Source organism: Bactrocera oleae, chromosome 2 (genome assembly GCF_042242935.1).
Source record: "Bactrocera oleae isolate idBacOlea1 chromosome 2, idBacOlea1, whole genome shotgun sequence".
Classification (NCBI taxonomy): domain Eukaryota; kingdom Metazoa; phylum Arthropoda; class Insecta; order Diptera; family Tephritidae; genus Bactrocera; species Bactrocera oleae.
In genome coordinates this window covers 20,334,200-20,790,940 of record NC_091536.1, presented here as the reverse complement: position 1 = coordinate 20,790,940, position 456,741 = coordinate 20,334,200, and the positions used below count along the sequence as shown (strand labels likewise).

General features: G+C 34.1%; 39 protein-coding genes, 2 long non-coding RNA genes and 1 other non-coding gene across 101 annotated transcripts; 19 read left to right on the top strand and 23 right to left on the bottom strand.

The window, feature by feature from the left end:
• The first annotated feature begins 28,410 nt into the window (after positions 1-28,410).
• Positions 28,411-33,520, top strand: Elp1 (elongator complex protein 1). Its single transcript, XM_014240340.3, has 6 exons — positions 28,411-29,226; positions 29,288-30,910; positions 30,997-31,826; positions 32,068-32,478; positions 32,668-33,023; positions 33,094-33,520. Exons 1-6 carry the CDS (start codon positions 28,660-28,662, stop codon positions 33,156-33,158), a joined length of 3,852 nt encoding a protein of 1,283 aa, XP_014095815.2. The 5' UTR covers positions 28,411-28,659; the 3' UTR covers positions 33,159-33,520.
• A 5,320-nt stretch (positions 33,521-38,840) lies between these two features.
• On the top strand, positions 38,841-84,160 carry LOC106617419 (mucin-22). Of its 3 annotated transcripts, none has more exons than XM_036377427.2 (6): positions 38,841-39,130; positions 39,796-40,257; positions 70,844-75,648; positions 77,449-77,545; positions 82,366-83,000; positions 83,255-84,160. In XM_036377427.2, the coding sequence occupies exons 3-6, from the start codon at positions 71,321-71,323 to the stop codon at positions 83,487-83,489; spliced, it is 5,295 nt and encodes a 1,764-aa protein (XP_036233320.2). In that variant the 5' UTR covers positions 38,841-39,130; positions 39,796-40,257; positions 70,844-71,320; the 3' UTR covers positions 83,490-84,160. The 3 variants fall into 3 exon arrangements, with proteins under 3 accessions (XP_036233320.2, XP_036233321.2, XP_036233324.2); XM_036377428.2 differs by having other exon boundaries at positions 39,775-40,257; XM_036377431.2 differs by lacking the exon at positions 39,796-40,257.
• A 1,227-nt stretch (positions 84,161-85,387) lies between these two features.
• On the top strand, positions 85,388-86,139 carry LOC106617390 (peptidyl-prolyl cis-trans isomerase FKBP2). Its single transcript, XM_014234535.3, has 2 exons — positions 85,388-85,667; positions 85,723-86,139. Exons 1-2 carry the CDS (start codon positions 85,509-85,511, stop codon positions 85,981-85,983), a joined length of 420 nt encoding a protein of 139 aa, XP_014090010.2. The 5' UTR covers positions 85,388-85,508; the 3' UTR covers positions 85,984-86,139.
• On the bottom strand, positions 86,044-87,409 carry Taf12 (TATA-box binding protein associated factor 12). 2 transcript variants are annotated; one of them, XM_014234534.3, is made up of 3 exons: positions 87,267-87,409; positions 86,537-86,762; positions 86,044-86,464 (listed from the first exon to the last, which is right to left on the bottom strand). In XM_014234534.3, the coding sequence occupies exons 2-3, from the start codon at positions 86,726-86,728 to the stop codon at positions 86,144-86,146; spliced, it is 513 nt and encodes a 170-aa protein (XP_014090009.1). In that variant the 5' UTR covers positions 86,729-86,762; positions 87,267-87,409; the 3' UTR covers positions 86,044-86,143. The 2 variants fall into 2 exon arrangements, with proteins under 2 accessions (XP_014090009.1, XP_014090007.1); XM_014234532.3 differs by having other exon boundaries at positions 86,537-87,123; positions 87,267-87,404.
• A 506-nt stretch (positions 87,410-87,915) lies between these two features.
• On the bottom strand, positions 87,916-89,171 carry Ho (Heme oxygenase). Of its 2 annotated transcripts, XM_036377693.2 has the most exons (3): positions 89,153-89,171; positions 88,851-89,095; positions 87,916-88,800 (listed from the first exon to the last, which is right to left on the bottom strand). In XM_036377693.2, the coding sequence occupies exons 2-3, from the start codon at positions 89,023-89,025 to the stop codon at positions 88,106-88,108; spliced, it is 870 nt and encodes a 289-aa protein (XP_036233586.2). In that variant the 5' UTR covers positions 89,026-89,095; positions 89,153-89,171; the 3' UTR covers positions 87,916-88,105. The 2 variants fall into 2 exon arrangements, with proteins under 2 accessions (XP_036233586.2, XP_036233587.2); XM_036377694.2 differs by lacking the exon at positions 89,153-89,171 and having other exon boundaries at positions 88,851-89,146.
• A 533-nt stretch (positions 89,172-89,704) lies between these two features.
• LOC106617404 (dihydrofolate reductase) lies at positions 89,705-90,603 on the bottom strand. 2 transcript variants are annotated; one of them, XM_014234558.3, is made up of 2 exons: positions 90,316-90,541; positions 89,705-90,230 (listed from the first exon to the last, which is right to left on the bottom strand). In XM_014234558.3, exons 1-2 carry the CDS (start codon positions 90,393-90,395, stop codon positions 89,759-89,761), a joined length of 552 nt encoding a protein of 183 aa, XP_014090033.2. In that variant the 5' UTR covers positions 90,396-90,541; the 3' UTR covers positions 89,705-89,758. The 2 variants fall into 2 exon arrangements, 1 of the variants encoding a protein (XP_014090033.2); XR_011396854.1 differs by having other exon boundaries at positions 90,091-90,230; positions 90,312-90,603.
• Positions 90,604-91,597: 994 nt separating this feature from the next.
• On the top strand, positions 91,598-92,798 carry LOC106617432 (uncharacterized). The gene is made up of 2 exons (XM_014234623.3): positions 91,598-91,776; positions 91,869-92,798. The coding sequence occupies exon 2, from the start codon at positions 91,901-91,903 to the stop codon at positions 92,462-92,464; it is 564 nt and encodes a 187-aa protein (XP_014090098.3). The 5' UTR covers positions 91,598-91,776; positions 91,869-91,900; the 3' UTR covers positions 92,465-92,798.
• Positions 92,799-95,665: 2,867 nt separating this feature from the next.
• Positions 95,666-99,063, bottom strand: slx1 (Nuclease slx1). The gene is made up of 4 exons (XM_070111111.1): positions 98,930-99,063; positions 96,771-97,004; positions 96,492-96,686; positions 95,666-96,418 (listed from the first exon to the last, which is right to left on the bottom strand). Exons 2-4 carry the CDS (start codon positions 96,993-96,995, stop codon positions 95,867-95,869), a joined length of 972 nt encoding a protein of 323 aa, XP_069967212.1. The 5' UTR covers positions 96,996-97,004; positions 98,930-99,063; the 3' UTR covers positions 95,666-95,866.
• On the bottom strand, positions 97,139-99,068 carry MED31 (mediator complex subunit 31). Of its 4 annotated transcripts, none has more exons than XM_070111122.1 (4): positions 98,930-99,068; positions 98,148-98,466; positions 97,836-97,925; positions 97,139-97,776 (listed from the first exon to the last, which is right to left on the bottom strand). In XM_070111122.1, the coding sequence occupies exons 2-4, from the start codon at positions 98,173-98,175 to the stop codon at positions 97,241-97,243; spliced, it is 654 nt and encodes a 217-aa protein (XP_069967223.1). In that variant the 5' UTR covers positions 98,176-98,466; positions 98,930-99,068; the 3' UTR covers positions 97,139-97,240. The 4 variants fall into 4 exon arrangements, with proteins under 4 accessions (XP_069967223.1, XP_069967225.1, XP_069967226.1 ...); XM_070111124.1 differs by having other exon boundaries at positions 98,148-98,527; positions 98,930-99,063; XM_070111125.1 differs by having other exon boundaries at positions 98,148-98,498; positions 98,930-99,063.
• A 315-nt stretch (positions 99,069-99,383) lies between these two features.
• On the top strand, positions 99,384-101,549 carry DCAF12 (DDB1 and CUL4 associated factor 12-like protein). Its single transcript, XM_014234536.3, has 6 exons — positions 99,384-99,896; positions 99,959-100,111; positions 100,166-100,567; positions 100,633-100,848; positions 100,920-101,108; positions 101,188-101,549. Exons 1-6 carry the CDS (start codon positions 99,600-99,602, stop codon positions 101,338-101,340), a joined length of 1,410 nt encoding a protein of 469 aa, XP_014090011.1. The 5' UTR covers positions 99,384-99,599; the 3' UTR covers positions 101,341-101,549.
• Positions 101,550-101,624: 75 nt separating this feature from the next.
• On the bottom strand, positions 101,625-106,771 carry GCC185 (GRIP and coiled-coil domain containing 185 kDa). The gene is made up of 6 exons (XM_036377511.2): positions 106,564-106,771; positions 106,396-106,489; positions 105,992-106,287; positions 102,673-105,936; positions 102,480-102,597; positions 101,625-102,409 (listed from the first exon to the last, which is right to left on the bottom strand). Exons 1-6 carry the CDS (start codon positions 106,597-106,599, stop codon positions 102,336-102,338), a joined length of 3,882 nt encoding a protein of 1,293 aa, XP_036233404.2. The 5' UTR covers positions 106,600-106,771; the 3' UTR covers positions 101,625-102,335.
• Positions 106,772-107,036: 265 nt separating this feature from the next.
• Bap170 (Brahma associated protein 170kD) lies at positions 107,037-113,559 on the top strand. Its single transcript, XM_014234571.3, has 3 exons — positions 107,037-107,462; positions 107,547-111,939; positions 112,100-113,559. The coding sequence occupies exons 1-3, from the start codon at positions 107,176-107,178 to the stop codon at positions 113,243-113,245; spliced, it is 5,826 nt and encodes a 1,941-aa protein (XP_014090046.2). The 5' UTR covers positions 107,037-107,175; the 3' UTR covers positions 113,246-113,559.
• Positions 113,435-115,063, bottom strand: Dlip2 (Dorsal interacting protein 2). The gene is made up of 2 exons (XM_014234572.3): positions 114,116-115,063; positions 113,435-114,027 (listed from the first exon to the last, which is right to left on the bottom strand). The coding sequence occupies exons 1-2, from the start codon at positions 114,876-114,878 to the stop codon at positions 113,570-113,572; spliced, it is 1,221 nt and encodes a 406-aa protein (XP_014090047.2). The 5' UTR covers positions 114,879-115,063; the 3' UTR covers positions 113,435-113,569.
• Positions 115,064-115,136: 73 nt separating this feature from the next.
• On the top strand, positions 115,137-117,126 carry rpk (ripped pocket). Its single transcript, XM_014234528.3, has 2 exons — positions 115,137-115,591; positions 115,654-117,126. Exons 1-2 carry the CDS (start codon positions 115,216-115,218, stop codon positions 116,961-116,963), a joined length of 1,686 nt encoding a protein of 561 aa, XP_014090003.2. The 5' UTR covers positions 115,137-115,215; the 3' UTR covers positions 116,964-117,126.
• Positions 117,127-117,234: 108 nt separating this feature from the next.
• Positions 117,235-123,921, top strand: Karybeta3 (karyopherin beta 3). Its single transcript, XM_014234597.3, has 8 exons — positions 117,235-117,551; positions 118,951-119,100; positions 119,785-120,879; positions 120,975-121,605; positions 121,844-122,563; positions 122,629-122,753; positions 122,897-123,084; positions 123,162-123,921. The coding sequence occupies exons 1-8, from the start codon at positions 117,471-117,473 to the stop codon at positions 123,490-123,492; spliced, it is 3,321 nt and encodes a 1,106-aa protein (XP_014090072.1). The 5' UTR covers positions 117,235-117,470; the 3' UTR covers positions 123,493-123,921.
• A 630-nt stretch (positions 123,922-124,551) lies between these two features.
• LOC106625860 (uncharacterized) lies at positions 124,552-125,694 on the bottom strand. The gene is made up of 2 exons (XM_036377708.2): positions 124,925-125,694; positions 124,552-124,838 (listed from the first exon to the last, which is right to left on the bottom strand). Exons 1-2 carry the CDS (start codon positions 125,540-125,542, stop codon positions 124,647-124,649), a joined length of 810 nt encoding a protein of 269 aa, XP_036233601.1. The 5' UTR covers positions 125,543-125,694; the 3' UTR covers positions 124,552-124,646.
• A 691-nt stretch (positions 125,695-126,385) lies between these two features.
• On the bottom strand, positions 126,386-128,523 carry LOC106617396 (uncharacterized). Its single transcript, XM_014234546.3, has 2 exons — positions 126,736-128,523; positions 126,386-126,671 (listed from the first exon to the last, which is right to left on the bottom strand). Exons 1-2 carry the CDS (start codon positions 127,330-127,332, stop codon positions 126,474-126,476), a joined length of 795 nt encoding a protein of 264 aa, XP_014090021.3. The 5' UTR covers positions 127,333-128,523; the 3' UTR covers positions 126,386-126,473.
• A 709-nt stretch (positions 128,524-129,232) lies between these two features.
• On the top strand, positions 129,233-130,544 carry spn-D (spindle D). Of its 2 annotated transcripts, XM_014234554.3 has the most exons (6): positions 129,238-129,509; positions 129,569-129,675; positions 129,739-129,926; positions 129,994-130,122; positions 130,223-130,411; positions 130,467-130,544. In XM_014234554.3, exons 1-6 carry the CDS (start codon positions 129,349-129,351, stop codon positions 130,497-130,499), a joined length of 807 nt encoding a protein of 268 aa, XP_014090029.3. In that variant the 5' UTR covers positions 129,238-129,348; the 3' UTR covers positions 130,500-130,544. The 2 variants fall into 2 exon arrangements, with proteins under 2 accessions (XP_069967218.1, XP_014090029.3); XM_070111117.1 differs by lacking the exon at positions 129,994-130,122 and having other exon boundaries at positions 129,233-129,509.
• A 1,006-nt stretch (positions 130,545-131,550) lies between these two features.
• AnxB9 (Annexin B9) lies at positions 131,551-141,599 on the top strand. 3 transcript variants are annotated; one of them, XM_014234609.3, is made up of 6 exons: positions 131,551-131,710; positions 136,057-136,137; positions 137,191-137,673; positions 137,735-137,960; positions 138,022-138,203; positions 141,374-141,599. In XM_014234609.3, exons 2-6 carry the CDS (start codon positions 136,108-136,110, stop codon positions 141,425-141,427), a joined length of 975 nt encoding a protein of 324 aa, XP_014090084.1. In that variant the 5' UTR covers positions 131,551-131,710; positions 136,057-136,107; the 3' UTR covers positions 141,428-141,599. The 3 variants fall into 3 exon arrangements, with proteins under 3 accessions (XP_014090084.1, XP_014090085.1, XP_014090083.1); XM_014234610.3 differs by lacking the exon at positions 141,374-141,599 and adding an exon at positions 140,752-141,309; XM_014234608.3 differs by lacking the exon at positions 141,374-141,599 and adding an exon at positions 139,118-139,754.
• A 271-nt stretch (positions 141,600-141,870) lies between these two features.
• On the bottom strand, positions 141,871-144,269 carry r-l (rudimentary-like). Its single transcript, XM_014234548.3, has 3 exons — positions 143,842-144,269; positions 143,265-143,775; positions 141,871-142,770 (listed from the first exon to the last, which is right to left on the bottom strand). The coding sequence occupies exons 1-3, from the start codon at positions 143,980-143,982 to the stop codon at positions 141,956-141,958; spliced, it is 1,467 nt and encodes a 488-aa protein (XP_014090023.1). The 5' UTR covers positions 143,983-144,269; the 3' UTR covers positions 141,871-141,955.
• A 1,763-nt stretch (positions 144,270-146,032) lies between these two features.
• On the top strand, positions 146,033-190,132 carry mRpL45 (mitochondrial ribosomal protein L45). 2 transcript variants are annotated; one of them, XM_036377680.2, is made up of 4 exons: positions 146,033-146,250; positions 147,090-147,138; positions 188,784-188,954; positions 189,050-190,132. In XM_036377680.2, exons 3-4 carry the CDS (start codon positions 188,910-188,912, stop codon positions 190,052-190,054), a joined length of 1,050 nt encoding a protein of 349 aa, XP_036233573.1. In that variant the 5' UTR covers positions 146,033-146,250; positions 147,090-147,138; positions 188,784-188,909; the 3' UTR covers positions 190,055-190,132. The 2 variants fall into 2 exon arrangements, with proteins under 2 accessions (XP_036233573.1, XP_036233572.1); XM_036377679.2 differs by having other exon boundaries at positions 147,090-147,204.
• l(3)neo38 (lethal (3) neo38) lies at positions 153,681-173,797 on the bottom strand. Its single transcript, XM_014234549.3, has 5 exons — positions 172,246-173,797; positions 161,542-161,682; positions 155,501-156,354; positions 155,336-155,432; positions 153,681-154,819 (listed from the first exon to the last, which is right to left on the bottom strand). The coding sequence occupies exons 1-5, from the start codon at positions 172,445-172,447 to the stop codon at positions 154,677-154,679; spliced, it is 1,437 nt and encodes a 478-aa protein (XP_014090024.1). The 5' UTR covers positions 172,448-173,797; the 3' UTR covers positions 153,681-154,676.
• Positions 179,976-188,532, bottom strand: prd1 (pruning defect 1). Of its 3 annotated transcripts, none has more exons than XM_014234607.3 (10): positions 188,337-188,532; positions 186,719-188,009; positions 185,317-186,378; positions 184,171-185,198; positions 183,948-184,100; positions 183,497-183,888; positions 183,225-183,438; positions 182,935-183,156; positions 181,847-182,317; positions 179,976-181,790 (listed from the first exon to the last, which is right to left on the bottom strand). In XM_014234607.3, exons 2-10 carry the CDS (start codon positions 187,815-187,817, stop codon positions 181,662-181,664), a joined length of 4,770 nt encoding a protein of 1,589 aa, XP_014090082.2. In that variant the 5' UTR covers positions 187,818-188,009; positions 188,337-188,532; the 3' UTR covers positions 179,976-181,661. The 3 variants fall into 3 exon arrangements, with proteins under 3 accessions (XP_014090082.2, XP_036233361.2, XP_036233363.2); XM_036377468.2 differs by having other exon boundaries at positions 186,719-187,858; XM_036377470.2 differs by having other exon boundaries at positions 186,719-187,849.
• Positions 190,133-190,473: 341 nt separating the features above from the next.
• loco (locomotion defects) lies at positions 190,474-230,745 on the bottom strand. Of its 10 annotated transcripts, none has more exons than XM_070111051.1 (6): positions 230,657-230,745; positions 227,264-229,725; positions 193,310-194,200; positions 192,221-193,222; positions 191,887-192,163; positions 190,474-191,795 (listed from the first exon to the last, which is right to left on the bottom strand). In XM_070111051.1, exons 2-6 carry the CDS (start codon positions 229,709-229,711, stop codon positions 191,002-191,004), a joined length of 5,412 nt encoding a protein of 1,803 aa, XP_069967152.1. In that variant the 5' UTR covers positions 229,712-229,725; positions 230,657-230,745; the 3' UTR covers positions 190,474-191,001. The 10 variants fall into 10 exon arrangements, with proteins under 10 accessions (XP_069967152.1, XP_069967151.1, XP_069967143.1 ...); XM_070111050.1 differs by lacking the exon at positions 230,657-230,745 and adding an exon at positions 229,788-230,422; XM_070111042.1 differs by lacking the exon at positions 230,657-230,745 and adding an exon at positions 229,784-230,421.
• A 1,077-nt stretch (positions 230,746-231,822) lies between these two features.
• Positions 231,823-372,022, bottom strand: tinc (transmembrane protein tincar). 8 transcript variants are annotated; one of them, XM_014234613.3, is made up of 10 exons: positions 371,371-372,022; positions 329,671-329,760; positions 315,946-316,034; positions 279,331-280,278; positions 277,897-278,012; positions 267,409-267,643; positions 245,330-247,861; positions 242,984-243,404; positions 238,285-239,110; positions 231,823-235,458 (listed from the first exon to the last, which is right to left on the bottom strand). In XM_014234613.3, the coding sequence occupies exons 4-10, from the start codon at positions 279,722-279,724 to the stop codon at positions 234,511-234,513; spliced, it is 5,472 nt and encodes a 1,823-aa protein (XP_014090088.2). In that variant the 5' UTR covers positions 279,725-280,278; positions 315,946-316,034; positions 329,671-329,760; positions 371,371-372,022; the 3' UTR covers positions 231,823-234,510. The 8 variants fall into 8 exon arrangements, with proteins under 8 accessions (XP_014090088.2, XP_069967112.1, XP_036233314.2 ...); XM_070111011.1 differs by lacking the exon at positions 371,371-372,022 and adding an exon at positions 338,643-339,052; XM_036377421.2 differs by lacking the exon at positions 371,371-372,022 and adding an exon at positions 337,770-337,992.
• LOC138857654 (uncharacterized) lies at positions 351,710-373,437 on the top strand. The gene is made up of 2 exons (XR_011396843.1): positions 351,710-352,202; positions 372,016-373,437. It is a non-coding gene; the product is annotated as an uncharacterized lncRNA (long non-coding RNA).
• On the bottom strand, positions 373,322-375,199 carry LOC106617423 (uncharacterized). 5 transcript variants are annotated; one of them, XM_036377700.2, is made up of 6 exons: positions 375,090-375,199; positions 374,590-375,000; positions 374,255-374,474; positions 374,135-374,203; positions 373,705-374,070; positions 373,322-373,652 (listed from the first exon to the last, which is right to left on the bottom strand). In XM_036377700.2, exons 2-5 carry the CDS (start codon positions 374,777-374,779, stop codon positions 373,740-373,742), a joined length of 810 nt encoding a protein of 269 aa, XP_036233593.2. In that variant the 5' UTR covers positions 374,780-375,000; positions 375,090-375,199; the 3' UTR covers positions 373,322-373,652; positions 373,705-373,739. The 5 variants fall into 5 exon arrangements, with proteins under 5 accessions (XP_036233593.2, XP_014090075.2, XP_014090077.2 ...); XM_014234600.3 differs by having other exon boundaries at positions 373,322-374,070; XM_014234602.3 differs by having other exon boundaries at positions 373,322-374,070; positions 374,135-374,197.
• A 409-nt stretch (positions 375,200-375,608) lies between these two features.
• On the top strand, positions 375,609-378,176 carry Alg1 (ALG1, chitobiosyldiphosphodolichol beta-mannosyltransferase). The gene is made up of 4 exons (XM_014234599.3): positions 375,609-376,317; positions 376,369-376,649; positions 376,720-377,008; positions 377,091-378,176. Exons 1-4 carry the CDS (start codon positions 375,755-375,757, stop codon positions 377,308-377,310), a joined length of 1,353 nt encoding a protein of 450 aa, XP_014090074.1. The 5' UTR covers positions 375,609-375,754; the 3' UTR covers positions 377,311-378,176.
• On the bottom strand, positions 377,653-378,357 carry LOC106617425 (uncharacterized). The gene is made up of 2 exons (XR_011396835.1): positions 377,956-378,357; positions 377,653-377,874 (listed from the first exon to the last, which is right to left on the bottom strand). It is a non-coding gene; the product is annotated as an uncharacterized protein (transcript).
• A 1,274-nt stretch (positions 378,358-379,631) lies between these two features.
• Mnat9 (microtubule-associated Nat9) lies at positions 379,632-380,890 on the top strand. Its single transcript, XM_014234566.3, has one exon. The coding sequence runs from the start codon at positions 380,215-380,217 to the stop codon at positions 380,842-380,844; it is 630 nt and encodes a 209-aa protein (XP_014090041.1). The 5' UTR covers positions 379,632-380,214; the 3' UTR covers positions 380,845-380,890.
• An 849-nt stretch (positions 380,891-381,739) lies between these two features.
• Positions 381,740-385,982, bottom strand: Med (Smad/Smad4 homolog Medea). Of its 2 annotated transcripts, XM_036377555.2 has the most exons (10): positions 385,889-385,982; positions 384,931-385,209; positions 384,590-384,861; positions 384,092-384,434; positions 383,725-383,952; positions 382,907-383,518; positions 382,584-382,848; positions 382,354-382,522; positions 382,167-382,293; positions 381,740-382,095 (listed from the first exon to the last, which is right to left on the bottom strand). In XM_036377555.2, exons 2-10 carry the CDS (start codon positions 385,004-385,006, stop codon positions 381,884-381,886), a joined length of 2,304 nt encoding a protein of 767 aa, XP_036233448.2. In that variant the 5' UTR covers positions 385,007-385,209; positions 385,889-385,982; the 3' UTR covers positions 381,740-381,883. The 2 variants fall into 2 exon arrangements, with proteins under 2 accessions (XP_036233448.2, XP_014090035.1); XM_014234560.3 differs by lacking the exons at positions 383,725-383,952; positions 385,889-385,982 and having other exon boundaries at positions 384,931-385,881.
• On the top strand, positions 385,973-387,393 carry Unc50 (Unc50 RNA binding protein). The gene is made up of 4 exons (XM_014234565.3): positions 385,973-386,470; positions 386,547-386,612; positions 386,686-387,045; positions 387,102-387,393. The coding sequence occupies exons 1-4, from the start codon at positions 386,212-386,214 to the stop codon at positions 387,236-387,238; spliced, it is 822 nt and encodes a 273-aa protein (XP_014090040.1). The 5' UTR covers positions 385,973-386,211; the 3' UTR covers positions 387,239-387,393.
• mRpL19 (mitochondrial ribosomal protein L19) lies at positions 387,345-388,656 on the bottom strand. The gene is made up of 3 exons (XM_014234564.3): positions 388,480-388,656; positions 388,109-388,414; positions 387,345-388,032 (listed from the first exon to the last, which is right to left on the bottom strand). The coding sequence occupies exons 1-3, from the start codon at positions 388,541-388,543 to the stop codon at positions 387,488-387,490; spliced, it is 915 nt and encodes a 304-aa protein (XP_014090039.2). The 5' UTR covers positions 388,544-388,656; the 3' UTR covers positions 387,345-387,487.
• A 736-nt stretch (positions 388,657-389,392) lies between these two features.
• TfIIA-L (transcription factor IIA L) lies at positions 389,393-393,849 on the top strand. Of its 3 annotated transcripts, XM_014234562.3 has the most exons (8): positions 389,393-389,763; positions 389,868-389,976; positions 390,753-390,950; positions 391,676-391,684; positions 391,948-392,391; positions 392,497-392,704; positions 392,864-393,108; positions 393,191-393,849. In XM_014234562.3, the coding sequence occupies exons 3-8, from the start codon at positions 390,846-390,848 to the stop codon at positions 393,296-393,298; spliced, it is 1,119 nt and encodes a 372-aa protein (XP_014090037.1). In that variant the 5' UTR covers positions 389,393-389,763; positions 389,868-389,976; positions 390,753-390,845; the 3' UTR covers positions 393,299-393,849. The 3 variants fall into 3 exon arrangements, with proteins under 3 accessions (XP_014090037.1, XP_069967076.1, XP_014090038.1); XM_070110975.1 differs by having other exon boundaries at positions 389,393-389,976; XM_014234563.3 differs by lacking the exon at positions 391,676-391,684 and having other exon boundaries at positions 389,393-389,976.
• Positions 393,850-394,890: 1,041 nt separating this feature from the next.
• Positions 394,891-404,584, bottom strand: woc (without children). Of its 5 annotated transcripts, none has more exons than XM_014234582.3 (12): positions 403,916-404,584; positions 402,513-403,580; positions 402,192-402,452; positions 401,833-401,907; positions 399,834-401,641; positions 398,439-399,472; positions 397,999-398,369; positions 397,645-397,770; positions 397,460-397,581; positions 397,249-397,378; positions 397,069-397,168; positions 394,891-397,003 (listed from the first exon to the last, which is right to left on the bottom strand). In XM_014234582.3, the coding sequence occupies exons 2-12, from the start codon at positions 403,528-403,530 to the stop codon at positions 396,829-396,831; spliced, it is 5,220 nt and encodes a 1,739-aa protein (XP_014090057.3). In that variant the 5' UTR covers positions 403,531-403,580; positions 403,916-404,584; the 3' UTR covers positions 394,891-396,828. The 5 variants fall into 5 exon arrangements, with proteins under 5 accessions (XP_014090057.3, XP_014090055.3, XP_014090056.3 ...); XM_014234580.3 differs by having other exon boundaries at positions 404,100-404,584; XM_014234581.3 differs by having other exon boundaries at positions 404,294-404,584.
• A 298-nt stretch (positions 404,585-404,882) lies between these two features.
• LOC118683722 (uncharacterized) lies at positions 404,883-405,470 on the bottom strand. The gene is made up of 2 exons (XR_004979589.2): positions 405,344-405,470; positions 404,883-405,205 (listed from the first exon to the last, which is right to left on the bottom strand). It is a non-coding gene; the product is annotated as an uncharacterized lncRNA (long non-coding RNA).
• Positions 405,471-405,529: 59 nt separating this feature from the next.
• On the top strand, positions 405,530-406,580 carry LOC106617418 (BTB/POZ domain-containing protein 6). The gene is made up of 3 exons (XM_036377713.2): positions 405,530-405,663; positions 405,726-406,182; positions 406,247-406,580. Exons 1-3 carry the CDS (start codon positions 405,650-405,652, stop codon positions 406,544-406,546), a joined length of 771 nt encoding a protein of 256 aa, XP_036233606.2. The 5' UTR covers positions 405,530-405,649; the 3' UTR covers positions 406,547-406,580.
• Positions 406,581-408,475: 1,895 nt separating this feature from the next.
• l(3)mbt (lethal (3) malignant brain tumor) lies at positions 408,476-416,082 on the bottom strand. 7 transcript variants are annotated; one of them, XM_014234588.3, is made up of 6 exons: positions 415,726-416,082; positions 415,387-415,506; positions 414,781-415,314; positions 411,105-413,102; positions 410,490-411,034; positions 408,476-410,395 (listed from the first exon to the last, which is right to left on the bottom strand). In XM_014234588.3, exons 3-6 carry the CDS (start codon positions 415,223-415,225, stop codon positions 408,995-408,997), a joined length of 4,389 nt encoding a protein of 1,462 aa, XP_014090063.2. In that variant the 5' UTR covers positions 415,226-415,314; positions 415,387-415,506; positions 415,726-416,082; the 3' UTR covers positions 408,476-408,994. The 7 variants fall into 7 exon arrangements, with proteins under 7 accessions (XP_014090063.2, XP_036233369.1, XP_014090064.2 ...); XM_036377476.2 differs by having other exon boundaries at positions 414,781-415,284; XM_014234589.3 differs by having other exon boundaries at positions 415,423-415,506.
• Positions 416,083-418,491: 2,409 nt separating this feature from the next.
• On the top strand, positions 418,492-419,422 carry LOC106617402 (short coiled-coil protein A). Its single transcript, XM_014234553.3, has 2 exons — positions 418,492-418,752; positions 418,806-419,422. Exons 1-2 carry the CDS (start codon positions 418,686-418,688, stop codon positions 419,144-419,146), a joined length of 408 nt encoding a protein of 135 aa, XP_014090028.1. The 5' UTR covers positions 418,492-418,685; the 3' UTR covers positions 419,147-419,422.
• Positions 419,423-419,604: 182 nt separating this feature from the next.
• Positions 419,605-422,526, bottom strand: Rat1 (5'-3' exoribonuclease 2 Rat1). The gene has a single exon (XM_014234615.3). The coding sequence runs from the start codon at positions 422,400-422,402 to the stop codon at positions 419,757-419,759; it is 2,646 nt and encodes an 881-aa protein (XP_014090090.2). The 5' UTR covers positions 422,403-422,526; the 3' UTR covers positions 419,605-419,756.
• Positions 422,527-422,824: 298 nt separating this feature from the next.
• Positions 422,825-426,024, top strand: LOC106617392 (cysteine-rich hydrophobic domain-containing protein 2). Of its 6 annotated transcripts, none has more exons than XM_014234541.3 (4): positions 422,825-423,051; positions 423,773-424,252; positions 424,883-425,093; positions 425,200-426,024. In XM_014234541.3, the coding sequence occupies exons 2-4, from the start codon at positions 424,137-424,139 to the stop codon at positions 425,365-425,367; spliced, it is 495 nt and encodes a 164-aa protein (XP_014090016.1). In that variant the 5' UTR covers positions 422,825-423,051; positions 423,773-424,136; the 3' UTR covers positions 425,368-426,024. The 6 variants fall into 6 exon arrangements, with proteins under 6 accessions (XP_014090016.1, XP_014090014.1, XP_036233624.1 ...); XM_014234539.3 differs by having other exon boundaries at positions 423,761-424,252; XM_036377731.2 differs by having other exon boundaries at positions 422,825-423,062.
• Positions 426,025-427,098: 1,074 nt separating this feature from the next.
• mrt (martik) lies at positions 427,099-437,192 on the bottom strand. Of its 8 annotated transcripts, none has more exons than XM_070110926.1 (3): positions 437,067-437,192; positions 429,293-430,110; positions 427,099-429,176 (listed from the first exon to the last, which is right to left on the bottom strand). In XM_070110926.1, the coding sequence occupies exons 2-3, from the start codon at positions 430,032-430,034 to the stop codon at positions 427,573-427,575; spliced, it is 2,346 nt and encodes a 781-aa protein (XP_069967027.1). In that variant the 5' UTR covers positions 430,035-430,110; positions 437,067-437,192; the 3' UTR covers positions 427,099-427,572. The 8 variants fall into 8 exon arrangements, with proteins under 8 accessions (XP_069967027.1, XP_069967028.1, XP_069967023.1 ...); XM_070110927.1 differs by having other exon boundaries at positions 429,293-430,086; positions 437,067-437,189; XM_070110922.1 differs by lacking the exon at positions 437,067-437,192 and adding an exon at positions 436,483-436,625.
• Between the last annotated feature and the right edge of the window lie 19,549 nt (positions 437,193-456,741).

The following is a 456,741-nucleotide window of genomic DNA, read 5'->3' as shown; positions in this document are numbered from 1 at the left end:
TATGTTTTTTTTTTTTTGACATATGCCTTCGATTTGTTACTGCGACATTCTGTGTAAATTGTGCTAAGAATACGAACTAAAAATAAAACACCTAGACGGTTTTTTAAGTCTATTTTTAGTAAACTTTCAATTCTCTTGATGTACAGTTACTCCAAAAATAGCTCCGGGAAGGATAAAATATTATATTTCAGATACTTAGAACCAGAAATATGCATTCTCTCGATCAAGGGGAAAATTATTAAAAAAAATATTCGGGGTGTTTTTATAGGAATCGCCCTCTCGTAGAAACGTTTAGAATTACATCCGTTATATACACAACATTTATTGATATATACATGTCGGAAGCAGTGTTTAACAAAAGTAATTGGGTATTACATGAACCTACTGTCAGTTGACATCTATAATTTACCCTTAAACCTGATCGGAGTACCGCTAGTATAACAACAACCATCTGTTGTAATTTTAACTCAGCTAAACAAACCGTATTTTAAGTATAAAATTAGTATTTAAACAACTGCAACGCTTACTTATACTCGACTATAACTACATATAGGTTTGTGAGTTATCAAAGAATGTGAAGCTAATATGTACCAAAGCATACTTTTTACTATAAGAAAAATACTTTCTCGCCGAGAAAAAAATCATTAATGTATCGAACTGTCCTCGTAACAATTTCAAAAAACGAGCAGAAAAGGCTTCAATTAACGTAAATAAAGAGATTTTTAACCGCAAATAGCCATTCAAGCCAAAGCATAAAGCGACCGTAAAATAAAAGCCATTACAATGCATTTAATTGAGGTATTAACGAAATACATACTCCTACATACACACACTCAGAACTCCCACACATGGTCAGCAAAAATTTTCTTACAACAGAGCACAGCTACATTTATAGTGCGCCAATTAGTGACAATTCTATTCCTACGCCACTTCCACTTCTATTTTCATTATTTGCAGTGATTTTGCAAAAATGAAAATAAAATAAGAACTGAAACGTCAAATTCAATTTCTATATACTTGTAACTCAAATAGAATCATACAGAAACATGATGGCAAGCATAGAGAAATCTACGAATTTTACAATGGTACGACAAATGAACCAAATCGTCGAATAAAAAGGTTTACTATGAAAACGAATTGTACCACATACGCCCTGGCGTACATACGCTAGAGCAAGTGCATATGCAGGTATTTATGTATGTGTGTATATAGTAAATAGTAATAGTATATATACGACTTTTTTTCAATAAAGGCGCTGGCACTGAATAAAGGCATGAACTAATTTATTTTTGCTTTCTGTACACATACACACATCCATATGTATTTATACAAATACCCATGAAGATTGCATAGTTTAATATAACATAAAACCCCAATTCAAAATCTCATGAAATATAGTAAAAGTAAAGGAAATCAAGCAAAGCAAACAACATTTACAGCAAAGTGGAGCGTAGTAAGCGCATACATATTGTACATAAATATGTCTGTATATAGCGAGTACATTATATGAAGTAAATAGTATAAATAATCCTTTTATTCAAACGAAAAATGAACAGTGAAGTACAATCGCTGACGAATGAAAAAATATATATTTTCGAAAATATGAGCGTTTAAAATTAAATTTTATACTCAGAAAAATAATACTTTATTAGTAATATTTTCGACGAATCTGTTTATTTGAGATCTGAGTCCTATGTCTGTTATTACAACGAAGACGTTTTCTTATTCCCTACGATCTTTATTCGTCTATTTATATTTTTCGAAAGTATAAGCGTTTCAAAATGAAACTTTTCTACACGCTAAAATAATATTTTGGTGGAAATATTCTCGAGGAATTATTATTTATTAACAACAGACTTTTATGTCTTACATGGAAAAAAATACTTTTTTATTATCTATGAATTTAATCCTTAAATAATATCGCTAAAAATGAATCTCGAAGCAATTTCTTTTCACTTCTCAACTATTTTCTGTTACTGTATGTAAATAAAATGTGTGAGCGAAATTTGAAATTCTCTTTTAATTACAGAGATTTCGTCGAACGTTGGAATACAAGCAATTCGTTCAAACAGGTATATATAAAAAAATTAACTACAAACGCATACTCGTACATACAAGTGAAGTAAGTCTGCCTGTCAATTACTATGCGAGTTTTCGCCTATTCAAGTCATCCAACGAGCCACCCATCCAAAGCTTTCGTCTTTTTGGTATTCATGTGATCATGCGCAATTGTTATAAAGCATACACACACGTATACATAAATATATACACATTGTACATACTATAATATTATTCATTCAAATTACGCTTCAAAATAGTATTGTATTACTAGTGTTAGGACGTTACCCACCCAAGTCTGGGTTGACTTTCATGCCGGAGCGTTTTGGAACAACTAATATGGTAAAATACACATGTTGTATATATGTATATATGTATGTGTATATAAAATGTTTGTAACCACACATATGATATGTACATGTATATATATAATTGTATTACAATTGAAAATTCAGGTGCAGTACGTGTTGGATTTGGATATTTTCCGTTTTTCTAGGTTGGGAAAACACGATTCTATCGACGTTGTAAATTGTATAAAGAGTATAATTAAAAATGAGAACATTGTCACTAGCGTAGTATGTTAAAGAGTGCTTTATATAAGTTTATATAACCATATGTAGATATACTCTAAGCATACACACAAGTACATATGTATATGAATTTGTATTTTATACGATGCGTGCATTTTTTGGCACGGAAGTCAATGGGAATCGGGCTTGTCTTCAAATTCAATGGAAACGTCACAAGCAAACTAAGTCAGTTTGTGGGAAATTCTTCTGCAAAACGAATGTTATAAATTAATTAAGATTAGCATTAATTAAAAATATTTGATTACACAGGGAACTTTGGTCATGAATTATTAAAAAACATGTGCTTTCTAATTTAGCACTTAATAAAGTGAACTAGCTAGGTGTTTTTGTGTTCTTACAGCCCTAGCTGTTTTGAAAATGTTTACCACATTTAACCTCTTTTTAAAAAAGCATGTTTGGAAGGAAAAATGTCGTGGAACTTTAAAACTGATCTGATTTTATGGCTTTATATCATACACACTGCCGTTGTTATTGTTGTTTATAATGAAGTTTCAAAACTTTCTGCATTGAAAAGCCGCAGTGAGAAAACTATTTTTGCAAGATTAAGTGTTAATATACTCTGTGAGAAGATAAGGTAAGTGAGTTTACCCATTTAAAAGTGTTGATTACAAGAAATGAAAATATGCATTCCAAAACTATTTGTTTTCCAAGAAATTCATGGACGGATATAACGGTAGGTGTAATGTTGACACTAATCAGAAACACAAGTTTGCCAACTGTAAATATTTATGCAAGAGTGCGTGCCTAAAGGAAAATCAAAACTAACATACTTGTACATATGTATAAATTCAAACACAAAGCACTAAGGTATGCGTAGATGAGAGAAAAGTGTAAAAGTTTGCATGTGCAAATTGAACATGGCCAAATATATGAGTGTTTACTAAATGTATATAGATGTAAATGTATAGATACATATGTATATGTTCGTATATACAATTAAAAGAATAAGTGAACAACGCAGATAAAAAACTATGAACAGTTATAATAGACCGGTAAAGTGAAAATTTATACTCCAAACCAATGCATATTAAAAGCTACTAAGCTATGATTAATTACCTTTATGTAATTATGAACAACTATACATCTTTTTTTAAGTGATGTTTAGGCGAAAATAGTCAAATATCAGTTGCATTAAACATCTGTCGAATAAAATAAACATATTTTTTTTTATCCCAAAACATTCATTGGTGCTTCATTTGTATACTGGAAAGTGAGAGAATCAGATGGAATTAAAAATTGTGTTATATGGGAAGAAAGGCGTGGTAGTGGTTCCATTTTAGCACTGTAAAAAAGGATTGTCAGGATAATATTATGTGCCAAATTTGGTTGAAATTTGTAGAGTATGTCCTGAGGTTTTCACCTAAATATGTTCAATTTTGATACCGAGATTATGAGCTTTTTTGTGTCATCTCGGATGTAAAATTTAGTCTAGTTGATACCTTTATTTATTGAGTTTTCACACTTTTAGTAGTGTTCAACATAACCTTAATACGATCCGTTCAAATTTAATCCAAACTGGCCCATATAAACTGCGCGCGCAAAACGAACAAAAAACGAGAACCAATAGAAGTTTTTTTCCTAGATAGATCCTACATCGGGAGCAAACAGCTTCCAAAAACACACTAATTTACATATGGAGATCAAACTTCGCACAAACATAAAAGAGGTTGTACTAATCTGTATTGATCTTGAGTATATGTATGGTATATACATTTGTACTTATTTAAGGGATACTTATCCGAATAAGGATATTAATGTTGGAAAAAAACGTAATCTTCGATTGTCTGTGTATATGCGACATAATATGGAACGCCCACTTTGTGCAACGTGGAAATATTGCATAAGCAGCACAAGAAATTGTCAGCTTCAGCATTCAGTTCCGGTGCGTTGTTAATTTTTTACAATTATTTTTCAGCAGAAGTGAGAAAATATTATATTTTTAACAACTTTAACAAATGCATGACAAGAAACAATTATTTAAAATTTATTTCGACACACAACGAATGAACAAACAAGGTAGACGGACTTTAAACCTATTAAATAACAAGGAAAGAAACAAACCAAAAGAGAAAAACAGAGGGAAAAAGTCGAATACGAAACGAAAAAAAAATTTAAAAAAATAAATAAACAAGCAGAGATAATTAATCAAAAGTGAATAACCAGAAAGGCATAAAAGTGACCAGAAGGTGGAGATTATTAAATAGCACGAGTTAGCACAAATTTAGCATGCGAAAAAAACAGATGTCTACAAAGAGCGTTGGGGTGTGAAATGGACAGACATGTTGAGATCGTGAAAAAATAACAACAGTGATGTGAAAACGTAAAAAATACAACAACAAATAGACAGCGTGAAGTTCGAGTAGCGGAAAAGCAAAAAGCAAAAAAAAGAACGACTGGTTAGTTGCAGCTAGAGGATACGTGCAGCCTACACTATATTTCATTAAGCAAAAGGTAGTATGCATGTGTGACGTTTGCGCAGGCGCATTCGTTCGTTACTGATTTTCTCTTATTTCATTTCGATTTGTTTTCTTGTTTTGCCGGCTGGAACAGTCTTTTGTTTTGACGAACGCCTGGCCGTCAGCTGACCAGTCCGCTGGAACAGTGAAAGTATTTTTGCAGATACGCCAAAATTAAATTTACGTATATACATATGTTAAAAAATTAACTTTTTAAAAAAATATTTTATATACATATATACAGAAGATTTAAAAATGTTTTAAATGAAATCTTGCAATATGCAAAACAAGCGTATGATTCGGAGGTTATCGTATTCGTTACCGCTACAGTCGAGTGAAAACAACAGGACTCGGATTTATATCCCGACGAAAACTGTTATCTTCGCATTATTCGTCAAAAGCTTTCACATGAGACCCTTTACTTTCTGACAAAAAAAATAACTTTATAGGTCAATAAATGTAAATAACTTTATAGCTCATTTATGCGAAATACATGCTTTATAGAAGTGTCTAACACGGTGAATATATACCGGCCCCGTCAGCGTTGTCACGCCAATCGTTTGCAATTGTTTTAGTGCTTAATACATAATAGCTACAATGCATCGGTTCTATGGCTTTAAAGCCGGTAGCAATGCATTAAATTTTAGTGGAAGTTGCACTGAGGAAACTATTTTACGAAATCTACTTTTCGATACCGGCCCATTGTAAAGAGCAGTGAGAATGAGTTAAGTAAAGATTAAGGACCGAAGCACAAAGGAGAAAATTACCTTCCCAAGTATTTTTTAGAAGATTATAGCTAGCATTCCACATAACCGTTCAAAGACAATCAGATTAATTATACCGCCAGGTATATCCTTACTTTTAAATCTTCCAGTCCATCGTCGACCTTTTGGTACATCTTCTTTTTTTTTTTTGAAGAAAAATCGGAACTACTCCCTAAAATTTTTTTCGTCATAAAAACTTTCCAAGTGTAAGTATACTTGACTTACATGACAAAGGCGGCGGAAAGTGTGCTAAATGTTTATGATATGCACAAAAATATGCTATTCATTTCATTTAACGAGCCAATCTCTGTTGTTATATGTATTGATAGTTTTTCCGCGTTATTAGATATGTGATAAGATAATTGCAAGCTATATGTATGACAGATAAGTTCGACAGAAAAAATCGAAAGCAATGGCACAAATTAAAGATGACACGCACATCGAAAACAAACGCAACCAACTAACCAAACGGCAATTGCGGCAAATGGCAGAGTCACAACGAAAAGCACACTGTATACGATCATTAGCAGCAAACATTCAAACAAAAAGTGTTTAGAGTAATAAAAACATATTTAAAACGCTTTGCGCATAGTTGGCGCTGCAAATTGTATATTAAACTGTTGGTGGTGGCGCCACCAACAAAAGCCTACATTTATAATCACTAGATACACACATGTGTGAATGTATGTAAATATTTAATTGAAAAACAAAAAGCAGTGCGGGAACGTAGCTGAAAGCCTATGACCGCTGAGGCAAAACGCAAAATTTCTTTAACTCCCCTCTACCGATTGTTGCTTTGGCAAAGTGAAAAAATCAGAAAAAAAAAATTAAAAAAAAAAAAAAAAATTATTGAATACTAGAAAACGCACAACGCAGTAATATCGACGTTGAAGGCATGCCAAAGTCCACAATGATTGTTAGACTTTCACTTGCCGCTAAAAATGGCGGGGTGCAACGAGTGATGCATTGAAACACAGCGCGCTTACGCCAATGGCTGCAAAGGATTTCATTCGCATTTCTTTGTTTTTGTAATTAATATTAACAATTTTTGTTTTCAGTTTTTTCTTTAGAAAAGCAACAAATTTGTCAAGAGTTAGCTGTAATTGCAAGCGCAACGTGACGTACAACTGTGGCAGTGGCCACAAGAAAGTTGCAACAAGAAAAGTTGAGAGGTGAGTTGCAAAAATAGTTGTACAAAGCTTGAAGCGCGGAAACGGTGAAGAGTGCGCCCAAAGGGGAGGTGTATAACTGGAAAAGTGGTTAGGCACCAGGCAACAGCTGGTGAAAACTCGTTTCTTCGTTGTTGTTTGTAGAAAACTATACATTAACGCAAAAAGAACACGCCACAAGTATGAGTATGACTAATACAAGCGTGGTAAGACTGTAACGGCAACTTGAAAATAAGTTTAATAAATAATGGAATATACAAACATATGTATATATGTGGCGACTATAACATACCATATGGAGCAAATATAAGGAAGAAGGAAATAATGTTAAATAGTATCGGAATATTTTTTTTTTACATATATATACATAAATATTATTTTTTGAGGTTTTCAAGTTTAAAAAAATTCGATTCGAAAAATAATTATTTAAAATATTAGTATCAGCCTTTGAAAACAGCACATTAAGATCCGCCTGAATTTTTTATAACAATGCTTCAACGATAGATTTATGTGATTTGCTCAAATAAAAACTTTATCTGTATGGGCCAAATAGCAAAAGATTTCAGAATTATAATATGTTCTCTTGCTGCTCATCCAGTTTCAATGCATTTTAATATAAGTTGAGCCTTTTAGCTCAACTTCATTGCGACGATTGCTTCAATTTTTTTATATATTGAAATGGTATAAACTAAGCCTTAGCCACAAAACCAACTCTAATTATAAAGTCAAACGATTAATAATGAGTTGAACTCGAATATATGTACACTCGTCAGAAAAATTCTGCGTAAACGCTAATATATTATTTTCTTTTGTTAAAAAATAACTTTTATATACTGAGTTTTAGAGCATAATCATATTAAGTGTTTTATTACAAGTCTATTGCATAATCCCATAGCATTTAAAGCAATAAAAATCTAACACCATAGATTTATAGATAAATTTACAAAAAATTGTAATTTGGCAGCGCAGAAAAAGTCTGTGTACAAGTAGTAAAATGTCTCTTGCCTAAAAGAGCAGAAATAAGCTCTTATTAAAGGGAAATAGTGGTTAAACTTTTCGAAGAAGGAAAACCATACCCTGAAATCAGTCGAATTGTTGGAAGAAAAAATTCTTTCATACAAAGAGTAATAAAAAAATTACAAACATACCGGCGTTTTTGTATCTCGGCTTGTGAAACTCGTAACGCTTTGCAAAATGTGAAGCAAAATCTTCGATTTACTGCATTCAAAATCGAACAAAATGTTAAGAAAAATTTTAAAAAATAAAATTAAAAAAAAAAGAGTTTTTGTCAAGTCACACACAAGAACTCATTCATATCGCTAGTCAAAAGGTAAGTGCATAAAGTTGTCGCGAAAGAGCACTTAAATAAGCACCGGGAGTTTTGGCAGAAAGTTAGTTTTTCCGATGAGAGCATGTTTTTCGTCTTTGGAATCAAGGGACGTAAGATTTTATGGCACTCAATAAGGAAATCTTGATGCATACCGTGAAAAGCGATGGTGAAGAAGAAATGTTATGGGGTGCATAACGCTAGTAACTGTGTGGGCCAAATGGAATTTTGTAGAGTCCACCATGGTTAAATATGCATACCTTAATATGTTAAAAACAAATATGAGCGATAGAATTTGGTCTTGGAAGTGACTACTATCTTCTACAGTATAACGATCCGAAGCATACAGCAGACTTAGCTAAGCTTTAGTTACTCTACAACGATCCAAAGCAGCTTCAAACATCAGCCGAATCATCAGGTTTTAATATGAGAAATGGGCTCACATTCCTTCGGCAGAAACCTCGAAGCTTGTATATTCCATGCCAACACTATTAGCGGAAGTTTTAAAAAGTTGAGGATGTCCGCCTTCCTATTAAATTTTAAGAAGAATTCGTAACTTTATTTGACTTATGTACCTTGTACGCAGACTTTTTCTAATGGATTTTTTATTCGTCCGTATGTTTTGTTTTGTTTATATGTTACTACCGGCTGTTTAATCACTTTTATTTTCATAAAACTATATATACATAGATACATACATATAAAGAAAGAAGAATTGCCTACATTTTAAGATTTTCTGGGACAACTTAAATCTAATAACGAATATCTTAAAATGAAATAAAAAGAACGCAGCTATATTTCTAGTCCGGAAAGGACGCTATTATGATGACATTTTATATAGAACAGGCAAAAATAAGATTACCTTTGCAAATATCAAATAAATTGGTTTATATAAAAAGTATATAAAGTTTTTTTTCCCAACAATTTATTTTTGTACGCAGACTTTTTCTGCCTAGTGCATGCACATTTATTAATAAAAAAAAACCAAGTGTAAGGTAAAAAAAACCTTTACCCCACAAACAATTACTCGGCGACATCCCCTACTCCGGCCTCTACTCTAGTGAGTAAAATAATCATTGGTCAAGTTGAGACTATTCCGTTTGTATTTGTTATAGATAAACGAATTTGATTTTATATGGTATAACATCTATAAATTTTAAAACTCTACACAGCGCGTATTCTTAACACAACTTGTAAAAAATAGAGTCAAAATTTTCGTAATACTTTTCGGTTTTGCAAATATGACTAACTTCACACATTTCTTCTACACATATTTTCGCGTGCAACATACAACCATCTCCAAATCGGTTTATTTAAGGCGCATTTTAGTTTAAATTTTTACACATTTTTTAGCACTTAACGCCAATAAAACCGCAATTAAAGTACTCATACAATTAGTTTGAGTGCATCGCTTCAGTTGTTAGCGGTAATTTCGTTCCGTTTGCGAATGCAACACTATCGCGACGCGCACGAGCTTCAAAATCGACTGAGACTTAAACAGCAACCGAAATAAGCAAGCAACCAACCAAATAGCTAGCCAAGGCGTCCAGTACGGCAGCGCACCTTTCGAGTTAGCAAGCAAAGTCTTGCTAAGCCACCAGCAAAACAACCGGTCGGGTGGTACTCTCGAATGCCGCTAAATGACCGACCAACCTACCGATCGATCAGTCGCACCGCATACATGCAGAGCGGCCGATCAAACTACCGGCAGAGCATTTGACCGATCAGCTCAGACGAGTGACTCAAATCTTACCTTTTTACGTGCAGCCATCTCGAAACTCGAACTCAACAACGCGAGTCAGGCAAGCGATCGCTACCTACAGTAAACTATAAATGGAAATGGAAGTAAAGTAGAGTAAAATGTTTACTTTTTGAAAAGCAATTACAGCAAAACAACACAAATGCGCTCTTGCGCTCTGTGCTCCACAATGAGTAATGCTTATTTGGCTTGACTGTGCTCGCTTACATTTTATTTGTCGACCATTACAGTGACTTGGCTCTTTGAGTGTGCGGCGCCCTGAAGTATGTGTGGAGGCAGACCGTCGGCGGTGTCGTTAAGGATGGCTGAGTCGGCGAAGATGCGCTGATACAAGTGCAAAGCTCGTGCTGTATTTCAGTTAATGAGTAATCTTACATCTCAGGGTTGTGGCAAAGAGCTCAGTAAATGACGGTAAGCAGCTGAGCGAGGTGTGATAATTTTATTGTGAGAGCATTGTTGTGCTGGAGTTTTAATGTTTCTATTTCCCCCGTCCTTTTCAATTTTCGTTTATATATCTTTGATTTAATATCAGCTTGCTGCAACTGGTTGACAAACAACTCGAGTTTTCCATCATTTTAAATGTACAAAATTTACATCATAATGGTGACATCAAAAAAAAAAAGAAGACAATGAATTGTTGTGCTCCTGTAATATCGTAAAAAGCCACTTCAAGTTTAGCAAAAACATTTTATAGGCAAAATGTGGCGAATTATTCGATCGTTGAATTATTCAATTATGGCTGCACAATGGTTATTTGCTTGCTTGTCAGCGCGCAATGGATGCATAGAAATAGGTTAGACGCTTGAAATATAAAGCACATATGATGTAGGCCGATAATAGTCATAGAAATATAACATTGGAAGCTGCTTCTACTTTCGCTCTAATAGTCTCGAGCTTAGCTCAAAGACATTTAAAGAGGTCCAGTTTTTTTCGATGGATATTTGAAAACTGCACTGAGATAACATTACTCAGAAGGTATTTTACAACACTAGTTGAGAGAACACCACAAAAATAATTTTATGCTCAATTTTGCTTGCGTTTTATTTGATGACAACAAACCATGAGCATAATAAACATTTTTTTTTTATTTTTTCCCAATTATCAGCATCGTCAACCCTTAACCAGATTACAAATAACGATTAGAGAAAAAGTGATCACAAAATAGTCATTTGCTCTATTAGGAGAAAACACGAGACCATACGTCAGTAGATAAAAAAAAAGTTTAAGAGAGATAGACTGAGAAGTTTTGTGAAAAGCATGTTCAAGACATTTATTCAATGTCGGTATATATTTCGCCTACATTTATTAATTAATTGCAACATTAATGAAATTTACAATTAATCTCTGAAATTATGCATAATTTTTTAACTCACTTATTTTATTATTTACAATTTACAATTTCTTATAGCTGATGCTGTTGCTGTTGCAAAATTGCGTCGGAAATTGAGAGTTCGTGGCAGATAAAAGTGTAGGCGGCTGTAAATATGAGTGTATACAATTATTGACTCATAAATGACGCAGAATTCGTTACCGAAATGACGCATATGTCGCCGGTAATCATTTTATCGGCAATTATTCAAGTCTTTTTTCCTTTTTTCCATCAATAAATAAATTGAATGAGAGCAAACACACGCATTAATATTAAAAATATTTAAAGCAATTAAGTTCAAAGGCGGATTAACTTTTTAAAAAAAAACCATGTAATATACCATATTGACAATATTATTGAAGTACTTTTGCTTTAATGCCCAACTTCAGCACACACGAAAATCGGCCAAATTAAATTGCATGCAAGTATTCAAATTAATTTAAACTAAAATAAAAATTATTTTAGCTTTATACAAATAGTTGTCGAACTAAGCTTTTCTCATTGACCTAGTCAATAAAGTGCCATATTTTATTCACTATTCAACTTTTTAGCGTCTGATCGGAATTTCGGCTACATCACCAAGTGAGGCGTAACACAGTGCGTCAACCAAAGACTCCTACATAGACTCACTGTGATTTTCACATATTGGCAGATGTATGGTATGTATGTAACTACATACTATGTACGTATGTACATATGTACGAGTATGTGCCTAAATGTGGATTTGTGAAAAGTATTGATTAAAAACTTTGTTCTAGCGCTAAAAGTGTAACCGATGTTTGTTGAAGATACTCAGGAAACATACAGCTGCTATCAAAATAATAGAAGTGCTGTTGCATATCAACTTCGCTTCGCTGTTGTAATTAAATTTTTTTTTCCTTTTTTTGTTTTTTTTTCAACTAATTTATTCGAATATGAGTGCAAATCATGAATTCGCTTTATTTTTGTCTTTGACTTTCTGTTCTCGACAATGACCGAATTTCACTAATAGGTGTTGGTTTTGCCTTCTCAAGCCAAATTCCTCCTATTATAGCGTTTATTGCCACTTAAGTGATACAAAAGTACCCTCAATTCTATTTTTTATTAATATTGTTGACGAATTAGGCAGATATATAATAAAAGCAATTCACACCTGAACAACATGAATTAATTCAGAAATGAATTGCAAATGAAAAAACGTACAAGATAGTACATATAATCGAAAGCCGAGTTTCGATGGTCGCAAATTTTGACAAATAGGCATGATATAGGCGGGGCGCGGACGACCCCGAGCAATATCAAATAAACTTGCCACTCGCATAACTAGATACACGAGGCAACATCCTTTCTCAAGCTGAAAAAAAATAATGGCTGAGCTGAGCTTGAATTCAAGGGAAATAATTTAACAGTACATAGCCCGAGAAAATTCTTTTTCATTCAAATAAAAGCTCAGCAGCACGGATTCAATTTGAAAACTGACACTTTCGGTGGTTACCAGAAAATTGGCGCAGCATCATGTTGTCAGATGACTGTAAACATATTCTGTTTGTTGAAAAAGCTTTTTGTCAGTATGTGAAAAGGCCGCCTAAAACTGAATTTAATCTAAAACATTGCATAAAAACTGTTAAACATGGTCGCACAATTATAATGGTGAGGGCATGTTTTTCCTACTATAGCTTAGAGTGGTGTAGTGCCCGCCCAGTCTCCCGAATGAAAACTTGTAGGCCGACATATAAAAGTAAGTCGCTAATAAGAGTCCCACAAATATTAAGGAGCTTTGGGAGCTGGTAGCACAATTCCAGCACAAAGGTGTCAAAAATTTTTGGAATCAATGCCAAAGCGCAGTGCTGCAGTTTTATGCAACGTTTATGGTGCCACAAAATATTAATCTAATCTTATTAATATATTTTTGCCTAAAATTATTATATGTAAAGAAATCGTTTTAAAAAATGTGTAAATTTTTGAGTTTTTGATAATTTTCTAGGGCACTTCTATTATTTTGAAAAAGCCATTTTTATAATAATTTTATTATTTTTTTTTTATGAATATGATTAACATGAAGTCGATTCATATAATTATAAAAGGAAAAAAATTGACATTAATGACAATTGTGAATTTACATTAATTTTTTCTCCACTATACGTGAAGTCAATGTCCACCAATTATTTTGATAACAACTGTATCTACTTGTGAATATGTGTGTGTGAAAATGGCTGGCGGAAACAAGAAAAATAGCGCGGTATATGCGGTGGGCTGAGGCAATAGCAGGCAGTGCTACCAATCCGCGCCAGTACCAGAAGCAAGGCGACGTTTCACAATTATTGGCGCTAAAGTACACAACAGATGAATATCAAATCAAACAAGCAACTGACAAAAAAACTATTTCATTGAAAAGGATATATGCTATTGAATATGTATGTGTATATGTTGTATACGATAGACGCATTTTCTGCACTGAAATTAGTCCGAAAAGGACCAGTATAGTTCCAAATAAAAAGGCATTTTTGATTGTTTTTTTTTTCTTATACTACTTTTACCCAATTCCGTCATATTCTTTGAAATAATCGGTTTTACTTTTCGTCATCTTTAAAAATTCTAACAACTAAAACAAACTAGTTTTCCTTAGGATCCCCTTCGTTCTATCTAAGAAATCCATGTATCCTTATATACCGTATAATAAAGTTGCTGTATGTATAAAAATATAAAATTACTGCTGATATTGTAAATCAAGTTACTAAAAAAAGAGGAAAATTATTATTTTGACGATTTTAAATAATACCGTGAACGAAATGAATCAAACTGATATATTACAATAAAAAAAAACTCCAAAAACTTATTCAAAATGTCTCTCAGACTCCCTGTGCATAGTTTCAAATTATCAAAACAAATTTTTAGTAACTATTATTTTTTTGCTGCCATTTAAAAATTTCGCATGCAAAGTGAGTTTAGTTGCTCCTAGTCAGACGTCAGTGCATAGCGAAATTATTAATTAAATTACCAGGCACGCGCTATGAGTAAATATTTAATTTATTTGTTGTGGCCTCGTGTTTCACTCCCTTCACTCGTGGGTTGGTTTGACAGCCAACGCCTTAAACGCAGTAATTTTGCAACGACGAATAAATAAACAATATTCGAATAGAACAAGGGACGCAGTGGGAGGACGACAGCAGTTGGACAAGCGGTCAGCGCATTTTTGTTGTAAATTTTTGTACAAACCCAGCGAATATGAAGCACATAGTGTTAAATACTAGCGTTGTTTTCACTGCACTGTTTGTTTTTGTTTTTCCACTTTTATTGCAAGCTCTGAGCTTTCGGCTAGGCAGACAGACCTCAAAACTGCATATATACAATATAAAGGCATATAGAGCGAGCATCTAAATATGTATAATTAATGTAAGCATATGTGTGTATGTGTGGCTTTATGTGTGTAATTGCCGGAGAAATTAATATCAAAGTAGTTTGGGCGGGTCTGTTGTGCCGCTTGGTCGGTTGGAACTGACGACAGTCTGCCGTGACGGCAATTTGATGCGTTGTTCGTGATTTTTTCATTATTGTGGCGGCATCAGCAATGCCGCAAAATAAAGTTTCCTTTTTTCACATTTTTAATATGATCTTTTTTCTAAGAAAATTTGTGCGACAACAACGTGCAAAAGTTAAAGTGAATGATCAAATATGGTGTGATGTTAATTAGTAGTTGCACATCGACTATGAGCATATACTTGTATGTACATACATATACGTATATATGTATGTATGTAATAGATGTGCAGAAATATTTTATGTGAGTTTTTGTCAGACATAACGTAGCTTTTAGAAACAAGTAGTTAGTCTTAGGTACTACTCTTCAATCAATAACAAATATTATAATATACTTTTATTTATAGCGTTTTCTTTTCCGAAAAAGTTGTCTCCTTATATGGCAACATTAAAAAAAATTTTCATTTTTTATATGGCAAAAGAACAAAAATAAATGCCAACCAACTAATTTTAAATATCTGATATTGAGCTTAACAAAACTGATCGATTCAATATACAATAATTAGTTGAAAAACTGATTTAGAAAAAATAACTATCAAAAACCAAAAATAATCATCGCCTGGGCAACTCTCACCCTCACGTTTTAAGAAGGGCAGAAATTTTTTCGTATTTTTCAGTTTAGAAGGCAAAAGTCTGAGAATAGAACACGTATGTAACTTTGACAGCCAGGTCATTGGCCAGAATAAATGCAAGATTTTTGTGAGAAAAGAAACCGCTATTATAAATTGTGCACTCTTGAGCAAAAAATTTGGAATTTTATTTTTGGTAATACTAAGTATCAAATTTGTCTATGCGCGAGCAAACCGAATCGTTAAGAATTGTTTTCCCAGATTGGTACCACTTTTTTTTTCTTGTTCGTGTCGAGTTTGATCTCCATATGTGTGTTTGCCTGTTTGTTTACGACGAAAGTTGGTCTGCCGATATTTACCATGGTAAAAAAATTAAACGAGTTTGCTTGAAATTTTGTGTTTTCAATGGAATCACGGCTACGAAATCGTCGAAAACATTGCAGAAGTATTTTGAACAGTCTACTTTATTACGAACAAAAGTATTTGAGTGGCACAAAGCATTCAGTGAAGGCCGTAAAGTCATCGAAACTTGCCTCATGCGAGTCGCCCATCCCCCTCTATTAATGATAATAACATTACATCTCATACTAAAGACTCGTACTAAAAGTCCTGCAGCTTTTGCAAAAAAGATGATGGTCGTAGTTTTCTCTGACTGCCGTGGCGTAGTTCGCCATGTATTCGTTGCACAGGGTCAAAGGGTCAACTAAGAATACTAGCCGGCTGTTTTGAAGAGTCTGCGTGAAACGATTTGTCGTAAGCGATTACATTTGTGGGCAGAAAATTCATGGATTATTCACCACGATAATGCGCTATCACATTCTAGCATGATTGTGAGTGAGTTTTTGGCCAAACATGAAACGAGAGTCATCGCTCAGCCAGATTTGACTCTCTGTGACTTTTCTTCATTAAATGTCGTTCGCTGAAGGCAATCCCAGACGAGGATTACTCGTATAACAAGTGTATGGAACATTGTATTAAGCGTTGGCATGCTTGTAGGTATATGCTCAAAAGAAGCCTATTTTGAAGGCGATAATAAAGATTTGTATAAAAATAAGTGAAAAAGTTTTTTTTTTTGCCTATCCGGGTCAAATTTGATCATATGATAAATTGAAAATCCTATACACATAAAAGTTAAGAGATTGCTTAAAAATTAAAGGAAATAAAGTTATTTTCTTAGATATTTACATTTGGTTGCGATGTTTATAGGATCCGTTTATTTATTGTTGTAACCCGAACTTTACTTCCAATACAAATTGGTCAGGTAAACGCGTAAAAATCGACAACAAAAGTTATGCAACCGAAAATATGCAATTCGGAAAATATGAAGAAATTCTTACAAAAATAAAAATAAATGAATCATACTAACTGCATAAGTTTAAAAATAAAGAAAAATGAACACATACTGAAACAAAACTATGTGACAACTCTGGCAGCAGTCGCCAAAATCATAACACGTTAAAAACAATAACAACAAGGCAACCAGCCAGATAATGAAAATAACCAGAAATAACAAGCGAGAACTGAACCACTGACGTCACTAAAATTATCCACGGCTCCCAATAGCAACAGCAATAACAAAAGCAACAGCGACAAAAGCCATCGGCATGAAACTATACGGAAACCGCCAACAGCACTTAAAAATGCCAACAACAGCAACAAAAACAAAAACAAAAAAAGGGAGGTAAACAACAAAGAGAATACAAAAATAGTATCCATTATGGGTGAGATGAAAAAATGGAAAAGGAATTGTTAAATGAGAACGGGAGCAAACAGGCACGTTCGCCAAGAAGGAGCTATGCCTATACTACGTAGCACAAAAACACAAAAAGGCACTATTAATGGAATAAGAAAAGAAAAAATGCAAATTGCCACTAGCGCTGATCATTACTATACATATTTACAAATGTTTAGATGTGAGTACAATCGGAAAGCCGTAAGACAAGTTAAAACCAAGCAACAAAATAAACTAAATAAGAACAGGCAAAGGAATTCGTGATGGTATTCAAAATGGAGCACATAAACGAAAATAGCGCAACGTTGGGAGATTCTAGTCTACACTATGGAGAAAGGACCAAAAATTTGCGTGGAATATAATATATTTGGTTATATATTGCAGCTTTAAAATATATTAAATTTTTAATATACCATATATATTTGATGAAATATCAGAAATTAATTGAAAAATAACAAAGAAAGTAACTTTATAAATATTTTCATTTATTTATTTTTTAAATCATCTAAAAAATGGTAAATATGGAGGCAAAGTGATCATTTAAAATCCAAAGCTTTTAGTGAGTTATAGTACATATTATAAGAAGAGGTGGGAAGAGCTGGAATAATATAAAAATTCTAACGCATTTTATTCAAATTTATATATTTAAATATCAATATTTTTAAATGATTTTTAATTCACTCGAATCCTAGATTTTTAAGATATTTTCAAAGAAAGTGTTTAATAAAAGAATTTGGGATATTTTAAGGATCATCGGTATCTATTTTCAAAATAAATAATAAACAAGAAAATAACAGTGGTTGTAGGTCCCACATATATCGTTATCTGACCTATAAGCTGCTCCAAACATTAACTCCAAAACATTATCCGTTTGGTTTCGAATAACCCGACAAAACAAATGCAACTTTTTCTAAGCGTTCAATGAAATCGATTAACAGATCAGAGCATATATATAATTTATAAAAATATTATTGTGCCAATATGGTTAAATATCACATTTTTATTACATGAACCGCAATTATACGTTTCGAAAACATACCAAAGCTATAAAATATTTCAAAACATTTTTTTTCAGAAATATAATTTAAGAAGTTTTGATATAGGGGACAACAGGTGTAAGAAAAGTAGTTATATATACGATCAACACATCTAGGATTCGAAGTACCGATTTAAGCAGTGTCTTAAGACTTTTGCAAACTTCGCGTTATTAAGCCAACAATTTATGGTACTCAAATCGACGATGTCATGTCGATTTTTTACGCCCGCCACTGTAGAAATACTTAAGGTCATGGATACATACTCGCTGTGTAAATACTTATTTAATAGGAGCAAATATAATCAGAATAATTGAAAATCGTTATTTAAATAGAAATTCTCATCATCATTAAGTATAGTCAAACGCCCTCCCTTGGCTATTGCAGGTCGTTAAGGAGCCAACAATAATATGCAGTCACACACATCTCCGTCAAAGGCGTTGGCAGTCAGGCAGGCAGCCAAGCAATCGGTATGGAGAAATGGACAAGCGCAAATATTTAAAAGTGACGGCTACCTCATCCGTGAGGCTAAAAATAGAATTTTCAATAATGAAGGAGGAAGAGTAGGAAAAAAGAAGAATGCAAAAACTGCAAGGCATAAAACGAAAAGGTTAAAAAGATTTTCAGAAAATAACATAAAAATGTACAGCACAACTCGTAAACTTAAAGTGCGAAGGAAGGGAAAGTGAACAGACACAACAACCGGCGTAAACAAAAATATTGGTCGCATTGGTTAGGCGACAGGTAAAGCATACTTCGGTGACGTGGCGTTGTTTGTACTCCGCTCCCAGAGGGGTGTGCGCATTGGTGTCAATATGCATTCAAAGTATGTAAATGCGGCCGGCAATAAAAAGGTAAGTCGAAAATAAGCACATGCACATATATGATGTAGACTTATTTGTACATACATACACACATACTTATGTATATGCATACGTATATGATTATACTTTTGTGAACAAAAGTGAGAGAAAGAGTTCAATTTCCAATGTGACCTGCAAAAAGGTAAACGAGCTGCCGCACACTGGACTAAAATAGAATATAAATATATAAAATAATATAATAATTTTATTCAAACAAAAAATACATACAGTAGATGACAATATGAATAAAAATATGATATTTTGGTTTGCTTTTGATTTGTGACACTAATTTTATTTGAACTTTAAAAATTAATATTAATTATTTTACAAAGCTTTTCTTTTAATTTCACTCCAGATATTTTCAATATGAGCCAATATATATCAAAATAATCAATTAACACGAACCCTATTAAACCGAAAAATCTACATATATTTCTTTCAAACTCCAAAATACATACTTTGCAAGAAAACCTTGTATAAGCAAAACAAAGATAAGTGTTTAAATTTTGTCAATTCAAAGATATTGATTACAAAAAATCGTTTAATGAAATAGTTACGAAAATCTATAACATGTTATTTTGCAATAAATTATTGGTGGAAATAACTAATATCGACCGTTATACGAAATTAAATATCCTATTTCCTAGATATTACCATATTTCTTAAATACTATTTTTTTATTTTATTTTTGCATTTTTTTTACAAAAATATAATTATTAATTTCCGCTTTTACAAACATTTATCCCACTATGCGTTAACTTCCCAGACAGAGAGGGCAGTTGTGCGACAAATTTGCATGCCCTAAAAGCTCTTCAGAAAAGACACCAGCAGCAGTAGCAACCAACGCCAACATTGTTGCTGGGTCGCACCGGTTGTAAATTGTCGGTCAACGGACGTTGGCAGCCGGCTGTTGGATGCCGGTTGTTGTTAATGATGCACGCTTCGACGAACCGACGAGTGGTTGGACTGTAGAAAAGTAGACTACCAGACAACGTGGCAGACGTTTTAGTAAACACACTCATATATGTATATGTATATAAATAGACATACATACAGATCATTTATGTAGTTGGTTGGAAGAAAGTGAGGGCCTGGAGCCAGACTAGGACGAACGTAAAGCTTAATTCGTTGCATACGTTAATGCACACATACTGCAAATGTTTGGTTATGTGTGTGTGTCAAAGGTGCCGATTGAGTTGCATTGATGGCTCGACTGCTGTTGATTGTGTCCATTATCTTGCTTTATACGTAATTCATTTACTTTTTTTTAATGAATTTCTTAGCTTGATGTGATATTTTGACTCTAACATACCAAAGTAAGTTCAGCAGATTCTTTTAAATAGCACAGCATATTTTTAATAGCAAAACATATAGTCATTTCTTAAAAAAAGGAAAATTATATCGCATTTTCAGTCAAAAGTCAAAAAAGACAATTATCAAAAAAAATGTGGCTAATTATACCCTGAACAGGGTATATTAAGTTTGCCACAAAGTTTGTAACACCCAGAAGGAAACGTCGGAGACCCTATAAAATATATACATAAATGATCAGCATGATGAGCTGAGTTGATTTAGCCATGTCCGTCTGTCTGTATACATATATACAAACTAGTCCCTCAGTTTTTATGCTATCGATCTGAAATTTTGCACCTGTCCTTTTCTAACAAAGAAGCTGCTCATTTGTCGGAACGGCCGATAGCAGACCAATATAGCATATAGTTGCCATATTAACTGAACGATCGGAGTAAAGTGTTTGCATGGAAAATTTTTTTATTTGACGAGGTATCTTCACGAAATTAGGCACGAGTTATTGCTTAAGGCAAATTATTCTTTACAGAAATTGTTCAGATCAGATCACTATATCATATAGCTGCCATACAAATTGAACGTTCGGAATCCAGTTTTTGTAAAAAGCCTTTGTATTTGTGAAGGGTATTATAGCTTCGGCGCAACCGAAGTTAACGTTTTTTCTTGTTTTAAGATATTTTCGCGAAGATCTGAGATAATGCTGATTCGAAACAACTGCGACATCACCTCAATCATCTGATCAGATTTAACTCGGACTGGTCTAACCGTGCGCGCAAACCGAATTGATTAAAAAAATTGGTATGGGCTTTTTTAAGCTCGTCTGAACTATATGTTTACGACTTGAAAAGTTGCTATTTGTAAAAAAAGCTATTGACTACACCCCTAAATTTGTGCTATTTACAGTTTGCTCTGACCAGTAAGCTTGCTTGTATCCACAAAAAGAGAAGTCCTCTGATATGAACATATTTTGCAAAAATTAAATCTGACAAATAAATTTTAAGCCCAAAAAATTTTGAATCCTGCTAAATGAAATAAAATCGTGTGAAAAAATTGAAAATTGTTTTATTTTTTTTCAAACCGTCTTAAATCAAAACCATGTAAAAAAAGACCGTTTAAACAGAATTAGGTTGAAGATTTATATTAAAATACGTGAAAATGTTTTTTTTTATCAGTCCATGTCAAATTTGATCAGTTGGTACACACATTTCAATTGAAAAAATTATATAAATAAATTAACGTAGAAAAAGTGAAAACGTTATCTAACAGACAAAATCCTAGAACATGAGAGTAATAATGTAAAAAATGCAGAGAAATTGAAAAAATAAATAAACAACAAATAAGAAAAAATGAGCAACAAAACCAGCGCACAAAAGCTGGCATAACGCTTAACACCTTAGATCTAGGAACCGCATAAGAAAAATTATGGACTTTTGAATTACCACAAAAATAACACAAAACCTGACCAAGAATACGAGCGTTCACATCAAGATAAGTGGGTGTCATAACGGAAATTACCTTTCAAGTACACACGACTAGGGTGGTAAGGCATTCGACAGCTGGTTGGATGGATGGAGCGAGTGGCAGGAGTGCTATATTAAATATATGCTATGCGACTTTAATATTTACAATCCAAAATGTTAACACGTTGTCGCTTTGCGCATACACATACATACATAAGTGGCAAAATGGCAGCTGCGACATTTTTCTACGACGTCTTTATTAAGTGTCACAGGTATGCTCATATTTATGACCTGTATATAAAAAGCATCGTTTGCAAGATAATTTTAATAAAGTCATGTATTCGTATGTATGAATGAAACAACCGATCGCGAAGTTATGGGCTGGCATGCAAGCTGCAGTAAATATACATACGTATTATATTTAAACAGAAATACGCAGTACAGTGGTAGACAAAATATAGTGCGACATGTTCAATTGCAGTTTTAAGACAAAGTTTTGAAAAATTTCATAATTTAGAAAATAAAAAATTTTAGATTATTTTGATTTGATTGTTTTAGTAAAAAATCGGTAGTTGTTTACATAGGATGTTTCAACATCCTCTGACACTCGCTCGCGCTAACAAATTTAGTATGTATTTAGAGCTATTTGGCAAAAGTAAGCGGGCGGTATGAATTTATTGTATAATATATATTCCAAAAATGTGCAAAAATCTAAATGAAAGCAAAAATTATTAAGTGAATTTTGTGAGATCGAAAAAACGTGTCACGTCTAAAAATGAAAAAAGCGTTCGAGTTGAACTTAATGTAAAAACATTTCCTACGCAATATGTGGCTCGAAGAAAGTTGCCACCGTTCACTTTAAAAACAAACTCGCTTAAATATATAGATAATATTCTTAGCTGATGCCAGTAACAGAGATCAGTATGAAAATTAATTTTCATACAATGACTCAAAAGAACCCTATTTTGAGCGGTATTATAAGCAACTGTTTACGAATAATGAATGAAACATAAAGATGCAATAAAATTAAATTGTGTGTGTTTTATTTGATTTTTCGTGTCTCATTGTTTGTATGGCTTTGAGCTATATATGTATATGTTTTTGTGTTTAACACCATTCAGGGGCAGGTGTATAAGCTGAGCTGCTTTTGTTGCGGTGTTTACACTTTTCCATACATAGAAAGTATACGCACACACAGTTTTATTATTTTTTATTTTTTGTAAGCCACCATCATTGCGGTTATTGTACATAAAATACACACATACATATACATATATACCTACACAATGCGTTTATAGAGTAGCTAACCAATATTTCATTACGATTATAAAACGTAGCGAATATCAAAAACAAATTTCCGACATTTGATTGTCGGTAATAATGCAGAAAAGAGCAAAACAATATTAAAACGAAAAAATTTCTACGATACGTATTTGAAATGCAAACTACAAACTACATACATATGTATATAATACATATTTAAATCTATTTGAACCGACTGAACAATGATTTCACACATACTTTTCACATATGTGTACGAATATTCATAAATAAGTCCATTTAGTTGATCTATATTTATTTCTTTGGGTATACAGTCATATTACGCACAATTACTATCGGGTACATACATACATAAATACGAGCGTTACTCGTACGTTGTATATGTTTGTTGTTGCAATTCATAGTTGCCGGTCTAGCTCAGTGTGTATATTTTTTGTTGTGAATAGTAAAAACAATGCCGAAAAAACTATTTACTATGGATATACGTAAATATTTGTACATAAAACTACAATGCGTATATTGATCAGCGTTTTGGTGCTGGTCAATGTTCATAATATCAAATTAGGGTAGCCAAAGAACAATCAATCAAAATTTGGTATTGACTATTCAGTCATAATCGAAATACAAATATATGAATGAATATGGTTTGTGTGTTCACTTCTTTCAAATGTATTATTTATTTATATTAAAATTTCTTATATGTTGTATGCATGTCATGCATGTATATGCTACAACTTCATTGTTTTCACTTTTGCTTTTTGTTCAAAAACATTTTTTTTGTTTAGCATAAATAGTTATTCGCTTATTTTTAAGTCCACTATATGTATATGTTTGAATATTTTTATTGTTGTTTTCAAGTACAAACACATATCAGGTATTTAGTTTTAAGTTAATGAATCGGATACAAAAAGGTTTGAGCTCATAAACACGAAGATGCTGCTAATCGAACTGTTTTACAATTTGTAAAAAAGATGTTTAAAACTTATTGCCTATTTTTTGTCTTCAAAAAAGTCACTTGACTATATTAGCAAATAACAATACATAACCACATTTTTTTTGTTTACATCTGGTTTTGCATTCGTCTTTTACTTTAAACGGTAATGCACATTTTTGTGCGACCGTTTTTGTATTTATCCACTTAAAAAAATATAATCTAGTTGACCTTAGAAAAAGGCATTCAGTTCTTCTGCATGTATATGTATGTATGTAAATGTGTGCGGTGGATATAGTAAAAAAAATATATATATAGTATTGGAAAAAATAATAGGGACAAAGGAATATGTTTGAATTAAAAGATATAAAATACAGTAATTCAAATATTACCGTCCATTCAGATAAATAATTAACAAAAAAAAAAAATTCACATTTTAATTCAAATATTACCGTCCATTTAAATAAATAATTAACCCCTTCTCACGACTGTCGGGTCTACGTAACCGGAACTGACCCGGATATTCCAGCCAAGGACTGTCAACTCGCCAAAATTCTGCCGCTACAACAACAACACAACATAAATAATTAACCTTTGAGTAGTTATTTAAGGTTCATTTGAGTTTAAAAAGTGAAAACAGATACATTTTGTATTTCACCCTGAAAAAAAAGAGTGACAAACTTTAACTAATTTGTTATTTTATTTAATTATTACATTTTCCATTCAAATCTAATATTTTGTTGATGCACGTTTCATTTTAACCACCTACTGACATCTTTGCAGCATGAAGCTCACATAGTGCAAGTCGTGACCGGTATTAAATACCGGGCTTCTTGAACTTTTCTCCATAATTCGTGCTTATTTTTCTCCACCGACTCAATTCTTCAGCAAACCCCCATAGGTGTCCTATAGGATTGAGATCCCGCGACTGGGAGAGCCATTCGAAGCATGTTTCGGTTTGTTGTAGTGGCATGTGCTCCTCCGCATAGGGCAACATTACAGTAATAAGCATGTCGAGATAATCTGTTGAACACATTTTGTCTTGTATCCAATAAATCGGCCCAACTCCACCCGTCGAAAAGTATCTCCATAACATTGATTCGCCTCCGTGTTTAATTATTTTTCGTGTATATCTGGGGTCAAATTCAGCATTTCGAGGTGGTACCTCTCCTCTGTTTTACATTTTGTTTGCTTAAAAACGGAAACTTTCTTGCACTTCTTCAAGTTAGACCAACTTCCCTAAGTCGGTTTCTAACTGTTCGACTGGTTACTGATGCATTTAGTAATCTTTCATATTTTCAGACGATACTAATTTACCCTGTTTTGGTTGCATTACTAGCAAATGGTCAAACTGTGCCGTTGTGTCCCGTTTCTATCCTCTTTTTTCACTTTTTCCATGTGAAGGCATCACAATAAAGACATAAATAATAATGCAGTTAAACGAGTGCTTTATATTTATGTAAATATTATATACAATAAATCTCTATGTTATTGGATTTCGGCACAATAATGTCATCATCATTAAACCTGAATAAATACAGTACTTATAGAACTGTTTATATTATTACCGTAAAATTTTTGCGGATCTTGGATATTCTAAGTCTTTAGAACATTAATGCTTAAATCGACAAATCTATATATGCATAAAAGAAAGTCATGTTAGTTACACTATTTATAACTCAATAACGGCTGAACCAATTTGGCTGAAAATTGGTGGGGAGATAACCTAAAAAAGTTTCCAGATACAACTTGGAGGATACGTAGCAACCCTGCTGCTAGGTGTTGCTCAAAAGACGTCAAACTTAAACTAAAACTCACCGATCCAAACAGGGTTAGATCGCCGATAACAGCTCTTGGCCGGATAAAATCCGCGTCAATTCCGGTAACGTAGGACCGGTTGTTATTGGAATTTTTTTTGGTTTTTTTATAATTAAAAATTATAAATAATACTCTCTTTCATTATAAAATTAATAAAATAAAAAATTCAACATCTTATAGTATCTCATGTTTTTTTGTGTATAATAACAAGTCTATGGAAGTAATGTTCAAATTTTAACACCTTGTACTATTACACCGGAAATAACGTTTTCGTTTTTATTCATAAATACAACTTTACTGTATTGAATAGTTTATAATTATTGTATACGTTAGCCACAGCAACGTGTGGACGTTGTCCTCTAGTAAAATAATAAAAAAAAGAGTAGTTTTAAAAACAAAAACCAAAACAAAGACATTGTAACAAATATATACAAAGTTACAAAAACACGAAAAGTGTGAAAATTTTCATGGACAATGCAAGAAACCCAAATGTCATAGGCAGGGCGCACCCATGCAGAACATACAAATACATACATATGTACAAATGATAAATGTTATGAAAAAAGCAATTGCGCACAGAGCTATACGCACTTTCCCTTCGGTACCATGTTTCGTATATACTCACTACTTGTATATAAAACATCCTGGATACACTGCCTGCCACCCAAGAGCACATGAACGATGTTGTCGTCAGTGCGTAAGTTGACGAAGATGTAATGGTTAAAAGCAAAGAATCTACTGAATATTCTTACAATCCACTACGAAGTTGTCGTCATTATGGACTCCTGTATTTAGTTTTATGATTGTTGTTGTTTTGTGGTAAAGCCACATTGCAAAAGTATGCAATTTTATATGTACATATAAACCTTTTTCTGAATTGGCTTTACTAATCGTTCCTCAGTGACTCTGATGAATGAGTTCCGACGAAGTTCATCGATAACTTTACACCTCGCACAAAATGTTGGGCCAAAGAGTGGAAAATTGATAGAATACTCGCCTACTACAATTAATTTTAGTTTAATATAATGTTTCCAAGAGTACTAGTTACAGCTTTAACCATATTGAAATTTTCGTTAATGTTACATTTCGGCACTAAACGTGGTTTTTCATAGCGCGAACACAAAACATATGTTAATTACACTATTTTGAGAATTTGTAGGGTATTCTCGAACTTTTCAACGCGCTGAAATTTAGAATTCTTCAGGAATGTTTGATAATATTTAATATTTTATCATATTCCTAGTAATGTATTCTAGATGTCAACCAGTGATCGAGAAAATAACCATCATGTTGATATGTTCCATATTTTCTTTTTTGTTAACGTCCTAATACTACTGAACTTACCTTATTGCTTATTTGGTGTTATGATTTTGGCGATAATTAATAAATTCCCTGTATGCTTTTAATTAGTTGACAGTAGTTTTGATTGTTTTAGAATTATCCAGCTAAAATATTTTTATTGGCAATGTATATTTTGTTCGCACTAGTGCTTATATATTTAAACAATTAGAAAACATTTCCAACACACTTTTTCCACTTACACTGAATTGCTTTCGCTGTAAAACTTTAGCACTTATCATAAAATTTTTTTGCTGTGGTTGTGGAATTTTTCACATAAATTGTTTTTTACTTTTTCACTTTTGCATTCGCGTTACCGTCTCGTTTTTCTCGTTTATTCGCTCTACTCTTCACGTCTTCATTGCTGCACACCTTACAACCACGGATAATTACAAGTGGAAAAATAAGGTAAAAGAAATTGACAAATACTAGGCAAAAGACGGCCCACAGAAATTCTTGGTGCACCTTCTAATTGGAATTTAACATATATAATTTTAGATTTCATACTTTGCTATGAAATTGTCGACATTTACAATTTATAGTTTAAGCAACACAACACGTTAAATCACTATTTTATTATATTTTCGTGGCATTATTGCGTCCGTAAACTCACAAAATAAATATTTTAGTACCGTTTTTGGGGAAAATACTTACACGCCTCCAGTATTACCAACCATACAATATAACCCACCACCTATCCATTGGATCATTGGATCAAATTTGGTACAATGAAAGACTATAAAGTGGATGGTGAAGAAGGTTTGTGTATGAGATGAATATAACTTCCACAAACTATACTATCAAAAATGTTTGAAAATTTTGCCTCATAAAAAATTTATATATTTTTGATATTCAGTTTTATTTAAGAAATTAAATAAAACATTAAATTCGAAATCTTACAGCGAATTCAACCAATTAATAGCAAATTTCATTGTAATATTTAGAGTTAGGTATATTTTGTAAGAAAACATCAGAATGAATTATAAACAAATGCCGATATTAATCTAAAAGAGGAAACTGCAAACATTACTAAGGTTCAATAACTTAGATGTATTAAAATAATTTAATTAAATCAGTTAAAGCGAGCTATGAAAAAGATATTATAATATTGGCAATTTGTAAACAACTACTTCCCATTAGATGCTGCAGTGTACAAAGTTGTCAAAACACCAGATGATGACAGCTGTGCACGTTTCGGTCATGGTAAATACCTGTGCAATGTTTTTGGCAGCCATTGTTCGTGTTACTATATTTTTGCCGATATTTAAGTTAATTTTTGGAAGTAATTGATAATTGATTTAATAATTTGTGTTAGAAATGCGTAATCTGAAGTTAAAATCGTGCAAACAATTGGGTGTCAAAGTGCACAATGTTAAACAAATTTTATTAAATCCAAATATAAGCCCCAAGGAAACTGACGAAACCGTCCATGTAGTTTCCGACGATAAGCTTTATGAGATAAAAACAGTCACAGGCAGCATAAAAGAGATCGCCGCAGTTCCAGGAATTGTAGCGGCGGAGTACTTAGCTCTAAATGATGAGATATGTCTGGCCACAGAAGGAGGTGAAGTGCTAGCTGTATCATCAAGCTCAGGCGCCATTAACGAATGCACATTTTGTGATATTGGATTGAAAAATATGTCATGGAGTCCAGATCAAGAAGTTGCCGTTTTTATAACAAAGGCAGACACACTTGTTGTTATGACCTGCACTTACGACGTCATAAATGAACATATGTTTAAAGAAAATTGCGATCCTGAAAGTCAGTTTGTTAACGTTGGTTGGGGTAAAAAAGAAACGCAGTTTCATGGAAGCGAAGGTAAAGCGGCAGCTAAACAAAAAAGCGATTTCAAACCACCGGAGAATGTAGAGGAGCTACCGCAGGTTTGTCATCATTAAACATTTCAGATATTCAAATATTAATTTGATGTTTTTCTATATGCAGAATATTGAAATTACCTGGCGCGCTGATAGTAGTTACTTTGCAGTGTCTTTTGTCAATAATGAAGTTGGACGTATGTTTAAAATTTTCAAAAAGGAGGGCGAATTAGTATACATTTCCGAACGTTCACAAGGTTTGCAATATCCGGTTGCTTGGCGACCTTCAGGTAACTGGATCGCTATGCCACAGATACTACCCAATAAAAGTACTATCTCGCTTTTCGAGAAAAACGGTTTGCGACATCGTGAAATTACACTGCCATTCGAAATTGAAGAAGAACCCATACAGTCTTTACGTTGGAGTAACGATTCAGATATCTTAGCTGTAGAAACATTAGATCCATCCACCAAAAAGCAATATATTTACCTCTATACCATCGGTAATTATCATTGGTATCTGAAGCAAGTACTTACTTTTGAGCAAACGGATCGCATTGCTTATCACTGTTGGGATCAGCGTATAGGCGAGGAAAAGACTTTGCACATATGGCTAGAAAATGGTCGTTGTCTTATTTATCGCTGGTATTTTGATTTCGATCGCTTTGCACGAAGTGGCCTTGTTGTTGTAATAGACGGTGCAAAATTACTGTTCACCGACTTTTCCAAAGCGATTCCACCACCGCCGATGTGTAGCAAAGAATTTCAAACAGACGCTTATATCAATGCCATTGCCATGATAAAAGCCAACGATGGGAATTTGCTATTGTGCGTTTACGACGCAAAAGAGCGCATTCAGCTGTTTAATGTGATCATCGGCACTAATTCCATATCCTTCACAAAGATCTGCATTTTTCAAAGGCAAGAGCCCGAACTAGAGAGACACTGGACACCACCGGTAGAGCTGGGTAATTTCTTCTTGCTTGACGAAGATCATTTTGTAGCCACAGTAAACATTGCTGAAAAGAGCATAGTGTTTCTGTTTCGTTTATTGTTTGAGACGAAATCTTACAAGACGATCAGCAGTTTAAAACTGAACAGCGGCGCTGTTTGCAGTTGCATGGGTTTCGAAACTTTGCAACAATTCTTCGTGCAAACACTTAATGGCAAAGTGTACCAAATATCAATAAACAATGAGCCAACACTTAAGCTTGACAAGGTTTACCAACAATTGGACCATGGTGTATTGACTATGGAATGGTGTCGAACACAGTCGGCACAAGACTGTCTCATTTCATTGCTGTACAATCAGCGTTTGTACATTGATAACGAATTGTTGGCCGGCGATGTGACCTCATTCTGCTTGGCCGGCAATTACTTGGCTTACACAAAGTTAACCGAGTTGAATTTCGTTTTACTCTCTACACGCCAACATGCCTATAAGCGTAATATGGAGCGTGGCGGCAGACTAGTGACCACTATAGCGAATGATGCTCGCGTCTTGCTACAAATGCCACGCGGAAATTTGGAAGTCATTTGCCCGCGTGTGCTTGCCTTAGAGATTATCGGTCAAATGCTCGATCAGCGGCGCTATCGTGAAGCGTTCAACATGCTGCGCAAGCAACGCATAAATTTTAATATTATTTGTGATCACAATATGGTTAACTTTGTAAAAAATTTGAACGTTTTCTTTAGGCAGATAAGAAATCCGCAATTGCTAAATCTTTTCCTAAACGATCTGCAGAATGAGGTATGTTTTTTCTTATTATTTATAAGCTAATACAGTTTGTTAACCTGTATATTAAATATATATTTATTTTCGCTTCAACCCTCAAGGACTACTCCAAAACCATGTATGCCTGCAACTATACTGCAGCACAACAAACATACCCAGAAGGCTTCGAAATCACATCTAAGGTGAATTATATCTGCACGCTGTTGTACAAATATATGTCAGAAGACGACCCGGAGCATTTTCGTTTGCCCATTATTACGGGTTTTGTGAAAATAGGTAAGGTGGAGGAAGCACTGCGGCTAGTCTGGGAAGCTAAGAAGCAACAAAATTTACACGCTAAATATGTCGATAATTCTATGTTGCGCTCAGCCGAAGAGGCGCTCAAACATCTGCTCTACTTGGTTGATGTAAACGAATTATATAATGTTGCGCTGGGCACATACGATTTCGATTTGGTGCTTTATGTAGCGGAAAAGTCTCAAAAAGACCCCAAAGAATTTCTACCATTCCTTAACGAACTAAAGCAGTTGGAAATGAATTATCGTCATTACAAAATTGATTTGCATCTGAAGCGTTACGATAAGGCATTGGAGAATATCGCTAAATGTGGACCTGAAAAAATCGACGAAGCTTTGGAGTTTATGAATCAACATCTTCTTTATAAAAAGGGTTTGAAGTGCTATGAAAATTGTGAGCATTTGACTGAGCTAGAAAAGGAAAGTCGACATAAATGTCATATGCGCATCTGCTTGGCCTTTGCGGATCACTTGCGCACTGAGAACGATCTCGCTAGTGCGAGCATTATGTACGAGCGCGGCGGCAATCTCGCACAAGCGCTACTCTGTTCCAAACACATATTGGATTGGCAACGTGTGCTGATGTTGGCGCAAAGGGATACAAAGGATGCACAGGATGTAGGCACAGTGGTGCTGTAAGTACATAATTAAAAAAAAAATATTTTTTGTTATTAAAGTATTATTGAAAATTAATAAATATTATATATATATATATATATATATATTTTATTAGTATCATATATATTTTTTTATAAATATATTATATATTTTTTTATTAATATATATATTATATATATTTTTATTAATATATATATTATATATATTTTTATTAATATCATATATTTTTTGTAATACATAAAATATTCTTTCACCTAGCTCTATGTTGCCAGCTTTACTTGAACAGGGGCACTATCAGGTCGCACATGAGCTACAAAAGACTTATGGCAAAAACTTTAAGCAAGCAATCAAGTGCCTCGTGAAGGGTCATCTCTACTTCCAAGCGATTGTGGAAGTGAGTGTAAACAGCGAAGAAGTTGCGTTATTAGAGCAATATGTCAAGCCAAAGTTGCTCGCATACGTCAAGCAACTACAAGAGCAGTTGTCGGATGATGAAACAGATTTTATTGCTCACAAGAAACGTTTGCATGATGTTCGCTTGTTTGCGCAACTCAAGCGCACTGGTTTCTTAAATAACGATGAAGTGGTTGATATTGACGAAGCCGACTTACTCTCCGACACTACTAGTATGCGCTCATCGCGCTATACTGGAAGCTCTCAAGGCACCGGGTGAGTTTTTGACTGAAATATTAACACTTTTCTCGTTTTTAATTTCATTTTTATGCAATTAATTATTGTTTGAAGCTGCCATGCGCAACATGATTGAGTTTTCGTTTCATACATCAAAATTTTATAATCAGTACATGCACATTATCTTTTAATTTATATTCATTTTTTGTTATTTTTGTTTTCCTTCAGCAAAACATTCTGTTCGGCCAAAAATCGTCGTAAACACGAACGTAAGTTACTTAGCTTAAAGCCCGGCAATCCATTCGAAGATATCGCACTCATTGATGCGCTGCACAATGAAGTCATGAAGTTGGTCAATCAGCAGGAACAAGTGCGTGACACATGCAAAGCCTTAATAAAATTACAAATGAACGAGCTGGCATCGTCGTTACAAAAGCAATATGCACAAATACTCACACTGCTGCAAGACTCCTTCGATACGATATGGACTGAAGAAATGGCCAATGCACATACTATGCAGTACAAGCAATCACCTTACACCGATTACACACAATTGCAAAATGAACAACGCTACGCATTGTTGGGTAAGTGCGCCAGCGATGCAAACAAAGTTGTATTTTATTTCAAAATAAATAAATTTCTTTCTACCCACAGCTCCGCACAAACGTTTTAAGCCGCAAATAAACATTATCGATTGGATGTGTGAAGTACTTGCTTAGACATATAAATATACGTTACTACTGTATAAATTTTAATCATAACAATAACAATAATAATAATAATATAAACACACATTTAAGCTGCATGCACACTTTGTCTGGCCGGGCAGCGTGTAATCGCCTGGCTAGTATGAATAAACGTAAAATACTTTAGCAATTAATCAAATCTGTATTTACAAGCAAAAATTGTATGTAACAGCAATCAAAAGCATTGAATTATAAAAAAGGTATGTATACTCATGCATATGTTTGTAGTATTTGTCAGATATTTTGTACATACCTTGTTAATAAAAACCGAGAGTGAAATTTTGTTTAGCTAAATGCAAAAATTTATGCAAAACAAATTTTCTTTTTCATAGAAACACTTTTACTCTTCCTTTACATGAAATCAACTTACATTGATAGTGTGCGCCATGCGAGTTTAATTATTCAGCCGTGAAAAGTGTTTTCAAGTGGTATATGGTACATGTTACATTTAAAATTTGAAACACTATAGAAGACTCACCTCAAAAGCACTTTCACTAATTCAATAAATCGTTGTTGCATATGAAAGAATATCCCTTTTTTTGTTTTTTTTTCTATTATTTTTTTATACTATTTTTTTTCTATTATTTTTTTATACTATTTTTTTTCTATTATTTTTTTATACTATTTTTTTTTTGTTGGTTTTTCTTTTACTTTTTTTTGTTGTTTTTTTCTCGTATTTTATTTTTTTCTTTTCTTTTATTATCTTTTATTTTTTTTCTGTTTATTTATTTTTTCTTTTATTTATATTTTTTATTTTTTTTCTGTTATTTATATTTTTTATTTTTTTTCTGTTATTTATATTTGCTTTCTTTTATTTATATTTGTTTTCTTTTATTTATATTTGTTTTCTTTTATTTATATTTGTTTTCTTTTATTTATATTTTTTATTTTATTTAAATTTATTTATTTTTAATTTATTTTTTGTTTCAAAGGGGGAATCTTTCGTAGATACTGCCAGTAATAGACGGCATGCGCGATTCATACTGTACGCTAAGGGTACACCTTATTCGGGTCTACGCCCAGCAAGAATAATCATACTATGCTAGACTTGCGTAACAATACACCTACGTGCTAAACCAACCAAAGTTTAGCTTTGACTGCAGTTCACTGGTCCTATGAGTCCGCCGTTAGATATTTCTTCACAGGACCAAGATTAGCTCTTCATTGACATTTTTCTGGACCACTCTTCACTGGTTCTTCTGTTTTCGCTACCGCGTGGCCTCTTATATCTCTTAACTCCTAGCGTGCAATTGCGGATCATATTGTCACTTTATTCCATACGAGCTTACATTCTATCGTGTGCACTGAAGCCACACGTTCTTTTATAACAGTTTCTATCTCTGTTCTCTCTATTTCGAATTTCGGACAGGTGAAGAAAATATGCTGCGCGCTTTCGCTGCCGTTACCGCAGAAAGAACAATATGTCACGTTATCGTGATCGTGATATTTAATGCGATATTTCCTGAAGCATGCGTGTCCAGTGAGAAATTGCGTCATGTAATAATTCGTCTCGCCGTGCTTTCTCTCCATCCTTTTTTGCGTTGTCCCAGCGCCTCTGCCACTCACTTATACTTTTCTGCCTCTCTTCGTTTCGCTCTTCTGTTGTGAGATGTCTTCCATTTTTAGTGCTAAGATTTATATGTTGTCATCAATGTCATCTGAGGCGACCTCTAAAGAATGGGCTCATCGATGGAGTTGGAATAGAGGGGAAGGAGTGTTAGCTAGAAAGTAAATTTTAATTGCTTGGTCTATTTTTCACCGCTGTAACCTTATTTATATTCTTGTTCAGTGTGAATATGATATGAGTAAACAATTTTTTTGACTTCGAGAGGTGCTCAATTGATGTTTCATAGATAAAATACAATAATTATTTTAAACCGTTTGACGACGACAGATATGCGAAGTAATTGGTTGCAAATTGTATACAAATAATTCCATCTACGAAAGGATATGCCATCTTCCATCCGTGAGTATAAAATTACCAAGCCGAAATAAGTTATTTGGTCGCTTATCCAAAAATTCGGTCATTACATAGAACGAATGCTATCGTAGACCATTGAAATGAAAAGGTACTTGTTAGCTCTATTATTCTGGTCTAGAAAAATCCTCTCCTAGTGTGATAGTATAATGTATAAAGAAGCTCTGTATAAAATTTGAAGTAAATCGATTGAGTAGAACTTGAGATATCATGCACACCGTTTCTAAAAAAATAGTTCAGAGAAAACACCTTTTTAGGGACATATTATTCTTAAAGGGTTACACTACAATAATACGAAAAAAAATCGATTTTTTTAAATTTCTAAACCGGAATACCCCCTTAATATCCCGTAACATTTTCTATGTAAGTGTTTTCCATCATATATCTACAATATATCTTATATCTACTGAAAGGAGAAAATGTAACCGAATAATTTTATAAGTGTTACGCCTTCACAACCCTCAGTACCCACCATCTTGTCTCGAGTAGTAATTTTTGGATTCAAAAACCCCAGACTGAAGGTTATGAAGGCCTATAAAATTGTATGTAAATTGTTAATTCGCGTTTCACACTGCTAAGCACCCCGGCTGTGGCTGCTGAGGAAAAAAAGGTGAGGGTGAGATTGTTACGATTATTCGTACAACTGCAATTAAAAGAAATATTGAAAATTAAGCATTGAAAACACAAAATCTCTTTCACGTAAACTAACACATTTTGCTATAGAAATTTACTTATGCACATGCCATCAATATCAGTTTGCCCTTACATATACATATTTAATATGTTCATATATACATCTGTGAATCGCTAAATAATAATAACTTTTAATCAGGAAATAATTAAATCGTTTGATTCGTATGAAGGGGCGTCAAAGCGTGATTAAGCAATGATCAGAAAAAAACGCCCACTAAATTAGTTGAAATTGTTTCGTATTTTAAAAGAGAAATTTATTGTTTTATATTACATCTGATTTTTCCAGTTTTCCGCAAAAACTGAAAGGAGAAGCCTTCTCAGCAGATGCTGACACATCTCTAGTCTTCGCATCACCACTGTGAGGATGTCTGTGGTAGTCTCTCTATCTGTTTGTCGCATACGTCTCATGTTGAATATTTAAATCCACGTCGCTCAAAGCAGTATTTAGACATTCGAGTCCACGGGCTACCACCATAGTTTTGCGAAAATAAAATTGCAAATAGCATAGATTTTTCGATTTGAAATTATTATGCCCATTCCTTCCAAAAACCTTAAAACCTTTAAGAATGTCAGATACCCTCTACCTCGATGTATACGTTCTACCAATATGCCTCAACATCTCGTACCATACTTCAATACTTGTTAACGTATAACAGTATTTCGAAAGCATCTTTGTTTAGAAGAAATACTTCCATATATTTAGTGAATACGACTCTTTAAAATATACTATATTATGATGTTTAAACGGTAATTTTTTCTAGTGGAGATCGACCTCAGTTTTTTTTCTTCGTATTTGCCAATCATATTCACAATCTGGCTTGATTTTATTTATCGGTCCGTCAATTACTAAATGTGAAGAAAAAATCTGCTGAATCGCTAAACTTCTTGTGCCCATAAAAATAAGGTTTCATAATATTCTAACCTTATATAAAATCTTACATGAGCTTTAAGATACATATTCTACCGCAGACCAAAATATTTCGAAGTGGAGGCCACATACAAAACATTAGGTTTACAATTTTTATAAGTGCAATAACATTGTAAAAAAAGTAAATCACTCTTAATCAATATTCTGTTGAAACAACAACCTGTTCATTCATTTAGTTGGGCTCTCTGTGAGGGAAACTATACGTGCATACAGTGGTGATCATAAAAATAGTATTTATAAAAAAAAATCGCGGTCGGTAAGCGTAGATATCTTGTCAAATAGTGGTCCGACAAATTAGCAGGGGAGCAAAGGACGTGTGCGAAAATTAAGATCGATATTTCAAAAACTGGGGAACTAGTTCGCCTATATACAGACGAACAGATAGAGAGACGTGCATGACTAAACTTTATACATATACTGTATAGTGTCTCCGATGATTTCTTTTGTGTGTTACAAACAACGTGGCAAACTAAATATACCCTGTTCAGGGTATACATATAAAAGTGTTGTAAGCGAATACATTTTGTAGCAAAACATGTTTAATTGACTCTCACTCAGTGTAATGTCATTGAATTTACTTAAATTAAGGGTAAGAAAGCGAAATTTCGAATACAACTTTTTCAACTAAAAAAAATCCAAATTTCATTTGCATTTTTTTGCCTGGTAATTGTATGATCACGACTGTATTCGTAAATGTATTGAATTTATTAAGTCACATTTGCATTCAAACTGGTTTCAGTACTTTTCGCGAATGCACTTCTCACTCAACGATTTATCTGAGCGTTTGTTTGCTAGCTGGTCCTTCGCTCACTAGAAATTTGCTTTTGTGACCGGATGTTATCGTTGTGACCCTTAAGCGCCCTTTTTATTGTACCATGTGTTGTCATGTGTCACCTGTTGAAGGAAAATTTCAGTACTCACTCAGATTTTGAAAGCCATTCATACTATATGCACCATTTATACATATTTGTGGGTTGTTTGAGTTTTTTATCGATTTATATTTAGGAAGTATTTAAAAGATCATTGAATCTATTTCGTTAAGCCTCTAATTCAGTAATTTTATTTGACATAAACATTTGACTTTAAAATTATTCTAAAATTCCACGCAGAGAGCGCGAACTGTGGTCCCACTAATTGAATAGCAGGGTAGGTCCGAATATTAAATTTTGGGTTGCCTATTCCTGCACAAGAAGCTAGTCTTTAACTTGGTTTGAACCAAGTCTAGTCTCCATCTGAGTCGATACTTCGATATCGTCTATACCAACATGTCAGCTTTGGCTTTGCTTCCGAGCTTGCAGTTGCTCAAGCTAAGCATCATCCGACAGCTCAGCGCTTGGTGAACATACGTTGCTTACGTTAGACTTCTGTTGACTTTAATTGAGTTATTACTGTGATCTGAGTCTAGCCAAAGTCCAATCCAATCTAGTTTAAAGATTGTCAACGAGACCAAATACAGACTTTAGAGTTATACTTATTATAAATCGGCAGAGAAAGAAAAGCCTGTGGTCCATGAAAAATGCAAAACTAACAAAATCTATCACCACACGGCTTTTTGCAAAATGTTGAAAGTTTCAACGCCAGTTGCCAGATGGGGATCATGATATTACTTTTTGATAAATTCTATCTACACCGTAAACACTTTTATTTTTCCTGCACTTTTCTTTTCCTGCAGTCAGCACTCTTTTATCACACCTTCACACAAACTATCTTTTAATCACTTACAACTTCAAATTGCTCCACTGTATTGCACATTACAGTCAACAAACACTTTTCAGCGTCTTTGCTGGGCGATCAAACAAAAAAGCACGTAAACAAACAAATTGCTGCAAGATGAAGCATTGCAGCGCATTGCAAAGTTATTCGACGCGCTCTCGCACATCGATATTAAACACAGCAAACAAACAACAATAATACACAGAAATCAAACTTTGGAGCTATAAACAAAACGCTCAGCAATTGGCGCTGAGTTGACGTGTGAGCGAAATGAGCGTCAAATGGTGTTTGCGCCAACCGTTTGGACTACGTCTACTTTGGGTATCAGCGGCGTTTTGGCCTCGGCAAATCATTTGAGTGTGAACATCGGAGTTGAGCGGTTGTGTTTACTTGCTTTTGCGCGCGCGTGTGCAATTTTCCAAACACTGTTTTTTTCGAAATACAACCAATGAAAGAGCATACACCCATAACCACGCGTAGTGCAGTGTATAAGTATGTTTTCTAAAAAAGTTTAAAGCAGTAAAACTGCCTATTTGCGAGTTGCGGTGTTTATTTTCGAAACGAAATCGAAAGCGAAGTGTTGTGCGCTTACAAAACAGAAAAACGTGTGGAATTTGTTGTTCATTGGAAAAGGTAAATTTCAAAGATCACATGCGTTCGCACTCTAGTGTGAAAATGCGGGAAATTTTTCGATCTAGCAAAATATCGTTGTTGAAGTGAGAAAAGTGTTAAGAAATTTCAAAAGCAACATGTTTACATGTGAGAATCTCTGACCAGCTTCGCGAGTTTGTGTTAAAAATCATTGCAGCAATCACATAATACTAAGTTGTATAGTGTTATGAACATGAAATGCAATTAAGTAAAAACGCGTTATACATACAGTGTTTGGAAGAAGTTTGGTTTTTTCAATTATTACTAAATTTTTATTATTATTATTTGTCTTTGTGTGCATAATTTCTGTATTTGCGCGCTCTATTATTGTTTAACATTATTGTTATAATATTGTGTCTTTAGTTTTCTACAGCGAACGTGTTAATTAAGCAAATATTGTCATTTCACAACTCGCTAGATTCGTCGTTTTTTCCATGATTCTTCCTTTTTGTTTATGGTTTTTCGATAGAAAGCAAAATTGAGGTTTTCAATTTAATAATTTCATGTAGTTTCGTGCTCGAGTTCATTGTAATTTTCAATTTCACTTTGCATTGAAGCGATTTCTTTGTGTTGAACGCGTTTTAAAACAAAAAATTCTACTTCTCTTTATATATTTTCTCGAAAAGGTAAAAATTTTACTATTATAGAAAAAACGCATTGAATAAGCAAAAAAATTAACCCAACAAAAAAATAAGAAAAATAATACGTACTAAGTCACATATAGCATAATAAAATGAGCCAAAATGCGTACGAACATACCGAAAATGGAAAGTGTCAATTGTTAACGTTTTTGTTTGATATTGTAACCGTTTAAAGCGGTGCTCGTGTTACAGACACACTTATGCACTGAAACTGTAAATATAATGCGAAAATCGCAACGAAAACAAATATTGAAAATTAAATAAGAAAAAAGAATTAAATATGCCGGAATGCTGCAAGTTATGAAAGAAATTTTATTTTTTAAAAGCTTTAAAGTGAAAATATCAAAATTATTAATTTTTACATAATCAAACAACTTCAAGCTGAAAGATATTTTCCGCACTAAACTTAATAGTCAACAAAAAAATCAATCGTTAAGCAACTGTTTTATTTCAACACATTTATGCAGGGTGAGTTTTAAGAAACTGGGCTTACTTTATATTATTATTTTCTTATAGTTTTTTAAGTGGAATTTTTGAATTAACTTTGCTTGTTGATAGCTTAGAAAAAAAAAATTTTTTTTTTTCAAATGTAAGCCCAAATATTATATATAGCATTTAGAAGCAATTCAAACTAAGAAATATCAACCATAAAAGTTATCGAGAGTCTCAACTAGCTCTTGATGTCGTTTTTTAATTACGATTTCCTGTAATTTTCATTGATTATGTCAAACTTAACTGATATATTAGCAAAAAACAAAATGGCAATGGTTACCTTCCAGCAATCACGCAAACATGACACCCAATTTCCATGCATTTGAATGTAACCGACTGCTTTTAAATATTTTAAAATGGCTTTTAAATATTTTAAATTCTACATCTTCCAAGCCAAAATCATCATTTTTAAATCGTGAAAACCACATTTGGCAATTTCGCTAAGCTAGAGCCATAAGCTTCCATCAAAATACTATGAATTTGGTAATTAATAAAGTATAATTTCCATCAAAAACATTTTTTCAGACGCAAAGTTCGACATATTTGAATGAAAATAAGTTTCACCGAAGCTATAATACCCTTTTTGGAACTTGATTCCGATTGTTCAGTTTGTATGGCAGCTATATGCTATAGTAGTCTGATATCGGACGTTCCGACAAATGAGCAGCTTCTTAGTGAGGAACTATTGTAGTTTGTATATATACAGACATAGCTAAATCAACTCAGCTCATCATGCTAATCATGTATACATTTTATAGGGTCTCCGACGGTTCCTTCTGGGTGTTACAAACTTCGTGGCAAAATTAATATACCCTGTTCAGGGTATAAATATTATTGTAGTTTACGCTTCAAGTTTACGCGACATATACTGAGAAAAACGCACAAGGATAGTAGCTTTCCCACGCATGTTCGAAATATAGAAATAATGGACTAATAATCCAGTACCGCAATCTCTTGATAAACCGCACGAATAAAGTTAAAGTTATAAACCCAATATTTTAAATTAAATTCTGTCACGCACTACGAACCAGTCCATTATGATTGACATCTAAACTTTTCAATCACAACAAGCATTATCTAATACTTTTACAATATTTTTTTATTAGCTTTTCATAATTCTTAACTTTTAATTTGAAACGTGAATTTTTACCTGCCTTCGTAGAAATATTTATAACTTCATACGAAATGGCAAAAAAATATGAGTGCGTTTGAAACATGTTTTTTATATGATTTTACACCCTTGCCCCACTAACTCCCGGCCATATAAGTGAATGTCGCTCTCTTGGAATTGTTGCTCGTTCGGCTTGACTTCACTCTGACGCTTGTTGGCTGTTAAACTGGCAAAACGACTTTCAACATCACTGGCATTTGCAGACCTCAACACGCTGAATTTATTTATACATTGTTATTGTTTCTTACTGGTTTTTCTATTAAGCATATTGTTTTTGCTTTTATTATTTAAGCGTTAGTATAATTTATTTTCTTAGTTTTTTCTTGGTTTTGAGGGTTTCTCGTTTGTTTTTTACTTCGGTGCCATTTACTTTGTTATATTTGTTGTCTTATTAGCCGTTTCCTTTTGCAAGCAAAATATGGTTGTTTCTTCGCCATTTACCAAGCTTGGTGGTGGTGACTTTGTGTTGAAGTTATAAGCGATTCGAGATTCGCGAGTAGGAAGTTAGAAATTATTTAAAACGTTTAACTGGCGCAGAATTGATTTATGGTAGTAGTATTACCGTCCAGTGAAATCTTATGCATTATATATGTACGATTGAATAATGTTTATTTATTGTTGCATAAAAAGAGAGCAAAATGTTGGTGATTTATTAAAACAAAGTTAGTAAAATTTACTTTTATAAAATAGATATATATGTATATATATTGACGCATCCTATTTCAAGTTACTCAGCATTTAACCTTTGGAAAACTTATTATAATACATTAAAAAATATTTTATGCTAAAATCAAAAAAAAAAAGTTACGAAAAATTCACTCTCAAATGATTAAGAAAACAACTGATACTAAATATCAATACGTTCCCACGGCAGCCGGGTCTACATAATCGAAACGAACCCAAATTTTTATCCGGCCCAAAACTGTCAACTCAGCAGCATTGCTCCAAATTACTTCAAGGATGTTTTCTGTCCCTACAACAAAAGCAACAACGTCAAACCGATTTTAGAGCAGCCTCTGTTTGAAGTTCCAAACGTTGAAATTGTTAAGCCTTTTTCTTTTCATACGTAAGAAAATACCGTTGTTATCTTTATATGCACTTTATTTTATTCTTTAAAAAATTATTATTAAATTAGACTTTAATTTCGCTATAAAGCGCAAACGTGCTAGGCTTGAAACCTATAATTTTTATTTAAATGCAGTATCTCAAAATTAGTTAATGTAGACCTGATCACATCGAATATATGTATAATGCATATGGAACCAATGAAAAGTGATTTTCAAGGTCTCCAAACTAAAATACTATTGTTGTGAGCTATCTGCATTCATATTTTTATTTTGACAACAATTTTTCCTTACAAGCTGCTTTTTTATACTATAATCCTGCAATAAATATATGGATTTGTATACGCATATGTAACGTCAATATTATTGTATATTGCCAGTCTACTAAGAATATGAGTAAGCCTCTCTTTTAGAGTTCAGAGTGTTTTTTCTCTTTCATTATAATTCTTTTACGACTTGAACGTGTTTTGAATAGTAGTTTTCTTTCGTTGAAACAACTTTACGTTTCCTCTTACACTCGAGCCGCCAATGTTTTAGCTGACTCATCGCAACATGAACACTAACACAAACAAGTAGGGCACATAGCTACGTATGATATTCTACCTGATTTGCGAGTGTCTTGCTAGTAGCGATCTATGCTGCTATGATCTGAACACTTAAATGTCTTACATATGTATTTTTTCTGCTAAGGATTAGAAGAAAAAATTCATGTGTACTGGATTTTTTCATAAGTTTAATAAAAATGTTTTTTTTCTCGCTATTTTCTGATAAAAATATAAATCGAAGCAGAACATTATTTTCTATTTAAAATCTTAGTTGCATTTATTAGTAAAACAATGTAAGCTTTCTTGATCGAATTCCTAAAAAAGTAAATTTTGAAAGGTATGTACTTTATTTATTTTTTATTTTAAAATCACAGCACAAGTTGGTTAAATTTTTCAAAATTTACTTAGTTCTTATCGAAACATTGACTTGACATGATTTAAAAATAAAATGCGCATAACTGTCAAGAATGTTGCCGTTTGTGTTCAATTCTATTTTCCTGCTTAATTAAAACTATAAACAGTTGGGCACACTTTTTTCGCAACAGAAAACCAAGTAAATGACATTTACCAAGATCTTAATAGTTTTGATTTAAATTAAATGACTTAACATTAATTGAGTAACGTGTCTACGTGCTTCCACGCTTCATTTACCGCTTGTTTTGAAACCACAGGGATTCATTCGCTTTGTTTTTTGATCTTGAAATTATTATTTATTTTTGATATTTGCTTTTGCATTAAGATTTTTTATTTTTGCCTCTACAAGATCCGGATATTTTTTTTAGCTATTTTAGAATTGCGATTTAAGAATTCTAAATTAATCAATTATAATTAATTGGCTATTTTTTGTTTTCATTGAGTGTTTGTGATATTGAATGCAACGTTGCTTGTGTTTTTTTTTAAGTTTATTTATACTTTTGATATTTTCACAAAATCAATAATATCAGTTTGCTCTACAACCGGTTCTCAAAATTTGCGGAATTATTAATTTCGATTTAAAGGTAGAAAAAATAATAAACAGGTAAAACAAATGCTTGTGCTTAATTTATACAAGTTATATGCATTATAATATAATATTGTTGTTAAAAAAGGGGAATTTTCCAAAATTTGAGAGCAATTATTTAAATCATATTTTCATATCATATCTTAGTTAAATTGAAATCTTTATTTGGTAACTCTTTTACCATTTTTAGTCTTGAACACTTTGTAAAAAAATATATATTGTAAAATATCCAATCACCAAATTTTCAAAATTGAAAATATCCAAAATAAAGTTCTTTTGCCTTGAAAAGATAAGATCAATCAGAATCACGTGTACATTTAGAGAAGGAAAAATATGGCAATACTCGAACTTGCAATATTTTGAGTACATTTTGGATTTTTTGTTCCAGTTGCTTAACTCAAAATTGAGAGTTGAAGCGTTTAAAAATCGACGCTTATTCAAAATTTTTCATATTACTGACATTTTCTCTTTACATATCTATTAGCATGCACACATATCTGATAATAAAAAACACTTCGTAAATTACTCAGCTTCGTGCTAAAATGACACCTCGACTTAAAGTTTCAAATAGTTTTTGTGCATATGTGTATTTCCTTTGCCTGAATTCTTACGAACCGCGCTTTATTCTTTTATACAGAAATGACCACAAACACACAATGATACTGCAATTAAGAAGAATAAATAAAACGAAAAAAAAACAAAACGATTAAGGTAATGTTAGCATCTGTGCGCAACGACCAACCTATGCACCTCACCTTTGCACGCGTATGTTTCACATAATTTATGGCACTGCGTGTGTATGTGGCTTATAGTTTGGTTGTTGTGTTGACTAGTTTTTGTTGCTGCAGTCGACTAGTCGCTATTTTAGTTTCGTCTATTTATTACTGCTATTCGTCTTGGGCCAAGGTACATTTGATTGCTGCCTAGTTATGTGCCACGATTGAGTCAGCTCCGCAGCTTCTTTTGCTATGCTTTATTTCAATCTCTTTCTTTGCTTTGCATTCAAACATTCTTGTTATTTTTGCAGAAATATCAAATTTGTTTGCTTTTATGCCATGGTTTCTAAGTTGATCTAAATTTTTTTTAAAGCAGTGTTTTGCAAGTTTCCTCTATTTTGTTACTTCCACAACTTTGTTGTTTTACAATTTGCTTTATAGTATTTTTATACTCTCGCAACCTGTTGCTACAGAGTATAATAGTTTTGTTCACCTAACGGTTGTTTGTATCACCTAAAATTAATCGAGTTAGATATAGGGTTATATATATATAAATGATCAGGATGAAGAGACGAGTTGAAATCCGGGTGACTGTCTGTCCGTCCGTCCGTCCGTCCGTCTGTCCGTCCGTCCGTCTGTCCGTCCGTCCGTCCGTGCAAGCTCTAACTTGAGTAAAAATTGAGATATCTTTATGAAACTTGGTAGACATGTTTCATGGTACCGTGAGACGGTTGGTATTGCAGATGGGCGTAATCGGACCACTGCCACGCCCACAAAACGCCATTAATCAAAAACAAATAACTTGCCATAACTAAGCTCCGCAATAAGATACAAGACTGTTATTTGGTACACAGGATCACATTAGGGAGGGGCATCTGCAGTTAAATTTTTTTTTTTAAAGTGGGCGTGGTCCCGCCTCTAATAGGTTTAATGTGCATATCTCCTAAACCGCTAATGCTATAATAACAAAATTCACTGGAAGCAAATGTTTTTAGCACTTCTATTGACGGTGTGAAAATAGTTGAAATCGGGTGGCAACTCCGCCCACTCCCCATATAACGGTACTGTTAAAAACTACTAAAAGCGCGATAAATCAAGCACTAAACACGCCAGAGACATTAAATTTTATCTCTGAAATGGTATTAATTGGCTTTACAGGAACCGCGTTCAAAATTAGACAGTGGGCGTGGCACAGCCCACTTTTAGGTGAAAACCCATATCTTGAGATCTGCTCAACCGATTTCAACCAAATTCGGTGCATAACGTTCTTTTCATGTTTCTATGTCATAGTGCGAAAATGGGCGAAATCGGACTACAACCACGCTTACTTCCCATGTAACACCATTTTCAATTCCATCTGATTCTTTCACATTCCACTATGCAAATCAGGTAAAAATGATTATATCGGGGTAAAACTTTGCGTGAATAATGCAATTAAAGTATGCCACCTTGCGGCCAAAAATTGTCTAAATCGAACCAAAACTGTTCAAACCCCTAAGTACTAAATATGTGGACCCCAGTGCCTATAGTTGACCTTCTACCGAAAATATCAGTCAATCCACAAAGAAATCTCAAACGAGTATACCATTTGACCTTGCGAGAGTATAAAATTTTCGGTTACATCCGAACTTAGCCCTTCCTTACTTGTTCCTCCTAGTTTTCGCGATAGTTAGTGTTTTTTGGCAAATAAAAAAATCATCGAATGGGCTAAAGCAAAGAGTTTCGATTTATATATAAAAAAAAATGTACAAAAATAAAAATTTACTATTTTTCCAACAAATCTACGTACTTCTAAAGATTATATTGTATTATTGACTAAGGATTTTATACTTTCATAATAACAATATTGAATCTTATTCTAGACAATTGCTGACAGATGAGCCCGTTTTGCACTCACTCGCTGCAATTAGTTTCTTTCGCATAACGATTTTTAACCACAACTAGTTATTTTAGTAATGTACAGGGTCGCATGAAGGAAACCGGGGCCCGGGGATGACTGTAGTGAATTGGAGAAAAAAACCCCTCTACGAACTCCGGGCCCGGAAGGATTTGCAATGTACAATAATACAAAAGATTGCGAATGCTAATTTCTTATCAAATATTACATATGTATATTGGTATTTGGCTCGTAAATTCTAGCCCCGCTCATGACAAATCCAAAACTGTACATATATTAATTTTTTTCAATAGCTATGATCTCTGATAACTGAGCTTCTTATAACATTCGTTCGTAGTTGAAGTATTAGTTTGTCATTTAAAACGAGCCTCGGCAAAACCTCTAAAATATATATGTAAGCCTCGTAGAACTTTTCGCAGAAACAAGTTTTATTTGTCGACTTGTAATTATTCAATAGCATTTTGCTTTTAATTCGGCCTTTAAGAATTTTTCTAAGCGTATTTACTACTTACATATGTATTTAGATCATATTTATTTAATAAAAATTGTAGTATAACACACTCCCAACGTATGCATGTAAGTAAATTGCTTCCGTTACCAGGAAATAAATTAACACGCGTGCATATGCACATATGTATGTACAATAATAGCAGAAAAAACACTTTACACAATATTTTTGTTTTCACACAAGAAATGTTGTCGCAACAGCAGACTTATCATGTATTTAACAAAAGTTTCCATGTCAATCGTTAATTTAATTAAATTCAATCAGTGTAAGTATTACTTGAGTCCATTCAAGAGTTGAGGCTGCAATTTTCCGTGCGATGTCCAATAAGAGCAACATGCACATATATAAGCAAACAAATAATCTTTGCTCGGGGCACCTATTCGTACATAATATATTAAAATATAGAGCAAATAGCGAAGAAAAAAAATCCGAATTTCAATTTTAACAGCTTGTCTCGCAACGGCGAGCAATTGAATTAATTTATACCGCAATTTTATTGTACAATACTTTTGTGTTTTATATATCATTCTACCCGTTGAGGTATTTACCAGAGTTATAAGTTATTTTTGTAACGTCTGCAAATTTTTTAGTGTGTCTATTTGTGTTTATTTACTGTCATATTGTATATCTAAACGAAAATCAACTGTCATCAGACCTACTGTCTACTGTAAGTGTAAATTATATAAACTTACATACATATTGTATTTTTGTCTCTGCACAAGTGCAGAAATAAAGTCCAAATCATGATTACCCAACGACTAATGCGCTTAAAATGCCCCTTTCAAAAATTAATAATATCAAATTAGTTTACAACCCTGCATGGACATGTTAATTGTGAATGCCGCTGTCAATTTAATTTGTTTTCATTGTAGCAGTGACGAAAACTTAACGTCGAAAAGTAAGTTTAAATGCCAATTGAATGGCTACAATTTGCCAACCTTTCAATTAAATTGTATTCACAAAAAAAAAAAAACACTATAATACTAAATACTAAAAATGCTAACATACATTTTTACTAGTGCATGCATACTGTTTGCGGTGCTGTTGGTAAACCAATAATGACTTACTAACAAAAATTAATGTCATACAAATTGAACCACTGACAGAGGACGAGTCATGACTTTTCTTACTGTCTCGGGCTTTATCTGATGAATAGGTTACTTACTGCTTATCCCTCTAAGAGGCTTTATAATACACTGCTCATAAAAATATTGAACATTGTCAAATATCTCCTTCGTAGGGACCAAATGTATGGAATGGGTAACAACACCCACAATTTGTCCTATTTATATGTAATGTTATCGAAATGACGTTTCCAGTGGTATTTTGAGAAAAAAATTGTCAGTGAAGTAATCGCCATTAACTCACGCTGTGAAGATGAATTTTTTACTCGAAACTCTGTTTGGCCGTAGGAGAGCAGCTCACAGTAGATGATTGCGTACCAATTCCACCAAACACTTAGCAAAACTTTCCCGACTGTCAATCCTGGCTTGGCCATCGTTTGCGCCGACTCACCGCGATTCGACTACGAGTGTTTTCGATTGATGTCGTAAGTGACTCATTTTTCATCACCAGTAACCATACACTTCAGAATTGTATATATTTTATTGCGGTTCAGCAGCGACTTGCGGATGGAAATTCGGTCAAAAAATTATTTTGCGTTAACTCGTGTGGCACCTATACATCAAGCTTCCAATGGTTTTTTGTACAATGTTTAGCTCCTAGGTGATCGAAACAGATTCTATTTTTCAATTACATATTTTGTATAGAGCATCAAAATTGGTAAAAAATAATGACTAAAATAAATTGTGTGTTATTTTTTATCAGATCCTTTCGTTCAAATTTTTCGCTTAAAAAACCAACAACGACCAAAGACAAATGAAAAATCATATTTTCGGTTCACTCGAAAATCAATCATTACTTATACATAAGTATGTATTTACATTGTATGTGAATGTCTATGTATATCCATATATGCGCATGATGGAATGTAGGTATAAAACATAATTTGGGTGCAAACGACCTGCAGATTTGCCTTGGAAATGATGCAGCGATTACACACACCCTAAACATGCCATGAATACCAAACATAAATTGTCCAACAACAATCGAACACGTTGAGTCAATTTGAATACGAAATTGATCGAAGGTTGGTTTCTAATTGATTATAATCAAAGCCAAACAACAAAAATAAGTTACATTTTGTAATTTTTCTTTTTCACATTTATCTTTGCACAGTGATCTGTCGTGTTTGTATGTGTGTTCAATACGTCTTCTATATAGAATTATAGAGATTTTGAATAATATTTTTCAACAGCTTATAATTATCTTTTCTTTGGAGAAATTCATGATTCGAACGTCCTCACGGTAATCCATCACTGATTGACAGTTCTTTTGAAGTATATTTATTTACTTTTTATGTTTTTAACTTCCCGCTAAGAAAATGGAAAATTTTCTAAAAATCGGGAAGATATTGGTTTCACCCCATTTTGCAAAAATCGAGTTCTCAACAGATCTCGACGTTCTGAGGGTCGAGGAAGCTTCCCCGAACATTTCTACGATGATGTCCGTATGTCTGTATGTATGTGTGGATGTATATGTGTGTGTGTGGATGTATGTGACCCTCTTATAACTATTAAACTGCTCAACCGATTTGAATAAACTAAACGGCATTCCAAAGGGTTTCATTGCACTGGAATTTCGTGTAAGTTTGGACCCAATTTTTTCCAAACGACTTGACCGATCGACACCAGAACTAATCAGTTCTAAACCTTGAAGAAACACATCGTTTGCCGCAAACCGAGTCGAAATCGGTTGATTTACTTGCTAGATATCGAAAACGAAAAATTTAGAAGAGCTCAAAAGCAGTGAAAAAAGCGAAATTTGAACGTTAGCGTATGAAATTAGAGGGAAGTTGCAGGGATAGCCCTTGAGGCCAACCGTTTTCCACATTTTTTTTTACAAATCTGGGAATTTGCTTGATTATTGTTTCGTGTTGCATACTGAAAATGTCTGAAGAGAAATGTGCTTTTCCATTATGACAACAACAATTGTCAAATACGGTTAGAAAAGTTAGCTTTGACTGTTGCGGTGCGGTTTCGCTGTATGTCAGCACTTGACTCATGTACAAATATTATGGTACGAAACAAAAACGTTCACTCTTATTGAAGTATGTACATACGTGTGTAGCAGCTAAATATCTGCAACAAACGTTGAACCAGGCAACTAATTGTATGCAAATCACACTTGAACTTGCTGGTTGTCACTTTTATTGTAATATCTCCACATACGTATGTACATATATAAATGTTTATGTAGTACAAGTATGCACGTTTGTGTGTTTATCTCTAAAAGGCGTCCTGCGCACGCGTGCTTTATAATTATCACCATTATTTGGGTGGGCGACTAATTTTACTTGTTGTTGTTTAAAATTTGCATAGACGCTACAGATTTTACGCATGTATGCATGTATGTGTAGCGCTCTTACTATATTTTGTCTACATTTATAGATAGACACATTTATATACAATAGTACATGAGTGCAAATAAAACCTTTGCCATATAAAGAGTTTTTAATTTTTACATTTAATCACCTAGTGATCAGCTTCCCGTTATTTGCCGCATGCCTTATTGCTGACACTTTAACACCACGTGTGGTTGGGTGTGGAGTTTGACTATATGTTATTGTTTACAAAAATTTGCGCAGCTGTCAATTTAGTCTTTCAGTTCCTTGTTGAATGCATATAACAATTACTTGTGCTCGTTAATAAATACGAGAATACCTATTATATATGTATGTATGTATATATAGTATGCACGAACATATGGCATTCATGTCTGCACTCTCTTTTGCATTGACATTTCGACAATAAACTGGGTGCGTACATTGCACCGACCCGTATGACGATTGCTGGGGGCGGTGTTGTAGTGCTTGAAATCACCTTTCATTTATTGAACGTCAGTTTCCTTGGCTGATTCATAGGCTTGTAGATGGCAAGTGCTTCATATTTCTAGCAACTGTTTTACAAAAGGGGAGCTTACCGCTCATTTTTATAATCATTTTTAAAAGAACTTTTTTGCACGTTGATAATTTCTGGTCTAAAATATTTTTTTTTGCTAGTGTTCTTTTGAACTCACTTCAATGAGTTTTATGTATTTACGCTGATTACACTTCTACTATATGTTGACAGCTTTCAACTATTAAACTAGAGAAATAAATAAGTTTTATGCCTGAACTGAGCGACTGAGAGAATTAAAATTGAGTAATCTTTAAGAAACACTAGAACTCTTTTCCTGTGTAAGAAAAAATTATATCTGTAATACCTCCATGAAATGAAATATTTTATTAACGATAGTATTTTGACGATTTCCCTACCAGTTTTCAAATATCTTTTATCTGCGAATATTAAAAAAACGGTAGCTTCACGTGTTTTATGCCAGGCTTTATTTTAGTACTCAAAATAGTGTTACCGCCTAGCGCGATTTAAATCATCATATCAAGAACTAGAAGATCATATTTAAAATATGAATACTTAGTGTTTACAGTTTGACTAAAGCGTAGCACTACTTTATAAGTTTTATTATTTCGCTTCATTCACACGTGGTTTGTTGTAGTCACATTTGATTGTTCTTTTCGGATTCCACTGATACTACCGAAAAAGTTGTTGTTTTATACATCTACATATAAATACCTATATTTCGATTGTGTTTGTAAAAACACTAACAATTTGTATCCTCTCAAAAAACTTCTCTTTTAACAAAAGCAAATTTGTTTACGTAAGTTAAGTGTGTCGGCGGCATCACATATCGCGGGACTTTTGAATAAATATGGAGGTAAACGTACTTTTTGAACAGGTGAAGCTTTTCGAAATGACTTTTTAATGTTTTCCCACTGTGAGTTGAAGGTGAAATATACATATGCATATGTAGTGTAAGCTTTGCTATGTAAATATGTACATACATATACATCTATTGGTAAATATGTGCAGAACATTATGGTGAACAAATGTATATACATATACTTTTACCCTGAACAGGGTATATCAAGTTTGCCACAACGTTTGTAACATCCTGAAGGAAACGTCGGAGCCGCTGATATCGGACTTCAATAATATAGCTGCCATTAAAACTGACCGATCAAAATCAAATGAAATATATTTTTATGCTCTTTTATGCTATAAGAAATGCACTTGTGAGAGGTATCAGCTTCGGTGCAGGCGATTGTTTGATAACAATTCGTAGTTTGCTGAAATTCAAAACCCTTTGCCATTCTTTTATTTTATTAAGTAAGGCGCCAAATTTGATTGATGAATATATGACAAGATAATATGTGGACAGTATTATTCTTAATACTTTATTATGCGCGGCTACTGCTATGTTATCATGATCATATTCAAAACACGTTCCATCTTATGGTTTTTTTTATAATCACATGTTTCGCTTGAATTGTCTTTTATATGCATACATACATACATATGTATATCGAGTGCATAATATTGCATTTCAACAAGTGCTTCTCAAATATGCAAATCGCTGATATTGTGGAAAAGATATACCCATACGCCAACCACATGATATTTTAGGTTATGTAAATAATTTGTGTAATATTTTTCTACCTGCGCTTTTGCAATAGCAATACCCGTACTCGTGAGCACTTAAGCTTAAGCTTCCGATTGCTTCGAATGTGCATATTAACATATGCATCTATGTATATACATACATACACATATACGGTGTATATACCTATGCGGTTTATATGAATAAATGCACAATGAGTTGCATATTCAATCAATTTCTATCTCAGGCGCAATCATAATTAAATTTATTTTATGTACAATATTATCGTATATGTTTCTTTTGTACATATATTTTTTGTTTTATTATATTCTATTATATTAATAGAACTGAAAAGTAAATAGATTATTTTTTAAAGAACTTACTATAAAACAATATCTTGCCAAATCGAGAGAAGCATATAAAATTAGACAAAATTCAAAAATATACTAATTGGCAAAAAAAAAAACAAAAATTTGATCATTTAAAGCGGTTTTCTTTAATTTTTGATGTTTATTGCTTCTGGAATAACTATTTGAATAAAAAACTAAATTTGCTCAAATTATGTTTAGTTTTCCTGCAACGCATTTTCCACCCCAGAATTATTTATCTACCAAGGCTTGCTAGACGTTTTCATTAGGTTCACATGGCTGAACAAAAAACTTCAATATGCATTAATTTTGAAAGTATTAGCTTCGATTCCAATGGTTTTGGTTTGTTTACTTAGTTGCAGGCAGGCAATTCCTTCAACTTAGAAAACACTTCCGAATATAGCGTCAATCCAGAAATAAAACAAGAAAAAGCGTTAAATTGTAGCACTGTCGCACGATCATAATCTTTGTCAAATTTCGTGAAGATAACCTGTATAAAAAATTGTGCCTTACAAGTGCTTGGTTTTGATCCTCCAGTTTGTATGGCAGCTATATGCTATAACATGTCGAACGCAAAGGACGTATGAAAACTCAGATCGACTCATATATATATATACTTTAATATAATTTAATTTACCCTGTTCAGGATATAAAAATATAAATATTTATATTATTTTTTTATTCAAGGTCAAAAAATCCATTCATATTACTATATAGGAAAATATAAAATAAACGACGGCTCCCTTTCTTCTCCATTCGCACATATTCACATATATTTCTACTTATATTATATAAACGAGTACAACTCACTATTTTGCAAACCTTCAGATACCTGTAGTATGTATTTTTAGCTTATTTTGCCACTTATACACAAACATAGTATAATAAAATAAAATGACTACTATATTGTTTACAACGTTGCTCACTATCCTTTCATCTTATTTCGCTGGTGACTAGCCGGCGCTAGGTCAGAGTCTATTTAAAAGTTAATTCACATTTAAAGTATTTTTTCATACGATCTTAAGTGTTATAATTTGAAGCTTGTTTGCTAACATAGTGCTTTTTGAAAATTAAAACGCCACAAAAAATGGTTAAGTGCATGGGACTTCCTTTAGTACTCTTTTTGAACTCATAGATAGTTAATGATATGAAATAATTCCAAATATTTTAACCAATGGCATTACTGTACTTATTAAGAGCTAGTCTCTACAGTAATTTTGTAATGTCTGATAAAATAAATATCTATATAGAAAGTGTATGCACCCAATTGAAAAGCGATATACCGACCTTGACGAAAGAGTTTATTACAGTTACTGAAACTCCGTCATGTATAGACCCTGATTGAGGGAAAAATTTTTTAATTTAATCGAATAACATCATACTGAATCTACTTCAGAACTCTAAATTAAAGTTAGGATGTATCAAATCTTAGTTAGCCTGAATACTTTTGAAATGTTGGCATATTTTACCATACTTATTTTTAATTTTATTAAATACAAACTATTATGAAAAAAAATTCTGATTGTTTTAAAAAAATTTAGTGTTTAATTTTTTTGTCAAAAAACGTCTTATTATAAAGTTTTGGTGGTTTTTGTAATATAAAAGTTGGCAACTATAATTTGAAGTTATGTTCCAAATTAGTTTTCTAAAAAAAGTAAGTGGTGGTCATTCACAACATTCAAATCCGTTCATATTATATATTTAGCATCTACATGCTATATATTATATGTGTTCATGTGCACACTGAAATGAGCTGCCGAACTTTACCTACAATTTTATTCAGCGTCTGAAGGATTTTGTAATAATATTTGCGCATTCTCCACTTGTAAAATACCCATTTTAGAGTTTTATTGCGTTACTTTTAAATTAAATTCACTACATATAGTCATTTTAATATAACAACTATACTGTTAATTGCAGAAATATAATTTACAAAAAAACCCGACGAAGATTTACTGCGAATGCGCCTTGAAATACTAAAAGAAATATATTATTTCAAGTATGACATGGCGATATGGTAACAATGGGTTTGGATCAGAGCATGACGAACAAAAATAAATATACATACATACATATGTAAGCACACGAAAATGTCACGATGTTGACGAGCTAACTAACTAACTAAAATCCAGTGCAAATTGGTAATCAGATTTTCAGATTTATAGTGGCGTGGCGCGCATGTGCAGCCATAGCGTTACTGCCCTCACATGCCGATTTTTATATATGCTATGTATTTATGTACTTACAGCAATGTGCAGAAATAAAGCAGTAATCATTATTGAATAAAGCTATTTAGCAAAAACAATAAGAAACAAATTTTTAACATTTTTTGTTCTTTCAAAAATAGGAGCTCAAGAGAGAATTTAGCGCTACAATTTGTTGTACATGATGGCCAATGAGTAGGCCGTGGGTTCGCATTCAAGGCGAAACAATACATTCCTGATCCTGTTCAGCGCCCACAAGTAATGTCAAATGTCTAATATTTTTGCTCATAACTGTATATTATTCGTTTACCTTTGCATTTGTTTTGTAAGCCGTCCGTCGAACTAACCGCTCAAATGTCAGTGTAGACAAGAGTCAAAGCTACTGTCGAGGGAAGGAATGACTCATCGGCGTGTCTCTTTTAAATATTTTTGTTGTCTCACAGTCAGCATTAACATGAAGTGACGGTTCGCATGCGCATAAAAAGATTACGTAAATTTTATAACAAACAAATGAAATGCTTTAAAGTAGAGATGAAATAATACGAAGTGGTGCACTACACATACTGAGTTTAAGTTAAGCATCGAGCATAAAATAGCGTCACAATAGCAATCGCAACAACAACATTTTAACAGTGACGCGCACGCTTGTAAATTATAAATTGACTTATAAGTAATTTTATAAAGCCAACTTCTTTTTGCCTTTGCTGCGTGTATGAGTTGAGACGCGAGTACCGTGCTTTTACTATAATGTAAATTTGTAGTTATGGATGTGTTGGTGTGTGTATGTTGCACCGACTTTTGGCCTTTTTGTTGGCCCAATCACATGTTCGGTTATATATTTTGAAATTGTTTTTGTTGTTTTATGCAGGTTTGCATATCGAAATTAGCGTAAAATTGCACTATTTATAAGCTCCATCAATGCAGGAGGCATGAAAAGTAAAAGTCCAAAAAACTAAATGCATTTAAAGCGTATGAAAAAAATAATTCAACACACAAGCCAATAAATGACTCATTTTGGTAGAGTGTCTGTGCATTCAACAGCTGAGCTACGTCAGCTCTTCACACGTTTTATTTGGTTTGTTTAGGGCATTGGCTGGCGCAGGCGTGACTGGCACGACGAACTCTTGAATTGCGGTATGCTTGGCAGTTTCAGTGGTAAATGTGCTTAGTATTACCTTGACTATTTTCGATAGGTTATGAGCGAAAAATTAAAAATTAAATCTCAAAAATTGGAGTATTGCTTCCGTCTTGTATGTGTTTTTGTTGTTAACAACTTCTGGGTGAAAAACCGATCTTCATTTTGATTGATAATTATTTGGAAAAACATCCCAAAGTCGAATATTTTTAGTTTTGAAAGGCTGACTTTTTTGCTCGTATTATTTTGTGACTATAGCGATTACTTAATTTCTCCTCACAATTTTAACTCTAAACACTTTCTTGACGTTTACCATATATCAGTAATTTCTTGAAAGGCGATAAGACATTTTTATTTTACACGATTATCCATCATCTGAGATCGTATCTTCAAGGAACATATACATATATAACATATATATCGTAAACCTCAGATTGTTTGCAGTCGTCATTTTCTAAAATTGCTGGCCTCATCCGGTCCATTAAGAAAACAACGAGGATAGGCTTATAACCCAACCACAAAATATATCCCATCTGCGACAACAATAATCAATTTATTATTGTTTCGTGTCCGAGAAGAAATTTCCAACAATAAGTAATAATTTCTAAAGTTTCATTTTCTTTAAACTAATCATATAATTCACTAAGTTTCTAAAACGCAACACTGTGTGGTAACTGTTGATTTTGCTTCGAACCGACGTGCTGCATTCGGCTGAACTTAGAGGTGAATGTATGTGTTTGTAGAAGTTAATGCACCAATTGCCGGTTTGTCTGTCTATTATGCTGGCTGTGCGGTAATAAGATGCCATCACAAACACTTTTACTTTCAGCAAGCGGCATCTGTGTTCATTCGAGCAGCAGCAGTCACTCCTCCTTTTGGAAGAAAATCTGCAGTTTCAACCACAATTGTTAGTTGACACAGACAGCAGACAGGAGACAGCGGGCGATGTGGAAATTTTTCTTTTAAATAAATTACACCGAAAGTGTGTTTTCACATCACATCACATCATTTGCCACGGGCATACATATGTATGTATATGTGTACATGCAATGTACATATATGTGTATTTGTGCGGGCAAGTGTTGAGTGCCCCTAGTTTACTGGTTCATTGTTTGATAATGTTTTGATACTCATGCTCAATGTCTTCGCCGCCATAATCCGCTTTTGCACTTGTTGTACAAGTAATGTGTTTATATTGTAATTCAACAACAATTCAACTTTCTCACCCTTCCGTCATTTACTATGTATGGTATATAGTTGTAGTTGTTGTTTAGTTTCAATTGCGTGCGAAGACTTCTTTTGTTGTTACCCCATCTTGACAGCGGTGCTAATGCTGCAAATTATTACTCGTGAACTCTTCTGGATATTCTTGGCATTGTTATACATACGTATGTACCTATGTATGTATGTTAGTATAAGTGTATGCGGCTTTGATATTTAGTACTGATGTTGGCGTCTGCCGTGTAGATTGTATCTTCAATCCGGGCAATTAGCATCGGGGCTTTGCGGCAAAATTGTTGTTTTGGAAAATATTTCTGGTGTAAGGTTAATGCCGTCACAGGTGATTCATAATCGGGAATAGCCAGAAATACTAAATTGAACACCTCGTTTGAAATCTACCTCAAAGTGATTAAATAATTCTCACATATCATGTTGACAATGATATACATATGTATTTTCACAAAGTATATGGTTGTTTTATCGTGCCAAAATTGCGAATACAATTTCTATACACATGCATTCACTGTCATACCGCATCGAGAAAAATTGTTCGAGTGGCAGCGAGTCTATTGATTTCACTTGTTGCTACAATTCTCACAAACTTTTCAATAAAATGCCAATTCGGTTGACAAAAATGAAAACCGTACATAATAAATGTTCGTCTACTGCTCATTTCACTATTACCATTTTCAGCATATGTGATTTTAAATTGCTGACCATTTTATTTGTCAATTATGCTAGCCAGCACTGGAATATCCATGTAGATAACGACCGAAAAGTTGTTAAATTCACCGATATCACCATATATATACATACATATAACATCAATTTTCAAAAGTTGAAAGGAAGTTTGTTTTTCTGATCATGTGCTGTAGTTATCGTGAATTTCGTATCGCATGATTCTTCCGGTTGTGCAAATTCACATAGGAATATCTATAGAATATTTATGTAATTGTATAGTATGTACATACATACATAACACTGTGGTGGCAATAATCTTGAAAACAGTCGTGCTTACTATAAAAAATTATAATATAAGTAACAACAAAAATTAGGAAACGTAAACAGCTTGCAACGAAATCAGGTTTTAAAAAATTGTGCATATTCTCTAAACGCCTTCCGGTGGGCTGAAACGATTTTTGATTAAAGTCCACGAAATTCAGTTTAAAAAATATATGAATAAGTGCCAAGTGCCGATTTTATTTATTTTATATGCTTTTTTTATTGTTTCTATCAGGAATTCTCATATCTAACCCTTGTATTGTATGTGTGTATGCATGTGTGTAAATTACTAAAATTTCTTGTTGAAAAATGCGCTGCTTAAAAAATAAAATGTGAATTCATCAAAAATCATAGGGGTTTCTAAACATAAGAGCAGACGTGCTGCATCACCATTTCTTTTCCAACCACTTTAGAGATTATTTCTAACTCCCACATAAAAGCCTCTTGAGTTTTCATTGTTCTAAATGCTTTAAGTGCAGTTCCATTAAAAACCGCACAAGTGCTCTTAAATTGTCAGTAATAATAGGCTTTTCCCTTTCATGGAAGTAATTTCTTATGCGGCAATGTATTTCCCACGCATATTATTTTCATTTCCAAGCATCTGTAATGAATACGAGTACATGTGGGTGATCATGTTTTGACACTTTGCTTTTGACACCTTCCGTTGCTACCGTATGAGCATGTCTCCTTTTTTTGTGTAAATTCATTGTTTTATCAGAAAAAAGGTGTGAAGTTGTTAAATGCCATTGAAAGTGAATGTGAGTGACTTCTTTATTTTTATTATACAATATATACTTATATTGTATATGGTATATTTATATTATGTATAGCGTCGAAAAGCTACAATTCAATGTTGTGGGAGTTCATTAAATAATTCTATATATTATTATTGATAACCTTACAATAGAAAAAACCTAGGCCAATATATCCATAATTTTTATAAACAATGTCACCGTCTATATGCAAGCAAACAAAAAAACAACTATTGATCTTACGAGACTGACACCATTGTGACACAAACTCATTTTTTAACTCTCTAAATTTCCCAAATATATAATTATATATATAGTATTTCCTTTAACTCGGGTAGGAGCGTAGCATCAAAATAAAAGCTTTAACGTCGTTCCGATTTTTTGCGAGTTGCAATAAGCTATTCCAGCTAGTATGAGAGTCTTTCAAGACGCCATCGACCATACGTCGCCATAAAGTTTACGGACGTCCGCAATTTCTGGACCCTCGTGGGTTTCAGATTAATTCTGACGAAAATGTTCTAGCCATTCGTAGACTGCTTAAAATATGTCGTGACCTATTTGTGGATCCTTACTGGTGGGGTGTGAGAATCTCGTTAATATAAGTACATATATAATAAAACTCGCCAAAACTTTAAGCGCGATATTAATATGTACTATTTACATCATACAAGTTTATTTTCGTCTGCGTTGATGTATTTGTACTTATTTTTACGTAATTATTAATACTTACATATATAAATATTATTATTATTCCTAACTCGAATGTCATTAGTTTGACATTTTGTCGGAGTCGTTATGTTAATTTTCATTGCTTAACGTTTTGTGCGCGTAATTTTCACGCAATTATTTTGAGCTTCTACGAATTACTTTGCGACACACCAGCAAATAATTGCTCTAAAGCACTAATTTTGTTAGAACCAGGTCAAGATTTTTATGTGTATATGTAGGACATTGAACCCGCATGCTCTAAATAGTTGATATTAGCAGCTATTTTATAGAGATTTCCACAATCAGCAGCTCTAAATGTTTATATTTATTGATTTTGACAAAAAATTGTGGCAAATATACACATACACAGATATGCATATTACTAAAAGCTTTTATTACATAAAAAAAAGAATACGTTTTCTTCTGAGTGTTACAAACTGTTCAAAGTATATATACTAAAAATGTGAATACTGTTAACCCTTATCTTAAGGGATATTAAAGCCATGTTTTCCAATAAATAAGAGTTTTTATATTATCATTTTTAAAATACTCCCAAGATACACATTCAATATCATATAATTGTTGTGCAATAAACTTATTTAATTAAGCTAGTGTGCGAGCTTAAAATTCCACATCAAAAACACAAACATTAAATATTCAGATGTGCAGTAAGTTATATGGTTGAATATAAACTTACCTGTATGACATGAAATGCCAAATCTAAGAATGCGAGACAAGCAAAATAATAACGACTTACCCAAAAATCCCATTGAAATCTACAAAAGCTGTTCCAAACATATAAAAAACCAGGAAAACACACAAAAAATCAAAATTAAACGTTTCCGGTAATGTTTTAATATTCACAGTTACTTTTTGCACCAAATTCAAATGAGCAATTTTGATTGTAGTCATTATCAGCACCAAAAATATATAATATATTATATAAGTTTTTACATGAGTATAAGTACCAGCGAAATTATATGTATACAAATAGACTGCTAAACCTATATATAACTGAAAAAAATGTAGTTTCGACAATGAATGAAAACAACAATTATTAAATAAAAGTTTCTAATTAGAACTTGTGTCCGACAAGTACTCAGTCTCACCGCCCAATAACGCTAATATTGCCAAAGAAATCAAAGGGCTTGGATGCTGTATATGGTGACTCTATTTTTTCCATATTGAGACTGAAGGCATCTCCAAAAATGGAGTGTTTTATATCCTACATGAAGTATTGAGCAGTAGAAAGCGCGATGGTTGCCAGAAAACGTATCATTCAGAATGGTGAAATAAGTTGAAGCATAGCTGTTTCAAGGGTAGCGGTCTAAAATTAGGCTATGTTGAGAAATAGTTATTATTTTCCTCAGTCTTTTTTGTTTCGTTTTTCTCTTATAGACTAAGTATTTATCGGACCGCCCTGCCATAAAATGCAGTGATGTCATATTAATATTTTATTATCCTTTATATCCTCTCACCTGACAATTTGCATGTTCTTTGATTAGCACCCAACCCACTATTTAGTGGCTTAAAATACGGAAAAATCTGCCCATCCCTAAACTCGACCATCAAATATATGCTTTTTTTAGCATGCCATTAATAGTTGAGGTGAAATATTAGTTTCCTGTTTGTAATAAAATGAAACTTTATGCAATTAACTTATCTATGTATGTATATTTCTATATTTCGAGAAAGTTGGCCAATATCTAAATTATGTTGTTATTTATTGTAAAAAGTGCTTTATTAGAATAGGGTTAATGTTAATAATATGTTCTCACGTCAACTAAGTTTGATTTATCTTTGGAAAAATTTATTGGTGTGCGTATACGAGTATGTATGTAAGATTTTGGATTTTGTGAATGCGTAATAAGTAGGTCAATTGACTATCCTAAGTATTTGCTATAAATTAACAATGTTAAATGAAAAAAGAGCTTGCTTCCACACACCCATGCCTAGTATAATATATGCATATTCTATAATTACTACATTATGGCTTAATCCTGAGCCCAAATTATTCGAATATATCGAAGGACATAAATAATTTTTTTTTTTAATATCGTATTATCAGAATTAATTAATTATGTGTTCTGAATTTGTCATAAATGGCTTTATAAGTGATTCCAAACACACCCATGGTAAAATACGTTTTACATTTTATCATAATAATGTTTCATTTATTACTAACATTCCCATAAGGTCTACACGTTTTTTTTATACTCTCGCAACCTGTTGCTACAGAGTATAATAGTTTTGTTCACCTAACGGTTGTTTGTATCACCTAAAACTAATCGAGTTAGATATAGGATTATATATATATAAATGATCAGGATGAAGAGACGAGTTGAAATCCGGGTGACTGTCTGTCCGTCCGTCCGTCCGTGCAAGCTCTAACTTGAGTAAAAATTGAGATATCTTTATCAAACTTGGTAGACATGTTTCTTGGTACCGTGAGACGGTTGGTATTGCAGATGGGCGTAATCGGACCACTGCCACGCCCACAAAACGCCATTAATCAAAAACAAATAACTTGCCATAACTAAGCTCCGCAATAAGATACAAGACTGTTATTTGGTACACAGGATCACATTAGGGAGGGGCATCTGCAGTTAAAACTTTTTTTTAAAAAGTGGGCGTGGTCCCGCCTCTAATAGGTTTAATGTGCATATCTCCTAAACCGCTAATGCTATAATAACAAAATTCACTAGTTGTTTTTATGTTTTTAGCACTTTTATTGACGGTGTGAAAATAGTTGAAATCGGATGGCAACTCCGCCCACTCCCCATATAACGGTACTGTTAAAAACTACTAAAAGCGCGATAAATCAAACACTAAACACGCCAGAGACATTACATTTTATCTCTGAGATGGTATAAATTGGCTTTATAGGAACCGCGTTCAAAATTAGTCAGTGGGCGTTGCACAGCCCACTTTTAGGTGAAAACCCATATCTTGAGATCTGCTCAACCGATTTCAACCAAATTCGGTGCATATCGTTCTTTTCATGTTTTTATGTCATAGTGCGAAAATGGGCGAAATCGGACTACAACCACGCTTACTTCCCATGTAACACCATTTTCAATTCCATCTGATTCTTTCACTTTCCACTATGTAAATCAGGTAACAATGATTATATCGGGGTAAAAATTTGCGTGAATAATGCAATTAAAGTATGCCACCTTGTGGCCAAAAATTGTCTAAATCGAAATAAAACTGTTCAAACCCCTAAGTACTAAATATGTGGACCCCAGTGCCTATAGTTGACCTTCTACCGAAAATATCAGTCAATCCACAAAGAAATCTCAAACGAGTATACCATTTGACTTTGCGAGAGTATAAAATGTTCGGTTACATCCGAACTTAGCCCTTCCTTACTTGTTTTAATTTAATTATTTTTCGAAAAACAAAAGATCTGGACTATTTGGAAAAAGCAAAATGAAGTTCTAAATTGGACCATTTTGACTTCCTGTGATCTCACAAAACAACAGTTTGATTCTCTTGCTTTAAGTTATGGTAAATGCATTTAAATAGTTAAAAGCACTTGTGCACATTGTTGTTGTGCAATCATTTATATGCTAGATATATTTAGATGCATGACTAATAGACGAACGCATACTTATTAACCCACCTAAAAAGGTAGAAAAAATGTTGTACTTGCTTCATTTGGCGTGCAACTGAAATCAAGAGTAATGACACACACTGCACGCATGTGCAAGATGTGCAAACAAAGAAAACTCATTGCATATAGAAACGCTAAGAAACCGTAGTTGTAAAGTGGAAAGAGAATTCGGTTGAATAAAACGAAACAGAGAATGATCATGGCTTTAGTTGTTTAACGTCTATAAGTTGGTTAGAGGGAACGCACATTCGTGCCTTACAAGGTAAACTAAATTCAGGTTACCACTAACTTAAGTACTAATATCTTCAGAAATCGTGTATTTGTTTCAATTTTTTACATTGCATATCTATTTGTTGAATTTTAATTTAAGTTGAGAAATTCTTTGGAAGGAAAGCTATTATTTATGCAAATTTTTACATCGAGCTTAAAGTGTACAATTCTCTTAATTTTCCTCATACATTATTTTTGGTGATTCCATAATGCTTTTGCTATTCACTTTCCTTACTGGGTATTAACATATGTATTGTGGACCAGTATTTAGGTTTAGGTTTTATGCTCATTATATCGCATGCTATTACTGTAGCTATTTGCCAGTATAAGCATATAATTATACTAACACAATCGCACAAACACATTCATTGTTCATACACTTTGCAAGCAAGCTTTATTCGCTATACTTGATGACCACGTTTACTAAAATGACGTCGCACCAACACAGTTGAAGCAGCAAATAAATTCATTCCACTCCACTCCATTCTACTACTCCACTTTTCGCGTTCCAATTAAGATGATTTCATTTAGAATTAAGCGCGCAAAGCGTACCAGCAAAACTCGACATATTGTAGATCATAGCATAATAAATAATAATAACAGATTTAGCTGCAAAAACAAAAACCATAACGTCTATAGCAGATACATATGTGTAATAACAACAAATTGTTAGTGTGATTGCTGGAAAATAAAATTAAGCGCCAAGCTTCAGGCAGATATTCAATGAATATTTGTATAGATCTGTGCGAAAAATCGCAATATTGATGGCGGAATCAAGAGACTGTACAGCGTACATGTATACAGCAATTGTGCAGCCTGCATATGACCGCGATCGAGATCAAGATCAGCTGCATTGTGCAGCAGAATGTCGCTTAATGTGACGATGCAAAAACAAACACACACATTTATACATAGTTATGCCAGCTAATGTGTAATTTCAGTTGATGCATCACCACTAGCGCAAATGCTATTCCCAGGAGACAATTTATGAATGTTAAATTGATTGGAGAAAATTTGGCTTATTCTTATACTGAAGTGATATTTCAAGTTATCTGCACTTGTATATTTTTATACTCTGAATAGGGTATATTAAGTTTCCCACAACCCTATAAAGTATATAGGTATGTCTGTAAAGTATCAGCGTGACGAGCTGAGTCGATTTAGCCATGTTCATCGGTTTGTAAGCGAACTAGCCGCTTAGTTTTTGAAATATCGATCTGAACTTTGGCATACGTCCTTTTTTCTCCAAGAAGCCTGCTAATTTGTGAGAATCGCCGATATCTGACCACTAGAGGATATGGCTATGGTTCAAACTGAACGTTCAAAATCAAGTTAAAGATATTCATAAAATATATTTTTCCCTCATTAAGTAACCTTAATGCGACCTGAAGGTTCTTTTTAGCAAACAATGTAGCAAGAAAGAACTAGCACATTTGTTTTCGTTGACAATTTTGTCTTGGTTTCATAAACTTTTAATCAATTAAGTACATATGTATCTCTATTTAATGTATATACATAATTATTAAATATGTAAGACTCAGTTGCAAACTAGAGCGTTAACCAAAGCGTACAAACTTTTGCACCATATGTGCTTAGGTAAATACTTGTCACTTAAGACTTATACTTGTACATATATTGGTATATATTTAATTTTATATAAGTATTTGACTGTACTGGCGGCTTTCGTCGTGTGGTAAGTAGTTTATTAGAGAGATAATGCGACTGACTTCCAAAATGTCTTGCGGTTGTTGAACAAACCGTTAAACCGCATCGCACGCACTGTCGGTAGAAATCTCACACGAGTTTAACAGCTAGGAGACATTTTTCAAGCAAATATGCTGCGTGTAACATATAGGAAAATCAGCTAGACCTGCTATTTCTATCAAATGACCACTTCGTATAAAAAATTGAAAAACTACCCTCGTTTTGAGTAATACTATTAAGGTTACCTGATTTTACTTATTTCCTAATGTTTGGTGCTCAAAATTTATCTTCTTTTTCAACATAAACTCAAGAGTTTTATGTATCCTTGTATTCACATCCATTTGATCATCTAATGATGATTTTATGGCCGGTTTTTGAGAACTGTCTTTTTTTACAATCTTCAATTTTCTGTTGGATGATCAGTTTTTATTTATATACATATGTTGCATTCTGCGTGTATGTGAGAGATTTAAGAAAGGATACTACAATTAATATAATATTTTGTAGTAATTTGATGTTAATGTCCAACTAATTTCCGGAAATTATTTCCAAAATGCTTCCCGAATTGTGAATGTCATTAGGCTCCAATAGTTACAAAGACTGCGGAATTGACAGATCTTTATCACATTTGCCAAAAGTAGTTGTAAACAAGAAAGAGCGTTAACTTCGGCTCCAACAAAGCTATAATACCCTTCACAGATGCATTTTTATATTATAAAAAATATATAAAAAGATCGTTATTTTGATTTTGATCGTCCAGTTTGAATGAAAGCTATATGATATAGTTGTCTGATATTGGTTCCAACAAATCTGCAAAATTTCAGATCAATATTTCAAAAACAGAGGGACAAGCTTGCGTATATACAGACGGACAGACCGACGTTTCCTTTTGGGTGTTACAAGCATCGTGACAAACTTAATATACCCTGTTCAGGGTATAAAAATCAATTTCTAAGCCGAGGGTTTGTGGCGCTAGACCTCTTTTCATATATTATTACTATAATTTTAGCAGTTTTCGAACAAATTTTATACCTACGGTTGGTGTTGTAATATTCTTAAGTGTATTATGTCGAATATACGAGCATGTATTGTTAGTACATATTTTGCACGCATTTCTTCCACATCAACTGTAACTATCAAACGAATTGCAAGTGCAGACGTTATGCTATGCAACATTGAGTGGAACTAATGGCATGTTGAAGGTATACATAATGAGCATAAACAGCAACGATAAGCAATTAAGGTACAAAAAAGTCAACGAGAGCTTAGTTGAATGTATAAATTGCAAACGACATGTGCAAAATACTAGCATGACCAACATGTGAACACAGGAATGCTTCGCACTTCGAGAGTTTCTCCCATTGTTAACATTTCAAGAGGTCCAGCCAGCCTAAATTTCAAAGAGAAAATAACGTGTTTTTTTTCAATTCCTTAATAAAAAAGGCAATAGAGAACAAAGTCTTTAAGTATAATCAAATAATTTTCTACAAACCTTTTGTGAGTAATAACACTACAAATAATTTACCTTTTATATTAAAGTTATTTAAATTTTTTACACATGACTGTTATTACATAAGTCTGTAAGAATAGGCTATCAACAACCGAAGAAAACCAATAACTCTTAGTTTTTTTTATGCTGCAATTAAGGTTGATTTCAAAAACGAAAACTGTTAAGCTAGAATATACGGGTATGAAAATCATTCATTAAGTATTAATTTTGAAAATTAAATTAATTCAAAAGAGCAAATATTTTAAACAAAATATAACAATACTGATTGCTCAATTTTTTTTTCTGTCTTTTATTTTTATTTTTTGTATTTTGTAAATCGATACAAATTATTTGCCATTGAACCTATTCGATTTCTCATACACCGTTTTAAGGACCTAATACAAATATTCACGTTGTTGCTTACAGTCCAACATATACGCCTTTTTAATAATACTATCAAAGCCTACCATATCATGCAATCTTTTAATTATATTTTAAAATCCTAAAAATCCAACAAGTTTTTATTCAGTTTTATATTCACTTAAGATCGAGAAAATGTTCAGAAAACTTGGTCGATTTGATAATCAATCATGAAACTACTGATCTTCTATTCCGTTAAAATCAAATTATATTATACCGATTTCGTTGGAAACATACGCATGAGTGACAGATAAATAAGCTGACTCATCAAATAATTCATTCCTTAGTAAGTTAATCTGTTAGCCAAACTTACGAAAAAAGATTTTAACAATTTTAGCCTTGAAAATATCCTAATAAAGTTCAGTCATTATGATAACAAAGTGTTTGTCTCATAAATTCAAACTTTCCAGTAGGTAAGGCATGTGTATTATAATATATATGAATGTGTGTGTGTTCCTGTATAAAAAATTATTAAACACTACGGTTTGTGACTACTTCAATTTTGTTTAAGCCTAAAAGTATACTACAACTTTGAGAAAATTCAATTTCTCACACAAACAACATTCATTCTTCATGAACGTTCACTTTCAAATGCCAATGCTAACCACACACATTATGTAAATTAATTACATCTGTATATCTTTATTTAAGGAAAATAAATCAAGATGAAAGCGAGCTTATGTGTATGTGTCTGTATGTGATAAATACCTGGAAAAGCTTGTAGATAAGAAAATGAAAAAATTAGATAATTAAAGTTTATTAAAGAATTCTTTCAGTGAAATTTTGTATATATTAATGACTTTAATTTATTTCTGAAGAAGTGAATCCATGTACATAATTTTTTCGCCTCACCTTTCAATATATTAATGATAATATGTATGTTTAAAAGTACATATATGATATATGTTGATATATACAAGTATCTATGCAAAGTCACACTGACTTTTTACTTATTACACGCATGCTATTTTGTTAATATCATATAATATCATAGCTGTAATGTTTTTCGAACTGTATACAATTTGGTTTATTGACCCACGGTTCACTCAACTTTGAACTATGCTCATTGTTCTAAACTGAAAGAGGAAGGGTCAAAGTGATAAAATTTCTAAGTTCTGACTATATCTAATAATATTTTGTAGGAAATTTCATGCTCATTTATCCGTGTATGCATGTTTATTTCGCATGCATTTTTAATAACAAATTACATTCATGCTACAATAGTCGCACATTTACGTTTTCACGTTTATCTTTGGTCAGTATCTTCACTGAAAACGCGAGCGTATAGTAGTAGGTAAAAATTATTCAAACTATAACAAACATGTTTTCCACCATTAATTTTCATGTCAATGCATTCATACATAACTTTGTGCATTCGAATAGCGTCAAGCGTGCTTGTCACGTGGCTACACACACACACACACACACACAAGTTTTGGATATGCATGTTTTAGGTATTTTCCTGGCATTTCATTCTTGAAAACCACTACCGGCGAGTTAAGGCACTAATCGAAGGATATATGGTATGTACATATATTTCCATTGGCGTGTGAGTTTTACTTTTCAGTTATTACTTGCTTCATGTCAATCAAATTTAATGATACTTTGCATACATACGTACATTTATATAAATATAATCAAATGTACTAGCTATCATAGTTCATTGGCATCATCGTCATTACATATGATTACCACCCTTTCTATAGTCTGTGCAGTTAATCAAATGCCATACCATTTGTAATAAAAAGTTTGATTTTTTTTTTAGTTTTTGTTTACATTTGGCAAGCAATAGACTAAATGGCGCTTGCAGTGTTGAGTTTATCAAACAAATGTTCCCAAATGATCACGCAAGTCTTTCTTTCACTCAAATGCAAATATGTACACTCATAAACTTTAAATATTTGTATCCTGAATCAGGTGTAAATTGTGTGCATTCGATCCCAATTGTAACGGAAAAACCCAAAAAATGTATGGTTTATGTTTGTGCCTCAACCTGTCACATATACATACATATATATAATGTTTGAGATATTTTAATGAAAATCTTGTAATCGAGCGACAATTATTGAAAATTTAAATCGTTATTTCTTGACTAGATTTGTATCATCTGTTCACTATCATCCCCATTTACCTCCATTTTTATTCAGGCTAGTAATCACATTAATACTATAAATTGCGAACTCATTTAGGAATGAAATGTAAATACATTCAATGTGGTGATTTCTGAATGAAGCACCCTTTTTACTTTCGTACCTTGCAGAGTTGGCGCAGTAAATATGGCTGATGAAGCTAGTCAGATAACATACGTGCATGGTTTTTGACACACCAAAGAAACATTGGCATAAACAAATACTAGTATTAGGCTAATGAACTCAGGCGATTGACTTTGTCATTATACCTAGATTGCTATATTCTTACATATCTACAACGGTAAACGAACGTAAAAGTTCAAAAAATTCTATATATAGATTTGAATAAGGGTATGTGTGTAAATTTCATATATAGGGCATTCAAAAAATTATTACAAAATGCAAGACTTCTCTATATAAAGACTTTAAATATCGCCGGCGTCATGTGTTTTAATAATTTTAGAATCCGGTCATGTCATACTTTTTATTACTTTTCATAGGTCAGAGGGTAAACATACATACTATATACATAAGTTGATCTTGTCGATTAATCTGTGCAACTTCTTCTCCAGTTGCTTCTTGAGGATATGTCACCTAGAAGAATCTTAGTCAGAGTTTATTTATGATCTCAGCACGATCATATTCTATCTGCTTCTAACAAGCTACCTTCTCTGATATTAACGTAGAACCAGGCGAAATTAATTACCAGCACCTAAAGGTGATATACTTTGACACACTTCAAAACTTACCCAAGCTTTATTACCCAAAAGATTTCATCATTTCACTTATCAGATAAATTCCTACGATAAAATATAGCTTTCGAATATTATGTAATATAATACAAAACAGCTTTAGATGCTCTTTTATGGGGCATGAACACACAAAATCTGAGCCTGAGTTGGAATCATGTGCAGTACAATTTATAGCTCATAAGAAATGAAATACTTTTCCCATTACTTTAATATGCTTCTATACTTATCATATAGTTAACATCATGTTTTGCATAATCAGCAGTTTCATCATGTTTTGCATAATCAGCAGTTTCACCAATTTAATTAATAAAATTGTTTTTTTTTTTTATTTACAGTCGCCATAAAGGTCAAAGCGTTTCAAAGCATTTAACGAGGTAAATTTGACATTAATTGGAAGAAACGGCAGCCAAAACTGCGAAGCGCATGCGCGCCCAGCCATTAACGCCGCGCTACGGACTACAAACCGACAAGTGAACAGCCAAAATGGGCGCATGGAATGTCAGCAGGCAATTGCGAAACACTCAAAGCCAAACAAAAGCGGTAAAAACCATCTGTATATAGAGGGTAATCAACATTCACAAAACTGTAGAAAGACATACATATGTACGCATACATATAAAAGCAAATTTTTCGAAACTAGTAGCGCTGGTGAAAGAACAAGCAAACGAAAATTGCACTTTAAAATTTAATTAAGAGCAAGTTTAAATTACTCGCTTGAACTTCATTTGAAGCAGCAGAGAAGAAGCATACAACAATTATTAAACAATAATTTTTGGTTGTAATATTCAGCATTATTAATAACAATAACAAAAATGATACCAATTTCGCCAATCACACTTTATCAGGCGCTCATATTGGCACTGATTACACAAAGCTTCGCAGGCGTTCTGCCACACACACCACTGCGACGACACTTCAGTCGACGTGCAATCGATGACGCCACGCGAAGTTTGGAATTCACAACGAGTGTCCATGACATTGCAGCGACAACAGTTACTGAACCGACTGATCCGAGCACGAGCATAAGCGGCGATGAAGTAGGCTTGATAAGCAAATCAGCAGAAGGCGAGAGTGGCAACGCAAACGCAAGTGCCAGCGTCTTCGAAACCGCCGGTAGTAAAAGTGAAAATATACAATCGGTGAAAAGCATGAAGTTACTGCCCGCGTTGGGTAATCACGATGTGAACACAGGTGAGCACAAGCCAGGCGAAACGTTGGTGCTAAATCGAGTAGAAAGTCTTGAAGCGGAGAACACTAAGGAGATGATGAAAGAAAGTGAGATGAATGTGAAAGAATTGCTATCTAATGTCTCTACAGGGCATCATGCTGCAAGTGAGGTCACAAATAAGCCAGTGGACATGCGACAGTTGAGCGAAGAACAGAAAGAATTGAATACCGCGCATGTACAACACGTTTTTAGTCAAGCTGATAAGTGGTTGGGTAAGCCGCTGCCAACTGTAGACTTAGAAAAACATATCAATAATGGTTTGGATGAAATGACGTTACGGGAGAATGAGGCACGACAGGTCAACGCTGATTCTATAGATGATAAAACTGAGCAGCCAGCAACAACAGAGGAAATTTTAAAAGATTTGGAAGATATCGCTGTGAAGCTTAACATGCCAACTACGAGTCGCACTGAGGATGTCAATAGCATGTCTAAAAGTAATATTGAGAGTGGGCACGATGCTTATAGTTTAGAAGAATCAATGGGTGCTGCGCATAGTAGCGAAAATAAATTAGAAGTGGCTTTTGGAGAAAAACCTAAGGGCGACAAAATTAAAACAACAAAAAATTCTATATTAGAAACAAAAACAAATGATGAAAGAGATACCAAAGTTTCTGAAGAAAGTGGCAGTGATGTCCATTCCAATCAACAAAGATCGTTTGCAGAAATAACTAAAAATCTGAAGGAAGAAAACTTAAAGCTAAATAAAGCCCCAGAGACTGAAACGGAATCTTTTGTTGTTAAAGTAACGCAGCCTACAGTGACAAAGGAAGAATCTCAAGCAAATTGGCATATCAATAACACTTCCTCAGCCGAGAAACGAGCAAAATTCTTTAATGATAATTCAACGAGCCCCCAAATGAACCTACCCGATGGACCAGAGGTTTGGTCATTGGCAGGCATGAGAATGGTGCCCAAAGCACCGAATATAAATGGTACTACTTTGTTAGACAACAAAAGCACAGATCTTCGTTGGCAAGCAAATGAAATTTTAACCACCGAGCGAACGATGAATGTGAGTAATTACAGTGAGAAAAATTTGTTAGATTGGACCAATGTGATGGGAATGCGCAGCGAATTGGAATCCGGGGATACAGTTGGAAAAAATCTGCTGACAGGAAATGCGTTGGAGGAGGATAAAATTGATTCAGTGAAGAGCCCAAAGACTGAGTTACCTCTTCAAATGGCTGAAAAATGGGAATCAGATGGACTTTCTAAGACCAACGCTAGCGTAGAGAACATAACTGCAACTCATCAGACTACCGAAGGGTTTGCGGTATTCAATATCGGACCCGAATTTAGTGCCACGCAAACAATGAATGAAATTGATACCACTCACACAATGCCTACAATTACCACCAAACCGCCCAGCACACAAACAAAACTTTCAAGCGACTTATCAATTGATAACAACGATAAGCGCGCTGATTTCACGAGTACCGTTGCGACAGCTGGCATTGGAAAGCCGCTAAATGAGTTTTCGGCGATGGCAACTGAATCATCGGCACTGCTCACGAATGCTGAGAAAGCAAGTGTGGAAAAATTCAACGCGACTGAGGTGAGTAGTACGCAACGGCAGCCAAGCGAAGATTTCAATTTCATTATTATGTCAACGACGCCAGTGGCACTGTTGGACGTAGCTGCTGGCGCAGCGACAGCAATGCCAATATCAAATGAAACAACTACAACACAAACGCCAACTACTGCAACAATGATAACGGCGCTCCCAGTTGAGCAGTCAACCTCGACGACACCACCCCCGAGCGACGTCAGCGAAGCACCAACGCGTTGGGATAATGCAACGGCACTGGAAGCGCAACCTGAGACGACAGAAGCTACGCTACTGAGTAATGTTGATGCAGGCATTAGCAGTGCAAATGTTGATATGAGCAGCGGAGATGGCATGCACAATGTTACACTTGAGCAGCAGTTGAAACGAGAACCCGAAACTGTAACCGACACTGCGAATGCGACCGAGAAGCAAGCTACATTGCTAACAGTTAGTGAGCAATCGACTAGCGAAGCGAACAGACCGACGACTGCAAGCGATCAAAAATCGTATGTGAACGCGAATGCGAGTGTGGATACGGTCGAGGGTATTGCGACGCAAAACGAAACCCCAAGCGTTACCACGGAAACTACCACAGAAAGTAGTTATATTACAGCAACAGCAACAATTACTTTAATAAACACTACGGTACTGTCAACCGATTTGGTAGAAACAAATGCTAATGCAAAAACAAGTGAAGTGCTTGCCATAACAACAGTACCAACAACAACGGAAGCTACCCAAATTGGTAATGAAGTAGAATTAGAAGTACACACGGAGAACATTGCGGACACAGCGGAGGGATCCACCGACGCAACGGCTGCAACGACGTTGAATAGCGATACAGGTTCAAGTACAATTGAAAAGCTAGAAGAGACGGTGACGAACTTCGGCGAGGCAAACAAAACAACAATAACTGTGTCGTCCATAAATGACTTATTAGTGCCAGTGAACAGAACAACAGACACAACCACACCATCGCCAAGCACAACGGAATTGCCAATTACGACGCCACCAACGCAATTAGCAGTGGAACCAGTTTTATATGCGGCAACAACCCTTAAAAGTGACGAAAACGTAAACGCAGAAACGACGACTACAATAATCTCACTGGAAATAACAACACTACAAGCAAATGGGTCAGTGCTCGAGAGTAGCACTACTACCACCAATAAGTTAACACCTGTCGATTTTCTAAATCACACAACAGTTGCAGAGGGTACACATGACACAGATGGTTCAATCGAAACGAATGTCATCGATCAACTGGACAAGACGACAGTGAAAATAACTAGCACAACTACCTCAGCACCAACCACTACTACCAATTTAGGGGTCGCCAAAGTCGACGGTGGTGAAAAAAGCTCAACTGAAGCGTCTCACATTGTGTCAACATTTGACGTGAGCAATGAAACGACATTGCCCAGTGTGCGGGACGGAGAATCAGCAACAGCTATCAGTACAAGCAGCACCACAATGGCTACGATAGCCACAAATCCGGACGGCACTCCAGTGCCACAAATAACTGGAGTAAATAACACAAGTAGTGTCACCACAACCACTGAACCACCTCTTATTAATCTGCTCGATGAATCGACGACGGCAGCATATACGACCCCAACATCTATATTAAATCAACCGCCAACCATTACCTCCAGTATGGCTGTGAATCCACAAGAAGTGTACACAGTATTCTCTACAACTGAAGAATCCACCAGCACCAGCAACAGTACTGCCGCTATAGCTCCACTCGTGCCAATCATAACCACCACAAGTAGTGCTAGTCCACCCGTTGACACCTCAACATATGCACATATTCCCAAAGTGGCCAGTACGATTGCCACTCTAACAACAACGATGTTACCTCCCACATTGCACGCCGCCATTGGTGGTGGAAATAGCGCCGTCACCCCTAATCATGTGCCGGGTATGATCAATGCCGGTATGCGTCCGAACTCCAGCGATGCCAATGAGACGGATGTGAATGTCATCATTGCCATTACGGTGAGCATAATCGGTGTTGTGGCGTTAATATTGCTTGTCGCTTTTCTCTATTTAATGCGTAAGCGCCAGAAGCAAATGTCCTACGGTCAACGTTGCCGACCAGTTAGTTTAGACGCCTACAGTCTGGACAATGTCTCTGTTTTGGGCAGTGTACGACGTAAGGGTGCTCTGCGCGCCTCAAAACGCTCCTATGGCAATATTGCATTCGATGATCCTTCACTGCGACATAATGCGCTTAGTGCCAGTGAATTGGGCAAGTTTATAGAGCGTCGATCCAGCATATTTGAAGAATTCAGGGATGTACCACAAATTATTGCGCGCGCAGATGAAGTACCAGCGGGCTGTGAAGATAAAAATCGGTAAGTTATTTACGTACCATAACGGTGCTAGAACCCATTTGATAAGGATTTTCATAATTAATTAGTCGATACGAGTATGTGTTATATAGTTTTACGTATAATATGTGCACCTATGTCACATGTCTACCTTAGGAATCTTATCATTTTAACATTGAAGATAACAATAAGTTTTTAACTTTTGGTCAAATATAACGCAACTGTGACATTGATCGTTGTGTAGGTTAATAACTCTAAGAAAGCGAAATAATATTTGAGTTATATGTAGTTTGGATAATTCGAGGTGGCAAAATAATTATATTGTAGTAAAGTTCACAAGGCTTGAGAAGACTTTCAGGGCAGAGTAGAATTACATTCTATTAAATTAATTGATTTTAAGAACATTAAAATTTTCTAGCTCAATCTTTATACTGAAAATAGATCTTATCTGTGAGTTGTAATACCTACTATTGTAGGTTAAGAAATGAAAAAGTAGTGAGAAAGAACTATGGTATTTACTCTAGGATACTTTAAATACAGTTGTGTAGCATACGCACGCTCTCAAATGAAGAGTTTTTTTATTCCGGGTTTACAACTCTACCATCGTAAAATTTAATATTCTATATCATTTAGTTCAGTTTCGTGGTTGTCTGCCAAAATTCAGGTATCAAGACTTTATAGAAACGTCATATTCTAGCTAAGTAGGTATGATAAATAACCGTGTAGTTATATAAGTTTAAATTTTCGCCGGTATTGTACGAGCGAATAGCTAATTCAACCCACATCGTTACTGAAATCACTCAATGTCTACCTACTTTCACGAACATTTTTGCATTCACTCGTACGCAAATATAAATAATATTTGTAAACTCAGCTATGTTCATAATTTTGGTGCGTTCTTAAATGAGTAATATTATATATAATAATTCCATACACACTACTCGAGCTCACATTCTACAAATGTTTTCACGCCACATTTGTTTTCATTTCCTAGACATTTAAGCTCCTATAATCTAATGACATTTGTATGTACTCTATGTATAAGATTGCTTACGAGTGGGTGTATCATTATTAGGGTGTGTCTTAGATTTCTGGGGTAATAGTTTTTTTGAAAAACGTTGTAGTCCTTTTTGGTTTTCTTGAATTAAGATTTGAAGAGTCTTCAGTCGGAAGAAAATGTAAACGTTAACAGTTTGTATAGCATTTATATATATTTATAATAGTCCCATATAAACAATATGTTCGGAGATTGTTGCGTTGCCTTGGACAATAATCTGTGCGAAATTTCGTGAAAGTATCTTGTCAAATAAAAAAGTTTTCTATGCAAGATCTTGATTTTGATCGATCAGTTTGTATAACAGCCATATGCAATAGTGATCCGGTATCGACATTTTGACAAATGAGCAGCTTTTTAGTGAAAAAAGACGTGTGGAAAATTTCATATCGATATCTGAAAAACTGAGGAACTAGCACGGTTATATACAGACAGACAGACGGGCATAGCTTAATCGATTAAATTGACAATTTAAAGCAAAAATATATTAAAAACATTAAAAGTAAATATTACGTTACACCCTAACATACATACATACAAATCCATATACTTAGTGTGCACATAGCTCGATATATCACCGTCTTGAGTCATCGCAGTGTTTTTTCGTGATTTTAAGCAGTTAATTAATTAATTGAGTTTCCTTGATATCATTGCCAAGTGTTCTAATGATTATTGTTTTCTCTCTTTCTCGCTCTCGTTCTCGTTTTCTAATTTCTACTTTGTGCTGGTTGACTGTCTGTGCATTCAATTAAACAATGCAACGCTTTTAGATATGCCAATGTAATACCGCTTCCTGAGACGCGTGTCGTACTTCAGCAGCTTGGAGATGATGATAAAACGGAATATATAAATGCCAATTATGTCAGAGTAAGTAAGAAATTATTATAACAATCACCAGCATACATCTTCACTATACCTATAGTTTGATGTATTTATACTTATATACATATATTGAAATATCAAAGAAAGTCACTTCAAATTTATATTTGTCAAAAATATAAAGGAAAAAGATTTAACTGTAACATAAATTAATTAAAATTGACAAATATGAAACTTTTAAATATAACCTAGTTTGTGTAACTCTTTTACAATGTTAAAAAGAAATGAAAGGGGAAATTTTCATGTGTCTGTTAACCCTTAGTCGCGCGCTCTAGTACCAATCATAAGTGGCTCGCTCGACATTTGCCTTATTTGTTCGGTCGTCAAGTCACGCCTTGATCTGCCCAATTTATATCATCGAGATGGTTGATCAAAGGATACATTTTAGCATGGTCAACTGAACTATTTGTTAAATCATACTTTAATTATCCTACCAGATATTTCTGTTAAAATTTCTATGGACTTCTATCTAAAGCACGTACGATTTTTCGATTTATATTATATAACACGATTATATTATATTATCAGACAAATTTTGTAGATGATTATGGGTATTATATGTTTGTATTTCAAAATTATGTAGTAAAAAGATAACCCCCACTATTTTAATTTATTAGTGTTCTGTATTCGGTTTTTATAAAGTCAGAGAGTAAATATTAACTGACGAGCATGTTTTCGAACCTCGAAAGCTTTTACATAAGATTTAATAACGGTTTTTGGACTTTTTTTTGTGTGATATGGAAAACACGAATAGACTGGGGTAAAACTGTTACTGGACTCAAATAACGACTGATATTATGAAAATTCGGGTTCATGATATATTAGATCAAATTTGATACGGCCTATATGAAGTGCGCGCAAAAACTGAATCGATAAAACTTGTGTGAAACCGAAAAATCCGCTTCGGGGAACGCACCATGAATCCATTAACCCAATATGTATATAAATACGAGTATCAGCTGCCAACACTAATTGACATATGGAAATCAAAGTTCACATTAACATAAAAAAAGGTTCTACCAATATAGGAGACAAATTTTATCGATTCAGTGTACGTGCGCAGTTCATATGGATTAGTCCGGGTCAAATGTGAAGGTGAATTATTGTTCATATAAAACATTCACACATATTTATATACATATGTTTATATTTATTTTCTTGTATATGTATTAATGCATATATGTGGATTTCTCTTTTGAAGGAGGGGTGTCACTGTGCAGGCTCTGAGGAAAATCTGGTTGGTAATCTTAGTAGATAATTCCTTATTGGATGATAACGATTTATAGTCTTTGTTATACTTGTTTGTACATATGTATGTACTTACACCGAGCATCTCGTTTACTTTTGTATAGTACACTTGTTATCTTCGTGCACACTGTCTGCACACACATTTATATGTACCTATGACTATGTACGTCGAGAATGCACACTGTTTGTTGTTATTGTAGTTTAAATTTTACCTTGTGTATTATTGCTTTTATGATTACAAAAAGCAGTAAGCGCAATAATACGCGATTATTTGATGTTCCAATTTTATTCCCTTTCTTTGTCACACAAGCTCTTACATACTGTTGGGGCGTAAATACAAATCTACGCGCATGTATGTAAATATATACATATATTACAGCATACGTTATGCTCATTTTAGGAGTTTGGTTTTTATTTATATATTATGTGAGTGCACATAGAAAGTATATATATTTATTTAAATATACCACGACAATCCAAGCTTAAAATATAATTTGAAGTGCGTTAAGCTCCATTGACACTTTCGTTTGTTTGCTGAGGGCACAAAATTCGGGACTTAATTAAAGGGGGAAAAGTTTGAAGGTAAAATCTCGCAATGGACTAAGTGTGAAGCTTGATGAATCGCATTAAATGAGTGCTAACAAGTCGCAGATTTTTTGCCTAAGCAACATTCTGATCAAATTTGACCCGAACTGACCAAACAAATATAATTTTCTCGTATTTTAATACAACTCTTTATTATTGCCTTGAAAAATGGGTCCTGAGTTGATATAAGCATGCCAACGCTTAATCCAATTTTCAATACACTTGTTATAAGCCTCGGCTGGAATGGTGCCTTCGGCGAGACTCAGCTTTTTCATTTTCGGCTCAGTTTTGGAGCGCCATTAGCTAGATTGTTGGACAATTTCGACGTCATATTCATAAACCCATGATTCGTCAAAAGTAATAGGATCCTCAGCGCCGTCGGTAAGCATCTCTTTTGCAACCTCTACTCGTCGTTGTTTCTGAAAAGATTCAGATTTTTTGGTATGAGTCTAACATTGACACGCTTTATACACAAAACAACTACTTGTGGTCATAATAAAGTAAACTCCCCAAAACATTTGTGCAACATTTTCAACGATTCCTAAGTCGTGATTCCATTGGAAACACGAAGTTCCAAGCGTACTCGTTATAATTTTATAAACACACACTAATTGACATATGGAGATCAAACTTCACACGGAAATAAAAAATGGTTGTACCAATGTAGGAAAAAAATTGCATCGATTCGGATGCGCGCGCAGTGTAAATATACTAGTCTGAGTCAAGTTTGATCAGATGGTATGCTTCGTAGAACCTTAAATATAATATGTATATACTTAAATCCAAATCAATAGGTATGAATCATTTCGGCCACATTCTGTTCAGTATCATTATTATATAGACATAATTCGTATGTACAAGTACATATAAAAATATGTTCGTAGGTTTGTCGTCAGTCGTACTTACAAACAAACACAAACTTAATTGACTTATTGAACGATATATATGTTAATGTAAATATATTTGGACATATACCTACATATGTATATTGTATGTAAGATCGCATGTAAATAGGTTAACATACAAAGTAGTAGTAGGTGTAGTGAATTAGCCGAAAAATGTGGGTGTCTATGAATGCATTTTCAGAGAGCAGACATTTTCAGCATTTTGAGCAAACTAGTCCGCACATTTCCCCGCATTTAATAATAATACTTATGTATGTAATTAATATTTAATTTTTTTCTTTTAAACAGTAATGCGCATATGTACATATACATACATACACGTAGAATTAAAGGGCGTTGATTAATCAGCTCTAATGTAAGCGAGTGTTCGTTGGCATTTGTGTATTTGTCGCACTTGTGGTTTAACGACCTCTAACAAATGTGACCAAAAATTACTTATTTTTTAAATTTTGAACTTACTTTACAAATATTATACAACAACACATGAATGAATCATTCGTTTTTATATCTGAAAATATGTTTATAATATTTAAGATGTGATGTGCACATGTGTTGAGCGCATTATAATTTCAGTTGAAGAAAAGTTCAATATAATCAGACGATAATTATTAGGTTCAAATAAAATAATAAGACAATATTTTTCGGCAATTGATTGAAACAAGATCGTATTTTCTCATTGTGTTGAAAATGTCAAATTTTGTACCGGGAAGTGATGATTTGCGAAAAGCATTAAATGTTTGTTTCCATTTGATGCAAAGTGCTGCAAAGTCGTATCGACTGTTTGTCGAGCCATATGGCGATCCTGCTCTATCAGAAGCACCATGCAAAAGATGGTTTCAACGATTCAGAGATAATGATTTTGATGTGAGTAATAAAGAACGTGGAAGACCACCAAAAAAGTTTGAAGATGCTGTACTGCAAGCAATATTGGATGAAGATCATGCTTTGAGGCAAAATCAAAGATCCGAAAGTGTGGAAAGTGGGTGCCACATAAATTGAGTGAAAGACAAATAGAAAACCGAAAAAAGCATTGTGAAATTTTGTTTAAAAAACACGAAAGAAAATCAGTTTTGCATTGAATTGTCACTGGCGACGAAAAATGGATTGATTTAAAGAATCCTAAATGGAGAAAATCATGGGTTAATCCGGGACAACCATCAACATCGACTGCAAAAACAGAGCGATTCGGTAAGAAGGCAATGCTCTATGTTTAGTGGGATCAGAAGGGCGTGGTATATCATGAGCTTCTAAAACCTGGTAAAACTGTTAATACTAATCGCTACAGACAACAAATGCTCAATTTGAACCATGCATGGATTGAAAAACGACCAGAATGGGCCAGACAACATGGCAAAATATTTTTGTTACACGAAAATTCACCTGCATACCAAGCAAAAATCGGTTCAGGATACAATTAAAGTACTTGGCCTGGAGCTGCTACCCCACCCACCGTATTCACCAGACTTGGACCCTTCCGATTACCATTTGTTTTCATCAATGGGACACGCATTGACTAAACAGCGCTTCGATTCCTACGCACAAGTCGAAAATTGGGTGTCTGAATAGTTTGCTTCAAAAGAATGATGATCAAAATGTATAAAAAGTAATGGTCAATACTTTGAATAATTTTTTTTTACTTTCCCATTCCCTCTTAAAACTTATTTACAGTTTTAGTACCTCCTCTACCAATCACAACATTACTCTTCAAAATTTTTCTCATTTAAAATCTTGGAACCTTCTTTTATTTATGTTCAACCATTCGTCTTTCGAGAGATGACCGCTATGGGAACAAACTTCTATTGTTGCAGAATCTGCTGTGACAAAAATGAAAGAAATGTACAAAGATATCGAATTGATGACATCTACAATACTTTTATAGTAATTTGTAAAATATAGCAGTGTTTTCTTTTTTTTGCATGATGTTTTCAGAATCTATTTCAAATAACTTCTTAATTTTGCACTAAATAGACACGTGTTTTTTTGTATTTTTATTTCTTGAACTCTAATATGAATTTATAACATAATTTATTATAAATAAATACCAAAAACACATATTCTCTTAATTTACAGGGCCCCAAGGACTCACCCAATTACTACATAGCCACGCAAGCTCCTCTGGAAACAACAGTTGCCGACTTCTGGCGCATGATATGGGAACAACAATCACGTGTAATTATACAATCAACCGATCTCTATGAGAATGGTATCGAGAAGTGTGCCGAATATCTGCCACCATCTGTCACTTTAGACAATCACACAACATACGGCGATTTCCAAATAACACTTAAACATCGGGAAGTCAAAGATAAATATGCCATTTCAACCTTGATGCTTAAGAATACAGCCGAGAACATGTGTCGTGAACTCACGCATTACTGGTACAAGTGGCCGGAAGCGGGTGTACCCAACGAGGAGGCGCCCATTATAGCAATGTTATTAGAGGCGCGCTCATCTCTCAAAGGTTACGTGAACGAATCGAGAGAGAAAAATTCAAATGCAACACTTAATTCAGATGGTAACGGTCATGGTGATATAGTCCATAATGGTAATGGTACCATGGTTATCACAGTAGACGATGATGTAACGAACAAATTGGGAACGGAACGTGTAAGTGGTGAAGGAAAAGAAAGTGGCGGAAATGCCGAAATAAATGGCAATGTTTCGAGTGTGGATAAAATGAAGAGCACAACGTTGAAGAATCAAGGGTACGTTTGTTGTATGTAATCTATGTCCATGTATTTAATGATTGACTGGTTTTGTGTATTGTGTTAACAATACATATGTTTAGCAAAATTAAAAAAATAATAATAAGTTTAAAAGGAACAGTTGACCAACTAACTGAGTCCAGTATTCCACCAGAGCAGAGTTCTAGCAGTCTCAGTGTATTCTAATATTTGTTACTGTTTCGTGCTCGTTTTGTACTACATGTTTGTTTTTATTCTATTTTTTCTACTTTTAGTCCCTTAACGATTCACTGCTCTCCAGGTACTGGACGCACCGGCACAATTATCGCCTGTGACATGGCCATACGCAGTCTGGAGACACCGAAACGTTCGGTTGACATTCCACAAATCGTTTATTATGTGCGACGGGGGCGAGCGAGCGCAGTTCAAACCAAGGAACAATACGAATTTATTTACAAGGTGGCACATATGTATGCGACAAAGATCACAAATCTATCTAATGATAATTGAGATCGCCAGTAACTGATAAATATCATCGGCTATATAAATCATCGTCCGATATAAATGCATATATAGTAAATACATATACCCGTACATTGAAATTTACATCTGATTTTTTTAAAGGAATAAGTAGTCGCATTACGCTGCGAGTTTGAATGTACTTGGTGGGTCGTGTGTCGCCACTCCAGTACCCCACATAGTCAAAAGATCTAATACTATATGTATGTGTTATACATATATCTAAGTATCTTGGTGTATATACCATCTATATCTACATAGCTTTCTCCACCTAGTGAATTTAACTTCTTGCACTTTTGCCCCGCTTCTTTACCCATAAATTTGTATTACTATGTATATATAATATATCTTTTTTTAAAAGAAAATTATGTACAATTTATTTTTATTTGTGGTATGCAAATGCGTGCATTGCCTTAACTAATAATTATACTATTGAAAAATATTCCTCTATTATTGTGATATAAACATACATACATTTTAATTACTGTAAATTATGTTTTGTTTAATTAAGTTGTAAATAAATATAAAATACGATTATGTGAAAACGCAGTTGAATAACCGCAGAATCAAATGTAAAAAGTTAAAAGTAATAAAACTAATTATACATATTGAGATATTATCTAAAAAAGTTACAAATAAAACCATATGAATACTTCTGAAAATTACAATTATTAATTGTTCTTCTAGTCAAAATGTGCATTTAACAAAATACCGAAATTCGTAGATATTATAATTGAAGCAATTTCCATTTTTGTCAAATGTTCGACAAGGTTTTTCCTTCAATTCTTGGCGTGACACTATATAGCGAGCATATCTATGCTAATTCCCACAACAGCCTATTTGAGGGTATCGGTTTTTATCTGGCCTAGGCTCTTATATTGAAGATCGAACCCTGTTTGTACCGGTAAGTAAAAAAAAATACCGCATAACCTAAAAAAGTAGATCTGTACAAGTTTTAAGTAAATGTGTTTTTGTTCTTAGTTTTTGAATTATTTTAACATTTGGTATTCGGAGAAACTATGAACTTGCCATGATATCTGAATAGACATGAAAATACATACATGATACATGCAGTATCTGATTTTGTGCACGGTCGTGTATTGGTTAAACGGTCGCCACCAATGGTAGTTAACGGTGGAAGTTCGATTGGTGTGATAACAAAAAGTTTATTTTAACAGCAGAAGGCTTCTCATATATCTATTCAATTTAAAATTTGTTGTCTCTACCTTTGTCTGATAAAATCAAAATCAAATAGAAGAAGCGCGAGCAATCATCTAGCAGAGACGACTTTCGCCAATCATATTATATGTAAGGATATACATATGTATCTTGTATGTATGCTATCCGAACCAAAATTTTCCCAAAACGTCATGACTTTAATTACCATAAATACATAACTATATACAAAATACAAAACATATACAAAGTGCTCTGTTTTATTTTAAAAAGTCGAAAACAGTTATCTGGCCAATATTTTAACTGAATTCGTTTTTGTATTTATAGTTATATATTGTCGTACTATCTTCATTAAATAAAAAAATTTTAATAACTCATTCAATTGTATATATGTAAATAACCAAACTCTCACCATATACAATTTATAGAATATTTTTATATGATGGAAATTAAATTATAAAATTATCCGCATAGATAATCAGCTTTAGACTAGATGTAATTCCTTCGCGTGAAATCTTTTGTACCATGTAATTTAATAAAAAAAAAACTACAATATTTGATTTGATTTCCGACGTAGCATCAAATATAAAAGCTCAGTGTGTGCAATTCAGGGATGCTTTTATATTTTGCGCTACCATACCACATTACATTAGCGACTTCTTAAAAATGGCAACACTACTAATTTGTTTATCAGCTGTCAAAATTCTTATCTACTACAAGAGAAGTAACACTAAATCAACATTTCTACTGCGTGGAACAATCCAATTGCTATATCTGTTTTACAAGAATAATATATTCATAAGTACTTAACATCATTATATCATTCAAATAAAAATGAAGTTTTTCATAATATTACTTACATTAACTGTAATATCACTGAACGCTTTTGCCAAGGAAGATTCGAAACCCACGATAAAAATTGGTATCAAAAAGAGGGTGGAAAATTGTGAAGTAAAAGCACGCAAGGATGATACTATTCACGTTCATTATAGGGTATGGTATTTAATATATATGTTCTAACTTCAATTTAATATTCGTATATTTATAGGGTACGTTAAAAGATGGTACTGAGTTCGACAGTAGTTATGATCGTAATAAGGCGTTTTCTGTGAGACTTGGTGCCGGGCAAGTGATAAAAGGATGGGACCAAGGACTGTTAGGCATGTGCGAAGGTGAAAAACGTCGTTTGGTCATACCACCTGAATTGGGTTACGGCAAAGCAGGAGCTGGTGACAAAATACCGCCAGACTCAACTTTAGTATTTGACGTTGAATTAGAAAGGATTGATAGGCCAAAAGTAGATCTTTAAATTTACTATTAGCTGAATTTTAATTTCCTCAAATAATTGCTTTTTTCCAAATAAAATCAGTTATTAAGGTAGTATGAACCAAATGCGAAATGTATTTTCGTAAAAAACTTAAAAACTATTTTATGTATTTAAATAAAGATTGAAAAGTTCAACACATATTTTAATACTTTTTAATTGTTTTACGTATAAGCGCTAATCGTTGTTTATGTGCCTCTGTAATAGCTGCACGTTTATAGGGTCGCAACTCATCTGTACCAAATCCAGGTATCCACATATTCCATTTGCGCTCTAAATGTAGTTGAACATCGCGCACTTCCACTTTTGAAACCTTTCTGTGTTTCGCAAACGAACAAGTCGCCTTTACAGCGTCCTCCACAAAATCATCTGCAATTTGTAACAAGAGTTCTTCAACATCTTCATCAAGCTGTGCGGTGACATCAACTTCACGCACTAGTTCAAGTAATCGTGGTTTTGTTAAAATCTGTTGTCAATCAAAATTATTATTGTACGTTTTATATAATAAACTTATTTTATTTTCAAACAATTTACTCACGGGTTGATTTTCCGTTCCTCCACTTGTTTTTCCTCCCCCACTCCCACTGCCACCAGCTGTTCCATTGGTACCTGAATTTCCAGAATTCGCATTTTGTGTACTGCCGCTGCCACCACTTGCCGCATTATTGGTAGAAGTAATTCCAACAGAATTAGAACTTGTCAAAGGACTACTTTGAGAGGGCGATGCCATAATGAAGTCCTGCGAGTCGTCGTAAGCGCCGTTGCTATCGAAATTTGTAAAAATATCCGACATTGTATGTTTTGATTTTTGTTACCAATGTATCGGATATGAGGTAAGACAATATGGAATTACCAGAAACCAGTCCAGTATTGAGGGGAAAGCTGGTCTAGTGTTTTTAATGTTTGTGGATAGGCAGTTTACAGGAATTTTCATTGACAGGAGTGCATAGAGTAAAATATAAAGGTAAAACAGTTCTGTGACAAAATTAAGAAGATGCTTTGTTCCAAATATGTGGTTGTTTTAAAATTTTGTGTCCAAGTAGTTTTCAGTGAAGTAATCAGTTGAAAGGTGTATAACTTCGTTCGTAGTTTTGGTTTTAAAAAAATGCGCTAAGTATAGGCAGCCTATATTATAAAATTAAAATTTATATTAAATTCTAATAACAATAATAGTAATATTTGAAACTTATGTTAAGCCAAATGGGACAGAGCTTCAGGAAATAAATGATATATTCGTTGTGTTTACATTTTTTATTACGGCCACTTACTTCGCTTATATTTCTCTATGCGTTCACCACAATAATATTTTTATAAAAACTATGTTTACTAAAAATTATTATATTCTTCACCGAGAACTAAATTGTTTCATACTGCACTGTCAAAATATGGTCAAGATAATTAGTTATCTTGATGTCAATATAACCCACAAAGGGTTGCCAGACGATTGATATTTTCCAGATATTTGAGAAATTTTCAAAGTTACACACACTAATATAAAAATTTATATTAATGAAAATAAATGTATTAGTTAGATCTAAATTATATTTATATATTATATTTTAAAAACATTTTTGTGAACTTTGAAATTGCCAAATAAGTCAAAAAATATTGCATACAAATTTGATATACAAATTTGTATATCTGCGGAAGTTAAGCCTTGAACATACGACGGAGTAGTCACGCATCCATCTATTTAGTTTCCATTATATGAATATATGTAAGTGAAATGAAATTATATTCATATACATATGATATGTTATATCCATATGCAGTAAGATATTACATATACACTAAATATTTATATTATATGACTTCCGAAATTTTAACAATAGACATATTTACCTCATTTAAAAACCACTAGCATATACATATATACATGTGTACCCATACATCCTCTTTAAAATAATAACACAGAAATAAGCTTAACAAGTCTTTGTTATTCAAAATAAAGTCGAGAACGTTTATAATATATATTCTCTGGATAAAGTAGGGTTACATAACTAAAATACCAATTTTTAACACAGTTTACATCTGTCATTTTTTATGGTTATATTGTGTTTTGGAACATTAAACTACATACATATATTTATATTCACCAGTCCAGGTATTAACGTTTTGCTAGTTTTAAAGCAAAATATATACCCATCACAAAAACTAAAACCATTGCCAATTTTCGTAGATTTGCACGGTTAACACCCTTTATAGAACGAACAACATCGCCGTTGTAAATAAAGACGTTACGGCTCTCTTCTATAAATTCGGCACGGAGGTCATCATTAAAATTTCCATAATTATCATTGAGTACTTGTCGTAACTTATCCTTCAAAACTGAAATTTTCTCCGGAAAATATGTTGCAGCACATCCCTCTGGGCAAATGGTAACTTGGCTTGGCATTGGACGGTTCTCAAAATCATCCAGTCCCGTATTTAAATTAGATAATTTCACTTCTTCCTCTTCAGCTTGCCTACCAAACCAAAGTTTTCTCTTAATCATTCGTTTCTTTTGCAGCAATTGACCGCCGGACATTAAAGCCATATACATTTGATATGCATACGCAAACAACAGTAATTTGTTTTTTGCATTGACCTCTTCTAAATGAAGAATATATTTCTTAACACTCTCTCTTGGTTCGTAATTATCTTTCCAATTTTTGCCAAGGAAATACGCCAAATCTTGTTCAAAGGCTGATTTTCGATGAAGTTCTTTAGGAAGTAAGTTTTCAGGAAGATTTTCCTCCAAAAATTTGTAAACTTCGTAAAACGCTAATAAACCATCAAACCAAACAGCATCGTCCGATAGCGCTGAAACAAAGCATTTTAGAACAAAGGCTACTTCATCTCGTGAGACTTACCTAAAGCAAACTTTGCATTCACAAGCACATCACTAATTTTATGCACGTCTTTCGTGGCTTTACGCAATTCCTTCGTAAAAGTCATATCTACAACAGACTCTGTAGCAACATCGGCAGTTGCTTGGTCTTCTGTTAGTTTTGGTTCTGAAGAAACTGTTTGCGACGCAGATTCCATAATTATTTTATTGTGCGATTTGCTTTTGATTACACACTTCTAACTAAAGGTTATTCCTATACAGCCGTTTCTGCAAAACAAGTAATTTTATTGAATTGATAGATAAGGAAGAACAGGAATAAAATACTAAATCAAAATACTTCACAATCGAATTTATAAGCAACTTACAAGTGTTGCCGGGCAAAATAAATTCGTTTACACAAGTAAACAAAATATTAAATTTTTTAACTTTAACAGATACTAATACCTTCGAAATAAAAAAAAAACGTTATTAAGGTTATTAAAAATCTCAAAAATATATAATATTACCTTTAATATGTGATAGCACATCATATTAACAAATAGATGTATCAAGTTCATATTATTTAAAGGTTCCGGATACTTTACAACCCAACGTAACGGCAACACTGGTGGGTGGTGAATCTTTTCTAGGGTGAATAACCGGGAACTTACAATTGATTTTCATAAATGCGCCTACATAGTACGTATATAATTACCCCAGTTATAATTAAAAGTATAACGAGTCAAGTTTTAAAAAAAGTTGCTTAATAAATATGATGTAAACTTTAAATTATGCACTCTTTGAATTGCCGAGGAAAAGGAAATTTAAACTTGTTGTTGCCTTAAGCTTTCCCTTTTTGGGAAATAAAAAGCAAATGAGAAATAAAAAACACAAAGCTTTTCTTACTATCAAACTTTATATATGGTATACATTTTTAATTAACAGTAAGAATTACTTTTGGTAAATTTTGTATTCATATTTCACGCCATGTTCCTCCTGTACACCTAATGGCGTCTCCGGATCCGGTCCTATTTCTTTAAAAATATATGGCATTTCAGGGAAAAATATATCACAGCTAAACTTTTGTTTAATATTTGTTATATAGAGACGATGACAGCGCGGGGAAGACATAGCTTCTCTGTAAACCCCACTTCCGCCAACTATCCAAACCTTTTCGATTCGTTCTCGCAAATCCCTTTGTTCCAATCGTTTCATTGCTGACTCCAGATTAGGAAATAAGAGCACATTTGTTGGCAGATCTATCGGCGATAAAGTTGTGCTTAAAACAACATTAATGCGATCTGCAAGCGGTCGTTCGTGTTCGGGTATACTTAAATAAGTTAGCCGTCCCATTATAACAACATTATGCTTTGTCATATCACATCGCCGTTTCGTTGTATGTGTAAAATATTCATATTCCGACCTTGAATGTATAAAAAAAGTACATGAAACTTGTTAGTAATTGCCTTCAAATATTCAAAATAAAAGAAATAAATACACATACACACTTTAAACTCCATGGTAAATCTCCGTTTAAACCTATACCTGAATTCTCACAAACAGCAGCGATCAAATTAAAATTCAGCATTTCAATTAAAATTTGTAATTTTCTACTGTTATACTTATAGAGCAGTTAAATATTGCTTTAATAATAAAGTGATGTTGCAAACTAATCACTTGTAACAACCGCTCACTTCAAGTTCCTTTTAATGAATAAGCTTAGCTAAATATTTGTCTTTTGATATTTTAGAAATAAATAATAAGCGATAAGCCATTCTGAGAAACATGTTTTGGAATTTATTACTAGTTAGAACAACCGTTGCAAACTAAGCGATAACCCCAGCAGGCAATTCAAAATTTACTATAAATATAGCTTGTTGAAATGTGCTATAATACATTTTTGCAAATAATTTACTTTAAGGAAGTACGCTTAATTCGTGTCAAACAAGGCCAATTCTTATGATTTTTTTTACGAAACATCGAAGACCTATTTTGAAAAACTACAACTACAATACTTTCTGTTAAATTTTCATGGAAAAATATTAAGTAATGCGGCAGTGACAGCAATTTCTCTGGAGCGTCTCGGAAAAAAATTTGAATTGCCGTACCCCTCATAACTCGTTGCTGAATCATTTTAAATATAAAAATTAAAATTATATTGATAGATAATCGATTTACCTATGTAACACTGTGGAATGAAAAATATTATCTAATTAAAAACACTCCAGCATTACCTCGTAAAGTATGTATAGAAATAGTGTTTAAAATTTCAAAACGATCAGTGCAGTAGTTTTGCAGTTATAAGGGCCACCAACTTTGATAACTAGAGTTGTGGGAACACGCTTTAAAGCTTTAAAATCTGATATAAAACGTTAATAAAAAGGTAAAAAAAATACTCGTAACTTCGTCAATTTCGCTCCAATCGACACAATCTTCTTTGGATATTATGCATTCATTTAAGACAAAAAATATTATAATATTAAAAAAAAATTAACCCTACTCCCCCTTAAAACCTTTTATATTAATCTTGTAATGTTAAATATTTTTTTATTACACATTCAATTATATACTCGTAAAATTATTTTTGAGTTAATTTATTTAATTCTTCAAAATACATACATACATATATGGTATGGAGATGTGGACTTTTCTTCAGTGAAAAATAAATACTGATTTTGATATCTGGTTATAGGGCAAACATTATGTACCTATATAACAGTATGTATATTTTGTGTTCTTATTTTTACTTTTATGTATATATCGCTTTCAAATCTCAAAAGTGTTGAGATTTTTAAATTTGTAATTCTCACTTTTGACAACATTTGTAAAAAGAGAATGAAAAAAAATATATATATTTAAAATCTGGAACAAAACATATTAACATTCAGCAACGAAATTTCTCGCACACTTTTGCTATTGACGACTAATCCACACTAACGCTGGTGCAATGCTCTTTCTGTAAACCAAATGTAAGCTAACGGATTATATTCAACTCTTCAGTAATTTTTAAATAATTAATATATTTCTATTCTCTGCATTATTGCGGTTGTGACTATAAAAGGTGTATAACGCAAAATTGCTTTTCCATCGAAAATGTGTTCTAAACGGTGCAAACATACCTTTAAAGAGCGAATACCCAGTTGTGGCATAGAACGCAGAACACATGAATGTCCAATACCATTACCTGCGTGCATATTACAGAGAGACGAAGCTATTGACTGTGATAAGTGCAGGCCACTGAATGGTGCGCATGAGCATATATGCTTGTGCAAACCAGATCAGTCGGAGTCAAAACATTCAAGTCAACATGAAACGCCAACTATATCGGAATCTCAGTCGTCGCAACAACAAAATAGCGTAGAATTTCAGCAATCAACTGAATATACAAATAATGAGCCTATTAACGGGACTGTCAGTCGTGAAAACACAAACAATCAAGTGTCTACTATAGCTTACAGCAAGCAAGACAAGATTTCTCCAACACATATAAGATACATGGACGAATGGGAGGCAATGGGTGTTATGTTGGCGACAAATGGTCGTGTTTGGGGATTAGAAGATAAGGGCTTTGCACGAAAATACAAGGCCGCCTTAAGCGCGGTAAATACTAAATTTGAACAGGAAGCCGCCAATATGGCTGGACATTCAACATATTAATGTCAATAATAAGAATATTACATCGCGACCTTAAGAATTTCGATATATAATATTATTGCATCACAAATTTACGAGCATTATTTTCTGTATAATTCATAATATTATTAGTTATGAGTTTTTAAGTCTTCTAAATTATAGATCCAATATTAAGCAATTTCTTGAAAACATACCATTTAAAGTATTAAAAAGTATAAACAATGTAAAACTTGGAACTGATTTAGAGAAGAATTGTGAATTTGGCTGAAAAACTCCCATTTGAATCAAAATTTTACTATAAAAGCAATAATAATAATTTTTGATGAAACAATAAATAAACAAATTTAAGAACCCGCAATAGGTAAAATATTTATTTAAAGAGGAAATAGTTTTTCTAATTTTTTTCCAGTTTTGTTTTTTGTCTTAATATCTCAATATCCATGACCTCATAATATGTAAACAAAGGGGTCATTGACCTTGGCAAAATGTAAACAATAAGGTTATTGACCTCATAATGTAAACAAAGCGGTCATTCACCCCTTTAAATGTAAACAAAAGGGTCACTGATCCTAAATGTAAACAAAGGTTGTTGACTTGGCTAAATAAAAAAGATGGTTGTGGACTTCGCTAAATCGAAAATAGGTTGTGGACTTGGCTAAATGTAAACAAAGAGTTCATTGACCTCAAAATGTAAACAAAGGAGTCATTGACCTTGGAAAAATGTAAACAATAAGGTCATTGACCTCATAATGTAAACAAAAGGGTCATTGACCCCATAAAATGTAAACAAAAGGGCCACTGACCCTAAATGTAAACAAAGGTTGTTGACTTGGCTAAATAAAAAAATGGTTGTGGACTTCGCTAAATCGAAAATAGGTTGTGGACTTGGCTAAATGTAGATAAATGTTGTGGACTTGGCTAAATGTCAACAAAAAGTTCATTGACCTCATAAATGTAAAAAAAGGAGTCATTGACCTTAGAAAAATGTAAACAATAAGGTCATTGACCTCATAATGTAAACAAAAGGGTCATTGGCCCCATAAAATGTAAGCAAAAGGGCCACCGACCCTAAATGTAAACAAAGGTTGTTGACTTGGCTAAATTAAAAAAATGGTTGTGGACTTGGCTAAATGTAAACAAAAGGTTCATTGCCCCCTAAAATGTAAACAAAGGGGTCATTGACCTTGGAAAAATGTAAACAATAAGGTCATTGACCTCATAATGTAAACAAAAGGGTCATTGACCCCATAAAATGTAAACAAAAGGGCCACTGACCCTAAATGTAAACAAAGGTTGTTGACTTGGCTAAATAAAAAAATGGTTGTGGACTTCGCTAAATCGAAAATAGGTTGTGGACTTGGCTAAATGTAAACAAAAGATTCATTGCCCCCTAAAATGTAAACAAAGGGGTCATTGACCTTGGAAAAATGTAAACAATAAGGTCATTGACCTCATAATGTAAACAAAAGGGTCATTGACCCCATAAAATGTAAACAAAAGGGCCACCGACCCTAAATGTAAACAAAGGTTGTTGACTTGGCTAAATAAAAAAAATGGTTGTGGACTTCGCTAAATCCAAAATAGGTTGTGGACTTGGCTAAAATTAAACAAAAGGTTCATTGACCACATAAAATGTAAACAAAGGGGTTATTGACCTTGGAAAAATGTAAACAATAAGGTCATTGACCTCATAATGTAAACAAAAGGGTCATTGACCCCATAAAATGTAAACAAAAGGGCCACTGACCCTAAATGTAAACAAAGGTTGTTGACTTGGCTAAATAAAAAAAATGGTTGTGGACTTTGCTAAATCGAAAATAGGTTGTGGACTTGGCTAAATGTAAACAAAAGGTTCATTGCCCCCTAAAATGTAAACAAAGGGGTCATTGACCTTGGAAAAATGTAAACAAAGGGGTCATTGACCTTGGAAAAATGTAAACAATAAGGTCATTGACCTCATAATGTAAACAAAAGGGTCATTGATCCCATAAAATGTAAACAAAAGGGCCACTGACCCTAAATGCAAACAAAGGTTGTTGACTTGGCTAAATTAAAAAAAATGGTTGTGGACTTCGCTAAATCTAAAATAGGTTGTGGACTTGGCTAAATGTAAACAAAAGGTTCATTGACCCCATAAAATGTAAACAAAGGGGTCATTGACCTTGGAAAAATGTAAACAATATGGTCATTGACCTCATAATGTAAACAAAAGGGTCATTGACCCTAAATGTAAACAAAAGGGCCACTGACCCTAAATGTAAACAAAGGTTGTTGACTTGGCTAAATAAAAAAAGGTTGTGGACTTCGCTAAATCGGAAATAGGTTGTTGACTTGGCTAAATGTAAACAAAAGATTCATTGACCTCATAAATGTAAACAAAGGAGTCATTGACCTTGGAAAAATGTAAACAAAAGGGTCATTGATCCCTTAAAATGTAAACAACAGGGTCACTGACCCTAAATGTAAACAAAGGTTGTTGACTTGGCTAAATAAAAAAAATGGTTGTAAACTTCGCTAAATCGAAAATAGGTTGTGGACTTGGCTAAATGTAGCCAAAGGTTGTTGACTTGGCTAAATGTAAACAAAAGGTTCATTGATCCCATAAAATGTAAACAAAGGGGTCATTGACCTTGGAAAAATGTAAACAATAAGGTCATTGACCTCATAATGTAAACAAAAGGGTCATTGGTCCCTTAAAATGTAAACAACAGGGTCACTGACCCTAAATATAAACAAAGGTTGTTGACTTGGCTAAATAAAAAAAATGGTTGTGAACTTCGCTAAATCGAAAAAAGGTTGTTGACTTGGCTAAATATAAACAAAAGGTTCATTGATCCCATAAAATGTAAACAAAGGGGTCATTGACCTTGGAAAAATGTAAACAATAAGGTCATTGACCTCATAATTTAAACAAAAGGGTCATTGACCCCTTAAAATGCAAAGAAAAGGGTCACTGACCCTAAATGTAAGCAAAGGTTGTTGACTTGGCTAAATAAAAAAAATGGTTTTTTCAACTTACTTGTTATACATAATTTTACCTCCTAGCGCTGGAGTGTTTTCTCAAACTTGTTAATATTTTTAATTTTACAATAACACAAAAAAAAGCATTTTTTTCTTCAAAGTGTTCCCAAAAAGTAGAAAATAGAAGTTTAGAAAATCCCTCCTTACTTGGACAAAGCGATTATATAACGATTTAATTTTTATTTTAAATGATTAAGCTTCAAGTTATGTGGGGTACCGCAATTCAACTTTTTCCGAGACGCTCCAGAAAAATTGCTTCCATTGCGGTATTTTTTAATATTTCTCCATGAAAATTTAACAGAATATTCTTCAAATGTCGTAACAATTTACAGTTTCTGGAATCCAATTAGCATTGTTTTATTTTCCATTTAATTAAAAATCTATTCAATTTTCTCTTCATAGCTATCAGTCACTCAATTCATAAATTTCATCTTGATCGCCGCTTACATTTTGTATATTTGCTCCCTCAAGAACGGCAACTTGCATAAAATCAGATTTATCGAATTCATTGTTAGGTTCAGCACTTTCATTCTCACTATCAGATTTAGTTACATTAATATCACTATCATCTTCATATTCATCGTCCTCATCTTCCTCTTCAATATGTTCCACACCACTTTGTTGAATCTTACGCTTACGCTGTAGTAAAGCGACCCAAGTAAATTTCTCTTCGCACAACGGACATTCACCAGCAATTGGTATGTAATGCCCACGATTGTTTTCATCGGAAGATAATATATAATTGGCTAAGCAAATAATGTGACAAGTGAGTTTACATAGTGAGTTAGTGCATCCAATACGCGAACGCTCAGGGTCATCAATGCGTTGCATACATAAGTGGCACTCGGTTGCCCAAATAGCCTTTGGTGGTTTCTCGCCATTTTTATGTCGAGAGACTTGAGAATTTGGTAACTGAACGTGGCCGCTTACAATTTCCATATGAAGCGGTGGTTTAAGCTAGTAAAGAAGAAAGAAATATGTTTTGTATACTAACTGTGCTTGATAATTGAAATATTTTATTGGTACATACTATAAAATCACATTCGTATTCGCTTTCTAACCAACGTATAGTGAGTGGTAATCTATTCCATGGGCCCACATTTAACATACGGCTTAATATTCGAAAATTGTATTGGAAATGGCTTTCTTTTGGATATTTACGTCGCAACTCCGAATATTGTTTAAGTCGTGTAGAAAGGGCCGGTTGTTGCCACGCCCACTCAAACTGTCAATGAATATAGAATCGATATATATTTTTTTAAATTATAATTATATGACTAACATATACAATCTTTGCATTAATATTCACCTGCAATGCTGAAATATTATTTGGAAACCCATGTACTATCATAACCATTTGCCAGGGTCCTTTGTTACTGGTACGTTTGGCGCCACCAAAATCTTTACCCCGATTATGCTGATTTATACGGCGTTTGGGGTTTACGGTGAAACCAATATAGCAGCGTCCATTGTAGCGTTTTTCAACACTTTGACTGCAGAGCAAATACACCCCATAGAAAAACGAGTTACTCATGCTGAATAACTAAAATTAAAAATAAAAATGTCGGATCTGAACCAATAGCAAAAATTATCGAATATAAATTTATTTTGTTCTTTTTTTCGTTCCCAAGTTATTAGGTATAAAGAAGTATGAGATACAATAAAACAAGCGCACGCAAATGTTTTTGATAGTAATGATTTCTATATTAATTACAGTTTACAATGACTAAATAAATTACTAACTAATGGGAGGAAAACTATACAAATCTAGAAGCGCTTTCAGTTATTACTATTAGCGGCGGTATTGTTCCCATTTGGCATGCCCATTACTGCATTGCCAACACTTTGCTGTTGTTGTGCTTGCTGGGGTGGCTGTTGCTGTTGTTGTTGCACATTATTCACCAAGCCATTTTGCAAGCCTACATGCGCGTGAGCAGCTCCCGGTTGCTGTTGTCCCGCTTGTTGCTGTTGTTGATTCTGTTGATTTTGCTGCGCATTTTGTTGCTGCTGCTGCTGTGCATCCATTGCTGCCAGATCAGCAGCATTCATTTGGCCCATACCATTGACACTATTAAACATTTTAATACGCTTACGAGTATAATGTTGCCACTGCAATATAGCTTGATCATCGATGAATTTGCAACATTGCGAATTGACAATCTCACGCCGAAAGTGTTCGTATTGCAATAGATCAAGGAAATACAAACACATCGGGTACATTAGATATTTGGCATACTCGGGTTCTTTCCAATACTGCAGGTATTTAAGATAATTGATAAATGCTTGATCCTTAAAGTAACCGCGTTGAGCTAAAACTACATAAGAAATTTTCGATTTTTCAATATATTCATAAGAAGGAAATGAATTTACTTACAGTTTAAATAATTGGGATTAGCCAGGCACTGTACGAATTCAAGTTCAACTTGCCATCGTAATTTTTGTTGATCGTCTGATTCAATAGCCGCTAAAAGGGATAATGAAAAAATAATAATTTTTACAATCATTTACGGAAAGTTTCAAATAAAACAAATGCATATATTAGATATGAGGGTTAAAAAGTTAATCCAAAAGTTATTATGTCAACATTTTTAGTTTTACTAATTTTCAAATCAATGCGAGTCTCAAAATACGTTATTGTTAAGATTATTAATTCTTATATGTAATTAAAAATTAGCAATTTACTTACTCTTACCCTTTCCATACATCTTGGCCATGGTGCATGGAAGGGCTCTGTTCTGTTTCTTAATGGTGTTGTTTCTAAATGTCAACTGTAGTAGCGCCTTAATTAAGACGCAAACATACAGTAACCTTGACCGGAAAGTTGTATTTGGTTGTGGCGTTGGTGGAAGTTGTAGTAGCAGTTGTTATATTTGGGTGGTGGTGGTGTTGGAGAATGGTGACAAGTGATAATTGTTGTGGTACTGTTGGGCGTAGGTGTGTGAACGTGGCGATGAAAATGCGATAGTTATGTTGGTTGGTCGGGTGTAATGTTCTCGAACACAAATCTATTTATATTAAGGTTTTGAGCTGTCTTTTTCTAAAAGTGTATATCTCCTATACGACTAACTGCACGCACAATTAACGCATATACAAGTGTATTATGTGGAACACAAATTAAACATATGCAGATATATACAATAAAAAATTTAAATTCAATAGTTTTAGACCGATATTGCTTTAGCCAGGCTTAACCCAAGCAACGGGTCATTACTTACAACGCGCAAACCAATGTAATATTATTATATTTACATTCACTCTGAAGAGTTATGAAAATTGGGTAATATCAATAAAATCAATTCAAACATTAACTCTTACAGTAAAAGATATAAGAAAATACAGGAAATGTAAATGAAAAGCACATAATTTTTGGCGGCGGGATACAATGTAACACTCGCCTTTTTTATGAAACAACTACTAATTTGTCAAATTATCCACAAAATTACACTTTGAATTTTTAAGTTTACAAACCGTATGCGTTCATTGCCCAAATGCAGCAAAATTGTTTTAAAATTCCTTCCCTCCTCAACTACAATTTAATATTTTTCGACGGAATGTAAAAAATTTGTAAAAGTGCAGAAAACTAATATCAACATGAAAAAAATATAATTCTGTCAATGGTAATTCTGAAAGTTACCAGACTGCATTTTAAATCTCCATGTCATAAACATAAACTGAGCATTTACAGAGTTACGAAATAAATTGAAGGAAAGTATTTAAAAATCAAAAAAAAACGGAGTCAAATTCAACATTTTGTAAAATTATTAATAATGTGATATAAAGTAATTTATAAAAATTAGTTTGTAGAGCAAGAATAAAAATCATATCCCGTAGTTTAAATGTTTATGAAAACGTTGCATTATGCTGAACTTTTTCAGTTATCTTTTTTGCTACACCCTTTATCTTTTTTACTACATAATGACATTCGTTTTCATTGTCGCAGAGAAAAAGTATCATATAGGGATTTTTACGGCGACCGTGGTAAACAATATATAATTTTTTTAATTTGAAAAATTTAATGTGTTTCCATTGTTTGAGTGTTAAAAAAAGCATATATAGATAGCGCTAAGGCCCTATCCCTGTCTGCTATTACCAGGAGGGTTCAAAAGTCGCACAGTGTGGTATAGTAACGACAGCAAAAATGTTTGAGATACGTAACAAAAACACTATGGTATTTAGTTCCATGGTTAAGACTGTGCGACATAGTGTAGTAGGTACCCATCCTTCTTGTCATGTACCAGCACGTCTAGAGGAGCGACGGGCTAAGGCGCGAGCCTTACGCCAAGAACGACGCCGAAAACCCGACAAACCTGACGATTTCGTTACTTACGACGATTCTGGTAGTGATGAAGAGACACCACAGCAACAAGAAGAGGTGTTGAATACCTCATTCAATCTTTGCGATTATTTACGTAGCAGGGAGACAGGCTTAAAAGAGGTTTGAACTGAACAGCATGGAGTTTATCTGAGAAAGGCATTAATAATATTTTATATATTTAGCAACGCAGTTTCAACTTTGAGAATACTAGCCGCTATGTGCTGACGCATGATATGCTGCGAGAAACGCAGATACATTTAGGTTATATCAATAAGGTATTTTGCTCCAAATGGTTAAGCAATCGTCAGGTGGTTTTTGGTACCAAGTGCAATAAGGTGAGTAACTACAAAGAAATGTCATATTTGAGTTTAATTTGTATGAATTTGTAGTTACTTGTCTATGATGTAAATATGCGCCGTGTGGACGCGATTCCAACGTTGTCGAATAATCGGGCTAATCACCCCGAGGTCCAAGGTGGTTTACATGCAATCGAAATCAATCCAAGTCGCTCATTCCTGGCCACAGGCGCACGCAACTCGGCGGATATCGCAGTTTATCGCTTGCCGACACTAGATCCAGTTTGTGTGGGTGAAAATGGACATCGGGATTTAATTATGGGCATGTGTTGGTTAGATGATCAGTTTTTAGTGTCTGGCTCGAAAGATTCACGTCTGTCGTTATGGCGTATAAACGAAGATCTCATGGATTTTCCAGATGGCGGTAAGGAAGCATGCCCCACCTTCGCCACTATTAATCCATTATGTGTAAAAGACGTACGCACAGCACAACGGGTATAAGCAAATGCAATTAAAAATACGTCCATCCGAACACATAAATAAATTGTAGTATTTTCCAGATTCGTTCACTGTGTTTCAACAAAGAATTCAAAGAAATTGCAGCTCTTTCTCTCAACGGTTATATACACATTTTCAATGCTGAAACATTCAAACAAAAGTTATCACGTAAACTGCCGAATTGTCAAGATAATGTGAGCATAGCTTATCATAGTGATGGGCTTTATGCTGTCGGCTGCCGCTCATACACCATACTGCTCGACGCACGAACACTGCAGGTGAATTTTAGCAACACAGTTTTATATGTATTTTTCTGTCTTTAAATAAATACTTTTATTCTCTGTATTAGACAATCAAGAAGATCACCTCACGTTACAATGGTTGTGGCATACGTGCTACCACATTCGAAGGCAATCTCCTCACAGTTGGTACCGGTTTAGGTATGCTGTTATTCTATGATATACGTGCTGGTAAATATTTGGAAAGCAGCGTCAATGCTTCACGAACAGTGGCGCTCAAATGTAGTAAAGGTATTGTGGTGAGTACATTTTTTGATAATCAAGTCAAGTCATGTACTTCATTTATATATACATATATGTAAAATTTATATTGTTTAGTATCCTGAAGATGAAATGGATGGCTTCCAACAAGTGAAATATGTGCCAGCTATTTATACACATTGCTACGATAGCACAGGTATGCGCCTATTTGCTGCTGGTGGTCCACTGCCTGCTACACTTGTCGGCAATTATGCAGGTGTTTGGCAGTAATTCCGTAAAGCAAATAATATAGTTAGCTGTAGCTTAGCTGAAATGTTCAGATACTCGTATCTGTGTGTGATTTTTGGAAGTATTTCCACATTTATTTTAGAAAATATTTTTAAGATGCGTTTTGCAACTAGTAGGCCAATATTGTTTTTTTTTTATTGCAATCGAGTGTTTTATTTTCAGTAATCAATAAACCGAAATCCTATCCTTTAGCATTAAGTTTTCTTAAACAAGCTCGGATTAGTAAACACTTGCTTATGAAAAATAATAAATAAAACCATATTCAATTTATATTAACGATATTTATTTTTATTTTTTCATATTATCATTGTAAATCTGAAATGCGCGAATAAATGGAGCTCATTCACAATATAAATTTTAAGCGTTTTTATTGACGCAATAACATGTTTATATTATGTCCATTACTATTTACACATATTCACTACTTTATACGAAAGTTTTAATAACATTTAATGATTTAACAGTTTATTTACATTTGGTACATTTATTTAATTTTCAATATATTGGAATAATGTTTGGCTGGCTCTTTTGATTTTTAGTAATATTTTTGAAAAATAATACGTTATATAATTTGTAAGGTTCTCCGCTTTTATATATGCATGCATGTCAAATATAAAATTTTTGTTGCCTAAAGTATGCCTAAGTATACATTTAACGATAATTGCCTAGGATAAATAATTTTCTTTAGCATTGCATAATAATTTCGCATATACACATATACATACATACTTAAAATATAAAAAAATTGCATTTATAGACACAGACACAAAGTAAAATAAATGAAAACAAAAATACTTTGAAAGCAAATAAAATTGGCTTGAATAATTACAAAAACATGAATGGTCTACTAATTATGAATTGCGTGTTTTCGTCGACAATGTTTTGTGTGGGTATTTACTGTCGTTTCGATATTTTCGTTGTATAATACAAATCATCCTCAAATACTTTAAAATATACTATACAATTCTTTTTCGATTTCAATTATTATTTCCACCGCCTCCGAAAAGTGGTAAAAAGCTTCCCCAACCACGTCCTTGTGTTTCAGTGGGCACTGAAAATGATGCATAAACATATTTATGTAAGTAATTTGAAATGTTTGCATATGCAGATAATTTACTCACATTTTTGTCCTTTGGCCGCGCAGTTTAAGACATCTTTTTCTTCACGACTCAGTTTTAATATGGTATGAAGGACCGGAACTAGACGTACACGCTCGTCACCATTTGTTAGTGTAAGGAACTACAAGAGAGATTGTAACATCATGTGAACTTAGCTAGCTCACTGCTGTAAGCAAACCTATAAATTCTCACATACCTTCAGCACGACGTTCTTCAAATACTCCGCATTGTGCATATGCTGCTCACGTTCAACGGCTCGTTCTTGTCGTCGCAGCTCTTCCTTTAGCATATCATTCATCTGTGTCAATTTTGCCAAATCCTGTTCATTTTCAGCCAAAAGCGCTGTAAGATGACGCACACGACTCTCTTGCATTGTCAGCAACTCTCGAGTTACATGTAGTTCCACATGTAAGCTCTCAGCATTGTTATTGCCGTTATTTAATTCGTTTTTGGCGCTTTCGTTCCAACCAACGCTATTGCTGTCAATAGTGGTAACGACGTCTGTTTGAAAGGCATGCATTGGTGTGTTAAGCAATTCATCTAGCGGCATAAAGTCGTGTTGGGAGCGACGTGAACTACTGGAAATCTTTCGTAATGCTTGAGCTTTACTGCTGGTGGTTGCTATATTGGCTTCTTCTGAGCCCTCTGCATCCTCACGTTCAGCAAGCATTAGCAACTGATTTGAACTCGATTCAGTGTATGTGGGTGCATGAATTAGGGACGCATTTATGTTTGGTACTGCAGTTGCCCCTATAGTTGGCGGTACACGCACCGCTTGACTCTGCACTGCACGAAGCTCATCGATTTGCTGTTGATACTTTGTTTGAATTTCTTGCATTTGCTGTGCGTGACACTCATGTGCTGTTTCCAATTGCAGTCGGTGTGTGCGCAGAGTGTCCTGATGTTTTTGCAATTGCAAACGTTGTTCTTGCAATAAGTGTTCATTTTGTTGGCGCAACTCGTCCTCTAAAGCACTTAGCGCTCGGGTACGGCTCTGCAGATTCTCGTTGTCTAAATACAAGTCTGCTATTTGTTGCTCAAGTTCGACTAGTTTTTTGGTTTGCGTCGTGATCGTTTGTCGCTGTTGCTCTTCGATGGATCGCGCATGCGTCAGTTCCTCGGCTAGTTCACGCTCACGTGTGGTGTCGGTATTCTGTTGTTTTCGCAAGACGGCTTGTGCCTTTTGTTTGTATTCAGCATGTTCGGTACGCAAACTATTTAAGCAGCATTCGACATTTTGTAATTTAGTTTGCGTTTCTCTCAATTTCGTTTCGGATTGGTGTAAACGCTGCTCCAACTTCTCTTTTTCATTTTGTGTCGATAGCAAGGCAGCGGAGCTCTCAGCAGAGCATTGTGATATTTCTAGCTTGATCTGTTCGAGTTCTTGTTTAAGACTTTCTTGTGATAGCTCCAGCAGCTTTCTGGCCTCACTCGTTACCTGCTTGGCATGTACCGCATCCTTTAGTTGCTCCTGTAATAGGTCAACTTGTTCCTTTAGTTCTTTCGCATGTGAGGCTTCCGCAATTTTTGCCGACTCAACTATTTCTATTTCTTTGCGCAATTGAGTGATGGTATGTTCTTTGTTGGATAGGAGCGCATTGAGTGTTTCTAGTTCACCAGTTTTAGCTGCAAGCTTTGTCGTTGCTTCCATAAGCGATTTCTCCGCTGCTTCAATTTCTAAATTAAGCACATTTGCTTGTTTACGCGATGACTTTAACTTTTGATTCTCCGTTTTTAGTGACTCTATAGTTTGTTGTTGGTCTTCATGCTCTCGTTGCATGACTTTTAGTTGCTTGTACAACTCCTCTAACTCCGCTTTCTTCGCAACATAGCCGGACTGCTGTTGCTCCATTTCTGCCAATTGTCCAGTTTGTTCTTGCAATCTTTTCTTCAGTTTAACTGCAAGGCCACGCATTTTATTGTACTTCTCCTCGAAAGTATCGTCGATTTCGCGCATTCGCGATAGCTCTTCAGCTCGTGAAATTGTAGATGTCGAGAGTACTTCACTTTGCGCTTCAGCGTTGTTGCGTAGTGATTGCAACTCCTCATTGAGGGCTCGCAGCTGCTCCTCGCTCCGACTACTAGCAATTTCGAGTTCATGTGTCTGTTGGCGAGTCAAATCGATTTCTCGTGTTATTTCACGTACTTGCTCCTCCTTTTCTGCTATAGCTATATCCTTTTGCAAAAGTTTCTCATCAATTTGCTTCAACTTTGTGTTGGTTTTTTTCAGTTCATTGGTAAGCTCCTGCTGCTTTTCTTGTTGACGTGAAATGACATCACCTCGTGCTTTCAATGCTTCATTTAATTCGCGCATTTCGCAGAGTAAATCAGCGTGTTCACGCTCCATTTGTGAATATCGTTTTTGTAGTTCCATATAATTTTCTTCGGTGAATTTTGTTGACTCTTCTGACTTATGCTTTTCACATTCTTGTTGTTGTAATTGTTCTAGTAGCGTAAATTTTTCTTCTTCAAGCTGCTTCACTTCACCCCGACTTTGCTGTAAGTCCTTATGTACTTGATTAGTTTCACATAGTTTTTTATTAAAATTATCAACTTCGATTTGCAAACGCTGCTTGTCCAATTGCAGTTCCTCTATTCTTTTGCATTCCGCAATTAAAGAATTTCGCTCTGTCTCTAAGGGATCCAAGCGCACTAACAATTCATTATGGTTTGAACACAAGGTATTAACTTCGCCAGCCTGCAAACGAGGTTCACTTTCGTTCAACTGGGTTTTTAAGTCAGACATCTCTGGGTTCAAGCATTTTACTTCTGTTTCATGCTCCTCTTTTTGTTTGTCATTATCTTGTTCTTTGATTTTGTCATTTAGTGAAACAATAATATTTTGTAATTCCTTCTCTTTCAAATGTGCCTTTGACAAAAGCTTGTCTTTTGCCAGTGAATCCTGACGCACACGTTCGCATAGCTTTTCTAATTCATGCAACTTTGTTTGGAATGATTCGACTTTAAAATTATCCACCGTTGATAGCTTATATGTAGACTCATAATTCAATCCATTATTTGATTTTAATTGTTGTCGAAGATCTTCATTCTCTTTTTGCAGTACATTAATTTGAGCGAATATAAGTTTAGAAGCCTCCACTATCTCGATTTGCCATTTTGATACAGCCTCTGCGTATTCGTGTTGTGTTTCCAGCAGTACGCGTTTACATTCCTTTAGATTTTTCAACTTACGATGAATTTCTACAAAACGATCCTTCAAAGCATTAAACTTAAGTCGCTGTTCCGCGTTGATTTCTTTGGCTCGCCTATATTTTCGAGAGAGTTCTTCTAACGCCAGTGTAACACTATTTTCGTGCTCTTTGAGTGCTTTATTTTCTTCTTGGGTAACGGATACTGTACTCTGCAGAGCGGTGTTAATACTTTCTGCTTCCTTCAACTTATTTACCTCAAGTTCAAGCAATCCCAAATGTTTTTTTTGTTCCAGCCCCAAAATATTAACCTGTTACAAATGCATTAAATTTGGTATAAGATTTGAGTAATTTACTCCAACCTACTTGCTTTAGTTGATCTTCCATGCGGTCAATATCTTTCAAAAGCGTTTCATTGTCATCATTAAGTCTATTTAACTGTCGCTGCAGTGACTCGTTTTCGATGCGTAATTTGTTTACGACCTCTTCGTCTGCTGTACTTTTCTTTTGAAGATCACAGAGCTCGCTTGTTAGCTTGAGTTTTTGTTCCGTAAATTGCTCGAGAGTCTCTTTCATGATCAGAATCGCCTTCTTGTCTGCTTCTTTCTGAGTTTCACTTTCCATCAGCGCCTCTTTCAATTTACGATTTTCTTCCGCAAACTCTGTGAATTAAAAATGATGACGTAGTTTTTATTTGTGCGACGAGAGCCACATCATATAAAAAACTATAATAATCAGCTTATGACAATATTTGCTCGGAGTGTACAAACCATCTTTGGCTTGTTTTGCCTTTTTTGCGATTCCTAACAGTCCCTTATATTTATGAATCAATTCTTCTTTACTCAGGGCATCAATGGGATTTTTCTATTTTGCGTAGGAAAAGGAAAAGTAAACAATAATTTATTAAGAAATACAACTACAATTTGCTGTTGACATACCGACTGCCCAGGGGAGATCTCAACCTTTTCTTCCATCGCCAGGATATGTACCGATACCAAAGGCTATTTTGCGACTTTTTTTATCTTTCGGCCAAATATTTTTATAGTTGTTCAATTGTAAACTTCATTGGCAAACGATAGATTTGGTAAATTCTAAAAGTAAAACTGAAAACTCAATTCTCCCTTTTGTAATATGTTACCAGCAAAGAGTTGCCAAGTCTATGATTAATATATATTAAGTTTCTGGAGCTATTAACATGTAATTTAATTCGGTTAATTTTTAAAACACATACATGAAACTTTAATTTTTATTACATAGAGTATTTCAGCGATTTTATAGAAAGGTAATTAATTGTACAGTAAGATGTGTATGAACGTCGTGTAAGGGAATGTAGTTTATGGGTTAAATTTGATTACTTGTGAATAAATTCATCCCTGTGGCTTGCTCAAACAGTTGGTAGTGAGTAGTTGGCAACGCTATTAATTGAGAAAATATATCTTGTTTAATTTTTCCGCGTTTGTAATTTTATTGATATATTTTTAAAAAATATTTTTTATAAAACAATTTGTGTATTACATTTTTACTATTATTTCTGCAATATAATAGTAACTATGTCTCTACAAGAACCTTTGAAAGGCTCAGTGCCTGTAGGAAATGACGCCAACAACACACCGGCAACAATTGCAAATTCAATCCCAAGTGCATCTTCCGCTAATAATGGAACACCTTTACGCATAAAAAGTTTTCATATAATGGGTACACCAGTAACAAATATTGATACAGCTGCGTCAGTAAATTCAACTAATACACCTAATAACATACTTCCCAAGGGAAAAACTTTACCAAAACCTCCAGACGAATTTTATCGTGACCTGCAACAATTTCATGAGAGGCGTGCGTAAGTAAATTTTTGCTAACTCAGCAGTAACAATTCTATTCCTTAGAAAAAAACTAACGCATCGCTATTTTTTTTAATGTTTAGTACACCAATTATGTACACGCCGAAAATTAGCGGGCGAGAGATAGATCTCCATCGACTTTACAGCGAAGTAACAGAACGCGGTGGTTTCAACAAGGTGAATCAAAGAGATGAATGGGACGAAGTCTTGCCAGTATTAGACATTCGTGATAAATGTGTAAATGCTACTGCCGCAGTAAAGTATATATACAGACGCTGTCTGGAAAAATATGAGAGACAGAATTTTTTCGGCGAAGATCCAGATAAAATAGAAGCACTAGAATCTGCAGATGCGATGGAAGGTGGTGGTCGTTCACGAAGTCGTTATCCTGCGTCAATTTATTCAAGCAATAGCGTTAATACCAACGTCAATGCAGTCCCAATGGCCTACAATTACAGACAACATATTGTTAATATGGATAGACGTCGTACCTATAAATTCTCTACCGATCTTCATAAACCGTCACCTTATGATAAGCTTATGCTTTCTCTAATTTCACCGCTTCCTAATGAGCAAGATTTTGCAATAAATGTTTGCTCATTAATGTCAAATGAAAATAAGCACACACTAAAGCTGAATGAATATCCAAAACTTTTGGATGTGCTGCTGGCTCATACGGGAGTATTTCCAGATTACACTTTGCGCAAATTGTTTCAACATGTTTACACACAAGTACGCGAACATTCACTTTTTAATTTTTGGCGCGACTTATTACGTGACAAACCTCAGATATTAGATTTGTATTCAGATGAACAAGCTATGCGTGATGCCGGACTAATAAATGAAGATGATACTGAAAAAGTAATCAAAAAGTTTGACGATGATATGGACTGGGATTTCTTAAATTTGGGACCCGGTGAAGGCACACAGGAGTATGTCGGTCAACGGGTACAGCAAATTGTGGCTATATTTCGAAATCTTAGCTTTTTTGAGGAAAACATCAATGTATTTGCAAAAAATCGATCATTTATGCGTTTCATAGTGATGGGTGCCAATATACGCTGGGGTAATCTACATAATCAGATATTGGATATAGCCGGTAATATTGCTACTGAAATAGAACTGTTAGATCCATCAACCGATGACGTCTCGCGCAGTTTATTGGCAACACTCTGTGATGGTATTGAAAGTATGGATCGCGGTGTAATCATAAACAGTTTGGAGACACTTTACAAGCTCTGTCAAACCGATGGCAATGAGGAGCATATTAACAAGTTTTTAAATCTTAAGTTTTATGAAAGCATATGCCAATTTCTCTGTCTAAATGATATCATGCTGCTTATATTTACACTTGAAACGATTTACGCGCTAACTTCATTGGGGACACGGTCATGCCATCTTATAATGCAGGTACGAGGTATTGTAGACCAGTTAGTGTCTCTAGTCACTGTCGAAGCACAATCATACGGGCCAGATGGCTGTATTTTGATGCGAGTTGTAGAAACAGTGCCTGGTAATATGCTGCCAATGGTTGCACAAAACATCGCAAATCTACAAAATGTCGCAGTTTTACAGAAACCCCCTCCAAATGTGCTTGTGCCAACATCTCAATTGCCAGCACCGCAAGCACCCGTACCTATGCAAGTGATGTCAACACAAATTACACCTTCACATCCGCAATTGACTACTGTAAGAGTGCCACAAGTTGTAACTGATTTCTCCCAAAATCAACAACCCATGTTGGTGGATCAGACAACTACGATGCAAACAGCAACGACTGTACAGCAACCAGAAGCAACGACAGTACAGCAGAACGTAACGAATGGAGCGCAATTACCTACTGGTCCGACACAAAATTTTACACACGAGGACGAACAATATGCTTTGGCTTGGCTAGGCGCTACTTTTGAGCGAGTAACAACAACAGATAGTCACGTGGAACAACAAGAACTCTATCGCATGTACTTAGCACACTGCCAGAAGTTCGGTAAACACTCGGTTGTTAATCATTTACAATTTCCACGTCTTGTACGCTTGATATATACGAACAATGTTGGTCCCATGTCGGCGCGTCGAAGTGATGGTACTGAGTTGTCAGGTTTCTACTACGTTGGTATACGATTGCGTGCACAGCCATTACCCATACAATCCACCAAGTTACCTCAAAATCAGACAAAACTTTTGGAAAGTAAGCTACCACCAAAAGCGAATACAGTTGAATCACCAGCCGCTGGTACAACGCCTGCACGTAAACTGAAGAAAAAACCCAAATTGCAGCATGAACCCGACATTACATCTGCGGATATCACGACTCCTACACTCACTTCGACTAGTATGACCGCATCAACTATCCAAGAGCTATCTGATGCCCAAACAAAAATTGTTGAAGAAACTACCACATCTGCTGCATCGTCTATAACTACCTCTACCAGCTCGTCTCACTGTGACGCAGCTTTGTTGGTAGTGTCGACACCACACTGTGCGACATCACCATCGTTGTCTTTACAAAACGCCACAGATACAGCAGTGCAACCATCCTCTTCACTTATTAAAAGTTTATTGGCCAACAAGGTGACACAACGTCAACAAAAAAATCAGAAGGAAATAAATACTGCCGCCAACAGTAGCCAGTCGTCGGCAAGTACTTCAACAAATGCTTCAGCGAACGCGCTTACACAACAACCAATAAAAGTTGCCAGTACGGCTTTAAGTGCTTTGGTGAATAATCCCCTTATGCAGAATACACCCGTGAAAGTGGGGCAGACTACCATTAAGCCGCTGAATCCACAAGTGCCCTTGGAAAAAAAGCCATTGCTTGAATCAACACCTCCACCATTGGCACCACTTAGTGGCAATAACGTGGCCAAGGATGCAAGTGGACGTCCAGTAATTATTGCCAATCAAATGCTAGTAGAAATACTCGATAAAAAGGGTGGAGAACCACCAACGCCCAGCACAATTATTAAACGTAAAATCGAGGAATGTACGGAACCCGCAAAACGACAAGCTTTGGAACCAATAAACGCCAAAGAGGATCCCCAAGTAACACCGTCAAAGAATGCCGCAAATTTATACGCAGAAATGGCTGCATCTATATTAGAAGACGAGGATTTAGAAGACATACCACCACTACCAGCTGTAATTACTACTTCATCAACATCTACTATCTCAACGCAATCAAAATTGAATGAATCTATTCAACAGCAACAGTTGCTAATTCCAGCAAAAATTCAACAGGCTACCCTACCAGGTGTTCAGCGTCAGCTAGTATTTCAATCAAATCAACCGCCACAGTTAAAGCTGACCGCACATAGTGGTGTTGCGCCATCTAATCAGCTGCCAACAGCCATGGCTACCATAAAAACAGATCAAGGATTACAGACTGTACCAGTTATTCTACAACAAAAGTCACTAGAACAGGCACAACCTCAACAGTTGATACAGCAAGTAATCACACAAAATATACCGCAAGCAGCGCCACAGCAACAACCAACACAATATGTGCTTGCCACAAATCAACAAGGTCAAACATATCTAGTGGCACAACAACCGCAGCCACAACCACCACCGCCACAACAAACGGTGTTAGTTACTCAAACACCACAGCAACAATCAGCCGGTACAAAAACAATTATTATACTTCAGCAGCAAACGATGGCCGGTCAGCAAACGCATCCTTCGCAACCGCAGCTCATAACAGGTGGTTCACAAAAGATGATCATGAGAACGCCACAGGGCCAAGTGTTGGTAGCACAGCGCCCACAACCGTCGCTGCCCGCATCAACAACACAGCAGTATTTCATAAATCCGCAAACCGGTACTGCCACACATATTCATGTTCCAGTTAGCGGTAGTGCCATTACTGCTAATGTTTCGAGTGTGTCGAGCAGTAATCAGTTTTTGCAACGAAATCAAATATTGTCAACATCACAAGTAACCACTATCGCTCCTACGCAAACGAGCTCTGGACAAATTTCACCATCATTACTTTCACAGCTAAACCACATTCCAGCTACGATAAAACTACATCAACCCCAGATGCCGACAACAACAGTGTCCTCTGTAAATCAACATCAGCCAGCAACCATTTCGCGTATAGGGAAAGCAGTGTCTATTGTGCAGTCTACACCAGGCTTGACAGTGTCACCATCGCCCATACAAATACCGCAATTGCAGCAGCATCAATCTATTATACAACAACACATAATATCGGGACCATCCGAGAAACGGCAAATGATACTTGGTGGACGAGCTATTGAAATTAAGGAGACGGTAATTACGCAAACACCACCACCTGCGCAACAGAGCCAATTGAACTCTCAAACGATTATAACAAAACAAGTGTTGCCACAACAACAACAACAACAACAGCAACAGACGCCACAACAAACCCAACAAATACGCACAGTTATTGAACAACAACAGCATCCATCAATTATTCAACAGAAGTTGTGTTTGCAACAACAGACACAAAAGGTAAAGTTGATTTACATATAAATATACATATGTATATGTTTCAGGCGTAAACTTATAAATCGTTCATTTATTGCCATCATAATAATGTATTGCTAATCAAGCTATTAATTTGCTTTTAATCAACTATTCCTAATTTTATCAAAATATATATTATTTTCAGTCTGGTGAACAAATCAATATAATGCAATCATCTTTGCCAACCAAATCTCCGACCGCAGCTCAGAGCGTCGCCCAACAATCACAGTCGCCGCAACCATCCAGTAATGCAATTGTTGTGCAACAAATCAAAGCACATACACAACAGCAATCTGCAATACCAGTTGTTAACAATAAAATGGTTGCTACTGAGCCACCACCTCTAACGCAGACTGCACGCACAAGCAACATTAGCCAACCGCAACCAAAAGAAGTATCCAAACTCAATGAAATATCAAATATTTCTGGTAATGCAGCAACCACAGTGGCAACAGTCGCAACAACAGCACAAGCTGTCTCAACATCAAGTACACCACCACCAGCAAGCACTGTTCAAACGCCATTGGTGAAACCCATACTTCCGATGCCCCAACTGCCGCAAGTGCAGTTACCACCTGGTGTGGCAGCGGCCGCGGCAGCCAATGCAACACCACCTTTAGATCCCAACTGGTTATATGTTTGTGATTGGCGCAACTGTCCGCGTCGTAAATACAAATCTCTTAATGATTTGCAGCATCATGCGTTTACGGTGCATTGCCCGGATCATCTGGATCCGGCTGCGGAAATTTTCTGCCAGTGGGGCGTTGGTCCAGGTCTTTGCGATGGCATACCACGCAAACGTTATTCACTTATGACACACATAATAGATCGTCACTTGACGACCGATAGTTTACATGCCGCTGCGCAACGACGAGTAGCAACAGGCACAGTCAATTTGCAGCCAACGCAAGCACCGGTAACTATAGTACGCAATGTTGAGGCGGCACAAGCGCAGGCGCAACGTAACAATACCGCCTCGCCAGCGCCATCGACATCATCGTCCTCATCTGGTTCACAACTGTATGGAATCGGCGTCGCCACTAGTTCAGCTATGAACGCAATCAAGCGGCACACAGCCGACTACGTCAAAGAGGTAATGGATGAAAATGAAGGTCCGGTAACGAAAAGCATACGGTTAACCGCCGCATTGATATTAAGAAATTTGGTTACCTATACCAGCACAGCAAAACGCAATTTACGGCGTTATGAACCGCATCTATCCAATATAGCATTGAGTAATGTGGAGTCAAGTGGTGCGATTTCACACATTCTTTTCGAGTTGAATAATTAATTCTATTTATATCCATTGTAGTAGATCCAACTAACAACCATTTACATATACATATTTAAAGTTTTTTTTTTGTATTTTAATAACTAATATGTAATGGTGAAATGATATATTCAATTTAGCCTTCATCCAAGTAAAAACTACAACAAATTACATTAATTCTTTATTATTCGTTAAAATAAAGAAACAATGTAAATTTTGTACTTTTTATTCGCCATGAATTATTAATTGTAACATATTCTTTATATATTTTGCTGTTTTGTGAGTCTTGAATTGAAAACTACAATATTTTTAAATAAAGAAATCGTAGTTCCAAATTTTTTTACTTTATGCCAAATCCAAGTTAAGTAAGTTTTGTTTAAATGTTCGTAAAATATTTTCGTAATTTTTCAATTTCTCCATAAGCTCCAATTTTTCCTGTATGTAATACTCCTTAGGCATTTGTACGTATTCTTCACCTTTAAAAATGAAGCATGTAACAGCTTCCGCATTCACCAAGGTTTCCGAATTTATTTTTGGAGAGTCTTGACGTGTTTCATTTTCTTTTTGGATTTTTGCTTTAAAGTATTTGTTATTATCCCCGCTTCTTTGGTTTATTTTGCGTTTAGAAACTGTTCTACCATGATCGTAACTGTTATTTAAGTTATTAAACTTCGATATGATAACTTTAGAGCTAGAGGGTTCTTGTGTTTCATCGGTGCTCGAATGTGTTATGCGCCTTTTAATACTATTGGTTTTTAAACCCTTGAAGGAAATTTCTTTTTGCTCTGGATGTCTTATTATACCTAAAATAATAAGTACAAATTATGGTATATTAATGACTGATATATATGGTATATTAATGATTTGAAGTTTTAGTATAAAATAATTTACCTGACAAATGTTCATCTTCATAAACTCTGTCTACGGCAAACATGTCTTTCACTTCTGTCTGTATATCATCAACATCCTTCATTGTTGTAGATTCAACACAGTATTCTGCATCCAAGTTATTTATTCTATCATACTCCAACAATCCATCTTCATCATCATCCTCACAACCACTTTCTTTAACTCTAATGAGCGTAGAACTATCATTTAGGTCACCATGAATTGAAAACACCATTTCTGTGTCTAAAGCATCAGCTACTTTAACTAGCCCAACTTCACATTCCCTTTCAATATTATCCTCGGCTTCCTCAATATCAACGCTTTCTTCGTGATACGGAAGCGGCACCGCTGTGCTTGTCAACATTGTTCGCCGGGCGTTTCTTACAATAAATTTTCCTTCAAAATGGTCGGAACACATTAGCATTTGTGTTTCCGGCAATCTATCGGTAACTTTACCTCTTTTCATCCATTGTTCATAACGAACAGGATCTTTTGGGAATGCAAAAAGGGTAAATTTTTTATTGCCACAAGGTGCGCAATCATATGTGTAATTTTCGCAGCCTTTATAAACACAAGCTTTGTATGGCATTATAGTAGAATAAATATCATTAACTCTGAAATTCTTACAATGAAGCACAAAATACCAAACTGAATCTTTTAACACTTCACAGTAGGGATAATCTGTTTCACAGATGATAAATAAACATTTTGATCTCGTCGTTATTTTTGTTGTTATTTTTGCCTTGCCAACTTTGCTAAACGTCATAAATTTTGTATCGCGAATGTTTCGCCATATTTACACAGTTAAAAAAATATGTAGCTTACATTTATCGCTATTTATTTTTATTTATCATAATAAACAAGCATAACAAAGATAAATTGGATCTTGTTTAGCGATTTACAAAAATAAAAAAAAGTGTAGTTCGCATGAGAAAAACAAAACATATCCCCAGCGTGAACTTCTTGCTGGTGATGACGAAACACACAGAAAAAGTTTAGTTTGGGCACTCTATGGCAGAGATTATCTGTTTGTTTTATACCGTTACCGGTTCATTTTAATAATTTTTATATTTTTTCCATTTCGTAAAGTGTCCTATTTTAAAATGAGCCATATGATCATAAGTAATAATAAACAGCCTACACTGGATTCAAAAGAACTAGATTCAGCCCGACATATTCCACATTATAAAAAACTTGGGAGAAGTATTAAACAAATATACTTCGAGTACTGTGCTAACACATCAATTCATGGAATCCAATACTTTGGAGAACGTCGTCCTTTAATAGAGAAGATTTTCTGGTTATGTGTTTTTTTGGCTTCAATATACTGTTGTTCAAATTTAATACATAATATTTATATAAAATGGAATGAAACTCCAGTGATAGTTAGTTTTTCTGAAAAATCCACACCTGTTTGGAGCATACCATTTCCGGCGATTACTATATGTTCTGAAACCAAAAGGATTCCTAGGAAAGAGGGTTTGTAATAAATTGGTTTAGTATTATATTAATCGAACGATTATGATCTTAATTTTTTTTAGGTGTAACTTATGGTCAATTCTTAAAAAGTTTTCGGGAACACGTAAAGGCGAGGCGATTTTTTATACCAAAAAATATTAGTCGCGTGGATTTGGAAGAATTCCGTACGCTTCTTCATATCTGTAATCCGCAATTAGTAGAACATGGTACTCCAATTATTTCTACTCATCTTATAGATTACTTCAGAGTTTTGGAAAATATGCAACCGGAGTTTAATAGATATTATTACTATTGTAAATGGTTTAGTCATTTTGGTGAATGCGATGAACTTTTTACACCTACTTACACAAATGAAGGCATATGTTATACGTTTAACGGTCTCAACGCAACAGATTTGTATCGGGAAGACACTTTTCAGTATCACCGAGTTGGATTTCAAAACTTTTCTAAGCATAATCTAATTCTAAAAAGGCCCCTAAAGTGGTCCTTGCAAAATGGCTATACAGTGGATAGTGGAATTAAAACATATCCGGCACGGGTTTTAGGCGCTGGAGCTCGGGCAGGATTTTTTATTGCGTTACAGAGTTTTCGTCAAGAAGTAGACTATACGTGTCGTGGTCCAATACAAGGCTTCAAAGTATCACTACACTCACCCGATGACGTCCCGCAAGTTTCAAATCAGTTTGTGCGCATTCCTATGGGAAAAGAAGTGGTAATTGCTGTTAAACCAAATATGATCACAACGTCAGCAGGAATTGCAGAATATCCCTCACTAAGACGTCAATGCTTTTTAGAACATGAGCGTACACTCAGATTCTTTAAAGTGTATACACAAAATAATTGTGTATTGGAATGTTTAACAAATTTAACTCTAGCTAATTGTGGGTGTGTGAAGTTTTCGATGCCTCGCACTTTAGATATGCCAGTATGTGCGGAGAATAAAATCTCTTGTTACGACAGGGCCGAAGATGTCTTGCTTTTACGTGAATTTCGACAGGGTCTAAAAGAATCTCATTTGAATTATTTAGGCGCCACACAATGTAATTGTTTGCCGGCTTGTACTTCACTTGTCTACAATACTGAAATTTCACATGGAAATTTCGATCTAGAAGATATGTTAAAAGCAACTGGTGATACTTCATTTTTTAAAGACTTTCCTGGATCACAAATGTCTCGTCTCTCTATATACTTTAAAGAGCATCAGTTTATAACATCTAAGCGATCTGAGTTGTATGGTGTAACTGATTTTTTGGCTAATTGCGGAGGTATTTTTGGTCTATTTATGGGGTTCTCTATATTAAGTTTGGTTGAACTCTTATATCATATTTCACTACGTTTATGGAGTAATATGCAACGTTTGGCAGGATCATAATGCCGTAATTGTTTGTTTTTATTTATGTAATGTTTATTTTTCTTTATTATTATTATTATCATTGTTACGTTTTATCAAGTTCTTAAATATAAATATACATATACATAGAAAGTGATAATATCTAAATTTTGTATTCAATAAATTCAAATTATTTACACACTTACCATTTATTTTGACACGGCAACCCCTACATGTAACGAATGAATTGAATTTTTCGCGCTCGTTTTCCAAAGCACAACATACGAACGAGCGGGCAATTTGTGAACTCGTCGTTTCTTTTCATCATTCGTGCGCTATAGTGTGCGGTTCTGTGCGTGATTTTAATGAGATTTTATAATAAATATAGGAAGGAAAAAGTTTTCCAAGTGAAAAAATTATTTCCAGTCCTGATATCTTGTTATTGACCATTAGAAATCGTTGCTTTACAGGACTTTGAATTTTTCGGTCAGATTGCAAAGTTTACGTAGTGTAAGTGAATAAAAGGAATCTTGTAAACTGAATTGAGTCATGGCCGCCGACCAAGTGCAATTTCAGCAACTCCTGAATTCGTTGTTGTCCACGGACAATGATGTGCGTCAACAAGCTGAGGTGGGTACTATAAATTACATTAATAATTTCATGACTACCATATAAGTCTTAGAAACATTTCTACTCCCTAATAATTTTTACACCACGTAGATGAACAATTAATAAATTCTCCTTAATATTTATTGCGCAGTGGGGCGCTTATAAATTCAGTAAAAGTGGTATCAAATAATTTGCAGCGATCAATGCTAATATACATATGTATGTATACATATATCATATATAAATTAATTTACATATTCTTGTGCTTGCAATGTGCATGTATGTAATTTACAAACATACATTATGCTGGAATATATAAATGTATATATAAATATGCATTTGGAATATACACGCATATGCATCGGTTTTTTTAATTTGCACTTGACAGTCACTATAGCATATATCATCCGCTGCAACGACCACGACAACGAACGAGTGTTAAAAAGGAGAAAATTTAGCAAAACGTGTTTTCATTATGCTACACATGTTTTCGTTATTTTGGTATTGTTGTTCTTTCCTTCTCTTTTACTTATTTAAATATATTCTTTAAACACATAAGTAGTTAGGTTTACGCGTTTCATAAATCCTTTGGATGAATATACCCATTTCGTAATTGAGAATATTCAGAAAGGCAATAGAAGTGCAGAAGTATTAAATATGAACACGTTATGTCTATTTAGTCAGAATTGAATAGTTATTTTTTTACATATTGCTTTAGCTAGCAAATTCGTAAAAAATGGAATACACATACAGGTACATTCTATTTTTGACAATTGAATATGCGCAAAAATTTGCAAAAAGTAGAGAACGGAAGAAAAGGCAATACAGGCAACCAATCATAAAGGTGGTAGTGATATGTTTGCGATAATGGTGACGAGGATGAATGACGAGGGCTTATGGCACGAATTAGAAACTGGCGATTATATGAACAAATTCCATTTATTTCTAATATATGTACCAACGCCCATTTTAATCATGAACTGATATACTTTTACATATCCGCATAAGTATATTGCAAACGCAAAGTGTTCTTTTTTGAATATAGGTATTATTAGAAATGTTTAAAGTTGATGTCGATAATGTCGATGCTGCAACTTACGGATTTCTGGTGGCAAAGTTGTACTTAAAATTGATTATTGCATATTAGGTGCTATGACCTTGAAAAAATGCTTTGTGTTGTGGGGAAGGCTTACGTGCTAAAACAGATTTCACACCAAATTGTTTTTACGTCACGTTTTTGTGTTATAGTGGTTACAATCTAGGACATTGCATACCCTTGTGACCTCCTTAATACAAAATGCCCCATTAACTTAACTTTTCATCTGCAAATGAAATTTTACTATATTATAATAAATGTAATTATTTACGTAGTTTTTATATTAATTTTTAAATTACTTAATAATGCTGGTTTTATAAATAGGATGCTTATAACAATTTGCCATGCGATGTCAAAGTAACACATCTGTTGGGTACAATCCACAATGGCCAACAATCGGAAGAGGCACGTCAAATGGCGGCAGTACTTTTGCGTAGATTATTTACATCTGAATTTGCTGAATTCTACAAAGAGGTGAGTTTTTCAATATCGAAGAACTACTTAAGCTTTTGCTTTTATTACTTACGTTAGGATTTTGCTTAAATGATTGGTGTGATGAAATATAATATTTATCTATGTATACATGCACCTGTTGATATGTATATGAAAATTTATATAAGTATGTATATTTTTATTTACATGCATTCTCATACACAAATGTAAATAAACAGGCCTTATCCATATGCAAATTATATATAATATAATTGATAACACGTTTGTTAAAGATTCGACCATAGTCTATCACTGCGACACTGCAGGTCTTGTTATCCAATAAATAGTGGGTACTAAAATTTTAGAAATGGCTAAAAAATGTAATTTACAAGGTTTGATGTTTCAAATAAAATTGGAAGTTGCACAGTTCCTAAAAACAGGTTATTCGAAAATATAACGATTTTTTTTATTATGACCCACCGATCCAAACATGGTTAAATAATCGAAAGACAGTTTTCTTAAGTTGATTCATTTAAAACAAGTCCAAATTATCCAAATTTAACTTTGTATGGCATAAAAAGTCCAGAATAAACATAACATGATTTAAAATTAATATTGCCGGCTCTATGTTTTCTCATAATTTTACCGGAATATTTATGATTTTAATACACTTATTTTACTAGTATTTAGTTGAATCATATTTTTTTTCCATTCCCATGTGCATAGTTGCCGCAAGAATCGCAAGCTCAGCTGTTGCAGCAGATTTTGTTAGCAGTGCAGCAAGAAGTTACACCGAATTTGCGCCGCAAAATCTGTGAACTGGTTGCCGAAGTCGCACGCAGTCTTACCGATGAAGATGGAAACAATCAATGGACGGATATCTTGCAATTTCTATTCCAATGTGCTAATTCACCTTCGGCTCAATTACAAGAATCGGCATTGCGAATTTTCGCAAGTGTTCCATCTATCTTTGGCAATCAAGAGGCACAGTATTTAGATTTGATCAAGCAAATGTTAGCCAAGAGTTTGGAGCCTACAGCTGATGTGGAAGTACGCTTTCAAGCTGTACGAGCGATTGGTGCCTTTATACTGCACCATAACAAGGATGGGGAATCTAATATATTTAAGCATTTCTCAGATTTATTGCCACGCATGATTATGATCACTGCTGAGAGTATTGAAGCACAAGATGATCAGAGTTTGTTGAAGTTACTTATCGATATGACCGAAACATGCCCGAAATATTTACGTCCCCAATTGGAGAACATCTTCGAGATGTGTATGAAAGTTTTTGGTGCAACAGATGTAGAGGATAGTTGGCGTCATTTAGTTTTGGAAGTAATGGTATCTTTGTCGGAGAATGCACCAGCTATGGTACGTAAGCGTGCGGATAAGTACGTCGTAGCATTAATACCCTTGGTATTGCAAATGATGACAGATTTGGACGATGATAAAGAATGGTCCACCTCCGATGTGGTAACCGATGACGACAATAGTGATAACAATGTCATTGCGGAGTCATCTTTGGATCGCTTGGCTTGCGGATTGGGCGGTAAAACCGTGTTGCCTCATGTTATGAATGCATTGCCGAATATGTTGGGGCACTCCGACTGGAAGCAGCGCTATGCCGCACTTATGGCAATTTCGGCCATTGGCGAAGGTTGCCATAAGCAAATGGAGGCCATGTTGGACCAAATTATGGCAGGCGTATTGAATTTCTTGCGCGATCCCCATCCACGTGTTCGTTACGCTGCTTGCAATGCCATTGGACAGATGTCTACAGATTTCGCACCTACATTTGAAAAGAAATTCCACGACCAGGTGAGTGCATTAAAAATCAAAAGCAATAATTTGGTTTGAAAAATAATTTGTAAATAAATAAACATATTGTTAAATGAAAATTTTTTTTTGTGCAGGTGGTGCCGGGATTGTTATCTTTGCTCGACGATGTAGAAAATCCACGAGTACAAGCACACGCTGGCGCCGCTTTGGTTAACTTCTCTGAAGATTGTCCAAAACACATTTTGACTCGTTACTTGAATGGAATTATGTCGAAGTTGGAGACAATTTTGAATTCCAAATTCAAAGAGCTGGTAGAGAAAGGCAATAAATTGGTGTTGGAACAAGTTGTCACCACTATCGCATCGGTCGCCGATACTTGTGAGAAGGAGTTTGTTACGTACTATGATCGTCTTATGCCATGCCTGAAATTCATCATACAAAATGCCAAGTCCGAGGATTTGCGTATGTTGCGTGGCAAAACCATCGAATGCGTCAGTTTGATTGGTTTGGCAGTAGGTCGTGAGAAATTCATCACCGATGCTGGTGAAGTTATGGACCTATTGTTGAAAACACACACCGAAGGAGATTTGCCAGACGATGACCCACAAACATCTTACCTAATAACCGCTTGGGCTCGCATGTGCAAGATTTTGGGCAAACAATTCGAACAGTATTTGCCGTTGGTAATGGGACCCGTGATGCATACCGCAGCTATGAAACCAGAAGTGGCACTACTGGACAATGACGAAGTGGAGGACATTGAAGGTTTGTGTAAATTTGCTTTTAAATATGTAATGTGCTGTAAATCTGGATCAATTCCAATTAAGCTCGGTTATCCCTTACCTTTTCTATTTACCTAAGAGTCTGAAATCAAATTTCAGCAAAAAAAAAATTATAAAAATGTAGGGTTATACTAATTTATATTTCATTTTACTGAATTATTATAATAACTAATATCGTCTATGCTATTCAAAAACCATTTTTTATCTCTTGATTACATTAGATGATGTCGAATGGTCATTTATTAATTTGGGTGAACAGCAAAACTTTGCTATTCGCACTGCTGGCATGGAGGATAAGGCATCAGCCTGTGAGATGTTAGTTTGCTATGCACGTGAATTGAAGGAAGGTTTCGCTGACTATGCCGAAGAGGTGGTACGCTTGATGGTCCCAATGTTGAAATTCTATTTCCACGATGGCGTACGAACTGCGGCGGCCGAATCATTACCATATTTGTTGGATTGTGCTAAGATTAAGGGTCCCCAATACCTAGAGGGAATGTGGCTCTATATTTGCCCCGAACTACTGAAAGTCATAGGTACAGAACCGGAAGCGGATGTACAATCAGAACTACTTAATTCATTGGCTAAATGCATTGAAACATTGGGTCCAAATTGTTTGAATGAAGACTCAATGACACAAGTATTGGATATTATTACAAAATACATGGGTGAGCACTTTGAACGTGCCGACAAGCGTTTGCAAGCGCGCAACGAGGAGGACTACGACGACGGTGTCGAAGAGGAGTTGGCTGAACAAGACGATACCGATACATATATACTTTCAAAGGTGGTGGATATATCGCACGCACTTTTCCTGACCAATAAAGCACAATTTTTACCCAATTTCGATCGTATTGCACCGCACTTTATAAAGCTGCTTGAACCGAATCGCTCATGGTCCGATAGGCAGTGGGGCGTTTGTGCATTTGACGATGTCATTGGTGAGTATTGATTATATTTATTGTGAGTACTATACTATCTAAGTATTTTTCCATTGTTTGTGTAGAGTTTTGCGGCCCAGCATGTGCTGCTTATCAACAGATTTTCACACCGGCCTTGTTACAATATGTTACCGACAAATCAGCAGAAGTTCGCCAAGCAGCCGCCTACGGTTGTGGTGTATTGGGACAGGTAAAATGCAACACTGTTTTTTGTTAGTAATAAAAGAGTAAAGAATAAAAAATTAACTAATTCAAAGATAAATTCCTATATCACTTTTGAAAATCACTTTATAAAACAAATTAAATTTTAAACTACATTTTTTTCTCTCTCAGTTTGGTGGTGAACAGTTTGCTGTTACATGTGCTCAAATGATTCCCTTACTGGTGCAAGTTATATCTGATCCAAAAAGCCGCGATCACGAGAATATCAATCCCACAGAGAACGCTATTGCCGCAGTTTCAAAGATCCTGAAATATAACAGTAGCGCCATACCAAATGTGAACGATATTATTAATGTTTGGTAAGCATTTTCATACATACATACATACATACAAAGATATATACGAAATATATACTAAATTATTTTTATTGTAACAGGTTCTCTTGGCTGCCCGTAACTGAGGACGCTGATGAAGCACCACACATTTATGGCTACATGTGCGATCTTATCCAGGCCAATCACCCCATCATATTAGGAAACAATAACAGCAATTTGCCACGAATAGTATCAATAATAGCCCAAGCATTTGTTACAAAAGTTGTGTCGTCGTTGAGCGATATCGGCACACGTATGTTGGGCATAGTGAAGCAAGTGGAGTCCAATCCAGAAGTATTCCAGGCATGCGCTAGCATATTAACACCTGAGCAACAATATGCCCTACAGGATGCCTACCGAGAATTGGCTGGTGGTGCACCAGCAACTGCATAAAGACAAAAAACTACGGCAAATTTATCGACATCTGCTGCTGATGCTGTAGATAAGTTCACAGTTATGTATGCGTAATCAAAATTGAAGCAAAAAAGAAATGAGTAAAAACAACTCACATTATATATATATATACAATAGTATATGAATTCAGAGTTCAACAAAACACAACAAATCCCGTCACAGTTAAAAGCTTGACCTGTACGACATCAGACGCAAATATTTGGTTTTTAATTTAGTAACAAAAACCACAAAGGGCTTGAAAAAGTGGCAAGTCCGCTTTCAATGAAACGTTAAATACTTATTAATTCATTTTTTGAAACAACAAAAATTATAATATAAATACTACTTTATTATGTATGTATGTATATGTGTACTAAATATATAAATAAATATACAACTATGTATATATATATATATAATCATATACAATTATTGCAGTAAATCTGATGCTGATTTTACGAGTGAAATTTTGAACATTGTTTACAAATTTTTATTTTCATTGTCGAAAACTCATAGGCTTCGTAGGCGACTTTTGCAAGTTAACGGTATTTTGTAACGCCAACTGAAACGAAACCACTCCATTAGATCTTTCTACGAAAACGGAGACTTCGGTCGACCTACTACGTATGAAACAACAAATGTAGTGTTAATGTGCTCGCTTGTGTTCGCATCCATGCGCCTCGGTTACCTACTTTAAATGAAATTATAAGAAGTTCAAAATTGAATTACGTTTGCTTAAGCACCCACTATCTATATTTGTTATTTCGGAAAAGAGAGAAAGTGTAAAGTGTTAGTTATCATTTGCTTCGAAAAGCAGTCAACTTTTACTGAAATTCTTTTTTGTATATATTTCGCACAAGTGTTGCTCAACAATGGTTAAGCATGTACATTTAGAGTGAAAATCTATTGAGCGATATCACTTTTGCAATCAAAGGAGAACATTTCATATAATATCTCCTTTTTGTAGCGACAAGGACTTTTTAATATACACTAAAACAATTTCACAAAATATGTTGAGGGTACCTAATCTCAATAATCCGTCCATTCACTCAACACTCATTTCGCTTGGATCCATTGCAACACTTTTATTGCGTTTTGTAATGATAACAAATATTTTTTAATAAACTTATAAAAAGTAAGACATTTTTGCAAGACTATTGCTTTTTGCGAAAAACTTCGACCTTCAGCGGATGGCAGACATCATCAGGCACCTCTTCGCCAACCGTTATAGATACATCCCCTTGCGGGCAAGCACTCAATGCAACCAAAAGATTCATATCAGCAATAAATTCAATATAATCTCCTTTACGGGCTGGACTGGGCTTACAGAAATATTGTTGAGTATCCTAAAATGTATGACAAAATAGCAAATATTTGAAACGCCATCATAAATAAGTAGACATTGCATGTAACAAAACTGTTGCATACTCACTCTTGTGAAACCTGTGCACATAAAAATATTCCAAACGTCATGCACATCTTCCTCTTTCAAGCCACGTTCCTCGATCACCGCTTTCGTAAGCGAACTGTGACAGCTGCCCACACGATCATTTCCAGTGATTAATTTATAGGTATAATCGTCGCAACGCGTACCAATCACATCATGCAATGAACCGCCATCCTCATCAATTCCATAGGCGGCCAATGAGTCATAAACGAAGGTGGCCATTGGTCTTAAATAAGGTAAATTGCTCCACAAGCGATCGTAAACTTTGAGATGTGTGCTGTGTAATTGACGTGTTTTGCCCGAATAGAAACGTTCTTTGGTATTATCCAAGTTCCAAAAATTCACATCGCCCACCTGTGAACCCTCGCTCACAGTAATGCGACATAAATCGCCAGCCTGCATGGTCCAAGTGCGCGCACTGCGCTTTGGTACGACCACCGTCTCCACAATTTCGCCAGTGAGCGCTTCAAAACGTTTGTCGTCGTACAGCGTTTTATCGACCTGTGCCGAAGCAGGTTTATTATAACATATCAAAGGAGTGTATTTGGGAAAAGTACGGTGTTTAAAACCGCGTCCACACCAACCACCATTGTTCGCCGTCATATTTTGGGAATAATATGTCCACTATAACTCGAGCTATTACCTAAAAATATATTATACGCGCAACTTCAGCTATCAAATAGAACTGCTAAATCTAATCAGTATATGTTAGACTTTATTCATTTATAAGCAAACTTGAAAGAGAGCAACTTATTTTACTAGTGAGTATAAGTTTGCGCAAAGCTGCTTATGATAACAGAGTACGAAAAGTAAATTATTGTAGTATTTATTTATTCGAATACATAGCTATATATGTATGTACATATTTTTGTATATACATACGTACGCGAATTGTTTATTAAACAGAAAAGTACTATATAAACTGGTATGCCTTGTTGAATACGCAAACAGCATTGGGAAACTATGAAATTCAATCGATAATAACGAAATATGATGGAGAACGGCTAAATGATCCTGGCCATTTTATTTATATACATACGTATGTATAAATTAAATACATGTATATACGTAGGTACGAAATGAATTGCTCATCTCTACAGTGAAGCATAATCTAAGGGTTATTAAAAAATTATATTTTATTGTCATATATTTAAAAAAATTACCGCTTTTTCATAATTGAGCTATCTCCTACTTACTTATGCTATTCTGATAGTTCTCCGCTTACGCGTATCTTTACACAATATTAAACAGGTTTTGCATCAATTGATCTTTACAGAAATCTACGCTTTGGCGGGAGGGCAACAACTAGATTTCATGATGACATTCATACTACATCACTTTAATTTTGATTTAAATCAATAAATCAAAATAATATATCAAACAACAAAAAAAGCTACTACTTTCGTAGAAAAATTCTTTTTATCAAATGGAAAAACATATTCAATATTAATTTTTGTGCTAAACAGGTATCTAGTAGTTTATTTTTTAAACTATGGCATATTTTTTTCCAATATATGTATATGTATGTAAATTGTTAATTATTATTATTTTTGCGAAAAACTTCCACCTTCAGTGGATGACATATCTCATCGGGTACTTCCTCACCGACCACTATTGAAACATCACCTTGTGGACAGGCACTTAGCGCAATCAATAGATTAATTTCGGCAATAAACTCGAGATAGTCTCCTTTACGTGCTGGGCTTGGCTTGCAAAAATATTGTTGAGAATCCTGAAATTTGTGAAAAATATTTCAACCGTCATCCTATACATGCAACAAAATGTTCTATACTCACTCTCGTAAAGCCAGTGCACATGAAAATATTCCATACGTCATGCACATCTTCCTCTTTCATACCACGCTCCTGGACCACCGCTTTCGTTAGCGAACTGTGACAGCTGCCCACACGATCTTTACCGGTAATTAATTTGTATGTATAATCATCACAACGCGTACCAACTACATCGTGCAGCGCACCACCATGCTCGTCGATGCCATAATCCGCTAGCGTGTCGTAAACGAGTGTAGCCATTGGTCGCAAATAGGGGAAATTACTCCATAAGCGATCGTAAACTTTGAGATGTGTACTATGCAACTGGCGTGTCTTGCCTGAGTAGAAGTGTTCCTTGATATTGTCCGAATTCCAGAAATTCATATCTCCCACCTGTGAACCTTCACAGACAGTAATACGACACAAATCGCCAGCCTGCATTGTCCATGTGCGCGCGGTGCGCTTTGGTACGATCAGTGTTTCGGCGATCTCACCTGAAAGCATTTGAAGCCGTTTGTTGTCATATTCCACTGGATCGACTTGTGCCGAAGGCGGCTTATTGTAACAAATTGTTGGTTCATACTGTTTAAAGATGCGTTTTTCCTTCGAAGTACCAACCATCTTTTGATTTTTCAAAATGTCTTTAAGATTGCACTGACTACTTTCCGCAACTAACCGCAAGATGTTTAATTTATAACACCTCTTTTCTATGAACACTAAACTTGAATGGTTCCTATTTATACCTTGTTTAGGTATAACGCCGTTATGTATTTTCCCGGATTTATGTAGTTCAACATGAGAGTATTTGATAAAACTATTTACTGATAAATTCAATCTCGTGAGCGGTGTTATAAATATTAGTACTTGAAATATTATGCTCTAAATTGTAGAGGGGACAAAAGAAAGGTGCCAATTTGATTCTCTGCGAGTTGTAATTGTATATATAATATAAACTTCTATCTATCTATCTAAATACAGTATTCTACATGGAAGATTCCTCAAGTCCAAGAACGATTTTGCATTATTTGTAGGTCAATGAACTATTAGAATATATCGAATTTTTATATTCTTGCAACATGTTGCTACAGATAATAATAGTTTTTTTAGTCTTAAATTGTCAGGCAACACCTTGAGATCAATGGTGATTTATAACAGTTTGACGATTATTATAATTATTTTATCCACTAATATTAGTTAATACTGATATTACAATGGCTATTTCATAATTGTTGTTTAGAAAATATACCGTTAGACTGTATTCCAGTGTTTTATTCATTTATTTGGAGAATCGTACTTTTTTCAGAAATTTCTTCCTTTTAATATTTGTATTATAACTATTGATATGCGACGCTTCAATATATAAATATGTACTACATACATAATTCCCTGTATGTAATTCATTGTCCAAATCTGATATGTGATATTGGTCCAGGAGGGTGGTATGAACGAGGAAGATGTGCATAATGTGAGGAATATTTTCCTGTGTACAGGTTTTACAAATGTGCCTCTTGGAAATTAGTTGGATCAGTAGTGGATAAATAATTTTTCTTCAAATTTTCAGGAATACTTTACAGGATACTTAACACTATTTTTGCAAGTCCAGTCCAGCACATAAAGGCGACTACCATGAGTTTATTGCCGAAATTAATCGTTTGATTCCGCTAAGTGCCTGCCCACAAAGGGATGTTCCAGATTTCATCTAATGTTAAGATGAGCTCTTTCTGCCATAGTTTCAATCTCATTGTTGTCACAATGTCGTAAGTCGCATACTGTTCAAACTTTCTTTGTTCAGTCGAAAGTATTTGAATTATTCCTTACATGATTTTTTAGACATTTTTGACCTAAAATAGCATTAAAAGTTAAGATAAGTAATTACAAAATTAATATTGTAGCAAATGAAATGGAATTAATTTAACGTACATATACATATGTGAAGTTGTTGGGACTATTTTATAACATTTTTGATAAAACACTAAAATTTACATACCAAGTTAAATAAGTCATCCAAATACAGAATATATTGTTTATTCGACCGCAGGGAAACTAAAATTAAAACCTTCGCACTTCCGGAAATTTTATTATTTATTCGTAAATATTTTAACAATTATAGGAAGTCAATGTCGCCATTTCGAATAAATAATTGAAATATGTTCTTTATATATTTACTTTATGAAAAAATAAACGATTATTATATCAAAATCTCCAAAAACGGTACGGTTTGTTGTTAAAAATAAATCTCAGCGTCAGGAAACGTTAATGGAGAAAGAATGTCCGAACCGAAAAAAAAGGCACAGGGTTGTAATGAAAAAAAAATTTGTGAAAAATTTGCATCATGTGAGTGAAAACTTGTATGTGTTTCTTATTATAACTAAATTCTTCTCTTACTACGTAAATACATTACTGCTCTTTGTATTTACTTCTAAACAAATGAAACTTTTCATTAATTATAGAAAATAATTCGATTACGTTATACGCGTTTAACTAACTAAAGTATAATATATCCAAAAAAAGCTTTACAACACTCGTTTTGCAATCAGCTGATATTATAACAAAAGGCAAACAAACCGGCACCATCGAATTGTAAATAAAACCGCCAATTATCATAACAATATAATTTATCTGCAAAGGTTTAATACGATGTTTAAAACAACTTGTTTCGAGATATGGCGACAAGAGAAAGAAATGCCACGTATTATAACTCTTTGTAAAAATTTGGATGATAATATAGAAGGTGGCCTTGCAGCTGGTTTGATTACAGAATTTTGCGGTGGACCAGGTTGTGGGAAAACACAAATGTGGTAATATTATATATTGAATTATATTCGAAAATCGATAAATTAATAATTATAATAAATAGTTTGCAGCTTTGTATCAATGTGCAATTTCCACGGAGAGTTGGCGGTCTTCAGGGCCAAGCTGTGTATTTGGATACTAATCAAGATTTCAGTCCTAATCGTTTGCGAGGTAAAGCAAACTTGAGCTATTGTTTGTCATGTTGTCTTTACTAATCAACAAAATAACATTTAGAAATTGCGTTCTGTGCCGAAAAACGTTTCATTCGCGCCTTACCCAAAGTTGGGCTTGACTTAGGCACGCAATGTCCTTTTACTGTTAATTCAGTATTGGCAGGAGTGACTTATATATATTGTAAAAATCATATGGTACTACAAGCTGCTGTAGAGAGTCTACGTGAAATGCTAATTAATCATAATGAGGTAAAAATAAATATTTTCATATGTTTTTTGTATTTAAGTTTATGAAATTATATATGCAATTTGATAGATAAAACTGATCATCATTGATTCGTTCTCCTTCCCTTTGCGCTTAATTGAAGATGTGGCAGAACGTACTGCAATAGTTTATAGTTTATTATCGCAGCTGCAACAGTTAGCGACAGAGTATAAAGTGGTAGTAAGTACAAATGTTTCGCGTATGTTATTAAACTTATATGCTTAATGTTGTTTTAATTGTAACCAAAAATTTTACATTGGATTCATTTATTTTATTGCAGGTTGTTATAACAAATGAGTTAACAACGCGTGTTACTGGCAATGACTGGAACATATGTCCTGCATTAGGCGACAGCCACGAACATAAAATTAATCAGCGCATCATTCTCAGTAAATGTAATGAAAAAAATTATTACGTTGCATTGATGGAAAAGTCGAATATAGTACCACAAGTAGCAATACCTTTTGTGGTAATTTGCCGTCTTTAAAAACTCTTGCGTTAAATTAAAAAAATTTTATTTACAGATCAAACAAAATGGAATTCGTGATATATCATAAAGAGCAAACACATTTTAACTGTAGCTAGTTGTAACCTATTATTTATGCAAAGTGGTAAGTGGACGAGCACCTATCATATGATTATTTTTACCTTCATGATTAATTGCTGTGACGCCATGAAAGTCATTTACTCTAAAGAATTCCACCAGTGTATCATTGTATATAATTTAAAGAGTTTTAGATGAATTCCAACATGCCTTTGTAAATACTACCAGCATATTCAATGTTTAAAGAGATTCAAAGTTTGTGTGAGTATGAAATTCTTGAGAAACACGCTCTCTATTATTTTAAAAAGCATAGTTAAAGATGCAATTTGATTTGCAGTTTAATTGAATGCTTATGATTCACCCATAGCGAGAACTATTTAAGTATGTACGTATATTTTTATTATTTAAAAACTAGAAATTTTTGATCAAATCTGAAAAATATAATAATAATAATATAATAGCAACAATAAACAAACTTCCAAGCATACATATGTATGTATATATTTAAAAAATTGGCTTCATGCATGCATTACTAAAATATAAATTTTACCCGTAATATTTTGAGTATTCGAAAAGGTTTGTTAAATACAAATCTTAAAACCCACATTCGTCAATTATTATCTCTTTTAGTTTTCCACAATTCGAACTACGAGACACTACGAGTATTATGTAGATATATTGGTTGTTGTTATTAGTCATATTTTCATATTTTTTTGTTACTTCATCACGGCTATATTCCATGACGTTTTCTTAGAAACAAAGGTGAATATGTGCGCTCAAAATCTAGCCAAGTACATGACGTTATACAAAACAAAGCTCTCGATATCTTGAATTAAGAATTTTGTACATTTGTTATAGCCGGTGTTTGTAAATGTTGCTCTCTCTTAGCCCAAAAAGTATTCAATTGGAATAGCATAATAGATAGGAGAGAGAGAAAAAATAAAAAGAGAAAGAGCGGAGACCAACATTGAAAATCATTTTCAAGTTAGCATTTGCTCCACATTTCCAACATGCAAAGCCGGTAGTGATTTGTTGTTGGTGCAGAGCGTATTGACTCTTGCCAGTTCCCAACGCTCCCCCAACTGATATTCACCTACTTTTGTTCACTTCCAATGCTCCTGCGAATAAAAGTAATTACATTTTGTGCGACGCATTTCAGTCTACGTTGAGGCGTTGAAGCAGAGAGTGCACACAGTTAGCAGTACAAAAATACATTCACTTGTGGTAAATAGAAATTTATTAAAAATAGTTCAATGTTCAACTTTCACTTTTTGTGAATATTTGTATTTATTTATTTGCGTGTTTATTTTTTGATTTTTACACAGTAATTATATTTGCGGTGTATTTAAAACGTGTGAAATGAGAGCAAAAGTGTAGTAAATAGTGAATAACTGTGGTTTTGAGGAGAATATAAAGTGTTAACTCGAATTTAACAAAACTGGGTGCGGTTTTCGGTTTTTATTTATTTTTTTTGATTATTTGAAGCAAGCAACTATTTTCTTCAACTGTTAGTTTTTCTATATTTATGTTTTTTTCTTAAATGAATTCTTTTGTTCGAAATAATATTTATTTTCCCCTTGCAATGAATAGCAGCGAACGCTCTAACAGCGCTAACTGATGACATCATCATTCCAACTAAAACTCAACAAGAGCACCGCCAACATTTGTAAATAACAACAAAAAGTGTCTGAATACAAAGATTAGCATTATGATAAACGCTAAAGAAAACAAAATAACGATGTAACTACAATGAATCAACTGTAAAAATACTTTGTGCATAAAATAATATAAATTAAAAAATATATTTTTTATATACATACATATGTATGTACCTATATGTATACTTGTACCACATAAAGTACCCATATATATGTATGTATGTATGTACGTGTATGCATATGTATCACGAAAATAAGTAAGCATGAAGATTTCTTCTGGCAGTCTTTGCCAACGGGGCAGTGCTATTTGTCTACAGCCAAATAATGTATATATTAAAAGGCTATATAAAGTTCAGTGTGCATAGTATGTGTATATTAGATATGTATCTGCACAAATGTTTATGTAGTGGTATACATTCATACATAGAAAACTTAAATTATAGCTTTTATAAAGCGGCATCTGTTCACGAGCGTGTGGCTAAACAAATTGTACTCGGCATACTTTTGCCTATGGAGCTTAGCTTAAGAGCATTTTAATCGCTACAAATGAGAAAAAGTATTGTTGAGCACATCATACATACAGAGTAAATGCAACGGATGTGATTAAAAAAGCAAAAATCGAAAATCACAATAATAGTTGAGCTTTGCTTTATTATAGAATATATATATACATATGAGTATGTACATTTATATATAATAGTTATGTTAATTGAGCTGAATGCTTTTCACATATTTATTTACTTCCACAAATATTTTCGTAGATCATATGACTCAGTGGAGAGCAATGACGTATTTCATTGCACATATATACGAACATACATACACGTTTATATATGAACATACATACATACCATACGTAAGGTTACTCCTGTTTGTTTGTCAATGATTCATTTTTACAATGTACACATATACTCATCGATCTTACTTTGAACTAAGATAGTGATCAGCAAATTATTATGTGCATTTAATGTTAGTTGTTGTGTTCAATTATTTGGTTGTTGTAAAAGTTACATTTTTATTATATAACATACAAAAATACGAAAAAACATGACTTTAAATTGTTTTAGAAAGGTATCTTGTCGCGAAAATAATAACCAAACTTTCGATAAAAAGGTTTATCAATGTTCTTCCAAATAATACAAAACTTCTTCATGTAATAACTCGCAATTTGATAGTTAATTATTAATACAGTTATTGTTACTTTTCAATTCGAACCTTGATTTTCGTTACTAACTTCTTCTCGGCGAATTTTATGCAGAAATATTCCATGCACAAACGTTCTAATTAATATAGTAAATATATAACATACATTCATATGTAAGTGCAAGCAAACTCACCTGAATATATTATATTTGCTGCTAAAAAGCTGTGTCAATTTCCAATGGCTTGTTCTCTCTAAAAAGCGCACTTAGATGCTTTTTACTCAAATTCTGTATTCTGTGTTCGCTTTTCTGCTTCAAATTCCATTACAATTATCTAGCTTAAATATCACACATTTGTGATCGTTCCGTAGGCTTCTTTTTGAAGTGAGCATCATCTGACAGTCATCCTATCCACCATTGCCCTTACGAGCAAATATCGCGCTTCATGTCCGCGGTCACAATTATTTCAATTGAATGTGCTGATCGGGAGTTGTTTTACATGCGATTCCAGTAGCTCAATCTACATATATAGTTATAGGTATATAAGTCTGTACATACATATGTATGTATGTATATAATTTGCCGGTTATAAAAGATTTTGTTGCTTCGCATTTTGAGCATTTCGTTCTATGTACTTTCACATGCACAGCATAATATACATATACATATGTATATATAAAATGTCCGTATTAGAAGTACGAACCAGTTTTGGAATCAAGGCATAAAAAGTTATAGGTAGTTTACAAGCCGCAAGTTAGTCTTCATTCGCCACGTCATTGCAAGCATTGTTCTTGTTAGCTTTTATTTCTACTGTCGTATATGCTTTTTGTACTTTTTTGTGTTGTTTTTTTTTCAAATCTATATTTTTATAATTTTTTTTTTAGCTTAGTATTCAAATCACAAGACCCACTTGTCCGCATTCAAAAGGAAGTTTCAATATTTTTCATCGGTTTCTTTTGACTCACACTCTTATTAAATTTTGCGCTCTGGGCGTGTACTGCACACTGACGTCGTTAATAATAAACTATTTATATACATATGTATGTTTGGGTAGATATAAAGTTGTATTAAAGCGCTAAATTGCATATAAAGCGCAGCGTCAAGAATTTTAATGACGTGTTCACAAATTCCATGGAGCCTCTTAACAAAATGACCTCAAAAGTGATTCGTTTTACTAGATTAATGACCTTTACTGTATTTTATGACAGCATTTTTAGTATGTTCTATCCACCCACGTTGGAACCTCTCTTCTTATTATTCCATTAAAAATATTTGTACATACAAGTATATAGCATACACACGCCTTACAAATTCGCTAGTTGCCTAGTCGAGTGACTCTCCCAAGTTTTAAGCCGCCTCCGTATTTTGAATGGATTTTTATGACTATTTTTTTTTAGAGCCGAACAGAAGTCATGCCTGTTGGAAAATATGTAAGTATCTTTGTGTTACATGTCTAACGACATTTCAACTGCAGACTGTCGCCGCAAACCGGCGCATGTGACAATCCTCTTATTACACACCCATGTATTGACGTGGTATCCTTAAATACTCGTTTATGAATATATTTGTATGCCCATCTGGTACTAACAACAACCTAAAAATATACAATTTCGTCCTTACTTAATGCTTAAAAGTGTATACATATGTTATATAATATATTGTGAGTATATAATCTGCCCAGCACATATGTACATACAAGCATATGCAGATGGTATACATTCTGGCGCCCAACTGACCCGACAAAACTTTCACTTTCAACTTGAACATAATTTTGCATGCAGCGTTTGGCCTCTTTGAGTCATTATTAATATGGCAGAGCAATGCAAGTTTAATGTTTGACCAACTCTTTACTAAGTACAAGTTGCTGCAAGTTGCCTTATGCCAATACTTATCAACTATATACTTAAGGTATGCACCATAACGAGTCATAGAATTGTTGCATGTTCTCGTTATACTTTTGTAAAAGAGAAATTACATACATATATAATAAATAAATATTGATGGTCGCCAAGTGACCGCGGTTTGGCGCCATCATTGTTAACAAGTGCGCTGTTTTTTGGCACTCAAAGGACAGATTGAGACGCAAGTTAAATATAATTTATTGTGTCTAAAGAAGCGTGTGCTTATTGAATGAGGATGTGTTCTATTGGCTATACGCGAGCAAAAAATAATGCTATGGTGGCTTACATAGATCCCTATGTATGTTACATAATTTTAGTTTTTCTAAACCGTATTCTGCCACTTTTTGGTTTTAGTTTCGGTTTTTGAATGGCGTCATCGTTTTGTGTACACAACAATTTTCTAAAATACTATGAGTGTATTGTACATACGAGTATGTAAGTGCTGTTTCACATGTCATGGCGTATGCGTAACACGCTAAGACCAATAGACCAGTGCGGCCAGGAAAGCTATGTTTTTAGATAATGTATGTATGTACATATTCGCCACTAGAATAATAAAGCGACTGTTTCTTTTCTGTAGTTATAGTAATATATAATAATCGGTTTAGCTTTTTTAAAAATGACACATGTATTTTTCTACAATATTTTTTTATAATTAAATTTTCAGAAAGCAATTTTTTAGAACAAAATTTTAATAGTACAAAAGAATTATGCATTTATTACAAAGAAGTACATACATATGTATGTTCAGAAGGTGTTTAGTGTAATTTAAGTTACTGTAATGAAGTAATTAGCACATGACTTCAAATATATAGCTTTATAATATTTAATACATATGTATAATGATGTTATTTTCTATTTCATTACAGCGTGATTTATTACATTTTTAAGTGACTAAATAAACTAAGAAACCAAACAAAATGAGCTCCGCTGAATATTATCCATTCAAGGTGAGTTTATGAGTTACTAAATTTATTGTATGATTCATAAATTAATTTTATATACACACAATTTTGAGCGTACCGATTAATTGTTTAGCAAAGGAGTTTAGGCGCTGCGGTTATTTGCTGAATTTTGTTTTATATTAGGTTATACACAAATTGTACACTGTTGTTTGTTCGAAGCATAAATTGGAATTTTATCGGTTTAGAACAAACATACACATATACAATGTGGTATTTATGCATGTTCACATAAGGTATATGTGTATAAATCTGTATGTGTATGTATGTACATATATACTTGTATCAAAAGTACAAATTTCGACTTGTACTTGAAATGTAGTTCATCTCTGCACAAGTTTCATATACATCTTAAATTATACTTCTATTAAGGGGTTAGGGTTAGTCAGAATTCCAATTTCATTATTTTCGTAAACTAAATAAATAATGTGAACATGTGATGCAGTACATGATACTCTCAATTTTGAATATCGCATTATATCCAATTGTCAGATTGTAATTGAAATGAACGAAATATGTTTTCACAACTTTCTCATTATCTAATCAGTTTGTTTGTACCACACAGCTCGATAAATATTTGCAAAATGACAAATCCGTGCAATTATTAATCGCTTTTGTTTAACCGATTTTTCTTCTCATACCGAAACGTTATTTTACATAGTACATGCACATCTACATATGTATGTCGGTTGACTCGTATATGGATAAAATACAATTGATAACCGACGACTTTGAATTATGTACTTCTATGTAAGTTGTGTACATATATGCATGTATACACTTATGGATATAGGGATAAGTTTATTCGTACGTTATCATTAAGATTTTAGATTTCCCCTAGGACTCAAAGAGTATATAGCGCATGATGTCTCTATTTTCATTTAAAAAATACTCTGGAATGCATAACTGTATTTGTTTAAGCTACTACTGCCGAGAAGTTCATAATGAATAAATATTGGTTTTGAGTAATTTTTGATTTATATACGTACAATTAGAACTGTGTTTTAATACTATTAAAACTGTGACAATTTTCATTTTTAGTGCACCCCTACCGTCTACCCCGCTGATCCTTTTGATCCCGTCGAGGATGCGGCCATTTTACGCAAAGCGATGAAGGGTTTTGGCACCGACGAGAAGTCCATCATCGAAATTTTAGCACGTCGCGGCATCGTGCAACGTTTGGAAATCGCTGAAGCTTTCAAAACTTCCTACGGCAAAGATTTGCTTTCCGAACTGAAATCAGAATTAAGCGGCAAATTCGAGAATGTCATCGTCGCATTGATGACACCATTGCCACAGTTCTATGCCAATGAATTGCATGACGCTATTTCCGGGCTGGGCACCGATGAGGAGGCGATCATTGAAATTCTCTGCACACTCTCCAATTATGGTATTAAGACCATTGCACAGTTCTATGAACAGACCTTTGGTCGTTCATTGGAGTCGGACTTGAAGGGTGACACCAGCGGACACTTCAAACGTTTGTGCGTATCGTTGGTACAGGGTAACCGCGATGAAAACCAGGTGAGATATATTTAGGAAGTGATGCTAAATCAAATATTCACGTTTTTCAATTTTCCCTTAGGGTGTTGATGAAGCCGCCGCTGTTGCGGACGCACAGGCTTTGCAAGAAGCTGGCGAAGGTCAATGGGGTACCGATGAGTCCACATTCAATTCAATTTTGATCACACGTTCCTACCAGCAGTTGCGACAGATCTTCCTCGAATACGAAAATATCTCTGGTAATGATATTGAAAAGGCGATTAAGCGCGAATTCAGCGGCTCTGTGGAGCGTGGCTTCCTCGCTATCGGTAAGTGATGAGTGGCAGTAAAAGTAAAATTGTATGTTTATAATTATATTTTTATTTGCAGTGAAATGTTGCAAGTCGAAGGTTGACTACTTCGCCGAACGTTTGTACGAGTCAATGCATGGTATGGGTACCAAGGACAAGACGCTGATTCGTATAGTGGTCAGTCGTTCGGAAATCGATTTGGGAGATATTAAAGAAGCATTCCAAAATAAATACGGCAAGAGTTTGGAATCGTGGATCAAGGTAAATCAATATCAATATTTTATATACATATGCGAGTATTTTTAATAATTTATCGGTGAAATTAGTACTTTGCAGTGCTTGATTAAAAAAAAAAACTAAAATAATCATAATTAAATAATGATTATTAAATTGTACATACTTGTAATTATTTACATATCACTGCAAAACTGGGTTTATATAAATTTATTTGTTACATAATTGTCTGATTTTACTAATGGGTAACTTTTACTTTTAAATCAACCGGTGTTGGTATGACTCTCTCATTTTTTGGTTATGCTGAATTAAGATTGCATGCTTTTTTTTATTTTTATTTTTAAAGCATATGTGGTAGTGGCTTTAATAATCGAAATGCTACTGGCGTAAAAAGTGTTGTAATGTAATGCAATGAGAATTTTTAAACTATTTTCAATGAAAAAATTACGGTTTAAAAACAATTGCGTTATACTACAAAAATTAATGAATTCATAACATCTTACAAGCTTATAAAGCTAAAAGATCTTTTGAAATTTTGTTGCAAACCAAAATAATATTTTCATATTGCTATCAGATGACTTGAATCATTTTGTACAAATTGATGCTAATTTGTGCTTAAATATTTTATGCTTGACTTTCTAAAATTTTTTTGGCGTAATTTTTTTGTTGCTTACATTAATGCCCGATTTAAAAAATAATATATAAAAATATCTCTTTTGTTAGAGCTAGCTTGCGTTCTCTTTAATGTGTGTGATTGCAAATTATTTAAAATAAATATACTTTCTGTAACTCTGTCCATTTTCACGGTGATAAGAAGTTAACCTTGAGTAGAGATTTAGGGTTCAACACCACAAAGAAACGCCTTTTTTAATCTTAACTATTTTTTCGTTTCTGTTCCAAATCCGAATTCAAATTAAATTAAAAACATTCGACTTTTTCAGGGCGACACCTCTGGCGATTACAAACGTGCCCTATTGGCTATTGTCGGATTCTAAGACCGAAAATAGATTTTTAAAGAAAACAAATAAAACTGAATGTATTTTTAATTTACTAAAAGTACCTAATGATGAAAGAAATATTGTATAAACAACGGAAGTCAAACAAGCGAAATAAAAATGGCGGTGCTGTTCACCGTTTATCTCCTAAAAATATGCCTTATATATGCACGTCAAAGCGCACATAAACTTACTCGTTCATACACATAAAATCTCAAGAAAACATTCTCAACTCAACTACCTATTTATCTACTACTTAATCTGCCTATAAATATACAATATGGTTGAAGTTTGAAAAAGTGTTGACTTTTGTAAAAAAAAAATAGCGAAAAGTGCCTATCTAGGCATTAAATGTTATTCTACTAGTATACCATCCACACTTTTTTACGTCGAATATTATTGTGTTATACATCAAATCTCAATTGTTATTTTTATTTATACATATATTATTCCACATTAAGGAAACATATTTTGAGTATGAAAATCATTAGCTCTCGGTTTTCCTTATATATATATTCTTAAATATACATATGTAGTTGAAACAAATGCTTATGAATAAATGTGCATTTCATATACAAACAAAGTGAGAACTATTTATTTATCTTCAACGCCACCCTCGCAATTGGCATTATCAATGCGAAACATTATCATGCTTATCTAATTAGATCTTAGAGCTTAATTGTCTGATGGGAATGATAAGAGTTTTTAAAAAAGCGGGCTAGAAACTTTCAACGGGGAGCACCCAAAGGTGGATTTGTAGAAATGATACAATTAATCGTGTGTGGATTAAAAAAAAATTAATTATGAGAACACTAATATTTTTCAGCAATATACTAATTTTTAAATAAAATATTTTTTCAAGACATTTTTTTGAAAAGAAAATATATGTTTGTATATCTAGTAGAGTAAAAACTTTCTCCTTTTTTCTTGCAATGTCATTCAAACAAATATTAAAATATGTTTAATCGGGAATAAAGACTACACTAACACCATTTTTTCTTGGCTTTAGCTGTATTTAATTGGGCACATATTATATATTATATACAAACATACATACATTTATTTACAGACTTATTACAAAAAATATTTTAAAAGTTGAACGCATTCGAAAAAAAAACACAACAAACAAAGTTTAAGTCTTAATATTCATAATTTCTGAAGACTGCAAAATATTAAGAATTATAATTTAATCAGTAACTGTCTGCCTTGCACTTTAACATATGGTCGTCACAATTTGAAGGCTGCTGAAAATACTAAAACCTGCCATTTTATTAACATTTAATAATTAGTTAATCAGATCAATTTGGCAAACCTCAAATTTCGTATAGTTTTCACATTATCAAATTTATAATTCATATACTCTTTTACAATTTTTGCCTGCATTGTGCAACACACCCGGTCATATTTATTAACAAAATTCACCTTAACCTGTAATTACTTTACTATGTAACTGTTTATAACCTTATACAATTATTTCAAAACTTCTCTTTGCTTTTGTCTATTCTCTCTAATAATTGTCTTTTTAAAAACACTCCAACCCACCATATCCACACTAATCTGCAACGTTGTGTGCTTTGCAGGAGGATTCACAGTCTGAGATCGGTTTTGTGCTTGTCACTATGGTTGCCTGGTAGAATGCTTGATGTTTACAGTAGAACTTCATACTTAAATGACAAGGCGAAGAAAGCAGCATAGTGCAGCTCGCAGCTTTTCATTTAAGATGATCTAAAAAATAAAAATAAATACCAAAATGCCTTTTATGAAATTAACAAGCTTATATATGTATTTAAAAAGCTATTCATTTTAAATATCTTGAAACAAAGAATACGAACAAAGTTCGACCACAAACAAAAATGCTTTACTTATAAAAGTTTTTAAAATGATATGTTGTATTTATATGTGCTGTATTGCTTTTGTATTAAGGACTTTGCAAAGAAATGTGTTTCTTTCGGAGGTACAGTTAAAATTTAAAGTATTGTTTTAAAATTTTCTGCGAATATCTCACATTTTGATATTGTTTGGATTAATTTTTTATTTACAACTTTTTTACTATATATATATTTAGTATATTTGAAAATTATATTTTCAAGTGCTATAACCGATTTCATCAAATAAAGTATTATTCACGAACAAATAAATACAGGCTTTTAATTTATGTAAAAATGTGTACATTTGCCATTTTTCTTCTTTTATTCTTTACAGGATGACGTGAATGGGGATACTGGTCATGCTTTGAGTACATTAGCGTCGTATTAAAATTTGGTCTAACATATGGTATTTAACTAGTGGATTAATTTTCCTATGGAGAAGTAATTCTACTCATCATACAAACTTATTTAAACATATTAACTAAAACTCGGATACGTATTGTAATATTATTATTGTATTGTGTTTCTCTTTAAATTGAACAAAAACTATTTGTACAATAGCCTGCCTGTGTTTTATTTGAATAAATCCATATTTTTAAATACAAGCTTTGCCAACTTTAAGGCACTATTCACACGTTGCTCCTTGGACTCTCCCTTTACTCTCCTCCTTTTACTCTTTATGAAAAATTACTTAAAAATTCTCCATAATTTTTAATATTGTCACATAAATTCCAATGATTGATTTATGATTTTGGCGATTATACACTATCATAAGTGCAAAACCAAATACATTCATTTCACATCTAACAAAAATATTAATTAAAAGACAGATTTAACAGAGTTTGAAGTAATAGTTATTTTTACCCTTGCCATAATTACACGAAAAGTATTTAATATAGAATATAATCCTATGTTCCTATTTCGCAATGCGATCTGTATATGCTGCCCAAAGGCGATCACGGTATAGAACTGCTGCTTTTTCAACACACTTAGCTTGTAAAATTCCACGTCCTACAACACCGATATCGGCACCACGTTCCTGCACTACATGTTCGGGCGTTTGATATTGCTGTCCCAGCTGGTCGACAGTATCATCGATTTTTACACCAGGTGTAAGCTGAACTAAACCAGGAAAATGGAAGCAACTGGCCGACTGACACACAACTCCGGCAACAAAATCAATGTCCGCACCTTCAGTTGCAATCTTGCTGGCCGCTTCTGAATACTTAGCATCGATTAAACTGCCTGTGTTAGATAATTCGGCAAGTAAGAATACGCCATGTTTTCTTCCATCTGATACACTGTCAGCAAGACCGGCTTTAAGTCCTTGCAATATGCTGCGACCTGACAGTGCGTGGGCTGTAACCAAATCCGCCCAATTGGCGATCTTATATACACCTTTGCCATATTGTAGGGATACCGTATTTCCAATATCGGCAAATTTACGATCTTCCATTATTAAGAAATTGTGTTTATCAGCCAAGCTGCGTAACTTCTGTATGAATGCTTCATCGAAATCCTCTACAATGTCAATGTGCGTTTTCAGGACGCAAATATAAGGCCCACAAATTTCCGCGATATTAAGAATCTCTTCAGATTTAGTGAGGTCAGCGGCCAGGCAAAGATTAGTCTTCTTGCTTGCCATCAAATGGAAAAGCTGCTTGGCCAGCTTAGATTTCGCTAAAGTGGCGCGATGCTCGAATGAAAGTTTAGTCCTTGAGAATTCATTAGCTAACAAGTAAAAAAGAGGGAAATCGTAGACAAAAGATTTTAAAATAACACATAAAAGAACAAACATTATTAATATAAACTTTGTTTTAACAGTGCGGTATGTTACCAGAACAAAAGAGGATTTTTACCTTTCCAAGAACATTCATAGCTGCAGCATTCCATAAACAATAACAGTTATTAGATGCAATGACGATATCAACCAAAATGAAAAATATTTTAAATTTAACTAAATTTTCCAAATACTAACTCATCAAGCACTAAATATATGGAAGTTAAAAATTATCAATTATCAATAAATCATATTATTATATATATCCAACATATAATACAATATTCGTTTTTCGCGCATAATTAAATTACTGATACGCTGGGTAACCGTTACAATAACAACAACAACTATTTAGCAACTGATTTTTTCAATGCTATATATGCTCACTTATAAAAAATAAACATTGTTTATTTGAATGATATACTTGTTCTGCATGTTTACTCACCAACAATTTTACTCTGTGGATTTACGAACGAACCATCGCCTTTAATTTGATAAGCAGCAATATATTTTGCAACCGCATCCACAGTGTCACCTTGAATCTTTCCTGCTTCATGCAACGTGTTAAGTAGAAAAGACAGCGTAAATAAGGAGTGCATGCGCACCTGCTGCTTTTCAATATTCACCGCTCCACCTTGCTCACGATCAACAACTACGACAGCATCGGTGACAACAATACCTTCCCTTTGCAAATCACGTACTGTGTCCAAAACACTTGAACCAGATGTTACGACATCTTCCACAATAAGACACGTGTCGCCCGCATTATAGAGACCTTCAATTAACTTTTTTGTGCCATAATCTTTGGCTTCTTTACGTCGCACCAGCATGGGGGTACTTTGCTGTACGGACACCAAAGTGGCCAATGGAAGAGCTGTATATGGTACACCACAAACATGTTTCGCCGTCAATTGGTGCTCCTTAATATGGGCGGCAATCAATTCCGAAACTGTTTTCTATAAATAAAAGAGAGGAATAAAACCAAAAATCCAAATACATATGTATATCTAATTAGTATTTACCATCACTTCTGGATAGCTAACAATTACGCGTAAATCAAAGTATACAGGTGAATTAATGCCCACTTTCATCTTGAAATCGCCGAATTTGAAAGCATTGATTTCGTATAATTTTATTGCGAGGGCTTTACGTACATCACTCATTTTGGCAACCGGTGTTTTTTTAACAAGTGTTTAAGTATAATTGCTTAATATTAATCGCTTTTAAAAGCTATCACAAATGCACGTTTTTGGAATGGTCGAAATCACGCTGTCGCCGCGATATGTAATAAGCTAATGACGACTCTTGTGTACTGTGAGAAGAAGTTTCCAACCGGCCTGCGAAGTTAGCGAAGAACAGGGTTGACACTTTTCGACAATTGGTACATATCTATTCCCTTAGCATTTTGTTCTGATTAATGCAAAATTATTTAAGATAGTATCGCGCTAAACAAAAATTTCAAAATTATTACACGGTCTATCAAACTATGTTTTTTTATTAAAATATTAAATTTAAAATCCACTACTTCTAACATAAAAAGTAGTTTTGGAAACTCTGTCTAGTTATCAAGCTGTTGTCACATCAGAGAACGTATATGCAGAGAACGTATATGATCATATACGTTCTCTGGCTGTTCTTCATTAACTATCAGTTTATTCCGGAAAATATTGTATTTCAATTCTATTTTACTTTCTTTTATTTTTAATTTTCTGCTTGAATTGTTGGGTCGGCTTTAGAATAACGTCCCACGCTTTCGTGGATAAAATGGGTATGGGCGGATAGAGGAGATCCTCCAGATCAAGAATATATATAGATATAGCCGCGGGAAACTTATAGTTTTCGAGATATTTACGTTTAAAGTTGAAAATTTCAACTATTTAAAGTACGTATTTTTGCTATTTAAAATGAATTATACACTTGTATTTATCACTTTTATATCCACTAACACTTGACTAATTCGTTTTTAGAAATTTTTTTTATATTAGATGCTGCAAAAATAGCTTTATTTCAATATTTAAATCATTCTTCAATTTTATTAATTTTGACAATAACAGAATGGTTGTGAATGTCAAAACATCAGTGTTGCCATACTAATATATTTGGTAAACGAAGAAAAATAAAATAAACAGAGAGATTGTACCCTAGATACAGGAAACAACGCAAACAGAATTTCTGCGCGTAAAAACTTTGATACACCCCGGTGTTGGATCGACCAGGGTTATTTTTTTTGAAGCGCGGCCGAAGGCCGCCAACCCAAAAATAAGTTCTGCGCAAAAAAACCTTGATCCACCCCGGTGTTGGATCGACCAGGGTTATTTTTTTGAAGCGCGGCCGAAGGCCGCCAACGCAAAAAGGAGTTCTGCGCAAAAAAAACCTTGATCCACCCCGGTGTTGGATCGACCAGGGTTATTTTTTTGAAGCGCGGCCGAAGGCCGCCAACGCAAAAAGAAGTTCTGCGCAAAAAAACCTTGATCCACCCCGGTGTTGGATCGACCAGGGTTATTTTTTTGAAGCGCGGCCGAAGGCCGCCAACCCAAAAAGGAGTTCTGCGCAAAAAAACCTTGATACACCCCGGTGTTGGACCGACCAGGGTTATTTTTTTCAAGCGCGGCCGAAGGCCGCCAACGCAAAAAGAAGTTCTGCGCGAAAATTATTTTGATACACCCCGGTGTTGGACCGGCAAGGGTTATTTTTTTTGAAAAAGTAATATTGTCATAGAGGGTATAACATAATACTTAACATCAATGCTTTGTAATAGTTTATTTCTCTAGGTTTTGGATTCCTGTATTTGGGGTATTGTCTGTGTTAATTTCTTTCAGTTCAATTACAAAAGATGTCGATAAGGTAACACTGGTTATTTGAAATTTTGCAACCCTTTTGTTATTGTCAGAATTAATAGAATTTAACAATAATTTAATTATTGAATTAAACTATTTTTGCACTATATAATGTAAAATAAATGTGTACAAACGAATTAGTGAAGTGTTAGTCGATATAAAAGTGGAAAATATAAGTGTATAACCCATTCGAAATGGGAAAAATGCGTACTTTAAATAGTCAAAATTTTGAACTTTAAACCTAAATATCTCGAAAACTATAAGTTTCCCGCGGCTATATCTATATATATTCTTGATCTGGAGGATCTCCTCTATCCGCCCATACCCATTTTATCCCCGAAAGCGTGGGACGTTATACTAAAGTTTTCCCGAATTGTTGTTGTTTGCGAGCAATAACTGTTTTATTTCACCTATAATTGTGTTTGTGAAGAGCAGAGATGATACATTGTTTTTAATGAAATACTAGTCAACGAAAAAGTAAGCCTATAGCCATATGAATTTCCCATACATATCTATCTATTCCGTATCCTGGGTTTCTACGGAGTCTTTACTATATAATTAGGGGAGGAGTATGGTTAACTCATGTAAAACAAGGTAAATTTTTATGATTTCTTTTTGATGAAACAATTAAAATCTATTTTTCAAATCCAATGGTACATTAAAGTATGACACTTGCAGAATATTTTGTTAAATTTTCATTTAGAAATATAAGGAAATACGACTATGGCAATAATTACTCTGGAGCGTCTCGGAAAAAGTTGAATTGCGTTATCCTTCATGACTGGATGCAAGATCAATTGAAATCCAAAAATTAAAATTATATCGTTAGATAATCGTAACGCTGGGGGGTTTTTGAAATTTAAAATTTTCAGTAGTTATGAGGGCACAGAATTTGGAAAACGCTTTAAAGTTTTCAAATCTGATATAAAAGATTCAACTTCGTCAATTTTGCTCTAATCGACTTTAACACAATCTTCTTGAGAACTATGCATTCATTGAAGATAAAACAAAAACATTCAAAAAAAGTTAAAATAATATATTTATCTATTAATTCCTATAAAACTCGATTGATGAAGAGTTTTTATCCGAATTAAAAAAATGTAACAAGCGTTGAACTGTGAATACAACAGCTTTTCTCAAAATAAAAACACTCGGTATATATTTGAATTGAAATGATTATATTTTATTTGAATATCTTGACTTAAGTTTAAATAAAATATTAATTCAAGTACAAAGTTATTCATAATTTATTACAATATCGCACATTAGCTCGTTCCGCTCAATTCTTTTGTGTAGTTATTTATATATTCATTATTATATTATTTGCCTTACATTATACACATCTTCCATTTGTTATGAAATACTTTGAAGTAATTTATTAAGTTAATAAGTTTAAGAATTATAATATATGCATCATCCTAAACATATTTCAGTATCATCATTGCTGACAAAAAATACACGCCTTTTTCCACTTGTGTTTAGGTAAGTCTGCTTACTTTCTCATCACTTCTAATTACTATGCTTCATAAACGTTGCTGGTTTTTCTGAGTGAGTCCAATTAAAGAATTTATTATGTAATTGTTGCTACACCAATACTATATCACCATTGTCGTAAACTAACTTTTTTATTATTACATTTTTTTTTCAAAATTTTAATTTCTAATTTAATAAGTGAAAAACAGCTTCTGTAAAGTGAATTTAATTTTTATATTTTTCTTTAATATTCATTTAACCAATATGTATGTACTCGTATGCATGCATTTCTTCACAACATTATAAGTATTTCATATGCTCACTTGCTTTTCTAGTGGCGAGCTTTTAATTTTTCATTCTTCCGTATCGTTTCATTTTACAGTCCATATTTTCATAAAAATAGTTTATATAATCCTACTACGTACTACCAAGTCGTCGTTTGTTCGCAGCTTACTATTACATACCTACATATGTATATATTTATATTTGAAAACCTGATCAAAGTCATGACTCGCTACACCCAATATCTTTCTGCATATAAAAATAAACTATTCATTTCAGGTCGTTTACAAAAATATTATTTTTCATACCGTTTGTTATCAATTTTGCCATTCAATTACTTTCTAACCTTACATCTGTTTGCTCAAACTTAAAATTATTTAAACTACTTCATATAATAGCAAGTAAGTGAGCAAAATTATTAAAAAAATGAAGAATTTTGTAAAGTCTAAAAGTTCCTAACACAATGTGTATAGACATTATCTTAATTATCTTATTCAACGCTGAAATCAGTCCACTATAATATAAAAACCCAAATTGAAAGTTATAAAAGGCAACTAATAGTCTAGCAGTAGTTTGTACAAACTTTTTCAAACATAAAATTGTACATTTAACATATTGACATATTTTTGTCAAATAATAGTTCACAATATAAACATGAAATAAGAAGGTAAAAAGTAACAAGTATAAAAATAAGTATAAATATATATTTGGTTTGCAAATGACTAGAACATTCATACAAGTGATTTATGCATTCAGTGTTGCTGATACGACGTGGTGTAGTGTATGAGTACAGTACATTTGATGCATAACTTTAACTGCGTATAACTTTTAAACAAATGTTTTTATACAATTTTTTGCAGAATGGAAAATTTTATATTAGAACATCATTCTTTCAAAGTTGTAGGTTTATTTGCTTTGTCAAAAAATGAAATATATGAGAAAAATAAAATAACTTAGACACCGTTTATATTGTAAATAAAGAGCTTGTTTACGTTGTAACCGTTTTTGTTAGCGCAAATGCTTCAGAGAGCGTTTGAAAAAATTAACTTGGAAAATAACGGACACCTTAATAAATATACTCATCACTGAAACCTACTGGACTTACTAACGGTAATGCTGCCACTGTATTATGTAGTATTTCTTATACTTTTAAGCTGCAGGTTGTACATATTTATGCATTATTTAAGTGAACTGCACTACTACTGCCATTTGGCAACAGGAAAAAACCCATAAACACTTTTCAAAACTCTATCGAATCATTTCTAAGCCCCTAATACCAAATTTCTACAACTTGTTTTTGTGTTTAGTAAAATACATACCAGAAGAGTTAACTTACATATGTATATGTAGTATATATAAGAATGTATTCAAACATATGTATTTTATCACAAAAAATTGAATATTTTTTAAAGCAAAACAACATTTCGAGTTTAAATTACAATAAATCTGCCTTGACTTTTAAGTTTTTTGTTTGCCATACAAGAGTACATAAATTATTGAATAAGTGTTGTGCAAAATTTTGTGTGTGAAATTGTTTAAAGTGTTTTAATTTCATATTAAAACTTTGTTCGCTTTTTATTTGACGCTTTCAAATATGCTTTAAGCTGTTCTTTACTTTTAAGTTTTATCTGCTTTCCACATATTTTAACTTTTATATCAATCAATTAATTTTGGATTTTCTTCTGGTGCTTTGAGTTTTTCATTATGAATTTTTACGCTGTGTTATTTCATGTATTTTAGACATATATTTTCATTCTCGTTAAAATTTGTTAAATTTAAAATTTCGTATAAGTAATTATATATTTATTTTGGTTTTGTTTTTTCTCTTTTTTGCTAAAATATTGCGTGTATTTTATTTATACATTTTTGGAGGCTCTATCCCTGAGTTCATTTAATTTCTTTGTTGTTGTTTACTTTAATTTTATTTAATTTTAGATTACATTTTCGCTTAATTACTTTATATTAATTACACATAAATCATATTGATGAAAATGATTCCGTTTGATGAGTGTGTTTACGAAAAAAGGGTCTAGTGTGATAGCTTGATTCGATATTGTGTGAAACTCAGGTTTTAGGCAACTCACCGTATTTATTTGAGAATATATTAAAAAATGTTTTTGTGTGCTTTTGTTACAACAGCGGAAAGTGGCAAAATTAACCTAAATCGTTGCATATAATCCAAATGATCTCTGTGCAACTTAGTTCGCTGGATAGCTCAAAAAGCGGAGAAAAAATAAAAAGTAGTTTTTATATTAGTTTATTATATTTAGATGAGTCACGCTTTAGTGATATTTGAGTGAATTATTGTTGACTTTAAGAGCAATGCATAAACGGCAATTAGAAGTTTTAAGGATCAGTTTCAAGCAAAATGCAGAAAATGAAATTGTCGAAAAAAGACTGAAAATAAAAGAATTTTATTTAAAAAAGTTGTTGTAAAGAACCATCGCATGTATATGGCGAGTTGGTATGAAAGAAAGAAAGTTTTATAATTTTATTTCACGAAAGTTTGAATGGAAGCGCCTATAAACTTTCATCTTCCATTTCATTTCCAGTCTCTAGCTGATTTAAGGCAAAATAGAGCGTGTGTGAGCATGATTTGAGCGTATGTAATATATGTAAGTCCATGTTCCAACAATAAATCAGTTTGTGGTAAACTTTAACTATTTTCAAGAAACCAACTTCTATTATTTCATATATCAAATCAAGTGATTACATTAGTTTAACGCACAATTTGCAATTTTCGCATGCACATACATACATATCCGCCTTCGTACATTTAATCCTTTTCGAATTTCATGGCTTTTTATTTTTCTAATGTCTATATGTTTTTATCTGCAATTAAAGGTTCACACTGTATTGTTGAATGATATTTAACATATATGCTCGTTTGCTTATTTTAATTTTTTAATTTTGTGTATAATTGAATGATACGCACACCAAGATTAGAATGGTTGAAAAGCAAGTAATAGAGACAAAGTTTTCGTTGATTTTTTAAAGTTACAGAACTTGTTTAACACATGGTTCAATTATATAAGGTTGTATTACTTGAGAGCGTGCTCTTTCATACGAAAAAATTTTTTAATTCATAATGTCAAGAAAACTTTTTTTTGGTTTTTCTTATGAATTTTTATGATTTTGTATGATTTATTCAGTTATCATACCAAAACAAAAACACGCATTTGCATTGGTTGCAATGTTTAAAAAACTTATTTTAGAATCATAAAATCAAAGCTAAAATTGTTTTTGTCATTATGAGCTAAAACCCTCTTGTACTTGTTTTTTAGGGCTACCGCTACAACTATAATTGAATCAGCGTTGAACTGATTCATTTTTATTTCATGACACTTTGATATCTTTTTTTCTTTGATTTTTTCCCAGTTTTATAAGCAGCTCTGTTAATAGATGATTCGAGTCCAAAAGTGTTTGAAAGTTCTCTCTTAAAAAATTATTATTTATAATACTGAAAAAGTACTATTATTCAAAAAATCTCCTTATAAATATTTATGCCGTTGCATTTTTATGATTCGTTCTATAAGATACACTTTATATACAAATTGTCGGTTATATTGGTTATTATTCTGCGATCTATCAGTTAATTGTATTTATTGTAGGTATACCTATACTGAAACTTGATTATTTGTTGACCACGATTATGATTTTGGTATCGCTTTGCAAGGAGTAGGCTATTACGAAATCTATAAATGTATTTATTTGCAGCATTTGTTTCTTCTTAGTGCTAGTGTTTTATTTTATTGTAATACAAGTTAATTATGAGTGCTGAGTCAAATGCAATTAATTTGAACAAATCTTTGCTGTCACTTAAAATAAGTGTTTGAACTTTAATTCGCTTTTTGTTGTATATATGTATGTATGTATGCATGTTTCTTATGTATTACTAATTATATAGTTTGATGATTGTGATGCATGAAAACATCAACACCTTCGGCATTTTGAAGCACATTTATTCATGACCGTATGTTGTAGTATTTCATGAAAATAACACAGTACAAACATACAAACCGTTATACTGTACTGTATATACTTAGTCGTATGTGCTCAGTACACTCTTGTCAAAATTTGACATTATAGACTATTTTGTTTATTCATGCTTTGCATGCAACCATGCGCATGTATGTAGTTGTTAGTAGAAAAATAATCGCCGTAAATTTGGTGATGTTTTACAGATTTCATTTGTGTTTATATTTTTTATTAAATTTATTTGTTTTTATTTGGGAATTTGTTTAGTTTAGTTTATGTATAAATACGGCTTAGTTGGCTAACTTACAAAAAATAGATTTTTATATGCTCATTTGATTAAGTTATAAATATGTAGTTGATCTTAAATTTCTATACTTTGTATGAACTTGAATTGAACTATAAGTTTACTGCAAAATTTGTATTTCAAGTATTGTTTGTTGTATTTGCTTCTTATTGTTTGTTGTTCAGTGGTTATTTATTTATATTTATTTATGCTGTGCTTAACTGTATTAATGGCAATGTTTGTATAGCTTATTTATTTAAATCTATATATGTATATAAATTTGTATCTTATTTATTGTATATGTATGCATGGATTTAGTTGAACTTGAAAATTTGTTAATTCTTGTCTTGTCGCCATTATGTTTTGGTTATCACTATAGTGAAATGATAGCCGTGGTTGGCAAGTCGAAATGTAATTTAATTTGAATGGCAAATTGAATCTAGCCAATAAATGCTACTTGTATCTGAGTTGTCAGTTGTCTTGTCAAATTTAATCGCGTTGGATCAGTCAGATTAATGGCGATGAACATAAACTAAGTTGTTTTAATAAAATTAAGTTTTTATGTGACTCGGCAAGTTAAAAACGATGTGTGCAAGTGAGAGGTGTTTTTACTGCAAAAAATATTGCAGGTGCTGACTCAATGCTTGCTCAGTATGACTACTTTGCGTACAAAGTTTCTGTAATCGTCGTTGAAGAAAATCTTAATTTGTCGAAATCACTGTAAATGTTCTGATTTAGGGCATGCTAATGTCGTAGGGTTAATGATGTTCATTAAATGTAATGACATTATGAATGAAGAAAAAATGCCAGCGCCGGACATATAATACCATTCACTGGTACATTTTTTTAGAGGATAAAAGGTTATTAAATAATCTTTAGCTTAATTTTGTCAGTTTGTATGTCAGTTCCGATTTTAACCATTTTTTTTGGAGACTTCTGCCTTGGGTAATAAACTATGCCAAATTTCTGAAAGATATCTTGCCAAAAAAAAAAAGGTTTTTTCTACACGAACTTGATTTTGATTGGTTAGTTTGTATGTCAGCCATGTATATGCGGTAGTTGTTCGATCTGAACAATTTTTTCGGAAGTTGTAGAGTTGCCTTGAGCAATAATCTGTTTCAAATTTTGCGAAGATATCTTGTGAAATAAAATAGTTATTCATACAAAGACTTGATTTTGAACGATCAATTTGTGTGGCAGCTATATCCTACAGCGGCTCGATATCGACAGTTCCGACAATGTAATATACTCTGTTCAAAGTATAAATATAAAGTATGTAAATCGGAGTAGGCTAGTATATATTTATGTTGAATCTAATATGAGTCACGCTTAAATTAAACTTAGAATGTTTACTGGCCTATCTGTAGTTATGTATGCATGTATGTTTCGATATATGGTTTGGTGTATAGGATTCCAGTAGTCAGTCGGTTAAAGTGTAATTGCGTGGCTCAAAAAATAATATATTAAATTTTTAAATTCTTCAATTAAGCTGAACATAAAAATCCTTAACTAGAAAGAAATATTTTTGTCTGTTTCAATTGTATGCGCTTATGTATATACATAATAAATGCCGTAACTACTTGACTTTACTACATATTTTAATGCTTATTTACATTAAACTTATGTATAGTATGTACATCCTTATACATACATATGTACTATACATACGTAAATTGATAAAAATAATTGTTGTGCAGTACGGTGTAAGTCGTAGCAATACTGATACAATTTTTAACTCAATTATAAATTGTTTGCATGTATGTTTGTATGTAATTGCGTATTCTTAATATGTACGTATGTATACTTATATTTAACTCAAAGTATTAACTTTGCGTTGTTTATTTTTTACTTAATACTTAATTAATATTTGATTAAATATGGGAAAACTTGAACAGAACAAAAATTAGGTATAACAGAATTGAAAAAAACACAAAAAATATACAATAAATTAAATTGCACGTGATTGTTTTTTTTATTTTTATTTGCAACATATAAAAACGTATAATGTTTTGCTTCAGTTTTTATATTGTTTTTACTTATGCACACCAATACAGCAGATACATGTGTGTCTGCTATCTATTAATATTATTACAATCGTATATTCACTCGCACTTATTTATGTATTTATTATTAGCGATCGTTTGTTGTCTTGTTTTATGCATTTTTGATAGCCAAAAAAGATCACAGATCCTCAAAAATAAAACAAACAAAATTATTCACTATCATAAAATTAATTTAATTGTTTTTTTCTTTGATGCTTTCTTATGCATGTATGTATACATATGTAAATGCGCGTACAATTAAGCATAGATATACCTATACATACTCGTATGTATGCCTGTAATTATTTGCGCGTTCTTCACCATGAGTTGCTATTCGTGTCGTTAAAATATTGTTTAGTATTTTCTACTTTTTCTTCAGCATAAATAATATTTTAGTTTTTGTTTTTAGTTTTTTTTTATCTTCCTAACATCAAACATATTTTTAAATAATATTATATTATATAATATTTTTTAAATAAATATTTTGTACATCGAAATTGCTATTTAACGGTTTCAGTTATTACTAATTGTTGTTATTATTGGCGCTCAATTGCAAATGTGACGCCGTGCTCTACTTTATACATATATGTATGTAGCTTTGTGCGATTGTGAATATTATCATTCTTTTGCACGAACTCTTTTTCTCACGTTAAATTTTTTTACCAAAATAATTGTAAAATAAAATCAAAAATTACTATTTTCTCATGATTAATTAGAAAAAATTCACTTTCTTTCACATTCTTTCAACTTTTTCTTGTATTTCAGCTCCATTTAACATCGATTAAGGCTCAGCAGGACAATTGATAAACATTCAGAGAAACTTCACACTACACACACATTGACTGCACCCACTAACAACGACGCGTTTTTGGATAAGCGCGGCCATGGCAGTTGATGCCTTCAACATGCTGTAGCACGAGTGAAGTTTTTTTGAAGATTTACCAAAAGTCCTTGTACGAACCTCAGGAGCCTTGTATCGTGTTGTTCTGAGCAGTGTTTCCGGTGCCACTGCCGCCATTTACATTCTGCGCCGATACTTCCGACTTAACGCGACGTGCAATGTGCGATCGTGTGTGCTTGCGCAGATGATCTTTACGGTAGAAGCCTGCAATGAAGTGTGAAAAGAGCATACACACGTGTATGAGAGCTTTTAGTTTAACATAGCTTATTCTATCTTTGCTATAAATGCGAAATCTTTAACAATTTTAGAATTTATAACGAGTAAACGTTGAGTGCGTTTTTTATTAGCTTTTCTGAAAATTTTTTTGGCAAATAAAATTTTTTTGTTATTGTCCTCAAAGAACCCCTTATTTAGGTAACATAATTTCACAGATTAAGTTAAAATCTTAAAAGTGTTCAGGAATTCGGTATAGTTGATTTTTCGACGCACGAATTGCTTTCATTAAGGTTAACTTTAAAAAGTGAACGGTACGGAATTTGGTGAGATTTGTTCTTCATTAATTATGTTTGTGAGGAATCGACAGTCTATTCCAATAAATATTCGTTATGACTGATTTCTTATTGGCGAGTTTTTACAAAAACTCTAGTATATATTTAATATTATAATTTCCAAATTAAAGATATAATATCGATTTCCTTCAGAATATGCAATTTTCCTTACCTTTGCCACACTCAACGCAAACATGTTTCTTTTCTCCGGAATGTATGACAATGTGTAGTGTTAATTGCTCCTTTCGCTTGAATGACTTCATGCAAATCTATTGAATGCAAAAAATACCCAAAATTAAACACAATTTTAATAAAGAGTTTTCTTAAATACACTTACATTACAAACATGTGGTCTATCTGGTATGTGCGACAGCTTGTGACGGGTCAAATGATCTTTACGCTTCAATGCTGCATTGCAGATGTCGCAAACGAACCGCCGCTCTACGGCATGTGAGATAACATGCTGTTCGATTAAACTACGATCTGGATAAGCCATCTGACATTCAGGACAGCAATAGAGTGTGGAACCATCCAAAGCTTTAATCTCACGAATCTCACCCGGTTTCGGGCGCGGCTTCTTCTCCTTTGGTGGTTTCTTCTTTCTGGTCTTCTTGCCAGTGGTCGTTGTAGTACCACCGGTTGAGGTAGTCGTGGTGCCAGCCGGTGCAGTGCTCGTAACTGTGTTACCATTCGTTACCGTACCATTTGTGGTGGGTTGACCATTATTTGCCTGCCCATTGACAATTGGATTTGGTACATTGCCGTTAACACCCTGATGTAGAGATGCACCATTATTTGTGTTATCTGTCATATTGGTCATATGGCCAGTATGATCCATGCCAACAATGCCACCATTGTGATGTGTAGCACCATTTGCTTGCTGATTGGACGGTGGAGCGAGTGCGACACCGCCGAGTGCCAGACTCAAATTCGTGCCATTCTTGAGAACATCACCCTTAAAACCCGATGGTGATGTATCCAAATTGCTCAAATTTAAATTCCCTGAGTTGATTTGAGAGCCGACAATACCTGAGGATTCCTTCTTTATTGTTTCGGAATATTTGAGGAAGTGTTGTATTGAGATTGGCAGTGTTGCAGATAGCAAATGAGACGAGTAATCAACGGTGTTGGCAGTATTGGCCAATGTTTGCCACGACTGATTGACATTTTGCAAAATTTGTTGATTCAAAACTGGAAAATGGCGCATGAAGGAGAAATATATAATAAATAATGATATTTGGTAAAGCGTATTTAAAAGAATTTCTCTGAATCTTAATCAGTTCTCTTCGTAATCGACGATCAAAGTTTAATTATTTGAGTTCTTCTCAAACCCTTTAAAAACTATTTGGTCTAGGTTTTCGGCAGCAACTTTTCAAAAATATAAACATTATCAAATTTTGTAAAAAAAAAATTTCCATATGATTTTCATATGCAAAAAACAGCGTACGATCTAATCGATTTTAACTCGGATTGGTCAATGCTAGAATCGTAACAAAGGACAAAAAACGCGAGACGAGACGGGTGTTTATGAATTTGACGTTGAAACTGTCAAACAACCTAGCGAATGGTGCTTCGAAAATGATCCGAAACCGAAAATCCCAAAATCCACTGAAAGCATTGAAGGTCATTAGGCGGGGTTTTTAACAAGTGTACAGAAAATTTAATAATGCGTTGGCAGACTTGTATTGGCTCAAAAGGTGTCTATTTTGAAGACTATAATAAAGATTTGTGTAAAAATCACGTGAAAATGTAATTTTTTTCAGAATCAAGTTTAGTCTTATGGTATTTCTTTCTCTTTTAGTCTGACAGTTATGGGGGGAACAATATATTATTAAATTACTGGAGCTAAGCTCACCATTTATGGTATTTGCTGGACGAAGTTCGTACACATATTGCCAAAGTTTTTTTTTTAAATATATAGATAAGATGGTATCCCTAAGATGTCTTTTGATATAGTTTCTGTAATTTTCTTCTTTTTTAAACTCGTTTGTTTTAAATTCGACAAGCTTTGATGAAATTTCAAAAGTCATCAGAGTCGGCTTAAATGCACTAAAATCTCTCAGTCATGTCGGTTATATCTATTCATCGGCTATACCTATGTTAGAATCTGTTAAGTCATAACGCCAGATTTATATTTATCTCGACTCCTTTTTACTGTACTTTTTAATGTAAGGAACAATCCTTAAACCGTACATTTAACATCGTTCCATTAAACAACAGTACATCTACTCGTATTTCGGGTTTCATTCCAAAAAGCCTTACGAAGTAATTAACAACATTATACGAAGGGATAAACAGGTTGCAGCAAATGTGAATAATTTCTATGAAACTTACATGAAACATATCGATTTTGAATTCCCACTTAACTTCACACCAAACAAATGGATGTTGACCAACTTTGAAATAAGTTAAAGGAAAAGCGAAAAGAAGAATTAGGAAAAAGAAAAAAATTAAAACGCCATACAATTTTTTGGGCAACCTACCCCAACAGTGGAAGGATGTGGGTTTGTATTCGCTTACAAGCATAAGTCGATACACGTGTATGCGTACAAATGGTTACTCAGACTGCCGACGCTGCTCGTTTGGCACAGCGAGGATTACGTTTTATATCCAGGGGATTCGATGCAGCCTTAGTTTCAATAAGTACGATGTATGTAAGCGAGAAAAATCTATATATATAAACCTTTGGATAGATATGGTTGACACAATGTTAAACAGTAAAAAGATGTCAAACAATATTCAGTTAAGGCGCACCGCTTTGATCAAATGGAAATTCAGCATAGATTAAATACCATAATAAGGATTAAAGTAAAGCAACAAAAGAATGCGAGAACATGAAATATATTTTACTCACTCCAATGTGTCTAATGCATACCGTTATATACGATTGTGGATCAAGTGGTCAGACACAATTTTTTTTTGTAGTGGAAATGTAAATGTACACTTATCTACATGTAAACAGTGTCAGAAATGTAATATACGCAAGCAGACAAACGCTTATATACATAAATACAAACATAAATAAATTGATATGTAAAAGGTGTCCGCAAACAAACATTCAATCTTTATGCTATCATATAAAAGATGGTATGAAATCATATGTGAAAACAACTGACTGACACAGCTACAACTGCATTGGCATATAAATGGCCAAAAACCCGCTTTAATGGATTCCGTCTCCATTTAATAGCCTCCTAGGCAGAAGTCGACAAGAACCGAGAACCGAAATTCCTACCGACCGACAATACCGCATTGGACTTGAACCTTTTTTGCAGGCTGGCGAATGCTTTATGTTTCATGAATTACGGACATCGCTGCGGCTGTGGTGCTACTACTTATAAGTACATACATACATGCATGTATTTATACACTCTGTAGATGCTGGTAATCGAAATCGGAGCATAGCAACTGCACTCTTGTTGGGCAGCCATGTGGCAAATATGGCATTAGGCTTTTTTGGTAACTGACAGGCGGGCTTAATGTAATATTTAAAAATAAATGAATAAGGATAACGTGCGGCCTTGAAGTTATTCTCTTATTACACACACACAGGTTCGTTATAGGTATTTCGTAATAAAAATGATTAGAAATTTTCAAACAACCTTATTAAAAACCAATCACGTGAAAATATTTTAATTCCTTGCTTTTTTATTAGAAACATGTTGACCAAAACTTCTTAATGGCAAACCGGCTTTTTATGGAAATCTAACGGAACTTTCGAAAAAAAGCATGGAATTTGTGACCACTTATTAATTTGTTCAGAGCAGGTGCACGTAGCGTGAATATTTCACAACAAAAGCGAAGTTCAAAGTGGTATAAGCGTTTTATTACGTTTACGAATTTAAATTATTTTAATGGATTTAGAAGTTAAGGGTATTTATTTTATGTTAATTAATAAAAACTAACTTGTGTTGTAGTTATTCTTAAATCGATATTTTAGTTTACTTTATATTTTATGCATTTTATGTGCGTCTTTAATATGTTTACATAAAGTTTTAGTTGTGTTCACCGCGATTTCCTTTCTTTCAGTGTATTTGTGTATGCCTTAAGGTAATAAAAAAGTTAAGTGTAACGGCTAAAATTTGCCGCGTATAAGCTGCAGTATACCAACGTCATCTTCTTTTTTATTATAATTTTTTTAACTTCCCGCTAAGAAAATTGAAAATTTTCTAAAAATCGGGAAGATATTGGTTTCACCCCATTTTGCAAAAATCGAGTTCTCAACAGATCTCGACGTTCTGAGGGTCGAGGAAGCTTCCCCGAACATTTCTACGATGATGTCTGTATGTATGTGTGGATGTAGGTGTGTGTGTATGGATGTATGTAAACCTCTTATAACTTTTAAACGGCTCAACCGATTTGAATAAACTAAACGGCATTCCAAAGGGTTTCATTGCACCTGAATTTCGTGTACCATCGTGTTGGACCCAATCGGAACAGTAGTTTTTGAATAATCGTTTTTTTTTCGAATTTCTATCAAACGACTTGACCGATCGACACCAAAAATCTAATCAGTTCTAAACCTTGAAAAAACATATTGTTTGCCGCAAACCGGTTGATTTACTTGCGAGATATCGAAAACAAAAAATTTAAAAACGATAAATCGTTAACGAGAGAAATCACCAAAATTGATTGCTCTTTGAGAAATTTGGGAAATAGTGTTATATTAAACTCACATTAAACGAAATTTGAACGTTAACGTATGAAATTAGCGGGAAGTTGCAGGGATGGCCCTTGAGGCCAACCGTTTTCTACATTTTTTTTTGCTAAAATTGGAGGTAGTGGAACATCGAATGATGGCATAAATCCCGAAGATTTTTCAATAATCATGATATACATATCTGCAGATATTATCGTGCTTTCTGAAGAAGCTGCAGAGGCTGGTTCCGATTGAAACATACACGATACATTCTGATTACATTTTCATGCGTCGTATTGCTATTAAGCTCTGATCTTTACACTTGCTTATAACTAACTTGCTTATAAATAACAACTTAACTATAGATTTACTTGATGAGACAATATGAAAATTATTTATAAAATTGTTGTTCGTTGTCTTATTATAATATATAAATATTTTTCTTGGTTTATTTTTCTGTTATCACAACATTTTTGATTACCACCAAGCAATGCGAATATTCTTGAAAGTGTGTATTTTACTTTTGTATGTATTGTATTATTATTAGTAAAACTAAGCCCAGTTTTCATTAAAAAAAAAAAGTGATCGATCCGTTACTGAATGTTACTATGGGAGCTATAGAATATAGTCGTCCGATGTGCCCAATTTTTTTTAAATAATATATTGATCATATTTTTATAGATTTTTGGGTAAAATTTCAACACGATATTTCATCTAAAAGTATTTATGGCCCCGGCTTTCTCTACAAGTGAAATCACTGTGCACAGGTTCGTTTTCAAAATTATTTGAAGTCTGAAACCTCATCATTTTAAATATAGCTTACAAATAATATGGAATGCTATTAATATTCATATATGTTTGTGATAAAGGTAAAGCAGAAAATAAAATTGAAAATATTTCATTTTGCGTTCTCAAGAAGAATACATTTTAGAAAAACCATGTCTAACGTAATGAAATGCTTTGAACTGCTATTACCAATCGAGCGCGACAACTATTGTTGCCGAGTTCGTGACTTTGTGGATATATCAAAAAAGTATTTTTTGATTACTATATTATTTATTTAAAATAAAACATATTGAGTGTTTGAACAGAATATCGGGCATAAGGTTATGCGATCGGTCCAATTTTGCACACCAGCGTAACCAGAGTTCGCACTCAAGATGACGTACTCCACAAAAAGTAGTATAAAAATGCCAAACCAGGGACCAATTAATGGGCACATTTCTTGATAAACGGCCACAATAAGCTCAACTTTGTAAAGTGATCGTTTCACGTCTGAATGAACGGTAACGTTGTAGCCATCTTAAGTTTTAAAGAGTATGGACCATGAATGCCTTCGAGAGGCAAACAATAAGTTTGTAGCAGAACGCGAGTTATTGTAATAAAGTTCCAACAAAAAATATCCGGGAATGCAGGTCTCGTTTGTCGATATAAATTTTTAAAGACATGAACATTCTTTCAAATTATTCAAGTGAAAATGTTAAAAATCAACACTACAATTATTTCACCACAGTCAGCAATAAAAAAACAAAATTTTTTTAGAAAATAAATTGCGAGGTTACCCTAAATCTTATTCAATTCAGCAGCAATTAAGTTCAATGGCTTCAGTAATTGTAAAATTTTTGCACGTCATCTTTTTCATTTCCTTTTAACGTATTTAATAATTTAATTTAATAACTAATCCAAAGTAGAATAGAGATATGCTTTGACTCAAACAGGTATAGGAGTAAATGGATTACCTTCTTCGCGGTCGCGTTCGATCTTCGGATGTATCTTCCCTTTATGGTCTGTGGAGTTGAGAAAATTCAAATCAGTTTGCGGCTGTGAATATGGTATGGATATATTTTGTCCGTATTGCATTGTGTTATTGGCGGCCGAGACTGCAAGTAGACAAAATTAAAAGCAAAATATCGCATTAGTTAAGGACAACGATAAATTAAGTTGCAAACATAAATAAACCAAATAAAAATTCGGTTACTATTATAACAGTAAAAAAGAAAATTTCAAACGGTGCGATAAAGAACTAAAAGAGTTTTTATATATCTCCACCATTACATATACAGCAAAGTAATATTTTTATTTTCTTACACATTTTTATATATTTTAATATTGAAATTGTAGTGCGCTTATATCGAATGGATTACTTTATTATTATTAGTTTAATTTAACGTATTAGAATTTAACTATATTTTTATACTATATTTAATCACAAAGCAAGTTTTACTATGCGAAGCATTCACAGTTGAGTCTATGCGTGTGATTTTATGCACCAGCACCACCGTTCGGCGAATGACTGACTGGCTGTGTGAGCGGTTGGTTGGTTCGTTGTTTGGCTGGCTGCCAGGCTGATTGTCTGAGACTCACCAAAAGTTACACACAACCTGCTGTAGCTGCACAGCACGATTACGCCCCTGTACCTATAGTTTCTGCAAAGTGCCGTTTCAGACAGGGATGCAAAAGAGTCTGATCTTTTTCAAATTTTCTTTTGGTGTCGCTCTGGGCATTCACACGGTCAAAAAGAGTCCAGCAACTCGAGTCTAGTTTTTCTGCATTCCTTTTCACAAAATGTTCGTAAATATTTGTGCGGTTCGACTGCGCAACACCGCGCAACACTGCGTGCTGCGTATTTCATTTGTATGTTGAGATGATGGTCACACATTTTGCTTGCAATGAATTACCATGAATATGGTAGAACAATATGCATAGTACAAGTACCTACCCGCTAAATAGTTTCAAAAAAATACTAAAGACGGGAATTCCCTAATCCACAAGAATGTATTGAATATCCGCAACTAATATTTTCAAGGCCAAATTTATAATAGGAATTTCCTAATCTTTAAGTATTAAAAACTCATAATTTCTTTACTCCGTATTAAAAATTCATAATTTCTTTACTCCATAATCTATATCTTAATTTTCTCCTTATTTACAATTTGTCATAATATTTCTATTATTCTATGCATACGTATTTGCATATTACATACAAAAATAGATAACAGAACTCAAATTTGCGATCGAATTCATTTGAAACCGAGCGCTCTTGCAACCATTCAAAGGATTTGAAAGTGAAAAGGAATGCTGAAAAGGGTAGCAGCGAGCTGTTACGAACAAGAACACAAAGCGTGCCACCCGAACACGAGTGGCACGGTCCCTTCGTCTTTCCTCGTCGTCCCCTCGCCCACAATAAACTGGTTTGAGACTCTTTTGCGTCCCTGTCTGAAACGGCACAAAGACTCAAACTTCTTACTTCGCCGGTTATCTGCTGTCGCTTGACGAACAACTGAACGCCATTGGAGACGAAGCAGACACAGTCGTTGAAGAAGAGGCCGAGAAAAGTAAGTGCCGTTTCAGACAGGGACGCAAAAGAGTCTCAAACCAGTTTATTGTGGGCGAGGGGACGACGAGGAAAGACGAAGGGACCGTGCCACTCGTGTTCGGGTGGCACGCTTTGTGTTCTTGTTCGTAACAGCTCGCTGCTACCCTTTTCAGCATTCCTTTTCACTTTCAAATCCTTTGAATGGTTGCAAGAGCGCTCGGTTTCAAATGAATTCGATCGCAAATTTGAGTTCTGTTATCTATTTTTGTATGTAATATGCAAATACGTATGCATAGAATAATAGAAATATTATGACAAATTGTAAATAAGGAGAAAATTAAGATATAGATTATGGAGTAAAGAAATTATGAATTTTTAATATGGAGTAAAGAAATTATGAGTTTTTAATACTTAAAGATTAGGAAATTCCTATTATAAATTTGGCCTTGAAAATATTAGTTGCGGATATTCAATACATTCTTGTGGATTAGGGAATTCCCGTCTTTAGTATTTTTTTGAAACTATTTAGCGGGTAGGTACTTGTACTATGCATATTGTTCTACCATATTCATGGTAATTCATTGCAAGCAAAATGTGTGACCATCATCTCAACATACAAATGAAATACGCAGCACGCAGTGTTGCGCGGTGTTGCGCAGTCGAACCGCACAAATATTTACGAACATTTTGTGAAAAGGAATGCAGAAAAACTAGACTCGAGTTGCTGGACTCTTTTTGACCGTGTGAATGCCCAGAGCGACACCAAAAGAAAATTTGAAAAACATCCGACTCTTTTGCATCCCTGTCTGAAACGGCACTAAGAAAACAATTCAATGGGATAGTAACATGGATCTCTGACGCTACGAGTTGCCAACAGTCTGAGACAGCTTAAATGAGCCGCGCTGTGACGAATGTCTTTGCAGTGAAAGTTCAGCTGTTGCGGTACGGGCCCCCAAACTCAAAAACTGAATACATTTTCTTTTGCATACACATACATCTATAGGTGCAAATACATATAGTTGCATGCCATTTTATGTACATATTTATTGTGTTAAGAGATACGTGAGTGCGTGCGACTCATTTTTCGGTAGCCTAAATTCAGTCGATAACAACAACGATGACGAGGACGAAGTCAAGTACGATGCGTTATCGCAGTCACGGAAAATTTAACCGAAATCCCATGCTTTTCTGCTACTCCCTCTTTACCGGCGACAATTCGTAGAGCACAAGCAGCCGCCTACAACTTTGTTATTGTACTTTAAGGCAAGTTATCAGCTGCCGCCCTACACCGGAACGAAGCGATGACAGAGACCGATCGGGCATGTTGACGCCGCATAGATATAATGCATAGTACAAGCTGAACATATGTATTGTACAGCCGATTTCGACTGCTTTATATCTGCAGATACATATTTTTCTGTATCGGTTGCTTGGCGGCATGCTTTTTCTCGTACACAAATACATATGGTAAATGTGTATAATCTAGGTATACGAATACTTGTAGGTATTCACAATATTTATGTGACTGGCCGTGACTGCCAAGGCCATTCGAGCGGTTGGCGCGTGTGTGCTTACAGATGACAGGCAGTAAGTTTGTGTGTGTGAGTATAAGCGTGGTACCTATCAACAGCGCTGACCCGAAATGGCAGCTCGATGGCAGTTCGGTAGCAAATGTCCCTCGAACGCAGACACATAATATATACTATGTATATGTTTGTTCAGAGTCTGCCAGAACGCCCCAGTGCTTTTTAGTGCTTGTAGGGGAAAGTGGCAGCGTTTTGCTTTGTGTGTATAAGTCAATCTATGTATGTAGGTGTGTAAATATGTTTGCATTAATGTCGCAGAATTCCCTTCAGTATATAGTATATTAGAGGAAAAAGGAAATGAAAAAGCCGGCTATTTGGCGCAGACGTCGGCGTGGAGCCGATATCTAGACACTGCACTGTGTACTGTTTGAACGAATGTTACGTATACGCACTGTGGTACAACCGACGATGTTCATGGTGCTCCTCGCGGTCGGCTTTTGAACGGTTATGCGTCTATATGGTGATGCCATTCATTTAACAGATATGTACAGATATGCGTAGGCTTTGCTTTTCATTATATTTTTGGCCGATTTGATATTTTTCCGGTATTGCTCAAGCTGTTGTTGCCAATAGCGGATTTTGCTTGGCATTAGAATTTTCAGAAATATTTAGGGCAGAATACGTATGTACAGAAAACGTGTCGCCGCACACATACTTATATACACAAACTTTTGTACTCCTAGGTTAGATATTCACACGTACATAGATTTATACACACACAGGTATATATACGTATATATATGATGTCGCGTCAGCTCATATGTTTCACGGAAGTTTTTAATATTTCATTAGCAGCTGTAATTTTGGTGCAGGGTTGCTATTTATCCTTAAATAGAACAGCATACCCACGTATTACATTAGTTCAATATCTGTCAGGAATGTCGCAAGATTATGTAATACATTATTACATAGATACAACAACAAATTTCGTAAATATAGAATAATGCATATAGAATAGAATAAACATTAAATTCAGCGTTTAAAACAATTAAATATTAGGTAGATTTATAGGCGTATGTGCTTATGTGAATATTATTTATGAATAACTTATATTTGTCTCTATTATATATATGTATAATTTTAAAGTAGTGGGAGTTGTTTCGAAGAGTTGATTTCTTTTACTAAAATTTTATTTTCATATGTCCGACACGAATATATTAATTTATTTACGTTAATTTTGTCCAAAAATAACTATATCAGCTATACATAGCACTTTTTGAAGATCTAAACTTGCCATAAAAATATAGAAAACAGGTAATAACGTTAAGACCGTCTGCAGCGGAGCTATATTACTCTTCACAAATAAAAAGTTTCCATTCAGCATCGGTTAACTAGACCCTATTGTCATGAGAATGAAGTGTCATGCCAGTATATTGAGGTTAACTAGAGATTTATTATGTGTTAATCAAATTACAAGACTTTTCAAAACTTTTGGTACCCATACCTAGCAGATACTAAAATTTAAAATTTTGTTTATCATAAAAATAATTCACTGCAGAAGTTAGAAACAGTTCCTGTTGTATGGAAAATTAGATTTTAGCTTAAAAAGACTTTAGGGTCCTAAAAGCATTTTACAATTGGTCGCATGAAAAAACAAAAAAATTCCCTCTATTCCTACTTTCAATCCGAGTGTGTTTTCGAAACTCAACTTTTCAAACTGAGCGACGATGGTACTAGGAGACTATCGCACGGGTCCACTTGAACTTTTTGTTTTGAGGGCTCTAAACAGGCCTTATTTTCTTAAAATAAACTTTCTTGAACTCATGAATATAAGTTTAAGTCATTATACAGAAGTTGTAACATTTTTGAGCACGGACATACATTTTTGGATAATATACACAAGTATTATAGGTATGTGTAGTCTAAATCTTATAAAGCAATTCAAGTAAGAAAACATAATAAAGCAACTATTAACTACTAACCTAACCTAACCCTAACCTAACTATTACGAAAACTACGAAGTGTGTGCCAAAAACATTTACAAATCACAAAAAGGACACGCGTGCAAAAGTTAGAATAAAAACCAAAAGGCAATCATTGTCAAGACACAAAATTCAGAAACGAAAACAATTTCTCAAGTCCATCTAAATACATATTTTGGCCAAATTTATTTAAAATATGTAAAGTGCGAAATTAAATGTTTGCGCAACAATAAAATCATTTTACATATTGCTAAATATGTATAAATTAAAGTAGTGTCAAACAAACAGACAAACAAACATTGAAGATATATTGTGCCATCCCTGGCAGACAACAACATGAATGTGAATTAACCAACTACGGGTACGGGTATAAGTACGAATACGAATACAAATACGGGTATACGATTCTGCGTACGAACTTTGAAATGCTACTCCAGTTACGGAACGGAGTCATCGGCTTTGGCATAGTGGAACAGCAAAAGCAAAAGCAACAAAACCAACTCCCATTTGGATGACATGAAAACTAGTAGCTTTTCACTTTTCACTTCACTTTCACCAAATATACTCGTTCGAGTAACAAATCGCCACTCTCCCTTTGCTTTCTCAATAACTATGCGCTATGGTGAGCACAAAAAGCGCGCATACTCTCACTCTCCAACAAGTGCAAACGATAGTCACATAATCAGAATGAGTGGGAAAGTGAGTGATGTGTAGAGAGAGAGAGAAAGAGCGCGCAAAGAAAGTGAGTGAAGGTGCATGCGCTTAGCCTATATATCAAATTACGAATATATAGTGGAGGAAATAACTCGGTGAAAAGTGCTGAATAAAAGTTGGTATTCAACGGAAATGAGTATATGCGGAAAGTAAGAGTATTTTAGAGTGTGAGTCCTGTGTTAAGAGAGTTTGAGTATAGTACACATATGTATGTATGTCGTATGCGTCTGAGGAGCTAGTTGAATAAGCCACCACCACAACTTTATGACGCATAATTTAACTCTTCTCGATAGATTTCGAGTTTGAGTGAAAGTAGAAATTAGTAATGATTGCAGTACAAAGATAGTGGATATACAGATAAGAGATATTCCCCCCTTATATTGAGAGTAAGTGTCTTATAGCGAAAATGTGGAAAGAGTGTATTAGTAAGTTGGAAAAGAGTGAGTTTGGAAATAGCAAGTGCGATTAGTGAAGGTGGACAAAATAACGAGTGGTTGAGGTAAAGAGAGTTAGAGTGAAAGAGTAGTTTGGAGTTTGAGTGATTTCATGGGGTTGGCGCTGATAATTATATACTACAAACACATATGTATGTACATATGTATACATACATCGTGTATGTTTGATTATCGCATGCTAACAAGCACTCGTACTATTACACATTCTGCAGGAACAAATACAAAGAGGGAGCATGTTTTACATCAATATTCTACATGTTTATGTGCCTGTGCGTATGTGTGAGCATTTCGATGTATTTACAACCCTCTATGTACATAGTTGGGGTAGATATGTAAAACCGACCGGTAGGCACGCGCCTAATAAAGTTGAAAGACTTGAGTTAAAGCTGAACATTGTGGAGAGCAACGAGTGTATGTTAAAAATGAAATCAATTTTGTATGATAACGTTCGATTAAATTAATTGCAGCATTAATTTTTGTTGCCATGGCCAATGTTCTTAAATAAATTATTACTAAAAGAAGGTTTCAGATCTACACAGATAAATATGTCATATTAAATTAGAAGGTATAATAACCAAAACCAAAATTTTTATAAAACTATGTATATTTAACGAAATAATATTTTATTAATATATACATATGTTCCCACTTTTTAAGTGGAACCCTAAAATATGTACATCAATTTATTGAATACAAATGCCTCAGAACTTATTTTACGGTAAAAAATCAAGTTAAAGATTATTCACTTTTATGGCCTACGTCTCGAATTCATACTTTTATTTTCATATACTCAGACATTTCAGCCTAGACTATCAACTTTAATGGTTTTTGCAAAAACAAAAAGTTGTTTGGGGAGGAAGCATTTGTGGGCAAGTGTATGATGACTCAAACCTACCAAAGTATATACTATTTAAAAATATATGTGTAGTTATGTATTTCTACTCATATGTATAGAAAACATACAAGCCTACAAAAAGAAGCACCATCATCATGACCTAACTGATAATCATTTTCGCAGTCATTCACTAGCACCCCGTTTGCGTAGTGAGAGCTCCAACGGAAATGGGTCTCCACCACTGCAGCCAATGGCCGCATTGTGGGTTGGTTGTGTATGCATACACATACACAAATACATATGTTTACAGTACAGACCAGCAGCTTCTGCTTGGTAAAGCGTCCAAAATGGTGGTGTGTTTTCGCTTTTTCTCTTTTGTTTTCTTACCACCCCACATATATAGTACATACATAGTTGCTTTTGTAAAAACTTTTTTTTGCTCAACTACTGCTTTTCGTTTTTGTTGTTTATGTGTGCATTGCAACGGTTTGTTAGCGTTTTGGGAGAGGTCGATCGCCTCGTATGCAAGCGATGTGCTTTTACTTACCACCTCCTAAAGCTAGCGCCAGCAGTCGCGCCCTTCGCTTTCCTCCCTCTTACTTTTGCACAGCTGACTCTTCAACTTCTTTAAGCTATTTACATAAAAGCAGAAGCGAGCAGTAAGCAAAACTGAACTCGTCTGAATTTCTCATACTGGCGGACGAAGTTTTTGTTTTTGTTATATACAACTTTATTATCAGTGTAGTTCTAATGATCATTGTGTATACCCAAGTGCAACAAAAACAACAACACAATCACCGCCTGCCGTTAATGTATTTCCACCATAACCCTCGCCTCAAACACTTTCTCCATCCCCAGTGTCGCAGTCATTGCCGACATCGCCATCATCATCGTCGTCGTCGTCGTCATCGTCATCGTCAGCAATAACGAAAAATCGATAAAAAACTCCATTAGTTTGCTTAAAAATGATTTTGTCGACGCTGTTGTTACCATTTATAATATTTTACTTAGTTTCTTGCTGTTTTTCATGTTTTTGTAGAGACTTTATCATTTAGTTGAGTGTCACCTTTAGAGTGACAGTGAAAGCTGAGTTTAAAAACAAATTATGGTTCTCAAATTAGAAGTTCTTGTGTATGGGATTAAAATATGTTTAACATACAGATTTGAATGAAGGTAACAAACTATATATTTATTAAAATTTGGGTTAGATTAACACAATTTATAGATATTTGCAATTTGCTTCAGATATTTACAATAGGTATCATCATTCAACTAAGGGACTAATTAGCGTTTATACAGACAGACGGACAAACCGGAATGGCTAAATCCACTCAACATGTCGCTGACATTTATATCTATCATATATTTTATAGGTTCACCTACGTTTCCTTCTGGGTGCAACAAACTTCGTGGCGAACTTGATATACCCTGGTTAATGGCTCCTTGAAATATGCAACGAATTTCCTGCAAGATTTTCGATATGTTATAAGACATATTTTGTCAGATGAAAGAAGGTTTGGACGGTTTCTGGAGTTTTTACATATATTACTTTATACGCTGTCGCGTAGTATATAAAAGAATATATTTGCATCAAATACGAGTATTTATGCAAGTGTTGTGTGCAAATTAATTGCACTCAAATTTCACTTTTTTACTAAGAAACAAATGATATTGTAATTGACAGCCTTTGGGAATTAAAGATATAAGAAACACTTACACACCTCTACCTGAATAAGAACAAAATATTTATTGCTTAATATATGCAATTAATTTCATGACAATAAGCCGCATACAACGCGAGATCAATGAACTCTGAGCTGCGCCGAGCTGAGAGCTGAGGAATTGCGAAGCGTGAACCAACCAATCGAAAGAAGAAAAGACGAACGGAAGAAATATTTTTTTCATATGGTCCGTGTGTATAAATTTAGCCTACACACACATATGTACAAACAGATCGTATTGCTATGACAATGAATTGAATTATGAAATAGCAGCATCCTTCAGAAAGTCACTTTCGTTTGGGGTGGTGTAGCCGAGCGCGGTGTGGGCGCACGCGAATAAGAAATTGACTTCGTTGCAAGCGCTAAGAGCGAGCAATACCGATTATAGGCACTATGTGGTGTGGGAGGTGTACTAGCATTTGGTGTGGTGGCAGGTGATTGACTGATTGACGATGGCGAAGCGGTTGGTTGACAGTTTTGGAAAGTTGTGGCTGTTTTTAGCTATGATCAATTCTTTGATGAATTATATAAGTTGAAATGTGGTTTCAATGGAGTTGGAAAAATATTGTTTTGCTACTCGCAGAAGCCAAGCACACAAAAGCACACGAGTATGTTGACTTAAAGGGTTCGATTTTTTTCAGTGTCTGTCAAAAGTAGCCGAAAACTAATAGACATAGCATGTAACGAAAAAAATAAAATAAATACAGGAGATAATGCAAATATTGCAACTTTAACAGCCAACAAACACTGACTTTACTCATTTACATTTCTACAAATACGAGATATACCTACATACATACATATGCGAATACATAAAGCTGAAAGGAAAATCAATGTCGCGGCATGGGCAAACAGATGGCAATAACCTGCATGAAGGGGTGGCAAACTGAAGTCAGGCAAAAGCGAGGGATTTTGAAAAAGTGACAGCCGCACCAAGGGGCGCCAGCAATACGCGCACAACAGTGTGAAACTCTGTGCTCGAACAAGCGAGCGAAACCGCGCCAATTTGTGTGCGATGCAATTTCAAAAACGCCGCCGTCAAAGCGCTTTGCCATCAACCAACCCCATTTCGCAACAACAGTTCACTTCAGCATGGGGGATGCTAGTAGAGGCGGCGCTGGTAGCGCTGGTGAGTGTAGTGCAATGGCCGGGCCGCGTGTGTAGCTGGAGCTGGAGCTCGCTTTACAGCTGCCGCCAAACTGTGCTGCCACACTGCTGCTTTTAAATGGAAGTTTATGGAGCGGGTAGCGGCAGCGTTGTAGTGCTGCAGCTACAGTGGAACCCTACAACGCTTGTGCACCTATCCGATTGACTTCTGTGCCTTTGCCGCGTTATAACTTCACTTGCAACGTTTGAGCTGGGGTTATGCTTACATTGCAAGTGAGTTGGTTTTCTATTGCTGTTAAAAACGCTTTTACATACTGACATACATGTGTGTATTTATTATATAATATGTATAAATGTATCAGTACATTGGCGTCGCGTTGTGCGTTTTTTTATTTCTATATATGTATGTGTGCGCGCGTGTGCTTTTTCCAACTTCGTGCAGCAAAGTGGCTCGGGGTGGCTAGGTAATGAGTCAAAAACACGTAAAGCGTGTATACTCGCACAACAAAAGCATAATTTATAAGCGCGCGGCCAAAAGTACTTTGTAGCCCTACGTGGGGTGGTTGTTGTTTTTTATACGTGTTAGTGGGAATAAAAAGAAAATAATCAATATCAAAATAGCCAGCTCACATTAGTTTTGCTCGCTTAAGCGCTGACTGCGCAATTATTGTTATGCATGTATGTAGTGTGTTTTTTAATTATTTTTATTTTATATTATATGTATGTATGTAAATATACATATATGTTTATTTGGTATATAAAATTGCTTACTAGTGACACTACTCACCATTTGGTATATTTTGATTGAAATGATTGCCGTTCGTCTGATAGCGTTGCACATGATTATCGGCGACTCCCGCCGTTGTATTGCCATTGATGCCGGTGGGCGTGGCAAAGGCGCCGGGTGGACCTTGTGTGTCATGGCCGAATTTGGCCGCAAACTGATGTATGCCGGAAAAGGGACCACCGAACGCGGAGAAATTCATCATGACACGTTAACGGCGAATTTGTGTCAACGATGGAAAATGTTAATAACGGGCACTATTTTATTTATATAGAGCTATAACTACTTAAAAATTATTTTAAATAAATGGAAAAGGTTTGCGCTGGCAAGCTTGTTTGGGTGGGTTGCGTTAAATATTGCTTATCCGTTTTGGCTTTCACTTTTCACTTTTTTTCATTTCTTCTGTACTTTAATTACACAACTTTGCACATTTTGTTAAATTTGAGTTTAATAATATATATATTCCTTTTATTTTTATGAAGCAAATTTAAACTTTTGCTTTTATTATCAATTAGAAAAACTCGTTTTATAGCTTAGAAAATGTTCTTTTATTGCTCACTTCTCACTGCATTCGAAAATAAAGAAAATAGCAGGAAAAATTACAAATCTCTATTACTACACGTCAACATTCTGCAACCAAATCACACACTAAACCAAGAATGTCTGCCTGACAGCGTTGCGGATGACAGCGACTAGGTGGCTATTTGGTTATTTTTTGCTATTGCTGTCGCACCTCTACTGTTCCTACCGCTGCTGTTGGAATATTGAAGTGTTTCTTAACTTTCGTTTTTCGCGAGCGCACAGTTTGGCGGCGATGATTTAATCACGGCAACACTAACACTACTGTTTAAGCGACTAAAATGGGCCGTGACTGAAGACACCATACAGTCTTAAACTCACATGCACATCTCTAGTATGTACGTATGTAACTCTGTCATATATACACCCATATGTAACGAAAGACACTTTTATGTATGTGTATGTGTGCACAAACAAACACAATATAATATGTGTATATATTTTGTAAACTTATGATTGTGTGTGTGTATCCTGCCGACAACTAAGAATAGTTAATGCGCGTCCACTGTGCGTCCGTCTGTGACCGCAACGCACACCCGTCTACTAAGAGTACAGTGTGAGTTAGTAAACCTGCTGAGGTGTCTCCGCTGCCGTTTAAGGGTGAGTTGTTTGGTGTACTGTCGCAGCATATCTATTCTCCACCTCCTCTCTATGCAATTATGCAAGTACATACACTTGCTTATACAATCTTTTATGAACCTGGGGGTTGGTGGGTGGCGCTGTTCTTGTAGTCGTGAAGAAAATAAAAAGAAACAGAACAACAATAACAGCAACAAAATATTGTGTGCTACTGCAGATAAGGTTGTGCGGAAAGAAATTATATTTTTAACTTTCAATTTCTGTGAACGACGAGCGGTGCAGTTGTGAAACTGGCAACTGAGAAGTTGACACTAAATTGCCAGTCCCTCTGGTTTTGACTATGAGATTCTTTCTCTCTATTCAAAATGTATGTACTAACTACTACGGCTGTAAACTAATACATTTAGCGCCATTTATTGCTTTACTACACGACGCAAAAGAAGTAAAAGCTGAAGAACTAACGGAGACTATAGACCAAACATAGATGTAGCACGACTCGAGGAAACTAAGTAAAAGCTATCGTCAGCAGTAAACTGCTGTCGGTATACAATTGCACGCACCGTGAAGTCAACAAAAACAATATGTGCAAAGGCAATAAAAACTGGCGAGTATAGTTGCCACATTGGGGGTGGGAATATCGATAGCCCTGCATTTATATGTGTGTATATGTTATCAAATGTAGGTAAGTATGTATGTGTGTGTGCTTGGTATGCCTGCAGGAAAAAGAGTACACCACTTTTTTTTTTGTAAATATGATCCGGATATCTGGGTGTCGGCCTATTAAGAACATATTTTTATAATTTTATTTCTTATCGTGAATGGGTCTCAGAACACTCAAATCACTCACACCATTAGCAGCCTCACCTAATTGTAAAATTTTATACATCTAACGGTTATTTGTAACTGCTTAACAGTTTTGAGACGTAGCTGTCAAAACGAAATAGTAGTTATCCACGTATAATCGACGCTCCGATAGCGATTTATAGCTCTTCATATGCGTATAATTCGAAAAATGAATGGTCACAGAAATTTGAAGTTTCTTACAAGAGCCTGTGTTTTTGCATTTCAGTATTGAATTTTTTCTAACCCGATAGCCAGCATTTACTAGCGATGCACTAAACGAAGTTAAACATAGTTATATCTGTTTATGTAGGTATCTCAAGAATAAACATAATTACCCTTATGGTAATGAGAGAATAAAGCGATTTTAACATGCATTTGATATTATTTCAGTCCACCGCACTTGTTTGGTTTTCAATCAAAATAACTCTACAAAAGATTTGATTGCACACTGAGTTAACACCATTCTATATATATATAAAATTGTACAGACGCTTATGTTAGTATTGTTGTTCCTATTAGGTCTTTTCTACTACCACCCAGTAGACGACAATGGTTTGTTGTTTTCCTGTTTCTAATGCTTTTTCTGCGATATCGGCACAGGGGTAGAAACATCGTGTGAAGCAGGGTAGACAGAGTAAATGGTAGGACATGAAGTGTGCTTGATTTGCTCTGCTTTTACTAATTTATTATGCCCTCCATTCGGCGTTTGTAGAGTGAAAGTAACTAAATAAATAAGTTTTATACCAGCATGAGACCAAACTGGTTATATGCGAGCGATAAAGCCAACCTTATTTGGTAAATATACCAAGATATATATTTTATTTTAAATACAATATATTAAAGTCCGATATTGATATTGTTTATGATAGCTTGACATATGTTTTCTAAATGTTTCACGGAATACTTAGAAATAACGCTTAAAAAGCGCTTAATTTACGAATTTGAATATATATGCAGTCCTACAGATCTGTGGCGTGATCACATAAATTATAGCTAAGTTTCAAACTAGCTTAAAATGACATTCACCCAAATTGCCCTCCATAAATTCGGCGCTATGTTTTATAGTTTACAGAAATTACAATTTACTTATAACTTGTACGAACTTCTCCGATAAATTGCCAACGCGAATATTTTGCTTAAAATACAAAAAATTAAAGAAAATCTAGTGAACTTTATACATATAGTTGGTTTTATTGGAAGACTAGTCTCGAGTCGTTAATAACAATAACAATAGACAAATTGTCGTAAATGGTATAAATTTTTGGTCTACAACTTCAGGTGGCGTCGCTATTCTGATGCTTGCTTTTATTTCCCTTACTAAATGTCGTTGTTTCTATGCACTGTTGTTGCTGATGTTGTTGTTGCTTTTTCATATTGATGTCTTTTACTGTTGTTATTTTTCTGTTTTCCATTTCGGGGGTGGAAATCGTATGTGAGGCGCAATCTACATGATAATGTCGTTTTGTATGTACATATGTATATGCAATACTAACGGGAAATGTTTCACTTTTCACTTGCTATGCTGTCTGCTCCTGCTGCTGCTATGCGGCAGCGACATGCAAGCATTTTGTGGAATGGGAAAGGGTGCGCTTACTCATACTACAAATATTCGCCAAATGGTAGTTAGACTGGGGTGAAAGGTCCATACAAACATACAATCAAATGGGTATGTGTAATTGCTTGTGCCTGCGCGTGTGTATGTTAATGTGGTTGGGGGTGGCTTGCGCCTATCCTATGTACCCATATTAGTACGGGTATAGTGTGGAGTCTTTTCTAAGTCATATGATTTAGTAAATATGCAGGTGTATGTGTGTGTAATAAGTCTCCATATTTATATTTATAAGATTGTGATGTTTGGCTGCAGGTATGTGTAATGAATGCTCTTAGTGTTTGCGCCGAGTAACCCAGTGAGCTTCACTCGCACACTTACTCACTCACTCGCATAAATTGTTAGTGAGTTAAAGAGTGAGTATGATTGAGTTTACTTGGTGATAGAATGAGTATAATACATTGAGAGACTGTGTCAAATATCCGTTAAATGTAGAGAGCAAGGGGCAACATTCATTCTATTGAAATTCCTCTGCTTGCTGTTAGAGTGGTGAAAGTTTGAGCTATTTAGTGTGATGGAGAAACGAGCAAAACAAACTTGGTACATCCGCTCTTACTCTCAAAGCCAAAGTGTTGCTAGGAAGTTGATAGAGCTCTTGTTATCGTTTAATATTTCATTAGAAGTCATTACTAATATATTTTGTCTTTTGATAATTTATTATATTATTTACATATATATACATGTTATATATATAAACTTAGAGCGTATTATATTTTTCGAACACATTTGGCAAGGGGTGAGTAAATTGTATTTGTATGTAAATCTCTTGCTAATTGAGCGGAGTAAATAAAGTGTGTTGGCAGCAATAGTTCGATCTATCCTAGAACTTTTCCAAAAATTGAGACGTTAGAAGAAAAGAGAGCTACGAGATTGTTGTAGAGATCGCAATGAAGATTATCTCAAAATTATACTAGAAAATCAAAGGCTCTACGATATTTCATTTAAGAGCACCCAACCGTTCCATACTACAAATTAGTCGGCTTGATAATAAACCTTATACTAACCCTAACAAACTTTCACTAGCATACTTAAAGTTGTTTCGCACAGCTTTAAGAGATTTTTAATATTTTCTTTTCGCGAATTTATTAAATTATTAAGTTCTATTTTAGCTTGACTCAATGTTAACTAACGTTGAAACATTTGAGGGCCGAAGTCATTTATGTACAAACGGTCGAATGAAGAAGGTTGAGAAAACCGTTTAACTCCCGGCTTGATCGGACAGGTCTTTAGGTATCGCTTGAAATAGTGTTATGTAAACAAATTCTGTCTACAGACGAACTTGCGATAAAAAATAACTAGAATTTATGAAATCATTCCACTGCTGCATTTTAAAGAGAAGAATAAGTGCTTTGGTCGTATAGCATTCAAACTTATTTACGAATTTTTTGGTAGATCGTCGAACCGACTCCCGAAGAGTTTTACTTCTTCAAGAAGCACTGACAACGGATGTTTATACTGATATATTTCACTGAGTGAAGCTATAAAAATTACTCACGCAAACACATATCCGTATTTAATATCTAATAATTTTAATCTCAACATTTATTTAAGCCTTAACAACAAGAATTAAAATAAATAATTTATCTAACAAAGTGTAGACTATTCCTTAAAACGGAAAGTTGTTATGAAAGTAAAACCATTTAGATGAGTATTTGCATTCGGCAATGAACTCGGTAGAGAGCAGTAACAAAATAGGCTGCAGCATACAGAGATAGAGAGAGCGAGTGTGTGAGTGCGTGAGTGTATATAATTGCCATTGAAAATGACTGCAGTTCTCGTTATAGAGGTAGTAAATTTTAACGGTATATAATAGTATTGGTAGTTATTGTTTTTGTATTTTCCATTTTATACACTTTTCACTTTGAAAGTTAAACTTCGCACTAATTGCTGTTTTTGTAATTGTTTGTGATACGTTGTTTTTACTGACTACGTGTAGTAGTAAATGTATGCGTGACCCCAGTGTATATGTGTGGAGGCACCATTGTATCCTTGTGTTGATGGATTTCTTGCCTGCAGGGTAGCTTTTCACTTTTCAACGCAAACATAGTCATACCAACATCTTCACACAAATGTATGATATATGAATTTATGTACATATATTTTTGTACACACAAGTCACCACGTACATTCTATATACATTTGTATGTATGCATATGTACATATACAGAGTTTTTGTTTAAAACACATTTACATGCATTTAGTGTTTCTTTTACACTTTATTTGTTGTTTTGCAATTCTCTATAGTGTTAGACTTACTTAAAAAAATTAATTTTTAAACTGTTTTAATTTGAAAGCATTTTGTGGTGTCTGCAGACATTCAGACTTATCAAAAACACATTATAATTCACAACAATAGCAATAACCACTCATCCGGTAGCAGTCACTTCCGCTAATTTTACCGTTACGTCCTGAAATTGTTGCCGTCGAGCGTTGAATGGCAGCTGACGCTACGTTCATGGCGCTTCGTAGTGGCAAAGGCAAATTCTTTGAAACGCTTCTCACGCTCTCACTTCGTTCGACTTGCGCCTTTATTCGATTTCGTTTTGGGTGGTGGTAGCTTACTCGTTTTATTTGCCGAGCAGGTTGTTTATTTTTCGCCAAACGTTTTCTTTGCCAAACGGTAAGGGTAGTAGATTGCGCGCATGTGCATACAGGAAATGGTTCAGATATTGGAAATTAAGCTTTAAGCTAGCAAAGTTTTTCACCAAAGCAATTTTTTTCTAAAATTAAATTTTTAAGATTGCTCGAGAGTGTTTAGCGTTTCAAAGTATTGCACTAGAATATTTGGTTTAACTATTCAGTTTTGAAAATTTGTATGGTAATAAATGCTTTTTACCAAATCAAAACTGCAATCGTGAAATTGTAGCATCAAATGCGTTGCGAAAGTTAAACAGCTTGTGTCTCTCCTACATTCCGTCTGAAATCTCATTAGGGAACAGACTATATTTAATAATTTATAGAAATTTTCTGATATATAAATTATCATTTACATGTAGTTGTTTTTCGACAAAAAATTTTAAATATTCATAAATTTAATTTGTTCACTGTTTTTGTTTGTAAAACTAAAGCCCAGTTTCTTCCTTTTTTCCCAAATACAAAGAACGTTTAACGTAAAGCTTAGCCCACTATAGTGCACTAAAATCGAATGTGAGTTACGGTCGTCACAAGTGGAGAGAGAAAGATAGGCAGTCGATGGTACCAATTTGCGCATATCATTTAATGTTATGGCCAAGAATTCAACATTATTATAAAGATAAGGGTTTACCATTATGTTTTAAAAATGATTTCGGTAAAGTGACCGTTGCGGTTGACACAATTTTTTACCACTTTTTGTAGCAATTGTGTCCGTATGTCAGCAATAAATCGACGCTTTTTTTCTTCTAAGTGGTCAATTGTCTCGGGCTGTTCCGCGCAGACAAGCGACTTCACAAAAAATATGACAGCGGTGGTAAATCGCACGATTGTGGAGGTCGTGCCACAGGCCCACGACGTGAGATGCGCTCGCCAAAAGTTTCTTTTAATAAATTGATTGTTTCGTTGGATGTATGGCATGTAGTTAAATGAAAGACAGAATCAATTGATACTCTTTGGTAGTATGTAACTATATTTTATTTGATACATTTGGTTTTCGCAACTATTTTATTGTATGAGTTGAAAAAAAAAATTTAATTTTCTTTATCGATTTTATTTATATAATTTAAAGGCAATTAAGAAGCAATTATTTTTTAGACAGAGTTGCCAACAGCTCTGCATTAGGTAAAAAAATTGCGCAAAAATAATTAACATGCAGAGCAATTTTTTTTTAATATGAGGTTGATTGCAGAATTAAGCTTAAATTGTTATAAAATAAATCTTAATTGGTTTGACAAAATTTTATGCAAAAAGCCACAACAATATTTTTTTTAATTTCAAAAGCCAAAAAATACAATAAATATTTTTTTTGTTTAAATTTCATTTTTGAACGCAAGGCAACACAGTTTGCTAGCAGCTGTTTCTTAAGCAAATTTCAGCTAGGAATTCGTAAAACGTATATATTACAAATTGAAAAAGTTAATAAAATACAGCAAATAGTAAATAATAATAAAAAAATAAAATTAAAATTACTAATAAAAAATTAAGCGCATAGGTTAGTACAAATATTTCACTTATGATTGGATACGAAGTATGAAAACATATAATATTTGACAAGACATATTTAAGTATGTATATGTATGTATTTTGTATATATATGTTTATAATAATACCATTCATGTATTGCATAGACTTTTGTTTAAATCAGAGCTTATATAATTTATGCAGTATACATATTGAAATATGTATGTGTATATATGTATTTATAATTATGTTGCCTGAAATTACGTGCTATGCAAGAATAACTGCTCATGAGTAATATTACAAAAAATTTGCATTTCTAATAACCATCTTTCTCTTTTCATTCACCTTTTTCTGTATTATACATAAATATATATTAATTTATTGAGATTTCGAGTATTCATATATCATTTTTGTATGCATATCTTATGTATTTTGCAAGTATGCAAGTAATATTTAAAGAACAAAATAAAAAAGAATACATTATATTACAATATTTGTTCGCAATAACAATTGCCATTTGAGAATTAATTATTTCGCTAATGTCTTTTGTGCTGTTTTCTACAAGTGCATTTTATACGCTCCAGCACGCCCACACACAAAGGTGAAAAAATATTCCAAAAAGTGCTTACAATATATATTGGAAAAAAATCACAATATGAAAGCGTTAAATGATGTGAAAACACATCAACTGCAACTGTTAGCCTAGCTAACTAAATATAAAATATATATTTTATACATAAAATTTAAAAATCAAAAATATTATATTCAACAGTTTCATCTTACATAAAAATTACATATTTTGATATTCAATATAAACATTATAACAAAAATAAATATTTAGGTAAGCTTAAATGAATATATCACGATTTACTATAGCATAAACTTAATTTTAATGGCGATGTTGTATGAAATGATAAAGTTTCGCTTTGACAATACGACACTAGATGTATGTATGTATGCCTTTTATAACACATTTGCTTAGATGCAATCATTACTTTTGAAAGGGGGAAACTATATGACTAATAAAATTTATGATATAGTTGGAAATCTGAATAAAAATTTGCGCAGACTTAAGAAAATTTAGCGCTGAAAATAAATACATTTTGAAAACATTTAAATTATATGCATGAGAAAATTATTATGCAAGCGCATTTTCTTGATATTTGTAGTTATCGCAGATTGTGCAAGAAAAAAAAAATAATGAAAAGTGGCATACTTCTTGATATCCATTACATTTTAAACAAACTTCTTCACTATTTTCGTAATAACAAAATTAGTACAGTTAAATATTCCAATAAGTAACGAAGATATAATTATTTAGTACTTTGAAAAAAAAAGCACAGAATAGCCAAAATGTATTACCATTTAATGTTGTACAATGACTTCTTATCAATTCACCATAATTTTATATTAATTCACTTCGAAACTCACTTTATTGCTTAACTATCTTGACATATTAGTTGTAATAACTGTCCATTTCGCTTGTGTGATTATGTGTTTGTTTTTGTATTCATGCAAATATGTACTTGATATAGCAATTTAGTTTGAGTTATGTTTTGAGAGTACGAAAGCTTTTATAATGCTTAATTTTTATTTACTGACACCTTTTTCCATCATCCAGCGTTTAATTTGAAAAAATACTTCTCTATTTGTCCTTCTCAACACTGCAAATTGTTAGCTCTTAATTCATAACGGTCTTTTTGCTGAAAACTTCTCACAATGGATAGCCCATGGCTGCAGAGAGTAGCGGTTCCCACGCACGATTTATATCCATATAAAGCGTGGTGCATTGCTCAGCTATTAAGTCGTCCTCATCCAACACCGTTATTGGGAATAAATCATTCTGAAAATATATTATATAATTGAAATATTTTTGAAAGGCTTTCTCATTACACTTACATTCTTTGCCTGCCACAACTGCTCGAGCAGTCGTAAGAAACGTTGCATTTCCGAGCTGCTCGCAAAGAAGACCACCAAATCATCGGTGCTGTCCCGCACCTCTTGGCAAGAGAACTCCAGCACACACCACCATGTGTCATTGTGCGATGGTATTTTAATGCCCGTCATTTCTTTTATATCCGCACAGGTGAGTATCTCTAGACCAGAATCTTTCCCATACACACTATACATATTGGAGTAACGAGTTTCCGTTTGCATAGCACATTCCGTCGGAATTTGTCGTGAATAGTTGGTGGTTGTGGCTAATGATGTGGCATTGGTGGTGGTGGCATTTGTAGAAATTGAATGTGTGGTATTGTCGGCGCATGTGGTTGTAGACTGTGATAATTGGGAAAGTTTAGTGGGTGTTGAATTCACTGATGAGCAAGATCTTGGTGCGAAACGGGTTGGTGTGCTCATTGCTGAACTTAGCTGTGAGAAATATAAAATATTTTAAGGTTTATTAAAATTAAACATATTATTTATATCTTAAATATATATGCAGAGGAAAGGATACACTCAAGATCAAATTTTACCTGGACAGGCCCATATAAAGTGGGCGCGCAAAACGAATTGATAAAAAAAAAAATATATATAAAAAAATATAATAAAAAATATAATAAAAAATAAATAAAAATAAAAAATATATAAAAAAAAATATAATAAAAAATATAATAAAAAATAAATAAAAATAAAAAATATATTAAAAAACAAATGAAATTAAAAAAAAAATAAAAATAAAAAATATAAAAAATAAATTAAATAAAAAATATAAGAATAAAAATTTTTTTAAAAAAATAAAAAAAAAAAAATTAAAAGAAAAAAATTAAAATAAAATCTTTTTACAAAATTGGTAAAACCTTTTTATAATGTTCGTGTAAGGTTTGATTTCCATATATGAATTAGTGTGTGTTTGGCAGCTTTTTGTAGACGACGCGAAAATTTACCAGTCTGGGTAAATTTTAATCTTGAGTGTATCTCCGTAAGCTCTCTAATGATATGGTTACAACAAATAAGTGAACATGCGATTTAGAGTAAAAGTTCCTTACCATGCTTCCTGTTTCGCCTGCTGTTAGACTGTATTCATCATTGACGCGAGCTGGAAAATCCTTGCCACAACTTGCTACATTTTGCGTATTTTCTGTATCAGCTGTATGTAACTTAATTTGCTTTAATGGCGCCGAAAAATCTTCACGCAAAGTTATCAAATGATGCTGTGTCACTACTAGCGTGCAACCAAGAGTTTTATGCTTTTCCTGCATTTCAAACAGCTACAAAATTACAAAATATTTATTACAAATACTTTGAGTTAAAAGAATTTAGCAAAAATTATACTAACACCACTCGCAGTTTGCAACAGCGCTTGCAACCACTCCGAGGCTACATACTCATCCGGTGCGGCTAATTGCAATAGTTGACCCTTCAAAATGATCTCGAAACAATGTGGTCTCCCAGCTTTGAGAGAGCGACGTGCACCTTGACATTCAGCGAGTGCCACAGCCCAGCTTGGTATTTTCTGAGTTGAGTCATTAAACATGTATAAAACACCAGCCCTAATTAACAAATAATATTTGGTAAAATAGGTAGACTAAAGATAATGCCATAACTTACTTCAACAAGAAATAACCGGGATTCCAGATATGCCTGGCGCTATTACTCGCCTGGTGATCTTTTATGCGTCGATGCATGAGAAAACCTTTAATGTGCGGTCCCAAGGGTTCTTGCTCACTACCTAGGACGCCAGCTGGAACATTCACCACCGCATAGTACATCCAAGTGTCTGTTGCACCAACCGATGAATTTTCCCGTACAAATGCTTGTAGTGGTGCAAGATGAGCAAACGACAATTGTCCGACAGCAGGTAGTGAAGAGCCACTGCGACGCGCGCACATCTCCAAATTTGCTACCAAACCATCAGCGGGATACGGGCCACCAGCTAACAATACCTGTTGCATGTCGCGTGCGCTATTGCTGAGTAACACCGTATTGCCAAAGGGACCCATCTGGAAATGTAGCAAAGTGTTAGTGATGGCACATTGGCAATTGCAAATTTCGAACTCACTAATATCACATCCAGCTCGACATAGGCGAGCACGAATTTCGAACATAAACGATTGCGCACCAAATCCGTTACGTACAATGTGCGATCGGTAAGGAAAACTAAAACCGGTGTCATATAGCCTTCACGACTATAGCCGGTGTATAATTTGAAGACCTGCGAATTATTTAAGAAAATATATTAGTTATATTAGATATTTGACTTGCCCGCTTTAGCGCCAACTCACCTTCATAAGCTGCTCTGCAGGATCTCTTAGTATATGCAAATAGTTTCCATTAAATATATCAATCGATATTTCACCAATACCAAGTTCAAAGCGTGCCACATCGCCCGGTAGGTTCTCAATTTGTGCTAATTCGTGCCGCGGCGAATTCGCACCCGACATTTCGATCTCCATCGCTATTTCGGCATTCAAATCGTCAATCAGTTCATAATTTTTAGGCCTTACACCTGGTACATATAAATTGCCAGAGAAGAGTTTCTGCTCACTACGTAATTTGTCAGCAAAGAAATTATTTTTGCGTATCGAAGATTCGAGTATCTTTTTCTGTGTTACATTACGTAAGAAGCGATTAATTAACGATGTTTTCGCATTGTTTGGTTGCGGTGGCTTCAAGAGATTCGCATAGTCATTCATTAATTGCCTTTCACTCGTTTCACTCGGATAATCTACGATGACAATGTCACTTTCATTTTTATCCGTATCCGTTGTTATGGTTATAATATCATCAAATTCCTCGCTGAGTATAGTACTCTTCGAATCGCGCCCACCATTACCGCGTACGCCAATGTAGCCACCAGCACTGCCTCCACCGCTGCCAACAGGCGTGCTGTTTGCTAGGACCGGAGTGCTGCCCAAATTGAAAATATCCGGACTGAGCAATGTTGGTTCGGGATGACAAAGCGCCATATTTCCACCGCCAACAAGACTTGTTCCATAGCGTTGCGGTTGTGTAGCTAAATTACCGCCACTTGCTCGCTTTTTCAGTGGCGAGGGCAAGTGGCGTTGTTGTTTTTCTACATTGCCACGCAAATCTTGTCCTATAGCCAAACTATTGTTGCTGTTATTACCTACGCTGCCAACGTTGAGTGACGAACTGGTTGTTGCTTTCGATTGTGCCTGCGGTAATGAGCATGCACTAGAATTGGTCAGATCGGATATTGTAGACGATGAGAACGTGTTTGGCAATGGATGTTTAAGAGGTTGTTTTAGATCGGTGGCTTCGTTGAATGAATTTTGTTGAATTTTGGGTACTGGAAAAAAAGCATAATAATTAAACGGATGCAAGTGAATTATTCTGTTCTAAGTGTGTTATGTAAAAAATACGAAAATGTTCTTATATTATAATAACAGCAAACAATTTGTACTTACAAGAATTATTAGCAGCGCCTGCTCTCTGTGTATCTTCCACAACGTTAATTACATTTTTAGTCGCTGAAGATTTCTTAGTGCTGGGTGTTGCGACTGAATCTTTATTAAAACTGCGAAAGAAGTTCGAAAATGTTTTTGCTATGGGCGCAGCGCTGAAAGCACTACGTAAATGATCGGGCTCCGGTTGTCCAATGGGGGTTTCACTTTCCAGTAACAAGCTCGACGCAATACTTCCAGGCGTATTACTAGCTGTGTCCAAATCAAGTTCGAGCATTTCATTTGTGTCGTAACAATATGATACACCTGTGTGCTCGAAAACTGTGCTCTCACAATTAACAATGAATTTGTTGCGAAATTGTGACGGTTTGTCAGCAGCCGCCGGCAGCTGCTTTGTCGCGTCAACATCTGTAGGTTTATCGACGAGTTGGTTTTGTGTGAAGGTACCCACTAGATCGGGGCGTTGGTCTGCATCGATTTCTTCCTGCCTCTGCAACACTCGACTGGGTGTCTCGGTAATAGCGGATTTTTCTGCGCTACTTTGACGTGTCGGTGCGTATATCTCTTCGTCATTCTTACGACGCAATTGCTCGTCGACATTGTGTACGAATTTCTTAACGCCCTGCGACTTTTTAGAGCCATCAAGGCTTTTACTTAGAAAAGGCTTTTGCTTAAGTGGTGGCGAAGGCGGTGCAAATAATGATTCAGCTAATGGTTTCGCTTTGTGCTCCGGTGTTGCTTGTTCCAATTCTGGTACGCATTCTACAACTGACTGGAGATCTTCAGAACCTTCGGGTACACCGCGCTCTGGAAGCGGCATAGTGAATATACTTTTTAATGAACCAATAATCATTTTGCTACTGTTGTCGATTAATTGATTCATATCGTGCACATTAAATTTTTTGACGCGTGTACTTAGATCCTGTTCGTAAATGATATTGGTGTTTCGTTTGGGTTTCTTTAAGCAGCTTGATTTCGGTTTTTTCTCCTTGTTCCACACCGATTTTTTCGGATTATTTTCATTTAGGTTATCAATGTTCGGTTCAGAGAAGTAACAGTTATCGCCTGAAGATAGATGTAAGCTTGAATAAATTGGTTGTGCACTTCAGTAATGATTTTTTACAAAATGATATGCTACACATACGAGTACATTAAAATACAACATATAACAATAATAAATTTTACAGGAATCATAAAATTTAGATTCATTTCATAGAAAAGAAATTTTTTTCGGAAATATTAATTTTTACTTATTTATTCGCTTAATTATTCTAATTTAAACCTAAAGCATAAATCTTCCTTAATTTATTTTTACTATATATGTGCGTCTGTTATATAATATATGTATTCAATAACCGCTCAACTATGGGCAAAGCAAATAATCTTAATCAAATTAATGACTCACCGATAATATTATTGTTCGCGTTGCTCATGCCAATACAGTCGCATGAACTGCTTTTCGCTTGTCCATATTGCTGCCTATTTGAGTTTTTATCATTTTCGTCCGAGTCCAAACTGGAATTCGAGCTAGAACAAGAGCACCGATACAACACTTGTTGCCCCTCAGCACCATGTCCTACACCAGCACCATCAGAAGCACCGTCACGTTCTTTTGGCATATATTCAAAAACACCAGAATTATCATATTGTAATGCTTTTTGCTCCTCCATATCGTATACATCCGAGTTGCCATAGTCTAGTACATCTGAACATGCGTTACGATAGACAACACATCGGCGTCTTTGTTCGCATCTATTTTGATCCACTTCATCTTCATGAGTATGTGCACACAGTTCTGATTGTGCAGCTGCACCACCTGTAGCACCTGCATCTCCTTCTGAGCACCAAGAATAGCGTCCCGATACTCCTATATGTTGTAGCGCTTTGCGGCCAGACTTATAGGTAATGAAGCCATGTTCAATATGTATATTGTCGGTGCGAGTATTTTTGAGTATGTCTTCATGAAAGGATACTCGTTTTTTGGGCGCTTTAGGTGTAGTGGATGCCTTGCGCGCTTTACGCCGATATACAATATTTTCTGTAGTATCAAAGGTGGAGCAGGTGCTTGTAGTCATGGCGTCTTCAATGGGAACATTCGCTTCTGAATTGTGCGTTTTGTCAGTTGTTGTAACATTGAAGTTTGTGTCAAAGCCGGCTACAATTTCCTCAAATACTGAGCTAACAAAATGACGTTCTTTAACATTTGGGATTGACGGTGCAACTACAGCAACTTGCTCATAACTATCGCTACGTTCTTGTACATTGCCTGATTTGATTTCTTCAAATTCGAAACCAGTTTGTGAGGTAATAGATTCTACCATGAATTCGCTTGATTCAGAATCAAGCAGCTGCACTCCAGAATCACTTGGCGTTGTGTCATCCAATGTGCTATTCATGCTCGAATTCATTTTTTCAATCGTAGAAGAATTATCGAACTTGCTGCCAGATTTACTTGGTTGCGCCTTTCGATCCAGATCAGCGACAGCACACAACGGTGATTCCATTATAACATCAAAAGAAGATGGTGGTCGCTCCACTAAAATTTCTATATGCAGTTTAAAATAGTAATGTACAGGAAAAATGTATACACTTTTGTATGTATATCCACTTTATTTGCGGGTTAAATAGGATGAATTTTTTATTGAAGGTTTTGAAAATATATCCAATTCGTGCCAATTATTGTAGTTTACCATGGTCTTTAATAAAATAAAAACATTAAAAACATTATTACAAATTTAAAAAAGTGAATTTATTTTGGTTACAGTGGCACTTTCGCAAAAATCAATACCAACTTGCACCACACCGGCAGCGAGTAAGACATTAACAATAACAAAGTCATTATTATTTAGGATTGTGTACCCATTCTTTTCGATATTAGTTCTACGTACTCCATTGCAGTAGCCAACAAGCCCTACTGTTGCTATTGTTTGCTTGGACCCACCCGCTGCCTCTAGCCCACCCACTTTTTCATTTCATTCAAGTCGATATTCGCTTTGTAAAAAGTTGCACCCTTTGTCCTTTACCTTCCAATTGCTGTGGGAAATCCATGTTTCCGTGATAAATTTTATTTCGACAAATAATAGTTGATATTTCTCTTTCTTTTCACAAATGTTGTTATTATTTTATTTATAACAATTAACAATATTTTACATTTTTTTCGGAGCAGCACAAATTCTATTGCTGCGTACTTGAACTGAGGATTGTGAATGCACAAATCAATAATCAGCGATGCTTCATCTTGTCAATTTCACTTATTCACCGTAGATATATTTAGCTATGAGATATGTTTTCTAAGATAGCTCTTATTAAATTTCAATTTTATGTAGGTATATTTTATGCAAAGAAATGTAGGTTTAGTTCTATTTTGTTAAAATTTCTTAATATATTAAAATCTATTCAGTAGTTAGAACGAACTACTCATATACATAGGCAAATACAACAATTTCAAAATATACAACACTAACCCACAGCTGATTTTGACGTCTGATGTCTTGCCCGAAAATCGAATGTGAATTGGAATTGAACGTGAAGCATATAATTGGTATTGTGCAGTGAATTTTCTTGAATAGAAGTTGAAAGAAGTATATAAGTATATAATGGAGCTCGCAGCCTCAGCACGTTGTGGTATTAAAATGTTGCAGGTAACAAAGAGGAACTAATTTGCTATCTTTTACAAAAACATTGTGTCATAACCCCAATTTAAAGATATACATATATTTGGTTTCTTTCATAAAAGCTTGTTCAACCTCCGGCCATGCAAGCATTATTGCAACTGCAGTCCCAGCAATTGCGTCACAGGCAAACGAAACACTGGAATCCGAAATTCAAAAAGCTACGCGCACAAAAATTTGTAAAGTTGGACTTGCCTAATTTTCATGAAAAGCCTGGTGATTTGACGCAAGAAGAAATACGTAGCCGGTTAAAGGAACGTGGTGTGCTACCACCACGTCCTTGGCTCGAGCGCCCATTTCATATTAGTTGCACCGGCGGTATTTTTGAAGCCTACGTACCGCCAGAGGGTGATGGCAAAAAGTCCTTCATTTCATCAGTAGGTGCTAAACAAAAGCTTGAATTTCTCGAGAAGAAATCGAAAAGCGTTATGGCAGTACGTAAAATACGCTCATATGAAGAGGAATTCAGCACAGATGAATTCGCTAGTCAAGCGCAGGATATTTATATTGCAGCGCACAATCAAATGGCAGCGAAAAATAAACATCAGTTACGTGAATTCGTAACCGAACGTTGTTATCCAGAAATGATGCATAATGTACGTGATAAGACCATTCATTGGCGTTTCTTACAATCATTGGAACCACCACGTCTGGTGCATGCTCGTGTCACTGATATTATTAGCAAAGAAAATTTATACGCACAAGTTACGGTGCGTTTTCATACACAGCAACTGTTGGCTATTTACGATCGCTTTGGCCGTTTGATGCATGGTAGCGAAATATTAGCTAAGGATGTACTGGAATATGTAGTCTTTGAAAAGCATATTTCCAATGAATATGGCAAGTGGCGCTTACATGATAAGATCATACCAGATTGGTTGCCAGCAAAGGAACCGGCACCGATTACGTATCGCGTAATTGAAGAACCCGAAGAGGCATTGGAACTTCTCGCAGACGGTGATAAGAAATTAGAAGCTGGTGCAGAAAAACAAAGTCAAGAGCATTTGGATAATGTGGAATCGGCCACGCCAGTGTCGGCTAAGTCGACGACGGCAAGTCCGTCCATTTGATTGTACTATTTGTTGGCAGGTTTAAGAATCAAAATGTTGGATTATCGAAAAATACAATAAAAGAGATTGCTGTACTAATGTCTTAACTTATTTTTTTTACAAAATAAGAATCCATTGATTTGAATTGAACTTGTCAACAATACAAATAAAATCGTTAACATTGTTAATAGTGAATTGGGTACTTTTAGGCGTATAAGTTCAGTAAATAAGTGAACTACACATTCGCTCAAATATTTTGCATATTTTTAGGCGCTGTAATTAATTACACGGCTTGCGAAGAGAACAAAACAAATACTTTTCCTGTTCTCTATCTTTCGGATAGGAAATTTAAAACACGATTGTCTCAGCAATTGCATCTACGTTCGGCTTAAATTGTTACAAATAATGATAAACATAGTAAAACAAAACTAATGTATATGTTTTTTTTTACAAAATATGGTTTTATTCGTAATTTTGCAGTCTACATTGTTCAATTACAATTACAAAAATATTATTGTTTTATGAATTTAACCTTATATTTAATGTGTAATTAGAATTGTGGAAATATCCGTCAAATATCGTTTTTCAAGAATTGTTGAAATATTGAATTTTAAACAGCGTCTACATTCAAAATTAGATAATCAAATATATATATACTATGTACATACATATATATTTTATAAATTAAAATATGATAATTTAATTATTTACAATTAATGGTTAAAATAATATCAGTGGATTAAAATGAGATATGCAAAATAAATAATCATTAAGTGTTATAACATGCACACAATATGTAAATATATACCCTATATAAAATTATACCGTTACGTAATTATTTTATTTTATATCACTTAAAAAACACGTGGAAAAGGGATTGGCCAAAGGGGAGAATGGAATTGGGTGTGGAAGCCATAATATAATACATCTCTTTCTATCTTTTTCTCCCCAACATCTTTCGCTCTTGCTCAAACGAAGCTGCTACTCGGCTCTTCTAGGTAAGCATATCGCGCCGACGTAGACTGCTCAGCGGCGATGCTTAAATGGGACTTACGTGGGGCTATTTCATTTGCCGCGAAATGTTTGTTCGAGACATGTAACAGCAATGGAGCATCTTCCGCAACGTTTGTAACGCTATTAGTCAAGCACATTGTTGTATAGTTCTTAGATAATGGTGCGGGTAATGTTGGAATACTCGATGAAGGTGTTGTAGGCGTTGATGCTGTGGATGAGTTGGACATACTTGCCGCAGCACCCCAATTCGATGGCTTAATGGGCAAAACTTTCGGTTTAGGCGGCAATGGTGGTGGACCTTTGGAACTATTAGTTTCCACTAATGCAGCAGCGTATTCAGATTCTAATGATGTGGTAGTTATATTCGCTGCTAATGTTATTGTAGGCTGTGTTTGGCGAGCCTCAACTGTGTTGAGTTGTGCAGACGCGTCCTGTTCCTGCTTCACAGACGACACTGTTGCATTGGCTTTCAGTTTATTTGTTATGGATAGACGTGGTGCGGGTTGAGGACGTTCTTGTTGTGTTGGTTGTGGCCCTGTTTGTGAGGGTTGTTCCTCTGTAGTTATAACGGAAAGATGTGCGGGTGGCTTGTTTATGGGACTGAGATTTGCCCTCGCCTTGCGTAACTTTGAAGCGTTCAGATTTTCCTTATTCTTTAAGAAATCCGGCAGCTCGAAATTAATTTCAGTTCCACGTTGATCTTCTAAGCGTGCGAGTTGAGCGCGTTTTAGACCTTCGAGTAGTTCATCTAAAAAAAAATATAGAAACAAAGTATTATTATATGCTATATATTTAGTAGTTACTGCATTAATTAAGTTTAACTTTAGATTTTTACTCACCTTGATTTTCAGCTACTCGCTCGGGAACTTGTAGTTTCACACCCGCTTTTAACTTAGCTATGATTGGTTTCTTTATGTCCAACAATGCAGCGCTCACTGCCGTTGGCGCAACCAATTGACCATTGCTAGCTGTTGTGTGGCTGCTTTGGTTTGTATCCTCCGAATGTTGGCTACTGGTTGAACGCTTCTTCAGCTTTAGTTTGAGACTTTGAATATTGTTGTCACGACGACGTGTGCGTTCGAAAATTGATGAAGTCTCCGAAGCGCAGTCGTCAGACTATAAAAAAAAATATTATTATGAACTCTTCCATTCGAGTTATGCTTTCTAACTCACCTTAAGCGAGGCGTGCTCGTTGACTTTGTCATTGTGCGTCATCAGTGTCTGTGTTTTTTCCGCACTTGCTGCTTCCACCTTGACCTGCATTAATTCGGTAAAAACTTTGTTGGTGATCTCATCCAAGGCACTTTGTGTCGAATGCGACACTGGAATGCCACTGCCACTGCCACTGGTAGAGCGTAAGGTGGCGCCGTTTGTTTGCTTCAACGCGCTCGGAAAGGACACACTTTTCGTCGATGTTGAAGCTTTTGCTACTTTTGCCGCGCAACCATTGCCATTTTGATAGTCACTGCCATGCAGTAGTGGTGGCGGCTTCAACCACACAGCTTGCAAACGCTGACCATCCGCATGTGTTACAGTTAGCGACAGATCAACCGGCTCCTGAGTTTCGCGCATCACTACTTGTACTGCTTCTATGTCATAGTTGTATTTATGCAGTATGGGACACACTACCTCGTTTAATTGTTTTTTGGGCTTGCTCTTCACAGAGATTACCTTGCGATCGGGCAAATCCATTTTGAAGGCAACGCGCTGCTCAATAAGCACATCTTTACCAACGAGCGTTTGTGATGAAGTTTGCAAATCAATCGATTTGGTAGTACCTTTCGCCACTACATCGTAATATTGATAGCTCAGGCCACGTTTCTCCAGCAAACGCTCGACCAGTTGGCCAACCGTTTCGTTGGCGCGCGCCTGCACCATTGTCGTGGAGGCATCACTCAAGATGACGCGGCAGGTGCCGGGCAAGATCGATGCACCTGGCAAGCCATCGAAGGAGGAGAGCGAAGAGCGCGAACTGTGTATGTCGCTTTGCGAGTTCTGTGCGGGCGCCACTTTCATTGAATGATTGGTTAGTGGCGCTAGCTTATTGGTTGTGGCTTTGAACTCAGCTGGCGCGTCGGCAGTATCACGTGGGGCTTTGCTGCTGCTCGTTTTACGGTGCCATGGTAGCAAGCCCTTGCGGCAACGATCCTCTGCGTTGCTGGCCGATTTCTTGAGCTTTATAATAAATTTATAATTTAATAATAAATAAATAAAAATAATTAAATATATTTTATACGGCAGTGAAGCTTTTAATGTGCTTACCTTCGATACGATGCTGCTCACTATGATTGGCTGATGCGCCGGCGTTCTAAACAATTCATCCAAATCTTCCGCTTTATATGGCAATGGTTGGCGCTTCTCCTCCGCCTCTAGGCAACTCTTAAACATATCGGAACGTATGAAACGCTGATAGCTGTCGAATTTCATTAGATTAAAGATTTGCTTCTGTGCAGGTGCAAAAATATCCGGTTCAGCGCTCATCAACTTCTCTTGTGTTAGGTTGCGTGCCTGTGAGTCCACATTTACCGGCTCTAAGGCGCCATTGGCCAGATGTTTTGAGAAGATGGCCATCGCTTGTGTAGTGCGCTCATCGTTGCTTTCCAGAGCACGATAACGCTCGCAAGCGGTCCAAAAGTATATATTCTCGGCGGAGAATTCCTTTTTCAAAAACTCGGCGAAGGTGTGCATGCCAGCAGGATCTTCTAGCAACCGTTCAAAGGCTGTACCCCAAGCAGCCACACCACCAACACCGTTATCTGTGGCTGGTGTCAATGAGGCCTTCAGCTGTGGTTTTTTTAGCTGATTTGTGCAAATGCCAACCTTGCTGGTGGCATTTGTTGTTGCAAGCGTGGCTACATTCGCATTTCTTGCGGCAACTATAGCTGCCGCCGACGTAGCTATCTGATGCTGGCTTCGTGCCTGCTTGAGCTCATCATGGTAGTCGGTGTGATGAATGGACTTGATATAGACATCATTGTCGGATGCGGTCATCGATGAGGAACGTCGTACTAGTGGACTGAGATGCTGATGCTGGCTGGATTGTTGTTGCAATTGCAACTGTTGGAGGGCGCGTTTGTCGGTACGTGGCGTGCGAAAGGACGATTGACCCCAGGCCCGACGGAATGGTGAGGCATTAGCGGGGAGATTTGGATTCTGCAAGGGTAGAAAGGGAAAATCAGATATTATTATTAGAATTATAATATTTGACTATAGACTTGTAAAAAATATATAAAAGCGCAGGAAGACTGGTAAAGTTCAGATTTAGGGTAATACATTCATACAATACATTTATTTCAACTATAATCAGAATAAATCGGGGTATTTTTTTCTCATGCACTGCTGTCGGCTAGAAACCCAGATAAACTCTTGAACTTTGTTGGACGTGTTTTTCAATATAAAGATGGCAAAATAACAACACAACAACAAAGAAGAGTGTGAAAGAAACTATGTGGTAATCGCAGAAAACTACAGAGAAATAGTTGAGTGCAGACCAAATTACGTGATAACGCTCACAAACAAAGGTGCAGTGACAAAAAATAAATAAAAATATAAATTTAAAAAAAACAATACATTAGTCTGCGCTGTCAAGTGTTTGCGCAAATATGGTTATAATAATTTCATATATACATATGTATATACACAAGTATGTATGTAAGCTATATAGTTTTGTGCAGAATATCTGCAAGTAAAGAGAATATACGAATGACATATTTCAGCAGACACTTGAAATATATGTATATAAAGTTTCAAAATCCGACATACTTTCTATTTTCCTTGCAATACTTGAAAAGGGATTTAACATCATCATTAACAAAAAATCTAACTAAAATCTGTTGGTTCTTTGATGAAACTTCTTCATAAATATTAATTTTACTTCATATTAATAATTTTTTTTTAACTTGCATTATTTTTTGCGCAGCACTGTATTTCGTACAAAAATGTTTAAAGTTTTTTAAGGTGCAACTTATTTGTCAAGCACTGAACAACAAAAGCACAAATGGCTTTCCAAATCAGAGTACATGAAGTAAAGCAACAATAACAACCAATTGTCAATAATAAAATCAACACTACCAGATAGTTGCAAAATAGTGAAACTAGTGCCAAAGCACATAAATATTGGAAACAGATTAAAAACTTCACAGCAAAGTACATACAGACATATAAAGATATAATTTCATATGTATTTGGAGCGTCTGGGATGCCAACGGGAGTGTAGCATGCAACAGTCGGTGGAGCGCAACGTGCAACAACTTTTTTATTGTTGTTTTCACGGTCGAAATATCTTATGATTGCATGTATGTATGTGTTGTTTTTTCAAAATAAAGAGATGAGCCCACTACATCAGACCTCTGCCTCCTGCGCACTATGATTACCAATAAGTGTATCGCACTGTTGGAAATTCACCGGCTTTTGACCATGAAGATAAATGGAAAATTTTGCCATAAACTCATGAACGTTTGCATGTCTATAGATACATACTTAGGCGGGTAGTATGTATGTAATAAAAGTTTATAATTTTCAATTCATTGCGTGAAGACATAATTGAAATTAATTAAAAAATACTTAAAAATATTAAAAACAAGAGGCATATCGAAATTCTGTTACAACGTTTTGTCATTTGTTACTAGACAATTGGCAATATTGCAGAATCAGTTAAGCATGCCGCGCTTTAATTATCTAAATAGTATTAAAATAATGTATTTATGTTTTTTTATAATTTTTTTTATTTGTAAAAATTTTATTCGCGAATGTAAGAAAATTTTCGGAAAATCGTTCAGTTTCAAAAAAATAGTCGAAATTGGATAAAAAAAACATTATCACGTTGAAGGAGTCTCAATATGTACGTATTAACGTTCTTCGATACAAATTTTAAATCGAAGTCCCTCAGTCGATTTGAATTTTGCACAAGTCCTTTTCTTTCTATGTAGCTGTCGGATTTCATTTGTCAGATTCGCCAATATCGCTCTACTATGCCAGTCATATAAACTAATCGATCAAAACCAAGTGCTTATAGGGAAAACTTTTTTATTTTACAAGATATATTCTAAAATTTTGGCATAGATTCTTGTCCAAGGCAACACTAAAATCTCCGATTCAGATCTGACCACTATAGCAATAAGCTGACATAAAAATTTACCGATCAAAATCAAGTTCTTATATGAAAAACTTTTTTATTTGACATGATATCTTCACAATTTAACGTATATTATTGTCCAAAGCAACGCTACAATCTAGTAAACCGTTTTCCGTTGGATCCAAACCGTTGGTCGACTATATTTTTAGATTAATTTATACATATATAGTTTCCATAAGAAATGCGGCTGTCAAGGGTCGGCTGCACCGAAGTTACCCTTTTTTTTCCTTTTTTTAAAATGTTATTGTTATTAACGCTTATTTTTAGTAACCGGAACTAAAAACAGCAAATTTTTGACGAACTTTTCAAATGAACCAACAATTTCGACGGTCTACTCACGAATAACATAGTTCTATTTGTATCATATATATATAAATTGATACTATTTAACGAGTGATTTAAAGGAAGTAGGTTAACTTCCAAATTTTTGCTTAAAAATGTAATTTCTGCACGTAAAAATGTTACGAACGTGTTGGTGATAATATTATCGAATTCTACCAAAATTGTAGAGCAAACATTAGGGTGGTATATTTTTAAACTTTCATTTCTTGCAGCTATCAGTCAAACGAGGTAGTCGTGAAGCTATTAAATTACATATTTCAGAGTGGTATTTTAAAAAAAATGGAAAACTGAGTTGATAACTTTGCTATTATTCTTGCTGTAGCAATCATTCAACGCGCTAGAATGAGCGAGTTGAACTAAATATGTACATCTACGTGACTGAGATACTTAACTTTCTACATAACAAAGATACTTAACCTTGACATGCTTTTATTTGTTAAATGAAAATAAAACAAATTTTCAAACTTTTGAGATTGGAGTACTTTGCTGTTGATTATTTTTGCAATTGACATTTTTAAAAATAAAATAAACTTTTTTTTATACGTTATGGGTTTACGAGTAATACTAAGAACAAGTATTGTGTAATCTGTAGACCCAGCAATCACATTTACTTCTCAAACTAACGATTCCGAGCAACACTATTCAGCAATTGAATATTTGTACGCATATGTAAGTACATACATATTTGGGAATTGACGTTGAAGTTACCGAGTGACGTCCGACCGACTCAACAAAGGACGGTTTTCAGATCAATTAATTGGTAAACAAATAATTTTTAAGCGTTAAACCGCATCTTCAATATTTAAATTTTGAATGTTTGAAGACGAAGTGGTTGAAAAACCATTTAAAACAAGCCAAACTCGCTGAAATCCACGACTTTAATGCACTTAAGCCGCTGTTCACTGGCACGCACTCAACTCGCTCTCCGCTACAGCACAACCGTACGACCGACAATTTGGCTGACTGACTAATGCACAAGCTTAATGCAGCATTGGGAGCGATCGCAGTCAAGCATTTATGTATATAAATACATACATACACACATACATCTAGTTTAGTACAACTGTTTGTTTGGCATGGCTGAACGACTGCGACGGCTTTTGCGAGCGCGCGCAATGAGTTGAGCGTCAAGTGCGCGCCGAAGGAAAGTGAATACAATTGAGGTCATACAATATTTATGTGCTAAAATATCAGTATCCGTATGTGTTCGTCTACTTGTGTGTGTGTGTGTGCAATTGCAGTAACTACAGCGATAGCACAACAATATGGCTGATGATGATCATGATGATTGTAGCTGGCGCATTGACGCGCCGTCAGAGTGGGCGGCATAGCGAAGTGAAGAGCTGCAAAGCTAGAGCTGTGACATTTTGAGTACATGAAAAGTATATGAAAGTCGCGCTTAATTGAAAACGTTCAACAATTCGAGTGCATGTTGCTTAGAAACAACAAGTTCTGTTGTGGTTGTGAAGTAGAACATACACATACGTACTTGTGTACAAATATGTGTGTATGTACATATGTCGTCGGGCCAGGCAGAATAATTTAAATTTGGGAGCGTCAACTACATAGATATGTATGTATGTGTGCGTGTACTAGCTAATAGGGGCGATAGAAAATGTGTGTGAAAATGCGACAAAGTGGAGCCAAGTCACCAATACCGAAAAAGCAGCGAGAATGTTTCAAAAAAAAGAAAAGATACATACATACATACAACAAAACAATAAACCAAATGACTGTGGTAATTGCAACAATTGTTCGTCGCTTCGACAACGCACAATTTGTTGTCATCAACATTATAAGTAGTTGTAGCTGGTGCGGTTGTGAAGCAAAGGCACAATTGTCAAACAATGCCACCAGCAACAACAAGCATAAAGCGAAAAGCGAGCATAAATGCAAATGCAAAGCTCGCGTCTGCATACTGTACACGATGGGGCAAATTGCTGGGAGTGTTGGAAATCCCCAATTTCGTCACAAATAACATAAACTTAAGCTGCACAACCCGTAGTGTGAATGTTTTAAAAACGACTTTTTCATATTTTAATGGGTTATAACGTATATGTACGTATAAAAATACTCTTACAATTTTAAAACAACTGATACAGTATTTTTTTTTTTTAATTGCGAAAATCGCCTTTTAAGGACTATAAAAAGCGCGTGATTACTTTAAAAAAGATTTTAAAAATATTTTTTTTTATTGGTCATATATGGAATTTGACACAAAAAGCTTGAATTCGAACAGGTACTTACTAATTTGGTTTTATTTTTATGATGTTGACTTTTTCTACACTCACTTTTAATTTTAGACCCCGATTATTATCCTTAATCAAATAATTTTATTTTCCGTATTTTGAGTTTTTTCATATTGGATGGATTCGCCTAGACTGAACTATTTCTTGATAAGCTTACGTCACACTGTAAGATCGGTTGCATCAGAAATGAGTTAAGCGTTGTGAGTTTTTAGTCGTAGTCAATTTGAAGAGTCGAAAGTTAAAGTGACTTTCCAATCAAGCTGTAGAATATAGATGATTAATGATCTGAACCTAGGTAACTTGGATCTCCAGGAAATTAATAAATTCTAAAAGATCTCTATTTTTCGTACAATCTAATAATAAAAACCAAATATGATACTTGTGCTTAACATTAATTCCACAACTGTAGACACATGCAAACAGGTTGTAATACTAGTAAAATAAGTAATTTTCTATTTTATTTATGACAGTACTTCCCGCTATTTTGAAGTTGAATGATTTCAGCTGGCTAAAGAGAAAAGAAAAATATGGCAAAAGTCAGCGATGAGCAAAGTCAAAGGGCAATACAAACGTATGCGAATATTTATTCATACTTACGGACATACATATTTATGTATGTACAAATATACTTTTAGTGCGTGATTTTTAGTGTATGAATGACTCTGACTTAATTAACCGGAAGGCAAAAAGTCGTAATAAAAACAAATAAGCAAAAAATAAAAAGACGAAATTAATGCTGAAAAAAACAGGAAAGCACGCATGTCGGCAAAAATAAGAAACTACCAAAGATTTTGTTAAATAGTAAACTTAGTGGCAAAGTATGCAGAAGCAACGCATGAGGAACGGGTAAAATTTAAAATTAAACTTATAGAAAGAAAATTCTGCTAGCGGGCGCTGCTCCACAGATTTTATTATCATAGCTTTGAGTTTACTTCTTCTCATACAAATCTACAACTCGCATCAAATAGACTTTAGACTTCCAGATACTAAAAAAAGAGCTTAAATTCATATCAGATGGGCTATATCGGAAATATTTCGAGGTTAGAAATTGACCGGATTATATTACTAATAAAAAGAGTCGATAAACTAACCCATACATCCCGAATTGCATAAATACAGTTTTGGGTTGAGTGAGTGTGGTTAGTGACCCCAAGTTTTACTAGTTTTATTCAATAAGTAATTGGAAAGTGTTTTAGTGTTTAGTATACATTTGCTATATTTCTCCAGCTGTATAAAAGTGTATAAATGTGTGTGAATCCAAAAGTTGACTTCTGACACGTGTGTGTCCCAGATATACACGAGTAAACCTCCCGACATATAACTGCTTGTACTTGCTTGCCGCTGGTGTACAACGGTGCCGCTGTTTAGCTTTCATGCAGACAGTTATGCGTATGGCTGCTGTCGCTCAGCCGCTAGCCTAATCCGATAGGCTATTAAGAGCGTTATCATAGCATGGCTAACCAAGTAACTGTGCGTCGTGATTGCAAAATAATGTCGCATTTGCCACGCGCTGGCCCCTTCTCTTGCGCTGCCGTGTATAAATCTGCTCTTATGTATGTGTGTGTGTGTGCGTACGCCGGATATGCCTGAGTGGAGAATGGACTGTATTGAGGCTAAATTCATTATTACTAGCATTTGCTTTGCCATTTTTTGAATTATTCACTTTTTTTTGTTTAGCAGAGTAGTGTAATTTAAAATGTACTTTATAAGCTTACTAGGTTTATTTTTTTGTTTCTTCTATTTTCATATTTTCTGGTTATATTTTAAACTTTTGCAAACTGTAAAGGGAAAGGGCATTGTGCAAATGTGAAAAAAGCAAAAACGGAAGTAAAATTAAAATTGAGACAAAAACAATTTGAGGTACGAAAGGCATATTTATTGTGTTGCTACTCGTTCTCGTCGTACTCGCTTCATTGCGTGTGTTCCACATTTTATATTAATGGGCAGAATTTCAAATGTATTGTACGTTAGTATGTACATATGTTAGGTATATAAAACAGTACTCAATGAGATACACAAACATATGTATGCAAAATTTTTCCTGTTCAAAATTAAGGATCACCCTAGAATATACCAGAAATATTTATATCTTGTCGTTCATATAATTGCAAACCTATATAATATATTAGAGGTCTGTTCAAAATGTAATCGCGAATTTTGTATTTCTAAGGACGACACGAGTATCTGTTAACTCGGACTTACACTTCATTGAACATGTTCGAGGGTTGGTGAGGTTTCAGCTTGAACAAATTTTGTGGATATTATACCAGAATGATCGGGATATGACTAACCAAAAGGGCTAAAATAAAATTAAAATTTTACAAAATATTGTTCGATTTTCTATATTATTGAATCAAAAATAAAGTATGCTTTCGTAACAATATCTTTTTTTTTTATTTTCATATTTCATAATGCGTATGCTGCACATTTTTGCACAGCAACATTTTGCTATCGAACACTTGTTGTTTGTAAGGTTTCAGTTCTCAGCTCTCGGCGGTAATCCGACGCCTCAAAGCAGAGCTGCTAAGAAGTTCATGTAAATGCACGAGTGTTATAAAACAAAGAAATGTATTTGCTTGTATGTATGCATGTATGCATTTGTGAATGTGGGTAAATTGTACACGTTAAGCTGGCCAAAAGCTTTTATATGAAAATATAAAAACAATGGCAACAATAAATAATTGAAAATGTACTAAAAAGCTAGACAATATGGAACAAGTAAACCCAACAAAAACAAAGAGCTTAAGAAATATGTATATACATATATGCACATATGTATGTGTGTGTGTGTTGCTATTAAGTGAATAAAAAATGCCTGAGAAATAAGGAAATGCGGCATTGCTGGGAAAATATGCGCACCGGTAGTGAAGTGAAGCGGCATTTCTATCTTTTTACATACATACATATTAATGCAGATAATAAGTATGTGTGTCTGCAAAGTCAAAGTATTTTACGTTATGCTTTAACACCTTTATTGTGTGGCTTTGCTAACCGATATGCCGGCTCTTTACCAAGATGACAATTCCACAGTGGCTTCTATTATGTTATGCTGTAATTTGAGCCAAGCGACAAAGTGGCATTGTGGTGGTGCTGCTTACAAACAGCTCTATAAACATATGTATGTATATGGTAAGTACTTTAATTAACTATAAAGCTCATGTTATACGCTAGAAATAAATGACAAACAATGCCGGTTGAAAAAAGGGATGTAATTTATATTATAAGACATAACATTTGGCCCTTACTATGTGAAAAGTGTTATTTACGTCAGCATTGTGGTTGAAAACTTGGTGAAATTTGTGAAAGGGTTGAAGTATATAGAATTTCTAAGCAACTATTTTTTAAAAATATTCCGAAATTTTAATATTATTTGCAGCACCTGCTCGGTATGAGTAGTTGAAAATTGTTCTTGTTCCTTCAATGGTGGAATGAATGTAATGCTTTTTTCATAAAAATCTATAAATGTTTGCAAATGATTTGCTACAAAAAAATCAAATTTTTTGGAAAAAAACCAATAATTGTAAAAAAGTTTTTAATAAAACAATATGCAATAAAATTCGAAACGCAAAACGAAATAAATTCGAACAATTAATTCAATGACTATAATTACTTATAAAGTTATTATGACTATACATAATAAACTTATAATATAAATACAGTTGTAATGTTTTTTAAGCAACGGTCAATATTGACATGCGCGCCCAACTGAGTTCACACACACGTGCCCGCGCGCGAGAATGCTCCCACAAATGGCAAAAGGCGACAAGGGCAAGGCAAAGCAAGGCTTAGCTCTACAAAAGCATACTATACATATACAATATATATGTGCATATGTATCTATGCACATACACATACTATATATAGGTATGCTGGTTAACTGACGAGCGATGGCTATTTGCCGGCTGTCGATTGCCTTTTGTTAATTTCTACTTACTTCGCAGTTTATTGAGGATTTGAGTTGGATTTTATACATATGTATAAATGTATGTACATATTTATATATTTTATTGCATTTTGCATTTTAGATTTTGATACCCTGAACGGAATATATTAAGTTTGCCATGATGTTTGTATAACTTTAAAGGAAACTTCGGAGACCCTATTAAATATATAAAGCTGAGTCGATGTCTGTCTGTCGTTTGTTCGTTTGTCTGTATCTGGTATCTCAGTTTTTGGGAAATTGTACACTTGTCCTTTGTTTCTCAAGAAGTTGCTCATTTTTCTGAACCGCCTGTATCGTACCACTATAGCATATAGCTGCCAAATAAATGGAATGATCAGAATGAAGTTCTGGTATGGAAAAATTTTTTATTTGAAAATATATCATCACGAAATTTGGCATGAATTATTGTCTAAGGCAGCGCTATAATATTTGAAAAAAAATTTTCAGATCGTACCACTATAGCATATAGCTGCCAAATAAATTGAACGATCAAAATCATGTTCTTATATGAAAATTTTTTTAATTGTGAATGGTATTCTAGCTTCAGTACAACCGAAGTTACTGTTTTTTCTTGTTATTACTTATTTTAGTGTTTTTGTGTATTTAAATGTTTCGCAAGCTGATGAAATGCAAAATGAGCGGTACGCAAAGTCTTTATAAGAGTTGATGACTGACTTAAACCGTCTGAATGCCTCAATGACTGTGGAGGATCGTCGTTAAAGCACACCAACCTATTTACATTTGTGTGTAAGAATGTTGACAGTACTGAATGCGCGCCCACTGATTGACGCCTCTGCCAAGCCATTGATGATTGACATGAATGAGCAGTTAACTTGAGGACAGTGTCTATTAGTTCTTCATTATATTCTTTCTTCGTTTCAAGATCTGCAAGTTGGCAAGAGTTACATGCACACAGAATGTTATGCAAGTATTTAGTATGTAAATACTTATGGAATAAATATTGTTAAATAAATAACAAATCAATTTGTCGTTATTTCTCAGAATTGCATATGAATAGTTGTATTTTTGTGAGAAATAACCTGAAAACGATTAGTTTAGTGCTAAGTAAGTGATGATAAAAATGAACTCGCAACCGAGAGTATTGAATTGCTTACATAATAAGGAGTATCTGGTATCGAAACTCGGTAGCAGTGTCATTTTTAGGTCCCGCAGCTACATTTGTTATGCCTCTGTAAGGCGGTAGTATAACAGTTGATCTGATCTCTAATGCATAATTTTTATAATGTTAACAGCAAAAATGCTTCCATTTGGGGACCATTAAAACCCTCTTTTCCTCAAACCAGACAAGTGACCTTTAATTTAAGATTTCCCTCATAACAAAGCTTATTTCACAAATTCAAGCGGAAGATTTTGATAGACATTAATAGTCTATAGGCTAATCTTCCATGAATTCTACACTAAAACTTTATAAAGGGTCTCTTATTACAGTCAGAGGTAGCATGAACAAAAAGTGTAAAAGGGACAAGCTGTTTTAATATGAAAAATTGGTGCAAAAGACCTGAAGAAATTTATGTTGTACGACGTGGTTTTTTTTTTGCTAGTACAACAAAATTAGAATTCAAAAAGGTTCGAAATTATGTAAAAAAGACATTCTAGGAGCTATAAGAACAATTAAAAGGAATAAAGAGCTAACATGTTTCTCATACAAAAATTTTTTAATTTAGATTCGAAAAGTAGCACATTTTCCGATAAAATTTGGATTGGATCGTAGATGAACTGGTAAAAATACATATTTAACATAATTGGTTTCAATTCCACATTAATGGCATTATTTTAATATTATTTTTGTTTTATACTTCAATAAAATTTCTTATTAAAAAAATTCTGACTAGAATTTCAAGACTGATGTTTCACTAAAAAACAAAAAATATGTTTATAAACAATTAAAAACCGCAAACGTTATTACACATTTTAGAACTTAAATTAAAAAATAAATTTTTAAACTAATGTGATTTCAGCACAAATTCAAATAGCACATATAATATTTGATAACTTTTTGCGAATTTATGATAATTTACACGTACCAGCGAGATCTTAGAAGAGCCAATTGTTTTATTTATCTTTTTCACTTCTATATACTTTTTAATAATCAAGCACAATTTATATGATTTTGTTTTGTTTAACAAATAAATCACTTTCAGCAGTGATAAAATACTAAAATTGACAAGCAACGACAAATAACGACAGCGAAACACAAATTGCAAAAAAAAACTATTAAAACAATGTGAAAAGAGCCAGCATTTAATATTCAACTAAAAAAATTTGAAAAATCATTAAATAAGTGTTGGTATAACGCACTAGCACTACTCGACACGTACTACGTAAATACATATGTATTATCGGCATATACGATACTCGTATACTGGGGAACGGTTCCACTTGACGTAGCACTCTGCAAGCCGCACTTTTAACAACGTCGACGACCAAATAACAAAGCTGACTTGGCGAGTGAATGCGACACGAACGAAACTCAACTGCCGGGCGATAACTGACTGGCTGACTGACTTCAAAAATAAACTCGCCACGCATAAGCCAGTAAGTAAAGTCAATCTTTTGTATTTGCCAGCTGAGCGCTCCAAACGCCACAAAAAGTGATTTGGAAAAGTAAACAAATGCAAAAGAAAAGCCAAAATTAAAAACAGAAGCAAAGCGAAACAAATGCAGAATGAATGGGCTTCCACAGAAGTATGAGTAAAATGTTTCAGAAAATAAATATGGAAAATAATTGTTAAACAAGCACAGACTCAGTTAACTATTATATGAGAAACTCTCTTCCAGCTTGTTGAGTCAGGTAAAGAGTATGGGAGCAAAATTTCATTGCAGGCATATTAAACATAAAAAATTTAAATATAAAAAATAATGACGATATATGTACATATACATACATATACATACATATGTACATATATGGGTTTCTAAACAGAATATAATAATATATAATATTTCATGAAAATAATTCATGAAAATTAAGGAATTTACTTAGTTTGGGAAAAATGTTAAATTTCACAAAAACTTCAGAGGTTATAGAGTTTTAAAATGACGTTTATATGGAAAAATGTACTACAAATATATACGAGCTTATATTTTATATGAGATAGGTAATGCCAAATATTAAGAGAATTTTTTGCATGAAATTATGAAATTATGTTTTTGCAGAAACAAATTAAGATTGCTTGTCTATTATAACAATAAATTTTATATTATTAGTAATAGTATTAGTATAATATAATTAAAAAGCTAGCGACGCTTCGTTTCGGAAGCGTTTTGGTTTACCCTCGTAAATTTTAGTTTAAATGTATATGTGATGAGTAAAACTATGCTCTCTTATAGAAGAGCAAACAATATGGTTATCTTAGAAGTAAGAAAAGAGCGTAAACTCACATCCATTGAAAATTAGTATACTTTAATTGCTTTTAATTGTTTTATATATGGAAAGTTATAGCTAGCAATATTATAAATTAACGTTACAAAACCGAAATGCGTAAAATTACAATTCAATCAGAATTACAAAAAAAATGAAAAAAAAATATTTTGTAATATAATATACTCCCTCCTTAACTTTTTGTGTATTTTTACCGCTTTTCATATGGTAGTCATCTAAGAAGGAATACTCTCTTTTAGGAAAAATATATATTTTCTAAAATTCTCTTAGCATTTCTCTTTTCTTGGTTTTGAGTTACGTTGCACTTGTTTATCGATTTTTTTCTTGGTTGCTCTTTTAAAGTCGAACATGTCTCGTTTTAATTTTATAGCATTTTATTACTTATTAAAGATCACATGAGAGTTGAATAAATATGTATGTGGGAATGTATCTCTTTTGTGGTGCTTTAGTTTAAAAGTGTTGCACTTTTTGCCGGCTGCCGCTGTATTTATGTATGTGTTTGATTACTTGCAGCTGGAGATATATGACCGCGTAGTAGAAAGATAATTTTGCGGCATATGCATATGTATGTAGTTATATGTAAGTGTGCGTGTGTGTGGGTGGATTGAGGTGACCAGATGCTCTGTTTATTGTTTTACTTATTTATAATTGCGTTTTGATATTTATACCCTGAGCTAGGTATAATAAGTTTACCACGAAACTTGTAACTTCCAAAAGGAAACGTCAGATCGGGCCTTTAACGTATACACATATATATATACAATAAAAGATCAGCGTGACGAGCTGAGTTGATTTACCCATGTCTGTCTGTCTGTCTATACATATGTGTGTATGTATATACGCAAATTAGTTCCTCTGTTTGTGAGATATCGATTTGAACTTTTGCATACGCTCTTTTCTGCCATACAAACTGATCGTTCAAAATCAAGTTCTGGTGTTTTTTGGCTTTGTTAGTTGGTTAAAATGTTAGGTCATATATAAAGGTTTTAGTTTGTATTTCAATTAGATTTAAAGGTTTTTTCGGTTATAGCGTTGTATCTTTAATAATCAGTAATATTTTACAGGCTTTTTAGTTGAAATTTCTTTAAGCCAGAGTTCCCTTTCAGTAAAGAAAGATCTTTGCTGTGCTCTGTTAATATTATACATACATATGTTTTTAATTGAGAATCAGTAAGCCAAAGCAAATAAAAACTAATAAGAATGCGCGCAAGTAATAAAGTAAATACTTAATTTATATATTTGAGTAATAACAACAATAATCCAATGATGGAAAATTAAATATAAATGGATTTCAATTAACAGTAATAGCGTTAGGCATGCGAACGGCATATGAGGAAGTAAATTAAAAACAAGGAAAAATGTTAACTTCGATTGCAGCGAAGCTATAATACCCTTCACAAACACAAAAGGTTCCTTACAAGATTACTTACTTGGTCCCGATCGTTCAGTTTGTATGGCAGCTTTATGCTATAGTGATCTGATCTTAAAAATATCTACGTATATTGCATTATTGCTTTAGATAATAATCCACGCCAAATTTTGTAAAGATATCTCGTCAATTGATAAAGTATTCCAAGCACTTCATTCCAATCGTTCAGTTTGTATAGCAGCTATATGCTATAGTGGTCCGATATCGAAGGTTCCGACAAATTAGCAGCATCTTGGGGATATAACGACGTGTGGAAAATTTCTGATCGATATCTCAAAAACAGACAGACGGACATGGCTACATATATATATTTTATAGGGTCGCCGATGTTTTCTTCTGTGTGTCACAAACTTTGTAAGAAATTTAATATACCCTGTTCAGGGTATAACTAAATAGAAGATTTGTGAGCGTAGTTTGAAGCTTGCATTGTCTAATATCTTAGAGGCATATTGCTATAAGACAATAGCGCAATAAGTGCAATTCGTACTAATTGATTTGACAAGATCTTATCAGAGTTGTGTTTACAATTGAGATGACAATAAAATAAATTAAGAGGAAGTCAAGTGCAATGCGTGCAACATACAGCTGAAAAGTTTAGGAATATTGGAAAATTTTATTAAAAAAAAGTAAACACTGTTTAGCAGGCATTTAGTTTCGACAAAATATAATGAGCAAGTACTTGTACTACAAAAACAAAAAAATTATGGCAATACTTTTGGTTATGCCAATTCATTTCGACTGATCATCCTGTATGTACAAAAATCTGTTATCATCATAGAAAAGTACTATAAACAAGGCGATTTGAGGACTTTTAAGTACAAAATACTTAAAAAATAGTGATTGAAGGAAATTTGTAAGCAAGTTATAAATGTTAGTTAGCCCTGTATAAATATTTTTTTAGTTTATATAGTTTTTTCTTAATTTCCTGTGACACGCGGTTACATAATAAATATTTAGAAAATTTATAATCAAAAAGCGTTAGCTGCCAAGTAAGAAATTCACCAAAGCCAAATTTGTCTGAAATCCCAAACATTTGGACTTTCGTGCCATATTCGGAAATCAGATATCGCGTTATTTGAATCGAGAGTGGTAGAAAAATTAACATTGTTGTGGAATCTTAAGTAGTTAAACGGTGTGGGTCAAAGAAAAAAAATATCGATTTGATATGGCATGAAATATCGATGCACTTGCTTGTGTATAACGATAATTTAAATCGGAATATATTGGTCTTATGTATAAATTTTCGACACAAGAGCGATGTTAGATGTAAATTTGTACATTTGATAATTTTAATGAATTTTTTTTACGAAACAAAAAAATATCGGCAATACATATGTATGTCACAAAAATGAAGAAAACAAAATAGAACACCTGCATTGTGAAGTGATGGATGTGTTTACCAATAGGAAAGTGAACTGGTGACTTTCAGCACACAGAAACCAAATATTTATCAGCTGTTTAAATTCATGTATACGAAGCAATCATTCGATATAATGATACAATCATATTACCGAGAGCTCCAGTAGTTTTCAATAAGTAAAAGTCGACAGAGTACTTTCAATAACTTATCGCTATGCCATGTAACACTCAGCCAACGAGAAATCATGCGCAAAATTACAAGAATTTTCTACGAAATGAATTACTAGAGCAAGCGGGAACTGCTCGCTTGGTGTTGCTCTAAACAATTTTGTGATAATATGAGAGAATTTCGAAGAATTTAAAAAACCTCGAATAGTTATAAAAATCAAGAACAGCTGTTGTTTTATTCATAATTTTGACAATTGTTAATTTGAATATTATATAATTATTTAACATTTAGGCAAATCTAGAGAAACGCTTAAATTTCCGTTGAAATTTATAAATCTCATAAGACTAACGCACTTACAATTTGCTTACAAACTTATGCGCATAAATGTATTTTAATTATTAGAGTATTTGTTGCAATAAATAATATAATAAAATATTTTTCGCTGAATCTTAATTAAATGTGTATGACTCCATATGGAGCGGTATATTGCATGGCATAATCGAACTGTATACAGCATAAATTAATTGTTACACTAATACATACCTATACCATTATTTGGAAAATTTCATATTATCAAATTACAACAAACCAACTTAATTATAGTAGAGGAAACCGATATGCGCCAATAAATTAACAAATATGCCCACGTGTAGGCGTTAGTACGGGAAAACAGGAAATACGGCGTTATGGTTTTTGGTGCACGCCTTCAACCCATTTTAGTCGACAACTAAGTCGTAAAAGCTTAAAAGTTTAACAATGCTATGCACTACAGAGCCAGTATTTGTCAGTCTATGGCGCTTAACGGGATTAGGGGTGTATGCAGGAGAGCGGTACGATATTGTGGGAGTAGAAGTAGATGAGTAGTTAGATGTGACTCACGCGTATGGTCTGTGTTGACTCGGTAGCTAAGCTTGCTATTTCCGCTGATTTGACACCTTTTATGATTTGTTTTTTGCTCTTGCTGCTGTTTCTGCGGCGTTGACACTCTGGCGGTTGGGTAAAATCAATTTGTTCAAATGTATCTGGATCGCTGATGGAGCGACGCAACTTAGTAACTGACGCGCGTTTGGCATGGAAGGAGCCGCGCAGGAAGCGCGCAAGCTCATAAGCGGGATTCCGACTACCTTTGGTATGCTGCGGCGGTGTGACCTTGAAAGTGGGCACTAACGGCGAGTGCAATTCAAATGAGGAGTCTGGCGTGTGATTATGACTGCGACCGCTAGATTGTGTGATATTCGAGCTGGCCGAAGAAATGCCGTCATCATGCTCATCCTGCTCTTTCTGTGCCGCCTCTAAATCAGCAAGAACATCATCATTATCATAGTCTTCAACATGCATGGCCTCAAAGAAGTCGTCGTCTTCGACATTGTCTTCCACATCGGATTGCGGTAGCGGTTGACAACCGAGCGCCGTTGCTCGTAACGGTAGTTGTGATGTAGACGCAGCTGCTGTTGCAGCAACCACTTTTGTTTTATTTGATTTGCACTTCTTTTTCCCGGAGAAAAACTGCAATACTTTGACCGCGGAGCGATAGCTGGAGCGTTCGGATTGTGAGCGCTGAAAATGGCTGCAGCATTTAGACTTGTGCTCCTTCGGTGCTGGCATTAACTCTGCACTCAGTTCATCCAAGTGCGTTTGACTATCAGCCGAACCCAAATCGGAATGTGTTGATTGTGTGTCTGGCGTGCTGGCGCCGCGCAACCACGGTGAATTACTACGACTGCTTTGCTGACTCGTATTGCCGCCGTTGAAGACATTCTGGTAGAGCGCCTTTGCTTTGCGACACAGATATGGGGAGCTTTTTGGTGTTGTGCGCGTACTACTACTGTTGCGGCGACAAGTATTCTGTGCTTGCTTAAGTTGTTGTTGATCTTGTTGGTGCTCCTGCGGCTGTTGTCGCGCCTCAAAGTTGCGTACGAAGCGTGCAAGGCTCTCACGATCCACTTCGGTGACACAGCGATGCCGCAGCAGACGCTGTGGTGTCTCCGGTAGATGTTTGATCTCGAAACTGGCATCGAAGGCAGCCGAGTCATTAATTTGACTGAGTGTTTCAACAAAGCGTTCAACCATATTGGCAATGTTGTTGGATTTTGGTGTTTGTGTGTGTTTGAGAAATTTCTCGTGGAATTTTTGGTGTTGCTGCACGTTGTTTTGATGTTGTTGTTTGTTATTATTATTCTCGGAATGCGCTGTTATTATTTCTTGAGAGTTTATATTATTTTTATCATTTAATTTGGTGTTTTTTGTTTTTGTGACATGTGTTAGTACGTAATTTTTGTAATTGTTTTGGTGTTTTGATTCTTTAGGCTCGTGTTTCGAAACGATCTCTAAATCTTTGCACAATTTACCGATGTTATACGGGTCATTTATAACTTCAGGCTGATTTGTCTCATACATAGTTTATGTCGTGTATTTCGCGGCTGTTTTATAAAGTAAATTTAATTAATTTTAAAGTTGTATATATTTTACTGAGATGCTGCGGCAATCAGAGGATTATTTTTAATTTGCAATAAATTCGTTCAAGCACTGTTACTTTTTCAGATTTTTAGTTTAATATTTTTGCATATCAGTTTTCCGCTCTGCAAAGTTTTGCTATGTTACGCACGCACTGCTCGCCAGCATGAAACTGAATTGTTTGCTGCTGCGCAGCACTTTAAGTAAATTCTTCCAGCAGTCATCTGCCTCCTGGTATCTACTTTCGCTGGCCCACCAAACTAATGAACGCAAAAGCTCAACAGATCGATCGATTTGATCATTCCTCACTGGGAATTTTCTCTACACCTTTCTCCGAAATCAGGTGCAGATTGGCGCCGCAATTGTCTACGAGTATTTGCAATCAATTTCAATAAGTATCTACCTTGTGGCGTATAGCGTTGTGTGATCATATTCTTATTAGCCATAATTGGAAAACATAAACAAATCGATACTCAAGAAATGATTGGTTTGCAAATGAATTACGTTGAAAATCGGAAGAATAACATACGGGTATAGAGAAGTGTAAGTTCTCAAAAGAAGAAACAAAAACTTTTGCCCAGTATATTCGTAAGACTTCAAGCTTGTCCTGATATACGTATGTTTATGATACACAGCTGCTACGGCTATGTGATCTGCATAAACCTATTCACTGCAGCATTCTTAGAGGAGAGCAAACGTGCTTTTAAGCACGATCTTCCCCGATCATGTACAGCAGTACAGCTTAGTCGTACTGGTTCCATATGAATTTCATTCATGAATGCATAAAATCAGGACTATTTCATCTCAGTTTGAATATAAGGATATAGCTGAGAATTTAGAAATCACATTTGTCCTAAATACTTGTGTATAACAAAGGAAATTGTTATGAGATTTTATCACAATATGAATTATATCTTGGATGATATATAACTTCATAATAATATAATACAAAATAATCTAGTTGTGTCTAAATGCTTACTTTCCCTATACTTTTCTAATTTAATTCAATGTTGCTACAACAATGTTCAACAGCAGTTGGAACGTAAGCGAACAGCTGTCTGTATTTAGATTTTTGAAAAATTATGCATAATTCAATTATTATTCCGAATTGTATATTAAAAGGCGAAAATTATCGTTAAAACAAATTTTCAATAGGTATGATTGAATGTATTTTCGTTTATGGCAATTCTATGAATGAAAATGTAATAATGTGGAAAAATTCTTGAGCGGAAAAACACTATTGAATTCTAGGAATAACAGCTGAGTAGCACATATTGATCAACTACAACTGGTGAATTCAGACATATGTAGATACTTTTATGATATATTTTGTATGTGTGTATGTATGCATTATGTATGTATTATAGCCTGAAGAGGATGTATTAAATTTGCCAAGAAGTTTGTAACACCCAGAAATAATCGGAAATCCTATAAAGTATATATATTATATATACATATGTGATATGCGTGACGAGCTGAGTCAATTTATTCATGTCCGTCTGTGCGTCGGTTAGTCTGTTTGTCCCTCTGTATACTGACCACTATATCATATAGCTGCCATATAAACTGATTGGTAAAAATCAAGACAAAAGCTTTTCATACCTTTTATGCCTAAGAAATGCACCTGTGAAGGATATCATAGCTTCAGTGTTGCCGAAGTTAACGTTTTTTCTTGTTTTTAAAAATTAGCTTGGCAACTACCGACTCGATAATGATACTGGTGCCGCCGAATAAATACAATTATATAAAAATGTGGACTGGTTAAAAAAAAACACGTTTGTAAGAAGGTCTTTGAGAATCGAACGTAGTCATACACCATGTGTGTGGATCGTGAGATCGAACTTTTCTTTCGCCCACCTCAATAACGAGGATAACATTGAAAAAGTACAGATAAATGATATCTTGAAAACCGTAGTGTTAGCATTAGACTGGTAGCAGGAACTCCGAAAATTTCATACGGAGCGGCTCAGAAAGTTTTGAGTATGTACCACGTTGCTAGTTCCAAAATGTCTGTTTGCTCGCAAAATACAATATAATGTCAAATTAAAGATGTGATAACTCAAAAATGTTAGTCTGTGACATTTCGACGCCGTTATAGTAAAACAATTCATAGTAGAAAACAATTAATTGATAGTTAAAATCTGGTATTGGTATTATTATTATTTTTTTTTAAGTCCCTCAATCAGAACCATATTATTCGATTTTTAAAAATAGAATATAGGTATAAAGCGTGTACAAATATAATTATACACTCAAATGGTGATAAGTTCATGCATATCAAAGCAAAACTTATCTAAATCAACAAAAAATGAACAAAACAAAATATAAACTAAACAATTAAATGCGCATTGCTCATTTTGCATTGACTGAAAATGAGTTAAGGAAAACTTTTTCTCAATTACTTATTTTGTCGTGACAGTGAAATTTATGGCACACTTTAATATATATAATATGTACACATATTATACATATATACAAAGGCCTAGAACATACATTTTATATAAGCAGAAAATGTTTGTTTAACATTCAGATGTTAGGCCCCGTGCAGGTGGCAGAAGGTGTCAGACGACACATACCTACATAGTACATTTGTATGAACATTTAAATATCCGTTGGTGCCATATGTCAACACACAAAAATGAATGATGAATCGCTGAAACGTCAGGGTAGCCGAAGTCGTGCCCAAGTCTTACTGGTCGGGCAGGTAAATGGGGTTTTCTTAGTAGTATGCCAAGAAACAGGTTTGGAATTTTAAAAGACTAAAAGCTAATACAATTTACGTCACGAATAATTATTAAGTGTGTGGGTGTGTGCATGGTTAAAAAAAGCCTCTATGACAGACGGAATGTGCGAGGAAATTGAATAGAAATATATCATAAAATGTTACAACTACAAGTAAGTACATAAGTAATTTGTTAGCTGTAAAGGAAGAAGCGACCAGTGTTCACTTGAATAAATTAAAAATTGAAATTTAATGATTACGAAAGTGGCAATTAATGCATGACCACACGTACGGGGCAGAGTTAGGGTTGAAACAAAGTGAGGCATAATATAAAAATGGTGTGTCAATAAATGTGACTAATTTCCAGACTACTATGTACGTATATTTATATGTACATACATGCATACATATTGACAAGCAAGTGCAAATACTAGAAGTCAGACTATGATTGCTGAATTGTGAGTTTCCATACCCAAACATATGTAGAGTATGTATGTACATACGCCTGTATAATAATTACGTTGATAATGTGTTGTTGGTTGTATTGCATCATTTGCTTGGGCAGACAATTCTGCGAAATCCAAAAATTATCGATATAATACTGGGAATTTCATTACGTCTAAGCGAAAACTAACGACCTTCTCGCTATAAAATTAATATTTGCTAAAAAGAAAAAGGAATTTTGAGTTGAAAATAAAAACTAAATTTAGAAAAAACGTTAACTTCGGCTACACCTAAGCTTCACAGGTATATAGCAACTATAATAACTAAATCTGTTAATGAAATCGGCCAACGGTGAGCAACCAACGCTAGTTCTTTCTAGCCACTTTGTTTGTTATAAAGAAAATTCAAGATGAATTAAGGTTATTTAATGGAAAATGGTCTTTTATGAAGATATTTATATTTATTTTGACCGCTCATTTGTATGGCAGTTAAATAATATAGTGTTCCGATCTGAACAATTTGTTTGGCGTTTGTAATGCTTAGTTGGATATAATTTATGCCAAATTTCGTTCCTATGCACAAACTTGATTTTGATCGATCAGTTTGTATGACACATTAATACTATTGTGCTTTGTAATCGGCGGTACTAACAAATGAACAACTTCTTTGGGGAAAATGACGATATCTCCAAAACTGCGGGACTAGTTCGTACATAAAATTTCCATTTACATACATATGTATGTATATATTTAGGTTTTTCAATATAAAACAAAAATATTTATTTTTTACTAATTTCCATAACGTTTCTATATATGACTCTATGTGTGATACATAGAATAATTGAAATTCAAAAATTTTAAGCCATCACCGGTTTTGCAGCATTCTTGAAAGGAAAATGAGCAACAAAAAAGGAAATTGAAATCTCAATAAAAATGTCATAAAACTTGCGATTAATAAGTGAGCTGAAAATAAACTGCACATTCATGCTGGGTATTGCTGCATACCTAAATACATACATAAATATGTATATACCTGGAAGGCTGATTGCGTGTGCAATTTATGTCTGTATATATTGCGCACCCACACTACACTTAAATATGTCTAATTACAATGTTGATGCCGAATTTTCCGCAATTGAAATGCTCAAATGATCCTCGAATGCACATAACTTACTACATTTTTTAGGGGAATGAGTATAATTTCGCTTAATTGCACATGAAAAATGTTTTCCCTTAATGAGTTAGACATTGCAATTTCATTGCAATGCCGGCAATAAAATTTTCCCAAAAAAAAACATTAGTTTTTCAAAGAAAAAAACCTAAAAAATGCTATTAAATATGAAACTTCAACTAAAATTAATCCAAATCCTCTGGAATTCGAAGAATTTTTCCGACGCGCTGTCTTGTGCGTAGCGTAGCCATAACGATTTTGCGTTTTAGCGCTGAGCGTTTACGCGAATTTATTGCAAATTAAAGTTATGGTTTTCTTGTATATGTACGTGTGCTTGTTTGTGTTTTTAGGAGTACAAGTATATGTTATCATTATTTATGTAGTTGGTTTATTTTTAAACGATTTTCACTTTTTAGTAGCTGTTAAGTGTTGTTTATTGAAAACAAATGAGGAAGCGTTGTGTTGATAGACGCCGCTTAGCCTCGAAACTTAATAAAAGAAAAATGAATTAAAAGAAAATCGAAGAAGTGCTTTTCAACACATACTGATGTGCCGTTTTGCACGTAACGAAATATATACAAATATCTCATGCATATATGTACAAGTATATGTAAGTATGTTATATACAGTGAATAAAAAAACAACTTGTACAGAGAGATGCTTTGACTTTGAAGAGTCTTTTTCTTAAACTATTTCAGCTTTTAAACTGCAACCTAGAGTAAACAAATGAGAATCTCATGTATTTTTAGTTTTTTTTATAAAACTTTTAACAATTTTGACGTTAACGATGGAAAAAAAATAATATATCTCACTTATGAGCAGCCAAAAAAAAACTTGCACACATACGTTGCCAACACTTTAAATGCAGTTATTAAGTAGGTATTATTCGAAACTTCTTGGTTTCACCTAATTTTAGAGCGTCAACACCGCGAAACAAGCCATGCTTGTCGAAGGGAAATATTGCGAAACGTTTATATGCCCAAAAGAGTAGTATATCCACCGTGATAACGAATTTTTAGATTCTGTAGTTTTTACAGATGAGTCCAAATTTTATTTATTTGGACCCAATGGTCGTCGTTTTGTATGGCGTAAGGAAGGCTTAGCACTAATAGATAAAAAAAAAAAATGAAATAAGACTGTCAGCATGGAAGAGACTGTATTGTGCGGTGCGTGGTACAATGGCAGCAAAAGAAAGGCAGTGAGAGCAAATAGCGTCGTAACCTTGTTTTCATTGAAGGAGTATACTACTTGGCAATATTAAAAATCACTTTGGCTTATTCAGGATAACGACCCGAAGCATGCTTATTTAGCGGTTAAGGAATGGTTGTTGTACAACGAAAAAAGTGCTGCTGCATCCTCCTCAAAGTCCATACCTCAACACCGTTGAACACCTGTGGGCTTATATGGAGACGAAGTTAGGTGAGCGAAAAGTTAATAGCGAAAAATGAGGTTATGGCTGCTCTTCAGAAAATATGGACAAATATACCTTAGTTCAGTTCACACAAACTTTGGTGCATTCTATGAATAAAAGACTGCAAACCATGATAGAGTGTAAAAGTGTACATACAAAGTATTAATTTTCCTTCAAGAGTGTTAAAATGTCAATTTATGCAAACTGTACAAGTTTTTGTTTGGCCTTCGAAAATTAAGCTATTATTATTATTTTTTTTTTTTTTTAAAAACTGAACTTTTAAAATTATATTTCAATTACATTATGACAATTAATAAAACGAACTTTTTCTCTCTTTTGGACGCAACTAAAAAACGTTTTAATAGTTTAGGAGTTAAGTTATTTCAAAGTAAAACCATCTTCGTGTACAAGTTTTTTTTGGGTTCACTGTATGTACATACGTAAGTAATGGTATATTCTCAATTCAATTTTTTATTTTTTTAGGCGTTTTTCTAATTGATTTTCACTTTCAACACTGTAGTAAATATGTACGCAGGTTTGTCTGTATCTTTATTTACTTTTCGTAAATTTTTTTTTTGCAAATATTTTACATCTACTTTTTGGAATGTCTATGCTGCGTGCTATTACAGAACCACAAAATCAAAATAAATAAATATTAGCCCACGATTGTAGCGCACTCACTGTTTATGACCGCTAATATACTAATCGGCGCTAATTATCACAAGAACACCGATGTTGGATTGGCGGTGTTTCCATGTAGTGGCATCAATGTTTTAACAACAACGTTTGTGCGTTTTTACACATTCTACAATAAATATGTATAAAAATGTGGGCGATTTTGGCATTAAACAGAAATCGCTTCTCATTCAACTATTTTCATTTGCACAATAAAGCATAAGGAATTCATTGAATAATATTGTGATTCTTATTTAATTAATAACGGAGAATTAAGTGTGTAGGATCCCGTGATACATAGTTCTACCGTTGAGCAATTAATGAGCCAACGTCACGGTGTGCGCAATATTTGGAATGCAATTTTTGATTAAAAGATTTTGTAAACATTTTTCTTTGTTTATGATTTATCAGTTATTGTTGAACGAAGTGTTTATTCAAAGAAATTTCTGGTTTTACGGTAATTAATTTTGTATTCCTTTAAATTATGTTTGCTAATATTATAATATTAATTGCAAATGGTTATATAGAGAATATTTTCGAGAAGTCTTGATCTCAAGTCCATAATCATTTGTCATTTAGGTATAACATATGGAATTGAAAAATCAAAAACTTAGAGATGATTTTTCATACCATTTTTATATTGGTTTCATGGTTCTTTCTTTTTATCAAAAAATATATTGGTAAATAATCCACTTATCACTTATTTTTTTATTATATAAATTAAACTTACACACGCATTTTTTGGTATTAAAATTTTCTTGTGATTGTGAAACAGAAACTTTTTTTTATTTTGTTTTTTATTTATATATATTTTGAATTAGAAAAACTGTTTTTTCAAACAGTTAGTAAAACTTTCTCACAATTGCAACCACATTTCTCATAGTTGTATTTAAATAATAATGCACAAATTCAGAATTCACTTTTTCATTGCACGCAATTTCACATTTGTGCGCATGCGTTCCGTTTGGAATATTTAAATAATTGAATGCTGTTAACTTGTGCTGCGTGCGATTCGCTTTGTTCCGCGTTGTTGGTACGCATGTACAATCGCCGAACACCGATATGTAAGCACTACCACGTTTGAGCCACGTTTAAAGACTGATTCGGTATTACGGCTTACACAAATTGTTGAATGTTAACAACTAGCAGCACGACTTAACGCTAAACAACCACCAACCCGCAGCCGCTAAATGACTAACCATAAAAACAGCGACAACAACAAAATGGAAAAGTCAATTACACCAAACAAATGACAATACCGATGCAACAACAAAAATAAAAATATATATTTTTAAAATTTATACAGAAGAAAAGTAGTCAAATTGAAATTGAAATAACGTAGTAAGTTTTATTGACTGGTTGTACATATAGTTACATTTATGCATATAAGTATAAATGTGTGCAAGTATATATTTAAGTACCACATGTTTGCATGGTATATGAGCGTGTCTGAGCCACCTTTTTTAAGCCTGAAATGCAGTAACAATGCTAGTCGCTTTTTTGTTGCTTCACACTTGTTGTTTTGTGCACAGTGACTAAAGTGAGGCGTATATTTTTATTATATGAAATGAAAATTACTAAAAATAAATTTAATTTAAATATAATTTGATATTTTCATTGATAACTATTTTATAAGAAATAACAAACCAAAGAGCGGAATTTTATTATTTAATGCACACAGTGCTCTGGTGGTGGTATTTCGTGTGTAGTGGTTGGTCGTTTTGATTACTCATCGCATACCTACATTCATATGGCGAAACTTTACATAGAAAAGAAAAAACACAAACGCCGACAGCTGCCTGATTTTTTTTTTTAAATATTATACTAATGAATTTAATTTTGCATAACTTGTTAAAATTTATTTTTAACATAAAAGTTCAATATTTGCACATTTTCGAATAAAGTGTTCGACGAAATATATATGTCTATATAAAATTGGTTTGTCGTTGCCATTGCAACATTCTTTTTTAAGGTGGTCGAAAACGGGAAATGGAACCCGATTCTACTGAGTCCAGTACAAATCTCTAATAACTACATTACAGCGTTTGCTTAAAGAAAATATTCAAAAATTACAGATTGTACTGCTAAAGCTAAGCTGTTCTGTAATTATTATAACACCATTCACGAGTATTAAGAAATCGCGATATTATAGTAAGAAATCCATAATATAGGCCTTCTAAAGATATATGAATAGAAAGCAAGGTTTACGGGAGAATTCGATGAATGTTCACGGGCTCGTCGTATTTTACCAAATGAAAAAAATTAAAGGAAACAATTTAAACATTTGAAACCTTTTTATATCGAAGGAAGAAAGATAAAAATGTTTAAGATAAAATTCAGCTTTGTTAATATATATATTTCTAATAATTACAATTAAAATAAAGCATGATCAATATCTCCCAAAAATAAAATAATGGTTAAATGAACAAAAAATTTAAAATTATGATATTCGCATAATTCTTGGGCCCAGTTATTTGTATACACGACATTTATGTGCAAATTACAAATACAGCTAACATAAAAAGCGCATGAATTAAGTTTTGGAAAAAAAATTAAATTGATAAGAACAAATTTGTAAGTTTTAAAAATTATGCTAATTTTCTGACGTCACTAAGCGCTAATAACAGAACGGACAAAGACAGAATTTCGGGGGGAATATATCTAAATATAAGATATTCAATGAATTGTGCAAGTATTTTATGTATCATATATTTAAAATGAATAAGTTATCATTTAAGCAAATATTTAAAATAAATAAGAAATAATTATGAAACTTTATATTATTCTATTTAGGAATTAAACGTGGTTTAATTACAAAATATGACAGCTGTTAAATACAATTTTAAACCAAGCATTAAACATTGCGCTAATTTTTTAGGTGAAAAATAAAAAAAATAATTCAACCGCCAACCAGCTGCATTGCTATGCATCTGTGCGAGTGCATGCGCCATTTCAGGATAACAGGTTGTAACCTGTGCTCGCGCGCTTTAAAACACAAAACACCCCAATATTACGGCAGATTGTGTGTGCAGTGACCGTGGCACACACCAACAGACCCTGACAGGTGGAAGTGCACGAACATTAACGCGCTTACGACAGGCAAACATACGACGCCAACAAGTGCCGTGGCAACAGGATCCCACTACCGTCGGGGAAATGCCTACACATGCATGCCTTATGCACTATAACCATGAACAAACCTATGTTGCTATATATGCATATAATTATGCTTAGTATTTTCAAAAATAGAATTTAATTTTCATTGTAGAACACATGCATGTGCAATATATATATATACTTATGCACATATGCCGTGTATAAGCACTAATGCCGCAAAAATACGTTACAATTTGGCCATGCTACGTGCACTTTTACCCTTAATTTTCTCATCTGAATTTTATAAAGCATTCAGTGGTTTGTTAAGGTTTCAGTGTTGGCATTTTTCATGGGAAACACCGCACATATTCAAATTTCATATTAATAATTGACTCCACTTGTCACAATTTGACTTTAGTAATGTCCATAATAAATTCGGAAAAATATGCTTTATTCAGCACTTGTAGCACAAACGAACGAATATACCTATGTATATACAAAAATCTTTTTGTCCCTATATGTAGGTAGATGTGTGGCAAAAAGGTTATACATAAATACGTTTCGGTCAAGTTAATTTTCCTCGTTAAAAAATATGTAAATTTGTAAGTCAGCGTAGTGGTTTACCGTGTTTAGTTGTTATAAATGCAAAATCAGAAGTATCTTAATAGATGTCTGTTTTACTACTGATAATTTTTCAACGGTCTATATTAATTTCTTATTTTGTTAAAGATTTTTGATATTTTGTTATCTCGTAAAACATCGGTATGCCCGTGAGATGCAATTTTAGACTTTATTCGTAGTTATACAAAAATGTTCTGTTTTATGATAAATTAAAACAAAATAATACAAGAATAGATTTTTGTAATTGATCAGAGATGGGGAAATTTGAGATTCAAGTACTCGTATACCAATATCTTTTACAGAAAAAGATAATAAGTTAATAAACAACACATAACTTTTATATTTTTTATTAGTTAAGGATCGAGTATTTAAGGCGATGACGAAACCCACATGATAGATTGGAAGTCAGGAATTTATTTATTGTACATGCATTATATCCGGTATAAATATGATATATAAATACACAAACACTTTATGTTTATCGATAACAAACTGGCGATAAATTAAAAAAAAAAAATTATAGTGTATCGGCATTTCTAACTGATTGCGTTTTCAAGCCAAAGTAAGCAAAAATAATTTTCTATAACAACATAGTGCTCCTCAGACCTAAATTTTATTCAATATTCCTTGTATAACGTCTAGATACTTGTATAGCGCAAAAAAACTTTTTTTTTCTTTTAGCAAGCGAATAAAAGTTAAATTCCTTTTAGACCGCAATTTTGTGAATTAAAACGATAATATTTGAGCAGTTGGTAAATATGGCGTAAGCCTTTTCAATTTCAAAATACACATTTTGATAAAGACATAGATACCTACATATATTTCAAAAATTTACCTTTTAGCGGATATAATTACACATACATTTCGACTTACCGGCTCATTCTCCTCGGAATATAAACCGCAGACAAGTTCCAGCATGCTGTTCATTGTCCATTCAAATGCGTGAATTTCGAAATTCGAAATATTTCGCAGGAATCAAATGTGTACGAGCGTATTATTTTTATTACACACTTATGTTGCTTACGTTTAATTGCAAAATATGCAGTTACGTAGTGTCACAAACACACGCCCCGCCTATTGGGCGGGCTGAGTCTTATAACAGCGTTTTGTTTACAAAACTAAAGTCGTTACACTTATCAGCGATAGCGTCGAAAACACAAAACATCCGAAACACATTAAACGCAGAATCGCAAGTTGTGGGTTTGAGCTGCCTTCAAACTCTAATTTAAAAATTAAATTTACAAATAACACAACAACAGCGATCAGTAAGAGCACATTTTACTAAAGTGTTTCGTTGTGTTAAAAATCCCATTGATTTTTGATTTTATTTTTTTATTTGATTCATGAAGAAAGCAGACAAATATGGAATAGCAAATGTTGTTAACTTTGAATGTGTGGTTTTTTTGTGTTTTTTTTTATTAAGAGATGTCCACTTTTAATTGTATTGTAGTTTAAATGATATATTAATTTATAATTGAATAAAGTGAAAATTGTTGTACCTTTGCAGTTTGAAAAACTCGATTTTTTTGCATATTATTACACATATTCTAATGTAGACATAACTGACTAACTAAGATTTGATCGAAAGCATGTTGTTTTACGAGGTATTAAGCCCCAAACCCGGCACCGCGCTGGTTAGACACGACGTGTCATTTATCTTTAAACGCATTTTCTGAAAAGGTGGAATTTTTAAAATTTGGCCCAATTCTGACAAAACTACTACATAAAAGATATGCGAAATCTGTAAATTGTTACTGATTCACAAAACATCTCGTTATATACATATATGTTTATTACTTTTCTAACAGTTTTCGAAATTTAATTTCAAGATTTTATTTTTTATTTTTGTGTGTGACGTGGTTTTTGTTTTAAAAAAATTATCTTTTTTAGAATTTCTTCGTTATTGCGCCGCTGAACTTATTTTATTTTTCACAAGAGGTCGCATGCAAATAATTACATTTCATGTTTTTAAACGCGCACGACATGTTTTATTTTTTGCCAACAATACTTCTTATATTTAATTGACAATAAACATTTTTAAATAACAAATCAATCGCAATAAATTCACATTGAGGAAGCGTTTAAGAATAAAATGCGGCGCGACGAAATTTTTTCACATTAAACGCGCATACATAAATACATGTATTTAATTAAATTATGGACGTGGTTATGCACTTATTAGCACAGCTGGACCTTCCAGCTGAGACGGCGCATCAGTATTGATATTATAAATATTTTTTTGTTTTGGTAACTTTTCTGTATATATGTATATATATATATTTTTTTTACAATACATTTCACTATTTAGCAGCGAAAACTCAGTGGAATCCGTGTAGAATATTGGCTTGTCCGTACAAAGCAAAAGCGATGCTAGTAACTGAGCGAATAGATTTTTTTCAGTGACAAAAGAAAATCACAAACACTTACAATACACACGATCAGAGGCGCAACGCGAAAACAAATAAAATAACAACATGCAATGGCAGTCAAAACGCTGATGACTAGTCGAGAAAGGAGCAACAAATTGACAAAAGGTCATTCGAGCAATTCGAGAACAATAACAAAAATTTTTATGAACACACACACACACTGAACACGTTGCAATATCACCAAAGCACTTGAGTAAACTTAACGACTATTGTCAGTCAAGTGACTGACGGGAGCTTATGCACTCGCATGTACATATGTGTGTTTGTTTGTATGTGTATATGATTGAATTTACAAATATTAATTGGTCGAAATTAAATTAAAGCAATTAAAGTACATACAACGACGGTTGTGCTACGGAATAGCGACAGTAGAACAATAAAATTAATAAAAACAACAACAATGCAGAAAATACGCGTCACAAGCGAATGTAATAACACAAACAAAAGCAAGAAATATGAAACAATTAGTTTACAAAAAACAAAAAAAAACTTCAATGCAATCAAATTCGATGACGTAAGCGCGTCTTGTCAGCATGAAATTGCACTATTTGCCGTTTTTTGAGTTCGAGATAAACACAACGGAAGCGCTACAAAAATTTGCTACAAACATTTACATATAATTAAATAATGTGGTTTTGTGACTGAAAAGAACTATTGCCATATTTTTCAGTAATAATGGACCTTAAACTCCCATAGGATGGGTATAGAGCGCGCAGTCATACTACACCCACCGATTTGCTAACGTCTAATGCAGCTAAAGTGGGGCCGACATTCAATTATGGTAGCGCTGGACGAATGTCGAGCATCAAAAGAATTTGTTGCTGCGGAAATTAATTTTCTTTCAAGAAATCTATACTTGAAGCGACATTCAACACTGCTGGGCACATACTTGTAAATTGAATTCGTTCACGTTCGGTTTTGACCCCAACACCATCGACCGCTCGCGCACAAGTCACGACGAGTGTTCACTTGTTTATTCTGCCGCATAAATCTTTAAATTCACCACATTTGCATACACAATTAGTTCCTTTATCAGTGCAATGCATAATTTACATACTAAGTATATATGTAAGATATATCATAATTTGCCTCAATTTATGGCGGACCGCAGAGCTTACAAGACCGACTGCTCAAATATTTATAATACGGTTTTGTTTTTGTTTTGATTGTTTTTTTCCGAGATACACCGCAGCTCTAATTCACTTATATACAAGTATATTCCTGTTGAAAAGTTAGCGCACTACTGCCAGCACTCAAACTCAAATTCATACAAAACATTACTAATACTCGGCATGAAAAGATGTCACAAATTGTGGGGCAAATTTACTGATAGCGATAACAGCGTCTTTCGAAACACATGTATGTTACTAGCTCTTTGAGAGCTTTTTTTTATACATACGTAAAAATGTTTCTTTCAACGTAAGGCAATTCGCGTAAGTAAGTAATCTACGTAGTACACGGAAACCCGCTTAAAGGAGGTATTTGTTGTCGTTATAGATATTAGTTGGGGAGCGGTTATTAACCAAATAAAAAAATCAATTTGATAATATAAAAATTTAGAATAGGAGTTCCTTCCAACACCTTCTTATGCCCAACATTACATGCAGGATATGACTCCCCCAGCTTTAATACGCGGTCTGCCAATACGAGACCACGTTATCTTATGAGGTAACTGGGCAGGTTCTACAAAAACCTTTCCATCCAACGACTATACGATAGTCACTTGCAATAGTTACCATTGCTATTGAGCGGCGAGGATAAGCACTAAATGGGACACCCTCATGTGTTACCGGAACGTACCCATTTTTTATCTTTTATCCAGCTAAAGATTACCACATTGACAGAAATTCTCAAAACCTTTTGGGAAATGTATTTCACCGATACAAGTACAAGAAAATAAAACAGCTTTTAAGCCGATTCACAAAATTTTTGCCAGTGTAGGTAGTTATGTAGGTAATTTTATCAATAATATCGACTACTTGACAAAAACAAAACAAACTGGCTTGTTTTCGAGTGTGCTCATTAAATGTATTGTGTGATGTAATTTGTTTATCAGTTAGTTTCTGTTGATAAGGATATTGGAAAAGTGTAAAAGCATATATTGAATGAAAATTAACTAACAATAACTATCAAACTATTTTTATATTTGTATGGAATAACTAAATATGAAATGTAATTATCTTTAATTAAAACCGGTTACTGAGAAAGCTGATTTTGATATAACTGGTACTTTGGGTCGGGTTGTGTGTGTAAGAAAACTAACTGTTTAAGAAAACTAAATGAGTTATTGTTTGATTCAAAGACTAAGTATGAAATGATGAAAAAAAAACTTATTTAGTTTTCTTACAAAATATTGTATGAATATATCGCCAAAGTCAAAAAAAAAGGAGGAAAGGGTAACAAAATTTAAATTTATTGTGCAAAAACAAATAAACCTCTTAAGCATTATTAAGACATCTATATATGATTTGGAAGCTCTATTTTTTTCTTTCGTAAAGTTGAAAATTAGAAATATATTGAAAATTAGCTTAGATACGGGCTAATAGTGTGCAAAACTAAGAAAAATCGGTGTTTTACGCGTAAGTCGAGATTTTGGGGTGTTTGGCAAAATCCAAAATTGATATGTCGTTCTACTCGATAAGACCTACAATAAAAATAACATCACTTCCCAGGTATTTCGAGTTCATACTTTTTTGTAGCACTGTGCACACATTAACCCGCTAAGAACACGTGTGGTTGGATCTTTGAACAAAAATCAGCTTTTGGCGAGAATAATGGGATCGAAGGAATAAATTCTGCTCGATATCCATTGAGTAGGGATTATAGTGATAGAAAAGGGGCTCAAGATCTGCTTTGGATAGATTTAATACGAGTACATGTTGATTTTTATTTGATCGCATCGCTAATTGATTCTGACGGAAGAAACTGTAGACCTTCTTAGTCAAGACCTATAACAAACTGCATGGGTATTTAGGCGAGTAGCAAAAATATTTGTATTTGAGCGGATTAAAAGATATATTATAAAAGTTTCACTAAGCTACGGGTATACTTAAAGTAAAACTTTTCGAAGACCAAAAGTTTTGGAAATTTTTAATGGCAGAAGTTGGCTATTAGAGAAAATTATACAAATACACATATGTACATAAATAGTGCACATTTAACTTACCAGTAGATTCGGCTCACTATTGATACCATCTGGTGTACGTGACGCAAGCGACTCTTCATTTTCACGCAAGTCTTGTAAGCTCTTCCACGTGTTCGTCTCAAAGGTGCCCACAGTAAGCGCGGACACAGGCGGCGTAATATCTGATGCCTCAAAACCAATTGAGTGTCGTTTAGTTAGTGCAGCAGAGGCAGCAGTCGAATTGCCCTTTTGCGAATTCGGTGCGTTCGGTAACCCATCGGTGGCTGTATGTGCTGATGGTAGCGATTGACGTGCATTACGTGCGCGTGAAAGACAATCCTGCAGCAACGCGTACACTTGATTAGCAGTGGGTCGTTGCTTTTGATGTTGCATAGCCAACATGCAAGCGGCTGGATGCAAGAAGAGATGATCATCGGCAGCAGAACAAGTAATAGCAGACGCTGAGGGAGCGGTCGAGTGCAAAGATATATCATCCATGGATGCGTGTGGTGCGATAAGAGATTGTTGATCCAAAGCGGCGGTTTCACCGTCATCTGCGCTGCGTTCGACCAAAGCCAATACATCGTCACAGGAACGTGTTGTCTGCAGCGAAGTGGCAGGACTTTTGATGAGGTTAAAATTAGAAAGTAGATTTGGTCTTGAATTTGCGCTGTGTGAGTTGCTTGTGGATGCCATATCGACGCTTTGTGGCGGTGAATTCACTTCTGCCACTGCTCGTACGGTTGGTGGTCGCTTATTAGTGACATTATCAAAATTATTGAATATACCCATAGGGCGCGCGCCCATTGGACGCATGCGCAGCTCAGGCGCACCAGGAAAGTCCACCACCAGTATGCGATCAGATATGTTATTGCAATCATTGTGAAATCCGATACCAGAATCGGAATTTGATGTAGTTGTTGAGATTTCGCTGTGATTACTAGGTTGAGGAGAATGCGCCGCAGCTGCAGGTCCACCAGCACCAGCACCACCACCTCCGTAACCATTTACAATATCTTCGGCGCCATGGTGCCTGACCACTGGTGGCATTATACGCATTGTATACATGCTACGTATGAGATTTACCACGTATTCTGAATTGTTTGGAAACTCCAGACACAAACTGGATATGGGATCGCGTGTGCAGTGAATACGAAATTCGGCAGCTCGCGGCACATGCGCCTGATGTTCGCATAGTTTTGTGTCCACAACAAAGACATGACAACTATTTGATATGCTAACGTGCGCATTGCCTGGAACGGCTCCGACACCCACTACTCCCTGACCGTTATCGTCATCATCATCATCTTCGTCCATTTGCGAAGTGTGTACGGCGCTAGTGACCAAACCAAAAAAACGATTCTCACTCTCCGATGATGAGCTCACATAGTTTAAGCGTTCGGAGGCGTAACTCGCCAGTGTATTGCCATTCGCTGCTTGAAGACGGAGACAATCGGGTAATATTGTCATTAATACCATATTGGGTTGACGTTTCTCTTGACGCAATTTGCGTATACATGACCGTACCGTCTGTAATTTGGAGCTGTGCGAAATCTGTTTCGGCATTTCGATAGTACCTAGATAACCGACAATGGCACGATATTCTAAAGCAGCTGCCGGTGCACGCGCCATTGCATTCACATTGGCTAATTCTGCGGCGGAATTTGATGCTGCTGCGGCACCAACAGTTGTGTCATTTGGTGCACTAGCGCTGGGCATAACATAAACTGAACTGTTGGAGGGTAGCGGTAGATCTTCGATGAGCGGGCGTAACTTTTGCAATTCAATTGGTTTGAGCGCAGACACACACTTCGATAGTTGCTCTGCACGTACTAACTGCTGCTGCTGCTGCAAAGTTACTGTACGCTTCTTTTGCGGTGAATTTCGTAACCGATGCATCTTCGCTTTGTGATGCAAGTAACGCGGTTTGGCACGCGCTCCGCCCACGCCAAAGCCTAATTGATTGGTGAGTACATTATTCAATCCCGATACTGTTGTCTGTTGTTGCAACATAAGCGCCGCATTCTCCTCATCCGAGCTGTCTGAATAATAGTTCTCAGCTATTTGCATGCGTATACTACCAAATGAATTTCCAATTAATTGCACGACGGTTTCGTGGGGTAACTTTGACACGTTTAAACCATTGACTGAAATTAGAAAATCACCAGCACGTAGTCCTGCTTGATCAGCCGGTGAATTAGACACAATACATGAGAGACGACAAGGTTGCTGGCCAGATATGGTAAAGCCGAATCCATTATAACCGCGACGCACCTCTACGGTACGCGTGCCATAATTCGGACGCTTTTTTCGGCGTCGCTGCTGTACATGAGATGTTGCGGCACTAGTGCTTGGGTTGTTTACACTGACAGTGCCAATTCCGGCATTGATGCTACCAACATTTGGTAGTGCGGGTACCGATGCATTACTGCTTGCCGAAGCGCCACCAGTGGTAGATTGAGTTGGTGCCAGTGGATGATGATGATGCATATTGAATGTGTTCGCTGTAAATATTGGTGATATTTATTGCTTTAAATGCAAATATAAAATAATTAAACGTACAAACTTGTATTTGCACTCTGTTTGCGTAGAATGCGTTGTCACTTGAAAATTTTAATATTACTTATCAGTTTCTCAATTTTTTATTGTGCTTATTACTTTCAATAATAGGTGTTTCGTTTCTATACTGCAAAATCACAGGAAAATGAAAATTGAGCGCAGCCGCAACCCTTGCAATATAAAATGCAAGTTTATAGCTAGTTTTCGGTTTATTTTGCGTCTGCTACTATCGTATATCAATGAGACAACAAACGCAGACAAGTAAAAATCAAGTTTGCTCCACACCAACTGAGACAATCCGCTTACAACTTTGGCTGCTGCTACTTGTTGTTTTTGCACTTTATCTTTAGCCACACTATAGTATTTTATATGTATGTACGTATATAATATTAATAAATCGGCAGTACAGCGCTGATATACATAGCTGTAACAGTCGATGCTGACATACATATATATTTCACGTACACTTTTATTTGTATTGGCCGTGGCTAGCTTGCACCGCATACACCATTGAACCAACCAGTCCAGTTTTCATTGAGAAAAAATGTCAAATTACCAAATGAAGAGATAGTGGATCGGTTACAGAATTCCTTTGTTAAAAGTTACCAATTATATACAAATGCTTTAAATCTTATTAAACATATGCCGTCGTTGCTTCGTTTTTAAAGTTTCTCTATTATTATAATTTAATTTTGTGTAAATATTTCCAATAATATAATTAATCATAATTGGAGTTCACAACTATATCTGCAATTATTTGTAGTTAATTTTGCAGCCTTGGTGAGTGTTTGCAAGCCTTTCTTATGCCATGCTATATCTCTATTTTCATGATATTCAGTAATTTTGCTTTTATATATCATTAGTTGTTCCACTTACAACGATTTGCGGCTTTTTTGTTAAAATATTTATTAATTTGTTTAACAATACACAGCGCAAGCGCAACGATCTTACACAGTTTGGCATTTTTTCACAAATAAATTGTCAAATATGGAAAATGGCGAGAATGAAGGAATGCTTGAAGTGCACAGGGTTGCAAAGAGAATCAATTATAATACATTCAGCTTGAACGCATCCCGGAGAGAAGCAGATAGGCACATAGATACATATTGATTAAAAGCATAAAATTATTTTCAAAATATATTTATTTAATTATAATTTTATGACACATAAAGTGTCAGTGCGATTTGTGGAAACAAAAAAAAATTTAGTTGTAATAAAGTAAAATATTAAAAAATATATATCATAAAAGAAAAAAAATCTAAATAACTATAAATATTTAATATATTATGAATGATTGATTGCTCAGACAAAGTGCGTAGTGCGCATTTATATTCCTTTTCCGATTCTCTTTAAAACATATTTTGTTTAATAAGTAGCATAATTTATAGTAAAATTAAATGTGAAATATAAATCTATAATATATCATATTTAATTATATTTGCATTTTTTTATGGAACGCTTTAATTATGTGTTAATAAATATTTTAATTTAATTAGTTATATACGGCAAAGCTCGGACCATTTGCATATGCTAATTAGGCACTTTTATAGCAAATTTAATTACCAGTAAAATCGGACAGTTGGACAAACAAAAAATCAATTTGGAATGAAATAAATTAAATTTGCACCAGAGAAGTATTTTTCTGACAGCTAACAGCTAAATTAACTTTTTTTTACTTTCTTTTAGTCCTTTTTCTGTTTGTCTGTTGTTATTTATTGAGCTTCCCATACCTATATTTGTACAGTTAATGAATTGTAAACATTAAATTCTCTCCAAATGTACTATGAACTAACCAAAACCACAATTTGCATGTTTGTAGAAAAGTTGGTATATTTATAAAAATATATGAAGAAATAGTAAATAGGTAATAGCAAATCATGCAAATCTTTTTCAGTAATTTTATTGTGATTATTTTTTGTTGCGCCTTGTTATTTTTGATAATATTGTTTCACCGTGTGAAATAATTTTTTTTACGAATATCTGTTGTCGGAATGACTACGCAACTGGCTGAATAAGAGGAAAAAACAAAAATAAAACAACTCTTTTGAATTCATATTCATAGTAAGTTTATTAATTGTCACAAATTCTTGGAAAATGTCGTGTTTACAGTATTCGAATAAGTCTTTAAGTGATTTGATAGACATTAATAATGTAGACTTCAGTACAGAAAAGCTGGATATTTTTATTTTAGGCCAATCTATTTGCTTCGAACTCAACGAGGTTCACATTAGTCCAAATACTAACAGCTCAGCAATATGTAGTGAAAATGTAGTTCATTTCCGTTACACTTATTATAATAATAAATAAAAGTTGCAATTTAATTTCGAGAATAAAAGTTTATTTTTCGTTAATTAAAATTGAAAATAAAAAAAAAACTTTTTTTATTGTATGTATATCAAACTTTTTAATGCCAATTTTGTGTGAGTAGTTTAATGTACTTATACAATATGATATTTTTGCTGATAGCACTTCTGCTGTTACATAATTAAATTGTCATATTTATATTTATTGTAATAGCGTTTACACACAAATTCTCACACATTCATGCTTGTGATTGCATGGATTTGTGTACGCATGTTATTATAATTAGCTTAATCAATCTAATGACGTCTAAAAAAGCTTACTACTTATGTATGTATGCAATATTAACAAAATACATATGTACGAAAGCTATAATCAACACAACACACCAAATTATAAGTAAGTATGTGTATATGTATAAATAATTTATACACGCAGTTTACTTTTTTTTTGTGCTTAACATCTATGTACGTATGTATGTATTATATGTATACATGTATGTACTTAAATTTAGTACATTTACACAAAATATAATTAATTATAAAATTAGAAATGCGAGCCATTGAACTGTTAATGCTAAATAGCATTAATTTAGTAGTGATGAGTTTAGTATTATTTGCTATGTGTATTAACATTTAAAAGCAGCCATTTATAAATATACGTTTATATGTTTGAAATTATTTATATTTCATGCATACATAGGGACTTATAAATATATATGCATTGTTGTTGCTGTCAATTGTTTTATTTTAGTAATTTATTTATTTAATGTTATTACTATTCTTTTTTGTATTAAATATGCATAATACACTTAATCACTTATATATGCTTATATGTATATGTTTTTGTAAATATATAATATTTTTAATGGAAGTAGTTTACAATAAGTAGCCAACGACATCTGCTTGTTGGTGTATATTACGCCTAAAAGCATGCTAAATAAATGTGTTACGAAATGGTGAATACGTTGTTGTTATTGAGAGTGTGTAATTCATTTCAGTTTCTCTTTCCCACACACACATTTGAAAACAACATTATTCTTGCTTATACTCATAAATACAAATTGTAGACTTTGTTGCTGCTTTTACAATAGTTTTAGCTTACTTTTCGTTTTAAATTAGCACAACTCAAATTTATTTAGCTTGATATTTCTTAATACTTTATTTATTTATTTTATAATTGTATTTTATTTTGGATTTAGTTTAATATAAACTTAAAGTGCGCATTGCTAAAAAATAGTCTAATCTTATTTTTATTCATTATGAATAGTTTATACAATAGGCGGGGAGAGATGCGAGTGACACCATGGCGTAATTATTTTTATATACATATTATATATATGTATGAATATATGTAGTTGTTTTATATTATTGAATTATTATTAATTATTTCACTTTTAAATAATTTGGGTTGATTTAAATTTTCAAAAGTATCAGTATATGGCCTCTTTCAGTGACTTTTTGCTTGGACTCTCTAAAATGGGGAAAAAATAAAGTATGATTCTAAAAATCAGCAATGATTTTCATTTTGACTGGTTTTCTAAATAAAACTTAAATCAATTTCTTTGCTTAATATTTTGGCAGCTATAATAGTAGGAAGTTCGCAGAGTTATAGGTCTTATAAGTGTTTATCAAAACACGATAAAACTCGGCTGTAAGCCATATTTGGGATGAATTTTGTAATATTACACTCAGAATCAAGTGCAAAAAAAGCGTTATTTCCAAACAAGATTTCAAACTTATGCTTAAGCTAAATATCAAATTAAATTTTTGACAAAAATATTATTTAATTTTTTACCGAAAGTTCTTCTGCTGTTACAGAAAAGATCTCTATATAACATTCTATTTGATTTATAGAGTCGCTTATTAAATTTGTCAAAGGTATACACCTTATTTTTTCAGTTTATTCAGCTTAGAATTTTTTTGCGCGATTCTCCCGGAATCCCTTACATGAACAGAGAATAGATGAAACAACTTATCAATTTTAATTCGAGGAATTTCCGCTGTCACCTAAAATTTTTTAATTTTTTTTATTTTTAGTTTAAAAACTGCCATCTTTTGATATTTTGGTCTCCATTCAGAGCAACTTTTAATTTTAATTTTTGAAGTTCGTATTAGCTTCAGTCGAAGAATTCCGAAATTAGAACTAAAGGTTATTCGTTAGGACGTTAAGCTAGAAAAAATTAAAATCATAAAAAATAATTTTTTATATTTCTCTGTTCTCTAAAGAATTTGCACATGTACATATTTTATTTTTTACCCATTTCGAAACTTTAGTTAGCCACAATTCGTTATCATTTCCTTTACTCGCCTGCTGTCTATACCAAATAATTTTTAGTTTTGTCAAATAATCTAAATTTCATAGTAAGCATGTAACATATCCAGTTGAGCTGCAGCTGCAATGACATTTTCCTCTTGACAAACATCGCTTTAGTTGTATGATTCCGCGGTGGCATACAAATTACCGCAGTCATGTTCTGAAGACATGGAGTAGTTGGCCGAGTCACGATCTTCGGGTATGGCTGTATTGACTAGACTATGCTGTAGTGGATCTTGCAGTAGTTTGGAGAAAGTATGATGGCCAGCGCCCAATCCCAAATGTCCATATGGCGATTCAGCCGCTTTGCTGACATGCGGCAGTCGGCGTAAGAAATGCGGATTTGAGTAACGCACACCGTTCGGCAGTGTGGTGTGCATGCCGACGGGCGGTGGTGGCGGCGGTGGTGATGTTGACAGTGGCTCTGAGTACTGTTGCTGCGATTCATGCTGTTGCATGCGCGCTACATTCACTCCGGCCATCGCCACCGCTGAGTTGGCATATTGCGAACGAAAACTGCTTAAGCCGCTATGCTGCGGAGGTGGCGGCAGCGGCAGCGGTGGTTGTGAATGCATCGAGTATGCTGATGTAGTCATGCCATAGTTGCCGCTACCGCGTACAGCCTGCGCCGCTTGCTGTTGATTGTGACAAGCCGCCGGTAATGGCATTGTGCTGCAATGATTGGCGTAATCGAATTTCTGTTCGGGCGCCGAACGTGTCAGTGGCAGGGTGGCGCTGTTAAGTGTGCGACCAGCCAGACCAATTGCATCGCCACCAAAGCTGGACATGCGCATGTTGGTGCAACGTCCGTAGGGTTCTTCCTGTATGGGCGGTTGTGGCGGCTTTGGTGGGGGCTTACAGGCGGAACGTGGGCGTATGACCACTTCGACGTCACGTTCCTCGCCCGAATGCACGCCGCTTGACGATTCAGATGGTGCGCGTTCGGGCGGTGAAGTGGTGCTCTCAGTGGTGGAGGTGGTATCGCTGCGCGGTGTGAGCGCTTCGTTTGGTACACCTGAATCGGCACGTCGTAAGCAACGTGGTGTTGAGCTGGAGGCGATCTGGAACGAAAATTATTGTAAAATAGTTAAAATAAAATTTTTTTTAAAACATAGATGGGCATATGTCGGAAAGATTCTAATTGTCTAATTTTTTATTGAGATTGAGGTATTCCTTTAGCTTAGGAAGACAGTTACAGGTAAAAGATACATTAAAATATTCTGAAAAACTATTTAATAGGCAGTATTACTCTGCAAGTGAACCTCTTAAAGTATCGTCTTTCGGTTTTGGCTCAATCTTCTATTCAAGCCGTACAAAAAATTAAGTAAAGTAGAGTTTTTCATTAGCAGTTGCCAAAACTCAAGGCTAAACACACTTATGTTTAGTATTTGTAATTTATATACATGTCACACACCTTGAAACACTTTATTTGTTGGCAATTTGTAAACAAAACATCATCCACATTTCCATTTAAGCAATTACTCGTGAGCGAACTAGCTCGAAAGCAAACTTTAATTACCAGAGCAAAGGCATCCGTTTACGAGTATAACTTTGAGTGGCAGTGAATGCTAATCATACGCCCTGGTGGCACTTACCAATGTCCACAAATATAGTTTACGCAAACTTCCTACATTATACACAATTGCTTTGAATTTAGGCTATGAGCGCAGTGCAAGAGCGTAGAGCCAAACATTTACTTATTGTTGCCTAATTGTTAATAAAAGTGAAAAATAAACATTAAATGACATAAAGTACAGCTTAAAGTTGCGGAAAAGATGAGGCTTAAAATAATCCTAATTTTAAATTTTCCTTTGATTAAATCTAGTGATTTTTTTTACAAAATATGTTTTTAAAACACTCAAAAACCGCTACTATTCCGACGCCTTTTTAATTATGCATACTAAAATTATTCGTCTACCCGAATTCCACGCCTAACTACTATTTTAACCGGTTAATTCATATAATTGTAGTTTTGTGTTTTGCTACACTACGCGTTTAGCCTTAGGCTTACTTATACATGCTTGCAGTTCGTTCGGACTTTAATTATATAACCATACCTATGCCTGTAGAATACACACCATCTACCAAGCAAAGCGAAATCCTCACTCAAGCACGCTCATACACACATTTGTGTATTAAGGACAGACACAGATTTCAGCAATTATTGCAAGCGCTTCGTGCAGCAGCAACAAATCAATGTTGCTACGATTTAATTGAAATCAAATCACCGATAATAAATGAAGGCATAGCCAGGCAAGAAGCAGCTACCAATAAATATTTGGATTGCTAATATTGCAGCATGATGCTGTGTGCCGCCTGCAACTAGCGGTACATATTTTTGTGGCAAGCACCACACTTTGTTGGAGCTACCTCATCACTGGCGCTGTCACTGCTGTGATAAATGTGCAATGAACGTGTCGAATTGGTCCACCACACGGACAGACGTAATAAATCCTTTGGCCTCCGTTCGGTGGGTTGTTGGGTTGTCGTATGCAAATCGTATGGGCTGAGCCGTCTATATGTTTGTGTGTTTGAGAACTTTTTTGTATAAATAAGTTTGTTGGCACATACAAATGTAGCTGTGTATATATTGAAGTTTTTGCCGCCGTTCGTCCGTGTCAAAATTGCATTTTACAGGCTCAAAATCGTTTGCCGCCATCAGACGTCTGATCAACATATGCTTTACGCCTCCTCTGGCAAACATATGCACTCTGCTATCATCAGTTGTCACAAATTGTAAGTGTTGTTTCCGTTATAAAATTAATACCCGTTCGTTGAAAAAAATTTGCTTTTGTCTATGAAGAAATGTTAAATTATAAAATTGCTACGGCGAAATGTAAAAGCGATCAATTTTATAATTACTGTTACTATTTTGCCTGCTCTTGTACACTGAGCGCTTAATTATTAAGCTTTAAGTTTTTTAGTGAAGAGCGGAAAAAAATGTTCAAAGCTTTATGAAAGCTACAGTTAAGCTTATTAGTTTTCGCTAGCTACAATGAATCAAAGTCTGATATTTTTTAAAAAAGAAATTTCATTATGGAATAACTATAGTGTTTAATAGTAATTAATAGTTGCGGAATTCTCTGTGAATTTAAAATATTTTGTATAAAGTTTCGTTATTAAAAAATAAACTCAGAAATATGATTTTACCACCCAAGCGGCAAATTCTTCTAGAAAACAAAAAAGCTTTAAAGCTTGATCTTCAAGCAATTAACCGATTAGAAGCGTTTGGTGACATTTACCAATTTGGATCATTCTTCAACAAAAAATTGAAAAATTGTGAAACAAGGCGTTTTCAAAAATATGACTGCAAATAGTTGATAATTCTTTCACTTGACAATAAATACTGATACTAAAGTTTTTTTAGTTTCACGACTTTTCACGATTAAAAGAAATCTGGTATTGTTTTACCAATGGATAACATTATAGTTGGAGTTAAGGTGCCTATCACCTCAGGGTCTTAAATAGAGTTTAGCAACACTGGCTTGTTCTTCGATTTGAATAGGAATTACCTTTTGCACTTTATAAATTAAACACAAAAGTGGCTTCATATTAGAACTATAAGCGTATATATGGCGTGTGAGTGTCAACATTCGATTACTTAAACTTTTGTTTTTTTTTTTTTTGCTTTGCATTTGTTTTGTTTTTGTCACATTAGTTGTGCAACTATTGATCTTTGCTAATAAAATCCAGCAATTGGCTCAAACTCAATTAAAGTAGATTAGACAATTACACTTTACTACCATTCACCCCATTGTTACAACAACAGTATTAGCAGTGTGCATCTCTTCAATTCACATATGATTCTAATTTTGACATATGCCATATACCGTTTATAAGTGTAAATATTATTGCAATTATATAATTAGTTATAAATATGTACTCACATGTGCCTCGTTGGTGTGTACGGTGACCGTCACCGGTGCCAATGGGCTGACTAGGTGCTCCGGCGACGAAGACAATTGCATATTCTCCGGTATTGCTTGGGGAGCTCGGCCTGCTATAGTAATACCAGTAACAGCAGTACCACCACCAACACCGCCACCACTCATATTCATCTCTTTTAAACCATTAGCGCTAGTGGTGTTGATATTAGCAGAGCTGATGCCGGTTGACTGCTGGTCTGTGGCATGTGTTGGTGGGGGTGGTGGCAGTGTTGTTGCCATTGGCGGCTCTAAATCGCGCGTAGATGCATATGTCACGCTATCATCACGCACACAAGCTAACAGTTTACCCTCCTCCGAGGTGCTGTCATCACCGAAGCTACCACTGCCCGTAGTGTTGTTGCAGTTACCGATGCCTCTGCCGCCACTGTCAGTGCCAACACCACCACTAACGTAGTTGGTATAATCTGCATGAACGGCTGTTGAGTGATTGCCACCACCAGTTGAAATTAGTTGTGGTGGTGGCGGTGGCAGCTCATCGTATTCGCTTAGTTGTAAAAGCTTCATGCCATGCGCACCGGTGGGAGTTGTGGTGTGATTGTTGGGGAGACCGCCGACATGTGTCTCATTGCCACAGCCGATCGTCATGACAGGGTCAATGTTGCTTTTGGCTGCTGTTTTGCTGTGGCTGCTGCTGCTGCTGCTCATACTGGTAACGGTGATGCCTGCCATGTTGGCAGCGCTGGCAGTTCTTAGTGTCGCATATTCTCCGTCGTCAATTTCCCCCGCAACACTGGCAAAACATATCGAGGTTCCACGGGGCGAATGGCTGCAGTGCCACAGTTCACATTTCATATTTTCCATTGAACGGTCGGTTGGTTGTTTGGTTGGTGGCAGAGTGCAGCGAAAGGTTAAATGGGTGGCAAAGTGGAGAAAAGAAAGTACATTTTTCATAATTTATTACTATAAAGGTTAGACATTCCTTTGCACTACAGACATATGTATGTATATGTATTTATATAACTATGCTCCAGAGTACATATTATATAACTATGCAAGTATGAGTAAATGAATGAATGATGTGAAATCATAAGCTTCACAGTGGCAGCAAAAATAGATGATTTGGTTTAACTAAAAAAACTACAATATAATGCTTGCTTTGTATTAATTCCTTTATGGCCTCTCTGATATACTCGTACATATACACATATGTAAATTAACTCAAACACCGGATGTTAAGCTTATTAAACACATCACACAATTTATATGTATGTACATGCGTATTTCTATTTAGAAATAGGCTTCTTATAATCCGATGTATATTCATTTATTAATAATCCTACCTTTACTTTAATTAGTATAAGCATACTTGTATTAGTCCTTGGCAGCAATAATTTTAATTACATAAGAGACATAATAGTGATACTAATCTAACCTTTGACGAAGCTTTATTTAATAAGCAATAGAACAATTTAACGTTAATCAAACTATATAATCAACTGTAGTGGAAGGGCATTTTACAAAAAATTGGGTATAAGTCACTGCAAAATTTAGTTGAAATATACATATAACATATTAATACTCTGAACAGGGTATATAAAGTTTGCTACGCGGTTTGTAACAGCCAGAACGGAGCGTCGGCATAATGAGCTAAGTTGATTTAGCCATGTCTGTTTGTATGTCTGTCCGTCTGTCTGTATATATACAAACTAGCTCCTCTTTCATTTGATGAGGTATCTTTACGAAATTTGAATTAGTATTTAAGACAATAATGCAATCTCCATGCCCAGCTGCCATATTAACTGTACGATCGGAATAAAGGGCTTGCATGGAAAACTTTTTTATTTGACGAGGTATCATTTATTAATTGAGTTAAGCATGAGTTAGTTTCTAAAAGCAACAGTGTCATTTATGCAAAAATAGCTCAGATCAGATCACTATAGCATATAGCTGACATACACTCTGAACGATCGGAATCAAGTTCTCGTAAGGAGCCTCTGTATTTGTGAGGGGTATTATAGCTTAGATAAAACCGAAGTTAACGTTTTTTCTTGTTTTAAATATTTTTCATGCTAGTAAAAGATCACTATATAGTAGCCCTGAAAATGCTATTTATATCTGTACGATATTTATGAAATAATTCTCAAAAACACGGCATTAGTGTTAAGGTCAAGCTACTTTCAACTTTGACAGCACTTTGCAGTTTGCAGATAGCTTTATAACATTTGCATATAAAGGGGTTTTTGAAATGTTTTCTAAATGTATAAACTGTCAATGAGACAAGGGTTTCATGAATGATCTCCGCAAATTATAAATGTAACCATCTGCTTCTGCTAAAAATGGGTTTCTTTTCAACTAATTTTTAATTTGCTAACATACATCCAAAAAAAACCATTGAAATTTACTTTTAAGACGCGGGGTATTACGTACACGTTAACAGTATACTAAAATGTTGAAGTAACACAAGTCGAGCTTTGTTCGAGTTTAGCAACCTCGATGTATTTGCCGAATGCATTTGATTTAGAATCGGAAATTGAAATATATGTGAAATTAGTTCAGAGCGAAATATCATTACGTAGGGTTTAGATGCATTATAAATGTGTCAAATACTTATGTCTTTGGATTTATATTAAATAGTAAAATTTTCTTAAACTGAATCACAATAAGAGACAACTTTTCTTTGGCCACTTACATAAATGCCTGTTTAAAATACAAATCGCTGAGAACTGGTTCTCATACATATCATACGGAAGCCTCTAGATGAGTTTATGTGTCATCAGAAGGCCTTAAAGGCAAGGTATAGTTATATTGAATTTAATTATTATCTATATTTGTTCCAAAGGGTGAGACTAACAAGTTTTTAGTTGATAGATCTGTATAAAATATTTTTTATGCCACTAAACTCCGCGACATTCGACAATAATTAAAAATATTCGATAATTAAAATTATACATCTAATGATATTTGAATCTAAAACGGAGAACACGATTCGAGGCGTAAGTTTAAGACGTGGTTCTGTATATATATGTATTTTTTTAAGTAAAATTTTGTAAATCAGTCTGCTACTGCCACATGTATATGCATACATATAAACATACATAGATACTACAAGTACATACATATATGGTATACTACAATATATGAAAGTATTAAACAACAATAAATATGTTAATAAACATCTGCATACATATCACTGAACTACAAACCATTCAATGCTAAATAACATTATTAGTAACATTAGTTAATTACATACATACATACATATGTATTATATTATATAATATACATAAAAGTTGTTAAATAAAAAGTTCGTAGTTTATATCTAAGTAAATTTTAATTAAAAACAGGCGACAAGCGGAACAAAAATAGTTTCTTATTTTCAATGTGACCAATACGCTTACACAAGTGTGTGTCTGTCTGCGGTGTCGTTTAATCAATTCCCAAATGCATATGACTATTTTGCATACAAATGAACAAGCTCTTTCGAATAAGCGCGCAAAATTCACACAAAACAAAAATACTTTATTTTTAATATTTTTTTTCTAAATTTAATAAATTTAAAGTACCAAACTTTGCTTGTTTGTGAGCATATTGATATGCTATGATAAATAAATGAAAATGTGAGTGATTAACACAAGCTGGTGTGCACAAAAAAAAAGGATATAGTGAATCAATTTACTTAATTTGCAACAACAAAAAATATTTTGAAAGCAAATATTACTTTCGAAATAATAACACTTTCTACACATGTGCTTTAATCATAAATAAATGAACAAAAAAGAATATGCAACAAACAAAATAAGGAAAATTATTTGATGCAGTTAAATATTAGTGACACAAACAAAAAAAAAAGCAAACAAACTGGTGACGTGCAGTGATTTTTAAATATGTATTTGTTAACTTGAAGTGAAAATGAATACGTAAAAAATAAAACAAAAACAAAAATTTACACAATCATATATATTAAAGCTCTGTTTGAGAAATATTGTTGAAATTCGCGTAACAAAGCATATGTTTGCTCAACTTATAAAATGAAATGCAGCAAACGAAATTAGAAATGCGCTAGAACGCTCTGCTCGTGAGTGGTTCGTTTAGGTGGCTTAATTTTAAACTCATACTATATTAGGTGGAATTCATAGAATGTTAATGAAAATATAACTTTATTTTGGCTGGTTAGCAAGAGCATAGCGCTTTACCTACATTCAGACTTCATACTTAGGCGGCAGGTTTTCTACCCACGAACCGAGTGCAGTAACACTCACAGTTTAATGCGGATTGTAAATCTCTGCTACGTAGCGTAGTTATAGTTAAGCAACACACGTAGTAAATAGTTAAGCAACACTCACAGTAGATATTCGATAAAAGCGATCAAATGAATTGGGGTTAGATTATGATCAGCTCAATATAAAAGAGACAGTTTTGTGCCGTTTCGAAATCTTCGTTTCATAAAGCATCGATAATCAACTATTCTCAACAAAAATAACGGTACATAGATCTCTGAACACCTTTGTGAACCACTCTCGGGAAATTAAGTTTAAATAAGTGGAAGCATAGCAACTAAAATAAAAATTTTGAAACTGGGGAATAATGTTGCAGTGCATTTTGAAACTCGTGTGTACTAATTTTTTAAAATTTTTGTAGTTGTAGGTAGTATTCATTTCAATTTAATTTTTGTTTAGTTTTAAAGAAAACGATTTTTTACCGCTTGCCATCGTTTTGTTCATGGTCACCAATTAGTAGGACATCATCAGACGTACTCGGTACTTCATTGAAGGTAACCTTCAATTTCGGTGAACTTGGTGTCAATTTTGGCCAGTACACATCATCGGCGCCGCCATCGGTGCTAGATTCAGTGCTCAATTTGCCACCACGGCCTCCACCAATTCCACCGCTACTCATCATGGATGAACTCTTTTGCTCCGAGCTGCCTATATTACTGCCACTGCCGGTAACGCTGCCAGCGCTGGGCAAACTACTGCGATTCGCCATCAATAACGGTTGTGTCGTAGCTTTCGTAATGCCATAGGCATCCATTGGTGGCAACTTGAATGTCCAACGACGTTTGGCTGTTAAGCCCAGCCAAATTACAATCCACAGTAAAAGGTGCACGACGCTGATGAGAGCTGGAAAGTAAAAAATAAGTGAAAAAATGAAGAGTGCTTTAAATTGACTTTCTAGTACTAGTTATTTAGAAAAAATAGAGGAGAGCTATCTGAGCACACATGAAGATTGTGTCTATGGTAAGTTCAAATGATTATATGGCAAAAAAATATGTAGGGATTTAGCCATGGCGACTATTTGCAAAGCCTGTTGATTGCTGTCTATTACTGCTCAATCGACAAATGCATAAATGGAAAAGTCGATTGGAATTGGCAGCTTGCCACTCACTGTTCTTGCCAATGCCTTATAAATGCCTATCAAACGCTTATTTCTCTGAGCTTAATATTTTCCCCATTATACTTTGAAAAAAATTGGTTGTTTCTGCTACCAGGCTTGATAGGCTTTTCTACTACTAATTGGCAAGGATTATGACATACTGGTATTAGTGAGGTTATCTGTCGACGGAAGCTGTACTAAATAGGCGATATTTTTAATTCAGCATTAATACAATGGTTTGATAAACAATGTCTTCTAGCCTGTGAATAATATTCTGTTTCGGGACCTATATAATAAATTAAACATTCTTTCAACCTACTACAGGTATTCATATATAATATGTAAGGCTAGGCTTTGTTTGTTATTTATTGAGGGTTTAAATTTTAGCTGACTAGCCGGTGACTAAATCCTTTGTATGCCCACATAAAACTATTTATGAAATCTAGTAAAAGTACCATTATATTTTATGTGTTTGATAAACACATAAGAAGATTAAACATATTCTGTTAATATGTGTATGGATCTCTCGATCTCAGTTTATCTTAAGCAAGGTTACAAGAAAATATTGGAAGATAAAGTTATTTCTCTATCGAGTGGAGTATGTTGCTCTCCAAAAGAATGACTTTCAAAAACGAATGTGTGAATTTTCCAAATAAGTATATATGTATATATATATAAGAGAAAGCCTAAATAGAAGCCTTAAAGCGAAAGCTCTCAGGATTTGCTTAGTTTAGAAATATGCGCTTATGAATAAATTTTAGACGCATGAAGATATTTCAGATACTTTATTTTCTTAATATATGTAGATATTTTAGTTTTTCGGACTGTGTGTATATAAAACTTTTTGAAAGCACATGGTGGCATCCCTACGCTTAACCATACTAAACGTGTTAGTGCCTTTGTGCGCTGTTGGCGTTGACTAATGCGATTTAATAACAATTTTACTTAGTACAGGCAGTTGATTGTATTTTTTCTGATTTTAATTTTCATTTCAATTGCCTTCTGCCTTCGATTAGTCTACGATTTGTATAGCTAATTGGTATTGGCTCGTCATTAACGGGTTCAAGTGCTTTTTTTTCCTTAAATTTTGTATTTAAAAATACATATTGAACCAACCTACGTATTTGGCGAAGGAAGTAGTAATACAGGAAAAGGCAAAAAGGAAGGTTACAGAAAGCTGGCAGAAGAAAAATGTAAGTGAAAAAATTTAACGGTTCAAAAATGTTGCATTTTGCAAATACTCGCATTATCTGTTCGTGGAAATGAATACTTAAAAAGTAATGCGAGAACTCTTTGAATTAATATCTTAGTATACACATAGTGTCAGAAAATTCTTCATCAAAATACTCAGCTTTAAGAAAACTTATGATGACTATTTTTTTCTGATGCTTTGATATCACCTTCCTTTCACATGTGAAATGTTATTATTAAAAAACTGTTTTTCTTGAAGTAATTAATTAAAAAATAGTTTCATTTATTTTTTATAATCTTAATAGCCTCTAGCACTAAAGTGTCGAGTTTCATAATATGCAAACTATTTAAAAATTAAGAGTTTCTTTGAGTATGCCTTTAATATTTAGGTTAACAATAGAACCGCTACCGCCTACTGCCTAGCTCTAACGTGCTCTAACTAAACTACGTAGTATGTATGTACGAGTATATGTGTACTCACCTGAAAAAAATGTTGGGCAGTGTAAGTTATTCCTATACGTGACACTGAGGTCATTCAAAAGTGGCGCCTTCACCACAGCCAGTGCCAATACGTAGCAGAGCGACGCACAGTGCGCAAAATAAATCCACGTTTCACTCGATTTCATTGTGATTAATGAGCGATCACGCATTTTCGCCGCCAACCTGCCGTGCCCATATAAATACATAATCATCGATGAGGCAATCATCAGCACTGACGAGAGTAGAAACAGTGCCAACGTTACCACGCCGTTCAAAATGAGACCGGAGTTTTGGATGGGCATAGCCTCGCTGTACACCTGCAATTTGTATAGGTTGGCAGCGCCAATGTAGCTAAATGTGATATCTAAAGCGACGGCAATCATTTGTATGCTAAAGATGGTGGCAAATGATTTGGTTGTCGTCCAAAAGACAGCCGGATAGCGTACACACCAGATAAGTAGCGCAAAGACAAGATTCACAAACTCTGCGCTTGGCGGGTGGTCGAACACCGACATATCGATAGGCTTCTCAATGCCGAAGAAGATTTGTAGCATGCCGGCAAAACCGTCGAGGCGTACCAGGCTCGTTTGTGGTGGCTGCTGTGCGGTTGCGCTGCTGCTGCTAGAAGACGACTTAGAAGATGTTGCGGATGTGGCGAAACCGCCCACCGATGAGGGGGCTGCCATATACTCGCTTGAATCATTGCCAGATAATTCACCCACCAGGTATTCCGGCTCGATTTCCACCTGCATCTCCTCGTCGGCCATGCGTTTGTTACGCTTTACATTGCCACTGCTGCCACTTTTGCTGCTGCTTTTGGTTTTGATTTCGATAATTTTCGAATTGCTTGTTAATGGTGTGGAGGGTATAATCTCCGGTAACTTCTCGGGCTTAACGATATGAATATTACTATCACGTGTTGTCGTGCTAATGGTTGCTGTTGATTTGCCGTGGTTGCGGCGTGCGTCGTAATCGAACACATCTGTTTCAAAAGACGCCGCTGAATCGCCGCGGTTTTGTCCGCGTGGCGAATTTATGGACTGCTCAAAGGTGGAACTAGCAGACAAATCCAACTCATCGAGTCGATTTAAATCGATAGCTGTTGCTGCAGCTTTGTCGTTGCCGTATGCGCTTGAGGGCCGCAAATCGACAGCGGCACGACCTGTGTCGAGACGTGAGGTGCGCATTACGGCCGACTCACCGGAACGTCCGCCAGCTGTGTTAGTGTGATGACGCCGATTGTGTTGTTGTCCGCCGCGTTGTCGATGATGTTGTCGATTGTGGCCGTGATGTTTACGCGATGATTTTGCCGAATGTGTGGCATGTGTGTGCGTTTGTTGTGGTGTTTGTGGTTGCTCCTTATGGTGATGGTGATGGTGTGTGCGTGTGGGTTGGGTGTGTGCTACTGGCGTGACAGCTGTTGTGGTGGAACTTACGGCAACTAATATGTCTTCATTATCATTGTCATTGTTGTTGTTGCGTTTGTTACTCACGCCTGTAGTTTGAGTTGTTGTTGTTGTAAGTTTCGTGATACTTGCCCTCTCCGGCGCACTGCTTAAGTATTTTGTGGGTGCCGCTGTTGCTGTAGCGCCAGCAGTGGTTGGAAGTGCTGCGTCCGGGCTGCGTCCCGTTGTCTTTTCCAGTGCATTGACTGTGGTTGTAGTTGCTGTTTTAGGTCGCACGCTGCTTGTGCTATTGACAGATGAGTTTTGCTCTTGCTTTTTAGTTGTTGTGGTTTTAATTGTTGTCAGTACTGTCTCAATATCGGATGTCGCAACGTCAAGGCTGTTTGACTTGCCAAGCGTGCCCAACTTGTCCCACATTTGATCGTAATTCTTGTTGTTATTGTCATGGCTATTATCGCCTATAAAGGTTACCGAATTGCTTGTAGTTGTTGTTGTACTAGTTTTTGCGGTCGTCGTTTGTGGTATGTCAACAGTTTTGCCACCCCAAATATCCTTTGTATCGAAATGTTCAACAAAGATGCGTCCTTCGCTCTCTGCCTCACCATCACTACCATCTGCACCAACGCCACCTCCTTCGGCACCTCTACCATCATAAATGTCAGTTCCTTCATTCAAGTCAAATTTGTTGTTGTTCTTGCGGTTCGTATCAACATAAGCATCACCATTATTATTTGCTTCATCTTCATCTCTTCGCACTTCCTTGCTGTTCTGATTAATTAAATCGGGCAGTTCAAAATATCTTGTCTTCCCGCCATCACTGAAATCCACTCCAACATTGTTGCTGCTCTTCGCTTTTGCTTCCGTCTTCCGATTGGTTATTTTGACTTGCCTCGAACTCGTGAGTACGTCGAACATATTATTGTTTATGTCGGTTCCTGCAGAGCCCGCACCGACAGCGGTAAACATTGTATCGTTGTAGTAGTCATCGTCTTGGTCGTCCTCCAGACTGTTGCTGACGTCGTCATGAATGCTTGTACCATTTTGGTAGGGTGCTGTAACCACTGAAAGCACAACTAAATTACGACGATTTACCGCAATAAAGTCAAGCTCTGTTTGCCAAATATTCTCTGCAAGTGGGAAAAGCAAAAAAGACAAAATTTAGTTTGATTAAAATTAAAGAAAGGTAGTTTGGCAGGAAGAACCCTTTCTGTTGGGTTTTATAATGATTGGCGGACTTGGAATCGATGGCAGAAAGAAGACGCCTAATGTGTAAACCTTAATTTTAAAGGCTGTTGAATACCTACTTATTATGAGTGCAAAATGATTCTGGATGGCGAACAATAGGCAATTTGTGAATGCAATCACACCTCACTTCGAAAGCATTGTTAGACGTATGTGAGCTATTCGCATAGTTTTGTTCAGTTACGGAAACACCTAACGAATGTGGCGTTCTTCTAGAAAGATGGTCTGCTGGTGGGGTTGCCGTTCAACTCATGATGTTTAATACTCATACATACTCAGTATAGTTTTCATAATGAGTACTTGAAAGTGATAAACAGTGTGTCTGTAAGACTCGTTTTGATGATGATAATCTTACGTCCTCGGACGTTTACAATTGAAACTCTCATTTCAGCATACTTTTCCCTACATATCTTATATACTCAATACCTGCAAATAGAATGTTTCCTTTCCAATTCAGCCAACGTCAGGAGAAGCTTAGCTCTTTTGAATGAGAACTACTTGGCCTCTTTCAGCGTCCAACTCGTTTTCAGCGTCTGTTTAGTATGCATGAGTTGGTCTCGCATTTGTTCATTAGACGTGAAACACTTGATTGATTGATGGCAAGTGTTGGAGTCGAAATTTCGCCACCCACTAAATCATTAAACGGTATATGCACGCACCTGTCTGGGCAACGCCTCCACGCACTATAGCTTTTAATCAGACTCATATGTTTGTATATATGTGTAAGTAATCGTGTAGACTCTTTCAGAGAGATGGTACATTGTACATTGTAAAAAGCAGCAGCTACGCTTTGTGAAACCTTATACCGACTACTGCTGTTGCTAAATACGTCAACAGAAGTTTGAAGGGTGTTGTGTGCAGTCGTCAATATGTCAGTGCGACATTTAAATGCGAATGCCGTTTAGTTAGGTATTTGAAATCAGTAGCAACGCGTTCAATTATCTTGCGCCGTAGTCTCTTATCTCACGCCCACTTTACTCATTATCCGGCACATAATGAGTTTGCAAGAAGTCTGCGGATATCGATTGTTGGTTTTGTTTTTACAGTTCATTTGTACTTTGCTTATCAGTTTCCTTGCTAAATAGATTTCTTCATGTTAAATGCGAAATCAACATTGCGCAGAGTTATGGTTAATTAAACGCGGCATTGAAGCGCAAAACTAAACACCCAACAAATAGACCATATTTACTACATACTTGCATACATACATATACATAGGTAATAGGTGTATAGCATACATAAGTACGCCTAAATTTGCGAGTTTCCTGCATATTGTGTACTTCAATAGATGCTTTCCCCTTCTGTTTTAGAAGAGGTATTGAAAGCTTGTGCCATTTAAACACGTTCACACACAAACTCTGAATAGGTGGTACTATATTTCTTTTTCAATTCTAAGCCACTTTCATTTTTCAAGTGAAATGTAAGCTGTGTCAATATTTGCGAAATTAAATCAGTTCATTATATGATGTTTGGGCGGAGTACGTTTTAATTGAAGCTAAAAAGTAGAGAGAATTATTGTGAATGAAGTGAAGCTTTCTTGGAATGAAATTAGCTATTGAAGATGTTAAGTAGCTCATTGTATTGTTTGTTTGTATTCTTTCAATATCTTCTGAAAGTGTTTCCAGTGCGCTTACCGGTGTGTAGAAAATAGCTAGAAATGTCAAACAAAGTAAAAAAATAATGTGTTGAGTGTAGCCATAAGGAATGTTGAGAATCTCTGTTAAATCTCTAAGGTTAATACGGCGATTTATTGTTTCAATTTCTAATATAGTTGTGGATAAAAAATGTGGACAGACAACTCGGATAAAAAAAGGCACCAATGATTATTAACTCTGAACTCCAACTAATCAGATTTGATAATCTTTAAATATTTGAGTGAGTACGAGTACTACAACTTATTAATACTTTCAATTAAATAGCCAAATACATTTCATTTATCGCATGACACGTAAGCCAAACTTTACAGAGTGGCGAATAAGACAAAAAACTGGTGTTATCAAAAACTAATGCAATAGCAAGCGTTTGTACCATTTAAATGAAGTACTCACCTACGCTCTTGTATTAATTATGCTGCTGCATAAAGTTTTCGCAAGAGGCTAAAGCTCAAACATAGTGAGTAATGATGTAGCAAATTGAAGACGAAGACGGCATGTTAACACACCCGGATGGTTGACATCATGCGATAATATGTTAATAACGTACCGTGTATTATTGACTTTCCACAATCTGCTGCATTACTTCGTAAAAACATACATCCTATGACTTGATATCACAAAAGAAACACATCATCCTATAACATATAATATGACACCACATCACCTTAAGAACACATCGATTGATCACATCTGTGAGATTATCTGCTACGCGAGACATCTAATCTACTGTCATATAATATAATTTAATGCGTCATTACTTTATAATATACCATATCATATCACTTTCGGTGTCCTCATGCCACATCACATCAGTTGAAAACATCACAGCATATCACTTTTTTATCGTGCCATATTTTTATTACATCACTTCGCAATATAGGTATAACGCTTTTTTATCACTGTGTCAACGCTTTATATCGCTATTCTAATTGATTAAGGTATGTATCCGTCTCTGTTTATTGCGATATTTCGCAGTATACAAGTATGTATACGTATTTATTTTTAATTTTCATGTATCCTACATTAATATTCATTTTTGTAAATAAAAATTCTATTATTTTCTATCACTGATAGCTTACTAAATAAATGACTATTGAAAAATACTCACCTTATAGCAACTACCTATAAAAAAAGTTGTAGAAAATATATAAATGTGCTGCATTTTATAGAGTCTTGTACATTCTGCGCTTGTTTGGCTGTGATTACATTTTATAAACTATGTTACTTTTATTTGCTAGTGGCTGTCCTCAAAGCATCAGCTAAACAACGATATCAAACAAGCTTAGCAGCCGCACAGAGGTTTAGGTAAGCGGCAAGGAGGCGATATGGCAATCATTTTACTCTTACCCACTTACATACAAATATAAATACATACATAGTATACTGGTGACTGGTGACTGGCCTGAGCAGCTTTTACAAAGCCGACAAGACAAATTTTAACAAATCATCATCATTTGTTGTATCACTTGAAATGCTTTGAGACAAGTTCGAAGATTTACAGTGAAGAGAGACTGAAGAGCAAAAAGAGGGGCAAAGTGGAAGCGTAGTAAGCACATCATATTCATCCACATAGCTTAAGACATGATAGCAACTTTAGTAATAATAACAGAGTCTTAGCTTATCCCGGATCATAATACATGAAGCCAAGCGTTGACCAAAAGCAATCATTGGACAACAGCTGTGGCGACAAATACAACAACAACCAACAAATATGTGAAAGCCAAAGCAGTGTGTAGGCAGTTCCATTGGGAAAATTTTCCATTAGATTGCTCTTACCATGATAAACATAATATACTCAAATATATTGTATAAAATATTTACCCAACTAAGATGCTACATATTAATAGTGTAGTGTACATAATTATACAAAACAATATTATAATGTAGAGTAAATCTTTTTAGAAATACATATTTATCAATGAATAAAGCAATAAAAAGTATGTTGTTTTTGAAAGATAAAAATATCTCAAATGAAAAAATTAAATGCATTTTTTTTTCTAAAAAGTACTGCGATGTCACTGTGGTGCAAAAGATAAATTTTAAATAAATTTTATATTGATTTCTGAAAATACAATTTTATCCGTAAATCAGTTTGCAAATATTTTGTTGAAATAAATTTCAGAATAGGAATGTTATGGAAAGCGATAATATTGTAAAACTTTTAAAGTAATAAAACAATATTGAAGGGCCTGGTTATTTTCGTAAAATTTTGAATCACTACGTAGCAAACGTGCGTGATAACTTTAAGTGAGATACATGTAGTAGATAATTTCGTGAAGGTATCTTGTGAAATAAACGAGTTTTCCAAACAAGAACTTGATTTTGATCGTTCAGTTTGTATGTCAACTATAAGAGTGCTAGAGTGGTCCGACACGGCGGTTCCGGTAAATGAACAGCTTCTTGGGGCTTCAGATCGATATCTTAATATACCTTGTTTAGGGTAAAAGCTAAAATATATCGATATTCTCTTGAATTTTACAATTTCATTACATGTAAACTAATTTATCGGCATAAAAATCCCATACATATATAAAATGTATATATAATATACTTGATTTTTTTTAGACTTTTGTATGCTTTTTGCCATATACATATCTCATTACTTGGTTGTTAACTAGATCTATTTATATGACAACTATTACAATATATTATATTTGCCAACAATGTTACTCATACGCACTGCTCGGCGCATTTACCACATTGCAACTGAATCAATACTAATATATATATATAATATAATATATATACCACCATTTAACTAGTTGCGAAAAGAAATTCGCCTAAATTTTGCCCAAGCACACATGACTTGGTCTAAGTAGTAGAAGAAATTTAATTTCGAAAGCTCAGATGGTTTTTTATTTCTACAACTTACGCAAGGAGGAGCACTATTTGGATCACTTACACAGTCGGATTGAGGGTGTGATAGTATGGAGAGCCATATCCTATCACGGCACCTGCGAACTGCAGTTTTTAATGCCAAAAATTTACGCAAATAAGTACAACTGTGTGCTAAAAACTTCATTTCTGTTTTTAAAAATATATAATGGTAATCTGGATAGGGGTGGATACGACACGACAATGCGCCAATTCACAGCACTCGGTCTGTAAAAACTTACATACAAAGCCAAAATGTCGATGTTCTAGAGTGGCTACCATACTTCTCAGTTCTAAATATTAAAAATAACGTCTGCGAGGGTGGTAAGCAATACTTGTATATTACCAAAGAGGAACTAATCGACGGCATAAGACTGGCTTGGTCAACGATTATATTAGATTTTATTAAAAATCTATGTGATTCTCTTCCAAATAGAGTTTGGTAAGTCTTTGTCAACAAAGGTGGAACCATCCATTATTAATTTCTTTTCAAAATATTCTAATTTGATTAAAAATGTTAAGTTTCACAGCATGAAATAAACTGAAAAAAATAAAGTTAAAATAGAGAGCGCTCTCTCGACGGCCCAATTTTTGTTCGGAAATTTTTGTATTGTTTAACATTTTAATATAATAAAATATATTACATGGCATTGTGTGCTTCTATAGCTCATTTTGAGGTAAATTGGATAAGGTATGTAAGAAAAAAAGTTTATGGCTCTAGCCCATAACAGAGATAAATAACAGTTATATCAAGTATTATAAAATGTATAAACTGTAATTTTTGCTAGAAATCAGCAACTGCTTTCATTATATCAAACAATTAATATTCACCAAAACAATTACTAGAATTTAATTTAAAATTTTCGCGTTTATACGAAATTTTTTAGTAATTTTTTTGTCTTACTTGCCTTGATTATTTTACGAGGATAGAAATCAGTTAATTGCAGAGTTTTCGTAGAAATAAAAATTTTAACAGATGCAACACATTTTTGTTTTTAACATTTTTAATTGTTTTGAAAGGCAAAAGAAAAAATCATTTTTAAATCGAATTTCGACTTCAAATGCCTGTGGAGCAATTTCCAATATTCTTTCAGCAGTTTCGTACATGTAAAATATTTTGCGCATGTGAAAGAGTAAGCCATAACATTTACAATATTGCAACATTTTTGCATTGCCCATGAGGTCGTTAAAAAATCTTTTAAAAACAATCATAAATAATTTACACTGAAATACCATCAACACCTTTTTGATATTTCCCGTATTTTTTATGCGTTCTTATTTTATGACGCGAAGCAGTATTTTACGATCGAAAATATGAATCGATGCGTTGCCAAAAGGCAAACAAACGAATTTATATATCTACATATGTATGTTTGTATGAGTGCATAGTGTTGTGTATATATAGTATGTACGTTTTTACATCCTATTTCATATATTTAATATGAGTGCCATTTATATTTGAATTTCGATTCGTACACCAAACAAGGAGCAGAATAGCTCAACCTAAACACTTCTTTCAGGTTACCTATTGAAGGATGTTCATATTCCAATTCCAGCGGATAACATAGCAAGCTAAGTAAAAAGTTGGTGAGCTTCTGAGGAATTCCGATATACTCAAAATCGGGAGTAAAAGATAGTCAGATCAAGTAGGATTCACATGATTTCAAAAAGTATTTGTTCAAGAAAGGTCGCGGCATTATACTTTAGAGCCGGATAGAACATGCGAAATTAATTGCTAGAAACCTTTATTCAATTAATATATTTTCAACTGCTACCTCAAGCGCAATTTAGCAAGCTCATAGGAGTAAATATCAATCGCATATATATACTCGTATTTATTAATGGTATAGAATGTAGTAAGTGTTATGTGTGTGTATCACACTTCTAGAGAAAATTACTATATATACCATTATTTCAATTATTTCAGTTTTTTGATTGAAAATATAAGTTCGGGGATGAAACTGTTACTTTTCTCTGATAGTAATGGTATGTAAGTAATACATATGGCTTTTTGAGAAGTACGAGAAATTCACTACGTTGAATTTCTGCTCCTTGCAAAGTCTTGATATCAAGTGTATTGTGATGCTATCGAAGTGCGTCCAGCGAACGCTGCTCTGATGTTATTACAATGATGATGATGACACTAATAGCCAGATAATAAAGCGAAAGGCGAATTCGACAACAACTTACAAGTCCAACAAGCCCACAGAGAGCGCTGCCACATGCGACTTCATTCACTGTGTGTGTCTTTCCAATAGACCAATCGAGGATTGTGCCACCCACACTGCAGTGATAAACGATATTGCCGCTGCGGCAGCCACTCTTTTTGCAAGCGATTTTTATTTTTATGCTTTATTTTACATCTATATCTTTTCTTTGTTTTTGCACTTTGTCTGCACCGCCCGTTTGTTGTTGAATTAAAAATGGAATAGTTGGACAAGGCATGGAATGGCGTGGCGAGTTGTATCCGCATGTTTATACTCTCGCAACCTGTTGCTACAGACTATAATAGTTTTGTTCACCTAAGAGTTGTTTGTATCACCTAAAACTAATCGAGTTAGATATAGGGTTATGTATATATAAATGATCAGGATGAAGAGACGAGTTGAAATCCGGGTGACTGTCTGTCCGTCCGTCCGTCCGTGCAAGCTCTAACTTGAGTAAAAATTGAGATATCTTTATGAAACTTGGTAGACATGTTTCTTGGTACCGTGAGACGGTTGGTATTGCAGATGGGCGTAATCGAACTACTGCCACGCCCACAAAACGCCATTAATCAAAAACAAATAACTTGCCATAACTAAGCTCCGCAATAAGATACAATACTGTTATTTGGTACACAGGATCACATTAGGTGGGAGCATCTGCAGTTAAAAATTTTTTTTTAAAGTGGGCGTGGTCGCGCCTCTAATAGGTTTAATGTGCATATCTCCTAAACCGCTAATGCTATAATAACAAAATTCACTTTTAGCACTTCTATTGACGGTGTGAAAATAGTTGAAATCGGGTGGCAACTCCGCCCACTCCCCATATAACGGTACTGTTAAAAACTACTAAAAGCGCAATAAATCAAGCACTAAACACGCCAAAGACATTAAATTTTATCTCTGAGATGGTATAAATTGGCTTTATAGGAACCACGTTCAAAATTAGTCAGTGGGCGTGGCACAGCCCATTTTAGGTGAAAACCCATATCTTGAGATCTGCTCAACCGATTTCAACAAAATTCGGTGCATAACGTTCTTTTCATGTTTCTATGTCATAGTGCGAAAATGGGCGAAATCGGACTACAACCACGCTTACTTCCCATGTAACACCATTTTCAATTCCATCTGATTCTTTCACTTTCCACTATGCAAATTAGGTAACAATGATTATATCAGGGTAAAACTTTGCGTGAATAATGCAATTAAAGTATGCCACCTTGCGGCTAAAAATTGTCTAAATCGAACCAAAACTGTTCAAACCCCTAAGTACTGAATATGTGGACCCCAGTGCCTATAGTTGACCTTCTACCGAAAATATCAGTCAGTCCACAAAGAAATCTCAAACGAGATTTTGACTTTGCGAGAGTATAAAATTTTCGGTTACATCCGAACTTAGCCCTTCCTTACTTGTTTTATTTTAATTTTTGTAATGCGAAGCTGAAAGCCGCAACAAACTCCACAGAGCTCAGCTGTGCCGGCAGATGGTGATTTCTTTGCAATGATTGCTGGCAGCCGTCGATGTCTGGCAGCCTCGCAATGGCTGCCAATTATCAGAGTTGCCAGTTTAAGTTGTTGCTATTGGCATTATAAAGGAGTTGAGTTGAGTGTTGACGGCGAGCACGTGTCGCTAGCCACACACGTATTATATGGTACTTCACCTCGCTCTCTTACAATCACACTTGCAGGCCAAACTAAGTACTCTCATCTTCACATTTATGCAATTCCATTACTTTTGCACTTTTTCTTTCTTAAATTGTGGTTTTTTTTTTCTTGGTTCTTGTTTCTCATTTTTTAATGCCATTAATAGTTGTCCGTTGTGTTGATTTTGTGGTGTCCTTTGGCTGTTCGTACTCAAATTGCTGCAGCTTGTTTTAAGCAGGACTACCTCAAGCTGTTTGTTGTTGTTATTGTTTATTGGGCGTTCGCCTAGCCTGCATTGTACATCATCTTTCCTTCTGCGAATGCGAACATTTAGCTGCTTCATGCCGGGTGTGTACATGCCAAAACATTGCCGCTGTCATTTCTCAGCGTGACCGGCATACATATTATAACTGAATGTGCGCGTGTCTGTATGTGTGAATGCATTTTACATTGCCACGGCATGGTGTTGTAAAGTGCATGTTTTCTCTAAACTTTGCTTGTTTTTGCTCTATTAGTTAAGATATTTTTTCTCTCTTTTTTATACTCTTGCAATAAAAATAATCGAATAAGATATAGGGTTATGTATGTATTGTATATATAAATCAGGATGATGAGACGAGTTGAAATCCGAGTGAATGTTTGTCTGTCCGTCTGTGCAAGCGATAACTTGAGTAAAAATTGAGATATCTTAATGAAACTTGGTACATGCCTTTCTTGGCAAAAATAAAAAATGAGGACAGTTCGTCGAAGGGCGTAATCGGACCCCTGTCATGCTCAAAAAACGCCATTAATCGAAAACCCATAATGCATCGCAATAATGCGGGTCACCTGTGGTTTGAAAATCTTTTCAAGTGGGTGTGGCGCCGCCCCCTAATAGGTTTAATGTATATATCACCCAAATTTGCACAGTACACATCATTTCGACACCTCTTGCGACAACATACAAATAGGTACCATCGGATGATAAGAACGCCCACTCCCCATATAACGGTTTTGTTAAAAACTACGAAAACTGTGATAAATCAACAACGAAATGCGTCAAAGACATTAAATTTTACATCCGACATGAGCGCTTTAGAGGAGTAGGTGTCAAAATTTAACAATGGGCGTGACACCGCCTATATTTAGGTGAAATCACATATCTCCGAACCTAATCCACCAAATGTGGTACATAACTATATTCTAATATGCGAAATCGGACGGTATCCACGCTTACTTCCCATATAACGCAACTTTAAATTCCATCTGATTTTGTCACTTTCCAGTATACAAATCAAGCACTAATTAATATATGGGGATACAAATTTGCACGAATATTTCCTACAAAGTATGTCATCTCAAGTCTTAAAATTGTCAAATCGGACCATAACTATTCAAGCCCGCAGGTATCGAAAATGTACACCACAGAGTCTATGGTTGACTTTTTGGTGAAAATATCGCTCAATCTGTGAGATATATAATTGAAATTCGGAGAAAATATTTTTTTGATAATAATACAACCTTGTGTCAAAAATGGATTGAACCGGATTAATACTTCCCCTTAGCCCCCATATACAATACATAATAGCATATAAAGATTTTCGAACTTTCAGTTGACTTCATACTACATATATCGGGCAATGTCCTAGTTATTTTATTGAAATTGAGAGAGCGTGCTTTCTAATGATAGTGTATCTTAGTGCCTAAAATTAATAAAATTTGCCTTAGCCTGATATTCACGCTTTTTTAACGTCCGGCTGTCTTTATATTCCATATATATGTCTATATTTATACATTTATAAAATTGCTTGAAAATAAGTTCTCAAGTATACCTGAGCAATGGCGAAGATTAATGCAATCAGCTCTTCCATTTCTGTGCCCCCATGATTTTTTATTTCTGGCTGCCGGGAAGTAAAATATGGTAATAAAACATCACAAACTTTCCTATACACAAACACTTTTTGATTTGTTAAACATTTTCTATTTCTTTTTACACTTTCCATGCTGCTGCCATAATATTTCTGGCTTCAATTATTTCTGCAGCTGCATATTTTTTATTCATATTGAATCCAAATCAATAAAAACGTGTATAAAACTCTTTCGTAAACACACAGTTTACCGGCCTTTAACCCTTCTATTTCAACTGCAGAATGAGAGCCCCAAAATTATTTGATCGGTTATCGATGATCGTAAAGATAATCGTTAAGGAAAATGTATTACTTTTTATATTGGAGAGACAGAGAGTGTAGTCTGGTGAATTGAACATAAAAATTGTATCTTACTATTGATTTACTTATTGTTGTTTAAACGATCTACCAATGTTGAGCAGTCTGATGTCAGAGCTGGTCGAAGTTGAGTTGAAAAAAACTTTTTAGAAAGAATAACGTTGTCTGACAAGAAGTGGTCGTCACATAAAAAAAACTACCTTTGGAAATTTGAGTTTCTCGTTTGTTCTATTGTTACAATAAAACATATCAGGGAAAAATAAAGAAAATTAATATACTGATGGATTATCTGTCTTAGCTGTCAACTTGAGTCAATTCAGATTGACTACAAAATGTTTAAAGAACAATAATAATCTTAATAAAATGAAAATGCTTTATATTAAATTAAATTTTAAAACTACGGCTTTAAAAATTAAAATATAAGTAATTCACAATACAAAAGTGAAAATGCAGGGGTTAAGGCTCGACCACCGATGATCAGCAAGCAACGAACACCGGCCATAGACCATCGTTTGGCTAAACATTGCATTCTTTCAAGTTAAATGAATTTCTGACTTCACCGCCTTCTTGTTAAATCTCATATTATATTTTTTTCACAAGCTTTTACTCTTGTTTATGCATTTTACATTTTTATGATTCGAAATACCGCCCACGTAGCATACCACCACATGCTTACATTACTTTCTTTTCTCTTTCGCTTCTCCTATAATTTTACTTAATTTTCAGTTTAATACCTTTTCATCATTAAATCGTGCACAAATCCCATATAATATGAATATAACTTCCGCCAAAGCTTTCAGTGTAGCAGACGCCCCAGCTGGTGTCCGTCTGCTTGTGCGATTTTTTTTTTGCTCCCCGTCTCTTGCAAGACTAGCGTATTTCAGCCGTTCAGCTTTGAGTGGCACTTTTTCAAGCGCTACTTGTCGCTTCGAATGACAAGTGAAAATATTCAATTTGCTTTAATATGAGTATATAATAAAATCCATTGAAATTTATGTACTATACTACAAGTAGTTCTGGCAGACTTAAAATTTGTTTTATGAATTGAGGATGATAAAATAAATGCACTTGAAGCATATCGTTTTGCTTATACAATCATATAGATTACTAAGTACTAGACAAAATTGGTGAATTTGTAATGAATTGATTCTCAAAGATAAATCTCATCACAATGCTTGAAAGTCGACAGTTACCACACTGTAAGGTAGGGTATTTTGGTTTTTCAAGAGCTTTTTTTCCACGATAGATATCTATCCCCTTAATATTTATAACAAATTATAACCTGGAACCGCTGACAAACATATTTTACGTATACAATCTAATTCCTAGTTATTCGCGCCTAGAATTCATTAGTCGAAATTTAATTGGAAGCATTACCTGAATTCTTGCCAAATCACTTGCTGTCACAACAGTTATTAGCTTAAGTGCCTGAAGCAAATAATAAATAACGTCCCATAACAGCCCATTTAACCCAATCTCAAATAATTATCGTTCTAGTTATAAACAAGAATCTTATCTTCTAATTATAAACAAGAAGCAAAGGCGTGGAAAACAAAAGCTTTGTGAGCGCTTACTATCTCAGACGACTTAGTCAACAGGATAAAATGTGAAGGCGCGCAAGCAATTGTCTAAATTTCTCATGAATATTACTAATTTCGGCTTAATGTGTATGAAAATGTGGTGAACGAAAATGAAAAAAGTATACAAATATAAATATAACCAGTATGGTCCCAAACAAAGAGACATCAGCAGTTTGAGTAATGAAAAGGCGGCGCAAAGCCATTGCCAATCCACAAAGAAAACGACAAGCTAGCAAACAAAGTGCGGTCGGGCACAAAATGGCCGTCAATAATGCTCATGTTCTATAGAAAAGTAGGGTAAAAAGGTTGAATGAAACAAAATACTTAGGTTGCTTATCAAACAAACATAACTTGTTACACAAATACGTCGACACTTCAATGTTATGTGTGGCTTAGATACCACTTATGGTACATACATATATGTACATATACATATTAACGTAGAAAGAAAATATGAAGCAAGAAAAAACGTTACTTTGGATGCTCCAAAGCTATATTATCTTTCAGGGATGGATTTTTCATTGCATAAATCTAATAAATCTGTATCTTACTTATAAGCAGTCAATCTATTTGGCAGCTCTATGCTATAGTGGTCCGGTCTGATCAATTTGCCCGGAGATGTTACCATTGTCTCGAACATTAATTCGTGCTAAATTTCGAGAAGATGTCTTTCAAATAAAAAATGTTTCCATAAAAAGACTTGCTTTTGAGCGACCAGTTTGTATGACAGCTATATTCTATAGTGGAGCTTCTGGAGAGAAAACACCGTGTGCAAAATTTCAGTTCACTATTTCAAAACCTGAAAACGGGCATGGCTAAAACGCCTCAGCTCATCATACTTTATAGGGTATCCGGCGGTGTGTTACAAACTTCATGGCAAACCCTCCTCAGGGTATAAAAGCATTTCAATGCCATAATACTGTTTGTTTTATTTTGAGATCTAAAAAAACTGCTCAGCTACAGAAACAAAAATTTTAACAGCTAAGATCTAAAGTTACAATATAATAAATTGTTACATTTTCATTTATTAAGAGAAAACAATAAATTCTTTTTAATTTTGAAAAGTGAGTCAGATAAGTCAAATGTGCTGGAATGAGAATTAAAATCATGACATATACGGCGGAATGGCTCGTTTAGTTCAAAATTTGATCTACAGGAGTTTAGCAGTAAAGGTCTAAACTGCCTCGAAAGGCGAACCGGGATATTAAATTTAATTTCAGACAGGAGAAAAGAACTGCAAACAGTTCCATTCAAAAGTTTCACTAAGAATATTATGCCAAGCATTTCCCTACGACTAGAAAGTGTAGGTAGATTAATAAGTTTTAAACGACTAGCGTATGGAGGTAGACTTACCCTAGCATCCCATCGGAAATGCGCTAAGGCGAAAAGTAAAAATTGTTTTTGAACCGACTCTAACTTGTCAGAATGGATTTGGTAGCTAGGGTTCCATACCACAGAGCCATATTCCAATATAGGTCTAACCAAAGTTGTATAAAGTGTTTTTGTGATAGTTAATACTATACGATATACGAATGAGCTAGACTAAGACTGAAAATTGCAAAGTACGACGAATGAAAATTGAAGTCCCAAGGCTCTCGATTTTTTGATATATTTTAAAGAACATCTGACATAGTAATTTCAGTGGTTAGAAAGTTTTCTGACTTTCTATAAGGTTCTACATCACAAATTATATCGGTTCCGTTCTCTTGTAAGTGAGCGTCAAAAGAATACGCTGAGTTTTTCTGAGTGTGGTTGGTCCCTCACAATTATCAAAAGAATACCGAAATAACCAAGAGAAACCCTAAAGATTATAAAGGGTGTTTTTTTTAGAGATATAGAACTTTAAATTACAATAAAAGAACGATGGATAATTCGATTGACATGAATTTTATTTATCCGAAAGATAATCTTGATGCATTACATTTCATATATGATTTCTGGCATATGACCGCCACGGCTGGCTCGGATGTAGTCCAATCTGGACGTCCAATTTTCAATGACTTTTTCCAACATTTGTGGCCGTATATCGGCAATAACACGTTTGTGGATTATCATATTATACATAACCCCACAGAAAGTAGTCTAGCGGTGTTAAATCACAAGATCTTGGAGGCCAATTCACAGGTCCAAAACGTGAAATTAGGCGGTCACCAAACGTGTATTTCAATAAATCGATTGTGGCACGAGCTGTGTGACATGTTGCGCCGTCTTGTTGGAACCACAGCTCCTGGACATCATGGTTGTTCAATTCAGGAATGAAAAAGTTAGTAATCATGGCTCTATACCGATCACCATTGACTGTAACGTTCTGGCCATCATCGTTTTTGAAGAAGTACGAAGCAATGATTCCACCAGCCCATAAATCGCACCAAACAGTCAGTTTTTCTGGATGTAACGGTGTTTCGACATACATTTGAGGATTAGCTTCACTCCAAATGCGGCAGTTTTGTTTGTGTGCTTCATCGCATCATACGATAAAATGAACATAGTGTGCGATACGTATTCCGCACAGAACCATTATTTTCTAAATAAAATTGCACTATTTACAAGCGTTGTTCAGGCGTGAGTCTATTCATGATGAATTGCCAAACCAAATTGAGAATAAATCACTTGACAGCTGTTAAATCAGTCGCCATCTTGAACAGTAACGCCAACTTAAAGTTCTATACCTCGAAAAAAAGACCCGGGGTGAATATCGTGAAAAAGTTATCAGCGCTTTGGTTATCCTTAGGGTCAGACCTTATTCTTTCATAATGAGAATATTTCTTGCAATACATAAATATTGATTGAGTATTAATCCATGTTAAACTCATATAGTTAGGAGAGAAGAAAAGAAAACTTAAGAAAAAATCGAAAATTAGTTTATGAATCGATTTTTCTTCCAGTTTGCTTTGAAAAGCGAGAAAATAGACATTTAAATATAAATATTTGTTACTGAATTTACTGATTGAACGGACTTTTGATGATTTCGATAAGGAGTTATTCCAGAACATATTGGACGCAAGGATAAAGATCCGTTTGTGCTTCTGTAATTTTTTTCTATTCAATATTGTGTGTATGCGAATATTTTATTTAGTATTGAATAAAAATTCCAATATATGATAATGTTAATATATAACGCAAACATTTACATTCACAGCATATTCCGATAAGCTTTAGTCTTTTTTAAAGCAACAATAAAGCAAAACATTAAAGATCGTAGAAATAAATAATTTAAGAACACAAAAATGCGAATCTTAGTCTCTCTAGTCAAAACACAAATAGCAAATTAGCTATTAAGTCAAAGAAAAAAGTGAAACGAAAAAAGTATAGACACCAGATATTTGAAATTAAAGTTAGCAAGAAAACACTTCAGCTTCAAATCTTTGAAGAGAGAAAGTAAGAGAGCACCAAGCGACGAATATGTTGAAATCCAACGAAGTGACTCGAATGTACCGCTGAAATTAAGCAGCATTTAGAATGCAGCAAAGAATGGAAAAAAAGCCAAAAACAAAAAAAAATAACAAGCTTTAGCTATTAGAGGGTTAACTGCAAAGGGCAACGCTGGAAAATGGCACGGAAAACCGTCAAATCGCTGTAGATCAACACAAAACAAAAAAGAGAAAGCCGCATGTTGAATTAACAAGGATACGAAAAGGAGTAAAATGATAGAGTGACAAGGCAACAAAGGAAACACACACATACACATAGATATATAGAAACTCACTCGTTTTCATGTATATGTAACTGACAACAGAGCATCAAGCTGTAAAAGCCGAGACATCCTAGATTTGGAGAAATTCACAAAATTCCACACATACATGCGTACATATGTATATACTTGTACGTGGTAAGTATATTTGGCTTATTGCTTAAGAAAATCGCAAAAGCGTCGCTGCTGACGCAGGTCGTGGCAACTAGAGAAAAGTTAAATGTGTGCGCGAACAAACTCGTTAAGTCTTTAGCATGAATAATGATAAGAGTTTTATTATATTTGCACAAGCTCAGGCTGTACCGTGCAGCACCCCAACAGCCATAACACCTACACAGCTGAGCACCGCCTTAATTTGCCGTGTATGGTTTGCTCTTCTTCTAGAATTTTAGAAAATCTTTGTGATTTCCTTGAGTTTGTTTGCATTTTGGGCGCTACGCTCTCATGTGTATGTATGTGTGTGCTCCTAATGTTGGCATAACTGTTTTATGTCTACTAAACGACGTTTTTCCCATTACGCCGCCCTGCTTTCGCTGAAAATGGGCCAAAATTAATTATTTATTACTACTTCAATGACTGAAGTGGGCACTTAATTTGTTATTTTCTTCTTCCATGAACAAGCATTCGTTCGTTTACAGCAGTTGAGTGTCTTCTTTAAGTGGTGCGTCTTCAAATTGATTATTGGCTCATAAACTTAATAGATTTGGGAAAACTAAATTGGCTAAAGCCGACGTATAGTCAATCGGATAACGCGTGTAAGTCTGTGTGTATATATACATTTAGTGGTCAATAATGTTTTTAAATGGATTTGTAGAAATGCTAGCTACTACAAGCATAAATAAACATATTTAATTTTCTTAATACTATACATAGGTTATGTTTGAGTTATGTGAAAAGTGAATAGCATCGCTGAAAACGAAAGTTCGCCACGAATTTAGTTTAAACGGAGAGTATACAAGGCGAGCGCGGAAGTCTACAATTTAAATTTCGTCTTAGAAACCTTAAGCAGCAGGGACCAAAAGACAACTTTTATTTTGAAAAATAAAAATTCAACTATGGATACTTTTGTAGCGCTCCGATCAAAGCGAATCAGATTTTAGACATAGCTAAGATTCTCATATAAAGCTACTATTTGATATTGAAGAGCACAACTGTAAAATTTTATCGTATAGTTACTTTCAATAAACTTAATGAACTGAAAATAAATGAAACTAAAAGTCGTTATGCAAAAGTAGCAAAATAGAATTCAATGAAAGAAAACCATCGACCAAGGGTCCTTAAGAATTAAATAATTATATTTTACTTGAGATAATTCCCAACTTAATTGCCTCACCTATTTATGTCGAAGAAATCAATAAGCGAATGAATTTCCTTAATCGCTTTCTCAAAAATAGAAATTTTACTATACAATTTTTACAGCAAACTGGACCTTAAAATTATAAAAATGTCCACGAAACGGAACAAAGATAATAAGTTGCATAAGAGAAGACAGTATTTAGGAGCTAATTTTACACACTTTTTTTATGAACTTCAAGAATATGCAAAGCCTTAAATCCAAGAATTCTAGCTTCGACATTCAACTCCGAAAGAACAATCGAAAACGAAGTGTTGAAATAATGGTCTAATTGTGAAGATACAGGTTGTATGCATAGAATGAGATAAAGAAACACCAGGAATAAAATTAGAAGCAAATTACTTAATATTTTCTGTCTTACTAATTAATAGTCACGTATTGTACAATATTAAAAATGTATACATTTACTCAAAATATTCAAATTTTATATTGCTTTAAGTAACACATATCATTATTGGTTATTATGTATTAAGAAAATTTCAAATTTAAAAATTTCAAATGTTGCACTTTAAGCAGTTTTCAAAAAAAATTATATTAGCGTCACCACACAGCAATATTCTGGCGACTTGATCAAAAAATATTCAAACAATTGAATTTACAAACGAGCGATCAAAGCAAACCACAATTTGGCGCTTCACTGAATGCTATTTTCATTACCGTTATTTAACATGGCAGCGTTATAATTCAATTGGCTAATTAAATTAAGCGATTGGCGAAATCGTATGTGTGATTACCTCGTCGATGGTTTTTGATTTCAAACTCAGTTAAAATTAAATCCAAAATTCGTATATTCCAAAATTTATTGACCCATTATAGTTAATAAAAATATCACACAAAATAATAGAAAAAGTAACTTGTATATGCCGCTTATAGGTCAACACAAATGTGCTCAACTAAAATCAAATGAAAACTTCGGCCCAATCTCCGGTTACAATTCAAGCGTTTTAGTAATATTATTAAAGTTACTTTTACACAAAATTTTCATTCAATATAAAATCAGCATATATTTTTCAAAAATATGCAACTATTGTTTGACAGCTCGTAATTGAAATTAAATATAAAAATAAATTTTATAGAGTGAATAAGGCTGTTATGTAAAAAAAAAAACAAAAAAACGGAAAGAGTAACAATAAGCCAGAAAGTAAACAATAATTAAAATTAATTATTTAAACAATAGTGGTAAATGTGAAGCAATCTGGCAACAATGATATTCATGTTAAATCGACGTTAAAGAGTTACAATATCACAAAAAATTGCACATAAATCGCAGCTACCCAGCAAAACTGCAAAAGTTGAGTTAAACACAGAAATAAATATGTCGCAAGACACTCTCCTACACGCAAATGCAATATCTACTACATAATGGTATAAACTTTAGTAACACCAATTTCACTTTTTAGTTACTGTAATGAAAGTGTCAAAGTGTTTTCTCCAAACTGCACAAAATCAAGTTTTGCCTTTTAACTTTGTGTTCAGAGAAATTCGAGAAATTATATATACAAGTATACACCATAACCGCAATATATAAATAAAATTATTATCGACCGACACGCTTGTAAAAACTATCAGAAGTAATTTTAATTAAATTGGTATTAACCGAACAATTGATGAAGCGCATAAAAGTGCAAACATTATAAACAATTAATTTCAATTTAAAAAGATTTAAGTATCCAACCACTAAATGAATTCACATTATAGACATAGATATATATTTATATGAGTGAAGTATTAGCCACTGTGGCCGATGTGACAACACTTATGACAGCTTTCGCGGGATTTTCGAGCAACAGTCAAATGAGTAAATCACTATATTGGGTGTATCCGGGAAAGGGAAAGGTATACACTGATCTGTATATAATCTCATTATATAATCTATAAACTTTTTTAGCATAAGTCTGCGATAAAATTTAGGAACCACATAAATTTAACGGCCTATTTCGAACATATTCGGCATCCGTTGTTTTATATTACTGAAACACGCCTCCCTATTTCCCTTTACTGTATATACGTGCAGAGCCTATATGTAGATATGTATGTAATATAAATTCATATGTATGTATCGTATGTATCTATTAGCTGAGAAAATCAGTTGGTCGGATAGTCCGTCAACCAGCCACTAGTCAACAGTCAACACGCGCTGACGTGACAACATTTACACTTTGGTTTTGAGGGTTTTGGTTTTTGGCTTCGTTTGATTTGAACGGCGTTGGTACGTTGTGTAATTACCTCTTGGCAGCAGTCCGTTTTCAATTATTCTAGCCTCCAAGAGTAGGCGTGGCAACAGCAAACATACAGCGATGACGATGTGTACAAATGACGATGTTGGGCCGCCATGTGTCCACAGTGCGCGTAGGGTACCACCGCGTGCCTCCTCCTCGAGCCCGTCATGTGGTGACATGGAGCAGCGGCGCTCTTTCGAACCAGTCGCCAATTTGATGCCATCGTTAGCCAAGTTGCCCACCTGAAATTGAACAAACATAAAGAAATATGTAATTAAAACTACAACATACAAAGTGGTGGGCGTAAAGGTCTATACTCGTATGCATACATTTACGTATATGTATGCGCGAGCGATTGAGCCACTCTACGAGAAATTGTTGACAGTTCGGCTGAGAGACCAGAGCCAAAGTATTAAAAATGCATAATAAAGCTGTCGACAATGTGTACGTGTAAAACTTCCTTTGCTCGATGCAACGCTGTGCGCTTGTCATATATAGTATGCTTCATAAAGAAATATTTGCTCTACTGTACACACTGGCTACCATAAACGTACATATATTAAATAAATTTGCAATTCATGTTCATTTCGATCAAGACCAACGAGAGTAATAATGCAATGTTTATCGATTTAAAGGTGTTTTTGTTTGTCAGCTGATATATACACCCTTTTTCATTTAATTGTTACGTATTAAAAGTTCGGTGACGATTTAATTAAACTCAGGAAATATAAAAAGGTTAAAAAGGATAATGATGTCATTGATGCAACAAGGCAAAAGTCACAGTTCAAAGAATCCCGATACATAGCTTACATATGAATTTTATATTGATGAGGAAAACCATCTTCACCCTCCTCACAAAGAAGCTCAACGCGGTGAGGACTTACTACCTTCCACGTTGCACAGAATCTATAGAAGTATTATATAACTAGTTTAATAAATATATTAAAAAACTATAACGTTGGAAGAAACTTATTTTATAGGCACACAGGCACGAGCGGCACAGTTATATGAACAGAAGAATGACGATGGCATCAAAAAATATGGGTTATTAAAAATACAGAGCGAAAGTTAATAAAAATACCTATAACAACTATTTTTTTATGAAATAGCTTGCTGACAAATGCCTTTTCTGGAATAAGTATTGTGTAAGCTTATTGGTATCTAAATAATCTGAAATCGTTTGATAACTTTGTTCTTGTGGTGGTCAAGTAAAGAGCTAATGCTAAAAATCTTTGTATGAGAAACTAGGGAAAAGTCACGAGGCAGTTCCAAAAGTAGAATTTTATAAAAACCCTTAAATTCCTATTCAAATAATACAGACTCTTTTTTTGATTTTGAAGATAATAAAGAATAACTACGTTCGGCCGGGTTTGCCAATGGTATGTTTGAAAACAGTGAGGATCATAACGTCGAGATAATGCATTACCTACGAGTGTCTCGATTCTCCCTTCTTTTAAATTGATTGATATAGGCGTAGTTATCTCAGCAATTGTGCTTAAGATTAGCATGCACAAGAGCATTTCTAAAATCTCAGGCAACATGCAAAAGTACTGACAAAAAGACATTTACTTCTTATATTAAATTAAAAGTAGCAATTATAAAACAGTGTTTTGCAACAAGCTTTTACATTGAATTAATTCTACTTTTTATCTGCAAATTCTTCCACATGACTTCACACATAACACGGAGCAATGCAATAAAGCATAGTGTCACATACCAAAGGGTTGTAAGCTGCAATGTCCTTGCGTTGGTATTTCTTCGATTGTTAGAAGATTCTGTTGTAGCTAAGAAATGGAATTAAAACTTTTCCAAATGAGTAGGAAGAGGTATTAGACAACAAAGAAACAAGAAGAGCTAGTCGCTTTTATTGAAAGTGGACTTCTTTTGCTCAATAGTATACGCTTATATCAAAGACAAATACGCGTAAACAAGTTGTATGAAGAGAAATGGAATAGAGAATATGCCTAGTGTTAGTGTGTGTACAACAGTACAACAGCAAGGGAAAGTTAAATAATATTTAAATTGAAAATAAAGTAAATAAGTTTGTCTAAGCGCACAAAGTATGCGATGGATGAATGCCATGAATAAAGGCAAAGCAAAATTAAAGCTGATAAACTACCTATGTAAAAGTACGTGAGTAAGTAATAAATATTTGCTTTTATATTTTTTACATTTGTACTCAAACTGCTGTTGTCTCAGTGGAAGAGAGTAAAAGAAATGTTTATGTTATTTTGAGAGCGTAATTCGCACATTTTAGTTTTCCTCAATCAAGCTTCACAACTCTGCCCAAACTAAAAAGAGATATGCAGTTTTCGGTGTTCTAAAATTATTTGGTATACGTTATAGGTTCGCCCACTATTGACAGGACAAACGTGTTTTTTTTTCAGATTTGGCAGTAGATATTTATGCTTTCAACCGTACAGATTGCAATTGAGTCTTAAAATTTATGTTTTACCGCATAAATCTACTAATGTAACGTAACTCTTCGACTACAAGAGAAGACAAGTGAAAGAAATGTTAATATCAACGATCCAAATATCATCCATTTGCAAAGGTAAGTTTATTTTTATCTGTTCTATATTAAATATCACTACAATAGCGTACTTTCCGAACTAGAAATGCAGCTTCGTACTTTTATATTTCATTTAAAGACATTCGTTATTAGATTTAAGTTGTCCCAGAAAACATTAAAATGTAGGTAATTTCTCAAGTTTCTTCCATTTTTTCATTTAATCGAAAACTTCTCCCGCTTAAATACGAACGGTTAAATACATATATAACACATATATAATATGTACAAATATAAATCTATAAAAACCATGGTTTATTGAATATTTTGCGGCGTTTTCCACATATTAGTTTTTGTTGAAGTTTTTTATTCTATTCAATAAAAAGGGAAATGCAAACAAGCCAACTAAAGTTTAAGCACTTGGTGAAGTAAAAAACAAAATTGGTATGCAAAACATGGACCATTTTACTACATATGCACATGCCTAGTACTTTTCTGAGCTGCCCACACATTTACCTACCCTGCGACATACTCACCTGTAAGGTACTTATATTTTATGAAGCGAAAAAGTAGTGCAAGAACAAATAAAAATCCAAAACTAAAACTAAAAAAAAGATTACAAACAAAAAGTACAAAAACAAACATATTCAACTTGAAAGTATGTAAGTAGTGCAAATGTTAGTGTAAAAGTATTGTAGTCTGCGTGCTGGGGCTTGAAAACTGTGTTACAAGCGAATCAGAAGATGGCAGTCGTGCAGTGGGTGAGCGCAACGAAAAGTTCGACGTTTGTCATACATCAACACATACAGCCGTACACAAATGTAAGCATATTGAAAGTATGGCATTCGACAGCCGTTGCCTTATTACTAGTTTCACCAACGATATGTGGTCCTCTTAGACGCTTGTGAGATTATGCGTAAAGCAAGAGCATAGGCGTGTGTGTGCGTGTGTTTGCGTGCATGAATATGCAAGTGGCAGGCTGTAATATAGAGTGACACAAAGAAAGTTGTGCATTTTGCTGCTCTGCACTTTTTATGCAACCAATTGAAGTGCACTTGTGCGCAAGCGTAAAAACCCACGGAAAAAATGATGCAAATTCACAAACTTTTGGAAGAGTATGCATGTGCGCTCGTAGTTGTTGTATACTTATACAGACACTTTCATGCATATGCATTAGGGTGTCTGTTAGCTGCAAAGTTGATATTTTTTGCTAACGCCTAACTTTCAGTTTTTACCATTGCACTCAATTTAAGCAGTACATTTGACTTCTAAACGAATTTTTTTTATTGAAAAATGTATTAAGAACTTTTTTGTAGAGAGTAAATTTTTATATTAAAATATTATTTTTCAGAGTTGTAGGTTTATTTGCTTAATACAAAAGATTAAACTCATGGTAAATACATGGGAAAAGTAAAATGATTTGGGCACGGTTTAAATCGAAAATAAAGAACTTGCTAACGTTGGAAAAATTTTTAACTTAATAAAAACTGAAACTTCAGGGCAAGTAAGCACAAAAAAAAAATAATAAACTTAGTGAAATAACGGACACCCTAATATGCATGTACGTATGTATATATTTCATAAGCATGGTCATATGTTAGTGGTTGTGCGCCTCCATATTTTTGCATATGCAAAATTGTATATGTAATTGTATATTGTGTTATGGGCACACAAGCGGTTCAAGTGTGTGTGGAGCTATTCATATAAAAATGTGGGTGTGTGTGCTTAAGTACTCACTGTTGCACCACTGCGCAGTCATTGGCAACTTGCACTGAGCGATGCATGGCAAGGCTACCAAGTTTCAGATTATGTCTAAGAGTACTCACGCAATAAAAACTCATCTAACAAAATAACTATTTAAAAATTTAATTAGAAATTTTGGTATTATTTTTATATGAAATAGAAAGAAATGAAATATGAGTCAAAAACAATTTCAGCCTATAACATTTTAATTTTTCAATGATTTTTGAATATATTTTAGTTAAGTTATATGGATATGTATAATATTACATTAGCATATTATTGTAGAAAATGTATGTTAAAACAATCTTATAAAAATTGCTAGTCACCTTCAAAGGTAATTTTTTCGAACCCAAAAATGTAAAATACAATAGTACAATTAGAATTACTGCACAGCTTAAGTCTGAATTTCAATCAGCATTAAACACTTATAACGTTACTCATACGCTTTGGTGTACTTACATGCACCTTTGAAATAAAGTAATCACTACACAACATTCGAGCTTTAAAAGAGCCCAAGTTTTAGTGATTTCCCATGGTTAATTTATAGCTGTAAGGTACTCTTTGGTTACATAACGATCTACATCAGTAACAATATCGACATACCATAATATCAAAGTTAAAATCGCTGAACGCTTATTGATTAAAATAAAGCTGCTTCCTTTAACCATGTATATTATTAGTTGGTACAGTTGGCCGGTTAGTCATTAACAAGATTCTGGGGAAGAGTTTAAATAAAGTGTGTTTTTATATACATATTTTCGAGAATTAGGAGAATTAGGGCCTTCTACAACAGAACTTTTAGCTCAAAGCCCGTCAAATTATGCCAATTCGAAAATGCGGAAAACATCTACCATGGTGTTCATAATTTGCTTTAAGAAAGCAAATACAAATTTTGAAGCTGCAATGAGACTTCTTGACTGATCTTAGTTCGATTCTTGAATATTAGGTATAATCGACCACCAAATTGCTTTCAATTTGACAAATGGCGAATGAACAGTGACCAAAATACTTCTACATAATCAAAAAAACACGATAATAGTGGACAATAAAGATAAGTCCGTAAGTTCGTGAACTGTTAAACTTTCAACTGAGATATATATAATTTTTCATATACTTTCAAGTCTTCTCTGATAAAAAAAAAAAAAAAAAAATGACAAACAGAAACAAAATTAAGAAAATGCATATCTACATATGTATGTATACGAATCTATCGACAGTGCAACCACAGACTTAGCATACTTGGATTAAGCATATTTGCTGCACACGTAAGCACATAATTGTCGCCTCCACTAACCCTAACCACAGAATACCATTAAGTTTTGCGGTTTTGTGGCAAAGTAGATACTTGTTGTTGGAGACTTAAATTTTAAATATTGTCTGTTGCATGCAAATATCCAGAAACATATATATGTATGTATCTATGTAAATGCTTGCTCATATTTAAACGTTTTCATACAATTTTATGATTTTACATACGGCTCTTGCTGTTTTTGCTACCAGAGAGAAGTTGTTGATGCGCAAATCTAGTTAAACTGTTGAACTACAATGAACCGACACTTTTGATATGAAAACACTTTAGAAAAATTGACGAGTGCTCATACACGATTATATAGTTAACTATTCGGATTATACAAAATTTCTACATACATACATAAGTACATACATATATAGAAATATGGCCATTATGGAGTTCATCAAGCATTTTGTAATAATAATTGCAACTATCAGAACCACACATAAATGTGCAGTTTCGTGTTTTGTTACTTTACCGTCCCTTTTATTGTTATCGTGGGTTATTATAATATACGACGTTTGCATGGGGAAAATAAATCAATGCGCCTGCAGATAGGCTACTATTTGAATACAAAAGCGTATTTAGTCTTCTATCGTGGACTGCATTCATAAACTGTTGAGTGCCACACTGTAGATATTTTGTAATATACACTCACATACAAACATACAGTTTTTGTTAGGAAGTAGCTGCTGGTGCTGCGGACTGAAGCAGCCGAATTTGCGGCATGTTGCATATTGAAAGAGGCTAGATAGAGAGCATTGTGATGCAGGCTAGCATATTGTGGATATTCATGAACACTCACATATACAACACATATACACACATGCATATAAGTGCAGACATAGAGACAATCAGTCGGCAGTTTAGAGTCACACTACTATACTCCATAAAGTTATAAAGCAACAGTCTGGCCACTGCCCAACAAATGGACAATGGCTACGTCAATGAGACCATCAAAAGTCTGGCAGCTCTCGGTAAATATGAAAATTCTCTGTTATCGCTCAGTATTTAGCGCTTTTGTGGCTTTCGTCTATGTATGTGTGTGTTTGTGTGCTTCGCATAAATGCAGAGTTATAGTGCTTTTGTTTATGCTGTCAGCTTCCTTTGAATACATTCAGAATGACAGCAACAACAAAAACGTTGTACTTTGTGAGTATAGTAAATGCCGTATACTCCCCACAATTTCCGACTTTTCCCATCAAACATTGAAACAGTGCGTCCTCTCATCCATCCGCTTTACGGATTTTCGGCATCCATTTAATTTGCACTAGAGCCAATATTCATTGCTTAGTCAGGCGGCAAGCAATGTGTGTTAGTTTGGTTGCTCTTTCACTGCTCCGGGTACGATTTAAAGTCTAGCTTTTAAAGTTATTCAGTGCTTCATGTTTCTCTTTTTTGTTGCTGCTGTTACGGTTATGCTTTTTTATTTCTTTGCTCTAAATTTTTTTGTTACAACGTTTTTAGTACTGGCTTTTATTAATAACTTTTTCTCTTGATTATCAGTAATTTAAAATATATTTTGTTTTCACATTGTTGCTAATGCAATTTTTTAAATAATTAATCAGAATAGCAGTTAAAGTAATTTAGTTTTAGTGTTCTTCGCTCTGACATTTTAGATTCTGCTAAATCATCTGCAAAATCTCATATCTAATCCGTCTAACTGCGTTCGGTGTAACGTATAAATGGTGAAAAAATAATTCGTATGAAAATGTTGGCTTTACTTCCTTCTTCACTCCCAAAAATCGGTCAAGAATTACATTATTATTACTTTTTCTCTAATATAAATCTGCAATAGTTATTTTAAAGTTTAAGGCCACCAAGTAATATGAGACTAAATTCAGACGGAGCTATATGGTATGAACTGATGTAAAACGTATGAAACTGCTTTCTCAAATGTATAACTAAACAGTAGGATCGCAGTGATATATAAACCGTCATGAAGTTTTGTCGTATAATATGAGAATCCTTTACGTTGCTGATGGAGAAGCACTCATAACCTTGTTTAGGGAATTTTATGTAGATGGAGTGATGTCATAAGTGAGACTGAATATAAAATAAAGTAGAGGCAACATTGAAGAGATATCTATGCTATATGTTACCCGGCAGCAGGCTGGATATGAAACAGCACATATCACAAACGAGCATACAAAGAAATAGACTTCTCGTAACAGAAATTCATCGAAGAGGATGGTGGTGCCTCACAGTGCCATCGTCCCTCATCACACAGAAAATTAGAAAATATTTTTCGGTAATAAAATATTTAAAAATTTTGGATTTTTCGGAAATTTTAATTTTTTAATCCCGATGTTGGGGTTGAATAATAAATAAATTTGATTTTGATTGAGATTAAAAATTGATAATTGGAAATATTATTTTTTGATTAGAGTGAACGTGAAAAAATGCTAATTCTAAAATAAAGTATTTTTTTAATTATTAATTAAATGCTTAAGATTCATTTTTTTTTTCTTTTTAATTTTTCAATCCGGTAGTTTGGATAAAAAAACTAAAATTAAATTTTTGATTAAATTTTTAATACGGTTTTTGGAAATAAATATTTTTTTATTTTTTAACCCGGTATACGCGATTAAAATTTTTTTTTTTACTTTTTATTCCCGTATTGGGGATTACAAAATAGAAAAAACTTTAGCTCAAATGTCAATTTATTTATTTTTTAATGCATTATTTGCAGCCCTGCTCAACCGTTAATGTATAAGCCTGAGTGGAGGATAATATAAAAGGTGGAAAATATTTGCGAAATTGTAGAATATAATTCAAGATTAGGCACCAGTTTCGTTCAAAGATGCTATAAATCATTATCCGCATTAGTATTGAGTTATTTAAAACTAAACACCTTTATTACGCCAATTCCCCACTTGCAAACACGAGCTGCTTGAATCAAGAAAAACAGGTAATAACTACATAAATTTACAACTGTTAATTTACACATATACAAAACCACTTAAGGCGGTGCAAGCAGTCGCTCTAAGTATACATAAATGGTTAGACATTGCTATATGTATGTATATACACATGTGTGTGTGGCACAACGGTTTTTCACAAAGAACTACACAATGACTTTATTTCTTTACTAAATATTTTCCTCCAATAAGTAAATTTTTCTGTGTTCAAAAAACATTGCTATGGTAAGGGTGCTGTATAAAATTGCTATATACATATGTAGGTATGTGTATGAATTGCCTCGTCAGTATCACATATACATACATATACAATCGAGTCGCGACACAGACAATAAACAAAAGGCGGAATATGAAAAACCTATAATTGCATTTATTATCCTGATAAAAAGCGGTGCCGCATAGCACGATTCTGGCCACAGAGGAAAACACTGATATACAAACAAATGAAAGAACTTACAAACACACACACCACACACATGCATACATGCATAGCCATGCGCGCTTGTTTGAATGTAAAAGTCGACGTGGCATGACGGCAGTGCGCTTTAAGTGCCGTTAGTTGAGGACGAGAAGGCTTGAAAGCGCGATAGTGTTGCCCAACATGAATTTTCCACCAGCAACGCTGTTGTAGGTGCGCCATATACACATAAATATGTATATGTTTACATATACACTCACACACACACATTCGTGGTTATTGCAGCGCGTTGTTGTTATGTTCGCATTGGCTGAGTGCAGTCATTATGTTTTTGCCAACTCTTGTTCTTGCGGCACTTCATTATGATTTTAGTGTATGTTTTGCCAGTGCATACATATACAAATATACAAATATATGTATATGCATATAATATGTATGTATGTATGTTAGACCGCCATTGCTTTTGCTACTTTTGCGCTTTGAATGTATAAATTGCTCTTTGTTACGATCCGGCCCGTTGTCGAAACAACAGGACAGGCAGTGGCGTTGCTAGACCGTCGTCGGCAGTTTGCTCTGATTTTTGTGTAATTTTTGTTGTTGTTCTTCCAATTGTTGCTTTTGTAGCTTGTAGTCTGCAGCACTACCAACATATGGTCTGCTACTGTATACATTTAATAATAATTGTTGGTGTATAAAATACAGCAAAGCTATGCGAAATTTAGTGCTTTTGTAAACAACAATAATAACAACAACGGCAACAACATAATCGTATACAAATAAACATGTTGATGGAAGTGCGCACAAAAAAATTAAATTATCCAACTTGGTGGCAGTTAATTGTGTTACATTGGAGTTGCCGTAGCGGCATAACGGTATTGCAACAGTTGCCATGTATTACAGCGGAATATTTCTGTGGCCAGCGGAATATTGTTGCATGCTCGCTATAGTAGATTTTGATTTGGTTGTGGCTGTTTAACAAGTTACTTAGTATTCAGTCACTAATATTAAACAATTACTTATGACTGATATTTCAAAGCAGATTTTTACAAAATCAGAGTAATGTATTTTAAATTTATACGGATTGAGTTGATTAGGGTTGAAAACGTGGTTTTTCACAATAAAACTGCTAAGGATTCAGAAATCAGTGAACAAGGCGTTTCCTTAGGACATACATTATAGAAGAAAATATATATTTTTTTGTGCCACTTGGAATGCTAGGCAGAACCATTTTCATGAAAATAGCTGTCACAATACATTAAAAGCAGTTTAGGTCGACCTTAGCTAGGATAGGTATTTTGATTTCTAGTAAAAATCTTTATCTTAAGTATAAAAATACAAATTTGAGACTCGAATATAATCCAATATTTATTTTTTCACTTCTTAAAGCTTAATAGTTCAATTTAAACCATAAATTTTATATTATAATTTTTTTTTTTTTTTTTTTGCTTACCCTAATACATTTGTATAGTAGATGTTATACAATTTTATGAGGAAGTGAATTTTCCACTGCTCTATTAAATTCACACCAATTCATACAACTAAAAGTATTCGCCACACAAACACCTCCATGTGTTCAAAAGTTACCTGTAATATACACAGACGTATTTACTTACCTTAAAAACAGCCGAAGCAAAGAAGAACGGTAGTAAAATGAAGACAACGCCGGAAAGCACAATTTGCAGATTCAATTCAGCGACCGGCTCAATTTTCCACGATATCAACGAACATCCTGGTCGGCAGAAGTTAAAACGGACGAATGTTATGCAGCAGGTGACAGTTGTAATGAACCAGAGGAAGAAATGATGGTGGAGAATAGTGTAAGTACATAGAATGAATGAAATCGAAATAATATAACATTAAATTGTCTATATAAAATGCATAAGTATAAGTACGAAATTTTCTAATAACCAAAATACAACTAATAAATACTTTCTAGTATACTTGTACAAAAATACACAGAGAATTAGAGGATTTTTTGTGACTGGTTTAATTATGTTGAAAGCAAAATATTTCTTGATTTGTCGGGTGAGCTGCTTTTGAACACACCAATTGTAAATTTCTAAATCTGTTATAGGTCTAGATTAGATATGCCATATCTTCAGCTAATCAAACGAGAGGATAATCGATCTAATCTAATCTACGCTGGAGCAGTTTGGAAATGGACGATTTACAATGAATGTAATTGCATAATATAAACGTAATATCGTAATTAAATGAAATTTAAAATCGTTCCATTACTGAGATCACCATAGGTATATGAATATCCTATGACATGTTCAAGTGAGACAACACAATGGCAGATTAAATACTACAAGTGATCTCTAGTATTAAGAAATTCAATCTAAGACAGGATATCCCGTGTTTAACTGACGAGACAGGTCAGTTGAAAATTGAAGTTGAAATAAATAATATCATAGACCAAATAAAATAAGTAAGTGATAGGGTCACCAACTTGAGTTTAGTGTTAAAGAAACTTTGAGTTTAAATTGTAGTTTTTGCGATCATAAACTAAGTATAAAAACGTTTAAGTTATATTATATAAACAAGTAATAGAATTTTGCGTCACAAACTCGAGTTTACCATAAGTATAGGAACCTCTGATACATTCACGTAAACAGAAAAAATTAGTGTTTAAAGTGGAATAAATAAGTGAAATTTTTAATATTAGTAAGTAATGGAATGTTCAGCCATAAACTCGTATTTAAGTGTTCAAGAAACTTGGACTAACAAAAACAAATTTATCTCAATTTAACTATAGAACCTTAGTTCGGAGAAAACATATTAAGTCAGCATATTAACACAGCAACATTTTATAACATGGAAGATCGTAGAAACGTGCGGCTATATTGCGAACAACTGGTTGTGCGACCGTAAAACTTATAGCACCAAAGGTTCAAACATATACATTTCTCCCCCAATCTTCTAACAACCTCTGTTAACAACAATAATCTTCTAATGAGTGAACTCATACAACAAACTGTTCCAATTATTATTTTCGAAATGTATTTAATTGTGGACACAAAAGTGATGTGCTTGTAGTTACTTACCGAGAAATCGATAGGCGCCATGCACGGCCAAATAGCCTTGGAATAGCGTCAGCAAAACGCCATACCAGATGGACCACAATGAATTCAAATGCAAGTAATTGTTGTGATCCAGATGTGCGCCCGGATGCATCAGCATGTTGTGGTAATTGTTGGCATGTTTACGCTTCGAATTCATGTATTTTTGTGGAAAGCGTTGTTGTTGTTGCTGTTGCGGTGGTATCGGTTGCGGCGGTGGTGGTGGTGGCAGCGGCACAGACTGCTGGTGGTGCTGGTGCTGGTGATGCTGTTGGTGTTGCTGCTGCTGATGATGATGGTTGTGGTTGCTGCTCGCATTCGTTATAACGGAATTCGAGATGCTCGAATTAAGGCTAGGCGTAGGGCACGTCTTACCCATCGAACTGTTTGCTGTGATATGTGTGGGCCAGTGTTTTTACTCAGTATATTAAATTGAGTTTGTAGGAATCGTTTTTGTTGTTCCTGCTGTAAGCCACTACAATGCTCGCAGGCAACAACAAGATTTAAACAAATTGCGAGAACTCTGATGAATCATCGAGCGTAGGTTCGATTAGTACTTTAGTTTTCTGTGTGCAGCGAAACGTGTTTGAAGGCACCTAACCTCCAAATAGTTTCCCCGTTAGTACTTATCCTCTCAACATGTATGTAAGTATGCTAGAGCAATGATGCCCTAGTTTTTTGTTATATTAATTTTTTCTCTTATTTAGTTCTTATTGTATTTATAAGCAACATTCTCTGTGGATTTTCAATTAAACTGCTGTTCTGTCAATTCCCTTGTTTTTATTGTTGTTGCTAACTGCAACTGAATTTGACATCTTTTCATTACTATAATAGTGATTGTAAATTGCATTGGTATTTTCCTCGAGTTTATTTTTTTTCTTTGTCTTTTTCTGCTTCTTGCTTATGTGCTACACGCGGTTTTATAACGGTGGTCTGAAAATGAATAAGAGCATTCGAAATTAATTAAGTAAATAAGTGAGGAAAACAAAAAGGTCTGCTAAAAATTTTAAAGACCAATTTAAATTCAGTAGATTTGAGCTATGGAAGCTTACTTTACGTTGTCGGTTCCAGCAAACAACATGTTCTAGGATAACCATCGACTACAAGCGCTAATTTAAAAAAAGGTCTTTAATCAAGGTTCTTTCTCGATGACATATTGGTCCTTCATAAATTCAGACATTATATAAAGAATTTTTGGAATATTCGACTAAAAGATTTGCGGATCATCGATTATATGAGAATATTTCATACGTTACAAAGATCTTAGACAATAATCTCCACTCTTTTCACTTACAACCCTACAGATGAAAGCGAAACAATCAGAATTATGGGCCATTGGTAACTCAGGGTTCCAAACCTCTAGTCGTAAAAAAAAAATTTTATTTTAGTCTTTAGTACAGCTATAATTCGTTATAAGGTTAGTAGGTCTTACATCAATAAAATAAAACCGTGGGCTTTATTTAGATGTTATCTATATATGTACATATATATATGCATAGTATATACTCGTGTGTACGTTTGCATTTATTAAAATTAACAGATAAAATATTTCATTATACACACAATTTCGTTTAATTAATATATATGCAGTAATTGACTGGAATTTAAATTGTATTTTTAACTGAGCGTACGTGTGGATGTCCAGGTGAATTTGCAATAAAAAGCGCGGTGAATTAACACGAATTTTAATATGCGTATGTGTAAACTGTGATTGATATTTTTAGTAATTTAGTAACGCTTAGATAATGACGATAATTAAAATACTTGGCGATATTGAATATTTTTATTTCAATAACGAAATTAACAAAATTCCTCTCACAATTGTAGCGCAAATGTTATTTATAATTTGTTGCCAAAGCGAATATTAAATATTTTTAATACATGTATTTGCATACATTATTTCGTATATATTCATATACTAACGGCAGTATATATATTTTGAATATTTCTTATTAACTTTTTGCCATTTCAAATAATAATATTTGATTTTTGTAAAATTGCAATTGTATAAATATTATGTACTCGTATATTAGATTATCGGACGGACTGCTGATCATTTATATATATATTTTATAGGGTCTCCGACGTTTCCTTCTGGGTGTTACAAACTTCATGGCAAACTTAATATACCCTGTTCAGGGTATAATACAAGGTGCGTTCCAAAGTAAATAGGACATTAAAAAAAAAACAGAACAAATGGTTTTATCGGCAAAATCAATTAATTTTATTCAAAATAGTCTCCTTCTGCTTTAATACAGCTTTTTGCACGGTCCAAAAGCATATCGAACGAGTGTTTTAGCTCGTTGTCCGGTATAGCCGCCAGTATGCCGGTGCAAGCCTTTTGAATGGCATCCACGTCTGCATAACGCTTTCCTTTAATCGGCAAATGCATTTTTCCGAAAAGGTAGAAGTTGCACGGTACCATATCAGGTGAATACGAGAAGTGATTGATTGTTAAAATGTGATTTTTGGTCAAATAATCGCCCACAAGCGTCGATCGATGAGACGGCTCATTATCGTGCAACAAACGCCATTACGGCGCACCAAACGCTTCAAAACTCCAAGGTAGAATACCGCATTAACGTTTTGGCCGGGTGGAACAAATTCTTTGTGAACAATACCACTTTTGACTTCTCCATGCGTGATTTTTTGGGTTTCGGCTCATTTCTCATTTATGTCCACACGACCACTATGAAAACGTTGAAACCACTCGTGCACTCTGCTACGGCATAGGCAATCATCGCCATAAACTTGTTTCATCAATTGAAACGTTTCGGTAGAAGTTTTACCAATTTTAAAACAAAATTGAATGTTGGCTCTTTGTTCGAAGCTCATTTTCACAACGATGACAAACACATACTGACACTTAAAATGCAATAACTTCACTTCCAATTAATGAAATGTCATGAAATTTTTACTGGAAGTCGATAAAGGATAGCAGATTCTAACGCACTAGTCGACATATAGATGGCGCCACTAGAGTTTACTTTGTTACTTTTTTATTGTTTACTTTGGAACGCACCTTGTAAGCCTAATGAAGAACTAAGCTCGGGTATACCACTCTTTCAACGCCACAATTTCGAGGTACAAAGACGTTGAAATATGTTCAGGTATTCGCAAAGCTTATGGTATATTATATATATATAGTTGCGTAACAATATAAAATGCATTTTTCGACGAAATTGTGATTGAATTACAGTTTGAACGGGCGGACGGATGGACAGATAGTCACCTTGAATTTAATTGATCTCGTCCTCCTGGTAATTTTGATATACTCGTATGTATTTAAATTTATATCTATCTCGATTAGTTTTAGGTGTTAGAAACAACTGTTAGGTGAACAAAATTTTAATACTCTATGACAATACGTTGTGAGAGTATAAAAACATTGTATGTCAGTGGTGCTCAAAAAATGTAAACTATGGAGACACTCAACAACAACGTCTATAAAAAATGGAAGAACATATTTTTTGGAGTGTCAAACAATAATACTTTCTAGGCGGCGTGTTATTCTACCAAAGCAATGCTTCTCACTGAGTTCAGCATCTGTTCGGAAATATTTCTAAGCTGCATTTTCCAATAATTGAACAAGGCGAGCCATTATGTCATATGTGGAGATGCCTTTAAGGTAACGCACAGTGTTTTTCGACCCAAAGCGCGCTATATTGAACCGCTACTTGTGCACCCCTAATAAGTACAAAACAAGAGTTTATATCGCAAAGAAGACTAGTTTCATTTACGGTTTCTCTTAACAGTTGTTATGGTTAGGGATTAGTTTGGTTGTCATTCTTTGATGTGCCACGCGTCGTTAGAGCTGTGGCTTGTTGCCACATCTGGGTGTACGGTTATTTCGTGTCTTATTTAAATCTTAACACAACGTCTGCGAGCAACAAGAAACTGAACATTCTTGCAGGCAATGAAACTTATTTCAAATACAATTTAAGTAACATTTTCTCTGAATATATTATATTATACTATATACATATGTATTGTATGTATGTGCGCTTTGTCGTTTGTTCTTATTCTTGATTAGCGCTACATGAAGACATGTCGAAAACACCTATAATTGCAACCATGTACCTAGTCTATATGTATATTTACTACATATAAGTTTAAAGTTGTTATTCGTTGTACTTGTTGTTTTTGTCTATAGATTTATTTTTCATTTCTATTGCTCCGAACTTGCCATGAACGGTGATAAGTAATCACTAAGGTAACCAAGCGATAACATGCAATACTTACAATAAGAAGATAAGGAAGATGGTGCATGGTACCAGTGGAGCTTATGTCACAACAACAACACTAACATGAAGCAGCTCAAAGGATCGGTTTATAAAATGTGTTTTAGATAAGTTGCAAAGAGCAAACGCAGCATCAACAACAATATTTGCTGTCTTCGATTGGAAATTACACCGCTCGCTTCTGCTCTCTTGTCAAAAAATTTACATGTGAAAGCAACTACAATTATCGAGTTGAATTGAAGCAAGAGCGTATGTGGATACCTCATTAAAGTGGTATAACTGCTATCTTTTTAGCTCACTTTTATTTAGTGAATGGGTTAAATGATATATTTTGTATTTTCAAAACTTAAGGGCCGTTTTTTCATTGTTGAAAGAAGGAGTCTTGGTTGAGTTAACCAGAACTTAACTGACAAATGGTTACTAACCAGACACTGAGAAAACAGCCCTAAATCTAAAAGCATATCAATAGTAATTTTTAGAAAACAATAATAAAGGGTTTCAACAACGTTTTTAAATGTGAAAAAATTAATTATTCATTAAAAAGGTTCAGAACACTATTGCGCATGCGTCAGAAGACATGTTAGCGCAAGGTCGCACCACAAGTGCTGCCCGTTTGTTTAAGCATCTGGTGTAGTTTTATCGATTCGCTGGAGAGTAACGCTTGGCGAATCGAATACAGCTATTCTTAATAAATTTGTTGTTTTATATTTCATATGTACATATGGTATGTATGTGTGTACTGCTACATAATGTAAAAGTAGTGTTATTTTAAGAGTTATTTGATACTTTTTGGGAGACCTTGCACACGGCAGTATTCAATTTTCAAAGAGAAAGAGTAAATAATTTGTTTGAAATTTTGGCGCATGAGTATCGTTATACAAACATACTCCCCATGTATGCAATACAATGAAATTCCTTTTGTACAATTAAATTTATCATAGTAATAAATTTAATATTCAAACTTCAATAACAAGCTCTTACTCTTAAAAAATTTATAACAAGCAAATAAACTGTTAAAATATAATAACAAAAAAATAATGATCAAGAGTATTCTAGAAATTCGTAATAAAAATGTGTTACAAATTTTTCATACTCCTGCAGATTACAGAAATGTACAAAATCCAATGGGAAATCAAACCATTTATTCTAGAAAATAAACAGTATAGAAGTAAATGCTCGTACATATCTGCGGTAAATAAATAAGTACCCATTAGGAATTATACCATAGGCGGTGATTGTAGTAATGATGCTGCTACTGGCCCTGGAGTTCTCTAGCTAACTCTATCATTGCATATTGTATACATTATTAATATTATGTTTTTTGAAATCAACTAAATAGTTGAAAATCCAGAAATGTAAGTATATCGATATTGCGTTGGTTACTTAAAAGTGGAGTATAGAAGTATTTTATGTTAGCTTCTGCAAATTTCGTTAAGAACCCAAAAAAATAGGTATGACTTGTAACCATTTTAATATCTGGTAAATTTGGGTGATAAAACTTTGTTCATATCTCCAATGAAGCTTGGCAAAAATATTGGTTATGCTTCCACTAATTTATTTGGGTTTTAAACAAATTAGGAGATCTAAAGCTTACCATAACTATGCCATCTCACATGTTAACTAGAAAGCTTATACGACGTTAAGTTTAAAAAGTCAGTCTTCAAATACGATTTACTGAAAATAAATCGGACAATAAAGAAATATTTTACTCTATATTGAAAACCCACCGATTATATAGTAATAACAAATAGAGCATTAAACTTTCTTTTCGCTATTTCCTTAATATGGTTTTTCAAACACCAATTGTTGCTTTATTTTCGGAATTATAATAAAATAGTTCGAGTTTTCAAAAACGTTCTTACTGACCAAACGTCAAGCAAATATATAAGCAGCTTAGCACTAAGCAGTTCGACAAATGACCAATTTTCCGCGATAAAATTAAAAAGAAATTGGAGGATTGTGAACGCTGAAGAAAAAATAGGAACAGATAAAACAGCAAAAATATCTAAAAGTTAAGCAAAAAGAAGAAAGAAAAAAGAAGTTAACAAGTTTTCAGGAAGAGATAAAAGTATGTAAAGAACCACAAAAAAAAACAACGCATAAGAGATCACGCAGAGAAAAGCATTGAAAGCATGCCTCAAGGAAAATGTTTAAACATACTAGCAACTGTATTTATGTTCTCGCGGTTGTGAATGCGTGTGTCCAGCTTATTTGAATAACATTTCACAGCCAAGAAGCCAGCTGCTGGCTAATTCTACTATTACATTCAGCTGTGGTTTCTACTTTGCTTTTGCAATTTTTACTCCTACCAGTGGTGGAAGTGGGAGTTGCCATTGAAAATACGGGAGCCGCAGTAGCAATGCTCGTATAACAATTAAGAGCAACATCGTTTTAGTTGCATTGACAATTACAAATTTCACACACATTTCAAATTTCAGGTAATAAATAGCTTTATTACTTATTTTTCGGTGTCGTTTGGTGATTGTAAGCTAAGATATATGTGTGAAAATTGCAAACGAAGAATGTTGCTTAACAACAACAAAAATTAATAATCTGTAAAATTGATATAGACAGTAAAAGAAAAGAATTGCGGGGCAAAAGCTTTATCCATTCACAGCAAAGCAGCCAAGCAATTCATAATACACGAAATTCCCTCGAATTTGTGGCTTTTGTTACTGTCACTTTGGCTGCAAACCGCAACCATAATAATTTGTGAGCGTATAGCCAAAGTAAACGCTTTATTGTCGTTGGCAGCGTGCCAGCGTCAGCGTGTGCGCGTATGCGCTGGCGCACTAGGATGCAACAGATTTACACTTACCACAACGATTGGCCGCAAAACGTGCAGCAAGGATGTGTTTTGGTTAGCCAAAGCGGCGAAATGGCTGAATAGTTATTGAGCTAGTTGACCATTTGGTGGCGATCGATTTTCGACGTCTTTTTGTGTCACACAATGTACCGCAATAGGCATGAACCGGGGCAAAGCACCACTGAATGCTCACATTGCATGTACCAGCGTGTTTGAATTTGTGCTAAATGAAGAATAATATATTATCTCTGCCATGACATCGATGTGGCACAAAAGTTTTGAAACTTTTAAATTGTATGTAGTAATTTATGCATAAGCAGAGGGTTCAACAAGCATGAAAGTGCTTGCAATTTTAGGCTAAATTGTGTAACAATAAAGAGAATTGAAAACTTAAGTAAAAACAAAAAAAAAACGGTTGCACCGAAGCTATTGTATAATACCCTATGCAAATGCAAAATATTCCTTACAAGAATTTGATTTTGATCGGTCAGTTTGTTTAGCACCGCTGCCTTAGAGATTGCACCACTGCATTCATGCCACATTTCTTGAAGATATCTCGTTAAATGAAAAATTTTTCCATACAAACATTTGAATCTGATCGTTTAGTTTGTATGACAGTTATAGACTATAGTGGACCGATTTCAGCGGTACCGACAAATGAGCAGCTTCTTGGGGAGAAAAGGACGTATGCAAAATTTCAGATCAATATCTCAAATCTGAGAGACTAGTTCGCCAATACATATACAAGCGGACATTACTAAGTTGACACAGCTCGTCATTTAGAGGGTTTCCTTCTGGGTGTAGCCAATCTCGTGGCAAATTTAATATACCCTGTTCAGAGTCTAATTAAACAAAAATTTAGTTGTCATATGCTAATACTCCATATCATTTAACGAAGATAAAGTTGTGATGACTTTACTGCTATTTTTTTTTACGTCTTCGTAATCGCAATCTTTTTCTTAAATAATTTCAAAAAATTAAATTTTGTTCACATAAAATTATTGTTAAATTACACTGGCCTACAAAAAAAATTTGGTGCAGCTCTGTCCATATCTGTAGCCGGCAAAGTACGTAGTATAAACTTTATTGCTACCACTAGATGTCAGCTGACAGCTAAATTTAACTACAATTCTTATTTTATAAACACAATAGAATACAGATACCAAGGCATATGCGATGATGAGCATATGAGTACAGATCAGTGTTAGTTGTCTAAGCTTAAATGCATTTCTTGAATTAAATACTTTTACTATTTTCTTTTAAAAAGTTGTGCCACACGACGCTGATCCGTAGCTCTATATGAAAGCATATAAAGGGAGAACAGCACAAATATATAGATATGTAATGACATCAGTTGCTTGTATTTATATTTGAAACAAATTTCTAGTAAAGTACTTCTTCTAAAAGGCGCTGTACCACAACTAATTGAAGCATTAAATTAAAAAATTGCGCTCAAAGTGTGGCAGTTGCAAATCTAAGCAAAGCCATCCCTCTTTATTATGAAGATATACACAGAATCATATAGCATCAGCTAAATTTTGTGCATTGTTGCATGCGTATTTTCCAATTTGCCTAATAGGTGTTGCAACAAATGCCATTTCTTTATTTTAGTTTGCCAGACCCAAATCGCTTTAGACACACTTTAAGCATGCCACCCACAGCAACAGACCATATATTCACCCAAACCTACAAAAACAAAACTTCAAAGTATAATTTCAACTGAAAAATTGCACATAAAAAAGATCATAAGACCGCATAGTGAGACGAAATGAAGATTAGTTAGATCAAAAAATTATAATTCTTTAATTTTTCTTGTTATATTTGGCAATCTGATATTTACTAACTAGAAACGAACTATGAATAACCCAGAATAACAGTAAAGTTTCTGGAAAAATTGAAGATCAAAAAAGAAAAATCAATGCAATTTTTAGTTTTCTATTTGTTATATATTCCTGATATGTAATTTAGACACTTATTTATTAAAATACTACTACACGTTCTTTGATATTAAAAAAAAATTGAAATTGAATTAAGTCTACTTATCGGTCAGTTTGAACGGTTGATATAGCTACAGTGGCCCAAACTGAAGAATTTGACCAGAGATTGACAGCTATATCCTATAGAGATTCGATATTAATGATTCCAACAAGTGAGCAGCCCCTTTAGGAGGAAAAAACGTTCAGATCGATATCTTAAAAATTTAGAGACCAATTCGCATGTATACAAACGGACAGACGCTCATGGCTAAATCTGCTCAGCTCGTCACGCTGTTCATTTACATATAAATTGTATATGTGGAAAACTTAATACACCCTGTTCAGGGTATAAACATAATACAAGTATTTCATATTATCCAGTGGTTTCATTCGATTAAACTTATTTTTATCACCATTACCCCACAGTGCAGCGGCTGCAACCATTCAATGTATCAGGGAAAATCCGAATATGCCTTTTTATGTGGCGAACTAGACTCACAATGCATGTGTATGTGTGTCTAGCCACCCTTTAGCGCTGTTAAATTTGCCACTTCTGGCGCATGCCTCCACGACTAGTGGGTGTACAACTCGACCGAAAGGGGAATTTGGGTAAGGTAAAAACGGCAAGTGGTATTGCTTTTGTTTTGGGGTATTTGTTTTGAATTTATATTCGCGCACACACGCATGGAAATGCATGTGTGTTATTGTGGAGACTTGCGGCTGAGTGATGAAGAGCGAACGCAGTCAGGCAACAAACGAGAAATGCCGCCATTTATTGTTATTAGATGAATTTGAGCGTATTTTTCAGTTGCCGTTATTTATTGTGGCAGTCGCAACCTCAACCAGCACGCATTCTTATACACATACTAAGTTAATTTTGCGCTGCCATACTTTGTTTGCCTTCAACATTTGCAACAAATCCAATACAAAAGCAACTAAATCAAATGCTGAAATGCTCAAATGGTTTTTAGATTTAAGAAAATCGATAACAAACAACCCGTCGTCTAACGAGCTTACCAACTGCAGCGTTGATTAAAGCGTGGCATGCCACATACAGTTGAACGGGATATTGGAGGAAAATTTAATGCCCTCTTCCTACAAGTATGTATGGGAGCTTGGGGAATTCGTACACAAAGCAAATCAAGCCAACGCGTAAGGGGAGCGTTACACTCTAGTCGGCGTACTTGTTATTTTCTTTTTTTTCAACTTTTCCTATCTTCTAACCATCCGCTTCGGGAACTTGTTGTTGGCTGCGTAAGGCAAAAACTGTTCACTCACCCTAAAGCGCAGTACAACTGCTGTAAGAGGAGTCAAAGCCAAAACAAACCCAAGCATTCGCAGCACTCTGGTACTACCTACAGTTAGACGCAATAGAGAATCCCAGTTCAGCACAAATAAGTGCGAAGAATGCCGAAAAATTTAAGTGAAAAAGGTTAAAAATCGCCGTAAACACGCATAAAAAGTAGCAACTTCAGTGCGATGTACGGATTCTTTGTTGTCGTTTTGCCAGCCATGCCGTCGGGTAGCTGACCTAGCAATCAGCCTTGGTCATGTGGCTTGGAAAATAAGCTGAGCATCGCAAGTTAGTTTTTGATGCTTTTTATAGCTTTAGCACCAGTTTTGCTAAAACTTTGGCTTTTGGCGGAAAAAGCCAAAAATGCGGTAGAAGCTGCTAGTGAAAGTCCTGAGACCCTTTGTTAGCACCTGCTGCGCTGTGAATCCTTTTTTGTGAAAAAAGCGCAATTTAAAAGTGTATGAGCCGTTTCAGATTAATACTGCAGAGCTACTGTTGTATTTAGGCGAATGAGAGTTGGGATTAAACTCAGAGTTTCTTGTTTAAAACAGATGATACCTGTTCATAAACATAAAACCTATAACTCTAGTTTATAGGGCCACGTGATAATGCTATATGTATAAAATCTATTCAATGAAAAGTATGTCGCTACACTTAAAGTCAGTATAAATAGTGATACCCTGCAAATTCTTAACGATAGACCTAAGGCGGTCGAAACATTAGAAAATGAGCTCTAGTCATATGAGATTTGCTAAAGGTCTATATTTTCAGATATATTTGAGAACAAATTTACTCAGCAAAAACAAAGCTTAAAATTAATAAAAGTAGACCTGCTTTCCAAAAGGATTTAAAGCTACGAGGTTTGTAATGGACAACACACATAGGTAAAAAATAATAAGCAAATAAAAAATACTCTTTCCCAAGAAGTGCTACCAAGCCACGTCACAATGAATAGTTGTAAATGGATGTGAAAACTTTGAATTTTGAAATTCATGTAAGTCGAAAATGTTCAGGTAAACACATAGATAAAAATGTTGCGAGAGTAAAAATATATAAGTATTTGAAGCGGCAATGGTCAAAGGAATACTTTTAATTTGTTTCCGAAAGCTATGGCTTATATGATATTCGTTTTTAGTTTCAAGAAATATTGAATGACAAGAATAACAAGAGATTAAGCAAAATCAAAATGAATTTAGAAACTTGTTACAATGCAACTCCGGTGTGTTACAACTAATAATAATAAATAGTGGAAAATGCGCAGCTTCCTCTCCTCCTTGGATATGATCTCTCTTTTTTCTCTCTTATTATTTTGGCATAGCATGAGTCCAGTGACAAGCCTCACGAAGGTTATCTTAATATGAAATATGGCAAGAAACCGTAGAATTAAAACCCCTTTTTATGAAATCTAGAACCACATGTTTTAAAAATGCTAGCGACTTGATTGATGAAATGAATTGGCAGATGAGAAGGGATTTAAGTAGATTGAAAAAGTGAAAGTCTGGATTCAAAGCCCAAAATTTGTAAGTTGGTTATGAACCAAGTTTTCAAATAGAGCATAGATCCTATAAACTCTTTTGGTTTTTTTGTTAACTAAGAAACTTTATTACTTAATTAGAAGCTTGCTTCTCCGCTATTTCTGTAGTTGGGATGAAGAAGAGGAGAAGGGTGTATACTAAGTTCTATATTCAAGGTGAATACACGTTTCCTGTCTTTAATTTTTATATTTTCAACAGCGGAAACTACATTTTTAATTTGTGGCAAGATTATTCCCATTTCAACGTCATTGTGGAATGCTTTCTGCCACTTGCAATAGCATTGTGGTAAGCGCGGCTCCTTTTTCCTCCTTTGCCTTCAACATTTTCTACGATTTTTCCAATTTTCCAATTGTGATAGTTTTGCATTTAGCATTTCTATTCCATGAATACTTTTTCTTGCTTACTTTCGCATTCGCAGTGACATGCAGAAAGCATTCATTTGTACTATTTTGCTAGCAAGGAAAAGCCAAAGAATAAAATCATGTACTACGAGCAGAATACGTGCGAAAAGGGGAGTAAATTGTAATGTAATACTCCATAGTAACACAGCTTCAACGGCTCGATGGCAGTAGCGAGAGCTTTTAAAATGCCAGGCATATTTTAAATAGTTTGTCTTTTAATTTTTTGTTTGCGAGATGCACTTGATAATGCCATTGTTAGTGAGTGTGTAGTGTTAGGTGCCACTAAGCGAAAGAAACCCTGAAAGAAAAATAGTAGTGATATACTAGTCCACGATTATGTAACGCGAGTACCCTAATTTATCCTTTTTAAATTAGTGCTGAACTACATCTATTCCATGTAAAGAGTGATTGTATATTGTAGTTCAGCTACCTGACTATTACAGCCAAATAAACGAAATTTTCCAAATATATTCATCGGAAAATTGTTCGTAATCCTCATAATGGAAAATATTGATGAGGAAATAGCAACAATCAAAAAGATGAAAATACATTATTACCCTGCCAAAGACGATACTTTTCAAGTTACTTTATTGAAGAAAGTTTGGAGTTTTCGTAGAGGGTATATACAATCATACTAATACGTACCAAGCCAGCAAGTCAGCATGCCGCTTACTTACATAGTCGTAGTCGGAGCGCACTATCCGCCAATTGAAGGGAGCTCTAGCAATGCATCACACAGCATCTAGCTAAAAACACATAGATACCGCCAAGCATTGAGTTCTTAATAATAGCGGCAATCGGCTTGTACATTTCGCTTAAGTGGGTCAATATATCGTATGTAATATCCCTTCGTACCCCTCATACACAGCGGAAGAGATATGAATATAAGTATGTATGTATGTATGTATGTATATATGAATTTGGCTGTACTAACACCCTAATAGGGTGTATAACCAGCTAACCAACAAGCCAGCTAATCAACCGACCGACTAACAAACCAAACAATAGTGCAACCAACGAGACAACCAATCCACCAATCAACCAATCCACCGCTGATGAGAAATGCTTTAATACGTGGAGATATTTATATATGTATATATTTTTTGCATTTCCATTTCTCTTTGTTTGCATAATTAAAGCAGTCGGATGCGCTTTTTTTTGCACTAACTACTCAAGTATGTATGCACATGCAAGGCGCTATTTGAAATATCTATTCAGGCGAACATGTGAAATACAGTCTAATGACCCACTTTGAAACAAAATACACTATGCATTGTAAGTAATAATAAAAATTAAAGAAGGTAACTTCAAGGAGTTCAGTGTACCGATTCTAAAGCATATATTTTAGAAAAGATTCTCTTCAAATAAATACATTCAAAAAAATTGTGAAAACATCTACTTCGATATCTATTGGTGCCTAAAGCGAAGCCCCCTCAGAATTCACACGAAATTACTTTTGAATATACGAAATTCCTTGCGCCAAAGAAGATTTCGATTTCAATATACAATATTTCGAATATAAAACCGTAGTATAATTTCAATGCCATCTTAAGGTACTTTTAAGTGGTAAAGACATTCTAGCGTACCAAACCTATAAAAATCTTAACAATTTAATTAATTTAGTCAAAGTTCCCTCCAAAATTCCATAAAGTGACATAATTGAAGGTTTGGTTTGCTACACCTTGATAACATTTAAGAAAATTAAACAATTAGTTATCAAGGAACTAAGAAATAGTTTTTCTAGGACATAATAGACCACAGTTCGCAGTACTTTCTTCAAGCTTAATCTTATAGTGTTTGTACCGTATTGGCAGACTTTAATTCCTTTTCAGCATATGTAGCAAAATTAAAAGTGGACAACGTGTAGCAAAAACTGCGAACGCAATCTTCAGTGCTCCTAACAATTAATGCGATTTTAATACCCAAAGTGTATTACCGTAAACTATATAAAAATGGAGTTATAAATCACATTTGAACCCACACATATATTTATACAGGCATGGGCACGTAAAATAATCGATAAGTGCCTGAATGTGTTGAAATTCGAACAGCTTTGCACTGGCGAGGTCAGCAATGTAAGTTTGATTAATTATGATTATATTCACTTTTTATACTGTTTATATGAATACATGTAAATTTGCCATATTTATAGAGGAATTCAAGATTTATGAGGTAATAAATCCACGAAAGGAAAAGCCACACATAATGCCGTTATAATGAATGAGTGTGAGTGCGTAATAGTACTAAAATGGAGAATAATAAATAAGATACCTACAATATGAAAATATCAAAAATAAAAATTAAAACTTTAACTGAACAAAGCTGCAAATATCGCTATATTTCTGATTATGAGCATTACAGACAGTATTTAAAAAATTCGAATACAAAAAACAACGACTGTTTTAAAAAATATTTATCTTTAATTTGTCAACTATACTCCAAAATATGTTTAAATACAATGTTTCTCGAATACTTTGCGGATTTTGTTTGTCACACATTTTCGAACATCTGAAATTTAGTCGTAGATTGCAAACTTAGCTCAAAATATTCCACAATCGGATAATTACGGAAGAATTCTTTAACGCTGCAGAAATTATATTTTGTAATATTTTGACGATGTAATATTGTGACGACCATATTTCAAAATATATGTTAGCTAAATATTTCTAGGCAATTTTTCGCATTATACCCATATTTTACTCATCTAGAATTTCGAAGCCGGTAAACTATTCTCTAACTTAACTTCATAACAATATTCTAAACAAAATACTAATAAACGAAAGATTCATGTATCAACAATAAATAAAAATAAAATTCTTTTGACTACGTGGCTTTGCAACAATCTATCAACCAACCACGCAAGCACCTCTTTCTCCCCCTTGCAAAAAGTCGTGCTAATAATTCCTCTCTCTCTCGCAGAAAGCAGCGTACAAAACTAATGGTAAAGAAATTCTTACGAAATATAAATAAAAACAGCAAACGTTTCTATAAAAAAGGATTATGGGCAAATAAGACTAATGGCAAGCAACAACGTATACGTATACAAAAGCAATAACAAGTAACTTTCATTTCTTTTATATGCTTTTAGGGAAACAATCTCAAAGTGAAACGCGAAGTGTTGGACGGACGGATGTCCGAATTGACTAACTAATTCCCTGGCAAGAATTCGATAATATGCAAGAAGTATACAAATTGCGCAAACAGCCAACTGGCAGCTGGGCTTGTTGAAGTTCGTGGAAACGTGTAAGCGAATAAGCAAGCAACTTTGTAGAGTCAATACGAAGTATGAAACCTAGCAGGCCGCGGCGATACAGTATCAAAGTTGATGCGACGATATTAAAAGCATATTGAATTAGTTATAGTTAATCTACAGATTTCTTAAACCAACTTGGTTTTTGCAGATGAAAAAAGGCAAGAATTGTTACTTCTAATAATTAAAAGTATTGTATTTTTTATGGATATTTTAATTTAAAACCATTTGCGATTTGCAAATAAATGTAAATAACTGAGAAAAAAATATTTAAAAAATTAGTTTTAGTGACTTACCGCTAATAGCTATAATAAGTTTAGCTGTATCACAAAATGAGTGTTACCATTGTAACTTTTTAGAACATTATCCACTAATTGTGAAATACATTTTTTTAATAACCTCAAATTGATAGAAAGATACAAATTTAGTAGAGGCGATTAGAAAATAAACATACCAGATTGCTAAAGACTATTTCTATATTTTATTAAAAACATAATCAACATTATTTTAGAAACAGGAAATACCTTTAACTTAAAATATATATAAATAATCAGTAACTATTTATCTCACTTTGTGGTGATCGTTCGATAAAATTAAGGAGAGCGTTTCAAACTAATGCCAAAACTGATCAACCACCAACATTATTACAAACAGTGTATTTTACTTAGTCTTTTATTTACCTTTCGAAACAAATTTTAAGCTTCACTATTTGGAGCTGCCAACCCAAAAGACTTTTGAGCGCAGACAAGATTTACAAATACAAAATAAAATGCGAAAGCACAGTTTACGTAAAGTGGCACTTGAAATTATGCTCTTCATTTTCACAATAGTTTACGCACATATAAACCAAATTCAACCAATTTTTTTTTTTAAATTTAAACAAAGCTTTTCAAAATTTTAAAAATTTGGCCCGCTAAAGTTCAATTGAGTTATAAAAATTAATCAAATTATGAATTTAATTTAATATTATTGCAAGTTTTGCGTAGAGCATTTAAAACAGCCACACATCGACACACACATACAAACTTGTGCACCTACGAGTATGTGTAAAAGCACATCAACTCGCACGCACATTGCCAACTAATTTGAACTTCTTACATTAATTTATTTCAAATTAAAGTTGCCAACGTGCCGAAAACATGACTGTAATAATAGTTGAAATCAGGCAACCAAAATGTATGGCAACAAAAATGTTTTATAGGAAAGCGTGCAGTATGTGAAGAAAGTACGAAAACAGAGTTTTTTCTTCTTCTTAGCTTCTGGAAAGTTACTTCTTCACATTTTGTTGGTGTTGCATTTTCAAGTGGCACAAAATTAAATAGTTTATTTCGGCAGAAGGTTGAGTGTATATGTAGGTTGTGATTTTTCTTTATTTTTTCTTCAGAAGTTACGATTGCTTTGGTCTGATTACAAGTATCTATTAGCTGATACAGCTGTTGGTTGGTACACAAGTGCTATAGTAAGTGGAATCTGAAGTGAAATTAAACTTTAAGTGGATGCAGCCGGAAATAAGAGTATAAGAAATGTTAATAAAAGGTTTCAACAGCGGAATTCCATCTGTTTCATTTTCGAAAATAATGTGATTCTGTTTATATAAATGTTAAAGTTAATGTACACATCAATGTAATTTAATCACATTTTACGAAATACGACCTACAACTATTTATTTAAGTATTAAAATATAACCTGTTAAAAAGCTCATGTCTACAACTTTATTTTCAAAAGAACTTTTGTTTTAATAAAAAAGAGGAAACCCCGTTAACTTTGGTCTCATCGAGGCTATGAGAGTATTGGGTTGTTGGAGCGTAGGACCAAAATCCTTACAAAAACTTGATTTTGATAGGTCAGCGTGTATGCCAGCTACATCATTTGGGCAATAATCCATATGAAAATTCGTAAAGAGGTCTTGTGAAATTAAAAAGAGTTCTATACCAGGACTTCATTTTGATATTTCATTTTACAGATTCGCAGCTATATACGTTAGTGGTTCGATATCGGCGGCTTGGGGGCAAGAGGATGTGTATACAACTTTATATCGATATCTCTAAAACTGAGCGACTAGTTCGCGTATATACAAACAGACATGACTAAATCGCCTCAGCTCGTCACACTGATCAATTATATATATATTTTCTAGGGTATCCGACGTTAACATATCCAGAAAAAAATTATGCAGATGCTTTAACCGTCCAAACAATTTAGTATACAGTACTTTAAATATGCTTGCTACTACCAAAATGAAAAATATATATGATATAGCATACATACTCGTATGTTCGTGCATCATACTGATGTTGCTCATACGCCCTGTCATCGGTGAAGTGCTTCGCATAATGCACCTTATACCAATAAAATTGTCTACCAATAAGTGATTTATGGAAACAAAGCGAGCAACAAGATTAAGATATTATTTATTAAATCGTATATGCGGGGAAGGTTCTACAGATAATTCTGAACTACTTTCGAGGCAGCGATTTTTAAGCCGAAGTTTATCTTTTAGTGGTTGTAAAAACTTTTTCGATAATTTTTTTAGATATACGAATGCAATTTAATACATAGGTGCATTTTGATGTTCTATTGATCAGTTGTTGGTATCGGCCAGGTCGGACAACTATATTACATATCTCCCATACAACCGATTATTTAGAAATTTTTATGTTCCGGTATCCTGCCTCTAATTAAACAGCTAAAAACGCATACTTTTGCAGAACTGTCCTCTAATACATACTTCACAGTGACAGTGAAAAGCAATAAAATCAAACAACTATAACATATAACTCCCATACAACTTATAGCACAGAATTTGTATATAAATATAAATTAAATCCGAAAAAGGAACCGAAAGATATCTCAAAACTGACTTTTGATTGTTTGATTGATTTTTATAATCCTTAAAAGATAAACTTAGCATTATAAATCACTGGCTCGAAACCGGTTTAAGACCCATATTTTTTTTAACCAAAGTTATTTCGAATGATCCGCAAAACGATAAACCGATTATTTCGTTTTTTTAGCCACCTGTAAATCAACCCGTTCTAATGTGCAGTTAGGTAAGTGAAACAAATGTTACTACATACACCCACACATAGACACAAAGTAAGCATATCATCTCATATGCACTTCGAATGTGTTAAGCCTAGTTGGAAAAGCTGGCAACAAAGGTTTTTAGCACGCATCACAGAACTAAAATTACTGCCGTATTGCTAATATTATGCTTGCACAAGTAAATATGTATGTACATAAGTATATATATATATATATGCTTGGGAATATGTATTGCTTTTTGTAGCCTAAGCTGCTTTTTCGTTTATGCTTTTAGCTCTTAAAATGCGCCAGCATTCTATTGCGTAGCCACTGATATGGTTCATCAAATAAATTTAAGCCTGCAGATGCAGTTAAAGGTGCTTTTAAGTTGGAAAACAATTGTATACCAACAAAAGCACACAAAGTTTATATAAAATATATGAGAGTACGAAAGGTTTATGCAATGTTAAATTATAGGTGAAGCCATCCAAACTGTGCTTAACGATGTATAAACCATGTTTAAGCGAGAAATGTTATGGCTTTCATTTTGAAGCCTCAGGAACCTAATATATATTGTAATTTGAAATGTGGATCCCGATGAACCAAACAAAGTGTTCTGAAAATCTTTAATTTCAGAGCATTTTTGAAAAAAATTCACACCAATAGAAAACTTTAAAATATTAACAAAATTATTTCAAAATATATACTAGAAATCACGGAAAAATTTTAAAAAGTTTTTACTTTAAACACATTTCTGAAAGATGCAACACATGCATCATTTCGTTAGATTTACTTAAACTATTTTCCACAATTTCAATATTGAAATTGATTTAATTTTGTTAATCCGCTTACTTGCAATAACTTAAGACAAAAGCACTATCTAAACTGTATAGTTGTGTAAATAAATATAAATTGTTTACGACAATTTATACTTTTGGACTCCCTCCATCACTCATACGCCCTGTAGCAAGTGCTAACACTTAAATTTCCTTCTAATAATTACTTACTTTACTATACCACTTGTGGTTTCCTCCTACCTTATTTCTGCGTTAATATTATTATACACCTGTAGAAATATATTAATAAAAGTAGGTAACCGCAGTTACCGGCTAGCTTTAACATACCGACATATAATCGTATAAGCACAAGAATGATTACATGAATGAATGAGTGAAAGTACTTGCATACCAATTGCCACTCAAACAGCCTGACAATTTCGAAAGCATTTCCCAGCAACAAATACTGTTTAGTTTGTTTCAAACCATCATTGCCAACGACGAGTCTCGCAATACAACGCCTGCAGACTAGCTTGTCTACTTGCCTCAAAACCCACATACATTCATAAAAGAGATATATGAATGTAAGTAGAATTATGCAATTTGCGTGCTTGCCTCACTGCCACTTTGTGCTGTGTGCCACAGATGCATATGCAAAATTTTCCACTTCATCTAATGCCACTTTACTGCTGCCGCCGCTGTTGCTGTCCCTGCTGCAACAGTTGATTGGAGACTGCGGTGTATTGTTGTAGCTTTACTTAGTTTAAACTTGCGCTAAATAATAGTTTGTGTGTGTGAACGCACTCAGCTTGTGTCTATTATTATTTGTGCTTCTGCTCTTGCAACTTGTCATCCCCTCATAGTCCTTGATATTTTCGCCCAGCCACAGTGTTTTATGTGGCTGCATGGGGAACTAATCTTTGTCTCTCTTTCTCCTTTCCTTTCGCTGTCTTACTTCCGCTTCAACAGACTATGAACTGCGGTTTGAATCTACGCATATTTGTCGTCATCTCCTTCAGCCAAGTGCACCAACAAATAATTTGAGCCAATGATGCTGCACTTTGCAATTACAGTTCGACTCTAAAGAGATTTCATGGTTTCTGAGTTCTCGAACTCAGCTCACATACTGCTATCATAGATTAAAGTCCCCAAAGAGCAACGAAAAATTATCCAACATTTAGTAATTTTTGTACCATAATATTAATATTTACACAATTTAAGTTTTCATATCTTATACAATAATTCATAAATTTCCACTATTCTCAAGGTTATACATAACATATACGACTCACTTCTAGTAAGGTGCGACTATACATTAAAACTACCAATAATTCTTACAAACAAAAAAACTAACCTCGCATTTTCAGATCTGAATAATAAAATTTCAACAGATAGTTATAATATTTCTTTCTGATACATCTGCATTTATTATTGGTTAGATACAGAATTTCTAGCTAAGCAGCAAAAGTTGTAAAAATCAACCTAACTTACATATATTTAATATTACAAAATGTAAAAATTAACTGATATGAAAAAACGAAGCTCATTACGAAAGTTTGTCGGTGCTTTTAATATATCAGGCATCGGAATCTTTCAAAATTACATAATATTTTCATATGAAGTTGGGTACTCGACTTGAAATGCCTACCAAGTGACATCTAAGTATTTATTTATATGTTGTCAAAAATTAATTTCCAAATTTTCAGAATATCATCTGATACAAAATCGGTAAAAAAGAAATTTACTTCTCCTGATCCTTTAATTATTTATTGCGCTTCTGCGTTCTTGCTTTCAGTTGTTGAAATTCAACATTCTCCACTTGTTTTTCCTTTCGTTTAAAGCATTCGCCATTACAATTTATCATTTTTTGATATTTTAGAATGTTGCTATAAAAATTTAGAAAATTATTGTAAGAATCTTGAACGTAAAAATAATTGTAAGAAACACTTCTTTTGTATATTAACAAATTAATTCTTACAGAAATATCATTCAAAACAATATATATAAATACATATTCGAAAGATACCAATTATTTGTTTGATTCATGTTAAAAAATATAATTATATATTGTAATATATAATAATTTTATTATTAAGTTTTTCTCGAGTGTACTTTTGTGCTACATCTCAAATAAATCAGAGTGAAACTAAAAAAAAAAGTCACTAATAGTTCAATTTGTCCTCGTATCATTTTAATGAATCAATAAACACCACGGCATGCAGGAAATATAATTAATAAATATAATTAATAAATATAATTAAATTACAAATTGACAAGAAAACAGCATTAACGGACGGAAGGGAACGCAAAGGCAATAGAGGCCGAATCTAAAAGTAAACAAAGCTATGTGCAACGTGTGGTTGCGATGCTGTTTAATTGTGCACAATATTATGCAACAGCCTAGTTAAGTTGAAAAAAGCACACAAATTAAAAGCCTGCTCGTGGCAGCCACCATAACAACTTTACGCGGCAGAACATGTTCATTATACCCTGAACAGAGCATATTAAGTTTGCTACGAAGTTTGCAACACCCAGAAGGAAACGTCGGAGACCCTATAAAATACATACATACATAAATGATCAGCATGATGAGCTGAGTTGTCATTTAGCCATGTACGTCTATCTGTTTGTATATATACAAACTAGTCCCTCAGTTTTTAAGCTATCGATCTGAAATTTTGCATCTGTCCTTTTCTCACTCAGAAACTACTTATTTGTCGGAACGGCCGATATCGGACCTCTATAGCATATATCTTCATGAAATTAGGCGTGAATTATTTTCTAAGGCAATAATGCAATCTACGAAGAAATTCTATAGATCGGATGACAATAGCATATAGCTGCCATATTAACTGAACGAAGATATCTTTACGAAATTAGGCACAAGTTATTTTTTAAGGCAACAATATGTTCCTCACAGAAATTGTTCAGATCAGGTCACTATATCATATAGCCGCCATACAAATTGAACGATCGTTTAAGTTCTTGTAAAGAGCCTTTGTATTTGTGAAGGGTATTATAGCTTCGGTGCAACCGAAGTTAACGTTTTTTCTTGTTTTAACTTGAGGTTACAATCCAATTCGTAAGGTTTCTTACATAAGCTCAAAGATACGTTCTAGGCTTAGCAGTAAGCAACCGCTAAGGAAATGTGGTTGCCCTACCTCATCAACTGCTATTTATTTTGCATAAACAAGGTGTCATAATGAAATTTTCTAAAAACAAGTGAATGCCGCACACACATACACTCGTACATTTGGTGACTGCGTGCAAATAAGTTGATTGACGGGGCGCAACTGTGGTGTAAAAGGATGCCACAAAAACAGTCTAAAGTGACAGGAAATAAGAAATCAGCAGGCATTTGAAATTTTCTAGGATGCGGAAAGCGCTGGAGGAACACACAAAAGCCAACTAAAAGTAAATGAAACACCAAAACCACACAAACAAACAGGCAAACTGTAGCCGGAAGGAAGATTGGAAATACCAAAGCCAAAGCGCCGCCTGATGCTTTCTATGTTGCTTCGAATCGTTCCCTACTACTTTGCTTTTATGCACAAAATTATTCCTAACGCGCCTGCTACATTTCGCAATTTTTTACATTACATAACATTACTTTACCGTTGCGCCAAACGTGACAGGCATAATTTTTCACAATTTCACTCGCTAAATTCTCGAGCTTCAAAATTCATATGCGATCTAGTCCACGTGTGAGGGTGAGTAGAGGGAAAACTAAGCAAACAAAACAATACAAATAGCCACAAAAATAAAATGGAATATTTTGAAAATTTTAGCAAATATAAACATCGCATGTCACGCGACAGCAGCCGAAAAATAAGCAAATAAGCCTAGATAAATAAAGTGGAAAACGAATTAACGTGGTGGGTTTTGTGGAGCCTACGAGTTTTCTGGTGGGAGCACTGATGATTTAAACATTAATTTTTAGAAGATATCATCTGTGTCATGTATAATTTGAATGGAGAGTGTGATCGCTGGGAGCAAGTTTAATAAAAAAAACTACAAACTAATTACTGTGATAGTGCGAAGGAGTTCAGCGTGAGACGAGAATAAAAAATATCTGTTGAGAAAGTTCAATGGAAAGCAGATTGTTTAAGCTGATTATTTAGGAGTAAATTTTGAGAGTATAAATAAATCCTTTTTGCAAGCAAATCATAAAATCAACGAAAAAATAAACGCTGGCATTTTTCGACGAAAATCAATAATATGTGCAGATGTAACTTATAGTATATATAAGTAAGTACATGCATTTATATGCATATGGACCTATTGACATACCCAAAACTATAAATGTAGGCATAGAGTTCATAAACCCATCAACAAGATAAACTAGTATTCCAAAGGTTATTATAGCGCTTAAAAGAAAGGAAATCCAATATAAAAATCACAAGTGGATTTGAAAGTGAATCAACACTTTATTTGGACGAAAGTATATGGAAATATGTCTATGTACGTATTATGACAAAAAATTTAAAAGTCACATATAACTAAGGAACGTAAAACAAAAACAGAAAGTGCCGAAACTACCACAACAAATAAATATAAATATCTCAATAAAACAGCATTAATGCAGATATTTGATCTTGTGTCTGCCCAAAGGAATTTGTCTCATCAAAAATGCCAAAACATCCGTCATTGAGGTGTTAAGGTCAACAACACAAGGACTGCAGATATCGAAATATACTCAGAGCTCACACTCTGTGCAGCTGTGAGTGTGGTGTGGAAAATTATGATTATCAATTAATCAACAGTTTCAGCAGTACACCCGTCTGTTGGTGAGCCACGAACCACAAGCCACGAGACACATGCCATGCAACACAAAATATAAATGAGTTACTAAATGAGCAGCAACTGTATGAAGCTAATGATGCTTGAAAAGTCAGGCAAAAGCGCTATGCTATGTGGTGAAGATGATGGTGGAAGAACGGTGAAAATGATGAAATATGAAACTATCTGGACTAAATGGCGTAATAAATTTATATGTGCACTATACACCTATTTGTACATACATACATATGTACAATAGATGTGTTAAAGGAGAAATACTGAATGATAGAACAAATAGTGTTATTAAACTCGACGTTGTCAACAAATGGTCCATTGAACTATGAACCAACCGGTGACCGATTGAACTCTGGCGACTCCTCTTCGTGTCATCATTATTGCAACTAAATTAGTCTGAGCTTTTGTTATGAGATCAAGAGGAGAGAGAGTGAGGTAGGGATAAGTAAATTAATAATGTGGCCATGCCTTGGTTATTGTGTAGTCTTCTATTTGCAGTTTCCTGTTACTAATTGCATTTATTATATAATTATATCTCATTACATTTTCTGCTTCAAAGGTGCTGTAAAATAATATACTTACTTATATTGTTGCAAGCAAGTGGTTGATAATGGGGTATTTCATTTCAGCTTTCGGTTGTGTGTATATATAATATACAAATATATGTATGTATTTATGATGTTAAGTTAGTGTACTGAAAATATATTATGAATAAAACCAATAAAAGGAGTGGTTAATGTTTCATAAGATCTTTTCGTATACTGATTATAATAGGCTTTGACTATTAATTGAATATAAATATATAAAAAATATAATAATAAAATTTATTGAACTACAAAAAAATTATTAAAATATTATTTGAAGATATAAAATAGCTATAAATTCATAGAATCTCAAATTGCCGATAAAGTGCAACTATTTCTTATTTTACGGCTTTTTTAACACTTTAATTTACCCTAATTGCAATTTACTCTTTGTTTCCAATACATATGGCATATATAAATATTAAATAGCATAGTTAGCAACATTTCTTTCAGGTCCGATGTTCCATTTAGGCACTTTGGGAAAATAATATAAATAACTTTTCTATTAAATATATTTGGGTGAAGCCAATAATAACAATAATTCATTTATCTTATTGATTGAAACTAGTTGGCAGCCTTTGAACTTTTGTTTTAAGTTATCGAAGTAGCTTCCTTCATTCCTTCTCTATAAACAACAAATAAAAAAATTAAAAATAAAGATCACGCCAATCCTCCGATCATACGGTCCCCATGTAAACCCAGTAAATTTCATTATTTGTATTTGCAAGACCAAAACGACCAGAGAACTTGCTCAGAAAAATGTATGAAATAGTTTATGTACTGTATTTTTTATATACATATATAGAAACAACAATAAGTATTCGTATTGTTATGCGTAGCACGAAATGCAAGGAAAAATCCTTTATTAGTCGAATGAGAAATGCCAATATAAAGGAAAGAGAATTTACTAAACAAAATAATTCTAAAAAGGCAACTCACACAGAACCCTTTTAACGTTTCTCCTTGCTTTTGTTCGGGTGCGTTCTGAATTCTGCAGTGTGTCGATTTCAAGCAAAATTTGTGCAGCATATCCTTTTCTGATTCAAGCTTCAGGCAAAAAAAAAACAACAAAGTCCAAGATTGAAATAATAATAATAATAATAGAGAGGAGAACAATTTAAATAAAAGGAAACTACATTAAACAAGAAAACTATTTTGCTAGACAGCATACAATAGAAAGGAAAAAGCATGTAAATGCTAGGAAATAGAGAGGATATGAAATAGAATTCAACTGGAAATAGCATTGCGTTGAAAGCGACTGAAAATGCGAAAGGTAAGAATATAAACAAAAAATAAAAAAAAAAACGTTGGCAGTAAGAGTAGTTAAAGCTTTTGCTTTTGTAAAGCTCACGCATACACCTACATATGTGTATAGGATGGTGTGCTGAAAAGGAAGAGCGGAGCGACAGTAGCGGAAATCAAATATTTAAGAGCCTCGCATGTCAAAGTGCGACAGGAAGCTGCGTGCGCATTTACACACAATTACTAAATTTGTATTTATACTTTGCGCTTTTTTTATTTGGAAAAAGTTTTGTGATATAAAAGCTTAACAACAGTTTTGCGTAAGAATCAGCGAAGTATGTAAGGTAAGCACTAAAATAAGAACAAAAAACAACAAATTAGAGATTGCTGAAAGTGTTGACAAAAATAACAAAAATTATTAGAGGTTTGTAAATTATTCATTATTTCAATTCAATCTTACAAAAATTGAGAAAAGTTCTTAAGTACCTAGTAATGTGGATATTACCATCAATGCTTAGATATAATCCAACATATCCTGCAACAAATGCGGTTTTCTGACGACTAAGGGCGATTGAAGCAGCTTTATTGCTGAAATAATAGACTGCCTGGTACTTAAAAGAATAAAGAATCAAAATGAACTTGTTATTTTTGGTCAATAATAGCCATCAATCTATTTAAAAACTTTACTCAAGCAATATTTACCATAAAAATGGATTTACGGTAGTCTTATTATTTATTTCAACACATTTATAAGTAAGACGCTGGATACATCTTTGGTAACTGAGAATATTGGTCGGGACAGCGAGAAAATCGAGCTTTATTAAACATTACATCAATAATGAGTTATGTATACATTTTTGTGAATACTGTTGGTATAATGAAATCTAATTTCTCGATGACTGTGAGCGTCATGCGAGTTTCTTGCCGAGTACTAAGTAGTGTAAGAAATGTGGGAGAGCAAAGGTATTAAGAAACACCAAACATCTAAGCCATATATTGTATATGTAGAAGAATCCTTAACAACTAAAGTGAAAATCGGCCGCATCTGAGTACAGAAAGCAAAAGCAGGAAACGGAAAACAAAGCAATAAAACTGGACCAACAGCGATAAAAGAAATCGAACGACGTTGAAATAAGAGAGATTTGGAACAGCTTAAGAAAAGTAAAAAAATAGGGGTAAGTGGTGGAAACAGCTTAGCCGCGAAATGGAAGCAACACACTTAAGATTAGTGGGATGGACAAGAGAAAGCGTCATTTATGTATGTACATATGTGAAAGCTTAAGTGCAAGAAAACAATAAACACACTCAAATAAATGAATAATGCGAGCATAGAAACGTAAAAGAACAAATACAAGAAATAAAAGGGTGAAGAAAAGTGAAAGTTATGCAATAAAGGAACGTATATATCAAACAAAAAATAGAAACAAAAACAAAATGTGAACACATCAGCATAAATTTAAGGCAAAAATAACTGCAGGCTTCATCACAAACTTAGTAGTAACAAGTTTCACTTAAACAAAGGGGAGTTTGCTTTCATTATAAATAGTAGCGATGAAAAATTGTGAAAAAGGTAGACTACTACTAAAGCAGCGCTAAAATTTCTATTTGTTTTGAATGAAAAACAATGCAATGAAATAATTTTATGGCAACGACTGTTACATAGGCACACTTTTCACCCATAGGAAAGTTTCATGCACGTTCACATAACCCACGCACTGATATCAAACAACCACTCAAATTAAGTTGTCTTTATGTTTTGCATTGTATGTTTCAAGAAAAATAGAACAAAAACCTCATAAAAACTGAAATTCACCCTAAAAACACTTGCTGCATGTGTATATAACAAATGGGGGTCCAGGCAAACGAGTTGTTGGCGCCAAATGTTGTTTGGTCGAATGCTCCAATGAATCTCCATATATAAAAATATTGTGTATTGCAATTCGGTTCTTGTAAATACGCACACTTAAATACATACAGATCCGCTCTTGTGCAATGGAAAGTGCATTTGAATTACTTAAAAATAATAGACACGTGGTATATATGTATAAATTTAGGCTTGTGATTCGCTCAACTGCTTCTAAATGCACTATTTTAACTATAGAATAATTAAGCGAAATAGGTTTAAATGTTATTCTTATATGATCATTGATTAGAAATTAAAAGCAAATATTTTCTGTATCTTCGGCTGATTAAACCTGTCTGTTCATTTGTAAAACATATCATTAAAAACTGACGTCGAAATAAGTTTCTAAATAGTATTGAGTAATCAGTATGAAACTCTAATTCAACTCACATCTAATAAACCAATATTTTATAGATGTAACCATGAAGCCCAAATCCGTAATATGTGAATCCTCGCTGAACACTCGAAGATCTAGTTAAACTAATGGTGCGCAGAAGCTCAGTAAAACCAGACACTTGTTTCAGGATATCTTTATAGACTTTGATCCTTTTCAATAATTCTTATGTAGCGTTAATGTACTTAGCAACCATGTCTGGTGAATAGAGGGGCTGAGCGATGACTTATGTTTGCGCCCACATTGCGTTATTTCTGCGAAAAAATCCGCTCTTCAATTCTAAATGCAATTGCAACGCGCATAAATAGGATGAGTTGATTGTTATATATATATCTTATTTCAGTTAAACTTTACACAAGTATCAACAGAGGTTGTATTAACTTATCCAGGCCGAGCCAATCTACGCGATCTCATCACCAACTAACCGACTTAAGCCGAGAAATCAACCATGACATGCCCCGCTCCTCTCTTTTATCTTTTTTACAAACACCCTCATTTATAGCTTCGCAAAAATAAAAAAGGAAAACTAATCACAAATAGCAACGTGAAAAATAATTGAATTCCAAACTTCACATAATCAGACAAACATTAAAAGTAGCAAAATGGTTTAACCAGCTGACAGCCCTCAAGTTTTGTCGCATACTTACGTGCACACTCTCTCACACACACACACAAAGGCACACCAGCACGCAGAAATTGTAATGGAGCAACACATAGCTTAGAAATTTTTAGCTTACACAGCCCTAAATTGTTTGTACACATTTTACGCATTTCTTTCATTTCGGTGGATTTTGAAATTACAACACTTTTGGCGCACTTTGCCAAGCGCCACGCTGTGTTGCCCGACGACGCTGTGTTTTATTGCGGCGCAACGGAAGAGAACGCTTGTCGTAAAAATAAATACTACAATGTATATCAATGGCTGTGTGTGTGTGTGTGTGTGTGCCAGCGCTCAAGCGGAAAGGAAATATTCGTTGCGGTCGTGTTGGCATTTGTTTTATTTCAATTTCCGTTTCCCTTACACCACTCCATGCGCCAATATCCATCTACCATCTCCTCATACATTTTTGCAATTTTGCCGTTCCTTCACGCGCACCAGCTGTGATTGCTTGCTGCTTAATTGTCCAGTCCGAAATGTCAGAATTACTTGCATTAAGAGCAATTAAAGTGCCATTTGAAAGGAAAGCAGCACAATGTTACATTTTCCATGAGTGTTATCTGCGAGAGTCACAAATTTTGGTACCTATCCTTTTTAAGTAAATTAGTTTTGTTCAATATTTGGAGACTAGAAAACAATACGCTAAAACCGAGTTCCATTTAGGACTCATTTAGAACAGTTTTACATTTATTTTTCCATGAACGTTGACAATTACAATTTTTCGTAATTTCGCTTTTCAATGATTGTCTGCTACTAAATCGAAAGTATGCGAATATGCAGGCAGTAATACTGAGACTTGTATTGCAGTTCGAGCATCTTTATTTCCTCCATCTGTTGCAGTTCCCAAAATATCTCTGTTAATTCGGCGATCATGTTCATGCTAATGCAAATTCTATTATGTTTTGCTTATAACATGGTCAAATACATTTCATGGCTACCAAAAGCTCTGATGATTTAGGTTAGCTATTTTTAAAAGGATGTTAAGGGTGATTATTATTTGGGGTCTTTAAGCATTGCATTTAAATGAATTGGTTCTTCATAAGCCCTCCTCTCTAATAAATATTTATTTAAATGAATCCTCAACGTATAACTTCAGACTCTTTTTTATTTAACTGAACCCTAGCACTTTTTTACTCAAACTTAAAAGAAAATAATTTTCGTGTGGCCCAACTTGTAACATTAACAATTACAAAAATCTCTTTGCAACTTTAACGCTCAAATTTTTTTGCTTCATTTTCTTTTTTTTTGCCAAATCTTTCAAGTCTCAAAGTGCTAGTGCTAACCCCCTCTCCGTACAACGTGCTTTATTACATTATTGCCTTAGCAGCATTGCGTGTACCATTTTCAGCCGTTACCAGTCTTATTTTTATTTTCTTCTTTCTACTGTGTTTTGGCGCAGTTATTAAATTTTTTCGTTGACATTCTTACATGACCGAAACTTTTAAATCTCGCAGAAACTTTCACCACCTCAACACAGCCGCAGCCCCTGCACACTACAGACACATCGACCGAATTGTTCTGTACACGTACACACATAGAGATTCTGAGAACTAACCAAAAATTATCATAATTTCCTTGTCAAGCGGCATCCAAAGCGTTATTGTCTCTTTCCGCTACTTTTTCTCTCCTTTGCCCTCGACAAAGTTCTCCTTTCGTAATTGCGCTCCGCATTTTGGACAGCCAAGTGCATATTTCATTCAAGTAAGACTTATTAGATGCAGCAGTAGCAAGCAAATAGCCGGTATTGCCTATGTGCCTTAGGCAACACCAGTAGGCCGCACAGAGTGCTTCGGTGAAGAGAAAGAAGAAATTAACAGTTGTAGTAAATGTTGTGCAAGCTGTGGTCTTGCCGTCATATTTTGGTTTTTTTTTACTGTTGTTGCCTCTTTTTTCATAAATTTTTTTTCGTTATGTTATGATTTCAAGTTAAGATTTCTCCTATATCAAAATATTGTTATTTTACGAACAAGCACGACTTTTGCAGCACAGTCTGGGTTCAATTTAAAATAAATGCTAATAATATTAGCGATTGTTTCCTGCGTGCTCCTCAATATCAACGTTTGTTTCTATCTAAATTCTTTATAATCAACCGGAACGAATAACCATTATTAGTGATCATTATGATAATGTTCTGTAATTTTTACGATTGCAATAAGAACCCATTCGTATGATCTCAACATTCATTCTGTTAAGGGCCTATATGATATAGATGAATTTGGCAATGAGATTTTATCAAAATTCGAAACACTTTTTCAAAGAACTGTCGCCGAAGGGTCATTCGATCCATTGACGCCGATAAAGTATGAAGACGTAATGTACAAGTATGATGTTGTGATTGTAACAAAAGAAAAAATTCCCAACGAATTGATTGTCAGTAAAGTATGCGATGGCTTGGATTGAAAGTAAACGAATAGTTTTTCCATATTTTAAAGAAGATAATAAATATTATCCTATAATAAAATGGCATCAATTTACAAACAAAAAAGATAAAATATTTCCCAAGCTCGTTTGAAACAATATTGCTGTTGGCTGCGGTATGTATTCATATGTTGAAATATCTATATGTGCATACACATATCTTTAAAAAAAAAACTGTTTAAAATAGTCGATATCTGTTAAAAAAAAATATTTCAAATACTCTGAATTCAATTACCATAGGTAAAAGTTACTTTTTGTAGATAAAAGTTTAATTTCTATGTATTTAAAACAGATTTTATGTAAAACTTCCGTTCTGAAATTCACAGCGATGTATTAAATACACAAATAAATGGTTTTTGCAGTTTGTTTCTCAAATTAATAGACATTTTATTATTTCATGTAAATAAATTTAAATTTTATAAAACTATTTTCATGTATATTGGTTAACAAACGTATATCTCAAAGTTCATTAACACAGTTATGCATACCACACATAAACATACATAACGGTTGGAATGTGGTTGCATATAGTCAAAATAGTTTTCAACAAGTTACCTTAGTATACATATTTAATTTAGTTTAGTAGGTGGCAAGGCCTGCAAAACAACCCCCTGCTTCAATAAAACCTCATTTATCTCTTCTGCCTCTATGGTCAATAAGACCAAAAATAAATTTTGCTTCAGCAAAGCCATTGGCAAAAAGACTGGTTAATTATATTTATATACGTATATACATATGTGTTTATAGTATAAAATATTTTAATGAAAATTTAAATCTTTCCAAAAGCTCATCAAATGCTCAGGAATGTATTGTAGTTCATTTCGTATATGAATACCATGCAAACAACCTCATTCTGAAGAATGTGTAGAGAATTAGTATACGAGTATACTCAATAAAAGCCTACAAAAACTAAAAATCTGGTAAATAACGCCCGCACATCATATTTTTAAAGGAATAAAAGACAAGCAAGACCCCAGTCATGGTATTAAAATTAGCGTCACGCCTTTTTTTTGATTAGAAAATTTTTCCAAAATATCTTTAGAAGCTGGTGCTGAGTTGACAATCCTTGGCCAGATATAAATTCAGGACCGTTAAGTGAAAAAACTATGAAAATGTCTCGAAGAACTTGATTTATTTGCCATAGAAAAGCACAAAAACCAGCGTAGCGATAATCAATAAAACCACCTCGCGCTAACTGCGACTGAAATACGATTCGGAAGAGTTGGTTTCAATTGAAAACTTCAAACGTAACAGCTGTAAATACTCGTAGAATGCACAGGTGACCTGCAACACCCCGAACACTCATAACACTTACAAGAACACACTCAACAAATTTCAAAATTGCAGATATGCATTAACATTATCTACATAGATCAATCAATTTGGGAAATTTAATTCAGCAATTGGAAATGATGGACGAAACGAAACTATTAATATGTAATAAAAAACCTATAATGCACAAGTGAAATGTCGATTGCACTCCCTGCAGCGGACGGTGTTAAATTAAAGATCGTGGAAAGAAAAATATTCAAGGAGAAAACTTCATAGCACTTAATGTATCCTGACTGCTGACAGCGCATCGATTATAGTGATTGACAGACGAAAATGGAGTGATTTTGGTTTGGTGGTTCTATTCTTTTTCTATTTTCACTCAAATGACAAATATAAAGTAAAGAAACGGAAAACCAGCAGAAACTAGCAAGAAAATATCAAAATGTTGTTTTTTACAATCACTTTATATTTATTATTTTCACAATCCAAAACAATACAATGAAAATAAACAAAATCAAAGCTAATGCGTCAAATATCGCTTGTATACGCATGTGCTTTAACAGCTGTTCCTTCATATGGCAGCAGATATTTTTTTGCTAGTAAAATTTTCATTAGCAAAAACTAGCAACTCTCTCAGCTTTTAAAGCTCTCAACTTGTGCTGTCTTCCGCTAATTTGTGCTAGTTTTTCGGGTTAAAAAACACTTTTCTAGCAGCATTGCTAGCTAGCGATAGTTAGCAGTTAAGATACAGACTTTTTTTGTAACTTTTACAAGTAATTTTTTTGACAAGAGAGCAGAAGCGAGCAGAGAAATGGCAAATTAAAGACAAGTAAAAGAGTACAGAACGTTTTTATGAAAAAATATTTATTCATTTGTCTACATTAATGTTGTCGCCTTCAAAATAGCCCCCATTCGAAATTATGCACTGCGCTTCATACAATCGTTGAAACACTTCGCAAACGGGATAGAGCTAAAGATTTATAAGATTTTCCCGCTCCCGATTATCTGCTGAGCACATCTAATATGTGAAAATTTACCATAAACTACTCTACTCTACTTTGACTAGGATGGGTTAGGTTAAAGGGTCGATCCTAATAAGGACCTCACTTGAAAAGCTTCGAACGTCGGTCTGCTGTGCTACGCGAAACTCCTTAATAAAAGATCTTAAGATTCTTACAAATCGACAAAGCGCCTTGGGCCTATTACAAATTTGTTCAGAATGTCTCCTAGTTCACCGAAGATAAGAGATGTTTCATTTTCAGTCTTGCAAATGCTGGACAATGGAGGAGAAAGTGCCTGGATGTGTCCACCTCGCCATCCTCCATGCAACTTTGACAACTTGAGTCCGTCAAGATTTAAAACCCTGGTAAGGTCCCGTTCCAATGTGAGCGGGGCAAGGGTGCCCCCTCTGACTGGCTCATCGGCTTTGCAGTTGCCAGCTTTTCCGCTATGACCAGACACCCAAAGACTCTGATGATAAAGTAACTTGATGCTATTTCTAGTGAGGATAAACACTCCTTAACTAAGCAGAGAAAAATCCGCCACAAGTGGCCGCTGCGACGCAGTGATTCAAGTTTTCAGGAATGCAGTCAAAGGAGGAGAGAATTTCGGCGTTTCCTTTTCCGGATCCCTTCATATACCCAGCTTCACTCAGCTTTTGCAGCAATACACCTGCCGGCAAATGTCACAGATGCTATGTTTAAAATGGCATTAAATGCTATTGTTGGTGTAGTCCGCCGTGCACCAGAATTGCTTAAGAGAGCCGCCCTTTGGGCTAGTTCAAGCTTTTTAGCAAGTGTAATCTACATCTACTAGTCTTACCTATTATTTTTTTTCCCAATGAACTATAAAGTTGCGCTGTCAACGCTCTTGAATAAAACTGCAGAATCCGAACCCAAATCTCTTCGAATTAACACAGAAACTTAGCGAAACCCGGTAGTGTGTTCATACTTTGTTTCTTTTCTGGCTGGTGAATAACAAAACCAGCTGAGTTCAGTTAAAAGAAAGTTTTATTAAAACCCAAAATGGCACTACAAAAAGTATGAATAAACGTTACATACCAAATGTTGCTGTCAATACCATTACATTAACCATACACTCATAGCCAGAATGCTTCGTCGTGCCATATGGCGCACTAACGAACCCTCTACTTAACTGAAATGTCAGTGTTTGCACTGGAAAACGTCGTTTTAGTATGTAATATCCTCGAGTGACTAGTCTGTACACAATCATACACTTGCTGATGTAGTATTCATATTTGGTTTTGTTGCTGAAAGATTGATAGCTAGTAATAGAATTACAAGCAACTGCTTGGGCTGCGTTGTTGACAAAAACTCCCGCGCCACCACAGTTGTCACGCTGTCTAACTGCTGTCAGCTGTCAATAATGATAAGTCGCTACCGAAACTTAGTTTAGTCATTTACCAACACGCGCATACATTCTCGCACAGGGCGGTCATGGTGGCTTGATATATATTCGGAAAAACTATTGTCCCGATAATGGCATTCAAATGTTATGCGAAAGAACCTAAAAAGATTATCCCCTCAATACATAAACAAACAACCACCTTTACGACCAAAATTACAACTTTCAATACGATCCAGCGACTAGGCATAAACTATTCTTTAAATGGCATGAAACCAGTTCGCAAATTATTTATATGAAAAAAGTTGCTCAGCCCTATCTAAGTAAAAAGACCACACATCTCTTTATAATATACATAAAACATTTTTTATTTTCTTTCCTTATTTCACAGATATGTTTAAGGTAGTAGTTTGGTAACTTGGTTCGAAAAAGCCTACTTATTTTCGAAAGTACTGTATTAAAATTATACTGTGAAAATTTTAGAACAAAAATCGAAATATTTACGCAGTAATAGCACCTATACGTGAGCAACTCCTAATAGTAAGGGAATAAATAGAAACATATTTAATCTGTTGTTGAAACTTTAAACGCATTTTTCTCGAAACAACGTTCATCAATCCGACGACCCGATGATACAAAATTTTCTATGCAATGGATTAGGCTGAAATTTGAATATGTTATTCTTATCATCAATAGCTCTCGCAGGAACTAAGATATTTTGTTAGTTGCTAACTTTCCATTTCACAGCCTGATTTTCACTTAAAAAATTACATTAGATAATTTTTTCGAAGCCAACCATTTTTATATTTTTCAACGAAATTGTTTAATTCTAGTTTCAAGAATGACAAGCTAACAGAACAATAATCTTTTTGATTTTTCTGTTTCAGATGTCCCCAAGCAACCAAATCACTACCTCCTTTTTTTTGGGTCGCTCATTTCAGTACTACGAAACAACAAATATAATATTAAAAATAATTTTTTTGTATACTCTAAAATATTATTAATAATATATTACAAAATGAAAGTGATGAATTTTATTTTTTCCAAATAAAATATTCTCAAAAATGCATTAAAGAATGCAAGTTACCGGAGTACTACCTTAAACAAAATAGCAGATGCTTTGCGGTTTAATAATCTCGACGTTAGTAAAGCTTAGATCAGCTCCAATACATGAAATAATGTTTTTTCTATTAGTCAGAAATTTATTGGTAGAACAGATGTGTCGATTTTAAAAATAGGGAGCCTCACCGCTCTCGCTAAATATATTACTAGTAAAGCTCTTATATTTATGATTAATATTTAAGAGTGAGGCGAACCTTTAAACGAATAGCAGCATCAAAGACATAGTTCTAATCATAAGTAACATCAACTGACATAGATTTCGAAAATTTCGAATGTATATTTACGAAATCGAGTTGATGAATCAATGTTATTTTTGGGGCCGACGTCCATTTTTTTCAAATTAGACGCAACGAGGTAACTAGATTTCGAGTCAGGTTCGCATAGGGTCAAGAACTGTCAACATAGCAGTATTCCTATATCATCGGCGTGACTTATCTCTAGAAAGTAGAAGGTCGTTTATTGTAATTTATTAATGTTCAACTCTTCCTGGAAAACACATAGCACGACGCATTTCCAATTAACATAAAAAATAAGTTCGTAACTCACCGTTTAAAGCGACAGAAATGCGAAATAACCAACTGTCAAAGCCATTAAGTTTCGAAAGTTTCGGATATGTACGTCAAGCCAGTAGGTAACTGCAATCAGAAGAAAAGGTAAACAATGTAAATTAATTTGAGATTTAAAAATAAATTGTAGTAAACTTCTAAGGGAATTGTGGCCATATATGAGTATAAATTGTAGTTTACAACAACATTTGAGTATAAGTTAAAACGTATAGTATGTGCCACAAATTGATTAATTACGCTGATTTGTTAGACGCTTAAGTTGCAGAAGGGTTCTTCGACGGAACACAAGTAACCCTGCAAAAACACAATTTACTTCTTGTATTAGTGGCCATTAATTTACACCCATACCCCCCACACACATGCATACTTATATATTTGCTTTTAAGCACGCAAGCTTGTTTAAATTCTGCTTAAGTTGCTATTTCTCTTTGACTCCCGCGCACTCTCAGCTTATTTTAACAAACCGCCGTCAGCCATTGACCGCATAAAGTGTGGACTTGACTTTTCGCACATCAAGCGCCCACACTCTTCACTCACACACAGACGAGCTGTGTGTTTTATGGTTTCATTGTGACTTCCTGGTACTGCAGCATTATTTACCTGTCGTGTGTATAAGTGTGCGTGTGTGTGTGTGTACTGCAGTAGCTAAGTATACGCTTAAGTCCATTTAAGTAATTTACATTATTTTCTACTTTTTTGAATTTTCTTTTAGTTTTTCGAAAACCGCATAAACTAACAAACTATTGCAACGCCGAGCCCCGAAAGAGAATGCACTTTAAGAACGACTAGAGCGGGTCAGAGTGCAGGAGGAAGTGAAGAGCAAGCGACCAACATTGTATTTGCGTCGAGAGTACTTTTTGGTTCCGAACGAGGAACTTAATGTTTAAGTCCGACACGTATTTTGACCTCGTAGCCACAGTTTGCGTGTTTCATTGTCATTAATTAAGGCGTAAGCAGTGAAGAAGACTGCAAAGCCAGGCTAGCGCCATATTGAATATATATACATGGAACATATGTACATTGGTGGTGTGCGGAGGTCGATGTTTTATTGGTTCTTGTGTATTGCACTAACTTACCCGTACAGAATTTACCACCTTAATCCCACGCCGCACAGTAGTACAATTTTATATAAAAGTGAATTGAAGTAAACATGTATTTTTTCTTTTTTTCAAAATAGGGCTCAAAAGTTTATCATGAGATTTCCTGCAAAAGAAAATCAATTGACTTATTAGGTATTATGGGACATTGACCTATTCGAACAACCCAGCTCAGAATGACCAATATCACTTTTACTAACTGTTGAGGCATTTACATCACAAACTTAAGATACAAATAACTTGCCGTCAAGTTCATTTGTTTACCAAGGGATCTGTTATAGCTAACCCTAGCTTTCTTTTGTATTTAAGGGGGTATTCTGGGTTAGAAGACCGAATTTTAGGCACTTTTCGAACCCGATAAAAAAAACCATATATTTTTGCTATGACGATATTTAAAGAATACAAATCATTTATAATATAAAAAAATTACAAATATTCCATGCCGCCAAAGTTATGTTTCGTTATTTCCCTATTTTCTTGCCGCTCGGAAGTTTTTAAAAATAAATTCAAAAATCCTATCATGGTGTGATAGTATAATGTATAAAAAAAACTCTGTATAAAATGTCAAGTATTGTACAATAAATCGATAGAGTAGAACCTGAGATATCATGCACACCATTTCTAAAAAAGTAGTTCAGAGAAAAACGAATTTCAAGCTCGCGTCGAGCAGCCAGTCGATTTGTCGGCGCATCACAAAATGAGCTGTAACTCCGAAACTAATTGAAATTTCAAAAAATCTTTTTAGTGACATATTCTTCAAGGGTTATACTACAAAAATATGTAAATAAAAATCTTTTTTTTTCTAAACCAGAATACCCCCGTAAGCCATCATAATGTATTTCCAGTTATATTTATTTGTTGCATGGAACCATATTGTTCTCAGCGAAAAAAATTAAGAAACCTAGTTTATGAACCAAGTTTAAAATTTTTTCTCATTATTGAAGGACTCATATCTAATACCATTTATAGGCATTTAATATGTATTTTTAGTTAGATATTGAATGAAAAAGTCTTTACAATAGCTTTTAAAACCAATATTATGCAGACCTTTAAAAGACCATAGTAAATTAAAAACTAGTGGAAAATTTACCTGTACTTTTTAAGGCCCATTTTAGTATGTAAATAGTCCACCGTCCACGGGCTTATTAAATTATTTCGTCTATCTTCTGCATTTTGTTCCAAGTATTACTAGCTTAAGTTAGTTTCGTTTGAGCAAATACTTGGCCCGACCACCCCACAACCCAATAACTAGCCAAAGACGCCGACGCGATAACTCAACTAAAGCTAAAACTTTTAATTGGATTGAACACATTAAGCGTCTTTTTTCTTTCCGGACGTGTTGCTGCCAACAGACATAACCCGTACGAATAAAAATCAATATTAAAACTAAAACTAAAGCTAAGAAGAAGAAGAAGCACAAAACGACTAATAAGAACCTCTCTCGATCCTCTTACGTTAAATCCGAAAGTAAAAGCAAAAAAAAAATAATTTAAACAAAGCAAACTAATTTCACACTAAGCAGAAGCAAAGGCAAAAGCAAAGCCTGCGCCACCACAAATTGCCGCACTTGTCAGCTGCTTGAGATAAGGACAATTGTGACTGTATTTGTTGTACTACCAGTACTACCACATTAGATTGCGCTTTGTTCCTATGTATTTAACGCTTGGCGTGCAATGGTAATTAAGCCATTGTGCGAAGTTTTAAAAGGCATTACCAAAGGTCGTTTCGTGTAACACTGAGTTATTGTTGTTGTTATTTTTTATATCAAAAGATTGAATGTGTTAAATGTGCATATGTGAATAATATTAATAACCTAAAAAAACCACTTTATGCGCCAGATTATCAGGCTTTTATTTGCATAAACACATCGATGTATTTTACAGTTATAAGATGAGCGTCAAAAGTGTTACCCTTTTGTTAGTTTAACATAGTTTACAACTACATTGCACAAGACCGAACAAATACTAATGGTATTTATTTAACACATGCTTCTTTCTCAAGTTATTTTCCTATTTCGGCCCATTTCAAATGGCTTTGCGAAGAGAAATTAAAATTAAGAGGTAATCGAATGGATTCATAAGACTTATTTTATTGAAGTACATAGTAAAATTTCTAGAGTCTTCGATAAAAACGCCATGGAGTGCAATTTTACACCACATTAATATCTAGAACACGCTATAAACATTAATATCCAATTTTATATTATTTTAGGGTTTAAATTGTAAAAAGTGTTGTTGTTGGAATTGTTTTATGCCTAGGAGGAAACTATAAAATCGAAACAGCACTTCTCAACCGACCCGACATTGGCATTAGCAAGGAAAAGGCTCGACCACCAAGCCACTCCTTAAAATTCGTACGACTCATAACCATAAATGCTGTTATGTAAGAAACAATTATGTATGTACAGGCATACCATCATTTTGTATATACTTTAGGGAGACCTAGTACTTTAATTGTAGATACAACAAAGTTGTAAACATTTGTCCTTTTTAATTTTTGAGCGTGTAGTATATGTACTTGTATGTATGTATGTTGTACGTTCTACGGAAAGCCAATGTATATGTATGGGTGTTTTAAGGAATATGACGACTGTTCAGTTTTATTCAGTACTTGAAAGCCACTTAAATGGGTGTCGTAAGTGGAGCAAATTCGAATATTATATATGGAAGAAATGTGTTTGTGTTTTAAGAGAAAGTTTACAAGGTAATTAATTTGTTTTGGAATTTATATTATATTAAGTGCACAACCAAGTTCACGCTGTTCTCTTTTCTAATGAAAATGTAATTTTATTGTAAGGAAATGTTTACAAATGAATTATTCGAAGTATTACCTATCCCCAGTCACAACTTTTTCCTATCTTTCTGACAAAGCTCGAATTCCATTACAGTAAAACTGATCATCTTGTGACGCTATCCAAGAATTAAGCCGTTTTTTGATATCGTCTTGTGAGTGGAACTGCCTCTGAGCAAGACCATGTGCCATTTAACGGAACAAATAATAATCAAACGGTTCAATATCTGAGGAATATTGCGGATGGGGAAGGATTTTTCATTAAGGCGTTTCCAAGTAGGTTTTAACGGAGTTGGCTACTTGAGGCCGAATCATGTCATTGTCATGCATCAGAATCACTTTTTTTCAGCGCTTTTAGTCGCTTTGAAATAGCTTTACGGGTGACTCCCAATGCTGAAGCAAGCGCCACACCAGTTTTTCTCGAAACTGCATTTTTTAAACCGGACGACTTAGGTACTCGAAGAATCTCGTACATACTTGTATCTAGTTAGATGGTACCGAAGACCACTTTTTCTGTAAAAAAAAAACATGCTCTATGTTTTGTAACAAATGAATGTAAAGCTTAAAATATAAAATATCTTCTAACAAGTGTTATATAGATTAAGATCCTTATTGTAAAAGATGGCTACGAAGACTGGCCCAGTTGCCGCCACTTTACATCAAAGCACCAATATAAAACGTTTTCTTACGTTTTCAGCAGGTTATTAAAATGTTCTTAATACTGTTATTAGGCAGAATGAAAATTTCTTCAATAAACTGTTTTCTTAGTTCAATTAATTTAGTACATACATTTTTAGTATTTTTCCACAATTTACAGATACTTCCAACGTTATTTTTCAAGTATTAAACCTCAAAATAATCTTGGATTTGTACTTTTAACATATTTTCTTTAGAAAAATCTTCAAATAAATATACAATACTTATTAACACCTCCATTTGGTAAGCTTTAAGAAAAACTAAGAGAGAGCTAAGCTCTCTTAAAATTAAACATTATTGCGATCCCCTCCTATGCACAAAACCTAGGAAAAACTTTGTCCTCACTCAGATTTTTGGCGCGACATTTCACTGCTATGGGTCCAGCGTGTGGCCAAACTGTTTCCAACACTTTTTATATATACATACATGTACTCCACAGATGTGCATATATAAGTGTTACTACCGGTAGGTTAGCGGTCGACGAAAAAAGTCGAAAATGGCTAACAAACGTTTGAGCTTACATAAGTGGCCAGTTTGTGGACTTTTAGGGTATTCTACATATGAATATTTGATGGGGTTCGAATTAAATGGCGATTGCTGGCTAACGTAGGAATGTGGTGCATCGAAATAGTTATTGCACATTTTACTAACGAAAATGTTAAAGTTGAAATTACCAAATGGATCTGCGCAATAGATGTTCTAAGTTTATGATGACAGTAGAAGAAACTATAGAACTGATTTCAATTATTACTGCAATTTTAATGGCTTAAGATACTAAGAATCTTCGTCAATAGATTTTTCTTCTTCCTCATACTTGGTATTTTAGAAATAATGCTAGAGTAGCCGGCAAGTTAAAATTCACGTAAAACTTTACCATTTCCTTAACAGAAGCTGTCGAATATATATATGTATGTAGTACCAAAAAAATCGAATAAACTTCACAAGCTTTAAGAAGTATTTTCCTATATTTCCAAAGACATTTGAGCTTTTGACGGTTCTTATGCTGTTGCTTCTTTTTATGCGATCAATCTAATTTTACTTCTTTAGTTTTCAATTGTTCTACATACATAGTATAATTTTTGGAAGTATTTGGCCTTCGATACCATCTATCAAGTATTTCTCAACAGAAACATTTAAAACAAGCTTAATGACTTATAATAAAATATACCTTAAAATACATTATTGAAATTTTGATAAAAATTATAACATCTTTAAATATCTGGTAACCCTATCAAAAATAATTCAGTTAAGGTCTTATAATATTTCCTCATTGTGAGCCACATTTAAATATTTGATTTTTATTGATTTAATTATTAAAAGGTGGCAACGCTTTCTAATTTTTTTGTTAGTTTCCGTAATATCATCTTAAAAACAGTTTATATTTATTTCTTGCTATATGTGTCTCTCAGTTATCTTTTTCACTTTGCTATTGAAATGTGTGTGTGACTTTAATAGCAGTTATTAAACAGTGACCCCTGAACAATTATCAGAAACATATATCCCAACATACATATAAAGTTTCATTAACATTTTTATATTTTGCTGATGACCGCACTTTAATAGAAAAAAAAGAAAAAGAAAAGAGGATAAAGCGAAACTTTCAATTTCTTAAACAGCATTCTTCTACTTCGTTAATCATGGTAATCGTTTATTTAAACTGCATTGCGCTGACAAGCATTTTTAAATTACATTAAGGGTTGCCGGAGCCATTTATAAAATAAAAGTATATGAGCTTGAACTATTTTATAAGTATGAACAGCTAAGGGCGAAGTTTTGTTAGATGGCGTTCATTAATGGCGAAAAGAGTCCAGCTACTCGAGCAGAGTTTTTCTGTTTTCCTGTTCACAAAATTTTAACAAATGTTTGTGCGATTCGGCTACGCAACACCCAGAGCGTGTTGCATAGTTCATTTTTATGTTGGTATAGTGGTCTAAGATTTTGCTTACAAGGAATTACCATGAATGTGGTAGAACAATATGCATAATACCCGCTATTAATATTTTCAAAGAAATACTTAAGTCGGGAATTCCCTAATCCAGCGGAATGTATTGTATACCCGCTATTAATAAATTCAAGGTCAAATTTATGACGGGATTTTCCTAATCTTTCGGGAAGAATTTAAACCCCGTATTTTTTTCATCCATTTTTTTCTATTTATTATAAAACATTTATGAATTAATTACAATTCTTGTTTTAAATAACACAATTTTTGAACTAAGTTCTTTGCAGTTAAAAAAAATAAATATGAAAGCATCTTAATATTTTTATGTAAACATAAAAAACTAAAAGTAACTTCTATTATTCTATTATTAAACTTTTCGAACATATGCATACCTACATTACGCTCTATATATAAGTTACAAACAAGTGTATCTCACACTTTCTCTCTCCCTCTTTCTCTTAAAGCGCTTAAATTACACATTAATGGCAATTTGAGCCACCCAGGAAAAAACTTGTTCAAAATGCGAAAAAATATACTTATATTAAATGAATTAATAACATGACAAATCCATTAAGGGGGCCATCCCATGTGACTGTTTCAAAAAATCGATATTTTTTTTTGCATAAATCCCATCTCAAGTAAATACTCCACTTGTATAGAATGTGCTGGTAAAGTAATTTTCTGAAATTGAATGTAGTTGGAATGTTACAAGAGTGTAATAATAAGGTCTTTATAGCGCATAGTCTACACACCTGAATTTCAAACGTGTTTTTCTCGAAACTAAATATTTTAAACTGGCGTCCACGATTTCTTAAAAACGGTTCCATCGATTGCTTCAAATGGATAGATAAATCACACATGAGGCTATAGCTGGAACTAAGATTTTCAAAAAAAAAAATAGTCGCAAGAAATCATAAAATTTCGGGTATTAATGTTTAAAAGCATTTAAAAAATTAAATTTTCAAGATTTATAAAAGATCCTGGATCCGGCGATAGCCATCTATCTATAGATTAACATGTTATTTGTATTTGGATGTTAGGTTATCCAATCTGCTGGAACCATGGACGCCGTTTGTCTGCCCTTCCAACACATGGGTGCCATTGGAGCGATAAGTCACGCAATTAACGAAATATTTTTACTTAAATTCAAGATTAGAGCTAAAGGCTTAATAAATATATAGTAAAAATTAGGAAGCTCTGTGTTTTTTTCATTTCACTATAAAAAAACTCCGAAAAAACCTTAAAAAACAGCCGTCACACTGGATGACCTCCTTAAAATATGTTTTATTGGCACTCAAGAGAGCTGAACGCTTTGGGAGTGCCACAACTCGAAACATGAACGAGTATATTCATCGACACTCATGCTTAAATATTATTAATATCGATTGGGCATCAATGCCTGGCACAGAGGAATACATAACAAATGAGGCAATAAATTTAAGTAGACAACAACTGCAGATGGTACTTATAACTAAAATTGGCCTTATTATATATACAATTGCACATACAGTAATTACATACACATACAACACTTCTATAAAGACTCTGATTAAAGTGCCAGACCAGTAGGTTGAGCAGCTAAAATGTCCTCAGTTTGTTATACCGCCTCACCATCAGTATCAGTAAGTGAATCATCTATGAAACAGAATACCGTTAAGACACGATATTAGTGAGTGTTTTGACTCCTATCTTAACATAGGTAAATTAGGGTATTTCTATGGTAACACTTTTGACCAAATAGTCAAACAGTACATTCTCCCTTGAAACTAGCACACATGTGGTAAGAATACATTTGCCGCATGTCACTTATGTGCTGGACACAAAATCCATTAGCCACTAATATTACAATAGTAGTAAATGGGTAGATTAATACATAATACATAAATAGTAGTAGCAACCCTATTCTACTTATTGATATTAAAGGCGCCTGCTGACGTGTGCCAATGCTTGTAGCATGCACGTATGTATGTACATTATATGGTATTCTTGCTACGTGGGTCAGAAAGGTCGCCACTAATTGAATGTATGTGAAATAACACGATTTACGAATTTTGTAGTAAAGGCTTTGGATAATAAGCAGCTTAAGATTTCCTCGATTGCCAATTAACCTGACATGATTTTTATGAAAACTATATAAAAACTCCGTAAACATATTTTGAAATAAAAAGGAAATCCTACAACTTCTTTGGAATCCGAAGGAACTTTCATGAAACACTTGGCATTTGACGAATGTATTCTGATCTTCAATAAGATAATTCAACCAAATTGGAACTGTCCAGTTAAGCAAGCTGAATAAATGTGAGAGAATAAGCAGACATCGCTTAGAAAATAAAGCAATTTCGTCTACGAGGTGCCGAGACAACACTGATACTCGTCAAAACAGATTGTGAAGCACTAAAAGGGATGTCAGAAAAAGGCACCATACTTCTTATCCATATGAAATACAAAATGTTGTCAGTTTTCGGCAAAAAAAATATTAAAATTCAATTTACTTCTGAATGCCGTTCAACTTTCAAATAAACTAAGACGCATGTGCGTAGATATATTTCCACCCACATTTTTATGCATACAACAACAATGCAGCTACATGCATTTACATAAATTCGTCCTTTTCTCGTTGTACGCTTGACGCTAAGGTGCGAAAATGAAATCTCAAGTGTACGCACGGCGAAGCAAACTTATACGAAATTGTTGTCAACCATTTTTATTTCCCTTCTATTTCTTTTGAGGTTCCTTATTTTGCGCTTTTTATACTATTCTTCTAAGCGGACACCGAATAGCTGTCGTGTTGGTAGGAGTATAGTGAAATGACAAAGCGCAAATAGGGTAGTATTATTGTCGCTTTGTTGTTGAAGCATCTGCTTCGTAGCTTTTCAAAGTTTTAGCGCGTTAGTAAGTTAAGGCGAAAATACCGCGAGTAGAAGAACCAATGGCAGCACACCGGTGACAACTGCTGACTTTGTACACACAATATTATCCGCCACCAATACTTATGCACTTTATGTGTGGCTCGGCAAACGCCGCAAATACTACGTGGAAACCTACGAGGAGCAGTTTGAAATGTCACTAGTTCACAGCTCGAAAAATAATAACAAAGAGATGCCAAAAACGCAGTCTGGATAAGTCATTATTAGATTCTTTAAAAATTGATAGAAAGTTATCCTCGAAATAGTGATTAGAATCGATACAAATATATAGAACCTTCTTATTTTCCTACTACCGTTAGCTATCGCATTCACTTGTGTTCTGACGAAAGAGATGTGAAACTATACATGAAAAAGGAAGACAGACCCTCTATACGTTTCTTCGAATGTGGGAACGAGACAATTGCGTTAAGCCACATAGTAAAAATAATATATTCGTATTCTTTAAATTACCATGCAGTCTATTTGGACCTATTATACCTATATACCGTCTAAAGAGTACAACACCGACAAAACTTGCAATTAGAAAAGTGTAGGTTTAAAGTACCGGCAACTACTGCCCAAATAACCTTTAGGTAAACCAATAAGAATACGGGACACTTTCATTAGAAACGTGTGGGACAAATACTACTTAGCATTTACTGTCTGCGACATCTACTTTATATTACCAACTCCTCTCACTTTTTTGTTCACACCCCTGCAGACATCTGCTGATAGATTGCAAATATGCACATAGGTATATATGTATACTCGTATGAGATAGCTGTCACAAACTTGCTAGACACAGCTCAACTTTGCTTTCGTGTCTCAACAACTTCCCATACAGTCACTACTCCACTCGTCCAAGTAAAAGTACTTCCACTTATCCAAAGATCTAACTGTCTCCACATTCCTGTATAGAACTCGTGCACTTCCAGAAAAGCTACAAAAATTAATGGGTTGGAAAGTGTTGTGATTAATCATGGTGCGACTTACATAAGTACACTGAGCTAAAATGAAAAGGGAACTTACTGGTATAGCGTCGACTTTGCCGCTGGGGCTTTATTGCAGGAAAAATGGCTCATATTTTACGTGGTAGTTCAGTTGGAGAAGATGTGGAATACAAATACACACACATTAAGCGTAACACTTTTTATGATAATAAAATTAGTACAGTTGCCATTCCATTTGTATAAGGGATCATGAAAGGTGACATTTTAAAAGTACTAAACCAACACACAACAATGTACTAAGTACTAAAACAATTTACTAAAGTTATGGGAATTTTGAGGAGCGTCAGATCAGTGGAAAAATATGCCATAGTGGAATTACGGGTTTTCCTCAGAGACTCGCTTAGCACCCTAAAAGTTAACACTTTTTGGATCTTGAATATTCATTATCAACCTAACAACATGCTGTCCATATTTGAAGCTGTCATTTTAACAAGCATATTTTGAAGTAATTTAAAATTCCAGTTGAATTTTAATTTGCTCCTCCCCTACGCTTTTATCAACGCTCCCCCCTTGTTGAAATGAGGTTGTTGGATTCGCTTTTGCACCTCTTAAAAAATTAAATACATACATACACCCTTTTCCAAGTATTCATGTCATCCCTTTTGATTTGTTGCATGCATGGAGATTGGTAAGCTTTTGCAGAGACCGCAACCAAGGCGATTATCACTATCTGTGCTTTTAGAATTCCCACGAAAATTCATTCAACAAAAAGAGGACATTCACACAATCATGAGCAATAAAAATGCAACTTTAGTGTGAATAAACTCTGTCACTAAACACTAAAAGAGATAGTATCGAATGCGATGAATTCCATCATGTGTAAAACAGAATTCATGCAACCTCATTGACATGATGTCAACTCTTTGGATAGCTAACTAGTAAGCCAGCATAACCTAAATAAGAGATAAAGTTGTGAAAACAGATTATTACTTTTACCATAGCAAAAACAATTAAAATCGACGTTTATTGATGAGACTACTCCAGCTTAATGAGCCTAGGGTTGTGCATTGGCAGTTGAGGGTCAAAACACTGGATTATTTGTAACAACTACTTTGAAATGGATAGTTCAGTAGTAAGTCGAACTATATCGCATAACTGATTGCCGCTTATTAACATTGTCTATGTGTCGCCTGTTCCTCAACCCAATATATGGTATATGGTGATCATCGTATTTAAGGAAACCCGCTAAGATAGAAGAAACTATCCATTCCCAATTCTCAGCGGTAACTTTATTATCTTCTCTGCAGCAGTCGATGACTTCAACGAATATCAGCTCATCGGTTATGTGGCAGAGACATCACTTTCGAGCAATCTTCTTGTAAATGATTTTTCACTAACCGATTCATCTGATTTTCAACCCTCTGCGATATAGAACCGAAGCCTATTTGTGAGAAGCTTATAAACTACTGGAAAAAAGTATATACATATATGAGTAACAATAATCTCGAAGTATGAGTATAATGTATATATTTACGAGATATATTCAGATCCACTTTTTGTAAAAACAATGTGTGAGCTGAAGCAAATTGAGCATAAATAAAACACATAAGCGGAACAATTTCAATAAAGAAGTATACCATTACTTTTTTTCGAACCAAATAAACCTTCGTCAATGTTACAACAGAGTGAGACTCTAAATCCTTTGAACAGCAACAAAATGGGAGCAAAAACTACAGACGTTTGTACATACATACATTGTAATAGCCAAACATTGAAGCAAATGAGTCAAATGCAACAACAACAAAAACTGTATAAACACGGTCACATGACTAACGGGAACACTCCACACCAAACAAAATTAGGCAGCTTGTGGAATGAGTGTCTACGGCTATGATACACTACAGTTGCTAAGCCGCTCAACTCAATGAGCAATGAATGCAGGTGAAAGAAACAAGTTAATAAAGAACAAAACACAAAGAAGGTTACAAAAACCAACCGTTACGAGGGATGTAGTTGCCGCCCTCGATTTGACCAAGTTAAATGGGACTCACTGGATTAGTGTAACCAAAGCGTGTATTATAAGTGCTTTTCCAAACGAATTGCTTTCTTTCCATTCATATTTGAAACCATTTTACATCACATGAAATTGTGACACGGTTTTGCAACGAAATCAGATCATTTTATGGAACACCCACTTACATATTTTCACAACAAAAACGCCTTGCGAGTCAATGGCCATTCATTTGCACACTCATTCACATAAAGGGAGTTATTTTACTATGAAGCGTACACGTAAATGATGCTGACATATTTTGAACAATAGTATGCGTCGCAAATGCCTTCTTCATGTATCCATGCTTGTGGGCTGCATTGGTTATGCAACTGACATTGAGAACATCGACCAAGCATCAACGTTGACATAACGTGCATATGAGGACGAGCATTCGTCAGCGCTGCGGTTACGATGATGTTGACGATGACTGCTGTTTATGATGTCGTCGGTTTATATGAATGGTAGTTTTGTCGTTTGGTGAATGGACCCTGAGAACATAACAACGTTAATACAAGCTTCAGTAAAGTTATTTCTGCTATTTTCATCATTTTTATGTCGTCGCTTTTTGATTCAAAAAAATCCGTCACAGTTACTTTCGCATCAAGAGAAATAATAACAATTTACGACAATATTATATGTCATATGTTCCTAAGAGAGGGGAGGACTCGTACTTTATTTTAATAATAAAATAAACGACATTACCAATTTTTTTTTTTTAAGTTTTTAAACATTCAACGATAATATATATTAAAACTCTTACACATTTAGCATTATCTAGATCATATAGACCTCAGCACTCAGCTTTAATCATTTCGAAAATGTGAAACTATGTTATTTTAATTACGTGCTAAATTCTGAAAGCATTCGAACATGCATCAAATCTTAAAACTAAATTTACGTAATAAATCTATAGTACAGAGATACATCAAAGATCCCTATACCGACACAATCATGGTTTCCTCCACTCAACGAATTCACAGCTAAAAAAGTTCGGTTTAGTAGGTGTTGGTTGAAGAGTGATAGTCCTAATCTGCATTGGAAAACCCCTTTGTCTCACATGATATTGCCAATTTTATCAAACCTTCGAAATCAAGTGCAGCTTGTCATTATTATTATACTAATCATTAAAATAATATATCCCTTTAAATGACATTGCAAATTTATCGAATAACTTCAAGAGCTTCAATCGCTTCACTCTAAGTACTTACATGTAAAGGCAAATAATTTTTTAAATTAAAAATTAAATTTTTTCTCGAAAAATATTTACTTACCTTAAATATATTATATTGTAAATATAACTTTGATATGTGCGTTTCATCTACTTCGTGATGGCTTCTTTTGAGAGCACAGCTAATTATCATCTGAAATAAAAAAGAAAAAAATTTGTTTTAGTAATTTCACAAAATAAATCACGTAACTCATCATCGTCAATCAATCTAACCCTGCGTTCTTTCTTTAATGGCAATCATCTGAAATTCAGTCCACCACAAAAAGGACTTCGCGCATTTAACATTGATCATTATTCTTCCCTAACGCTTCTCAACTTCACGCATAGGCAAGAGAGGGAAGCTCATGATAAGACTTACTTAAGACGCAAACTGAAACACTCTAAGGACCTAATATAGCGTTCACACTTTAAACTCAAATTTCCTACTGCAAATGTAACAACAAACACATAATTACGTGTTAATCGATTTTTGTGTCTTGTCATAGTCCATTAGTTTCGGCTTGATTGTTTGCTGGAAGAAAGATTTATATTGCCTTCGGACGGCACTGATGCTTTAGCAACGTTAGACAAAGAGTGTTGCCACACTAAAATAAATTCAAAATATATATTTTAATTAGATCGTTACTGAAATTGTATAACAAGAAGGCAGAATAATAATTTTCTTGCCCACAATTCTTAATATCGGAATATAACCGAAAGAGATATATGAGTATAAAAAACATTAAAGTCCCACAACTTTTGTGATTCTACCATACAGTATTTTTACTGTTCACAAGCATGTTGAAACCGATGTTTTGCCACTCATATTTCAGTGTATGAAATATCTTATCGGTTATCAATTTAATTTTTCATAACAAGGTCGAAATATAAACTAATAGTTATGATACTTAACCCATAAGCCATATGATTTTTTAAATAACAAAAAAATAAATAAAATTTGCATAGTCATGCTTTTTAAGATTACATGCAGTATTAGGTATACTCTTCTATGAGTTTAAATCAACTAAAGATATAGAAAATTACAATAACTGCACTAACTTACTCACCACGAAACAAGCCAATTATTTGAACCAACTTGGCAACACTGTACCACCCATGAACTGTTATTCAAATACGATTTCATGTAAATATATACATACATAGGTATGTAGGTATACGTTAAAAATGTTTGAGTAAGAACACGAATACAAATGAGAAACTTGAGGACAAATCAACCTTATTTTGGTGCACCCGTCTGTGGGGAACAGAAAGCATTGTTGTTGTTAAATTGTAAGAATTTGCAAGGAAATTGCGGCCAAATCTGGCATAGCAAGTAAACAAAATCAAATTCGACGAATAGAAATTTCAGCACGCTCGCAAATATTGGGGAAACGCTTGCAACTAGTACAAGAAAAATCACTCAAAATTGAAAAAATAAAAAAGAAGAGCAAAAAAACGAATATACAAAATGGGAGTTCGACTAGAAAAGTGAATTACGTGCTGGCATATTGAATTCAAGAAATTGCATAGAAAATAGCAAAATTTGAAGGCTGCTGCTATGCACGATAGATAGGTAGTAGGCTTAAGGAGCAGCACATTGAATGGCATTTGAGTAACACCACTTGGCTAGGGGCACTCGAGAGTTTCAAGAGTTTTAAAGTGCAAATGAGAAAAGTATGCGCTTGCTGTCAACGCATGACATGGCTTGCTGGAAAGCTGACATTCAGCAGCGCTACCGCAGGTCAACAATTTTGACCAATGGCAAGTCAAAAGAAAATTATTTTCCCGCAGTTGCTATGTTATTGTAGATTTGTAGATTAGTTGTAGCAGCTTTATGATCCTTCCGTTATTTCGAGTACCTGACAATGACAAATTACTCGTCTATCAAGTGCTTTACATGAAAAATTGTGATTTCGGCTTGACAACTGCGGTGGGAAAGCAATTTGCAGTAAATACAAGGCGAAGGTAATAGCAAGTGTGGCGGCAAAGGAAAAGTGGGATAAAAAATATGAGTCGTTGAGTTTTGAAAAATGTTTTAACTCATAAAGATATTCTTGAACTAGTAATAAAATATAAAAATTGCTTCTTTCTATAAGCCATTTAAAATTGGCTGCAACTTCATAGTTTTGTTCAAGCAACAGGAAAACCGAAAGAGCTTCTACTGCAAATTCAAATATGCTACCATAAGAAGCAATCGAGTCACCGATTCCTTGCTTGAAAAACTGTGACTCATCAAAAAAATATCGAAATATAAATTGTAAGAAACTCAACCAAAACCTAAGCGAATACCTATTATGTTCTGAATAGTATGGTCCTATATACTTGTAATAAAAATAATACCGGTAACTAAAAACGAGAGATTGGGTAGTTCTCAATTCACTTCCGTTTACCAAACAATAAAAAAGACAGCTGCTCATTCACTAAATTTGTAGCATAAGTGAGCAAAAGTTGAAAGTTCCAAGTAAATATTCAAATGCCTTGCTTAATAAACTCTGACAAATGAATGCCGTAAATAATTCCACCTTTAATTATTGCCAAAAACACAACACATCGGACTTATGTTAAACCCTAAATACGGAAACCACAGCACTAAAAAAAAATGTGCGAAAAAAAATTAAATTCATTTGCCACACCACAAATATGGAGTAGTTTGAAGGGTTAACCAAAATGTATCAGTCTGACTGCAAGCTGAAATTTTAATCAAGTTTTTGATGGTACAGAAGTAAAATATTCATGCTGAAAAATAAAATAGTAGAAGAGAAAACAACAACATATACGTAAGGTCAAATGATATACGACCAATAGCCTAATCAAACCACAACAAAATGTGTAAGGAACAGCTAACTCCGATTGCAACGCAAAACTATTTAAGAGGCATATACAAATGAATATGCTCTTCCTCGCCGTGAAATTTTATGATATTTTAAAAAGGAAAGCCGACTTAATTAATACTAAGGAATATTTGTCAGCGAAGATCGCGGAGGATTTTTATAAAATAAAACCATATATGTACTGTTTACCAAAGTACTGTAATATTAAAGAAATTCTATGTAAATAAAACATATGTTTCTTCTTCGAATTCGTTCGTAAGAAACATTGACCAAAGATTATACGTTTCCAAGGTCTACCGTCATAAAGATGTTTAAATTGGTTGCAGACACCCCCACACATAACATATCAATTGAACACTAAATTGGCCTTCGGATATAACTCTCGCATCCTTAGAAAGACCAATTTTGCCAGCTTAATGTCTTTTATTTCAACTCTGTATTCTTATCCCTTCACTTAACTCGTTTTAATGTGGTTAGCCTGATACTTATTGCTCTTACTAATAAGGTAAAAAATACCTTATGCAATATACTACAGTCGGGTATAAATATCTCTCGACCGAACACAGCTGGAATACGAGACGCTTCGCAAAATTAAGCCAACACGAATATAGCATATGTTTGCCACAAACGATCGCCCTCGTTTCTAGTCTTTCAAGCAGCAGCATACCACGATCAAGTTTCCAAATTTTTGCATTTAATTTATTTATGTTTTTTTTTGTTCATTTTTCTTTCGTTTATTGCTGTTTCGCAGGGTATATCTGATTTAATAGCCTTTGTGTTGATGATGGCAGGTGCAAAATTTTTTACCTTCGTAAACAAAAGATTCACGCTGTTGCAGTGCAGAATAAAATGGACAACAACAAAGCAGAAGGTAAAAGTAACAGTGAGCTCACTGTACGGCAATCTTGCCAACAACGTTAGTTACCTGCCAGCCTGATCATTGAGGATCACACTTACCAGCAGGTAGACTTGATTCACTTGCGGCACGGCGTCTCGTGTATCTGGTGATTGCCACCTGCTTGCGTTGTGTGCACTCGTTTTTTTTTTTATATGCATAACTTTTACTTACTTTGTTTTTGTTTTTCTTGCGATTTCCTTATTTACAGCCTTTGCATTTGGTCAGCAGAAGACGATTCATCTGTCCAAATACTACAAATTTCTACACCTTTGTGGTGCGTCCGTAGAAATGCCTTACGAAACCCAAAATATATGCACCTTTTATATATTTTTATATGTTTGTGGCTTTGTATGCAACTTTATTTGCAGTTGTCTGTATTTGCGAAGTCATTAAATGCGCAAGCAAATCACAGCCACAGTCCCAGGAGGTGGAATACCAACGTGTCACAGTTGTTTGAGTTTGGCTAGACACATCCTACAGGTGACCAACTACAAAATTTCATTCATTTCGTTTCCTGTGGCGATATACCTACATACACACAGGCATGCAGCTCTTTACATTGGTCCCCAATGACACTCCTCCTGTGCTGCTAACCGACATTTCGTCTATTCTGAAAACTTTACGATTTGTTTGTGATGCTACATTGCACGAACGTCGTTTAGGTTTTGTCACCTCTCCCGTGTCCGGTCCCATTGCTGTATCGAACATTTTACTTGATTAAAAATAAAATAAACAACACGAATATGCAGGCGTTGAATTATCTAGAGTATAGTTGGTTGCCGATATTATTGACAGCAATTAGTGAATGTATTGGCTACTGTCCGACGGCGTTGCAAATTGAAATCCTCCGGTGTGTTGTAGTATTTCGCATTAACGTGTAGTTTGTGGAATGTGCTTAAGGCTGAACACTCAATACTATTCTTATATAAAACTAAAGTTTATGTCATTGACATGTCTTTAATTGGCGTTAACACCCTCTTTAGATTTTTGATCGATCTGTTGGTTTGTCACTTTATTTTATTCCTATCAATAATGAGATATACATATAAATAAATTTCTTTAATCTCAGATTTTACCTCAGCCGATGCTTTTCATGATTTAGTGACCGTGGTTAAAAAACTCTCCGAGATAAATAAAATCGTCTTTGGGAACGCTAATCTGATGATGCAAACCACGTGTATGCTTTTTCATCGAATATAAAACAAACCAAGTATAAATAAATATACACGTATAATACAATTGGGACTTAAAATTTTCAAAAATGCAGAGTTTTCATACAAGTTTTGTATCCCTCAACAATATACCGGCATCTCAAAATCTGCAAAATCGGTGTTTCTTTCACTGATAACCTCTTTACTTTATTCAAATTGATTACAACCGAATCACTTCTTCAGTTTTGGAAACAGAAACAAATCGTTTGAGGCTAAATCTGAATGATATTTATTAGAGCGAAAACTTCTTCGAATTTGGGTTAAACACTGTCAAACATTTGTTTGCTCTTTTCATCTGCTCTCATTATCTAATTTTTGTTATAACGACTGTCCTGAGTATTAAACAGAGAGAACATATTCCAAATTCAATTTAAAAAATGCTCAAATTGCGTTACATTTTTGCAATAAAAGTTTAATACGCAACTTTCAGTTATCCCCAAATGTCAATTGTTCGTAAATTGTTAAATTAATATCAAAAATTCTAAATTATATATTAAATTATAAAAAAGTAACTGTTATAACAAATCATAGTTTTAGACGCGAAAATAATTTACATATACGAGATGTGTTCAGAAAGTAACGCAAATTTTTTAATTTAGAATTTCTGCTTGTTCGTGAGGCCAAAAATAATACTGTAACGATGCCCCAACCTCCATATTCGCCAGACATGGCTCCGTGTGACTTTTTCCTAATTCCTAAATTAAAGAGAACCTTAAAGCATTGTTTGACTAGGTATCTTCCAAAGAAACTGTATAGATCGGATCACTATATCATATAGCTGCCATACAAATTGAGTTCTTATAAGGAGCCTTTGTATTTGTGAAGAGCTATAGCTTCGGTGCAACTGAAGTTAACGTTTTTTGTTGTTTTTTTTTATACAAAAACTCCCGTTATGTTCTGAACACATCTCGTATGTATGAAAACTAAACATAACTGAACAAAAACTATAAAATCAATCAATTCAATATATCAATTTATTCAATTATTTATGCTTTTCAAAGAAATCTTCAACGATTTCGTTCAACTTGCTAAACATTAGTTCTTGTATTATTGTCTCTAAGGCATTGAAATAAGTAAAGTTGTGATGTTATACTTTATAAGAAGCATGTGTATACGTAACATATTCTAAACAAAGATATTCATATACATTTTAAGATTCTTGTTTGTTTCACTACTCCTAGATCCTTTTGCTTTCCATTTTCATTGTTTTTTTTTATTTTGTTCTATTTTTTTTATATATTTTTTCATGTCACCGCAACTTACATTTGTTACGATTTTCTGCATTTCTTTTCACAGTTTCAAACTATGAATTACTTGCATACCAAGCATGCTCCCGCACTGTTTCATCATCTGTCACTGTGCCAACTCTGCCAGAGAGCGCTGTTTACTTGCCACACTCATAGTTACATACAAAACAAAGGCATACAACCACCCTCTTATCCATTAAGCTACTCGTCTAAATATTACAACACCTGCATTCGAGTAGTATAATATGCCTTGAACTTGGCAATGCGCTGACTACTCTGATAGCCACAACGACTGTGACTTCAATAAAAATAGAAAATATACGAAGGTGTATAAATGTATGTGTGCGTTAAAGTTCCTTTGGCAGCAAAACAGACATGCAAGAAATACACATAATGCTCGTCGACACTCCTTCTCCCGGCTGAGTGCCGCCAGCGTCCCCAAATACTACTTACAAGCACATATATATACATATATATTAATACATACATATATGTATATACCTATATATACTCACTAGTATATTCTTGGATGAATACTTTTCTTAATATTTCTTTTTATTTTCACCTCTTCCTCCTTCCCGGCAGGCGGCAAGCAGCAAGCTTGAATTGTGTGAGTGTGTGAAGGAGTTCGTCGTAGAAGCGAACGTTCGCGTTCAGGGTGGTGGCATTGACACAGGCAAATTTCGCCTTGTGGGTCATCCAAATTAAATGTACAGAAAGGAAGAATGTGGTGGTAGATACTCTTATATACTAAACTACAATATATATGTATGTAGATGTGTATGTACTCCGTGCTTGAGGCAAAATCAATCGATAATATTAGAATTGGATTAAGCCTGAGTGACTAGGAAAATGTACGCCAACTTTCCAACGCTTTGTCGGGACTAGCGTGTAGCAAATGATTTGTGAAATTCGATGGAAGCAAAGTAGTGAAGTGTATAAGTGGCGAAAGCGAATAAAAACTGCAAGTAAGAAATGTCAATTAAGAAAAAATGTTTATGTAACCCAAACGATTTGTGTACACAAACCGTAGACGTAATGTTTCAAGGCTAAAATATATTCGAAGTTTTCAATTCTTTTCTATACATAAGTTTAATTTAATTGTTTATGCTTTGACTTGGCGAATCAACGAATTGTCAGTAAATGAAGTTTAAAGAGTATTTCAGCATGCTTAGCACTAAAATTTTCAGAAGTTTCGCTCAAGCACCAACCCGTTAGTCTTTTAATATTAACACTCTAAAAATAAATGCTGCTTTGGTACGTATGACACCACGTATTTTCGATTTTAGAGGTTTCTTCGGTTAAGTTTATCTAATATGGAAGATGTTCAACATTTATTCATTTCATTAAACTAAATAAAGGACATTGTTGTATTACTAGTATTTAATACTAAATGTTTGAAAACCTAAATCTCTAATAGTGTGCATTTAATCTGATATCTCGACGTCCTTCCCGAAAACCCGATAAAATTTACTACATAGAAACCAAGGTTGTATTATAACCTATTTTTCACAACCATCTGTCAGTATCAGCAGACCCTCTGTTCTTGTTTTATCATGTTTTACCAAATTATTTAACATCTGCTTTCACTGTAAGTGAAATTCTCACCAAACCCTGCACACATTTTCACGTCCTTCCAGTTCACCACGAGGTGAGAATCAATAACATTCAGAAAAGTAATCTTAAGACAAACAACTACTTTTGGAAATAAAATCTTTCTCACCCATTTCAGAACCTCTGTAGCTTCTCACCGATGTAACACTTACATATACGCACATACAAACTTAAAAGTATATATATCAAAATATATTCATTCCATTAAATGCATATTAACTTAAAATTTGTTGATGCCAATTGCACCCACCGCACAAAGAATTTCATATTACAAGAATTAACACAAAGTTGTATAATTTTAATCAAATTAAAGTCAATGCAATATGTTCGTATTTACATAAAACAGTTTAAGGCGCACTTACATATATATCATGTATATAATATACATAAGAGTCTGCACTCGAATATCGCATTTTTATTGCCGAACATTTCTGACTTTATATTTCATTTAATTCTTCACTCCTTACACTTCATTCACAGCCTGACAGGATCGGCGTTGGTGAAGAAAGTCGTGCGAACACGCATAACTGCAGGCAATGTCAAAAGTTGGTAATCATACCTAAGTGTATATGTAAATTTACATACACTTATATGTAGGTAAAGAGTACTATGCCCTCATATGTAAATTTTGGTGCAAGTTGTATGCCACCGTCTGACACTTGCGCGAATGTCGATGACGCACAGTGTTGCAAAATAAATCAAGAAGAAAGGAAAATTAATACAAAACGATCAAGCTGGCAACAGTAGTGAGAAATAATAACTCTCAAGAAGAAAGCTCATTTTCTTACTTACAAATTGTGTTTATTAAAATGAAAACAAGAACATACGAATATGGCAACTCTGTTCACGAATATAAAACAACTAAATTTTTTAAAAACACCCCTTTTCAGATTCCCACATCCCAACCATTATTTTACCAACCCGTTCTATACATCATCTTTAAACAATTGTCAAACATCTTTTTTTATAGGCATTATGTGACATTTTACACTCATAAATTGTTGGATCATTGTAATAATGAATTTTTAGGTAGGTGGTTACACTACACAAGTATTTTATTGTAATTACAACTATTTTTGGTTAAATTTAAATTTCACAACTTTGGTTATATAATCAACACCTAATTTCTTGTTAATAACGCAACTTCTTAAATTATATCACCATATTTCTTAGTGGAGTATGATCTTTACTACATTCTAATAAGTATTTGTATGCAACACACTATATATACTCACTCATAAAAATAAGTTATATCGAATTTCATACATTTGCTTGTATAAAAACTCTCGTTTTAATTTTTCCGGTCAGTTAGACGAATTCAGACCACAGTACGTCATGCACAAGGAAGTCTGCCACACTGTAGACACAGCTGGCAAAGCAAACACACTCGTACCTAAAGAAAAGAAAAGGTAATATGCAAAAACGTGAAGAAATATGAATGAGTCGAAGCAGCGTTTGAGGCGGAGCATGGAACAGTAAAATTTGTTGCAAAAGTCACGCTAGTTATATTCGTAACGAAATTATTGCTCATACCAAGCATTTGCAAAGTCAGAGAAGCCGATGGAAACAAGTAGCAGAGATAGACGTCAACGAAATGCCAAGCACTGTGTGTAATAATAATTTGCATAATAATGTCAAAATCAGATGAAATCAAGCAAAACAACGTTGACTGCATGACGTGATGGCAATTACTTATAAGGAAACTTTTTCTTAGGAAACTACGAAGTTCAATGCAAAGATGTTGCAATTAGAGTTGCCAATAAAAGTTTTAAATAAGAAAATTATTTCTTTTGCTCATATATTTTGCAACATCACTCTAAAAGTAGTTGTTGCAGCAACATAATAAAATTCTCGATTTACGTTATAGACGTACAAGTTACAAATTACCTTTCTTAAATATTAACGATATTTTTAATGCACACGATCTGGCTTAAATAAAATGATATTTAAATTTAATTATCATGGTCCAGCAAATATTTATGAGCTATCTACGAGTGAACGAATTATATTTTTTATTAAACTACAATATTCTAAATTTTGTTTCCTGACTTTTTCCAGCCACTCAGTATTATCTGTTACTCAGAGATACTCAGAGGCTGCAAATACTGTTGCTTCTACTCTCGCATAATTCGAAAATCGGCTGCAATTTTGACCGTTTGATTATTTCAACTATGACATTCGCTTCAGAATATATTAATATTAATATTGACAATTACTCTTCTATATAAGACAACGTTTTCAACAAGATTCAAAAGAAGATATTTGCTACCCATAATTAGCTTAAATTATAATTTATTTTTTAGAAGTGGTGAACTGACTACTAAAATTAGAGTTCCACTATAATCTAGATATTGTGTGGTTATCTTGAACATCTCAGACACGCTTTTTGAAAAATCTCAAGCATACAAATTTTTATCCATAATTTTGTAGAAATTACAACAAATTTTTAATTTTTGTCAGAAAGTTAAATTAACTTAAGTGGAATCGAACTAAATTAGGCATCTCTGCCTCTTAAGTGTAAATTCAATTTTGTGCCAAACTGTTTTCATCTTTCACGTTTTATATTCACATTATTACGATTTTGAGAAATTCCAATAATTTCTGTTAATTAAAAAATTTATTGACCCCTAAATACAATTAAGAACTTTTTGCTTGGCTTCAACTGCATATACGAAGTAATAACATATGCCCATTAGCCAACGAAAACATCCCTGAAGCGCAAATGTTTAATCCGAAAAGTGCAACACAGATTTACTTAATTCGCTCACAAATCTATATGCATTAAAACTATTAAGGAGTCCGATGTAAGTCCGCACATACACCACTCTGCAAACAATTAAAGTAATGAGCTCAAGAAAACATACAACCGTAATAGAGAGAAAAAATACAATAAAAAATGAACAAAAGAAAAGGGCAGATAAGAATGATAATGTAAGTATACACGTTTTTTCTTTCCTCCTACAAAAAAAAACTCCAGCAAATGTAGAGAAATTAAAGCGTAAAACACATTTTTGTATGTAGTTGTAAAAGTTTTCCGAGTTGGAGCTGTGAAAACACTAGTGACAACAGCGACATGACGACAACAATGACTGCATTAAGAATTACTTCATTTTCATTAACTGCGCAACAATGGCGCTAAGCGACATCAGAAGCAACAGAAGCACGTAGCTGGTAACCAACTCACCGAATAACGACCACCAGCCTGCTAAGCAGCCTTACATGAGGGAAAGCTCCCTATAAACATTACATCAGCCGGTTAGAAATCAACTTTTAATGGTAGACATCACTCGAAAATCCTTTCGAAAATCCAAAACAACTGAAAAAAATTGCAAATAATTATAGAAAAAGGCGAGGCGTTGCATAATCGCAGTTGATGGTTGATGAAAGAGGATAAGCACTTATGTACAATATATACAAAGTTTACAATTATCATTATATACAGGAATAAAAGCCAAACTTTTTGTAATTATTAAAGGCAATGTAATATGGTACTGAAAACTATTATATAACTTTCTACAATGATTAATAAAAAAATCCACTCAAATATCTGGGTATTGTCGTATCTATTTTACTAGATATGCAGTATTTAATCATATAATACTCATTATTGGTCATCGCTCATTTTTTCTCCTGACTTTTCTCAGTCCGAATAGGTATAGCAATACCATTACTCTTCCGTTCCCTTTTATAAAAAGCTTTTGCTCCTATATGTTAGGGTGCCATCATATTTTCTAATCTTATAAAATGCATTTAGAATTTTAATATTGTCTGCGAGGAACTTAAGACGTGATTATAACTTTTTCCAAAATTTTAAATTTTTCCTCGCGATCCTCAAGATGAACACATCTAACAGTGAATTACAATTAGGTCTCTTCTTGGTCACCAATCTCAATTTCAAGAATTCAACTAAATTTTGATCTCTAAGCTGGACTTTGGGTTCAAAACGACTGAGAAAGAAAGGCTAGAATCAAAAACTAAGTATTTAAGCGTGAAAGAAATATTTTGATTTGGTGTTTTTAAGAGAAGTTTCTTCTTACTAAACTAGTGTTTGGTCCTAAATTATACAAAATAACTTCCATTGAGTGGATATATCCATAGATTTCATGAAAATCCATAACCATAAATTCATTGATCCGATTATGTAAGCTACTTTCAATGTCATTATATTTGAATTTCGACAAAGCGATGTTTTTCGCAACCTAGTTAAGAACCTATATACATCTCTATGTACATATGTATATAATATTTCCACTGTAGTCATGATGGACATTCACCACTTGCAACGAAATGACGCACTTAAAGTTCAAGTAGTGGTAAAAAAGTGAGAACAATAACTACGAAAGAACATACGACAACCGCCATAAAAGAAGTCAGCAACAATAAAAAGCTCATAACACAATGTCAAATGTAGAAGGATTTGGATGCCATTTTTGTATTGCAATCCTTAACTCAGTCATTGTAGATTTTACTATGTGCTATTTACAGTGGCAACGGCATTTAAACGAATTATACCTTCTCATGGTTGAAACATTGAAACATAGGGATCTAAGCAAGCTTTAAAGTAGATAAATTAAGTTTGAAATGAAGGACGATAATGTGCTCCTACAAACTTAAGTCTTACTATATCATGAATAAGAAATAGAAGAACCTACAGAATTCTCTGAAATTACGATATTGATTCCTTACACTCAAAGATGAGAGAAATAGGGAAATCAATGGCTTGCATTGAAGAATCGTAGATCACAGAATGGTAAGTTGAGTTGATCACATTATCATTAAAAATAATTAAAATAAATAGTATCAGTAACAACTATATGGACACACTGTATGCAAGTGCTGTGCATATATTCTTTATCTGAATCTATGTGCGCTTTACGTGTCAGTTGCCCGGCGGGCGCAATTAGATATTTCTCCGCCCTTTTTTATGCGCAGACACTTCTCTGCCACATTATGTGTAACTTCTGCGTCCAGTTTGTATGCTTGTGTATGTATGAATGAAAGCACGTTCACATACTTGCAGCTTTGCATTGTTTTCATGCGCTTTTTTCCACGCAACCTATCCTGCTGTCAATTATGCTTTTCTTATCGTAGACAACTATCTTGTTCGTTTATTTGTGCGGAGATAAGCATACATACGGAACCGCATATTCTTATACATACTCGCATTAGAGTATGCCTTGCTTTTTCCCACTGTTGCATTGTTCAACATTTTGACATTCATGAGTGTCAGAGTTAACAACTCATTGCAACAAAGTCAGAGTGCGCCAGAACGCTAACTAACGGCATATAACGGAAGTGCAAACAGTTGCTCCGGCACATATATCGGCACAAGTATTTATGTTTGTATGTAGGTAAATAGGTAACGACGCATCCAAGTCATTATGTAGCATAAGCAACAATGGGTTTAAGGACAGTTAGTTGGGTTTACATGAGGATTATGTTCACTTCTAAACTGACTATCAGCAAATTTATCATGTTACCTACATTTAGTACTTCCGACAGATTCTTGACCAATAGTTGTCATGGAATCTAGTGTTTAGATATAAACAAAGCAGCTCTGATGGGATCTGATAAGCGCTTGTTACTCTTGTTACAGCTAATGCATTGACCTTATAGAGCAGTAATTAAATTAGGACAGAATTCTCTAGACCAAATTACTTCTGAGACCACCGAAAATATCTATGATTGAACTTCGATCTTTAAAATGACTCTACGTCATCACTTCAATCATTTTTGATGGTTATCTGGTATTCAACCAAACTGTTTTTTCGATGTATGGTCAAGTTGGGATGTTTTTTGGCGAAACTTGGACTATTGAAACTGATATTATAATCGTATTAAATTCTATAAAAGCTGAAACAGAAATTGTATTGTGAAGCAGAATCGATTATATTTCGTAGGGAGCGCAGAAGAGATACAATCGACTATCTTATTAAAGGAATCTGAGGCCGATAGTTAGAAGGTATTTATTTTGTTTAGAATTGCTATCTAAACCCAGCAGAGGCGAACCTCTGAGTCTAAGCTTTGAACCCTCCACTCATAAAGGTCATTAGCAAAATAACGAAATAACTTTAAGCTGTTTAAATAAGCAACGCTGTAATTGTAGAACTTTTGAAACAAGACATTTAAAATGGAAGCACACTTATGCACAACAGATATCCAACATATCTCTACCACAAACTTTTTTCTCTTATGCACAAAAAACTTTGCGTTGTTTTTCATCTTTAAACGATTTTCATTTTGACCACTCTCTCCTTCTGTTTTTTACTTTTTGCTCTTCAAGCAGCTCTTTCTACATATCTAACTGCACAATTTCTTTCGTCTGTGCTTAAAGCCACTTTCGTAATGACGTTAAAGCTTAAGTGGTATGAAATCTTAATCGGCTTTTTCTGCTACAATTACCATTTTCGAAATTGCCACTTGAAATGATGACAGCTAACCTCTTCTCCTTCATTCCATCACTTCTTTCGCAATTCGATTGTAAATAATGCGAGTATTGCATAAGTGGTACTTGTGATAATGTCAATGAAGGCTTAAATAAGTCCGCATATAAGAATTAGGTTTTTGCAATTTAATGGAAAATGGACAGATTAGAAAGTATTTATGTGAGTATTACGCAAGTATTACAAATATTAATTTGAACAGTGTTGTATCGATGGCTTATGACTAATATGATTAAAGGTGTTGAGCTTTTGCAGGGAAGAATAAGAGATAAGAAGATAATAATTGAAGATGATTAATATAGATGTATAATAACATTTTTGTTTATTATACCCCATTCGAAATGGAGATTAGATCAATTATATTGTCAAAAAGCAAAAATCTGTTTATCCCTTGCAAAGCATTGTTCCTTCAAGCCAACTTCTCAGGCTGAATGTGCCCTTGAAAGATCTCTGGATCCGTGCCATGAACCCAAACTAAGGAAAGGTTTAAAAGCCTTTCAATATATTTTAAAACGCGAGTAAGATCCAAATTACCGAAAGACCTGTGCTCACAGCTTTACTAAATGTTTGGACAAACGTTCTTCCTATTTATTATATTTATTATTTGTCACCAACAAAACAACTGATTGATATTGTGTGTGTATATTTAAAAAATCTTTTGTTAGAAAGACTATTGAAATACAACTCTATTGAAAATTTGTCGAAATTTGGATACTCGGGCCATTATAGTGTACTCACTGACCTATGGTGATAACAATTATTATCTAATACTAAAGCAACTTGTCTAAGGCAGCCGCACCTACTCATGCTAAAATAGTCATGCGAATCAATATTAAATACATATCAACGAGTATGTATATACTTCGAAGGATTATACGGGGATGAAGAGGACTACGAAGAAAAACAAATTATTACCACATTAAAGTTTTGCAAGTGACAACCACCATTGTTATCTCGGTCGTAATTACTTTTATGTAACGATTACTACAACAAAAACAAAACTAACAGAGTTATTCAACCGAAAGTGCGCAACACCCAATCCCCCTTTCCGCTTTTATATGTACCACTGGACTAGTGTTACCGCTGTTATCACAACTTGGAATATAAATTTCTTTTCTGCTTTTATTTCTTTCTTCTGACCCTTTTTCCTACGTCGTAAAATTCACTACGCAGCTGTTAGCATTTTCAATCACAATTCTAGGCTGCCGCTGGCAATTGACACCATTGCAAACGTCTCAGCGCGCAACTTTACCGGAAATGTACAATAAAATTTCATTATAGCTGCTACATTGCTCCTCGGACCACTGTATGTAGTCTGAAGTAAGATACGCCAAAAAGTTTTCCTGCCGACTCGCCGTGCGCCAGCAGTATGAAAATAAGCGTCAGTCTTTGAAATTCATCACTGAATCATAGAACGGGCTCGCCGGTTTGTGGCCAAGAACTGTAAACGTGCCCGAAATACACCACCGGTAAATATGCACAGTTTTTGCATAATTACATTTAAGCTTCGTCAACTTTTTGCACCTAGTGCATGATGTTTCAAAATGAATTTTAGTTTTGCTTACCTAACGAACGCAGATATTATAATAAATTCAAGGTATGTAATGACTAATTTTCAATAATGTAAAATGCACCTTGATAACATCATTAAATTAATAAAAATCAGTAAATATATTTCCTTAAAATGCTATTTATATTGTATGGAGTAAAATCAGTTGACGTTCACTTTTACGCCACTCATTCTACAGTTTTTTTCAATTTTCTTTAATTAGAAAGATGAAAATATATATTATTTATTTTTTAATTAAAATTTTAATATTTTCAACCACATATGAAATGTGTAGCTATAGCATTTATTTTTCAAAGCCGTCTTATATCAGCTGCTCCTTACTTATTCACATTTATGGTAATTTTCCCATTTAATTTTCCCTTTAAAATACGGTTGCGTAAGTGGTTTGTAAAATGCATGTGCTCTCACATTTTCTTCCCTCTCCAAAGCACTTATTTATCAATTGTCAATACTGTCATTGTAAATACATATATATTTTTTTACTTTTAAAATTTTTTCTAATTACTTTCAAAAATACTGGTTCTATAAGACGATAAAATAAGTATAAACAAGCTATTTCAACACTTAATTTCAACTTGCAGGATATGCCCTGCTAATTATTCCTTCGGCTTGGCCACCACTGTGTGTCATTAGCATTTCCTCTGACAGCGTAATCTTCCTGTTTTCCAGCAAAGCCTTACACGAAATGTAAATAACGATAAAATATGCAAACCAAAATTTTATTATATACGGTTTTCCTCTTTCGTCTTACTTCGTTTTTTTTAATATATTCTTATTACGTGTTTTACTTTTAACGCCCATTTTTATAGTTCATTAGCATTCACCGCATAATAACAGTTATATGCATACTTATATTAAAAAAGAAGAGCAGGTTGATTTTATTTAAAAAATATTATCTTCATTGCTGAAATTTGTGAATATTTTCTAATGATCAAGTAGCTTACCGTGACGAATACTAGCTACAGCTTAATACTACTGATATTTTAATCAAATTGTCAAAGAAAAGCTCGGGCACCATTGTGGAAAACCTTGATTCATTTCACCCAGAGTTATGAGGCTTTACCTCATAATGAATTTCACTGAAAAGGCGCCACAATCTATTATATCTAAAAGGTGTTTACTACAAGAATTAGTTGCTAACAGCATTGACTCCTCGAAACAATACATAATGAATATCTGTCGACCCTTTGAAGGGGAGCTTTTATAACTTGAAGACAACTTAAGATTCTTCTTTCGGTTATGATCTAATGTTCAACTTGCGCAGCAGCGATAATTACACTTAATTTGCAACGTTTTCAAGTCGATTTCCACACGTACGCAAGTAATGACTGCATTGATGATCTTTGAAAATTCTCAATGAACACAATTTGCACATTTAATTAATTGAAGTTTATGATGGGATCTTATCCTAGTAAGATATATTTATATTATTATGTTAGCCATGCAATATTACAAAATCGTTTTTCTATCACACCTATTTGGTATCTTCCGCCTTCACAAACACAGTAATTCCTACCACTTTTTGAGCCCCATAAACGTTTGTATATTGCCTTAAGCTCCAAATTATCATCCTCACTTACCAGTTGTTGAGAGACTCCCAACTTGATCCCCCAATCATTGATTGGTTATTTGCACATTTATTAAATCAGCGTGTCAAATGGTGAAACAAACGCGCATGTAATGCCATATTGCTCTTGACAAAATTTAAACATAGCTGTCCACACAAACTCATAAAACATCCCCCACGAAAGCGACCTTAAACGCTTAGGAGCAGCCAAATGGCAAAACAAGCCTGATAAAAATATTGAACACGTCAAATGTAATAACGATTTTGTACAACACTTTGTTGTTGTTTATTTTTGTTGCTGTCGTTGTAAAATATCTTGAGTATTACTTCTTCACAGGCCACCTGTGCTCCCACAGCCGTCTTCACTTTGCTAAATCTGCTTTTTATCATTCCACTACTCGTGTTCGCTCATTCACTTTGAATGCTACTGAATGCTTGTGTGATTATCTAAATGATTGCACCCGAGCACCTAAGCATAGATATTAATACAGTAGAGCTTGAATATGTGGTGGCTGACAGTCGAGCAATGAGGCCCAGGTGTGTGTTTTCAATGCAACATCGTCGTTCTTTTTGCGTCCGCCGGTTTGAGGCGTTTCACTGCTCCGATGATACAGCATACAGTGGGGTGAATCAATATCTCATTATTGTATTTGAATTATTTGATCTTATAAAATAATTTGAAGGAAGGGAAAATTGTTAAAGATAGATAGAGTTCGCGAATATGAACAGAATTACGAGATGACTACTACTTGACTAAAGGTTGAGAAATCTTGATGGAAGTCGGTACACGAAGGAAATAGATATACAGTGCAGAAATAGGAAAAATCTAATGATAAACACGCCCACTCCCCATATAATGGGGAGTGCGTTAACTCGCTACGGAGAAACGTTAGAGTCATAAAATTTTAGATTAAAAATGGTGCGTTAGGCCTACATGTAAGTTGGAGAATTGGCGTGATACCGCCCACTTCAAGGTGAAACCCTATAAGTCAGGAAATACCGAACCAGTTTTAAAGAAATTTTATACCTAACACCTGTATATTACACAATTTTTAATATCATCAAATTCCTTTTCTTTACAATATATAAATCTAGCACCAGTGAAAATATCGGAATAAAATTTGTACAAATAGTGCCTTCAAGGGTTAGAGCCTCTTACGTGCATGTGGTCCAAGGAGGCCTATAACTTTTGAAGGCCCTAGCTATCAAATATGACAACCTCAGTATCTATGGCTGACTTACATTAAATATCAGTAAATTTGCGAGATATTACAAGTATAATGAAATTCAGAAGACATATTTTACTGATAAATAAAAACGTCTCTAAATTTTTCCAAAAACATATGTGACTGTGCCACTGTACCACTGTGCGTCGTACCATAGCCATAAGCAAGTTGTACTGCGGAAGGTAATCGACTTCCTAGTGGTTTGAATGAGGTACGCTCAAGAAATTTAATCGGCATACCTATGCACTGAGCTGCATTCTCGAATCTCCTTTCAGAGTACCCTTTTCATGTACCTACAAACCCAGAAGTATTCGGGCACTGTGTTTGTGTATTTGTTGTTCTCATTCGTGTTACTTTGGGTTTTGGTGCTTTGTATCTTCCGCCCGTGTCAAAATTTATTTCCTCCGGATTGTGCTCATTTTTTCTTTTTCATTAACATTAGGCGAACGAAATGTTTTGTTACCGCGCTTATCTTTATTTAGTGGCTCCTACCAGCTTTTGTGCAACGCCGCTGTGCCAGTGCTCCATATTGATTGTAATTTCTGCAGTTGGCTTGCTTTCATTTTATTGGCATATTTACACGATTTAATGCTCTAATGATGCGCAATTTGTCGTTAATTTTTTGGTATTTTGGGGTTCGCTTTTTTGTGTGTTCTCAGGTTTCGTTCGCATTCGCTCCTATATACTCCGTACGTACATACTATGCTCATTTCGTACAGCGCTAATTGTGGTTCATGGTTTTGGTACTTTCGGGTACAAGCCGTTGTATTCGGAGCTTAGAAGCTTTTACGATTTTAACGATTAAAATTTAAATCAGAAATATTATCATTAAATGTTTCACATTTTTCTCATTTAAGGGAAAAAGTTCTTGAAGGAAAACTGGTCTATGGGAAAAATACACGGAATTCCAAATAAAATGACAGTTAACAAGGAAGAGCTAAGCTTGGGTAGAACCGAACATGTTATACTCTTACAACTTGCAAGGTTCAAAGCCGGCGAAATACCTTTTCAGGTGTTGGGAAAACTTTACATTTAATGTAGCGAAAGAATTTAAAATTCATTATTCGATGAAATCGTGAATGGATTCAATCAAATTTGTATCTTATTAACTTACATTCAGTAAGGTAAGAAATTATTGATCCGATTCAATCCATTTTCGACATGCAAGCATACTGTTATCTGAGATTGACCGATATTTTCGATAAAAAGTTCGCTATAGGAACTGGGGTCTATCTGTTATATTCATCGTTTCTTGATTTGTATATTGAAAAGTGAAAGAATCATATGGAATTAAAAATTATGTTATATAGGAAGTAGATTGTAGTCCTTTTGGCTCATTTTCATACTGTAACATAGAAATATCAGTATAATATTACCTACCGAATTTGGTTGATAACCGTCAAGCAGGTCTCCAGATATGAGTTTTTACCTAAATGTAATCGGTGGCATGCCCATTGTTCAAATTTTTTATTGACTCCTATAAAGCTTTCTCCTATCATTTCGGGTGTGAAACCGTGGTGGGGAGCGAGCGGGGTTATCATCCGAGTTCACCTATTTTCACACTGTCGGTAGGAGTGCTCAAAATATTTGTCCTGACTGAATTTAGTTATTACAGCTTTGGTGGTTTAGGATAAATGCAGATTAAACCTATTGGAGGGCGGAGCCACGCCCACTTTTCCAAAAATTTTTCCGTAATTAAATTCCTTATACCAAATAACAGCCTTATATGGCTCGTATTATATATATTGATCATTTATATATATATAAACCCTATATCTAACTCGATTAGTTTTCGTTGATACCAAAAACCGTTAAGTAAAAAAAAACTATTATACTCTATGACAACATGTTGCAAGTGTGCTTGATTGGATGTTAAATTCATCAGAACCTTTTTCAGCCGCCTGTCTTGCGTTTTCGGCTTTATCGAAGAAAAACTGTAAAATATGGAGAATTTTCTCTTTGCTGGAGTGTCCATCTTTTACGAGTGCTCCAACAATACTGAGTCAAGTAATCGCACAACTGTTTGAAAATGGATTTTTGTACAAAATCTTTTCTGTCTAACGTCATATAGCATAACCCGATCGAACTATAGAGATACAGATTACTAAACACATCCTTTGAAAAAATAGTGGTTTTATTTTTCATACACTTTATATAAATGCTAAGACAGAAATAACATACATTTTTATTTATTAAAAGTCACAAGTACTCACTACTTTTACGAAGTTTTTTATTAATAAGGTATCGAAATTTAAACCTGATTTCCTTAAATTTGCAACCGCAGCCATTCATTGACGTTGCACCTGTTAAATTTCAATGTTTACACGTGTATAACATAACTGTTCAACCATGCACTGAACATTTATATACAACAGCTTACATTCAACAAAACACAGTTGCACACGCAATTCATATGCATATATACATACATATATACGTATTTATATACATATATATATGTGTATGTCTAGACGTCCCCCTCAAGGCAATTTAATCCATTACATTTATGAGTAATATGATCGTAAGTGCTCATATATTACATTGTATGTATGTATACATAAATAATACCGGCAGGCAGAAAAATATTTACATATTTACGACCTAAATATACATATAGATAGACAGGTAATTTTATTCATATACATATATATATGAAAGTAGCAACCTAGTTAAAAGAGTCATTCCCAATGGAAAATCAATTGAAATGAATGATTAAACATGTATTAACAAAATATATAGAATATATTCTTTAAATTATTTTCAATAGTAAAAAATGTATGTCTTTTGCTGTAGAAATAAAGGACTCGCCTGAATGCTACCGAAGTGACAGCTGTTGTTCGCATAAAAATCTGGTTCCGTTACGCTGAAACAGGTCTGACTGTTGTATTAATAACTGGAACTGTTACCGAGTTGAAAAAAATTAGAATACAGTACCAATTTGTGACAGGATACTTTTACTTTTCCTTAATCTTGAGTTGGCAGGTGGTACGAAAGAGTTTGACAGGGGCATTTGAATTTGTTGGATCTGTGTTACTGCTCTCTGAACTCTGCAATGAGGTAATATTCATAATATTGCATAAATATCACAACGACGCATAACTTAAGTTTATTGTACTCTCCTGATCTCTAATTAATATTTTCCTCGAGGAGATAAGAAACTGTTTATCTTGTAAACATTTAGACTTTATATACTATCATTTTAACTACACTATTTAGAAAGTATTTTCGGGTAGTTTTTCGTCACAGAGTTTTCTACTTCAGAATATGTATTTCAAATATACACATTTTTACACCAAAAAATATTCGCAAAGTCCTTAATGTGCTTTCATTTCATTTACTGCAGCGAGCAGCTGTTGTATGTATATAATAAGCTTTCCTATTGCTTATATACTGTATGAGTTAGCCTATTACTTTTATAGATGGAATCAAATATTTTTTAAAGCAAATTCAGTCAGTTATGCTGCAAAGCCATAATTCCTTTAGTTATCAAATTAGAAAACTTTTCAGATTGTCGATCGATTGATAGGTTTGGTTAGCAATTTTAAAATTTTTCTTAAAACATAATGTAATTTCTCTAACATTTTTATATTTTTTTGCAAGCGTATATCTACAGCTTTGGGCAAGCAAAGGTGCGTACATATGTTAATAACAGCAAATGATACGCACGTGTATGTACGAAAACTACCAGTTTGCATGCATAAAACAACCGTTGCGTTGCGCACAATAAACGGTTGGCTGGTATCATTTACAGCTATCAATGGGGAATTATCTAGTCAATCTGCATACATAAGTGTGTATAAGCAATTTGAGCATGTAGAACGGCGAAACAATATGGCCACAAGGCAAACCATAAATAGGCCCGACTGCGTGTTGACAAGAGCGAGCAAGGAGGCAAGCAACTACATGACGGCTGCAAGCCACTTATTCATGCCAACACTTAAGCTACCGCCTATACTGTGTTAATCGTATTTATAAATATGGACGTACAAGTAAGTGTATTCAAAAAACCCAGAGACACCACAGCGCATCAAGAACAACATGTCGATGATGTTTCCCAGTTGTTGTTGTGTTGTTTCAACCGATTATGCCGTAATAATCGTTGTGTTAATAGTCACCGCTGTATTGTGTATGGGCATTTTACACATTGAGTTCGCTGATATGATTCCGTTCTGCCGGCTCGTCTCGTTTTTGCATACAGCTATATATTAAGACGTGCTTGGTAATTATGTGAAATCCACTAAATAAGCATATGCGAATAATTTAATCAGGCAGCAACGCTCTTACATTTTATTAAAAGTTAAACACCATAATGGTGTTATTCTGATGTGTGGTGACACAAATGAGTAATTCGTGAACAGAGTCTGCTTCCCATTTGTCTTTTTTATACCCTGGGGTAAAGAGTACATTAAGTTTGCCACGCAGCTTGTAACACCCAAAAGAAAACATTGCAGGCCCTATAAAATATATATGTATGTACATTATCAGCTGAGTCGATTTAGCCATGTCCGTTCGTTAGTCTATCTGTATATACACAAACTAGTCCACAAACTGAACGATCAAAATCCAATCCTTGTCTAGAAAAGTTTTTTGTTTGAGGATATGTCTTCATAAAATTAAGCATGGATTATTGTCCAAGGCAACGGTAAAATTTCCGATCAAAATCACGTTCTTGTATGGAATCTTTTGTATTTGTAAAGTTTATTATAATTTCGGTGCAATCGAAGTTAACGTTTTGTTCTTGTATTTTAATGTTTTAAAATTATAGCGTATCTCATTATCATTACCTATATATAATTAAAACCACAATAAGGGTACTTTTAAATGATCGCATTTGCGTGGAACGAAACTTTTTTGAGATATTAGTTCAGGAAGCTTATCGGGGACTATATTTTTCAGTGAACATTCATATCTACAAGATTGAGTGAGCTTCTGTATATTTGAGAGTACATATCTGTATTTAATTTCCTTAATCATATTTCAGTTTGAGAGAGAGTCTAAAGTTTGGTTCCACCCGCATTTAGTGTCGCCTTTCTTGTTAAATTGTATACTCCCACCATAAATCACGCTGCCAGTATGCATTCAGGTAACTAAGATGATAATAAGCTGTTTAATGCCGCGTATTTGTTTATTTATCAGCTATCGGCAGCAGCCAGCTGCCTCAAAGCAGTTTAGCCAAACCAACAAAAGATGCATGTGCGCAGGAGTATGCACAACGGTATTTTGATATATTCACATGCACATTTGTGGCGCATGTTTTGAGCATGTACAATATAACAGCGCTTATAAATAGCTCGTCACACTTACCGCACCATGACATATTCCATAAGGAACTCTTTCATTGCCGCAGCACACTTCCGCTACGATGCAGCCAAGTCTGACTTTGCAATCGCCCGCAATGAGATTGTTGTTATTTTTATCCGGCAATCTGATTTTGCAGCATACAGAAGTGCCAGCGTGCATATGTAAGTGTATTTATACAATCGCGTTGCTTTGATTTTCCACACATCCATCCATCTCATTGGTTGTTGCTGGTGGGCGCCAGTGTTGTTGCTTTAAATATAATATACCTAAGTGCTTGCAACAAAAGTGCATATGCTAATATATATATGTATGTATGCAGGCATCCATGCAGGCAAGCTGCCAAGGATTATTTTTAAACCGTACACCTTTGTAAGTGTGTGTGTGCACATTTACGTGCACTTTTTCATCCACTAAAGTGGAGATTAGTCCTTGACATTAATGAATGGTTTGGCTCACAAGCATATTTATTGTACTAAGTCAAAGACATGTGGCATTCCTTGGGGCAGCGCTTGAAGGAGCTGCTTAGCTTCTTAACAAGAATGTTTGTGTATTTGCACATGAGTAAACATCATTTAGCTGGCAGGCGTGTGGCGGTATTTAAGTCAATGAAACTTGTGTTTAAAGTGTAAAGGATACTTAAGCAACACAACCGCGCAAAGTTAAAATGCGTGCTTTGTATTGTGCACATGGATTTAAGAATTGACTCAAGTAAGAGTTCAATACATGCATCGAAGTGTCTTTAAGACGTTTTTCTGTAGGTTTGAAAAATTAAATTCGTAAAAGAAATTAATTTAAAAACTTTTTAATGTCAACCGAGTTGGTGTTGAGGCATTTTGTGAAGCTCACGAGTAAGCAAAAGCTGTTTTACCAATGGGTCAAACATTTCCTTAATACTGAGTTACATTTAATAGCAGCAGTTCATAAAAAAACCAAACAGCTTAGCAAGCTAGGCGATAGAAGTGATGATGGGCACTTGAAATAAAAATACTCACCCTAGCCAACAAGTTTTATGAAATAGAAATATTTCTCCCATAACAGATAATCCTGGAATTTTTAATTTATTTATTTATTCATATTTAATTTATTATTCATTATTCTGGAATTTTTAAGGGTGTTAGGTCAATGAAAAAAGAGGTTTTCGCCTCCATTTATAAAAAAAAACTATTCATACACTTTCATACTTTCTTGTTCAAGAAAAGATACAATTGGTTTGTGGTATGAAAAATATGAAATGAAAACTTGTGATTGTAACTTATTTAAATATCTTGAGAAAATTGCATCTATTGTCGTGTCTGAGCTGGTTTTTGGGTCTTTGGGATTATTATTCAATTTGAAATTAAATTTCTAAACTTTGTACAAGTGTTTGAGCTTCTTTCAAGGCAAAATTGACATTAAAATCATCGCTTGAAACCAATAGTGTGCAAATCTTCTCCTAATACCACTCTATGTATGAATTTTATTATATCGTTAATTCTCTGGTTCTGAGTGATGTAGAGAACAATCATTACCACACTCTGTCCGCTTTCTATGACACATTCGGCCGCACAAATATCTCCAACTGCAGCAGCATTCACAGCCAACCAGTTAATTTGTTGTAAATTCATATCCATATGTGGGTTGACAATATTTATTCTGTCAGTGGAATTATGGTAGACAGCTCCCGCACCAGCTCTTACATTGGGACGTTTGAAATGGACGACACAATCGAAGTTCGGCACATCCACAGCTTCTTCATTGTTTATCCATGTTTCCGAAAAGAATGTACTGTGGCCGTCAAGTCTACTGCGTGAGCCCGTAAACTTTGGCAATTCGGAGAGAATAATCAGAGAATTAACATTAACACTTCAAAAAATAATTGCGAAAACCAGTAAATGCAGTTTGACAGCTAGTATATTTTAGGTCCAGTATATTAGGAGTCCCTTTACTTTAATATTTATAATCTTGTTCTATAGATAATGAAACAACAATTAAGCATGCAAATTCTTAACACCTAATATAGCACATTGGTATATACATACTTATATACATTTCTTTTTCTCTAGCATAGTAGTCACAAATATGAATATTGATGTTTTTGTAATTTTTATAAGGCTGTCAATTGTTAAAACTTATTTGCTTTATTGGTGATGTCGAATCGAACAAACAACTAGTATAAATAAACTAAGCTGAAATAATCAATCAATTAATCAATAGAGATAAAACAAGAAGAGATTATTTAATTTAAATAAGCTATTGGCATGCTCTGAAACGCATTGTTATTGTTAATGGATTTAACCAATACATTTATTATGAGTGTAGATTATAACGCTACTTCAAATTATGAAGGAAAAGTGTATGGAAGTGTGTAAGTTTTTGTTTAGTGGCAGGTTTTCCACAAATCTTTTAATAGTTGCAAATATATGACGAAGAACTCAAAGTGCGATTTCCGCTTTGGTCGTCGAAAAAGCAAACGTTTAAAGGGGATACAAGTCGGAGTTCACTGAAATGGTTTCCTGCTGCTTGCAAATTATAATTTCCCAAAATAATAATAAGTGGTAAGCCCAAAATATTTCATAATTTAAAGCCAAAATGATAGAACACAAAATTCTTTAAATTCAAACTATATTTAAAAGCAACAGATCTTGTATACTCTGCGTAGGGATTAATTGCCAGTTGCACCTGAGTAGCTTTACAACACTCATTACTTTTAGTTTGCGCACACAAGTTTTTCTTGGAAAGTTTTCAATTACTTGCTAAAGTATAGGATTTAAATTTGTTGTAGTACGAGAACTTCCAAAAAACTTGTATCTTTACCATCTTCTTTATCTGCTGGCAATTTACGTAAAGAAGCCACAGTCAAATCTCTACCTACGAAAGGGATCAGTAGCACTGCGCTTCGACCACAAATACAACTGAAAGTTTGTTTGAGTTAAAAACAGCATTGCGGCGTACGAGTATATACAATACATATATACCGTAGTCATTTTCCGTCAATGCAACAACTACGCGCTACTGCAGTACGCTCAGCTCTATAGCAATTGTTGCAAGTATATTCAATGGAGAACATTTTGAGTTGAATCTGCATTGTCTTTAAAGCGCTTAACATCTTCATATTTCAATGAATGAAGTGTTGCAATAAATTACTGTATATATTAGTATGAATGCCACGGCTTTAATGCTTCCATTACTTGATAGCAGATATTCTTCCATTTTTCGAACTTGAAACTTTGTTATATGAAATTGAAGTTGTGTTAATTACAATCGCACACAACTAACAATAACAACCACAAGTCGGCAAGAATAACACGATTTCTCAATTTTCGGCTAACAAACTTTAATGGTTGCCTGCCACACAACGTGCTGCGTTTCAGCAGTTCACTGAAACTACCGCTGCCAATGTCACTGCTGCAAGTGCCAGCTGAATGGTAGTTGCAACATTGCAGCATCTGCCGTCAGCACCATGTAAGCGCGTGTGCATCCACATTGCAGTGAATTTGGAAAACCGCGAAATTTAAGTTTTATGGTATATGCATAAAGTAAGTTGCAGAAAAAAGAAAACACAAATCAAAAATAATTTCGACATAACCACCACCATGTGGAAAGTCGTAGCATAAGAACGCGAAATTGCAGCAGCAGAGCAACCAAATTGAGCAACAACAACAAAATGTGACAATGGAAGGTAAAAGAAGCGAGTTAACCATATTTTATTGCGGTCTCGAATAAACTATTGTCGAAGTTTTTTACTCATTTCGCATAACTATATATATATTGTTTGCATTTATATGTATTAGACCGCACTGTCAGCTGGCATAACGTTTTGTGATCAAAAGAAAGGTATAAAACTGCATTATATCAAAATTGCATTTGTTCAGAATCGCTCAATTTTTATGACTTTGCTTTGAATCTAGTCGAACGGCATCTTTATTGCCACAAAAATGCGTCATTGCACTTTCCTGCCACACTCTCGAAATATAGCAGCGGCCATAACAACATGGATATCTAGTAGCACGTTGCATGCAACATTTGTTCAACACTGCATTTTACTTCACAACTTCCCGCTATAAAAATTTAACTTCAGCTGCACTTGTGCGGGCCAACACGTCGCACTGGCAGCTCGTTAACTCGTGACTAGCATCGTGTGCATTCAGCTCCTTTACAGCTGTGGATAAGAAAATCTTGCAAAAACGTAGCAGACACAGCTACTGCGTGTGCGGTGTAAAAAGTATCTCAATGTCTATAATTAGCTGTAAATGTGCAGTTTTCACACCCAGTCGCGTACATAAACTCATCTGGTCGGCTCATCATGCTGCTGGCAGTTTTCAAGCAGACAATGTCGTAAAATCAATTGGCAAAAAACCATTAAACTTTATTTTTCCTCTATTTCTTTATTAATCGCTAGTGAAGGCGAGTCTATAAAGTACGCAACTACTGTTAGATTATCATGGGTTTGTATTCCAGGACATATGATACGGCACAGAGGCTTTTTATCTTAGAACTAGGTACTGTTGGCGGACCAGCTAGGGAAACAATGAGTCTGAGTTCTTCGCGTTTGCTGCAGTTATTTTTGCTTAACTAGGATGAATTCTTTTTCCACTAAAACTAGTAGTTGTACTTTCAGAGTGCCTACCGAATATAAAGTTTCCGCAGTCCCTTATTCAACATTTTGACAATTTCAGGACCCTCCTAGTAGCTTCTATTGCATCTTTAAATCGCAAAACAAGCAAGGTTCGTACGAATTTAATAAATAGACTGTTGCCAGCCAAAGTTACTTTGATGAGGCAATATTTGTTACCATTCCATTGTCGGACCTGGAGCCTAACCATTCTATTGAGGAATATACGATATTCCATTTTGAAGCAAGAACATTTTTATTCGCAAGAAACGATAATGTTTCTATACTGAGCCGCGTAGCTTGAGATTTTAAGTGCAATTGCATTATTTGAAGAAGTTCCAACTTGCTTAGACGTGGTCACTTCGCTAGTAAGGAACAAGAGTTCCTCTTGAAAGTGATCCATACACGAGATTCGAAAAGGACGTTGGCCAAAGTACCAAGTATTGAAGGCAATAATTTTGGTGAAATCCCATTTTTGATGAAATCATATTTTTATTTTTGACCACTGTGTTACACTTCCTTTACTGAAGTTGCTATATACTGAGAATCATTGCTACGAAAGGCAACACAAAAGCCAAGGAAGCAAAATCAAATGCAACAACAACAACTAGAATCGTGTAATAAACTGCCTGGGTCTAGTTAAATTGCGAGCACGCGACCGCGACTGCAGAACGCATACACTTGGGTGTCTTCTATAATTGTTTGTAAAATTTATGGACGCAAAAGTACAGATATACATTCGTATGTTTCTGTCAGTGTGTGTATTTGAAATTTAATAGCCTCACACTGATACTTGCTCTATCTTCTTTCATGGCTTTCAACATACTGCTTTCATAAGGCAAGTGCAAAGTGCAATGAACTCCACAATCGACAGAGATAACAAACGAATTGCAGATGACAAAATGTGTCACTATCTCTGAAAATGGAGAGAAAACTACAGTAATTCTGTGTATGGAAGTGGAGTTTTTACAACAATATCAATTCTCTATTAATGGAATGTCACTTTTATCTATTCATTCCGAGCAATTTAGAGTGGGACGATAGCTTCTAGTTGATTTGATACATAACATATTACGATTTAATTAACACATATATTGTGTGCGTTTTGAACTTATTATATAAATGAATAGCCCTTTTTAGCCACCTCCGAATGTTTATTGGCTTTTAGAAGGAAAGTTGTCAAATCATAAATAGTAAAATGACAATTAACATCAAAAGCTCTTAACAAGGGACTAAACTTTTTATGTTTTATAAAGCCACTCTCTGTAGTGTGAAAAGTATGTATATATAAGTCGTTTGTTCAGCAAATCTCTTTTTACTCAGTTTTCGTGGAATGGCAGAGCACTTAGATCTTAGCACTTCGAGAAAGATTATCTCTCTTTGTCAGTTAGTTTCTTTTTTTTTATATTTTTGATAACGACAAAACCCTTATTCGACTTCCCTAGGTCGGATAAAGAAACTCTAGGAAAACCCATCTCCTTTCCTTAAATCGTTAAACACCTAACTTATTTAAGTTTTAGCTCTAGGGATTGACGTATATTCTAATATACCAGCTGATCAGATTTGACCTGGACTGTGACAAATTTAATACAAACGTATTTTAATACAATCCTTATTATCGCCTTTAAAGTAGACATACAAGCATACCAACATTGAATCAAATTTTCCAAACTTTTCTTATAAGCCTCGGCTGGGATGGCCTTCAGTAACTTCAGCTAGCTTTGGCTTTTTAGGTTTCGGTTCATTTTTGGAGCACCCCAACGAATGGTGAATGTTGGACAATTTCGAAGTCATATTCATAAACATCGGTCTCGTCACCATGTAGCGTCCTCTACTATGTTGTCGAGCATCTCTTTTGCGACCTTGACTCGACATCGTTTATGCAAATAGTTCAATTCTTTTGGTACGAGTCTGGCATTGACACGCTTAATTTCCAAAATATTAACCAAAATGCATTGAGTCGAACCATAAAAAATGTTGAGATTATCTGCTATCTCCTTGTTACCAACAAGACAATTTTTAAACACTGTTTCTTCATCGTTGTCGTCATTAACAGAGTTGGATGGACGCCCTTCACTGAATGCTTTCTGCCACTCAAACATTTGTATAAAGTAGATTCCCTACAACACTTTCAAATTTTTTTAAATATACAATTATTTTTCATTGCAAAAATCGCCACCAAAAAGTTTTCGCGTCGTGTACAAACAGCTGCGAAACACACACGAATCGACATATGTAGGTTAAACTTCACAAAAACATAAAAAATTGTACCGATCTAGGAAATGCATTTTTATCGATTCGGATAGTGCGACCAGTTAGACTAACTGACTTCCTTTCAAAAGTATTCTATGTGATTTCTGCTGATAATAGTGTTATGAAAAGTATGGTTGTTCAATGCCTGAATAATTTGGTTGTAAAGGTTTTTTTAGGAGCCAAAAAACGGCAATTGAACTCTTTTGCGGGTTATTCTACGATCTCTTAAAAAGGATGAGAAGTGCTAATAATGTTTGTGCCCTTACAAGGCTATTCCACTTGACTGCGCCTTTCTAACACACATTTCTAACAGCCGTATGTTATATACATGTGTATATACAAGTATTTTATACCATAAGTATGTAATTGTTTACTTGTAGAGTATAATTATACGGATCTTTTCACTACATTTCATGCGATATGTAACACTTGACTCAAATTTCACGCTCTATTCGGCCACACCAGAAATAGACGTTACCCACACACACATATGGAAGTGTGTTCTATTACTCTATGATCAATTTGAATATATATTTTTTCTTTGTTAGAAGTATACATTCGTTACAAATATGTTATGTATGTTTGGAAGTGTCTTAAACAGCAGGGGACTTTTGATAGCGTTCAGATTTCAAATAAAAATAATTTTCCGCAAGTCAATTTTATTTATTTACATGCTACTTGGGCCATGCTCTCGATATTAGTTGAACTTTCTTTGTGGAAAGAATATGTCATTTATTCTACATATATAGGTACATAAGTGTGTGTATAACTGTTTGCCAGCAATTTGATTCTTTTGTATGCGACATGTGTATGAAAATGGAGCAGCAAGTAGAAAAAGGAAATAATAAATTATACAGAAGATAGAAAATAAAGAATGGTAAAATATGATGTATATAAGATTTCGGATAAAGGATAAAGGATAACACATAAAATACATATTTTATGTGCCACTACGGGCAGTTGAAGACACGGCTAACAAAAACAAACACATGAGAATGAAAATCATTAAATAAAAAATAATAATAAACAACTCTTGTGAAGCAGAAACAAAGCAAAATATATGTAAACAAAGCACATTCTCAAAGTCAACGTGTTCTTTGCAAAACTAAGCTTTTGTAAAATGCAAAAACAGCAACAACAAAGTCTTAACGGATTTAACAAAACGACCATTTTGTTGCGGACAATTTCTTGCATCGCGCTCCTACACGCTCGACCTAGTCAAATACTGTTTCCACATACAAATACAAAACACAAATGTGTTTCCCTTGAAGCATAATTTTCGAGCCACTTACTGGTACTTTGCTTTACTTTAGCCGGCGGTAACTGTTATTTATGCCGCCGCAAGATGTTACACGTTCGGTGTGTTGATCATTCTGTTTGTTGTTGGTTTTTTACGAGTTTTACAACGTTAACTTAAAATTTGCATTTAAATTTTTTTGATTTTTGAGAAAGTTTTGAGTTGTGTAGACTGTAAAAATCTTTTAGATCTTTAACTTACACTAAATTATACGAAAACTGCTACAACACGCTCGCAATATACTCACGCGAATCTTAATATACTTCGCAAGTTTATTATGCAACCAGCAATGGTATTGTGATGGTGGAAAGCTTGCATTAGATTTCCCGAATATGTTAAATTTTTCACTTTCAAAACGATACTAATTTTGAGGTCGGAAGTCATTGAGGTCGGAAGTTGTACACAACTCATTGCGAAAAAATTTGAGAAATCTTGATGAAACTTGGTACTCATGGCTCTGGGTATCCGAGTGATTGTTATTGCAGATGGGCGGTATCGGCATCGAAAACATATAAAATGTCATAACTAAGTCTTTTATGCCAATATGGGCGTTATCTTTGTAAAAACGAGTGAGCGTGTTTTTGTAATAATAATGTATCTTTCCGCCTATGTATGAATAAACTCGAGTGAAAACATGGTCCATACACCAAATAACTAATATCAAGATTTTCAAACATCCGGTGACCTTTTTATTAGTGAAGGTGGCTGAGGTACCTTAAAGAAATTTACAGAGCATCTTTTTCGGTTAGTAATATGTAGCAATGACAGAAATAGATAAAAAAAATAAATTGACCTCATAATGTAAACAAAGGTGTCTTTGACCCCATAAAATGTAAACAAAGGTGGTTGACCTGGCTAAATGTAAACAAAGGTTGTGGACTTGGTTAAATGTAAACAAAAGGGTCATTGACCTCATAACATTTAAACAAGAGGTCATTGACGTCGGAAAAATTTAAACAAAAGGGTCATTGGCCTCATAAGGTAAACAAAAGAGTCATTGTCCCCATTAAATGTAAACGCAAGGGTCAAATGTAAACAAAGGTTGTTGACTTGGCTAAATGTAAACAAAGGTTGTGGACTTGGTTAAATGTAAACAATAGGGTCATTGACCTCGGAAAAATGTAAACAAAAGGGCAATGCAAAACAGGGTTAGAGGTTGAGATACTACAAAAAAATAATCGGCTTTTGCACGCAGTAAATAGGTGCAGGCAAGCTTAGCTTAAAAATGTAAACAAGATTTCACGATTGAGCATCAAAGTGTCATTTTAAACGTTGCCTGGGTCTTGAGGTACTAAAATTTATATGAGAATCATTCCTGGTGAGAAAATATGTTTATAAGTTTTACAAACAAAGTATAACGCTTTTCAATGAACAGAGCTGATTGAGAATCCCCTCTCGAGGCATCAAAGTCACTAGAGAGGAAGTTATAGGCCAGAAGTATGCAATCCTATATAGGAGTACATGTAAAATAGATAAAGGTGTAACCCATTTTGTGTGGTTATATGTTATTTTGTGGAGCGCGTACAGGATAGTTTGGTTAGTCATTACAATGTTTTAAACAAAGAAAAGTATGACACTACTTTGCATATAAATACAAAGCATAGCAATCCAACATAGCATAAAATACATACATACTTGTATATACATACATATGTAGATACTGACGTCTGTTGTTGTTGTTGTTGAGCTGCGTTGTTATCATCGCCACTCTTTCTTTTTTCTGGCTATACTCATACATATATCGCATACTCGTATATTGCCTCACTTTCGATTTGTCAGTTAGATAAGCATTCTCAACATAACCGAATACGCTATACGAAACTGTATTCCACTGTTTTCGCTATGCACTTAGCGTGTACATGCATACATTTGCTTGTTGCACGTTTCTATCGTAAGATGCGTGCACCGTATATGCAAGCAATATAAACTCGTATGTTGAAGAAGCGTCGAGTGCGAGAATTCGATAAAAACCAAACAACAACAATATACAGCGATGCGCTTTTGGCGACAATGAACGACAACGACCGCTGTGACAGCGCAAGGCGCCGACTCACGCAAACAAGGAGCAATGACAGTCCACGTTGGGAGTTTGTAGCAGCCAACAGTTCGGTATGTTATGGTTGCCGGCAACTGTGACACACCGTCGCACAAGTACACACACAACAAACAAATTTATGTACGTATGTAAGGTTGTACGGTAATAACGTGCCACACGTTAAACATGCCTCGCTTCCTGCCTTTCACTTACTTCTTCACGTAGCCGCTTTTCTGCTAGCTCAACCAGCGTCATAGCCAGCCAAATGTCTGTGGGAAAGTCAGTGTCGGCAAAATCAAAAATAAACAACACACAAATTTGAAGTTTCGACAATTTTGTTTCACTTATAACGTTTTGTGTTTTCTTTTGCTTTTCTTCAAATCAAACCCTGACGTTTCGTACTCATATTACATTCTTTTACCCTTCAATGTCGCTGCCGCAGGTCCATGCTTCCACCCCGTATGCGTTGGCCGCCATAAGTCATTGCGATGATAATGGCATTCACCAATTTTCGGCCAGCCACCCACCATTCGCTCTTCATACATTTTGAATGTCATATGTTTTGGCTGCTCTACTATGCGCTAGTATTTATCTAGTCCAATTTGCTGCAAACTCTTTCATAAATATATGTGTGTATATCTACCTATGCTTTCCGACAAATGTAAGTACATAGCGAACAGGAAATCCTTGTGTTCGCTTTGTTTTCTGTTAGGCTTTTGCGTCTGCGTTCGCGCATTTCATTAGTTAGTAATTAGTGTTTAAGAGCTGGTTTTTAGTCCTAGAATATTAACCAACTTGTTTCTTGAATAGTTATAAAACTAATTTATAAAAAATAAATAAATTTGATTACAGCAACAATATGTATGAAAAGTGTTAAAAACTTTTTATTCTGGTCAACCCTGTGTTTTTATTATATTTCGGGTGTCAAAGCTTTTGTAACCACTTCAACACCACAAATTATGGAAACATTCAAAATATTTCACTATCGGAACAAGTGGAGATGTGCTCTTTTTAGCTTTCTACGAACAAGATCAGAGTTATGTTTTTTTTTAGCTTAGGATATCATTAACAAATAACACATATGTATCAGTGATATTTCTAGCCATCATACATATAATATTGTGATGGCAACTCTATTTCAATAGGCAAAAATAGTCTTAGCTTACAATTTTTTTATATATTCATATGTAGGCAACTGATTAATTTTTAGTATTTTTGAATTTTGAACAAGTTCTTGCATTGTTTAAAAACAAAAAAATTTATTAAAATAATGATTTATATTATTTTATATTTATATACATATGTATATACATATATGCAAATTTACCTATGCTTTATAAATATCCTTTCTTCCTTACTTTGCTTAAGTTTGCAACAAAAGCATAAACAACCAAAATATAAATACCCACTTACCACAATTCCACCATAGACCTTCCAACCCATCGGTACAACTCGCAGCGTCAAACATTTTATTTGTCTGTATATGTATATACATAGACAGACAGTATATGTATATGTATATACATATACAAGTATGTATTTATATGCATACGAATGCCTTTTATCTAGTTATGTATGTTCCCATTTGAGCATATAGTATTTTATGCAGCATTTTGCCAGAAGCTGCACGTGGCACAAACAAGCGCTAAAGCAAGGCGTGTAAAGTTCGTTATACGAATGAACACATACTTGTAGTAGTTATGCACACACATAGATGATGTACATATGTACAATATGTATGGGAACGTGTTATACGCTAGCAATTGAAGCATATAACATATCCTGCGATAATTTATCTATCATAGATACATATATTTATATATACAAATGTAGTTAAGGCTAAATGTTTACGGCCATTGTGTATCCAAACGAAATTTTCTTTCTATTTAAATCGGCCACTAGTCCTAGAGAATTTTCATATTCTCCTTAATAATTTGAGTTTTTTTAATTCCATAAACGTAAAATAGCTGTTGAGTTAGTTAGAATCGATTCTTATAAGAATTATTTCAGTAATATACTTTAATATTGTATTGATGTATGTATGTATCTCTATACAGAATTTATGGTGCTAAAACACCGCTATTGGATGTGACAATAGTCCGATTACAACCATTTGCAATAGCAGTCCCCAACCTACAAATGGATATATATACCTAAGAGTAAATCCATTATTTTATTGTATTATAAAAAGGTATTAGATGAACAAAGTTAATATGGGTAATACGAAGCATAGTACATCCGTTGTCAGTTGAGTTCCAAAAACGTCGCTTCAAAAACGAACTAAGCCATAAAATTACAATATGAGTAAACAAGTCAAAATAACTCATTATCAAGCTTTCTAATTAACTAAACACAATTTATGTACAAAGTACGAATATAATATTAGGCAGAAATAATATAAAAGCCAACAAATAAAACATCAACAGCAGCAAAATAATTTGGTTTATACATTTTTAGCCTTATAACAAAACGAAATATGCAATAATGCTATGAATATTCGATAAATAATATGAGTATAACAAGCAGCTTATTTGCTGAACGGCCACTGAATGGCTACGATTGGAAAGCAGTGGTTTTAATATTTTAATGCATATAAACATATCAATATATATTTCTTTGTATTTGTATATATGTATGCACAACATACCCCTCTAAGGTGGTTATGAGTAGAACGATTCTAATATAAACGCCACAATCAAACACCAACCCACATGCCTCCACAAAAACAAAAATAGAAAATAGACAATGAGCATACGGAATTATTGTATCGATAATTATGCCGAGAAAATTGTTCATTCATTGTTGCGTTTGTATGTTGTTTATTTGTTTGATTTGCTGAAAGTCGAACTGGCTAGCTGACCAACTGATTGCTGTATGCTGTATACACGGAAAGTCGGTTTGTTGTTTAAATATTAATTCAAAATACATATTTACTGTATGTATATATACACATATTATATGTATGCCTTGTAGAAAAGCCAGAGCTGGGTTCAGTTTGTGGGTAAAAAAACAAATGCGTAGATTTCTAATCTAGTTCGGAATTAACGAGTTTAAATATTTAAATTTAAAATAGTAATATTAAAACTGTGTTTCAAAAATATAACCTTATGTTGTACTAATACTTTCGATTTAAAATAATAAAAAAAAATTTACACTTTCACACTTCCAACGCTTAATCCTATTTTCCATACCCTTGTTACAAGCCTCGCCTGGGAGCGCCTTTAGCGAATTTTGCTTCTTTCCGTTTCATTCCGATAATATATTCATAAATGGCGTCTCGTCACCAGTATGATAGGGTACTCAGCTATGTTGTAAAGCATCTTTTTTGCGCCCTCTACTCGGCGTAGTTTTTGCAAAATATTCAGATCTTTTGATACGAGCCTAGCATGGAAGCGCTTCATACCTAAAACATTAACCAAAATATGTTTAGTCGATCCATACGAGATATGGAGATCCTCAGCTATCTCTCTGATGCCAACACGACGATCTTTAAGCACTGTTTCTTTAATTTTTTCGATGTTATTGTTATTAACAGAGGTGGTTGAACACATGAGACAAGTTTTGGCAGACTTCACGATCTTCACTGAAGAGTTTGTGCCACTCAAACAGTTGTGTCCGTGATAAATTTGACCTTCTAAAACACTTCTATAATGATTCAAATGATACAATTTTCTTCAATGTTAAGACTCGCCAGACAAACTTTTCGGGTCGTAAACAAACAGCTGCCAAACACTCACCATTTAAAATATGCAGAAAAAACAAAAAATTTTACCGATCTAGGAATAAAATATTTAACGATTCGGCTTGCGCGCAGTTTATATGAACCAATCCGAGTCAAATTTGACCAGGTGTTATAAAAAAATTCCTCATTTTCCCAAATAAGACTCTACTATTTCGCTTCTTTCGATTTTAGCACAACAAAATTATAAATCACGCTCGTAAATATAACGGTATAAAGCAGACACGAGTATTAAGCGAGTGACAATGATGTATTTGCACACCAATACATAGACAATTATGCAAAACAGCAGCAGTATGTGTATGAATGGTGGCTGCGGCGAATGAAATACATACATGCAATCTATGCGATATTCTTACATAAGCACATAAGTATACAAATTGTTACTGATGCGCATTACATGTGCAAACGCCTAAAAGTATGCTTAGCTTAACTATGTGCTGAAATAGAAACTGTAGCTTTGCATATCTTTAAGCAGAAATTATATGTATTTTTTTTATAAAAGTATAAATACAAAGGTATGTGTTATTGCATATATAGCCTGCATTCCTTGACCACCACGAAACAAAATGCCCAAGTTTATACATATGTACTTTTAACTGCATTACATATGTGTGTACATTTGCATACCACAGCCGTTAATTCAAGTTTGCCATCAGCAACGGCATGCAGACATAACAATGGAATGCAACACAGTGTTAAAACGAACGACGGCAATCGTTTGCACAGTGTTCAGTAATGAAAATTTTTGATAAATAAAAATATCAATATGCTAAGTTAAGTGGAATACAATATAATTACAAATTTGAAACATTTTCCGTAAACATCTTACAATTACCACTTTTATTTGGTAAAATATTTGTTTATCAAAGAAAACGTTCGGTGCGGAATCCATTCGAAATTTGCTCTTTTTTATTTAATTTTTGTTCTGGTATTCTCATTATGTATTTATTTTAATGATTTAAACACTCAATTAATTATTTTCATTATTAGTACGTAAATAATTGTCATTTAAAGAAAATAGTTGAAAATCAATGCAAAAAATCATAAAACTCTTCCGAAAAGCATTATTTTGGCATAGTTTTTTTATTAAACGACTTTTTATCATACAAATTTTCATCTATTAATCCGCATAAACAATACTTTAGCTAATCAAACAATTCGAAAACATTTCCCAATGACAACAATATCTTCCCAATAACTCGCACATCATATCTTTTAAACTCGTATTGTCTGGTGTCGAACATAGTTAAGCACAATCGAGATATTAAACTTTTATACGCCAAGCTAACATAAGGAAAATGGCCAGACTCGCTATGTTAATAGCATACAAGCAATTTGCGTTTACCCGTTCAGCGTTGCCACTATTTAAACGATTTGTGCGTTTAAAAAGTTCTGGTTTTTGTAAAATAACAAACGTTGAACTTGTGTTTCTTCTGTTGTACTGTCTCGCTTGTAATTTACAAAACTTACTTATTCCAGGCAAAAAGTTATCTGCGAGCCATAATATCGAGGCAACGATCTAATGCTAAACACTAAAAATTTTTATATTCATTAATCGAAGATGTTCCAGAAAACTATTTGGTAGTATATCCTTAATAAGATAACTGTATATTAAACAGCCGGTGAGCAAACAAAAATTGAAAACGATCGAATATGACTGTATTCTTTGCACTTGAATTGTTCGTGAATAAAATAGCAAATAGTTCTAATCTGTAGATTCTAGAGTTTTTCGGTATTTACTTGCTACATACAACTTTTGCTTCGCTTTTCTTCGGACATTTGCTTTGACAGAAAAGTTCGAAGTATACTTTTGTATGAGTTCGTTCACATCGAGGCGACACAAAGTAAAGCGAAGCAAAATGTTGGGCAACTCTCACCTTTTCACGCTTTGTTAAGCAACAGTCGCCATTTATTTAGTAGAGAGAAGCATGGAAAGCAAAGCGTTCATTGATATACGCTTTGCGTTCTTTGCTTCGCTTTTAAAACATGAATTGTCAAGCAAAGCGAAGAAAGTTGCGTGTGAATGGAACTCTTAAACCAATCGTTGTAGCTGTCAAATGTCTGATTTCACTGTATTTTACTTCCAAATTCATTTACGGCGAAACTAAGTAGTTTTGAGTTGTCCAACAACAACTCTCAACTTTTGTGTGCACTAGAGGAAAAGTAAGAAAAATTATTAAACCAAAAATGACGATCAAATTTTCATTAATCGATCGATAAATTTTATCGTAATTTTTTTGTTCAAACTGATTTCATAATTAACATTTCAATGGTGTGAGTATTTTTCAGCATAATAACACAATTTTTGTATTATACTATTCGCCACATGTGGCAACACTATCCCCTTGTACGATGGGTGGCTGGCTGACTTTGGTTGTTCCATTGAATTGCAATTGTTGTTTTTGTTGTGGTTGAATTCCAATTGTTGTTGTTGGTTGGTTCGATGACAACGAGCAGAGAGCATAACGTACTTTTAAACGACAGTTTGAAGGTTTGAACTGTTTGTTGTTTGTCTAAATATGTTATGCGAAAGCCCCAAGACAGCTTGTTGGGGTTGCTGTGTTTTCGTCGGTTGCGTTGCTTTTGCTTTGCTATTTTTTTTTTTACCGGTAAAATACTCGCACTGCGACAATAACAAATCAACGCTGGAATGCGATGGCTATAGACGCCAACCACCCGCCGGTAAGTCGAAAGCAAACACATATACCTGCAAATATGATTACAATAAGCGTGGAAAGCGCTTGTTTGCCGAGTAGCGAAATGTTAGTTCATGATATCGAAGCTTTGCGTCGTCTGCAAAGTTTTATTAAGCAAATATGTCCGAGAAGGAAGTCAGTCAGTGGGAATAACCTGAAGCGATGAAAATTATGCGTAAATGTGTGCAGACACATACAAAGATACGCACAAATCACACACAAGATACTTAATGAAAATGGTTTTAGAGCGATATGTACACCGGAAGTAAACGGAATTATAGATACACTTAGAATAAAGGAATAAGAGTAATAAAAGCGATTGGGATGCTTTGCTGCAGACATTATATTTTCTCAATTCTTTACAAGTACCTTTATATGTGAGAATTTCTGCTATATATTCATATTCAAACTACACCGATGATTGCGTTGAAAGTTTTATTTAACAATGTTATTGACAAAAAAAACATCAAAAATATAAAACAACTTTTAAATGTTATTAATTTTTTACTATATCTATGAGAAATGGATATCTACGAGTATAACCAGCAACCACTTGGAAAATAAGACACGAATGCAAAGACTACATAAATAAAAGTTTTCAACAAAATTTCAGGCAGTTGGATTATATTTACCATATTTTGCATAATTTATGCAAAAACCACACAAACGCACAGAACTCAATAAAACCCCGATAAAATACGAATGTAAGCTGAACTCATATAGCAAGGATATGACCCGTCGAAAAAGGTCCTCATGGCAAAAAACAAAAATCTCAGATACTACACAGAAAAATTTATTGCGTTCGGTGAACAAATCTGAAAACAAATAGTATCTCACATTTTATATCTAATGAGAATTAGATAATGCTTAACTGTTGTGCGCCGAAGTAATAGGAATACTTTGTAACAAATTAACCGAGATATAGTGGACTTTTTCCAATGCAGGCGCACAACAGCAAATAGTTGCAGGTGCCTTCGCCAACAAAGTAATGGGGATAAAATTCAACGCGCAGTCTCTTAGCAAAAATCTTCTTAAAAAATTTAGTATTCGTTAACAAATGTTATGCAGAGATTCTGTTCAAAATGTTTCTGGAGCAGTAAATATTTTTATAAAAAACCAACTACAACTGGAAACATAGATATAATCAGAATTGTAAAATTTGCTATTTATTTAGTTGGAAAATAATTCGTATTTGAAAAAAATTATGCTGTGGAAGTCACTTTAACTGAAATATTAACTTACCGACTCTTCAAACTACTTCCACAAATTATAGTTTTCTTGTTATTAATTTCGCTTTCTAAAACACACTTAATCGCCAAATATACAATTTATTTTCTTTTTCACAAGTAATTTTTATAAGCTTTCTAATACACTAAGCACTTTTTGAATACACGTAGATTCATATTTATATTTATTTTTGATATTGATTTAATCTTAACATAAGATTTTCTTATTTCATCATTTAATTTCATTTGTTTATCGCAATAAATTAATACTTGTTTTAAAAAATCACACTGTTTTGGTTATTTCGTCTGAATGAATGAATGGTGTTTCTATGATTTCTATAGATACATAGTCGCGATATTTTGTAAAAGTAATTCACTTCCTTGGCGTTTCAACACAACATTCGGAAATACACATACATACATACATTTGCATGTATTTTTGCCAGACACCAATCACTTCATCAATTTACAAAAGGTTTTGCACACCTCGCTTGTATGACTTCAAACAACTTGCCGATTTGTGCTTTATTTATGTTTAAATTCACTATGTAAATTCCATATAGTCGCTCTGAATTTGTTTTGTTTACTTTTCAATCTTTCAAGTAAAATATATATAAGCAATCTTTTAGTTTAAGTATATTTGTATGTTCTCTTATTGAAGCAAAATCTGGCGAAATCGTCTTCCGTACAAGAATCGCACTCGAACAACACATCATACGAAATGACGCATAAAAATGTTGCATTGCATAGCAGAAGCGAGAGAGCTCCAAAGTATTTAACTGTTATACACAACAAACGAATGCAACCGGAGATAATGTTTAAGCAGATAATGTTAACAGAGAACTTAAGATAATTCTTCTCTAAAATAATCATTCTCTGATGTTAATAAATAGAGAAGGCGCAAATGTTAGCTGTGCTAAAATGTAAATTATTAAAAGGGAACATCGAAAATGCGCAAATTCAAAATTTAAATTACACGACGTCAAAAAGGAGCCCTCTCTTTTTTATAAGTGAACTCAACAAACTACATCACTCTAAGAAGGTACCAAGCAAATGTTCACCACCTAATAAAGGAACGGCTAATATGTATATGAATGCGCAGATGTTCTTTGACATGCGTATTAAAGAAAATTAGAATAACAAAAAGAAATAATAGAAATTGAAGAAGATTTGTATAATGAGGGAAAAATTAAAATTAAATTAAAGTAAATTCAAAAAAAAGGTATATAAAAATTAAAAAAGGAATAAAACAACATCTATGATAAGATATTTGATGTAAATTTGCAATAAGAAGCTGTGCTATACAAGCAGCCCCACAATTATTATTTAGACGTATTACTCTAATGTATGAACATTTTCATTTTTTACTTGTTTTAAATGACCAATTTGTATGTGAATATTCTGGAAAATTGCCTTTACTGCATTCTTTTCCCCGTTTCGATAATTGCGTGGTGTATTTCTAAAGTTTCGAAGTTGTATTTTTCGATGTTCTCTCTTGTGAAAATCTCAAATTAGTACTTATTAACATTTGCGCCTTCTCTATTTATTAACATTCTTTGCTGCAAATGTTAATTAGCACTAACAGCAGAGAATATTAAAAATTAAGCAAACTGATCGTAAATTTTCCAAACGGTTGCAGACTCAGCTCGATTCATAACTGGATAGAAATGGCATAAAACGGAGAAAAATTAAATAAAACCAAACAACGTAAAATATCTTGTAAATAATGCATTTATTTATCTGCCATGTTGTCAGCAATTTGTTCCCTATTTTATTTTGCCATTTGTTTCGTTAATTTATGTATTAGGCGCAAAATAATAAAATAGTTATGTATTGTTACTGGTAACTTCAATTTTTTAGTTGACAATTCCTTAATAAACTAACCAAAAATATAATTGCATCAAAGAACTGACTCCAATTTGCTTAGTTATACTTATACAAATATGTACTCTTCAAATCAAATACAGTTTAATGTGCCCATTTCACATCTATATTTATTAAAAGTTTTAATTTATATTTTAATATGCTGTTAACAAATATTACACCAACTGGAATTGCAGACACACATTTCAAAACAGAAAAATTTCTTGGATTAAATACAAAATGAACGTTAAAAACCTACGGTAGCGTAGGTCTAACGATTGTGTGTGTTGTGTTGCTATTAAGAATTAATTAATCGTGTTATCCATGAATGTGAAATTCTGTTCATGCAAAAAACTATTATTACATATTGTATATTTACATATGTACCCTTAATACTATTCATTTATCCTAATTCCAGAAGAAAGTAGACAAGTTCTAAAATTAGTTAAAATGCTTAGAAATACATGTATACGTAAACGGAACTTACATATAGACATGAATATAAACGGAATATAAAATTTATCAATTATGTCCATTTAAAACAACTTCCATTTGTACATCTGATGACTTATTATGTGTTTCAAGTAGTAATGATTTTACTAAATCAGTGGTGAACTTCTCTACCAATAACAAAGCGTCCTTTTGATTCATTTCAATCAATGATGAAGTTAAAAACTGCCCAAAAGCTCTAAACTTACACAAGTTTGGATTACCATTAGGACTGTTATCCATTTCTTTGTCGGGACTTGGCGGTCTCATTTCATGATAGTTTGAATTATTATTTGGCTCATTTACATTACTAGGTAAATCTGTCCTTAATTGCCTCTCTAGCGGAGCTGCAACCGGCGGGGTTCTACAAATGGTTACTTGCTTTTAGCTAATGAAATTGATTAAAAAAAAACATTGAGCTAACTCACGGCGGGTAAGGATTCGGTTCATCACATCCATCAGTATCACTGCAATAAGCAAAACGCACAGGTCTTATGCTTTAAATTATTTTTAGTCATACAAATAAAAAACAGTATTGAAGTGCTCACCTTGAATTCGAAAATGGAGCCGATTTTGGTCTTACAATCACTTCTTTTGTAAACGATCGACGAGCTTTTATGTGATCACCTAAATATGCTAAATAATTATACATTGGCCATTGCGATGTAATACTTGGATCATTGTATTGGTCCTGTAACATTTCTACTCGACGTTTTTCCAAGTTATAACGATTGCGTAGTTGAACCATACGATTTTTTACTATAGCAACTGTCGAAATTAAGAAAGCCCTTAATATTTTTAAGTATTAAACTACATCTTTACCTACTGTTGATATTTAAAAATACCTTCGCATATACACACTATTTGAAGAATCTTATCTTACCATTTTGGCCCACACTCTCAGCCATATCCATCCACATTCCATCCAAGTAATCTCTATTCCTATATTGAGGATGATTGCGATCATAAAACGCCGGTCTTTGTTGAAATTCACGTGCAAGCAGCACATCGATATCATCTAGCGCGGGTCCTTCACCGCGACGTGGGCGTCCACGTTTCCGTCTTCCAGCCATTAAAAATTTTTGTTTTTTTACAAACGCCCAAGTGTTACTCAAAATCGATACTTTATAAAACAAATAATATATTTTGTTCTATTTTTATATTCTTCTATGTCGCGTTTTGTTAATTTTTATTTACTGAAGCGTTCATTGCAAAATAGAATTAGTTCGATGTTAACATATTTCCCTTGACCGCTTTTGGAAAGAAGTTTTGTTAATAATTGTAAAAATTATCGCTAGAAAATAAAAATATACAAAATGTAGAGGTGCCACTGGTTTTTTTTTTTATTACAATAACATATGAATCTTTAATAATATTTTTTACCAAATTAAAATTTGAGACAAAACCTTATTTTAGCTGAATTAGTTTTTCTCCTTAACAATTTGAGATTACTTTTGGCAGAGTTACCGGCTCACTAAGTACGAAATGAGTAATTAATATATTTAGACAAATAATAATAAATTTAAAAATGTAGGAACTTTTTTAAGACATATTTTACGTAACCAAATTTTACACATAGAAATAACATTAATTAATAAAACAAAAATACTTTACAAAACACAAAACGTATTAAAATAATAAAGACGGTTATTATATTAAGCAAAATAAAATATATTTAAGGAAGATGGTTGACAATTTAAAACGTCCTCTTATTATTATTTTTTTTTATTTGTAAAAGAAATATTAATAATTTATATATTATTTAAGCTTTATGAAAAATAAAGTATGGTTTAACATTAAGTGCTTATATATATAATATTTATATATTCAGTTAATATCCACCATGCATATCTGTTTATTATATTTAGTCAGCTGATATATAATGTCTAAAATTGTCAATATTTCTTGACGTATGTATATCCAATGAACTTATTTCTATAATTCGTTCGGTTATATTATAAAATCGTTTGAACATCTTCCTAGATAAATTTACTATAAACCGATTTTCTTACAATTAATATATGTTTCACTAAACCATTCAGTACGAAATGGTTGATGTACAAATTGGGCGACGAAATGCCTGCATTGTTGTACTTGGCGACATCGGACGTAGTCCACGCATGCAATACCACGCCGTTAGTTTGCTCGAAGATAATTATAACGTCGACTTTATTGGCTATATTGAAACAAAACCGCTGGACGACCTAACTAATGCACATCACAAATGCAAAATACATGAATTATCACCAGTGCCAGTAACAAACCTCACCCCTAAACTGAAGTTAATTTTCAAAACATTTTGGCAGACTTTAAGTTTGCTCATAGCGCTAGTTTCCATTCGTCGTCCAAACTTTTTACTTGTGCAAAATCCACCAGGTGTTCCAACCTTAATAGTTTGCTACCTATATTGTGCGTTTACTAGGACAAAATTTATCATTGACTGGCATAACTACACTTACACTATATTAGCTTTGGGCACCGCGAGCGGTGAAAAGAGTTATTTTTGTCGTTTAGCTAAATGGATTGAACGTTCATTTGGGGGCAAAGCAAATGCACATTTTTGTGTTACCAAAGCTATGCAACAGGATTTGTTGCTAAATTGGAATATTGGGTAAACATAATGTACATACCAAAAATAATATTAATTTATACCATTCTTTAGTCCAGCAGTTGTTCTATATGATAGACCACCCACACAATTTCATCCGATTGACTTGACTCAAAAGCACGAACTCTTTATGAAATTATCGAAAGTATATCCAGAATTTCTACCAAAATGTTACGCGGATCTAAAAGAATCGGGAGTTATTGAGACAACAGCATTAACACAAAAATTAATTAATGGGAATGTTTCATATAAGCCACAAAGAATGGCTATTGTTGTATCGAGCACTAGTTGGACGCCAGATGAAGACTTTGAGATTCTACTTAAAGCATTAGAAGGTGACTTTATTTACATAACATTGTTTCTACTACTGTCATAAAAATTATTAAACTAAATATTATTGTTCAGATTATGAAAGCACCGCCACTTCGCGTCCAAATAATTTCCCTGCCATTTTGTGCATTATCACCGGAAAGGGACCACAGAAACAAGAATATGAATGTAAAATTTCTAAACTTAAGTGGTCTAAAGTTTCAATTATAACACCGTGGTTGGACGTGGAAGATTACCCTCTCATTTTAGCTTCCGCTGATTTGGGAGTATGTTTACACTATAGCAGTAGTGGCTTAGACTTACCTATGAAAGTTGTTGATATGTTCGGCTGCGGGCTGCCGGTTTGCGCTTATAATTTCAATTGGTGAGTCAACTCTCTAAACTCACCTTTATTTAGAAGTCCTTATATACATAAATAATAATTAATAAATATGTGCTCCCCTAAGCCTTGGCGAATTGGTAACCCACGGACAGAACGGATTCATATTCGAGAATCATAAAGACCTGGCCGACCAACTAAAATTTTGGTTTGAAAACTTTCCTAGTAATCCAAATATATTGGAATCAAAAGAACGATTTCGTAAAATTTTGCACGAATTCCAAGCATTGCGTTGGCATGAAAACTGGAGAAATAACGCGCTACCTATATTTAATTCTTACACTTAATACAATTTTTATAGTAAATATTTCCGTAAGTCTGCTTCAATATTTTCCTATATCATTTATTAATGTAATTATTATCGTTTCTTCTTTTTTGTTTTATATACGCTGTGTAATTTTAAGATTCGATTTGTGAAATAAACATTTTTTAATACATTTTACAATTATTTTTTAAGACAAATTTAAAACATAGCTATATATGTGAGTTCTTAAGATGAAATCATTTATATAAACTCATATAGTAAAAAGAAATTAAAATATGTCAAATAAGATACCTTCCGTCTTTATATAAACTGCTATACTTCTTGCCATCATCATAAGTCTATTTTTCCCATTTATATAAAAATATTTAATAAATAGTTATCGGCGACAAATCAAAAAGAAAAATCTTGTAAGATATGTATAATATTCAGAATCTCTCACATTTGTTGGCGGCACATTGGACAATTTTTTGTATACTGCTTACACTCTTTGAAGCAATCATCGTGCATGGCATGCCCGCAACGCAGATATGTCATATTATCATTCTTCATTTCCCTAAGACAAATGACACAAGCATCTCCGGGAGATCTGCAATTGTGAAACCAATTTATAAGCTTATAACGAAATAAAATAAATGCGTTTACGAATTAAATCTTTGTGTATATTCACTTTCGTCGCTTGTACTTTTTCGGCGTGGTTGATAGGCAATCGGTTGTGGGCGCACAAGTAAAAAAGCAACCAGTCCGACGCAAACACCCAACATCATTTGCCATATAGGAATCATAGTTCAATTTGTTTTTATATACAGATTATACCAAGTTTTATGTAATGTTCGTAATAGCACCGCTTGTAAAACAATTGCTTTTGCGCGACAATTAATAAAGTCAAAATCTCAAACAGTGAACAACAATGGAGTACCGAAGGTAACCATTCATAATAAAACCAACATGGCAGCCTCTGGTGTGTTGGGGTGGCGAGAGGTTAAAACGGTTTGCACATACCAAAAAACGCCGTAATAATTATTTATAAATATTTCCTATTTTGGTTAGAGAATGATGTTTAATGCTGTTAACAAAATATGATATTATAGCATGTTGATATAGGTAAATATGAGGCATATTTTTAAGTATTTTAATTAACTTATTAATCGACAATTCAATTAAACTATGAGTGGACGGAAGAAATAACTATTGTAACAGAATTTGATATTATAAGTCATAATAATTCATATAATCAATAAAGCCAAATTTACCATTGTCATACAAGTCATAATAATTCATTTAAACGATTAAGCAAAATTTATTATTGTAGAATTTAAGTACACACTTATATAATCAGAAATATTATTTATGTTTTTTATTTCAGCATTTAGCGGTGAAAACATCTACAGTATTTTATTACAATTCAAATTACCGTATTATTATATAGTTTAAAAATATATAGACTTCTTATATAAATTGTTTGTTGAAGTCGCAATATCTTTGTAGTATAAAATACGGTAGGCACGCCAGGTAGCTGTCTCTGTATTTCAGCATTTAGCGATGAAAATATGTGCAATATCTTTATGGTATATAATCCGGTAGATATATTTTTTTCTTAAAAAGTAGCTTAAAATTAGCTTACGCAACACTGTTAGCAATGCTCAATAGCAAGACTGGCAACACATTTGAATATTTGTGAAACGGGCGAACTTATTTTTTGAGAAGTTTTTTTTTTATAATTATTAATATAATTATTTTATGGTTTTTTTTCATAGAAACATTCATTACCACTTATATTAGATCAAAAGGTTAGTATTAATTTTTATAATTTAAATTAAAAGCAAATACTAATGGGAACTTCTTTACAGAAGGAATATGCCACGCAAGTGCATCCGAAGCTGCAAAGGCACGTTACGTCATTACAAATTTCCTTTATGCCTTACAAAATTTACTTTATATGCATTAATACACACCTGCTTATTAATAAAATTTCTTGTGTGAGCAATTTTATCATTAGCATTATAAAATATTCAATATTTTAGGAAGATTGTTTTGCAAATTTATAAACCCTGTCCTCAGTTTTGTTGAATAAGCATTTTCTGCATCCCGCTATTTGACAAGGTTGCTTAATTGCAGCATACATTTTTCTGTGGTGTATATTTATTAATTTACCACAGTTGAAAAGAGGTATAAATATATATCTTAATTATGCTCGAATTTTCCAATTATAGCCGATCCTTTAAGAACATATATTACAATAAACTGATTTTATTTTGAAATAATATTAAAGTTGTTCATAAATTAAAAGAATATAGCAATATGCAACCATTTTCCGGTAAAAAGTCGGCCCTCTTTGGTGCCCATAGAAACCCAACTCTTAGGCGGACTTGACATTTTTCCATGGACACCCGCCAACGCAACTACCGTAATAAGAGTATCGCTAGCGCTCAGCAATAGCCAAGCGACGCTAAAAGTGGAGGAGTGCATAGGAAGGCTGAACCGACTATCAGCTTACAACCGTGTACACCTGATCTGTGTGCCGGGGCATAAAGGGGTAGCCGGAGAATTTTTTGTACCAATACAAGAATGAGAGACATTCATATCTAATTCTATATTTGGCAAAATTTGTGCTATCGATTTTTTTGTCTAAATTGATGATATAAATTTTAAATTAAGTGAAAATGCACGCAATTTAAATTTGTTATTATAAAAATGAAGAGTATGGCATCAACACCAATCATATGTTCTTTATTTATTATTTTATATAGCTTTATTTACATCAGGGATAAAATTTACATGCGATTATGAATTTCATTTGAATGTTTCCGTTTAATTCTGGCTGGTGGTAGTCTTGTTTATTCGTTCGCTTTTTTACCACAACTAATTATAGTGGAAATAAATTTTTCTTACATTTTAAAAAACGACCAAATTTTATACCGACCAAAACATGCGACTGAACGAGAACACAAAAATCATTGGGAAGAAAGTTATTTTAGTACCATACCGTGTAGCACATGTTGAAAAATACCACGAATGGATGAAATCGACGGAACTACAAGAGTTGACTGCTTCAGAGCCCCTCACGCTTCAAGAGGAGTATGAAATGCAACGAAGTTGGCGCGAAGATGAAGATAAATGTACATTTCTTATTTTATGCCGAACTACTTATGAACAAAGTAATGATGAAATTTACTCATTGGTGGGGGATACAAATTTATTCTTAAGAATGGAGAATGGTAGTGAGAAAACAAACGAATGCTATCAAGTGGCTGAAGCAGAGATAATGATAGCAGAACCAGAAGCTCGCGGTAAAGGTTTTGGATGGGAAGCAATGCTTTTGTTTTTGAAATATGCTTTACAAAATTTAAATATTAAAAAATTTGAAGCCAAGATTGGTACCAAAAATGAAAAGTCTTTACGCATGTTCAATAAAATGCACTTCAAAGAGGTATCACGCTCGACTGTATTTGAAGAAGTCACCTTGGTTCTAATGGTCGATGATGAGTGGATCAAATGGTTGGACAGGCAGGTGACTTTGCATTGTGAAAATTACAGAAGTATCGGTTTATGTGGTTAGTAGAAATAAATGATCATAACATTTAATGTAAAATTTGTAAATTGTATTTGGTTTATGATTATTTTGATTATTAAGAAAATATTTATGTACATGTGTATCTAAATCCCAAAAATATTTGATTGTTGGGTATATACTATTTTAATGAGAGTTACAGTGTCTACAATCACATTTTAAGAATATAGAAGTCGAGAAAAATTATGTTATATATTCAAGTTTCTTCGATTGTTAACGGAGAAATTTTTTGGTTGCAAACCTAGAATTCGTTCGAAAACTTGAACTTAAGAATCTTAACTATCCACAAATTCCAAACACTAGTTATGTGTGTCTGTGTCCAACGATACTATATTCAGTATATGAAGTATGAAAAACATTTTGCTTGAAAATTTTAAACAATATTTATAATTTATTTCCTTTTCGATTAATCACAAATGCCTAAAAATAAGATTAAACACTCAAAGAATGTTCACTATGAAGCAAACAATAAAGGCAGAATAATTATCAATTATCAATATTAACTATGGCGATAAAATGATATTCATAAAAAAGTATTGTGTACAAATGAATAACTCAGTAATTTCACAGTACAAAATTATCGTTTACCAAAATTGAAAAATACATATGTATTTAAATTTATATAAAAAGCCATTTTATGCTTTTAATACCTATTGCTTCTTTAATTTACAAAATTCAAAAAAAATAAACGAAATAAAATTGGAGTAAAAAGCTTTTAAAACGGCTGAACTTATATAGATCTACTTCAAAATATTCTTTCTTGAAAGCATAAACCAACATTTTTATGAAAACAAACTGCATGTATTCTTACAATATCCGCTTAAATAATATAATAAATTTGATATTCATTTGTAAGGCTAATAAAAATTAAGAAGCAGTCGTCTTTAGTTTGCCTAATTCTGTATGTTTCTGTTTTCTTTTTTATTTTTGTGATGAACTGAGCAGAATTCAATTATTTACTTATAATTTTTGTATACGTATTAATGTTACTTCAAATATGTATGAATCTGTTTGATTGAGGGCTTGTTTAAGCCATCGCACGTGGACCATCGATTGGCATTCTATGTAACACTTCGTCCAGCAGCTGTAGAGCTCGATGCAAATGCACTTCTATCCAACAAGGTGTCTCCTTAATTGATTGTCTTGGATAATCAGGTCCCCAGCCTTTGACAAAACTTAAACGTAAAATACACAAACGACGTAAATCATCAACACCAATACCAGCAGCAGCGGTAATGTCTAGAAGAGCGAATTTTACAAATAAGAGATTGTAAGTTAAAAACCTAAAGTAATTTATCTCGTTTACTCACTTCGCGGCGCTCCGCCCATTTGTGAACTTGGAAGTCCAGCAACCGCTGCAGCTTGTGCAGCTGCAGCTGCTTGTGCATTTGTCGCCAATGAATGCATTTGTTGATGGCACTGACGCAAATCAAAAACCTACGATTATAAAATTTTGACGTTAAAAAATTATTATTATCTTTTTAATTATTCGCTCACTTTAATACAGGCAACGGGATATATTTTATGTACAGCGTCGCCTGGAGTCCGCCCAGCTTCACGATCGAGATAGTAACTTTGTACAAAAACAGAATTGTCACTGAGACAGCGCAGCCATACGTCCCCTTCACCGCGCAGATCCAGTTGAACCCCTTTGCCAATGTGAAGTCTAGAGAAAAAAGAAAATACATAATAATTAGACATGTGGATACTGATCCGCTGAAACCTACCTGGCCCGTTCCGATTGTTCTGTGCGATGCACATTGCTTAATGCGCCTAGACAAAACCGATTGCCACCCGAAGGATCGACATAACCGTCGATAATGACATTTGGTTTCGCCGATGGCACTTTAAACGTTTCCCCCACCTGTGTGTCTAACTCGAAGTAAGCGATGGAACACCAATATTCTGGAGCTGGCTGACGAGACAACATGCGTGGCTGTTGTTGTTGTTGTTGTTGGTTGCCACTCATATCACCACTCAATGGCGCATTCCCTTTACACAAAAATATACTATAAAAGTGGATCAAGAATATATAATATTTAAACCTTACAATATCCTGTTGAATGTGTTCGTGGATCAGGTGGTTGCATTGATTGCGTGTAGGTGAGTGTACTGGATCCAGTCCACGTACCACCTGCACCCACGGTCCCACCAGATACTACTTGTCCACCAGAATTGGTTTGTGTGGCAGATTGTGGTCCATTGGCTCCAACATTACCGGCACCTCCCACTTGCTGGCTATAATTGGATGGCGCACCGGCACCCGTTACATAACCATTTTGTTGTAGATGGGGAGAATGTGGCTGTTGTACACCACCGCCCGGGCCGGCGTTATTCAATGCAGCATTAAATTTGGCTTCGGCGACATTAGGCATCTGGGATGTTGTTGGCGGACCATAATATGCCCCTTGATTCGGACCAGCTGTTCCCGCACCGCCACTAACATTTACAACGACACCATTATTGCCACCGCCACCAGCGCTCTGAGCTTGCTGCAATGCATCACTTGGAGAGTTTGCTTGAGTATGATGGCCCGCTCCAGTTAAAATATTGCCGTTTGGGCCGTTGACTTGAGGGTTCTGCAATTGAGGCGGGGGAGGCGGGCCCATAACGGGACCCCCGGAGTTCATTGGTCCAGCCAGCGGCATACCATGTGAAACAGCTAACATAAAAGAAAATATTTTATATCATACAGCTTTTAGGCAAAAGTTTCGATTTAATTATTTCGTTGAGATTACGAAACGCGTCAAACAAAAAAATAATATACGCGGTGCAAATGAATGGGCATATAATACATAAATTACTTTTATGATAAATAAATAATATATATGTATAAAAAAAAGAACCAAATAAATTGCAAAAGCTTACAAAGCGAGTGTTGGGAAACTTGGGCCGCGCGCTGTTGCTGTGATTGTGGTGGTTGTGGTTGCGGTGGTTGTGGCTGCGTTTGTGGTACTGGCTGTGGCTGACCCAACCGTGGCGGTGGCGGCACCATCCAAGCACCACGTGGCATACCGCTACCATCGCCAGGTTCAATTTTTGGTATTGTGCGCCCCGCAACGAACATAGAGTTCATTGTGTGATTTGTATCAGCAACTAAAACATTTAATTAACAAAAATGAAAAATGAAAAAAATATACCCATGTCCCGTAATTAATGATAAATATAGTCAATAACAAAAGTGCAAACAAATAGGAATAATGAAAGATTAAAACATATTTGTAAATTATAATACCTCCTCCTTGGGGGTATCCATAGCCAGGACCAACTAATTGTGATGGATGGTGTTGTATTGTACCAATGTCATTTCCATCTATGTCCATGCCTCCCACTAATGGGCCAGCCGAGTATTCATCTTTTACCAAACGACTAGGTCCGGACTGTAGGCTTAGACCAGATAAATCAATGCCTGGTGATACAACTCGCTCATAATGATATGGATTCACGCACACTGAATCACATTTGAGATCAAAAGCATATGCACAGTATTTAACGTGCTTTAATTCATTTTTATGAAGATCTGGCCAACGCCAAATACGTGCATATATAACATGCGGAAAACCTTTTCGCCCTGCAACCTAAAAATATGGATTGAAACAATTGCTTATTAAAAAATAGATCAAGTAAATATGGATATAAACTAAAGTGGTATAATCTTAAAAACAAAAGTAGAAATCAATCATAGTCATATCTATATGTATTTAAGTACAAATGTAATAAATGATGAAATCACCTGCAATCTACCATCAAGCGTTCGCTGGATAGTCACGCATTTGCTGGGATGTGCACCATTTGTTGTGATGGCCGTTATCAGCGAATCCAATTCATCACGCTTTTCTTTTAACTTTTTTACCAGCGATTCTATAGCCCGTTTTGCAAAGCCTTCACTTTCTCCACCTTGCCGATGGCACATTAATGAATGAACAATGCTAAGACATGCATCTGCTGATGTGGGAGCATTTGACGGAGGTGGTGGCATCTGTACCATGTCGCGCACTATTAACGCTAAGAGAATTGACGAAATAGTAATTAGATTTTTATATATATGTGTCTATAAATTAAGTATTTACTTACTATCTTGTGACGGCACTGGTCCGTATAAGTGACCACCAGGTCCACCTGCACCACCCCCGCCCGCTAAGCCCACCATACCTGCGTAGTCCTGGGGAACACCCAGACCGCCCCGGGCATCCACTTTGCCGGTGTTCGGGCTATCGCCGTCACAAAAGCTAAATCCAGATGACGACCACAAATTGACTGCTCTTTTTAGGCGGACACTTAGCCGCCAACGAATCCAGACGGGAAAATACGTATATAAAATTAAAGTAAATAATTTAAGCGTTGCAAATTATTCTGCAATTGAAAGTGAAGGAATTGATTTATTAACACAATTTAGTCTTATGAAAGCACTGCAAGTATTTCAAGTTCTCGCTCTATTCGATTAAAATAAGACCGTAAATTAAGATTCCTCTCTGCTATATTTAATTTTAAGAGTCCACGAATATATTTATTATGTTCATCAGTATATTTTACTACAATAATTTTCTTTTTTCCAGTCTTGTCCTTCGAAAATCATAGCGAAAATTCCCTCACTTCTTTTCTTTCTTATGTTTTATTTCACTTTTTCTTCACGCACACATTTATATGCTGCAGTTCTATTTTTATGCACAATTGAGCGTAACACAGCTTGTGGTCAATTGCAAACAACGCCCGCCTTGCGGCTTAATTTCAAATTCGCAAGTTTGTATTTTTAATTTATTTTTGCTGCTTCTTTACATTCTCACAATTCCAAACAATTTTCTTTGTCCATTGTCAACTGTGTCGCAGTTCGTCACTCGTCGCTCTCCACCATCTACACTCGCAAACGAATCCACAAAAAAAACTACACTAATTAGATACAATTTTCGTGAAACATTTTTCTTTTTTCGCGAGCATTACGGATGCTTCTGTACATAAACGAACCGCGCACAACTGCACGATATTATTAAAAAGATGTTTATACAAATTCCAAACAATTAATTCGCGTATTTACACATAAATTATTATTTTTATCAGACTGCCGCAAAATTTCCCTTGCGTTTTTCTACGAAGAAAATAAATATGGCGCCAGTGCACTTTTTCGTGGAATTCTAATATTAGGAAGTATATGGAAAGTAGTATTAAAAAATACCTTATGATTGACAGCTGTTAGCATGCGAATAATAGGAGAAGTAAAACGATAGATTAGTTTTTGACGTGATGTGTCAGTTTTTATTCAGTAATTTTTGCTAAATTTTGTGAAAATAGTGACATTTAACGGAATATTAAATATTGATATACTATGCAAAACGAATACATTAATTAAAATTATACAAAATGAAGCATTCTACTTCACCCACACCATCACTGGCTGGGTCCAGTTATGCGCCATCATATGCAACATCTCGCGGACAATCGCCACTACCGCCGCCAGCAAATCATACAAGAAATTGTCTATCAGCAACAAGCAAAAGTTACAAATACCTACGGCGATTACTCAAGTTTAACCAAATGGACTTCGAGTTTGCTGTTTGGCAAATGATATATTTGTTTATATCACCGCAAAAAGTTTATAGAAATTTTAACTATAGAAAACGTGAGTGTTACAACTCATTATATACAAGTATGGTGGCAAAATATCAAAATACAAAATATTTATTATATTCATTTAGAGACTAAATCACAATTCGCCAGAGATGATCCTGCTTTTTTAGTTTTACTTGTAGTTTGCCTCTGTGGTAAGATCCTAATTACCGAATGAACATGTTGCAATAGTTGTAATGTCTTTCATACTTCTGATACTCTTAACAGTAACCTCTGTGGTACTCGCATGGACAATGGGACTAAACTTTTTGCAGAGTATTTCATTCATTTTATATGTTGTATTTGTGGATTGCATCTTTGCGGGCATCATTGTAGCTTCGTTTCTCTGGGTAGTAACGAATCGTTACTTGCGCAGCAGTAGTTTAGAACCTGATATCGAATGGGGCTATGCTTTTGATGTTCATTTAAACGCTTTCTTTCCACCACTGATACTGCTACACTTTATTCAGCTGTTTTTCTATGATTGGGTTATAAGCCAGCCATGGTTTTTTTCGCGTTTACTTGGAAACACATTTTGGCTTTGCGGGCTGAGTTATTACATTTACATAACATTTTTAGGCTACAACTGTAAGTATATGTGGATATATATTAACACTAATAATTGAAACATGTATCTCCTTCAGGTATACCACATTTGAAAAACACGCGCCTGATTCTAATACCTTTACCCATAATATTTCTTTTCTATCTGGTGACTGTGATCATTGGCTGGAATGTGACGATTTCATTTATTAATTTTTACAAGTATCGTGTTTACTAGAAATTTACAAAATAAGTTATATACGCATTATTAATAGAATTGTTTATTTATATACTTATAAGAAAGTTCACTACATATTTATGTAGACATAGAAAGATGTGTAATATTGATATTTCTCAGAATATAAACTGAAAGTTTTTATTTACAAAATCGTATTTCAACTTTCGTATATATGATTTAAATTACTCATAGAAAGTACATGTTTATTGATTTTGAAAGAAAAAAACAGTAACTATAATTTGATTAGATCTACGCCAATTTGGTGGGTTTAACAAAAGAACGTTTACGCTTGTTCCGTTTTCGTTGCAATTCAAGGCTGTGCAATTGGGAGTGCACTTCTACAAATATTTCTTTTTGTTCTTCCTCGGGAATTGAAGCGCGATACTGTTTCATCATATCGAATTTTTCCCATGGTTTTTCATGTGCTAATGCCTGTCGACGTTGCTTGTCAGTAATGTACTGGTCCACATTAGCTACTCCCTGTAGGTTCTGCCGTTCCCACCGCTCCAACCATGGTCGTGGGCGCAATACTACTTTAATATCATTTACTGGCACTTCAGCACTATCATCTAAATTCTCCGGTTCTAAATTTAAATCAACAGTGCTATATTCAGGCAATGCGTCGCGTAAATATAGCAGATGGTCATCCAAACGCTTTTCCAGGCGAAGTACTTCAATTTTATGTATAGTTGGATCGTACAACTCGTAACGTACCTCAACACCTTGGTGATCAATAACGTTGCGTAATATGAAACGAGCTCGAAGACCACAACGATCACGATGAATACATATACCTGGAAAATTAAAATTCATATATTTCATTAAAAAAAAGCAGACCCTACAATTACAACAAACAAATTTTGCACTTACCCACGAAACGACTGATTTTACCGGCTGCATGAGGATCAGAGCTTGTTACAGCTAGTATTGAACCGACATAGAATTCCGGAATGTCAATTTTAGTGCGACGGTCTAGCATGTCCATGCGCTCAAGTTTCTCACGCACTGGATTACGCCATTCGACTTTGGGATCCGGTAAAAATTCTGGATAGATAAAACGATAATTTTGTGGAATAACTGATTTACGTCCTTCAATAGACCCTGTAGAGCTTGGCTGACTTTGTTTTTGAATGAAAGGTGGTAATTCATTTGGCTGAGGTTTTGTTGAAAATGTGACTGCATAACAAGTAACAAAAATATATTAAATCGTCATTAATTCTATGTCGATAAATTGTATATACCGATTCTAATAAAACTGTTTCCTTTCTTCCAACTGGGCGTAAGTACACGGTTTGTTATATTCATTTTTAACAAATTGCAATGATTAAATTGAATTTCGATACAATATTCCTCCGGTCTATGGATTGTGGTTATTCTTCTAAGTTCTCTGGTTCAGTAACCTGACATTAAATGTCAAAATAAATCAGATGTTAAATCGTGCTATTACAAAATTGCAATCATTGTAAAGATGCAATTTTGTAATTGCATTTGGAGTGTGGGTGAAATATTTTTTACTTTTTTACTCATTCCGACATGTTATGAATTAAAAAAAATTCTATATTGCATTTCACGTATAATACATTATGTTATAACTATGAAATTACATAGAAAAGGGAAAATTTGTATAAGCTGGGTAGCCAATGAAAGATATGGCATTTTTTATACTAAGTTGGCAACGCGGTTTATTAATGTGTTGGTGACTTGTGCGTCGAAATTCAAGAAATTTCTTTAAATGTTATACTTTAAAAATACATATTTAAAAATAAGTGACTGTCACCCAACAAATATGTGTTGATACAACAAATAGATGTTACAGAACTTTGCATTGTTCAGAATTATTATTTTACAGAAAGGCATCGACTACATGATGCCTATTTACACATATGAGTGTACATGTGTACTACGTCTGTGTGCGTTCATTAAATCTTGATGAAAGTATATAAAGACCGTCATTTCACAAACAGATTTGGCTTCGTGTTGTGCTTTGCGAAGTCTTTTCAGGTGTATTTTTCTCCATGCTGGATGGAATAAGAATGAAAAAGCCATGCGCTAGGATAATATGTTTTCATACTTGTAAACACTGTTCTAATGTGGGGTAAAGGACATTGTAAAAACTTTGTTTTGTCAGCGACTACAAAAGGTAGAATACACAACTGCACACGTGTCAAAGGCCTTGCGACGCTTACGTGAGTGTAAACGAGATAGATAGACCACTAGAAAGGTGGAACTGTCGAAGCAGGCAGTATTCGCGACAATCGTGGGAATTTCTTAGCACGAATTTTGACGAGCCATTCGAAAAGTGCTATTTTATGTGAACAGACGTTATAAACATTACGTTCGTTGATGTTGCATTTCTTAGTAAAATTAAACATTTACTTCAGTTACATGAATTTGTGACTATTTATAGCATCAGCTTAAAGAATTACACGTGCCGCAAGAATAGTGATATTTCAACCACAATAATTTTTCTTTGCAATCTAGTGTTTTGTGCACTCGTGACGATCCGGTATTGCCCCTCCACCGCCGTATGTTTTGCGTTATACCTTTCGTCTTGCTACATATCTAACATTGACACCGCTATTTGTATTGTACTTATTTACATATTCACAATCATTGCTGTTGTAAAAAGACTCATTTCAAAGTTGTGGACTAGTCTTATTTTGTTAGTTCTGTGAGCAGACAACGGCCTCAAACTGGCGGAAAAGAAGGTCGCTTTGACATTATGCCAGACTTCTGTGGTAAGTATGATGAAAATGCAGTGGATATTTTCTGCCAAATCTGAAAGTGGGAGTCTTAGCATATTTCATATTAAACAATTTATTCGCGTACACCACATATGTAGAGATATCAACCGAATTAGTTGTATTTTTGCCACACATATATAAATAAGTTATTTATTGTTGAGTTGTTGTTAATAATAAGGTTAAACTTTTAAGTGAGAACAGGGAAATCTCTACAATGAAATTCTCAATTATTCTTGGATGCGAATATGGTAGGAATTAAAGCACTTTGAATGATTTGCCTTGCTACGAAAGTAAAGGTAACACTCTAAAAAATAAATCAGCTGTTTTGTGTTTACAAAGAATACTTTTAGAATGAATGTTATATTTTATATTATGTATTGTAGTTTAAATTTTTTTAAATTTTGAAATATACATACGACAACATAAACATCAGTACTATAATATTCGGACGAGGAGTTTGAATATGTATATACATCGGATGTACATTTGCCACTACTTGAACAAATGTGCATTACAAGTAAATTGAAGTGCTTCTTGTAATAGTATGGTGTATCAGCTTAAGCGGGAAAAACAAACTGAACTCACTTTAAAACCACTTTCACTTTTATGTTGTGGTTCAGTTTGGCATACATACATACGCGTATGTAAACTTTGCCATAATAATAAATTTATAGTATGAGTAATTTACTACTATCAATTATATCCATGGAAATCATAAATTAATAGCAATTAGTAATTTTTTATTACAACAATCTGTGTATCCTTTTTAGCTAAAAGTGTACTATGCTGTAATCGAAGATGTAATCGCTAATGTGCGCGACGCCTTTCTGGATGAGGGCGTCGACGAACAGGTTTTGCAAGAGATGAAACAAAATTGGCGGGCTAAACTAATGGCAAGCAAAGCTGTGGAAATAAATCCCGAACCTCCAGAACCACAACCGCCACCAATTATAGCCAATAATCCGAAGGTATGGTGCTTGCTTCTATTATTCGTTAAATAAAAGAAAATATTATTAAATTAAAGTAGCTTTATTATTATATAGATCGATTTATTTAAAAATAAAAGTGTGAACATTTTTGTCAGCCAAAATCGTATAGACATTTTGCAATCGGCTATTAATTTTCTTTTATATTAAAGACATTGAAAATGTTAAATATGTTAAGTTGTCCTAAATTCATATTATAATTTTAGTATTGTTAATAGTGTGCATTATACACGTTCGACAAGTTCAGTTCAGTTCTGTTCAAAAAGTAATTTTATTATATTCTTTATTATTAACTAAGAACTCTAAACAGTTCTGTGATTCTTGATATTTTAAAGGAATATACGAATAATTAATTAAATGATATAACACCTTTTTCTCCCCAATTTCTCTTCGTGATTTCTACTGAAACAACAAATGCTACAAATACTTATAAATATCACGTTTACACATATATTTTATAACCGGAATTTATATAACGAAACATAATTTACTTTGCCAAATATTGACCATTTAAATACGTTCCAATTTGAATATTGCTCAATGAATTCGTCAACCTATGTTTGTATGTGTTCGGCTGTGCATTTTACATTAACATACTTATTCCTACGAAACTAATGCAACACAATATTATTACAACAAAACCACATTTGCAACACTTCTTGGATACTACCACATATGATCCATTGATGGAACTTTTACTCACATAGCCATCAAAGGTAATTGAGTCACTCAACTTGTTGTATATATGAGTAATATATAAACATTTTTATATGATCCATATCCACATTTTTATAACATCCCCAATTTCGGCTAACCGTTTGATAGATTTTAATCCAAAATTGTTTTTAATTTTATTACATATCTACAGTTTATTTGAAAATTCCAAATTTCCTTCAAACAGTCCCTCTATCCAAAAGTTGTCTTACACTTATTTCTTGTTGCAAACTAATAAGATAATTTTTCCAAACGATGCTTATAGGCTGCCACCGCCAAAGCTAAGAAAGCAGCAGCGGCTGCCGCTGCAGCTGCAGCTCAACAAAACAGCAGTAATAGTGCAACGAGTAGTGGCACTAACGCTAATGCGTCCAGCGATATAAAACCAAGCATTACGCAGCTACAGTCGAACATGGTAAATGGAGCTGGTACTATCGTTGGTCCGACCACATCGGCCGCAGCCAACAACTCGGCCGCAATGAATGGAGGTCTTAAACAGGAGCTGGGAAAATCAGTGTCGACGCTAAGCGGCGGATTGGGCAACAGCTTACAGAAATCGAATGTGATTGGCAACGCGCAAACAGGTGCAACACCTGTAGCTTCTTCGTCAGGAATAGGCGGTGGTGTAGGTGGCTCACAGCAACAATCAACAAATTCCACCATACCGATTGTAGCCACACTTGATCCTAATCGCATTATGCCTGTAAACGTGAGTAACACTTCCATTATTGAAAAAAAAAGAATAACGTTTAGCAAGTTTGAATCTTTATATATGGAATATAAATATATTGAGAACCTTTATTTTGCAATCCAGATAACATTACCCGCTCAAACTGGCTCCATGAACACAGAATCTCGCGTACTCACCATACACGTGCCAGCATCGGCGCTTCAAGATAATCAACTAACACAAATATTGACCGCGCATTTAATTTCGTCTATAATGTCGTTGCCAACAACGCTGGCCTCCTCGGTGCTGCAGCAGCACGTGAATGCGGCACTCATAAATAGCAACATGCAGAGTAAGTACAAGTAAAGGGCAACTATTATATATGTATATAAGGGTGACTATTTTTAACAAAGCACATTAAGTAATTGATCGCCTTATAGTTTTTATGTTTCTATTATATATATGGCACATGTGTATGTAGTTGTTAATGTCGTAATTTTTAAATTTTCAGAAAGTTTTAATGCTTCAAAGCAACTTGATGGCGCTGTAGACACTTCAGACGAAGATGAAAGTGAAGAAAGCGATGATAACATGGACAATGATGATGACGATGATTTAGATAAAGACGATGACGAGGACGCGGAAAACGACGGTGGCGCTGAAGAAGAACCGCTCAACAGTGATGATGATGTGACGGACGAGGATGCCAGCGATGTATTCGAAACGGATAACGTTATCGTTTGTCAGTATGATAAGGTAAGCTGTTGATCTTATTATTTATCAGCATTTATTTTGGCAATCATGGATATTCTATGTGTATTTTCATTTGGTTTTACAGATCACACGTTCACGCAACAAATGGAAGTTTTACCTTAAGGATGGTATTATGAACATAGGTGGGAAAGATTATGTATTCCAAAAGTCCAATGGGGACGCGGAGTGGTAAAAACCAATACCACAAGACAGTCAAGTTATTTGCTACTTTTAATGCTACCACACATTTGCTTTCTGTAATTTTTGAGCAATTGTTCATGCCAAAAGACAAACATTTTTAATTTACTATTGTTATTAATTTACGTTGAATATATTAAGTTCGACATATTTCGCCGACAGACAAAAACCAATAAAGATTTATATGCACCATTGATTTGAGCAGAAATTCCAGTTTGAAAGCCTCTTTCCCAAGCATAATTGCACGCAAATGGAAATAGTTAAGCATGTGTATATATTTTTCTGCATTGTAAGAATACCTGATTGATGATAAACAGTTGAAAGTGCATTGATAACAACAGCAAACCAAACAAATATTTACACAAAATTCGTTATAGATTAGAAAAGTAAAAGCAAAAATGGGATTGATGAGAAAACACATTTACTCTTACATAAAAACGTAATAACTTTGCATTGTTACAAAATTTAACAAAGCTGAAAATAGCTATTTATGTATCTTATTTACACTATTACAAAATAAAAATATCAAATTCAATGCTATAAGAATTGTTCTCTCTTTTGGAAATAATTTTGAAATCCTCGACAGTAGCACCATGCCTATCAGCTGTAAGCACTTTTATCTTATAAGATTTTGTTTTATACAAAATACAACATACATATGTATATAGGTACATACGTGTGTATATTTTTGTTACAACTTCTCGAGGAAACAACCTCAGAAGTATATCCAATGCCGTAGAAGGAAAACCGGGTCTAGTGATGAATGTAGGGAATTGTTTAAGTAAAAAGACATAAAACCCCTTCTTAAGAACTCCGTGTTCGGGAAGAATTGTTTCCGATCTACCCCTCTCTCCCCTTCACTGAGTATATCAATCTCTCTTAATAGCAGAAATATTTTTAGGTATGGTGCAGAGTCGAAAATCGAATTCAAAATTTAAAATTTTGCACTTTTTTTATTATTAATATTTATTAGTATACTTTTTGGGAACCTTTTTACGAAAAAGTCGGTTAATTTATTATTGTAAAATTAAAAATTTGACAAATTTGCAAAAATTTGATTTTGAAAAATAAAAAATTTCCAGCGTTACCTCGTAAATTATTTGTAGAAATAGCTTTCAAAATTTTAATACGCTCATTGCAGTAGCTTTGAAGTTATGAGGGGCACCGACTTTGAAAACGTGAGTTAGCGGGAAAACGCTTTAAAGTCTTGAAATCTGATGTAGAACGTTTATAAGACAGGCATAAAGTCCACTTAACACAAACTTCTTGAGATATTATGCATTCATCAATTCAGCAAGTCAAACAAAAAAAAAACCCTATTCGCCAAAACTATAATATATTAAAATCATTGATTGGTAATTAATTTTAATTTTAATTGTATCCTTTAAAATGTACAGATTAATAGCTTATGAAACTAATTAAAAACAAAAAAAAACATCTGCATTCTTAAATTTACTCTTCGAATACAATCTCCATTCTCAAATTATTACGATTGTTAAAATACTACATTCATATTGTTGTTGTATTTAAAATATTTCATTACAGATATTTTTTCACTTGATTTTTTTTTATTTAATTTTATTATTATTATTAGACACAAAACACATAAATTACTAACTGTGCTTAATAGGGACAACAACATTATTTCGTTGCGTGCTTGTTAATTTCATACATTGTTTTTCATTATACCATATACGCTTACTATTAACTATATAAAAATATATGTGCTTTTTAAACTTCTCAGTTTTCCTTTTAGTGTCCATCGGTGTCTGTTCATTTTTTATGACTACAAATATTTTGTTATATAATATTTGCAAATGTGTTGAATAGACAAACTCTATTTAAAATAGCTATAAACGGAAAATAAATCATATATGGCTTATAGTGATTACAAGAGCAGCAATGAGCGTAAACATATCCAGTTACAAAAGTTAACAATAATTCAAAATTGAAATTGAATAAGTTCTCAAAGACACATAAAACCACTAGTGTTGAATAAATCAATCAATCTATCTTGTGGTGCACTTATGAGCAAATTGTTTTTATTATTTTATTATCCCGTTTCCTATATTTTTTAAATTCTACACTTTTAATTTATCAGCAATATTTTAATATATAGCAATTGCTGTTAAAGTGCATGACGTTGAAATAAGTTTCTTTCGAAATACAGATAATATAGCTGTGCTGCCTTTCGGGTTTTATCGATTTTGAAAAAGAAAAATGCGAAAATGGACCAAATATTAATGAAATATACGTTAACAAATAAAATATCCGAGCAAATATATATGTACATGTATATATGTGGCATTTCAATTTCGTCTGTGACTTTATTTACTTGATCATAATAATAATAACAATGTTCAATTTTAAATATAAGCCTAAAATTAATAAAATACAGCTCGCTATTTTATCAACACATTAATAATAATCCTTTTCATTTAAATATGATTAACCATACTTTAATATAAACCAAAATTAAATTGAAATTATTTGATTTAATTGGTTAACTTTTTAGCACATTGTTTGTAAAATTCTTAAACATACAAAACACGCTCACCAAACCCCAATACAAAAGAATGCAGCAAGTGCCATACATATTTTTTTTATTTAAAATTAAAGAGTGTCGATATTAGCAATAAGGTTAAAATAACTCTATATTATATATTTATATAACTGTTCTCAAGTGGGGAAGTAGGATTTTAAAATTGTTTATGGCCTAACTATTCATCGAATTTTTTTGTGAGACTTGTGTGTGTGACGCATTTTTCTGTACACTTTCAGGATTTCTCTACTTTGCGATTTGGTTAGCCAAACTTTTTTTTATATAATTTGTGTCGACTTCTAAATGCATAAAATATATTGAAAAATAAAGAAATGCTGCTACGCAAATTTACTTCCATGCCACGTGTTAACTTATGTTATATGATTCGAAATTTATTCAATCTTCAACTTTTAGTTACATATTTGCAAAGCAATTTTTAGTGCCTTTTCTCACCATTGATTTGTGCAGATGGCTAAACTAAATCTAAACAACACATTTCCATACAAATAAAAAAATATTTCATATTCGTACAAACACTAAGTAATTATGTGTGTATCTTTAATTTTTTTATCGATTCCATATATGTTTGTATGTTTAATATTCAGAAAATTATTATCTCACTATTTTTACTTTGATATTAGTACATTATACATATGTATAATAAATTATAAATATTTTATCAGTTATAGCAATTATATACCAATATCGTTTCCTTATTTAATTGCCTGAAGCTAACTGGATGCATACACGATAGAAAGACGCTGTACTACATCTGTCTCAGTAAATAAGAACTAAGAACTTTAGTCAAGTTGCGCTTTCCTGTTTTACCCTAGAGGCGGAAATAAACAGCGCAATGCATTAATGGCCGTCTGCAGCGCTGAATGCTGTTGTTGGTTTGAATGGCTGCGGTTATGACTATTAGAGATTGGTGTGTTGGTGTTATTTGTGCTGCTGCTGCTGCTGCTCGGCAAAACTACATCGTATTAACTCGTCAGCAGTGCGATGTTGATCTCCTTAACCATCTTGACACGATGCAGCATCTTTTGTAATGACTCCTGACTAAGCGCTTGGGTGGAATACCAAACCGGCGAGTCGGGTACACAAGAACGTTCAGGTTGTAAATAAAATACATCATTGCGTGTTTTTACGCTTTCAGGACTACAAAAATCGTTGAAAATTATTAGTAGTTTTGTTTTAGTTGAGAAATTTGTTTAGCGACTTACCATTTGGAGAGGTAAAACTCATAGAGGCGGACTGGGCAGCGCAAAGGATTTTCTTCGTTCTCTTGCTGTTCATAAACCTTTTTCTTACGAGGGTTAGCATCTGCAAAAATAAGTTAAAAATTTAATACATATGCTGTAAAGTTCTGATTTTTTTTTTTTGGTTTTTATAAAAACACTTACCAAGACCAGCTTGTGGCGGATAGAAACGTAGAAGTACATTTCTAGTACCTGGCATTTTAGCATTTTGGGCTGAGCGTTTCCAATGTTTCATTATGTGAGAGAAGGATAGTTGCATGTGCTCTTCTACCGTCTATGAGTTAAAAAAAATCGAAAGATTTCAAATTACAATTATACCCGGCTTACAACAATAGATTTGTTTCATGTTACAAACCGTCAAATTGAAGTGTTTTGTATTAAAAAACATAAGTGTACTGAGTAGAACATGTGGTGAATGAGCGCCCAGCTGTTTACACTCCCATAAATGTTCCTCTTCAACACGGGTCACAATGTACTCTGTAATCGAAATAGTTATTTTTAAATAATATAGTACTTATAATAAAAAAATCAACTGCTTACGTGAATCATTGTAGAGGACTGAAAATTTACGGGCCACTTCATCCAAACAGTCGGTAAAACGTTCATAGTATGGATCCGTGAATATATTATCAATTCTGCCATTTTCGTACAGATATTGCTGGATTCCTAACAAAGCATATAAGCACAAAATTTGTAATTAAAAATTCTTTATAGGTTGCACAGTATTTTAATTTATAAAAAAATATTTATTTATTATTATCTCTAATTAATATTTCAAATTAATTTATATTAAATTACGTACAAGTTCTTCAAAAGTTATATAAGTGTGTGCACCCACCTTACAATTGACGTACAATTACATAAAGATATAAAATAGTATTATATTTAACTTACCTAAAACCAAGTAGTATATAGTATCTGGAGCATATTCAGTGCCATTTGGCTTACGCACCTCTTTTACAAACAAACACAGAGAATAGTTTAATTCGTCTGCAGTCATTTGCAAAAGCTCCGTTTTGAATGGTCGACGTCTAGTCGTACTTTTTTCGATGTCGGCATTCTTTGTCATTACCCATTGCTTCCACGCGTTCACACCAAAAGTGTACTTCAAACACATATTGGCGTCAGGTTTTTCTACAGGTTGAATGGGTTGTGGTGGTGGTTGAGATGGTTCTATATCCAGCCTAGAACGTTTCACTGGTGAACGGTTATTACTTCGAGGTGATACTGGTGAAGTTAAACCACCGCGTTTACGTCCACGTCCACTGATATAAAAGAGATTTATGTTAATATTGTAATAATATATTATCTTAATTTATCAATCATCAACCAACCGTTGTGTTTCCATTATATGGTGAGGTTGCTGTTGCATATGGTGAGCACTCATATGGCTTATAGAATCATCGTGTCCCACCATACCTGGTGGTGGATTTGTTATCTCACTAGCAGTCATGGCCGATTCAAGATCAACGGCAGGCTGACCGTACTCACCAGTTGCCATTTTTAATGCCATCTGTAGTACTTCTTCACCATATGAATTGTTAGTCACTTCAACAGGTTGTACATCGTTATTGTATTGTAACGGAACCAAGCTCGGTTCAGTTTTTACTTCATCTTCTGAATCCGAATCAGATTCGTGTTTTTCTTCGGCTACCATCTCAGCCATCATAAGCAATTCAGCTTCAAATGGATCGGCTGGCATTTTATCTTGAATTTTTTTAATTTCCTTAAGTATACCTTGAGCCGAATTTCGTGTAGTGGGTATAAATATTGGTACGGGTATTGGTAATGGTATTGGTACTGGTACCGGGAACGGTGCCGAATACATGTACATTGGTTGTGGCACATAAATAGGCACAGGTATTGGTATTAGCACCTTGTTGGAGTAGTCCTTGCCAGTTTGTGTAGCTGTATTCGTCGTGTTTGGCGTAGTTTGAAAACCGACTGTAACTGTTTGTGGTTTACAACTGGTCTGCACATTTCGAACAGCAGGTGGATATGGTGGCACAGCAATAATTCTCGTTTCCCCAACTCCTTTTTCAATATGGCCAGACACAGAAATACTCTGTCCTCGCTTACCTATTGACTTAGCATTTGTCGTTGGCAGATCCATAGGTGGTGGAGATGGAGACGCACTATAGTCTATTTGCTTTCTCGGACGACCCCTAGAGGGTACATTCATAGGTGTGGTTAATTGTGGCATAGGTGGTGGCGAATCTAACTTTCGACCTCTACCTCTGCCTCGGCGTACGGTTACGTTACCAATCATTGTTTCGGTCTCACCACTTGCTAGAGAAGAAACCGTTGATATAACTGGCATTGTAGGCCCCTTTTTTCCTACAGGGGTTGTTTTTGCAGGAAGTTTGATCTGCAACAAATTATATATTAATTTAAAATCTAAAACTGTTGCTCTCTAACTGAAAAATAAATCAAGGTTAGGTTTTTTAAACAGCAAATATAACGATACTTGCACAAACTATTTACTAGAGAGGGATGGCAATATTTTTATATTCAATCTACTACATTAGATAAATTGTAAATAATAGATACCAAACAAGGTACAATATAATTAAATAATCTATCAAATATTTATGAGCAGTATATACTTAAACTATATTAATTTAATATTTAGTTTGAAGTAGTTGAAATTGGAAAAAAAAAATTATACCGAAACGGTTTTTTTTTTTTGCCCTAAAAATATAAGCTGTTTAAGATTATATTATTTTTACCTGTATTTGTGGTTTGGTTTGTTGTGGCATCTTTAGTTTTACCCTCTTAGGCAATCCTGTGGGAAAAGGTACATTGCTTTTGTTAGATCCGGCTTGTGTCACTGTAGTGGTCTGTTGGGTCGATGGTGAATCATTTTCCAAAGTAAGCGGTGCTCTTGCAAACTGACTTTGAAACTGCATAACACACTGGTATGTGCAAAAATTACGCATCGAAGCATCCGACATTGTGAGGTGATATTGTGGTGTAGCGGAAGTGTTGCAATTGTCACAATTGGCAACAGTGCGTGAAAAAGCATTAATAGATACACCGTACAAAGTTAAACAATTTAGAGAACACATTAGAATTTCTTGTGCATCTTGCTGTTTGTAGATCATATCGAAATTATATTTCTTTACTTTGCACCATTGACATGAGACAATACGCCGATTAACAATTATATACACATTAAGACAAACGCGTGTACAAAACACTTTAGTTCGTCTTTCTGTATATATGGTATATGACTCTGAGCCTTTGCGTTCAAAATACTTGGAACACATAGCACATTGATCGGCCACTATATTGCTTACGAATTTGAAAGCCGAAAAGCATGGATTTGAACAGAAATTATGTTCTTTACCATCTAGCATAATTTCGACACGCACTGGTTTATCATTATTACACACAGCACAAGTATCGTTACGTAGTTTCTTTTTGGGATTACACATGCTATCGTAACGTCGCATACAGGCCTGTGAACAAAAATCTTTAAATTGTTCCTTGTCACCCACTGGTGCAAGAAAGCCCTCACTGCCCGAAGAAATATCCTTTTGACAACACGAACATGTTTTTAAACCTTTTTTAAACTCATTAAGACAAGCTGCACAGCAAAATTGACGAATATCAAAACCGAAGCGTACACAATATTTACCGAGGGCAGGATGTGGTACTTCTCCATGACATGTTTGACAATTAGCACCGATTGTGCGTTGGTACTTGCCGAGGCAAATTTCATTGCAGAAATCCATCGTTTCCCACAGTAAATTTTTGTCGCCTAACGTTACTTCATTGAAACATTCAGCACAACGACGCATAAAACTAGCATTTCTCTCTAATCGTGCTGCCTCCGCTTCCGCAGAGGTACGAGCTACTACACCCGTATCTCGTGGACCTTTTGTCTTTGTCGCTGCAGCAATACTGGGGGCAACGGTCGAGACCCCCGCTGAAGACGTTGCCGTTGTTGGTAAAGTGGAACCTATGTTACGCACACGGATTGAATGTCGTTTCAATTTAAATTTTTCAGGCTCCTCTGAATTTAAAAGGTTGTAACAAATATCGTTACAAATGTAGTGGTACTCGTCATCTTGACGGAAAAAGTATTTACATAATTTTGCTTCCTTGCACTGTAAACATGTGTGACAGTTTGCATCTTTCTCTGCAACAGCAGAATTTTCTGCAGGCTCGATGGGTGCACTCCCATCAATTTCATTATCTATAGCATCGGCGTCCTTTTCTTCATTCGTTAACTCTTCGATAAGAAACTTTTTCCTTCGAATGAAATACTTTCCAGGATGAGCTGATAAAATGGCATCGCAGCAATTTTGGTCACATAAATAGTCAAAATTACCGCTTTCGGGGTTCTTAAATCGAAAGCCACACATTTTTTCGTTATCACACTGTATACATTTTTGTGTTGATGAAATAATCCAAGCAATGATAATTTTTTGTGATGACCCCATTTCCGTTGTATTTGTTTGCATTTCTTCTAATAAAGGTTCGTCAGCGTCAGGCGCTTCTCCTATATCTTCTGCTGTGTTTAGCTGCATTCCTAAATAAATATAAATTATACATTAGTTTTACAATTAATTAATTCGATTTAAAAATTAAAATGTTATATTTACAAAATTCTTAACTTACGTTAATAGAATGTTAAGCTTTACTATAAGTAATTATGATAGTTTACATTCATCAAGTACGATAAGACAAATATTATTTTAATAAATAGTATTAGGCGCTCACCTTCGCTGCTGCCACTGCCAGCATCAGCGGCTTCAGCTTCAGCTCCAGCTGATTCAGCTTGAGCTTTGGCTTCGACTATCCAAAAAAAAAAAAAGAATTTTTTAAATTTACACTATTGAATTACAGCTATGTTATCTAATGAATAGCTGAAAGTGAAACTTATACCATACTAACACTCAATATTTTACAAAAAGAAAAATAATACGCTTTTGAACAATATTTGTAGACAACTTAATAAATTTAGAATAACACAAAGAAATACTAGGGTTTAACTATCAACCAAAATTTTACTTATAAAACAACATAGATACATAATCGACAATGTTTTAAAAATATCAAACCTTTGCATTCGGACTCACCTCTAGCGTCACACAACTCGGAGTCATCTTCAATGGCAGCTGAGGTATTTTTTTCTGAAATCGAATTTTCTTCAACTACTGCGGCATCACCAGTGTCTGCTTCTATATCTCTTTGTTTTTGAGCCTCTGCATCCTCTTTTTCGGCATTTTCCCGAGCCAAAATAGCTTGTTCTTTTTCCGCTTGTGTTACTTCAGTCTCAGGGTCATCTGGTATAAGACAAATATCCGAATCTTCTGGTTCTTGGACGTTCTCAACTGGTTCTAAAAACATATCGAACCTTTAGTAATTGTTAATTTGAAATCATAAATGTGCATACTTACCATCTTCCCGTTCAGTTTCATGTTCAGGTTCAGGTTCAGGTTCTTCACTTGTAACTATTTCCGCGATTTTATTTGTGGCATCGGCATTCTCTTCGGTAGCATCGAGTTGCTTGCTATTGTCACCACCTAAATAAGCAATTTCGTCCTCTTCATTCTTGTTTTCTTCTTCTTGGGCTTCTACATCAACATCCGGTTTTTTTTCTTTAGCATCACTCTCAGGTTTACTATTCTCATTACAAGGCTCATCGTCTTCCAGGGCTTCCATACTGATATCTTGCTGTTCAGCAGTAATATCATGACTTTCTTCGTCAATTGATTTCTCTGTAGCTTTTTTATCATTTTCATCTTCAATAGCAGCACTTGTTATTAAATTTTCTTCAGGCGAGTTAGTGATTGATGGCATATCCACATCTCCATCTATCGTTTGCAAATCGACCCCAGGTTCATCCATTCCTCCATTATCAGCTTGATTATCCGCATCCTTTGTTTCAATCGCTTTGTCAACGGGTTCCACAGAAGCATCTAACTCTTCTGTTGCTGTTGGCAAAGTCATGTCTGACTCGCCCAACATATCGGATTCATCAGTGGCTGCATTATGACCTCCACCAGATACATTAGCATCCACTTCTTCGAAATCTGTGGACTCTTGAGTTTTATTGTCTACTGTGTCAGGTTCTTTGTTTTCTTCTTCATTGACACCTTCACACTCAACACCACCACCCTCATCCCCATCGTATGCGCCACTAGCCAACTTCTCCTGTGGGCTACTCCCTTCATCTTTGGGTACACCTGAAGAAGTTCCATTTGAGTTTTCATCTACGTCAAATGAACCTTCCGAAATTTGTTCGAAATCCTCGTCGTTATTTCCGTCTTCAGTATCTTTCGTGACGTCACCATCCACGACTTTGTCGATTGAGGCTTGTGATGTGTCTTCATCTAATTTCGGTGGCTCTGACTCGGGTCGAGCACTAGACTCAGCGTCAGTGTGAAATGAGTCTAAACTTGAAATTTCCTCCATTTGAACACGGTTGATTGATATTTTAATTGTAAGCAAATCTTAAACATTAACTAAAACACAAAAGTTTATTTATAAATATGAATTATAAACGAAATGAATATGAAATGATGAAAAATCACGACTTATGGCAAACAATGTCTTTCCGACTAACAAATATATTAATTATTAGCATAATTGTTTAAAAGTTTAAATTGTCTTGCTATACAAATATTTTCCCGCCGTTACAATACAAAACATCATATACATACATAAATGATGTTTGGATGAACTTGGTAGAATCAATAATTGATTTAAGCCCACCAAAGAGAAAACTTGTTTACGTTATAAAAAGAGATTTATTTTAACCAATATATAAAAGTAATCACAGTAATTTTAATAAACTAACATAATTTGTAGGCCGACCCATGGGTATCGAGGTGTATGCACAGTGTGGCTACCCTGAAAGTACAGCACGCACAGTGGGAGCAAATACTTGTACAAATACCACATTGACTGCCAAACCGTCCCCCTCACAGGTGAAATACACTTTTAATACCGGCGACATTTTTATTATACACATATGCACAAACCTTTCAATTGGTGAAAACTTAAATCAAATATTTTGTCCTCGTAATAAATAGCTTCTACTTTTGCTTCAAACGAATTTTACTGATTGCACGATATAATACGACTTTCAACAGAAACAGCCCAAGATACGGAATGAGGCGGAAAAGTAATGACACAGGAACGAAACGATTTGTCGATCTCGAGAACTAAAACTCACTTTTGTTGTCAATTTTAGATTTCCACAACGTTTTTAACACTTTTATAATAAACGTGACTTAATAATTTTGATGACAACAATATTTGTTAAAACTGAACTTTATGTTTACAATTGTTTTGCAGAATTCGCGCTCAAAACCTTTACACAAAAACGTTGTAAATAAGCGCAAAATTGTGGTTTACCTCCAATCGGCTTTGCAAGAAACATAACTCTATCAATTTCCAACAGTGTGGCTGTATTCTACTGTGGAAAATGGCGCAAGTAAAGTTGTCAATGCTGGAGGTGTTCGGAAAGTTATTAGGCAAAAACATTTATCATTTCTTTTATATTAAGTATTTGTCGTTATAAATAGCGCAATAAACTTAATAATTACATTAAATATATATATTATCTTCATCAAGCAGTATTAAGTAAATTACTTTGAATTTCCTAACTTAGCTAATAAACTGCCATAGTTTATTCCTTTTTGTAATAGATTAATGAGTAAAAGAACAAAAAGTAGCATAAAATATGGAATTGCAATGGCATACATTTATAAAACTAGAAAATAAATCATGTAGCGCTTCTACCTAGAAGAAACAAGTCATAATTTCATTTAATTATTCATATTGGTAGAATATTTATTTATTCATGATGTGCTAATTTAAAAATGGTCAAAACAAAATGGCCGATTATTAAATAATTGTTTCGATTTCACCGTTCCAATGTTATACACATTTTTGCTCCTCATGTGGTTACGAAATCACTGGCCATATTCAATATATGTGTATTTGTAACGACTTCTAAATAAACGAATACATGTAAACGCAAGCGAAGAACCTATATTTATCACATCACCTTCTGCAAATACGTACGATTATGTACCTTATTATTTTATTTTTTGATTGAAAGCAATTAAACAACCCTGAAAATCTGTAAAAGATTAACATCTATTACACTAAAACGATAAATATATATAAAACAAATTCAAACTACTTTCTTCTGGTTTCTACTTTCAATATGTTACTGATTGCATTAAATACCGTAAAATATGTAAGAAAATATTTTTACCCATCACTTTCTGAAGGACGCAAAGTGTTAGTAGTTAAACAAATTTATATATATATTTATAGTTTTTTGAAGTATATGAACTCGTCTGTTTGTACATAATTAGGTTAGTTTAGAAAATTCCTAAAATGTAGTAGTAGAGGAAATCTACTGTTTTTATCTGGAGAAGAAATCTTAATTTTAAGGAATTTTCTCATAGTTTGTTTTGTTACTTTTGATATCAACTCTTCAAGACATCGTAAAGGGTTTTCATATCAAGCTTCAAAATCTACTCTTGTTTTTAAATAAAACACGTATCTTAATATAAATATGTTTTGTAAACGGCAAGTAAAATTTAGTTTTTATAATAAAAATATATTAATAATAATAAACACCTGGACAGCAGAATGTCTAATAGTAAGGAAAGACGTAAACGACTTCTTCACGATGATCACCATCTTGCTGACTGCGAATTTGTTGTTGGAGATTCACCAAATGAGGAACCAAAGCGCTTTCTTTGTCATAAAATGATTTTAGCAACCGCCTCTGAAGTTTTCGAACGGATGTTTTATAGTGAGTTCAAAGTTAATGGGCCAGTACATATAACAGAGGTAGATCCCAAAAGTTTTGAACGTTTCTTGCGTTATGTTTATATATATGAAATAGAAACAGAACAATCTCTATCGTTGGAAGAGTTAGGGGAATTATTTTATTTAGCAGACAAGTACATGATGCAAGATTTAACTGATGAATTAGTAAAACATTTGAGAAGTAAACACAATTGGACAATAGGAGACGTGTGGCCAATGTTTGATTTGGCATGCCTTCATGAAATCTTACCGTTATTATTGTTATGTTATGAGGTATTTGCTACACATAAGCAGGTATTTTATTTTTATACGTAATTAAATGCTGGACTACTTTTAGGAAATAACGAAATACGTCGAGAAGTTGTTATCTGTCAATTCCTTCTATGAACTGAATGTCAACCATCTGAAACGGGTGGTAATATTAGTTTCGCAACAGCCACATATATCACCAAAATTAATGCTGCAAAAGCTGGAAGAATATGGACGTCGAAATAAGTTACATGAAAATCGAGAATCTGAACAGTTTCTAAAATTGGTGGAGGCCGCATGTCTGTTGGATCTTAACAAGCTATCAAAAAGAGATTTCGATTCGGGACCTGCAAAATCATATTTGTTTAACAAAATACAAACCAAATAATTATATGTTAATTTAAAATAACATTTAGCAGTTAGATTCGTTTTACATAATTTTAAATGGCCAATGGTGCTATCGGCCCAGCCAAATTGGACTCTTCAGGTCTATTCTAAGCAAAAATCAAGGTGGGAACACTACACGTTGTTAATGAAGCGGCAGAAAATATTCCTAAAATAACTTGGATAAATGCTGCGAGGCTATAGGATGCCAGAGTGAAAGGGGCCAAGCGAGGCGAACTGCTGCATTAGCTTTTAAGATTTCAGTGTGATCGATGGATTCAGACGAAGAGGTTTTTATTTCGAACTTAATTTTTTTGATCCCACAATATTGGACGCAACAAAAAATCTCATTAATCAGTGTGCCTACATCAAATCTGAAATCAAACTTAAACAAAAAAAAATGAGAAACAATAAATAAGAAAACAATTACTAAAAATAGCAAAGAGAGTTTAAGCGAGAAACCACTGCACCATCTGCTTTGTCGCTTTGGTCTCTAGAAGTCGCTGTTGCTGTGGTGCTCGTTCTCACTGTGATAGTTTTGAACGATTTATAGAAGACGACACATGCATCGATTTATAGCTAGAAGTAGCGCCATCTTATAGCATAGTTTCTCACTTCCCCTCTGACATCAGATTTAGTCGGTCAGTAATTCGGTTCCGCCTGGTTACGTAGACCCTACTGTCGTTGTAACGCTATAGTTTTAAAATTTGTTGTTGTTGTTGTAGCGGTTATATAGTAGTAGTTTGGTTGTCGTCGAGGTCATCTAATGGGAGGCCCAAGAAACAAGCTGTTTCGACTGAGTCGGACCATAGGGAAAAAGGTGTTAGATGAGTTGGGTTTGTTGGGCATCCAAAGAGGTGGTTATTATTATATCATGCGGAGCCTCATTGCACGCAGGATATATGTTTGGAATATCGGGGTCAATTCTGGATAAGTAGAAGTTTAACCTGCTACAATATCCAGAACGAAGTTGTGCGAGGATCACGTCTGTTATGGGTGGTGGTTTGACTCCTAGTACGCCATGCACTTAGAGGGAGTCGATGAAGGTGTTAATGGCTTCACTGAATGGCGGTCAGTGCTTGTCTATAGTTCGTTGCGTCCGAAGTCCGGTCGGCGTACTGTGATGTCGTCGACGTAATCAAGGAATGACCTGAAGTCTAAAGCCATATTGGTAATGCATGGTTTAGGACCGGTCGGCCGATTGTCTTGTATATTGCCAACAACGTTTTTTTTGTTTCCTTTTCCCCAAGAGCTGCCGGCAAGCGATTAGAGGATTTTGTTGCGGCTCTGTACTTTGGCAGTGATCGCGGCCAATGTAACGCCTAAAATTTTAGGGTTATTGACTTCCGGAGTTTTTGTGCCATTGACTGAAATGTTCAGATCCAATCTGTACTCTTTCGTCCAATTTGTAAAAATGGTCGCTGTGGATTTAGTGGTTGGTCAGACTGGGAGTCATGCTGGCTAGAGCTCCTTAGGGCCGTAGAGGTCCTTTCTTGGCCACTCGACTGGATTGGCGGCGCAGTGCGCGAACATGGTGCAGTTGCACAGCCGTTAAGGCCGGTGTCGCAGTATTGCGTTGGCAGCATAGGGCCACGTAACTCGTGGTCCACTCCCTATAGGTCTTAAGATGGCTCCATCTATTGCATGTATTGCACCTAACTGAGGTGGAGTTTGGGTGGAGCCTTTTAGCGCATATGCAGCAAGAGAATTCCTCGGGGCCCAGGTTGGACTCGATGCCAGCGCGGGTCAAGAGGATACGGAGCAACCCTGCTGCTAGGTGTTGCTGTAATGACGACAAACTTAAACTAACACTTACCGATCCAAACAGAGTTAGATCGCCGAAATGACAGCCCTTAGCCGGATAAAATCCGGGTCAATTCCGGTAACGTAGAACCGGCTGTTGTGGGAATTGTTTTAAAATTTGTAATGTGGATATGGTTTAATATATTTATTATCATGATTGATCATTTCTTTTACAGTTTTACAATAAAAAATCTACACAATGTAAATTCGTTATTTACAGATCAATAGTGTGGATGCTGTAGGCTTCCACATTTCGCCCATATATTAAAGAGTTGTAAATTCAAACTTACATGGATCGCTTTGATACTGGCTAAATATGCAAACTTAATAATAAAAAAAAGTATTGCCTGGAAGAGTTGTAAGTGCAACAAATTGAATGTTTCTATATACATAAATATGGCAAAAATATTATAATAACTTAACTGCTAATAAAAACAATTTTAGGCAAATCTAAAATATACAAACGCATCACCGTTCTCTATCTGTACCAATTTGAATTAAAGAATTATTGTATTGTTATTCAACAACATATACTATGTACATATTTATGTCTTTGTCATATCAATAAGAAATTAACGTGTGAATATACATATACGTATATCTATGGAAAACAATCTTGGCTAGGGAGCACACTGCAATGAGTATATTGTTAATTGCTACTTTGTGTGGTGCCTAACTTTACATTGAACTTGAGAACGGCTAGTGTGCGTAATTGAAGAATACACGAAAACAACTTAACGGCGGGCCCTAATTTCAAATCGAGAATGTCGGTAAGATCGGATTGTTGAAGCAGCAAAAGTGCACTACCATCGATATCTTCACGCAAAAACATTTCAGTTATATCGGCATTTCGTAGTACACATTGAACAAATGCACACGTATCCTTTGTTGACCACAGCAGAGGGTTGCGTTTAATACGTTGCATATCGAAAGCGACATTACGCTGCCAAATATTATAGTTTTGTTGCAGACGCGGACCATAGTCACAGAGAAACTCTTTGGCAATCTTTATTTGTGGAATTAGAAGAGACGTTGATTGTTCCGCAGTGGTACTGTCTACCGGTTGGTGAACTCTTACAGCGGTTGCAGTGGACTTGTCAGTGCGTTCAGTTTTTATTAAAGATAGTTGTTGTTGATCTCTTGCAGAACCGATTTCGATTCTGTTAGCACTTTCTTGCAAAGTTTGTTTTTGCTGCTGTTTTTCCTGCTGAATTACGTGACGAGTTTTTATGTTGTCCAAAAGTTGAATGTGTTGTAATATATCCGCTTCGTTCAAATGTGGTTGAGGTGGCTGCGTTTGCTTCCATTTTAATGTTGGCTGCTTTTGTTTCATATCTCGCTTACCCATTATTTCTGGTCGTACAATCTCTTCATGCTCCAAACGCGGCGGCTTTTCGCTTTTTTGTCGCCAGTTTTCCGCTGCGTATGGGCAGCAATCTTGTGTAGTATGCGTATTTAAATAAAGCCGTTTGGCATTACCGATGCCGCGGCATCCAAAAGTTGAGCATACCACCTTTGTTGAGCGCATTTTATAACCAGGTGGGGGTTCTAGATCATGACTAGTAGCTTCACACCAACCAATCGGATGCAAATCCGCACTATCATCTTCCAACCAAAAGCAATAATTACTTGGCCAGCAATCCAGATGTAGCTTAACGCGATGTCCTTTGCGACCGATAACTGTAGCAGGGCGTATTAGTGAGGGATTACGTGGATCGACAACCTCCAGTTTCATATTCGGCTTGAAATCTATTGGATCGCGGGTGGAAAACATCTCTTCTGTTGCGGCCATGCCACTGCCATGATTTTTTATATAATCACCCCACGAGAAAGTAGTATTTTCAAATTCAGGTGGTACGATTAATTGTTGTCGTCCTACATGCCAACCACAAGGATGTATATAGGGTGAACTAATATCCACCCAGTAGTCGTAGCAATCATCCCAACCATCGAAATGTACACGAATGCGATTGTCTAACACATCCGAAACTGAGGCAACACATAGCTTGCCGGTGTCGTTAAGATCTTCGGCTTCCAAATGCATTCCAATCTATGAAAAAGTTTAGTAAATCAAATATGTAAATGTTTTATTGCGTATTTTTTTTTTTTTTGCAAATTGAATGTACAAATTAAATATCCTTTACCTTAAATGGATTATGTGTACCCAAAGATACATTCAAATGTGTAAATAGAGCACGTTGGGCTGCTATAGCTTTACATTCTGTTAAGTATTGTAGCCAATTAAATTTATCAATAGTTTTTCCTTTTGGTGGCTGCAAAATGCGTTTTGTTTTCGTACACCAACCTGGTGGAAAAATATCCATAGAATCGGCATTCACCCAAAAGTCGTACATATATTCATAACCATCAAATGTTAACTTCAAGCGATACCCTTGTATATCAACAATCGTGCATACACAAAAGAGTGAACAGTTCTCTGGATCAATAGCTTCTAATTTCATGCCAATCTGAAAACGATTGGGTCCAGTTGGAAATGGATTAATAAATAGATTTACAGGTGCAGCGATGGCATTGAACTTTTCTGGGAGATATGTTGACCAACGGAAGGATTTTTTGCTGGGAGCTGGAACAGCTGATTCTTGGGTTTTTCGCTTGCGTGAAAAAGTGGTATATTCCTCATGCCGACGTTTACGGGACTCTCGTTTCAAACAATCCAAAGAACAAAATTCTTCAAGAAATAAAATTTATGTTAGTTATTCATATTATCGGCATGATTAACCTCGTTTATGTATAATTACCTGGTGCCAAAAAATCCAGCGCTGGTCCATGACAATTACATCGCCTACATAAATACAATAAACCATTGTGATTTTCACTTAAATATGGTACCGTTTCTCGCTCATAAATTGGCTTTTCATAAGCTGTGTGGATACGTGTTCGTGGCGCGCAGCGTTCATTTATTTCAATAAGATTAAATTCGTTCAATTGGAAACGCATATTAGTACCACGTGCACTACCGACACGTTGATTCCAGGTTAGCATATTGAAGTTTGATAACATTTTTAAAGCACACGATAATGCGTCTTCTACAGCGGTTGTAATGGCTTTTACAGGAGGTGCTGTTAACATATTGCCAGCAGCTGCCGAAGTGCTGGGTTGGTTTAGTTTGGCTGACATGTTTTGTGTAACGTTTGAAGCCGACGACATTTGTAAATCATCATGCAAACTTTGCTGACTGGCAGAGGTAGATGCAGATGATGTTGAACTAACTGAGATTTTTTCATCACAATAAAGTGATTTTTCCAACGAATCTTGAGTGTGCTCTACAGAGGTGTGTGTATCTTCAGCTTTTGAGTTCTGGATTAAAGTTTCGGTCTTCTCAAAGTAAATAGTTTGTTGTTCTTCTGGTTCAGTTTCAACATCTTTCATTATAATATCAGTGTTTTTTGATATGTCCTCAATATGGTCGTTTTCGATACATGCATATTTTTCCGAAATTTTTTCAGTAGATGAGAATGTTGACGGTTCCTCTTTATTTGGAATATCTGTAATAACTTTTTTGGCAATATTATATAATGAATTTCTATCCGTATCTTTAAGTGGTGGTGGTGGTTGCATATTGTTTGCAAACTCTTGTTGGTTTTCTACTATGCCTTCCGCCATTGAGGATCCTTTGATATTATTTTCTTTTTCTTGATTTGTTTTTTGTTCCTCATCAGCGTTTATTTTGGAGTTCGCCTCATTATAGTCAATCAAATCTATGATCTCATATTCGTTTTCAATAACATTACATTTGGAATTTAACGTTTGTTTACGTCGCGGGGGACTAGCTTTGTGTTTTAGATTTTTTCCTTCAGATGTTGTCGAATGACGACGCTCTGACAATGTATGTTGGGTTGTTAGTAAAGAAGTTTGTCTCTGTTTCAACATAATTGGGGCATTCGTTAGGTGAACCTCCTTGAAAGCACAGCTCAGTGATTTAGACCGTTTAGAACGAGGACTAGTGCTACTTTCAATAACACGTTGAACAGGGCGTACTTTAAGAAGCGATTCCTGTTTTTCAACAAGTTTTGCTTGAACTAAAACAGGTTTAGTCAGATCGATTTCTACCTTAAACGAACTGCTATTATTAACTGTTGAATTGGTAATGGAAGCAGTTTTCATGGCGGCCACTTTCGTTTGAATTGATGGCTCTGGTGATGAAGTAGATGATTGAGGTATACTTTGTAGTCGGTTAAATGAAAAATCTGTAGTACACTCATCAGTTCTTAACTCTTTGCGTAAGTTACTTTGGCTTATTATACTTGAATCACCTGCTGCTAGTTTGGCAGCTTCTGAAAGGGGGAGTTTAGCATTAATAGGGGGTTGTAATACACTTGCATTTTGGAATGCATTGATTTGTTGAGACTGTTTCTTCTGATTTGGAGTTATACCGATTGAGCTTGTGGTAGTTGGTGGAGTAGTAGATACTGGTGCTTTCGTCAGAATTGTTGTAGATTTGTTGGAAGAACTTTGGTGCTTGATTCCTCCAAGATTGGTCATTGTTGATGGCGACTTCAGAAGAGTTTGAGATAAATTAAGAGTATTGTTTGTAGTTGTTGAGGCTAATTGTGTTAAACCACAATTTTTTGGTGGTTTACCAACTACGATTTGTTTCACAAGTTCTTGATTCAATATTGTTAGAGAAGTCGACTGATTCCCAACACCACTGCGAGTTGATGTGCCAACCGTACTTTTGGCGCTCCCAGGTGAAGCGTATTGTTGTCGATTGCGGACTAGTATAGAAGCTGGTATTACTGAAATGAACAAAATTTAGTAAAATGTAAAGTGCAACATAAATATTGCAGTCAAGCATCTGCATGGATTAATATAACAATGTAGTAATATTTCTTTCTAACTACCATGTTGTGTATATTAATTTTTAACAGACTTTTTCATTGATTTATTTGATAAATTATTCCAAATAGAGAATTGGCAGAAGGCCAGATTTTAATAATTTCGGATAAGGAAATATTAAAATACATTTTAAATTTTTTTTTGATTTTATTACTCCATTTACTTTTACATATTGCTTTTTATATTACTGCAATTGAAGATGCAATTTTCAATATTTAAGCAGCAAAACTTTATGCATCAAAATAGAACCGAACAGTATAATAGTTAAATAATTTAAAGCGAAAAGTAAGGATTTTTTTATTATTACCTTTATCTAAACAAAACTCCATTTTTTAATCACAATCGTTACACTTTGGTTGGAGCTCTCAATTGAAATAAACAGCAAAAATTGTTAAATAATAAGGATGCAGGTTTGTTTCTTATTACTTGCATTGACACAGGGTTGCATTTTATCGTTAGCGTATCTGTACATACTAAGGTCGTCGTTTATTCGAATTTTGTTAATTGTTGGTTTTATTATCGAAAGCTTATACTAAGAGAGAAATTGTTGGAAATTCAAATACACCAAATATGTACTTTTTAAAGCTCGGCTTGAGAACAGAAATTTTGCCTCCATAAAAGTTCGACGAGAGAAATTTATGTAAATTAGTCTATTAAGAATGTGTAACACCCACACAATACAGCACTTATCCTACACAATTTGTTGTTAAGAGGCAAGAACTGATGATATATTCTATTTTTGACGAGTTTCTAAAATAAACACAATTTAATTGTGAAACTAGTTTTCGATCACCTTAATGTACATCTTTATTCATTGTACATATCTACATATGTATTTATATGCTTACTTACACACATTCACATATGTATAAGAATACACGTTTTATAAAAAAATGACGAATTCTTAATATGATAAAAATTAGTGCGATGATTTAGATAACACTTTATTCATTATGTATATAATTATTTTCTTTAATGATACTTGTATACTTTTTATCTATAATTTTAATGTTTCTAATAATACATGTATGTGTATATATTGTGCGGGTTAATGGTTGAAAATATTAATATTATAAAAACGTACGAAAGTATTAACTATTAAAGTGAATATTTAAGAAATGTTTAAAAATGCCGGCGGCACAACTATTTCGTTTCACTTTTCATTTGTATGCTGGTGTTTAAAATATTCAGATCGATTGATACAGATTGATTGCACACGCATGTGTACATATTTAACAATCTTTTGAATTTACAAAATAACTATATATTGATAATATATGTATAAATTCAAAAATTACTTGAACCGATAGAATTATTCAAATATGGTTAATTGGACACTTTTTTGGACACGATCAATTTGCAGTAGCGGTAAAAAACGATTTATTGAGCACATAGGCATTTTTACATATGTACATTTGTTCATTATGCATTACATAATTGGTTGGTATAGAAAATGGCAGCTACCAAAATTATATTAAGCACAAAAAGTAACATAAACATTTATTTTAATATAATTAAAGAGCAGATAACATTGCCTTAGAATAATGTTAACCAATTTCAAAAGCAGTTGAAACTCACCAGAATTATGTAACATTTCCACAACTTCTCCTTCTTCTTTGATATTTGTTCCATCTGCTTGAATAGCTTTACTGTTTGACGGGGTTGAGCTTGCACCTCCATTAGCACCAGTGTAAATAGGCACAGTGTCTTCCGATACCGACACAGTAGAGCTATGACCATTTTTTGCCATTACGAAACCTGCGTTATTAAGTTGGCTATTCATGACGTTGCCGGCACAAGTAATTACGTTTATCATAGATGGAGCGGATGATGAACATGTCTGCATTGTATTTACATTACCAGTGCTCAGAGGAAAGGTTGTGGGCTCAACAGTTGGTGTAATGAATGCCACACGGGGTATGTAATTTAATGTACTATTGCTGTTTAAATTTGTTGTCACAATACTATTGGACCTGCGACCAACAAGATTTGTACCAGTAGTATCTCCGTCACTATTATTCATAATTTGTACTATTCCTGGGGTTTGGATTTGCAGTTGCAAAAGCTGAAGAAAAGTTCCCACTAAAATGAAATACAAGCGTGTGCTTATATCTAATGAAAAAATTTTGTTAATGGATTGTTAATCAGTTGATTACACAATTACAATTAGCTTTTTATTCATACCAAATGTACTTTATACTATTTCTTAATTTTAGTTACATCAGGATCAGTTAAGAATGATTCCAGTTTTCGTTGTTTATACGTTGATGATGTTGATGAAGTATTTATTGACTTTACATTAGCCTTGACAGTTAAGAAATCAGTAATTATTTAATATGTCTTTTGTTTTTAATTTTCAGAATATAAGTATGTATATAGATGCATTTCTTGTTTTAACACTTTCAATTAGATTTTTCCTTTTAAAGGTTGGAAAAAATTTGGCACAATACGGTGGAGTTATTTATATATTTTCTTGTACAGATATTTGCAATGACTTTTATTATATTTTTATCACATTTTTACCTGCCGCGTTTTATATCCGGAAGGATTCTGGGCGCATTTAAAAGTCTCGCTCTGCTCCTCTGAACCGCGGATAGATTGAAACGAACGAAATATGATGGGTACAATGATGGCAACGCTACTGCGACGTTGACTGCGACGCGTTGGTAGGGTGGCAGTGCTGCCTCCAACTTTTTCGAATTTTATAGTCCTGGTATCAAAGTTAAAACCCCGCTATTTCTTACATTTTATATTAATACTATTCAAAATACCAAATACACTGCGTACAAACTCGGTTTTCAATCAAAATTGTACTTCTTTTTGACAACGGCAAATCAAAATAATGAGTATAAAACACAGCAATGTTTTAGCAAAGTGTTTGTATTTGCTCTAGTTGAACTGAAATCGTATTGTATGATTACCAGTGTTGCGTTGTTATTGTGCGCTTGTGTACTTTTTAATCACGTAGTACCTTCCTCACGTTTTGTGGCAGAGGAAGTAACCTTTTTTTTACTACAAATTTATTGTAACCTTGCAATTGAATGATTTTAGATAAAAGTTTTGCTTTTAAACTTTGAATTTATTAAGGATTATTAGGTAAAGGGTTTCGTAAACATATCTTCAATTGTAATCAAAAGTAATGAATTCTCGTTCACAAGTTGATCTAAACAAGTGTGTTCAACAATAGTATTTTTTTACGGACATGTACACATGCATCTATGTAATTATGAATGATAATAAATATTCAATAATACCTTTATTTTTGGAAATATAAAGTACTTAATACTATATTTGAAGTATTCGAAAGAATAATAAATATATGTATGACATACATATATGTATGTATGCTATTATTACATATGTCGAACATAACCTATAAATTAGACTGGGGGTGCTCATATTATATATAAATATTCATTTATTAATGTAATATTCATTTTAAATGTATTAATTAATTATTTTTTAATTATCTAGAATTTAAATCTTAAATTACAAAAAGAATTCAATATCTACAACGTTTAACTATTACTAATAATTAGTTATACTTCTTTTAGAATAGAAATAAATGATCAAGTTTATTAGAAATTTATATTTTTTTATAATAAATAAATTACATATGTATGTATAGGATTAAGAGATGTTACAGAGGAACATACGTACATTTATGCATACATATGTATGCATGTATGTACTTGCGTGAGCATTTGTGTACACATATGTATGTACAAAGAAACGGCCCATAAAAGAAAATTTTCATTTTCAATTTGTGAAGTTTGGTGACATTGAGTCTCAAATATGGCACGCAAAGTCCATAATCTGTATTCACAAATACTTTATATTGACACCGTTGAACTCCTTCATCGAAATAGTAAAAAAAAATCGTATGATGATTAATAATTTACTTTCAAAAATGTTAAGCAGAATAAAATGAATAACAGTTTTTAAAATAGCTTAAGAGGTGGTAAAAAACAATATTACATAAATGTACATATACCTGTTCATATGCATATGAACGTAGTCATACGTACCTACTTATATAGTATATTACGAGAGTTATTTATACATATATATTATTAAGGTACATAATTTCATGTGTTCTAATTGCGTTTTATGCCAAGAGAAAAACAGGTAACGATTGATAGCAAATATGGTACATTTATATTATACACTTTGTCGCTATCTTTACATTCAACAAACAAGTAATTTCCACTTTCTTAGTGATATCACATTATTTGAAGACACATTGGATGTTTTACTTTGTTGGCTTTTATATTATAATAATGAACTTCGAACATTTGGATTAAAAGAGTTACATTTAACAGATCTATTATATATCTATATTAATATACTTTGTACATTTGCATGTTAATGAGTACGCAATGTTCAAAAGATGCAGCACAACGCAATATACAGAAACAGGACAAATACCACAACAAAACCACTAGACCCAGCAACAGCCAGAGGTATCTATGATAGGTATAGAAAACGCCTGGAGCGTTCCCACGAGTCGGGTCTACGTACCCGGAATGGACCCGGATTTTATTCGGTCAAGGACTGTCAACTCCGCAGAATTCTGCCGCTACAACAACAACAACAATTGGAGCGTTCTCGCGACAGTCGGGTCTACGTAACCGGAACGGACCCGGATTTTATCCGGCCAATAACTGTAAGCTCAACAGAATTCTGCCGCTACAACAACTGCAGCGAAAATTGTAAACATCACTTTGCTAAAAATAAAACAAATTCTGCTGATTTTAATGAGAAAAGTTGTTTAAAATATTTTAATTTGAATGAACTTGAATTTAATGAAATGCAGATATTGTTTGTTATTAACAATAATATAGGTCTAGCTAATAACAAATCGGTGCGCTGTGTTTAGAAAGTTTAATACAAATTAAATTGATATATCGAAAATATCTATTACCGAAAATAAAAGAAATGTAAAAAATATACATATATGTACATTAAACTTCATTAACTTCCGCGCCCTAGCGGAACACGCAATAATATCCGCCTATAATGCCTACGCTCGGAGCATACCATTGTATAAATCTAGGTTTATACAAAGAAAGAGACGTACTAATGGTATTAGAATATATTACTAAATACAAAACTATAATTCAAATTTGTATCTGTAATAAATTTGTCTTAACTACTTTTTTGTTCTTTAGTTTTAATTTTGCTAACTTTTCTTTTCTTCCCAATCTGTTTATGACAGTTTACTTTTTACTTTTCCGTCATTTCAGTAGCTTGAGCAACCCTGTTACTGTCAATCAAATAGAAGAGTTTGGTGTATATTATTGAAATAGTTGAAGATTGTGAATTTGATAATTTAATTACTATTTAATTAGAATATATATATATATATATATATATATATATATTTAGTAAAAGCTGCATTAACTAATTATTATTATTTCGTACGAGTTATAGTACGACAATTAAAAATTCGAAATTCAACATTCAATAACAATTTTAAAAGTATGTCACTAATCGATAAGTTACAAGAGCCTGATGACAACATCCCATTGGCCGATGAGGATACACAAGGTAATTACAATATGTAATTGTACGTGACAACCACTTATAATATTTTATTATAGTAATAATTAATGATGATGATCCACATCAACATATGCCAAATGGGCATTCGATGGATTCGCTCCGCTCGTCATTTACTAACCGCAGCTCCACTCCTGACTCATCACACAATTCATTAGAAGTAGATGTAAGTCCCGATGAGAAGGAAGAAAAAGCTCGCCTTATTACACAAGTATTGGAACTGCAAAATACTCTTGACGATCTTTCACAGCGTGTTGATTCTGTGAAGGAAGAAAATTTAAAATTACGTTCTGAGAATCAAGTGCTTGGACAATACATAGAAAATTTAATGTCAGCTTCCTCTGTATTCCAGTCAACAAGTCCAAATGCAAAGAAGAAGTAAAACATCAACAAAACTAATGGTAATCTCCTAAACGGTTCGATTAGGCTTAAAAAATATTTTTTTTTACATTGCTAAGTTGTAAATGTTCCGCTTTTGACGTTTAAATAATCTAGTGTAAATTCTATAAGTTTATTTCAATAGATTATCCTTACATTATTCATTAACTTTTAAAACAAAAAAGTTTCTTATCAATTTTATACATTTTTAGCGAACAGAACATAAAGCCGTGCACACATTCATTTCGCGATACCAAATAAAATGCCTTTATCTAAATAATGTGTTTTTTATTTTTTTAATAATATAAGAAAATGATTCCAGGTGTATTCCGACCAAAAGCATTTCGGATAATATTGGTTTTTCATTCAATATGTGTAATTTTGATTTTTCAGTATAGTAATCATTCTTTAAATCTTCATTACTGTGAGAAATGATTGATCTTTACGCTCAAAAGAAAAACATTGTTATCTTTATAATGGGCTCATATAAAATTCACCATATAATTTTATTTTATTTTATTTTTTTGTACATAATATCATATATACATATATTAATCAATTACCTTCTATAAATCTTTTTTCAAAATTAAGGAATACGATTATTTCTAAAATGCTTAAAATCTATTATTGGGTTGCCCATATGGATTATACCTCTGAAATCTATTGTTTTGATGTCCACCTCTAGGCGGGTTTTGTTGGTTATTTCTGTAATTATTACCACCAGAGAAGTTGTTTCCATGATTGTTCTGAAAATTGTTGTAACCAGATCTAGATTGAAAATTCTGTTGAGGATTTGGTCCTCGAGGATAATGTCCTCGATTGTTTCCACCCATGTTATAAGAGTTCCTTCCCAAACTGGCTTGAACCATTCTGTGTCCACCGGCACTTAAATGTCCAGTTGGTAGGTTTCTATTGAAACCAATAACTGGTCTATTGTGACCAGACTGGCCTTCTGGTCTAGAGTTTAAGACATTTGGTGGGTCTATTGCATTAGTAAGACGTATGGCAGGAAAAATAAAATCACTGTCATATTCTGGATCCCGAAAACGGAAGGTTATAATCTCGTTTGACATTATATTAGGTAAGCCATTTATTGGTGATGTCAATGTGCCTGAGATTTTTATATTATCTTCTGCTTCTAAAATACTTCCAGCCATTCTATCCAAAACCACCTTTATTTCTTTGTCCATAGAATTAAGTGATTTCAATTGATGTTTCATCCATTCAAATTTATTATGCAATTGTCCAATATATAAACGATTATCGCCTCTCTTATTTCGCCGGACTTCCTCCTCTGTTAATTTTTTATAAAAAGGCTCAAGAGCTTTAAAAAGCCGCCGCTCGTCAACAAAAGGAAGTAAAGCTACTCCTTGCCAAGCAAACTTTTTTCCATTTAAATCGATTTTAAAGTCCTCGGGATAAAAATCAATAATTGGTGAATCTGGATCAGACATTAATGTTGCCCATGGTTTTGGAACATGAGAAGAACTGGCGGCGGGAAATACCCCCATTAACTGTTCTAGTGGATTAAACGGTTTTGTACCCTTGTCAAAATTGGTCGATAAGCCAGTAATGTTCACGAAATCGGATGCAAATGGTGCGTAATGGTATGGAAAATACCAATCCCATGATGCACAACCTTGATAATAATATTTTAGAACCCAGCAAAGTCCGCGCACATATTGCAATGCAACGGAATATCGAAAGCCTTGATTATTAGTACCAACATCAAACTTCGATTCGTAATACCGATTTTTAAAACCAGCTTCGTACAATCTAACCTCGTCATTGTCATTTTCGTCAGAATCGTTATCAAGACCTGCTTCTGCAGCTGTCCTTTTAACGCCTTTATTATTTTGAGTTCTCAATTTTACAGCTTCTTCTTTATAGTTGAATGCTGGTTGTGAATTCGATGCACCTCGATTTACAGCAGTTGGTTGAAAAAATGAGGACACACTAAGGCTTTCAGCTTTATATTCATTTTCTCGCTGGCGTTTCTGTCTTGCCTTAAATATCTGCTCCCGTCGTTGTCTCTCTTTAAATATATTATCTTCAACATTACCCAAATCAGTTAGAATCATTTGAACACGTTGCAGATTGACTTCACCTGAATTCGTTAAATAACCCCCAGTCTTATATACACATTTTTTATACAATTCCACCAAGCGATCCACTGCGCCTTCCCTAATTTCAAGACTTGGTAAATGTGGTAAAAAGTCGTTTCCAACAAAGAAGCACATAAAAACCCAATCATCCAAAGCGCGCTCAAAATCATATTTAAATGGCAAATTTGGCATTTCTAAAGTCTTTTTAAGATATTCTCGAAGAACACTCAATCTTACAAAAATAAATCTAACTTCAGCGTTTATTGCAACGTCCGGCTTAAAGCTTTCATCTTTCGACCCACTTGCGTTTCCTAGTCCTACACATTTCTGCATTTCATGTCCATATTGTTTACATATCTCACATGGGCGAGGTTTGTTTGGTAAAAACTCTTCTCGTATAATTGTGAAATTCGGTTCATGAGTAGCAAGTCCTAACATAATCAAATCTGCATCTGCACCACAAAGCACATGTTGAGTATTGGCATCGTGATCTGGCTGAGCCCTTTGTTTACGAATATAGTCCATTATTTTGTGTTCACCTTCACCGGGGACATTCGCATCTGACAATACAACTTTTATTCCTTTCCAAGCTGGGTTTGTGTTCATACGGTCGTGGATATAATAATGTAAACACTTACTTAATCTGTCCATAAACGGTGTACCTGGTGTTATACAATTGGAATCGAAGTGTTCCTTGTCAGTTTTCTCAGGTGGAAGTATATATCCCTTGACTAAAAGTTCGTCTCTAATTTTTTGTATTTCCATTCGCTTTTCATTTGTTTCCTTAGCAGCTCTGAAACGCCGCGACCGCTGTTGATTCATTTTCGCCCTTGGCGCTACACCGTCAATTGCCATATATAATAATTTTCGTGGGCGAACAATGCCAAACAATCGATCAATACATTCAAATATTGCTACCATCATTTCATCCTCATTTTTTGGGGCTGGCTTGTCTTCAGGATGTGTGCATGGATGTATAATACCATTCATATCCAAATATAGATTATCAAACTCAACTCCATTAGGATTTGGGAGGGTAGCGTCTTCGTATATTGTTTCTCCGGTGTTCGGATCCAAATTCTTGTTTTCTACACAATCAACGATGACGCATGCATATTTTTTACTTAACCATCTAAAAAATGCTGGAACTCCCATTATGGTAAACTAAACTTGCAAACTTTCTTACAAATTGCTAAAACGAGGAATTTTAATTCTTAACCAAATAAGCGGACAACATGGACAATAGTAATTATCTATAGACACTATATTGTGAATAGCAATGCAATAATTCATTGCAGCTAACTTTTGGTTAAAGTGTTTGGTTGCAGCGTTGTTTTAGCTTTAAGTTTTTTATCGAATACAATTTTAAAAATTATTTGGGAAAAGTCATTAATTTTAAACACGTTAAATATAAATTATAATATAGCAATGTGTCAAATTTTGAAAAGTTCAAACCAAACGTAATTGGTAGTTAAAATTTTACCTAATAGAAGCAGAAAATATCTTATATTTAGGACCTTCGGTAACAATATGCAGTTCTCCAATGAATTATTTTTATGGATATGGCAAGGCTGGTATTGGTTATAAAACAAAAGGGATCAAAAATACAATTTTGCCATTGGTAGAGATTTGTTTTTAATTGTATTCGGAAAATTGTTATTAACAAATGAAGTGCAAAGCCAAATAAAAAGTACAGACATTAATAAGGAAACATTTTGTATTAATTGTACTGCAAATACTGTAGCAGCAGTGGATAAACAAATTATGTGAAGCTAATTTTGATGAATTGTGATAATTGCGAAAGGTTGTATCGAAGTATGTGGCAATTATATGAAAGTAATAAAAGGGATGTTAAATAGCATTCGTATAGTATTACATATAATTGTTGAATGTGGTATTACAACAGTGCAAATCAATATGCGATTAGTTTGAGTTCACATCAAGTTTGTGCTTTGTATAATTGAAAATAGTAAATAAGGTATAAGGTGATAATCGCATACATAGAAAGAATACTTTTGTATATCTCTTTAATTCGTTCACAGTAGTACAATGCAGTTGTGCATTTTCGACGTTTTCTTTTCCTGAATCTCGTCTTACTTTATGTTTTTGTTTGTGGCAGCTGTTCGCAACCCAAAGTGTTTGAAAAGTATCGATAGTCAACCCATTTATTTTTTCTATCGATAAAGCAAGATTTTATTTATAAAATATAATTCTATATAACAACGATTGGAAAAACCCTAAAGGAATTCAGATAAAAAATCAAATCAATAATTTGTTGTAAAATAGATACCACTATTCCTTAGTAGCATAATAGTCATTCAAATGATTCTTTCATCGATAATAAGGAGTGATTTCGATACTCCGAACAGCTGGTTGTATTAATGAATGATATTTGTTGAATGTATTTTTCTCATTGGTAATATCATTAAATATTATTAAATATATCTTTTATTGTCTTGTACCGTAAATTTTCAGTACTATTACTTATATTTTTTATCATAACTAAACTCCAGAATACGTTAAAGATTATCAGAAATCAGCAAAAAAACCTATAGTGAGATACCACGATATTTATTTAATGGAATATGCAATACAAACAAAAGTGCATTGAAATGAATTGCAGTTATTGTGGGATGCAAAGAGAAACACTATAACTTAGCTCTACTCGTAATAACAACAAAAACTATTCAAATTGAAATGGCATACAAAATCCTGGAAATGAATTAATGTAATATATTTGTTACTGATAAACATTGCTTGGCGGGTATAAGAGAAAATCAGTTGCAAACCAACTACAAATCATATATTCGCGAGTCTGTCAATACTTCGCAGTCATCCTTGACACTTAATTCTTTAGTATCTCGCTTTTGCTGGTCTTCTGAGTGGTCAATGGCTGACTTTGATGCAATATATGAAGATGAACAACTGGAGGAGCACTATGAAGATCAAATGGTTGCACCCGTCCCAGAACCAATCATCATTCGAGGTGCTGGCAACATGACAGTGTAAGTTCTATACAAATAATTAAAAAAGTACTTTTAGTTAAAGCACTGTCCATAACTATTAATTAATTACTTATTGATGTGAACATAAACAAATAATTTATTTATATTGTAATTACATATATTTGTTTTTCGTAACCTTCAGTAGTTTTATTTGTTCTGTTTATTTTGCTTGGGCATATGGTCATAGTTTGTTAGTTGTGAGGACAATCCAGTAATGTTATTTATTAATATTTGAAGGTCCCTCATAAGTGTTGTTGGGTTCTTTAAGTGCTACATGCTGGGTCTTCAATTCTCCAGACATTGCACTAGTCGTCTTGTATATCTAAATTGAATTAGATATTTTAATTCTTTATGTTGTTGTTGTAGTAACGCCAGAAAACATTCCTAAGGTAATTTCGAGGAATGGTGCTGAGTCGACAGTCCTTGGCCGGATAAAAATCCGGGTCCGTTCCGGTTACTTAGACCCGACTGTCTTTATACATGGGTGTTGTTATAACGCATTATTATTTTTACCAAAGTACTTGTTTAAAACAATGTAATAACATTTAGGTGAATATTTTTGTATATTTCAATTGTTAAACCATTTTTCTATAACCAAATATTAAAGTTTTGAAATATTTATAATTACAGATTTGGTTTGAGTAATCGTTTTAATACAGAATTTCCCTCGGGTCTAGTTTCGCGTGTTGCACCTGAAGAATTCAAAGCAACAATCGGACGTATTAACGGCATTTTAAAGAAAACATTACCGGTAAACGTGAAATGGCTATTCTGCGGCTGTGTATGCTGTTGTTGTACATTAGGTTGTTCTCTGTGGCCGGTCATTTGTTTGAGCAAACGGGTATGTATGATCACATATCACATAAAAATAATAAATTTACCTTAGCAATTTTATTATTGCTAATAATCAAAAATTAAATTATATTTATATATTTTTGTAATTCTAGACGCAAAACACACTTGATAAGCTTCTTGAATGGGAGAATAGCCATTTGTATCATAAACTAGGCCTACATTGGCGACTTCATAAGCAACAATGTGATTCAAATTCGATGATGGAGTATGTGCTGCGTATTGAATTTATACCGAAGACACCTATTTATCGTCCGGATTAAATAAATATGATTTAAAGATCGAAAATCCTTTTAAGCGGGGGTGGGGGGTTTTAAGTCGGCCATGGGCGTCATTATGCATATAGTTTGAAATAATTTTGAATAACTTTGGAAGGAACAATACAACTATAAATACTAATTAAAAACAATCGAAACTATTAGTTTGTATATATGAACTTATACGTATTATATACATATATGTACTTGCTAATAACTAATACATATATAGACGGTAGAAAAAAAACCGACAGCTGATATTGATTTGCCATCTGTGCGCAACTACTATAAATGCAGTTATTATGAAAGGAAATGCAAGGACAAGCTTGAAATTATTTTTGTTGCAAACTGTTTAAATGATATTTTGGGGTTGCTTTTATTTATCTGTTTTTTTTTTTTTTGCTTTCGTCCATATACATGTTGCTATGGTCACTTAGAAAAATATAGCAAAATAATTTCCCTTGAATGTTTATGGTATGTAAATGTGATGAAAATTATAATAAAACATTTTTAATTTAATTTTAATTTACAAGAATTTAAAGAAAACAACTAATATTAATTGAAAGCGTATGCTTCAATGAGAAAATTGTATTCGCTTAGAATTAAGTCACTTACGATTATTTAAAAAATGCTAATAAAGATTGTATATTTAAAAGAAATAAAGGTTTTTGTTTTCCCGCGTAACATGTGGTTGCATCTCCCTGCTTTTTTTACTTTGAGTTTGAAAAAATTATTTTAAAAAATGTTTGAATTATAATTAAAAGAAATTATATATTTTTATACTGGTATAAGATAGTATATCATTTTGTTTATTGGATTTTAATTTAAAACATGTACTAAATTATAACACTATTGTGCCAACAGGAATGAAAGAGTACTAACAAAAGACATTTCAGTGGGAAAATGCTAATAAACCAAAAAAATTCAAGGTAATAGATTTTAAAATTTGCCAGTATGTAGTTAGGTAAACTAATAAGTGCAGAATTGTTAACAAAACTGTTTATCTTATAGTTTAAATCAACATGGTTTTATATTTTTTTTCATATGGCTTATTTTAAATTGTATATTTATTAATTCTATACCTTGTTAAAAACGATGACTCGACTCTCCTTGTCAAATAAAACAGTTTTCCACACAAGGACTTGCGTTTGATCGATCAGTTTGTATGGCAGCTATATCGTAAAGTGGTCCGATAACTGCGTTTCCGATAAATGAGCAGCTTCTTGTGGAGAAAAGTATGTGTACAAAATTGCAGATCGGATATCTCAAAAACGTGAGGGACTAATTCATATATATACAGTCGACTAACAGACAGAGGAACATGGCTGAATCGATTCAGCTCATTACGCTGAATATTTACTTATATACATCCGTCATAGGGCCTCTGACGTTTCCTTATGGGTGTTACAAGCTTCGTAGTAAACTTAATATACTTTATTCAAGGTATAGAGACATAAAATTACAGATAGGATCAAAATCGTCATTTGTTGGACAACATCCCTGAGAGACAGTTATCGATTAATTCACTGGTTAATTACACTAGAGTGGCACAGTTCGTTAATCTCTTTCATAGTATGTACATACGTGTTGATTTCCACGCTAATTCTTTCAATGTAATGCAGTTTGGGTGTTCGTGACCTCCTGGGATATAACAAAAAGGGCTTCAGCGGAAATGCGGTAAGCTAATGAAAAAATTAATAATTTCGCTCAATATGTACATTAAATTTAGAGTAAAACTTTGTTTAACAATTTTCATAAATTTCGTTTCATTTATTTACACCTTTACTTTAAAATAAATATTTTTGAATCATTCAGAAAATATATTTCAAATGAAATATGCTTGAATATATAGCATTATTTTAATCTATTTCAAATTAAATTAAAGTTCATCTAAACATAAATTATTTTATGCTTATATATTATCAAGTCTTCGTGCGGCTTTGGAATGTTGCGCAATGGATTATATTATTTTGTTTACGATGAAAATACAGTAATTAATTGAAGTCATATCGAACTTAATGCATTAATCTACTATTTGATCACATGTTATGCACAAAAATATTACGAGGCACCAAAGTCTTGAAAATAGCTTTTTACCTGCAACATTTTTGTTTTAGGGAATACGTACAAGCGTTTTCACGCTGGAATGTGCATTTCTCTTAAATCCTTATTAAATGTTTAATTTATTTGAACTCTCCTATTTTAATTCTATTAGCCAAGTATTTGTATGGGATCGGAAGTAATGTTATTTTTTTCACCGCATTTCATTTCTTCTAGCGTGTCCTGCGCTTCACTTGGTTTTTGCATCATACCACGAGTGGCATTATCTTGCAAATACTCGCTTACATCATACTCGTATTGATTTTGTTCGTCGTCCTCATCGTCGTCCTCAGTCAACTCCAGTTGTGCGTGTATATTTCTCATTAGTACTTTCACGTCTTTTTTACTCTCCTCTAATACTCCTTTATGTTCTATTTTTGCTTTGTTTACACCGTTGAGTAGAACCTTCACATTTTCCCCAGAACGAGCTTGCATTTGTCGTGTATGTACTTTTCTATTACTCGTAAACTGTTTCTGGACCTGTTTATCCAGCCTCTTTTTACGCTTTTCCAACTTTACAGCGCTTCCCAAGAGTTCTTTGCTCATCTGTTGAAACTGGTGAGCTTGTTCCTTGAATGCTTGCATTAGCAGCGCATCTTGATGCATTTGAAATTCGTGTTCCTCACGGGCTAGTTTCATTTGACGCTTGAAAAATTCGTTGATTGCCTCTCGTTGCATTTGACGTAACGAAATAGCCATATCTTGCAATACTTTCGTATATCCTTGGTTCCGCTCGGTATTATCTGGTGAAGGCTGATCTCCCCCATGTTGCGGATGTGTTTGATATATAGAATTGTCTTCCTCATTTGAGCTGTCATTAAGTCCATCGTCGTTGAATTGACTATTAAATTCCAAATTTGCTTGTCGCGATGTGGACTTTGTAAGCGTTTCGGGTGCGCGGTTAACACGCTTTGGCGGCAATGCATTCATGAGTGATGCCTTTAAACGTCGCTTTCGTGCTTCGATCTGTTGAACTTGTTGTTGCTGTGCCTGCTGACTGGTTGACGGTCCATCTGGGAAGCCGTAAAATGGTTGCGGCGCTCGGTGTTCATGTGGCGCTACTGGTGCTACATTAAGGTCGGGCATTACAACTTCTGGTTGTCGTATGTAAGGGTTTACGGAAGTTTGATGTCCTGGAGTTGTTATCGTGACTGTCTGTGGATTCATATTGGCTAGTTTCCGTGTAAATGTCAAAACGTTGTTCCCGGAGTTGCCTTTGCCATTAATAGCATATGTGCCACTACTATAGGCACTACTAAGCCGTAATGTATGTGATGTTGGATTCATGGTAAGTGGTGGTGGTGGCAAATTCGCGTTTGAATCGGTCGTAATCTCGCTGGACGGTATCTTAGCGAAGCGAGCTATGCGTAGCGGAGGTAACGGCGTTGAACTTGATGTGTTTGCAGCTTCCGGCTGTGTTTGGGATGCAGTTATGTTTGCTTTAGGGGTACTGGTAACATTTGGTGTTGATGTGGTAGTGGTTGTGTTGATGGTGGTTGAAGGGCGTGTAGAGCGTCGGCTTAATATCATTATTTCTGGTATAGTTTGCCGTTGAGGCTGTTGATGTTTTGGCTGCTCTTCGGATGGTACCTGCGGAGCCGGTGATGTCGATACTGACGGTGCATCGTCCTCTTCTGTTGCTTCCTGTTTAACTTCGGTTTGGAACTGTATGCTGGCAGTTGAATCCTTTTCCTTAACATTTAAGCATTCATAACCTGTATTGAGACAGATAGATCTTTATATAAGTTAAATGTTCATCTTAAAATAATACGGCAGTAATATTAAATTTAAATTGAAAACTACAGCCACTATAAAGTATATATGTACACACCTGTATCAGCCGGTTCTTGCTTAACAAGTCCCAAACGAAAACCAAATATGGGATGTGCCAGACCATTCTCTTCGTCTGATTCGGGACCAACAACACGACCATCCAATGAACTTTTACCCCCGACACTATAGCCTCCTTCAACTCCAGATATAACCAACTTGCTTTCACTACCATTACTACAATTAATTGCTATGGCGCCATTTGAATCGTCACCATCGAGTGATGTTGTTGAGTTTCCACAGTCACTGGTCGAACGCCCTGAGCAGCTGCTATTGGCATTCTGCAGCATTTTGTGCAATTCCTCATAGATCGGTTGAGGTATCATTTTCGGTATTATGCCATTGCGACGAGATGTCGTGTAAGTCGATTTGAGAAATTTCCACTTGGTCCAAATTTGTACATGTGATTTCTTTCGGAAGCCGCGTAAATTCATTATCCTCTCCACTTTACGAAATACTAGATCGCTTTTTATAGTTTTAACGCTAAGCAATTCGAGTGCTTTTATTTCTTGCATAATAATCAACATTTCCATGATTTCATTGGTGCGCCAGAGATTTCGAGGCATGGTGTTGGTGTTCTGTATGGGCGTAAGTAAGGCATCCACGTCGCCTACAATGCCGGTGGCGGTCGCTGCCGTATTTAATAATTGATTAATGTGTTGTTGTTGGTGTTGCATGCTTAATGTTATGCTCATGTCTGGATTATAACCGTTAAGGTGATATTGTAGTCTTGGCATAAGCATTTATGAGCTGTTTTAATAATCACCCGAAAGCGAGGCGTTTGGTTGGCGCGGACTGAAAAACGATAAGAGAGAGGCACTGTCTTATGATTATTAATAATAATTTAATTATTAAGTTAAGTTAGCTTATACTGGCTGGCTGCTAAGCCGTACATAGACCTACAAGTCCTTTGTAATGCCAGATGGAGGTTCAGTTTAATACGAGCTGAAGTTAACGTCGTACATGATGTCAACGCTTTTTGTGAAGTTAAATATAGACTTGATATCTAATTCTGCATGACCCTAAGGTTTTCCATCTCACCCTGGTCGGTCTGTCAGTCCTATACTATATTTTCTGTATATAATATTTCAAGTATATTTATTATAGCTCGGCCGAACCGAATTCTATCCTACAATATTATACATGTACTGTGGATTTAACATTTCAAAAAATCCATTTAGGTACTACAACCGAGTACATTGTGGGAAATGTTGATCATTTCGATAAATGTGAATTTGGGTCGAGTAAAGTTACCCTTTATCAGATATTTACTAAACATGGAAACATTAAGTAAAACTTCTTATAAAAGACACCTAAGCACAAAAAATTATTGCCTTTATGACGCCACCACTGATTGTTCCTCTGCCTCGGCTAACAAGGTATCAGAGTGGAACCCTGGCTGTCGTAATATTTTTGAAATCTAATGTGGAAAATATCATGTATACCGTAACATCGACGACAAGTCGAAATATATTCTGTCAATAAATAAACTCTGCACCTCCGGTGATATTTATGTTGTTATTACAAAACAGGCAATTTCAACTATTTTAACTTTGCAACACAGCACAGTCTTGCCAAGAAGTGCTCATTGAACATTGTAGACAATCAACTAAAGTTTTTTTGTCGTTTTTGATCATGTTCTCCTTAAATAAGCATACATCTTGAGAAACATTCTGTGAAAGATTGATGGAGAGATAGGTTCTAAGAGATCGGTTGAATTAGATGCGATGCCCGAATATATGGAGACTGAATAGATCTGAAGCTTTACAAAGTTATACCAGTAGAAAATACAAAAAAAAAGTGGAAAGCTCCTTTGGTCTGGAGAGGTTATGTGGAGAAGAGCTAGGCTATAATTTTTGTAATATTGCTAATTAGCGGGAATAAAGGAAGCACTGTATTGCTTTTGTGGCTAAAACAGCAATCGAGAAAAAGCTTATTGATATATTGAAAAGTAGCTCAGAGAATAATAAACACCAAGACTGGAGAATGCGGTTGTACATAAGAAAAGGGGTAATGTCCGTACATTCTAATTATTTTTTCAGGACAATAAGTCAAATGAGCATGGGCACCTTTGAAATCAGTATTAAGAAACCAAGAAAAGTAATTAACGTTAATTAGGTCTATAACTAACTCGATTAAGTATTCATTGTTTCAGTATTCGGAACATGTTTTGGAAAGCTGCTGTCCTTGTGCGTCATTCATCTAAAAAAGGGTATTTGCGGGGAGCTCTTTATTACTTTAATATAAAGCAAACCGAGTCAACATATTGTATTTTATTGGAAATTTATAGTGAACATGCTCTACCTGAGCGAACGTGCCAAAAGTGGTGGCTATGACAACGATAAACGTAAAAAATCATATGTGAAACCTGGACAAACAGTCAAATTAACGACAAAGCTGAATATCCATGACCCTAAGGTAATGCTCTATATTTGTTGGGATCAGTAGGGCGTGCTGTATTATGACCTTCTAAAACCGGATGAAATCTTCAATGAGGAACGCTACCGACAACAATTCATCAAATTGAAGGGACCAATTGCCGAAAAACGTCCGACAGTAGAGCAGGCTATCAAAAATTTGCTCGATTAATTCTTGGCGCCATGCCGGTGTCGTCCTTTAGGGATGTAATCCACAAATTGCCAGAATGATAGGAAAATGTTATAGCTTCAAATGGGCAATACTTTGAATAGTGCACATGTTTTTTCTTAAAAAACGTTAAAATTTTAAAAAATGTCTAATAATTTCATAACAAAAACTATGTATGTTTTGTGTAGTCTATTATACACATTGTTATTTTCAATTTGTTTTTATAAAAATGCGAAGTGATTTATGGTAAAGTGTCTAAAATACCTTTAAAATTTCAATTTATGGCATTACCAGTTTTTTTAAAGTTATTTTAGTGGTGTTAGCAGAAATAATCCCGTTTTTACACCAGAATATATAACTTACATATGTCACAACGACGACGTTATACTGTAAAGCCGTTAGGTGACAAAAAATGTACATAGGTATGTATGTATATCTTACCGTATATTATACAGACTTTCAAAAAAATAATTTAATTAACGGTATAAATAGTTGTTGGTAGTAAAAATATGGGAATATTTATATGGCAAATAAAAATACTTGTGTACGTACATATGTATGTATATATTTTGTTATATTAATGTAATTGGATAAATTATATGTAAGTATATGTATGTAAGTATGTATGCATATATGAAAAATTAAACCCAATGGGACATAATCAAACATACCAGCAACATCATTTCAAATCTGCAACTATTTGCTTCCCTACGCTTCAACGTTTCGAATGCTCTGTCGCTATGAACGGTAATGGGAGTACAGATGACAAACTTGCGAGAGCGTAAACAAATGAAAAAAGCACGTACTGCAGCGAATGGCGGTAGGTTCTGTAGGTCGATGTTAAACGAACGCTCTCAATTTAAATTTCTTGATAAAATATTTCAATACTGAATTAACAAACACAAACAAGAACTGTGTATAAGCGCTGTAATGTAAGTAAACGATGCAAGATTTCTGATAACACGGTAGTAGTGGAAAGGCGCTTTCCTCTAATTTCAAATCGTACGGAACAAAGCTATTGTCATCCACCACACCGACAGACCGGTATACTGACGAACCGATTTAAGGGATTCCAATTCACAGCTGTAGCTTTTGGCAGCAACAACAAGAGAGCAGTAAATCGACAGCGACGACGTAACTTTAGTAACTATCGAAATGCAAATTCTGCCGCAACGGAATTTCTAATTCTGCGTCATGCCATTTTGGGCGATTTTTGAAATTATACCAAATCCCATATTAAACTGTATAACAAATAGTTACTACTATTTTTTTTGTTTACTATGGAAATAATTTTTATTTAACTGATTTTAGTAGTAAGCAAAGTGTTTTTGAAAATTTTTTAATTTACATGCTTATGTGTATGTGCTTGTAACTTTTTGCTACGCTCTCTTTTGTGGATACACTATACCCGCTGCTGTTATGAAAATTTCGAAAACCAACCGCACCAAGCGAACCAACGAGAATGACTGAAAAACTGAATTTACGAACTCGAATAACCAACTCGCCACATTGGCTTTAGCCGTTGTCTGCTTGCGGTGGGTTGTTCGTCGGTAAACGTCGTCAACGGCGTGATTTCAATACGGCTACCATAAAAAGCGTCGAGTATCACAGATCCGCCACTATTCAATTTCGTATTCATATCTACGTTTTTGTATTTACTACGAGTATTGACATATGGTGGTACATAAGTATGTAGGTATATAAAAATTTTACTTTGGAGTATGTTTGCCCATCCCAGCTTTAGGTTTGCTTTCGAATCGGATTTGAGTTGTGTATTTGAATCTGTTTCTCAATACAAAAAATTACACACAAACTTGCACATAAGTTGGGGTTTTTGAAAAGCTTTTTTGTTCTGGTTATGTTACAACTTACATACCATATACTTACACACACATATACATATGTATGTTTGTGACTTTGTGAGTAATAATTTGTATATAATGTATTATCAAGTATTCCCAACATTTTGATACAAAGTTTGCCTGCTCTGCTTTACTTTTGATTGCATCTGAATATTTGTTTTACTTGCTTTTCATCATTAGTGTTTTTTCTTGTCGTTATACCTTGATTTGTTTTTCAGTTCGTATTCGGGTGTGCACTCGTCACATTCGAAACGAAAGAGCGTAGATACGAATAATCGCAACTTTAGCGAGTAGATATCCAGTGAAGTGTTTTTGTTTCCTCACTGACATATTTCAGCACACAGTGTACCAGCATTGTAGAAAAACATTTCGAAAACTCGGCTGTCAGGCTTGTTGCTATCACATTCTCACTGGATTTCATACACCAACACACACTTGTTTGAATGCTGGCGCATTGAGTGGAATGCTCATTCCAACCACCTTTTGATTTGATTCTCAAACCATTCCATCGCTACCACGTGATGATGATAGATTTCAATTCAAAGCGCAACCCAGCACACCATTAATTTGATAAAAAAAAAGAACAAACAATCAAAGAAATTTAAATATGACAAAAATCGATCATAAATACATAGAAGTTTGTTTAAAAACGTACAAATGAGGAATTCATCATCTACTACGGTTTTTAATAATGTTAGACATAAGAAAGATTTTCGATAGTGTATGTCACGAGTTAAACTCCGAAAAATAATTTATAATTTGCAAAATACTGATTTCATTCTCACCTGGCTGTACATAAAACTGGTAGTTCAGGGCTGAAGTAAACTATCATAGAAAAATCTAGTTGAATCGAGTAATAGTTCGTTCTAGTATTAACTAAATAAAGGTTTATAATAATGACTGAAAATGTATACACGAATGCATATTACCATGGTTACTCTTTTCTTATTTAATTAACATAGAAACTCAAAAATATTCTGCTAGTTTGTACATACCCAGTCATAAATTTGTGTAAGTATGTATGTACATATGTATGTGTCATATATAATATATACATATGCGAACTATTAAAACAATAACGTTGTAGAAGAAGTCACTTAAAAAACAAACTAAACAAAGTAAATAAGATGTATCCGAATATATGATATGAACAAAGTTCGTGTTTTCGAACTGTTTTTGTAATTTCGAATTTACCAAAACCATACACACATATACATATTGGCTTCGAATTCGGAATTCGATTACTTACTCGAAAATAACGCTTTTACAAAATTAGGTTACTTGAAGGGGATGAGGTTGGCTGATTTTGAGTGGAAGTAATGAGAGAACTTGCAGTAATGTTTAATTGAATATGTACGGAAATAATTGTACCTATACATGCCCAGAAGAGAAACTTTTAGACACTGAAGTAGTTTTGTAAGTGTGTATGTTGTACATACATATGTCACAATGCGTTGCACAATTCTGGTTTTCTATGAAGCGTTTATTTTTTCCGGTATATTATCTTTCTTAACTACCAAAATACTACTAAATTCAATGATAACACATCATAGATTTACTTCTTCAAACCTTACTGTTCCCTTAAAATATGTGAATGTAGTAGCTTAAGCCAAATATTTATAAATATGCTTATCTATCGTTCGCTCATCGTTCTTACTGAAGCTGTCAGTTACACGGATTGACGAGGCAATTCTTGGCTTCACACTCTTGGAAATTGTTAAGCGCTCGCAGTTTCAAAAATCACCGGTTTTTGTACATACAAATCTCGTTAATTTAGTATCGTGTTACATTATGGTGGTAGGTAATGCCATAATTTGTGAAAGAAGTATAAAATTAATAAAAAAAATCGCAATGAAGTGAAATTGGATGACATTTTCTTTAGTGAAAGAAAAACAGTTACATATCAACTAATGATTATATAAAACTTGCTTTGGAAATAATTTATGTAGTTACATTGAGAGAGAAATAGCGAAAGGAAAGAAAATAAGAAAAGGATATATTAATATTAGACGGTTACATTTTAGAACCCTAAAAATATATTTGAAATATCGATATAAAATTTTAGTATATTAAAAGTATAGACTATCGAAATATTACAAAAAAAATACTATTATATTTTTCAATAGTTTTTTTAAAAGTATAGACCATCGAAATATGAACAAATATATTTTTGCAAATTTCACACTAGCTGTGCCCCTTTAGTATGGTGAACCGCTGGCTTAAAATTTTTTTGATATATTTGCGTATATTTAAAAGTATTAAAACTTTAATAATTTAACTGTAATTGTATTGATTTGACTAATGGCATGAAATAATATAACCCGTTATATTTCAAATTAATGTTAAATACCTAGCTCTGGCAACTTTATTAATAAAAGAGTTGGAAGCGACTCAAGCAGATCTTCCCAACCACTGAACAAATGAGACTCTGTAAGATGACGCTCAGGTAAATGTATTATTTTGACGTAGATACATACATATGAATGTACAAGTATGTACGAGTATGTATGGCACATACACCAGCTGAGAGCAGTAAGGTCGGATTTGTATGATAGATAAAGCAAATAAAAATAACAATGTGCTTTACTCAGAACATTGAGAACAGGTAGATATGTAAGAGTTTGCCAACTTCTGAGTAATTACAAAGAGAATTGCGCAAATAGAAAGAAAGTATGCGTACCTAGCACAGATGGAAATGGACTTACAAGTGTTTAGAATGGAAAAAGAGGAAAAGCAAACTTACCGGTCGTTCGCTCTCTAAAGTTGAAGATGCAAAAAGGAACAAAAATTTCAAAATAATCAAAGGTGTTGCAGTAACATGCAGTTTCTGCTTTTGTTGCGGATGATGCTGTTGCTGTGGCGTTCTAACTACGAGCAAGTTGAGTGAGGCAGGTTAGGAATCGCGATTGGTTAGGCAATTGGTATGCTGCACGCACACTTACACAAATATATGTACTGTTAAATATAATATAGTAGAAAGTTCGATTAAGTGTTAGATTTTTTAAAAATTTTGTAAAACGTACAACGCACATACATACAGAAATTATTAGTTCAAACTTCGGAAAACAACCTAATTCAATTGTGTCTAATCTTTTCAAATGATAAATACTTTTCTTATCAACTACAAGCAACTGATAACTGCAAGATAACGAAACACAAAAAACAAAAGTTTTGTTTTTTAATATATATTTAATTAAAATTTTTATCGTTCAAAAAACTAAAATGAACCGTTAATAAATGAAGAGCAACTATGTTTTGTAAAATCAGTTGCCAAATGAATATATGTATGTGTGTGTACCATAAATTCTAATAATCTGCGAACTTTACTTTTATATATTACTAGAAAATATCGGTGAGAACACAATGGCCAATCAAGCAACCGTCTTAGAGCTCCGAATGTAAAAATTGCAAAAGAGTTTGCACGCAAAACACATCTCTCGAGTTAGAATCGCGAGTCGAAACTGATTTTGGAATGGAAAACTGGCCAGTCTTGCAGTGAAATTACGAAAATGCGCTGAAAACAATCGTAAGCGTCAGTACTTGATACGCGCCACGACAACAGCTCTTCTGCTCGACAAGCAACTTTTTATATTTATTAATTGTTTTTTATTATTTCATACACTTATACACACACACACACGCACACATGGCATGAATGTATATATGTATATGTATGTGTTGCTGTGTTGAAGCCGGCACATATACACCGCCAACCGCCCCATTGTTCGAAAATGTCATACGAATGCTTTGAAGTAGCAAGTAAGCGCCAGCAGCCGATACGAAAACGATACGAAAATACGAAGCAGTTGTTGGGAAATTGTATATGGTAAGAAAAATGTTATTAACGACGCTGCCATTGCACAGTGGGGTCATAATATTGAGCTATTTATCGGTTTGCCTGTAATAAAACCACAAATATTTGCACAGTAGTTTTGAAATCTTTCAGTGAACGTGTCCTTGATTCTGGGAGCACTTATTTTAACTAAACAATATTATGGCGAAAGTCTCTGAATAATCGAATGCTTTTTGGTAACAGTGGTTTGTCGTTGGTTTTCATGGCTGACATTGTATTTGATATTCAAGCTGCTCTCAAGATTTAGAATGTCAGATTCATATTAGTCAAATTTCTATAAAAGAATTCGTTGTAGTGTTCACAATGGTTGATATCTCGATTATTATATATTTTCAAATAAAAGTTGCAGCTTTTCGCGTCATCCTCCATTTCTGTATTGATTTTGCATTTACAAATGTTTTTTCTATAATTTATAAGCTTCTGCCGCTCATATACAAGTACAAGTGCAAATGTAGTCAATCGCTTATAATTATAAATAATAACGGGAGAGTTTTTCAAGTTCTTATCGGCCAATCTGAAATAGTTAGAATTTCAAGTAACTGTAAAGATGTAATGCTCAGGTAATTTGTTTTTAAAGAAATTGTTGCTAGTGGGATAAATTCAAATAAACGTTAGCTAAGATAATGAGCTTACTGCTTATCAAATAATAATAATGACGACTTTATAAATATAATATTAAAAAAGTGTACATCAATTTTTAATAAAAAAACTCCATGCGATAAAGTTGACGATTCAACAAGAGCCAGGTGTCAACTGTCAGTCACGATTTTTACAAAAGCGACAATTTCTCTAAAATTTGAACTTTCCATGAAACTTTAAGAGGTCTAATCTAATATTTCAAAATACCAAATTCCATATTATTAAAAACAAAAAAATTACAATAAATTACAGCATTTGTTCATTAATAAACGTAAATACATATGTATAAAAGTGATTTGGAGAGCTTTTAAAAAGTTTTCAATACAGTTGTTCGGCGTTTGGTTCTGCTTATTAGCTTTTGAAAATAAAATGTGTAAAGTTATTAAATTACCTTTTATACTTACATATACATACAAATTTCTTTAAACATAGGCATATAAAGTTAAATGAACATATAAAGTTAAATGAACATAAATGAACATAAATAGCAATATTAAAATCACCCAAATTTTTGGAGAAATTATACACCCGTGCAACTATTAACCTCAAAATCAAGAATCATCCAGCTTTTGTGTGAAGTTGAAGCTACTGAGTGCTTCGCTATAAACAAAACTTTAACTTCAAACTTCATATTCAATTCTGTAAACCGCAAGAATTTAAAATATATGTTCTGACCGAACTTGTAAGTGATTAATTTGGCTAAGCTTTAAACCAGTCAGGCAAAATTCTCTTTAATAACGAAAAAAAGAATGTTGAAAATTTTAAAATAGTCTGACATGATATCAGAAAACATAAATTACTACTAAGGTTAAGACGGTAATAGTTATACTATAGCGCAGATAGATTGTTGAATATATGGTAGAGCGTATCAAACAACACTGAAATAATGGTTATTGAGAGTTAAAATGCAATAAAAAACCTTATAGCAGTGTGTGGTGTACAAAAAATGAAAATAACAAATAAAAATATGTTTAGACATAACCATACATTAAAAAAAAATAAATACAATAAAATAAAATTCAATTTATTCTTGTGGTCAAATAACAGTAAAAACTAACATGAAGGTTCGCATATGACGTTACCAATATTTGCTTCCGCTATGATGTATATGTATGTATGTATATATTCACAAAAAAATATGGCAAGAATTATCGATTTTTTAATGTACATTGGCATTACGAGTATGACATGGTTATATTTTAAAAAATGCGCTAACACGTGTGAATGTTTTGCAGTAAAGCGTTGAGAAGTTGCTAAACGGAATCAAACTAGTCCAAAAACCATTGGTCTTATATCAACTGTGGAACTATGTTTTATTAATATGTTATATTATTTGATTTATACAAACTTAAATATTTTCTTCAAATGTAAGACGAAAATGTGTAAATTTGAAGTTTCCAGATTAAAAATAGATATGTTTTAAATTATATATAATAAAAAAGTTAAACTTAAGATTTTAATTTTTAGTTTTTTTGGTTTTTTAACCAAAACTTTGCTTTAATTCAATGAGTTTGATAGCTATTCTGTTTTTCTATTTACAACTAACATGAGACTGGTAAATTTCTGACCGAAATAAACACGTAAAAAATATCAATTGCTCGTCGTTGCAAAAAACACGTTAGGTTTATAATAATAGTTTATTATTAGTTGATTTGACTATAGTGTATCTAAATTATACATACCGGCATACCAATAAACTGATTATATATATACACATGTAAGAAATATGTTTGCACGTAATGTATATGAAAGAATTATTAAAAAGCTTTTGGAAAGAAAAAAATCGCATTTAAAATATTTTAATTAAAAAATGGTTGAAATCGTCGAGCGTACAACATATTGAGACGACACTCAGCACTTGTGGCTACTAAAGTTGAGGCAGTGGCACAATCAGCACAGAGAAAAGTTAATGAACTGATGTGCAACTATGTATATGAATACACCGCTAACTGGTCATAGAACTAGATACCACAATACAAAGGATGGTAAGACAAGCATTCGAAAATGGTATCGGCTTGCAAAAACCGGTTCAAAAACTACGAAATATTCTGACTCAACTAACCTAAAATAAACCAAAACAGAAAACAGAATCTATGAAAATAGCTTACGAATACACGATTTGCAGAAGCGATTCAAGTTAAATTGAATTAAAAAGAGCAAGCTGGTGAAGAAGAATAGAGCGCAGCTGAGAGCCTAGAATTCATCTTCGTTGGAAAATACTGGTAGATTAAGAAAAAAGTAATGCTAAAAATTTATATGTATGCGATTAAAGTAAACGTCAATGTATATGTATGTAACTTGTATATACATTCGTATATACATACATATGAATGTATGAAATATAAAGCTTTTGAGATACAGTGTATGCATGTGTATGTACTCGTATATGATATATGCCAAAGAATTTTCAGATGAATGAACTTTAAGCCTTACATGCTATGTATTCAAAATATCCAAATATACTCACACATAAACATGAATGTGGAAAATATAAATGTTATAAGTACATGTAAGCACATATTATGTATGTATGTATGTATTGTAGATCATTGCCCCTCGTAAAACAGTTTTATAGAATCCTCAGCAACAATATCAATTTTGGACTAATAATAATATATGTACATTGATAGTTAAGAAATTGGTAAAAAAAATACTAATAATAATAATAATAATCATAATAATTAATATTAATACAATTGTATTTTTAATATTAATATTATGTATGTATGTCGCACAATTAGTACTAAGATGATGAAGTTTTAGACCTCATTCAACTTTTTTAAAGTAGAATACTTTTCCATGTTTGTCCGAGCATACTGTATTCTTGGAGCTTTAAAGATATTTGGGGTATTATCGCGCACACTTAACTATAAAATATATACATATGCATACATATGTATAAATGATATATAAGCGAGCTGGTCCCTCAGTTTTTAATATATCGATCTGAAATTTAAGTCTAGTAAGTGTTAACGGCATTTTTTTTCTATATTGGTAACCATTGATCGAACAAAAACACTGTTGTATATACATACATATATTAATAAAATGTTTAGTAATTTTATTACAATTGTCTGCTAGAAGTCTCCTTACTGGCCTAACGTTTGTATTGTTCTATTATACATATGACTAATTGAACACATTTTCTTAATAAGTAAAAATTAAACCATTTTAATTATTTACTCTTCGTTTTCGTCAATATATGTACTTATGCTCTCGTTAGTGAATTGCTTGTCAAAGTAACGACGAGAATTTGCTTCTCATTTGCTCGCGGATGTGTCTGTGCATGTTAAATTTTTTTATTCTGCGGTCTTCGTTCTGTGTCATGATTTATCATCGTCTTTGTTTTGATTACACCTTTCTATGCAATGGGTAGAGAATGTGTAAGATATTCAACAAGAGAGCAACAGCAATCAGCTGTTGATGTAAACACAACATGTTGCAGACAGTTGTTCGAACTTATAGGCTAAATGAGAAAAAATTGGAATTGCTGTAAAATTGAGAAATTTGTGGGATTGTAAAATTCAAAATATTATCTATATTCCAAAAATATTATATAATATACACATTAATTTTAAAGTAAATACGTAATTAACTTACTGAGCCATAATACTAGTTCTTCAAACCAAATATGAATAATAGTTTAACTAGAAATTAATATTTATCTGTTTATATGAAATTATCTGTTTGGCTGATCTTAGAAAATATTGAGCTACCAAATGGGAATTCGATACTGCTCACATACCATTGTGTATAATTTTTTATGCTGTTTTGGCATAGTTTCATATATGGCGAAAAAAGCTAAAATATCCTGGATCTTCTGATCGCTGATCTCTAAGTTCACAGTATCCTTTTTGTAACTAGGTAGGTAGGTAAAGTGGCTGTCTTACGACACCTACGGCTTTAGGAGGCCCATTGTGATAACACCGGGACCAAAGTCCCCTCACTCTAATGGTTCCTCTACGAACCACCCCGTACTTGTGATGAATTTTATCAGTATGACAAGATAAAATATCTATGCAACTTCCGAGATGTCGTCAAGAAACCCTCGAACGACGGTTGTGAATCTTTTCCTATAGAGAGCCTTACAAGCGCATAGAAGATGTTTAATGGTCTCCTCCTCTTCAACCTCATGATAGCTTCTACAATAGTCGTTATATGGCATTCCTAGTCTACTGGCATGTCTAACTATTAGATAGTGGCCTGTTAGTACTCCTACTAGAGTTCTTATATCATTCCGTTTGAATTTTAATAGTCGGCATGTGCGGCCCATATTCCAAACCTACCACGTTTGCCTGCTTGTTGAGCAAGTCAGGGCTTGATTCCATCGAGACTCTGCTATGTTTATAATATGTTTAGCAATTAAATATTTACAAGTAGGGAGTAGGCTATATATTCCCTCTTTTTCGGTGGTGTCTGTTCTATCTGGTTCATCAGCTACACAGTTTCCTGTGATATCATCATGTCTATATATTAGATCCACTAAGACCTCAAGACATTCTTTCACTTGGGTCAGTTACCCGGAAGTAAATTGTTGCATTCATAAAATTAATAATTTTAAGACAGTAGCTACAAAATTTTAAATATGTTTTTTAATAGCAGCCCATGTTTCCTTAATAACGTGTTACATGCCATGAGAACGTCCTCGTGCGTGGCCGATTTGCGTACTTTTAAAATCACAGCAGTCATCTCTGTTGCGCTCTGCTCGCGGAATTTCATTCAGCAATCCATCAAACCGTCGGCTCATGCCACCCGCTATGAGTTCTATATGTACTAGATAGACTCGTATGTTTTGCGGGAAATCCGTTGCTTTTGGAAAATTATTTTTCGTATCTCTTTATATTTACTTCGCTCGTTCACTTGATGACTATTGAGAGTGTATGTATGTATGTTTTTGTTTAGGTGATGCGCGCGCATAGCACACCCAATAGGAATGGACGGTCTTTAAATTTGTGTCTATTATTTTCATAATATGTTATATAATATTATGGACTTATAGTGTTCAGGAATTAATGTATATTTTCACTATATTAAGTAAAAATAAATTTATTTTGTTTGTTTAAATTTATTATATAAATTAATTCAAGAATGTTTGTATTAGCATTTTAAATTTTATGGTAGGTCGTAAACTTACTTAACCTCTTAACTATATTTTCGATATATCCGGGATATTGTTACTAAAATCAATCTAGTCAACTCAAATGAGATATATGTGATATAAACTCCACCAAAGAGATGAAACTTAATACCATATATTGGGTATATCAGGAAAAGATAGACCAGTGAAACGGAAATCATAGTATTAGAGATAAGGGGCTTAAACTACAGTGTAGACTAAAGCTAGTTATGACCCGATTTTAGCTATTCTTGTTATTACGATCTATTATTGCCAAAAAAAAAAACTATTCTATGAATTTAATTAAGAATCTTAGCAGATTGAACAATCCGGTAAAAAGCCAACTGGAAGTTCGAATATCTTTATATTAAGTATATGGTGGCTGAGGATAGTGTTGATCCGATTTTATGCACTTTTTACACGAGGGTAAATTATTGTCAATAAAAAATTACCCTGAATTTCAAAAATATATATCACAGATTGACCGATATGTTCGGTAAAAAGTCAGTCATAGGCACTGAGGTTCACATATTCGGTATCTTTGGGCTCGAAATGTTATGTTCCGATGATGATCAATTTTAGACTTGAGATAGCATATCATTATTTGGGCAAAGTTTTATGCCAATATATATTTTGATTCTTGATTTGTATTTGTATATGTAAAGTAAAAGAATCATATGGAATTTAAAATAGTGTTATATGAGAGCGAGGGTATAAAAACGTAATAAAACTTCCACTGAATTCCAACTCGGCATTCGCGCACACATAGATATATATGTATGGAAGTGCTCTCGTTCATATCACAAATATGAAAACCACTAAAATAAAAAGTGTTTCCACTGATGCTGCATGAAAAATGAATTGTTTGGAAAATTACTTTTTTTTCATGTCAATATTTTTTGGCCACAGTCGTTTGCACGCACCGCAAGTGTCGGTGCGCTTTTCTGCTGTTTCATTCGAGTGCCCGCCATAAGGCGTTTATGAAAAATTTTATTTATAAAAATTTGTGTTTGTGTACAATAAATTGTTGCAGAAAGTTTTTAGCATTGTAAAGAAAAAAATTTATTTTCAAGCGAAAAGATATGTGCAAACTGAGAAAACTTTTATTAAAGTCATTTCAAATTGTTGGCTAAATACAATTGCTGCTTAATTGTTATCAGTTCAGCGACAGTAATTGAAAATAAAAATTCTGCATATAAAATAGCAACGGATATATTAAAATATAAAAGTATTAAAGTGCAAAAAATTGTTTTCAAATAGGCCTGTAACATAAAAATGTGAATATATGTATTATGAGAAATAAATTATACTTTTTAAATGTTTATATATGTCCTCAGTGTGCCATGTGCACATAGTGTCATTGAAAAGTTTAAACTAAATTACATATAAATAATTGACTATAAAATAATAAAAATATGATTATTATTAAATTTATGGAGGAAATTATGAAAATTTACTACAATATGAAAGTAACCATAAGAGTAACAAAGGTAAGTAATTGGAAATCATGATAATCATTTTAACCGCCGAAATGAGTGATATATATACATTTGTATATGTATATATATATATATTTATTCAACTTTTAGTTGTTCGAAAAATACGTTCTTTTTTTATATGGAATCATGTCAAGCCGGCACATTGGTACAAATAGTTGTACTATAACATATACTTTATGAAATGTTATTTAATTTATATTTTCTGCTAAATCTTGGATAGTTGCTATAGTTATTAAATTCCGCCGCTTTTGAAACTATATATATATTTTTTCTTATTAAATAAGTACGTATAATTTGTAGGTAATAAATAATTTAATTTGTCCATTGCTTTCACTTAGCAGTACCCCAATCTGCCTTTTGGCAATATAAAGATGGCGTGGTTACCCATACGCCACGTCGGGCTATCTTTGATCTTTTGTGTGCATGTAAAACATGCTTGATTTATGAATTTCTTATTTATTAAGATTACATACATAGCTGTTAGGTGTGTCTGTTAATTAACGTTTCTCGCGCCTACAACAATTATTGAGAATTGTTAGAGTAAGAGGCACAGCTTGAGTTAAAATTACTCTACACTAAATGGTGAATAAAAAGCTTAATTAATGAGATAAGTAATTATAATAAGTTAATTTTTAAGTAATAAATTTCAAAAATTCACCCATGTTTACTTTTTACAATTAAGTCATTAAGTGCACAAATACAAATAAAGCGCGCGATGGGGGCCGATGATTAGCTGGAAATTTGTTTTCACTAAGATAAAAATTATAATTTTAGGATTCGAAATAGTTTCTGTCACTAAGGTAGCAAAATAGGAAATAAAAAATAAGCACATCTGCCATTGGCGTTTAATAATGCCGCTGCGTTTGTTGATGGATTCTTCAGATGGTGTGCAAATAAACTCTTAAATTTCATTCATAATTTATGCAGGAAAATTTGGGAAATGAAAACAATGACTAATATATTTATATAATAATATTGTTAAAAATATTCAAAAAGTAATGCATGGATATTCTTAATGAAAGTTCAAATTTAAATATAGATCAACAGCTTTTCTGCATTTTAATTAGATTGCCATCTTAATGACAGACTCCAAATCTGTTTGTTTGTTTTTCTCGTAGACACATCTGTTGACTTAAGAATACGGGTGTTTGATCACATGCAATTTATTCATTCCTCTTTACCAAAACCTATCGTTCAGGGTCATTAACAAAGAAATATATTCGTTTAATTTAATATTTGACTAACGAAATTTTGAGGTAATTAGACCACACCTAATTTGTCATTTTCTCATTGATAACGTGGCAAGTTTCTATAAATGCACTTAGAAAAATAATAAGATTTATTTCTCTCAAGCCATCGCAGTCTTTATGGCGTAGTATAAAGTACTTAACATAGAGACAGATTCTACTATACAAATGTATACATTCAAATATAATGTTTACTTTCATTTTAAGTATTTATTACCAGAACGTGCGTTGAAATGTTATTTTTAGCTTTAAAATGAAAATTATTAAATAAATAATAAAAACATATTGTACTCATACATAAAAATATTTATGGATGCTTAATGAAAGTAATATTCGTAGAAGCATTACTAACGCTCAGAGCAGCTAAGGCAAATATTGAGTACAAAGCGAAAGCCCTTTATGTATTGGAAGATAAGACTGAAGTCAGGTACTCTTTGAGAAGCGCTTAATGAATGAAGACTACTGATTTTCGAAGTGAGCTTTTAAAGGTTATGTTTTGGGTAGCAAAAAATCAACACGAAAAACTAAGAAATCAGCGATTAGTGGATCTTTGAGCGGTTTTCCTCCCCACTTGATTAAAGTGAGTTGGGTACAAGCAATGTAGACAACATTCTCTGAGGGGAATGTGATATAGTGGAAAATAGGTATTACTGTCAAAAGAAATGGACAGTCGTGTTGTGAGAAAGAGAATGACCTCTCTGTTTTTTATGAGCTGATAAATAGAGCATACATAGTTCTAAGTAAATATGATTTCTTTTGTACTCCTAAATTTATAAAAGAATATTTACTGGTATTTTGTTTTAATTGTTAGGTCTCTTTATTCATTCAGTTTTCGTAACACTTAGGTTTAGGAATTCCCGTTAGTTTTAACATTTTCAAGGATTAAAAAAAACACTTATTGGTCATAATAAATATTTTATGAGGATATATAAATGAAAAAGAAAAATTAAACATACAACAACAAAAATAAATAAACAATCTAGTGGTTAGCGGAAATCTGTTTCGCCACATCAGAGTGTTAATGCCGCCAATCAAAGTGTCATATAAGATGACATTAGAATGTCAAAATTTGTGTGCGGAATTGAAACACAACAGCTGTCAGTGTATATCAGTGCAACATACTGGATAAATTGCTGTTTACTTATTGTGACATTTGATGTCAACAAACACAACCATTTTGTATTACAATTATGTGGCATGTAAATGGAAAACACAAACTTTGAGGTTACGCACGTTTCGAAATAGAATAGAGCACATTTACTGTTGGTGTTTACCATAAAATTCTTTGATATGCATACTATTTGTTTGCGTTTACTATTTGCTCACTGTTGTGTTTGAGACACATGCCATCCTTTGAAATTATCCTTTGGTTTATTATACAAAAGTATTTATTTGTTGTTATATGTTATGTTTTCATCATAAAATGGCTTATGCTTAACGGCAACAATGTTTCATATAAGGCAAATCGTTTTCTTTCGAAAAGCTGGTAATATAAGTAATAGCTTGATTGCTATATAATTCCTAACTTGATCGTTTATTAAGTCACTGAATTCATTTTGAGAAAATATCTTTGGCGTAGATATTTCACTTTCCATTCACTTCCAACGTTTTCTGGGTTTTTGGCGGTATCATTATTTTTAACAGCATGCTAATGACTTTTGGAGGACATTCTCATTGATTGAATCAGGACATTTTGTAGCCTTTAAGTCTAGATATCTCCACATTTGATTTTTACTAAAACGTTCCGAATAATATTTCGCATATTTTCGGCAAGAAACTTGAGCGTTGGGATCACATGGTGCTTGTATGCGCCAAAAAAGTGCTTAGAACCCTAATCATGACTGGAAAAACAAATTTTATCACTAACAAACCAATATTTGTTCAAAATGATATACGAAATAATCATAATAACAAGACATACTGTACATATGTATGTTTGTTACTTTCCTAATTACTTTGTTTTTTTTGGCAAACGTCCTCTGAAGTTTTGAGTTTTGTCCTGAAAAAAGATCCAATGCCTAAATCATTTAACTTTTATTATATGTATGTATATGTAGCACGGAATTTTTTGCAATAAATATTTTATCTCCAAAGCAAATATATCTACAACTTTGAAAAAATTTAATCTAATAAAAATTTTTCCAGTTTCTGCAAAGTGCATTATATAGCTGAACACGAAATTAATAGCATTAATGCGAGTTACAATTTTATTTACTAAGAGCTTCAGTCTTGCACAAAAAATTGGTTTTTCAAAATATCGTTTGCAGCGCCATCTTTCGGCTACAATTGTATACTCGAACGCGATTTCATTGAAATTGTTTTAATGATTTAAGAGGCGCTAAGCAATAAAAATTCCACTGTACGGCGGAATTTCTTATATAAAATCGTACTTTTTGAAGGGTTTAATATATATTAGGTTAATTCTCCAAATTTTAAATCTCTCAAAATGTTTTTTTGAAAATGAGAGAATATACTCGGTTCATTTACGTTGCTGTTGGAAAGTGAAAAGAAAAAAACCTATGAATTTAGAGATCGACTGAGACTTTGAAATCAAGGACTTTGCCATTTTTAATGTTTACTCTTAAAATGATAATGTCTTAAACAAAAACAAAACGTATAGTTATTACTATTTATGACTAATTTTTTATATGGACTTCATACAAACTTATCATATATTCTAAACTTAAACCGAATGCAAAACAAAAATATCACTAGTTACTAGTGACTAACGACTGACCGCCGTCGTCTGGCTTCTGACATTCACTGTCTAATGGTTGGCGCGTTCTTGTCAAATATTATATGTAGATAACAGCGGGGAAATACCGAGTGAACCTGAAGCACTATCAGTTTTATGCGGTGTTCTTGCACAATAGCATTTTATCAAAAGATTTTTGGTATCGGCCAGTCGGTGAGTTCGAGTATAAATACTTATTTGTAATATATATATACATATGTTTTTATGGAAGTTGTCGCCAGTTATTAATTATGAATATATGTCCGCATTTCACACCACACCGAATGTACTGCAATCGGAGTTACTTTTTGCTCAACATTTCACATAATTTTGATTTAAAGTTGATCGAAGCTTTAAAGTTTCTGACATTATTTATGAGTTATTGTTGGAGATTTTAAATTGTAATATTCAAAGAATTGTTTATTGCTTCAAATATAAGTGTGTGTATGTGTTATATTACACTTACTTAATTTCTTGGAAATAGTTCTGATATCTCGATGTCCATGTCAAGCACGGATATTATTCATAAATCTGAAATTGTAGACTGTTATATATATATTTTGGCACTAGCTTACACAAAAAAAAATGTTCTACTTCAAATATTTATGGACAAAACAAAAATTATTTGTGTCTCACATCTTCCTAAAACCAATGTAGGAAATATATACGTCAACCGTAATCAAAGCTGATTAGAGGGCTAGGATTCAACGTCCAAACTTCACTCTTGCAATAGCTGCTGGGGTAGTGAAGTAAGACCTATCAGTATAGATGAGATCAAGTGGATAATGATTAGGTCAACTTGCTGTGTGGAACATCAAAAATGACAAAAACGACTATTGAGTTAAGGTTGCCCTTAGCACCTTGACCTTCCAATACCACTTAAATGCCGAAGAAGTCGCAAAAAGGCAAGTAGAATCGCAAATAGGTGTTTACAGTTTTGTTAAATTTTTGCTCGAGGTTTAGATTTCATTCGTGGTGCGTGGTCCCTTTGATGTACGCAAATAAATATATATTAATATCTGTGTATCATTTATAAATATACTCGTTCAAGTATAACGAATTTCCTCGGTTAATAAGCTTATCTTAAAAATAATTTTCTCGCCAAATTCCATTTGTAACAAGTAAAGAAGAGCTAAGTTTGGGTGTAACCGAACATTTTGTACTCTCACAACTCGCAAGAATCAAAGCCTGGGAAAATTCTTTTCGAATTTCTATAATATATATATCTGACAGGTTGACCAATACTTTCGGTAAAATGCTCTCAATAGGAACTGGGATCCATATATTCGATATCTTGGATTTGAATAGTTTTTGTCCAAGTTGAACAATTTTTGGTCATAAGGTGGATACATTTTTGGTATCCGAATACATTGATTGGTTTTTGATTTATATACTGGAAATTACAAACATCAGATCGAATTTACAATTGTGTTATTCGGGATGAAGGGGTTGGTTTTGTCTGATTTTGCGTATTTTCATACTGCAATGTAGGCAAAATGGCAGAAAGATATTACCTACCGAATTTGGTTGAAATATTCCAAAATATGTGTTTTCATCTAAATGTGGACGGTGTCACGACCATCGTCATAATTTGATACCGACTTCTATAAAGCAAAAGACTTGCCCTGAGCGGATTTAGTTATAACAGTTAGAATGGTTTAGAAGATAGATACAATAACGTGGCGGCGACCTCTTATTCATGCCACTTTATTTGTTTTCAATTAATGGCGTTGTTTAGGTGTGGCAATGGTCCAATTGCTCATCTGCAATACCAACCCTGTATGAATATGTATACCAAACTTCATCAAGATAACTAAATTTTTACACAAGTTATCGCCTGCACAGACTGACCAACGGATACAAATAACAGTCTGGTGAACAAAACTCTATAGCAAGATGTTGCAAGAGTATAAAAAAGTTCAATTTTAGCAGTAATTAGTGACGCTAGTAATGGCTACTAAGCTAATTTCTACAATAAACAAAAACTACAACAATTGAACCGAAATATTTTCCCAGGGCAGGCATTTTAAATAGCTAATTTGCAAATATTATACGCATTTGAGCTAATTAAATAAGTGCACTTAAGTAAGCTTGATTCACTAGAACGCTATCATTTCAGTAAAAAAAATTTGAAGTGGGCACTTATGTAATTATTTGCAAACATAAGTATTTACGCAATTAGGCATATTTTTCTTAATACATAGCTGTAACTGGTTGTGAGCAGTTATGGCAATAACGAAAATGATATGCAAAAGCAGCGGTAATTATTGTGTTATTGACTTGAATTTTTTACCTTTTGGTTGATATTCATGCACTGAAATGCGCTGTGTCCATTAGTGCTGTCTATAAAAGAATGAGAAGAATGTTCAACATTTATTCTCTAACTTCTCAACAGAGAAGTATTTTTAGCATTATTTAATATTTATTGTATTGTATAAATTGCTTATTAAAGACATTATAATGACTTAAAATTTATGAATACTAACAATTTATCTACTATCTACTGTGTATTTCCACATCTGTTAAGCTCTAGAGTTATAAAATCTTCCGCAAACGTTGAATTTAAAACATGTGCATACGAGTATGTTTGCTCACTTGCTTGCACTCCTGCTCGCAACTGAAAATGCTCAACTAACTTTTCCAATAAATAATTTTCCATTATAGATATACATACAAACTCTATGTATGTGTGTATGTATGTGCTTAAGCATATGCGCTTATGTACCTATTTTGCATTAAAGAGTCCACGAACGGACAATTGTGTCCAAGTGCCTACTTATATTATAAGTAGAAAGTTTTATTTACCTTTCTAACTACAAATTTTTAAAAGATTTCGATAAGAAAGCTTCTGCGACGCTTTTGCAAATCTTTTTTGAATTCTTGTAAAAAATCGGATTAACTGTCAGATTTGGCTCACATTTCAAATATATACATATGAAAATGGAATTATAATAAATTATATAACATAATTTTAATATGTTTAAAAAATACTACATTAATTTGGTTCCGATATTAGCGATAATATGAAGATGATGAATTCAGAGGATTTTCAAGTTTATGTGTAAAATTTCCAAGCGCAATTCATACATTTTTCATGTCTCTTCTCATTGCTTTTTTCTATTGGCTCAAAAATCTGTTAATATGGGAAAGTAATGGAAAACGCAAAACGAGTATGAGGTGAGGCAATATTTTCACAATATTCTACCAACGTTATCACATATAGTACAGCACACTTATATGTCATATACAAAACGCATGCTCACTATAACATTCAGACTTATTCAACTCAAATATTAATAGTTGGTAAGATGTCTGCATTGACGTCTGCAAGCATTATACAATACAATTTTTGCAATATTTGATTTATTTCGGGTTGACCAGCTTAGTATGTTATGCATTTTCCCAATTAGTGAGCAACAAAGTGCATGTTATCACGAGATGTATGTACATATGTGTATATATTAGGGTGGGTAAAAAAAAGGAAAAAGTTGCTTGATAGACACCTCTAACAAAGGCTCTCAAACTATGAGCTCTTAATTGTAACGGGAAGATCCTCCACCTTACAGTTTTCTACTATTATCTCATTATCAGATAGAAAAGTTCATATATCGCTTCCAACTGCTTGAAATATTTCGTTTTTGTGTTTTTTTTTAAGGAAATTGAATGCTCTTCAAAACAGGTCTACCACGATTTTTTCGTAAACCTAACCGTTTTAAAGATATAATATTAACGGTTCAAGTTTGACTTTTTAAGGCAAATTAGGTTTTGTTTTTAATTTCATACCTTAATGAAAAAACATCAGTTGAAATTGCAAAACTCATAGTCTTGTAGGAAATTTATTGTTCTACAAAAGAGCAGATAACAAGAAAAAAATTGAAAACCGTTAGGCGGAGGACCGTGCCGTTAAAATTAAGCGCTCATAATTGGAGAGCCTTTCTAAGAGGTGTCTATCAACCAATATGCCAGAGTACGAAGCGAAGAAATAACAATTAGTTATTTTGACCCACCCCAGTATGTATACATATTGACAGTCGAAAACTTTGACGTCAACTTGTACTTACGTAGATGGACTCATACAATACAGCTGAACGCAAATGCTTTTGGTTAAAAATGTGCAATGTGCATCTCACATTACAAGTATATCTAGAAGAACTTAATTTGCACTGGACCATATGGTCTTTAAATCATTTTAAGTTAGCACTTGTCTGTAAGTCATATGTGACTTCAGTACCTTTGCAGATTCTACTGTATCAAGGTCGCCTGCAAGGAGAGTTTGGAGTTTTGTATATGTAAAATGGCAGTGCAAACCGATTAGAGTGTTGATATTAGTAATCACACAATAAATTTTTTACAAATTGTTAGTTTCATCCCGATTAATGTCTTTATTTGCATTACGATTCTTTGATTACGTTCGCAAACATGCGTTATGTAAACAGTTTTATAACAGCGTGAATATTAGCTATGGATCAACAAAAGTACTCAAGTAATTGCCACGTTTTCAGAAAGAAAACATTGAAAAAAATTCTCATGACACCAACAAATTTAGTACTCAGTAGTCGTCCATAATATACTTGGTTAGTACAAAAATAAATACGTAGCGACGTCGCTGACATTGACAGCTGCCAACGCAAAGTAAATAAGAAAACGTGACTAATTGTTAAGTCGTCATAAAGGAAATGGGGTCAAATTCAAAAAGAACAACGAATAACACAGATAAATTAGGTTAATGTTTGTATATAGACTTGACAATAAGAAATATGCAAAATCGATTGGTGTAAAATGTGAAAATGGTTTTAAATGTTTGAATAGGCGTTTTGGCTTAAATGCTTTAATTGGAAAGCCACTACTTAGCGGTTAAGGAATTTGATTTTTTTTTGCATAGGTAAAATACATTTGTGTAAATAATTTTAGCAAATAAAAAGTGCTGTATATGCTGTCCTTAGAAACTGACTTCCCAAAGCCTTTGTAGAAATATGGCATAGAAAGACAGTACAGATTTTTGACTTCTCTCTCAAAGCTAAATTCTTTTCGCATGCTATCAAATGAAATGTATATTGGCACTTTCATACATTTTTCTGTTTTTTTTTTCAGTTACTTTTTAAAGCAACCCTTTAAAAGTACTGTGGTGTGGCAGTTAAATTCTATTATATATTTAAATATTTATAAAAAAAGAAAAATCTCTATAAGCCTATGAAAGCCGAAGGATAAACTGAAAAAAATCAGCTTATTGTTAATCTTACGAATTATGCAAGTTAAAAGACTTACGCAGTTAGCAGTCTGCATTTTAACATTCGAAATTCCACTACACATCTTTTCAATTCATAGTTATTCCTTCACACATACATATAACATACTCACATACAAGACAAGGATAATTTTGCCAACACATTTGTTTGTACGCGAAATTGTTTGTTTGCGATTTAGCAGCTTCTACGCCAATCAAATAAATTGTTGCGTTGAACTCACTCAGGCTTACAAGTGTTAACAAGTACTGATTAATACACACGTACAGATAGAAGAGCCTTAAAAGCATGCAGACGTAGACACACACGCGTTCATTGGCTTCGAAAAGCGTGTTAGAGAATTTAAAACATTACACACACACAAATATATATATACTTGTATATACTTCGATGCCAACATGCCAGCTTAAACATTTCTATCTACATATATGGACATACATGTTTATACATATATGTAAGCTTGTTTCGTTTTATTCTTTCCTTTACTTCGCTTGCGCTTCATGGCATTGTGCTTCTGTAAAAGCTTGCTCTATATGTATCAGCTTGTGGGCTTGTATTTGTGTGCAAGGATTTGGTGCTGTTGAAGCGCGCTAGCTTAAAGTTCAATGCTACTTTTCCTCTTCAAAGGACAGCGCTATAAACTTCAATTTGAAGATTCCGTAATTTGTCGCTACTTGAGTCCGCAAATGGCTGTGTCGAAGTTCAAATTGTGCAAAATTAGCTATAAAATACATCGTCGTTTTTATTTTAGTTATGCTAATTTGCTGAAGTTCAATTTTGTTTACAATCATTGGTTGGGCTAGCGTGCTGTTGCTTTTGAGGTCAAAGGTGAAATCTTACTGAAATTGTGTTTAAATTATATTAAAACATTAATTCGGAAGAGGTTTTTAGCACGCTTTGTGGTTATACTACAGGAGAGTGAACACAATTCATAAATATACAAAGTGTTACAAATACATTTAAGACTAAGCATATAAAATTAATTCAGTATTTAAAATATTGCAATATTTTTCATTTGCTTTTGTTGGCCTTTCGGTTGTGGAATTTTTTAAATTGTGAATATATGCTAGCTTATGCTGACAGTGTGCCCACTAGCGGCAGCAAAGCGTCTGCTTATTAAAGATTCTAAGCTGGCTTACGTCTATAAATGTGTCATAACTTCGACTTTCGGTGGACCTTAAATAGTTTCGCTTAGTTCCTTAGTACTCCAGATCAATCTACAGTGGTTTGGAAAACAGTTTTAAAGCTGGGAGTGTTTTTACAAACCAGTTGATTCAAAGCTTATAAATATTTCGAAGCTCATAAGAAAACGGCACTCATATTATAGCACTAAAGGTCCTTAAAGTGAGATATTTGTTCATTCGTCTACAAATATAAATTTAAATTATTGTATATTATACGATACTTGCAAGTCTTTCTTCTGAATCAAGCAAGAAGACAAAGCACAACAATTGCAACTTAAGAATATGTATTGTTTAAATCTCAAATCTATGCAATAAGTCTATAAATAGCTTTTGTTTGGAGTATTGACGTCAAAGAGTTGTTGCAGTGCAATTATATGTATGTACACATACATACATATATACATTTCTTCCATTTTAATTAGAACGTGTAGAGAGAAATAATTTGAAAGTCCACTGCAATTCACCATATGCTAATGGAATGCGATATTGAGGCCAGCTATTAATCATTTGAAATTTTATTTTCGAAAATACTATAGTAAAAGTTCATTAAACTGAAACTATCAACAGTTTTTATTTGTATATAAGGTGGTGGCAACTATGTATCGATCTTAAAGCATTTACTTAAATGAAAAGTGACACAGTGAATTCTCGCGACAATATTTAAGAAACTTTCATCTGCATTTTGGTTTAAATCTTCCCGCGGTTTTAGTAGTATTATCAGAGAATGGGCGATATACGTTGGAATGATATACGTTCTCTGGTATTATTATACTATGGGCGCCAAAAAGTAGGCAACAGTTTTGTTGGGAGAAAATAGTTTGTATAGTTACAAACGGGCTTCTTTAACCGACTTAGAATCCTAATAATAAAAAAAATCTTTGTATTAAAACTTAGAAACGTGCCTGATAGAAGCAACGTATTCTCGATGAGATATTTTACGACTATTTTTTAATACTCGCTCGTTCATTTTATTTGTTATATCTATGTTGTTTTCTATATCATACTTTTGGAAGTCATACTGGAGATTTATCGCAATATTTATAATTGACTTAATTAATGTAGTCCAAGCGGCTGAATAAACAAACATTTTAACAGTTTTAGTCTCCTCGCTGGTTAAAATATAGATGCGCCGATAGATAAAAATGTTGTAGGCAATAATCCTCACAGTGAAGCTGTTTTCAAATCACCTTATGATAGTGCTCTGCAAGCAAACAATTAACCGCCTACTAATAGTTAAGGAAAACATTACATACTAAACAACATGACACGCACTCGTTAGCGTTTTAGACTATCTTTCTATTTTGGTATCTAAAACGACGTCTTAAAATTACGTCGCAGAATATACAGACTAATATTTGTCATAGCACGCTTTGATATATTGCACTCACATGTTCGCTATGCTACGAGCAAAGATTTTTTTGAAATAAAGTTGTTGCTGAAATGCAATAAATTTTAAAGACAACAGCAGTACAGGCTGTTCTAAGAAG

What these genes read in the sequence shown, in the direction of transcription:
- Mnat9 (XM_014234566.3), top strand. Translation starts at nt 380,215, where the DNA reads ATGCGACTGAACGAGAACACAAAAATCATTGGGAAGAAAGTTATTTTA.
- Dlip2 (XM_014234572.3), bottom strand. Translation starts at nt 114,878, where the DNA reads ATGACGTTTAGCAAAGTTGGCAAGGCAAAAATAACAACAAAAATAACG. An exon ending in TGAAGATGAACATTTGTCAG is followed by an intron (nt 114,028 to 114,115) that starts GTAAATTATTTT and finishes TTATTATTTTAG; the next exon opens with GTATAATAAGACATCCAGAG.
- GCC185 (XM_036377511.2), bottom strand. Translation starts at nt 106,599, where the DNA reads ATGGAAGAAAAGGTTGAGATCTCCCCTGGGCAGTCG. An exon ending in TGGAAGATCAACTAAAGCAA is followed by an intron (nt 105,937 to 105,991) that starts GTAGGTTGGAGT and finishes CATTTGTAACAG; the next exon opens with GTTAATATTTTGGGGCTGGA. An exon ending in CGCGGCCAAAGGACAAAAAT is followed by an intron (nt 102,410 to 102,479) that starts GTGAGTAAATTA and finishes CATCATTTTCAG; the next exon opens with TGCCCACTGAAACACAAGGA.
- Unc50 (XM_014234565.3), top strand. Translation starts at nt 386,212, where the DNA reads ATGAAGCATTCTACTTCACCCACACCATCACTGGCTGGGTCCAGTTAT. An exon ending in AAATTTTAACTATAGAAAAC is followed by an intron (nt 386,471 to 386,546) that starts GTGAGTGTTACA and finishes ATATTCATTTAG; the next exon opens with AGACTAAATCACAATTCGCC. An exon ending in ACTTGTAGTTTGCCTCTGTG is followed by an intron (nt 386,613 to 386,685) that starts GTAAGATCCTAA and finishes TACTCTTAACAG; the next exon opens with TAACCTCTGTGGTACTCGCA.
- Rat1 (XM_014234615.3), bottom strand. Translation starts at nt 422,402, where the DNA reads ATGGGAGTTCCAGCATTTTTTAGATGGTTAAGTAAAAAATATGCATGC.
- LOC106617423 (XM_014234600.3), bottom strand. Translation starts at nt 374,779, where the DNA reads ATGGCTGGAAGACGGAAACGTGGACGCCCACGTCGCGGTGAAGGACCC. An exon ending in GCTCCATTTTCGAATTCAAG is followed by an intron (nt 374,204 to 374,254) that starts GTGAGCACTTCA and finishes AATAATTTAAAG; the next exon opens with CATAAGACCTGTGCGTTTTG. An exon ending in GAACCGAATCCTTACCCGCC is followed by an intron (nt 374,071 to 374,134) that starts GTGAGTTAGCTC and finishes AACCATTTGTAG; the next exon opens with AACCCCGCCGGTTGCAGCTC.
- Alg1 (XM_014234599.3), top strand. Translation starts at nt 375,755, where the DNA reads ATGGTTGATGTACAAATTGGGCGACGAAATGCCTGCATTGTTGTACTT. An exon ending in TCTACTTAAAGCATTAGAAG is followed by an intron (nt 376,650 to 376,719) that starts GTGACTTTATTT and finishes ATTATTGTTCAG; the next exon opens with ATTATGAAAGCACCGCCACT. An exon ending in TGCGCTTATAATTTCAATTG is followed by an intron (nt 377,009 to 377,090) that starts GTGAGTCAACTC and finishes TGCTCCCCTAAG; the next exon opens with CCTTGGCGAATTGGTAACCC.
- LOC106617396 (XM_014234546.3), bottom strand. Translation starts at nt 127,332, where the DNA reads ATGGTTGGTACTTCGAAGGAAAAACGCATCTTTAAACAGTATGAACCA. An exon ending in TGTGCACTGGCTTTACGAGA is followed by an intron (nt 126,672 to 126,735) that starts GTGAGTATAGAA and finishes CACAAATTTCAG; the next exon opens with GATTCTCAACAATATTTTTG.
- Karybeta3 (XM_014234597.3), top strand. Translation starts at nt 117,471, where the DNA reads ATGGCCGCCGACCAAGTGCAATTTCAGCAACTCCTGAATTCGTTGTTG. An exon ending in ATGTGCGTCAACAAGCTGAG is followed by an intron (nt 117,552 to 118,950) that starts GTGGGTACTATA and finishes TTTTATAAATAG; the next exon opens with GATGCTTATAACAATTTGCC. An exon ending in CGAAGTGGAGGACATTGAAG is followed by an intron (nt 121,606 to 121,843) that starts GTTTGTGTAAAT and finishes TGATTACATTAG; the next exon opens with ATGATGTCGAATGGTCATTT.
- mrt (XM_070110926.1), bottom strand. Translation starts at nt 430,034, where the DNA reads ATGCTTATGCCAAGACTACAATATCACCTTAACGGTTATAATCCAGAC. An exon ending in GCAAGAACCGGCTGATACAG is followed by an intron (nt 429,177 to 429,292) that starts GTGTGTACATAT and finishes GTCTCAATACAG; the next exon opens with GTTATGAATGCTTAAATGTT.
- LOC106617402 (XM_014234553.3), top strand. Translation starts at nt 418,686, where the DNA reads ATGTCACTAATCGATAAGTTACAAGAGCCTGATGACAACATCCCATTG. An exon ending in GGCCGATGAGGATACACAAG is followed by an intron (nt 418,753 to 418,805) that starts GTAATTACAATA and finishes ATTTTATTATAG; the next exon opens with TAATAATTAATGATGATGAT.
- Elp1 (XM_014240340.3), top strand. Translation starts at nt 28,660, where the DNA reads ATGCGTAATCTGAAGTTAAAATCGTGCAAACAATTGGGTGTCAAAGTG. An exon ending in ATGTAGAGGAGCTACCGCAG is followed by an intron (nt 29,227 to 29,287) that starts GTTTGTCATCAT and finishes TTCTATATGCAG; the next exon opens with AATATTGAAATTACCTGGCG. An exon ending in ACAACGCTACGCATTGTTGG is followed by an intron (nt 33,024 to 33,093) that starts GTAAGTGCGCCA and finishes TTCTACCCACAG; the next exon opens with CTCCGCACAAACGTTTTAAG.
- Taf12 (XM_014234532.3), bottom strand. Translation starts at nt 86,791, where the DNA reads ATGTCGGATATTTTTACAAATTTCGATAGCAACGGCGCTTACGACGAC. An exon ending in GAGGAACGGAAAATCAACCC is followed by an intron (nt 86,465 to 86,536) that starts GTGAGTAAATTG and finishes GATTGACAACAG; the next exon opens with ATTTTAACAAAACCACGATT.
- LOC106617418 (XM_036377713.2), top strand. An exon ending in TATTATTGTTATGTTATGAG is followed by an intron (nt 406,183 to 406,246) that starts GTATTTGCTACA and finishes GACTACTTTTAG; the next exon opens with GAAATAACGAAATACGTCGA.
- TfIIA-L (XM_014234562.3), top strand. Translation starts at nt 390,846, where the DNA reads ATGAAACAAAATTGGCGGGCTAAACTAATGGCAAGCAAAGCTGTGGAA. An exon ending in ATCGCATTATGCCTGTAAAC is followed by an intron (nt 392,392 to 392,496) that starts GTGAGTAACACT and finishes TTTGCAATCCAG; the next exon opens with ATAACATTACCCGCTCAAAC. An exon ending in CATAAATAGCAACATGCAGA is followed by an intron (nt 392,705 to 392,863) that starts GTAAGTACAAGT and finishes TTAAATTTTCAG; the next exon opens with AAAGTTTTAATGCTTCAAAG.
- LOC106617392 (XM_014234541.3), top strand. Translation starts at nt 424,137, where the DNA reads ATGGCTGACTTTGATGCAATATATGAAGATGAACAACTGGAGGAGCAC. An exon ending in GGTGCTGGCAACATGACAGT is followed by an intron (nt 424,253 to 424,882) that starts GTAAGTTCTATA and finishes TTATAATTACAG; the next exon opens with ATTTGGTTTGAGTAATCGTT. An exon ending in TCATTTGTTTGAGCAAACGG is followed by an intron (nt 425,094 to 425,199) that starts GTATGTATGATC and finishes TTGTAATTCTAG; the next exon opens with ACGCAAAACACACTTGATAA.
- LOC106617390 (XM_014234535.3), top strand. Translation starts at nt 85,509, where the DNA reads ATGAAGTTTTTCATAATATTACTTACATTAACTGTAATATCACTGAAC. An exon ending in CTATTCACGTTCATTATAGG is followed by an intron (nt 85,668 to 85,722) that starts GTATGGTATTTA and finishes GTATATTTATAG; the next exon opens with GGTACGTTAAAAGATGGTAC.
- mRpL19 (XM_014234564.3), bottom strand. Translation starts at nt 388,543, where the DNA reads ATGAATATAACAAACCGTGTACTTACGCCCAGTTGGAAGAAAGGAAAC. An exon ending in AAACAGTTTTATTAGAATCG is followed by an intron (nt 388,415 to 388,479) that starts GTATATACAATT and finishes CTTGTTATGCAG; the next exon opens with TCACATTTTCAACAAAACCT. An exon ending in TAAAATCAGTCGTTTCGTGG is followed by an intron (nt 388,033 to 388,108) that starts GTAAGTGCAAAA and finishes TTAATTTTCCAG; the next exon opens with GTATATGTATTCATCGTGAT.
- tinc (XM_014234613.3), bottom strand. Translation starts at nt 279,724, where the DNA reads ATGGGTAAGACGTGCCCTACGCCTAGCCTTAATTCGAGCATCTCGAAT. An exon ending in CTGCCCAACATTTTTTTCAG is followed by an intron (nt 243,405 to 245,329) that starts GTGAGTACACAT and finishes TTTACTTTCCAG; the next exon opens with CTCTCATCAGCGTCGTGCAC. An exon ending in GAACAAAACGATGGCAAGCG is followed by an intron (nt 239,111 to 242,983) that starts GTAAAAAATCGT and finishes GTGGCACTGCAG; the next exon opens with CCATTCGCCCCGTGGAACCT.
- Bap170 (XM_014234571.3), top strand. Translation starts at nt 107,176, where the DNA reads ATGTCTCTACAAGAACCTTTGAAAGGCTCAGTGCCTGTAGGAAATGAC. An exon ending in CAATTTCATGAGAGGCGTGC is followed by an intron (nt 107,463 to 107,546) that starts GTAAGTAAATTT and finishes TTTAATGTTTAG; the next exon opens with TACACCAATTATGTACACGC. An exon ending in TGCAACAACAGACACAAAAG is followed by an intron (nt 111,940 to 112,099) that starts GTAAAGTTGATT and finishes TATTATTTTCAG; the next exon opens with TCTGGTGAACAAATCAATAT.
- Ho (XM_036377693.2), bottom strand. Translation starts at nt 89,025, where the DNA reads ATGGAATCTGCGTCGCAAACAGTTTCTTCAGAACCAAAACTAACAGAA. An exon ending in GAATGCAAAGTTTGCTTTAG is followed by an intron (nt 88,801 to 88,850) that starts GTAAGTCTCACG and finishes GCTTTGTTTCAG; the next exon opens with CGCTATCGGACGATGCTGTT.
- LOC106617419 (XM_036377431.2), top strand. Translation starts at nt 71,321, where the DNA reads ATGATACCAATTTCGCCAATCACACTTTATCAGGCGCTCATATTGGCA. An exon ending in GGCTGTGAAGATAAAAATCG is followed by an intron (nt 75,649 to 77,448) that starts GTAAGTTATTTA and finishes CAACGCTTTTAG; the next exon opens with ATATGCCAATGTAATACCGC. An exon ending in TAAATGCCAATTATGTCAGA is followed by an intron (nt 77,546 to 82,365) that starts GTAAGTAAGAAA and finishes CTTAATTTACAG; the next exon opens with GGCCCCAAGGACTCACCCAA.
- Med (XM_036377555.2), bottom strand. Translation starts at nt 385,006, where the DNA reads ATGGTGGGCTTAGCGGGCGGGGGTGGTGCAGGTGGACCTGGTGGTCAC. An exon ending in ATCCCGTTGCCTGTATTAAA is followed by an intron (nt 382,294 to 382,353) that starts GTGAGCGAATAA and finishes TTATAATCGTAG; the next exon opens with GTTTTTGATTTGCGTCAGTG. An exon ending in AATGGGCGGAGCGCCGCGAA is followed by an intron (nt 382,096 to 382,166) that starts GTGAGTAAACGA and finishes TCGCTCTTCTAG; the next exon opens with ACATTACCGCTGCTGCTGGT.
- mRpL45 (XM_036377680.2), top strand. Translation starts at nt 188,910, where the DNA reads ATGGAGCTCGCAGCCTCAGCACGTTGTGGTATTAAAATGTTGCAG. An exon ending in GTGGTATTAAAATGTTGCAG is followed by an intron (nt 188,955 to 189,049) that starts GTAACAAAGAGG and finishes CTTTCATAAAAG; the next exon opens with CTTGTTCAACCTCCGGCCAT.
- r-l (XM_014234548.3), bottom strand. Translation starts at nt 143,982, where the DNA reads ATGAGTGATGTACGTAAAGCCCTCGCAATAAAATTATACGAAATCAAT. An exon ending in TTAGCTATCCAGAAGTGATG is followed by an intron (nt 143,776 to 143,841) that starts GTAAATACTAAT and finishes TTTTATTTATAG; the next exon opens with AAAACAGTTTCGGAATTGAT. An exon ending in TCCACAGAGTAAAATTGTTG is followed by an intron (nt 142,771 to 143,264) that starts GTGAGTAAACAT and finishes TTTACTTGTTAG; the next exon opens with CTAATGAATTCTCAAGGACT.
- LOC106617404 (XM_014234558.3), bottom strand. Translation starts at nt 90,395, where the DNA reads ATGCTGAATTTTAATTTGATCGCTGCTGTTTGTGAGAATTCAGGTATA. An exon ending in GATTTACCATGGAGTTTAAA is followed by an intron (nt 90,231 to 90,315) that starts GTGTGTATGTGT and finishes TATACATTCAAG; the next exon opens with GTCGGAATATGAATATTTTA.
- loco (XM_070111051.1), bottom strand. Translation starts at nt 229,711, where the DNA reads ATGCATCATCATCATCCACTGGCACCAACTCAATCTACCACTGGTGGC. An exon ending in ACGAGCACGCCTCGCTTAAG is followed by an intron (nt 192,164 to 192,220) that starts GTGAGTTAGAAA and finishes TTTTTTTTATAG; the next exon opens with TCTGACGACTGCGCTTCGGA. An exon ending in GCGAGTAGCTGAAAATCAAG is followed by an intron (nt 191,796 to 191,886) that starts GTGAGTAAAAAT and finishes ATTTTTTTTTAG; the next exon opens with ATGAACTACTCGAAGGTCTA.
- LOC106617432 (XM_014234623.3), top strand. Translation starts at nt 91,901, where the DNA reads ATGTGTTCTAAACGGTGCAAACATACCTTTAAAGAGCGAATACCCAGT.
- prd1 (XM_036377468.2), bottom strand. Translation starts at nt 188,361, where the DNA reads ATGGATTTCCCACAGCAATTGGAAG. An exon ending in TTTCCCACAGCAATTGGAAG is followed by an intron (nt 187,859 to 188,336) that starts GTAAAGGACAAA and finishes AACTGCATATAG; the next exon opens with AAATTTTAGTGGAGCGACCA. An exon ending in CCCGGTTATTTCTTGTTGAA is followed by an intron (nt 183,439 to 183,496) that starts GTAAGTTATGGC and finishes TTTGTTAATTAG; the next exon opens with GGCTGGTGTTTTATACATGT.
- slx1 (XM_070111111.1), bottom strand. Translation starts at nt 96,995, where the DNA reads ATGAGTAACTCGTTTTTCTATGGGGTGTATTTGCTCTGCAGTCAAAGT. An exon ending in ATAATATTTCAGCATTGCAG is followed by an intron (nt 96,687 to 96,770) that starts GTGAATATTAAT and finishes ATTCATTGACAG; the next exon opens with TTTGAGTGGGCGTGGCAACA. An exon ending in AATACGAATGTGATTTTATA is followed by an intron (nt 96,419 to 96,491) that starts GTATGTACCAAT and finishes CTTCTTTACTAG; the next exon opens with CTTAAACCACCGCTTCATAT.
- LOC106625860 (XM_036377708.2), bottom strand. Translation starts at nt 125,542, where the DNA reads ATGACGGCGAACAATGGTGGTTGGTGTGGACGCGGTTTTAAACACCGT. An exon ending in TGTGCACAGGTTTCACAAGA is followed by an intron (nt 124,839 to 124,924) that starts GTGAGTATGCAA and finishes CATACATTTTAG; the next exon opens with GATACTCAACAATATTTCTG.
- spn-D (XM_014234554.3), top strand. Translation starts at nt 129,349, where the DNA reads ATGTTTAAAACAACTTGTTTCGAGATATGGCGACAAGAGAAAGAAATG. An exon ending in TGCTAATTAATCATAATGAG is followed by an intron (nt 129,927 to 129,993) that starts GTAAAAATAAAT and finishes GCAATTTGATAG; the next exon opens with ATAAAACTGATCATCATTGA. An exon ending in CGACAGAGTATAAAGTGGTA is followed by an intron (nt 130,123 to 130,222) that starts GTAAGTACAAAT and finishes ATTTTATTGCAG; the next exon opens with GTTGTTATAACAAATGAGTT.
- rpk (XM_014234528.3), top strand. Translation starts at nt 115,216, where the DNA reads ATGAGCCATATGATCATAAGTAATAATAAACAGCCTACACTGGATTCA. An exon ending in AAGGATTCCTAGGAAAGAGG is followed by an intron (nt 115,592 to 115,653) that starts GTTTGTAATAAA and finishes AATTTTTTTTAG; the next exon opens with GTGTAACTTATGGTCAATTC.
- AnxB9 (XM_014234609.3), top strand. Translation starts at nt 136,108, where the DNA reads ATGAGCTCCGCTGAATATTATCCATTCAAG. An exon ending in GTAACCGCGATGAAAACCAG is followed by an intron (nt 137,674 to 137,734) that starts GTGAGATATATT and finishes ATTTTCCCTTAG; the next exon opens with GGTGTTGATGAAGCCGCCGC. An exon ending in GCGTGGCTTCCTCGCTATCG is followed by an intron (nt 137,961 to 138,021) that starts GTAAGTGATGAG and finishes TTTTATTTGCAG; the next exon opens with TGAAATGTTGCAAGTCGAAG.
- woc (XM_014234582.3), bottom strand. Translation starts at nt 403,530, where the DNA reads ATGGAGGAAATTTCAAGTTTAGACTCATTTCACACTGACGCTGAGTCT. An exon ending in TGGCAGTGGCAGCAGCGAAG is followed by an intron (nt 401,642 to 401,832) that starts GTGAGCGCCTAA and finishes ATATTTATTTAG; the next exon opens with GAATGCAGCTAAACACAGCA. An exon ending in TATATACTACTTGGTTTTAG is followed by an intron (nt 397,771 to 397,998) that starts GTAAGTTAAATA and finishes ATGCTTTGTTAG; the next exon opens with GAATCCAGCAATATCTGTAC.
- MED31 (XM_070111122.1), bottom strand. Translation starts at nt 98,175, where the DNA reads ATGGCCAAGATGTATGGAAAGGGTAAGA. An exon ending in GATGTATGGAAAGGGTAAGA is followed by an intron (nt 97,926 to 98,147) that starts GTAAGTAAATTG and finishes TATCCCTTTTAG; the next exon opens with CGGCTATTGAATCAGACGAT. An exon ending in TAATCCCAATTATTTAAACT is followed by an intron (nt 97,777 to 97,835) that starts GTAAGTAAATTC and finishes TTTCTTATGTAG; the next exon opens with TTTTAGCTCAACGCGGTTAC.
- DCAF12 (XM_014234536.3), top strand. Translation starts at nt 99,600, where the DNA reads ATGTTTGAGATACGTAACAAAAACACTATGGTATTTAGTTCCATGGTT. An exon ending in GGGAGACAGGCTTAAAAGAG is followed by an intron (nt 99,897 to 99,958) that starts GTTTGAACTGAA and finishes TTATATATTTAG; the next exon opens with CAACGCAGTTTCAACTTTGA. An exon ending in TTGGTACCAAGTGCAATAAG is followed by an intron (nt 100,112 to 100,165) that starts GTGAGTAACTAC and finishes ATGAATTTGTAG; the next exon opens with TTACTTGTCTATGATGTAAA.